We start from the raw sequence: 546,283 nt of genomic DNA, 5'->3' as shown, positions 1-546,283 counted from the left end.
CGAATCCTCAGAAAAGTTTCCATATAAAATACAGATAAAACACAAAATGAAGATTACGCATTGAAAACAAACAAACAAACAAACAATCAATCAATCAAACGAACATAGCAAAATTAAACAAAACAGATTCAAATGACGAGACTTATTTTGCGTTTATAAAGGTGGGTTTTACGGTACGGTTGATGTCCGTTAATTTCATGCCAAAGGGTCATGACCACAGGCATGTTTGATATCATAACATTTCTAAAAGAATTATCTACATACTGTGCAATTTTTGTAACAACACTATTAACCCAACGCAAGTTATGGCAAGTTTACAATGTTAAGTTACTTTTGGGACACCCTGTATCATCAATGATATGAAACATCAACTGAAGCATGTCGCATACTGAAAATGGGTATCTGTTCTCAAATATTTTCAAAGAGCCCGATTAGTTATCAATAAGAACTAAATTTCATCAGTTAAATGGATTATCATGAAAGAACTTAGTCTCATAATACCGAATAATGTATATAGCAGGTCGAATCCAACGAAAAGTGTACACGGCATGTTCAGGGCCATAACTTAAAAGTATTAATCAATTGGCATTCGTTTTTGTATTGTGTTTATTCACCTTGATCATACGCTTCGCGCCATATATAATAAGACCCCCTTCTGTGAAAAACTTAGACACAGAGACCCCAAAACATGCTATTTTTACCCATTTTTTCAAAATGTTTCTTAAAGTATTTTTAAAAACATCTAAATCAGTTATGAAAAGAAGTCATTGGATTGAATCTAAATTGATTTCCTGAAAGATGTGTATTCAAAGATTGCCTGTTCAATTTTTCACATATTTGTACATAATTATGAATTTTTTGTGATAATTTTTTGAGTGGTATTTTTTTACATTACCTACGAATACAATTTTTCATAGCACTAGATATATCTTTAAAAAATGGAAATCACTAATAAATGCGCAATTGATACAAGCTTTGATATGTCCAATACTGAAATGCATTGCATTCGGACATCTTTATTATTGTGTTTAGCTGCCAGAAATTCTAAATGGCACAAAGGTAGGTTTGGTAAAAAATATGCATTACCTCCGAATACATGTTAAAAGCTGTGCCATTTCCACAAAGTGAGAGAATAGTAAACAATAGTTAAGCAATAGGTGCAGGGTAATACACTCTTTATTTCTACCAAGTTTCAATAGCCTGCGTTTAAATATTTCTGAGATGTCAACAATAAAGCAAGTATTCGTAGGTAAATTTCGGTAACCGAATGCTACCTACGAATACAATTTGACATCATGACAGTATTGTGAATCACCGCCATTCATGCCAATGCCCATATTGGTACAAACGAAGGCCTGTATGTTTGCTATCAAATCATATGTCAATGAAAGTTGCGAATTCACATACATGCCCACCATGCAAAACTGAATACGGTTTAATTGTTGAAAAATATGTACTGAAATAGACGACGGTCTGCTCATTTGAAAGAAAAGTCAGATTCAAAGAAGATTAGAAGGGATAAATACTTGGATTTGTCAACTGTCATGTGTGCTTCATTTTAAATGTTTACCGACCTTCTGGTTTCTGAGTAATTTGTGTCCAAATTGATTTATTCGAAGGTAACTTTTGACGTTTTCGCTAAGGTTACCTACGAATACCATGGAAAAAACGACTGTTCTCATTGTCTCATGATCTAGACAACACATTGATGGACCCTGGTATAAAGCTAATTGTAGTTGCCCTCAAACGAAAGGCCATAAGACGTAACTGACTCCAAGATGGACTTCACAAGTCTGCAATAACGGTTTTAAGCGATTTGTGTGCAATTAAGCAAATTAAAGCCACTTTAGTGCCTTTGTTTCTTACTTCAATCCTCTTTCAACCGCTGTGAACCGACATTATTAATACATGATAGGGTCTAAAGTATCAATAAACACATATAAAGAAAATAATACATTCAAAGTGCTTTATAAAATGAAGTTTTGATTGCGATATCCACCAAAAGTCTAATTCTTACCTACAAATACTGAAATGTTACTTACGAATACAGCATAATACATGACATGTGTAATGAAGTGTCCCTACCAATGGAAATTAATTGTCAAAAACTTTAAGCGGTACCCCAGGACACTATTATTACCCATATACGGATTCATTCAACAATTATTTATTATGTAAAATTGCTGATTAACTACTTGTATATCAAAATGAAGTGGTCAAAATCTTGCTAAAAGCATCAACATTTTTTTGATCTAAGGTAATAGCATTTATTCATTTGGACGTACCATCTGAAAGAGATCTAAAACTACCATTTTATTAATTCATTACCATAATAGCAAAATTTAAACCTCTAAACTCAATATAGATATTGTTAAATCGCTCATGTTACCTACGAATACCCGGGTTTCTTCACCTTTTCATTGCATAACGCGTTAGGTGTATGCGTATAATTCCTAATATTCTTGAAAACATATATAATACTCGTTCTTATACAATGTGTAAATTGATTCATACTCATTTGATAAATAAAATACAGAAACTGACCTAAACTTCATTTTCAAAAATAAACTAGCATAAATTGACTAAGATCATATTGATCGCGTTATAAAAATAAAAACAAATATTTTCTGGTTGAGCTAGCATTTTCCTGACACCCTGTGGTCTACATTACACGAAAAAAAAGCGTTAATGGGAATATTCCATTTGTTTTAGGTTGATTAGTATTGCGATAGTGAAAGCATCCTAGTGGTATTCGTAGGTAACATTGGGTTTTGATATCACATTTACTATCACACGTCCTGGATTTATTTTTCAAGATTAGTAATGGCACTTTTGGTTCCTATAAGGCCAATATGTCATCAATCAATGGGCAAAAGGAAAAAATTGTGGAGACATTTTTATTTCGGACTTTTATTTTTGGCCCGTGGACACTTTTGGTTGGATTCGACCAGCAACATATGTATAATTAAATTAATCCACCATTTCTTTGCCCGTTTCGGGAACTACATCTATAATATTTTGTGTACATATTACGATATGGTCACCTTCGCTATAACTCCTGCTTCCTTTTTTCATGTCCGATATCACATGAGTCAAACTGACCTTGCCTTGCTTCACTTGAAATGTGCACATTATCGCCGCTAATATGCCCCTCGCCATTGACATTCAAAAAGTCCGCCTTTCCATACGCCCAATTCACACAAAGAATTATATAATAATTATTGGATTTAAAGCATCCGATCTATGTGTACAAGTTATGGTATTACACTATCTGGAGAAATTGAATTTTTTACAAGTGAATGTGTATTTGCAAATCAGTATCATTATAGTTATTTACTGGGGTTTTGTTTTGTTTTTGTTTTATGTGGATTTGTTGTTGTTGTTGTTTTGTTGTTTGTTTTGTTTTTTTGGAAAAGGAACGAAAATATACCTGTGCGCATTTTAGTCCATCGTAGAGAGAGATTGCCAAGTGTCGGTCTTCCTCCAGCTGAAATTAAATGTAAAATATACCAAATTAAACCAAAAATAAAGATTGTAATAAATCGTATTAAAATGACAATTAAAGTAAATTGCAGTAATGATTGTGTTGTTGTTTTCGAACATAACTTTGTATGAAAAAGCCTGATAATTTCATTTCAAAATGCCAGAAATACATAAAAACGTAGCTGTATAAGCATTTTTATAGGCCACCGTTACTGTTGATAGCGATATAGCAACCCTAATTATTAAAATCCAAAGTTAACAAAATATTTAAAACTTGACAAAAAATGAAAAACATTTCAAAATTGCGCAAAGTGTCTAACCTCGACCGGTTGTTTTTGGTATAAAATTATATTGTGAGGCATCCTACTCTGTCCATTTGATCACATTAAGTCATTTCCCCTAAAAACGTGGAGCATATCATTCCCCATCTTACAAAGTGCATCTTGCTGTAAAACTATATTTTTTTTTTTTTATTTCTTTTTTTCCAGTGTACATTTTACAATCATAGTTTACTCAGATAAATACAGAAATTTTGATTTCTATACACTGGTATTTTTTAAATATTAAACAATACATAAACAGTACCAGCACACACACACTCTCACATACATATTTATATAGCATTTGTCTAGCTTTTACAATAAGAACAAAATGTTTAGTTGAAAAGTCCCTGCCATTTATTTTGATAAACTCGGTATTTTGAATCTTTTAAAAGAATGAATCTTTCCAATTTATGATAATATTCTATTTCCTTCTGAAGAGGGATAAAAGAAAGGGTTGAATTTTGGCATCTTTTTCTGTATATATAAAACTTAGTTAGAATGAGAATTAAATTGATAGCACTATTTAGTTTTCCTAAATCTGTCCCGAAAAGAATATGATTTCGGTTGAATGTGATAGGTATACCGAGTTTTTGTAAACACCAGGTTTCGAGCTGAGACCAAATGGGTTTAACTTTTTACAATCTGATAAAAGATGAAATATCGTTTCGGGTTCCTTGTTGCAAAAAAGTACATATATTATCATTTCTTTTGCCAATTTTAAACATAAATGTATTTGTGGTAAGAATTCCATTTAAAATTCTGTACTGAAACCACCGTAATTTTGTATCCATTGTACATTTAAATGGCAACAAAGAATATACCTTCCATTCATCATCTGAAAAGCTACTATTTAATTTTACTTCCCATTTTCGTTTTGCTCTTGGTATCTTTGAGGACATAAGTTGTTTACAGATTGATCTGCAACCTTTTTTATCTTTTAAAATAAAACTGAAATGAAATGGGATAAACGGCTTAGGAATTGCAATAAATGTAGCGTTTTCCTGAAATAGATGCTTGAAATTACTCTTAATTGCGCAAATTACACTGTTGTATTCCAAAAATTTAGCCGTAATCCATAATTTGTTTCAATTTCATGAAGAAAGAGAAAACGGTTTTGGTTAACATGGACAAGGTCAGAGACAAAATCAATACCTGCTGTCCGCCATTTTTTATAATTTATTTCTTTACCACCAATCTTAAACCATTCGTTTTCCCATAAACATGATCTTAACACATCATCAATTGTATTAGGATTGTGTTTTTTCTTTTTTTTAGACCAAGATAAAAGAACTTTTTTCCAAAAAACATTTTGGGAATTTTGTGCTACTTTTAGTGTATAATTTGCGCCCTTTTCAAGATCATTAATATGTATACCAGTTGAAATAGAAAAAACATCAATCCTTTAGCATCAATACATCCATTTACAATTCGTCTAATCCATGTACATTTCAGTGCTTCAAAGAATAAATCTACTTTAACCAATCTTAATCCACCTTCAGAATAATCATTTGACAATTGATCTCTACTTATTTTATCTCTTGTACCTTTCCAAATAAAATTATAGATTTTCTTTTGTAAATCTTTTATAAAGTCTTTTGACGGGTTAGGAATTGAAAGAACAAGGTGGTTAAACTTTGGTATCAGTAGGGATTTGACTATAGTTATTCTTCCAAAAACTGTCAAGTTTCTTTTAGACCAATGATGCATTACCTTTGTCACCGACTCCATAACCTTATCATAGTTCAAATTAACCATTTCAACCAAATTGGTTGAAAATTGTACTCCCAATGCAGAGAATTTTCCGTCTTCAACCCACTTTAGATTTTTATTTGTAATGCCAGGGTTTGGTTTTCTACCTCTAAGTGACCCAATATACACAACATTTGTTTTATCCTCGTTTATTTTCAACCCTGACAAACGCTCAAACAAATCTAGTGTTTTTAACGTTTGTAGTAAACTTTCATTACTTCCATTTAAGATCACAGTCGAGTCATCAGCGTATTGGGTGATTTTACAATTAATATTTTCAACTGTAATACCACATATATCAGTATTTTTTCGTATGAGACAGCCCAACATGTCAGCACAAATTAGAAAGATATAAGGGGACAAAGGGTCCCCTGTCTGCAACCTCTACCTAAATCGAATTGTTTTGAGGAATTTCCATTTACCAAAACTGAGGATTGACTTTTATTATAAAAAAGTTTGATCCATTTTGTAAAAGATGGACCGATATTATATAATATATAATTGGGTTTCGTATAGACGGATATACACAAGAAATGCAGTCAGAGCAATAGATATAAGAAGATGTTCATTTATTACTTAATCATACACAAACTGTAACAGAACTGACCATGTGCCTTTTATGACCACAGGTTTTATACTGGTCAAGGGTTAGGGTGGTGTGCACACAACTACTGGGGGTAAAGAAGTACCAAGTGCAAAATGGCCCAGGGGAAATCTAGGGTTGCTTATCCTATCCACAATTATAGACACCAATTTATCTCACAAAAATCCCCCATCTCAGGATCCCAACAATATTATTAAAGGTTAAGGAAGCTAAACACTAACCTCGGTCACTGTACTGTGTTTTCTCCACTGGTTCAGCCTTCTACTTTAACATAATGTCACCTCTATGTAAAATAGGTAGGGTAATCCTAAGCATGTTAAGAAACACTACTTTATAAATTAGCTGCACCATGACACTCTGACCATGCGTACCATCCCGTGCACATTTTAAACTTATTTTGACTCTTTTTTTCTTCAACCTGTAAGTGGCAAACACGGCTGATTTTGCTTCTGAGCGCATCACTAAAGTCCCAACTTACCCACATAGGCCATATCTTTGTGTGTACGTATACATATCTATCTGCAAAACATCTGGGCCGTGCGTTGTGAGAGCTCCTATCCAGTCATTACCGCCAATATCCTCACCAACAATTGGCTACAGCCTAAAGTGATATTACGATTCATGAATAAATCACTTGCAAATAGGGCACCCAAACAAACGAGAAAATAATACCAGGAAGAAATCAGTCCTCCACAAGTATGAAATTGGAAGCTATAAATTATCTGTAAGCTTCTTATATCTTAAACTATAATGAAATATGGCATAATTACTCATCCAACACTTACAAAGTGCATCATTGCCAAAAACTATATTATTAGCCATTATTAAGGGGTACTACACCCTCGATAAATTTAATGTCTATTTTTGCATTTTTCTCAAAAACTAATAATACACTGGTAACAAAAGTTATGTATATTATAGGGGCAAGGAATCCAATTACTACACTGGAATTTCAGTGACCCAAGACAAGCGGTTCGCTATTTATGATAAGAAATAAGGTACTGCTAGGATGTACCTCATTTCCTATCATATATACTGAACCGCTTGTCTTGAGTCAATGAAATTTCAGTGTAGTAATTGGATTCCTTGCCCCAATAATATACATAACTTTTGTTACCAGTGTGTTATTATTTTTGAAGAAAAATGCAAAAATAGTCACAAATTTACCACAGGGGTGTAGTACCCCCTTAAACTATAATGAAATATGGAATAATTACTCATCCAACACTTACAAAGTGCATCATTGCCAAAAACTATATTATTAGCCATTATTAAGGAAGACAATCACTAACCTCGGTCACTATAATACTGCATATTCGCCACCGTTTAAGCATGTTCAGCTTTTGCTTTCACAAAACATTACCTCTCTGAAAGGAGCACTACTTTACTAAATTAGCTGCACTATCACACTCGGGCCATATGTACCTTCCCGTGTACATTTTATTTTTATACTTATATTTACTTGTTTTAAACCTGTAAGTGCATGGCAATAACTATACTATTTTGTTTACCGAGCGCATCACTGAATCCCCAACTTACACGCCTATAGTAGCTGTACTCGATCCAACCGCGATCATATATCGCGTATTTCAAACTACAACGCGAACGCACGACCTTGGATACAATGCTAACCAATCACGAGTGCGTTGGAATGGTTAGATTCACTTCCTCGTTACTCACGCACAGTCGCACTCGCTGGCGTACATCGCGGAGTGTACGCAAATATTCGTCATGCTATTGAAAGCTGCGTTCATTCAATTGGAATTCCCACTATAGTCGATCAGATCAGTGTGTACGTCTGAGCCTTTAAGAATGGAGTATATAATTCCATCTTGCCACAAACTTATTAGAGAGATTGTGATGTTCCATACGTGCTGTGTGGACCGTGCGTTCCAAGCTGGATTGAACAAAGACTACCTATTTTGCACATTTTATGGCAATCTATTAAATATTGATATTCTTGAAATTTTACAGTCCCCGAAGTAAATTGTATAAATCTAATGTACTTAAAGTGTATGTAGCTGGGATGAAAAGCCGACCATCAATTGAAAATTTTAACCTTTCATATTGCAGATATGCATTGTTTTCCCAAAAAGACCTAAATTGTTTTGGTGTTGGACATCGCAATCTCTCTATCTTATGCGGGACGGCCGCGCCTGCTCCGCAGCCGACTGATGATGATGATGAATGACACTAGACACTAACCTCAGTCACTGTGACGTCTTTTCTCTACTTGTTCAGCCTTTTCTGTGTTGACTTAACTTCACCTCTGAAAAAAGGTAAAAATACAATATTAATAAACACTACTTTAAGGAAATTGAGTAAATTTTGGCCAAGCTGAAACGTGCATGTTGCGTCCATGTAGCGCACTAAGCATGTATACGCATTACGCAATATAAAGCGCGTACATGCTTTCTTCTATCCGCGCTATATGCACGTGTTTATCGAGTTTGACCAAGAATTACCTAAATTACCTGTAATTAGCCTCACCATTACACTTGGGCCATGCGCCATGCGTCCCCTCCCCATGGACATTTTATACTTATTTTTTAAATGTGGCAAAAACTACTGTTTTTGTTACTGAGCGCAACACTGAAGTCCCGACTTACATGCATAGGCGACCATATCGGTGTGTACATATCTGCAAAACATCTGGGCCTTGCGTTGTAAAAGCTCCTATTCTGTACCTTAAACTAAATTTTGTTGTTGTATAATGGCATAGGGCATAATTGATCATCTAACACTTACAAAGTGCATCATTGCCCAAAACTACATTACTAAGAAAGCTGAACACTAACCTAGGTCACTGTACTGTATGTACTGTATTTTATCCACTGTTTCATCATGTTCCATCTTCTACTTTTATTATAACGTCGCCTACCTCTCTGAAAAATACAGGTAAAAAAGGCAATCTTAAGAAACAGTAATTTACTAATTAAATTAGCCCCACCATCACATCCAAGAGCTCCTATTGAGACTTACAAATATTGAACATTACATTACCGTAACTATCCTTACACAGCATTGAATGCAGCCACAAATTCTTAAATAAGTATCACTTGCAAAGAGGGCACCAAAAAAATACAAAGATTAAATTAGTCTTCCACAAGTACGAAATTGGGAACTATAATTATCTGTAAGTTCCTTACCTTCAACTATGTTGTTGTATACTGTTGTCAATCTTGGAGTTGTATGATCATGCTCTACGTCTCATCAGGTGGAACCAAGTGCTCTTCGTAGGTAAGTATGGCCTGCTCCAAAACTCTGCAAATGAATAATTGTATAAAGAGTTATTATTGCTAGTGAACTGAAAGTAAGTTATGAATCCTTACCTGCAGTCAGCTCTCCTCTTCCCCCTCCCTATTGGCCATGTTGATTACCTGCTAACCAAATAAACTAAGGAGTAACTTAACGGCTTTATAACAGAATTATATCATGTTATAAGATATTATTAAATACTCACGTGTATGTATTGTCTGCCTGCATACAAGTATGCAAGTCTCAGCCTACATGTAAAAAGGCCTCAAAGAAAAAGTGACGGTTTGATTTCCCTTACCAAACAAAGTCGAGGTTTACTCAGTAGCGCAACATAAGATCTTACAATACCCTCAATAAATCGTTTGCTTCACTCTGGAACATAATATTTCATCGAATCGATGACATATCCGTAATTTACGCTTACAAACTCATTTTGTAAGCATTCACTTGAAGTTTGGTTTTCCAGCTGAGAGAACAATGACAAACCTTTTTGTTTCAACCAAACATAAAATCTGGGCATACCTGCGATTACTTGTTGAAAAATGACCTTATCGCCTTATTTTCTTTGACAGTACCCTTTTTAGATAAATGTGTGCCTTTCATTTACAGTACTCTATTTTACCTGTATACTGTTAAAGTCACTTGAAAATGTCATGGCTTACACCTACGCCGTGAGTACCCGCTAGTCCGAAGGTTCGCTAGTCCGTAGGTTCGCTAGTCTGAACACGTATTTCAATGGGGGACGTGACGGTAGCTAGTCCGAATTTGCAAAAAGGTTCGCTAGTCAGAAAAAAAAGGTTCGCTAGTCCGAAGGTTCGCTAGTTCGAAATTATTAAAAGGCTTGCTAGTCCGAATTGTTAATCAGGTTCGCTATTCCGAATTCATAAAAGGTGCTCTAGTCCGAAGGTCCGCTAGTCCGAAATTATAAGGTCCGCTAGTTCGAATTTAATATACCGTTCGCTAGGCCAAATTTTATATAAGGTTCGCTAGTCCGAATGTTAAATAAGGTCCGCTAGTCTGAATTAAGTTAACATAAGGTCCGCTAGTCCGAATTTTATATAAGGTTCGCTAGGTTACATCTACGCTACGTTACATCTACAATGATCTAGGACAGCTACACATTTTACACGTCGTATTATAGCCGGTAGAAATATCGTTTCATTTTACGTTTCCGCAAATATTGTCCATGAAATACAAAATGTTGTCGAAGCTAGTCCGAATTTTATATAAGATTCGCTAGGTTACATCTACGCTACGTTACATCTACAATGATCTAGGACAGCTACACATTTTACACGTCGTATTATAGCCGGTAGAAATACCTTTTCATTTTACGTTTCCGCAAATATTGTCCATGAAATACAAAATGTTGTCGAAGCTAGATCAGTGTTTACAAAATTCCTTAACCGAACTGTCTGATTTGAGAGCTTTGCTAGGAACTTTCCTGATGCTAATAGGTATCTCGAAACAGCGAAAACCAGCGCCTCCTAAAGAAGCGTCATGTACTACACTTTGTGGAATTTTAAAAATAAGAAATTTTCTTTTTAATGTTTTTATACAAGCTTTTTTATTTGTAATAATAATTATTTTTCTTCAATTCAAATATTGTTTACATTAATTTGTTAGTTTATATGTATATGTATTGATTAATTTGTGCTATTGTTGTAGCATGCAAAATTCTTTGTATTCATATTGATATGGATATTTGTAAGTTTTTTCATGTAAGTTCCTCGGCAGGCCGTCGCCATAGGATGGGGGATGACGAGACACAGAGTTGGTGGGAGAGAAAGGGAGGGGGGGGGGTTGAGTGTAATGGGCAAATAGGGGAAGAGTAGAGGGGGAAGGAGATACGGAAGAGGGTGGAGAGTATGCAATATGTCTCAAATCATGTGAGAGAGATTGGATACAAATTACAATAAACTACATTGTTAGTCATAGGACCTAGCGTTGAGAGGATGTGGTCCATGTTGCGTGCATGGTCAAAACAGGTCAAAGTATGTCAGAGCTATTATAGTGTGTATACAACAAACCAACCGGAACGGTATAAAAATAATTGAAATGGTAGCCATGATGTTGCAGGACAGTTCTAAGAAAACTCTTAAAGATGACAGAGGGGCCGGTATTTTTTTGTACTATCATGTATTAGCACTAAACTGTGGCTGATAGCTGCATATACTACCCCGGTATGTTTACATTTGCTGGCGATGGGATATACCTGGACCACAGTGCAACGGGAACGATCAACTTTCTTCAAACGCTGCACATACGGAAAGAAATGCCATAGGGCCTGCTTTGATCGATGCCATCCTCCGTTGATTTGCTTCAAATTTGGTAGTAGTAAGCTGTTGGACAGAAATTAGAAAGACAAAAAAAAAAAAAGGAAGAGACTATACGCTGGCGAAGTTACGTAATAATCGGATTAACTACCATAGCAATAGGTGAAAACAATTTTTGAATATACCGCGCTGCACTGATACTTTCACGCGGTACCTCTGCATTGAACCATATCATGCTGATCACTTGCACCTGTAGATTAGTATCTTTAAAAAGACCAGTATTGTGTTCAATCTATGATTGCAGACATACACAGGTGATTAATTCAATCTGCTTGTAGTGCAGCGCGATATGTTCAAAATTGTTTTCACCTATTGCTATGGTAGTTAATCAGATTTATTACGTAACTTCGCCAGCGTATAGCCACAAACACGAGACATCCCTCCGAAAGACACATTGCACAAATACATAACCAGATACAAGTTTTTAAATACCAAAAAAGGGGTTGTCAGTCTGATGAGGCCAAGTAGAGAAACGTCACCAAACATACTAAACAACAAATGCGAGTAAAAATAAATATTTTTCCTGTATTTTTATACGAAATCTGGTAAAAAATGCTAGCATGTTCTTGATCATCCTGCGCCCCTCTATTCGGCAACTACTGAGTATACCTAAAGACAATTTAAAGATTTGGGTTGTCAGTAGAGAAACGTCACTAAAAAGAAATGCAAGTAAAATCAATATTTGTCATTGTATAAAGAGAATCTGAACCAAAAAATAACGTTTTCTTGATGCGATTATGCGGCAGTAATAATAAGCAAGATTTAAAAATATGGGTTGCCAGTCTGAAGAGGCCAAGTAGAGAAATGTCACTAAAACAAAATGCAAATAAAATCAACCTTTTTTTAAGGAGTTGATGTCCCCTCTATGCAGCAGTTCCTGAAAACATTTGGGTTGTCAGTCTGAAGAGGCCCCGGGAAGAGGACAAGTAGAGAAATGTCACTAAAACAAAAATGCAAATAAAATCAATATTTTCCTGGCTTTTTTGTATAAAAAGAACCTGGAACAAATAATCATGAATAATAGCATGTTCTTTGGTCATCCTTTGCCCCCTTCATGCGGCATCTACTGAGTACACCTAAATGATTTTAAAATATGGCTTGTTAGTCTGAGGGTCAGTAAAGAAACGTCACTAAAAACAAATGCAAGTAAAGTCAGTAATTTTTCAAGAAGTTTGTGAAAAGCATCTGAAAAAAATAATAACATGTTCTTGGATCATCCTGTGCCCCTCTTTGTGACAACTACTGAATATACCTAAATACACTAAGCCAAAAAAGAAACTTATAATTTTTCACAAGGTCATATCTTAAAATCCTCTCCATAAAAATGAACAAAAATTGCACACAGGATTACTTCAATACTCTACTCTAAACACTGGTCAGTAACCAAACAGTTGTCCAACTGACACAACAGCAAAATGCACTGACATGCAACACCTTCCTGGACAACATTCACAGCGCAACAGATTTCTTTAGCTGGGTTCCAATTATTCGTCTGTACATGAACAAAAATTACACACAGGATTACTTCAATACTCTACTCTAAACACATGTCAGTAACCAAGCAGTTGTCCAACTGACACAACAGTAAAATGCACTGACACGGAACAGCTTCCGGGATCATATTCACAGGCGAATAATTGGAACCCAGCCAAAGAAATCTGTTGCGCTGTGAAAGTGGTCCAGGAAGGTGTTGCATGTCAGTGCATTTTGCTGTTGTGTCAGTTTGACAACTGCATAGTTAGTGACGTGTGTTTTAGTAGAGTATTGAGGCAATCCTGTGTGTAATTTTGGTTAATTTTGATAGACAGGATTTTAAGATATGACCTTGTGAAAAATTATAAGTTTCTTTTTTGGCTTAGTGTATTATTATTTTTTTAAATCTGGGCTGTCTGTCTGAAGAAGCTAACTAGAGAAACGTCATAAAAAACAAATGGGAGTAAAAACTTTTTTTTTAATTTTTAGAAAGAATCTGGAACAAATACTAACATGTTTATTGATTATCCTGTGCGCCTGCGGCAACAACTGTGCATACTCCCATTCCAGAAAAATACAGCACTCCCTTTTTTTTGATTAAAAAATATTATCCTGTTTCGCCAAATATAAGTAAAATCTTAATTATTTGGTCAATTTTTGGAAGTAAGGGCCAAAACATGCATTTTTAGGGCGTTTTCGACTTTTTTTTTGTATTCTGTGACAATCAAGCCCAAAGACTTGAACAAAGACTAATTAAAGGATTAGGATTGAGCTATATTTCATTTGGCAAAACAGGATAATATTTTTTAATCGAAAAAGATTAATGCTGTATTTGTCTGGAATGGGGAGTATATAATAATTTACAAATATGGGTTGTCTGTCCTGAAGAGGCCAAGTTTGGTTAGAGAAACGTCACAAGAAATAAATGTTAAAAAAAATAATGTGGAACTGATTTATGACATGTTTAGTGAACAATTGCACAATAAACGCTAAGAAAATGTGAACACATGACCTATAATATAATATAAAATGAAGACATAATTTTACAATGTTGAAAACTGCAAAATGCTCATTAAAACATGCTTGCATGCAGACCGCTCCTTATACCCTTGGCAATGACTGCAGCCCATTTAACCTTTATACTACTCTTATGGTTAGTCGTATAACTGCTGCCCCATTTAGTCTTTCTTTTGTTGACACCAAAACAAAAGCAATTAATATCCTGGTGAAAAATATTAGTATTGCAAAACATTGCGTCCTTTAATTCTTGAATCCACGTCTTACTATTGAGGGTTGTACCAACACCTGTGCACTAAAAGGCTCAAAACTAATCGTAAATCCACCATTTATGCTAAGTTCAGCTAACAGTATTTGGTCAAACTTCAAGGATAGGGCAGGTTAAAGATGCCCAGCGGTTTTTAATTTTTGGCGTTTTTGTTTTTGCTCTTATCTAATATGAGTGATATTGAATATTGATTTCCTTTCATATAAGCCTAAAATTGGTTGAAACCGCACGTTTATGTGATTTTTAGTCGTGCTCATTTTGTGGCTTTTTAAATTTGTAAATAAAGGGCGCACTCGCATTAAAAAGTCATATCGCCATAATGTGAAGCATGTTGGTACTTATTTTGGTACCACTGTTTAGAGGATATCCATACCTAGTACACATTCGTATAGGTGCCATATAGAACAGTGTTAGGGCTGTTGGTACCCCCATAGTAAATTGTGTAACCAAAAACTAGGCAAGTGAGACAATAGTTGAAATGTATTCTTGGAGAGCCTGAAAACTTTCACTGATGACCAATACTTTTATACCATTGGCTACCTAGATGTTCTCTCTATTAAGCGTTTCTGAAAAAAAAATACTTCAAATTCTGTTTGTGTTGTCCGTGTGCACGTTTATCATGGCGATGTGCATAACTTTTCACCTCTCCTGCTCTGTGCCGTATGCGTACCCTTAAAGCGACGAAAAACAATGTTCTACGGGCGGACCACAGATCCTGGGCGGATGGACTTCAAGCATGGCCGTTCGATCAGGTTGGTTTTTTTATGTATATTATTGTTGCAATAACCGTAAAAATAACTTCTAAAATCATTAATTCTGTTTGAAAAATGCATTTTTGCACTCGCTTTGAGCGCGTTTTTCATTGCCCAACACCCCCCAAAAAAACCCGGCTAATTTGATGTGCATACAGAAAAAAATCCTTAACAAGGCAAAATCTGGGTCGGTCGGACCCGTAGAACAGGGTTTTATTTATATCTGCACGCCTGGAAGGTTGGATGAGAATAAACATAACATTAAGTGCAAAAAACCAAAAAAAACCCAAAAACAATATCAAGCTATAAACAGACAAACAAAACAAGCAAACAAAGGCGCAAGAATGCAAAAAAGCAAGTAATTAACAAGCAAACAAAACATGCTAAAAGTTAACCTCATTCCCGTATTTTTTTTCATGTGCATGTAGGCCTCATAACGTTTCCGTTTGTGCAGGCCTATAATTTTATTTTTATTCAAAACTTGCATGCAAGGATTAATGGCTGTAAACCTGATATGCGGGATAATGAATTCTCTTCCTGATAGTAGGCCTATGTGTAAAGAATTCCCCTCCTCTGCACCCTAGCCTGCTAGACCTGTTGTATCACTGTGCCCCTTTACACATACATGCTTCGATGCAGATCAATAAAATAAATAATGTAGCAGTTTTATACACCTAGGCCTACTTATAATTGAATATGCATAATAAGCGTACGATTAAAAAATCATAACATTTATAATTTATATTCGATGATTAATAAATCACTTTAATTACTCTTAAATAAATAATTACTCTTACTTACAAATACTTACTATTACTTACAAATACTTACTATTACTTACAAATACTTACTATTACTTACAAATACTTACTCTTACTTGCAGATGTTGTGCATGCACAATGTCGGTAGCCACAGTCGGTAGCCTAATCTCGCTCTTTTGTCGGAGTGGCCAACATGGGACGGACAGTTACAGGTACAAAACATTCATTGATGTATATACTTACTCCCTCCGTTTTGATTTTTTTTTGATTGAAGATAGTTGTCCAATTCATGAAAACAAAGGGGCTGCCCTGAAATAGAAACAATGGTTACCTTACCTGCAACCCTTTGCATACTGCATAATTATCCAGAAACTCTGTATTGTGCATGGTCATTTGCACTTTCAATAATTATGTTCAAGTTCATTTGCGTTATCTAGTTCAATTTCCGTACAACACGGTATTTATAAGAAATGGCACGAAGCAATCGGCTATTTCTGTAGCATCCATCCAACAATTGACAAGTATTAGTGAGAAGGTCCATGCTTCCTGATTATGGCTGTACATACTAAAACAGTGCTTTCTACGTCCTGATGTTGATGTACTTTTCTGTGCTTTCCATCAAAGGCTCCTCCAAGGTACTGTTGTGTTTCACGTTATAAATGTGGCATCATTGGGTTTATCCTGATGTAATAAAAAGATAAGAAATGGGTAAGAAGCAAATAATTGTATTAAAAAAATACAACACAACTACAATTATGGAATTTAGTCTAGGCTTATAATTCAGTTTAGGATGATGCATTAAAATCGATCCCCTAATTCTCCCGTAACCGTGGTAACAATGTTGATGATCAGGCTCCGTGTTGGCTTCTGCAACATTGATATGCGAGGGAACTTACCGGGGAAGGGAGGGATATAGCTTACCATGCTTACAGGAGGAATGAAGCTACACGTAGAACATTATTTGAAAAACGTCCATCAAAATTTACGTTACTACGGATGGAAACAAGAGTAAAATGAAGGAGTCAGTTCCTGCAGAACTGATACAGGTTTCGAATACAAATCGAATCTGTGACGTCAATATTGATATCGATATCAATTTAAGGCTGTTCCATTTAATTTACATACTCCCTCTGAAAATGGCTGTTCCATTTAATTTACATACCCTCTGGAATAGCTTTCCCCTAATCAAATCGCATTGTAATTTCAATCTATCAAATTGCATAGCTTCACTGAATAAGAGAGATCCAGGTTTGACAATCATGTGACAAATCGAATCTGTGACGTCAATATTGATATTGATATCAATTAGGCTGTTCCAGTTAAATTACATACCCATTGGCCATTCCATTTAATTTACATACTCCCTCCGAAATAATGTCCCCAAAATTAGCTGTTCCATTTAATTTACATACCCCTCTAAAATGGCTGTTCCATTTAATTTACATACTCTGGAATAGATTTCCCCTAATCAAATTGCATATTGTGAACTTCAATCTATCAAATTCAGGTTTGACGATCATGTGACAATTCGAATCTGTGACGGGCCATATTGATATCGATATCAATTAGGCTGTTCCAGTTAAATTACATACCCATTGTCCATTGGTTGTTCCATTTAATTTACATACTCCCTCTGAAATGACTTTTCCATTTAATTTACATACTCCCTCTGAAATGGCTGTTCCATTTAATTTACATACATGTACTACCTCTGGAATAGATTTTCCCTAATCAAATTGCATATTGTGAATTTCAATATATCAATCTGCATAGCTTCACTGTGAATAAGAGATTTTTTTTCCTTTTTTCCGCTTTTTTTTAGAGAAAAAAAGATGTGATGTAGGCTAGTCCTGCTTAATCGGAGTACAGCATCCAGATCCAGATTGTATTTATTTATTTATTATTATTATTATTTTTTTAATTACTCATTTAATGTTGTATTACTAGTATTTCCAGATAAAGTACAAGATAAAGTATAAACATTTCAGTTGAAAATCCCCAAGGTTAAATAAGAAATTAAATAAAAAGAAATGAATGCAAACCAGCCCTTCTATACAAATTCTGCAATACATGTATTTCCATTAAAAGTCTGTTTGTTATCTCACGCATTTGAATAATAATAATAATAGGCATGTCCACTAAAAATTGAAGTACTTTTAAATTGATTCAGACCTAACTTATTGGCTGGGAATTGATGAAAGAAACATTTTGGCGTTTAAATAATCTTAATCGGACGTTTCATTCCAGAGATATGGCCTTTTGAGTGTTACGGTTTTATATAGGGCTGCTAGAACATGTTAAAAGTTAAAGTCCAAAAGGATTACTAACAGAAAGTGCAATTTTAAGGTACTTTTTCTTAATGTATTTATAAACTAGCATTATCTGGAACATTATATTTGCTTATAACAACATGAAAATAAGATCATCCTGAAAATGTAATCGATTTTGTTGACATACAACAAAAAATATAAGACCTCAAAACCCATGGTTTGTTTGGTGAAACCTCAATCATGATCATAGATGGCCGCCATGGAAAATATCTCCATAGAGGAGATGAACAATAAGTGCATTATTTCAAATGAATGGCGGTAGTCTTAAACATTGTTCAATCTTTTACGGCCAGCACATTTTATCTTCAAAATTTATTATATTTCATCATGGCATAAGTTTGGTAATATTAATCACTACCAATTTTGAGAAATTTGCTCCAACTCAAAGGTTATCTTTAATACATTGAGCAATACACTGTGTGTGCATGGAAGCCATGATGGATAGCATATGAAATGACATGGTAGTGAGAAGTGCATGATTTGAGATGGGTCGCGGTAGGCTTAAACATTCTTAAATTTCTTAACATCCTGTAAATTTTGTCTTCAAAAATAGTTACATTTTATGACTATGTAAGTTTGCTTGTCTGATTCACTCCAAATTCGGAAATAATTGCGTTTGAACACCTGATGCACGGAATGGTGTCACTTCAACCTGTTGTAGTTCTCATCTCATTAAATTTTTCATTAAAAAAGTTGATCTCTGCATGGAGGAAGGTCCTCTCTATTTACTGACCAATCAGGAAAAAGTTTGGTTGATGTTTTCCGGTGGAATCAGGAATTTCTTGAAACACCCTGATATAGGCCTACATTTGGATCAAAAACAAGTATGTACGCCATTTAACAGGCCTGGGATTTCTTGTATCGATCAGTTTCTCCATAGACAATACGTGTGTGAGTGCACGCACACAGCATGGAAGAAAGAGATGAGAAGGAACCACACAACGACTTCGATCGGCCAAGTTTTAATCCGCTTATCTATTGACGCATGAAAAGAAAAGCTATCAATGGTACTTACTTTCATGTATGATCCATTTACCGCGATCGATGCTTGGCAAAATCATTACTGGAAAAATGTATAACAAACCCATCCACGAACAAACAAACGCTACCCAGAAGTAAGATTATGGAATTTCACTGATGCTCTGAACATGTATAGTAGCTTTGTTTTGGGATCTACAGTCAACCTGTTTTCTTGATCGTGTTGTGTAGAAAATGTCCTATAAAACATCGAAAAGGTAATCAAAATCGGCCGTTTTTTTGCTGAGTTTCATCTTTAGCAAATAAGGTAAGATTTTGGTGACTTTTCGATGAAAAATAGATGTAAAATGTTCTTAAATAATGCACAATGTTCCGGTTGAGTCCGGTACATAAAACCTGTTTAATTTAATAGTTTATATGTGTATAATCGTAACTAGCTAACTCGTTTCAGTGCCAAAGACTGCCAACTCTGAGAAAAAAAGTCATCAAAGTTCGGAAAAATTGGGCAAAATGGAAGAAAAAGATGTAGGCCATCAATGACCGATGATCACGTCACCAAAGAAAATCCTATAGGGTACTTGCACGGAAGGTCATTAGTTCAAATCATCCTTCACACACGCTCCAGAAGACATGCAAATACATGGAATACAATACCAATCACCTATTTAACGCAGGGTATTGATCAAAGTAAATCCTCATGAATAACAATGTCAACTAAATGTCGGTAAAGGGAGTGGACAAAGTGAATGCGTTCGTTGTGGTTCCTTCTTATCTCTTTCTTCCATGCACACAGTAAATGAAAAATCGTTCTAGTGGAAACTGTATGGACAGTGGGCATCCCTAATAATAATAGTGTCCGATTGAAGTGACACCAATTTTTTTCAGGAATATCTTGTTTCCATGATTGTCTAATAGCGATGTCGGAAAATAATCGGACAAATGTCAACTTTTTATTATAACTTTTTTTTAATTATTAGCCTTATTGAAGCAATTTTTAACAAAATAATGTTAATATTATAGCGCCACCGTCAGCTAATGGACATTAAAATTAAAGTGATATTTTTCCGAGGAACATTCATATTGCCGATTTCTTTTTCCAGATAATAAAACAACATTAATCAATATATTAAAACACCCAAGATGACTTTAAAAATATGTACCATATATTTTGGGATAGGTGTATTTAATAACAGAGACATGGTAATTTGCATAAAAATGGTAAAATATCAAAGGAGATGTATTAGGCCTGCTTGTATGCACGCTTAAGGTTAAACAAAGTGTTGAAGGGCTTTACCTCCAGAAAAAATATATTATTACCTTATACGTAAGAAAATATGTCTACTTATCATGTGAAATAAAAAATCCGGAAAAAATGTGTGAAAATGTGTTTTTAGCCTATTTTTTAGCTCTTGTCAAGCACTATTATTCGATTTGTTTACAAGCGCCAAGCAACTGTCGTCTAGGAGAGTGATTGACATCTTTATTATTAGAGAAGAATGGAATCTGTATAGTTCATGAATATTCATGTAGTATTTATACAACCTGTATCCCAGCCATTTTGCTTAGCTATCATAATCGTTCATATACGACGCCCATATGATCCATGGTGTTAAACTGATATTCAGCAACTTTATATCTCTCGATCTTTGCGATCCGAAATATTGAATTTCAACTTTAGGCACATCTCTAGCAAGATAATTAAATACCTGTCACAAATAGAGGTCTTGAAATGTTACTTGCAACGTTAAAAATGTGAATAGAGAACAAATCGGGTTCAAACATGCTTCAAAAATATGGTAATCGCGTAAGGTAATTGTCAACGCCTACTACCAGAATAGCCGGAAGAGGGCAGACTTCATAAGGGAGTGTTCATAATATATTTTAGTGGGGACAAAGAATTTAGAACTTATTTCGGGAAATTTCCTGGGTTTTTGGTTTTGTTTTTTTATTTTATCTTCCTGTTCGGGTGTTTCGGTTGGCACATTTTCGGGTCATTTTCATGCACTTCACAGGAGTTTTTCGTGGCTTCTCTGTAGCTGTCGTGTGTCTTTTTCCCCACGTACAGGGTATAAATAATAAATGAATAATAAAAAAAAAAAAAAAGAATCTGGAACTTCAACGTCAAAAAACAAAACAAAAACAAGACAAACTGTACCCTGCTAAAAATATCAACCCCTATCCTCTCTGAGAATAAAAATAATAAGACTCCAACCTCACCTGCAAAAAATATTTTTTCGGGGATAATTTGGGATAAGTTCGGGCCTATTTTATTGCGACAATTTTCAAAATCTATAAGGTGAAATACGGTGTCGTGATGTGCGGCAGATTTGGGGTGCATTTTCAGCCATTTAGTTTAGACTCTGTTGTATTTTTAGCCATGATTTTATTGACCCTCGGTGTCTTGAAAATTAGGTTTAAGAAGGGTATTTTTCAATGATTTTCTCGAAAAAGTAAAAATTTGCGAAAACTTTCAGTCCAAAAGTTGATACAATTTTGGGTCTGTTTTATTCAAATTTGGTTTAAAATCGTACCGTAGTTTTTCGGAGTCACAGCCTCACATCCTTACCCAAACCAACTTGAGAAGGTTCCCCGGGTGTGTGCAAATTTGCAATTTATAGGCCTACACTCATCATTTAAGCCTAAAATCAAAGTGTTAATAGGCCTACCATTAACACTACCATGGTCCGTTTTGTCGTGATGACTGGCTTCCAAAATGTAGGCCTATTTTAAATTATAAATCTGGTCCCGCTAGAGGTGTGTTTTTACCCGCGGAGGTCTCTCCCTCGGGTTCGTGGATGTGCCACAGTTTTGGGGTAGGCCTACCTTTTCAACGACTATGATGGGTGGGTTTACAGCGAAGACCAACTTTTGGGCGCATTTTGGCAAAAGTGCCCAATAAAAAAGCGTCAAATTAGGCCAAATGTGGGTGACTTTGATCCCCGCGGTACAAATGTTTTGAAGAGACCCGCCCGAGGTGTTTTTATTAAAAAAATGGTCGGGCCTGCTAAAAAACCTCCCGGAATCAAGCATGGGTAGGCATACCAAAATGCCTTGAGACCCCCCCAACCCAGCGCCGGGACCTCCATGACATGATATTCTCCGCGAGTCCACCAGAAAATATAAAAATATAACATTTTGATAGGCCTACTAGACCTAGGCCTATATTTGTCTGTAAACCTTTCTTGTAGTTGTAGGCTACCGCGTATGTCTACCGTGATGACAGTAGCGTAGCTGCCGGGGGGGGGGCAATTGCAAAATTGCCTATTTGGGCCCCCGCCCCCCAGTGCAAGGAAAAAAAGAGGGAAAGAGGGGGGGAAGAGGAAAAAAGAGAGGGTGAGAGGAGGGCAGAGAGATGGGGAATCCAAACGATATGCAATACAGCTCAATAGGCCTACCATATACGATTATTATCAATAAGCCTGGCAAAAAATTGTCTATTTGGGCCCCCGCCCCCAGTGGGAAATTTGGTGGATTTGGGCCCCGCCCACCCGCCCCATAGGGCCTACAGTCTTGCCCCTCCTGGAAAAAATCCCAGCTACGCCGCTGCGTGATGATGTTGCAAAGTTGCGGAAGTTCATTCATAAATTTTCCATTTCCACTCGACAACAACCCGGGACAACAACAGGCCAGCACGCAGCGCGCAGTAGCTGAATCCCCGAGCTAATCAGAGACATGTGCGTTTCAACAGAAAATATGTGACCATGTGACTGACACGATGTACGCTTCAAATAATTATGCTCGGCGTCGAAAGTATGATAATGGCAAATATTTATAATGAACACTCCCTTATTTAGCCACACCTCAGTTCCTTTCTCGGGTTGCCTGGTATATCAGCAAAATCCTACACCTATCGCCTTCCCTTGGTAAAATCCCTGATAAAAACTCGTGATATTGAAATTGAATTTCAGCGCCAGAACTTCCGTCATTCTAGCATCATGGATGGATATGCAGTGGCGCTGCTAGGGGGGCAGTATTTCCCCAATATTTTTTTTTCCCACCCAGTTTTTTGGCAAAATCCCCACAATTATGTAATTTTCCACTTTTTGCGGCAATTTAGTGCAATGATTTCCAAGTGCCCCCGTCTCAAATTCACTTCCCCCCAAAAAAAAAAAAAAAAAAAATTCTGGTTCCGCCACTACGGGTATGGCCATAGCTAGGGGCTTTCCCACCCACCCCAGTTGCCCTTGGTTATGCTGGACGTATGAGAAATTTAGAGCTTGTTCAATTCCACCAATTTTAGACATTTTAAAGGTATATACAGTGTATATAGCCTATTAAAACGGACCACAGTCAAATAAAATATCGTAGGCCTAATAATTTTACCAATGGCATTTATTGAGCTGCTCCTATGGTTTAATATTGATATTATGTAATTGAGCTCCTTGTCAAGCTCCTGAGTACAGGGACTAACTGAGCTCCCGCTATTTTCAGAAATGAAGGCCTGGCCTTAAATGAATAATTAAGATTGAGGCAGTCTTTTGTTTCATTTTACAGAACTTTTTTTTAATCCCCCCAAAATTAGTGTGTTTTTTTAATGGGGAGTAGGCTTTTAAAACGAAATTCAAATTTGGCAATATTTTCCATTGCTTAACGAATTGATCTGCGTGAAAATTCCTAAACATGTGGCCAGAGCGGGATGAGTGGTATAAAAATCTTAACTTGTGAGAAAGGACGTAGGCCTATGGGGTTGTATGAGGTTGTGGATCACGAAATGCCCCTTTAATGTGTGCTAGGTAAAGTCATTCTTCCTCCCTTTCGACATGCCAAAATTTATTCCCTCCCCGGCCCCGGCTTGCCAAAAAATTGCGTTCTCGAAATCAAAAGGCTGTGCAATCAGTACCGGTATTAGCCCCCGGTATTAGCCTACTAATTATAAGCCAAAATTTCCAAGCGACTCGCTAAAAATCGCTTGCCTCCCGTCTCGGCCAGCCAAAATCACTTGTCCGCACCCCCTGGACTGCCAAATTTTGTGGCCCCTCCCCTTGGCCTGCCGAAAATGCCCCACCCCTTTGCATAGGCCTAGGCCTAGGCCTATATGCCAATTTTTGGGATCCCCAATTTTCATACCCATACCTTAAATGGATTTCTAAATATCTACCTGTTGCAAGCGCAGCAAGCATGAAAATGTGCACATTTTTTTCGCGCCCTAACTACCCCCCCAACATTTTCCCTCCCATGCACCAGGTTCATTGGCGCTAGATTTTAAGCTAGAAAATACCTAAATATTTTCAAAATCCAAACTCGGCAACACCACTTTATCGGGCAAATAGAGCCCGTCGTATACGTAAACAGCGTGTTTAAAAAAAATGAGAGTGTCACTTTTGTCCAAAAAATTTCGAATTTTGGCCTTGAGCAGCGACAATCAGAGGTAAGAAAAACACAGTATGACGCAGCTTGAAATATAGAATCACTATATCAATTTTGAAGTTTGTACTTCAAAGCACAAGCCGAAACGAGGTGAAATGGTTCTAAAAAAAAATTGATTTCGCTGTATCTTTTATCGCGAAACTAGACAATTTGACAGCAGCGAGTCGGAAAAATAGCAAATATCTCAATTTTCTGCTATCGAAATAAAAATTTAAATAGCACCTGCATATAGAAGAGGGTTTATAGAAATAATGTAGGTCAGAATTTTGTCTATGAAATCGTGCACGGAATTGTTATTACTGGTTACAAAACAACATACAAGTGGAGGCCATTTTACTTCAAATTCGGCAAACATGTAAGCTTACTAAAACAAATCGAGACAAGCAATATCAAGAATGAATATGCACATTCTTTTATTGACTTGTTTGTAATGTGTGTCGTAGTTCCCAACAAAATCGCCACTTCCACTGAGAAATTATGGCCGTGTTCCCAAAAATCTTGATGCTCCGGATATTGAAAAAAAAAATTGAAATGTTTGAAAAGTACATTTCTTTTTGAGCCAAGTGGAAAATTCAAGCATAATAATAACCCTTACACTTTCAGCTTTTAGACGTAGTTTGCGTTTTCTCTCTACGATATTTATTTCCAGAAATAGATAATTTTAAAGGGGGCTACATGCAGTCTCATTCTGGATCGATCATTGCAAAGTTTAGTATAACCTTAAGCACATTGATAAGATAATCACATTATAAACAATATTTATGTTAAAAAACCACATCAAAGTATTTCTATGATCATAATGATCGAAAAAGTATGGTTTGACGTATCTGCGGCACACAATTCTTGAGTTATAGATGAAAAGGTCAAAATTAGGGGATGGTCAGTTACATCCTAGATGGTGAGAACTATTACCTATCTGACTTCATTTTAGATGACGAACAATTTGAGACCATTTTATTGCAATTGGAGCACTTTCAGTTCTTGACCCCTGTGTGGCAAAAAAATAAAAAATAAAAAAAACACCCCAACTTATCACCCCCAATTTGGACTTTTCGTAGATAGCAGGCGGCGGATGACACGATCGAGCCGGCAACTCGTGAAACCGCCTGGCCGTATGGCATTTTCCACATACTCGGTTAGTTTTGTGGGGTTCATTATCGAACCCCAACGGTTTTAGCTTGTATTTATATTAGTTATCAACATAGGCCTATTTGTTTGTGATATTTCAAGCGTTTTAAAATTTCAAAATAATCCCATTCAATTACACGGTTGACGATGAAAATTTACTGAATTTAGGGAATGCACGTCATACACCACCTTGTAGGTAAAAAAACTTTTCTGACCAGAGAAACACTTTGGCGCGTTTTTCGACAAAATCTGATCAATATTATAATTTGAACCCTGTAGTATGTAATTTGACCCCTGTTGACCAATAAGGACTTTTTATAGCTTATTTGGGTTTTTTTTATCGTTTTTTACGCATATTTATGATCTTCAGACGTCGCCTAGAAGTTGCAGTGTACTATAGCCCTTCTTCCAACTAAACTAATAACTAAATGGCCGGGCGTGGACTGGGGATTTGGGGTTTAAGAGTTCAACTCCCGGGCTAATACCCGACCCGGGCATAAATCTTGAGCCACTCCCCTGCCCCCGGCGAACACACCATACAAACCTCGGGTATTCCTCAGCCTAAATCCACAACCCAAGGCATCCGATTTAGGCTTAGATTTTATGGTTTTAATATCGTGGCTATCTTGTCATAAGTGCTTCGTAGCCTTCGTAGCATTAGTTCAAAATTCGGCAGGTAGGCCTATGTCTTCAATGGACGCCGAGCTCTGGGTGAAAACGCTTTAGCTAACTTTAGCTAGTGTTCCATTTCAAATATAATACGTCAGTTACTTAACTTGTTGTGGAACTTCTAAAATAGGTCTAAAATAACGAACCAACGGAATAGGCAATCCCCTATTTATATGAAACTATTTTGTAAAGGCCCATACCCCATCCATCTCACCTTTAAATCATACTGTGTTTTCAGATATCATTTACAACATTTATAACTTATTTTTATAATCAAATGACCATCCATTGTAGTCGGTGTTATGCACTTTCAGTTTCCCATGCGTTTGAATGGGAATTATTTTGCCTACTCGCCACAAGTTTAGGGAGCACATTTCTTCAATATTTTGACAAGTTGACATCAAATGTTCGATTCTATATTGTTTGGCAATAATGTATTTTGCCAATAGTACATCCAAAGTTGTAATTTTGTGTTTTTGATCGCAAAGATCGGATATTTTTATTCCCGATTCCAATTCTGCACTTCTTCGCAAGGGTGGAGAATTCGGCAGAACTTTGACGATAATTTTGACGATAATGATGTTTTTGGACACTAAAATGCATTCGATCCTTAATTTTGATTCAACCGAGTCTTGATTTAGCAAGCACAATAAGGTGGGTACCAATTTTATATATACCTTTGATGAAATTTTGAAGAAATTTTTCGAATATCTGACCTGCGCAAACCGTTAAGTGTGTATTTTCCATAGACAGACAAAATGGCGTGAGCCAGTCCTTAGGTACGGTATGTATCGTAGGACTGGCGAGCGAGTCTAATCCATTGTATGTAAAACAAATTGTCAAACTTCTGCCGCACACGTTAGTAAACATATCAAAAAAAAGTAACCAACCCCCCTTAAATAATGACCATTATTCAAAAACGGGTGATTGCATTACAAATCTGTAAAATGCGTTGTAAGCAGAATTTATTTCTGCACATTTTGACACCTCAATTGACTAAATATTGACGTCACAGCATACATTTAAATCAATGTAACCCAAGACTTGAAAGTTGCAGTAAATTGTATTGATTTTGTATTCAGTGTAATGGAAGGAAATCTGTGTAATGAAATCTGAGTTTTTGTATTGTAAAAATTTGCATGTAAGTGTAACTTTCAAATCTGGACCTCACTACATTAAATTGACCGGTGGTTTATTGTTTTCTGGGCTATCGTTTCAAATGAGGTGTCAAAATGCGCAGAAATAAATTCTGCTTCCAACGCATTTTACAGATTTGTAATACAATAGCCCCTTTTTGAATAATGTCCATTATTTAAGGGGGTTACTTAATTTTTTTGATATGTTTATTTGTTTCACAGGGTTGCCATTTTGGATATCAGACAATATCCTTTCAACAATTTGTGATTATTATTAACATCTCCAAAATTAAATTATAACTTGAAAAGCCTGTATTTATATGAACACAAGACATTGAATTTAACTTTAATAATACAGCTCGAGAATTCATAAAGAACATGTACACTACACAGGCCCGTATGCATGATTTTTTTTTTTGGGGGGGGGGGGTGTATCGATTTTGAAAAAGTGGACTTTCTTTCCAAAATTTGGAATCTATTTCGACCAAAAAGTGTTGACGTTTTTGCACGCTACGCTCGCAATTTATGATATTTTGGAATTTATTAATGGGGGCCGCACCCCAATCCACCCCGCCCCTTGCGTACGGGCCTTATATTTCATGACCGGTATCAGAGAAGATGTAAGGAAGAGGAGGTTGATCCAGCTATCCTCAAACAAACTATGTGTGAGACCGCTCATTCAAAGTAAATGATGAATCACGCTATTTAGCCGCTTAACAATAGAATACTACAATGGGGTTTGAACCCGGAACGTGTGTGATACATGCAACTACTTTTAGGGATAGGTCAGTGATTGCATGTCATCCTACCATGCATACCATACGTGCAGGCCCTGTCATCCAGTCAGATTTCAGATAAAATATGACTGAAGTTACATAACAAATTACAATTTTCGTCGCTTGTTGTCACTTTCAGCCTCTATCATTTGTGATAGAGAATGTTGTCAATTATCAGAATATCTTTATTAGGTTTACAGGAAATGACCGGAAAATACATAAAAACTTGAAAATAGAAATGATCAACAATCATTACTTCTCTTAACAAATCCTAAAAATTTCTTCTTTAGAAATGTATAATATTAACAAAAAAGGCGGATTTTGGGGGAAATTTTACAACACTCGATTTCTTTCTTATATTATCCACATGTGGTATCCCATCCAAGCAGGAGGTCCTTATACACGCGTTTCATACTTTTCAACAAACTCTCTATAGAAACATTCGAAATATTTCCAATTCTGGAGTGAAAATCGGTCGACCGTGAGCGGTCTCACACATCACATCAAAGGCTACTGCAAGTGGATGTCTAACTGCTTGAGAATAACGGACTATGAATAGGTGCAATCGGATTACCTACGGGATTATCTCAAGTATATAATTCCGTTAACCCTCCTCTTCCTTACATCTTCTCTGCCGGTATGGATGATGACTGTAGCAGACGATCGCATATGTCATAAATGTATCATGGATTCGTTTGTTTAACTATTTATTTATCACGGTCATTTTTGTTTTTGAGATCTCGGCGCGGTTTAAAATTAAAATAAAAACAAAACAAAATCATTAAAATTAACAACATCCTAAGGCCCCCTATATAAATAAGCCGCGCATAGCCGACTCGCGTTTGCATCTGCATGCATGCTAGACTGCGGAACTCTTCTATGACAGTCGTCATTTATCTATTGGTCAATTATGATTATCAGAAGCCAGTTCCCGGCCGCAATTTCGTATAAAATCAAAACAAGTAACATAAAAGTCTACATCATGAAGTGAATTCAATTGACCCTTACCGTAATATCATCCAGTAACTGTAACTGTATCTCCTTTTTAAATTATTGAGACCCAGTAAACGGCAAGACAAATAAAAGACATGTAATCTAAGTTCTCTGACATAGCGGTCAAGTCATACTACATGTAGCATCGCTTGTCCACAACGAATGCATACTGTGATTTAATTTTAGCGCTATTGAATTCAGTTCCAAGCAATGCTAGACTTTTTAAATAGACCTCCGTAGATGGTACTTTTTATGCACACACAAAGTAGATTGTGCAGAAGGTTAAAATCTCTTCAAAATATCTGAACAAAAGATAACGCATTCACTCAGAAAGTTATTGATCATCTTCTATTGATATTCATAAGCAGGTGCTGAGCCAGGTGTGATAATTATAGTCCGTCCAACTCCGGGATCATTCGCTTGAATAATTATAGGGTGTTTGAATAAAGAGGGGGATGTGTAGTTGTTATTATACTGCGCCAAAAAAAGTATCCTTACAATTTTAAACCTAAACCATATTTGGGTAAATTTATTTTTTAATAGATGGACTATCTTATCCGGCACATTATGACACCCCATTGAATACAATGTAACCTCAAGAAGTAAAGTTACAAGCAACCTGGACCTTCGTCAAATCAAATGCTTGTAACTTTACTTCTTGAGGTCACATTGGATTCAATGCTCTGTCATAATATGCAAGATTAAATAGTGCATCTATCGACAGAAATACATGTTCCAAATATGGAATATTGACCATCCTTATTGGGATGACCTACACGAGTTTCGGGGGGCAAATGTAAACCTACCAGAGAGTTCAGTGGGGGCAGTATGGCCCTGGATGTAGATGGAGATGAAATTTATTAAGCTATTATAAGCATGATAACAGAAAGGCATGCAATTGGATTTTATAAGATGATTAAGGGGGGGGGGTACCAAATATACGGAAAGAAAAATAAGGGGGGGGGGGCATAAAAATGTTTGATGACCAAAATGTAGGGAGTCACAGGATGACTACAGATAGTGTGTTTATTTTATTCAAAAAGACTGATGCCTGTTTGGGGGAGGTGTAAACAGTAGGGTGGGGGTCATAAAATGTTTGCTGCCGAAATAGGGGAGGTCGCAATTTTAAAATCCTCTCCATAAAAATGAACAAAAATTGCACACAGGATTACTTCAATACTCTACTCTAAACACATGTCAGTAACCAAGCAGTTGTCCAACTGACACAACAGCAAAATGCACTGACATGGAACACCTTCCTGGACCAAAATTCACATCTCAACAGATTTCTTTTGTTGTGTTCCAATTATTCGCCTGTGAATGTGGTCCCGGAAGCTGTTCCGTGTCAGTGCATTTTACTGTTGCGTTAGTTGGACATTTGCATTTGCCTAGTTAACATCACTGTGTGAAAAATAACCGGCCAATATTTAAAGTATTATCCAAACTTCTAGCAAATATATTTCTCTAACATGACCTAAAATTACAGCTAGGTTAGATGTTCAGAAATAGTCGCACTTTTGTAAAATATGAGTGAGGGCAAGGCATGAGCTAGCCAACTCCCCGTGTTAATTGAATGGAGATTTGACCGAAAATATTGGTAACGGACCGCTCACTTCTGAAGGATGCCACAAAAAAAAAACGGTACAAGCTACATTTAAAGTATTCTATGAAATTCTAGAAAATATAGTTTTGTAGCATGTCCTAAATTTTTAGCTAATTTAGGTGTTTGGAAGTATTCGCACTTTTGTGTTTTATGAAGGATATGTAAACGACAGATAACACCAAAAAGTATGAGGAAATTATTTCCAAACCGTGTTAAGTCAACAATCATTATGTTGCTCATTTTCAAGAATGCTGGTTAACAAAAAGCAGACCATTGTCTCATTTCGTGAACAAAGGCCACATACCATTGTTACCTTGTGAACAATTATAAGTTTCTTTTTGTGGTCAGTTTAACTCTACGTCTCCTGTAATCCTAAGATACCTGGTGAATTAGATAATGCTATTGCAAAACTTCAAAACTGTATATATGAAATCAAAACTTGGATGATCCAAAACAAATTACAACTCAACAAAGATAAAACTGAATTTTTCATTGCATGGTCTCCTCATAACACACGCTTTATCAACAATGTTTCGCTCAAAATTAGACTGCGGAACTCAGTCCTCAATGATAGTCAGTCATTTATCTTTTGGTCGTTATATGACTATCATTTGAGGGACTGAGTTGTTATAATATATCTTCCGAGGTGCAATTTCAGACAATAGCTGGGGATTAGTGGGGCAGAGGTTATCTATTGAATCCTTTCATGACCACTGAAGCATAGGCAAGTCTGCCAAGGACACTCGGCACAAATTGAAAGACCACACAACACACGACACCAATGTGGTGTTTGTTATGACACCAATTTGGTGTTTGTTATGCTCCTCGAAATTAGTACCTTACGGTCTATGTCTGGCTCAAAATGGGAGATTCAACCATCTTGCCATCAGAGTCAGTTCGTAATCTTGGTTCATTTTTTGATACAAAAATTAATATGTCTATGACAACGCACATCACTAATTTATGCAAAACAACTACATTTCATCTACGTAATTTAACTAGAATACGGAAATATATTGATACAGATACTTGTAATCATGCTGCTCGCTTACTTGTTTTGTCCCGTTTGGATTACTGTAATGGTCTCTTGACTTCAATTCCACATAAACATGTCCTTCGTCTTCAACGTCTTCAAAAACTGGGCAGCTCGACTTGTTTTTAATGTACCTCGCAAGCACGATTCGCAACCATTGTTGTCTGCTCTTCATTGGCTTCCTGTCCAACAGCGCGCACTACGAACTTACACAACTTACACAGATTTGTGAGGTTACCACGCTTGTGCGGAAGCTGTTTTGTGTGACCTTTATGCTAATTCAGTGACCCGTGTTCACTCATGCTGCCCTGCACTTCCCGCCGTGAATCAAATCATCCTCCAGACACGCTCCATAAGATATGCTAATGCATGGAGTACAAAGAATTACTTTGATCAATACCAGTTAAACAGGTGATTGGTATAATTGTACTCCATGCATTTGCATATTATCTGGAGCGTGTCTGGAGGATGATTTGGCCGAGTAAAAATAAAAACATGTTTCTCGTCCGGGTTTAAAAAGGAGGAAGAGGGGCTTGAGGCCCTTTTTTATTTTATTGTTCTGGTAGGTACGCCCCCGCTAGTGATCACAGAACCATCCAGAATTGTTTCTTGCATATTAGCAAGGCTATAGAAAACATCTCAACTTCCAAGACATCTTTCTTCAAAAGTTTTGACCGAATTTTAAAAAACTGAAAATAAATTTGAAGCGGCCTCAAAAAGGAAGCGGAAGGGACGAGAAACATGTTTTATTTTTATTCGGCCTTATGATCTTCCGTGCAGTAGAAACGGAAAATCCGAAATATTACTCAAATTTGGTCCAACTTTGGCCTAAATGTAACACAAAAATCGAAAATGTAACACGTTAAAACTAGCACAGTGTTATACTGTGTAGTTTTCCGATGATGCAAAAAATCAAAGTATTCATCGAAAAAATCCAAGAAATTGTGAATCTTCGATGAAATTTATACATCAAAATGTTTCAGAATTGTCAACTTGCCTAAAAATTCCGTTGATCAAAAACATGTGCCCTGAAAAATGTCATTATTTTCCTTATCTCTTCACCGATTTTCAAGGTTTAAAAAACTTCGTGTAGAATGCCATTTTGTCTAAATGAGAGTCGAAAGTTGTCAGATTCAAAACATTATTCAACCCTCAAAGACCTTTCTAAAATCCCCGTGCCGAACACACGAAGATTAAAAGTTCGGCTGGTCATTCGGCAAACATCGGCAGAAACTCGCTGAGTCGACTGTGATTGGTCAAGCGGCTGGAGCATGCGCGAGTAATTTAACAAGCATTTGGATACAGTAATATGGTAATATTTGTAGTGCAGCGTATTATCTACAAACTGCTCCTCTACGTCTACAAGACTCTAAACCACTTAGCACTAGATTATCTGAATACTTGTCTTCATATTTATCATCCAACCCGTAATCTCAGATCCGTCAATGATTTCCTTCGTTTGCATTACCCCAAGGCTCACCTTAGAGCCGGCGACAGGACATAAATAAATAAATAAATGTTGGTATTTATACAGCGCCTTTCACATGTGAACATGTACCAAAGCGCTTTAGATTATTTTATTCCGCCGTCGTTAGAATATATGTCAGCTGCCATACAATGCCCAAGGCATGCTCATACCTTTGGGCGGCGCTCAATGGACAGTATTCATAACAGCTCCCCATTTCACACCTGGGTGGAGAGGAGTAATCGAGATAAAGTGCCTTACTCAAGGGCACAACACGATGGCGTCGCCGGGGCTCGAACCCGCAACCTTCCGATTATGAGTCCTAGCCCGTTCCGCTCGGCCACCGTGCTCTTGCCAATTTACTTTATGTGCTTCACGGGAATGGAATAAACTTCCTATCACAATAAGAGAATCCTCTTCCATCGCGAGTTTTAAAATGTCAATATTAAGGGCTGGGGTATGAACGTTTGGACAGTATTTATTTTGGGACATTAGAGCACATCAGACATATCGAATTGCATTCTGAATACGAAGAATGTCATTCTGATATCAAATAATTTTGATTTTTTGAAATTCGCAATTTAATACACATTTTATGGCAAATCATTAAAATTGATATTTTTGATATTTAACAGTACTTGAAGTAAACTTTATGAATCTGATGATTTATACTTAAAAAGTGTATGTAGGTGGGATGAAAAGCCGACGATCAATTGAAAATTTTGACCTTTCGTATTGAAGATATGGATTTTTTTCCCAAAACACCAAAAAAAAATAGGTCTTTTTTTTTTTTTTTTCCATATCTTCAATATGAAAGGTCAAAATTTTCAATTGACCGTCGGCTTTTTTCTCTCTGCTACATACACTTTAAGAATATATCATTAGATTTATATAATTTACTTCGAGGACTGTTATATATCAAAATTTGAAAAATATCAAATTTTTATAATTTGTCATAAAATTTGTATTATATTGTGATTTAAAAAAATGGAAATTATTTGATATCAGAAATACATGCTTCGTATTCAGAATGCAATTCGATAGGTCTGAGGTGCTCTCATGTCCCAAAAAATACTGTCGAAACGCAATAAACGCTCATTTTGGATCCCTTAAGGTTAAATGCAATTGATTTTCAAGGCTTGGTTCCAGAGGGGCGTAAGTTAATAATGGAAACAGCCATGCAGAAAAGAATGAACTCACGCGTACAATCAATCTGAACTAGGGCCACGGACAAACCGCGGCTCGTGAGTCATCCTATATGTTGCAGGGATAGGGAAGGGGCGACCATGATAGGACCATATGGGCTGATGGGGGGGGGGGGGGGTGATTGTGGGCAGCCGTTTTCGGCAATTTTCCTTTGGATTTTCTAAATTTTCAATTTTAAAATTATCCTGGATGATATCTGTCGTGAAATAAATCAATGCTTCTATAGGCTATAATAGGCCTAGTATGCTTATTTATACCCTGATTATGCAATATATAGGCCTACAACAATAACTACAACAACAAAACCAACAACCAATATTTTGTTAATCTAATTTGTAAAAATATATTCATAGGCCGCGCCTATTAGACTAGTATAGCCTAAAAATTCCTGAATTATATAATGAAAAAAAACGGGCAAAAACAATCAATCGCTGCAGTCAGAAAGAAAGAAACGAACAAGAAAAAAGAACAAAGTGAGAGAAAAATCAAATACAATAGATGGAATGGACCACATAGGGACTCGAACACGTACCAAAGTTTTCCAGCTCAAAACTATAGTATTATAGAGTCGAACGTGAGTTCGGCGCGCTAACCGATTGAGCTACTGAGTGACCTGTGAAATCGATTGATCTCAAACTGACTATTATGGAAAAGTACATACCGGGCTCTTATGATAAACAATCTCATCACCGCTGTAAATGTCGGAGGTATCGATGGCGAAAAACGTCGATTTTTGCAAAAGTAGCTTAAATTTGGAGTGAAATTCAAATGGTAAAGGAATCGACATACTTTTGAGAAATAACGTAGGCAGTTAGAAATCAAAATTAACGTTCCACAATCCAGATATCGATAATGTAACATAACAGTGTTTTGTGGTACAAGATTCTCGAAAATTGTTCCCAAAAACGGGCTAATAAAATTTAATCGGAACTGTATTTTGTTCTTCCCCATGGCAACATTATTTCTTTGGTCGATTTGTGGTACAATACAAATAAAAATCCCTTTAAAAAGGGATGCGTCTGGTCCAGAGAAAAGATTGGATACGTTGTGGTCATGGAAACAGACTTGACGAATCAGGATCCAAGTACTAGTATATTCTCATGACTTTTTATTAATCGACATAAATATAAAAATGAATATAGTTGGTGGTATTTAAATAATTTTTTGAGAATTATTACTTTTTATTGTTGATGGTATTGGACATATGTAGGCCTACTCAAGTAGCAGCACGATGATAGCGACACTGTTTCATCTCGTTGACCCCATACAACCTGACCCCGAATGATCTCTGTTGATGACATTAATTAATTATTTATTTAACTGACTACTCTTTCTTCTTTAAAAAGGTTAATATTATAATGCAACCCTGGCACAAAATGGTATAATCCTAGTTGCGGCACGATAGTGGTACTGTTTCACCCCGTTGACCTCCATATGACCTTTGACCCCGGATGACTTCTGATTGATAACCTTTGACCTCGAATGGAATTAATTTAGTAATTATTAATTAATTAATTAATTAATTAATTAATTAATTAATTAATTAATTAATTAATTAATTAATTAAATCAATTTATTTATTTATTTATTTATTTATTTATTTATTTATTAATTTATCTTAAAACTCTTTCTGTCTCCATTTATTAAGGGCTGGGGTATGAACGTTTGGACAGTATTTATTTTGGGACATCAGAGCACATCAGACATATCGAATTGCATTCTGAATACGAAGAATGTCATTCTGATATCAAATAATTTTGATTTTTGAAATTCGCAATTTAATACACATTTTTGGCAAATCATTAAAATTGATATTTTTGATATTTAACAGTACTTGAAGTAAACTTTATAAATCTGATGATTTATACTTAAAGTGTATGTAGGTGGGATGAAAAGCCGACGATCAATTGAAAATTTTGACCTTTCGTATTGAAGATATGGATTTTTTTCCCAAAACACCAAAAAAAAATTAGGTCTTTTGGTGGAAAAAATCCATATCTTCAATATGAAAGGTCAAAATTTTCAATTGACCGTCGGCTTTTCCTCCCTGCTACATACACTTTAAGAATATATCATTAGATTTATATAATTTACTTCGAGGACTGTTATATATCAAAATTTGACAAATATCAAATTTTTATAATTTGTCATAAAATTTGTATTATATTGTGATTTTCAAAAATGAAAATTATTTGATATCAGAAAGACATGCTTCGTATTCAGAATGCAATTCGATAGGTCCGAGGTGCTCTCATGTCCCACAAAAAATACTGTCGAAACGCAATAAAAACGCTCATTTTAGATCCCTTAAGGGTTAATATATTTAACCAATCCCTGTCACAAAATTAATTAATTAATTAATTAATTAATTAATTAATTAATTACTTCTGATTGATAACCTTTGACCTCGGATGGAATTAATTAATTAATTAATTAATTAATTATCTAATTAATTAATTAACTAATTAATTGAATCAATTTATTTATTTATTTATTTATTTATTTATTTATTTATTTATTTATTTATTTATTTATCTTAAAACTCTTTGTGTCTCCATTTATTAAGGGTTAATATATTTAACCAATCCCTGTTACAAAATTAATTAATTAATTAATTAATTAATTAATTAATTAATCAATTAATTAATTAAATAATTAATTAATTCAATGATTAATTAATTAAATCTAGGCTGGTCAAAACCCATCTCTGCTTTCTCTGTCTCAGTATGTCAATGATCACTTTGTGAAATGAAGTGCCTTACTTTACCAGCGTGCTTCACAATTTGTGTAATATAATTAGCGTTGGATTTTAGAGAACAAAAAATAGTTTCAAATTATACTAATTCATATTATTAAGTTTGGAGGAACATTATTACAAAAATTACAGCAATATAATGTAATACATTAATATTATGGCAACACACGACTATATTCATGTAATTTTGAAGCTGTATGTAGGCCTATATCTTCTGATTTATTATATTGTACTTTCTAGCGTTGACCTATGAACCTATTATTGCCACAATTCTTCCTACTAAATTTATGACACCATAAGCCGCCTTACCCTAAAGAGTCATAAAAGGCTGGTCGGTCAAATCCCATCTCTGCCGTCTCTGTCTCAGTATCAATTATCGCTGTATGTATATCTTCAGCTGAGTTATAACAGATAACTTCTAGAATGTGTCACTGGAACTCCCTGGGGATTTAATCCCGACACTAAATGCATCTGGCCCCTTGGGGCCAGACGCGAAAAGGAGAAAACAATCACTCGGCGTGGTTTTATACGGAGCGAATATTTGAAAAAAACTGCATGGAACGTGTTTTTGATCTTGTGAACATGGTGCGTAAAAATGATTTAAACGAAGGATTTTCAAACGGATTCTAAAATTTGTATAAACACACAAAAATAATGTTAAGATACATCCATGCACCAACATTTGACTCACTGCGATATTTGATTGCTGAGAAAACGCGGTTTTAGAGAACAACTTTATACGTCTTTTATACGTTTTTTATACGTTTTTTATACGTTTCTTCGTGTAACCTTAAGACCTATCTTTTTCCATGATGTGTTTTACTTTGTTGATCTTTATATTTTATGACTTGTATTATGTAAATTTAAGGTTTGTACTCTATAATGTTATTTATTTAAGGTTTTACTTTGTGTACCTTAAGATGTTTTTATTTTTACTTTGTAAGCGCTACGAGCTTGTCATAAGGAACAGCGCACCAAAAGTTTTCTGTTATGTTATGTTATGTTATGTTATGTTTCCTTTATAATCGGTTACCCAACTGAAACTATAACACCAGCTCATTGCGATACCGCACAGATAAAAACAGACACATGTACACAACCAGAGAAGATCTGATTTAATCAGTTGAGCTGTTTTCAATGAGTGTTATCTTGGTTTAATAGCTTTTATGGGGTTTAAGTCCTGCAAAGGTCGTGGTGAATTCTACTATAGACGTAGCTGCATCATGTCCTGTTCAAATTGAACTTGTAAGGGTCTTTGGGTGACAGATCAAATGGAAAATAAGGGGTCTTCGGGTGACAGAGCATGTGTTCGTAAAAATATATGGGGTCTTTGGGTGACAGCGATGCTGAAAAAGGGGTCTTAATAGCCCTACATACGCGTCACCTCCAAAGTTAGAGTGCCCCCGGGTTGCCGACTAATGTGGACGCGCTAAGGGATTAGCGGAAAATATTTAATTCGATCGGACATAAGCCCAGATAAAATATTACCGGTAATAAGTGCATGTGTGAACACAGCTTTTGATCACATTAAAAGAAAATGCGGCGTTTGTTATACAACATTGAATAAGGGGAGCGGGGAGAGTCATTAAACTATGGAAGCATCCCAGCAAATTATCGCTTGATTGTAGTTATATATAGCACGCAAGGATGACGGTTGAAACTTAAATTCCTCATTTAAAACAATGTGACAGGTGGTTGACACGTTAATTAACATTTCTCATTCATTTGGATGAGAAAATTTTCCAATTCTCATACTTTTGTCCAATTCTCATCGCTTTGAAAGAATTCTCATTATAAATTTGTTACTAGTGCATGTAAGTATCTTCGAAAGATGATTTTAATGCTTATGTTTTATTAACCTGCCAATTACATTATTTAGCTTTCCGTATAACAACATTACAATGTTAAGTGGACATAAAGGTGCACTATATGACCGATCAACACTTGATGATGTCAGGTAGTTAATATGACAAATAGTTTATGTCGGATGATTACAAAGCAAGTCATGGACCCCGTTATATGGCAATGGTTACATATATGTCAACGATTACTAATGGATATAATTTTATCTGGACTACACAACAAGGAAATGACTTATACCCAAGAGGAACCGAAAACCACATTCTACTCTGCACATGAATGATAGAAGAGCTACATCATAAATACCGGTATTAAATGTAAGTAACGAGCATTCATTTTAATTGTCATATTTATAAATTAACGGTTGAATAAACAAAGACAAGAAGAAAAGGCCAGAAAAGTAGATCAATAGCCTTTACTTGGGAAATGAAGTTATCAAAAAATTACTTTACAAATACAAAACAATACAAATACAATAATTAAACACAAGACAACGGACGTGTCCGGACGGTGCTCAGGAACAGTGATTAATTGTATTTAGAGATGAATTTTTCTTTGGACTGATTAGCTGCGCTATTAAAACGTTGGACATTGTTATCCAACATTGATTCACCAACTCAACTGTTGGGTAACAACAGGCCATTGAATATAACAACTAAACGTTTCGTGCGCTGGTTCGCCTAAGCGAAAACGCGAACGACGAAAGCATAATGTGTGTAAATGCAGCTGAAATTGTTCATATGAAATGTACAAGAACCGTAAAACAAATTCCAATATCAATTCAAATCATAATTATAATCTCCTTTATATTCGCATAACATGTTTTCAGCCATTTTGCTGATTTGCTTTGTGAATTCATATAAACCTGCAAACAATAATACATCATCGACAGGATGATACTTTTAGAGAGAACACTCGAACTTGAAGAAGCTGCCCATTTCATCAAGAGTCAGTTCATATTACAAGTACATCGTCTAGCTTTTTAAAGTTTTTAAAATCTGCAGAATCATCTTACAATGTTTTAATTCAAACAAATCTACTATGCATTGAAACAGTGGTTTTATCGTTATACAGCTCTTTTTTTAATACAGATTTAAAGCATCGATATTCTCTTGCAACTTTCGCGTCGGATGACTGACGAAAATCCGAAAAGGTGACAAGGTTTTTTGCTTTTTGAGCAGTCAAAAGCTGCTCCAACATATTAATAATTTGCACAAAAATTTGGTGCATGATGCAGACAACAGAATTAATTGCCTAAAAACATTTTTTCACTCGACATTAAAGTGATATTTTCGCCTTCGCTATTCAAACTAAGAAATAAGAAAGACAACAAAAGAAATGCGCTTGAAGTGTTTTAAAAAGTGATTAAGATTCTTTTATCATCTGTTCTACCTTGCCTCATCAGAAGATAAATTTCTTATAGTATCGCCTACACAATTCAGCTTGTACTTCCTGATGTGACATTTTCCTGCTCATAAACCAATGAAATTTATAGAACGAGTAGTAAAACTCATTTTTGTCAATACTATTTCCAACGCCTGACTTCTGACTTCGCTTAATCATTTAATCTACATTGATTTAATCATCGCTACAAAGATACTGTGTGCCATTCGAGTAAAGTTTCAAAAGGTCACATTTAATTGTATTAATTTTTACGACTACGCTTGAAAATTAGATTAGAATAATTATATTTAAATCAGTACCAAAATATAATTATGAATACGCCCATACTAGATTGTGACATTCAAATTATATGACAATTTGAGGTAACATTTTACAGTCGATTCACAGTCGACATGATCACGATGATTGAATACATCGTTTTCTAAATACAACATTAGCAAAATGCAAACATTTGAGTTGAGAAATAAATTTAAAAATACTCCATCGTCATCTCAACTGATATATTTACTTGACATTACTTAAAAATGACACTAAGACCGGCGAACTTTCATGCTTTATGAATCTCACATTTTAGTGCATGAAATCATCTATGGGAGATTTGTATTTGTAAATTATTCAATTTTATATCCGAATTAGATTAGTGAGGTCTTAAATAATTAATGAAGGCACGGGTATGTTGAAAAGTTTAAGCGCATTGGACCCTTTAATCATCAAAATGGTCCTTTTCTTCGATATTACCTATATAGGTATATATAAAGAACTTGAGTGTTTGAACTGTGTTTGCAAATACGAAGAACTAGAGCGTAGAAATGGTGGGAAACAAAGGTGAGTCTGCCGATCTTAATGAAAGAAAAATAGAAAACGGTTTTTTCGGAAATTATATTATTGAAAACAACTATGTTTAAAATAGGTTATGAAATGGAATTGATAATACAAGAACGAGATGAAAGAATAGATACACATAATTGTATAAGCAAATGTTCCAAAAACATCTTAATGAGTAAAATAAACAGTCATAAAGGATATGCCCGGAAGAAAAAATATATTATACGCTCTTTTTATATTTGAGCAAACAATCCAAATGACATGATAATATAATACCGTAAGATGTTATCTTACATGTTACAAGAGGAATTTGAAAAGCTTCTGAATATATAGGTATCTTCGAAAGAATGTGAAGAGCTTGTTGCAAAACCCCTTACATCCACTTTTTGACTTTTTGAGAAAAACAGCTTTTTTAAATTGTGCAAAGATTACTTGTTTGATTTGATTCAATTTGGGTTTGGATAGAGTGTTGATGAATAGAAACTAAAAGAATAGGTTTGGTACAATTTTCAAGCCTTCCTATTTATCTTATTATTTCTTTTATAACGCGCCTTCTGTGGATGTAAGGGCTTTTGCAGCAAAATAAAGTTACCCCTTTTCTAGAAAGCACATTTGCAATCACATTTGAGCCCATTTGTTTGCACTACTTTATGTAACTTGACTAATGCTTTCAAAATCAAAAAGAAAAATTGAAATATCTCATTTACTTTTGTAATTATGAATTTTTCATTAAATCCGACAAAATGACATTTTTGAGCATTTCTGAAGCTGCAGCTTTTGTTAACTGCAATGATTTTTTCTCAAACATAGTGACCCCAAAACAGTTCCTTTTGGTTTTAATAGTTAAAGAACATTCAAGGCTATTATTATACATCAAAAACTTATTTTCCTAAAATTTTATATTCATTTTAAGTTCAGATTTCCGGAAATTCCCTAAGATTTCCCAAACGGGAAATATACAATATCTCTGGAAGGGAAAGTGGTATGAAGGTCAAACAATCACCACAATGTGTATTTTTATCCACACACTATAATGTCATGTCAATAACTCAATTTCACCTAAAAGTGGATGTAAGGGTTTATCATGCGTATGTTTTATTAACCTTCACTTTACTTTAAAACATTATTTAGCTTTGCGCATAACAACATTACAATGTTAAGTGGACATGTAATTAAGGTGCACTGCATGACCGATCAACACTTGATGTCAAGTAGTTGTATCTAAATATGACAAATAATTTCTGTCGGATGATGACATTTATTACGTCAAATACGAAGCAAGTAATGGACCGCCTTATATCGAAATGGTTGCATACTTGTCAACGATTACTAATGGATACAATTTTACCTGGACTACACAACAAGGAAATTACTTATACCCAAGAGGAACCGCAAACCATATTCTACTCTGCACATGAATGATAAAAGAGCTACATCAGAAATACCAGTATTAAATATGTGACCCGACACGGCGAATGAGCCGTAAATTCCTCCCCGGTCAATTTTGTTTTATTTCGTGTTTAGAAAATATACATCATAAGCTTTAAAATGGTATATCATTTAACTTCAAACGATATCCAGAAGCGGGGTTATGGTTTGTTAAACTTTGTTCCTTCAACAAATTGGTAGCTTCTTTCGTTTCTACATGTGTCGCTTTTTCCACATTGCTGGCAATAAATATCAAACAGTCATAATTGGCGGTCATTTCAAATCATCCCAAAGTCAACAAGGTTTAAGAAAGTTCTCTCATTGTTAATTGTTGGTTATACATACCAGCTCATACCTATACAAAATACATTGCCTGGTAACCCACCACTTGAACAGGATTTAGCCAAAACAAAGACCAGCGCTATTAAAAATTCTATAGCCATCTAAGGTAGAAGCTTATTATCCACTTCAACAATATGATTATTGATTGGTGTTTGACTATCAAAATGAGATAGATGTCGCGCCAGCTTAAGTTACCGAAGAATACGACATTCATACACGTTTTACATTGTAACTCAGAATACAATTTAGGGAATTTACGGCTCATTTGTGCTGTACGGTCAAATATAAGTAATGAGCATTCATTTTTATTGTCATATTTATTATTTAACGATTGAATAAACAAAGACAAGAGGAAAAGGCTTGAAGGTCAAGAAGCCAGAATGGTATAGCTTTTTCTTGAGAAATGAAATTATCAAATAATTACTTTACAAATACAGGACAATACAAATACAATTAAACACAAGACAATGCTCAGGAACAATGATTAATTGTATTTAGAAATGAGACGGATTGTCTTTTGGACGGATTATCTGCGTTATTAAAACGTTGGATATTTTTTACCCAACACTGACTGACCAACTCAACTGTTGGGTAACAACAGGCCATTGAAAATAACAACAACGTTTCCATAGTGTGCTGGTTTGCCTAAGATAAAAAGATGTGAGCATAATATGTGCATATCCAGCTTAAATTTTTCACATGAACTTGAAATATACAAGAACCATAAAAACACGTTTTAACATCAACTTTTAAAAACTAAAAGCAAATCACAATAGTCTCCTTAACATTCGCATAACATGTTTCCAGCCATTTTGCCGATTTGCTTTACAAATTCACATACACCTGCACACAAGTACACTACATTATCGACAAGATGATACTTCAGTGAGAACACTTTTAAGTCGAATGTTAAGAAGAAGCTGTCCATTTCATTACGAGTCAGTAAATTTTACATCTTAGAATGTTTTAATTCAAACAAAATGTACTACATTGAAACTGGATTTATCGTTATCCAGCTAGTTTGTAAATACAGATTATAAGCATCGATATTCTCTAACAACAGTCGCGTCGGATGACAGACGAAAATCCAAAAAGGTGACAAGATTCTTTGCTGTATGAGCAGTCAAAAGCTGCTCCAACATAATGATAATTTTTTACAAATTGCACATAAATTTGGTGCATGACTGCAAACAACATATTTAATAGCCAAAAACCTTTTTTTCACTCGACATTAAAGTGATATTTTCGCCCTCGTAATTCAAACTAAGAAATAAGAAAGACAGCGAAAGAAATGCGCTTGAAGTGTTTTAAAAAGTGATTAAGATTGTTTTACCATCGGTTATTATACGTTGCCTCATCAGAAGATAAATTTCTTATAGTAACGCCTACACAATTGGGCTTGTACTTCCTGATATGACATTTTTATGCTGTTGAAACCAATGAAATATAGAACAACGAGCAGTAAAACTCATTTTTATCAATCCTATTTTCAAGTCCCGACTACTCACCTTGCTTGATCATTTAATCTACATTGATTCATAAAATTTAATCATCGCTACAAAGATACTGTGTACCATTGGAGTGCAGGTTTATAACGTCACATTTGATTGTATTAATTTTTACGACTACGCTTGAAAATTCGATTAGAATAATTATATTTAAATCAGTACTATTAAACACTATGAATACGCCCATACTACAGTGTGACATTTAAATTATATGACAATTTCAGATGGAATTTCTCAGACGATTCCCAGACGTAACGACATGATTGACCACGGCGTTTGCTAAATTCAAACATTTGATTTAGGAAATAAATCAAACAAACTCAGTCTTCACCTCAACTGACATGTTTACTCTATTAAAAATGACACTAAGACCGGTGAATTGTTATGCTTTAAGAATCTCCCATTTTAGATGCGAATACAGGAGATTCATGTAGTTTTATTACGGAATGACATTGATGAGGTCTTAAACCACTTGGATGAAATCAAAGAAAATATTGAACCCTATAATGGTGATCATGGGCCTATTCTTCGATATTACATAGCTGTATATATATTCTTTGATCTGTGTTTGCAAATACGAAGAATTGGAGGCAATACGAACAATAAGAGACAATACGAAGAATTAGAGACAATACGAAGAATTAGAGTCAATACGAAGAATTAGAGACAATACGAAGAATTAAGAGACAATACGAAGAATTGGAGACAATACGAAGAATTAGAGACAATACGAAGAATTAGAGAATTATATGAAGAATTAGAGACAATACGAAGAATTAGAGACAATACGAAGAATTAGAGACATTATGAAGAATTAGAGACAATACGACGAATTAGAAACAATCCCAGCAAGTTGGGTTATATCAAGGGTATAAAAAGTTTTAATAACATTCCAAAAACATTTTTGAAAACTTGATACAAAACATTCTAAACAGAATGTTATTTGCAATAGCGTTTTAAAAACGTTTTCATGACCTTTATATAACCGGACATTTAAATGTTATTAAAACGTTTTGAAAAAAAACATCTGTGTTTGCTGGGATACGAAGAATTAGAGACAATACGAAGAATTAGAGACAATATGAAGAACTAGAGACAATACGAAGAATTAGAGACAATTTCTGTTGGAAATCTTAAGCTTCTTTAGAGACATTGACCCATGTGTAGCCAACAATGTCCAAAGTTTACGCAATCACTTAAAGGAGGATTTCGTGATCCTAGCATCCTCTTTTTATGACATTTGTCAGTAGATATCCACGAAAAAAGCTTATTTCCAAAATTTCAGTTGATTCCGATTTTGCGTTTGCGAGTTATGCATGATTATGTGTATTACACTGCTCCATAGACAATGTGTTGTAATTTCGTTCTGGTGCACCAAAACGAAATTCAAATTTGGCGATATTTTTGCAAAACGAATTAATCTGCAAGAAATATTTGGTACATAAACATTATGTAGCCAGAGGTATCCAGTGGTGTAAAAATCTCAACTTTTTTGGGAAAAGTGGGGGATGAGGCTGTGGATCACGAAATGCCCTTTAAGAATATTTCTTTTCTGTTACTTCTGATTACGAAACGAAAAGTTGTGTAATGCACACGGCAGTTTAGTGGGGAGACCAGGTTGTTAATGCGGATAAACTGGAATAAGCATCCTTTTCAAATAATAATCATAATCGTTTCATTCGTTGTCCTATTTACACGGATATACTGTATCAGGCTTCAAACGGTAAAGTTTATATAATACTTAAAAAATATGCTTTTATTTCGATTAAAATCTTGAGCATTATGCTTCTGTTGCCAGTAAGTGGTATTTTCACACCTGTGCTCAGAATCCAGTGAATAGTTTACTTGTACTACCTAAGGGCATGTTGCCTGTTTCATATTATAAGACCATATCTGACATATTGGTTTACTTGCAAGTATAGAAATTGGGAAGAACCAAATTGTGATCTTGATTTTCATTGGTGCAATGTATGCGAGCTTCAGCTGAGGTTGCTGAAATTTGGATCAATGTTAACGACAAATTGTGTTTTAGTATCTATAAATATGTTTAGAAAGTATAAAACTCGAGAATTTACAGGGCTTTGCCCATGAACACCACTAAAGTATTCCATATGGTTCGCTCGGTTGTCTTGGATCGAATTGAGGACTCAGCACTGGGGATGTTCATGACTTTAGATACTCTTTTCTAGATATACGGAAGTTTAAAAGGGTTTTTTTTTGGAGGGGAGGGTATCCTCGTTGTTTTGATCTTTGGTGGGACTGTCATGTTGCTTTGCACCTGTTAGTCCTTGCCTTTCACTGGTGCAAAATGTTATCTATTTTCTTTTTTTTTTTTTTTGTACTTTATTATTCATGTGCAATATATTTTGATGTTATGTTATAATTATTGTATATACCAGTGATAAAGTGTAATAAATAAATAAATAAATAAATAAATAAATAAATAAATAAATAAATAAATAAATAAATAAATAAATAAATAAATAAATAAATTAATTAATTAATTAATTAATTAATTAATTATTTAATTATTTAATTATTTAATTAATTAATTATAGTAAGAAATTATAGTGAAACCATCACTAGATAAAGTGCTCAACTATAAAATATAGGAGCGAAATATATTATTATTAGTGAAATTACCACATCGTAATACAAATTCGTATAATTATTTAATTAATTAATAAATAAATAAATAAATAAATAAATAAATAAATAAATAAATAAATAAATAAATAAATAAATAAATAAATAAAAATAAAAAGGTAGAACAATAATTATACCTAACGTTTCAAACCGCACGACAAAGGTTAAAGGTGGATGGTTCGATTGTTCGTATGGCACTTATCTATCACCAAAATAATCTGATTCCCGGTTTTTTTGCTCCAGTGGTTTGGATATTTCAAAACAAAAATCTCATGGGGGGGGAGGCTTTTTTGTTTATAACATCTAAAAGCAAAATAATTCTAGGCGTAATATTTTATTAGGGTTACAATCTTTTCTACAGATGCAAGAATCTCAATTTCGATGGGGATGAATTAGCTGTCAATAGTTAAACCGTTCACCCACCTTATCCCAGCTAACAATTTTTCGTTGTTACAAGTTATATAAAGTCGTATGAACGTAATATATGGACGTTGTAAGTACGTAAATCTGTGAACTCGTATTCGTGTTGCGACAACGTTATTCCCGAACGTTAATGTAACGTCATTATGACGTTGTTTCGCCGTCAAGTTGTGAAGGTCGAAACAACGTCACTATGACGTTATATCAACGTCCGAAACTAACATGATATTTATACGGCGTTCTAATAACGTGCTTTATACGTCGAAACAACGCCATAAATTTGCGTACTAACGACTTCCGTAGATGACGTTGTATCTGGGTCATTTCATGACTTTTAAACCACATGCTTTATACGTCGATGATTTAAACAACAATGATGCTCAATCCCAAAAAGGGAGAGCGTATAAAAATTCAAAGTTTAGAACTTCAGGAATAGAAGTCGTTACTCTGAGTTTCACGCCTAAAGGCAGACTACACGATAGAGAAATTTTGGCTGGACAACCATCTCCTTGGAATGGAAGAATTTACACTCCATGGTGCCAACATCCAAACTTTTCCATGTCGTTTCATTTCGTGTAACGTTTTCTGACTTATTGTTCAAAAGTGGTCCCCCGGTCTGGTCAAACATAGCATCAACGTCGAAACAACGTCATTACAACGTCACAATGACGTTATATCAACAACCAAAAATCAACGTCGAAAATAACGTTGTCACGACACGAATACGAGTTCACAGATTTACGTGTTTACACCGTAAAAGTCCAACGTCAGCGAACGTCGTGAAAACGTAATGTGTTAGCTGGGGTAGTCACTTAATTTCCCTGGGTTAATTATTCCCGTAACAATACATTTGCTTTAAGCTGATCAGTTATCAACCTGTTGATATCACTTGACTAAAGAGTAAATAAAGATGTCGTCGTGTAGCTCGTTATATTGGCAGTCACCATCTCATGAAGAGTACCGGTTTTCCACGAAATGAGTCTCAATTAATCCAGGTACCAAATATTACCTGATTATCATCAATAACGCTAGATAAACAATGGATGCTTACCTTAAGTACAATTGCCCACTTATGCATAGGGTTGGTGAGGCGCATAACTCTGTTAAGATATCAGGTGCGAAGAATGATCTATTCCAGTTGCAGTCCGTACGGAAGACCAATGGAGATATGACCTTATTCTTCCACACAGGTGCGAATTTTCAAACCTGAATTTGTGACTGAATCTACACTCACTGTGCATGAGGTTAAGGGCATGTATATCATGGCGGGATATATACATTTTAATTCCCTACTTATTATACAAACAATAATTCAATAACAGCCTTTACAGTGGGAGTCGATTCTCCGACTCCAACGGATTTAAAATGACGAAATGTGATGTGATCATTCGAAAGTGGGAAATATTGATTTTGAGATATAGCCAAACAAAGAAAGTATTTTCTTTTTTTCTATTGTTTTGGAAACTCTTTAACTGCTCACCGTGATCTTTTGAACTGGTTGTCCAAATTCGATGGGATTTCTGCAAAATCTAGCCGTGCAAATGCTGTTTACAGTCCTATAAGAAACTGAAATTTGAATATGAAGAGTTTGATTCCAAATGGCGCTAAACCCAATAGCTGCTTTGTGTCATATTTTGATGGTATATTTTAACATTTTTAAAGTTCAAATGACATTTAACGATTGAAATGGATATGTTTGTAACTCTAGCTTATTTTCTTACTATTTTCAAAATCATTTTGTCCCCTAAAAATTCTCCAATGTAAAGTTTTAAAATTGCTGCCATTGGATTTAGCTCCTTTTGGAACAAAAATAATAATTTTCTTTTATATTGGCAAGGTAACTGCTACTCTTAGGAATATCTTCGATTGAATTTTACATAAAGCAGCCTTTGGATTTAGCGCCTTTTGGAAACAACCCAGCAAACACAAAACGTTTTCGACATCATTCGCAAAAGGTTATAAAAGGTTGTCAGAAAACGTTTAAATGTCGGGTTATATAAAGGGTATATTAAGAGTATAAAACGTTTTCATAACCTTAAAAACATTTTTGATAATCTACTGCTCAGCAAACAAAAATGTTTTACAGAAAATGTTTAAATGGGTTATAAGGGTATAAAAACGTTTTAATAACATTCCAAAAACATTCTTGAAAACTTGATACAAAACAGAATGTTATTTTGGGGTTGAAAAATATTTTGCGAAAAATGTTTGCCCAAAATATTTTCAATAACGTTTTAAAAACGTTTTCATGACCTTTATATAACCCGACATTTAAATGTTATTAAAAGGTTTTGAAAAAAAAACATTTTAAGAACATTTCTGTGTTTGCTGGGTTCAAATATTTTAACATAATGTTATTTACGTCTTGACATAACATTTTGCAAAAAGGTCTGCAAAAATAGTTTACAATAATATTTTTTGAAAACATTTAAAAATATTGTTGCAGTGTGTTTTCATACAAAACGTTTTAAAACGTTATCATGACCTTTATATAACCCGACATTTTAATGTTATTAAAACGTTTTACCTAAACCAAAAGCCAAAATATAACTTATTTAAAACGTTTTTAAAACGTTTTTGTGTTTGCTGGGAAACTCTTCATATGTCCGACTTCAGACTGATTTCGCTTTATCACACCACAAATGTTGTTTCATGACATTGGCCTAGTGTAAATTTATAAAATTGTTTGTAAAATTTGGTGAATACCTGTTAACAGGTTAAACCAATGGCGAGGTCAAAATTCATGATAATTATCTTGTTCTTCGGCCCGCTGGATACTTTTAAGCTAAGGAATGATCACAAACTTGGCTCCATCATCAGGCTGGATTGAACAAGATTCCTCAAAATTATACTGGAAGGTCGAATCCACGGACCAATACCAGAATATGATATTGGAGAACAGATTGCGTTAAGTTACAGTGGCGCATGATGCAGTCATGTCTACAGTAGAATTCATCTCGACCTTTGCGGGACTTAAACCCCATTAAAAGATATTAAACCAAGATAAAACTCATTGAAACAGCTCAACTGATTAAATCGGATCTTCTCTGGTTGTGCACATGTGTCTGTTTTATATGTGCGGTAACGCTATGAGGTGCTATAATACAGCTTCAGTTGGGTAACTGATTATAAAGGAAACGCAAGGAAACAATGGTATGGACCTTTGTTCACGAAATGAGACAATGGCCTGCTTTTTGTTAACCAGCATTCTTGAAAATGAGCAACATAATGATTGTTGACTTAACACGGTTTGGAAATAATTTCTTCATATTTTTGGTGTTATCTGTCGTTTACATATCCTTCCTAAAACACAAAAGTGCGACTATTTCCAAACACCTAAATTAGCTAAAAATTTAGGACATGTTACAAAACTATATTTTCTAGAATTTCATAGAATAGTTTAAATGTAGCTTGTACCGTTTTTTTGTGGCATCCTTCAGAATGGAGCGGTCCGTTACCAATATAGCTCAATATTTTCGGTCAAATCTCCATTCAATTAACACGGGAGTTGGCTAGCTATGAGCTAGCTATGCTTTGCCCTCACTCATATTCTACGAAAGTGCGACTATTTCTGAACATCTAACCTAGCTGTAATTTTAGGTCATGTTAGAGAAATATATTTGCTAGAAGTTTGGAGAATAGTTTAAATATTGGCCGGTTATTTTTCACACAGTGATGTTAACTAGGCAAATGCAATATACTTCTAACATACACTATTTGTAAAGGTCGCGCGTCAATGGTGAGAGCACTGTGTATTGTGTATAGGAAAACGGACAGTAATTGTAGTATGGTTAAGGTAAATCTGCACTATCCGAGGATTGGCATCAGTGTCGTAAGAAGGCTGGAACAAGTGGAATATTTGGATACATCAGTGGAACTCGTATCATTACAACGAACCGCATGGGTACGTATTTCCGCAATGAGCGAGGTCGCTCTAGTTGTATCAATGATGCAAATGATCGAAAACTAATTGAATATCTACATATTCTTCAGACATCCAATGTACAACGAAATCTTGACATTTATGGTTTTAGTAGATAGAGTGAGTGCACATTTAAGGTTCGTTGAATACAATATTCAGTGACCTTTTATAAAAACCCAGTTTTGATCCATTTACATAATTCTGTTCCGATATTATTAAACAGCAATTGCAAGGATAATATTTGTTCAACTTTATTCATTATTTCAATAAAGAACATAGTCAACATTAAATATAATTAAAACTTCATTGTTAAAAGCAAAATGTTTAAACAAACCTTGGAGTAGCAAATATTATGTGCATGTTGAATTGTTAGTTGCGATTTCATACGACTAGTCCAATAAAATATCCACTTACTTGCAGACGTTTCGGAAACTGTCAGTTTCCTTTTTCGATGCTATTGTTGTAATGACGATCTATGTACAGCTGATGTTGACTGCTGCTTAGCAACCAAGTTGCCAGTTGATTTTCTGTCAGTTATCAGATCGTCAAAAAACGTGAGTTGTATTGCCCCTCGTCCCTGTTCATGGTGTTACCCCGCTTCCTGATGGATTGCTTTTTTATCCATCTTTTATATCTGTTGCTCTCTTTGCCCACTATCTTTGCCTCATCCCAGTCAAGAACATGCATGTTCTCAACCACATGGTCTGTAATAGCGGATTTATGAATAACAGACTGTGATGCCTTTTTGGTGGCTCTTGTTTTGATGTTATCACCGATTTTTTCAGCCTCAGTTTTGTGTTCAGCTAGTCTTTTCCCGAATTTTCTGCCGTTTCCCCGATGTAAGCCGAAAAAAATGACAGTTTCCGAAACGTCTGCAAGTAAGTGGATATTTTATTGGACTAGTCGTATGAAATCACAACTAACAATTGAATATATGAATACAAAACCCACCCAAGTCCATACTTTGGCCAAATTGAGTTAAGCATGGGAAATTGTTGCTATACATAGGCCTGTCATATGTATGAAAGAACAACTCAAATTCATCCTCTGTGTCTATTGAGCATGTGAAAAATCGTATGTATGAAAGAAACACCCAAATCCAGGATTTGAGTCTTGTAACACATTGATTGAAAACCAGTATGAATCAAAGTCCACTTGTAACACATTCATTGCTGGAGAGTGACTATTGAAAAATAAAATGGGTTTAATCAAGGAAAGTGTGTGGTTTATATTACCTGGCAGTATGCTTATCAACATTATACACACCTGTGTGCTTTATTTTGTATTATCTTACTAGTGGTAATCTCATTCCAACATTGATGTCTTTGTATATGATTCAAAAAACCACCCAAGTCCAGCATTTAAAATGATCCCCACGAAGTCCCTGAAATGCTAATCGTCATACCTAATACAGTTTGGCCCACTCATTTGCACGTAAAACTTACCATATTGACCAGGTAAATCTAACTGAAGGAATAAAAATGATACACAGGTTTTTTTCTAAAAATCACTTCTAATGGACTTGGGTAGGTTTTGTATTCATGTATTCAATTCTACTATGAACAGTCCTGACGAATTTGTTCAAGAATTATGTGCATGTGTAAATGGCATCGTTGTGTATGGTCGTTGTTCACCCATCTATCACTAATTAATGAAACATATACTGCGTACAAAAAAGTATCTTTAGATTAAACCCTAACATCCTCATGGGTTTTTTGCTATTGGAAGGGAAAGACGAAAAAGGATAGAATAGAAACAAAGAAGTCACTTGGTATCCCCAGGATTCGAACCTTAGACCCCCTTGCGTGCCAAGCAGACTATCAACTACCGGTAGCCACGGGGGTTTCGCTGGCCCTGCTTAGGGTGATTGCGTCATGGCATCACGTGGGATGTATGCGTACTGGTTTTCCATGTTACATTCTTTTGTAATGGTATACATTTTCTTAAAGACATCTACTATACTAAAATAACCAGCGGTGTGTGTGTGTCTGTGTGTCTGTCCAAAGTATTCTGGTCTGTCTGTCCGGCTATGGGTTTCGCCGCGCTTCGACGCATCGATCCGATATTTCGGATATGGATAGGTATCGGAAAAAGCATGTCCTTAAGCTGGTTTTGAAGGTCATCAGAGGTCAAGGTCAAAGGTCAAAATTTCAAATCGGGCTTAAACTTGGTGGGTGGAATCCTTGATACGAGGAGAATATATGCCCGAAATAAAATCGTGGTCAACCGAGGTCAAAGGTCATTACGGAGGGTCAAATTTCAAACTTTGTCCGATCAGGCTCAAACTTGATGGGTGGAATCCTTGATACGAGGGGAATATATGTACGAGATAAAAGCGCGGTCACCATTTGATACGAGGAGAATATATGCCCGAAATAAAATCGTGGTCAACCGAGGTCAAAAGTCATTACGGAGGGTCAAATTTCAAACTTTGTCCGATCAGGCTCAAACTTGATGGGTGGAATCCTTGATACGAGGGGAATATATGTACGAAATAAAAGCGCGGTCAACCAAGGTCAAAGGTCATCACGGAGGGTTCAAACTTGGTGGGTGGAATCCTTGATATGAGGGGAACACGTAAAAATATAATCGAGGTCATCCGAGGTCAAAGGTCATCCAGGGGCTACATTTGATTTTTAAACTTGGTGAAAGTAATTCTCCATATCACGGGAGCATGAACAAAATCAAAACCGAGGTCACTGGAGGGCGAAAAGTCATATTTGGTCAGTATGCCCAATTGGGCTTGAAAGTGGTAAAAAGAATCCTCGATGTGTCAACATGTCAAAAAGTCAAAAGGGGGTCATCAAGGATCAAATAGCATTGCTATCAGTTACTCTCACAGCTGCGGGTGAACTAGTTTAAACTAAATGACCAAATATAGTGGTCGATAGACGGCCCAACTTACACCAATTTGTGGATACAACGCAATGAACGTTAACTCCTACTGAGCCGTTTTGGTAACACGAACAGCGAATTATACATGATGCAGTCATGTCTACAGTAGAATTCACCTCGACCTTTGCAGGACTTAAACCCCATTAAAAGCTATTAAACCAAGATAACACTCATTGAAACAGCTCAACTGATTAAATCGGATCTTCTCTGGCTGTGCACATGTGTCTGTTTTATATGTGCGATATAGCAATGAGCTGCTATAATACAGCTTCAGTTGGGTAACCGATTATAAAGGAAACGCAAGGAAACAATCTTTGTTCACGAAATGAGACAATGGCCTGCTTTTTGTTAACCATCATTCTTGAAAATGAGCAACATAATGATTGTTGACTTAACACGGTTTGGAAATAATTTCTTCATATTTTTGGTGTTATCTGTCGTTTACATATCCTTCCTAAAACACAAAAGTGCGACCTTTTGTCAATCACCTACAGTACCCAATTTCGGCATACTATATAAAAAACTCATCATGATGATTGCCAGAGAATAGTTTAAATGTAGCTTGTACCGTTTTTTTGTGGCATCCTTCAGAAGTGAGCGGTCCGATACCAATATTTTCGGTCAAATCTCCATTCAATTAACACGGGGAGTTGGCTAGCTATGCCTTGCCCTCACTCATATTTTACAAAAGTGCGACTATTTCTGAACATCTAACCTAGCTGTAATTTTAGGTCATGTTAGAGAAATATATTTGCTAGAAGTTTGGAGAATAAGTTAAATATTGGCTGGTTATTTTTCACACAGTGATGTTAACTAGGCAAGTGCCCATTCTTCCAACATACATCATTTGTAGAGGTCACGCGTCAATGGTGAGAGCACTGTGTATTGTGTATAGGAAAACGGACAGTAACTGCAGTATGATTTATCTCTTGCTATATGGTAGTTAATCCTGTTACATCATCACTTCTACGGTCCTGATCTTCTCGATTTTAAGAAGGCATTTGACACCATTCATCTGGGTAAAATGCTGTTATATTAGCATTGTGAAGTTCAGATAAACTTGTAAACAGGACATGCCTAAGAACATAATTGTGGCTTACCTCATTCAGACTGAGTGGGGTGTTACTAGAAAATAGTGTTCATGATAGTCCTCGATTATTCACTGGACGATAATCAAAATCGCCTATATAGCATTTACCGCACACACCCGAGGGCTTGTAGGATTTACTTTACAGCCCAGGAGTAGGGTGTTTAGGGCCGTAAATACTATGAAATCATAATACGATATATGATATGAAATCACATACCACAAACAAGGAACTGTTTCGGAAAGATTGAAGGTCAGAAGACTTTATTACTAGACACTCCGCCACGAATGAAACAGGAGCATCCTCAAGAACTTTGTTGTGGTAGCCCACCTACGGTAAAAGGGTCACCACGCAATTGCTGGATGACAAAGGACTGGACAGCAAAGATATCAAGAGTTGCACATAGATTAGGAACGGATATTAGCAAAATGCAGATAATGCTGCTGATTGTTCATCGTTACACATGCTTACGGTTATGCTCATAAAGAAGCGTTATTAGTGAAGCACGTCTACGAAGATACAGGTCCCTGTCTTGGTTGAGCTTAATAGTTCTCCATTCAAGATAGTATGGCCGGGGAGGGGGGGGGGGCACTTCAATATGAAATGGATATAGGTGTAGGGCTGGCACTTTCGCACTAAGGGGCATTCGGTGAGAGCAAAATGTAAAAAATATGGGGTCATTGGGTGAGAGCATGATTTTTGGCATTCAGTGAGAGCAAAATGTAAAAAATATGGGGTAATTGGGTGAGAACATGACCTTTTTTGAATGTAATCTTTGCGTGAGAGCCGAAATAGCGCCACAGAATCCTCGAAAATCGAATTTCTAGTTCTAAATGGCTTCAAATTTCTTTGTTTTTTCAAAATAAGTAACAAAATCAGTGATAAATTAAAGCTGCTGTTTAAATTGAACTCGTGTGACAGATCAAATGGAAAAATAGGGGGTCTTCGGGTGACAGAGCATGTGTTCGTAAAAAATATGGGGTCTTTGGGTGACAGCGATGCTGAAAAAGGGTCTTAACAGCCCTACATACGCGTCACCTCCAAAGTTGGAGTGCCCCCCGGGAATTGACCTGCCTGTGGACATGATCAATTCTTCAATGTCAGCCAGTAGCGGCCCAGGATAAACCCATCAATTCGATGTAGAAGTAGTGATGTAACAGGATTAATTACCATGATAGTGAGAGGTGAATTTTTTGTAATGTATTGCCCTGCACCAGACTTACACTGTAACTCTGTATCGCACAATTGATTTTCAAAGAATAGGTATGAAGACCTGGATCGTAGTTCTATGGAAATATCACATTATGTAGAGTCCATGTACTTTTCACTCGCACCTGTACGATTAGTGTTTTCAAAAAGAGCGGTATTGTATTCAATCTATGATTACACACATACACAGACATGACAAGTGATGAGTGCAGCATACTTATAATGCAGGGCAATACATTCAAAAATTGTTTTCACCTATCGCTATGGTAATCAATCCTGTTACATCACTACTTTTACAGCGAATTGACCTGTGGATATCACAGGAGGCTCTTCAGTCAGTAGCGGCCCAAGATAAACCCATCAATAAGTTAGCTTAGATTGGACTAATTAACCCATCGTATCATAGCTACATAAGGACCTTGTGCTGTACTTCAGGGAAAAATCTACACCAAAATGTGACTTGCTCCCACAAAATGAGTATAAAGTCGCATTTTGGGAGTTTCGAGACGTTCCAACTTTTGAGTTGATGTTCTTTGTTTGAAGACATTCTGTGTTGGCAGTGGTATGTCTTTTATGAATGGGGACATAATATGCTGTACCTCTGTATTCAATTCCGTCACCAGTCACAAAGGACATACCACTGCCAATACAGGTGTCTTCAAACAAAGAACATCAACTCAACAGTTGGAACAACTCGAAACTCCCAACTTCCGACTTAAAGCTCATTTTGTGGGAGCAAGTCACAAATGTGCAATGTGAGAAAGGCAATGCATGATTGGTTATTGTGCCAGAGGCCAGAGGTGCCTATGCCGTATGTATCAAAATTATATCATGGAAAATGGGAGAACTAATATTTTTGGCTGGAATTATAGTGATTTTGCACAAAGAATCAAAGTTATATTTTTTGGATGTCCAAATTTCAATATTATAAACAAGTGTGTGAGACCTATGTTATAATATTATACATTCTGAATCAGTGAATGAACTCAACGGGATTAACTTGTCAATTTTATATCAACGTTTCTCAAAATTATATCTATTTTGAGCGAACACTTCAGGCATCTGATACCTGTTAAGAATACAGAAACTGTAAAATTAATGAACTGTGCTCTACATTGTTTGATTATTACAGCTAATTACAGCAAAATGTCACCGACAAAACCGGTTTTTCATATTCTATTTCAAATAAAATTTTCCTCTTCTTTCTTTATCAGAACACGCCGACTACACTGAAAAACACTACAAACATGTATACAATAGTATATTAAACATCTCCAATGCATACTCTATACACTCGTTCGTGCAACGATTCAAAAACTTGAATTATGACATTCAACCTTAAGAAAGAATATGAGTAGGAAGGTTTAATCTGGCCCTATGAACTGATTAATATTTCAGCGAATCATAATAGAAACATCGACTGGTTATCCTCGTGGGTGAAGGATCATCGTACAGTCAAACACGGGCCAGAGCGCCAATTACCATTACCAATTAGCAATCTTGTGCCTGATTACACTGTTTATAGCTATATAGTCAATTTTGCTTCTAACCTAATCAAAAATGTTCAAAATTGAACATTTTATTTCGTAGTAAGTTTTGATATCACGTCTTGAATAAACACACTGCGAAGCTGTTGTATTGAGTGCAACCAGTATGCTCGTGGTGTTAGCTGACTCAAGAAATATACTTATTCCATCAAAATAATCATCACAAACGAATAAAAGCTCATGATTAAAATATCGTAAGAAAATTATCATAATGCAAAAAGATTATAGTTGACGAAGTCTTAAGTTTGATCACGGATGGGTCTATGTGACGTCATATACAATATTGATAAATGAATAATTGAAAAGTACCATTAAGCAGATAGATTGAAATGGGGGTGATGTACAGCTACTGGAACAGCCGACAGTGATTGCGGCGGTGCATCCCACTTCATATATCTATTTCATTGTAACCTGCTGCGTAGAATCACATCTGGAGAGTAGATGGTGGCATAACATTCACAAATGCGCAAAGTAGCGCCTCAAAAAGGATCATCATCATCAGCAGCAGCTGTTGCATGTCGGGACTGATAGGTATGAGGAGCAACTCTTCAGGATTTTTTATAAGCGCTGTGTTTGTGGTGAAAGAAACATAGGTTGGCCGCCGGTGAGGTGATAAAGTACATGGTATCTGCAAGGAAACCAAAGTAAACTCGTGGATATAGGATCCAAAGCTGATAAGCTCTTCTAATTTAAAAGGTGAGTGGTGCGTGTAATTTGCTATATATTTGATTTTTGTTGGTGCCAGTAAAGAGGAGGATAACAAAATCTATCTGAAGAACCTACGGCAGACTATAAGAAATGATTTTGTTTAATTTGTTCACATTATTCAAATGTTTTCCTTGATTTCTGTTTATTATTCTAAGTTTTAAACTCGTTTAGGTATTGGTTTGAATTTTTCCTGCTTGTTTCTCTATTAAATGAATACTTTTCATTTTGCGCGAAACCACTTTAACTCGGTGAAAATATACAAGGGAAAGAATGACCCCGCATCGCACACCAGCATATTTTAACACGAATTTACAATGGAAACATAACATGCATAGGTAGATAAGGAAATACCTACCTGTGCGGGGACTTGAACCCCAGACTCTCGGATTATGGGTCCGATGTTCTAACCCCTGAGCTACACAGACTGTCCTAGATAAACAGATCTCGTACGCTTGTTTGCAATGTTTGAAAGCTTTTCTGTTCCAGTGTGTGATGCGCAAGTCTCTTCCTTTGTTCATGCGTAATTGTCTGCGTCCAAATGAAGCATTTTGGTTTGATTGATTTTATACTAATGTAGAAGAAGCACAAGTCCCTTCTCTAAGTAGGTTTAATGACATTTCAGGTACGATCAACAGATCTGAAGCCGCTAGTGCTTTATATAACAGAGAAATGTTTTACCAAATATTGCTACTATGTCAATCAGATTCGTTACCACTACAATAATAAAGATATTCTATTTATTTCATATGAATGGACAACAGATGTTTAATTCAAAACAGAAATAATGCAACCAAACAAATATGCATTAAGAAACCTACTTCTTAATACGTTGGCGAATACAAAATCAACGTGATGTTTTCTGTCTGTGTATATAAAATTGAAACTCTCCCAAGTGCTATATCATATTCATATTGAATTATATTGCGTCAAAATTGCATATTTCTGAAGCTATTAAGCCTGATATTGCTCCAAAACGTGTGAAACGCGATGATATAGTGTTATTGTATTGTGGTGTGGGGTGAATGTATCATGTGTATCGTTAGTCCCATTGAGACAAGAAATCTTAGTACGTGTCATGAATTATTACGTATGTCGTATCAATTTTCACAAATTGATGTAAGATGGTGTATACATCATGCAAGCCTAATAAGAGCATTACTGCATATTCTGTTAAGAAATATAAGAAAACTTTTAATGTCATATGAATGAAAGAAATTTCAATAATTATTAGTAATGAAATTATATGACTCTTGATGATAAATCGCCTTTAGTGTGTCGTTGATGAAAATTAAATTTAGAAAGAGAAAAGATTGAGCGCAGAGGCTGATTTTTCTAATACAAGTGAACGATATCGGATGCGTTGTGTGTCAAATTTTAATTTTGTTATTCTTAACAAATAATATTAGTAATGACTGCCAGGAAGGATTTCTGTCCATTTTAAGCTTAACTTACAAGGGAAAGTAAAACAAACCCCATAGGCTATTTTGGTCGTTTAACATGTTCTATGGCGGACATAAAGTCATAATTATGACTTTATGTCAAAAGTGCTCTGTTGACCAACAAACTCAACCAATTTGGCTGATTCCATTTAGGTGTAAGTTGGGATATGTTGTAAACATTACAAATATGCCGAAAAATCAAGTTTGAAAAAAACCCTTATTATTATTATAACTAAGATTATGGCTTTAAGAGTAAAATAATGAATCTATATTTATTGTAGTTATGTTTGTTATATTAAGCTACCGCACATGCATGTTTACGCTATATGTATGTTGTGACATTTCTGTCTAACACTGTCTTTTAAATTGCACAAAGGACACTCACGTCCTTTCATTTATCGAACGCAATAAAATATTAATATAACACACTCGTTATTATTAACTTGTTATGTACAACGTGGTGAAAACTGACAGCTTTAATCATAATAAAACCCAATTTGTCCTGACATGACATTTTATTGTCTCATAGTTTATTCCATGTAAATCACGTCTGCTTAATATACCTAATTATAACCAACTTTACTAATATTATCCATTAATTGAGAGATTATATTTGAGTTTACAATTTCGCGTTTCGTGATTACTTAAAATTCCTTTGCAACACCTTAGTAACACGACGAGATACCTGCGCTATGTGGTACGATTAGTAACTAGTCCGGATGCAAAATATTGTTTTAGGTTATGTAGATGGGTTTTTTTATTACGAGTTGGGGTATTTTTTTCTTTGCTGATAATAATGCTCTATGGGTGGTACAGAATGAATATCTGAAGGGTTTAAATATATCACTCCTATTCTTTGATCAGCTCGTAATATGCGATACTCATAACATCGTGGATTGGCGTACACACAGCTGAGCGCAGCACCTACGCGAAGTGCTCTTTGCGTATTGTGTGATTGACGCGCGCTTTTGTGAATTTACGCGGTAACAAATCCGATTAATTCTCTCCCATTACGAGTTGATCATACAGTCAGTCTACTCTGAAGTACAAAGTACCGACGCGGACGCACACATTGTGCCGACTTTGAAGGCACGCATACAGGCTGTATCAAAATGATTGGAACCCATCAATTTTGACCTTTATTAAAAAGTCTCCCTCTTCCAAATAGAACATCGGATACTCTTGTAATTTTCAGAATGTATAATTTATAACTTGTTATACAGTTTATCTACAAATCATTTGGATCTTAGGTTGAATTGTGATGTGTTAGACTCATCCATTATCAATGAAAACTGATGGGTACCAATCATTTTGATACAGCTTGTACCTCAGCAGAGACGCAGCACTGATCACTGTTTACGCGCTGCATACGCGAGCGTTGTCACTTTGTACTTCAGAGTGGACAAACTGTAGTATAGACGAATGAAGATTTTAAAAGTCCACAGTTTATTAAGGGATCTAAAATGAGCGTTTATTGCGTTTCGACAGTATTTTTTGTGGGACATGAGAGCACCTCGGACCTATCAAATTGCATTCTGAATACGAAGCATGTCTTTCTGATATCAAATAATTTTCATTTTTGAAAATCACAATATAATACAAATTTTATGACAAATTATAAAAATTTGATATTTTCAAATTTTGATATATAACAGTCCTCGAAGTAAATTATATAAATATAATGATATATTCTTAAAGTGTATGTAGCAGGGAGGAAAGCCGACGGTCAATTGAAAATTTTGACTTTTCATATTGAAGATATGGATTTTTTCCCAAAAAGACCTAATTTTTTTTTGGTGTTTTGGGAAAAAATCCATATCTTCAATACGAAAGGTCAAAATTTTCAATTGATCGTCGGCTTTTCATCCCACCTACATACACTTTAAGTATAAATCATCAGATTTATAAAGTTTACTTCAAGTACTGTTAAATATCAAAAATATCAATTTTAATGATTTGCCATAAAATGTGTATTAAATTGCGAATTTCAAAAATCAAAATTATTTGATATCAGAATGACATTCTTCGTATTCAGAATGCAATTCGATATGTCTGATGTGCTCTGATGTCCCAAAATAAATACTGTCCAAACGTTCATACCCCACCCCTTAATGTTATTTGAACCTATACCAGAATTTTCCTATGGTCACGAGAGGTCAGAAAAGGTCACAACTTACTGTAGTTCACATTATTATTTATTGGAGTTGTTATGACAGAAGATCAATTGAAACTAAATTTGAGCATTTTTCAGTTTCAACCCATCCCACATTTATTCCTTGACCTTTTTCCAGCTGGCCTGCTTTTTTATGCATAAATTGTTTTATGTTTAATTTCTAGGTTAAATTCATATTTTGTAAATTGATATTGTCTGGTAGTTTTATTACAGTGTAATTATTATTTTTTATTATTAAAAATTGGCATATTTCTGAAGCTATTAAGCCTGATATTGCTCCAAAACGTGTGACACGCGATGATATAGTGTTATTGTATTGTGGTGTGGGGTGAATGTATCATGTGTATCGTTAGTCCCATTGAGACAAGAAATCTTAGTACGTGTCATGAATTATTACGTATGTCGTATCAATTTTCACAAATTGATGTAAGATGGTGTATACATCATGCAAGCCTAATAAGAGCATTACTGCATATTCTGTTGAGAAATATAAGAAAACTTTTAATGTCATACGAATGAAAGAAATTTCAATAATTATTAGTAATGAAATTATATGACTCTTGATGATAAATCGCTTTTAGTGTGTCGTTGATGAAAATTAAATTTAGAAAGAGAAAAGATTGAGCGCAGAGGCTGATTTTTCTAATAAAAGTGAACGATATCGGATGCGTTGTGTGTCAAATTTTAATTTTGTTATTCTTAACAAATAATATTAGTAATGACTGCCAGGAAGGATTTCTGTCCATTTTAAGCTTAACTTACAAGGGAAAGTAAAACAAACCCCATAGGCTATTTTGGTCGTTTAACATGTTCTATGGCGGACATAAAGTCATAATTATGACTTTATGTCAAAAGTGCTCTGTTGACCAACAAACTCAACCAATTTGGCTGATTCCATTTAGGTGTAAGTTGGGATATGTTGTAAACATTACAAATATGCCGAAAAATCAAGTTTGAAAAAAAAAACCCTTATTATTATTATAACTAAGATTATGGCTTTAAGAGTAAAATAATGAATCTATATTTATTGTAGTTATGATTGTTATATTAAGCTACCGCACATGCATGTTTACGCTATATGTATGTTGTGACATTTCTGTCTAACACTGTCTTTTAAATTGCACAAAGGACACTCACGTCCTTTCATTTATCGAACGCAATAAAATATTAATATAACACACTCGTTATTATTAACTTGTTATGTACAACGTGGTGAAAACTGACAGCTTTAATCATAATAAAACCCAATTTGTCCTGACATGACATTTTATTGTCTCATAGTTTATTCCATGTAAATCACGTCTGCTTAATATACCTAATTATAACCAACTTTACTAATATTATCCATTAATTGAGAGATTATATTTGAGTTTACAATTTCGCGTTTCGTGATTACTTAAAATTCCTTTGCAACACCTTAGTAACACGACGAGATACCTGCGCTATGTGGTACGATTAGTAACTAGTCCGGCTGCAAAATATTTTTTAAAGGTTATGTAGATGGGTTTTTTTATTACCAGTTGGGGTATTTTTTTTCTTTGCTGATAATAATGCTCTATGGGTGGTACAGAATGAATATCTGAAGGGTTTAAATATGTCACTCCTATTCTTTGATCAGCTCGTAATATGCGATACTCATAACATCGTGGATTGGCGTACACACAGCTGAGCGCAGCACCTATGCGAAGTGCTCTTTGCGTATATATTGTGTGATTGGCGCGCGCTTTTGTGAATTTACGCGGTAACAAAAAACCGATTAATTCTCTCCCATTACGAGCTGTAGTATAGACGAGTGAAGATTTCCAAGTCCATTTGAACCTATACCAGAATGTTCCTATGGTCACGAGAGGTCAGAAAAGGTATAGTTTCACCAACTTACAACTTACTGTAGTTCATATTATTAATTATTGGAGTTGTTATGACAGAAGATCAACTGAAACAAAATTTGATAATTTTTCTGTTTCAACCCATCCCACATTTATACTTTGACCTTTTGTTGTCTATTATCCAGCTGGCCTGCTTTTTATTATGCATAGTTTTTTATGTTAAAATTTTTAGGTTAAATGCATATTTTGTAAAATGATAGTCTGGTAGTTTTATGATAGTGTAATTATTATTTTTATTGTCATGCATTTGGCCCCTGAATTTTATTTTATTAGGTCTTATTTTGCTTGGGGAAACCCCATCAGTGCAAGCAATGTTCAGGCCGCTTTGTGTGCGTACGTGTGCTTTTAATAAATCTTATAACTTCACACTGATAGATGAATCCTTTAATATGATCAAAGGAATACTTTGGCATGGGTTTTAAATTTTGAACCCTTTATAAACTTTGACCTAGAAAATCCCGAATTCCCCCAGGTGACAATTTTATACCTTCCCAAAGAATCACATTTTGCACCAAGTATTATAGGACAATAACCAACAACAACCAGTGGCGTTGGTAGGGTTGGTAGCGCCCGGGGCAAGAAACAAAATTGGCGTCCCTACCCCCCCCACCCGAGAATATCTTAGATGCGGGTGGGGGTGGGAATGGCATCGGCATCGGCATCGGCAGTGAGGCCGATATGGCGCCTCCTAGTGGTAGCACACAGGGCACGTTGCCCCCCTCCCCCTAGTTACGCCACTGACAAAAAACAACAACAAACCAATATACTAAATTAGTGCCTTCGGAACCAAGCATAGACGATTCTGGTTGTGTAGTGCATATTGCGAATTCATAAAAGGCTCTATCGGTGATATTTTCCCGCCAAAATCCACCTTAATCGCTTGGCATTTATCATATGGGATGAAAAGAGTTGAATTCTCCACATGAACGCGCCGAGAATTACTTTAATTAATGCTACTTTAGGTGTACCGCTAATATAAACTAGTTGAAATCCCTTCAGGGTATGCACCAGTTTTTATGAACAACGGATCTGTTATTTATAAATATGCCACTAATTTTGGTCAAAAGAAGAGCATGCCACTTCCTGAGGAATTACCGGTACATCTTGTTTTAGGAAGATGAGATCACCTTCAGCATAGTAGAAAAATTGCAATTTGAGACTGTTCATATTGAACATTTGTGCTTTTTTATGTAAAGAATCCAATTTAAATGCTAAACGACGATTGTTGAAATTATAATATTAATTGAAGTAGAATCAGCATGCATTTGGCTATTCCACTTGAAATTCACACTACCCCTGTGGAAGATTTTGGAAATATCTTCCACAGGGAGTATGTTTTTCAAATGTAACTGATCAGGGTTAACCGTTTTGAAACCAACACTCCCCTTGTTTTATGGCTTTACCTATATCTTTCACAACTAGAGTGAGTATTTCAAATGGCAGTTACGCAATTGTCTATTCAATTCAAAACTCATACTGCCTTAATCTTCAACAGAAGTAGTGAGGATTTTAAATGGAACAGCCCATCCCATGCGTGACGTACATTCACATCGCGTATATTTATATACCCTGACGAATGACACAAAAACAATAGTAAAATTGTTTGAATATTAAAATACTTTCTGTATTTGATACAGTCACTAATTTTCCGAATTTCCATTAAAATTACTGGCGAAGACAATGTAGCTTATGCATGGGTGCTGTCACCCACCTTTGCAGATTTATTTTTGTGGGACCAGACACACCAACTTGCATTTAGAATACGAGGAATGTCCTTCTGATATTGAAATATTTAGATTGGTAAAATTCGCGATATAATACAAATTTTATGGCAAATTATTAAAATTGATGAAAAGTTTCCCAAAAGACCTGAAATCTTTACGTATTTTGTGAAACTTCATGTGTATCTTCATTTATGATGGTCGGCTTTTTCCTCCAAGCTACATACACTTTATGTATATACCATTAGATTTATAAAATTTACTTCGAAGACTATCAATAAATTTTTTTTAATAATTTACCATAAAATTGTATTGCGTATTTCAAAACATCCAATTATTTGATACCAGAAGAACATTCCTCGTATTCAGAATGTAATTTGGTCTGTCTGATGTGCTCTAAAGTCCCACAAAAATACTGTGCAAAGATGGGTGACAGAGCCCTTAGAAATGGTATGATGCAAATAATTGAATATATGAATACAAAAGCCACCCAAGTCCATACTTTGGCCAAATTGAGTTAAGCATGGGAAATTGTTGCTATACATAGGCCTGTCATATGTATGAAAGAACAACTCAAATTCATCCTCTGTGTCTATTGAGCATGTGAAAATAGCATGTATTATGAAAGAATCACCCAATTCCATGATTTGAGTCTTGTAACACATTGATTGAAATCCAGTATGTATAAAAGTCCACTTGTAACACATTCATTGCTAGAGAGTGACTTTTAAAAAAAAATGGGTTTAATAAAGGAAAGTGTGTGGTTTATATTACATGGCAGAATGCTTATCAACATTATACATACCTGTGTGCTTTATTTTGTATTATCTTACTAGTGGTAATCTCATTCTAACATTGTGGTCTTTGTATATGATTCAAAAACCACCCAAGTCCAAAATTTAAAATGAACCCCACGAAGTCCCTGAGAAATGCTAATCGTGATACCTAATACAGGTTAATCCACTCATTTGCACGTAAAACTTACCATATTGACCAGGTAAATCTAACTGAAGGAATTAAAATGATACACAGGTTTTTCTCTCAAAATCACTTCCCATGGACTTGGGTGGCTTTTTGTATTCATGTATTCAATTATAGTATGAAATTATTAGACATTGCTCATTCAATTTTCTTCCTTGATCAATAAGAAAATGACTAGTTTTGGTTTTCATTTACTCGCTTGTAGCGGCTTTTTAGTTAAAATTAATAAGCATGGGAATACAGACTCGATATTATTAATCTGAGAATAGACCACACCTCGACATGAGGTGACCTTGACGTTTCTAGTAATGCCTCGGGGAAATATAGCCCTAAACAAATTTGTCTTGTCCAAAACATAATAAAGGTGTACAGGAAACTTGAAGTGAAAAATAGTTGTTGTTGTATTTTTAGGCGTTTTATGGATGAACTGTGACAAACCACCGTCTTGGAATGGGCTATTCCAATAATTATTGAAATCCACACTACCCCTGTGGAAGATTTTGGAAATATGTTCCATAGAGGGAGTATGTTTTTCAAATGTAATTGGTCAGGGCTAATCATTTTAAAACCCATACTCCCCCTCTGTTATGGCTTTACCCATATCTTACACAACTAGAGTGAGCATTTCAAAATGAAATTACCCAATTGTTTATTCTATTCAAAACTCTTATTCCCTCTGTGGAAGACTTTAGCTAAATCTTCCACAGTGGTAGTGTGGATTTTAAATGGAATGGCCTAATGTGTGAAGACCTGAGCTGCAGAAGTGCCTAAGTCACATTTTAGCAAAATTTTAATGTCGCTAAAATGTGACTTAGGCACTTAAAAGTTATTAGCAGTTTTGATATTACTAGGGGTCAGATACTTTTAAAGAACTTGAACTAATCAATCCAATGAAGTATTAAAGGATGGCATGTACTTGAAAGGTTCAGTAGATAACTCTATATCAAAACGAGCTCTATATTTGAAGACCTGAGCTGCAGAATTCTAATTCTAGCATTTTGAGATACATGCATAAACATTTAAAGTGTAATGCAAACTTTAATGAAACTTCAATTTAATTTAATGCCAAATTTAATTCAAACCTTTTTTAAAAATCAAATTCATCATTTTTTTTTTGTGGGGGTGGGGGGTCAAATTTGGTATCATCATTGATCCGAGCCTCAATAGTCCGAGTCCGAGTACAATATCAATACTATTGATTTCATCAATAATCAATAATCATAAAGAACAAAATCCTGGGCCAAAACACAAGGCCGAGTAAAAAAAATACATGTTTCTCGTCCGCGCCCTCCTCCTTTTTTGAAGATTTTTCAAATTTCTTTTTATTTTACTTTCAGATATAACTTGTTGAAAAAGATGTTTCAGAAGTTGAAACTAATTTTACAGCTTTGTAAATGCATAATACATCATTTAAGAAGACTTTTGTGATCACTAAAGGGGCCTACCTCTCAATACGATAAAATAAAAAGGGCCTCCTCCTTTTTCTCAGATATTAATCTGTATGTCGAATACCTAAAATATGGTGCCAAATACAGGTATTTAGTGTCGTTTTCCAATAAAAAATAGAAAATAAAAAGCCCCTCATCCTCCTAATTTTCAAAAACCCGGACGAGAAGCATATTTTTATTTTTATTTGGCCTAAACGATATGCTCAATGTGCATATAAAATTCAAGTTTATTCCTTCCCAACAAACACAAAACGTTTTTGACATCATTCGCAAAAGGTTAGAAAAGGTTGTCCGAAAACGTTTAAATGTCGGGTTATATAAAGGGTATAAAACATTTTCATTACATTCAAAAATATTTTATGATAACTTACGCAAATATTCTAACATAATGTTATTTAATGTTTGCAAAAAATATTTTACGATAACATTTGTAAAATATTTTACAAATATTTTAGTATATTTGTAGTGTGTTTTCAAATAAAACGTTTCAAACGTTTTCATGACCTTTATATAACCCGACATTTAGTGTTATTAAAACGTTCTTGCCAAAACCAAAACCCCAAAATATAACCTGTATAAAACGTTTTAAAAACGTTTTGTGTTTGCTGTGCTACTCCATTCTTTACCATTATTATAATTCTTTACCATTATTTTGAACACTTGAAATGCTTTTTTCTCAAAATGCTAAAATTTGCCTTCTGTAGCTCAGGTCTTTAAGTATAGAGCTCCTTATGGTATAGGGTCACCTACTGAACCTTCCAAGTACTTGCTATCCTTTAAACACTTCGTCGGATCGATTAGTTCAAGTTCTTTACAAGTGTGAGTGTCTGTGTCAAATCCTTTCAACTGGAAGCTCGCTTCTTTAAAATGTGACGTTACAAAGGTAGCTAAAGGTAAGAAAAAACTATGAATCTTGTGTCACATGTTTGGTCCAAACTCCAAAGTGATCGTACACTAGGATCCACAACATGCCCATCTATCAATGCACAGTTCTTTAACCCCAATACATCTAGTACATTCATTGCATGACCTTTGAAATTTTGCGTACAAAAACTCATACTCTGCAACTTGAGGTCAAATTTTGCACTATGATTGTTTGATTGAGGTTATTGGACTATGCCATAGGGATGAGGCCATAGTGGTCCATAGTGCTAATTCAGCCTTGTCATAAAAATATTAAAACCAGTGCATCATTTAAGCACATGGAATAAGCAGTTACTATTTTTAACTGTTGCGATTTGGTCGTTCACAGCATTTTTGCGAATGGTATTGAGCTTTGGCAAAAATTGCATTGATCATTTCATAGCGAGCGTTTAGGATTCAAAGGATTCAAATATCACAGATACACTTTTTGTAGGTCCTGTGGTTCTTTAGTTATGTTCTAAAGAGGGTTGAAACCACACCACCTTTGTAAAACGTACATAACTCATTAACAACAATAAATGAAGCAAGTTTTCAAAATATGTGATGCGATCAAGCAAAATCAGTCGCAACTCGGAAATATTGATTTTGAGATATAGCCAAACAAAGGAAATATTTCCTTTTGTTTCCTCTTGTTTTAGAAAAAAATTTAATTGCTCATATCTTTGGAACTGGTTGTTCAATATCAAATATCAATGAGGTTTTCTGTACAATGCAGCGTTGTAAATGCTTTTTACTATTAGAAACTGAACATTTAATATTTCCGAGTTCTGACTGAATTTGCTTGATCGCATCATATGATTTGTAGACTGAATTTCTGCAAAACATCAAAGTGTTATTTTTCAATAATGTATTGATTTAGGCAATGAAAATCGATCTTTTTGGTTACCCCGGCCAACAATACGTAGTCAACAATACGTAGTCAACCCCTGATAAAGGGGTTGACTATTTTGCATTTTCTCAAAAATAACTACACACTGGTAACAAAAGTTATGTATATTATAGGGGCAAGCAATCCAATTACTCTACTGAAATTTCAGTGATTCAAGACAAGGGGTTCATTATATATGTTAAGAAATGAGGTTCATTCTAGCGCTACCTCTTTTCTTATCATAAATAACGTACCGCTTGCCTTGAGTCACTGAAATTCCAGTGTAGTAACTGGATTCCTTGCCCCTATAATATACATAACTTTGGTTACCAGTGTGTTATTATTTTGTGAGAAAAATGCAAAAATAGTTACAAATTTATCAAGGGGTGTAGTACCACCTTAAAGGCATAATACCTGTACAAAAATAAAGGTTACTCCAATCAGTTGTGGAACGTATAATAGCAAAGGTTTGTACAGGTAGCAAATAGTTAAGTTGCCTTAATTCCTTATATGCGATATACATCGGTGCAGAGTACTTGTTAGTAAAATAATGTTAATCTTGGTAGCTCTACCGTATCCATAAATTAATAACAAAAAACGAAAAGTGAAAGTCAAATTCTAATTGTATAGAATGCTTACAATAATCTATTCGATTGAGTTGCTAACTCATCATGTGCACAATGCATTAGTTCAAGTTATATTACTATGAAGCGGGTTTCACACCTTGATCTAGTGTTTTAGTTAATGACGCAACTTGCTAATTACCCATAGCGACAAAGCCAAATGCTTTAATTACCACGCTTAGTATAATTTATTCACTCGATTGCACTTTATATGAATTAATGATGATTTGACGGTATAAAAAATGCTTAAAGATAAATGTAATATAATTATACAATTTAAAATGAAACCACTCTTAAATCTACTGATAAAATCAAAATAATAAGTGTCACCCTGATAAATCTGCTTTAATGTGAACAACCATTCGCAACCGCATTGAATCATATAAGTTACAAAACATTACATATTTTTTGTTTTCGCTTGTCATCAACAGAACCGTGCCCGTTACCGGAGCTAGCCTTAAGCATAAACACTGATATTTTCTTTCCTTTGGGCGCTACCAGACTGCAATTAGTATATTATTTTCTCTCCCGTTTTAAAATTGACTTTACAACAGTCGACATGTTTTGAAGGCGTTGTTTTTAGTAACGATTCCACGTGAAACGTGGTTACACCATGAACCACAACGGCCTCATCCCAATGGCATAGTTCAATAACCTCAATTAAACAATCAGTGCAAAATCAGGTTGCAGAGTATGAGTTTTGGTACCCACATTTTCAAAGTTCATTCAATGAATGTACAAATGTATTGGGGTTAAAGAACTGTGCCCCTGATAGATGAGCATGTTGTGGATCCTAGTGTTAGTGTTCTGTGTTTATCCATGTTGGTGCCTCTAGAAAGGGTTACAGAGATAAATTTTCTATCTCTGGGGCTTGAGGCTGAAGGGAATTACACGTAAAGTAATATTATTCGAGTAATAAACAAAGACAAGAAAGTATTTTTAATCAATTCAATTCTGCTTACTTTAACGACATACCACGAACAGTGCAAAATGACAGCTACAAAATATAATTTGTTACTTGTATTGCTATCTATATATATATTGCATTGAATATATTTAATATATGGCAAAAACTATGGTTGCATGATTCTCATCGGTCAGCTAAGTGCGTTGGATGGAAGAAATATTATTAAGCACTATTTTGATAGAAGATTAAAACCTGAAATCGATGTAATTTTACAACCAACTATTTCCTGTGAGGGATTAAAATATCTCCGTGCTTTATAATTAAAGCAATGAGATGAAATACACTATTGAAACTATTGAAAAGAAAAAACACATTGCCTACGATAATAACATTATTTGAAAAAAATGCAGTTGATCATCTGTCAGATTTTTTAAATTAAAAACCACAAAACCACAAAATTATACACTGAGCGAGAATACTCCTACAAGATATACTAATAAACAAGATTAATGTTATGATACTTTTAACACTTTTATTAACACTTTAACATATTGATATCGCCGATACTTGTTTTGACTAGAATGTCACTAGGATCCACAACATGGCAACAAGGCACAGTTGTTCAACCCCAATACATTTGCACATTCATTGAATGACCTTTGAAAATTTGGGTACAAAAATTCATACTCTGAAACTTGAGGTCAAAGTTTGCACCACGATTGTTTAATTGAGGTTATTGAACTATGCCATTGGGATGAGGCCATTGTGGTCCATAATGTGTACAAACTTGCCCAACTAAAATGAAAGCAGTCACCTCCGCACTTTCGCGTGAAGAAAGATTCCAAGGTTTGTTTTAAATTTCCGGGCTGCTTTTAGTTTCATTCTCGACTGTATTAAAAGCAAGCGTCATCATCGCCTTGTGTATTTAAAACAACTCACGCAAAATATTTACAAACGTAAATAAGGCTGGGTTATTTGATAGTTGATAGACGATTAGCTCTGTCTGACGAAGCTTCCCATTGAGACATCCTGACTTTATGTTAAGGTTGTTTTAAACTGAAATCGCTCATTGACGCAACACTGAACCATTTCAATTTTACATTGCAGCAGAGGACAACTTTGTCAAAATTGTATTAAAATTACATGTATTATTATTTTCGTTGAACAATATAGGCATGTTTCATACTCATTGAATCGATTTTGAAATGTTGTTTCTCTTTAAGGGCTCTGTAACCCACTTATGCGCAGTATGTGGGACCTGAGAGCACATAAGACACACCAAATTGCATTCTGAATACGAGGAATGTCCTGGTGATATCAAATAATTTTGATATTTTTAAATTTCCGATATTAAACAAATTTTATGGCAAATTATTAAAAATTTACATTTCGACAGTCCTCTAACTAATACTAGTATGCTACGTTTTTGTTAAAAAATTTAATTTCTAAACTTATTGATATGCGATATCGATTAAGAGATTCATCTCGGCTATCCATCTTGCATTTTCAACAGAGTCCGTCGCTCAGCGAACACCAACGGACTATAGTATGAATCAGCTTTTAGTGTCGTCCTGTTGAAAGTCTCTATATAATTGAGGTCAGATTGTGTTATTCATTGTTAAGTATAATATTGATTGTTAGCTGTATGATATTTTGAAGACAAGTTGGTATTATAAAGCAAAACGCAAGTTACCAGTTACCAGGCATCAACAAACAATCAGCCAAATTAAAAAAACAACAGTAATAACAGCCTAGCAACTATCTAACATTGAACTCTTTGGTGGTCCAAGGGGTTAAGCTTAAGCTTAACGAGAGCTCTGGGTAGGGTTGGTAAATAGATAAGTAAAGAGACTTTCACGACGGGAATTCATAAGGCATGTAAAACTGTAGTCATTTTTAAGTAAAGGTGAAGAATGATGGCGCTATTTATCTGAAATCTTTTTTTGTTGTTGCATTTTTTACAAGGGGTAGACACTTATACAATGGTATTAGAACACCAAAAAAAAGACTAACAAACAGCAAGGAAATTTTTAAAAAACTTGATCATGAAATGTAAAGAGTAACTCATATTATTTGGCTAATTTAAATTAAAAATATATGTAAATAGCGCCCTCAACTTGCACCCAAATATACAGTTTATAACATAAAAATTACAAAAAAAGCAGAGAAAGATGTATAATTTGATATAGAAACAAAAATGTTAAAATAGCAAAACAAATGTGTTTATTAGTGTGATACTGTTGGTATTGTCGAGGTCTGGAATTATATAATGTTTTGTTTGAGTTCTCAATAGTTATGTCGTCGTCAAACCTTTGTTAGGTGTTGCTTTGACTTTATCAGGACTGAAGTAGGAATGTGTAGCGCGGTATAGCTTAGCTGTCAGCACTCTTATATTCTGATTAGTTGATAATTGTTTACTCTGATTAGCCGTTGAAGCTGTATTCTAATTAGCTGAATCGGAATAGCTCTTTCCCATATCAATTTGTAAGCGCTCTTTAGCAAATTCATAGTTCATTGAATTTACAACCGTATGACAAAGCAGGCGTAAATAGTAACTTTTTGCACAAGATTTGCAATTTAAGGGTAGACGAGGTATTGTTGGTCGAAGCAAGCTAAAAATCGATTTCCATTATCTAGATCAATATATTATTGAAACTTAACACCTTGATGTTTTGCAAAAGTTCTTTCTACAAATCGTATACTTTGCAAACTTGCTTAATTTATTGTTGTTAATGAGTTACGTATGTTTTACAAAAGTGTTGTTGTTTCAGCCCTCTTTACAACGTAACTCAAGAACCACAGCACCTATAAAGGTACATCTGTGATATTTTAATTCTTCTACACGCTCGCTATGAATTGAGCAATGCAGTTTTTGCCAAAGCTCACTACCATTCGTAAGATGCTGTGAACTACCAAATCACAACAGTTTAAAATAATTAATAACCTTAAAGGGAATTGGCCATTGCTCATTCTAGTGACGCTAGTATATAGACAATATAAGTGTGCTTTTTCATTTAATGACATAAAATTTGAAAAATATTGTAAGAAACACTTGAGGTTTTGACTTTTAAAACCTACATTTTGGTCAAAAATGTGCTTGGCTAGGTAGTTTTCAACATATTTTCCACATTCGCCTTGCTATAACATTGAATTGCGTTATCTGTCGACCTAGTGACGAAAAGTGTTTTTAGGGGGAAGTGTCAGTTTTCGTTTGATATAAAAACAATTCTGATTGGATGAAGGGAACACTTCGACAAAAACCAATCAAAGAAGCCAATTTTCAGCTAGAAGCTCCACAGCTCTTACATTGCTATGCACTCAACCGTGTAGTGTAATCAAAGACTGTGCGGAGACAAATAATTCACTGCTTGCTTGAGAGCTCTTGGAGGAAAATGTGTGCTCAGGTGTATCGAGGTGGAAACTGTGCGCATGATGGTTTATAAGAGAATCGTTTTGTAAAGAAACCTTTCCATATGAGAGACACCAGATATGAATCTTTGCAAAGCAGAGCCACCAAGACTAGTTCTAAAGCGGCTCTTTTCAGAGCCACCAATAGAGTAAATCACATGCTACTGACACCTTCACCGTAAATTCTGTTTAATTTAGACGTTTCATTGCCGCTGATCTCCATAGCCTCCCGAATAATTCTCATCCCCAGGTAGAGAGCTTGATGGGAGATGCAGTTAGATTCATTTCAAACAGGTAGACACATACTCAACCAAGGCCTAGGCAGAGCTTTCTCTTTTACCTTGGTCAATTACTCTCCCATATTTTCTTGGAAGAACAGCTATAGTAAATACCATACTGTAAGGAGGAACTGATAAATAGTATGAATATGAGGTATACCATTGAAAACATAAATTAACAACATCAACAATATTGGACTGGGATGAACTTAGACCAGCTGAATATGTACTGAGAACATTGGGTATAGCTATACCCAGATACAAATTGCTTTGCATATAGAAACATATGTTTGGAAAACAAGTGGGATGTTGACTAAACATTTGAAAACGTCAAAGTAACACTATGGACCACAATCGCCTCATCCTAATGGCATAGTTCAACAACCTCAATAAACAATCATAGTGCAAAATTTGATCTCAAGTTGCAGAGTATGAGTTTTTGTACCCAAATTGTCAAAGTTCATTCAATGAATGTGCAGATGTTATGGGGTTAAAGAACTGTGCCTGATAGATGAGCATGTTGTGGATCCTAGTGTAACATGCAGAAATTACATGTTTTCTACCATTAATTCATCCGCTGCACATCGATTTCCCCCCTCAGACGGTGTGGTCCATCTCGTCCCAAAAATAACATTGTGGTCTTTACACTTCAGTGGTGTAAAACAAAAAAGTCTCAGGTCATCATATGTTGAAATTTTGGTCATTTGGGGATTCAATCTTCTACTGTTATTTAATAGTAATGTCATTTCACTAAGAGAGTTCAATATTATGAGAGATCAATGCTAGTGCATTGAAAGGTCAACCCAGGTTATTTGATTTGATTTGTTCGGGTTTTGACAACCCTGGATAACCCAAGAAAGCCTCTATTGAAGCTTATTTCCATTGGGGTCCATTTGAACACCGGGACGGGATGGGAACAGTCAGGGGTTAACACCCTACTCTTTTCGAAACTGGCTGCGAGATACATGTACAGGTATGGCTCTCTGTACACGGGACCGACGGCTTAACGTCCCCTCCGTAGGACGGAGTACTTTCATGATTCATTTACCCAATTCTAAATGAACCATGGGGAGAGTGGAAGTCTGAATTTAATCTACAGAAGTTGCCAATTAATTTCAGACTTTTCTTTTCCAAGTCAATATCCCAGCAAATTGCCACCGCCGGGAATCGAACCCGGGACCTCATGCACTAAAGGCAAGTACCCTAACCATTGCGCCACGCTCTCCCCCTAAATAAGAATGAAATAAATAGACCTAAATAAATAAATCGTGTTTGAAATTAGTTATTTTTTCATTGAAAACTGTGTTATAGAGAATTAGTGGAATTGAACTGTACTTTTTGAGGTTCAATTTGATATACAATGTTCGTATACATGCTTATGTATGTATTGATATTTTTATTGGACAAATATTTGTAGAATGTCTAATAATATTTACCAAACCTACATAAAATGAAATTAATTCATTCTTGATGTACGAGCAGATCGTATTTAATCATAGACCTTAGACCCTGGGAAGATCCAGGGTTCATTAATGTTTTTAAATATCTCTTTTATGTAATAATAGTATCCTTATCATTATGTGGTCACTATTAAAAGCATCATTTGAAAAACAGATGTGAAGACCTGAGCGCAAGAAGACCGTAAGTCCACTTGGCCCCGGGGTGAAAACATCATGAAAGGTTGTGAAAGATTTGTTTTGGCCCCTGAACATGTATAAAGCATTACCAAACTATACGAAACTATACGCAACTTCAGTGTATACATGTTGAGGGGCCAAGTGGACTTACGGTCTTCTTGCGCTCAGGTCTTCATGTGGAAGTGAGAGTGTGACTGACCAGTTGGGGTCCTACTATGTAAGGAATATTTGGTGGCCTACGAGCAAATCAGACCTCTAATTGTTTAAAAAAGTAAAAGAATATAAATATTAAAACAAGTTTGGTTTGTCTTGTTTGTTTAAATATATTTGAGAATGCATACTTATGAACCACTTCAGGTTTGAACCTTAAACACACATTAAATACACATTATCTAAATGATGCAGAAACAAAGATAATTTGCTAGCAGTGGAGCCAATCATGAAATCTGTATCACATTAATCTGCTAGGTATAAGTTTAAACTTCAATACCAAACGATTAGCGATTGCTCAGTTATAAATGTGATAAGGCGTTTCTTCATGTGCAAAAGGGTACAAGCAACATCATTGGTTAATGTAATCGCCCATTGGGCTATTCCACTTGAAATTCACACTCCCCCTGTGGAAGATTTTGGGAATATCCTCCACAGGGGGAGTATGTTTTTCAAATTTAACTGGTCAGGGTTTATCACTTTGAAACCCATGCTCCCCCTGTATTATGGCTGTACCTATATCTTCCACAGCTGGAGTGAGTATTTCAAATCAAAGTTACCCAACTGTCTATTATATTCAAAACTCATACTCCCTCTGTGGAAGACTTTAGCTAAATCTTCCACAGGGTAGTGTGAATTTTAAATGGAATAGCCCATTGCTGCATCAAGTCAACTTATAAATGAGTTGATTGAATGTATATGTTCGTTCCTTAGAATCAAACTTGCTTAGAACCAAATAACTGTTACCTTACAATGCAGCAGTGGTTTACATGTGAATCACGTCCTATGAATATGATTTATAAAGTGTTAACCTAAACTTGCTATCATGCAATTTGGCCAATAGACACAATAAGAGAGTAAAGTGTACATCTATTAATAAGGATATTATTTTCGTCCGCGTCTCTTTTCTTAGAGTATTGAATATTACTGATGGCATTAGGCATAAGGTTAAACAAGCCCGTGTCAATTGAATACATGAATACAAAACCCATCCAAGTCCATGGGAAGTGATTTTGAGAGAAAAACCTGTGTATCATTTTAATTCCTTCAGTTATATTTACCTGGTCAATATGGTAAGTTGTACGTGCAAATGAGTGGGTTAAACTGTATTAAGTATGACGATTAGCATTTCAGGGACTTCGTGGGGTTCATTTTAAATTTTGGACTTGGGTGGTTTTGAATCATATACAAAGACAACAATGTTTGAATGAAATTACCACTAGTAAGATAATACAAAATAAAGCACAGAGGTATGTATAATGTTGGTAAGCATTCTGCCATGTAATATAAACAACACACTTTCCTTTATTAAACCCATTTTTTTTCAAAAGTCACTCTCCAGCAATGAATGTGTTACAAGCGGACTTTTATACATACTGGATTTCAGTCAATGTGTTTCAAGACTCAAATCATGGACTTGGGTGGTTCTTTCATACATGCTATTTGTCACATGCCCAATAGACACAGTGGATGAATGTGAGTTGTTTTTTCATACATATGACAGGCCTATGTATAGCAACAATTTCCCATGCTTAACTCAATTTGGCCAAAGTGTGGACTTGGGTGGGTTTTGTATTCATATATTCAATTGTTTATGATGTTTTCAACCTGTGGTAAATAGTCCAACTTAGTCTACAGCAGGTGCAGAACGAATGACAAATTTCCCTTTATTTATCTTTATTAGATGGTTGGTTGGCAGTAGTATCGATACATCTGAATATACAGAATAATATTGGAGAAAAAAAATCTTCAGGTCAAAGAAAGTTTCAAGTAAAAACATGCTCAGTGTTAAATTAATATTTAAGTCACTAAATTAGATTTTAAACGCAATTGCTCACAGAACACAACATATTTTCAGAAGTAAAACTTGAATTATAAAGTCTGGTATATGAGCGGCCTTAACTCTCAGCGGTAGAAATTGAATGTCGCCACTGAGGATTAGAATTGTTTCTTATTTTCACAAAGCGTAGAACTGTAGAATATAGTTGTTGATGTAATTTATTTTGTGTAGGAAATCGAGACAGCGCTTAATTTTATAGCCCATTTAACCCGATTTCTCTTGTCGCATAATGATTTTAGCCAAGTTATATAATCTTTCACTTAAGGGATCTAAAATGAGCGTTTATTGCGTTTCGACAGTATTTTTTGAAGGACATGAGAGCACCTCAGACCTATCGAATTGCATTCTGAATACGAAGCATGTCTTTCTGATATCAAATAATTTTCATTTTTGAAAATCACAATATAATACAAATTTTATGACAAATTATAAAAATTTGATATTTTTCAAATTTTTGATATATAACAGTCCTCGAAGTAAATTATATAAATCTAATGATTTATTCTTAAAGTGTATGTAGCAGGGAGGAAAAGCCGACTGTCAATTGAAAATTCTGACTTTTCATATTGAAGATATAGATTTTTTTCCCAAAAAGACCTAATTTTATTTTGGTGTTTTGGGGAAAAAAAGTACAAATCATCAGATTTATAAAGTTTACTTCGAGTACTGTTAAATATCAAAATATCAATTTTAATGATTTGCCATAAAATGTGTATTAAATTGCGAATTTCAAAAACCAAAATTATTTGATATCAGAATGACATTCTTCGTATTCAGAATGCAATTCGATATGTCTGATGTGTTTAATGTCCCAAAATAAATACTGTCCAAACGTTCATACCCCAGCCCTTAATTGGCTACGTAAATGTAGTTTATACTGATTTATTTTGGAATCACTTTGAGTAATAAAATTATTGCATTATATAGTATAATATAAAGCATTATATAGTATAATAAAATGATCATAAGACCGTTTCACAAAATGGTAACGGACAAACATGTTTCAATAATTGTTTATGATGTTTTCACCCTTAGGTAAATAAGTCCAACTTAGACTACAGCAGGTACAAAACGAAAAGATAAAATCTTCTCCCGTTACTTTATGGTTGGTTTGCTGTAGTACCAAAACATCTGAATATACATAATAATATTGGAGAAAAGAATCTTAAAAGAAAGTTTCAAGTCAAACATGCTACAGCGTATTATATAACTCAATATTTAGCTCACTAAATTAGATGTTAAACACAATTGCTATTGTGTTTATACTGATTTATTTCAGAATCACTTTGAGTATAAAATTATTCTATTAGTATGAAATAAAATGACTATAAGACCGCTTCTCATGGTAACTGATAAACATGTTTCAATTGTTTATGATATTTTCACATTGGTAATGAGTCCAACTTAGACTACAGCAGGTACAGAACAAATGCCAAAATCTTCTCCCGTTATGTAATGGTTAGTTTGTTGTATAGTACCCAACCTGACCTTAGTCTCATTTACCGGCGTTGGGTCACATATAATAGTTTTCAAACCATATAGCCTACTTGCAAAATGTCAACTTTCATTAAGGAGTTACCCAAGCAGATTTTGGGGCTTTGAGTATTAACACGGGACAGTAAAGCAATCAGAGGGAGTAAGGATTAATCCTGGCATGGTTAACTCGTCGAATTCCAATTACGAAATATAATGAAACATTTATCCAAAGTCTGAAAGCGCTAATGTGTTTTTGTGTCTATGGCGATTGAAACGAAGAAGATACTCATCGGTTGGATTTTGATGCGCTGCTACTAAAGAGTGTTTCATCGGGAAGAATACCAGCCAAAATACCCTTTCAAGCGCCTTGTGATATATATTATTTACACCTTTTCATTTATAAAGGATTTGAAAAATTAACGCATATCCGCATATCAACATTTATTACGATCTTAACCATGGGATGTATTCACAGGCAACAACGACAAAGGCTCGGCACTTGTATGATGTTAATGTAAAACAGCTTGGTAGAAGAATGAGATGGATTTTAAGCATGTTAAGTGCAAATACATATTAAACAAACGGACAAACACATTTGCGTGTGCGTGTGTTGTATGTTATTATAGAGTGCCTAGTGTACATTGTAAGTGGTTTGTGTGTATCCTAAAAAGATATTTTCAAATATGATAACATATCTGGCCTTTTGAGATGAGACCAAAAGCTTGTGTGCTAACTGGGCAACCCCTTTAATTGGATTTTGTGGACCATGAGCCTGAAGGCATTAGCGCGTGCATAAAGCTAGCTAGAATGCATGTCAATCACAGGTTAACGGGGCTTATGGAAATGTCCTATCTACTGTATTGTCTATTATGATAATGCTTGCTAGAATTGCTATCTATAAATCATTTCAACATTCTGTAAATTTCTACTTCATTTGAAAAGTAAATCACAATTTGAAATTTTCACTTTAATCTACAAATTTCTAATAAATTATTTACTCTCAAAATTTTTACATTGAGCTTTTTTTGGTGAAATAGTAAATTACATATATTTTTTGAAATGCTATGTTTCATATTATTTTGCAAGCTGTTGCCCTTTGAGCTGTGAATTCACACCATGATATCAATTCACGGGTTTTATACAGCATATCATGTCTTCCGGGATTAAAAGTTGTCTTGCTATAACAACTCAACCTGGCAAACGGAAACCACCGAAGGAAACAGAGAAAGCAAAAACAGAGAAGAGAATAATAAAGTGTCTTTGTTATCTCCATTTCGAATGCGTGTTTTCCTACATATACTGTGATCACCACGCAAGATGAGTAAGCTTTACTTTGGATATAACTCTAATGGTTGTAGCACTAGCACTACACCACACGCCAAGACACACCACACAAAAAACCTCCACCCCCACACCCACCAATGTTGTGTTGCAACACACATAGAAAAACACATAAACACACCCCAGACGGAAACGTAATTAACCCACTTTGAGCCTTTTAGAAGCTGTTTAAAACTCATTAACCAACAAGAGCCTAAGAGCAATGCGTTATCTGTCTTCTTCTATAAATCTCAATGTGTTTTTCCCTACACTGGAGGTTCTACGACCGATCTGCCTTTCAAAAGTTTCAATTCTTAATTCTTAATAATCTTCATCAACTCACACTATCACTTACCTAAACTTTATCTTTCCATATTGAGATTTAATAATGCAAAAATGAAATCAGCCATAAACATAGCTTTAAAACATATGGGATCACTATGTTTCACTCACTTATCTATCTCTGAGGAACCAGCAGTGATTATGTTCATCAAATTTCACGTGGTCGGTATTTGTTCATAGCATTAGACTAAGAAGCACATTGGTGTTTAAAAACATTGAAATGTATCTTAATGCTTTCAGAGACAATTGCTTTTCATGATGCTGTTGATTATTAATTTAATGACTTGTTATTTATATATCTCCCACGGTTTTCTTTGTACAATTCCTTTTCATTGCATTAAGGGCTTAGAGAGTAAATCCGTTTGAAGATAAGCTGTTACATGACATTATAGAAAAAGTTACATTATGATTTAAAAACTTTTGACATTCATTTTGCTTTTCTGTCGAACATAGACTATAAACAAATGTTATGGTGGAAAATTGCTGGTAGGACAAGAAATAGTAATTGCTGGAAAACAAACATACTTGACAAACGTGTATAAATGATACAAATTGTACAGATTTATGAAAACCGCTTCCGAAAAAAAGAGAATAAGAACCCACTGGGAGCAAATATTCATGCTTTTTTCATCATTAGGTAAATAACTATATTGACATTTTGGAGGGTGTGAAAATTGGTGACAGTGCACATCGTGTGTAAAGGAATGTGGTACATAATTTATCTTCTTTATATGAATTTACTTCAAGTTCTGTAAACGTTACAAGCCTCGCAAAACGCAGCTGCTAAATTTAGCCCATTTCCCCCATGAGTGTAATCTTGATGTACCTCATGTCTGCACTTAGATTGTATTTAATCCAAGCAGCACTGGGACACATTGGGAAATCTAGGAGTTATCACCCTACTCTTTTGGAAACTTACTGCGATATATATTTAAAAAAAGCGCAGTGATTTATAGTGCGCTACGCACAGGCACAGGCACAACGCCTAGACGTTGATCCACAAGCCTCAGCACACTTTACAGGTTGTCGCTGACCACTACGGCCCACATCATTCCAAAAACCATTTAACAACAAATCAGGGACTTTGCTGCTTCAAGAGCGCACACCCTAGACATTCCACAAAATAACCATCGCAACCAGAATCAGCTCCCCGAGTTTCGTACGGGTTACAACGAGACAATTAGCAGTAAGTTCCTTGTGCAGGGGAATTTCAAGCTAACTCATACATGTACATTGTACAGGTGTGGCTCTCAGTACACGGTACACGGTACCAACGCGCAGCTTTCACGTAATTGTTTTCTTTGGTTTTACTTAATCTGTGCAATCGCTGAACTACATTTAGTTAACCAATAGAGGTAATTAAACTTCCACTGATTTAACCATAATTTCTCTTTTGTGATTCAAAAATCTCGCCAACAAATGTCTACAAATCTAAAACAATTGGATTGGAAGTACAAAATACTAGATTGAGTTCTAATGATTACTGTCCGGATATGTTCAAACCAGAAGCATTTTATTGGTATTATTCATACTAAGCACTGGGTATAGACGAATCCAAATACACGCATTCCTACACCTGACTAGCAGCCTTTAGTTGGGTAGCCGTCGGCTACAATGCACTCAAAATGTGAAATGATTCGGCCTTGGCGGAAATTTTAAACTGCATTCCATCACCCGTTTTACACCTTCCGCGAAAACACAGGTAGACAAAAGAATAACACAATACAGTTCCCTTCGACAAAACACACAGCATGGTCTATTCGTTGTTGAAGTGACATAATAATCGGATTAACTATACGCGGTATCTATACTATGCATTGATGTACTTGCGAGCAAAAGGACTATGTATATGAATAGATGCGACGGGATTACCTGCGGAATTATCTCCATTATATATATTATTAGCTATTATTCTATTAACCCTCCTCGTCCTTGCATCTTCTCTAGGTGTTAGGCGGCTTTTATTTGCACAATCGGACGCTCAAAACACCAGGTTGGTGCTAGCGGCTACCCAAAGATGTCCGACCAAATCCTGACCATGACTTGGCTACTTGGATTCGTCTATAAACACAGATATTGTGTTCCAATATCTGTGTTACAAACAGAGCACATTCTTAATGACTTTTGGGCTTGTGGAGATTGTGGTTTCATGAATAATTGACACTGCTTACTGTTAATTCGTAAACCAGAAACTGACTCCGTGGATTGGATTAAGAAATGTTTTAGTTAAATCAAGTTAGTTCAGGAATGGAAATGTCAGTTTCAAAATTATTGAATTAATTAATTAATTAATTAAAGCCATAATATGTGATTTGTTCCACAACGACGCCCTCATTTTTCCCCCAATTTTCTACTTTTTGAATGATTGTAATGCCCCAAATTCCACTTAAAATATTAAGCCTGAAGTGCTTTAATTACAGTAAAATGTAGGTTTTTTATATCAATCAGGAGATCTCCGGTTTTATTCCAAGTTCACCGATCTAGTGTTGGCTAACACGTCTCTGCATTGTGTTTCATTGAATCAGTGACGCATAAACTATGTGCATATCGCCATTCGTCTTGCGTCTTATTTATATATACCAGCTGCGTGAAGCTTAGCTCAATAATAATACGATCGGCGAACTAATACACGCATTGTAGGCACGGAATTGAAATATCAGTTTTCTTCGTTTTATCTCCTTTGTTTGGCTCGAAATTAAAAGGAGATAATGTGATCAGTAAAAACTAACATTTAAATAGGAATCTTTGCAAATCGCATATTATTGCTTAAATTTAGTGAAGCATACAAGATTCCACAAGATTTTGTTCTCAAGAAATTCTTTTCGAGAGTACAGTTCTTTTAGACTCACTCTGTATAGATGTTGCAAATTAGATTCAGACTTTTTTTCCAAATCAATATTCGATAAATTACCAAAACAAAGTTTTTATTTTATTTGCACGAACTAAGTGCGACATATGGATAATTTGTAAGTTACAATATCGACAAAGGTTACACTTGTATTGACATAGATTTAATGAAGTCAACTTACCGTAAAAACACACTTAATTATGGTGTTTGTAGAACACTTCAATACAATACTTAACTTAAACAATGATTCAACCTTTGTCAACTTGATTTTGACGTCAACTTCTGCGGAGTCGGAAAAGGTAATTTCTAATTCAATAACCGAATTAATCGAGGGCAGAGTGAATGCGTTTAAACAACTGTCAAATTTATTTCATTTATTAGATCGGATATGGCGATCAATTGCCACTACTATCCTAAATAGAAAGCATTATTATTGACACATTTAGGTGTAGTTACGAAAGTGATGTAAATAAAAGCTTTTGTATTTCAAGTAGTATACTTGCATTTACAGTCATTTTAGTCCATTTCATAATTTCGATTCTAAATATTGAAGTGCTTACGAAAGAAAGATATTTTTTTTCCAAAAATTTTACTTGATGCATGTCTTATGCCATATATTTTGTTAACTGCATTGCGAAATAAATGGTATTCGCCCTTTGCACGGATCCGCCATCTTGCTACGAAAACGAGGTTCTCCCTGCAAACGCATGTGCAGAATGTGTATTTTTGTTTCCCTCGCTTTTCTAGCAACGCGCCAGAAAGCATGCGTTCGACAGGCGTACGTACACAGCACGCACTTTGCGATTTTGAGATGACGGTGCAATCGGCGAATTGGGATAACAGCAACAATGGTATTTAAAATAAATAATGCTTTACATCCTTTTAACTGGTTTCTAAGGTTTGACCAAGATATTATAAAATTATTAAGACAATTACTGTGCATGCATAATTTGCCTAATCAATTTAACAACGGGTGTAACTTATTTTATAAAGTTTATAAAGTACATCCTTTAAATTGGTTTCTAATGTTTAATACCAGAAAGTTACTAAAAAATTCACGTGTATTTATATTTGCATAATTTGTGCCACCCTGAATAAGATGATACATTCGATGAATTATACAACATATTAAGATGATACATTCGATGAATTCAGTGGGCAAGATAAGACATCGTCTACCATGGTGACTGATGTCTAAGGCCGCTAAATCCCATCGCTTCTCTATCCAGGATTACATACGCAGTTTCATTATAATGTCATATGTCCGTTTTTGTTTGTTCCTGGATTTTGTGCCAATATAAATTTTGATGAGTTTCCGCACATTATCAAAAATTGGTGCATTATAGCGTTTCATTGTCTACAGTGCTGACTAAGCCTATGTAACTTTATCATGCTATGTGATACCTTTTGGAAGATGTTGCTAGTGAGGTTCTCCTATGCGTCCTTCATCTTCTTTAGTAGTATTTGAATATCACTGAATTAGCAGAAAAATGACTGCTTGTATGCAGATATCAATGTTTGCACACCTCACAAATATATACAATCTACATTAAACAAAAACACTACAAGCTATTCGATTGAAGAAAAGTTTTACATTCTTGTTGTTATCTATGCCCGTGGATGCCCGTGGAACGGTGGCATAGATATTGTATTTGTTGTGTTTAGTCTTCTCCTTCTCCTCCTCCTCCTCCTTCTTCTTCTTCTCAAGATCACTTTTTGCACCCCTCTAGCTCAAGAACCAAAGTAGCCTCGGGGCCCAAACTTGGTATACTGATGGCCCATGACCCTTAGCATCATCCTAGGGTACCTCGAAGGTCAAAGGTCATGGGCTACAGGGGGCAATATGTGTAAAATTTCAAACGGCTCTAGCTCGAGAACTATAGCGCCCTCAGGGTTCATACTTAGTATAATGATGGCCCATGACCCCTAGATGTAACTTAATGTAGCCTCGACCCCAGAGGTCAAAGGTCACAGGCTACAGGGGGCAATATGAGTAAATTTTTAAAACTGCTCTAGCTCAAGAACTATAGCGCCCTCAGGGTTCATGCTTGGTACAATGATGACCCATGACCCTTAGATATTTCCTGCGGTAACATCGACCCCAGAGGTCAAAGGTCATGGGCTACAGTGAGCAATATGTGTAAAATTTCAAACAGCTGTTGCTCAAGAACTACAGCGCCCTCAGGGTTCATATTTGGTACAATGATGACCCATGACCCTTGATGTATTCTATATTAGCCGCATCCCCCAGAGGTCAAAGTCTAAAGACTTTAAAAAGCAAAATTGGTAGGACAACACAGTGTAGCGCAAAAGGTAGTATTTTGTTAGCTACCTGTGTTTGCAATGATAACGGTCTGAATCGTACGTCAAGAAAACTGATCACTTGACAAAAACTCCCTTAAAAGGGAATGTGTAGGCATTTTGATTTTGATTCCTTGGACCACTTCAAAAGGTTTTCATGATGGGTTAAGGGGTGGGGTCACGGGGATAGATATTCGTGTTTGGTCAAACACAACTGTGGTTTCTAGTTGTTCTTGTTGTTGTTTTGGCGTGTTTTGTTATTTGTGTTTTGTCACGTGAAGCATGTCAAGCTTAAACAATTCGACCATTATCGAGATTTGTTGCCAAGACAGCTATACATTTATGAATTGCCATATACTCAACTTACGACAAAACAATGATGTACAGGCAAATTAAGTGCACTAAAAGAAAATTACATAACACCTTCAATCCAAAACCAGTATTGACAAACCAATGATATTCCCTAATTCAAACATATTCAAGGTTATTAATTATTTTAAACTGTTGTGATTTGGTAGTTCACAGCATCTTACGAATGGTAGTGAACTTTGGCAAAAAATTGCATTGCTCAATTCATAGCGAGCGTGTAGAAGAATTAAAATACCACAGATATACTTTTATAGGTGCTGCGGTTCTTGAGTTACGTTGTGAAGAGGGCTGAAACAACAACACTTTTGTAAACGTACATAACTAATTAACAACAATAAATTAAGCAAGTTTGCAGAGTATACGATTTGTAGAATGAACTTTTGCAAAACATCAAGGTGTTAATTTTCAATAATATATTGATCTAGATAATGAAAATCGATTTTTAGGTTGCTTCGACCAACAATACCTCGTCTACCCTTAAGATGTGATTTGCTTTGTAACTCTGTTCATGTATTGTAGCCATATTCTGGTACCGGTATGGACAACCTTTTTTCCTTCTGAATCAGAAGACGGATCCTGGAGAATGGTGAGAATGCCTTCGCTGGTTTGTAATCAAATTTATTATGATTAAGTAAAATTGTATACGTTGGTTAGAAAACCATGCAGAAAGACTAAATCACTTGCATAATGCTTCTAGGAATATAATTGGGTTGTTTGAAAACTCTGTCGTAAATCTGAAACTGTTCGGAAGAAAAGGGTTGTAACTTGTATGTACGTGTGACTGTTGGCAATTTGCAATGTATCTTGAAGCTGTACATTTGGACCTAATAATTCATGTATGGTACTTGATTTGTCTTCAAAGTTGATTTCAACACAGAATGTAATCAAATGTCCTCAAAGTGCAATGCTCTAAAACAATTTTGACTTATTCCTCAACAACCATAATAATTTCATCTCACAGAACTCTCTCTGATGTCTGAAATAATTGGAAGAAATTGTAACATGAAGGCCACATATTGTGCCGAATCGGACCGACTTCCTGTCATTATTCGAGGCCTTCATGTCATATATTAGCGTCATAGAGTGGGGTGGCTTTAGAACTATACCTGGAAATTAATGTTTGATTCGAATGGTGAAAAAAATAACATGATAATCAGTATAATGTAACTTTCCATTGTGTTAATGGGGTAAAACATGTTAAGACCAATCGGTGAGAGATATCAGACAAGTCCTGCATAATATAAGATATAATATTAAAAGGGATTTTCATATTAAAAACAGTGTATGAGTCCAAACCAGTCGGTGAGCGACATCAGACAAGTCCTGCATAATTATAAGATAATTATAATAATTATTAAAAGGACTGCATCAACTTATTCCTATCATGTGACGCTTTTAAACCTTTAGTAGGGAAAATTTATATCATAATTCGTAACAGACACTTTTAAATAATGAATATGAAATGTAAAATATTTCTTTAGAAAATGTTTTAACGTGATGCTATAATACAAAGAGACTTCAATTTATCAGTTGGATACATTAAAATAGAAAGTTGCACAGAAAGTGAGTTGAGAATAAAAGGAGTAAGAGACAGAATAATGGCATTAAGAAACTGAGAACATCATTGCCGCCAGTTATATTGTAATGGCTCTATGCATCATGCAATAAAGGAAAACATAATGAGTAAAATGTCATCAGATATGACAATTTATTGGATAATTCATACCATGCACAAAGTTGTTGAATATCGTCCTTATATTGCAAGCTATTTCTTAGTGGATGATGGTACAAAGCCGGCCGGGTTGGTTTTAACAAATTTTAACACTCGTTCGTCCTGTTCGTCCTGTTCGTACACACATGTTCTCTGAGTGATTTTATCATTTTCATCTTATTCTGTAAAAGCTCTCCTTCTTTCAACATAGTGGAACATTTCACTTAGTGACGTCATTATTACCATTCACACCTCATCTGAACGTGGTTTTCTCCTTACAGGGGTGCTTGTGACGAGTCTCTAAAGGTCGTCAATTATTACTGAGGTGTAAGAAGGGTGTATGGGTAATTTACCATTTGGTTGAATTTTGGTTGGACTCCTTACTTAAGGGAACTGAAATGAGCGATTTGAACGTTTCGACAGTATTTTTTGTGGGACATGAGAGCACATCAGACATATCGAATGCATTCTGAATACGAAGAATGTCTTTCTGATATCAAATAATTTACATTTTATGAAATTTACGATATAATACAAATTTTATGACAAATTAATAAAATTTGATATTTTTTTTTTTTTTTATATAAAAATCTTTGAAATAAATTTTATAAATTTAATGATATATTCTTAAAGTGTATGTAGCTGGGAGGAAAAGCCGATGATCAATTGAAAATTTTGACCTTTCATATTGAAGATATGGATTGTTTTCCCCAAAAGACCTATTTTTGTTCGGTGTTTTGCGAAAAAAATCCATATCTTCGATACCAAAGGTCAAAATTTTCAATTGATCGTCAGCTTTTCATCCCACATGCATACACTTCAAATATGAATCATCAGATTTATAAAGTTTACTTCGAGTACTGTTAAATATCAAAAATATCAATTTATAATGATTTGCCATAAAATGTGTATTACATTGCGAATTTCACAAAATCAAAATTATTTGATATCAGAAGGACATTCTTCGTATTCAGAATGCAATTCGATATGTCTGATGTGCTCTAATGTCCCACAAAAAATACTGTCGAAACGCTCAAAACGCTCATTTCAGATCCCTTAAACAGTGTTAACATATTTAAACACATACAGACGAGAACAACTAATTGAAGAGTCTTTTTGATATGTGACTGGACACCACGAATCAGCCGTAAAGTCGGCCCGGTCAATTTTGTTTTATTTCGTGTTTAGAAAATATATATCATAAGCTTTAAAATGGTATATCATTTGACTTCAAACGATATCCAGAAGCGGGGTTATGGTTTGTTGAACTATGTTCCTTCAACAAAATTGTACCTTTTTTAGGTTCTACATGTGTCTCTTTTTCCACATTTCTGGTAATAAATATCAAACAGTCATAATTGGAGGTCATTTCAAATCATCCCCAAGTCAACGAGGATCAGGAATGTCCTCTCATTGTTAATTATTGGTTATACATACCTAGACAAAATACAATGCTTTGTTATCCACCACTTGAACAAGATTTAACCAAAGCAAACAAAGACAAGAACTTTTTAAGGATTCTATAGAAGATTCTATAGGTAGAAGCTTATTGTCCTCTTCAGCAATAGGATTATTGATTGATTTAAACAGTGTTTGATGAGATACTTGTCGCACGGAATTGAGATACCTATGTATACGACCTTCACGCACATTTACACTGTAACCCAGAATACATTTTACGGCTCATTTGTAGTGTCCAGGCACATATAAGTGAACAAAGAAATTAAGCATGAATTAAAAACCAATACAAACAAAGCCCAAAACCTAACTGTGAAATATAGTTACATTATAAATTCCTTCGTTTGTTTTTCAAATGAAAAAAATGTATATGGGTCAAAACCTTAAAGCGATGTGGATTCATATTTATAGCAATATAATTTTATACGAACAAGAAAATATAGGGCAGTAAAATATCAAAACGATAACATTACAAAATGTTTTGATCAGACATGAACGTATTCAAGGAATACAAAGTTCAAAAGGTATATTATAGCGTATGAAGAGAATTAGGGCACTTTTTAATATGAATTGTATGATAAAGTAGCATTGCTTTCATGATTTGTGAACATTTAATAAGAATATCAATTCATATTCTTTTAATTGAAATAACAATGAACGTTCATAGTTGTCAGTAAATTCATTTTATTGAACATTATTCCAAATAAAAAATGTTTAGTTCTTTAACATTTGATGCTTAATAATGAGCCAAATGAATATAGTGCATGTAGGAAAAATTGTTTTTATATCCTGCTAATCATTCTAATACCGAACCCTACTTTTGTGCTAGTATAACATGTGAGTTAGGGCGACTTTTTAAATAATTCATACCCATCTTATATTGTGTGTCTAGCACATAAAATGTAGCTTTTAATACTAATCATCACCTTAAGATAATTGGTTAATATCTAAAAAAAAAAGAAATCAAGATAAAATGATTGAATGATTATAATTATGTTATTATAACAGAAAATGTAGTTATTTTAATTATAAATAAATCATGACGCCGGTCGGTTATCCGTGTAAATTTGCTCCCAGTTTCACGATGAAATTAGATCGACATAATTATAACCACCCCAATCGTTAGAAGGGCATCACTTACTACAACGAATAGTGTTAAATTTACTAAACAGTTATTAAACTCTACAAAGGACTCTACAGAATCAACATGATCATATGTATATCATGTATTTGTTCAAATGTTGTATTTATAGCCAAAAAGTATTGAACCTAACTTTACTAAGAGTTGCCAAACCGCCCTAAAGTTTTTCACCCGTTGCATTAAACGTTCAGATAAAGCACCTAATGACTTGGGGTAATCATGGACCCATCCTTTGCGCACATTGCAGGACGGATGAACTATCACCTTACCCGGAAGTAGGGTGGGTGATCTATTTTGAAGAGTAATATTATAAGAGGGTTTTGATGAGTAAATTCGGTATTTAAATGAAAATAGCGACTTTCTTTTTGTCAATTAAACTCCTTTTTTCCCCCGAAAGGCAGTATTCAATAAATTAAAATAAAAAAGTTTTATTGCACGCAGCATAATGATTTGTACTATAAATGAATATTATTGAAAGTTGCAACTATTGCCCAAGGTTTTACTTATAGCTACTTTTATCGGCATGGTATTTGAGACAAATAGCTTACTAAAATAACACACTTAAGTATGGTGGTTGTTGAACACTTCAATGCATTCTTGACTTTAAGAATGATTCATCCTATTTCAACTTGATTTTGTCGTCAACTTTAGCGGTTTGAAGGCGGAAAAGCACATGTCTTTAAAAGTCATACAAACAGTCGACTACGAAGTTAAGTCATTATATAAAGTCAACAACCGATTAGATTAGATCTGGCGATGAATTGCTTCAAGAAGTGGTTAATGTCATAAATAGAATGCAATATTATTGGTACAATGCACACAGGTGTGTTACGAAACTGAATACAAGGTTTTGTATATCGAGTAGTATACTTGCATTTATAGTCATTTTAGTTGTATTTCATAATTTATAAGAAAGATAGATAATTTGTCCAAATGTTACCTACCGTCACATGCCATATATTTCGCTAACTGCATTTGGAAATAAATGGTATTGTGATAACAGCAAAAACGTTTATTAGCAAAAACTTACATAGAATTCTCATAGAATGACTTACATCTTTTTCACTGGTTTCCAAGATACCATATCTTAGAATGATCAAGACCAAGATACCATACAATTATTCATAAAATTACTGTGCATGTATATTTTGCATGATTCATTTAACAACGGACATGATTGATTTTATAAGGTTTAGAAATGAAATTAAATTGGGTTTGATTCCAAAAAGTTATTTAAAAATAAACCCTCATTTATATTTGCATAATTAATAGAACAACGGTTATAACTTATTTTCTACTATTGTGACTAACTATTCCGCATTTGTACCACCCTGAATAAGATGATACATTTGAAGAATTATAAAATTCAGTGGGCAAGATAGAACATCGTCTACCACGGTGACTGATGTCTAAGGCCTCTAAATCCCATCGCTTCTCTATCCAGGATTACATACGCAGTTTGAGTATGTCATATGTCCGTTTTTGTTTGTTCCTGGATTTTATGCTTATTATCAAAGATTGGTGCATTATATCGTTTCAATTTTTCCAGTGCTGACTAAGCCCATGTAACTTTATCGTGCATGTTTATGATGCTATGTGAAACCTATCGGAAGATAGTAGAATTGTTAGTTGTGATTTCATACGACTAGTCAAATAAATTATCCACTTACTTGCAGACGTTTCGAAAACTATCAGTTTTCGTTTTCGATGCTATTGTTGTAATGACGATCTGTGTACAGCTGATGTTGACTGCTGCCTTATAGCAATCAACTGGCAACTTGGTTGCTAAGCAGCAGTCAACATCAGCTGTACACATATCGTCATTACAACCAAAGTGGATGACTTATTTGACTAGTCGCATGAAATCACAACTAACAATTCTATTGGAAAATGCTGCTATTGAGATTTACATATGCGTCCTGCGTCTTCTTACCTAGCTGGGGGGTTTACAACCCCCCAAGCTAGGTCCTGTTTTTCTATCCGATTCTTCTTTCTTTCTTTCTTTCTTTCTTTCTTTCTTTCTTTCTTTCTTCTGTCGACCATTACATTTGCTCTAGCACTCACATGCTTACATCGATTTCGACCTAACTTGGTCACAATGATCATTGACCGTGTCCCTACATGTCACATAAAACTCGTGGGGTCAAAGGTCACGTAGAGGTCATAGAGGTCAAAAACGTGATTTCAATTCAAAATGCTACTTCTCCCACAAATTTCGCAGGACAGTAACGCTACTTGCACACATGCATTGTTATTACCCAGTGTCTATAAATCATACACAGATTTGAGGTCAAAGGTCATTAAGGGGTCACTTCCGGTAAAAAACCAAATTCCTTCAAAAATTTTATTAGCTAAGAAAAACTTCCGGTATAAAACGAAATACCTTCAAAATGCTACTTCTCCCGCAAATTACATAGGACGGTGACGCAACTTGCACACATGCATTGCTATTACCCAGTGTCTATGAATCATACACAGATTTGAGGTCAAAGGTCATTAAGGGGTCACTTCCGGTATAAAACCAAATTCCTTCACAAAATTTTATAAGCTAAGAAAAACATAGGAGAGTGACGGTAAGTGCACACATGAATTATGTTTACCTTATGTATATGTGGTATTTTTTGTTTGAGGTCAAAGGTCATTAAGGGGTCACTTCCGGTATAAAACAAAAACCTTCAAAAATTTTTATTTGATAAGAAAAACATAGGACAGTAACGGTATGTTCACACATGAATTATGGTTACCCAATTCATATGTGGTATTTTTTTTATTTGGGGTCAAATGTCATTAAGGGGTCACTTCCGGTCTGAGACGAAAAACCTTCAAAATGCCCTTCTGCCACAAGTAACATAGCAAAGTGGTACCACGTGCACCCATGCATTGACATTAGCCAATGTCTATGGGCGTTTTCATATATTTTGGGGTCAAAGGTCATTAGGGGTTATAACACGGCTGTATTCGTGGGTTAGACCACAGCTAAGTCTAGTTCTTTCTTCTTCTGTCAACAAACTTTAAAATGCTTCTCCTCCTATATGTTACACCCTACAATTACGTAACTTGCACATATGTATCGGCTATATCCAGCGCCCATAGTGTCTAAACAGAATTGGGGTCAAAGGTCATTAAGGGGGCATTTCCGGTATATAACCAAATACCTTCAAAATGCTTCTTCTGCCACATATTATATAGTACAATGATGTCATTTGCATATAAGCATCGGCTATACCACACGCCTTAAACTTGCATACAGAATTGGAGTCAAAGGTCATTAAGGGGATAATATCTTACAATTGCATTATCTGGACATCTGTAAGGGGTATGGGGCTCAAACTTGTGTGTATTGTATTTGAATATCAATGAATTAGTAAAAACGATGGCTGGTTTTGTTGTAGATATATATATGCTTATACACCTGAACAATAGATTATACAATTTAAATACAATTTAACAAACACCTCAAGCTATTCAATTAAAGACAAGTTTGTTGTTGTTGTTGTTGTTGTTGTTGTTGCTGTTGTTGTTTCTTGTCACGTCAAGCTTAAACAACCATTATCGAGATTTGTAAGAGGCATCTACACATTTATGAATTGAAATATGTGACGTGTCATGTCAAAAGGAGACACTTTTGGGTAGGTAATCAATTTTGAGGTTTTTACATATCTTAAATAAAGAGATATTTTGCTCCACAACGCCGTTTTCCCCAATCAAATCGGACATTCCTAAGCGAAAATATTGAGTTCGTAAGTTAGGGTATTATAAAATTGGAAATTGAGATATCGGGCTTTAAAAATATTATTGATAATGTTGAGAGTAGGAATAAGCTTGAAAAATGTCTCAAAAAATACAAGATGCCAGTTATATTCCGGTCTGAAACTATCAGACAATAATCTTAACATTAATAACATCACAAATTCGCAACAAACCCAAATTGTAAATAAATCACCCCCGGGCAGATTTTTGGTTATTTCTCTATTAACGATCCTGCCCAAAAGTGTCTCCTTTTGACATGGCACGTCACATTATACTCCACTTACTACAAAACAATGAGGTACAGACAAGTTAAGCGCTCTAAAAAGATTCCATAACACCCTAGTTTGAAACGAAAGGCAATATTTACAAAGCAAATGTGGTTTGCGATTTGCTTTGTAACTCTATAATTTATATGATAACTTCATTCTATTGTCTGAATCGCAACACAGATCCTGGGGAGAGGTCAGAATGCCCTTACAAGTATCTCGTTGACAGCAGGGATTATAATCAATGGTATTATGTTTGACTTGCAACATGCTTCGCGGAATGTCATTTTACAATGTAAATCTGTAATTTAACTTCCATGGATTTATTGATACTTATCAGTTTCTTGAGTTCTTTGACAATTACGTCGCAAATCGGTATTAATTAATTTATTATTTATTATTGTGTGTATGTGTATTATGTGAAGTATCAAAGACGATTTCAACACAGAAATTTAATTAATCAATGTCCTGATAGCGCAGAGCTCTAAACATCGGAATGTTTGCTTCATTTCTCGAGAGTAAAACTCTCGAGAAATGAAGCAAACATTTCGATGTGGTTTAAAAACCACAATGCACACACATACACTCTACTACGAGGGAGGCATGTAATCAATCTATCAATGCAGCAACAACCATAACATAATAATTTCCTCTCACAAAACGCTCGTGTATTTGATGTCTGAAATAATTGGAAGAAATTGTGACATAGAGGCCACATATTGTGTAGATCGGATCGAATGTGCATTATTCGAGGCCTTCCTGTCATGTGTTGGCGTCATAGAATCAGAGACTGGCTTCAAAACTAACACCTAAAAATGAATTTTGGAATCGGATGGTAAAAGATGATATGATAGTCAGTATAGATAATTAACTTTTTCATGGTGTTAATGGAAAACGTGATTTTGATATTGAAAGATATAATAGATAGTGTATGAGATAAGGTGGTACTACACCCCCTGATACATTTTGTCACTAACTTTGCATTTTTCTCCAAAAATAACTACACACTGGTAAAAAAAAGTTATGAATGTTATAGGGGCAAGGAATCCAATTATGGTTCATTATATATGTTAAGAAATGAGGTACATTCCAGCGGTACCTCTTTTCTTATCATAAATAACGCTTGTTTTGAGTCACTGAAATGATGTCGAAAATGTTTTGTGTTTGCTGGGTCAGTCCATGATGTTATGAGTCCCGCCTATTACGAGCTGATCAGAATGTAGTGATGTCATAATTACCATTCACACCTTATCTGAACGTGGTTTTCTCCTTATAGGGGTGCTTGGGTTGAGTCTTTGAAGATTGCTACTTATTACTGAGGCATATGTAGGGTGTTTGGGTCATTTACCACTGGTTGCATAGGGTTGCTTATAATTTAAAATCGAGACATTTGGTCTTCACGGTGACTTTACGCGCTGAATGTCTCAAACATGATTAGGGGCGCACCATTAGATTCTCAGGGGGGCATGGGAATTTGGGTCAGGCAGAATTTTTTTTTTTCGCCTCCGAAGGCATTTTTTTTTTTTTTTTTTTTATTTTTCAATTTTAATGTATACCTTTATACAAAGTTGGGTGGGGGTTTTTACTCATCAGTGAGGCAAAAAAAAAATTTTTTTTCGTCTCACTCATGTCCCACCCTGAAAATCTAATGGTGCGCCCCTTATATCATTTCAAGTCTTAAGCTAAGCGGTAAAAGGATATATTTTACAACTTTAGCAATTATAACTTAAGCAAGTAAACTGGGCTCAAAAAGAAACCAAGCAGTTGTCCAACTGACACAACAGCAAAATGCACTGACATGGAACAGCTTCCTGGACCACATTCACAGGCGAATAATTGGCACCCAGCAAAAGAAATGCATACATGATCCTTACACAGGTGATAATTTCCAAAGAGTTAGTGGAATAGAGTGGAACGGGCTGCTTCTGCTTTTCATACACTTTCTTTAAGAAACAGGTCTTGTTCCACACAATTCCACTACCTCACAGATTTCTTGTGTTGGGCGCCAATTATTGGGCTGTGAATGTTGTCCAGGAAGCTGTTCCATGTCAGTGCATTTTGCTGTTGTGTCAGTTGGACAACTGTATGGTTACTAACCAGTGTTTAAAGTAGAGTATTGAAGTAATCATGTGTGCAATTTTGATTCATTTTTATGGAGAGGATTTTAAGATATGACCTTGTGAAAAATTATAAGCATCTTTTTGAGTCCAGTTTGATGAAATGCATAGCCGGGCACTCGCATCGCTCTTTATTTTAGTAGTATAGATATTCCTATTGCCAGAACACTCGCACTGCTCTTTATTTTACTAGTATAGATGTTCCTATTGCCAGATATATGTACTTTAGAGACCCTTTATTCCAGCTGAATTTTAAAGGGAATTCCTTCTTTTCCTCTCTTCACATGTATATGCCTCTCATAACTCTGAGCTCTCATATTGTAAGTGCTTTTGATACAGCTCCTTAGAGCTATATGTAAGTCAATAGCCACTCGTCGATGGACTTTTTGTTGCAAGATATACTCCTCTGTTCGCTGTTTGGATGTTGTTTTGCTTAGATTAAACCTAAGTCTTTATTGATGAAAATTGATGCATCATTTTGTGTCTTACATTGCCCTCGTTTTGTTTGGTATTTGTTCTGGTTTCATACTTTCTTAAGACTTTCTTGAATGGCTTATAGCGCCTCTGCATTTCTATACTAAGGGTCTTTTTATCTTTTCAGTTTCCGTAAGTCTATTGTTCAGATACGAAAACGCAAGTGATTCAGTAAGTTTACTGTAATCTGACTTCATTGTTAACTTTGAAGTACCAATCAGCTTATTTCAATAGAAGCAGATGCCTATGTCAATAAAAGCGGGAGAGACAAGACCGATGTTTTTAATGGTTTAGCGCCCTCTGTCTTTGCATTGCTAAATTGATCTATATTAATTTGACAAAATGCATGCCAATCCGAATGATAATGTCCACTTATTTTCTGTAAAAACGTTGAAAATAAGCCCTTAAATCACAAAAGGTCCGCTTATGAGCCTGTCGCGCCCCAATGTACTTGTGCAGGGCCACAGTGTCGCCCTTCCCTCGTATCAATGTCTATCTCCCTATTTTGCTTCCTCCTGCCCCCCGCCCCATGATCAGGCTCCCCACTCCCTCCCCGGTCCCTACTCTCTCCTCTCGAGCTTTCTCTTTCTAGTCTTTCCGTCTCTCCCTCTCCTGTCTTTCTTCCTCACCCCCTCCCACTCTCACTTGTTCAGTCTCAAGTATCTCCCTCCCTCCCTCCCCCTCCCTTGCGAAATTTATCAGTATGATCCATGACTGAAAATAAGCTCTGTAAAAATAAACATTTAAAATAAACCCGAGTCTTGCATATAGGCCCAACCAATTATCAGATTAGCTTGCCATTGGTACGAATGAATAGAATACATTATCTTTGCTCCAATGCAATTCTTTTGTATTGCATTTCAATATAAAACATGATTACCAAATCACCACTTGTACGCGCCTCATTGGGAGATATTTGACTATTTCAGACGCTCGTTTCATCGCCAATATGAAAGACTTTTGCTTATAACTTGGCAACATGGTTAGTATATATTTCAATGCAAGACTTTTTTTACGAACCACTTACGTCTAGGCGTAAGTGCATATACACCAAACACAAGTCAATTGAAGCCGTACAATTTACCGCGAATTTAGGACCGTAAAATTTAGACTCTTCTTTTGTCTAGAGTAGCACCAAACCGCACATCTCAAGGTTTTATGTAAAAAATCAATATAACTTACCAAAACGAAAACTGAAATTCACGAGCTTCAAATTTTCAGTAACTAACAAAAGGCTAGAATAAAAGATTGGTCACACCTGGGAGACTACCACTTCAGAATAACAATGACTTACAAAAACTATTACGGATACGGAAACAGAAACTGAAAAGATAAAACGACGGCAATGACATACATTTTTTATTTGTACCTAATGACGTCACTATGATTAACTTGCAAGTGAACCCTCGCAAAAATGAGTAGGGAAATGTTACTTTTTATTTAGTACAGTAACAACTTATTTAAGTACTTAATCGGTTTATAATTCCATTCATTCCGCCTGCGATTAATTATTCAACTGTTATTCGGTTTGTGGATATTGACTATGTATAATAATGACATTTAACTTCATATTCAGCTATATGTACGACTTTAGCAAACGTGAAAGTTAAGATGAATAATGTTTAATCATTCTTAAAGTTGAGTTATGCATTGACATGTTCCACAAATACAATAATTAAGAGTGTTTTTAGTAAGTTTTCGCTATCAAACACATGTAAACACAAGTAGTTGTAAGAATAGCCTTTTGTCAATGTTCAGCTATGAATAATATTCATAACATAGCAACAAGCTGGTGCAAATAAAATTTTCGAAAAAATATGGAATGTTGACTTTGGGAAAAAAATTAAATACCAAGTTTAGGCTTCACAACCCCCTGATACTCTCGAAGTTAGGTCGTCCACCCTACTCCCGGGCATAGACTCTAGAAAGGTTTTTTTCCCCGCTACAATAAACAAAAAAGGATGGGCCCGTCATTAGTCCGAGTCATTTGGGGGACATTTGGACGTTCAAAAACATTTAGGGTGGTATAGCAACTATTAGAAAATTTAGGGTTAATACACGTTGGCTATAAAATAATAGAACAATTATTTATTTTATTAATTTTTGGTTCAAGTCCTTTTCTTTAGAGTTCAGTTGTTTTTTTATTTTAATGTTATTCGGTATGGTTATCATCCTTTTAGCGATGGGAGTGTTTATACCCTAACCTAATTTCATCGTAAAGGAGGGCGTGAAAGTTTACACATAACGATCCGGCTTTATGATTTATTAATATTTTACATGACGACATTTTCTGTTATATTAATAATCTATAATCATTCAATCATTTTATCTTGATTTCTATTTAAGATTTAAGATCTTAAGGTGATTATGAATTATTCAGGTTACATTTTATGTGTTAGCTAAACAATGTTAGATGAGAACGAATTAAAAAAGTCGCTCTGACTATCATGTTGTTATAATATCAGAATGGCCTGGTTGAACTGCAAAAATACAGTGCGGTACTCTGTAGAATATTAACATGATTAGCAGGGCACAAACACTTCATTTTTGTTACACTGTATTCTCCTTGTTCATCATCAAGCATCAAATGTTTAGAAACAAAAAAAATTTCTAGAACCTCGTTCCATTAAATTATTTCCTGACAACTATGAACGCTCGTGGTTATTTCAATGAAACAAATCAGAATTAACATGATTAATATTCTTATGAAATGTTCACAAGTCATGAAGGCAGTGCTACTTTATGGTATAAATATCTTGATCTAATTCATTTTTAAAAGTGCCCTAACCGTTTTTTACGCCATGATATGAATACACTTTGAACTATGAATTCACTTGAACACATTCAAGCACATATGTGTGATCAAAACATTTCGTAATGTTATCGTTGAGATGAGATTTTACTGCCCTAAGTTTTCTGTTTCGCATAAAGTTATATTGCTACTAATATAAAAACACATCGCTTTTAAGGGGGTACTACACCCCTGGCCAATTTTGTGCCTATTTTTGCATTTTTCTCAAAAATTATAGCACATTGGGGAAAAGTAAGATATGTATATTATAGGGGCAAGGACTACAACTACTGCGCTGGAAATTTTATTTCAGCACAGACAACAGTTGTGGAGTTACAGTCAAAAAAGAGGGAAAACCAATATTTGATCAATAAATCAATAACTACTTGCTTTGAGTTGTTGAATTTTCAGTACAGTATTTGTAGTCCTTGCCCCTATAATATACACATCTTACTTGTCACCAATGTGCTGTAATTTTTGAGAAAAATGCAAAAATAAGCACAAAATTGGCAAGGGGTGTAGTACCCCCTTAAAGATTTTTGAGCCAACTCTATTTCACGGTTAGGTTTTGGGCTTTATGTGTAAATCGTATATTGACTAGACTAAAAGACTCTTATAATTATTTGTTCCCTTCTCTGTTTTTTTTTCTTCAAATGTCAGCACTGGCAGCAATTAGGTCAATCACATCAGATTAGTCAATGCAATATCAAATCAATTAAAAATATATAAAATAGAACTCCAAATCATGTCCCATTTTAATTATTCAGTTTGTAATATATAATTTTTTGTAATTTTAATGTTAGAGTTTACTGTTACTTCACTCAATTTGTAGCGCGTGACTTGTTCTATAATTTTAATTATAGTACAAGTATAGTACAAGTAACGCTTAAAAGCGTTAAAGATAAATCATTTTATATACCACTAAAATATATATTCTGCATCAGCCTTCCAATTTTCATTTCTATAAATGTTTTTGTTGCTTCGGGTGCAATATTTTCATGAGAAAACAGTTTCTCTGGAGGTTTACGTGCAATTACATAATGACATTGAATAATGTTAATATTTATAGTCGTTTAATGTTGATTAATTTCATCTCGATACAGAGGCATTTGGGTTTAATAAATATGGGTGTTTTTGTGATTGTCTCTAACTCAAGTGACATTGAGAATTGAATACATGAATCCAAAACCCACCCAAGTCCATGGGAAGTGATTTTGAGGAAAAAAACCTGTGTATCATTTTAATTCCTTCAGTTAGATTTACCTGGTCGATATGGTAAGTTATACGTGCAAATGGGTGGGTTAAACTGTATTAGGTATGACGATTAGCATTTTAGGGACTTCGTGGGGTTCATTTTAAATTCTGGACTTGGGTGGTTTTTTGAATCATATACTAAGACAATAATGTTGGAATGAGATTACCACTAGTAAGATAATACAAAATAAAGCACACAGTTATGTATAATGTTGATAAGCATTCTGCCATGTAATATAAACCACACACTTTTCTTGATTAAACCCTTTTTTTTTCCAAAAGTCACTCTCCAGCAATGAATGTGTTACAAGTGGACTTTTATACATACTGGATTTCAATCAATGTGTTACAAGACTCAAATCATGGACTTGGGTTGATTCTTTCATACATGCTATTTTTCACATGCTCAATAGACACAGAGGATGAATTTGAGTTGTTCTTTCATACATATGACAGGCCTATGTATAGCAACAAGTTCCCATGCTTAACTCAATTTGGCCAAAGTATGGACTTGGATGGCTTTTGTATTCATATATTCAATTGTATCATTTGATGAAACATGTAGAGTGCGAGTAATCAAAAGAGCAAATTGCTTGTGTTGTGTCTCAATAATATGTAGCCTAATTATCATTAGAGAATGAATTTGGAGAAAACCTTCTGATAATAATTATTACAAACACTCGCTGAGCAGCAAGACCTTCCCTCTAAGCTTTTAATCCGATAAGCTGATTATCTATTTGTTTTCATGAATTGGAAGACATTCTTTGATGTATTACTGAGCTCAATCATCTGAAATTACTGGAGCGTGAACCACCCAGGCTGGTGGCTCAGCATAGTATTTTATTAACAGAAGGTTTTCTCCAAATTCGTTTCCTAATGTATCAGAAATACGTAATGACTTCCGTCAATGTGGCATAAGTATTACTAGGTTCAACGTGAATATGTTTTATTGTGGAAGGTAGAGGTTTCTTTGAAGCTTTGATTACGTAAACTTGATTTTTTTCCAAAATTCTACAGCGTGTCTTATAAAAAGCTGGTTTCAACGAATGTGGTGATCGTTTAAAATGTGTTTTAAACATCACTCAGTGTTTACATACATGAAAGCCCCATCTTTTAGCTTTAATTTGTCAAAAACTAGAGTTTGATAAATGTAAAAATGGTTGCATGACCAAATTTGCAATTTGCGTGCAGCGCAGGCCACGTCCATCCATCTATGGATCAAGTATATATAAAAAATCAGAATAGTTTTACAAAAAGTGATATGTGAATTGTGTATTGTTTTTCTGAGATTTTCGCAAATGACATTTTGATTTTGATAGGTGTGTTAGTTTTTGGCCAAAATAATTAAGAACCTGCACTTTTGTAAATTGTTACCTATAATTTAACATCTTTGTTTGTTTGTTTGTTTGTTTATTTAACCTTACTAAAGCATCACATGAAAGAAATAACTTAGTCCTTTGAATATCATACTCTTATATTGTGCAGGACTTGTCTGATGTCTCTAACCGACTGGTCTTTTAAGACTCATACACTGTTTCAATATCAATATCAAAATCACTTTTTCTATTAACACCAAAAATTTAATTATCTATACTGACTATCCTGTCATCTTTTTTACCATTCGATTCCAAAATTCATTTTTAGGTGTTAGTTTTGAAGCCAGTCTCTTATTCTATGACGCCAACACATGACAGGAAGGCCTCGAATAATGCACATTAGATCCATGTGGCCTCCATGTTCTCCCAATTATTTCAGACATCAACTACATGAGCGTTTTGTGAAAGGAAATTATTATTATGGTTGTTGCTGCTTTTCTATATTGATTACACGCCTCTCAACTGTCCTAAAAGGAACAACAATTGATAGTAGGTCGTGTGCGCATCTTCGTTTAAATCCTTTGAGAAATGAGTTAACATTCAGCCCCCGGGCATTCAGCTTTGCACTTTGAAGACATTTGATTAAATTTTTGTTTTGAAATCGTCTTTGAAGATAAATAATACAAAATCCACATCATAATCCATACATGATGAATTTAGGCGCTGATGTAATATTTCTACATGTACAGCTATAAGATACCTTGCAATATTAACGTTGCAGACAACTTGCAACCACACGTACATATAAGTTACAACCCTTTTCTTCCGAACAGTTGATGAGTTAATAACAATTTACGCCAGAATTGTCAAAGAACTGAAGATATAGTATTAATAAATTCGCGAGGGTAAATTAAATTTGAATGCAACATTGCGGCTATTACAGATTTACATTGTAAAATGACATGTTGCAAGTGATGTTTTTCTGCACGATTCTTTCAAGTATAAAAGGCATTCTGACCTCTCTCCAGGATAAAAAAAAACCCAAAAAGTTGTCCATTCCGTAAGGATGGAAAATAGTAAGCGCTCAGAATTATAAAATACAATACTCTAGGACAAGAAGTACATGAATGAGGTTCTGCAATTCACCTCTTAAATATGTTTGAACTAGGAAATAGTATTGCTATGTAAATGTTGATTTTGTATTGAAACTAACGTGTTATGTAATCTTTTTTAAGTGCACTTAACTTGTCTTTATATCATTGTTTTGTCGTTAGTTGAGTACATGGCAATTCTTAAATGTATGGCTGCCTCATCAACAAATCCCGACAATGATCAAGTTGCTTTTGACGTGACAAAAGCATATATAAACGCACTAAAACAAAAAACAAATAAACAACATTGGTAACATTTTCTTCAGTTGAATATCTGGTAATATTTGTGTTTATTTTATATATATACATTGTAGAGGTAGATCATTTATTCTTGAGGTATACAAACATTGATATCTACATACAAGCAGCCATTTTTCTGCTAATTCAGTGATATTCAAATACTACTAAAGAAGATGAATGACGCATACGAAAATCTCAATAGCAGCATCTTCCAATAGGTATCACATAGTATGATAAAGTTACATAGGCTTATTCAGCATTGTAAAAAATGAAACGCTATAATGCACCAATCTTTGATAATGTGTAGAAACTCATCAAAATTTATATTGGTATAAAATCCAAGAACAAACAAAAACGGACATATGACATTATAACAAAACTGCGTATGTAATCCTGGATACAGAAGCGATGGGATTTAGAGGCCTTACACATCAGTCAACGTGGTAGACGATGTTCTATCTTGCCCACTGTATTTATAATTCCTAAAATGTATCATCTTATTCAGGGTGGTACAAATGCTCATATCCGTTGTTATATTAATTATACAAAATACACATGCACATCATTATTCTTAATAACTTTCCGGCATCTTAATCAAACCTTAGAAAGCAATATAAACAATGTAGGTCATCTTATTTTATCAACGTTGTTGCTGATATCTTTATACCATATGGCATGAGCAGATAAGTAGCATTTTTCGAAAAAATATCTGTTGCTTGTAAACACTTTTTAGAAATTTAAACACGAAATTATGAAATATGATTAAAAAGACTGTAAATACAAGTGTACTACTTGAAATACAAAACAGTTTGTTTATATCAGTTAAAAATAATTGCACCCGTATTATAAATGTACATATTGTGTCAATAATATTACTTTCTGTTAAGGAAAGTAACCACTTCTTGAGGCAATTGCTTGCCATATCCAATCTTATAAAGGCAATAAATATGACAGTTATAATCACATTCACTCTGCCCGTGATTAATTCAACTACCGCTTATTGACCGTGTAATGCCATTTAACTTCGTAGTCAACTGTTTGTACGACTTTAAAAAATAGCTTTTTCGACTTAAAATTGCTAAAGTTGACGTCAAAAATCGAGTTAAAAAGGGGGTACTAAGTTAACTAAAGTTAACTAAATTAAGGGGTACTACACCCATCGATAAATTTGTGTCTATTTTTGCATTTTTCTCAAAACTAATAACACAATGGTAACAAAAGTTATGTATATTATAGGGGCAAAGAATACAATTACTACACTGGAATTTCAGTGACCCAAGACAAGTGGTTTGTTATTTATGATAAAAAATAAGGTACCGCTAGCATGTACCTCATTTCCTATCATATATACTGAACCGCTTGTCTTGAGTCACTGAAATTTCACTGTAGTAATTGGATTCCTTGCCCCAATAATATACATAATTTTATTACCAGTGTATTATTATTTTTGAGAAAAATGCAAAAATAGTCACAAATTACCACAGGGTGTAGTACCCCTTAAAAGGACAAATCTTGAAATGCCACGAAAGAATGACCCCCAAAGTAGTGCCAAATGAAAGAGACAAAAAAGTAAAGAATATAATAAAAATAAATATCGGGGGTGATATTCCTCATAAGACCTGGGTCAGTATTAATATTTTAGGTTAAATATCTTGAAAACTAAACAATGTATGAGCCCAGGGAAAATAGTAAACAATGTATTACCTACTTCTGGTGACACTACTTTAAAATATCCCGGTCAGGATATTTTCATAATATTTTGAAAACATTAAAATAACATTATGTTAGAATGAAAGATATTACACTTAATTCACTGGGTTGATAGGATGAACAGATTTTAATCTTTTCACAGAGCAGCCAACACACATAAACGTTGAAAAAAACAGCACATCTGGCCGGATTCGATCCGGTTCGAATCCGGCTAGATGCACTGGCTTTTTTTGTTAACGTTTATGTGCACTTTGTATTATATTCATAATACAGAATCACCTGGTGCAATTAAAACTTTTCTTTGGATATTTTACTTGGCCCAGAAAGTTGTTCTATGTCAGTGCATTTTGCTGTTGTGTCAGCTGGATGACTGCTTGGTTAATGACATGTGTTTAGAGACATAGAGTAGAGTATAGAAGTAACAATGTGTGTAATTTTCGTTTATTATGATTAACAGGATTTTAAGATATGACCTTGTAACAATTTTAAGGTTTTTTTTAGCTCAGTTTATGTTATTTGTTTCATACAGATTACGTTGTCTTGACTTTATTTAATATGTCTTGTGTATTTACTCATCGCGTCTGTTGCTTTAACATAATACAAAAGCAGTACTAGTTTTTGCTATGAGAGCACGGTGGCCGAGCGGAACGGGCTCCGACTCATAATCGGAAGGTTGCGGGTTCGGGTCCCTTGAGTAAGACACTTTATGTCGATTACTCCTCTCCACCCAGGTGTATAAATGGGTACCGGCATTCTTAAATGCTGGGAAGGTAACAGATTCGCTGTAGAGGAGGTGTAGCGATCCCCCTATAGCAATATTACATGGACGAGTCTGGCCCAATCGCCAATGAAAGAGAGATGGGCACTCTGATCACTGTTTATACAGGATTGTCTCCTTTACCTTTTTTACTAGTTTATAATAATTATATAGGCCTATATTATTCTTGGTAGAGAATCAAATGATATCATTTGCTTGTGAAAAGTGGTGCTTGCCATGACTTGTTGATTTTACCTAGTAAAAGGGATGTTTTAATGCTGTTTGAACTTAAAATATGAATGTTGTTATACATATTAAACAGTTCTTAACATTTTTTTAAAGATATTAACCAATTATCTTAAGGCAATTACGAATAATTCAAGTTACCTTTTATGTGCTAGCCAAACAATGTAAGATGGGTATGAATTATTACAATGTCGACCTAACTCTAATATTGTTTAATACCAATTGGTTTTGTTAAGGTGGTACTACACCCCTGGCCAATTTTGTGCCTATATTGTTGGTTTTTCCCCAAAAATTATAGGGCATTGGTGACAAGTAAGATATGTATCTTATAGGGGCAGGGACTACAAACAACTGCCCTGAAAATTCAGCAACTCAAGGAAGTAGTTATTGATTTATTGATCAAATATTGGTTTTCCCTCATTTTTGACTGTAACTCCACAACTGTTGTCCGTGCTGAAATAAAATTTCCAGTGCAGTAGTTTTAGTCCTTGCACCTATAATATACATACCTTACTTGTCACCAATGCGTTATAATTTTTGAGAAAAATGCAAAAATGGGCACAAAATTGGGCAGGGGTGTAGTACCCCCTTAAACTGTATAAAAATACAGTTCGGTACTCTGTATAATAATAGCATGATTACCAAGGCATAAAACACTTCATTTTTGCAACACTGTATTCTTGTTAATAAACTAAATATTTGATATATCTAGAAAGGTGTTCGTTAAAGTGAACTTAATTGTTACTTCAATTGATATTCTTATCAGCTGTTCACAAAACATGAAGGCAATACTGCTTCAGCAACATTGATCTAATTCATATTAAAAGTGCCCTAATTCTCTCTATACTTTTTTACATATTTCTGACAAAACATTTTGTATTGTTATCGTTCTGTTATTTTATTACCCTAAGTTTTTGTTTTGGTATAAAATTATATTACTACAAAATAATATAAATCATTTTTTTCATGTTTTTTTTATTCATGGTCAATTCTTACGTTGACTTGGACCACAAAAGAGTCTTACAATTATTTGTTCCCTTCTCTATTTGTTTATTAATGTCAGCCCTGAAAGCAATTAGTTCATTCACATATGAAGTTTCGCAAGTCTAATATCAAATCAATTAAATATATATATAAAATATGACTCCATATGATATCCTTTGCTTATGAAAAGTGGTGTTTGCCAAGAATTGTTGATTTTACCTAGTAAAAGGGATGTTTTAATGCTCCCTTAATGTCGGTGGTTTTGTCTGTTTGAACTTAAAATATGGATGTTGTCATACATATTATTAAACAGTCCTTAACATTTTTTTTAGATATTAACCAATTATCTTAAGGCAATTATGAATAATTCAATTTACCTTTTATGTGCTAGCCAAACAATGTAAGATGGGTATCAATTATTACAATGTCGACCTAACTCTAATGTTGTTATAATACCAATTGATTTGTTAAACTGTATACAAATACAGTTCGGTACTCTGTATAATAATAGCATGATTGCCAAGGCATAAAACACTTCATTTTTGCAACACTGTATTCTTGTTAATAAACTAAATATTTGATATATCTAGAACGGTGTTCGTTAAGGGGGTACTACACCCCTCGATAAATTTGTGTCTATTTTTGCATTTTTCTCAAAAACTAATAACACACTGGTAACAAAAGTTATGTGTATTATAGGGGCAAGGAAGCCAATTACTACACTGGAATTTCAGTGACCCAAGACAAACGCTTCGTTCTTTATGATAAGAAATAAGGTACCGCTAGGATGTACCTCATTTCCTATCATATATACTGAACCGCTTGTCTTGAGCTACTGAAATTTCAGTGTAATAATTGGATCCCTTGCCCCAATAATATACATAACTTTTGTTACCACTGTGTTATTATTTTTGAGAAAAATGCAAAATTAGTCACAAATTTACCATATGGGTGTAGTACCCCCTTAAAAGTGCCCTAATTCTCTCCATACGCTATATGAATACTTGTTTACATATTTCTGACAAAACAATTGTATTGTTATCGTTCTGTTATTTTATTACACTAAGTTTCCGTTTTTGTATAAAATTATATTGCTACAAAATAATATAAATCCACATTCCTTAAGATTTTAAACCGTTATCTTTTTTATTTGAAAACTAAAAAAAAAAAGATTATATATGTCACGGTTAGGTTTTGGGCTTTTTTTCAAGTTTTCTTTTTATTCGTGGTCAATTCTTACGTTGACGTGGACCACAAAAAGATTCTTACAAGTCTTTGTTCCCTTTTCTATTTGTTTATTAATGTCAGCCCTGGAAGCAATTAGTTCATTCACATTATGAAGTTTAGTAAATCTAATATCAAATCAATTAAATATATATAAAATATGACTCCATATCACGTCCCATTTCTATTCTTCAATTTGTATAAAATGTGATACAATTTTAATGTCAGAGTTTTTCTGTTACTTTAGCACTCAATTTGTAGTGCGTGATTTGTGCTATAGTCAAACGTTAAAGATTAATCATTTTATATACTACTATTGAACTTTCAATTTCCATACGTAATATTTTTCTAACAGCATTGAAAAATAAACAGTATTGCGATAACAGCAACTACGTTTTAAGGGTAGATCACTATGCCAGAAGGTTATTAAGAAAAGTACTGTGTCTGTATATTTTGCATCATTAAGGTAACAGTGGATATGACTTATTTAATACTGTTGTGAATACTAACTAATCCGCATTTGTACCACCCTGAATAAGATGACACATGATAAGACATCGTCCACCAGAGTGACTGATGTCTAAGGCCTCTATATCCCATCGATTCTGCGTCCAGTATTACACACGCAGTTTATATAATGTCACATGTCCGTTTTGGTTTGTTCCTGGATTTTATGCCAATTTCCTCGAATTATCAAAGATATAGCGTTTCATTTTTCACAGTGTAGACTAAGCCTATGTAACTTTATCATGCTATGTGATACCTATTGGAAGATGTTGCTAGTGAGATTTTCGTATGCGTCCTTTATCTGCTTTGTATTTGAATATCAACGCATACACCAAATGGCTGCTTTTGTGTACAAACCAATGTTAATGAACCTCAAAAATAGATATACACTCTCATTTAAATACACACACAGCCAGCTATTCAACTGAAGAAACAGTTTATATTATTTTTCTAAATTTACATTCTTTTTGTCTGTTTGTTTTGTTTTTTGGTGCGTTTTGTTATCTATCACGTCAAGCTGGAACAATCATTATCGAGATTTGTTACTGAGGGAGCTGTGCATGTATAAATTGCCATGTAAAGTGTGCTAGGGCTTGTGGATCAACGTCTAGGCATTGTGCCTGTGCGTAGCGCACTATAAATCACTGCGCTTTTTTTCTTTTCTTTTTTTACTCAATTTACTACAAAATAATGATGTACAGACAATGTACACTAAAAGAAGATTACATAACACCTTAGTTCCAATACAAAACCAATATTTACAAACCAATGCCATTTCTTAATTCAAACATAATTATATAAGATGTAGTGTGTGATTTGCTTTGTAACTCTGTATTTTAACCACATTCTGGTACTTTCCTAGATTATTGTTGTTTACTGAGGGCGCAGTATGAATTGCCATGTACTCTATTTATGACAAAATAATGATGTACAGATAGGTTTAGTGTACTAAAAGAATATGACATAACACCTGTCAATCTAAAACCAGTATTAAAGCAATGTTATTTCCTAATTTAAACATATTTAAGATGTGGTTTGTGATTTGTGATTCCTAGATCCTTGTATTTTATACCGATGAGCGCTTACGACTTTCTATCCTTACGGTGTGGAAGATTTTTTTGATCTGAATCGGAACAAAGATCCCGGAGAGAGGTCAGAATGTCTTCGCTGGTATCTCAATCACAACAGGGATTATAATCACTTGCCATTTTACAATGTAAATTTGTTAACTTACTTCCGTGGATTTATTGATACTTGTCAATTTCTTCAGTTCTTTGACAATTCTGTCATAAATCTTTATTAACTGTTCGGAAGAAAAGGGTAGTAACATGTACGTCTGATTGAAGATTGTTGGCAACATTGGTATTGTAAGGTATCTGAGCTGTACGTACATTTTGACCTACCACATCAGCGTCTAAATTTATCATGTTTGGCGCATGATGAGAATTGTGTATTATCTATTTTCAAAGACAATTTCAACACAGAAATTTAATCAATGTTCTGATAGTGCAGACCTCTAAACATTGCAATTTTGACTTCATTTCTCAAGGGTTTTTAAACAAGATGCAAACATAACCTACTATCAGTTGCTGTGCCATCTAGGACAGTTGAGAGGCGTGTAATCAATCTATCAATGCAGCAACAACCATAATAATAATTTCCTCTCACAAAACGCTCATGTATTTAATGTCTGAAATAATTTGAAGAATTTGTGACATGGAGCCACATATAGTGTACAGAATCGGATCGAATGTACATTATTCGAGGCCTTCCTGTTTTGTGTTGGCGTCATAGAAAAAGAGAATAGCTTTAAAACTAACACCTAAAAATGAACCCTGGAATCAGATGGTAAAAATGATAACATTATAGTCAGCATAGATAATTAACTATTTCATGGTGTTAATGGAAAACGCGATTTTAATATTTAAAACAGTGTATAATGAGTTAAAACCAGTCGGTGAGAGACATCATACATGTCCTGCATAACATAAGAATGAAATATTAAAAGGACTGTATAAAGTAATTCCTATCATGTGACGCTTTTTAAACCTTTAGTAGGGCAAATTTATACCATCATGTGTAACAGACATTTTTACATAATGAATAACAAATATAGAATATTCCTTTTAGAAATGTCTTTATGTGATGCTCTGAATAAATATTGAATATAAAGATGAATTAATTTATTATATCAGTTGGATACATTCAAATACACAATAAGTTGAGAATAAGAGAAAGAATAATAGCATTAAGAAACGGAGAACATTATTGCCGGCAGTAATATTGTAATGGCTGTATACATCATGCAGCAAAGGAAAACATAATGAGTAAAATGTTATCAGAAATCCCAACGTATTGGATAATTTATACCATACACAAAGTTGTGGAATATCGTTCTTATTGCAACCTATATATTCTTTAGAAGATGTAGGTACAAAGCTGGCCGGTGTTAGTTTCAGCAAAATCTTAACCCTTGATCGTACATACTGTCTTCGACATTTTATAAATTTGCAACAAAAAAAAGAAGATGGGTACTGATGAAAATCAGGGTATTATATCGCCTTAAGTAATCAAAGCTTCCAATTAACTTTTACGCCCGGCGTTTACGTACCTCAATAAACCATATTCACGTAACCAACATTACGAAGGTCCCGTATTTCTGATATAAGTACACATTATTTAGAACAACACAAGCAATTTGCTTTTTTTGATTACTCGCACTCTCCATGTTTTATCAAATGAATAAATTCTCAATACCATTTAACTTGGAAACAATCAAAACAATCAATACCCATATTTATTAAACCCACTGCCTCTGTATCGAGATGAAATTAATCAACATTAAACGGCTATAAATATTAACATTATTCAATGTCATTACATAAACCTCCAGAGAACATATTTTCTGATGAAAATATTGCACCCAGAGCAACACAAATTAGAAATCTAGAAATGGAAATTGAAAGGTCGATGTAGAATATATATCTTAGTGGTATATAAAATGATTAATCTTTAACGTATGATTATAACACAAATCACGCTCTACAAATTGAGTGCTAAAGTAACAGAAAAGCTCTGACATTAAAATTTCATCACATTATATATAAATTGAAGAATAGAAATGGGACGTATTACTGATTCATATTTTATATATTTTTAATTGATTTGATATTGTATTGACTAATCTTCTTATGTGATTGAACTAATTGCTTCCAGTGCTGACATTAATAAACAAATAGAGAAGGGAACAAATAACTGTAGAAGTCTTTCTGGTCTACGTCAACGTAAAAATAAATCATGTATAAAAAACACGAAAAAAGCCGAATGCCTAGTGATGTGGATTTATATTTGTTGCAACCTAATTTTATACGAACAAGAACTTAGGGCAGTAAAATATCAGATCGATTACATTATAATAGAGTTTTGATCATAAATATGTGTTTGAACGTATTCAAACGAATTCATAGTGCAAAAAGTATTCATATTATAGCGTATGAAGAGAATTAGTGTAAATTTTTGATATGAATTAATTAGATCCAGATATTTTGTGAACATTTACAACAGATTCTTTATAGATCTGTAGTTATCGCACCTCAAACATGAGTTGCTTCTTTTTGAATCGGCTTGTATTGTAGTGTATGAAGAGAATTAAAGTAAATTTTTAGTATCAAGATATTTTAATTTTAATATAAATTTGATCAAGATATTTTGTGAACATCGTGAACATTTACAGTGGAGTCTTTATAGATCTGTAGTTACAGCCCCTCAAACATGAGTTCTTTCTTTTTGAATCGGCTTGTATTGTAGTGTATGAAGAGAATAAATTTTAATATGAATTAGATCAAGATATTTTGTAAGATAAAGTAGCATTGCTTTCATGATTTGAGAACATTTAATAAGAATGTAGATTCTAACCTTTTTAATTGAAATAACAATGGGCGTTAATAGTGTCTGTAAATTCATTTTAATGAACTTAGTTCAAGATTAAATTAAGTATCAAAATGTTGTTGAAGTAAAGTTCATAAACATTTGAGACTTAATAATGAGTAAAACGAATACAGTTCAGCAAAAATGAAGTGTTTTATCTAAGATCCTTGCCCTTTTAAACATGATATTATTACTTAGAGTGCCGATCCTTGCCCTGCTCTAGTTGTGCTAATATTCTGCAGAGTACAGAACCGTATTCTTACATTTTAACATGGCCACTCTGTTATTACAACAAGAGTGAGGCCGACTTTGCCAATAATTCATATTTATCTTACATTGTTTGTCTAACACACAAAGTGTATCTTGAATTATTTACAATCACCTTAAGATAATTGGTTAATATCTAAATAAAGTAATAAAGATAAAATGATTGAATGGTTATAGGTTATTATTACAACAGTAAATGTCGTCACTCGAATAATTAACAAATCATTACACGGGTTTGTTATCCGTGTTAACTTACACGCCCTGCTTTACGATGAAAATAGGTTGGGTATAAACACTCCCTGCCGCTAGTGTGACAACCATAACGAATAATATTAAAAGTAAAAACAGTTCAACTAAAGAAAATTACTTTAACTAAAAATCAGCAGAAAAGGCAACATTCTAAAGTCGTACAAACAATTGACAACGAAGTAAAATGTCATTACTTATTCAATAACCGGTACTTGAATTAATCGCGAGCAGCTTGAATGCGATTATAAAACTGTCATATTTATTTCATTTATTAGATTGGATAATAGCAATCAATTGCCTTAAGAAGAGATTTAGTATGTATGTTCGTTTTGGTTTGTTCCTTGAATTTACGCCAAATTGGTGCATTATAGCGTTTCATTTCACTGTGCTAACAAAGCCTATGTTAGGTTATCATTCTATGTGATACCCATTGGAAGATGTTGCTATTGAGATTTTCAAATGCGTCCTTCATCTATTTTGAATATCTCTAAATTAGCAGAAAACATGTCTGCTTTTATGTAGAAATCAATGTTTAAACCTCATTTGAAGACCACACTCACCCCGTGGAAGATTTTGAATAATTTCGCACGGGGGAGTATAAATTTCAAGTGGAATTGGCACATTAGCCGTCTCTATTTGGAACTCACCCTCCTTCTATGGACATGATGGAAGATAGTGATTGAAAGCGGTATGAAAGTTTAATGTGTTCACTTCAATTGAAATCCATACTCCCCCTGTAAAAGATATTTCCACAATCTTCCACAGGGGGGAGTATGGACTTCAAATGGATTAACCCGATCTAAAATTAAACTCAAGCAATGCCAGATAATCAACTGAAGAAAATGTTCACAATGTTGCTTGTTTGTATGTTTTTGTTTTTTTTGGTGTGTTTTTGTTTATCACGTCAAGCTTAAACAACCATTAACCAGATTTGTTACTGATGCAGCCATACATTTACGAATTGTCATGTACTCAACTTACGACAAAACATTGATGTACAGACAAGTTAAGGGATCTAAAATGAGCGTTTATTGCGTTTCGACAGTATTTTTTGTGGCACATGAGAGCACCTCAGACCTAGCGAATTGTATTCTGAATACGAAGCATGTCTTTCTGATATCAAATAATTTTCATTTTTTGAAAATCACAATATAATACAAATTTTATGACAAATTATAAAAATTTGATATTTTTCGAATTTTTGATATATAACAGTCCTCGAAGTAAATTATATAAATCTAATGATATATTCTTAAAGTGTATGTAGTAGGGAGGAAAAGTCGACGGTCAATTGAAAATGTTGACCCTTTTTTGGTGTTTTGGGAAAAAAAATCCATATCTTCAATACGAAAGGTCAAAATTTTCAATTGATCGTCGGCTTTTCATCCCACCTACATACACTTTAAGTATAAATCATCAGATTTATAAAGTTAACTTCAAGTACTGTTAAATATCAAAAATATCAATTTTAATGATTTGCCATAAAATGTGTATTAAATTGCGAATTTCAAAAATCAAAATTATTTGATATCAGAATGACATTCTTCGTATTCAGAATGCAATTCGATATGTCTGATGTGCTCTAATGTTCCAAAATAAATACTGTCCAAACGTTCATACCCCAGCCCTTAAGTGCACTAAAAATTACATAACACCTTATTTTCATTATTAAACTGATATTTACAAAGCAATGCTATTTTTTAATTCAAACACATTTAAGAGGTGTTTGCGATTTGCTTTGTAACTCTGTAATTTAACCTTATTCTAGATTATTGTGTTTTATACTTTTTGTTTTTTTGGTTTTTTTTCTGAATCGGAACATAGATCCTGACAAAAGGTGAGGATGCCTTCGCTGGTATCACGATTACAGCAGGGTTTATGATCAAATTGGTTACGGTATGTCTGAAAAAATTGTGCAGAACAAAAACACTTACAACACGCTTCAAGGAATGGCATTTTATAATGTAAATCTGTAATGGCCGCAATGATTCATTCAAATTTAACTTGTCTTCGTGGATTAATTGATACTTGTAAATTTCTTCAGTTCTTTGACACTTATGTCGTAAATCGTTATTAATTTATTAACCTTTCGGACGAAAAGTGTAGTAACCTCTATGTACGTGTGATTGAAAGTTGTCGAAAACGTTGGTATTGCAAGGTATCATGAAGCTGTACATTTTGACCTACTACATCAGCGTCTAAATTGATCATGTATAGTGCATGATGTGAATTGTGTATTATTTATCTTTACATACAATTTCAACAGATAAATTTAATCAAATGTCCTCATACTGCAAAGCTCTGAATATCGGAATTCTTACTTTTCTCAAGAGTTTTAAACCAAGATGCACACACAACCTACTATCAGTTGTTGTGCCTTCTAGGACACTTGAGAGGCAAGTAATCAATCTACCAATGCAGCAACAACTATAATAATTTCCTCTCACAAATCGCTCATGTATATTTTTGATGTCTGAAACAATTGCGTCATGGAGGCCACTTATTGTGCAGATCGGATCGAATGTACATTATTCCTGCCATGCATTGGCGTCATAGAATAGGAAACTGGCTTTAAAACTAACACCTAAAAATTAATGTTGGAATGGGATGGTAACTGAGATGACATGATAGTCAGTATAGATAATTAACTTTTCATGTGTTAAATTACGGGAACGTGATTTAGATATTGCAAACAGTGTTTGAGTTAAAACCAGTTGATGAGAGACATCTGAAGGGTGTAACATTAAAACGACCCCATAACGTTATGCATATCATGTGAAGCTTTTAAACATTTAGTAAAGCAAATGTGTCTAGACATTGGAAAATTAAATATAAAGATGCTTCAATTTATTATATAAGTTGGATATATTAAAATTGAAAATTAAAAAGATGTTGAGAACGAGCGAAATAATAATGGCATTAAGAAACGGAGAACATCATTGCTTCCAGTTATATCGTAATGGCTATACATCATGCAGTAAAAGGTAGTATAATGACACTGAAAAAAAAGTCATCAGAAATGACAATTAATTGGATAATTCAACCCATACACAAAGTTGTAGAATATTGTTCTTATTGCAACCTATATTATTCTTTAGTGGATTTAGGTACGCAGCCGACCGAGGTTAGTTTTAGCATAATCTTAACCCTAGTTCGTACACACTATTGGGCATGTTATCTGAGTGATTCTAGAAGTTTTTATCTCATTCTTTTAAAAGCTCTTCTTTTTTCAACAGACTGGAACATTTCACTTAGTGACGTCATAATTACCATTAACACCTTATCTGAACGTGGTTTTCTCCTTACAGGGGTGCTTGTGACGAGTCTCTAAAGGTCGTCAATTATTACTGAGGCACATGTAGGGTGTGTGGGTAATTTACCATTTGGTTGCATTTTGGTTGGGTTGCTTGAACACAGACATTTGGTATTCACGGCATATATATATATTACTTTTAGTCTTAGCACTTTCCTGGTCTTAGCTTAAGCACTCTATATTGGAACCGTTAAAGAAGGAAAAATTGGGGCGTACTGTATTTAAAAATGGTGTCGTACTGATGTGGTTGCGGATGTTCCACCAGCTAGTAAAAGTAGAACTATTCAAAATTAATTACTTACTTACTTTACTTTACTTTTGTCCTCCGCTTGTTCCTCTCAGAGTCGCGGGGAAATGATGGGACGTCTGTCTTGGGCTGCATGGGTAGCATCTGTCAGGTTGGTATTGTGCCTTCTCAGGATTTTCTTGACCCCCTCAATCCATCTTCTTCTTGGTCTTCCTACAGGCTTAGTACCGGACAGTTTGCTGTTGTAGGTCCGCAGGGCTGGTTGATTTGTGGGCATTCGCATAAGATGACCAAACCATTTGATGCGATGGCTTTCAATCTGGTCTAGCATAGGCTTGGTGCCAACCATGTCTCTGATGACTTCATTTCTAATTTTGTCCCGTCGTGTCTTGTTTACAGCTTTTCGTAGGCATTTCATTTCACAGGTGGTGATCTTCCGTTCAGTCTTTTTGTTCATAGCCCATGTTTGTGCCTGGTAGCAGAGAGTCGGAGTATAGATTGCATTGATGATTGTTCTTTTTGCATCCATTGGCACAGCTGGGTGGGAAAGTATAGGCCCAAGCATGAAGGTGATGTTGCTTGCTTTCTGGCATCTGGTTTCAATTTCTCGGTCTATCTTCCCGTCTTCAGTAAAGATGCTGCCCAGGTACTTAAACTCCTTTGATTGCTGGAGGGTTGTGTTGTCAATCTTGATGTCCAAGGTCTTTTGGGATCGGCTGATCAGCATGGTTTCTGTCTTTGGGATGCTTATGCTCATGCCATACTTTTGGCAGGTTGCGTGCAGTCTGTTGGTGTGGTTTTGTAAGCTAAGGCTGTCTTGGTGGATGAGACATTGATCATCTGCAAACAGTAGTTCATTGAGAGCTTCTTCATCTAGATTTGCTTCTTGGGTGATCCTGTCCATAAAAATGAGGAACAGGAGAGGCGAGAGGACACATCCTTGTCGGACACCTGACTTCACAGGAAACCACTTGGTGAGTCCTGTCCTTGTCCTGACAGTACAGAGGCTGTCCCTGTAGATGGCTCTCACACTGTCCAGCAGTTGCCCTTTTACACCGTAGTCTTCTAGCACAGTCCAGAGAGCTCCAGAGTAGATCTCTGTTTACTCGATCAAACGCCTTTTCTTGGTCTATGAATATAGTGTACAGATCTTGGTTGTACTCAATACTCCTTTCACACAGCTGTCTCAGAGCAAATATGGCATCAGTGCACCCTCTGTTCTTCCTGAACCCAAACTGCGCTTCGCTCAGCTGATGTTCAACAACTGGTCGTATTCGTTTCTCTAAGATCTTTTCATAAATCTTCCCAGTATGGCTGAGCAGAGAGATTCCTCTATATTTGCTACAATCTCTTGTACTCCTTTTTTTCTTCCAGATGGGGACAATTATTGCACGTTGCCAGTCATCGGGTACATCAATTCCAGCTGCCTTGTTTTTGGGACTGGTTTTAATAGCATTTCTGACTTCCTCCTGGAGTATGGGTGGATCAACTTCCTCTTGGAACCGAGGATGGAAGGGCTGCTGCTGTTGTCTGTCACCATCACCGCTTGGGTTGAGCAAATCTTCGAAGTATTCTCCCCATCTGTTGGTGATTTCGCAGCTGTATGTGAGGGGGTTTCCATCCTTGTCGTTTATGATGGCGGTTGGGTCAAAAGGCTCGTCCCGCTGTTTGTAGGCTTTAACTGCTTTAAAGAACTCTCTGCTTGAGCTACTTGATTTTTCTGCCAGATCTTCCCCATATGTTTTCCAAGACTGGTCTTTGGCTTCTTTGATAGTCTTCTTGCAGTTACGCCGGGCTTCCCTGTACTCGTTGTAGTCTGCTTCCAGGTTGCTTTTGGACCATTTCTTGAAGAGTCTTTTCTTCTTTTTGGTTGCTGCTTTGACCGTGTCATTCCACCAGGATGTCCCTTTCACTTGTCCTGTTTTTCTTTTCTTAGTCCCACAGTTTGCTTTAAGGGTGTCTGTTAGAGCATCTTTGAACCATGTCCACTCTTCTTCTGTATTTCCTTCCTGATCTGGTAGTTTTTGGAATAGCTGATCCATCTGTTGTTCGATGGCTGCCTTCACTGGTTCTTCTGCTAATTTTCTGAGTTTTATTGTCTCAGGTTGCTGCCTTTTATTTGGCCGTGGTCTTCTCCTGACACTTGTTTCCATCATGACTGGTCTGTGATCAGTATCTATGTGGATGTTTGGCATTGCTTTAGAGTCATTCACTTTGCATCGATCTGTCTTTTTAATGAGGATGAAGTCAAGCTGAGAAGCTTTGGTGAGGTCATTCCACTTGTACCATGTGAATATTTGGCTACTCCTATGTTGGAAGAATGTGTTTGTGACAAAGAGATCATGTTGGGCACAAAGTTCCAAGATGAGTTGTCCATTGTAGTTCCGACTTGTGTTTGGTGCACTGTGGGGTCCTAGGTAATCTTCCCAAGGTGATCTTTCACTTCCCACGTGTCCATTCATGTCTCCCATTACCACCAGCATATCCTGATTTTTTGTACTGTTTATAACATCAGATAACTCTTCAAAGAATGTATCCTTGTCTTCATCTGAGTAGGAATCATTGCATGAAGCATACACTTGGATGTATGTTGTAACCTCTTTCTCTTGTTGTATTCTGAGTCTGATTATTCTTTCGGATATGTAGTCAACTTCCATAATGTGCTTAGCTAATTCTGGGTGTAGGTAGAAACCCACTCCATGGACGGCTCTTTTGTTCTTGTCTACTCCAGACCAGATGAGTACATAGTCGTTGTGCGATTCCTTCATGCCTTTTCCTTTAAGTCTTGTATCAGATATTCCCATAATTGAGATGCTATACCTCTGCATTGTTTCAACAATCTCTGGTTCCTTCTGTCCAATTCCACTGACATTCCATGTTGCAGTCCTAGTCGTTGGGCTATTTCGTTGTCTTTTAACAGTTCCGTGTCGTTTTCCATTTGAATCCGTCCGTTTACATTTCCTTTGTTTACTTTGAGCGGTAGTTTATCAGCTGCAGGCTTGCTGGGCCATTCGCAGCTTCCCCGGTCCATAAATGGAGCCGAGACAGTTTCCTGCTTATTGGGCAGGTGGGTAGCAGCCGAGGTCCACTAGTTAAAGGGTGGATCGCCTCTCCCACGGAAACACGATGACTGTTGAACCTTAACAGAATGAAGACTGTTGAAACTAGAAGGTTTCCTCCACTCACACTGTCATGTTTCAATCAGTGGCTAAGGATGGTGAGTACCAGGGCGTGTCCACTCGCTGGTGGGCCATACGTACTGCACCTCTGGGGCCCTTAGCTGCTCCGAGATCCCCTACATGCTAGCCTGGAAATCGCAAGATGACCAGTTACCATCGGTGACCGCTGGGAGGCCATGTAGGAGTCTTGAGTAAGGAGAGGCTATGTACTGGCAGGAAGAGACTTACACACTCGGCTCTTCTTTTCACCCGAAGGCTAGCCAGCGGCTTCGGTCGCAATTGATCAGAGGTTGAGAGTTATGCTACTAGATAAAAGAAGGAAGGGAAAAAGAACTAGACAGACAGGGGGAAAGAAGGAGGGAGCATGCATCTACAACTACTTCTACAACTACAACTACATACACACTAGACGCATCACTTACCCCTGTGACCTGGCTCATACGTGCACATCCTTTTAGTCACTCCTGTGACTTTTAAGCCTGTCACCCACCGGTTAAATTAATTAATTTAATTAATTAATTAATTAAATACATGAAATAGTTCAATGCCATTTTTGCTTTTATATGTTGTTTGCCTGAGGATTAATCCACAGTGAATGACGAGCAAAAGCTATTCATAGACATTATTGAAAACACAATCTGAATTATAGGTTAATGAACGCGTATTATTGGGAGATAAATTAGACAAAATAATGCACTCGCGCTGATGTTGATGCGTCTAATGCACGAGTTCCGAAGGGGGTGCATTAGACGCATCAGCATCAGCGCAAATGCATTATTTTGTCGAATTCCTCCAGCAACAAGTAACACGCGCGCATTTGTACCATAAACTTATTATGTCGTAAAAAGGTGCTAGATTCACTATACTTCAAGAATTTTTTTCCAATCCCATCCCCCAATGTCAAAAAGAAATCTACGCCACTGATGGTCTTTAAAATGATTAGACTATAGCACAAATCACGCGCTACAAATTGAATGCTAAAGTAACAGAAAAACTATATCATTAAAATTTCATCACATTATATACAAATTGAAGAATAGAAATGGGACGTGATTCGGTGTTTTATTTTATATATTTTTAATTGATTTGATATTATATTGACTAATTTTCATTTGTAATTGAACTAATTGCTTCCAGTGCTGACTACGTAAGAGAAAGAAGAGTCTTGTTGGTCTAAGTCAACGTAAGAATTAATCATAAAGCCGAAAACCTTACCATGAAAAAACCTTAAAGCGATGTGGATTTATACTTGTAGCAATATAATTTCATACGAACAAGAAAACTTAGGGCAGTAAAACATCAGAACGATAACATTACAAAAGTGTTTTGGTCACACATATGTGACACGATCAAGGGAAATGAGTCGGATGTCGCTAATATTGATTTTGAGATATTGGCAAAGAAACTGTTAAAATTCTTTTGTTTTTTATTGTTTTCAGCGATTGATAAATTGATGTAACTTTGCAAAGAAAAGTCAACATGGGGTTTTCAGTTTCAGAAAGCTCTAAATGTCCTCTTTAGAAACATATGTAAAACTCACTTTCGACCAGGGTCGACATGAGACTCATTCCCCTTGATCACGTCACATATATGTTTTAATGTGTTCAAGTGGATTCAAAGTTCAAAAGCTATTCATATTAGAGCGTATGAAGAGAATTAGGGCAAATGGGTAATTGATATGCATTAGATAAAGTACCATTGCCTTCTTGGTTTGTGAACAGTTCATAAGAATATCAATTCTTACTAGTTTCCAGGAAATTCATTTAATTGACTCAGTTCTAGATATATAAACTGTTTACTTCATAAACATTTAGATAAAATAACGATAACATTTTGAAGATAACACATATCAGATGGGGTTAATGTTACTATCTACTGAAGATAACACATATCAGATGGGGTTAATGTTACTATCTACTGAAGATAACACATATCAGATGGGGTTAATGTTGCTAGCTACTGAAGATAAAACATATCAGATGGGGTTAATATTACTATCTACTGAAGATAACACATATCAGATGGGGTTAATGTTGCTATATACTGAAGATAACACATATCAGATGGGGTTAATGTTGCCATCTACTGAAGATAACATATATCAGATGGGGTTAATGTTGCCATCTACTGAAGATAACACATATCAGATGGGGTTAATGTTACTATCTACTGAAGATAAAACATATCAGATGGGGTTAATATTACTATCTACTGAAGATAACACATATCAGATGGGGTTAATGTTGCTATATACTGAAGATAACACATATCAGATGGGGTTAATGTTGCCATCTACTGAAGATAACATATATCAGATGGGGTTAATGTTACTATCTACTGAAGATAAAACATATCAGATGGGGTTAATGTTACTATCTACTGAAGATAGCATATCAGATTGGGTTAACGTTACTATCTACTGAAGATAACACATATCAGATGGGGTTAATGTTACTATCTACTGAAGATAACACATATCAGATGGGGTTAATGTTACTATCTACTGAAGATAGCACATCAGATGGGGTTAACGTTACTATCTACTGAAGATAACACATATCAGATGGGGTTAATGTTACTATCTACTGAAGATAACACATATCAGATGGGGTTAATGTTACTATCTACTGAAGATAACACATATCAGATGGGGTTAATGTTACTATCTACTGAAGATAGCACATCAGATGGGGTTAACGTTACTATCTACTGAAGATAACACATATCAGATGGGGTTAATGTTACTATCTACTGAAGATAACACATATCAGATGGGGTTAATGTTACCATCTACTGAAGATAACACATATCAGATGGGGTTAATGTTGCTATCTACTGAAGATAACACATATCAGATGGGGTTAATGTTGATATCTACTGAAGATAACACATATCAGATGGGGTTAATGTTGCTATCTACCGAAGATAGCAGGTATCAGATGGGGTTAATGTTGCTATCTACCGAAGATAGCAGGTATCAGATGGGGTTAATGTTGCTATCTACCGAAGATAGCAGGTATCAGATGGGGTTCATTGTTTATCTTAATTACAGCTTATCGTTAAGTGGTATTGTTGCGACCTTTTTCAGGTTACCTACTGTTGAAAAATATCGTGACATGATTTACACCAACTACATGAGCTATATATAACCAAAATAACCACTTAGAAACAATCGCAATAACTCCCATATGTATTAAAACCAATGCCTATGCATGGGAATGAAATTAATTACCATTAAACGGCTGTAAATTTTAACATTGTTCAATGTCATTTTTTAATTTTACGGAAACTTACAGAGAACTAATTTTTTGATGAAAATATTGCACCTAGAGCAAGCAAATTTGAATTCTAAAATGGAAATTGAAAGGTCGATGTAAAATATACATTTTAGTGGTATATAACATGATTAATATTTAACGCTTAACTATAGCACAAATTACGCGCTACAAAGTGAATTTCTAAAGTAACAGAAGAGCTCTAACATTAAAATTTAAACACAGTATATGCAAATTGAAGAAAGGTATAGAAATTGGACGTGATTCGGAGTCATTTTTTATATATTTTTAATTGATTTGATATAACATTGACTAATCTCAATATGTGATTGGGCTAATTGCTTCCAGTGCTGATATTAATAAGCAAATAGAGAAGGGAACAAATAAATGTAAGATTCTTTTTATCAGACATCCTTACCCTGTTAATTGTGCTAATATTGTAAATTTACATAGTATACGTCCTTGCCCCGCTAATTATGCTGATATTATACAGATCACAGTTCCTTGCCTATTTATGCAAATATCCTACAGAGTACCGAACTGTGCTTTTTTACAGCTCAAAAATGCCGTTCTGGCATTATAATAGCGTGCAAAATTAAACTCTTTTCCCCCGAAGATACCGTAATAAAGTACCCACAATTTTTTTGCTTATTTCTTTTATTTTACAGCAATAGTGCTATATTATGAATAATAGTTTACAAAGTGCAAAATTGACCAAATTAATGTTGTACTTCCCACTACTTGTATCGGCATCGGTTTTGATAGAGGCAACTTAATTTAAAAAACACACTTGATAATAATAATCCTTATTGGTGTTTATGGAATACTTTAATACATTAATTAACTGTAATTAAACCTTTTCCAACTTGATTTTGACATCAACTTTAGCGGTTTTAAGTTGTTTAATTTGTTAAGTCGTACAAACAGTTGCCTACGAAAGTTAAATGTCATTCAATAACCGACTTATTGAGGGCAGCTTGCATGCGATTATATAAAATGTCAATTATGTTTTCATTTAATAGATTGGATATGGCGATCAACTGCCTCAAAAAGTGGTTTACTCTCCTTAATAGAAAGTAATATTATTGACACAATATATTCAGACACACAGGTGTATTACGAAGGAAATGTAAACTTGTATTTACAGTCATTTTAATCGTAAAAAATCACGGAATCGGAGTTACAACACGGCAAATGTATGATATGACAAAAATTGTTAAAAGATAAGAGAAATAAATGTTAAAAACAATCATGAGTTGTGTGTGTCAATTTTTATGATAAAAATACTGTTTAATAATACCGAAATAAAGGTATATTACCAAGGTATATATCCCCTATATCCCTCCAAACATCGTAACAATTGGCCTATTTATCGTGAGAATATTCCAATCAGCGCATATTGATCTCGATATTGAACACTTTATGGTGGACATTGATATCATTGTTCATACATTTCAAGCTTTATTCATGAAACAAGGATTTATAAACTTACAACATTTGTACCACCCTGAATAAGATGATACATTTGAAGAATTATAAATACAGTGGGCATGATAGGACATCGTCAACCACGGTGACTGATGTCTAAGGCCTCTAAATCCCATCGCTTCTCCATCCAGGATTACATACGCAGTTTGATTATAATGTCATATGTCCGTGTTTGTTTGTTCCTGGATTTTATGCCAATATACATTTTGATGAGTTTCCTCACATTATCAAAGATTTGTACATTATAGTGTTTCAATTTTGACAGTGCTGACTAAGCCTATGTAACTTTATCATGCTATGTGATACCTTTTGGAAGAAGTGCTCGAATAATGTCCTTCATCTGCTTTATACTTGAATATCAGTAAATTAGCAGAAAAAAATTACTGCTGTGTTTTTAGGAATCAATGTTTGTACTCCTCAAAAAATATAATCTAACTTAAACATAAGCACTACCAGCTTTTGAACTGAAGAAAACTTTTACATTGTTTTTGTTTCTTTGTTTTTGTTTTCTGGTGTTTTTGTGTGTGTTCTTTTATCAAGTCAAGCTTTAAAAAAATTGTTACTGAGTCAGCTATGTACTCAGCTAACAACAAACTAATGATGTTCAGATAAGTTAAGTGCACTAAAAGAAGATTACTTAACACCTTAGTTTCAATCCAAACCCAATATTTACATACCAATGCTATTTCCTAATTCAAACATATTTAAGAGTTGGTTTGCGATTTGCTTTGTAACCACATTCTGGTACTTGTTCCTAGATTCTTGTATTCTTGAGCGCTTATACTATTTTCCATTCTTGGGCTATTCCAGAAAATAGGTGCACACCCCCTATAGAGGAGCAACTTTTCAATGAAAGAAATGTCTGGATTTCCAAGTCTGCTTTCTGAAAACGACTGGAATTCCAGTTGCCAATGTCACTTGAAAAAGCCTGGAAATCCAATTAAATGAAGGTAAAATCACGGAAATGTCCAAAATGAGCTGTCAAAATGAGGATTTCTGATTTTGAGCTATTTTTCTGCTGGATTTTTTCGCCTTTGGACACTTGAAAAGTCTGGATTTCCAAAAATCACGACTGGACAAAAAGTCCGGATATCCGAACTCCTCTATAGGGGGTGTGCATCTATTTTCTGGAATAGCCCCTTACGGTATTACAACTATTCTTTGTCCGATTCGTAACACAGATCCTGGAGAGAGATTAGAATGCCTTGACTGGAATCACGATCACAGCAGGGATTACGGTTTATATATATGAAAACATATTTCAGAAAAGAATCACCTTCAACATTATTTCGATGTCATATGTAACAAAAACTGAAATGACCGCATTGAATTTAACTTACCGCCGTGGATTTATTGATACTTGTCGATTTTTCTTTGACAATTCTGTCGTAGTTCTTTATTAATTCATGAACTGTTCAGGAGCAAATGTAGTAACCTCTATGTACGTGTGATTGAAGGTTGTTGACAACATTGGTATTGCAAGGTATCTTGAAGCTGTACGTGAATTTTGACCTACTACATCAGCGTCTAAATTTATCATGTATTGGGCATGATGTGAATTGCGTATTTTCTATCTTCTACACTATTTCAACAGCGAACTTTAATCAATGCCCTCATAATGCAGAGCTCTAAACATCGGAATTTTGACAACATTTCTCAAGGGTTCTAACCCAAGACGCACACACAACCTACTATCATTTGTTGTGCCTTCTAGGACAGTTGAGAGGCGTGTAATCAATCTATCAGTGCAGCAACAACCACAATAATAATTTCCTCTCACAAAACGCTCATGTAATTTTGATGTCTGAAATAATTGGAAGAAATTGTGTCATGGAGGCCACATATTGTGTAGATCAGATCGTATGTGCATTATTCGAGGCCTTCCTGTCATGTGTTGGCGTCATAGAATATGAGACTGGCTTCAAAACTAACACCTAAAATGAATGTTGGAATCGAATGGTAAAAGATGATATGATAGTCAGTATAGATAATTAACTTTTTCATGGTGTTAATGGAAAACGTGATTTTGATATTGAAAACAGTGTATCAGTTAAAACCAGTTGATGAGACACCATACATGTCCTGCATATTATAAGAGTGTAATATTAAAAGGACTGTATAAAGTTATTCCCATCATGTGACGCTATTAAGCTTGTACCATAAAGTGTAACAGACATTTAAAAAATGAATAACAAATGTAAAATATTCCTAATAGAAATGTCTTTGTGTGGTGCTCTGAATAAATGTCAAATATAAAGATGTTTTAATTTATTATATCAGTTGGATACATTAAAATAGAAAGTTGCAAAGAAAGTGAGTTGAGAATAAGAGAAAGAATAATAGCATTAAGAAACGGAGAACATTATTGCCGCCAGTTATATTGTAATGGCTGTATACATCATGCAGTAAAGGAACATTTAATGAGTAAAATGTCATCAGAAATGACAATTTATTGAATATTTTATACCACGCTCCATAATGCTACCCCTACCCCTTAATATAGCAACTCAAATATCATTAATATTCAACTTACATAGGTGTCTTTAGCAAAAATAATGGTAACCAATTGGTGACTGCTTGCTATTTGTTGATGCTCTAGCGGATCCAAACAAACTACCTGAAGTGTTCAATATTGGTTAGGATGGTATCTGAATGCCTACTTTTCCCAGATTGTTTCTACTGATATAGAGAGTTATACAATAAGAAATAGCAAAAAAGTAGGGATTTTGTAAAAATCTACTGCCTGGGTGAAACATGCTTCGATCTTACTGATGATACTAGTATGTACCCCAGTAAAATTCTCCGAGAGTTCCAAGTCGATCCGAGAAAAAAAGTGTTTTTTCGCCCCCGCCCTACTGCACAATGTTGTTAAAAATCTTTCTTATTGCAACCTATTCTTTAAAGGGTTTAGGTACAAAGACGGTCCAGGATGGTTTTAGTATAATCGTAACTCCATTTAAGATGAACTGCTTATAGGCTGCACTCTTCATGGCAGCAAAAACATACAAAGTAATATTATTGACACAATACCTAAGGCCGAGTAAAAAAAATACATGTTTCTCGTCCGCGCCCTCCTCCTTTTTTGAAGATTTTTCAAATTTCTTTTTATTTTATAAACTTTCAGTTATAACTTGTTGAAAAAGATGTTTCAGAAGTTGAAACTTATTTTACGGCTTTGTAAATGCATAATACATCATTTAATAAGAGTTTTGTGATCACTAGAGGGACCTACCTCTTAAAACAATAAAATAAAAAGGGCCTCCTCCTTTTTCTCAGATATCAATCTGTATGTCAAATACCCAAAATATGGTGCCAAATACAGGTATTTAGCGTCGTTTTCCAATAAAAAATAGAAAATAAAAAGCCCCCCATCCTCCTATTTTTAAAAACCCGGACGAGAAACATATTTTTATTTTTACTTGGCCTAATAGGTGTATTAACAAAACTAATGAAAACAAACGGTTTTATATTTCAAATAGTATACTATCATATTTCGTAATTTTATGTTTAAATAAATACCGGGTACTTACTGCATTGGAAAACAAATGGTATAGTTCCTGGATTTTAAATCAATATAAATTTTGATGAGCTTCTACACATTATCAAAGATTGGTGCATTATAGACATAGTGTTTCATTTTTTACAGTGTAGACTAAGCCTATGTAATTTTATCATGCTATGTGATACCTTTTGGAAGATGCTGCTGTTGAGATTCTTTTATGCGTCCTTCATCTTCTTCAGTAGAATTTGAATATCACTGAATTAGCAAACACGATGGCTGAAAAGTAGATGATATGATAATCTAAATTGAGCACAAACACTACCAGATATAAGACTGACGAAAATGTTCACAACGTTTGTTTTGGTGTGTTTTTTTATTTGTTGTTTGTCAATTCGATTCGATTATTATCGAGATAAAAAGTCCGAATTTTGATATCTCAAAACGCGCTGAGCCAATATTAGGCTTGTTTGTACTCATTTTAATGCAATTTTCTTGCTGATTCCAAATATGGTCATGAAACTGTAAAATTCTGAAATTTAAACTTGTCGTCTGCAGTCGACACCCGCGAGGAGAGTTATGTGGACTAAAGGAAGATTACATAACACCTTAGTTTCAATTCAAACTCAATATTTACAAACCAATGCTATTTCGCAATTCAAATATATTTCAGATATAGTTTGCGATTGCTTTGTAACTCTGTATTGTAACCTCATTGTGGTGCTTTATACCTATGAGTGCTTACTATATCCTTACATTATGAACAATTTATTTTTTTGTCTGAATCAGAACACCGATCTGGAGAAAGGTGAGAATGCCTTTTTCGCTGGCATCTCAACCATAGCATGGTTTATAATCAAAGTTCTTATTGTTACGTAGCATTTGTTTACATCGGGTGAGAAAATCGTGCAGAAACAAATCACTTGCAAAATGCTTCGAGGAATGTCATGTTACAATGATAAGCTGTAATGGCCACAACGATTCATTAAAATTTAAATTTTATACGTGAATTTATTGATACCTCTAACTTTCTTGCTTTCTTTGATAATTCTGTCGTAAATTTTATATTAATTCATTAACTGTTCGGAAGAAAAGGGTAGTAACTTCTATGTACGTGTGATTGCAAGGTATCTTGAAGCTGTACATTTTGACCTACTAGTAACATCAGCGTTTGTATGGCGCAGAATGTGAATTTTGTATTATTTATCTTCATTTCTCGAGGGTTTTAAACCAAGATGCACAAACAAGCTACTATCAGTTGTTGTGCCTTCTAGGACAGTTGAGAGGCGTGTAATCAATCTATCAATGCAGCAACAACCACAATAATAATTTCCTTTCACATAACGATCATGTATTTGATGTCTGAGATAATTGGAAAAAATGTGACGTGGAAGCCTCATATTGTGCAGAATCGGATCGAATGTGCATTTATTCGAGGCTTCCCTGTCATATGTTGGCTCTAACACTAACACCTAAACATGAATGTTGGAATCGGATGGTAAAAATAGCTGACATGATAGTCAGTATAGATAATTAACTTTTTCATGGTGTTAATGGAAAACGTGATTTTGATATTAAAAACAGTGTATCAGTTAAAACCAGTCGATGAAAGACATCAGGCATGTCCTGCATATTTTAATATTAAAAGGACTGTATAAAGTTCTTCCTATCATGTAACCCTATTAAGCTTTTAATGTATTGAAAATATGTACCATAATGCGTAACAGCCACTTATAAATAATGAAAAACAAATATTACATATTTTTATGTCTTTATGTGGTGCACTGAATGAGAATTAAATATAAAGATGTTTCAACTTTTTATCAGTTGCATGTTTAAAAATAGAAAGTTGCAAGTGGTAGTGGGTTGAGAATGACAAAAAGAATAATGGCATTAAAGAAACGGATAATGCCGCAAGTTATATTGTAATGGCTGCATACTTCATACATTAAATAAAAAATATAATCAATAAAATGTCATCAGAAATGACAATTCATTGGATAATCATACCATGCACAAAGTTGTTGAATGTCGTTCTTATTGCAACCTATATTCTTAATATGTAGTTACAAAGCCGGCTGGGGTTTATTTATTCTCAAACCTCGTTCCTACACACTAAGTTGGCAGTTTCTCTGAATGATTTTAGCATCATTTAAGCTCTTTTTTTTCTGCAGAGTAAAACATTTCACTTAGTGTCGTCATTATTACTATTCATACCTCATCTGAACATGGTTTTCTCTTTACAGGGGTGCTTTGGCTGAGTCAATAAAGGTCGTCAATTATTACGGAGGCGTATGTAGGGTGTGTAGGTAAGTTACCATTTGGTTGCATTTTGTTTGGGTTGCTTAAACCAATACAATTGGTCTTAACGTTGTGTGGCTGTAACATGGATAGTCTTACCTTAAGCTCTCTATAATTGTTGCATACTAGTAAATTAAAATTTCAAAGAAATCTTTACGTACCACAATAAAACATATTCAGGTTGAACGTATTATTACTTATGCCGCATAACGTATTTTGATTTGAGTTCATATTGCTTAGACAGGCATAGCACACACATTCGTTTCACACTCTCCATGTTTCATCAAATGAATAAATTCTCAATATCACATACCTCAGAAACAATCAACACAACACCAATGTTTATATCTACGAGGGTCATTCCAAAAGTTTTATCTCTATCGTCACATCTCTGTTATCTTAGTTGCCAGAAAATTGAAATTACCTATGATTATACTCTTAAATCTTGGCTACAAAATAAAAGTTATTTGATCAAAATGTGATTGTGAGAACTTGTCGGTTCAAGTCGTATCAATTGGTTCATAATTTAAATATAAATAAGTCGTATGCACATTTTTTTTGTATTTTGTAAATATAATATACAGGTTTATTAACAAACTGTTCATCATATTTCCACGTCAAGATGCACTCATTGCTTAAAATAAGGACGTAATTGCGAATTACCCTTAAATGTGGTCTAGTCGACATCTGGCAAATTTCACAAACATTTGTGTGTCTGTTGAACCCTTCCAGGTTTTCTTCTCATATAAAACATGTTTTATTTTATTTTGAAGTCCCAAAACTTTCGGCTTCAGTTTTAACCGTTTTCGATGTACAAAATCTGTATTCGCTTTAACCAACATATCTAAACAACCTAAAATCACATTTTTATCAAATAACTTTTATTTTGTATCCTAGAGTATTATCATGAGTAATTACAATATCCAGGCATGTAAGATAACAGAGATGTGATGATGGAGGTAGAACTTTTTGAATGACCCTCGTATTATGAAATTATTCAACATTAATCGGCTATAAATATTAACATTTATATTCAATGTCATTATGTAGTTTTACGTAAACCTCCAGAGAACATATTTTTTGATGAAAATATTGCACCCAGAGCAACACAAATTTGAATTCTAGAAATGGAAATTGAAAGGTCGATGTAGCCTATAGTGATATATAAAATGATTAATCTTTAACGCTTAACTATAGCACAAATCACGCGCTACAAATTGAGTGCTAAAGTAACAGAAAAGCTATGATATTAAACTTTTATCACATTATATACAAATTTAGGATAGAAATGGGACGTGATATGAAGTCATAATTTATATATTGTTAATTTATTTGATATTACATTGACTAATCTTCATAATGTGATTGAACTAATTGCTTCCAGTGCTGACATTAATAAACAAATAGAGAAGGGAACAAATAATTGTATGAGTCTTTCTGGTCTACGTCAACGTAAAAATTAATCATATATAAAAAACACGAAAAAAGAACGAAAACCTAACCATGAAATATAGTTGCATTATAAATTCCTTCATTTGTTATTCAAATGAAAACAAATGTGTATAGTTCAAAAACTTAAGGGGTACTACACCCTGCCTAATTTTATGCCTATTTTTGCATTTTTCTCAAAAATTATAGCGCATTGGGGACAAGTAAGATATGTATATTATAGGGCAAGGACTACAACTATTGTACTGAAAATTCAGCAACTCAAAGCAAATAGTTTTTGATTTATTGATCAAATATTGGTTTTCCCTCAATTTTTACTGTTACTACACAACTGTTGTCTGTGCTGAAATAAAATGTCCAGTGCAGTAGTTGTAGTCCTTGCCCCTATAATATACATATCTTACTTGTCCCCAATGCGCTATAATTTTGGAGAAAAATGCAAAAATAGGCACAAAATTGGGCAGGGGTGTGGTACCCCCTTAAAGCGATATGGATTTATAATTGTTGCAATATAATTTTGTACGAGCAAGAAAACTTAAGTAAAATATCAGAACGATTAAATCATCAAATGTTTTCATCATATTATGTGTTTGAACGTGTTCAAGCAAATTCAAAGTTCAAAATGTATTCATATTATGAAGAGCATTAGACTAAATTTCAATGTGAATTAGATCAATATATCATGTAAGATAAAGTAGCATTGCTTTTATGATTTGTGCACATTTGATAAGAATATCAATTCACATCCTTTTAATTGAAATAACAATGAGCGTCATGGTTGTCAGTAAATTCATTTTAATAAACTCTGTGCTAGCCATGCGCTTCAACGGAAAAAGTTGAAGTTTTGAAATATTTTCTCAAAATATCAAGAGCTATCTTAAGAACTACTGAACCAATACTAGGCTTGTTTGTACTCATTTTAATGCATTTTTCATGCTGATTCCAAATATGGTCATAAAAATTAACTAACATTTCTGAAATTTTTGAATTAAAAAAAAAATTGAAACATGTCGTCTGCATTCGATACCCACGTGAAAAGAGTTAATGAACTCCGTTCTAGATACATAAAGTGTTAAGTTCACAAACATTTGATACTTAATTATAAGTCAAAAGAATAGAGTACAGCAAAAATGAAATGTTTTATCAAAGATAATTGCCCTGCTGATCATGATAATATTCTACAGAGTACAGGTCCTTGCCCTAGCTAATTAAGTTAATATTTTACCGAACAGTATATTACAGTTCGAAATGGTTATTATGGTATAATAACAACATGAGAGCTAGGGTGACTTTGTAAATAATTCATACCCATCTTACATTGTTTGTCTAACACATAAAATGTGACTTGAATGTTTTATCACCTAAAGATAATTAGTCGATATATTAATAAAGAAATAAAAAATGAAATGATTGAATGATTAAAGGTTAATAATGTAAAAGAAAATGTCGTCATTCAAATTATTAATAAATCATAAAGCCGGATATGTGTAAACTTGTACGCCCTGCTTTACAATGAAATTAGTTTGGGGGTATAAACACTTCCACCGTTATTTTAAAAGGGTGACAATCAGACCGAATAATATTAGATTTAAAACAGTTAAGGGATCTAAAATGAGCGTTTATTGCGTTTCGATAGTATTTTTTGTGGGACATGAGAGCACCTCAGACCTATCGAATTGCATTCTGAATACGAAGCATGTCTTTCTGATATCAAATAATTTTCATTTCTTGAAAATCACAATAGGCCTATAATACAAATTTTATGACAAATTATAAAAATTTGATATTTTTCAAATTTTTGATATATAACAGTCCTCGAAGTAAATTATATAAATCTAATGATATATTTTAAAGTGTATGTAGCAGGAGGAAAAGCTGACGGTCAATTGAAAATTTTGACCATTCATATTGAACATATGGATTTTTTTCCCAAAAAGACCTATTTTTTTTTGGTGTTTTGGAAAAAAAATACATATCTTCAATACGAAAGGTCAACATTTTCAATTGATCGTCGGCTTTTCATCCCACCTACATACACTTTAAGTATAAATCATCAGATTTATAAAGTTTACTTCAAGTACTGTTAAATATCAAAAATATCAATTTTAATGATTTGCCATAAAATGTGTATTAAATTGCGAATTTCAAAAATCAAAATTATTTGATATCAAAAGACATGCTTCGTATTCAGAATGCAATTCGATAGGTCTGAGGTGCTCTCATGTCCCACAAAAATACTGTCGAAACGCCATAAACGCTCATTCTAGATCCCTTAAGCTCTAAAGAATTATCAAATCAACAGTAATCTCTTGCAGTATAAAAGTTTATTGTGATTATTATTCTATACTTTTTAATGTGTAATAGTCTTGATTAATATTTCTTTTGTCTATGCCAACATACGTTGTCTATCTCACTTGTCCTGTCTTCTTGTTGTTTTCACCATGTCTGTTTCTTTGTTTTGAGTGACTTGTCCTTTGTCTCTTTGAACTCCAATTTTTCATTGTTCTAGGGTGGCCAAATATTATGCTCTCTTTTGACTATCCTTCCATAGTTTGCCTATTATCATATTTTTCTATGACTTGATGGAAAAATAAATATTACACTAAACTTAAAGAAAGAACTTGAACCAAAAAAGTATAAAATTATATCAGAATCAACATGATCATGATATGTATAGCTAAATGTACCTAGCAAATACAAACGTTTTACAGAAAATGTTTAAATGTCGGGTTATTATGCAACGTTTAAAAACATTTATAAAAGGTATAAAACGTTTCAAAACATTCAGAAAACAGTGGGGAAAACTTGATGCAAAACATTGTAACATAATGCTATTAAATGTTGACAATATATTTTTCACAAATGTTTGCAAAGATATATTTCACAATAACATTTTGTCACATTTAAAAACATTTTGACAAAACCAAATCGCGTTTATAACACGTCCATAACGTCTTACAAACATTTGTGTATTTGCTTGGTATTCTGTTAAATGGGCTATTCCAGATGAAATCCACACTACCCCTGTGGAAGATTTTGGAAATATCTTCCACAGAGGGAGTATGAATTTCAACTGTAATTGGTCAGGGTTGATCAATTTGAAACCCATACTCCCCTGTATTATGGCTTTACCAATATCTTCCACAATTGGAGTGAGTATTTTAAATGGAATTTACCCAATTGTCTATTCTATTCGAAACTCATACGCCCGCTGTGGAAGACTTAAGCTAAATTTTCCACAGGGGTAGTGTGGATTTTAACTGGAATAGCCCAATGTTCTATTTATAGCCAAAGAGTAAAACCCTAACTTTACTAAGGGTTGCTAAACCGGTGCGCCAAACTACTCGGGGTAATCATGGGCCCATCATTCGCGCTCATTGTAGTGGGGAGGTGAATAACCTACCGCCTTACCCGGGAGTAAGGTGGACGGTCTAACTTTGAGAGTAATATTATGGGTTGTGAAGCCTAAACTTGGTATTGAAATTAAAATAACGATATTTTCTTTTTTCTTTTGCCAATTAAATTCAGAATTTGTCATCAAAGTCAATATTCAATAAATTACCAAAAGATAAAGTTTTATATGCACCAGATTATTGCTATATATTTGATAGAGACAACATACACACTTAATTATGGTGTTTGTGGACTACTTCAATGAATTACTTAACATTAATAATGATTTAACCTTTTTAAACTTAATTTTGACGTCAACTTCTGCGGTTTATTCAAGTAAAAGTTAAATACGAAGTTAAATGTCATTGCACCGTCAATTATTTACCTGTACTTGAATTAATCGCGAACATAGTGAATGTGATTACAACTGTCAAATTTATTTCATTTACGAGATTGGATATGGCGATCAAATGCCTCCAGCAGTGAATAGAAAGTAATATTTTTGAGAAAATACTTTTCTCTATCATTTTCGTACTATTTTTTGTGGCTAAAACCCTAAGTGTATACTTAGGATTTCCCAATTTTCAAAAGGTTCTCTTACAGATTAGTCATAGTGACATCATAAGGTACTAACTGAACAGCTATGTGTGTGATTAGTATAGAAATCCAGAGGAGTTGTACACCATTCCCTTTGGAAACATTTAACCAAAACAATACCTATATGCAAAACAAAGGATTAATGTAACACATACAAAAAACGATGCAGCAATTTACATAAATAAAGACTTGGGTTTAGTCTAAGCAAAACCACATTGAAACAGAGGAGTATCTTGCAACAAAAAGTCCATCGGTGAGTGACTATTGACTTTGCTCTAAGGAGCTGTATCAAAACCACTTACAATATGAGAGTTCTGCATTTTTGATCGACTACGCGTTTAATTTAGATAGCGCATTTGTGAAGTGATAGGATATAATAGAAGGGAAGGGAATTTCCCTTTGAAAATTAGCTGAAATAAAAGGGCTCTAAAATACACATTTCTAGCAATATGACTACATTAGAATGTTAATCATGTTAATACGAGTCCGAAGGCACCAAATTCATTTATAACCATTTTAATTATCAACTGTAAACTGTATTAAAGTGTCCAAAGAACCACATTTTATAAAATGTAATTTTTAGATTTAATACTGAACTTATTGTTTATGTTAATTGCGTCTTATCTTTAAAGGGGACATTTTGCAAGATCAACACAATGCAATACGATGGTAAATATGATGAGTGCTAAAAAGAAGTGTTTGTCTGTGTAAGAATATAATGTTTCTGATAATAATTGAAACCTATAGTTGAAATTAAACATCACTGTTGCATAGAATGATATCTTCATTCAAAAAGCAATGTACTAACCCAGTTGAAATCCATTCACCGCCAATAGAAGATATGACCTCAATCTTCCACACACGGAGTGTATATGTTTCAAATGGGTTTACCTGAATGGGTGACTCCATTTAAAATATACACTGCCTGTGTGGAAGATTAAGGTCATGTCTTCCATATGAAAAAAAGAAAACGCAGTGATTTATAGTGCGCTACGCACAGGCACAACACCTAGACGTTGATCCACAAGCCTCAGCACACTTTACAGGTTGTCGCTGACCACTACGGCCCACATCATTCCACAAACCATTTAACAGCATTTCAGGGACTTTGCTGCTTCAAGAGCGCACACCCTAGACATTCCACAAATAACCTTCGCAACCAGGATCAGCTCCCCGAGTTTCGTACGGGTTACAACGAGACAAATTAGCAGTGAGTTCCTTGTCCAGGGGAATTTCAAGCTAACTCAAAAATTCCACGAGAGCGTACTAGGCACCGCCAGGGTTCGAACCCGCAACCTCTCGCACCATAGTCGAACGCCTTATCGATTGAGCTAACTTGACTGCTATGGGGTGCATGGATTTCATCTGGTATAACCCAATGCTTTTTGAATGAAGATTTCATTATATGCAACAGTTCAACTATTTGAACTTTTCATAAGACTTTGTCCGATTAAGAAAACTTATTCTCCAATATAGCTGACAGGAATAGCATTACACGATATGACAGCCACACACATGTGTTTCTAGATTCACTCTGTGTTTTCTGCTAGCCTTTAATTAATGTATCATTCATTAATGTGATTGAACGTATTGTTTCACGGGCCGAAGCCCTGTCCAGACCTTGTGTCTCATGTCTCGCTCATATTGTGGACAGCTAGAATAGGATAAGTAAACTTTTTAGCAGTCTGGTGTTTGGCGATACCAGTTTGGGCTAACTTGAAATCTGAAATTGAAATTCGCCTTTCCAAGAACTAACTGCTTATTGTCTTGGTTTCCGGGGGTCTCGGTTACGGCCCTTCGAGAAACCAGGGAGCTGATCCTGGCTCCGATGGTTTGTTATGTTATGTATAATAGGGTGTGCACTTTCTGTTCACATCTTTGTCAATATTTAATACATAAGTGTAAATTGGCTCCACAGAATTGAAATTTAAGGTTAACTTTCTGTAAATGCAATTGAACCAATATGGAATTTAAATCAATGCAACATCACATAGATTTCCGGTGAGGCTTTACCATGGAGTAACGTCCGCTACAGACATTTTAGTGGATTTAGACTATTGTAACACGTCTTTGTTATTTAATCTATTCCCATTTCCAGTAAGGTTTTCAGCTGAGACAATACGCCAATACCGTAAAATTCCGTCTACAAGCATATATATGCCTCTAAACGAGTTTTTTTGACACAAGCGACAAGAGGCAGACACTCTCAACAAAAACGTTATTTGGAGTTTGAACAACTATATTACTGATAAAGGCGGCTGTACAAACATGTATATTTGTAAGACCAATCTATTGCAATGTTTTTGAGAAAAGTATTGGCCTTTCATATCTTTCGTTAAAAAAAACCTCGTTTAGAGGCATATATGCTTCCAGACGGAATTCTACGGTATTCCTATATTTTTAACACACTATCTTCTAAACATGCCAATTGGCATGCAAGAATAATTATCTAAGTTATTGACCTTATATATTACTAGGAAATACCCAATGCAATGCGCCATTAAACACCATTCATTTTGTTTCCAGCACCTTTAAGCAACTTAAACACTTTTTAATCTGGCTCTGTTATAAATGTTGGCGAGATTTATTTACGTTTGCCAAATGTCAGACATGTCTGAATGACTGGTCACTCATGCCACAGCTCCATGTGTTTGTGCTTAATGTTGCAACGAATCAATGCTCTTGGTGCATCGGGTCCATCTTGGTAATATAAGGTAAATAAATGAGCAGCGAAGTCAATATACCTGTCCGGAGCCATACAAACAATTGCCTAAGCAGTGCCAAAACGATGAAAGCAAAATTATACTGAAAAGGTAAATAGTGAATGTGACAACATATGCATCAAAATATAAAGATGTCTGATATTTCCAAATATTTGATGGTATTATAGATTAAAGTACATTTAAAACTGATTCACTTTAAACCGTACAAAATACAAGGTATCACCTGTTCTCTGTATATCGATGTTACATGCCTTTGGCTATCACTGTTTGCAGGTGTTCTATGTTGTTTAAAATGCCAAATATGACAGGATTCATAGAGTTATCGTCTTATACATGTCCTAAGCTTTGATACGCTGACGTTACTTTGATAAACTGACATTAATTTTTATTTATTGCAAATAAGCTTTTTGGAACATGTTGGTGAATATATGCACATGTGTTTTTGGCGTTATTCTCTAAGCTTTTCATGAAATATTGATGTTCAAAGTCAGACTGGAGATTTTCGATTGGCCTTTATCCCTGCCTTTAGTAACTGTTTTAGAAATTAACACTGACATTATGCTTGACAACATTGTAATCATGGTAATAGTTCAAGTGGTTCTGCGAGGGCATTTCCGGTCTTACGTGTATGAAATCAGATTGGAAGCCATGGGCTATTCCAGTTGAAATCCACACTACCCCTGTGGAAGATTTTAATCACAGTGGGATTATGTTTTTCAAATGTAATTGGTCAGGGTTAATCATTTTGAAACCCATACGCCCTCTGTATTATGGCTTTATTCTAATCTTTCACAACTGGCGTGAGTATTTCAAATGGAAGTTACCCAATTGTCTATTCTATTCTAAATTCATACTCCCTCTGTGGAAGACTTAAGCTAAATCTTCCACAGGGGCAGTGTGGATTTTGAATAGAATAGCCCATTCCACATCACTAAACAGAATTCTAGTCAAGAATAAGCTCACCGTTTATTTAAAGAAAAACTGTAACACACCTGCATTAATATAATTAAAATGAGCAGAAATTAGTATTATTTTTGCTAAAAATTGGTTTGGTCATGATTAGCAAGTCTACTATAGATGTGATAGATCAAGTAGATTTTTAATGATTGCTTTTGGCTTAAAAGCACCAATTTTTTTCTGTCTTCTGTCAAGAAATTGTAGCATGATTTTGAATAGGGAGTGTGTGAGTCCGGAGTCCCAGACACCATTGACTTCGAGGGTTCGTAAACTTCGAGTCGTAAACAATAATGATGGTCAACCTACTATTTTTTCTACTCAGAGAATTCAGACAAGAGCTTACATTAGGAAACGAATTTGGAGAAAACCTTCTGTTAATAAAATACTATGCTAAGCCACCAGCCTGGGTTGCTCACGCTCCAGTAATTTCAGATGATTGAGCTCAGTAATACATCAAAGAATTTCTTCCAATTCATGAAAACAAATAGATAATCAGCTTATTGGATTAAAAGCTTGGAGGGAAGGTCTTGCAGCTCAGCGAGTGTTTGTAATTATCAGAAGGTTTTCTCCAAATTCATTCTCTATTGAGTGTCAACCATCGTAGCTGTGGATAAGAACTGAGTAGCTCCTCTGAAGAAAAAAAAAGATGTTTTCTAAAGGCAAATTTAGTGCATATCTCTATATGACTGATATTTGGTAGTGTGTAATCATAGGCAATGAAAAACAACTATTGTATTCCTGTATACTTCACACCTAAAATGTCCAGATAATACAGCACTACGTTTTGAATTTTAAAAATGAAAAAGGACGATTAATTTTTAAGCAAAAGGTTTTAAATTTAGCTTCGAATCTGTAATGGATGGAGACTGGACTTGAGGAAAAAGTCCTTGCCAAAATACACACATAAAAATTCATTTATAATAAATTGCATTTAATTCAAATGTGCAAATAGGATACCTGAAATTTCTTTTTGATAAAATATCTAAAAATAAACTTACGAAACGATGTTGTATGAATGGAAACATTAGTTTGTGTTTGACTTAGTTTTCGTTTGGATTTTATAATTTGTATTTCCATTGAATGTGTTTTGCAGCTTAGCTTACGTAATATCGTTTGTGTCTCATATTCAGAACCCGGGATTCAGAATTACAAAACTTTTGGACGATACTTCTGTAAATCATGTAAACAGTCATCTTTCTTAATATTGATTTACTAATCACTTACTTACTCCAAACAATAGGCTGCAATCTAAATACAAAATAGTAAAAATTACTCAATGTTGATTAAAAAGGAAACATGACATTGCATCAGATTACAAAATCTTTTCTAAAAGGCGCAATTTTTCTCTGTATATCAAAGACAAAGTGGTGTGTGTTTAATTCAACATTATGATAGATGACGTTTTAAGGAGGATTTCGTGATCCTAGCATCCTCTTTTTATGACATTTTCAGTAGATATCCACGAAAAAAGCTTATTTCCAAAATTTCAGTTGATTCCGATTTTGCGTTTGCGAGTTATGCATGAAATGTGTATTACACTGCTCCATAGACAATGCGTTGTAATTTCGTTCTGGTTCACCAGAACGAAATTCAAATTCGGCGATATTGTTGCTAAACGAATTAATCTGCAAGAAATATTTGGTACATAAACATTATGTAGCCAGAGGTATCCAGTGATGTAAAAATCTCAACTTTTTTTGGAAAAGTGGGGGATGAGGCTGTGGATCACGAAATGCCCTTTAAGTCATTGTCGTTAATAATCCTCACTTGAAGCTGTATAAAGTTTAAAATAAAAATGAAAACATTCACCCTCTAGTTTTATGAAGAGTTTTATCATTTTAAAACACGAATCTTGTTTGTGTTGTCTGAGCTGAATGACTATAGAGCGCCCTCTGATATTCTGAAAGTGTTTTTTTACTGATGACGCAGTTACCGTCTGCGTAGAATCTTGTGAATTTTAAGTTGACACACAGATACTGAAAGTGGTTGACATCATATTGGAAGAACCTAGGGACGATAAAATGCCAGTTTATTTCAAGGAATCTCTAGACTCTAGGTACCCGGCCATATTCATCATCGTTTTCGTAGCGCTTCTAGTGAATTGTAGCCACAAATGGGTATTTCTTTTATAGATAAACAAAAAGCACTTCTATATAAAAAAAAAAAATAGTTTAATTATCGTCTGTAATCTTGGCCTTGCACCAAGCTTAACAATAATATTTTGATATTTAGACAATAAACGAGTTTAAATTCCCTCATTGAGAAATTATTTTGTTATTCTTATCACTTTTTGTAAGCTCCGAATTTAGTTCATGTCTCTATAGAAAAAAAAATCAATATTTTCGTTTTGCAAAATTAACTTAAATTCCAATACACAACCCCGTAATTATTGCATGTTACACAACATATCACAGAGAGTATAGTAGAGCACGGCGGTAGAGTTTAAATCATAACATCTCGCTTGTGCTGCTTTCAATTAGGTTTAATATGTTATTTCTCTAGGGATTGTGGCAACGTGCGATATGAAGGATGTACACGAGTTGGATAACACACAGTGAATATACGTACATTGTGTATTTATAGGGGAAATCAACATCAGGTGCACAGTCTGCAGTTTTTAGATAACATAATGTACACGACAGACCCTAAGGGTTACACCGAATCTAGAGTTTTACACATTTTTCGTAAAGAGATATTCATTCAATTTGGAGACTTATGAAGAACCCGAGAAGTTGAAAACTGCTGAGTGAAGATCTTTTTAAATTGTATCAGTACAAAATGTCTTTTAAAGATGCACAAATGAGAAAAGATAATATAGCTGAACATAAAATGTACGGGTGGGAGGCGACAAAAAGGGTTAAAGAAAGGAAGAGAGAACTAAGGGAAGAAATAACAAAAATTAAAAGGAGAACAAGAGAAAGGAAAATGAAGAAAACGAAATAAAAGAAAAGGATCATTCATCTTGGTCAATTTTGTTAGTATTTCAACTCCTTTTAATAGTTTCGCAAATTCTTGAGAAAAAGAAGATGCGGAACCTAAACTAAACACCTACCAATAAGTATTACCCCTCTCTTAATGAGTAACCATTATTCCCAAACGGTTAATTGCACTCTAAATATGGGATATTCGGTCGAAGCAGAATTTATTGCTGCGTATTATGACACCTCATTTGTTGCAATGGTCCCAACATAGATGCCGCAGCATATGAATAAGCCAAAATTTGAAAGTTGCAGTAAAATCATATTGCCTTGTCATGTTTGTATTCAGTATCCATTGGTGGGAGTCTGTCCAGCTCGCACTGGATTATCCTTATTGTATCAACCCATGTGTTAATCAATAAAAATTGTCATTATAATAAATATGTGATCAAGTTAAAACATGAAGATATCAAATAGCCTACAACTGCAAGTTTTCCTTTCTGTGTTACAAACAGATGTAACTCTTGGTCTCTTGTATCCTTCTTGGTTCAAGAAAACATTGAACTTCATGTTTTAATATGGGATTAAGTAAACTATGACCACTGATGTGAATAATGACATTGTTTTATTGATTATCACAGTTTCGCCCTCCTCCAAATTAAACGAATAATCCAATAAGACCTGAAACATTTCCTTCCAAATTCTTTCTAAATTTTTGCTGTAACTTTCAAATTTTAGGTTACTTTCATTTCAATGTAGGCTGCGACATCAATATTGGAACCATTGAAACAAATGAGGTGTCATAATGCGCAAAAAATAAATTCTGCTTCGTCTGCATATTCCAAATTTGGCATACAATCAACCGTTTTTAACATCCTACTGGAGATGACTATGTTGTATGCCCTGCACGATACCAACATAGGAGTAAACATCCAAGGACAAGTGGTGAACAACTTACGATTTGCAGACGACATTGCACTAATTGCTAACAGTGAAGAAGACCTCCAGACACTAGTTAGCCTCATTCATCAAAGCAGCTCAGCTTTTGGACTCAAAATAAATATAAATAAAACAGAAGTCCAGGCCATATGCAAAGAGGACACCCATCTTTACATCACAATTGACAATACCCAGCTTCTGCAGGTGGAGGAGTTCACATACCTGGGAGGAAAGATCACCCAAAAAGGATCCTGCTCAGATGATATAAAACTTCGAATAGGCAAAGCCCTAGGAGCTGTGCAGAGACTACAGAGTATCTGGAGTGCTAAGGACATCCAAACCAACACCAAGATTGAGCTTTACAAGGTCCTTGTTTTGTCAATATTGCTATACGGAGCAGAAACCTGGACATTGAAAAAGAGGATGAGAATCGACTGCTCACTTTTGAGATGATGTGCCTTAGGAAGATAATGGGAGTAACACGGAGAGACAGGATCCGAAACACCATCATCCGCAAAACCCTGGGTGTAGAATTTTCCATCTTGGACAAAATAATTATGTTGGCCACGTCCAGAGAATGCCTCCCTCACGCCTTCCAAAGATGGCCTTTGAATGTCACATCCAGGGAGTCAGACCTAGAGGAAGACCACCAAAGAGGTGGAGAGACTGCCTGCTAGCTGACTGCAAAAGAACTAACCTTAACTCCATAGTAAATGCCAGCCGTACAGCAGATGACAGAACAGTTTGGCGGGACATTGTGATGCGGATGCCACCACTCAACCCCCAGTTGGAGTGAACGGCATAGGTCAGGTCAGGTCAGGTCAACCGTTTGGGAATAATGATCATTCATTAAGGGGGAATAATTACTTTATATGAAGAGCTAATTTCCAAACCGTGTTAAGTCTACAAACCCATGTATCTGATTTCCCTGTGCGAGATTGCAATGGCTTGTGATCACAGCCCTGTGGATGGATGCACCATTACCATGATTACAAAGCAAACGCACAGTAACAATACTGTGTGAGGCCTTTGTTTCCCAAATGAGAGCAATAGTCTGCATATTGTTATGCAGCATTGTTATGGTAAATAATTGCTTGCTGCCGGTACAACTCATTGTTGCTAATGTCAAACTTGTCAAAGTAATTGTGATAGTATCACACAAGTAAATGAGACACATGGGGTTCTGGACTTAACACGGTTTAGAAATAAGCTCTTCATATGTGTTTACTTTTGCAAAACTGCATCGTACGTATATAGTCAAGTTGAGGTTGTCACAGTATTTTGATGCAAGCGTTTAATCTGGTTTTTGTTTAAATGTGCGTTAGAGCTTACGTAAGAGCTGATCAAAAAAGCGTAGTGACACAACGCCTAGACGTTGATCCGCAAGCCTCAGCACACTTTACAGGTTGTCGCTGACCACTACGGGCCCACATCATTCCATAAACCATTTAACAACAATTCAGGGACTTTGCTGCTACAAGAGCGCACACCCTAGACATTCCACAAATAACCTTCGCAACCAGGATCAGTTCCCCGAGTTCCGTACGGGTTACAACGAGACAATTAGCATTAAGTTCCTTGTCCAGGGGAATTTCAAGCTATCTTAATTTTTCCACGAGAGTATACTAGGCACCTCCGGGGTTCGGACCCGCAACCTCTCGCACCAAAGTCGAACGCCTTATCGATTGAGCTAACTTGACTGCTGATAAAACCTTTCGGGATTGCAAAACATTTGGATGATTCCGTAAATCATGTTCCCTCTCGTTGTCGATTTACTAATTTAGTCAAAGATTTGTAAGAGGCCCACTCCAAACATTAGGTATTTTATCCTAAATACACCCTAAAATGCATGCTTTATTGCCCTTATTTTTAAACATTGACCAAAAATTTAAATGTGACTTTCAATGCCAGTTAAATAAAGGATTAGGATTTAGCTGTATTTTACTTGGCAAAAGAGGATAATAGTTTCTTTAATCCAAAATAAAATAGTGCTGTATTTTTCTGGAATGGATCAAAAGCTTGAAGCACACTACTGCTAACGGTCTAAAACATAATAATGTAACATTATTTTTTTTTTTTATTTAGGGTTTCTTTGGAAAATATAATTTTAACACCATGTTGCCATTGGCTTCATATTTTCCCATTACATTAAGAAATATATTTCTTTCTTTTAAGCCCCTGAGCACTACCTGCCGATCTAACATTGCCTCTGATTGGTCATTTACATGATATCTTCATTTTGATCACTAATCAGATTGGAGCTTTGCAAATAATTCACCCAATTTTTTTGTGTGTGGTGAAATTATTCTAAAAATTTTGCTGATTGGTCGAATTGAAAATGAAAACTTCTTTTTGACCAATAGGCAGGTAGTTCTCATGGGGTTTAGCGGGGTTTAAATACAACTGTTTCAGACTACCAATACAATATCACTTTCTTATCTCCACAATCTGAGTGTTATTCATCCAGACGAGATAGCATATTAAGATGTGTGGCAAAACTTGAAAAGTGCCGTGGTTATAGCTTAAAGAACCGTGGGGCATAATTTCGAGAGTCCTCACCTCCACGTAATTGTTGTATTGCTCATCCTGACTCGGTCGTACTCGATCCGTGCAACAGCAGATGTAACCTGCAATAACTCTATATCTCACCCAAACCACAATTTGTCTCTTTGCTACACTTGTGATAAATATACGGAAGCGGCCACGATTTCCATATAAAGGTGCCTCTGGCAAACATAAAAAGCAAGCACGATTGGTGCTTTACTTCCTCCACATATCAGCCTCACTCGGCACGTATTTAACTAGCAAAAACAAAATTATGCGTTTACAAGTCGAAGAAGTCTACCCGGTAAAATTACAAGGCTTCCGTTTGGTATGTACAGGGCCCCCTCCTTTTTTCATATGATGCTACACACTAACTCATGTTTATGGATAATTTGGCACTTGTAAAAACCCCCTATTGCGTTTTGTATATTTGTTTGACTGTGTGTTTTTAAAATACGCACTACATTTAGCTCTTGGAAAAACTTTGTATGTAGAAAAGATGTATAAATATGCAGTACCCGGCCTTGAGCAAAGAGCTGGTTGCCTAATTGAAATGTGAAATTTATCTGCATGCAAGTGATGCACTTGTATATTTCAACATACGGATGCTCATCTAATATAATTGAAAATAGTCAATTTATGGCCACCACTTAATGATCAATTTCTAATAATGCATTCTTTGTCACGCAACTGTTAAGTGTGTATTAAGAATGACTGGTTCATATCGTTACATGAGTATTTTGTGAAGGTACATGACTTAACTAGATTTAAGTAGATTACCCCGAAGGCAAGCTTCTCAACCAACTCATAAAAGTCATAAATGTTACCGAATCCATTAAAACATATATCTTTACACTGATATAATGCAATTTTTAATAAATCTTTTTTTTTTTCTAAATGAAATGGAAAACGACCTAACATATTGTATATCAAGTTGCCAGTGACAGTGATATACACGATGTAAAATTGGTTTTAACTGATTTTAGCTAACACGCCAACGTGCATTTAAATCACGCCTAATCAAGTGACCGTTACTATTGCTTCTTGATTCAGTCATGCATATTTGTAATTCATGCGAGATTCGATTTAAGAATTAACGTGAAGTTTCAATCAAATTTAAAGCGCATTTTAATTTGCTAAAATGAGCAGATTCTACCATACCTACAGTTACCTGTGGTGTTTTAGAAATTGCGTGTACTACGATTTTTCTTTCTTCCTCCTCTTTTAAAATCTAGTTTTAATTAGTGACCAGTAACTTTACGCTAAGAATTATTTCAAGGTCAACTGCGTCAGCGATCAATATTCTATATACGCCAATAAAGAACTTTCGAATCTATCACTATTTTGTCGATCACTGCATTATTTGCTATTTTAATGTCAATTGTTATAGACTTAGCAAATACAAATGTTTTTGTTTTATGTATTTTCAATTCACACATTAGAGTTTGCTCACGTGCTCTATATTTCGTCGTTAAGGTCTTTCACCTTGTGCAAGTGGGATATAAAATTTTTCTTTTCTTTCTTACGCGAACTCCTCTGTGGATATTCTTAGATCAACACTCAATTAACAAGTGTCCACTTCTCAGCCCAGTGAATCTATGAATACTCATTAATTTGATTTCACGCCAACCAATGATTCAGATAGAATTAAGTCTCTGTACACGGCTCTACGTCCACGTTAAGAATCTGGTCAACCTTCGATTCAGATAGAGCAATGTACAGTGACTTAAAGGTACCATCGGAAACGTATACAAAATGTATAAAATACGTATAACTTGTTGTCTTAAAACACGGTTTGTGATCAATGACCCATCCAAGTGAGAACAATTTTCATGCGTCAGATTGCGTGACATTATTTTTATGTTTTTGTACGTAATTGTCAATATCCATTTTCAGCCTTTTTACGCAACATGCGCATGTGTTCAGAAACCTGTTTGAGCTCTTTTCAGGTTTTCAAATGTGTGCAGCCTAAAACATCACGTTGAGGACTGCTTTCTCATTCTTTGCATTATGTTACCCCGTATTCTAAACACAAATTCCAAACAAATATTTTGCCATTGCTCAGAACCAAATCCAGTGCAATAGAAACCCATTTTTTAGCTGACATTACTGCGAATCTCGCATTGAAAAAAACAGCAGCTTTCTTACATCAATATCGTGATTGTAGAGCGTTAGTTTAGACACTCATCCCACTTCGACTTCTTACAAAATTAAAGCTACTGTTGCAAAAATATGGAGGGTTTTTACGTTAAAAATGAATTGCCGTTGCACTTTTGTTTCGTGTCCAGTATAAGGTATTATGACATTTTTTGTTTTATCTATAGCCCTTCTCCAGAAGTAACTAATTATACTTGTACTTGCTCAAGTAGCATTCGATGCGAATTTTGTTACACAATTGAATTGTCTAAAATGAGATTAAAGTGCCCTTTACAGCATTCTCTAATCTTCATCTCCATAGACTTAACATGTTAATTAAAAAGGTCCATAAAAAACAACCCCGTTAAAGTTTGTAATACAATTTGCACAAATGCTAATTAAATTGTGCAAGAACATATGAGGGGCTATAGAATATATTTTTTCATGTATTGTATGTCACTGGTACGAATTGTCTTTTCCAAAATAAAAATACCCATCTGAAACATAAATGCAGCTTCGATTTTATTCGATCCCGGATTTGCTTATTATAACATCCTTAGACTTGGGCACACATTAATGGTTGCACATGGTTTACGTGTAAGTTTAATTTACATCTTTGTTGCTGTTTTTGTTGTCATTGTTTTGGTTGTTGTTATTTGTGTCGCTTCGCGCGAAATGAACCCAGTGTGTATCAACTTGTACTTTTTTCTTCAAATAGTATGAAACTGAACATTTTTTGCCCCCCCAAAAAAAAAAAAATCCAAGTTTAATCGTGGTTTAATGGTTTGGTTGTATACGTTTCGAGGCCCAAAGGTGTCGGGTTTGAATCCCAACTCCCAATGTTGTTTTCGTTATAAACAACGCCCTCTGGAATAAAACACCTGTAATCAAACATAGCGTAACTTTAAAAGTATCTGTACATGGCTCTATGTTTACCTTAGGAATCACCTAGCGAATACTGCATGACTTGTTATTCCATGGTTACGCACAGTTTGCAATTTGTCATCAGAATTGCCGGGTCAGGACTAAATCTAATTCTGAAATTCGTTACTCTATGAGTCTACAGATGAATCAGGCATCTATAAATTGCGAGGTGTGAGGAAACTTGGTCAATTCGTGTCTGCAAATAATTCCTGGCAAAATACGGACAAACTTGCACACGCATAAATATGTTGCATATCGACAGTTATACTTTCTATAATAGTGAACGTGCATATGTGTCCAATATATTTTAGAGTATCTTGTTATAAAAAAAATTCTGGTCTCTATGGTGACTAAAGATAATATATCACAAAGATATAAGAACATTTCAAATATAATGATTTATTACCCTAAAAAGGTTGACAGCTACTATGAAAATTAACCCAAATTTACATACGTCTAGTTACAACAGTGTAGTTGATCTGTGTTAAGTTGGGAAATTCTTTGTTTTCTATTGTTTTTTAAGATATTCAATTGACCATTAACTCAGAATTTGTTCTGCCAACATTGCGGCCCCTTTGTGATGGATGGTCAAAATATGCACTATATAGAAGCCAGGATCAGCTTCGCGAATTTCATATTAGCGCAATACCGGGACAATCTCCCGTAAGTCCCTTGCGTCCAAGAGAATTCCAAGCTATTTCAATTTGAATTTTCATAAGATCAAACTGACACCACTGCGAGTGCGCGCCTTGAGCTTAAGTACTCAGCAGGAAATCACAAACATACAAGGCTTATTACCTCAATTCCGTTTTCAAAGTAATGTCAACCCCGTGTGGGACACGCATTGTATTATAGTTGCATGTGTATTTCAGAAGATGGTCAGATTATTTGATGTAAACTTGAAATGAGCAGTACCGATCTATCCCGATGCAAACAGCATGCAGTATTATTGATAAATAGTGATCTCTATTTTCTTGATTGCATTACGTTATCAATTAGCTAATCTATGAATATTCATTATTTTGATTTCACGCCATCCAATGATTCAAATAGAATTAAGTCTCTGTGCGCAGCTTTAGGTCCATGTTAAGAATCTGTCCAACTAAAATTCAGATAGGGCATTATTAGTGTACAGTGACGCAAGGGCTCTGTTGCCCAACTTTGCACAGTATTTTATTTTTTGTGGGACCTGAGAGCACATTAAGCACACCAACTTATACTCTGAATACGAGGAATGTCCTGATGAAATCAAATAATTTAGATTTTTAGAAATTCGCGATATAATACAAAATAAGTTTCTCAAAACACCTTAAAGTTTTAGGTCTTTTTGGAAGCTTCACTTATATCTTTAATACGAAAGGTCAACATTTTCATACATGGTCGGCTTTTCTTTCATCCCAGCTACATAAACTTTAAGTATATCATTCGATTTATAAAGTCTTGCTAGTTTATTTCGAGGACAAAAATGTCAATTCTAAATAATCTGCCATTAAATTTGCATTATATCACGATTTTTAAAAAAAATACCAAAATTATCAGAAGCATATTCCTTGTCCTTAGGATCGATCTATCCCGATGCAAACTGCGTTATTGGCTTGATAAATAGCGATCTCCAGTTTTCTTGTTTGTATTAAGTTTTTAACTAGGTATAAATACATTATAGGTATAATATAAATCATCGATATTTTTTGTATTAAAAGCAATAGATAATAAGAAGAACATATTAAATAGGAGTCGGTTACAATCAGCTGGCCTGAATACGTTTTGATTTATTTGTGTCAAGATATGTAAGCATTCTCATTCATCAATTTAAAGTAAAGAAATTACAATAAATCTAAGTTAACAATGTCCAACTTTCAAAACTTATCATCAGAGTGACACACGAAAATTAATCAAATAACTCTGCACCTGTAAAGAAAGAAATGAGACAACTCATCATGAATCTTCATACATTATACATTATACATCCACACCCACATACATATATCTACACTACACGAAGAAATAGATGGGGGGAAAGTTTAATAATGTCGCTTTCAGTAGATGCGATGAGTGTTTACAAAGTTCGGCATACTGATATAAAAAAAAATAGTTTTTGAATTTTCTGACAAAATGAACGATTCCTTAATTGATCTTTAAAGTAGACTTCCAGAGGGTACCATATCATTTAAATAACAGTGAAAAAGATGAGCTGCATGTATATAGGGAGCGGCATGGAGGGCTGCTTGACATTGACGGTTATAGTCATAACTAGGATCAGCTCCCCGAGTTTCGTACGGGTTACAACGAGACAAATTACCAGTAAGTTGACTAAGTTCCTTGTCCAGGGGAATTTCAAGCTAACTCAATTTTTTCCACGAGAGCGTAGGCCCCCTACTAGACACCACCAGGGTTCGAACCCGCAACCTCTCGCCGCACCATAGTCGAACGCCTTAACGATTGAGCTAACGTGACTGCTGATAATAATAATAATAATAATAATAATAATAATAATAATAATAATAATAATAATAATAATAATAATAATAATAATAATAATAATGATAAATTGATAGTGAAATTTTACTTATCATTGTAGTTTTTATTGTATTACGTATGTGGTACGAACGCCCACCCATCCCACACACATCACCCACGCCCGTGTTTTCAACGAAAAAGTACAATAATGAATGTTTTGACCTATAAAGACACATACCACGTCACACACCCACTTACCCCCAACCACTCAACCCACATGTTCCTTATTATTTATTCATTGTTATACTTTTTTACTTTTAACAAATGAAAAATAGAATAATGAATGTTTTGACCTATATAGATGATTAAAGATGATGCAGATTATCTTGTGTTTTAACCCAAAAATTGCTTGTACAGTAAATACCATTATCCATTATTATGTAAAAGATTGCTTTGCGCTATAATCTTGTCGTATCAACACACATTATGTTAATACAAGTGAACTTCTCAAATAACATCCCGGTATATACATCACGCTAATCTGTTAATCAATTAAGATTTATATATCTGTTTAAGGAAAAAAATCATTAAAACGATAATACGGAGAAAAAACACGTTATTTACTGGATATGGATGTATTTGAATGTTATATTGGAAGATTAGGGACTTACCGAAATAGCGTCAGTTGTTATAGAACAGTTTGGTAACTCACTTGTCTGCCTGGAGGCGTCCTATTAGCCTTAAATGCTTCTTTCCAATACTTGTATGACGATAATCATTCTACTTTACATCTCAATTGTATACCACTGGGACTTGTCTACAAATCAGCTTTACCTCCACGCTAGATCATAACCAACCTTGCTACGATGTGTACAGGCTAGCTCTCGTAAACTTGCATGAAACTTCAGGCTAGTACTTGGTAATATAATTGAACTATGTACGCAAAGGTGCACTTAGGTTGTGCTTTATGAGCGACCGATATGAATAATGTAGCTTATTTAAAGTAAAGATAGAGAAAGGGAGCTAGCTGATATAAGAGTCGATGTTTTAGTTCTTTATCCAAGGACATATCGTTCATAAATGAATTATGATCATATAATTATGTTGATACGCGTCGGCAAGATTATAGTTTTAAAACGCAAAGTAATCTTTTACATAATAATGTACATGTATAATGCCATTTACTGTATAAGGAATTTTTGGTTAAAACACAAAATAACCCCCATCAATCAACCCACACTAAATGTTCCTTATTATTTATTTATTGTTATACGTTTTTACTTTAAATTATCGAAACAAGTAGAATAATGAATGTTTTGACCTATATAGACTGATGATGCAAATTATTTTTTATACTTGTGGATATTCAAAATTATATTGTGTCTTAACCCAAACATTGCTTGTCAGTATTAAAACTATAATCTTGTCGTATCAACACACATTGTGTTAATACAAGTGAACTTCTCAAATAACATCCCGGTATATGCATCACGCTAATCTGTTAAGCAATTAAGATTTATACATATGTTGGAAAAAATCATTAAAACGAGGGAAAACACGTTTATTTACTGGATATGGATGTATTTGAATGTTATATTGGAGGATTAGGGGCTTACAGATGTTATAGAACAGTATGGTAACTCACTTGTCTGCCTGGAGGCGTCCTATTAGCCTTAAATGCTTCTTTCCAATACTTGTATGACGATAATCATTCTACTTTACATCTCAATTGTATACCACTGGGACTTGTCTACAAATCAGCTTTACCTCCACGCTAGATCATAACCAACCTTGCTACGATGTGTGTACAGGCTAGCTCTCGTAAACTTGCACGAAACTTCAGGCTAGTACTTGGTAATATAATTGAACTATGTACGCAAAGGTGCACTTAGGTTGTGCTTTATGAGCGACCGATATGAACAATGAAGCTAATTTCCAGTAAAGAGGGATAAAGGGGGCTAGCTGATATTTAGACGTTTATACTAGTCCTTATCCAAGGAACATTTCGTTTATGTATGAATTTTGGATTCTTATGTAATTCTTTTTTCAATACTTTTGACAACAACAAAATTGGATATGTACTTGCTTCTAAAGTATTTATAAATGCATGGATACATTAATAAAGGCAAATTGAGTATTTGCCGTTAAAAATATTTTTTTAAGTCATGAAAACCTGTTAAAATATTTCCGTAATAAAAACTGAAATAATGGTTGCGGTGCCAGAATGTTTTGCGGATGTTTCTAGGGTTCTTTTACAGGATTTTTCTGTTCTTTTGTTTTTCACAGAATTTTTCTGTGTTAAAACAACGGGATTTTTTTTCAAACGGACATGTGAAAAAATTGGACATTTTTACAGGATTCATTGTGATTTAAAATCTGTTGAATTAGTTGGGTATCAAGTGTTAGATTTAGCACTTAAAGGGGCATTTCGTGATCCACAGCCTCATCCCCCACTTTTCCCAAAAAAGTTGAGATTTTTACACCACTGGATACCTCTGGCTACATAATGTTTATGTACCAAATATTTCTTGCAGATTAATTCGTTTAGCAAAAATATCGTTAAATTTGAATTTCGTTCTGGTGCACCAGAACGAAATTACAACACATTGTCTATGGAGCAGTGTAATACACATAATCATGCATAACTCGCAAATGCAAAATCGGAATCAACTGACATTTTGGAAATAAGCTTTTTTCGTGGATATCTACTGAAAAATGTCATAAAAAGAGGATGCTAGGATCACGAAATCCTCCTTTAAGGTAATAAACAGGTTTTTTATTTGTCAATCTAAATCATGTGTGGGAATTAGTTGAGGGATCCCTATATATATTCTGTGTATACTGTAAAAGACGCGGAAATTCGTTAAAGTTAATGCGTTACGATTTTCCAATTAATCAAAACTGAACATATTCAATATTCATGAATAAATTGAATTACCTTTGTAGATATATATCAAGATTAGATATTTCGTGTCATTTAAGCTCATTTATATGTTAAAGGGTGTCACTACCAAATCAGTTGCTCTTTTAAAGATTTTCTGAATCTGTTTGGTTTATTGGAATTTAATACAAAATGGGACTTCGTTCGGGTAATTCCATATTCCACTACCTCTGACTTTCGAACTGCCTCAATCATATTCGTAAATGCAAAAATTACATAACTGTTTACTTTTGCTTTTTTTACTCATCTCTAGAATGAGTGCTTCTACCACTTAAGGGATCTGGAATGAGCGTTTTGAGCGTTTCGACAGTATTTTTGGTGGGACACGAGAGCACATCAGACATATCGAATTGCATTCTGAATACGAAGACTGTCTTTCTGATATCAAATAATTTTCATTTTTTGAAATTCACGATATAATACAAATTTTATGACAAATTATTAAAATTTGATATTTTTCACATTTTTGATATGTAACAGTCCTCGAAGTAAATTTTATCAATCTAATGATATATTCTTAAAGTGTATGTAGCTGGGAGGAAAAGCCGACGATCAATTGAAAATGTTGACCTTTCATATTGAAGATATGGATTTTTTTCCCAAAAAGACCTATTTTTGTTGGTGTTTTGGGGAAAAAAATCCATATCTTCAATAAGAAAGGTCAAAATTTTCAATTGATCGTCGGCTTTTCATCCCACCTACATACACTTTAAGTATAAATCATCAGATTTATAAAGTTTACTTTGAGTACTGTTAAATATCAAAAATATCAATTTGTAATCATTTGCCATAAAATGTGTATTACATTGCGAATTTCACAAAATCAAAATTATTTGATATCAGAAGGACATTCTTCGTATTCAGAATGCAATTCGATATGTCTGATGTGCTCTAATGTCCCACAATAAATACTGTCCAAACGTTCATACCCCATCCCTTAATGGTAAAACAACCTTTCAGTGCAATATTCGAATTGAAGAAATACTATACTAAGAATTGTCGTGAGATGATTTAAAAACATAGGAGAAGAAGTTTATATTCAATTGCAAAACCAGTTCTGTAAAATAGTCACTAGTCGCAAATCGGTGTGCTTTTTTGCTTTAAGGCGAAAATAACATAAGATATAGGCCATATATGTAGTTGTTTATTTTTTTGACAGACACCAGAGCTTTGTAAAACTAGAACATGATGATTGTGCTATGAGGAATGATCGCCCCAATTTATCAAAATAATGTTAAGTTAAATGTTCTCTTTTCTATTCATTTAAATGTCGCCAAAATATTTTGCCACAATATTTCTTTCCTAATTGAAGAAATAAAACGTGTTTACTTCGCCTCAGTGAAACGGTAAACTTATCATTTCTTATACTTCTCTATTTCAATCTAATGTCAAAAACAGAAACACTCGAACTTATAAGATCAGATAGAGAAACCGTATGCTGAAATGCATGCGTCATTATTGTGAGGCTGGTAGAAGTTGCATAACATTACCTCAAGAAAATCAAGCAGACAAGAGAACGGTATTTATCACTCCTCGCATCATTAGCCTACAGAGTTCTTCTCCAGGGTAACCGCTCATATTTCCATGTTTTAAAAATAAGTAGGCCTATTATAAAAAGAAGTTAAAATACTGACGCAAGTGATTGATATTGCTTTATTACATGATTTATACAATCTTTAACTATTCTATATTGAAGGAAATTATAGTTTCTGAGTTTTCACCAATTACTATGAAATAAAGCAAAGAAAATGGGAATATGCTTTAAAAAGAGCACAAAGTATATAAACAATAATGATTGAAGTTTGAACCTTTTGATCCAACGCAAAGAGATGGTATACCGTCTTCCATAGAAAGAGAGTGTGACTGTGATATATATCATTAGTTCACTAATCCTTTTATACCTTTACCTTTATGAAATATGGCAGGCACCAAAGGAGAGGGGGTACTTTGATTTGGGTAATCTTTTGTTAGCGGAGAAGCATATAAAAGATTACCCAAACAAAAGTACGCCATTTCCTTTTATGCCCCCCCCCCCCATACTTCAAAAAGGCTAATGAAGTAATAAAAGTAGACTGATTTGTCTTCATGGGTTAAGGGAAGACGTGAGGGAAGTATAAGAGTTTGAAAAAGGAATAGTTTGTGGCATTTAAAGATGGATGAACCCGGGACCTACGATTGCAGTTGAAAGTATTTACATTTTAACGTCTCTGCAGAAAGGATATGATAAAGGGTTATACTTGAAATGAGATATGATGTTTGTACTTTAATTAGCTATAGGTTAGATCTTATTGTTTTTACTTAAGGCCCATTCAGTGATCCCAGAGTAAGTGTAAAAAAATTAAAATGAATTGCCTAAAAGTGAAGGATAAGTCATTCAATTTAGCAAAAAATGAAGAAAACAGCAAAATGGACAAAGTTGAAACCCCATTAAAACACATGCTATATAAATTAGAGACACGTGTAAAATGTATTCTATTGCCTTTAATACACGGCTTTCAGCTTAAACCGCTAGCAGACTATGTCAGCATAATAACAAAGGTGCCAAAGGTGCCAACAAAAGTGTCTAAAACACTAAACAAAAGTGCCAAAACCTGAATTTTTATGACTTTTGCGATCTTCCAGTTGCGCAAATCCACTGCAGAAGGAATGCCTATCCAGTCTCCACCTATCTTCCACTTTACTCCGTCATGAGCTGTTCGCTTCCATGTAACGCTACAATATTATTGCTCTTCGTGCTTTTGAGATATTTTCTCAAAATATCAAGAACTATTTTAAGAACCACTGAACCAATACTAGGCTTGTTTGTACTCATGTTAATGCATTTTTCATGATGATTCCAAATATGGTCATGAAAATTTACAATTCTGAAATTTTTTGAATTTTTGATTTTTTTTAACTTGTCGTTTGCAGTCGACACCAGCGTGGAGAGAGTTCAATTAGAGCTGCTGGTAATTCTGTTCAGAGATACGCAGATAGAAAACAAACGTACATCTGAGTCGAAGACTTTCAGTACTGCGCTACGCTTCAAACATTACAACATTGGTATTTCCTTTGCAATCACTATGCATTTGGCCATTATTTTGAATTAGAAAAAAATTGACCAATATTTATTAACGTATTAGTGTCATAGCAATTTACTTCACTATTATTATTGGATTAATTAGATCGTCTGATAAGACAAAATTCGTTTTATTTCAAATTGTCTATCAATCATGTCTATGGACTGTGTCTGCCGGTTAACCTTAGCGGTATTGAGCAGTATGCAGTTATAACATGCAAAAACCACCCAAGTCATTTTCTCCCTCCGTATCTATCCCAGAAGCACAATTTTAATATCTGGAACTGAATATGACTTGCTTGAAATAAGAACAAACATCCCTGTCACCGATGCAATGATTTACATGATAGCACGATACATTTTGAGTAAATTACGGGCAATATTGAGGATACATTTCTTCCTGCACTTTAGCACATTAATTAAAGTTCAGCGGATAGCAGTTTGTAAATATTTACCGTCGTTCAAATGAAGGAACACTTAAAACGACGCCGACGACTTATTATAACTCTCATGGTGTTTATCTACATAACAGTATTGATACAATAATCAGGCTCTATTGGAATGACTGGGTAAACAGTTACATCACTTTGATGGATGCAAGGATAGGGGAGTTTATTTGTTTGATGGAGAGGCATTTACATCAATCTTCGTGCAGCAATGATGAGCTAATTTATGCATACAAAAAAGACATTCGTTTATATCATCTTTCCGAAATGGATAAGGTTGAAATGGGCTAATCCTGTAATTCCAGGAATTACAGGATTAGCCCATTTCAACTTTATCCATTTCATATTAATCTTCCAGTGTGAATTTACCTGAATATGGGTGACTCCATTTGAATTCTACACCTTTTGTTTGGGAGATAAAGGTCATGTTTTCAATAGGGGTAATTGGATATCATCTAGTATAACCGAATGAATTTGAATCTGTTTGAGACATTACGATAGATAGATATACATGCAGCTGAAGTTTGAATTGTTAGTTTTGCGTCTGGAAGTAAGTGTTGTTGTTGTTGTTGTTGTTGTTGTTGTTTTCTTTCTTTACCATCTTTTGCTTTCCTGTCGCCATAAGCACGTATCATTGTATACTACATTAATACGACCATAACATGATAAAGCCAAAGTTTGAGATACCCCAGCAAACGCAAAACATTTTTCGACATCATTCTCAAAAGGTTAGCAAAAAACGTTTAAATGACGGGTTATATAAAGGGTATATAAAGGGTATAAAACGTTTTCATAACTTACTGCAAATGTTCTAATATAAAGTGTTCACAACATATTTGGCAAAAAGAACATTTTGAAAACATTTTAAAAATATTTTTGCAATGTATTTTCACAAAAAAACGTTTTCATGACCTTTATACAACACGACATTAATATGTTATATAAAGTTATATAAAGGGTATATAAAGGGTATAAAACGTTTTCATAACTTACTGCAAATGTTCTAATATAAAGTGTTCACAACATATTTGGCAAAAAGAACATTTTGAAAACATTTTAAAAATATTTTTGCAATGTATTTTCACCAAAAAACGTTTTCATGACCTTTATACAACACGACATTAATATTATTAAAACGTTTTTACCAAAACCAAGACTCCAAAATATAACATGTTAAAAACATTTTAAAAACGTTTTGTATTTGCTAGGACAATAGTTTGCATTTCATAATTATTTTCCAATGTAACATGAGAAATTTAGGATGCATTAACATACCGATGTAATAATGATCAGCCTACTTAGAGCGGAGTCATTGCTTTTACCATATTTCCTACATTACTTCGTAAAACTAACGGGAAACTCTATCCCATCTACTTTTTCACCCATGAGAAAAGAATCGCATCATTGTCCAATTAATTTTCAATGGATCAATTCAACGAAAACCACTTTACACAATTGCCTCATGATGACATCCATAACTCCATACTTTTTTATCAAAACTTTTCAGAAGAGTATTGCTTAATATCTGAATATTACTTTATTGAATGTTGCAATTGTTTTATCATTCAGCCATAATCATCTTTGCACCTCAGCAAACTTTTAATCGAATATATATAATCTGACGAAATTCACAATATATCCGTACTTTGAGACGCAATTGTGTTGTAATATTTTTCATTGATGCGGCCAATAAAGAGTTTCATATGCGTAAGGGGCAAACTAAAGCATTGACTTACGCACAGTCACCCGATAGGTGTGTTGACAGTGTTATTCGTCTAGGGAACGGTTTTCGAGTTTAGTTTTCCTCTCTTTCATCATAGAAGTTTTAAAGCGGGTAGTAAAAGCAGGAGGGGTTACATTATATTGTTAGAGAAGTGAAATATATTACTGATGACATCAGGTGAGTGATGGAAAAAATGAAGAGAAAACAGTGTGGAAATGTGGCGATATGCTGAAAGCTTGCTTGCGGGGTACCTTATGGTCTGATGGTAAAGTCTTGCTACTAAATATAGGTCACACGATGAAGTCCTATCCCGAATGTTTTCATCATAACATCGCTAACAGCACCAACCCACTTGTTAACAAAACACATGTGTATTCCTTCAGTGTGAAGTAGCGTTCTCGTTTTATTTCAATGTGAACATCCACCCGCTGCTCATTTTGTAAAAAAAAAAATCGTGATTATTAAATTATTGACATATGATAAATGTCATGTCCGATTCTTTCAGATGTCATTTGACCCACTTTTAGCAGATATCATATACATGTATAAAATGCTTTTGTTATAAACGACCTTCGTTGTCTTCTTGACATGTGTCAAAATTTATTACTGGGTTTGAATTATACATGATCTTCCCATTATCAACTTTCACGTCGCAGTGCTGAGTGGGCAAATAATTGAAAGCCAGGCAATACGAACTCTTTTTACCAACACATTTCAACAATAAGTCTTAATTGAAATGAATTAATTGACCACGTGTGGCGTAAAATCAATATTATATAAAATATATTATCTCAATGTAATGTCCAGTTAATCATAGCTCTTGGTGATTTTAAACATTAAAAAAAGCAAATATTAGATTTAACCGGTAAATAGCTATATATTTATAAAAGACACTTGAGTAAGTAAAGAATGTATATAAGTGATGCTGGACATGATGAAACTTTCCGCATCCTGAGGCTTATTTCCTTCGTCAACATACACTGCACCTGCCACGAAATTGCAAATAAAATGATGTTGCACAGACAAGGGGGAAACCAGCACATTAATAATTTTGTTGAAAGTATATAGAAACTATTGACAGATAGGGATGTACAGAGTAGAGGTAATTCTTATCGTTTTGTATCATAAGTTGTCGCATGCATCATGTGGCGTCTGGTAAAGTTAATTATTTAAAAGTATTACAAAAGACTGCAAAATGGAAAATAAATCGACGAAACGAATACTGGTGATTTTTTCGGAAAAAAATTGCCAGAAAGTGTAACCATTACTTCAACAATTAACCTAAATTCAAAGTCTCGTCAAAATTGGATCACACAGACGCGTGTATATGGCTATCGGTTAGATTGTGGCTAGTAGCCCTCTGAATCAAGAAAATAACAACGTAGTTCAATTTGACAAGACTGTGCCTACGGCGCGAGGCCTGGTAACACCTGCGATTTGACCCTGTACTGTACGTACGTCCATGATGGTTCAAAATTCTAATGTAGATCTTTTGCAAAGGTAACACAAAATATTGCTTACTTTTTGTTGTGTACCACAATTAGAAAAACCTCTAATGTTAGTTTTTCGTTATAAACCTTTTTTCTGAAATCTTTGTTCTTTATTTCCAAAATCATTATAAAACATTTTTATTCTGCTGAATTCGTTGCCAACCCCTTTAATTTTTAGATTATTTTGTGCTTTATTGTATTTGGACTGAACACTGTTTTCTATTTAATCTGCCAACATCCCTGAATGTGGGAAGATTCAGGGTATGGTCCCAGGTTCGATTCCAGCTCATGTTCAAGGATATTTATGACTAACTCATTCATTTCCAAAGAGACTTATGCATTCACCGTAGAAGTGACGTAATAATCGGATTAACTACCATACCATAGATGAATACAATTTTTAATATACCGCCCTGCAGGTTGCACTGAATGCATTCATCACCTGTGTATGTCTCCAATCATAAATTGAATACAATACCGCTCTTTTCAAAGATACTTATCTTACAGGAGCAAGTGATCAGCATTTCTTTGACATATATGGTTCAATGCATAGGTACCGCGTGAACGTTGTAGTACATGGCTATATATTCAAAAAGTGTATTCATCTATTAAAAACAATTAGTATAATATGCATAAGGCCAATCAGTTTCTTCTTTCTCACAGTTCCGTACATAGGAAAAAATAGGGGAAAATGTCCACATTAACACCTTGTCTCCAGTCGTCTTCAAATAAGTGACCCTAAACTTATTACTAAGCTTAGGACAGCCAAACTCCATGCTTTCATCCAACCATACATCACAATATTCTTTTATCCGTCATTCACAGGGGAAGTTAAATTACATCGGGGTTTTTCATTTTATTCGTATATTTTCAATATCTCTTTTGTCACATGTAGATTATAGCTACAGACTCAACCAATAAATTGTTCGTATAAATCCTTAGAGTAGACGGAAAGTTACTGAATTATTAACTTGTTTTGAAGTAATAGAAAGAATCCTGCTTTAATCGCGGTAGAGAAAATAATAGATTGCTTGAGTTGCGTCCACCAAACGAATATACATCTAACCTAGTAAAAATAACTTGTGATAATATAACAATCTAAAGGAAAAGATTTCAAATAATCACCACTAATTCTTAAGATAAATAAGTCAGGTAAAAGGTTTAAATAATTAGAGCTGACATTATCTACACTTCATAAAATAATGAATGACAACAAAGAATTGTTTGAAATGAGGATCACATTACTAATCTTTGTCACATGTTTTGATGGATTTACTTAAGAGAGAACAAAATAATTTTGATAGTTTCAAACCATCTTTGTTTTGAAGTAACAATTGCCCTTTTGGTAAATCCCGTAAGCCTTTGCGGGTAGACCTGAGATGTCGTCATTTGACGTCACGCCGATGGGCACATCGTTTAACGAACACCATTGCTGCGCATTTCAAAGCCGTGAAGTGTGCACTAAACGCTGTGCGCATCAGCGTAACGACATCACAGGTCTACCTGCAAAAGCTTGTGTGATTTTCCGAAAAGGTCAGTATTGTTACTTCAAAACAAAGATGGTCTGTGAATGTCAAAATTATTTTGTCCTTTCTTAAATAAAGCCCAGCAAAACATTTTTCAAAAACAAATTTCAAAAATTTCAAATAATTCCTTTTTGTCTCTTGTTGTTTTTAAATTCAGATGGCTCAAAGTTTTAAAGTAAATAAAGTACGAATTGATTTAATTTTATGTATGCTAATTTGTAACATTTCCAGTTGACATGACCTTAATTTCCCACACAGGGGGTGTAGATTTCAAATAGAGTCACACATTCAGGTAATACCATTAAAATTCTCCTTGTGTGGAAGATTAAGGTCATATCTTCTATAGGGGTGTATGGATTTCAACTGGAATAGTCCATTAGTAAATGAATGAGAACATTGATTTATTTTAAAGATTTATTTGTAGTTTTCATGATATTTTTTTTCATTTTGATGTTTTCTTAAATCGTATTTGGTATTAATTTTCATTTTTCTTTTCCAATTTCATCATTTTATCGGGTTTTTTTTTTTCAACGTCTCTCTTAACAATTTTATATATATTTCAGAAGGGAATGAAATTAATTCCATCGGTATGCGGGATTTTTAATGTCAATAACTGCAGAAACAGAGTATTAATAATTAAATACCAATTCAAAATCACTCAAAAGATATAATGAATGCAACAAATACTCAAAGGGTATAATTCTCTTTCTAACCCACCATATTGACCACAAATACTTAATAAATAATGACTTCTTGCACTAGTATAATTATAAAAGACAGAATTAAATAGACTAGTTTGCGTCTGACGTCAGGGCAAAGGCGTGACGTGATTGGTTGGTCATCTACGCAATTTATCTTCATGTATCTTTATTATCAAAACAAAGAAATCACAGAAAAGTAACGCAAGGTTGAATTTTGTATTGGCAGATTCTAATCAGTGCGTTTACGCGGTTGTTTCGCTTCAAGGACGAACGGGTACTTCTCTTGTGTCCTCAAACTAAGCTCTATCCACCCAACGTTGAACACATTTCTGGGCCGTCAAGTTATACTGGGTAAGGTCTGTCATGGTGCATGGTTCCTCATAAGCAGAGGAGCAATGCAAGCGGCCGTAATCACAGATGGTTGATCCCGGATATCCCTATTTGCACATTGTGATCTTTGATCGACCTACTCCAGTTTGCAGCCTGTTATGGCATTTCTAGCTTTGCCATGGTTCGCAAGCTCTAGGTGGAAGCATGGACTGGGCATTTCGCTGTGGGTATGATATGCAGGGGTCACGTCTGTTTGACCTTGCAATAAAACCTCGTATGAATCCTTCTCGATGTCTGTCAGTGTTGCCACGAGGATTAGCAGTGGAAGCACAAAGTAGTCCGCACTAAAATGTCCTCGGGTTTAAAAAAAATTACGTTTAGCCAATGGAGGAACTAGCGCAATTTTATAGTGGCTTAAACGTGACGCTATTTTACGTTATTGTATAGCTTTTGTTCTCGATTGATCAAGATCCCAATTGTCCTTATGGACAGAAAATTGAACAGAGATTGAATAAAGCTTCACCAGGATTTGTCAACTAAGATGACAGAATAAATAACCGCTGCACCATTTTCGGGGTATATTCTGACTCTAATGTAGCACCATGATTGTCGGCTCTCCACCTCTAAAATCATTATTTTGGTAAATAGTTTTTAAAGCAAGAAATGCCTAAGTTGTAAAATACACCTTCTTATTGCCCACCAATTAAAACAGTTATATTTTAATTGGGTCAATTTTAAAATCCTGGTTGCGAGAAATTTTGCTTTCGCCTAAAATTAACCTGTGCTAAATTGATACATTGACCAACCACTGTATTTTATAGTCTCCTATACACGCTGGGAGGCATAGTATACGCTGAAGCCCAGGTGAAGAGGCCAAAGCTGGTGTTTTATTGGATAACCCTATTGTATTCTAATAGACGTGGGGTGTGGTATCAGCCCAAAACACTCTTTCTTGACGAAGCATCTCTGACTAGGCGTTGCTCTTGCATATTATTTGTGGGGTCGTTCAATTGCCATGGTCATACTAGGAATCTGGGGCGGAGTGTTCTGAGGTCTCCGGTGTGTTTCTTGTATAGGCAGAGGACATCGTACTGGGAATGTCAATGCCGATCTTGAAAAAGACCCTTGATTCTTGACGTTGACGTCTGTTACAGTCTTGGGACATAGTTGGTTATTATAGTGTGAACGAAAAAGGAAATATGATCTCGCCAATAATCTGCGATAGGCTCTTCGCGTTAGGATCAATCAATCAATAAATCAATCAATTAACCAATCAATCATATTTGTCGCTATGAAAAAACACGACAACAAATAATAATACCCCGGTTACGCACCCTCTTGCCTAGAAATACGCCAATATGGTTAAAGTAATTCAATTCGTAGAATCGGTGTATGTGTTTACGTGACTGTTTCCTATACAAAGCGCAGAAACACCCGCTAGGTATCATGCAAGAAATTCATCTCACTACCCGGGCTCACTAGCTTATATGTTCTAAGTTGTTTAGAACCCGTAAATAATACCTAATTCCACCCAATATGTTGACCCTAAAGCTGGATTTAATATCCCAAGAGAAACTCATTATATCCTCCAAGGTTCCTCTGTGCAGCTGAAAATACCGCCACATTGCCGGAGAAAGTCGTAATTTGCTATGTTCAACAAGCTTCTAACAGAGTTGTGACCCATTTAACTAACTCAAACCGATTAGAATTGATCCGGTTTATACGTTTATTATAACTCATGGGACCTTCAATTTGTTAAAGGGTTACGGGGAACAATCTTTTTTAAACATTGTTAAAGGTAATATTCCACTTTGTTCTGACAAAAAATATCCTAAAAAGATAAAATAAAATTGATTTTCTTTTATAACTAGGTTACTACTGAGCAAACTTGAATTTTGCACAGATTGTTAAAATAAAGATAATAAATTTATATAAATAGGTAAATGGATCACATTATCTTTGTTTGTATAATGGAATATATTAGAGAAAACAAGAATGAGTGAATTGTGTATGAGTCATGTAGATTATGACATTTTTACCCAGAAACAAAATAAAACAAAAACACAATTTTCAATGTAAATAGAGTAAACGGGAAATGTATACGCTTACTGAGGATCTAATTACTAAAGTATACTGAGGATTTGGCTGATCACATAAGACCACCCTCAAGCTTTAATTTATTTCAGAGTGCCACAGAAGTGACAGCAATTTATCCGCACTCCTACGTGAAAATGAAAATAAATTTTAGCTTCTAAAGACATTATTTTGTACTTGAAATTATTCGTTCAGCATTGCAATACATAGTGCCAAAATAACTGGGTAGCATTATTATATAAGAAGGAGATTTGAGAGTCATTTCCACCATTCAACTGTCTTTTTTCACCGAAATAGTGCTCGTGATTGATAATTACAAATTAAAACGTTGTTAAGAGATTATTTGACCTAGTTCTTTATTAGTTTTATGGACACTGATTAGGATCGCACTTCAAATTTATTTTATTTTCATCTGAAGATACATGCAGAGATAGTTTTACATAACGTTATATGTAAACATAGAACCTCAAAATAATCAAGTAAAATTTACCTCAGAACTATGCAATGTAACATTTTATTTTACTTGATCAAAATTTTACATAATTTTGTAAATATTATGTAGTTCTGAGGTAGATTTTATTTAATCATTATAAGGTTCTATTCTTGTAATATAAATATTTCTCTGTGTGTAATGCTGGGTATATAAACACAATTTTTACAGCAATTAGTTTATTATGAAGTAAAAGTGTCGATGACTGGAAATTCTGCAACTTGTAAACGCACATTGCTACCTACGTTGAATACGGTATTCGTGGTACAGGACTGTTGATACTTATTTGGATATCAGTAAAAATATAATTTGTAGTTTAATTGTACAACAAACAAGTCAAGACTATCCAATTTTGCATTTAGAAGAGACAGGCTTTTCAATAAACGTCAACTTTGATGGGTACCAATCATTTTGATACAGCCTGTAGCGATCAAGTATACCTTCTCCCATTTGTTCTATAAAGTACACGATGAATGGAAATCCTGAAACTTGTAAATGCACATTGCTACCTACGTTGAATACGGTATTCGTGGTATGAGACTATAATACTAGATCTCTGTGTTTGTCTTTTATTACTTTAATCGAAAAAGATAATTTTGTAAACAATATATTTGAAAAAATGTAATTAGCAAGATAACCCACTCTAACTAAATTGATCATGTCAGTATAGCACAAGTACCTTTGGAACAACCATAATACCAATTATGCTATGAATTCCATATTCAAAATAGGTAGCAATGTGCGTTTACCAGTTGAAGGATTTCCATTCATTACGTATTCTATAGAACAAATTATATAATGCAATACTTGATCGCTACTAAACAGGCAGGCGACAATTATTAGGTTTTTGTTACTAAGCTTGTTAAAGCACACCCTCTTTTGTAATATTAGCCCTTCTATCATTGTGTCAATTTCCTTTGACAAAAGAACACTTTCCCATCATGTCACCATTAATTTTACATCTGTAATGTCGCTTTACGAGAATATGGTTGATATGAAGTCGTGTTTTAAAGGATAGGCAAGACTGGTGTAGCCGACAATCAGGCGTTACACTGATAGGAACCGACTGTAACGAGGTCTTTATCATGAGGCATTAAGTTTCCCAAAAGACCCAAAATTTTCATATGATGGTCGGCTTTTCTTCCAAGTTACATACATAACATTAGATTTATAAAGTTTACTTCAATAACTGTTAATTGTCAAAAATGTTAATTTTAATAACTTGCAATAAAATTTGTATTATATCACGAATTTTAAAATATCATAAATATTCTGATATCAGAAGGATATTCCTCGTATTCAGAATGCAATTTGGTGCTCTCAGGTCCCACAAAAAATATGTGCAATCTGTGGGTGACCGAGCCCTTAAGCTTTATAATATTACAAATTTAACCAGAAAGGCAGTCACCTTTTCGACGACCGAGATATCTGCTACTTAAGACAGCTTTAATTGGAATTGGCTTATGACCGATTGTTTAGTAACGGAATTGCAACACTGATGACATATGGTTTATTCTTCTTACGACAACGCATAACCGACTAGATGAAGCTACCTTAGATTGTAAATATTTGATATAATTTTTTAAAATATTGCGCGCTTCTTTTTTTTCGAATTAGTACTAAATCGTTATTTTGTTGTTGTTGTTGTTTCCATTAAATATGACATTGTAATTCACATTGCAAAGTCAGTTTTAAGACTTTTTGGGTTCTTTTATGGCATGATAAATGTCTTGGAAGGTAGCAGGTATTAGGGTAAGGACTACTAGCATTAGGATCCACAACATTCTCATCTATCACGGCACATTTCTTTAACCCCAATACATTTGTACATTCATTGAAAAATTTGGGTACAAAAACTCAAACCCTGCAACTTGAGGTCAAATTTTGCACTATGATTGTTTAATTGAGGTTATTGAACTATGCCATTGGGATGTGGTCCTTAGTGTAGGGTAAGAGATAAGGACAAGACATGCGATGGGTCTAGGGCAAGGTCACTGATTACTGAGGATCAGACAACAATTATCAGCATAATCCTTTCGCATTAGATTTGCACTTATCATTGCAAGTGCCCTATTTATCACGTGGCAAGAACCAGGTCGAATCACGTGATGTGATTTGTTTTTGTTTTAATGGGTTCTTTTTAATAAAGTGTCGAAATGTGATGACGCGTGATTCAATCAATCAGTCTATAACATGATTCCGTATTTTTAACTGCCTTGGCAAGAGAGTTATTGTAAATTAATAAAATAAATGGTGTAGGCCTATTAGTAATAATTACCTGCAATTTAAAAAAAAACGTTGTAAGTGATGATTTTAATTTAGACATTTTTTTTATTAAAATGCTAGAATGAGCAATAGCCCATGACGAGTGACACAGGTCAAGAACTTATATAGGCATCTAGGGATTATAAAAGACAACCGCATGGGTCAATCAGTGGTTCACAGTTCAGCATGGAACAACAAGAGTGAAGGGAAACAGTAAAGCATTAGACACATCAAATAAGATGCTAAATGCACTCTGCTGGATAGAACGCCGTTGTCAGATATGTTCCCGACTACTTCATCTGGTAGGCTATTCCAAACATGAACTGCAGTGTGAATGAAGGTCCTTCCAGTAGATATGGTTCTAATGGTTCTAGAGACTGGTAATGTGAGAGCATGGCTAGGCTAGGCATATGCAAGAGATATTGTAATTGTTTTACTCCACTGTTATCAACGTAGCAGAGTGTCATCGCCCCGATATCTTAATAACAGAAATCGCCTTGGTAGGTTGAATCCACAGCCACGCATGGCCATTTTGTTCCGACATGTTTAATAGTTTTGAGACGCATAATGAGCCGAGGGACATCCGACTAAGGCTATTGACAATAGCCTGGTGACTGACCTCTGTACGGTCAGTGAGCATGGTATACGCCATGAGGTCATCTGCTTTTAGACTGCCTCCACGAGTGGCCTACGCTGCGCTATAGTTCGACACATATAAAATCAGAATTTTTGACAGTTTTTGAGCTCAATACGCACGGTTCTTTCTCAATACGTAAGCTAACGACTATCATATCCTTTCAACACATATATTCAAGTGCAAGCATAAAAATATGTCTTCGTTAGAAAAAAGATTATGGGAGATATTCATCATTTTCTACCCCGGTATCCAAAGATTTATCGTCTGAATATCAAATCGTGCATAGCACATTCACGTGTATCGATCCCGGTATTCATTTTAGTGTCTCTGCTGAACAATACAATTATTAACCAGGCGATGTTGGTGTGCGTAGGGCAATTGTTTTTGGTCAATACTTTTACACGTTATTGTTTAGGAATTGCAAACAATTGTGACCACAAATTATCCCATATTGAAAAAATCATACTGCGGCTATAACTTAGAATTTTTGAGTGTATACATTGCTTTCAAAATCGTAACACAGTCGCTTGCAGCTAATACCTACAGCACCGTAAATCCCCTGCCTTAATGTCACACAAATTATTACGTTTTTTCGCTGTTCAGGTTGCATGATTAATACAACCCAGGCATGACATTAGTTTGGTGTGAGTAACATCTTTTTTCCAAGTACATAAATACCATCACAACCACTTTATTAAACAACTTTTTCTTGTTGTGTTCTTTCCTTGCTCTGTTTTTACTTGACGCAACGAGCTTTTTTAACACTGACATACCGTTCACAATATTTTGACCCGAGGTTAAGACTCCCGGAAACTCTTAAGCGAGTTTGACATCCGAATCGGTTTTTGCCCAGGGCACACACATTGCGATAAACTCGCAAATCTATATGCAGACAACGTACTGAAACGGTTTACTTTCGGCTACAATATAGAGACAATTGTGAGTCTGACATGGCGCCATCCTGGGGTTTGTTAAAAAAATACTTATTTGTGTGTTGTCCAAATAAATTATTATTATTTATTTCAAGTACGTTTAAGTACTTTAAAAGTGGTTATTTTAAAAATAAAAATAAATGATCTCCTTTACAGATAGATTACAAATAATAGACGTGTGTGATTGTTTCTGAATTGGCTTCTTTTTCCGTAAGAATGGGATAATTTGAAAAATGATCTCTTGTACAAATCTGTACCATTAAGAATCATCATTATTGTATCCCAAAATACAAAAAAAAATAGAATATAACAATTTACTACGTTATTCATTAAATCCGTTTACTATTTTGCAGGTTTATATACTTCGAAAAGCACAAATTAATTTCTAATCAATTACGAATGGCACGTAAATCGCGTACAAATTAACGACACATTTGTCAAATTATCATTGCTGATACACACAACGTTATGTACGTGACAAAAACTATCCTTTGCAAAAAAACAAGAACAAACTCGTGATCACCCTTTACCTTGGCCCTTTCTTCACGTTACATATGCAATCAATACCTTTTTGTTCTTATCCATCTTTACAAGCATAACCAATCATATGCTTTGGTCAATATTTGCAAGTTTCCAAAGACACATCAGGACACGTCTCAGGTGAATCAACTCATTTCATGTGTGTTGTTTTTATATATTCACTCAACTTATTGTTTTTGTTACAAAGCAATTAAGATCATTGCCACAACTTGTCTTCAAGTTCAACGGTCCTCGACTGATGCGTAAGAAAGAAAAAAACAGTAGGATCATATTGCGATGAAACTGTCAACCAATACGGGGCAGCAAAATGCCGCTAAAATTAAACGCCCCATCTGGTAAAGAAAGCTTAATCTAAACGGACAATCATATCGGTGTAAAATTTGATGTTTCAAGATTTGGATGACAGCGCATGTAGAACTGCCGGGGGCGAGTCAATGACGGTATAGGGTGAGCCAAGCACGCAGCCAATAAGTCAACGATAGATTTCTGTTTTCGCATCAGGGCGATTTATATGCAAAGAAGGATTGAGCTTTATTTGAAAAAAGGAACTACTGGTCGTTTTCAATTTCAAGTAATTAAGCTTTGTGGGTTGAAAATGAATTGCTAAAATTACTATTTTATGTAACTTGCGATGTTGTTAATGATTAAAATGTTGTGTTATTCGGTGAATTTTGAGAACATGAGAAATGCTGTCTTTTTGCAGCTTTCCTGATTGCTCCATAAATCATAAAAGTCTTCTTATATATATATTTAAATAAATGTTGGTATTTATACAGCGCCTTTCACATGTATCAAAACACTTTTCATTTATTCCGTGGTCGTTAGAATATATCAATTGCCATACAATGCCAAAGGTGGCGCTCAATGGACAATGTTCATAACAGCTCCCCCATTTCACCCCTGGGTAAAGAGAGGCAAGTAAGGTAAAGCGAATTTCCCAAGAGCACAATACAATGGCACCACCGGGGTTCGAACTCGCAATCCACCGATTGCAAGGCAGAACCCTTACCGCTGCGCCACCGTGCCCCCTCAACCAATCAGCAAGTAGTACTCGTGTGGTTAAGAAGAATTGTGTCAATTCTGCTTGCCCTGATTACAGATTTAATAAATCTACCGAATAGATAAAATTATGTGTCAAAAATGAATAGGTTAAAGGTGTTCTATTATCCAACAGTTTATATCCACCCATAGATAAGGTTTACACAGACTGTTCCACACCATACATTAAAGGAACGAGGTGCACATGTATGTGTTACGATAAACATTGAAATTTAATTTATACTTAAGATAGTTCAAGGACAATATTGGTAGATGCATTTTGAAATAAAGCTCTTTAGTTTATAAGAAACTAACTCAGTTTTGTTGACAACGTTGTATTATATGACACATGTCTTATTCTGTATGAGTGAGAGCACACCCTATATGGTAATTATATACGGGTACCATATCTGAGAGACTGTTACGGGTCTGACTCATTTCACGAAACCTAAATCTCCGTGTCACCTAAAATGTCGCGATAGAGCCGTTGCGTGTCTCGCTGCTGTTAAGCGCAATTAGTTACTAAATACCCAGCGTTTTGGGTTGTGTTTAATGTTGAATGTAACTCAGGAAAATCTATCCTTATTAAATTAACGCCATTTAAAACGATTCGGGCAGTCGACTACTCCTGTTGTTTTTGAAGAATTTCTTCATTTCCGTAAAAGTGAAGTAATCTAATGCTTCCCAATTGAGTAAACAGTGTGCATGTCCAATTGACACATTTGTGCGTTTATAATTTGCAAAAATAATATGCATTAAAATGACAGAATATTTTATGAATGATAAGTAGGGAAATTACTATTGTGTCAAACACAATAGATAATGGCCCTCTGTTGACTGATATTGCATATAACTTGACTCTAATATTATAGTTTTCCCTCAACATTCTAACGGTGTAATGGTGGCTTAAAATGATCGGTACACCACTCAGTCATGACTCAAGTAGCATTTATTTTCACATATTATAATAACAACTATATACCTGTATCTTTCAAACACACAACAATTACTATCAGAGTACTTTTAATTACGTAATCTCATTAGTCATTGATATATCTACTTGAAAAATTATTAACATTTGCGGGCAGTTTGAATTGCAGTAAAGGCACGTGTAATAAAAATAAGCAGAAGTAAGTACCAACGAAGTTTAAAAGACTGATATTTGGTATGAGGTAATCTGAATATGTTAACTTGATAATTAGAAAAGAAGAAATGTATCCATCAACAGATGAGGTAAGGGACTGTCTTTGAATTTCATCAAAAATATGCCTTAAAGACAAAAAAATGTTATGAAAATTGTGAGAGACGAGCACACAAGGCAGAAACAACAATCGATATTATCTTAAAATGAACCAAAAACAAAATGATGATTGGTATGGTATGAGAGATTATAGTCAGTACAATAGAAATTGTTGCAATAAAAACAGAAATATGCGCATGCGTCGATGATATGCATAATTAAATGTACAAAAGATGTAAGTTTTGATAGCCGGTCCTACCCCCGGGTAAGGTGCTGGGGTAAAAATATTGTATCACTAAAATGAGCGCAAAGGATGGATCTACGATTAGCTTAAGTCGTTTGGGCATAAACACACGCGTTTTTTTTATCATACAAAATAGTACTATACGGTTAATGTAGTTAATGATTAAAACAGAGAGAGTGAACAATCATTTTGATACAACCTGTATTTACAGAAATATGTGACGTGTCATGTCAAAAGGAGACACTTTTGGGCAGCATCGTAAATGGAGAAATAGTCAAAAATCTGCCCGGGTGTGATTTTTTCACAATTTGGGTTTGTTGCGAATTTGTGATGTTATTAGGGTTTAAATATTGCCTGATAGTTTCAGACTGGAATATAACAGGCATCTTGAATTTTTTGAGACATTTTTCATGGTAATTCCTACTCTCAACATTGTCAATAATATTTTTAAAGGCCGATATCTCACATTTCCAATTTTATAATACCATAACTTACGAACTCAATATCTTCGCTTAGGAATGTCCGATTTCATTGGGGAAAACGGGGTTGTGGAGCAAAATATCTCTTTATTCAAGATATGTAAAAACCTCAAAATTGATAACCTGCCCAAAAGTGTCTCCTTTTGACGTGACACGTCACATATGTCATGTAAAAGTCACTATTGCACCGTTAGAATATTGATTGAAAACTATAATATTAGAGTCAAGATTGGGGAAGTTACGTCTATTTTGTTTGACACAACAGTAATTTTACTATTTATTATTAATTTAATAGTTTGCCATTTAACCACACACAGGATTTTTTATACAGCTAAAGCTATCATTATATAATAATGATACAATAATGTTCATTTTTGTTTCAAGGATATTACCTTCTGCTCAAGTCCTGTTTAATTAAAGGGGTATTTGGATATTTCAGCATCCTCTTTTAGGGTATGGTCCAATAGATTTCCAAAATTTCAGTTGAGTCGGACATTGAAAGCGAGTTACGCATTATGACAGCGCCCCGTGTGCCACCGTGTTGTAATTTCCAGCGGTCGGCAACCAGAAAATACAAATTGGACAATATCTTTGTCAAACAACCGAATCTGCAACAAAGTTTACATACACAATCATTATGAAGTCCTAGGTTTCTGATGGTAATGTGGATGTGGATTTCGAAGTGCTCCTTTAAGATACGTAATTTATTTTTATATCACAACAACCAAAATGTGCGCTTAAAGATGTTAGATTAAAGGGGTCAGTATGTCTCCCCCCATGTCAATTAACTCCATTTTAGGAAACGCCAGCGGTACCAACGGTTTTTTCTATCGAAAGAACCGATACCAGACAAGGTCCAAAAGTGGCTACTGGCAAAATTTGTTTCTCAACCACGTAATGCAAATTCCAAACATCAATGACTAATAATGGAATTCTTTTGCAGATTTTCAGATGTAAAATGATCATATATCGTATCGACATTGCTCATCTTTCACTGGATACTTGTATCTCAACCTTGACTACGTCTGCCCTCTTTTGGGGAACAATCAACCTTAATTGATCCTAATGTTTATTTTTAACAATTACATTGCAGCGAACATGGCGAAGGTTAATTATCGCCTTAAAGTACTGAATATAATGTACCGTGGGCAAGGTGGGATAGCTACATTATATATGCAGTTGTACGTATAGGCTATACCATATGCAGGTTATTTTGAGAAAAAAAGAGGGCAAGTACGATATTGTTTTTATTTTGGTGTTGTATTTTAGGGGGTTGGGTGTGTTTGCGGGTTGGGGTGGGGTGTGTGTATTTGTGTGAGTGGTATGTTCAACTTGTACGAGAGTATAATGTAAAAAGCGTTACATTTACTTCCATGCTCGGTTTTTGTGCTGTTTTATATGAATTAGGTCACAAACAAACATTCGGGAGAGTAACCTTTCAGTGGCCATTATCATGATTATGTCTGTACTATGATAGTCAGTACTAATAATCCTACTCTTATCGAACATATTGCGAGTTACGTGTACAGGTATCACTCGCTACCCAAGACTAACAAAGGGCGAAACATTCGCACGGTTCATTTAATTGGTACTCAGAAGATGCAAGTACCGGTATGTGTAAAAATAATCTATTTTATCCGCCATTATATTAACATTTATTATCATTATAGCTAAAAGATATCGCAAATAGTATCACTAATATTTGACCCTAATTATAATCAGTCCTGTAATTTTCCGAATGGTTGACTAAACCCCAGTCATGTTTCTTTAAATGAGATTTGAATACTAAATAGGTTTCTTACACTTTCCCATGATGACGACTTACAGGCTTAACCAAAATAAATGCTTGCAGTTATAAAAGTTATCGGGAGACCTACTAATCCTCTTAGAGGTGTTTCAAGCATGTAAAGGCACTGATGTTGAATGAGATTAGACTGTGTTAACACCTGGCATAGTTTCTGGTTCATTTGCATATGTAATAAGCATGGGGTTAATGGAATTTTTTGTTGTTGATGAGTCTGTGTGTATGATTATAAATCAACAGTTTATGGTAAGAAATGGGACATGTCTACAAAGGTTTTCTAGTAGTCTTAGACCTAGAATGCATATGGCTCAATCGTGAATATTTGTTAGGAACGACAGAATCCGGATGGAAAGGAGACTACTTCGAGTCTGCCACTAGTATATATCGAGACTTGTATAGATATGAAGACTATGCTGATCCCAAATTCTAGGTCCTCCTCAAATTAAGGTCTGTGTATCCGATGAATTCGTGCGTACAGATCTCGTGACCTTGAAAGATTAAATTTACAAATCAAGGATGGCTCACAATGTAAGTGATAATATATCCAATGAACCAAATCAAACCAACAATCAAAAGATGATATTTAAAAGGATACCTAGAATGTGTAAAAACAGAAATATTTAAGCCAAGTGTACCAATTTGATGTGAGGGAATAAGATAAAGAAAAACTAAACTTAAAGCAGTATGAAAAGCAACGAGTACTAAAACTACAATAGTAAAAATGTAAAAATCCAAAACCACAGGAACAGGTAACAAAATGCTAACAAAAATACAATCGACGTTTTGGGCAGATACACTGCCCTTTCCCAGAAACAAACAAAGCAAAAATATAACACAGCAAATGATTGGAATTAGGTAGCAAAAAATTATATTACATACAGCAAACAATTGAATTTAAGTAGCATGCAGTATCTCTACAGAGCTAACTTTAACTAGTCAAGCATTTGTCCTTGGCTTGTTCTCCACGTTAAGTTTTTTTCTGTCCAACAACATGTGTACATTAACAAAAACAGCATTGTAACATTACGGATTATCCGGACTTCGCTTCCATTATGCCAAAGGATCATTTTTAAATTACTTTTGCTTGTATATATAAACATGATAAATGCCTTCACAACCAAGGACCAATATATTTGTTAAATTTCTTATCATTGTATGTTCCACAGAGAGAACGCCGATCTTGCAATGATTATCTTCGTCTTGACTATCCCATCACTAGAGTCTTAGCTGGTGACAGAACGTTCACAGTTTCTGCATCAAAAAAGTGGAATAATCTACCTGTCTATATTAGACAATCTTCATCTAACAAATATCATGTTCAAAAAGCTCTTAAAATTCAGTTGTTTCATTAACCTGTTCGTATTGATATTGTACTTTATATTTTAAGATGCACCTTCAATTGTTGTTGTAAGTGGTGGTTGTATTAAGGTATTTATTTTGCTCTTTGTATTGTATTGTGTTGTATTGTAAAGATAAAGGAATCTTTAGAGGTTAATGACTGCGCATCAGTTGTTTTGAGGGTATTGTGAAATATCTAAACATTGTGCTTTGGAACCGAGGAATATCACGAGCGGCGAAGCCCCGAGGGATATTCCGAGGTCCAAAGCACAATGTTTAGATATTTCACAATACCCGAAAAATAACTGACGCAAAGTCATTAACCTCATACATAACCGTCACTTTTCACCTTTTTATATTAAATTTACGTCACATTTTCTTCTTTATTTTGAAAACAGAACACAATTTTAACTTTATCTGTCGTTTTCCCGGTAAAAAATCGAATAGCCCATTAAGGAAATACCGCTAGCGATCAATCACACTAGCTCGCAATCATGCGATGTCCAAATACGGCGGCCAGCGTCCGCGTAAATTGTTCGAACGTGTAACACGTCACGTAACGCGGTCATTGTAGAGCGTACTTTAGCTACGTCACGAGACGCGGTCATTATACTTTTTCAATGACATGCATTTGCGTCCGCGTATTTAAAAGTTATTATCTGTGATTGGATCGCACGTGCTGCGTATATTAATGAGGTTATGAATTGCTATCAATCTACTCCAATCAACACTTAAGCAATCTAATCGCAGTGTTTTTTGATACACCTTATTTTCTCTCCAACACTCAAACTCAGACCTCAAACAAATAAATATCTGATTATATCCTAGCCTTTTGAAGCATACGACATAAAGCAGACGACAAAAGTAATTGAAGAATGGGTTATTCCAGTTGAAGTCCATACACCCCCTATATAAGACACAATCTTAATTTCCCACACAGGGGGTGTAGATTTCAAATGGACTCGCCTCATTAGGTAATCCCGTTTGAGATTCACACTCCCTGTGTGGGAGATTAAGGTCATGTCTTCCAAAGGGGTGTATGGATTTCAAATGAAATAGCCCAATGTTGTTGGCAGACGATTTATCTCGGCTTTTGGTATAGCACGTAAACAAAACGCCATTCACATTAAATAATCCATTAATTTCAAGTATACATGGTAAAAAAGTCGTTTCCGAAATTAAATTCTTGAGGATGAGATCTATGAAATGAGCCTGGTGATTTTTGAAAGGTAATAAGAGTTGAAACATTGCTAGATATTCATGTTTCAATCTCAAGATGATTGCTCCTAGAGACGCCACATCTTTCAAGTATTTTAAAGATACTCATTTGACAAATCAATTCTATCTTTATTGATCTCAAAGTATAAGCTTATGTTCTATTGGCAATTAGTAATTCGAGTTTCATCAGGGCGTAAGGTGTTTGATGCAAAGAATTAATTTCCTTGGGTAAGATAGAATACAACTTCAAGAAACTAGGCTCCAACACTCATTACGTAATCAATGTACCATTGCCGTCTTCACGTTCAGGAACAAACTATGAATCCTTGTGCAGATCATTTCGATACAAAAATACAGCAACATAAGTATTTGGTAGGAAGCACATTACTTCTAAAACATATCTTGCCGTGTCTATACGATTAATAGAAACATAATTAGTTTGAACTTCTTGATTTGTTATAAATTGAATATTAAACACATCTCTCAGCGACACATTTCGTGAAACGTCTGACTGAACTAGCACATGAATGGCTAAGAGAAATTTCAACAATTTTATTTGAATTGCTAAAGTAAATTTGGGACGGAGAGGAAACGCACGGTATTTAACTTGAAATCTGAAACCCCAATCTACAAACTGAACAGTTGGCTGGGAATACCGTCTGCATCCACACTACATGATCACAGAGATGGATATGTATGCTGTGTGTGTATGTATCCGTGCGAATATCGAAACGAAATATGAAATTGTGAAATCCAAATTGTATTTATAATAATAATTTGAAGAATTCGAAATCAAAAGAAGAAATACAATACATGATGCTGTAATGCTTTGTTAATATGAATTAAATTAATATCTAAATGAATTTAAACTGGCTTTCAGCACAAGAACTTTTAACCAACGTTTAACTTTCGACGTATAACACACCTTTTCATCAGATAATGACTTTTGATAATGTGACGGACTTGGCATTTTGGTGACTTTTGACAAACTACACAAAACTAAATTTATTTGCATTGAAGTTGTTGAAGAAGTTATTTTAGCTTGCATAATCTAGCACATAATGCATGTGATCTATCATGCCTAACAGTCCATCATACTTCTATTATCTCTGGTATCATGAATGTGCTACATATGCTACAATGTATATCAATGTCCAGTGATGTATGCAACCTTGGCCCTAAAAGGACAATGAATGGGCAGTGCATTTTGTGATGCCTTTTACTTTTAAAGCTGTTGAAGAATGATATATTGAAATAGAAGGATTATCCTTTGTTACAGATAGCCACTGATTAAATCAGTCTGATTTACTCTCATTCCTTAGTAACAGTAAACACCAAACGTATAGAGCAAAATGATGCACTAATGGTTTAAAAGCACTTTGTTGGTAGAGATATTGTGTAATGTCTGATTATATCCTAGCCTTTTGAAGCAGACGACATACGCTTTTATCTCCAAAAAGTAATTGAATAATATTGTTGGCAGACGATTTATCTCGGCTTTTGGTATAGCACGTAAACGAAACGCCATTCACATTAAGTAATCCATTAATTTCAAGTATACATGGTAAAGAAGTCGTTTCCGAAATTAAATTCTTCAGGATGAGATCTATGAAATGAGCCTGGTGATTTTTGAAAGGTAATAAGAGTTGAAACATTGCCAGATATTCATGTTTCAATCTCAAGATGATTGCTCCTAGAGACGCCACATCTTTCAAGTATTTTAAAGATACTCATTTGACAAATCAATTCTATCTTTATTGATCTCAAAGTATAAGCTTATGTTCTATTGGCAATTAGTAATTTGAGTTTCATCAGGGCGTAAGGTGTTTGATGCAAAGAATTAATTTCCTTGGGTAAGATAGAATACAACTTCAAGAAACTAGGCTCAAACACGCATTACGTAATCAATGTACCATTACCTTCTTCACGTTCAGGAACAAACTATGAATCCTTGTGCAGTTCAATTTGACACAAAAATACAGCAACATAAGTATTTGGTAGGAAGCACATTACTTCTAAAACATATCTTGCCGTGTCTATACGATTAATAGAAACATAATTAGTTTGAACTTCTTGATTTGTTATAAATTGAATATTAAACACATCTCTCAGCGACACATTTCGTGAAACGTCTGACTGAACTAGCACATGAATGGCTAAGAGAAATTTCAACAATTTTATTTGAATTGCTAAAGTAAATTTGGGATGGAGAGGAAACGCATGGTATTTAACTTGAAATCTGAAACCCCAATCTACAAACTGAACAGTTGGCTGGGAATACCGTCTGCCATGCACACTACATGATCACAGAGCTGGATATGTATGCTGCGTGTGTGTATGCATCCATGCGAAATCTAAACGAAGTACGAAATTGTAAAATCCAAATTGTATTTATAATAATAAATTGAAGAATTCTAAATAAAAAGACGAAATACAATACCATGATGCTGAAATGTTTTGTTAATATTAATAAAATTTAATATCTAAATGAATTTAAACTGACTTTCAGCACAAGAACTTTTAACCAACGTTTAACTTTCGACGTATAACACACCTCTTCATCAGATAATGACATTTGATGTTGTGACGGACTTGGCATTTTGGTGACTTTTGACAAACTACACAAAATTAAATTTATTTGCATTGAAGTTGTTGAAGAAGTTATTTTAGCTTGCATAATTTAGCACATAATGCATGTGATCTATCATGCCTAACAGTCCATCATACTTCTATTATCTCTGATATCATGAATGCGCTACATATGCTACAATGTATATCTATGTCCAATGATGTATGCAACCTTGGCCCTAAAATGACAATGAATGGACAGTGCATTATGTGATGCCTTTTACTTTTAAAGCTGTTGAAGAATGATATATTAAAATAGAAGGATTATCCTTTGTTACAGATAGCCACTGATTAAATCAGTCTGATTTACTATCATTCCTTAGTAACAGTAAGCAACAAACGTATAGGGTAAAATGATGCACTAATGGTTTAAAAGCACTTTGTTTGAATAGATATTTTGTAATGTGAATCCCTCAGGTGATGGACAAATTTACAGTACATTCCCTGAGTATACTAATGTGATTCCTTTCATGCTCATTCGCCTGCTACAGTAGATGCCTTACATACATAAAATATGGAAAGTTTTGAGCATACAACAAAAGTCCTACTTTTTGTACTGTTTAAAGCCTATGGAGCTAACACCCTTTTAAGCAAGTTGGTTGCTGTCTGGTTTCCCATGACATAAAAATCATGCCACGCCGTATCCTTAATATGCATAATGCTGAAGACGACTAAGCATCATGTTATATCAGTTATGGATCCCATGTACTAGTGTCCTTGCGTATCCAAGACCAGCAAGCGTGTCCAAATCCTCATGCCATTGAAAAGGATAGGAACTCTTTAGATAAATATCATCAAGTTTAAGTATTAATTAAATAGCAAAATTATTACACATGAGAGATTTGTAACATGTAATTAAAAACAACATTTTGAAAGTATTATCCGACAGAAAAAATACTTATCGACGGAAACGTTTGATAAAATCACCAATTTGAACAAAATAGACAATTTTGCTGCACAGTCTCGTGTTGTTTACCGCCTTTGCATTCAAATGTACAGGAAGACCCTCGCTATATACATGTATATAGAAGGTCACTTTGAGACTTACTGTCTACAAGCTATTATAGCAGCGCTCAGTTGGTCACGTGCGTATTTATAAATACGTATTTATAAATATAGTCGAAGCATACTGCTAAAGTGTATCTTTCGCAGAATAATGTGATTATGAAAATAGTATTTCTTGTGAGTAGGATGCTGATTGGTTCGGTATGTAGATGGAGAATTCAAATATTTTTTTGAATGGAGTCCCTAGACATGAAAAAACGCACATTAGCAGGAAACATTATAATTGATTGTTAGTGTCATTGTTTTATAGGGTTACATTAGCAATGAAGTGTTATTTATCAGTGAAAGCCACATATAGGGAAGCTGCTAATTGAAATAAATCGATTAACCTACCCTTACAAGTCAATTGTGATCAGTGAAACGAACATTTTGTTTTCCTGCCAATCGACTCGATCGAAAATAACATGCCTGAGCAGAAAGACAGTTAGATCCAATGCTGCATGAGGTTTCAATTGTAAATACTCCAAACATATTGTTAACTCACATGACTTGCAGGTAATTCTCTCGGCGAGGTTAATGTCCAGTGAGACATCTTGTGTTATCTAACTATTCAATATGTCATAATTTTTTTATCATAATCTCGGGTATCTTTATATTGAAGACGGATTGACACAACACGTATTCTTAACTTACATAGACAAATATATGACACAACTCTGCTGGATACTAACACCTGTTGTTGTATTCTTCGATATTATAAATTATCGTTAACGTTAATGTAGTTATTTATAAATACACATCTACGTGAACCTTAGTGTACAAATAAACAAGTGCATATTGGCTCCACATTCATCATCCTAAGTAAACGTTTTTACGCCTTGTCAACTGTGTTTAATTTGTAGAGAAGTTGGAGGTGTGTATTTAAAAATTATCTTCTAGTGCCTGCGGGATAAAATACGGGTGACCCTGGCTTATCCGACGCTATAATCCAATAAAGTGTAGTGCAATTTACCGCCTGTTACCAACAAGATATACTCTTCGCTCGGCTTGTATCATCATCAAATGAGAAAAAATATAGTAGTGCATTCGTTTTTTAAGGAAATACGAAAAAAGTGTAGAACAGTTTGAAACAAAACAAAAAACCGCTTCATACTGGAAAAAAGAATGAATACTTGACCAAATCACCTTTAATTATAAAATGTGAGTTGTTTAAACATATAAGAACAATTCAATTTAAATATCTGTGTTTACATATGTCTCGTTATATTGATATTGGAGTATTCCATTTAAAATCCACACTACCCATGTGGAAGATTTTGGAAAGATCTTCCACGAGGGGAGTATGAATTTCAAATGGAATATACACATTAGCAGCACCATTTGAAACACACCCTCCCTCAGTGGAAGATTCAGGTTAAATCTTTCTCTGAGGGTGTATAAAGTTCAAATAAAGCTGCTAATGTGTTCATTCCATTTGAAATTCATTCTCCTACTGTAGAAGATATTTCCAAAATCTTCCACAGAGGTTGTGTGGATTTTAAATGGAATAGCCCATTGCAAGCACTCGCACAAATGCAAATACATGTACAGACATATTTCACTAGGATCCACAACATGCTCATCTATCAGGGCACAATTCATTGACCCCAATACATTTGTACGTTCTTTGAATATTTGGGTACAAAATCTCATACTCTGCAACTTGAGGTCAAATTTTGCACTATGATTGTTTTATTGAGGTTATTGAACTATGCCATTGGGATGAGGCCATTGTGGTCCATAGTGTTTCATACCCACACACCCCCACACCAACACGGATTTATATAGCGAAATTACAAACGACACTGAAATCCGCTGGCCACTTACAGGTCATTCAGCATCATGTATGGACGTAGCTCTATACAAGGGCAGTACATCGATCGGCCTACATAGAGAATACGCCATCGCAGCCAGGATTTGCTCTCTGGGTAGATCTGGACAATTAGCAAGTTCCTTATTACACATTCTATTACCTCCACGACCCATTATTCAAAATCGCGCACTGTGATTTGTTGAAACGCGTCACGTGAGAGCCCATTATTCTGCAATAATGGGTCGATCGCCGCAACACATTCTACGCACAGCATCACGCTTGGTTACGAAAGCAATATTTCCGCGATACGCGCTGTCACTTACGCGTACGCGCTCCACCTTGAAGTAAACAACTTAAAATATTTGTGCCAAAAAATGATATTTTCTCTTTAAATCGCACTATTTTCTGGTAATAGAATAGAAATAAAGGGTGCAGCATTATCCTTTACACACAAATAATGTGTCCTCGGCAGTAAAACGTTTAAATAATGGGTTCGGCTGCGCCTCACCCATTATTTACGTTTTACTGCCTCGGACACATTATTTGGGTGTAAAGGATAAAGCATTACCCTTTATTTCTTAAATATTTGCGTACATGTGTGTTTCAATAAATGCAATAGTGCATTCTAACAATCTGCTACGATCTCTACAAGCAAAGTTGCATGCATTAGAATAGGCGTTAGTCGAATTTTAAAATGTCTTTCTAACCTATATAATGTACAAAGTGTCAACAAACAGAAAAAGAAAACACTACTTTTACTTCAATCGATTTTTATTAAAGCAATAATATTTTGTTACAATTTTATCCTTTTTCCACTCTTTTTAATTCTTATATTTAAGTTTTCTTCAATTCTTTTGTTTCAGTCCTCTTGTTTCCGTCATTGTTTTGTGTGGTCATCATTATTGTTCACATTATTGCTTTGCAGCGACGTCGCATACTTCTGTCAGGCGTCTCATCTCCCCTTATTAATCCGGTTCCGCTGCCTGATGCGGCGCAAACATATCAACGTGGTATCAGCATTATTCTCTTTTATTGACCCACTCTTTACGATGTTCCAATCCAGAGGATGATTTAAGCACTTCCCAGCAAGTCTTGCGGTTAGCACAGCTGTGTGAGTGAACATGACACCACTGCCCGCCCACTGCATACACACGTGCATGGTTAAATTTGAATTTGGACAGATATATTTACAATAAAAACACCTTCAAAAAGTTGGTCGATTTCACATTTTATGTTATCTACAGAAGGTGTGAATTATCCTTCATTATGCATCACTTTAAATCTGAAATCGACCAAGTAATAATGACACACGGGCAATTCTAAAACAACATCTTTTGCACAGTGTTCAATGGGATTTGCAAAGTAAAGTGGCAGTTGAAACTCTAGTGACAACACTTTTACAGTGCATGATGGGGCTTCCTTAAATCATCCTCTGGTTCCAATCCAAAGGGTGGATATTTGAGATTTCATTTTCTTGAAGGATAACCTAGCCTCTTTATGCAAGCTTGATCCTAATGGTTATATACTACTAATAGGCCTGGGCAATGTATAAAAATACGATGAGGAACTATTTGTTTGTGTGGCATCTGAAAGGGCTGCTTTAAAATAACTGGAATTGACCAAGTTCTATAGCAAATAAGTACATTGTCAGCTTCGAAGGCGCACTGACATTTTATCATTTAATCATTTGGCATCTAAATCATCATCTAGTTTCACCCGATATTATTGACGTAATAACTGTGAGATAATTTCGCCCGGTTTAGCCATTTTCCCATTGAAAACCGTGTAACAGGTTAGTAGTATTGAACCTAATGCCTAGTCAGGAGCATGCGACGTGGCTGCACAAATGATAGTGGTGGCCACACAAAATACTGAAGGGAACAAAAGAACTGAAACAAGAGCACTAAAGACAACTGAAACAAACAAAAAACCTAAAACTAAAATATTGTTGGAAAAAATATAGAGTAGCAAAAACACACTGCCACTGCTGTAAGTATGAGATGATCCTTTTTTTGTACAGAGTATACAGGATAGTACTGACTATATGTTATCTATTCACATTTAATTGACATTGGACTGTTCAAGTTCAACCCCATACCCATCCTATAGTTAATAGTACACCCCCTATTGAACACATGATCTTAATCTCCCACACAGCGGGGTGTGTGTATCAAATTGAGTTATCTGAAGGGGTGAGTACGTTTAAAATATACACCCCTGTGTAGTAGATTGAAGTCATGCCTTCCACAGGGGGTGTACGGATTTCAACTTGACTAGCCCATTGCAATTTTACTCCAAACAGTATGTAACGGATAGGCCTACTCCATCTGCAGACTAACCCCACATAAAGTTACATTTAAATATGACTCTAGGGAAAATGTGTTGTCTTACATATAACTGTATAATTAGAATTCTGATTTTGCTCTGATCTCAATGTTAAGGTATTCATTTTATCCAATGTTAGCATTTTCGCAGTGCAGAACGTGAGACGAATATGCAAATACTATGGTACTTCTATACCAACTTCACTCTATTCATTTCCGGGGATCTAAATCCAATTTCATTTTCCGGGTATGCATTATATAAATTCAATGCATTTTTGTACGTTTACCTTTATATCATTGAGTTGAATGCTATTCTACGGGCATATATCAAGGATCACTAACTTAGGATTGTACACATAATTTGATATTTTATATTCAACAGCCTGCAACTCTTACACTTGTTGTTCATTTTTGGTCAGTAGCGTAGCCAGCTGGAGACAGGGGTAGAGTGTTCTCTCCCCTCCTGATAAAAAAAATGAAAGAGAAAAGTGCCCTTCTGACAAAAAATGAAAGAGAAAATTGGGAAGTTAAAGGAAAAGAAAAAGGACAAGGTGTCCGTTTTCCACCAAATTTCACCCGATTATGGCTAAGAAATAACTACAACATTTTAGAAATGAAGAAACAATATACTAAATGCATGAAGTGGTTGGATATGATGACTACACATGAATCCTGCAGAAATTGACGTGCACGCGTACCTGACATGATTTAAAGGCCAACCTAAGTCCTTCTTGATTCTTATTTAGAATTTGAACCAAGGTAAGCTTAATGGGGCCAAATGTGCCATCGTCAGTTGATACGCGGTATTACACTTAATGCTTCACGGATACAATTACAGCAAATCATGAGACTTTCTTGTCCGTCTTGATATATTAAGTCAATAGTGGGGACGATTGGCCGAACAACTACCTGCAATTTAGTACATTAAAGAATTAGGCGCCTAATCTCCATAGACCGGTAATAGACTCGTAGATACCTGCTCATACCTGGTGACCATGGCAATATTATATAGTACAGATAATATCACGTACCTAGATCAGAATCGGTCAGCAAACTGGCAATTTCTTTTAACAGTTATATTTTAAGGTGAGGGGACGCCGTGGAAATGGTTGAAACTGTTTTGGAAGGTCTACTGCAATTTGCAGTTTACCCTTATGGACAATTGGAACAAATGAGGTGTCATAATGCGCAAATGCGCAAAAATAAATTCTGCTTCGACTGCATATGCGACATTTGGCATACAATCAACGGATTAGGAATATTGGCCATTATCAAGTGCATAATTGTTCTGGCTTAAAATACCCAAAATACTGAAACAAAAGGACTTAAGAAAACTGAAACAAAAAAAACTGAAACAAAAAGAAAGTTGCTTCAAGTATGAAGATATTTTTGTGCGCAGTATACAAGATACTATTGACTACATTTTATCTATTTAAATTTGACATTGGACTATTCCAGTTCAAACCATGTAGTAAATAATGATCTTAATCTGCAACAGCGGAGTATGTGTATCAAAGTGATTTACCTGAATGGGTGACTACGTTTAAAATATACACCCCTGTGTAGTAGATTGAAGTCATGCCTTCCACTGGGGGTGTACGGATTTCAACCTGACTAGCCTATTGCAATTTTACTCCAAACAGTGTGTAACGGATAGGCCTACTCCATCTGCAGACTAACCCCACATAAAGTTACATTTAAATATGACTCTAGGGAAAATGTGTTGTCTTACATATAACTGTATAATTAGAATTTTGATTTTGCGCTGATCTCAATGTTAAGGTATTCATTTTATCCAATGTAAGCATTTTCGCAGTGCAGAACGTGAGACGAATATGCAAATACTATGGTACTTCTATACCAACTTCACTCTATTCATTTCCGGGGATCTAAATCCAATTTCATTTTCCGGGTATGCATTATATAAATTCAATGCATTTTTGTACGTTTACCTTTATATCATTGAGTTGAATGCTATTCTACGGGCATATATCAGGGATCACTAACTTAGGATTGTACACATAATTTGATATTTGATATTCAACAACCTGCAACTCTTACACTTGTTGTTCACTTTTGGTCAGTAGCCTAGCCAGCTGGAGAGTGTTCTCTCCCCTCCTGATAAAAAAAAATTAAAGAGAAAAGTGCCCCTCTGACAAAAAATGGAAGAGAAAATTGGGAAGTTAAAGGAAAAGAAAAAGGACAATGTGTCCGTTTTCCACCAAATTTCATCCCGATCATGGGCTATAATAGTGTCACGTACAAATAAACTTTTGCGTGCACATTGTACCGATAAAGCTATTTTCACTCTCCATCATGGGCCAAAATAGTGTAAAATGCAACATTGTCCCAATAAAGCCTTTTTTGGAAGCTCGAAGACTTAACATGTACAGTTTCTCTAAAGAAAACTGTATATAGTAAACGGTATCCCACCGATAACACCGAGTCAAAATAATCCAGCCAACAATTTTTTTTTTCATCTTATCCCCTCAAATTTAATTTTGGCCCGACCAAGAAAGCTAGCAACGCCCCTGTTTTTGGTGTTCATTGTTGATTATGGTTGAGGATGGTTATGAAATAACTTCAACATTTTAGAAATGAAGAAACAATATATACTAAATGCATGAAGTGGTTGGATATGATGGCTATACATGAATCCATGCAGAAATTGACGTGCACGCATACCTGACATGATTTAAAGACCAACCTAAGTCCTTCTTGATTCTTATTTAGAATTTGAACCAAGGTAAGCTTAATGGGGCCAAATGTGCCATCGTCAGTTGATACGCGGTATTACACTTAATGCTTCACGGATACAGTTACAGCAAATCATGAGACTTTCTTGTCCGTCTTGATATATTAAGTCAATAGTGGGAAGATTGTCCGAACAACTACCTGCAATTTAGTACATTAAATAATTAGGCGCCTAATCTCCATAGACCGGTAATAGACTCGTAGATACCTGCTCATACCTGGTGACCATGGCAATATTATATAGTACAGATAATATCACGTACCTAGATCAGAATCGGTCAGCAAACTGTCAATTTCTTTTAGCAGTTATATTTTAAGGTGAGGGGACACCGTGGACATGGTTGAAACTGTTTTGGAAGGTCTACTGTGATTTGCAGTTTACCCTTATGGACAATTGGAACAAATGAGGTGTCATAATGCGCAAATGCGCAAAAATAAATTCTGCTTCGACTGCATATTCGACATTTGGCATACAATCAACGGATTAGGAATATTGGCCATTATCAAGTGCATATTGGTTCTAGCTTAAAATAGCCAAAATACTGAAACAAAAGGACTAAAGAAAACGGAAACAAAGAAACTGAAACAAAAAGAAAGTTGCTTCAAGTATGAAGATACTGTTTGTGCGCAGTATACAAGATACTATTGACTACATTTTATCTATTCAAATTTGACATTGGACTATTCCAGTTCAAACCATGTAGTAAATAATGATCTGCCACAGCGGAGAATGTGTATCAAAGTGATTTACCTGAATGGGTGACTACGTTTAAAATCTACATCCCTGTGTGGTAGATTGAAGTCATGTCTACCATAGGGGGTGTACGGATTTCAACTTGACTAGCCCATTGCAATTTTACTCCAAACAGTATGTAACGGATAGGCCTACTCCATCTGCAGACTAACCCCACATAAAGTTACATTTAAATATGACTCTAGGGAAAATGTGTTGTCTTACATATAACTGTATAATTAGAATTTTGATTTTGCTCTGATCTCAATGTTAAAGTATTCATTTTATCCAATGTAAGCATTTTCGCAGTGCAGAACGTGAGACGAATATGCAAATACTATGGTACTTCTATACCAACTTCACTTTATTCATTTCCGGGGATCTAAATCCAATTTTATTTTCCGGGTATGCATTATATTTATGAATTCAATGCATTTTTGTACGTTTACCTTTACATCGTTGAGTTAAATGCTATTCTACGGGCATATATCAGGGATCACTAACTTAGGATTGTACACATAATTTGATATTTTATATTCAACAACCTGCAACTCTTACACTTGTTGTTCATTTTTGGTCAGTAGCGTAGCCAGGTGGAGACAGGGGTAGAGTGTTCTCTCCCCTCCTGATAAAAAAAAATGAAAGAGAAAAGTGCCCCTCTGACAAAAAATGGAAGAGAAAATTGGGAAGTTAAAGGAAAAGAAAAAGGACAAGATGTCCGTTCTCCACCAAATTTCACCCGATTATGGCTAAGAAATAACTACACCATTTTAGAAATGAAGAAACAATATATACTAAATGCATGAAGTGGTTGGATATGATAGCTATACATGAATCCATGCAGAAATTGACGTGCACTCGTACCTGACATGATTTAAAGACCAACCTAAGTCCTTCTTGATACTTATTTAGAATTTGAACCAAGGTAAGCTTAATGGGGCCAAATGTGCCATCGTCAGTTGATACGCGGTATTACACTTAATGCTTCACGGATACAGTTACAGCAAATCATGAGACTTTCTTGTCCGTCTTGATATATTAAGTCAATAGTGGGGAAGATTGTCCGAACAACTACCTGCAATTTAGTACATTAAAGAATTAGGCGCCTAATCTCCATAGACCGGTAATAGACTCGTAGATACCTGCTCATACCTGGTGACCATGGTAATATTATATAGTACAGGTAATATCACGTACCTAGATCAGAATCGGTCAGCAAACTGTCATTTTCTTTTAACATCATGTTTTAAGGTGAGGGGACACCGTGGAAATGGTTGAAACTGTTTCAGAAGATCTACTGAATGTTTACATTTTAAAATTTGCATTTACCCCATCTAACATGTCTGAACTGTATATTTGGATCAAGTTTTTGATTATTTTCACCCGGCGATTTCTTTACACTAAACATTTATAGCTCGCAGTTTGTAGGTATGCTCTAAAACATTTTACAGTGCGCAACAGAGCCTTTAAATAAATTTAATCTAATGTTTCTAATCTGAATTTTCAACAACTAATTTTGTAAGCATTGCTGTTAAAAATATGCAAAGAATAAGATATATCCTTATTTTGGATACAAATCTAATATAATAATAAGTGGCTCTGTCATTTTCATTAAAAGATAACATTAAAATTATTTTGTGTTCTTTTGCATGTAAAATAATCCAAAAGCAAACAAAGTGGTCCATTATGCAAATTATATGACGTGTGACCTTGAAATATCACATATTGAATCGTGTTTATATTATGTATTCATTGTATGGTATCATTCTTCAGGTTTCCAATATTTGGCAATATTGTACCATTTTTATTATCCTCGAGCTAGTTTTGCGCATTTTTTAATATATAGTATTAATTAAAAAATATGAGTCTTTAAAAATACAGGTTTTAATTTAATTTGGTAAATTTATGATAATTAGTTTTTTATTCACGGGTTCGACATGTCTGATAAGTACTTCAAAAAAATAATTCGTCCAATTAAACATTTCAAAATAATACAATGTAGATTCTACATGAAGATGAATGCGATGATAGTCTGCCGGTAATGAAAGATGAAAAATTTACAGTGAAGGTTATATAGTTTTACATGTTCTACAAATTAATAACTATTGATTATCTATACATGCATACCTGTAGTGTAATTTAACGTCGCTTGTAATAAACAAAATAATAAATACGAAACACCTCCAAGATGATACCTTGTGGTTTATTTATAAACGCGATGTGGTGATGTGTAATGGGGTAGTTTTGCACCTTCCCGACTTACAATGCAAAAATATGTTGTTATACAACAAAGTAATGGGCAATTTGTACCAATGCTAATGTGTCGTAAGATTACAGGGAACTTAGGACCCTACCTAATGCAGATACGAGGTAAACATATATTGAGGTAAAGGGGTGCTTTATCATGCATCCGGGTTGATTAATTTTAGGATTAGGATTAGATTTACAGTTAGGGTTATGATTAAGATTTAGGGTTTATGGTTACAATTAGGGTTAGGGTATATGGTTAGGGTTAGGGCTAGGGTTGGGGTTTAGAGTTAGGGTATAGGGTTAGGGTTAGCATATTGCGCCCGATTATGATTGTAAAAAATAAATCCGCGTCCAGGGTTATGGTTAGGGTATAGGGTCAAAAGCTATTACCGTGTGAGCACGCTGGTTTATTTTGATGGCTCTGTTTTGATTGTATGGCGACAAGATCAACTAATATACACTCATTAAACTTACGTCAAAGATGCCATACTGGTTGTGAATAATAATTAATATATCGATGGACGAAAAAGCATCAAAAACATTTAAGTTGTATATAATAAAACAACAGTTAATCAAACTAATCCGCAAGCAATTACCCCATTTGGATGTACAAAATACAATATTGCTTTAAGACTTAATACACGATTTCATTTTAATTTGGTTATTCTGTGACAAATATTCTAAAATAGTTTTAGTAATAACTGTCAGGAACGTGTTCTGATAATTTAAAGCCAAACAAATGACAAAACTCACTTACTATCTTAGCTAATCTTAACTATGGTGTTCCATGTGTGATTAAAGTCATAATCATGACTCTAATTCAAACTTGTTTTGCTGTACTTAAAAAACCCTAATCCAATTACATGTAGGTGTAACTTGGGGCATGTATAAACATTACAAATGTAAGAAAATCGGATTTTTAAAAATGACCAAATTCATTTTAAAAGATCGTTCATTGTGGATTTAACTACTTAATTCTTAAACACAAGTTGGAATTTACTTAAATATCGGACACTACTCTTAACTCGTATTTTCAACAGGAGTAAAGACAATGCATTGTGGTCTACCGTTATGTTGACGTCTAATGTAAGATATTGAAATAGAAAACCGATCCGTAGTAGACGACGAGCTCTGTGTTCACCTGTCAGGATTCCCACCAATTATCACATGCAGGTCACTTCATCTTGTTCTACACTCATGTTCTAATATATTATGAGCAATATAAAGATAGATAAAATAAACATTCAACAAGCAGAAATAATGGATTCACCTACAAGCGTCCGTGCACTAATGTATACATTCAGTGTTGACTAAAATTCAACATGGTGTTCTTAGTGATGTCATGTTAATGCCTCTATGGAGCAGTGGTATAATGACGTATTTGGATAACTTCATTGTGTTGAATAGGAAATTATTTTTCATCCCAGAGGAGGATGAAAGTGGTTTGTCAATGTCGAAATATCGCCCAGCACACTTAACTCAGCTGCATACGAGATTGCCTTAAAGCTGAATGAAAAGATAACGCACTTTGATGCGGTCTGCCTTTGTAACCAAATCACTGGTACTCATGTTAGCTCCTTTTAATAAGACTGCCAAATGTACATGCATTCCAAGTGAAATGACCATAATACGTGATGTGATCAAACAAAATCAGTCGGAAGTCGGAACTATTGATTTTGAGATATAGCCAAACAAAGAAAGTGTTTCCTTTTGTTTCCTATTGTTTTGGAAACTCTTTAACTGCTCATGTCTTTTGAACTGGTTGTCCAAATTCAACGTGGTTTTCTGTAAAATATAGCTTTGCAAATGTTGTTTACAATCCTATAAAAAACCTAAAAATTGAATATATCCGACTTAAGAACTTGATCACACCACGTATGTTGCTATTGATATGAGAGGTCTCTGAGCTACTCTATTAAGTGGATACAATGTTTTATGGAAGAGATAGCCTTACATCTGATGGGTACAAACAATATGTTACATAACAGGTTCGACTCATATAGTGTATAATTATGGTTGAATAAATAAGTCAGATGCATTTGAGTATAATCATTGCCAGTTATGGTAGATAACGCTAAATTTGATGATATCGTGGAGGACATTCAACCGTGAATTATTTGTCTTTAATACAGTCACGTATTGAGTCCAAATTGAAGAATCATACTTTCTGTAAGCAAATAGTCGGTAGAGAAGAAAATCCTCTTGTTAAACTTACAAAATGAACATTATTTGTCATGTTTGGAGGCCAAAGTCATCGAACATTGATTTCTAAGATGCAATACACCTTGCAATAATTATATGGACATAAATATTAAAATCGATCCAGTCCCGGAAATAATTAAAGACCTCGTTTGTTGGTATTGGGTATTAAACAAATGTTTGTTTGTTTGTTTTTTCTGTCAACTATTAAAGAAGAAAATGTTCATGATATATTCTTTAATTAGCTTTACGATAAATAAATGCGCCAATTGGTGCAGAAAGATGTAAAGTTGTCAGAAGATTATTCTTAGCTTTATCTAAGAACCACCCAAAAGCAATTATAAGTGACCAAATTTTACACCAATTAATAACCTTGATTTCCTGTATATGGTATCTTTATATAACCGTGACTATCATCATTAATAATATATTAAGATATAATATACTCTATATCATATCAAGCCTTTTTTCTTCACACCATCGTCACTCAAACAAGTACTCAGCCTTGTAGACACTTCACGATAGCAATTATATTGAATCATTGAGTAATTTCACAAAATGGTTATACATTCAATTTAATGTAGTGCCCAAAAGACGCGTAAGCTCCAGGATAGAACCTTGAAGTCTACACATAGCAATGTGTCGCTTCTTATATCAGGCCTGTGTTTTGAAACACAGTATTGTCAGTGTTAGTTTTGTCTCCGCTATTTACAAGAACAACAGATTCACCGCCGATTATGATGTCACAGAGATCCCTTTGGGGTCTGACTAATTATCTTTCAGCAATAATATACTGGCTAAGCTGCATGTCAGATAATATACTGGTAGGTACATGTCAAATTGTCAAGCAAGAAGTTACCAATGGAGATATGAATCTGAACATATTCATAAGTTGGATATCTTGCTAAATTCTCAGGTGTGGAATATGTGCGTCTTCTTATTGGTATTGGAGGTTACACAAAGGGTCACTTGGTTACATTTGTGACTATTTGAAACATTTATATGCCATGAATTCCACTGTGCAAATATTGTTATACCTAAGCTCCTCAAATTTGGTTTTTGATTTGAACTTCTTAGGCATATACATGTATATTTGGTAGACAAATTTCAAGGTCATCTTTAGGTACAAAGTTAGCGTATTGCCAATTGACACTAGATCAAAACTGAACCAGTCATAGATTATATAAAATTCAATATACTGAAAAAATATTAATTAACATTTATAATCAACAAGAAGCAAGCATTAATGTTGAAAAAGAATCATTTATAGTACAGTTGCTATATTGGCCTATATTATTATGAGATACCTCCATTTTGCATTAGACAGGCCTTCATTATGTTATATATAAAATCAATGTTACTCTATCACACTCACAGATCTTCAAGTAGCTCTACTCATTACCAACCTGGTAGCTGCACACATTTATAAACACTAGTAATTAATAAGGTAAACATAGGTTGTCCTTGTTTGCTAACCTAGACGACCATATATTATGTATTTACTTGTGGCTAGGAACGTAGCGATTTATGAATACATTTATTTTTGATTGGGTTTTAATGTGGTGGTATGAAAGAGCTAGAATTGGCTGTTGAAAATACGATTTTGAACATATTATAGGACAAAAATTAATTTCAATTTTATTCAATTACCATTTTGATGATCACATTCAAATGACGTTTTCTACATTATCTTATGGATCGTTTATATAAAAATGTTTATTCTCAACTTATAAGTCACTAAAATATGACATTCAATTGAACATAAATGATGCAAGGATTCTTCAATATTTCACACATTCATTGATCCCAAGGTTATTTATACAAAGTGGGCTAGATTATTCCAGTTGAAATTCATACACCCTAATATGGAAGACATTAGGAGGTGTGAATTTCAAATGGGGTTACCTGAATGGGTGACTCCATTTGAAATCTACACCCCCTGTGTGGGAGGATAAGGTCATATCCGCCATTAGGGGGTGTATAGAATTCAACTGGAATTGGTCCGTGTAAGATGCCTATTGTCTAAACCAGCCACAGAGGGGTAGTGAAAATAAACTCCCTTCCTAAACTCACACAATGAGCAAAATTCATAATGGTATATGTTCCATAAACAGGCCAAAGTCATCGGACATTGATTTATATGACGGATTATGGTCGATACGCTAAATTTCAATATATCATATCATAGAGGACGTTCAACTGCTAATCATTTGCTTTGAATACAGTCACGTACGTATAGAGCCATAATTGTAGATCAGAATTTCTGTAAGCAAACAGTAGGTGGAGAAGATCATCATATTTAATACTTCCTTCCTAAACCCGCACAATGAACAAATATACTAATAATAATATATTTGTCATAGTGGAGACCAAAGTCATCGAACATTGATTTCTAAGATGCAATACATTTATGCAATAATTCTGTGGACAAAAATATTAAAATCGACCCACGGAAGTAATTAAATACTCGTTTATTACCTCAATGCTTCAATTAATGCAGAAAGATGCAAATTATCGGACCAATTTTTTCGGCTTTATTTTAAAACCACCCAGGGGTCATTGAATTAAGAACTTGACTTGGTGCAATGCTACCTTTACCTATGTAACCGTGACTATCCCAGCAAACACACAACGTTCTAAGAAATGTTTAAATGTCAGATTAAATAAAGTGTCTAAAAAGTTTTAATAACATTCAAAAAACTTTTTTGAAAACGTTATGCAAAACATTCTTACAGAATGTCATATAACTGTTGACAAAATATTTTGTATAAATGTTTGCTCAAAAAATTTACAATAACGTTTTAAATACGTAACATAATCTTTATATATCCCGACATTTAAATATTCTTAAAACGTTTTGAATAAGCGTTTTAAGAACCTTTTTCTTCACACCGTCGTCGCTCAAATACAGTATTCAGCCTTCACTTCACTTCACTTCACGATAACAATTATATTGAATCCCTGAGTAATTCCACAAAATGGTCACACATTCAATTTAACGTAGTGCCCAAAAGACGCGTAAGCTCCAGGATAGAACCTTGAAGTCTACACATAGCATATGTCGCTTCTTACGCTCGTATATCAGACCTGTGTTTTGAAACACAGTATTCTTAGTGTTCGTTTTATCTCCGCTATTTTCAAGAACAACAGATTCATCGCCGATTATGATGTCACAGAGATCCCTTTGGGGTTCTGACTAATTGTCTCTCAACCATAATATACTGGCACTGCTTCACATCAGATTGCTAAGAAAGAATAGAAGTTACCAATGGAGATATGAACGTGAACTTACCCAGAGTGTAGAGGAACATATCTAATGAGTACATAGTACTTGCTAATACGCAAAGAATTACATCTCACTTATTGTCTGTCCTGCCATAATTATATTCAGATGTGGAACAAGTGCGCATTCTTATTGGAGGTTACACAAGGAACACTTCATTACATTTGTGACTATTGGCGTTTATACGCCATGAATACCATCATACAAATTTTGTTATCTCCACAAATTTGGCATTTAATTTGTACTTGAGTACTTCGACCAATATTCCTTAGGTATATATATATTTGGTAGGACATTTTCAACTAAGGTCATCTCTAAGTACGAAGTTAGTGTATTGCTAACTGGGCACAGGATCGAAACTGTTTCAGTCATGTATAATATACACGTCACAAGTTAGAAAATGTTAATTAACATTTTATAATCAACAAGAAGCAAGCATTAATGTTGAAAAGGAATCATTTGTAGTACAGTTGCTATATTGGCCTATATTATTATGAGATACCACCGTTTTGCATTAGACAGGCCTTCATTATGTTATATACTGCGCCAATAAAGTATCCTTACACTTGGAAAAATAATCACAATTTCCAGACTGAACAATATTGGGGTAAATTTTTTTTTAATCAATGCACTATTTAATCCTGCACATTATGACACCACATTGAATCCAATGTGACTTCAAGAAGCAAAGTTACAAGCATTTGATTAGATGAAAGTCCAGTTTTAAAAGTGACAAACTGGCCTATTCAAAACTCCACAGACTAGACATCTGGTTTGAGAGTGCTAGTGGTGAATGGCTAATTTATGCGTTTGGCTTTAATTTAAAACAAAAGGAACAAAAGAAAACTGAAACAAAAGAACTGACAAATAAAATGAAAGTTATGAAAAGTACAGAGAAGCAAAAACTGAAATAAAAACTGCTTTAAATAACGCTTTATTGAAGAAACTGTGTTGTCTCTTTGTTTCGTTCGTTGGAATCTTTTTGCGCCTTGTACGTATAGGTCAGTTTGTCACTTTTAAAACCGGACCTTCGTCTATTCAATTGCTTGTAACTTTACTTCTTGAGGTCACATCGGATTCAATGTGGTGTGACTATTGTAGTGCATCTATTAAAAAAACAAATTTACCCCAATATTGTTCAGTTTTGAAATTGTGATTATTTTTCCAAGTGTAAGGATGCTTTATTGGCGCAGTATATATAAAATCAATATTCACATGCACTCACAGATCTTCAAGTAGCTCTACTCATTACCAACCTGGTAGCTGCACACATTTATAAACACTAGTAATTAATAAGGTAAACATAGGTTGTCCTTGTTTGCTAGCCTAGACGACCATATCATTTATTTACTTGTGGCTAGGTACGTAGCTATTTATGAATACATTTATTTTTGATTCAGTGTTAATGTGGTGGTATGAAAGAGCTAGAATTGGCTTTTGAAAATACGCTTTTGAACATATTATATGGCAAAAATCAATTTCAATTAAAGCCATGCAGTAACATGTTTAATTTCATTTTAATACTCCAGTTCGCTTGCTCATTTTAATTCTGCTATAGCCATTTTAAGTGCTACCCTTTGATCATATCAAATATATAGATGATCGTTATAAAATGTTTATTCTCAGCGTATAAATGTCACTAGAAATATGACATTCAATTGAATAGACACGATGCAGGCATTCTTCAATATTTCACACATTTCAAGATGCAAGGTTATTTCTAGGAAATCTAAGACAACTATTGTCTTCTAACAAGCCATACAAGTCAATGTGTCCAATTTTTCAAGGCTACCAAGGCATAGTGCCATTTCTATCACGACATACCTGTTCATAGATTGTACACTGTCAACTGCCTTTGTGCCTTGATTCATGTTGAGATATTTCTCAAAATATCAAGAGCTATCTAAAGAACCACTGAACCAATACTAGGCTTGTTTGTACTCATTTTAATGCATTTTTCATGCTGATTCCACATATGGTAATGCAAAATTACAATTCTGAAATTTTTGACATTTTGAATTTTTTTTAATTTGTCGTCTGCAGTCGACACCCGCGTGGAGAGAGTTAATGATTAGACAACAGGCATAGCAGGTTTGCTAGAAATAACCTTGGTATCTTGGAATATGTAAAACAATGTAGAATGCGTCGTTTCTGTTCATTTTGAATGTGACTCAATGTCACATTTCAAGTTACGTTTATAAATTGAGCATAAACATGTTAACACAATCCAATATTGTGGACGCGCATTGTAGCGATCGAATTCCTTCCAAAAATGAAATTGAGCATTTTAAGAGAAATATGTATGTTTTTAGTTTGTAAAATTTGTATAATCACAAATATAATCACAACAAAATGAAGAGGTACTGATGTTCTTATATCTTTAGATTTCTTTGTTTTACTGATATCTGTTCCCTTCTTCAATTGATAAAAGAAAGGCTAGTCAATTATGTTATTCAGGTAAAATATCTGGGGAGGAAGATGATATTTCTTGCAATGGCAGGTTGTCAAGCATTCTGACCATGTTGCCTCAATTGGGTCACGTGTGTTAACCTCTGACAGATTTCAAGTATTTTACCTAAAACCCACTTACATTCCTTCAATGAAACAAGGGTAAGGTAAGGACACATGATGGCGAAGAATCACTTAACGGTTCTTGACCATTTGATATAGTTTCATTGAATGTTTAGTGCTTTTAGTTTCCACAGTGTAAGTCACAGAACCCATATGATTCTCGTTTGTGTATGTAGCTCATAAGCCGTTATCAGGGTTTATTTGGATTTTTATCATAATGTGCTATTCCGTTTAAAATCCTTGCTACACCTGTGGAAGATTTTGGAAATATCTTCCATAGGGGGATATTTTAAATGTAATGAACACATTACGTAGCTCCATTTGAAACTCACCCTCCCTCTGTGGAAGATTCAGGTTGAGTGTGTATGAAATTAAAATAATGTGTTTATTCCATTTGAAATTCATACTCCCTCTGTGAAAGATATTTCCCAAATAGTATGGGAAGTATGGAATAGCCCAATAATCAAGCCAATTGTCAATTAGCTACAACATCACGGGAGACATTCCCAATATTTATAAGCATGATTATTAAAAACGTACATAACATCATCTGTCCGAATCTTAAACAAAGACATATCAAAATCCTATGCTACTACTAACATTGATTGGCTTGAGTATAAATATATTGATTTGAGCCTAATTTGGAAATGGTGTAGTGTTATGGTTCTAATCAAACACTGCCTTAAGCGATCTATTCACAACGCAAACATTTACTTTACTTCTTTTGTAGAAGGTTATATAACGTGCAAGTGATATCCAACAATAAATAATAATTTTGATCAAAATTTATACATTTTAAGTGAACTGAATACAATCCCTTAATCGTGAAGTTAGTGTGATTTAATATGCGACATAATTAACTCTTTCCACGCGGGTGTCAACTGCAGACGACAACTTGATTTTTTTATTCAATAATTTCAGAATTTCAAATTTTCATGACCATATTTGGAATCAGTATGAAAAATGCATTTAAATGAGTACAAACAAGCCTAGTATTGGTTCAGTGGTTCTTAAGAAAAGCTCTTAATATTCTTTGATAGCTCTTGATATTTTTGAGAAAATATTTCAAAAACTTGGACTCTTAATGCTGGTCAGCACGCAGTTTAGGGCTGGGGTATGAACGTTTGGACAGTATTTATTTTGGGACATCAGAGCACATCAGACATATCGAATTGCATTCTGAATACGAAGAATGTCATTCTGATATCAAATAATTTTGATTTTTGAAATTCGCAATTTAATACACATTTTATGGCAAATCATTAAAATTGATATTTTTGATATTTAACAGTACTTGAAGTAAACTTTATAAATCTGATAATTTATACTTAAAGTGTATGTAGGTGGGATGAAAAGCCGACGATCAATTGAAAATTTTGACCTTTCGTATTGAAGATATGGATTTTTTTCCAAAACACAAAAAAAATTAGGTCTTTTTGGGAAAAAATCTATATCTTCAATATGAAAGGTCAAAATTTTCAATTGACCGTCGGCTTTTCCTCCCTGCTACATACACTTTAAGAATATATCATTAGATTTATATAATTTACTTCGAGGACTGTTATATATCAAAATTTGAAAAATATCAAATTTTAATAATTTGTCATAAAATTTGTATTATATTGTGATTTTCAAAAATGAAAATTATTTGATATCAGAAAGACATGCTTCGTATTCAGAATGCAATTCGATAGGTCCGAGGTGCTCTCATGTCCCACAAAAATACTGTCGAAACGCAATAAACGCTCATTTTAGATCCCTTAAGTACCCCATGAGTACCGGTACTTTCGGATGTGGATTATCCGTCTTCAAGTATTGACGTCTTGTAGAAATCCACATTGCACATAACATCAGCTTTGGACGGATGTTTGACACATCCGTAATTAAGTACTCCTTTGGTACATTTCTATTCGGTAGCGTATACATGGTCTCGACATATTAAATTATCCCAGTTACGCTGACCTAAGAATTCTATAGAAATATATGTATATTTACAAATTTAAATGGCAATATTCTAAAAACTAGGTAATATTACCTGCAGTTTATAATGAAATAACAAAATTACGCCTCTCGATGAAAAGTAATTTTTTTGTGTCTTGAAAAATTAGTTTTGTATTTTTCTTGATGAAATAGTGTTTTGTATTGAAATTCAATTTTCATTCAAATTAAGATATGGTCATTTCACTCTGCCGAAAAGGGGCCAATCTTATTACGGACAAATGTTTTTATTATATGATAAAAAAATTAATGTACAATTGCCAACTCAAATCTAAAGCGACTATGTATCTTAACAATATCATAACAGGTTCAAATATAATCTTTTTATGCTTAGATATTGAGAAAACCATCCACAAGGTACAGCTATCACAAAAAATAGACACACCTGTCTTCTTTTCAAACTTTTTTCCATTAAATCAGAATAAAAACACTGATTTTTGTACCAGCCATTTACCTTGGTGGTGTGATTTGGTGGCGTGAAATCTACAGGGTCACTTTTTTAAAGCCCCCTTTTACATGATCTTCAGCCTTTCTTCAAAATTATCTTGACCATTAAAAGTGAAATAATTCCAGTTTAAGTATGATGCCGACTCACATTAATGCAGCATGTGCATTGTTAACCATGTGCTATCTACTGAAGATAGCAACATTAAGATATGATAATCAGGCAGGGCCTATTTTTTTTTTATTTTTTTTTTTTTTGCTTCTCAGCTTTTCATAATGTTTATTATTTCAGCAACGATATTGTGTAGTTGATAACGAATTCAAACATTTTACACTTAAGCTAATCTATTGTCGCTATTTTAATAGTATAACAAACGACAATAGACCATCTAAAATTAAGTGTAAAATTGAAAGAGATACACGTAATACACAGTAATTCTGTCAACAATTCAGCAGAATTTATTAAGACTGATATGTTTTATATCAATAATGTCTACCTATGATCAAGTAATATAATATTCACCATCTACCAATGAATAATAACGTTTATGACTGAGGCTTTTTTTTTATTTAAACAATCGATAGTACCCCTCTTTTAAAATGCAGTTTACGTAACCAGTTAAGTACATTATATTGATCAGCGCAATCTCAGCAGGCCTAATGACTCACAAGTATGGTTTTATTGCAATATGTGATGACAATGAAGAGGTTTAGCCAGATGTAAAAAAAATTAATGCTAAGATGATAACAAAATGACCCAGCAATCACAAAACGTTTTACGGAAAACGTCGGGTTATATAAAGGGTCTAAAAACGTTTTAATAACATTCAAAAACGGGTTTGAAAACTTAATTCAAACCATTTTAAACAGAAAATGTTGACAACATATTTTGGAAAAATGTTTGCCCAAAATATTTGACACTAACGTTTAAAAAAAACACGTTTTTATGACCTTCATATATAACCCGACATAACATTTTTGTGTTTGCTGGGGAATTACTGGTCGTTGTCGTTAGTTTTTAACAAAATTGCAACACCCGCTGCCATTTTTTGGTCAACCTCTAACAATAATTCAATTTCTATACCATATACTTGCAAGTACCATTTACCTCTATAGTATTGTTTTACCAAGTTTTGCAACCACTTACTGCATTTGTCTCAATTTTCCAATGGGAATAAGCCGTATTGTTAATTATTGTTACATCTATTGTACGAGAATTATGCGTTAACTTTTAGACAGGTGAATCCTCCCAGCATTTGTAAATTCAGTTATCTATACCAATTCAAACGATGACTAAAGATAACGTAGTTAAGTAAAAAAATCATGTTTTTAGCCCACTGGGTTTCAGAGCACGCGAGCACTAACTACGAACCAAATTTTATTAGACGATGACGATTCCAGCTCGATTTTTTTTTCTGATGGATAAGAAATAATTTGTCAGTAGTTTTCATAATAAATTACATCAAGAAAATCGTGACTTTTGTGAAACGGTAAGCATGTGGAATGTTTTAAGTGTCAGTATCCAGAGTATCTGAACATGTCAGATATAATGAATATGCTCATCCCAGTATCCGACAGCTATATTCACCAAATGCAAATCGATGCAGATGTTTCTGCCAGTTTCAATATATTCACATCTGCGTCACGGTTCACGCATGCGTATTGCGTTGCTATACAAGTTGCAAAAACCTGGCCGAAAGTGCTAACTACTTGTTTCTTCGCAATTTAGTGATTCTGCTTGTTAGAAGTGCAAGTGAAAGCTGCAGATTGATCTTCGTAACTCACTCTTGCTAAAAGAATCGATGCGGCAAATCAGTATCATTCAACACAAGTTACACAACGATATTCTGCAAAAATACGTTTGATTTTCTTTCGGTTATTTTGTGAACAAGTTTTTAAGTTGTAGTAATATCATTGCCTGCCAAATTTAATTTCCCAAGACCATGCGACTTTTCTATACGACTTGTTAATGACGTCTCACCGAATTACGGTCCCGTTTGCTGCTCTGCATGTTCAACGGCGCGCATGCCCAACGGGGTGGGTTAACCATCGCAGAAAAATCAATAGTGATATAATCAATTGGTAGAAGAGAAGAGGGAGGTAGCACTGAGAGTAAACTCTTGCTAGCTACGTTGAGCTTATTGTAGCGTGTGTTCAAGGGTTGATAGACAGCTGGTTATCATTACTTCTACAACGCGATTGCTTCTTAACTTTATTCTGGAGAGATTTTTAGGACACAAATCATACAGGGAAGAAATAAAATCAACGTTGCAACCTGTTGTAGGTGAGTACAAGTGTACTTTTTAAGTGAAGTAATTTGTTGGATATGTAACATGTAAAAAAGCTATATTTTAATGAATTTTGGCATTAACATCTAGCGAGATATTGAATAGAAACTGAATACAAGTGGTTGCTGGAATTGGTAGAACTACGCTAGTGTCACATTCAGAGGAAATCATACTTTTAAGCATAGAAGCGTAATGGTTTTGCATGACTAACGAAAGTGATAAACTGGTAACACGCGCAGTCTTGACAAAAATGTGATAATTACATTCTTGACATTGCAAGAATAGCTTTGGATTCCAAAAAAAGTCCGAAGCAAAACGCGCTATTGCCAAAAGTACCAGACCGAAGCTTATTTAACAAAGAATGAACATCTAAATAAAATACATGAATCTATGTAAATCTTATGGTTAAATGTTCTTTGTGAGCTGTGCACTTTTGGTACAGATATTTTTGTAATTGTATTCCTCCTGGACTGTACGTAACGAAGATAGTCTTTGGAGCCACTATAGCGTCTTCATTTCCTCGCTTCTTTAGTAGTTGCGTAAGTGAGTATAAACCTGCTACACAGATACTTTGTCAAAATACAAATTATTTTATTATAATCGTTAAGACTTGAATTGAGCGGATTGGGTTTTTTTTTAAAGACAAAACGTTTTTTTGCGTTTATCACATCATGAAAAGCATCAAAAATAACTTTGCCCAACCTGTAATAAGCACGAGCGTTTACCATGCTTACCAACCATAGATGCGTGTATAACATTGTGTAAAAACCCCACCTGCATTCGGTTAATGTGCTTGAACGCCCAGACCGTATCATATGTCGAGCTGACTTATGGAACGTACCTACTTAGTACTAAATGTCATATTCGAGCATTCGTTTAAGATGAGTGGTACTTCATATAAGTTGTTGAGAACCTGAGACGAGTATGTGGTGGTTGGCTGGTCACTTGCAAGTTTCGCATCTCAAAATGATTTAGGTGTGAGTGGGCAGATTTTATGATTTCAAATTTTTATATCAAAACACTTTCTGCTGTAAATTGAAAAGAGCGGGAAAATATTTTGGTAAAAGAGATAAAAATAAGCAGAAAATGATGAACAGAGTATATGTGGTGGTTGGCTGGTCACTTGCAAGTTTCGCATCTCAAAATGATTTAGGTGTGGAGCGGACAGATTTTATGAAATCAAATTTTGTATCAAAACACTTTCTGGTGTAAATATAAAGAAAGTATAAATATTTTGGTTAAAGAGATAAAAACAAGCAGAAAATGACAAAACACTACCGCACAGCATAAGCAAGCGATGAGCAAATCGTTGTTTTGCTTGTAGAAATATCCACTTTGAGATTCAATTTCACTCTACTTTCCTGAAATGTGAGAATGAATGGTGGTTCAAATTCTATCCTTACTTCATTTTAATGTACGAAAAAAAGATCACACTGTGACACGTGAAAGGAATGCAACCCTGGCATGTAATGCATAACTCAGGTCCGTAGGAGACTAAATATTACACATTGACATTGTAATTTAGAAGCGCTTGAGACTAGCAGTATAAGCTAGTATAATGGGTTTATATCAAGTACATTTGCCCTTTATTAGCACTGAATTGTAAAGAGCATGCGATGTTTAGATTAAAAATCTCTACGGAAAGAACCCAATGAGGCATAGTATGTACATAAGTGCCATAATTTGCTCTCTAGGCATGTTATAACACTGCAGCCCGTTTTTTGTAAATTTAGAAGGAAAAAAAACGCGGGAAAATTTACAATTCCGATGGGGATGCTTCACTAGTGTCACCACCCGGTGTAGTTACCTCATACCGATTTTATACGCGCAACACCAGTTCCCTTGTTATTTGGTACTAAGAAAAATCAGCCACGGCACTTACAATTGACCGGGAACAGGTGTATTAGCCCCTAAGGCTCACCCTTTTTATTTATTAGACTTTTATACTGCTTTATGAAATAGATACATTCTGAGTTGAATTCCGTCAAAGCAAAAATTCATGTCGAAAATCTTCATTATGTTCATTAAACCACGCTTTGCTTTGTAAATATTTTGCACCTACTTAACTTTATGTTTGTATGATATTCAGCGTATTTTTGTCATCAACTGCAAAAAGGTCAGGTAGAAACATTTGGAACCATTAAACTAACTAATTATGACTATAAATAACTGAAATTATCTGTCGTCTTCCCTATTTGTGGCTTGAATCACCTTTTCCGGACACAGTATATACAATGTGCTTTTGTGTGATTTAAAAGGGTCGTCTCGGCATCTTGTGTTAAAAATGACCCAGATTAAGTCCCACCCTTAAGCAAATTGTTTTTACTATATAGCTTCCGTGTAACTCAAGAAAACGGAGCTGTAGTAAAAAATAAGATATAAGTGCAAAGCAAGAATATATCAAGCTTTATAATTACCTTGCAGTACAAACTCCGTAAAAACGCTATTTATATGTAAATCGGCCTTACCCATTGTTTCATCTCAAATAACTAAGTTTTGTCTCATATTTGGGGAGATTTGATTCCCCTGTGGGTATATTGATCATTTATGAACGATTACTGTGCCTAAAGCACGCGATGCGTTCCTAGAACAATGAGACCTTTTAGTATAGGCCTACCTTGGTTTATATGAATTATAATGAGAACTTTCATGTACCTAGGTTTATTCATTTAAATACATAGGTTTATTTGAATTATAATGAGACCTTTCAGAACCTAGGTTTATATGAATTACTGTCTCATCCTAAATTGTTTTACACATAATAATGCAAACGTTTAAGGTTAAAGCGGTTTTAGTTCATGGTATTTTACACAAAATGTGGAATCAAACGCACTTTACAGTATAAAACAATATCCTTACAAGTCATCTTGTATTTTGTTTATTTGTCATTGAAATGCTCCAGCCCTAACTGACCTTGGGTTTTTTATAAGCATCCATCTTATTACATTGAAACATTCAGCTGTCTTTAATTTTCCGGCAATCACAATATTATGGCTATTATGTTAGAAAAACAATTATCAAGCACGAATCACGCGGTTTTATTTAAAACAAACTCATATTGACCAAAAAAACGGAATAAAAACAACCGTCTCTCACCACGCGATATTCAAATATCCCGGGCACCGAAATTGCCTGTGGCAATGACGTCCCAGTAACACAATGAAGGCTGACGACAATTGAGCACAAATAACCATGACGTCATTGCCACACGCAATTTCGGCGCGGGAATTTTGATTATTGCGTGTTGACAGCCGGCTGTTTCTATTCGTTTTTATGGTCAATATGAGGTTTTTTTAATACAACCACGTGATTCGTGGTTGATAATTGTTTTTCTAACATAACCCCGGTCAATAAAAACAATATTTCCTAATACCAACTAACATCGGTGACACAAATCTATAGGTATATGTTACTCACAAGCCCTTTTAATTCGTGATTTCATTTGTGGTACATGTCGCTATCCAAACCCTGAAGTGAATTTAAGCATTATATGCAGACTTAAGTATGATACGCACGATAAAGTGTTCTACGTCTAAGTTTAGGTGCTATGAATAAGGGGCAAATGCTATTTTGATATTTGCTAAAAATATGCAATTAGTAATACTGACCAGAAAGGTTAAATTTACTGACAACCTGAAAACAAACAAAAAGTATGATACACCAAAATATTTAAAAAAATATTTGGATCGAATATGGTGCCTCAAAAAATATCAAAAAACATTTACAAAAAAAAATCCAATTCAGCAGTCGAGTTACAATGTCAAATTGTAAGCAAAGTGGTGTTTATTATGAAACCTGCGGAATAGGAACGTGGTTGATTTCTACGTTCCGCCCATTTCGTCAAGTGACCATTCAGCTCATGCATTTTACAAGTTGCACTTGCTACAAACGCCTGTGGATTTTAAGAAGAGAGCAAAGAGTATCAACTTACACTGACGACTTTTTTCAGGGCTTGCATTAATGAAATTACATGCTGTGATGCTACTGACGACACGCGCCATTTTAAAAGGAATTAAACAAAAATGTATTATATTTTTACGCAATTCTTACTATATTAGTGAAAATGTTTTATTTGTGTAAGTCAATCAAGTTTTGATGCCGTATTTTGTGGCGTACTTTAATTTCACGCATTTTAGTTGTTCAACGCGATATATTTGAATTCGATTACATTTGCACGGTCAGATTTAAAGCAGTTGAAGCTGTCAAAGTATTTAATTCCTTAAAAAGGATAGCTCAGGTCAAAAGGTGGCTTTTAATGAACTGAACTGTTTTGTTCTTGTAAATCAAGCTTCATTTTTAGTTATAAATTTACTTAAAAATTATACCCAAAAGTTTAAAGTATATACATAGTTGTGCCAGTCAATATCTCAAAATACAGCATCGTATTTCCAAGTTTTATATTCAAATAATTCGTTGCATCTGTTAATTGTAATATCTAATTATTCTGTTTTATTGCTTGTTTATTTATTATTGTTATTGCATTATTATTATTATACTTGTAATTATAATGATTATGTTTAATGTTAATAATCATAATAATATCTATTGGCATTTTGTCAAATGAAAATGATATTTCCTATATTTTTCAGTTGCAAAATACTAGGGAATTCAATGATTCTTCCCAAGATCAAATTATTGTTTTAGAAGAATTTTCAACATGAGAATACTTTGAGTATGGAGATGATTCCCCAATGAGCTCATTACGTAGTGTAGTGCTCGTAGCAAGCAAGAACTTCCTTTCTTCTATACTGAATGGTACCTTTTGCTTTTTTTAACGCTAGTCCTGATTCCAAAGTTGAGCTCAAGCACATTCCCATATCGATCATCAACATGGTGTTCCTCATAATGTACGCAATTATCCGCATCCTGGAATTTTTACAACGGTAATTTTGAATCTTTATTACCATTTTTTAATTCATAGTTTATTTGTTAGCGACCAGCGATCGCCGATTAGTACGGTACAACATAATTGTTTATTGGCTAAAAAGCAACGCTCGTCGCTAATGACTAAGCTATGAATTCAGCTGTAGCTTTCCAAACATAATGTATGTATCCCTGTGCTCCAAATGGGAGTTAAGATCATGTGAAAAAATATTTGCAGCAAATTGGTTAGTCACTTCATGTACAAGTTGACGAATTCTCGCAATTTCTCGTATTTTTTCACAAGAACTTAAATCCTATTTCAATCTAGTGTCATCACGCCCGTGTTCGATATTTTTGTGTCCCCTGCATTCAAGTCGCGTTCTTTCCCCATCTATCCAATGATGCCTTTTTTAGTCACGTGTGCATTGATATTTATTTTGTTTTCTCAATTCATAGGTGAAAATGTCGCGTAATAAAGTGCCTTTTAAGCTCGTATAGACTTTTTTCCCAATATCCCATCTTGCTATTTCATGGGGTTTCATACTCTCATCTTCGCGCACGAGTTTCAACCCAATACATTAAAATCCGACGTTGAAATGCGTGATATGATAATAAAATGGCTGGCGGAAATACTCACTGGAATAGTGCATTATGGGATATGAGGAAGGTCTATATCCGCTTTGAGGTTTTGACCTTCTGACCTCTACAAAATTGCATGATGGGGTATAGGTCCGATGTACCTAGTAAGGTTCTGTCATTTCAAATTTAATATTTAGAAATTACATAGCAAACTAAAAAGTATTGGGTTTTCAGTAAGTGGTTAGTATTAACATGCTGGTAGTGAAAAAACAATTTTTAACCAATTAAACAAACCGTGTCTTTGTAGTTGTTTTTAAGGTATACATGTGTTAAACGGAATTAAGATACTAACAACCGTAATTTGCTTCATCTAAATTGCACTTTTTATCCTATTAATGTAAACTGCCTTTACACCGGCTTAGCATAGATGGGCTGAATAATGCTCCGGTGACTTAAACACATGTTGGTGTGCATGCATGCTACAGACATGAATCGACTTTGGTAATGGACACACGGGTCCCAATCAATGGTAATAAACGCAAATGTCGTCAATATCTAGTACGGCTTTCAATATATTAAATTATGACCTGCTAATATTAATACCAAACCATTTCTAGTTAATTTACTTTTCCCTCCAAATGACATGACTGGGTAGACTATCGATTGTGTGGTAGTTTTGTTGTGGTAGTGATACCGACGGTGATCATCGGAGTCGGTTTTTAAGAATTAGGCTTCGTTTATAGCTGTTTATTCATTCATCATAATAAACAAGCACTTGTTTTTGCTAGTATTGTTGAAAATACGACAACCTTTTTATTCTATTGTTAAAAATACGACAACCTTTTTATTTAATTTCCCGCCATTTTTAAAATGGCGGGAAAAATGTAAAGTCAGGCTCCTTAATGTCACTAAGAATCGATTTTATAAGAGAGCATATGAATTCGATTTTCTTGGCTATACACACCAGGGATATAGAGAGTAAATGTTGTTCGTGTTGCAAATTGCAATGGAAGTGTAAAACATCTTAATGGAGTTGAATGAATACAATAATAACATATATTAGGAGAGGAAATATTGCCATAGCATTGTTAAGCCATATTTTGTATAGGAGAATTATTGTTGTTCCAATTTCTAATGCCCCTTGAACAAGCAACCCATCAGCAAACACACAAATTTTCTTAAAATTTTTATTCAAAACATTTTAATAACATTTAAATGTCAGGCTATCTAAAAATCATGAATACGTTCTTAAAACGTTATTGTCAAATATATAGGGCAAACAAACATTTTTCAAAAATGTTCTATGAATGTTATAAGAACGTTGGCAATATTGTTTTGAAAAATTAATTAGCCACCATTTCATTTCTCAGACATCTCATTGATTTTGTTCAGAAGTAATTATTATTTATATTAAATATTTAGTTTTCCGTATATAATTAGACATTTAAAAAAAATGTTGTTTTATTTATCATTTCAGTTGCATTGTAGCTATCTTGCACTATATTTCTTATTATGGGTGCTTTCCAAGCAAACATACAACGTTTTACAGCAAAGGTTTAAATGTCGGGTTATATAAAGGGTCTTTAAACCTTTGCTGTAAAACGTTGTGTGTTTGTTTGGAAAGCACACAAAATTTAAAAAAAATATAGACCAAGATAGCTATAATGCAACTGAAATGATAAAGAAAACAACATTTTTTTTTAAATGTCTGATTATATACATTGAACTAAATATTTAATATAAATAACAATTACTTCTGAATAAAAATCAATGAGACGTCTGGAAACCAAAATGCTAACTAATTAATTTTTCAAAACAATTGCCATTTTGGGCACGTGGCTTTACCTGTCACCACCATGTTCATAGTACTAGGTAATTGAAAACATGTCCAATAAATACCCAAGACTTTATTATAAAATTTATACGTACTGGAACCCTAATCTCGGACGAAAAGCAATCTTTTTAGGATCATCTTCAGATACGCACCACAATTACTCGTGTGTGGGTGTCGATCTAGAAATGCGTGTAAAAAATCCAGCACCTAAAGAAACGTTGGTAAATTAATTTAGGCGTTCTAGGTTTTTTCAATATTAATGCCAAGATGTTCCAGTACATTGTGTTAATTTACCAGCACACATTGGTTCATATTATTTATATCAGTACATAAAAGGCTAGAAGTGATTTTTGTAGCGGGGACACCATCACTCAGCTAAACTTGATTTATCCAACCGGACTCATCTATTACCATCAGAATATCGCCGACAGGCTTCTCCAAACCATTCCATAAAAACAGTGTTCATTTAATTATATCTCGCACCTGTTTACGTGAGGTTCTTTAGCGAGCGAGCGAGTGCATCTTCATGTGTTGTTGTGTAAAAAGATTATATTGCGTGCCAGTTAGTGCCTTCTACTTTCTTCGCCTCTATTCTATAGTTTAAAACAAACAGACAAGGTTACTTGGTAAATAAATGGAAAAGGATATTAGACTTTAACAACCGTTTTTCTTGTGTTGGGGAGAGCTAGACTTACGTTACACTACTATTGTCAGACACGTGTATCATTGAGTTGGATTCTTATCATCTAAATACATGGAATTAATTTGTATACACATCTATTGGACGTTTGGCTATCTCATGATATATTGGGCTATTCTAGTTAAAATACATACACCCTATGGAAGACATGACCTTGGTTTATGGAGTCAGCCATTAAGATAACTCCATTTAAAAATCACACTCCATGTGTAGAAGATGAGAGTCCCGTCTGCCATATGGGGTGTACGGATTTTAACTGGAACAGCCAATTGATACCTTACATAATTCCACACGCGATAATTAAATTGCCAGAAGATTACACATTTTCAACAACAACACATTACACCATGTAACGTCGTGTGATGCAAGTCATTAGATGAATAATTACAATGTATTACATAACATTTACATGCAATTTCTTTACTCACTGAATATAACCATAAATCTAATCAATACCTAGCCCTAATCACGTACGCATTACCCCACCATTCCCGCCATTTTTCATAAATACGAGGGTTGAGAACCAGAAAGCTTTAACACCAAATGAAAACCATTGTGAGTTACGGCTTTCTGGTTATCAACCCACGATTCTTAAGGGCTGGGGTATGAACGTTTGGACAGTATTTATTTTGGGACATTAGAGCACATCAGACATATCGAATTGCATTCTGAATACGAAGAATGTCATTCTGATATCAAATAATTTTGATTTTTGAAATTCGCAATTTAATACACATTTTATGGCAAATCATTAAAATTGATATTTTTGATATTTAACAGTACTTGAAGTAAACTTTATAAATCTGCTGATTTATACTTTAAGTGTATGTGTAGGTGGGATGAAAAGCCGACGATCAATTGAAAATTTTGACCTTTCGTATTGAAGATATGGATTTTTTCCCAAAACACCAAAAAAAATTAGGTCTTTTTGGGAAAAAATCCATATCTTCAATATGAAAGGTCAAAATTTTCAATTGACCGTCGGCTTTTCCTCCCTGCTACATACACTTTAAGAATATATCATTAGATTTATATAACTTACTTCGAGGACTGTTATATATCAAAAATTTTAAAAATATCAAATTTTTATAATTTGTCATAAAATTTGTATTATATTGTGATTTTAAAAAATGAAAATTATTTGATATCAGAAAGACATGCTTCGTATTCAGAATGCAATTCGATAGGTCTGAGGTGCTCTCATGTCCCACAAAAAATACTGTCGAAACGCAATAAACGCTCATTTTGGATCCCTTAACAATCAATCACAATAGCTAACACACACCCCACACGATCAGTTTCAGGTGATGTCATCTAAAACAAGTGGTTTATTTTTAGACTGACGTAATAATTAGCTTTCTCTTAAAATACATGTTGACAGTTTAGGGTGCCATATTATTCTGTCAGGTGAAAGACCTTGCGTACGTAGAAGAGATTTGGTGGATTTATACTATTGTCAGTTCGTTTTTTAGTAAGCCTCATCACCCAGCTTGCTGACGTTTTTAGCAGTCAAACCCGTGTCATTTACAAACCTCGGTGGACATCAACTTGTGGTGGCTGCTAAGCTGACATTAATTAATAATTAAGCTTTTAAAGCCAGTGGCCCGTAAAGAATAGAGTAAATAAAGCCATTTTCAATTATAACTGAGAAGGATTTGTTTGAAAAGAAAGGAAAATAACACGGAATCATATACAACTAGAATTATTGTGGAAAACGAAAACGATGTGTTGTTTAATTTGGCTCACTGTTTTATGTAGGATAAACATAAAATATGCCTATAAAATTATGTAAATTAAAAACCGAATAAAACATGATAGTATTTCTGATTTTATTTCATCTGATCTGAGAAATACTGAACTGTTTGCAATGATGTGTAAATGACATAAAGAGGTGACCTGTTACAGCGAAATGAGTATAAACACGCAAGTTGGTAGTTTCGAAACGTCCTAACCGAATTGATGTTTGTCGCGTACCTGTTCAAACCAGTAGTGTGTCCTTTGTGAATGGTCCATTGTGCCACCTTCACAAAGGACATACAGACATACTTCTGGTTTAAATAGGTGTGTGTAAAACAAAGAACACCAATGCAGTAGCGAGGGCTTTTCGAAACTAACAACTTGCGACTTTGCGCTCATTTCGTGGTAGCAGGTCATCGAAAGCCTTTGGACTTTAATTCGATTAATACGTCATTCTAGTGCTCACATCGTCACTGCGCAGGTCACTGCGCAGGTCAACGTGCGTAGTGACAAAGTCCGCATCGATTTGCGCATACTTCGGGTTAATTTCGCAAAGGCTTCAGATATACCAAAACGGTGAAATTTGTTTAAAATTATAGGATGAGAATTCAAAGTTCGCCACAAATAATTACTGTCCCAGCGTTATATCATGAAACATTTTTAAAATTTAGCTGTTAGAGGATTTTAAACAAAATACTTTATTTTGCAATGGTTAATTGGGCACAAATTAAGCGTACGTTCATTAATGCAACAAAAATCTAATCACAACTATGGTTTGTTGAACTAAGAGAAGCTAAGTAGTGCCGTTTCTGAATAGCTTGACCCCAACGATTAATACTGATCTGAAGATAGAACTGATATACCGAAGACGTTTCGGTTAACTTTCTTATATTCCATAATATCTTAAGCAGGAAGGATATCTTAACTATTAGTGTTCAACCTGTACAAGTTGTCATTGAAGTAACTTTTGTAATCCAATTTCATAGTAAGGCTTCATGAAAACTAAAATCGTAGTTATATTTGACGAACCATGATTAACTCTCTTCACGCGGGTGTCGACTGCAGACGACATGTTTCAAAAAAATTTCAAAAGTTCAAAAATTTCAGAAATATAAATTTTCATGACCATATTTGGAATCAGCATGAAAAATGCATTAAAATTAGTACAAACAAGCCTAGTATTGGTTCAGTAGTTTTTAAGATAGCTCTTGATATTTTGAGAAAATATTTCAAAACTTCAACTTTTTCCGTTGGAGCGCATGGCTAGCACGCAGATCATTAACTGTTTGTCACTGAAATGTAAACGGACTGTAAGATAATCGCAATTATCAAATATTTCAGACACTTAGTGGGAAATGTGTATGCCAAATCTCAGAATAATTTTGCGTCAAGGCTGTCATCTCGAAGACATCTGTGTAGTTAAAATGACATCTTAACGAATACTTAGTTCCAAAAAATGCATCAATCGCATTATTTTCACAATTTATGTAACTAAAATTGATTTCATAAAGTATGGATTTAGATTTAAAGCGCAGGTTGGATTTTATATCATCATGTTAAACACAATATTTACATTATTAAAATATAAGAGGAATATTTTATCTGAGTTTAAGTGCTTTCGCGAACATCTGGTTGTGGTTGTCAGATGACCTATCCAAGGCAACGGGGATGTTATATGAAACACCTCCTAGTAATAAACCCGTCTACTTAGGATGTAAGTCTCATTTATTTTAAGAAATGTGACAAGAAATAATTTTGAGGCTTTTTTATGAAATATCTTCAAATTATTGTTCAGATAAAATAGCAACGTGATCTGGCATTTCAAACACACCTGCCGATTAAAATCAATGCTCGTGTCTGCACAAGCTTTTTTTTTAGGTTTTATACATAATAACTCTAGTTTACCGTAAAATTGAAACAAAACGAAGTTATGAAGAGACACAAGACGGCACAAATATCCGTATGAACTATTTCTTTAGCACGAATTTAGGCAAGAACTTCCTGTTTGTGTATTGTACATTAGAAACAATTCTTAAATTAATTGCGACTGGATAAAAGAGCATTTCTGATCCTTTACATACGGTGTCTCATTAAATTAACGTATCTTAATGCTCTTCACGCGGGTGTCGACTGCAGACGACAAGTTTCAAAAAATTTAAAAATTCAAAAATTTCAGAAATGCAAATTTTCATTACCATTTTTGGAATCAGCATGAAAAATGCAAGAAAATGAGTACAAACAAGCCTAGTATTGGTTCAGTGGTTCTTTAAATAGCTCTTAATATTTTGAGAAAATATATCGAAATTTGGATTTTTTATGTTGAAGGCTATGGCTAGCACGCAGAGCATAAAGCTTTAGTATGCATTACCAAGGTAATGACTGATTACATGTAGACATATATCAATAGCAAAGGGAAACCCCCAATATTACTTGATATAATTTCATGGACATATCGACATAACGTGTTTGTGCTACTATAAAATACTTGAAGTGTTTATTTCAACGCAGTTTACTCTTGACAATACAATGCGTGTGTTTATTGCAACGCAGTTTGCTCTTGACAATACAATGCGTGTGTTTATTTCAACGCAGTTTGCTCTTGACAATACAATGCGTGTGTTTATTTCAACGCAGTTTGCTCTTGACAATACAATGCGTGTGTTTATTTCAACGCAGTTTGCTCTTGACAATACAATGCGTGTGTTTATTTCAACGCAGTTTACTCTTGACAATACAATGCGTGTGTTTATTTCAACGCAGTTTGCTCTTGACAATACAATGCGTGTGTTTATTTCAACGCAGTTTGCTCTTGACAATACAATGCGTGTGTTTATTTCAACGCAGTTTACTCTTGACAATACAATGCGTGTGTTTATTTCAACGCAGTTTACTCTTGACAATACAATGCGTGTGTTTATTTCAACGCAGTTTACTCTTGACAATACAATGCGTGTGTTTATTTCAACGCAGTTTACTCTTGACAATACAATGCGTGTGTTTATTTCAACGCAGTTTACTCTTGACAATACAATGCGTGTGTTAATGTCAACGCAGTTTACTCTTGACAATACAATGCGTGTGTTTATTTCAACGCAGTTTACTCTTGACAATACAATGTGTGTGTTTATTTCAACGCAGTTTACTCTTGACAATACAATGCGTGTGTTTATTTCAACGCAGTTTACTCTTGACAATAAAATGCGTGTTTATTTCAACGCAGTTTGCTCTTGACAATACAATGCGTGTGTTTATTTCAACGCAGTTTGCTCTTGACAATACAATGCGTGTGTTTATTTCAACGCAGTTTACTCTTGACAATACAATGCGTGTGTTTATTTCAATGCAGTTTACTCTTGACAATACAATGCGTGTGTTTATTTCAACGCAGTTTACTCTTGACAATACAATGCGTGTGTTTATTTCAACGCAGTTTACTCTTGACAATACAATGCGTGTGTTTATTTCAACGCAGTTTACTCTTGACAATACAATGCGTGTGTTTATTTCAACGCAGTTTACTCTTGACAATACAATGCGTGTGCTTATTTCAACGCAGTTTGCTCTTGACAATACAATGCGTGTGTTTATTTCAACGCAGTTTACTCTTGACAATACAATGCGTGTGCTTATTTCAACGCAGTTTGCTCTTGACAACACAACGCGTTACATACAGGTGTTAAATGTCATCTGTGTCTACAACAATCTATCAGCGTTTGTCCACTTCTATTTTGTTAACTACATTATACTCAAATTGGTAAAGGTCACTGCGAATAACAAATTGAAAATAAGTAACTCTTCTTTATACTTTGTAATTTGGCATTTTGTTTTTCCAGACTTTTACGACCTCAAATTATGTTGACAAATAATCTAGTAACGTTTAGAGTCAATGCCATACGTACATGACATCACCTAATGGGCTATTCCAGTTAAAATTCACACTACCCCTGTGGACGATTTTGGAAATATCTTCTACAGGGGGAGTATATTTTTCATATGTAATTGGTCAGGGTTAATCAATTTGAAACCCATACTCCCCATGTATTATGGCTTTACCTATATCTTCCCCAACTGGAGTAAGTATTTCAAATGGAAGTTACCAAATTGTGTATTCTATTCTCGTATTCAAAATTGATACTCCCTCTGTGGAAGACTTTAGCTAAATCTTCAACAGGGGTAGTGTGGATTTCAATTGGAATAGCCCAAGACAAGTATTACGTCAACTGTTTTTTGTCAGATGTCAACCAAATTCAGTTACATTTTGAAGTCAATGCCACATGTACATCATCATGTCGTATTGTGTCAACTGGTTTTTGTCGGATGTCACAACCAAATTCAGTTATATTTTCAAGAAATGCCACATGTACATGATGATATAACAATACAAGCATTGTGTCAACTGCTTTCCATCGGATGTCAACCAACTCTAGTTATATTTTTTACTGATTTAGTTAAAAAACAATGAACTTCTAGTACAAAGACGAATTTATTTCCCGATGGGCACGTTGAAGCAATCACCCATCTCGTCCATCATATTGATCTGCTTACATAACCCGGCAGCTCTTTTTAACAACCACAACTGTAACTATGTTAACTGTTTTAGTTAGCATAATCAGTTGCACAGTGACACCGGATGCTACTAGTTAGCGGCGTTCACATGTTACTTGCTAATGAATTAAGTCAGAATCAAAAATGCTCTATTTAATTTGAGACGTTACCTATTATAAATGCCTTAATGCTGTACTTGCATATTGCCGACTTCAGTTGAGTGCAAATGGAATTCAATGTTCCTGATGTAAAAGATCGACCTATTTCTAACATCTTGGGGAATGTCTATATATCTTTGTTCTGAGATATATATATCCATACCGTTGACCTTTTATTGAGTTAAAATACGATACAATAGAATCTGTTTTTTAATTTGAATATTATTGCAACCATTTCGCAAATATGTTTAATGTTCTTCTTTTCATCACTTCACATAGTATGAAATTATATTCACTTATCATGCAAAGGTTTGAGCCGGTGCCCTTGAATCTACCAGTAATCATCATCATAGATATATGAAATCAAAGTTGACTTCGGAAATATGAATATAAACATGATAAATGGACATATGTTGGGGTGTGTGTGCATGTGTATACAAACATTTAAGCTTACTTATTTTTTTAAAAAAAGGAAATTCAGGGAATTAACCTAAACGAAGAGACCTCGATATGCGTAGTCAGAGATGTTTTTAACTGTGCTATAGTTGTGGACACAATCTATCTTGCAAAACTCTATAAAGAGAGCCTATTTTTACAAGTATATAGGTCTGTAATGACCTGACGTATCGTTTCAACGACAACTTAAGCTTGATTTCAGTCTTTATATGACTCAGTGACGTTAATGAAACAAGATAATTTGCCGTGGGTGATTGGCAGAGTAGGCTAAAGACACGGGTGATGTATGAGATCTTATTGAATACACCTGGCGTACATGATATATGCTTGCTTTACAAAAGTCAGTAAACCTTTCTACTTGCGATCATGTCCTTCTATTGCAGTCTCATGTACCATAACAATGTCATTGTGTACAAGTCAAGTATCTAGCGTGCATTTTGTAAAGCTATTTCAGTTATAAACCAACAATTTGCATAAGGAACCACCTGCTATTAAGGAGAGTATAATAGATTCCTCCTTGATGGTAAAACAAACTCTATACAACAATTTGAGGCAGTGTCCTTGATTCTACTAGTAATTATCATCATAGGTAAATGAAATCAAAGCTGACTTCGAACATTTAAACATAATGGACTTATATTTCTGTATCCGCGCATATGTATACAAGCATTTAAGCTTGCTTGTCTTTTTTTTTAAAGAAAAAAGAGTATATTCAGGTAATTGACCTAAACGAAGATACCTCAATATGCGTAGTCAGAGATGTTTTTAACTGTGCTATAGTTGTGGACACAATCTATCTTGCAAAACTCTCAAAGAGAGCCTATTTTTACAAGTAGGTAAAATACTTGTCTCCAATGACCTGACGTATCGTTTCAACGACAACTTAAGCTTGATTTCAGTCTTTATATGACTCAGTGACGTTAATGAAACAAGATAATTTGCCGTGGGTGATTGGCAGAGTAGGCTAAAGACACGGGTGATGTATGAGATCTTATTGAATACACCTGGCGTACATGATATATGCTTGCTTTACAAAAGTCAGTAAACCTTTCTACTTGCGATCATGTCCTTCTATTGCAGTCTCATGTACCATAACAATGTCATTGTGTACAAGTCAAGTATCTAGCGTGCATTTTGTAAAGCTAGTTCAGTTATAAACCAACAATTTGCATAAGGAACCACCTGCTATTGAGGAAAGGAGTGTAGGAGATTCCTCCTTGATGCTAAAACCAACTCTAAAACAATGTAGACGTAAACATTCATGAATTAGTTATGTAAACAAAAGCAAAATGGCATTAATGCTATCAGGGGACACAGCTATAACAGAAGTGAATTTACTAAAAGGAAAATGATCCATTATGGTGTCACTATAACTGTCATGAGACCGAGTAGGAAACGAATAACGTGTCATAATAGCTGCTCTGTGTCGTATTCGATTAGTAGCTACAATCTAATTGTTTAAACAAATTGAAATGACGTCTAAAATTTAGTTTGAGTAACCTTTTATCAAAAGGCATCGAAGTGAAACATAATTTGCATTGATGAGGAAAATCAATCTAAGGGCCCGTTCATGCAGTTATATTAGCATTATAACAATCTAGTCTCATGTGTTGAAGTATACGGTATATATCCAGGGCTGTTTGTAAGAAAACAGACAGTGGAAATATTTTACTTATCGTTTTTTTTTTTTTTTTTTTTTTTTTTTGAAGTGTGATATCCGCATGGAATTTCTAAAAGCCATAACGTCAATAACGTGCTTCAATTTGTTTTTCGAAATGTTTTTATTTATTTTTTCTATTTGAGTTTCCGCGCTCCATTAGCAGAGGAAATCATATTCATTTCCCCCAATACGAAGTCAATTTCCATCTTCTACATTTTAAATTCAACAAGTTTGTCTGATATGTTCATTTTTGAAATGTCATTTTATAAACATGTTATTTTATATATAAACAATCTGCATTTTTACATCGCATTAGTTTTAAAAACTCAAAAATCATTACAAATGTATATGACAAGAATATCATTGAAACGGAAGACAAATCGCTTGGGTTGTGTATTTGCCAGTGGCAAGAACATTGCAAATGCCACTATTTATTAACAAATAAATATATCTCGGAAGTTAATGATAATGATACAGAACTCAACTAGACAATTTTTTGTATATATTCTCTTGACTCGTAACGGATCTAGAGCAAACTCATGTTGCCTGTAACGGAGTAACAAAATCTTCAGCCCGTCAAATGCATTAACTCGCTCAATTTGCTGCGTCAACACCAATGTTCCCCACGGGCGATTAGTTTCACTTTTAAATACATGCTCACATACATTTTATGCAATAGCGTTTTTAGCATATTATATAAAGTATATTTTAAAAGAAAATTTAGCTTTCAATATATATAATTCAGGTTTGATAGTATTCATACGAGGTTTACGATCAATTGGGTCACATCGACGAGTACGTAATAATACTATACGATGTTTCCAAAGGTCAATTATCATGTATTTTGTATGGGCATTGCTACTTTTGACTACAGAACTTGAAAAAGATGAAACTCGTCTCTTTTACAAAGGACAATCTATCAATAAATTACAAAACTATTGAGCAATTCCAGTTGAAATCCATACACCCCCGTATGGACAAAATGACTTTAATCTTCCGCACAGAGTGTGATTGTCAAATGGGGTTATCTGGACTCTATTTCAAAAATACATACCCCTGTTTTGGAGATTAAGGTCATGTCTTCCATAGTGGGTGTATGGATTTCAAGTGGAATAACTGGTATACTTTTACTTTACCAGTTTATATTCTCTTACGTCACAGAAGGCATTGTAGAGTAATTTATATGATACACTCACGTACTACAGATATTATTTAAATGGATGATACTTTTTGATTGTATTCATTCCTACTTTGGTGCAAAATGTGTATATTATTCTGCCAACAAGTGGGATCAATAACCCTCTTATACGAGAGAGACACCGTCTCATTTACAGACCATTCATATCTGAATAACACAGAATCTTTATATTTGCCATACGCTATATCTCCCTAAAGGAGCAACCACGATAAAAGCAGTACAGTATTTAGGCGGGAAAATGTCGTCTGCATCTCAATTCTTTATAACTACGATGAATATGTACAGCTAACAATGATTAAACGGGTCGAGCAGCCGTGGAGGATGATGTTACGCTTTTAATTCAATTGATGTCAACACTGCAACGAATTGATGTAACTGTATAGTAGCGTAGCATGTTTAAGCATGGAAAGATTTCTTATCTTTTCAGGTCTCTGTAAGTCAACTAGATACTCCTGCTGCCTCTTGGATCTAAGTCAGGATTCCACTTGTGTTTTTACTCCTTCCATTAATATATCACATTGCTTTGCCCGGAATCTTATAAGTACAATGCAGATCAATGGGATAGTGGATATTCTTTTAGATGCCTTAAAAACAACGATCAATTTTAGTGTTCTAATTGACTTCCCATGCTACAGATACTAGAATGTCATTGTTCAGATTTCACAAGAGGTTAGAGAGACCTTAAAAGAAACCAAAATTTTGATCAGGTTCTAATTTTTTTTCTCTCATTTTCTTCTTTGTTCGTTTCTAGGAGAATATCCACTGTCCCGGGTCCGCATCTTGGTATGCTGTGTGAGAAAGAGACACTTTGACACAAGAGGTTTTCAAGAGTACGTATGTAAATAAAAGAGCCAACTGTCCAAAATGGCGAGCTTAAACATACCACATATAAACATGGATCAAACCAAAGAGAAAGTGCATGAGTTCATTGGTACAGCAAAGACTCGAATCAAAGATCCAACCACCCAACGAAGATTTGTTTTGGTCATTGTGTGTGTTGCTTTGTTGTTGGACAACATGCTTTATATGGTGATTGTACCCATTATACCAGATTATCTTCGTTCAATTGGTGCATGGGATAGCGTAGAAGCTACATACCCTCCTGATTATGACAATTCTACCAATAGCACTAGACAACCAACTGTAATATATAAAAATGAAGACGTTGCTATTGGAGTACTATTTGCATCTAAAGCAATAGTTCAATTGCTTGTAAGTCCATTTTCTGGGACATTGATTGACAAGATTGGATATGACATTCCACTAATGATTGGTCTGTCCGTTATGTTCCTTGCAACTACCGTTTTTGCCTTTGGACAAACATATGGAATGTTACTCATTGCACGTAGCTTACAAGGAGTTGGATCTGCATTTGCTGATACATCTGGACTTGGTATGATCGCAGACCGTTTCCAAGCTGATGAAGGGCGTAGTACCGCCTTAGGCGTTGCTCTTGCATTCATCTCTTTTGGATGCCTAGTGGCACCACCCTTTGGGGGTGTCTTGTACGAGTTCGTAGGAAAGAAGATGCCATTTATGACTTTGGCTATCATCTCGTTAGCAGATGGTTTTCTACTGTTATTTGTTATCAAACCTTATGAAGGGCGTCGATGGCAAATGCCTAAAGGTACTCCTATTTATAAACTTATTCTGGATCCATATATAGCCGTAGCTGCTGGAGCTCTGTCAATGTCCAATGTTTCATTGGCGTTTTTGGAGCCTACAATTGCCATATGGATGGAGGATACAATGGCTGCTGTCAGCTGGCAGACTGGAATAATCTGGCTGCCAGCTTTCTTCCCACACGTTATTGGTGTTATTGTTACCGTGAAACTTGCACAACGGTATCCTGAAAAACAATGGATGTTAGCCGCCGTTGGACTGGTCCTCATCGGACTCAGTACAATTATTGTACCATTCTGCAACAGTTTTGGTGCACTCATTATTCCTCTGTGTGGAGTGTGCCTTGGTATTGCTCTAGTCGACACAGCTCTGCTTCCCATCCTAGGATATTTAGTGGACGTTAGGCATGTACCAGTCTACGGAAGCGTATACGCTATTGCAGATATATCTTACTCCTTAGCTTACGCTGTTGGTCCCATCTTAGCTGGACAAATAGTGAAATCTGTCGGATTTACGAATCTCAACGTAATTATTGCAGTATTTAGTGCAGCCTATGCTCCTGTTCTGATCTTGTTGAGGAACGTATATGACTTTAAACCACAATCCCGTGAAGATACGACTCTTCTTACTGATGAACCATGTACAGGACTTTATGACTCACTTAAAAAACAACAGGAGTTGGGAGAAGGGGAGCAATACTACACGAATCATAATGCATTCCGTATGGGACAGATGAACGGGCAAATTGGAGACGGCTATAATTCACAGAAGGCACCCGGAGGTCCAGGGTTTATGACAAATATGAAGCCAAGTGACGGTGTTTCTAGAGCGGCTGATCTCCATATACGCAAAGCCGTAGCCCACCAACAGGATTATAGTTCACTCTCAGAACAAGATGATGACTCGGACTGATGTATTCCTTAAATATATAAACAAACAACCAGGTTCCTCTAAATGGGTAATCCTTCCACCTCATTGTATAGTACTTTCCTGATCTTATGCCACAATGGACCTTTCCCTACCAGTTTTTGCCTTCCATACTAAGTAGTAGCATCTTTATTGTCTACGTCCCTTGTAGGTGATTTTTGAAATATTGTACCCCAGAATTAAGCAATCTACCATGCAACTTCAGCAGTGTAATGAACACTTTGGTAGCTATAAGGTGTGTTTGTCCCATTTTGGGTTACTCATAGAGTAGGAAACTGGTTGTGTTCACATGAGAAACACCGATAATATGTAAAAGACCACCGTGTCAAATTCATGCTCCAAACCGTTTAGTATTTTAATTTAGATTAATCTAAATTTTGAGTTAATGTTTGTTGTGTAAACAAATTCTATAAATCAATGGCAGGCTACTTAACAAACTATATAGGTAACACACTAAAGTCAAGGTTAAGTTGAATATATCATTTGTAATATATTTTGCTGTCACGACGATTATTATTATTATTACTTTTGCTTCTATGATTATACGTATTACTACTATTTTAAGTAGAGCTCTTACTTACAACATTAAAGAGCATGCATAAAATCAATAATAATAAAAAAATACCCAACAAGAGTTTGTTAAGCATTCAAGAACCGTACTTAACAATTGTAATTTTGCATGTACAAAAACCTTAAATAGAAGATAATTTGTGAATAGTAAACAAATGAAACAATGATTATGGTCATTGCAACTTCATAATTAAAATCAAGGTCAATCCCATAACCTTGAAATTCAACATTCCTCTTCTCTTAGAAAAGATATCATGAATTTTCTGTTAGAGACTTAGAAAAAGTGTTTGACTGTTACGATTGTTTTTTAATGAGTCGGATATAAATAAGATATCAGTTGTTTTCAAAAGTAGCAAGCAATTGTAATTGTTACAAAATCATACGTACATGTATCCATCCAAAACATTGATTGATCGATATCAATGAATTTTATATTATATTTCAAACATATAAGATATATTGATTGTTTTTTTTCTTTATACATAAAAGCGTTTTCCCGTTATAGTTATGTTGTGTATTTTTCATGCACACCTTTGTTACCAAGCGAACCAGTCTTGGCAATCTCGATTCTAAGACGCAGTTCAATAACGTACATTGTTATAAGCAGGATCCGCAGTAGGATCTTTAAATTGAACCTATTATTTAAAAGGATGAGGTTTTATACACACAAGGTCAGTAATTGGTGTGCATGTTGATGTTGAAAACCAGGTCCTTAGGATGTAACATCATTTTTGCTATTCTATTTGAATGATTTGCTATCTGAGGTCAAGGAAAACAATAATATTGGTAGCTAATGTTAAAAATTCTTCGCTGGTTTATTTAATAAAGCACTAAATATTATGTCAACTTCATTGTAAATTAAATTAATGTACCCTAATAGAGGCAATTTATTACAATCCATTATTGTAATTCATCAATGGAGACAGCGTGAATGAAAATGAAAAGTTCAGTGTTAGGTTACATCAGCGTTGAAGACATTTTGTGTAGCTCACATTTTTATTTATTTCTCAAAAGCTGTTTTGTTAACCAACTTGTTAGAATAATGTAATGTCAATTGCTGATTGTAACCTAACGGAATGCAACTTTATAATAACTCATAGAATTAACACCCAAAAAAGTGACGAACAACTGAAATTTCATAATGATTTTTTATGAAAAAATAATCTTGTTAGGCTTTTGCTTTTAAATCACATTCGGATCTTTTAAATGGTATGATTTTCTATGTTCTTGCAATATTATGTTATTGTACACTGCAAATCATTACTCATACATGTCATACTCAACTGTTGAGTAAAAAGGGAACAGAGCAATAAAATGACTGAATTGAACTCATTGCTGATTAAATTGTACTCATATTGCGTAAATATGTAATCAATATTTAGTTCCATTTGACTCTTTTTGTTGCTCTGTTCCCTTTTACTCAACATTGAGTAATCTTTACTATTTCTATTTAGAGTGTACAGATTTCTAAGAGGACTTTTCATGACTCATGTATCGTTGCAGTGTCATTGCCGCATATATCATCTTACATTTTTTTCCTGAAAGTAACACCTTAATAATATCGCCTGAATAATTTTGATTGAGATCAGATTGTCAAGACTGGTATTAGTGTCTGCAGTGAATAATCAATCACGCTCAATCACTGCAAGTGTTTTAATTAATATTAGCAAATACTTTCGCTTTCAACTCATATTAGTCGACAAAGATCACATTTTTATGAAAAATTAAAACAATAATATTGTATAATTGACATATCTTTGATTTAACATTACTATTACTCTATTCGCCGTAGAAGTAGTGATATAACAGGATTAATTACCATAGCAATAGGTGAAAAAAATATTTTAATGTATTACCCTGCGTTTTAAGTAGGCTGTACTCATCACCTGTCATGTCTGTGTATGTGTGCAATCACAGATTGAACACAACATCGCTCTTTTCGAAGGCACTAATCGTACAGGTGCGAGTGAAACGTACATGGACTCAGCATAATGTGAAATTTCCATACAATTACGATCCAGGTCTTTATGCCACATTATTTGATACTCAATGGTGCGATAAGGAGTTACAGCGTACGTCTATTGCAGGGCAAAACATTCAACAATTGTTTTCATCTATCGCTATGGTAATTTATCCTGTTACATGACTATTTCTACAGCGAACACGTTTTTCGCCAGAAAATTTCCACTTTATGCAAATTATCTCAGCTGTGAGGTTAATGTAACAATAAGCTACATTATTAAGTCTTTACTTGTATAGAAGGGTTGTGTAATACAGGTGAAATTTATAAATGAATAGAGTATAAGACAAAAATAACACCTGGTGTGGCAAGTGATCAAAAGCTATTGATCAAGACTATAGTAGCGATCAATAGTGATCAAAAAGCATGGTGGTGTGTTAATGATAACAATTGACAATAACAATGACGATGGTGATAAGATAATGATAATGATAGTGATAATGATGTAATTGCTTTTTAGTTCTTTTGCTATCGTGTACAATATATGAAATGTCAAAATATTGTAGAAATACACCATATCCTGTAGATTGCCACGAAATTATTGTTAAAGAACAACCAAACAGGAAAATAGACGTTGTTAGATTACAATGAATTAATACATTACAAAGCACAAGAACAAAAAAATATACCACAATCTTAAAGATTCTATAAGTGAATGGTATTGTCAGCTAAAGAAAGGTCAAATTCTTGCCAGGTATTAGAAATATTTAAAAAGATATTTTTCTTGGACGCTAGGTGCAATATTTCACACATTTATATTCACACTGTTTCCAATGAAGGGCTCAGACTTGGTTTTCAAATATAGTTTTGTTTGACTAAAAATAGCACAATCTGATATTCATTTTTCACACAATGGAATACGCGTACCAAATAAAGCACACACAGTACCAGATTTGCAAATCCCACCTTTTTGATTTGATAGAGAACTAAAGGTAATAAAAACCAGATAATGTAGTCAATAGAAACGTGAATGCAATTTTATGCAAAAATTCCAAATCATGTAACCGATCTGTAGTGTTCTGAACCCTTCGATTGATTTTTGTTTAAGGCGTTTTCATATTCGTTTTTAATATGCTATCCCGTTTGCGGGTTAATGTATTACTTTTTAGCTTGTTGCCGATCGTTTGATAAAAAAAAAAAAGCCCTGGAATTAGGGAATAACCAAGACATATTTTCTACATGTGTTGAATTGTACGAAAAAAAAGTAGATTAATAATTGTAAAAAACAAGCCGTAAATGGTATTATGCTAAATTTGCTTAATGTCAAGCAATTGCTAATCCTATTAAGGGAGCAGCGAGTGTGTCACGATTGTGTTACGAAATGGCCACTTTACTTTCATAATACAGAACTTTCAGCACACGTGAAGCAGAATTTTGTTTAGATTTCGATTTTGGTTTGTGTTTCATGATATAAATTTCTTCCATTGTATACTCAGCTTGTATTTTTATTTTAGAAGATGAGTTTTAAGTTATTTCGTGTCACGTTGAACACACTTATTTCTTCAGTAGTGTGTCATATCAGCAGCTTTAAGTCGTCTCTATGCTCCATTATTCTTCTTCGATGATTGATGACCAATGGATGTTTGATTTTCAAAGCGTGACACTGCGTTTAATTAACATGACCACGCAAAATCATTATTACAAATTTGATGTGTGAACAATATAAATCTTTTTGTACATTTATTTCTGCATGACATTTCAATTATCTACTGAATTTCAGTGGGCTTACAGCAGCCTATCGATATCCATATAAGAAGTGAATTTGTATAATATCATTTATCATTAAAATACCTAATTTTACATGCAATTTGTGACTGGCGCATTTGTCACGTACAAAAGCTAATAATATTGCTTCTTTTAAGTTCGGAGCTGTATAATTGGCATCAATAATATTAGGTCACATACCGTAAACGTACGCCTAATAGCGCTATGGGCTCCCTTGACATAAGTGGAATTTTAGACACAACCTAAAAGTGCCCTCCCGTAAAATTCCCACCAGCAAATAAGAGCACGGAACTTTAATTCTCGTTGGAATTTCAGAGGGGGAGCTGTCTATTTGCACATGAAATTTACCCCCAAGGAGCCCAGGTGCGCCATTAGGCGAACGTTTGCGGTATTAATTCTCAACTATTGTAGGGCGTATTTGTAAAATATCCCTTATTTAATACTGAGAATTTATCATTATTTTGTACAGAAAAAAAATTGAAATTTATAAGGAAATAGAATCACGTAATTGTTACCGAGTCTTTGTGGCTCATCATACGATGTAGATAGATACAGTGTGTGGTTGAAATCAAATGAAGTAGACAAGATAGAATTGTAAAATATTGAAAATAAAATTATAAGATGGATGTGTAACTATACAGATGCAATGTAGGCACTCTATTATATTGTATTCGGTTTATTTGTGTTCTATGAAAATAATAAATTATCAGATACCGTATTTGCAAAAAAAATACATGTTGTATATGTAAGCTTCTTTTGTCTATGACTAATTAATGTTGTATGTGACCTGCTACCACGAAATGAGCATAAAGTCGCAAGTTGTTAGTTTCGAGACGCCCTGGCTACTGTGTTGGTGTTCTTTGTTTCTTACGCACCTGTTCAAGCCAGTAGTATGTCTATATGTCCTTTGTGAATGGGGGTACAATCACTATTCACGAAGGACATACTACTGGCTTGTACAGGTGTGCGGCAAACAAAGAACATCAACTCAGTTAGCCAGGATGTCTCGAAATTACCAACTTGCGACTTTATACTAATTTCGTTGTAGCAAATCACATATAACTCCATTGGAAATGAAAACAACCTCTGAACATCATTTAGTGTACATGCAAGAATATTTAACTTGTCATGAAATCAGAAATAATTTTCAAATACCGTCAATTATGAAACAGATTTTTAAAGGCCCATAACAATCATCAAAATTCAGTTTTGTATACACCATTGTTAGTAGCATAGATGTACTAACATAGTCTGCTAGTGGTTAAGCCGAAAGCAGTATATTAAAGATAAAATAAGATATTTGAAATGAAGCTGTAATAATTCTACTTTAGATATTACGACTCGAGATTATATTCATTATCACATTATTTCCAATATTTTGAAGGGCACCATTGTGTGTCATGGCATGTAGCGCATACACTGACCATACTGGGTCATGACCCAAAACACATACACTGACCTCAGGTCACGTAAAACGCTTACCTTGTCGATTGGCGGCGCACTCTAAAAAAATATCAATTTTCGAGAATCGAACTAAAAATCTTTTTAATACCTCGTTTAAAAATATTGTGTCGATTTATCCTGCGAAAAATTACTTTAATGTAGTTCTATAAATTAATCCTTTATTGATAAGCTACTTTAAAACAATTCCAAGGTTCTTTTATGTTCTCGCAGAATTACTGAAAATAAGCAAGAATATATATCAAGCATGTGGTCTTCAACAGAAACTATGCATTATTCTTACTCTATGTACATTGACACGTGTACAATAGGAATGACTTCATAAACCACCTGTCCAGATTTTAGCTTTACAAGAAGATGGTTGCAAACTATTTTACTACTAACTCTCTACTTGCAATGCAAAAAAACCCGTCACAATTGCAAATAAAGACAATCAGCATTTAAAAAATATTTTGAATATAATGAAAATTAAATTAAAAGAGCAGATTGGGATGTATTTGAATGCAAAGAACAATATTTAATTATCTACAAATGGTTTGTTTTTGCTACAACAGTAACAATTCAATGATTCAGCATGTTAATAAGAACAGACTGCGAAGCATTAATAACCACCTTTGCTTTTTCCGTTGATTTCAATCACAATTTCGAAGCGCACCTGCAGTCTGCAGCTTTTAACACTAAGAACAAATCTGTAAAGAATGCAAGTTAGTTTATGTTCTGATTCACGAACATATACTGACCATTTGGCCTGCGTGAAACATTTTATTGAAATAGATCAAATAAGGAACCAAATTTGTTAAATTTGAAACTTAATTTAAATGGTACAACTGCGTGTGCATTAAATACCAGCAGGTTAACTGGTACAAACTGCTCTTTCTATTCAAAACTGGTTATTTTAAATTTGATATATCTTTTTTCATGGACATATATGGGATCCACCACAAAAGGTCACCTCTTTAAGATTACTTGATATACTCCTGTATATTATATCGTGAAAAGTTAAAGTCATTTCCCGCCTTTTCCTTCTATTATATTTGACTAACTCCAAGATGGGACTTACACGCTTAATGCATTTGGCAGCGGTTATGGTAGAATGAATCTGTACAAGATGCTACATTAAGCAAACGTAATTTTGATCATAATTTGGAAAGAGTATCCCTCGAACTCGTCGAACCGTTGAGATTTAACAACATTGGCAGGTAGGAATTGGGTTTGAGGGGAGAATTAGAGACGGATGGATAGGGCGAGACAACTCATCGCCACTCAGCTACTAGACTGTCAATTGTCAAACATTTCACCTCAAGACACAACCTACTCATTTACTATCGTGTGAAAAAGTATATATGACGTCGCATGTTTTCTAATATATATTTATATTTCAAACGTTTGACCGGACATACAAACATTACTTTTATTATCATGGATATACAGATTGAATTAAAGTGACAATGGGGTCGCTAATTGGTTTGAAAGAGTCAATTTTCAGTGTACGTCATCTTATTTTTACTATTTAATAAAATGTTGCCATACATGAATTAATTGACAATTGACGGTGAATTGGAGAAGAAGAAGAAGAAGAAGAAGAAGAAGAAGAAGAAGAAGAAGAAGAAGGAGAAGAAGAAGAAGCAGAAGAAGAAGGAGAAGAAAAAGAAGAAAAAGAAAAAGAAGAAGAAGAAAAGGAGACGAAGAAGAGGAAGAGGAGGAGGGGAGGAGGAGGAAGTTAAGAAGAAGAAAAAGAAAAAGACGAAAACGAAGAAGAAGGAGTGGGAGGAAGAGGAGGAGGAGAAGAAGTAGAGTAAAAACGAAAGAAGCAAAGCAGAAGAAGAACATCAAATAAGTATATCCCTTTCATACTTGCACATATCCACAAACCCCCACACCCCACACCCATGCCCCTGCATGCACCACATATCAAATTTAATGCAACCTATATATATTAAACGATACTAAAAGGTGCGATTATCCTAATAAGATATGTATTTTGTGGCTGTGACCTATTTTTGTAGCCCTAATTCGTCAAGTTATATTAATGTCATACATATCAGTATTATACTGCCATGAAGTTGAAACCTGTCAGGTCATACCTTTCATAATGTCCATCTTCAAAACGATTTTCAATTAAAAACTTCACATCATATTAGTTGTAACATCAAGGCAATTGGTGACTTCAAGTTTCATATCGGCATAAAATTCTTTTAAATCGCAAAAGTTCCTATCTTCTTTAAAATTGTATATATTCTGGTTCGCTTTAACATTATTAAATATTTTCTGAATTCATATCACCGTGCATACTTTATTACAGCAAACAAAGGTATTAAGAAATTCATCGCAAGGTTGTGTTTTGCAGGTGATTAATACAGCGATATAAAATTAATCTCTTGATCTCATTACAAGAAATGTTTCACTCTGGCATTTCCACTGTTTTTACTTCAGCCTTCTTCAGTGGAATTCACATGTTATGTTTGACGCAATTCGTATCAAAAAATGAAAAACATAACAACTCTTTTCAATAGAAAGCAAAATTAGACTTCTACGCTACTCACATTTGATACACTCACTGGAGCGCTTTCCCCGCCTCAACCGGCGTCTTTAGCGGATGTTATTGCTCTGAAGATTTGTTGTTGCTAGTGATGTGTTATCAGAGGTATCTCAACATTACTAGCAACAACAAATCTTCAGAGTAATAACATCCGCTGAAGACGCCGTTTGAGCCGATGAAAGCGCTTGGGTGAGTATACCATATTTGAGTAGCATATGGTCTAATTTTGCTTTCTATTTACATCTACCGCTACGTATGAATATACATCATTATAACTCCTGTCAAATTTACACAAATGTGATTTATATATTATTTGTCTCGTTCTTTCTCTAACGTAATTCCAAGTCACGTTTTTACATATTGTTATCGGACTTAAATTATTTGATTTTAACACGTAGACGTGGACCATATCTGTCATCTTAGTTAAAATGTTCAGTCGCCTGCAGCAAGATTTGTCAGCAATACTGAAAGTGGTAAAGTAAATGTAAGTAACTTTTCTTACCATTAGCATGCAAAAACAAATAAAGATGAATATAGTAGCAATTGGTATCATAGCGCCAATGTAAGAACCGTCAGAAGATCTTACCAGATATGTATTCGGATTAACATTCAACTAGATATTGTGTCAGGAATCATTCTGCCGCTATGAGGTTATCGCTCGAATGCTGGTTGGTGACATCATAGCTTTTTTTGTTTATATCCCATCATGTACTAGTACATTAGTTTTGATTCAAGGTTATAGACCACTAATAGGCCTGGGCGATGCATGAAAATACGACGAGGAACTATTTGTTTGTAAGGCATCTGAAAAGGCAGTTTTACAATCACTGAAATTGGCCAAGTAATATAGCATAAAAAGTACATATGTGACACGAGTTGCTCCATGGGAACCAAAGGAGGCATTTTTGAAAATGGAATTATTATTACCTATACAAATATCATGCTATCATATACTGAAAACACCAAATGTCTGGTATTATTTGTTCTAAAGTTATGAAGTTTTTTGATGTCTATTTTCTTATGTATTTTATTGTTTTTTACTCTATATTTTTGCTGTATCTCAATTTCAAATTTGCTGCCTTTGACCCCCATGGACCAGATCACGTCACATATTGGGTTTTGATACTTTGAAATGCTATATTTTCTCTCATTATATGATTTTTGATGACATATTCCAAAATTCATCCGCACGGCATCGGCTTTTTAAATAGCTAATTCGCCCTACCTAATTGCAATTTTCAGCTTCGAGTGCGCACTTTCATTTTAAGGTGTTAACATTTCAGTGCGTTAAAACAAGAAAAGTCTCATGTCAACCTAAGTTAAGTTTTTGATCATTTGGCATCTAAATCATCTCGTTTAAGCTAATATTGGTGACATTTAACTGTGAGAGTTCTGAATATGAGAAAATTCCAAAATAAGCCATTTTCCCATTGAAAACTGTGTGATAGGTAATTAGTGGTATTGAATTTTGAAGTGTTTGAATTAGTATAAGACCTGATCAACGCTTTTATATCTCCAATTCAGAATTACGAAACATTTGAACAACACTTCCGTAAGTCATGTCCTTCTTAACGTTGATTTACTAATTTAGTCTAAGATTGTAAGAGACCACTCCAATTAAATAGGTCAGATTTTTATTCGCGGATGAAAACTTTCAAAATCTCCAAAACCCTGTGCTAGAGCAAACAAAACACCCGGGATTGTAAATGTGTTGAAAATATGTGACGTGTCATGTCAAAATGAGACACTTTTGGGCAGGATCGTAAATGGAGAAATAGCCAAAAATCTGCCCGGTGTGATTTTTTGTTCATAATTTGGGTTTTGTTGCGAATTTGTGATGTTATTAATATTTAAAATATTGTCTGATAGTTTCAGACCGGAATATAACTGGCATCTTGTATTTTTTGAGACATTTTCAAGGTAATTTCTACTCTCAACATTGTCAATAATATTTTTAAAAGGCCGATATCTCAATTTCCAATTTTATAATACCATAATTTACGAACTCAATATCTTCGCTTAGGAATGTCCAATTTCACTGGAGAAAAAGGGCGTTGTGGAGTAAAATATCTCTTTATTTAAGATATGTAAACACCTCAAAATTGATAACCTGCCTAAAGTGTCTTCTTTTGACACGACACGTCACATATACACCCATTCAATATTTCTTGGCATGTATAACAAAAGAAATAACAAATGTAGGGCAACGCTGGTCACAAACATAATTATTCTAATCAATATAACCTACCTGATTGGCCTACTGCCAAAACAATGGGTATTGACAGAATGATTGACAGCTGCTTGGATCATGGTCTAATTATTTTCGGCGACATGAGCAGTGAATGGAATTAATACAGATTACAAAAACTTTCCAAAAAAAATCCAGTTTTCTTTGTCTGCGACTTACAAATTGAACATCAAATACTTACATCAAACTATTGTATTAAAGTTGGTTGTGTAGACCTGTTCCGGAAGACATTTACGAAAAGCACCGATCATGCACGACCATCAAAATATATTCAACCAATTAATTTCTGGTTATTTGAACGCGCGTATTTGAGCGCGAAGTGGACACCGCGTTCATACTTTGCAACAAGTAAGAGCAACACGGTACACGCGCTGGTCGAACGTACTGTCGCCAGTGTGTGATTGGTTGGTATGGTTTTGTTAATCGCACGCGACATGTTTCAGAACTAATTTCCGAAGATTTCCGATCCGCTGCTGAAAAGGTACGTTGTCTCCGAACGCAAAATACTAGAAGAGTGCATTGGGGTATGCAGGAAATATGGACCGCGATATACTGTTCGGTGACATAGGTGTGGGACTGATCTTGAGGTCTTTGGATCATGGCTATAGAATTGAAAATGATTTGGTAGACTATGTCTATTTGAATTGATTAAGTCACCAATAAGGTAACTTATGTGTGTTGGGATGAAAAAGGCTTAGACCAAAAGTAGTCATAGGAGTGTAAATATTACACGTTTTGTTGATTGTACATTGGTGCATCAACAGTTGATACCAGTAATCAATAGACAACGCCGGTAATGTTCCTTCACCGTCCACGATTGATAATTAAAGCTATAGACAGTAATCTAATAATTGATATAACTTAATTAAAGACTGTCAAAGTATCGAATTTACATTTCATTTACAAAGATAGACGTACAAGACGTCTGGAATAGCTGGGTAAGGTCTCACAAATCCATCTCCGATAGACACATGTAGAACAAGTATAAAAGTGGTAATGACTTTGTTAACAAAATTGGCTGACGATGTATAGCAAGTTGTGGAAAAATAAGTGTTTTCCATTTGTCGCCATCGATATGGTACAAGATAATTCTAAAACTGGTAAGTATACATTAACCGGAAGTTTATTGGATAAAAACCAGAACTATAGTTGTTGTTATTAACCTTAGTTGTTATTTTCTTTATCAGATTCTTACCTAACCAAAACGAAACAAAACAATGTCCGGTATATTTTGATATTTGATAATGATGCAAACTTCCACACTCTTAAAAATATTTTAAGTTGAGTAAAATATTTTAGAGTGCATGTCTCAGATGAACATGAACGCGCAAAGACGCTAAAGATTTTTTTGAACCAATGTGACGAAAGTTCATTTTTTTTACTCTTTTATGCACATCTTTTAAATAATCCTCGCGGCTTAGCCCCATGACTTTAAAGCGCATATAAAACGTCCGCCCATTATATGATAATGATATGAAGACAGTGAATATATATTTTTTTCTTCTGACTGACATTTCTCGGCGAGGCAAAGTCATTACAATTTTACACATGAAAAGTCGTTTTTGTTTCTTCCTTGGCAACCATTAATAAGGTATTCATGCAAACGTTTTACAAAATTGCTTAGGAAACGTTAGCTCCGTGATTTCACGAAATGAATCGCAAAGTGAAGTAATTTTGGAACATTAATTTTGTTTGTGCAACGCCCGAAGCGATGTGATGGGCTGCAAATTGTGCCACATGAGAACATCGGGGTCATTTTTAGCAATCAGTTTATAGCACAGATGGTAGCAAAATGGTCAAGCGATATTCACGGCGCCGCTTCAAATCGATTTCTACCTTATACATTTGAGCATTAGGGTGAATCATTAAAGACAAGTTGATTATCGCTGCTATCTTATCACTCAAAAGCTTAATGCTCTTCACGCGGGTGTCGACTGCAGACGACAAGTTTAAAAAAAAATTTAAAATTCAAAAATTTCAGAAATGCAAATTTTCATTACCATATTTGGAATCAGCATGAAAAATGCAAGAAAATGAGTACAAACAAGCCTAGTATTGGTTCAGTGGTTCTTTAGATAGTTCTTAATATTTTGAGAAAATATCTCAAAACTTGGATTTTTATGTTGAAGGCTATGGCTAGCACGCAGAGCATTAAAACCAATGAAAAACGTTTCAACTTAAATGAAAAGACTTCAAAGCGGTGGCATATCTTCAGCTCCGTAATGTATTGCAGTAAAATACAAACTTGATAGGAAAATAATGATAAGACTGTAAAAAAAAGGATTTTATAATAAAATGTTTAGTACCACGTGATGTACTGTGATTAATACATCATTTTAGTTGTATCAGTCATGTGATGACTAGAACAGGTGATATGCCTATCACTTTGAAATATTTATCTTGGCTCCATACGAGGGCAGATGCGACTGACGCACATATCTCAATGGCAAGGAGAACCCGCTTATAGATAGAGAGTGAAGTGCTTGATAAGTCGGCCTAATAACATAAGAGATTCCCTTGGATGTGTCAAATTAATTACTTAGATAAGAGGAAATGGATTGGGTGGTTTGAAATGATGAAGTTATGTTCCACGATCGTAGACTTCACCAAACCCTATAAATTTTCTGGTTGGTAAAACATATTACCATGCATATTACGCATTTTAGGCTGATAGAAATTGGGTCTTGCCTTCATGCAAGCATCACAACATTTTTATATCCGTCACCCTAATCCTTACCCTAACCTTAATCATAAACCATAAACTCTAAAACTAAACCTTAGAATTCGTGATAATGCTTGCATGAATGTAGAACCAGAAATTGTTTTTAAGTTATTTGCCAGTTTACTTGCCTGTAGTGTTTCTATTAAGTTTATACGATATTTTGCCAGTTTACTTGCCTGTAGTGTTTCTACTAATTAAAACTGCTATACGTAAGTTTATATTGGAGTCATATTGTTGGGGCAAAACAAGAGGTAACCGCAGATCATTTCGGAAAATCCCGAAAGCACGTTCGATTTCACCTAACATAAGATGTTTAGCGACCATATCCCGTCATATGCGCTTCGACGTGACGTACGTAGGGTTCGCAAAGGCTTTTGACTTTCGGGATTTTCCCCAGTGTTCTATTATATTGTGTTTCGTCACTATGCCAGCATGTAATTCATTGATTGATTAACATAGATATGCATTTTGTGTAATATGTTCTAGAAAGGTAAATACACTTTTTAATGTACAACGTATAGTAATATGTTTCCCATCCTGAAATGGAAAAATTAATCAAAATTTAGCAATTTACCTAAATATGCACTGATTCGTATTGAATGCAAAGTCTACTACATTAGTACATCTCGTGAAAAAGTGCATCCACTACTTTTTTAAACTAAAAATACCATAAATCAATAGAAGTGGCAGGTAAGTGACACGCGCTTTGTGTTGAGTGACCGACACATTCATTCACTAGGTACATTAATGGACTTCTTTGCCTAGAACTAACATAGGATACAATGAAAATACCGAAAAGAACTCTAGTAAGTAACCGCATGCGTTGTTCTGTCAAAAGAAGCTTCCACCGACTCCAATGGTGGATCTATTCTTGAAACAACACTGTGTGATATGACCTTTGGGTATGACTACGTCATACAACTCAAAACCTGATATTTAAGTCTTGTTTTTCTTGTTCATCAGACGAAACCAAAATATTGTAACAAAAACAGTCTACGGTTAGACGGAGATAAAGAAATCTTTTATTGCCGCTGGTTAAATATTTAACTGTTAGCAATCTAGCGCTAGGATACAAGAAATAACGGCGAATTAACGGTACAGCTGGAAATACTAACTGTAACTATGAAGAATATATATATATGTACGGTATCTTTGATGATGAAACACGGGGTATTCTGATTTCTCACTAATTTAATACCCAGTAAAAGCAAGACTGATGTGTTGAATTGACAGAGTGAACATGGGTAGATTCATATCTTTATATCGTGAACTGAATCATAGTTTCATCTTGAAAACTAGTCAAAAGAGAAACTATTCATTTTTCATGACGCTATCAATTTGAAGGGTTTAACGGGTCAAACCCCTCTGTTGCATGGGAATTTATTCCATCGCAAAAACTGCGCACTTTACATTCGTATATTAGCCGAATACTTTCAATGCATCTGAACAAATTTCCCAATTTCACCAAAAGCTTCCAGCTCAACATAACCTAGGTTTCTAGGGAATACAATTATATAATACACTTCCAGCTTAAACTCAACTATAGTTTGTAAGAAATACTGATACACTCAACTACATTGTAGGAAATTCACATAAAACATAGCAAAATGATAAAGAAAATGGTAGTCACAAATTGCCACTTTACCATTGACTTTATTTATTCTTCTATTTAAAAAACAGTAAAATTTGCATGTTTTAGTATTTCCTGAGTACAAGAATAGGATGCGAGTGAACAGGGACTATCGTAAATCAATGGAGATTATATTTTAATGTTATTTGATCGATATTCAATTTTCCTCAAATCTGTGAAGGGAAAACTGTCATCCCCTGAGAGTTTACGCGTCAAACTAGTTGGAAGTGACGTATCAATTACTTGTCAGTTTCCCGATTTCTAAAAGCGCTATTCCAGTAGAAATCCATACACCCCCTATGGAAGACATGACCTTAATCTCCCACACAGGGAGTGTGAATTTTGAATGGAGCTACCTGAATGGGCTGCTCCATTTGAAATTTAGACTCCCTGTGTGAGAGATTAAGGTCATGTCTTCCATAGGGGGTGTATGGATTTCAACTGGAATAACCCAATGTTGTACCTTACGCCTTCTGCCATTATGTTTAACTTCTTCTCAGAGGAGGACTTGCGGCGCGGGAGATTTTTTTATTATCTCTCTGCACGCGGTTGTCTGCAGCAGACGACACCAACTCAAAATTGACAGTTTTTTCTCCAAAAAGTTAACAATTTTTAATTTTCATCAATTGTTTTCAAATATTCACGTAAGTTGTACTAAACCCATCACAAACATACTCATTACAGGTCTGTGGTTCTTTTGATCAATGAAATTATGATCTTGATACGATAATTTTGCTGTTCGGGTAGCCCGCGTGCAAAAGAAATATTCACCGTTGGTGAACCTCCAATATTATGCGTACTTCACAAGTACATGATATACCACGAGGCTGAAGTGTGTAATTCAATCTTTTTGGTGAAGGATAACAGCCGGAATACGATAGAAAAAAGGCTGGTTATGAGGATGCAAAGTACTTCAAAATTAATGCTTCTTCTTACTTTGGAAAGTATGATGATTGCAGTAGAAATCAAGTGAATGAATTTGATCTATCCCAACTCTTACATTTTATTTTGTGTGCAGTTTTTTAAAACGTCATACATATCTATACAGCGGTACTTGTAATGTTTCAAAAAGGACATTAGTACAAGGACATCGTGGTCAATACAATACATGAGACGAATGAATTGATATACTAGTCCTTCTTAAATTCCTTTAATTTCCGAAATAACAGGTGAATTGTAGACAAATAGGAAACAATATTTGGCGAGCCAGAAAACTCTCAGACGAGTCATGAGTCAGTATCTCACAACATACAATAAATTTATTTAATGAATTCTAATCTAGCAGACTACACCTTTACGCGCCAAAAAACCCAATTGTTTCAAAAGGGCAACCAAAATGTTAAAACATTATTCATATGCAACTGTAACCCTGAGTCAGTTTCTTCTAGCTTCATGTAAACCAGACAAATATTACTTTATCAGGCAACATAATTATAAACTTCATATCCAAGATCATCCGATAAATATAGCAAACGCCCTCAATTTTAGCATGTAGTCGCATAAATAAGTTTCAAATCCCATAATATGGTCCCTGAATTAAATGTACGCTTAGGCAACACGTTTGCAAATGAGTAACAGACTGAAGAAGGGTAGTTGTAATAGATCCCAACTCTAAGGAGGGTGAAATGGACACGTGATAGTAGCACTTTCTGCTCTCTTCTTGAGCAGTTGAGAGTGCTTTTACCACTTTTCCGAGATAGCCCTGCTCGCTATCACCCATGTAATTATGTCTGTTGTCTGCGCTGTCCATGAAAACAACAACATATTTATCAATGATGGATGTACATATATTTGCTCACACAGTATTTTCTGTTTGATGTTCTCTTATTGCAGCGACTGTATTGTTAGTGTAGATGAGGTATTGTTGGTCGAATCAGCCAAAAAAAATCGATTTTCATTATCTAAATCAATATATTATTATTGCAAAATAACGCTTTGATGTTCATTCTATATACAAATCATTATTTTGAAAAGTTGCTTGATTTATTGTTATTAATGAGTAATGTAGGTTTTACAAAAGTGTTGTTGTTTCAGCCCTCTTTATAACATAACTCAAGAACCACAGGACCTACAAAAGTATATCTGTGATATTTGCATTCTTCTACACACTCGCTATAAAATAATTGCTAACCTTAATTCGCTAACTTAAAGATATATAACTGCTGAATGATTACATAAGAGCATTTTCTCATCCAAAATCATATCGTAAATCAGTAACAATAAAAATTCCTTTGAAAAAGGAATGGGGCGTCTACTGTGAGCTTGGACGTGATATGGTGAATTCCATGGCATGGTGTTTAGATTTGATATTATAATGATTTTTTCTAGGGAAGAGTAGAAGATGATCAAATGCAAATGTGTTTGATTGGTCACAGGACCGTTTTGGATGAAATAAATTGAATTGGAATGAAGCTGTCGTGTCAATTTGCGATTATGTGGGGGGGGGAGTTCTGTTTTGGGGGCATATTGTAGTGATGATATTGCTTTGGATATTGAATATTGTTGAATTTCGTTATGCATGGGGGTATATGATGGATAGTATAGAAGACACAAGTAAGTAAGCTCCCCCTGGCAAAATATTGGGGGTGGGGGTTATCCCCCACCCGGGATCTACGCCTATGTTGAGCAAAAGAAAAGTTTTTATGAATGTATAACGTCTGTGATACATATACATCATCTAAATAGAGATGAAGGATAAAAAACAATTACAGAACATTCATTCTTCAATAGAGATGAAGGATAAAAAACAATTACAGAACATTCATTCTTCATAAAAGTAGCTATGGGTATACAATGTTTACAAGATAAGAACCTTAATGTTTTGTACATGAACGTAACGTCTTTGATACATAGTTGTTAACACACTGAAAATCTGACTAGAGATTTACAATTTGATGATATCCAAAAGAATACTTAGCATTGAAGAATTAAAATAAATTACAGAACTTTCATTTGTTAACATACACGTAGCAATGATTAACAATGTTGAAAATACAAACGTAACGTTTTGTTCATAAACGTAACATCCTCGACACATCTAGGATCCGCATAATTTGTTGATTAATGTCATAAACAGTCACAAAAGATTTATGGTCTGATCATTTTATCATTTTAAGGGGGACGCGATATTGCATTTGGAAGAACCAGGCTTTTCAATAACTATCAAAACTGCTGGGTACCAAACTTTTTGATACAGCTTGTACATGTTGTATAGTAATTTGTTCTAATTTCCATGCAAAAGAAGCCGGTTGTTTCATCCTTAAAACAAATACACCATAATTTTCAATTACACCATGCAGATAGATAAGACCTTGGCAAGATAAGCATGTTAATTGTTATGTCACTATCACTATCTTGATCTTGATAAGATGCCTACTCATACACTGTACCATGCTGCAGCGTATTAAACAAGGACAACTATACAACATACATTTGTACATTCATTGAATGACTTTGAAACTTTGGGTACAAAAACTCATACTCTGCAAGTATAGGTCAACAGATCAGTTTTGTCAAAAATAAATAAGACTCTGCTGCCGGTTAAATAAACGTAAATTTGATGGGTTGTTTAACAGGTTTATCCGGGAGCAGATTTTCTGGGGAAATTTGCTTTTGATTAACAACGAATCCGTAAAATTACGGGTTTTAGCCCGTGGGAAATTGCTGTGAAGTTACATAATTTGTGAATTTCGCGTGTTATTTTCCTCCCCGTTACTTTCCTTTACACACCGAGAAATTTTTACATAACGTTATGTAACCTCGTAATAAATAAAATTTACTTCAGAACTTGTAATATTTACCAAATTATGTAAAGGTTTTACATAGTTTGGTAAATTTTACATAGTTCTGAGGTAAATTTTACTTAATTATTAGGAGGGAGGTTCTATACTTACATAACGTTATGTAAATATTTCTCTGTGTGTACGGTCTCTGCAAAACTACATTCATCTTTAACAGTGTATCAAATGAATGGCATAATGATATTTCTAAATAGGGCGATTTTCAGTTACTGGTTTAGTTATAGATAGTTACACCATTACATTATTGCCTGGCAAATGTGTTGGCAATATCCCTTGGTATTTCATGTTCATAATATTTAGGGCAATGCTATAGGCACTGTATGCTCTTATTCACATGTGGGACAAGAAATCATACAAAATTGACAATAATTAAAACGGTGTCAAGGAAAATGAAAAATAGAAATTATATAATTTCTATTTATATAATTTCTATTATCAGAATTTATATCTCACGTAACAATGTATCTGATTTGACGTGAACGTCATTTGGCTTTAGTAAAGGGACTATCCCTTAACCCTATGAGAACTACCTTACGATTGGCCAAAATGAATATTGTGTCCAATTTTGAACCAATCAAGGAGGGTATTAATAATATCATCTGGAAATGCAAGTTTGACCATAAATAATTTAAAGCCTAGTCATAATTGGCAATTGAAATGAGCATTCAATATATCAACCAATCAGAAATGCTGTTAGATGACCAGTAGTGTCCCTATGGGGCTATGGAGGCGCTTGCCTTTCAAGTTTTGTGACAAAATAACGTATTTATTAAAAAGTAAACATCGCAATTCGCCGTCGAAGTGATGGTGTAACAAGATTAACTACCAAAACAAAAACTCGGATTCTATAAGCTGAACTAAGCTTTTGTTTAGTAGGACCACTAGTTTCCCCTGGTAAACTAGTTTTTAATGTCGGACTAAACGTCCATCTAATATGCTTGGCTAGTACAGCATGCAGTGAGGGAAATTGTTAGTACGGACATGCCGAACTATGCCAAATCATGGTACTTTACTAATAAGTGAAGTTGCTCCGCAAAAGTCGGTCCAACTAACTTTTCTGGCTTTACGAATTGGTAGAACGAATCATGGTAGTGGTCCATACCAAGGGTTGTACTAAAGTTGAATTTACCGCCCTTTTGATCACATGACATGTAAATGAAGCTATATATACTAGTAGAGCTAGTCTCTACTAGTTTCATGTACGACATTTCACACATGCAGCTGCAGACGATAGCACATCTAGCGTCTTGAGATGGACAATTTAGCCCTGATTCTAGCCCGTTAGAAATGGTCGAAGAAATGGAAAGGTATGCTTTATTGACATTTTTCCCAAGCTTGTTTTTGAATAACTTACAAACCGTTAGAATTTGAAATGAGATTGTAAATCGGATCACAAAATGTCATGATTATGGACAGTGGGTTTATGCATGCATGGTTGAGACTGCCATGGCTGTCGAATTCGTGGGAACCTTCATCATGCCGTGTGTAGTAGAAAACAAGGCTCGAAAAACTGGGGCAAATCTGTTTTTCAAATTCTAAGTTATTAAAAAACACAAAGTTGGGATAAAAAGGTCAATAAAACGTACCTTTCCATATATTCAACCACATCTACCGGGCTAGAATTGGGCTAGTTCCACAGGCTAGTTCTCTTGGCTAGTTCAATCAGCTGAACTAGTCAAACATTAGTACAGAATGCCCTATTTAAAACAATAGTCGTACTTGACATCGTTTTTGATAGTAGAGCCCATCAGTAGAACACCCCAATATATTAGTTGAGCCCCTAGTAGGTCTCAGTTGAACTAATTTATTTATTAGTTGGTCAAGGTTGAACTAGTATATTTGATAGTTAAGTCGCTAGTGTATCCCGATGTACTAAGGGGCTGTGCAATAATTATGAGGCCCCGGGGGTAAAATTTCAAACGGCTCGCCAAAAATCGCTTGCCCCCCCCTCTCGGCCTCCCAAAATCGCTTGCCCCCCTCTCGGCCCGCCAAAATTCTTTGCCCCCCCCCTTGCGCATGCCAAATTTTTGGGATCCCAATTTACAAACCTTAAATGGTCTATATACCTGTTGCGAGCGCAGCGAGCAGGAAAATTTGCATATTTAAGCGTTTCCGTACTGTTTTCCTAAGCCTTTTTAGAGCGTTTTATTAAAAGGCGCCCCATGAATGTGTGCCAAAATTGCTTGCCCCCTCTCAGCTTGCCAAAAATTGCTTGCCCCCCCTTTCGGCGCGCCAAAAATTTCTTGCCCCCCCCAATTTTACCCTCCCCCAGGGCTCATAATTATTGCACAGCCCCTAATATATAGTTTAGTCCAGTCCAGCCGTACTAGGTATAGCTCAGTCGTACTTCACATTGTTTTAACTAACTATTCTTTAGTAGGGCACCCCAAGTTTTGTTTTCAGTGAATAGATGAATACAATTTTCGAATATATCGCCCTGCACTACAACGTATTAATCTATTGCTATGGTAGTTAATCCGATTATACATCACTTCGACGGCGAATTTAACAAAAAGACGGTTAGAATGACAAACTATGTGTTATAAACAAGACCCCTCACATAGATGGCAACAGATAGACTAAAATGAACACCAATTACCTATTATGACCACACAAGCAACTCTGCAGTCTGCATGCGTTTATAAACGTAGCCTTGGAAGAAATGATACGCATTGTCCTTATTGTATTTGTCTACACGCACCTGTTATAACACAATAATGTAAATTCCCGCGAAGGTCGAATTCAATGCAAATTACTGAAGCGTGACACAAGAAGGAGTATTTTTTCGAACGATGATATTGTTTCACTCTTTTATGCACATAATTTTATGACTATTTCTTCTGCAGATCTTGTATTTAAATGTAATATTTCATGAAAATTACCAGAAATTGGTGTAGATCATGAAGTCCGGTACAATATAAACATTAATGATGTTATTACAAATCTAACCTTGAATGTATACATCAACCATAGCAATGAAAATAAACTTACACAGCTGAAATAGTGAAAACTTAATTATTGAAAGACTGCAATATCATGGCAAAACAAGTTCTGAATCAATTTCTTTTGCACAAAACAAATGTGTCCAGTCTGTTTACAATACAAACCTGATGAAACTAATCCGTGATAAAAAAAAACACACCTAGAACTACTGTAGTACTGAGCTTGTAACACGGACTACGAAGGGAGGACCCCAAATTGTCAATTATAAACTTCTTATACCGACCGTTATATTTGGTTCCGATGTATAGATATGTCTTTTCTATCCAGTGACACCAAAATAACTAGAAACATCCCCCGCATAATGTCGATATGACGTCATAATATGAGCCCGCTCCTGCAAAATTGGGAGATTCTGGCTATCTTAAAAAGTATAGGCAAAATTGAAGAAAGGAAATGATTATTTGAAGTTGAAAAGTTAATATTGGAATAATTTTACAAGAGCTAAATGAAAACCATGGATTTTACTGTATAGAAACGTATGGTGGGCCTCACCCCCTCGCCCTCTACGGTCATTTTTGATGGTCGGTCCTACCCGGGTAAGATGCTGGGGTAAAAATGTTATCACTGAAATGAACGCAAAGGATGGATCTTTGATTAGCTTAAGTCGTTTGGGCGTAAAAACGTGTGTTTTTATGATGGACGAAAAACATTAGGAGGGTTGGTACAACCCCCTCCCTTTCGTAGTTCTAGGGTTAAGATTACATTCTTTTGGGCATTATTATCCCTCACAGTAATTCCTTTAATGATTAAATACTGCAGATACATATTTTATTGATAAATAACAAGTATTGAAATTTCAAGCATGTAAATGGAACACACAATTATTCCTTTCGTCGTGTTCATGGTGTTGCATTCTGTATGTGTTTTCTGTTGGGGTGCATTGCTTCTGTTTGTTTTTGCTATGCTCGTGCGTAACGAAATGTTGTTGTTTTTGTTGTTGGTAGATGTTGGGGTACGTTTGCGAGCGTGGAAAGTTGTTTTAGGAGTACAGGGGTAATAAAAGCGGGTTTTTGTTTGCGGATAGATGTATCATGTATGTGTATATCGATATCGGTGTCTGACTCCTATTCCGAGTTGATCATAATTTTGACAATCGGATTCTGCAGCGTAATTTTACCAGTTTATTGCATTCAATGCCGATATTTGCCCAGAAGTAGTGAAGTACTAGTCATATTTCTCCTTTTCTCAGTCATTTTTCTCTTGCTTTACTCTCGGTGTGTTAATTGGGTGGTTCTTTTGTACCTTTACTATTTTCACTTAATAAAGGAACGTCATTTCTTGAGATCATGTGTGGAAACATGATGTTGTGCAACATACGTTCTCTAAAACAGACTACAATACACGAATGGATAAACTACATCACTCATAATACATGTAATAAGCGAGATCAGTTCTTCCAGGGGTGTAGCCAGCTTTCTTGGTCAAATACACTTTTGGGGCGAACGACGAAAATAATTTCCGGCCGGTTGCATCATTTTGACCCTGAGATATATACTTGTAGCGATATTTTAGAGAGACTATACATGTAAAAGTCTTCAAGCTTCCAAAAATGACTTTTGTTTGGACAACAAATTGGTATTTTACACTTTTTTGGCCAATGGGTGATCTTTGGTGGAAACAGGCCTTGCCTCTTTTCTTTTCCTTTGCCTTCCCGATTTCTCTTTCAATCTTCGTCAGAGGGACACTTTTCTCTTTCATTTTTTTGTCAGGGGTCACTCAACTCCACCTGCCCACCCCACCACCCGCTCGCTGGCTAAGCTACTGCGTCAGCCCGTAAACTCCGGTTCTGAACTCGTATACCAAGCCTTAAAGCTTATCTCAATTCCCGAACCCGGTACCCACGTTGCATAATGAAAGTCACAAATAGATTTGGTTGTTATCATCGGCGTTCCACTGATTGCTTTGTGGTAAAATTCATTAGCCGATATGACGTAGATATCTTGTGTCGTAAGTGAGTCATGATAATCATTTACTTTCTCAAGAGCTGCATTCTTGCCTCAGTGATTGATTAGAAATGTCGTATGAAACAAGGTATAGATATGTAGTGAAAGAAAAGCAACATCTTCAGTGGGGGCACCTAGAGCTCACAGATTATAAACGTTATCGAAAGTCGCAAGTCTCCATAGGCCACTGTGTTGTAATTTCGTTCTGGTGTACCCGAACGTAATCCAAATTTGTCGATATTGTTGCTAAAAAAGAAATCTTTTCTACATAAACATTTTGTAGCCAGAGCTTTCCTGTGGTATAAAAATCTCAACTTTTTTTTAGAAAAGTGGGCGATGAGGCTGCGGATAACGAAATGCTCCTTTAAAGTGAATATATGTTTTTTATTGTCATACAATGGATGTCATATAGACGAATCCAAATACACGCATCCCTACACCTGAGTAGCAGCCTTTAGTTGGGTCCATGTCGGCTACAATGCATCCAAAATGTGAAATGATTTGGCCTTGGCGGAAATTTTAAACTGCATTCCATCACCCGTTTTACACCTTCCGCGAAAACACAGGTAGACAAAAGATTGATTTAAGTTACAACACAATACAGTTCCAACAGTTGTGCAAATAAAAGCTGCCTTACACCTAGATAAGGTCGAGGAGGGTTAATAGAATAATACAATAGAGATAATTCCGCAGGTAATCCCGTCGCATGTATTCTTACAAATGGATGAACAAAAGGACTAGGCCTATGTATGAATAGATGCGACAGGATTACCTCTATTGTATATATTATTCTATTAACCCTCCTCGTCTTTGCATCTTCTCCAGGTGTTAGGCGGCTTTTATTTGCACAATCGGGCGCTCAATACCCCAGGTTGGTGCTAGCGGGAAACCAAAGATGACCGACCAAATCCTGACCATGACTTGGCTCGTTGGATTCGTCTATATGAAAGGTTACAGCTCAACTAAAGTACATACACCTGAGTCACTAATGTGACGCTAACGGTATTATGTTAAAAACTGTTATTAATCAGAATGCAAAAACGAATAAAAAGTCTGCAAAGTTGCATAAAATGTACACAGGTGCCCACAATGTCATAAAGTTACAACCTCTATAAATGCTTATCAGAAAAGATTTTTGTAACTAGCTGCAGCTCGATCAGCGTTTTATTGATATAGGGCCTAGTATTATGCTTTAAAATGTCAATCATAATACAAAAACAGTAAAACACATACAAACTCTGCATAGTTGCATAAAATGTACACAAATGTACTACAATTTCTTAAAATATTACGCAGTCACGTAACTTCTCAAAATATGATAAGATTTTTGTAAATTCCTCAACTTAAGTGATGCAAAGGTGCATTAAGATTGTATAAAATTTGCCAAATTTGCGAACAAATTTGACAAAGGATTAAATAAAATGCTTATTAACTAAACGTCTATATTGTGCTTAACTTTAAACACTAAGATGTTTTGTTCATATACGCAATAAACTATACACAAATGATTTGATGTGTTTATCATTTGTGTTGAAAATCTTTTAGTTTTGAAAGTATAAAACATATTGAAGTTTAGATATGTGCTCTATATAATTATTTGCAATATATTTGCTCTATTTTGCCCCAAAATCAAGGTTAATTACTTGGTAATAATATTATAGTTCATTTCTGCCGGTAGATATAGAGTCCTGTAAACCTGTTCTCTCACCCCTATATTGCGTATCTGCTCGTCCCGAAGCTTTCACCTACGAGTGGCCAAAAATTGAGGAGAAAAGGCGTTGACAGAGGTGTTCTTGAATTTTTCTCAAAATGAATATTTGACTGATTGCCACAACTATACCTGTTTTTCAGAGGATTTTTGACTCCATCAGTCTTACTTTGTAAGGAACTTCTTTAATTTACTAATCATTTGTCGGGTTGAAACTTGAATAGTATAGACATATAAGCACGGATTTGTAATTCTCACTGCACGGATTTTTATTCTCACTGCACGAACGTTAAATTATCCCCTGTACTAGCAGACTATGTTAGTACATTTACATTTTGATGATTTTTACGATGCTCCGGATGATCAAATCACTGAATGGGCCTTTAAGGGTAACATTTTCTTTTCATACATCGTTGAATGTGGTTAATGTTGTTAACGTAACATTATCAGTTGTTTCCCCTCATATCTCCCCCTCGTTGGATACAACATTTACATTGTTTCTTATTAATAATAATCACAAACAATCGCTTTTAGACATTTATTCACCAGCGCGTTGTTTTCGCAAGAACTATTGTTAGTTCGTGTAAGTTACAATGAAAATAAAATTTTGGTAACCCACATCGTATAATCATAATTGACAATACTCCAATGAACATATCCGTAAGGAAGAGAATGTAAGTCTGGACGAGAAACCGTGCCCAGAAAAGAGATTTAGTAATAGCAAAGAAACCCACGATATAGAAATATAGTTACATACGTTTATTCTGCATAATGGTGCAAATGTAGTGCTAGATCACGTAATCTTCGTAGGGGGAAAAGAAGACCACAGTTTGATTTTTATTGATACGTGTAGTAAGTAAATACGAATAGATATGAAAGAGCATTTGTATGAAGCATGAATTTGTTTTTAAAATGGTAGAAAAGAGAAGGAACGCGGAGACGCATTCGAGGCTCACATCAAATGTGCTCTGAAGATGGGTTATACAGAATAAACACCAATTAACTTTTTCCACAGAAAAGAAGAAACGACTTGTAAGTTTACACAACATGACATGACAGTCTAAAATTATGAAGTTGAATAAAGCTGACACATTGAATGCTAGCATAAGTTAAAATATACATAAAGCTTGAGTTACTATGCATGCATACTTTAACATAATTTCAAATTTAAAATAATCTGTTAGTGTATTTTTGTTTAACTTAATGCATAATATGTAATAAAAGGGAAAACAAGCATACCAACTTATTTTCTCAACTGTGTAATGCGTAGTTGGTGCCGGGATGGGAGTTGGTGTTGGTTCTCGCTGATTTTGTTTCTCAAATTTTCGTATGTAAAAACAAGCTCTACAGTTAGTGTAGTAAATCAATACTTTGTTTAAAATAAGATTGCACCTTGAAAATGAAATTGATATTTGTGACGTGTCATATCAAAAGGAGACACTTTTGGGCAGGATCGTAAATGGAGAAATAGCCAAAAATCTGACCGGGGTGATTTTTTCACAATTTGGGTTTGTTGCGAATTTGTGATGTTATTAATGTTAAAAATATTGTGTGATAGTTTCAGACCGGAATATAACTGGCGTCTTGTATTTTTGAGACATTTTTCAAGGTACTTCCTACTCTCAACATTGTCAATAATATTTTTAAAGGCTGTTATCTCAATTTTCAATTTTATAATACCATAACTTACTAACTCAATATCTTCGCTTAGGAGTGTCCGATTTCATTGGGGAAAACGGTATTGTGAAGCAAAATATCTCTCTATTTAAGATATGTAAAAATCTCAGAATTGATAACCTGCCCAAAAGTGTCTCCTTTTGACATGACACGTCACATTTGCAAATTTCATCATATAGCAATATGTTGGTACTAGCATGTAGTATGCGAAACAAATAATGATCAGGAACAAAATTGGAGTCAAAAGTCACATAATTTGTTTAATAATGGCCATGATGGCGACCATCTTAGAATATAAAGACATTACAGAGACTTTTCCACTTCTTAAGTGAAAAGGCAAAATTGGTGAAAAACATAATTTTGGGGGAAAACGACCAATTGATATTTTAGCTCATTTTTTGAAAATGTCAAAAAGAAATTCAACAATTTCAAAAATAGCTTTGGACAGTATATGCTTATATAATGCAATTATAAAATATTATGAATACTTATTTTAAAATAAATATCGCTCTTTAAAAAGCAATGAAAACAAAAGAAGTACATTTCAAGGTTGATTCTTAAGATGGTTTTGTTTTTAAAACTTATAAATATTCGAGTGTAGCACGAATTTTACAAATATTCACCTTCACCTCGGTAATAATTAGTGCCGATCGAAGTTTGACACTTTCCTATCTTCCTATGTATCCTACCAATATTTTTGCAGGTTATACTTTATATAATTTTGAGGAAGCATTTCCCATTTTAATCTCATGTTCACTTCTTGTCAGCGTTAACTCAACACGACAGCGAGCATATCGTGTCGATTAAAATACCAGTAAGCTTCAAAATAAACACACACATAACCCTATCATACGAAGTGAAGTGAGCAAAAAATCACTTTCCGGTTTTCTTACAGAATTAGTAAATCTTGCTAAAACGGTTTTCAATTTTAATGGCTCTGAAGGCCAAATACATATAGACACTTACTGCACATTATAACGTATATATATACCTATATATATACACCGCATCGTCTTGGTCGCAAGTCAGCATGGATTGCACTTAGTTATATGCATCCGCTAATCGAACAGACAGAGCAAACGGAGAGGATAAGCATAACTCGGCGGAAAATCCCCCATTTCAGATAAATATATGGATGCCTTCAGGTGCTAAGAAATTCGAGATTAGATGCAAAATTGTAAGATCTTTCTGATCGAGGAAAATGAAGGTGATTTATACACAAGTATAATTTCGGCACGCACTTCGGCAAAGACGTATAATGCCATACTAGGGTGGTGGATTGAAGTTGGGAAATACAGAGAAGGAGAGAAAAAGACTGAAGATGTCTTACATGGGATGATTTATATTTTGCCCTAAAATTTGATTCATTTGCATTTTAATGTAGTGCGTGTAATGTAATTCTATTACTTTCATGAAAATGTAGAGCAGAAGAGTGAGAGAGTTCGTCAGAATTGGCGGGAAATTTGTTGTCATGAAATGTCTGTATAGGCATTTTGCCTACGGTCATTATCGTTTGTATTTATAAAGGAAAATACCAGCATGTGATGTGACGGCTATAGCTACGTAATCTCTTTGTTGTATTATGTTCTGGTAATTTAAATTCGATTGTTTGTTTTTAATTATGGTTTGTTACTTACTTTTCATGAATTACCAAGACAATGTGAAAATAAATGCTTATACAAGTGTTACGGTACACTGATGAAAGCCGTATGATTTGTCTGGAGTGTCTTGTTCTCGGTTTTGCTCAAGTTATTTTCATCTAACAAAATGAAATTAATAATGCAGAAAAGAAAAGAAATCATGGCGAATACATGGTAGACTGGAATCCGTCTCTTGCTTCGCTAGTTTGCATTTCATCATCATACCAACCCTAGTTATCAATCCACGTCTTGCTTGATGCATAGAGATAATACCTTCCAAACGAGCAGCACTTTCAATTGGACGACGATAAGCCACATATCTAGCACACCGATCCACATGACGTGATAATACCATGTCCTGTAACATAATACGTATTTAGAAATGATGAAAAAAAATATGAAAAGGTCACATAAAGAGGAAAACCTAGATTCAAGTTGATGGTTCCACTTTTGCTTACTTAGATCTGACCGATATGCGATATTAATCATTTGCACCCGAAATCACAGTCGCAGACTTAGAAATTTCTTCACATAATCATAGACAATAATACTGGTGATTTAATCAAATTGATAATCTCCGTGCATATTTGATGACAAATTTTATGAAGACACAATATGAAAATAATAATTCTAAAAAGAACATACTTATTATATTAATTTGATGAAATTTCCCAAGTTATCGGCTGCAACTATTTTGGCGCCCAAATGGTTTATGGTTATGTGTCACGATAGGATTTCTCATTTTACACAGGATTTATCCCCACCATGTGAAGAGATTTCACGGTGATCATACGGACTCAATTCTTGTGATCAAAGTTGTATTGTACTCTAGGCATTTGCTTCATGTTTTCTTTGGATTGTTTAAAATTGGCTATTCCAGTTGAAGTCCATACACCCCCTGGAAGACATTGACCTTAACTTCCCAAACAGGGAGTGTGACTTTCATATGAAGCCACCCATTCAGGTGACTCAATTTAAAATTCACACTCCCTGTGTAGAAGATAAATCTGAAGATTAAGGTCATGTCTTCCACAGTGGGTGTAAGGATTTCAAATTGAACAGCCAAATGTAGTACTAGGTCAATGGAACAAACCAATGTACAACTTATGTCTCTATAATGGTAAACCAACAAGACACCTGACTCGCTTAATGTATCCGTTCACATCAACTGTTAAAATATGTATTCAGTACGAACTTTCTAACTAGTACTAGACGCGTGGCTTATAAATAAATTTATTGGTTAAATAGATTCATCAGGTTTATGGATCTGAACAGATTGTATGCAAGTGAATCAATATTAATATATTTATGTTACAGGTGAAAAGAATTTTGTTTACGGAAATTCTAGTTACCTTAGGGAACTGTATAGGAAGTTATATTTGACGGGATATTTGTAAATATAGTGAGAAACATTAATGTTATATTTTGAATTCAATCTTAGATTGGCACGATTCGTGTGCGCTTCTCTTAGTACATCTCGTTTGTTTTGCGTAAACATAACACAGCAATTACATTTTGTTGTTAAAGCATAGTGATATTAATTTTAATGCTCTGCGTGCAAGCCATATTAGGCTTGAACATAAAAAGTCCAAGTTTTGAGATATTTTTGCAAAATATCAAGAGCTATCTTAAGAACCACTAAACCAATACTAGGCTTGTTTGTACTCATTTTAATGCATTCTTCATACTAATTCCAAATATGGGCATGAAAATGTTCAATTCTAAAAATTTTGCATTTTGAAACAAAATTTGAAACCTGTCGTCTGCAGTCGACACCCGCGCGAAGAGAGTAATTAAGGATAAATTTCCATAACTGATAATGTCACAATTAATGTTCGTGCTAAATGTCTGAGTTGCTTGAAATATACCTTATGAAATCACATTTCAATTGGAAAAGTTACATATCGCACAAAAGTTAGAAGGAGAAAAAGTTGAACATTATAATGATTATTTCCATTCATATACACTCTTGGTGGCGCCATGTATGAACCATTGTATCCAGACTCACTGCGTTAGAAAAATGCTTACATACCATATTTGGTGAGATGTTTAAAATCAAGTGCATATTGTTTGCAATAAAATCATTTGTATTATACCTATAGAATATATTGTTAATGAATATCATTGCTTTGATTCTGCTTCATTTGTTTAATCAATGTGCCAAAACTTCTGTAGAATAATACATAATCACCATCGTAAGAATTACTGCTTGCGTACGCTCTGCACCATATTAACGCTCTCCGTGCTAGCCATGCGCTTCAACGGAAAAAGTTGAAGTTTTGAAATATTTTCTCAAAATATCAAGAGCTATCTTAAGAACTACTGAACCAATACTAGGCTTGTTTGTACTCATTTTAGTGCATTTTTCATGCTGATTCTAAATATGGTCATGAAAATTTAAATTTCTGAAATTTTTGAATTTTTGAATTTTTTTTAAACATGTCGTCTGCAGTCGACACTCGCGTGAAGAGAGTTAATATTCCATGACTTTTCCTTATCCAGTTAGCATTTAGACGGGGCCCCAAAACTGATTGAGTACCTCAATCGACGGCTTGCTCCGAGCGATATTACCAACTTATATTTATGGGGCTGTTACGGAGGTTTCTTATGACTAAATGGCAACATACATGCGCCGGCGAAAAATGAGTATAATCTTGTAAGTCATATTAAACGTCATGTAAGGCTGAATCTTGTTTTTATACAGGGTGTCGTAAACACAGACTGGTTAGAATATGGTATGACTTCATTCTTTTTGTCTTTAGGAAAGTAAAATATTCTTGTGTTTGGTCTGTCTTCCTTGCTTTCAATCAAATTAGTAGTTACCATGGTTACGGGTTATTTAAATGTGACATGCATATCACACCAACAAGAAAATTAAGAAACTACTAATATCCAGGGGAAAAGGAAAAAAATAACAAGAATGGTGGGTAGAATCTGGCGTAAAATGAGAAATCATATTGTGACACATAGCCACAAACTATTTGCGCGCCAAAATAGTAGCTGACGATAGCTATATTAAAAAAAAATTATAACTATGTTCTGTTTAGAATCATTTTTGATTTTTGTTTATATTTTTCATCAAATACCGTATGCACGAAAACGTCATTCTGACTATGGTTTTCTGAATCACATAGTAAGTGTATTCTTTACCCCTTGCTCTCGTCCAAGTGTGGACTTGGGTGGGTTTTGTATTCAGGTATTCAATTGTCTATGTTCATTTGAAGAAATGTGTGTGTCTGCGGCTGTGGTTTCGGGTTCAAATGATTAATATCGGTCAAATCTAAGCAAGCAATTTGTCACATATCTAGCTAGGCATTTAGTCTAAACCCATTATTCAAATTATAATTAATAAATGTCCACCACAATATACAATAAAAATGGTTACCATATTCAATTTCAAGTCTTCAAGTAGACCAAGATGATTTTTTTTAAATCAATTTACTAATGGTTGAACTGTTTTCGAACTGTTTTGAATTTTTAATGATGCGAGAAATTGAATTTTTCAACTAACTCTTGTGCTTCCTTGTAGTTCAAGGACCTGCTATACCACTTATTTTGCTATTGCATTGTCAGATAGATTTCTTCATTCAGAAATTTTAATAGTGGTGTAAATTGTTCTTGTAGCTCAGTAGTCAGACAGCCATTGACATTACAAAGTGGAATTGACATTATTTTATAGAAAGATTTTTATTTTAAAATTTATAACAATTATTAAGATAACCTTCCAAATATAGCTTGTCACGTACTCTGCATTGTCAGTAAGATTATTGCCCTATATTTTTCTTTACTAAATTAAATTATTTCCCCAAAACGACCTGGATACTTTAAGGTGATATGACCTTCACCAATCTTTACCAGCTATAGTCTGTGAGTGGGTCTTCAGTCATTGCTATATGTACGACGTAATATTAGCTGCGTTTTCGATTAGGCAATTGATGAATCGGTAGCTACGGTAAGAGTTCCATGCATCACCCATTACCTAAATTTCACGGCAAATTTGCCTAAGTCATTTCACCCGGAAATCAAGTCAAATAGATTGAAAAGGTCTACAAACAGATTGGTCGCTCACGTGCTAAGGGGCTTTAATTTTCTGCAGACGACAGATTCAAAATGTAAGAGGTTTTTTTCCCGGGTTTTTTTCTTTCTTTAAAATTTTTAAGAAATGCAGTCGCACGCGTGCAAACATTCCTAGTAGCGGTGCCCAAAGGTTGGGCTGTTCCAGTTGAAATACACCCCTTACGGAAGACATGACCTTAATCTTCCACACAGGGAGTGTGAATGTCAAATGGGGTTACCTAAATGGGTGACTTCAATTGAAATCTACACCCCATGTGTGTACGATTAAGGTCATTCTACAGGGTGTATGGATTCCAAGTGGAATAGCCCATTATTGGCGGGAAATGTAACAAAATACTTAGAAGCTATCGGTCATTTTGTCTTTTACAGATTTTTTTAGAGTCCTCCGTAGATATAGATATTGAGCTATTATTGTGGGTGTGAAACCGTGAAAAAATTAGTCTAGAATAAGGTTAGTAAATACTGTGAATTGAGCCATATATCTCAATGTCAATTTAGGTATTTTATTGGCGAATGTGCTACCTACGCCAGACCAGGCATTAGACAGGATGTAATGCAAGCGAGCAATTAGATTCATTTATCGAGCATAGTCAATTTTCATATAATATTCTTCCTTATTTCACATGTTATGTAAGTCTTATGTACTAGTAATCTCATCAAAATTAGACTAAGCCTATAGCCGTGATAATATTCATGTTCTTGAAACAATAAAATACACACGCCTTTGCATACTTTATTTGTGGTGTTAATTCATAACATGAAATAAATAATAAATTAATTACAGCGACAAAAGTCTCTTTTCGTTTCAATTATGTTAACATGAATAATGTATCTTCATAATGCCTAACTGGTTTCGAGAAGTGGGTTGATATTATGAACTTTATGACGACCTTTTAGGACTGTTATATAATTTACTTGACGTAATGTAGACCTTTGCAAGAACGAGAATGACACAAGCAACTCATATCGTTAAAACAATTACTGACAAATTCAAATTGGAAAATCTGCCTTTCTATAGTGAATTGATTTTGTGATTTTAAGACAAAATGTTAAATTAATATAGATAGACCTAAATAGCATTTTTCATTATCTGCAGATAAGGCATCTTTCAAATAAAACAACAAATTATTGAAAACGTAATATTAAACACAATTTCTGTTCATATCAGATTCATATTCAGTAGGCTTTCGGTCTAGGTATTATGCTGTTCTTCAGCAAACAAAGTATCATAAATATTATGATACACTGATCAGGTTAAACGCATAATATGAAATCCGCTATTGCAGTTTTGTCTGTACATTATCTGTAATTGTTATAACAAACCATCTTCAGTAGATAGTGCTCATATTCGGTAAAAATATGCCTATCTTGACTAGAATCGTCTTGAATCGTCGTGAGTAGATATTGAATTCGTTATTAATAGTAAACAGTTATGTCATCTTCAGTAGATAGCAGCGTCATCGTTAGTAAATAGTCAGTTTATTTTCAGCAGAAAGTAATCTCATCTTCAGTAGAAAACAACTTCATCTTGAGTAGATAGCAAGTTCACTTTCAACATAAAGTAATCTCGTCTTCAGTAGATAGCAGAATATACATAAGTTAATGAATTCATTATTAGTAGAAAGTAATGTTATCTTCAGTACACACTAAAAACTACGGGGTTATATTTTCCGTGGTCATTTTGAATTGACCACGTTTGGGGTTGTTTTGACCCTTCAAGGGGGTTGTACTGTTTTAATTTGACCACATTCACGAGGTCATTTTAGCCACGACGAACGTGGTCAAAAAACTTAGTGGTCATTTTGCCGATACCGTCGCGCATTGATATCAGTTTCAATCTTCCGCTTTGAAAATCTCAATTCATAAATGAGTTTAAACATGAGCTGCAATTAATGTTTGTTGATTAATAAATAAAACTAATTTTTTGACCGAAGTTACCCAATTTGTCAACTTTATAATGACTTGCATTTCGGAACTATTTGCACACACGGTGTGCATCGGCTCACGTGGTCACATCAGCGCCATATTTGTTCTGACAGCTCAGCGGATTGTCGTGTGTGCTTGTCTGCATGATGGAATATGAAAAGTTAGTTGAAAAGTGAGACTGCAAGGATGCATAGACCCTTGTCTATGCACGCAGATTCATTCAATTTCATGCTGTCGTGGCTGGTGTCTTGGCTGCAGTTGTTATAAGCTTATATCATGTAAGCTTATAATACGTGAACTGTCATAGGCGATGACTGACTGTGTGTGAGTGTGATACACAGACGCATTTTGCAGTTTGCTGTTTATGTAATGCTTTCTCTGTGCAGAAACACACTTATGTCCTGGTGGGACCAGCATGACCATAGGCCTACTAAAAATCCAAAGAACCCTAAATGTGGTTATTGAGTAACCCTATAAAACAACCCTTTCAAATGGGTCATTTCATTTGACCCCGAAATGAGGTCATTAAGTAACCCAATAAGGCAACCCTTTTGAAGGGGTCATTTCATTTGACCCCGAAATGTGGTAATATTTTGACCCCAATGGGGTTACTATTTGACCCAAATACGTAGTCATTGCAATGACCCCGACCAATGGGGTCAAAATGACCCCGTTAGTGGTATGGTGTTTAGTTGATAACTATGCTGGGGTCAAAAATGACCCCGTTTGGGTCATTTTTTGACCCCGTAGTTTTAAGTGTGTAGATAGCAGAATCATCTTGAATAGATAGTGAGTTCATTTTCAGTATAAAGTAATCTCGTCTTTAGTAGTTAGCAGCTTCATCTTAAGTAGATAGTAAATTCATTATCAGAAGAAAGTAATGTTATCTTCAGTAGATAGCAGCTTCATCTTCAATCGATATTGAATTCATTATCAGTAGAAAGTAATGTCATCTCCGGTAGATAGCAGATTCATCTTGAGTAGATATTGAGTTTATTATCTGTAGAGAAAGTAATTTCATCTTTAGTAGATAGCTGCTTTATCTTGATTAGATAGTGAGTTCATTATCAGTAGAAAGTAATGTCATCTTCAGTAGATAGCAGAATCAGCTTGGTAGATAATAGCATAATTGTCAATAATGTTCGATACAAATTCTTCTTTGAAATGGATCATGTGGATGAACTTACATTTCTAATAAATAGCGGACTCGTCTTCAGTAGATAACAGACTCTTCTCAATGACAGATTTCACATTTAGTAAATGTATGTTCGTCTTCAGTAGATAGCATGCTGAAAAAGAGACCGATTATAATGTAGTACAAAAAACAACTCCTTGCTGTCTTTTTTCTTAACATGGACTTATTGCTGATTTTTATTTTGTGTTCTGTCAAAGAACTAGAGTGTCAAAAAGGCACCATTTTTCTCAAAAAATAATGATTAATAAATAGTTGACATCGTATCATCTTGTATCATACTTAAAAGTACATACACCATGTACATTGGTGCATTGGTGACCCATCTTTGAAGACTAGCTATTATAGCTATGAACTCTAATCAGAAAGCTCGGATTACAAAGATGTCACTTATGTGAAGGGGTTATAATCAAAACGTATATCATATCAGGCTAATTTAATCTCTCCCTTGACGCGTGGTTTCATTAATTACATGCACAATCATGCTAGATCATCCATCATGGAGTGTAAGCCGCCTTTGACATGCATGAATCGGAGACTAAACAGACCATTTCCGACAACTGAGCAGACGACCCTTTAAATGGACACCAAGAAGGCCTAAATGATTGATATCGACATTTATAATAAGTCAGAAAAATACAGACAGAAATAAAACACTTTTGTACTATTGCAACTAGAAAAACTCGGTTTAATCAAATCAAAAAGATATTAAATTAAATTGGTATTGATTTATTGGTTTGCTTTTGATCAAAGACGCGTATTTAAATCACTTAAGTAAGACTGTAATTTGATGTAAAGTTAAACAAAGCGAAGAAATCAAGCTTATTTAACTTGACAGATAAACCCCAAATTAGATAATCGAGATGTGTGAGATGTATTTATCTTCGTGCATGCCATGATATGACGTCGAAGCCGTTGTAAGACAAATGATGCCCGGTAGACTGACACGTAACAAATTGCAAAGGGAAATGACTAACGATTGGCGGGAAATATTTTGGCGGGAAATGTCTATAGGCATTTTGCCTACGGTCATTATCGTATGGTATTTATAAACGGGGAATCCTACCGTAGTAAAAGGGCTATACATAAAGAAAACATATCATACTACATAGTGTAGTTCCTGAGAAATCGTGTGTGAATGGAAAATTGAAATGGCGGGTTAAAAAAGTTCAGCATTAAATGCTTGTAGCGATTTATATTGTTAGCAGAAATGGGGATGAGAAATGGATAATGATGGAGCATTTTATTCAAAACGGTTTCTGCAGAAAATTGTGATTGTGGCTTCACTTGTGTTTCAGGTCTTTTTTATTTTATGAAATGTTCAAGCGCTTGTGCTTATTGTTTCAAAAGCAGTTTATCTGAAATGAATGAATGATATTTAACCATGGAATCTTGATTAAATTTAAAATATAAAAAATAATGTTTGTAAATAGAAACATAAATGGAAACACACAATGGAAACATAATTATGGCAATAATAATACAAAATCTGCTTTTTTGTGCAGACGAAACCTTCATATGGTCTTTTGTACATACGTCACAACTTTAATTTGAGTATTAAGTTGCATGCAGCATAATTTGCCAATAATTATAATACATGCTTGTACAAGGTGTCCAAAACAGTTAGTAGGTGACACCTCAAGTGTGTACCATACACTCTAATAAAACAGCGTGGTCAAATTGACCCCTTAAGGGACCGTTCACAAACACTTGTTAGTGAGGGGGGCCTGATGCAAAAAGGGGAGCCCTGAAAAATGTTGACCCTCTTAAGGGGGGGGGGGCTGAAAAAATGATCACAAATTTTCCTGCAAAAATTAAGTTTACATTAAAAGGGGGGGCCGAAACATTTTCGCGTTGAAATTTTTTTGCATCAGCCCCCCCCTTACAAGTGTTTGTGAACGGTCCCTAAGTATTTAACTATGCACCTTACCCCTGAATCGTGGTCCAATTTTAACCTTTTTGTGGACCACAATTTAAGGGTAAGGTACATCATAGTTAACTAAATCTAACCACGCTGTTTTAAGAGTGTACATGTGGTCGATGACATTGCAACAGCTATCAGCGATAGACCATCCTAAGTCAATGATATTATTTAAAAAAAATTCTATTCCTGAAAAACACACACTTTTTGGTATGTTTACAAGTATTTAAAAAAAGTACTTCGTGTGTTACGAAATACTTGGCGTTATAGATAGCATCTATTTTATTCACTAATCGAAGTGTACTGGTAATTAATAAAATGTGTAGAATGTCACGCAATTCCCTGAATATAAAACAAGTGCATGCCACCAATCTAGGCGAATATTCTGACACTATTTTAAAACCTGTTCTATATTACTCCCTAGATTTTGCACTACTGATGACGCATACACGATGTACCAATGTGCAAAAAAAACTGAATTGAGGTGCTTAAGGGCTGGGGTATGAACGTTTGGACAGTATTTATTGTGGGACATTAGAGCACATCAGACATATCGAATTGCATTCTGAATACGAAGAATGTCCTTCTGATATCAAATAATTTTGATTTTTTGAAATTCGCAATGTAATACACATTCTATGGCAAATCATTAAAATTGATATTTTTGATATTTAACAGTACTTGAAGTAAACTTTATAAATCTGATGATTTATACTTAACACCCAAAAAAAATAGGTCTTTTTGGGGAAAAAATCCATATCTTCAATATAAAAGGTCAAAATGTTCAATTGATTGTCGGCTTTTCCTCCCAGCTACATACACTTTAAGAATATATCATTAGATTTATAAAATTTATTTCGAGGACTGTTATATATCAAAAATTTGAAAAATATCAAATTTTAATAATTTGTCATAAAATTTGTATTATATCGTGAATTTCAAAAAATGAAAATTATTTGATATCAGAAAGACATGCTTCGTATTCAGAATGCAATTCGATACGTCTGAGGTGCTCTCATGTCCCACAAAAAATACTGTCGAAACGCCATAAACGCTCATTCTAGATCCCTTAATGAATCGTGTTTAATAATTAGGTCTGTGTTATAATTCGTATTGGGGTTTATCTCAAAGCTGTATTGACACAGGTGGCCGTTCCCCAGTGATTTGTTGTTTCCTATTCCGATTGGCTAAAATCGTTGAAATTGGCTAGTAAGATAAATTTGCTACCATAAAAAAACCATTTAGCGTTAATTTTATGGTTTAATTATCACGAATCTGTTGTATTAAGGGATCTAAAATGAGCGTTTATTACGTTTCGACAGTATTTTTGTGGGACATGAGAGCATCTCAGACCTATCGAATTGCATTCTGAATACGAAGCATGTCTTTCCGATATCAAATAATTTTCATTTTTGAAAATCACAATATAATACAAATTTTATGACAAATTATAAAAATTTGATATTTTTCAAATTTTGATATATAACAGTCCTCGAAGTAAATTATATAAATCTAATGATATATTTAAGTGTATGTAGCAGGAGGAAAATGACGGTCAATTGAAAATTTTGACCTTTCATATTGAAGATATGGATTTTTTCCCAAAAGACCTAATTTTTTTTTGGTGTTTTGGGAAAAAAATCCATATCTTCAAATTGAAAGGACAAAATTTTCAATTGATCGTCGGCTTTTCATCCCAGCTACATACACTTTAAGTATAAATCATCAGATTTATAAAGTGTACTTCAAGTACTGTTAAATATCAAAAATATCAATTTTTAATGATTTGCCATAAAATGTGTATTAAATTGCGAATTTCAAAAAATCAAAATTATTTGATATCAGAATGACATTCTTCGTATTCAGAATGCAATTCGATATGTCTGATGTGCTCTAATGTCCCAAAATAAATACTGTCCAAACGTTCATACCCCAGCCCTTAATAACTAAGTATAAAATGCGTACGTGTATTTTGTGCACGCTTATCAAAATGGTCCATCTTATTACATGCATTTCATATGACGGACGGTCAGTATGAACAGATTAACTGCGTCCTTCTTAAAATGGCCAGACAGATTTACAGAAATGCCAAGTGTAGAAATTGATAGCATGCATACATATATAATACTGGATCAGTATTTTGTTTGGGGTGTGTATGGAGGTCTGGGGTGTGGGCCTGGGGTGTGGGGTATGGGTATATATGTCGGTCGGCTTATGTGTATGTTATTATGTATATGTATGTAGGTGGGGTGGATGAACTAAGCTCGTGCATGTCAGTCGGCTTACCAGCCTCTTAGCTTAGTACATTATCAGTACGCAAACGTGTAAAATGAAAGTGGCGTTTATTGAGTATAAATTGAGCGCAAAATAATGATTATCGATGATGAACGTGAACGGAGTGAAATATTAGACGGCAATATAATACGCATATAGTAAAAGGGAATTGAGATACACTGGTACAACAATAGATTATCTTATAATTGAAAGTAGTGTTAATGACATTAACAGCCCCATCGGGCTATTCCGTTTAAAATCCATACCCCTGTGGAATAATTTGGAAATAGCTTCCACAGGGGGAGAATGAATTTTAAATAAGAAGAACACTTTAGCAGCGACATTTGAAACTCGTCCTCCCTCACGTTGAATCTTTCTGAGAGGGTGTATGAAATTCAAATGGAGCCACCTAATGTGTTCATTCCATTTGATATTCATACTCCCCCTGTGGAAGAAATTTCCAAAATCTATGATTGAAGAGTTTGAATACAATGGTATTCATGTGTTATTTTTTTCAAAATATGATGTGAATTTCCAGACACAAAATGTTTATTACGCTCTTAAAATTATTTTACTCAACTCGAGTAAAAAAAAGGTCACAACTCAACAAATTGAATAAATAATTACTCAAATGGAAGAAAATAATACCCAACCTTGAGCTCATATTGATAAATAATACTCAACATTGAGTCTCAACATTAAGGGTATTATTTATTACTATAATCTCAATGTTGGGTATTATTTACTCAATTTGAGTAATTTTTTACTCACTTTGTTGAGTTGTAATCTTTTTACTCAAGTTGAGTAAAATATTTTTAAGAGTGTAGTAAATAGGCAACCTGATTGACGTCACCTTAAATTGTAAAGAGTACAAAACAGTATTACCCTTATTATGTGTACAATGTCTTACTACATGTAAGTAGATAATGCGAAAAAGCCTGAAAAAACAGGTGGTACAACGTGACAGCGATTGATGATAAACAACCCCAGCCTGACCTTATCTCATCCTACCTCTTCCCCCACCAGTAGCGAGTGAGTAGGGAAATACTGAGCATTACATGTTACTAATATAAATTGAATTTATTTGATTGATTCGACTAATAAGAGATGATATTGATGACAGGGATGATGAATATGATGATGATGATGATGATGATGATGGTGGTGGTGGTGGTGATGATGATGATGATGATGATGATGATGATGATGATGATGATGATGATGACGCTGATGATGATATAATAATAATACTGATAATAATAACAATATTAATAATAATAATAATAATAATAATAATAATAATAACACTAATAACAATAGCATTATTAATAATAATAATAATAACACTAATAATAATAATAATAACACTAATAATAATAATAATAATAATAATACTACTAATACTAATACTAATACTACTACTAATAATAATAATAATAACACTAATATTAATAATACTAACACTATTAATAATGATAATAAGCATATCAATTGTACAATGTATCTGCACTGTTTTAGAGAAACATTTAAGGAACATCAGTTTCTATTCTCTAGTATAGATACAATTCGAAAAGCAACATACATTGGTACATACAATATTGTTCACAGCGAGATAAAATTGCCAAACCATCTTGACATCGTCCAGTTCTGTCGTAAAATCCACATTTGTTTTTACTCTGCCATGCCCAAGGATGTTTCAGACATCAACATAAGAGCATGTTTTTCCACTAACCAAAACATCAACACTTTTATAACCTTGTAAAAATAATCTTTTCGAATTACTTAGATTGCTTAAACAATACAACATGTATTGTATCTTTATAAACCTAATAATAGTAATACGCTGTCTTAGTCAATAGCTGTGAATACTTCCCTGGTGTACAATACAATCAAATGGCTTTAAGGACGTTCATGGCTTCATGGTACTTTTCACCTTTCTGTAATTGCAATAGAATGTAATTTACATTGAATAAAGCGTCTTTTTTGTCAATTCTACGTGCACATTGCAGATGGTTGAATGACCAAATCGAAAAACAGAATGTTTAAGTACATTATTTTTGTTCTAACCTTACTCGTAAATACCGATCTCTCTTTGACTAAACCAAGGTCCACCCGGAAGTATAGTACTTCTTTGCAGATAAAATTGTAAAACAAATAGCAGTTATTCCTTTATCATAAAGCAGGGACGGTGTTTGTTTTTGTTTTGTTTTTTTGCGAGGATATCCAAGGTATGGAAAGTTAACATTGATCTCACAGTTGTGCCTGAAAGTGTACTTCACGGCCAAAGTGCACTAGTAGTGTGAGCACTAGTATCATACAGGAGGGGAGATGCATGTGGGTTGGTGGGGAGGGGTGTGGGGGTGTATGTGTGTGACTGACATTGGGTGTGTAGTGGGATTCCCGTAAATAAACCAAATGATTGCTACTCTAGATTAAGAAACACATTTTGCAAGGATATTCGAAATCAGGATAGTCTACATTATATAGTGGCAAATTTGCTTCGCAGATAGTTTGCATAATATTTCACTGCAGTTACTCTGTAACAATATATGTGTATGTGGGGGAGGGGGAGCTGAAGTGGTCAGTAAGTAGATGTGAATTATGTATACGCCTAAAGTAAACCAAATGTGAATGGGTAGATAGAATAATTCTTTTGCGAGGATACCCGAGATCAGGAAAGTCTGCATTAGTCTCAAATTTGCTCCACAGGAAGTATACACAATATTTCACTGCAGTGATGCGAGAGTGTGTATATGTACGTCGTATTGGGCTATTCCAGAAATTAACGGCACCTACCCTAAAGGAGATATGGGATTCCCAATAAGTTTGAGTTTTCCCATGTCTTCTTTAGGGGTAAAAAGCCGTCCTCAGCAATTGCGAGCACCAACATGCGAGGGGGGTATACACCCCCCCACACACACACATTTGAACATGAGAGTCCGTGATCATTATTTTTAGAATCCAATTAAATATTCATAGCTGATTGATCATTGATTATCGGTTATCGACTATCGATTAACACCATCTCAAACGCTGCTTACCAGCGTGCTAAGGTAAGACTGTGATGAAATCCGTAGGCATGATGCTCTATGTACTACTGCTGGCTATGATCTTTCCTTTGTTTTTTCTTATTTCATTTGTCTTATGATTTACGAGGTCAGATCTTAAAAAAGATTAAGATTTTCCCATGTCTTCTTAAGGGGGAGAGCCAAAAATATCTGGATGCGCCCATTTGGGGATGGTAGAGGGTGGGTTCCTCAGTAGATGGGTGTGAAAAATCTCGCGAGTAAACAAAATGTGTGTATGAGATCAGACAAGTCTATTACTATTAGTCTCACACTTAAGGGGGTACTACACCCCTCGATAAAGCTAAAGTTGTGTCTATTTTTCCATTTTTCTCCAAAACTAATAACACAGTGGTAACAAAAGTTATGTATATTATAGGGGCAAGGAATCCAATTACTACATTGAATTTCAGTGACCCAAGACAAGCGGTTCGTTATTTATGATAAGAAAAGAGGTACCGCTAGGATGTACCTCATTTCCTATCATATACACTAAACCGCTTGTTTTGAGTCACTGACATTTCAGTGTAGTAATTAGATTCCTTGCCCCAATATAAATATATACATAAATGTTGTTACCAGTGTGTTATTATTTTTTGAGAAAAATGCAAAAATAGTCACAAATCTACCACAGGGGTGCAGTACCCCCTTAAGATTCTACTTCGCGGCCATGTAACGCAATTTATGTGTTATGTGAGTTTGTGGTGCATCTAAAGGGAGTGTGGTGAGGGGGAAGTTGTGGGTGGGGTGTGTTTGAGTATGCGTACATGTAGACATTTGCTGCGCTTCTTTTTATCTAACAGTCTCCCTCTGTCCGTCTTTGATCATTTTTTTATATTCATCATTCATTTATTGATTTTAAACCGTTACTCATTCAAATAACATGGGAAATATAGTGAATGTAAGAGTGAACAACCTCAACATTTCAGTTCAACTCAACTTGGGCTATTCCAGTTGAAATCCACACTCCCCCTGTAGAAGATTTTGGAAATATCTTCCACAGGGGGAGTATATTTTTCAAATGCAATTGGTCAGAGTTAACCATTTTGAAACCTATACTCCCCCTGTATTGTGGCTTTACCTTTATCTATTTCGAATGGAAGTTACCCAATTGTCTATTCTATTCAAAACTCGTACTCCCTATGCAGAAGACTTTAGCTAAATCTTCCACAAGGGTAGTGTGGATTTTAAATGGAATAGCCCATTGCTCAAAATCCTTTACTTTCGTCTGGAAAACAAACAGACACGAGTTGCCTGACTTTGAGGGGGGAAGGGGGAATCGCCTTCATATTCAAAATAGTCTAGTTCATCTGATTCTGGCAATGCAAAATCTACGCGTCTACCTTACTGCCAGGTAAAAGCTGTCGATATTTGCGGAGTGCCCACTTGACTCGCTCTTGGAGTGTGTCAACGCGAAAGGAACAAGCTGACCAAGGGAAAAGACGGGTTTTCATTTTAAAATGCATAAACGTAGTAGGAGCATGGGTATGCGTATCAAGATTCGCTTGGTGGCTGCTTAAGTTCTTCTTTGCACCCTCTGTGGATCTCTACTTCTGAATTTTACATCAGAATACTCTTAGGCGACATTTTGCTATACATTATAATGTGACATCGTTGTTTGTTTTTTTATGATCAGCACTGATCGAAGTGTGGTTTGTTAGCTGTAAGTTACAATCTGATAATGATCAATATTTGTAGCGTGACTATTACAACGAAAGATATAATCGAAATGATTCTTCTTCTTCTCCTTCTTCTTCGATTTCTTCGTCTTCCTCTTCTTCTTCATCTTCTTTTTCTTCTTTTTCGGGTTAGGTTAGAATTACGGTTACGGTTAAGGTTAGGGGTTAAGGTTAGGGTCAGGGTTAGGATTGGGGCAAGAAAGCAACAGTAACCTTAATGTAACATTGACTAATAATTAACCATACTTAAATTTTACCTCTTTTACATGATTAGGTTATGGTTAGGGTTAGGACAAGAAAGCAACAGTAACCTTAATGTAACATTGACTAATATGTAACCATACTTACATTTTAACCCCTTTTGCTGATTAGATTAGGGTTAGGGTTAGGGTAAGAAAGCAATAGTAAACTTAATGTAACATTGACTAAAATTAACCATATATACATTTTAACCCCTTTTACTGATTTAAACATTATGTTAATAATAAGAATGAGGATGGGGGTTTTCTCCTCCTTCTTCTCCTTCTTCATCTTCTTCGTCGTCGTAGTCATCTTCGTCTACCTCCTCTTCTTCCTCCTCCTCTTCTTCTTCCTCTTCTTCTTCTTCTTCCTCTTCCTCTCCTTCTCCTTCTCCTTCTCCTCCTCCTCCTTCTTCTTCTCTTCTTCTTCGTCTTCTTCGTCTTCTTCTCTTCTTCTTCATCTTCTTCTTCTCCTTCTCCTCCTCCTCCTTCTTCTTCTCTTCTTCTTCTTCTTCTTGTTCTTCTTCTTCAACTTCTTCTTCTTCTTCTTCTTCGTCTTCTTCTCCTCCTCCTCCTTCTTCTTCTCCTCCTCCTCCTATTCTACTTTTTCCTCCTCGTATTTTACGAAGTTCAACTGACCAGTATAGCAATATTTGCCCAGAACATTACTCACCCAGTATGTACCAATCGAGGCTATCAAATTTCTACACTTAGCGTTTCTGTAAATCTGTCTGGCCATTTTAAGAAGGCTGCATTTAATCCCAAGTTCACAGTGACCATCAGATGCAATGGATGTCATGAGACATTTTGATCATAAGCGTGAGAAGTGTAGTGTTATTTAAGTTATTGATACGAATTTCAGAAACGTGAACCAGCAAATGTGTTTGTTTAGTTTTGGGTGTGGTTAATATTACATGACATGCAGATATATTTTTCATGATAATCTACAAAGAAACCACAAGTACATGTTCTGTAAGTTATGCATGTGTTGACTTTATACCAATCTCGAAATGCGTTCTAGTCATATTGGTATTTTTTCTGAACTTATTTGAAAACAATGGGGAATTTGTTCCGACTATAATATGATAGCTGGTGGAGTTTAAAAACAACTATATATGCAAGTAAAGAACAAGAAGTAAAGAACAAGAAAAAAATAAAATAAAAATACAATCAACAAGAGAAGGAGGAGAGTGAAGAGGAAGAGAAGACGAAATGAAGGGAAAGAAAAAGAGGATGAGCATGATAATATAAAGGTGACAAATGCGAAGGTGGACGACAAAACAAATTTAAAAAAAACATTCAACAGTCATGCGTTAAACCCTAGTTATTCTTTTAATTTTTCGAATGGCTATGCATCCACCTGAACATCTGGCCTACAGGAAAAGAGAAGACTCCATCTGTCAATTTTTAACAATTTAAAAGCGGGAAAATTGCACGCAATAAGAGAGACTTTCTAATCAATATTGTAACCCAATACCTCCATAAGTTATAGCGCTGGTAATATGTCACGTGATTATCTATCCGAATAAATCATATTGATGTAGAGAGGCACATGTAATAATTATGCAACGTAGTAATTGGGCTTGTCACACATGTCAAAAAGTCTATCCATGCTAATAGTACGCGCAGTTAATGGAAGGCGGGAAAATAACGGCGGGAAATGGTATTCCATACTGTTGTAGCTTGTTGTTTTGCATAGGCTTTATTTAAAATATCATAATCAGTGATATTTTTAACAAGATATTCTTGTAGAATATACTGTTTTACAAAGCACTTAGCAGAAACGACTGCAAAAATAACTTACGTCATGCATGTCTGGTATAAATGTTACCGATCCTATTGTCAGATAGATGGATCAAATGATATGAAATTTGAAACCACTGAACTTGTATTAATAAAATATGATCATGTAATTGTGGTAATTATCAATTAAGGTATTTTAGTGTTACCTAAGATGGGTTTAAAAATGGAACACATCCTGACATTTATAAATTTCCTGTAAAATGCCTTTTAGGTTCTTTTCAATTAACTTCATTCTTCATGTTCTTTGATCAATTTTAACTGGTGCACATGTTAAGGGGGTACTACACCCTTCGATAAATTTGTGTCTATTTTTGCATTTTTCTCAAAAACTAATAACACAGTGGTAACAAAAGTTATGTATATTATAGGGGCAAGGAATCCAATTACTACACTGGAATTTCAGTGACCCAAGACAAGTGGTTCGTTATTTATGATAAAAAATCAGGTACCGCTAGGATGTACCTCGTTTCCGATCATATATACTGAACCGCTTGTCTTGAGTCACTGAAATTTCAGTGTAGGAATTGGGATCCTTGCCCCAATAATCTGCATAACTTTTGTTACCAGTGTGTTATTATTTTTTGAGAAAAATGCAAAAATAGTCACAAATTTACCACAGGGGTGTAGTACCCCCTTAATAGACGTTTTCAGTAAGCGTTCTGCATAATCTTCTGATCATGTATGACACTTTCTGGCATAGCACAGATATATATAGTGTAGGGCTGTTATTTTTTTAATCTACTAAAATTCAGTAATTCTTCAATAAAACATAAACATGTGTATAGCGACTATTTTTTGTAATAGTAGAAGCATTTACTTAGCGGCAAAAAGGAAAGGCAGCAGAAAAAAATTATGAAAGAAAAAGTGGGTAGAAAATTGATATCAAATGGAAATATATACATAAAATATTGTTGTTTTTATGTTGCTATAGAGCCTTTTTTTGCTTTCAAACCACTGGGTTTGTTAATAGAATATTGGGTCAACACTGCAAAAACAAGTGTTTATATTTAAACACCATATTGTGTTTATCAGAGCAACACTTAATAAACACATAATTCATGTTAATGGTCTAACACTAATGTTAATTTTTCTAACACTAATGTTCATAAATTAACACTTGGTGTTATATTACAAACACTCATAAATTAACACTTGGTGTTATATTACAAACATTAGTGTTTGTAATATAACACCAAGTGTTAATTTATGAACATTAGTGTTAGACCATTAACATGAATTATGTGTTTATTAAGTGTTGCTCTGATAAACACAATATGGTGTTTAAATATAAACACTTGTTTTTGCAGTGAACCCATTCGGGCTGTTGATGAAGGGGGCGGCAAAATTCACCTCTAGGAGCGGCATGGGTATGCCACTGTAATATAACATATAGCTTAAAGCAACACAAATGAAAAAGGTCCATATTTAGTAATATCGTCAAGTACACTGCAAAAACAGCAGAGCAACACTTAATAAACACTTTAACACTTCATAAACACTTGTTTGTACAGTGAAGGTATAGGGATGTTAATTTATAAACACCAAAACACGTTTAGAAATATGAAGATGTTTATGTTTTTAACACAAGATAGTGTTTAAATACATATTTTAAGATAGTGTTTAAATACATATTTTAAACACTATCTTGTGTTAAAAACATAAACATCTTCATATTTCTAAACGTGTTTTGGTGTTTATAAATTAACACCCCTATACCTTCACTGTACAAACAAGTGTTTATGAAGTGTTAAAGTGTTTATTAAGTGTTGCTCTGCTGTTTTTGCAGTGTAGGTAGCTAGTTATTATTGGTGGTGCAGTTTAAGAAACAAATTGGAAGCCCCAAAAACAATAGCAGTAACAACAACAATATCACTTTTCAACTATAGCCAAAGTAGGACTTATTTATGTGAAACGGTTTACGATCATACCGGCTTTTGACTAAACCAAGGTCCACCCGGAAGTTTATTATTCCTTTGCAGATAAAATTGTAAATTAAATAGCACCATTCCTTTATCATAAAGCAGGGACGGTTTTTTTTGGGTTTTTTTTGCGAGGATATCCAAGGTATGGAAAGTTAACATTGATCTCACATTTGTGCCTGAAATTGTTCTTCACGGCCAAAGTGCACTAGTAGTAGCGTAACGTGAGCACTAGTATACAGGAGGGGAGATGCATGTGGGTAGGGGTGGGTGGGGGGTGTGTGTGACTGATATTGGGTGTGTAGGGGGATTCCCGCGAATAAACCAAATGATTGCTACTGTAGATTAAGACACATATATTTTGCATGGATATTCGAATCAGGAAAGTCTACATTAGTGGCAAATTTGCTTCGCAGATAGTTTGCATAATATTTCACTGCAGTTACGCTGTAACAATATGTGGGAGGGTATGTGTGTGTGTGTGGGGGGGGGTCGGTAAGTATTATGTGAATTATGTATACGCCTAAAGTAAACCGAATATGAATGGGTAGATAGAATAATTCTTTTACGAGGATATCCGAGATCAGGAAAATCTGCATTAGTCTCACATCACTTTTGAACTATAGCCACAGTATGTATATAGGACTTATTTATGTGAAACGCGACGGTTTACGACCATGCCGGCTTTTTACAATATGTCGTAAATTTAGCAAATAAAATTTATGACATACTAAATGTATCTTTTTAAGATGGCACTGATCATGACGATAGCTGTTAATTGATACGTCCGACTTAACAGTAAACACAGTTGCCTAGGTTACCCCAAAACTATTAATGATGGCATGGATATCACTAGAGGTAATTAGAAGACTAATATTCAAGATCGTTATCCGATCACTAAAATTCTAACCGATAAATATGACAACATTGTATCGATTCTCACTGCCCGTGACGCGTGCATAACGGCCAATTTCCAAAAGTATCGTTTTTATGGCTTGTGGTTAATGCTCTACGTGCTAGCCATGAGCTTCAACATAAAAAGTCCCAAGTTTTGAGATATTTTGTCGAAATATCAAAAGCTATCTTAAGAACCACTGAACCAATAATATGCTTATTTGTACTAATTTTAATGTATTTTTCATGCTGGTTCCGAATATGGTAATGAATATTTACAATTCTGAAATTTTTGAATTTTTGAATTTTTTTGGAAACCCGCGTGGAAAGAGTTAAGTACTTAGGCTTTTAAGCGATCACCATGGTATTATTTCAATATATCGAAATATTGTGACGTCAGTTAGTAGTGTATACATTAATGTAGAATAACCATGATAACATATATAACAGTTTCATAGTGTTATTGACTTTGTGCAAATCCAGATGGTTTCGCTGGGTCGATGTGGAAACCGAAACATGCTTTATCTCTTTAGTTTGAAAATTGACTCTGACAGCTTATGTACTGAGAAAATATATCCATAATTGTCAAAATACTTCACGCTTAAGTAGTTGAAATAATAAAGATTATGTGACAAGCAGAAAGGGGAAATCTGATTTCGTTTAAAGATCTTGATATATTATTGTAGGCATTTCTAACGGCATAACAATTCCTTTCATTGTTTTAATATTAAGATTATAAGCTATTTTAATAAATGAAATAATATTTTTAGAGGAACATTATAATGAACATTATAAATGTTCGTATGTCGGTGCCTTAAACAAGTTCTATCTCGGGTTAGGTAGTAATTTTTATACAAAATAAAATCATGATAAAATAAAAGACGGTACCTTTCAGCAGTAAATTGATTGTGTTTTAGTAATATGCATGTAGTACAAAATTGATTTATGTCGTTTAATTTAAAATTCAAATTTCTTGGTTATATAATTAACGAATTCAAACAAAGAATTTGCAATTAAGGTATTGAAATCGAATTTGTAACACTTTTCTGGTCTAATTGTAAAGATAGTATATTGATTTAATATGAAAACGGGTCAACGGCAACATAATACTCATGAATTATTCATTCAAATATGGATTTTTAAGAATATTAAGTTACAATGAAGCATTTTGCTTTGTGTTGAAATTGGAATTAAAGAGGCGTAAGTGATGAATGATGTTCCAAAAATAAAACAAATTAAATGATTTACAACATATAATTTTGCAATAATAAATTTATAATGCTAATAATAATTAACATATTACACTAATAATAACTAAAATATTACTTAATAATACTTTTAATTATTATTATTAAAATAATAATAATGATGATAGTAATAATAATATAAATAATAAGCACATATTTACAAAAGAAACAATCTCACCTAGCGGTGTTTGCACTCAAATATTGAGACAAATAAATCTGACACACAAGAGGAATGGTTTATGGGTTCCGTAACAGAGATCCCAATGCTAGATATACATGATATAAGGGGAGTTATTTCTTCCCCATTTGCATGATTTTTCTCAGGAAGAGGAAAAATGCACAAAACGTTCGTTTTGATTTATTATTGGCCTGAACTCAAGAACCGCAAAACCTATGAAAATATCAATGGAATTATTGGGGTTTTTTTTACTCATTTCTGATTATAATGTAATATCAATGTATTAACAGGGCCGGATTTACCATAGGGCCAGATGGGCCCAGGCCCAGGGCCTCCAAATTTTTGGGGCCCCCAAAATTGCCCTGTGCAGTGTGCATCTTCCATTTTAGCCGAGAAACACCATGTTTTGGGCCAAAATAGCCTACAAAAATTGAAAAATTTTGCGCACTTTGCGCGCACTATAGCCTATTATATAGCAAAATCAGCTTCAATTGGGGCTAAAATAGTCTAAAATTGAATTTTTTCGCGCGCAAATGTCCTAGTAAAATTTACTACTGCGGCCACTAGAGTGCACATGCATTCCTCACGGTGCGATTGGGGCCTCCAAATTTTGACCTGGCCCAGGGCCTCCAAAAAGGTAAATCCGGCCCTGTGTATTAATATTAAGAAGTAGGCTATACACTGCAGTTTTTAAGTAAAATATGGACCCTGCCATCCAACTCGCCTGAAATTGTCTATCTTGATTTGTACAGAGTGTCAGTTGCCTGAATGTAGTGGCGATCTGAAGGGATCTATAAAGGAGTAGGAACGGAGTCAGATAGATATTGACTCGCTAAATAATGCACCTTCTATTATTGACCTCCTGGTCAATGGTATCGTACATAAATGACGTCATCGAATAAGCCAATCAATCGCAGCATCAGTGTTTCTAACGGTCTTCTGTGAATGAAGGCATTTTCGACTGCTCAGTAGATAGCAACATTTGATATGTTTTATCTTCAGTAGAAAGCAACATTAACCCAATCTAGTATGTGCTATCTTCAGTAGATAGCAACATTAACACCATCTGAGATATGTTATCTTTAGATATCAACATTTACCCAATCTGATATGTGATACCTTCAATAGATAGTAACATTAACCCCATCTGATATGTGGTATCTTCGGTAGATAGCAACATTAACCCAATCTAATATGTGCTATCTTCAGTAGATAGCAACATTAACACCATCTGAGATATGTTATAATCAGTAGATATCAACATTTACCCAATCTGATATGTGGTACCTTTAATAGGTAGCAACATTAACCCCATCTGATATATGTTATCTTCAGTAGATATCAACATTTACCCAATCTGATATGTGGTATCTTCAATAGGTAGCAACATTAACCCCATCTGATATGTGTTATCTTCGGTAGATAGCAACATTAACCCCGTCTGATATGTGTTATCTTCAGTAGATAGCAGCATTAACACCATCTAACAACGTCATCGAATAAGCCAATCAATCGCAGCATCAGTGTTTCTAACGGTCTTCTGTGAATGAATGCATTTTCGACTGCTCAGTAGATAGCAACATTTGATGTTTTATCTTCAGTAGAAAGCAACATTAACCCAATCTAATATGTGCTATCTTCAGTAGATAGCAACATTAACACCATCTGAGATGTGTTATCTTCAGTAGATATCGACATTTACCCAATCTGAGATATGTTATCTTCAGTAGATAGCAACATTAACCCCATCTGAGATATGTTATCTTCAGTAGATAGCAACATTAACCCCATCTGATATGTGTTATCTTCGGTAGATAGCAACATTAACCCCATCTGATATGTGGTATCTTCAGTAGATAGTAACATTAACCCCATCTGATATGTGTTATCTTCGGTAGATAGCAACTTTAACCCCATCTGATATGTGTTATCTTCAGTAGATAGCAACATTAACCCGTCTAATATATGTTATCTTCGGTAGATAGCAACATTAACCCCATCTGATGTGCTATCTTCGGTAGATAGCAACATTAACCCCATCTGATGTGCTATCTTCAGTAGATACCCAGCAAACACAAAACGTTTTCGACATCATTCGCAAAAGGTTATAAAAGGTTGTCAGAAAACGTTTAAATGTCGGGTTATATAAAGGGTATACTAAGAGTATAAAACGTTTTCATAACCTTAAAAAACATTTTTGATAATCTACTGCTCAGCAAACAAAAATGTTTTACAGAAAACGTTTAAATGTCGGGTTATATAAAGGGTATAAAACGTTTTAATAACATTCCAAAAACATTCTTGAAAACTTGATACAAAACATTCTAAACAAAATGTTATTTTGGGGTTGAAAAATATTTTGCGAAAATGTTTGCCCAAAATATTTTCAATAACGTTTTAAAAACGTTTTCATGACCTTTATATAACCGACATTTAAATGTTATTAAAAGGTTTTGAAAAAACATTTTAAGAACATTTCTGTGTTTGCTGGGTTCAAATATTTTAACATAGTGTTATTTAAGTATTGACACAATATTTGGCAAAAATGTTTGCAAAAATAGTTTATAATAACATTTTTGAAAACATTTAAAAATATTGTTGTAGTGTGTTTTCATACAAAACGTTTTAAAACGTTATCATGACCTTTATATAACCCGACATTTTAATGTTATTAAAACGTTTTTACCTAAACCAAAAGCCAAAATATAACTTATTTAAAACGTTTTTAAAACGTTTTTGTGTTTGCTGGGTAGCAACATTAACCCCATCTGATATGTGCTATCTTCAGTAGATACCAACATTAACTCCAATCTAATATGTGCTATCTTCAGTAGATAGCAACATTAACACCATCTGAGATATGTTATCTTCAGTAGATATCAACATTTACCCAATCTGATATGTGGTACCTTCAATCGGTAGCATCATTAACCCCATCTGATATATGTTATCTTCAGTAGATATCAACATTTACCCAATCTGATATATGTGGTATCTTCAATAGGTAGCAACATTAACCCCATCTGATATGTGTTATCTTCAGTAGCTAGCAACATTAACCCCGTCTGATATGTGTTATCTTCAGTAGCTAGCAACATTAACCCCATCTGATATGTGTTATCTTCAGTAGATAGTAACATTAACCCCATATGATATGTGTTATCTTCAGTAGATGGCAACATTAACCCCATCTGATATGCTATCTTCAGTAGCTAGCAACATTAACCCCATCTGATATGTGTTATCTTCGGTAGATAGCAACATTAACCCCGTCTGATATGTGTTATCTTCAGTAGATAGCAACATTAACACCATCTGAGATATGTTATCTTCAGTAGATATCAACATTTACCCCATCTGATATGTGGTACCTTCAATAGGTAGCAACATTAACCCAATCTGATATGTGCTATCATCAGTATATCTCTTGAAGACTCAAGTTAAAGAACCAGGAAGTTAGAAAATGTATCATGTTCGTATTTTAGGGGTCCCTTTAAATTTTTTTAAAAATTTTTTTATATATATAAATTGTATAAAACTAAAGCATTTAATGCTGTAAAAAGTTTAAAAATTATACCACAACATGCGGTCGTGTTACAATCCCCAATACTTATTATGTCAACGTAAAATAAAATTGAATTTAAAACTTAATGAAAAACAAGAAAATGCAGGAAAAGTGGAAAATTTCGTGATATTTATCCTCTGAAGGTGGTATAATTTAATATTACTTGTCAGACCGCTGGCGGCTTGAATTCAAAATTCAATAAAGTTTATAAAATAAAGAAATAAATTGATTTAGGAGCCCCCAGTACTACACGTATAGATATTCACAAAATATTTGGCTTATTTCGATACCTGGGTAACGCGCTATTTCTGCATGTGCATCTTTCGCCCTAGGTTTCGGGTTCTTCTTTTTTTTTTTTTTCAAATCAACCCATTTTCATAAATTTCTAGAAAAAACATAACACTACGTTTGAAACGTGTTTTTCTTAATAACACATTACGCTTTCAACAAAGGCATTATCTTTTCATTAACCAAAATGGTCGATCAAACAAGAAATTACGGAAAAATAAAAACAACTTTGTCAAGATCATGCTCTTAATATAAATTTTCCACGACAACAATGACATAAACACAAATAGACTTAGTCTTCTAAAGTATGTTCTTTTATATCAGAAACAGTCTACTAGGTAAAGATGCGTGGGAGAAAAGTGAATAATTTTCAAGTTACTGATTTGGCTCGCCAAAAAGATTGGATCGAATTCGACACACGGGTTTGCTGAAAAGGCTACACTTCGTGTCAGGGTAAATTGAATCAGTATACCAGACCTCCAGTTAAGAAAATTCCTCCAAAGCTAAACTGTTACCAAGGCATTTTGTTAACCTTTTAGCATCCATATTAGTTATTGAATCACACACCTCGTACCTAAAGCTAATATATAATAATCTATAATACCATTTTATTATCAAGTTTGGATATCGTATACCTAAAACCAAGACGGGTTTAACACATTCAGTTTTAGTCAGTATCACGCTTTATATATTGTTTTGAAGTACAATTTTTACGACAAGGATTTTGATATCAGAGTTTAGGGGGTTGCAAGGTACGGAAGTCATGTAGGAAATTTTTGCAGAATTAAATGCTGCATTTGTTAACTGAAGCATCCTATCGTACAGAAAACTCATCTCACTGATTAGAGAACTTGTATCGCGAGTGCCTCAAGTTACTCGAAAAGCTAATTTAATTACGCCTCAACCAGATTGGCGTTGCTATGACAACTGACTTTCACTTGCCGCCTTAGTTAGATTTATATCGAAACCGCGGGCTCTGCTGCTCAAGTCAAAAAGGACTGTGTAAGTTTGGATGGGACAACCCGGCAAGTAACGTTCGTCTACTGCAGTAGATGTACTTTTAGCAGTTGGTAATATGGCGGGAAATAATATTGGCGGGAAATAATAGTATTCTGCGTGATTGGTTTATCATAAAAGCAACATGATGATTATGCTAAATTTGATGAAACATTGAGAAATAAAATTTTACTGAGTATTTAGTATCATGGTATATGCTTAGATTTTCTAATGTAAACCTTATCAATTATAAGACATTTGATTAATTTGACGCTGAAATAAAACTAATCCGATGTGATCGGCCCCGTAATCATGGGGTTGCGGGTTCGAGTCATACCCCGGCCAGCGTGTTGTGTTCTTGGGAAGGCATACTGGGAAGGTTAATAGGCTTGTTATGCGGGAGGCGTGGTATACCTCCTTAATACATGGAGCATTAGGCCGTATGTCCCAAGTCGCTTTGAAAAAGAAAAAAAAGATGGCTACCCCGGTCTGTAAACTTATTATAAAGCTGTTTTGTTTTAAATTAACCGCGTACTAAATTATGCAGCATAATGACAAAGATTTCCATATTTAGACGAAGTCAGATCAATACTACCAGCGATAATGTTATTGATTACGTTTGGTAATATCATGAAGCTTGTCTCAAACTAGTAGGGTTAAAACATTCAAGTTGAAATTATCCATGTTTAAAGGTCTCCGAAACAAAGCCTTATCATAACTGTTTTCTGTCGGTACAGTTTTAGTAAGCTTGGAAGACGTAAACTCAGGTAGGCAAAATTATATACTTATTTTGTTTATAGGAGTTTTATTTATTTTACTTATTTTTGAAAATATTTCATTTTTTAAGACTCATACAGAAGCAATAGGCTTCAAATTAATCGTTAAGAAATATGTTGTCATTTTTCATTAATTAAATACAGTCAGGGCACAAATGCGAGTCTCGTGTACCACTTGGATTACATTTGCTTCCCATGCAAGATAATTTGACAGGGAATCAACGGACAAAATGTATTTTTGTCCAAACCATCATTGCACACTGAACATTTTATTTCTGTATGTAATCATTCATCAGTCAGTACTGTCACATGACATTAAGTCATCAAATTATTTCTCTCAAATTACCTTGCTTAAACAATGTCATGTCATGACAGTTTTATCATGTTACTCAACAGTCCGAAAATGTCATGTCCTTTTTTTTGGTTTGTTTGTTTGAGCCTCAACCGATCAGATCCAACAGAAATGAAATGCGAATCACGTGACATGATTTATTTGTTCCATGATATACATTTAACAAAAATACTGACATTTACAACGCAGTAATGAATTAAACAAGTCGCTATAGTATCATAAGAATAAATGTGTCTATAATGGTGCTGATTTAAGGTGGTAATACACCACTTAATAAATTTGTGACTAATTTTGCATTTTTCTCAACAAATAATAACACACTGGCAAGGAATCCAGTTACTACACTGGAATTTCAATGACTCAAGACAAGCGGTATACGTTATTTATGATAAGAAAAGAGGTACCGCTAGAATGTACCTCATTTCTTAACATATATATATATAATGAACCACTTGTCTTGAATCACTGAAATTTCAGCGAAGTAATTGGATTCCTTGCCCCCATAATATACATAACTTTTGTTACCAGTGTGTAGTTATTTTTTGAGAAAAATGCAAAATTAGTCACAAAACTTAACAGGGGGTGTAGTACCACCTTAAACATAAACACTTACTTGTGAAAGATGTATGTTGTTGTGCAGTTAGCAAGGTAAAGGGCTCCAAACTGGTATGTAATGAGCCTAAAGTACGTTTTCCGAATTGGGCGTTTCCACTAAGCAACAATTTATAGTTCGGTATAATATAAGATACGTATGTTGGCGTGTACGGTATTCCTTTTAATCTACAATCGTATTGCTTTATGTTTATTTGCATTATTATATGAAAAATAAAATGAGTATACACATAGTTGAAAAAATCGCTTTATATCAAAGCGTGTCGTATATTGGGGTTTTGTTGGTTTGTAGTCCAATTTCAGTTTTTTCATAATCTACAATCGTATTGCTTTATGTTTATTTGCATTATTATATGAAAAATAAAATGAGTATACACAATTACACATATTTGAAAAAAATCGCTTTATATCAAAGCGTGTCGTATATTAGTGGTTTTGTTGGTTTATAGTCCGATTTCAGTTTTCTTTTCATTTATCTTTCTACTTATTTTACATGTAGTTGTGAACTTTACACAGTATTATAGCAAACATTTTAAGGTTAACGCCGACGCCTCTCTCTCTCTCATCATTCTCAAAATAAGCACATATAAAAAAAAAACCCTTAATGCTAAGATGAAATTGAGACGTCTTAGACCCAGTTCTTCTCTGACAAATCTAGGTCCAAATACTTGCTGGAGGTGACCTGGGTTTTAGGAATGAATAAGTGGTATAAGCTTAAATGAAATTAAATGTTTATATGACTATAGTTGTGGGTGTTTACATGTACTTCTATCGATGCAAAACTGTAAACCGATATAGTGACTAGGCTATGCTGCAGACAATTTGTAATGGTCCGTTATTGTGGCTCACGTTTCCTTTCTTATGTTGAGCAATTCCATCATGAAATTTGACATATAGAAATTGCTGCTTGTAAAAGGAAATCAAATTACATACAAGTTTACTTGAAATGGCTAACAAGTCAAATGGGATATACATTATAGGATCCACAACATACTCATCTATCAAGGCACAGTTCTTTAACCCCAATACATTTGCACATTCATTGAATGACCTTTGAAAATGTAGGTACAAAAACTCATACTCTGAAACTTGAGGTCAAATTTTGCACTATGATTGCTTAATTGAGGTTATTGAACTATGCCATTGGGATGAGGCCATTGTGGTCCATAGTGATATTGCAGTTAAATGATACACACATGCAAGACAATAATCCTAATTCCACAGAGGAGTGTGAATTTCAAATGGAGTTACCTGAATGGGCGACTCCATTTGAAATCTACACCCCTTGTGTGTGAGATTAAGGTCATGGCTTCCATAAGGGGTGTGGATTTCAATTAGAATAGCTCAATAGGCCTACAGTTACAAGGGATGCTTGTTTTGTACCCAATTGTGGATTGAGTTTTTAACAAAGGCTTTTCCTCTATGGTTTTCTTTCTACCTTACAAGGTTTCAAATGAGCAAATCAAACATATTAAAGTTATTAATTATTTTAAACTGTTGCGATTTGGTAGTTCACAGCATCTTGCGAATGGTAGTGAGCTTTGGCAAAACGGCATTGCTCATTTCATAGCGAGCGTGTAGAAGAATTTAAATATCACAGATATACTTTTGTAGGTCCTGTGATTCTTGAGCTATGTTGTAAAGAGGATTGAAACAACAACACTTTTGTAAAACGTACATAACTCAGTAACAACAATAAATTAAGCAAGTTTGCAAAGTATATAATTTGTAGAATGGACTTTTGCAAAACATTAAGGTATTATTTTTCAATAATATATTGATCTAGATAATGAAAATCGATTTTTTTGGTTGCTTCGACCAACAATACCTCGTCTACCCTTAAACACAGATAATATACGTTTAGGCGTGTTTTTATTTAGAAACAATGACAGTTTTGTATATAGATAACTTATTTTGTGTTTTAATTAACTTAAAAATGAAATGATAGTTATAAGTTTATAAGTAACATGGTAATTTATAGTATTACTGATGTACTCGTAAAAAGTTCTAAACGGGTTCTTCATTTATAATCTCGGAAAGTTCCTAAATGGTACCATGAAAGGATCTTTGGGCGCTGAGGGTTCTTTATAAGCCGGCAGAATTTGAAATGGTTCTCCAAGGGATTCTTAGATTTTCAGGAACAGAGAGGACACTTAGAACCCTTTTGGATTTTTTTAGAGTATTAAAGTATTTTACTTTTTGACTGGTTTCTCCTACCCTTTGCATCTTCTCTTTCTGTCTCCTCTCCATTGGACTCTTCCAGTTGAAATTCATACACCCTCTATTAAAGGCACAGCTTTATTCATCCACACAAATAGTGTAAATTTCAAATGAGGTTATATTACCTGAAGGGGTGACTCCGTTTGAAATCTACACTCCCTGTGCGGGTGATTAATTAAAGTCAAGTCTTCCATAGGGGGCGTATGGACTTTAACTGGAATAGCCCATCTCTCCGTCGGATTCATTTTCATACCTTTCTGTACATGTTCCTGGTATAATATTCTGTTATTACTTAATGGATGTACTTAATTGGTGGATTATTTTACTAACGCAGCCCGTGACTCTTTGTACCACATCGTACCCATATTATACAAGTAACTAAATGTGTTGGCACTCTTTGCATCGCATGTTTGTAACTAACACCAGCTCTTTAGTGTTTTCAACCCAACCAATTATATTCTTGGATTTCTTGTTTACAGTCGAGCCCAAAGCGTACCGTATACGGACCTTGAATAAAAGCACAAGTGGTAACAAACTTGACTTAATGATTGCCAGTATCTGGGACAGCCCAAGCAGCGAGGCTTTTGGAGAGTGTAGTTAGAGGTCCCTGGTCCGAATCACTGGGTGGCAATGAGTGTGGCAGCAGAACAACATCCTCCACCACCACCACCCTCTGCAGATAATCATCGGATGCCTCATAAACAACGGGGTGACCATTACGTGGCCAATGGTGACGTCATAGAAGATGACATCAGCCCTATCCATTTGGTAAGAGCAATATAAACAAAAATTGTCTGAATCTAATGCACGTAAAGTCTTGATTTTTGCAGATTATCTTTGTTTACTAATGTACATTACAATCGTGTAAAAAACAGAATTAATATAGGTCCAATTTCAACAAACAAGAAATCATATGAAAGGTAATAAAATTTAGAAAATTCTCGCGCCATTGTTTTTAATTAAGTGTTTCTATTTTAAGTTATAGGTGTTTCTAGATTTCTTTGAAAAAAATATTTTTCTAAAATTTTTATCTGAACAAGCTGGTGTATGTGGAAAAAATGTAGGTAATTAAAAAAAAATTAAGAAACACATGAAAAATGTTAGAATTTTTATCTAACATGGAAAATAGATGGAATGTAGACTTACTTAAGTTTGCTCGAAGTTAATATTACACAATTCTGATTTGCTGTTGTGGCTATTTTATTGCAAGCCTGACCCGCATGAATCACCTTAAAAAGTGGGCGAAACATCGACATTGAATAATTGAACCTGAATTCTTTGATGAGCAGTGTATTACATAGGCTCAAATTAAATATTTTGTTATCGCCATCATCCAGATCGTTAATTATGAACGGAAACGAGTTTATCGATAATCGATATTCATTAGTTTGGTTTAGTGTCATGTTGTAAAAATAAAACTACATGACGTATTAGATATTTTCCAGAATATTATAATCTTATCGAAAATAATGTTTAATGGAGCAGAATGAGCATCAGCGGACAGCTTAAATCATCCTACTCAAAATTAAACACTAAAATATTTTGAGTAAACGTATGATAAACGTCCCCAATAACTACGTCCCTTATGGGCGGTCCTACCCGGTGGAATTATGCGGAAACAAGTGGGAAGTTGGGAACTAGAGTAACTAAAATAGGGAACAGATAATAGAAAAGAGCAAACATGAAATGGGAAGAAGTGGAGCAAGGCACCATTAAACATTTCTTAAGGCAAGTTGGAAGGCAAGAGCCATTTAACTAAAATACTGCAGTGTATTAATTAATATACACACTGCAGCACGGTGGCCGAGCGGAACGGGCTCCGACTCATAATCGGAAGGTTGCGGGTTCGAGCCCCCGCGACGCCATCGTGTTGTGCCCTTGAGTAAGGTACTTTATCTCGATTACTCCTCTCCACCCAGGTGTATAAATGGGTACTGGCATTATTTAATGCTGGGAAGGTAACAGACTCGCTGTGGAGGAGGTGTAGCGACCCCCTATACAGCAACATTACATGGGGGAGTCTGGCCCAATCGCCAATGAAAGAGAGATGGGCACTCCGTTCACTGTTTATATATACAGGTTCGCATCCTTTACTCCTTTGCCCTTTTTTATTAGTTAATACGTTGATCTTATAGGAAATGAGTCAAGGAAGTCAATAATCACATTTATAATAAATTTATATATCAAAACGAATGTTTGGACGTTTTCCTACTCCGTGACGGAAATGACACCGCTTATATCAAGCCTTGGGATGTCCTTTATAGACATGATAGACATCATACCATTCCTCGTGTGTGTCAGCTTTATTTGTCTCAATATTTGAGTGCAAACACCGTTAGCACCATCTATCAGGGCACAGCTCTTTAACCCCAATATATTTGTACATTCATTGAATGATCTTAGAAAGTTTGGGCATACAAAAACTCATACTCTGCAACTTGAGGTCAAATTTTGCACTATGAGTGTTTAATTGAGGTTATCAAACTACGCCATTGGGATGAGGCCATTGTGGTTCATCTAGTATAGGTCATGCTGCTCCCCTCCGACCCGCCCTAAGTTCTACTATTGTTTGTTGTTTTGGGGTTTTTTTTTTCTTTCTTTCTTTTTTTTTTTTTTTCATTTTTTCTGCACGCTGTATGCCCTTGATATTACTTTTGATGGAAGTTTCCTGAATTTCACGCGAAAGCAAAGGGTTGACGCGACGCTCTTAGTATCTTTCAATCATAGACTTGATAGGTCTTTGTCACAATTACTGCTTCAGTTTGTATATAAAATGACGAGAATGTCAAAGAGCGCCAAACAGAACACAAGAATGCAGTTTTCTTGAAGTGGTCTTTTGGGATAAGCGTGATCATTTGCTGCCAGCAACTACTTACTTTGATGTCTTCATTAATGAGAACAATGATCATAAAAATAAAGAAACCGACGCAATAATATTTCTGAAAAGTAGTAACAGATTTGTTATCGTAAAAGTTACAACAATACTGACACGGTTATTACGTGTTCATGGACTCCCCCGAGAAGAATGAAAGTTGCAAAAAAATGCTTTGGCGCCCAAACCACATTATAAGGGGATTTCAATATTAGGTCACACATGAATTGAAGCGGTTTGTTATATCTTCGTAACCTTTAGCCACAATAATAACACATTATGTTCTGCAGCGCAAAGTCATGTTCGCCTTATCAAAGAAGAAAAGATTGCTTCATGGCCATGATAATATAGCCTAACTTAAAGTCTCGAGACAATTACACAATATTTAGCTTATAAATAAAACGCTCATTTTTTGTTCAAAGACAACAAATAACAGAAGTAATTACTACTGTGTAGTTAGGCAAACGAGTCGTAAAGAATATCGATACCCATAATGCTATGAATAATAATACCGACGCAATGCTGGTTAGACAAATAACTGAATCATAAGTAAAAGAAAAGCGAATAGATGACTGATCCTCTATGATTGGGACGAAATCCCCAATTCTTTTTCTTTCCTCTGTGTTTGATCCTAGCTTCAACTTGCAATTTACGCAAAGGCAAATATAATTATAACGTTGTATTTTTCGGTTTTAACTTCCGTATCATTATATTCAACAGCAGGGAATAATGTGAATCTTTATTGCTTTAAATTTGATTAAGAAATAACAAAATTGCTTTTAACATTCGGGTATTTGATCAGATATATTGATTACGCCCTCTATAGTCGACTGATTGAAGATCCTTTTGCTCTCATCATGGTCATAGGATTACTTCTAAAATGGAGACGATAAAATATGAAACTATTTGTCCACATTTATCACAGAATATCGTATAAATGAACAATTAGTAGAAAAAAAGAAATGATCAACCCTAAGGATATGAGCATAGGCTATCCTTTTACCCGCAACGAAAAACTGAAACATGAAACACTAAATCTTTCACTCACGCCTTCTATAATTACTACAAGAATCACATTCATGGTGTGAAAAAAAAAACATTCTCTGTACCCCAGTAAAAATTTATTTCTGTTTTTTATCGCATTTTCTTTTACTTTTGGGGAAAACGGTCTCGGATCTTTCAGGTTTAAACGAACCCACTTTACTAGATGCTTAAAAAACACAATGCTAATCGCATCTTGGTGGAAATGTCATGGGTTGCGACATGATAGTGTCCCGGGGGTTACTAATTAGCGACGACCATAAACTGGCTAACATATCTCGCCACCGTACCACCCTATTTCCTTCTTTAAAATCATCACCAATGCTAGCACGGCCGGGTACCAAGTAAATAAGCACCGTATTTAGACGATTTTCATAAATCGGATAAACTTTCCAAAATATAAATATGATTAGAGTTTAAAATGCCACGGGGTTGTGAAAATAATATCTATAGATGCTGAGATGAAATCAAATCCTAGGGATAAAGTCTGGAGATGGGATCGGGAATATTTTATAAAATAAACTCCTCAACTCTATCTGAAATCCCATTAAGCCCCCTGTGATAGGATTATCATGACTCGGTAGATTTGTGTCAAGAATTGCCGATAGCTAATCATTCCACCACATAACGCCCTCGCTCATATTCACCTATATTCTACCATCACTTGATAAGATATATCGCATACTTATTATTTACCCACTTCCAACTTAGGAAATCTACGGTACAAACTTTGTCACGTCTATCACTTTTTAGTAACTATTTGAGTACCAAGATATTTTAGATACAATCTGAATTGCAGTTCGTCTCACCTCGAGCTGTTTTTCTTTTCAATTTAGACTAGAGTCGAAATCATAATCTTTAAGATTATGATTTCTGTCAATTTATAAGGAAATTGGGCTATTACACAGTTTCTATATTCAAGAAGTGCCAAAACCATCGCAAAAGTGTCCAACTCCATTTCATTTAAATGCTCTGCGTGTTAGCCACAGGCTTCAACATGAGAAGCCCAAGTTTTGAGATATTTTCTCAAAATATTTTAAGAACCACTGAACCAATACTAGGCTTGTTTGTACTCATTTTAATGCATTTTTCATTCTAATTCCAAATATATGGTCATGAAAATGTACAATTCTGAAATTTTTGAATTTTGAAATAAAACTTGTCGTCTGCAGTCGACCCCTGCGAGGCTATTCCATTTGAATCCATTCTCCCCCTGTGGAAGATTTAGCTTAAATCCTCCATAGAGGGAGTATCGGTTTTAAATAGATGTTGGGTAACTTAGTTGTGGAAGATCAAGGTAAACATGGTAAAGCCATTTAACGAGGGAGGAGTATGTGTTTCAAAATAAACAACCCTAGCCAATTCCATTCGTAAGCATAAGCATACTCACTCTGTGGAAGACTTTTCTTAAATTTTCACAGGGGTGATATGGCAGATGTCAAAAAAAAGAACAGCCAAAGACAATGACTTATAGAATAAAAGATAGGATTTTGTCTTTTGTCTATCCAATATCGTGTCATTACAAAAAAAAATATTGTCGCGCTCACTGTCTTATATGACTATCCACTATCGTGTCATAATGTATCTAGGTGAAAACCAATCAAATTGCAAGACGCACCAACTGAATTAGAATAATACAGATAAAAATGGTGAAAGAGGTTACACGTTGCAAGCAAATAGTTCTGAAAACACTGGGTACTAAGTTCTTAGTTGTATTCTAAAAGTATAGGCGACTTTACGACTCATTGGTAGGCGACCAAACCCGGGACTTTAACAGCTTTAATGTGATCAAGCTACCCACGCTCTGCTATGGTAAAGATATTAATGAATTTGGTAAACATGGTTAAGTTGATGTCTCCAAGCTTAAAGATAGCTGTCAATTTATAAGGAAATTGGGCTAAAAAACTTTGAGTATCATAATCAGTCAAATATTTGCTTTTGGCAATTTTAAACTTCAAGTTCAATTAAAATTTTAGAACGTCATTCTCTAAAACTCTCTACTACTAATGATGAAAACAAATATATACTTTGATTTTCTAGTAGGAGTTATTTACGTATCCCTATAATTCGGCACTTATTCGATGTATGCTTGCAACCGTGTCCAAAGGACAACACAAAGTCAATTAACTTAGACTGCCATCCGATGCAATGTGCTCATTTAATCAGCAAGATCCAAAATAGGCGTGCTAGAATAAGAAATAAGTTTATTCCGACACTTTCAAGAAGCATGCATATAATATGTGTACGTCTACAATAGTCTTGTACATACAGGGTGTATCAAATGATTAGTACCCCTGCATGCAACATCGACCCTTTCAAAAACGTCTTTATACCACCACACACCGACATCGCCTGGTTAATAATTACATTGTACAGCAGAGACACTAAAATCAATACCCTTGATCGATACACGTGAATGTGCTATGCACGATTTGATGTTCAGGCGATAAATCTTTGGATACCGGGGTGGAAAATGATGAATATCTCCCGTGATTTTTTTTATTCTAAAGAAGCCATATTTTTTGCTTGTACTTGAATATAATGTTGAAAGGATATGATAGTCGTTAGCTTGCGTATTGAGAAAGAACCGTGCGTATTGAACTCAAAAACTGACAAAAATTCTGATTTTATTTGTGCCGAACTATAGTGCAGCGTAGGCAACTCGTGGAGGCAGTCTAAAAGCAGATGACCTCATGGCGTATACCATGCTCACTCACACACACAGAGGTCAGTCACCAGGCTATTGTCAGTAGCCTTAGTCGGATGTCCCTCGGTCGGAACAAATGCAGCACATTTTTATGTTACTACCTTATTTTGCAATTTGATGCAATAGCATAGATGGGTTCTACTTTATGCTAATCTTTCCCTAAAATCTCAATCAAGTCGCTAGTCAAGTAAGGCTTCCAATTACCTTGAAAATGTCACTTGGATATGCACTCTACCATCTTGTATCACCCTGTATACCACCTTAATTCAGTACTGTATAATTTCATGAGCATGTAAGTTAGATTTAAATTTACATAGAACATTACTTCGGATGGTTTTGTGACTCTGCAGCCGCCAGGCGATTGAATGCATATACGCCGTAATGGTATATTATGTCCTGATGCTTGTTGGCAAGATTGGAATATACCAATACATTTTCCTTGTTTGTTTGTTTGTTTGTTTGTTTTCTAAAGGGTTTATCTATCATAACAGGTTACGTTTGAGCATATATGTTGTTAATCAAATGTTACTTCAACTAAAATTTCAATTCCATATTTCTGTTGTTCAACAAAATAACGCGATTCAAAAAATAGGCGGCTCTGATGTAGTTATGTTAATATTTACGGTACGGGATATTTGAACCAAATTAAGACATCGCAACAACCTCGGTGCGTTTTTAATACCAGGCTAGTGCTACGTGCTTAAATAAACGTAAATTTGAAACAATATCGTCAGAACTTATATGAAAAGCGTTTATAAAATTAATTAAAACTGCCTTGCACTTGGTGACTTAAGGGAAGGGGTATGAACGTTTGGACAGTATTGTGGGACATTAGAGCACATCAGACATATCGAATAGCATTCTGAATACGAAGAATGTCCTTCTGATATCAAATAATTTTGATTTTTTGAAATTCGCAATGTAATACACATTTTATGGCAAATCATTAAAATTGATATTTTTGATATTTAACAGTACTTGAAGTAAACTTTATAAATCTGATGATTTATACTTAAAGTGTATGTAGGTGGGATGAAAAGCCGACGATCAATTGAAAATTTTGACCTTTCGTATTGAAGATATGGATTTTTTCCCAAAACAGCCAAAAAAAATAGGTCTTTTTGGGAAAAAAATCCATATCTTCAATATAAAAGGTCAAAATTTTCAATTGATCGTCGGCTTTTCCTCCCAGCTACATATATACACTTTAAGAATATATCATTAGATTTATAAAATTTCTTTCGAGGACTGTTATATATCAAAAATTTGAAAAATATCAAATTTTAATAATTTGTCATAAAATTTGTATTATATCGTGAATTTCAAAAAATGAAAATTATTTGATATCAGAAAGACATGCTTCGTATTCAGAATGCAATTCGATACGTCTGATGTGCTCTCATGTCCCACAAAAAATACTGTCGAAACGCCATAAACGCTCATTCTAGATCCCTTAATGTGTAGGTTGTTATTCCAACACTTAACTACACTGTAAAAATATTTTACTCAACACTGAGTAAAAAGGTCACAGCTCAACAGTTGAGTAAAGAATTACTCAACATTGAGCTCATTATAGGTCACAACTCAACTGTTGAGTAAAAAATTACTCAACATTGAATAATTTTTTACTCATTTGTTGAGTTGTGACCTATATGAGCTCAATGTTGAGTAATTTTTTACTCAACTGTTGGGCTGTGACCTTTTTACTCAGTGTTGAGTAAAATATTTTTTACAGTGTGCAATCAGTATCTATAATACAATTTTTAAGTTTTAAAAATGGACAGTAATAATTGATACCATAACCAATTCCGAACAGATTAAACCAAAAGGGTAGTGATTAGATTAAAACCATTTCTAGTCCATAAAAGAAAGTGTTCGGAACCTTATCACTAAAATATATTTTCTCATTGTTAAACAAAAGCATGTATACAGAGGTTTGATCAAAGTTTAGCAATTGTGTCCATTATGTAGAGTTGTGTACTTTATTTGTTCCTGGAAACAATTAATGTTATCTAAAAGCGCTATATTGATGGATACTCAGATGATTATATAATTTGATTAACCAATCAGGGGATCTCATCCACAAATTACTTGTTAGCTTCATACGTGATTGATTTGGTTGTGACAAAACAATGATGCTGCTACAGTGCGTTTTCCCAATCCAGCGTCTCCCCTCAAAAATATCGTACATAGGCCCTATGCTTCCGATATGGAAATAAAACACAATACGTATGCTTATTTGTTCATGCCCCACAGTGTCATCACCCCGATATCTTCATGCCAGAAATCGCCATGTTAGGTTGAATCCACCGCCACGCATGGCCATTTTGTTCCGACCAGTTTAATAGTTTTGAGACGCATATGGGCCGAAGGACATCAGGCTACTGACAATTGCCCGGTGACTGACCTTGCTGTGTGTGAGTCGAGCATGGTACGCCATAGGTCATATGCTTTTAGACTACCCACGATTGGCCTATACACTGCGCTATATAATTCGGCACATATAAAATCAGAATTATTGTCAGTTTTTGAGTTCAAGACTAGACGCAAACTTCTTTCTCAAGACGCAAGCTAACGACTATCATATCTGTTCAACACATATATATATTCAAGTGCAAGGAACCACATCTGGTTTCTTTATCATTTACGGGAGATATTCATCATTTTCTACCCCGGTATCCAAAGATTTTCGTCTGAATATAAAAATCGTGCATAGCACATTCACGTGTATCGATCCCGGGTATTGATTTTAGTATCTCTGGTGTACCAAGTAATTATCAGCCAGGCGATGTCGGTGTGTGCCCGTAAACACTAACTCCCAAACCACACATGACAACCCCATCTACCCCAACGAGGCCGGTCAAGTGCAGATCCGTCGGAACACACTTTTCAATACGGAATAAATGCTAAGCTCATCGTGACATCATACAAGCAGCAAAGTTCATTTCCCATTGAAAAAGCGTTATCCGACGGATCTGCAGTCGACCATTCTGCACCATACCACATATGCAACATCGCTGTATAAACCACACGTGTGACAATCTACGTCCCACTCCCCAATATATAGCACAGGATCGCTGTATCAACCACAAATGTGACACTAACGTTAACTTTCCCTATCCTGGATATCCTCGCAAATAGAATTGTTTCGCGAGTCTTTACTAATTTGCAATACCGATTCGGTATTATCGAATAGGCTAAAATACGTAATGTTGAATTATTTCTGAATTTAATTACTTAACGAAAACAATAGCCTATTTCCTAAATTACATTAAAATAGATGATTCAACGAAGTGCTTATCTAGTAAATTAAACAAGGAAAGACTCATACGTAACTACAAATCAATCAGTTTATGTTGAAGTGTTTATTTTGAGCCCAAGCAGCAGATGGGTGATCAAGAATACCCTTAAGTCAAAAGGGCTTTAGATCTATCATGCTGTCCCCCGCAAGTTGCTTGAATAAACACTGGACATACCTTGTAGACCATTCAATAAATGAAGCGGCTTATAATAACTTGAAAATTGATATAAAACCTGGATGCACCTGTGCAGCCTGAGTGTAACTCGTCGGAATGTGTGGGCAATATTGTGTCTCATTATTTCTTCAGAAGCTTTCTCATTTGTTATCATTATATACAGTAAGCCAAAAATTAAGGTACCAGTTATGTTCACCCCCTGTATATCCTGAACAAAGACAGCTATGTCATAATTGGAACCAGCAGCCAATAGCTGCATCTTTTAGCTCAAATTTAAGATCTCATTCGTTGAAATTGTTCAAGAAATAAAGACACGACGATCCAAAAACCCAAGGAAGATGACAATTTAAAAGTTGCAGTTTGCTCCATTGCATGCCCTATTGATTTGTACACAAAGCGTTCGCGAACAAGAGAACTACCGCCAAGCTTCCATTGATTAGCACGTTAAAACTAGCGTCGTGCTTTCATTGCTTAGAACACAAAAGTGCAACTTTTGATTTCGATTTTCATTAGGTTTTAGATCACCGTTGCTTTAATTCTCAACCAATTTCAACAAATAAGGTCTTAAATCAGAGCTTAAGAGTACAGATATTGGATGCTTGTTTTAATTTTGATATATTTGTTAGGATATACAGGGGTGAATACAACTGGTACCTTAATTGTTTGGCTTAATTCGTTACTTCGAAACAAATAAACAAAATTACGAAATCATACTATCTTGTCATCGATGCATCATCCCAGGAAAAAAAAAGTTATAAGAAATGAAAACGTTTTTCTGGTTTTTGTTTTTTTTACAATAAAATTGACGTTATATAACTTATCGTATAAAAGTTGAATGACTATGTGACGTCATATTGGTAAGCTGTCTCTACTGTAATAAATAATTTATTTCAAATTACGCAAATATACAGACATATATATATATCGTAGATTGATTTATTTGCTATCTTTAAGATGACATGTTCCAATAAAGAATCTTTGTCATCACGATTAAAATACTTAAAAACAAAAACAGATGTGTCGTAAATAAGATACGAAACGGAGATGACGTGTCAATCGATCCGGCAAACTTATTTGACTAATTTTTCATCCTCAACAAAACCAACAACAAATAAAAAATGGCATCAAGGTTTTCAACATCTGACGGGTTCTTAGCTTTCTTATTAATATGCACTACATGACAGCAATAGGGAAAACGTTTAACTTATAACAAAATGATATATGATTTCAATGTTTGCCCGAGGCTATGTACAAAGGCAAAGTATCAGTAACCAGAACTCATTTTTCATGAATGAAACATTCTTGTGATATATTTGTTAACATATCTTGTACTTCTTCGGGACAGGTGTCGGGTATATCTATGGCTTAATATGTGGAATAATATATGAGCACGAGACATGATGACAATAGGATACCGGGTATATCAATCTTATTTATTCCCTGATATAACCTATTGTTATGCATGCACCCAGACTATATTTTTTCATAATATGAAATTGTTTAAACGGCATGTTAATACAAGCCGTATCAAATTATTGGTACCCATTAGTTTTCATTGATAATGGATGAGCCAGACACATTTAACATAAGATCAAAATAATTAGTAAATTAATAAAGGTTATCCACTTTAATTATGTGTGACTTCTAACAAAAGGCCTTGGTTCGCGTAGTATTCCTCGTTCAAACCAATCGAATGCACGACCTCGGAGTTGCCTGCATGACTTTGGTAGGCTAATTTGAAACAGTCATGGTTGCACATGATGCAGATAGGCCCTACTTCTTTTGAAAGTCTGAAACAAGGTATAGCAGTCGCTGATAGAGGTTATCCGTGTCAACGATTGCTATACCTTGTTTAGGACTTTCAAATGAAGTCCTTGCATGTGCAACCATCACTGTTTCAAAATAGCCCGCCAAAGTCATGCAGGTAACTCCGAGGTCGTGCAATGAGTTGGTTTGAATGGGGAATAATACGGGAACCAGCGCCCAGGCGGCGAATGGCATGATCGAGCCGGCAACTTGTGAAACCGCCCGGCCGTATGGCATTTTCCATATACTCGGTTAGTTTTGTGGGGTTCATTATCGAACCCCAACGGTTTTAGCTTGTATTTATATTATTTATTAACATAGGCCTGTTTGTTTGTGATATTTCAAGCGTTTTAAAATTTCAAAATAATCCCATTCAATTACACGGTTGACGATGAAAATTTACTGAATTTAGAGAATGCAATGCGACCACCACCTGCCAGCGCCTTTTGTTAGAAGTCACACATGAGTGAAGTGGATAACCTCTATAGGATATACAGCTTATAGGACACGGATAACCGCTACTGTAAAACAAGTCATAAACTATATCCAATGTCGTATTTAGAAGAGGCAGGCTTTTTAATAAACATCAAAATTGATGGGTACCAATCATTTTGATACACTCTGTATGTTATTGAATTAGTGTTTGTGAATCGCCCTTCGTCTTTGCATAGGAACAGCAACAACATGGAATACATATTTTATGGCGTGGTTCGAAAACCATAATGATAAGCGTTACAAATATTGAGACAAATAAAGCTGACACACAAGAGAATGATATAAGTTCTATAATAACGAAGAGACTTGATATTGATATAAGAGGTGCAATTTCAGCCCCATGTACATGAGGGGGGGGGGCAGGTGGGAAACGCCCAAAAGTTTCGTTTTTATATATTATTGGCCTTAACTCAAGAACCGCAAGACTTGTGAAAATATAAATGCAATTATTGACATCATTGATTCATTTGCTATAAGATCACGTATATTATGAAAGAAAAATTGCAGGTTTATTATTATTATTATTTATTTAAATACCTAAAACAGAAAAACATTATGGCTCCTGTCACTCGACTCGCGTTAAGCGTTAAGAAAAAGGGGGGAAATATTAATTGTATTGTAAAAAGTATTGCACGATTCCTTCATTATCATTCTCATGAAGTTTATCATGAAAGAACTGAAACACTTGTTATTCGTCATTACGGAAAATGAATTATCTAAAATTTATATCAGAATATTAAGGACAAAAAAAGAAAGAAATAAAGTTCCGTCCTAACGGGTAATTTTATGAACATCAAAGTACATCTGGTAATATCAACTATTTTATCACGTGCACTAATTAGCATTTGTATAATTGCTCTAGGCATTATTATGATTTTACCCCATCAATTTCCTTAGAATTAGTTATAGAGTTAGACTTATAATACTTTATTGAGTTAGATTAGCCGTGACATTCGCAAAACCACAAAAAAGCAACGTTTCCTAAAGGTCTTTCATTTATTCGAACTAAATCTGATTATTGTACAGGTAGAAAAAATACCGACTTTTACGAAGAATAACTATTTGCAACATAAGTTCTCATCTCCATAAAGCTTCCAGGCAGTCAACATCTTTTTTATCATCATTTATAAGCATGATTAGATGTAATTTCAGGTTCCCGAAGCAGCTAATCACGCTAGTAATGGGTAATTATCAATTTTATGGCTATGTTAAAATTGTCATATCTAGACCATAATAATAATCGTCATCTTGCATTGACGTTGTTGTCGACGACTTCTAATTATTACCAATGTGGCATGAAATACTCCATAAGACGCTTTGCGACATTTAGACTTGTACAAGTCTTCCTCTGGACCAGGTGGAATGCACCGAATTCGGGTGTTTCTATGTTGTACAATGTTGTAGGCTATGTATTATACAAAGTTACATTCGGAACTCTCTTGAAACAGAACTCTTTTGAATAGAAACTTGTCAAATTTGGTGCCGATCGGAGAAAAGGAATAGCAGAAAATGGCGAAAAATTACGTACTTTTATAAGGCAAAAACAACTTTTCTAGGCATTGTTGACATGGTGCCTTCGCGAAAGAAAGTTTCCTACTAGTATAAAGACCTAACTTTTGTATGTTTGAAGGTGCAAAATTAACAATAAGGCGCCCGGTTATACCGCCGCGTTCAGCAAGTCATTATCACGACACTAGTAAACAAACCGTGCTCGAGTTTGATTGACAGATGACGTCACACGCGATAAATTATTTTTATCTCTGTCTTTCATTATAGGTTCTTGTCATAAATGACCCAACGTATAGTCTGTCTGCTCAAAAATAAAAAATTTGAATAGTTTATCTTGTCAGAGGGGACTTACCAGAATCTTGTCAAAATGCAATGGATAATCTTGTCAAATAATGAGTCGGATATCTTGTCAATTTGAATAGTTACTTGTTAAAATAAAACGGAAACTATTCATTTTGATAAGATTGACGGTTCAAAGTGACAATATACCTCATCAAAAAGTATCTCTAATCAAAACGAATAGTTACGGGATCAAAAATACATGAGTAGGGATTCTATTAAGGGATATGGAACGAGCGTTTTGAGCGTTTCGACAGTATTTTTTTGTGGGACATGAGAGCACATCAGACATATCGAATTGCATTCTGAATACGAAGAATGTCTTTCTGATATCAAATAATTTTCATTTTTGAAATTCACGGTATAATACAAGTTTTATGACAAATTATTAAAATTTGATATTTTGAGATATAACAGTCCTCGAAGTAAATTTTATAAATTTAATGATATATTCTTAAAGTGTATGTAGCTGGGAGGAAAAGCCGACGATCAATTGAACATTTTGACCTTTCATATTGAAGATATGGATTTTTTTCCCCAAAGACCTAATTTTTTTGATGTTTTGGGAAAAAAAAATCCATATCTTCAATACGAAAGGTCAAAATTTTCAATTGATCGTCGGCTTTTCATCCCACCTACATACACTTTAGGTATAAATCATCAGATTTATAAAGTTTACTTCGAGTACTGTTAAATATCAAAAATATCAATTTTAATGATTTGCCATAAAATGTGTATTACATTGCGAATTTCAAAAATCCAAATTATTTGATATCAGAAGGACATTCTTCGTATTCAGAATGCAATTCGATATGTCTGATGTGCTCTAATGTCCCACAATAAATACTGTCCAAACGTTCATACCCCACCCCTTAAAAAAAATGAATAGTACGAAATTAGAGTGTATAATATTTTACTTATATTGTAATTCCATCAGTCGTACCAAATCTGTTCATATATACCAAGAATTTATACAAATTTGTTGAAAGACAAAATAAGACTTGCTTTATTACCTTTGTAATTCAAAGAAGGTATTGATGAAAAATGTCAAAAGCACTTGTGTATGAAAAGTATGATTCATAACGACATATAAATGCATTTCCGTTTTGAATGGTTGACATTCGATGCTACTTGAAGTGCCATACACCTTTTATAATCAAACACTGCTCGTTTTTGCTTATCGTTGAGCAGTTTCTTAGTGCTTGGCATGCTAGGTAGTCTTCAACATAAGAAGTCTAATGTTGAGATATTTTCTCACAGTGTCAAGAGCTATATATCTTAAGAATAACTGAACCAATACTAGGCTTGTTTGTACTCATTTTAATGCATTTTTCATGTTGATTCCAAATATGGTCATGAAAATCTACAATTCTAAAATGTTTAAATTCAAAAAAATGAAACTTGTCGTCTGCAGTTGACACCCGCGTGGGGAGAGTTAAGTACAACTGAATTTATACTCGATCGCTTTTTCAGAAAAGCGTATCGCACGCATGCTCAGTACAAAGTCAACATCGATTTAACACATTGAGCATGCATGCGATTCAACTTTCTGAAAAAGCGAACGAGTTATGAATTAAGCTATATATGAGTGTATGTTTATATTACTGTATGATCAATTTATTTAATTTGCACAAAACAAACATGATACGACTAATATGAAACAAAAAAAATAATTTGCCGCCATACCATTTTCCTCGAAAAAAGATTGCAATGTATGTTTTCTTCATTGGTTGTGACAAAACAATTACGCTGCTACAGTGCGTTTTCCTGATCCAGGGTCTTCCCCAAAAAATTATATACTTCCGATATGAAAAAACAAACAAACAAGAAAAATGTGTTATATCATGCGCTCCCTAAAGCCACCAGGGAGTCTCCATCAATTCCAGTTTTCAGGAAGAAACTGAAAACTCACCTTTTCAGTTAGCTTCTTTCTTGTTCCGCTGTGTTTCTTTTTTCCATCCTTTCTCTCCTTGTTCAGCGCTTTGATAAATTTTAAAGGCGCTTTATAAATACCTTTATTGTATGTATGTATGTATGTATGTATACCTGGATTTTGATGTTTCGTCAAAAAAGTGGAAATGTTCTAGGATACCAATCAGGTAGATTTTCAATAGAATTATTGGGTTGTTTTTTTATATGCATCATTATCAGGCAAGGAAATGATCTGAAGGGAAATCATTATCGAAAGTTAAATAAATTCAAATACTTGAAATCGTCAATCTTAAGGCCGGTATAGACTTTTTAGTGAATGTAGAATATTCGATGTATAACATTTAATTAAACGTTATTTAATCTGTTCCCATTCTTTATATTTCCAGTAAATGTTTAACCATTTTCTCTGATTTAATTTCTAACGAATGTTTGATGACATAAATCGATAATATATTTCTAACAGACATTCGACGTAACATATTTTCGATTTTATATCATCAAACAAACTTTTAATATTAAAGTTTGTTTTAAATATTAAAATATTTAAAAAAAATATTACTGGAAATAGAAATAGAATTGGAATTCGACAGCATGATTCAAAATTCAAATACTTGAAATCGTCAATCTTAAGGCCGGTATAGACTTTTTAGTGAATGTAGAATATTCGTTGTAACATTTAATTAAACTTTATTTAATCTGTTCCCATTCTTTATATTTCCAGTAATGTTTAACCATCTTCTCTGGTTTAATTTCTAACGCATGTTTGATGACATAAATCGATAATATATTTCTAACAGACATTCGACGTAACATATTTTCGATTTTATATCATCAAACAAACTTTTAATATTAAAGTTTGTTTTAAATATTAAAATATTTAAAAAAATATTACTGGAAATTGAATTGGAATTCGACAGCATGATCTGACAGATCTATAATCTGACAGAATTTGCGCCCTCGTATATTTTTTGTTGTTATCAGGCTATATATATATATTTGAAGACAGAGATAAAAAGACTAGTTTGCGTCTGACGTCACTGGCAATCAAATTCCCTACGATCTTTGATTGGTTCTAAAATAGCGCGTAAAAGGAAAGGTCGATTTATCTGGTGCCGATCGGAGAAAAGGAATAGCACAAAATGGCGAAAAATGACGTACTTTTACAAGGCAAAGAGCAACTTTTCTAGGCATTGTTGACATGGTGCCTTCGCGAAAAAAGTTTCCTACTATAAAGACCTAACCTTTGAGATAGTTTGTATGTTTGAAGGTGCAAAATTAACAAAAAGGCGTCCGGTTTTATTGCCGCGTTCATTGAACTCACATCATCACAACACTTGTAAACAAACCGTGCTCGAGTTTGATTGACAGATGACGTCAGACGCAAACTAGTATTTTTATCTCTGTCTTAGCTGCGGAATTGACGGGCATGTAAAATGAATATCAATGTCCACAAAGTTTTCAAGTAGCTGGAATAAAAGTCATGTTATCTATCTTTCAAGGTTATTGTTTGAAATTCTAGAATGCAATGAATACATCTCTCTCATACAAATGGCGACTTTAGTTTGAATCTAAGCATACAACATCCCAATGGAATAGGAATTCATGTATTCATTGTCTTCTTGTTTGTCGGATATTTTTCTGTAATATAAACCTTGTGTCTTTTATCCGTGATAACCCTCTGTGCGCGCGCCAATTTGATTGCAGACTACGAAGTCATTTTTGTGCAAAATTGTTTTTAGAAAGTATCAGTATTCTATATTGTTTCTGTACCATCACATTCAAATGCATTCTACGTCCAACTACATCCATTAATGCTTATTTTTATGCACATTTCTTTTTAATTTGTCCTTATATTTTCCTTCTTCGAGACTGATCATGGAGATCCGTTGACTGCTCTCTTAAAGTTGAGACTTCTATCGGCATATGAAAGCAATAGTAGATGCGATCGGTACTGACAGGAGTACTCGAGGGCCTGGTTGACACACAGTTTTCAGTCAAAAACATTCTGTTACTGACATAATGCATCAGCGGGTGTCGTATTACAGTGAGTCTTACCAAGACATGCCGTATCCCGTTAAACAATCATCTACATCCCTATGCCGTTGTTGAAAGATCAAAATAGACTGACCAGAAAAGAGGACGGGTTTTTTTTTCGTTTTTTTTTTCATATAAATATTAAAAATTTTCAACAACAACAATTATAGCAAAAATGGTTGTTGAACAGAAAAATATGTACAGTTTCTGACATCCACAAATGCACAATAACACACCCACATATATTTATACAAACGTGCACCCCCTGCAGACATTCTTGCGCAATATAAATAAGTTTTGTGTCCTTTTTTAGTGGGCACATTTGTTTTAAAACCTAAAACTCACATTTATAAAACTTAAATTAATGTACAAAAATCATTGTGCATAAAGTCACAGTGGCTAAATTGATACGTATAGGCGTTTTCAACGTTTAAAATGTGAACAAATGTGTAAATTTGCCATAACTTGTATCTCTTTACGAAAAAAGTGACAATTGCCCTTCTGTATCATTCTCAACTACACACCTATAAAACTTAACTTAATATGCAAAACATTGTTAAGTTTTAACTGTAAAAGTCATCGTGGCTTAATTAAAAGGCGTTTGCAGTGTTTAAAATATGCATTCATAAAATAACTTGTACACACCCCTTTACAAAAAAAATTTGCAGGCAAATGTTGCTCTTCTGTGTCCTTCTTATAACCACATGTCCTATAATGGCCACAAAGTTTGCATTAGTGTGATTCTTGTGACCAGATGAATAGAATTGCTTATGAGTGAATGAGGTAGAACATGTTTAATTAATTTTCGATCCCGGCCGGCAAGGCGTTGTGCCATAATTTGGTGATTTTTCTTCTGGGGATCATGGGGTCAAAATACTTCTGGGCAGATAATAAACTCGAATTCAGCACTCGTATTTAAAATAGAATAGCTCCCAACTTTTAGTCGGTACCTGTCTTGAATTTGAGAAAAATAGAGGATATAAAGATAATGGTATAATGATAATAGCATGTATGCTCGGACACAGTAGATAGCATTTTATTTTGAAAGAAATCAATCACAGTTTTAAACACGAGTTGTACATTTTAAATGCAATGTGTAAATAATTCCACCCGAGCACGCTTTTGTTCACGTAGTGACAATAAAATCGCCCTAAACGCAAACATCTGCAACCTGATAATGGCGTGTAAATCCGTAGATAACTTCAATTTCCAACAAATTCCAAAGTCAAATGAAGTTTTAAGTTATTTATATTCTTCAATTGAGTTGTGAAAAGACTAAGGTTCCGGATGATGGGTGGATGATAATGGTACAAGGGCAGACTGAGGCAGAGACTATGTATAAGGGTCCGACCCGGTTGGATAGATGGTAAATAGTGAAATGTCAGTGTTTGACATCATAAACATTAATGAGATATCATAAAATGATGGGATATATACGGGTCAGATAACACGAGACTTATTGATTTGCGTGCTAACCATAGGCTTCAACATAAAAAATTATGAAACATTTTCTCATAATATCAGGAGCTATCTTAAAAACCACTGAACCAATACTAGGCTTGTTTGTACTCATTTTAATGCATTATTCATGCTAATTCCAAATATGGTTATAAAAATGTACAATTCTGAAATTTTTGAATTAATAAAATTGAAACGTGTCGTGGAGAGAGTCAAGCACAATAACTATTGCATGTATACACAATAGCCCCATTAGTCAAATAGGATTCAAACGTTTTAAAATCTCTGATTTGAACGTATTTGTAATCATCTCCAGATACAAAGCGTATTATGAAAAACAACGCAATTATTCAAGTGGGGTGTGTGCAGGGGTGGGGTGGGGGTGCAGGGTGGGGTGTGTGGGGTGAGCTTGTGGATGTGCTTCTTTTCTTTCAATGTGTCCGTATGTTTGCACGTACTAGTTTACCAGTTTAGGAATGAATAATTGTGGTAGTGCAGGTTCTGGAAAAACTACATTATTAACAAAATTGTCTTTTGCATTATTAACAAAATTGTCTTTTTGATGAGTGTGTATGTGGGGTGCGGGGTGTGTGCGTCGGTGGTTAGGGGTGTGGGGGTACGTGTGAAATGGTTTGTGGGTAGCGTGTATCAGCCTGTGTCTCTGTCTGTCTGTTCAGTTGTTCTGTTTGTGAGATTGCGATTTAATTACACACACATGCATGTCTTGTACTTTAGACAGTCAATGTTGGATCTGGGAAACGTGGTAAATGTGGCATTTAAGACAAACGGTCCCTAAACCTAACCCCTAATCCTAACCCTAACCTCTAACTCCTAACCCCTAAACCTAATTAGCATATGGTGATGTTTCTGTCTTAAAAGCCACATCTAACGGAAACGTTCACTATCATAATCGCCAGCACGGACATGGATGTTGCGTCTGACGCAATACCGTAGAAACCCGTCTATAAGGAATAGAAGCGACTGTGATGATAGCATATTTCACGCTAGCGCCCTCCACAATATTATATCATTATGGAATTTGAGCAAATCATTTACCGACACAAGCAGGTATACAATGTATTATTTTATCTTTATTTCGCATCTCACGAGCATAGCTCACTTGGCAAGGCATAAGACTTTGGTTCTTTAGATCGGAAGATGGTGAGTTCGAGCCTCATCACGGTCACACAAACTTTTATAAGTTATGACCAGTCATGTTAATTGCTGGTCAATTGAAAATGTTATATACTTTTAATATTGTGCAATCATTGTATGTGTTTTACTGTATGTTTAATGTTTTTTATCTGGCAAATAAAATGAAATGAAATGAAATGAAATGAAATAAACAAAATATTGTTCAAACTTTTTATTTATATTTTCTTGCATTTTCTAAAGACTCCTTTCGTGATCATTTTTTTTCATATTTAGTTTAATTTATTCTATTGTTTTTCTTTTATTGTTTCTTTTCTTTGTCTTTTTTTCTTGTTTAATTTTATTTTTCTTTATTTTCTTTGATTCATATAATATTGGCAGGAAAAGGAGAGGAGAGAACTAAAGACCCATCCAGTGATGTGCTCATCCAAACGCTCGTAAAAATCATCAAAATTCACCTTTGTCATTGTCATAGATGTGGTAACATAGCCTGCTAGTGGTTCAGCAGAAAACCGTGTGACACATAATATACATTTGGCTACATTTTATTATACGATAAATACGAATTTATTAAACATGGTAACAAATATTCTCTAGCAGATCGGTTATACGATGGAACTGGTAGGTATAGGCCTATTATAAATTCGGGATATTAAATATCTTCCTGACGAGACAGATCTGCGCATGTGGTCAAAGACGATTCCTTACTAGCCACAGACCGTCCGCTGGAATTAGTTGAATCGCTATGGCTGTTGGTCGGACCTCTCATCTCTCCACATCGATTGTGACCTATCCCCGACATTGCCCTTATGAACTCACATCCTCCTGTTTTATTCCAATACGCTGGCGAAGTTACGTAATAATCGGATTAACTACCATAGCAATAGGTGAAAACAATTTTTGAATATACCGCGTTATACCATGGAGGTATATAAATAAATGGAGAATGATCTAGCCAAGCATCTTTTGTACTACGTTGGTTATGACCAATTATTGTTGAATAGGCAATTTCAGGGGATATTGATTATGCTAAGCTGATTACATTGTTAAGTCTGTTTCACTGGTCATTTATTTCAATGGGGTGCAAAATGCAGTTACTTATAATGTTTATTGGAAAGTGCTCATGTTTCAGAGAATTTAATATCAAAATGTCATTTTCGCCAAAAAATGCATTGAAATCAGTCTTTTTGAATAAAATAAACACCCTATCTGTAGGCTATATCTGTGGTCATATTGTGACCCCCTACATTTTGGTCATGATTCTTGAAAAATTAAATTAGGCTATGACCCCCTATTTTTCTTTCCAAAAAGTTATGACCCCCCCCGGTATAGGCCTATTTGGAACCCCCCTCCAAAGAAAATGATGGCCCCTAATAATATTAATAATCATTTAGGCCTAAATACTGATAATTATTTATTATAAAATGAGAAGTTTAATGATGATGAAAAGATTTTAGCTGAATTCCGAAGTACTTCCGGTAAATTTTACTCCCTCTTAACTCAATTGGCCCAAATTGGCCCAACATAATGTTTTCACAATCGGAAGGTAAAAACGTTTTGCTTTCATTTGCACTATATTTGAACTCCCTCAGACCCCTTAAAAGCTTAATATATGAACATGAAAACTAAGTATATTTGTCAAGTTACGGCACAACTAGTGTTGAAAACAGTTTCATAACTTGAGAACAGAACATCCAAATTTCATCGGGTTTTCGCACAATCATACATTGAAACTATAAGCTATCAAAACTGGCGACTTTGAACAGCTAATTGACTAGCTGACGTCATTATACAGTCTCTTTTACAAGCCTTCCGGTACGGGTCAATGTAGGGTCAATTCCTACGAGGAAATTTTGGGAGTGACGATCAATGAACCATGGTAGAGTCTCATAACCATCGTGGAGATCAATAGCTTGGCTGAAGTGGCTAGTCATTCAAGTTTGGTGACTCAATGAATAGAGGTAATCGGATAATCTCCACTTAAGAGATTAGAATTCTGGCGATCATTCTCCATTTATTTATATACCTCCATGGTTATACACTGATACGTTCAGGCGGTACCTCTTCATTGAACCATATCATGCTGCACCTGTAAGATCTTTGAAAAGACCAGTATTGTATTCAATCTATGATTGCAGACATACACAGTACAGGTGATGAGTGTAACCTGCTTGTAGCGCAGCGCGATATGTTCAAAATTGTTTTCACCTATTGCTATGGTAATTAATCCGATTAATTACGCAACTTCACCAGCGTATAATGGCCGAATAAATTCTGACCATCACTTGGCTTGTTGGATTCGTCTATACTACAATTCGCTGTCGAAGTGACGTAATAATCGCAATAACTACCATCAAGCAGATTGCACTAATCACCCGCGTATGTCACCAAACATAGATTGAATACCACTCTTTTCATAAATACTAATCTTACATGGCGAGTGATTAGCATTTCTTTGACAACTATGGTTTAATGCATAGGTGCCACGTGAACGATGAAGTGCAGGGCTATATATTCGAAATTGTATTCATCAATTGCTATGGTAGTTAATCCGATTAATTACGTCACATCGACAGCGAATAGCCTATAGTATGGGTTCAAGTGGAACAAAAAATAGTGTATGTCCATTGCTAGCTATGGTAATTAATCATCTTAGTGTTTACATCACTACTTCGGTGAAGACAAGAGAAGTGTGCCTTCTCTACCAACGCCTGTGATATAACAGGTGCAAGCGAAACAAAATTGAATGACCAGAATAGTTTCCTTTGTCAGATGAATTGATTGAAGTTTTTGAAGACACTCTATTCTTGATGGGACAATAGATTCAAATATGGAATAATTATTATTCCTCATCTATTTTTTTTTTTATTGAAAAAACTGCAATTGTGGCAACAGAACAATATTTATTTTGATTTCATTTCAAGTAGAAACAAAATCGTGCTTAAGCCAAAAACGCACCCTACCTCAAGAATTGAGAAGGCACAAAGGTGCAACATAGGTTTTATTGCAAAGACGAGGACAGACAAGTAGTTACAACACATCTGTCTAACCGTGGGTTTCGCTATTATTTAGAATAAATGCTTTTACTAGTTTCTATAAAACCACAAAATTACTAAAAAAAACTATACGAAAACTAAAAAAAAAAAAAAAAAAAAAAAAAAACGCACCTAAAATTAAAAGTAGAAAGGTAGATTTGAAGAAAGATAAAAAGAACATGTCAAAAAGTTAAAATTAAACGAGAATGAAAAAACGGAACAGGTGCCCGGACCATGCTCTCTTCAGCATGTCTTCAGTTCCAAAGTCTGACGCTCTATCAATTGAGCTATACGATCCTGATATACAAAACGTTATTATGTCAATACAATTGATTGGTGTTACAACATACTTAGATGGAATGCATAGCCACCCAGTGCCAGTATATATTTGCTCAAACTCCAAATACAACAAGCAACCAATTTTATTGAGGGCGTTTCTTAGGTATATCCTTGTAGACGGGGTTTTACGGTACTTGAGCCCTGGGCGTGGCAAATTTCTACACTCAAAGGATGCCGCACGTATGATGACTCAGATGCAATAAGACAGCCAATCATAGCACGTTCCTACTTTGAGTGACGGGTGACGTCAGACGCAACATTCCGATTTGATTTCTGCAGACTTCTTATTATAGCAGCACAATTATTGCTTATCAAATGCAACGTTTTAATAGTATATTTCGACTTCGAAAAAAAGCATCAAAATTTGAAGTGAATTTAATAGGGGAATAATGGTGTGTTCGTTATCTATCAATGCTGAATATTTAATAGTGTAATGCATTTTTATTTTTTGGTATGCAAATCAAATTTAGCCTAACAAACACACATATGTTAAACATGCTGCTGTCAGTCTGCATACATGGATAGGCCCCCTATATTAAGGCATGTAATATATTATAAATCATTTTACATGACGTATTCCCTTAAAAAGTTTTCAATTTGCCTGAATATACAATCCGAATTTGGCAAACTTCGTTTCATTGTGTGGCTTTTAGGCGTACCTACATTGAAATCGAATAGCACATTGATGTTGATAGAGCGTTATGTACAAAATTGAAAACAACAGAAGAGTAACTCTAGTTTCATGTTTGGAATTAAATCACTGAAAACAGAAGAACAATCTTATTTTAATAAACACAGTATCGTATTATTTCTTGGGGTTGTATTTTGTAAAGAGCTTCCCCGACATGGCCGGTGGATCGAATTCGTCTCTCTACCGCAAATTGTCGCTTGATGTTTGCCTGAGTTATTTGTACATGTTGTAAGCGCCCCAATCCCCAGAGCAAGTAACATGATCTTTGCGATATTTATGTCACGCAATGTTCTCATATCATTTCTTACTAGTAAGTAATTATAAACAATGACATATCTCGTGTCATTCCCAATACAATTGCATTTTAATTTTATTTCATCGGATGTGTTTTACCATATACGTCAGTTATAGACTATTCATTTCATTCAATTTTAGTTTCACTGAGCGAAGGAAAGTGTAAATCCCATGTATCCGATTCCCGTTTTTTATTTGAACGAAAGTAGATTGAATGTAATTGACTTCACATTTAATATTTGAATTAAATGTAAGCGTCATTCGTAGATACTTTCAATAGAATTCGAAATTGATTCAGATGCAATTCGTTTATCATTATGGCCACATCATGACGCGGTTGATTGGTATGGTTATACTATGCAAACTAGTCGGCAAAGCTTCACCACTATCGATATGCTAACTCCTACCATGAAAACGTATAATAACAACTAGTGAATTTGAAGCAGTAAGGTTGTTGTCGTATCAGGGTATCGTAGAAGATTCCCCAACTTAATATCTTTGGGAAATTTGTGTCCACGCACCATTCATATTGTTTGTCTTAGGGTGTCGCTCATCAGAATTGTTTATACAATGTGTGGGCGGGAGGCTCAGGAAATATTGTGATATAAAACGGTGATGAAACCTTTTAATTTGTCTCTACACGCTCTTTCTCTTGTTATTTTATCTCAGTGGGTATTAGGCATTGTTCTCTTGGGATTAATGAAGCTGCAAGCTATCGCTGAGATAATCCTTGTATCATTAAGAAAAGGTAGGCCTATCTCATATCTTAGATGAAATTGAGTAAGATTTTGTTTTCTTTAAACTTCTCCTTACGCAAATATAACATGATAGGCCCCTTATATTATTGTAAATGACATTGACTCATAAGATGATAATTATTTCTTTTTAAACGTGTTATTATTAAAAACTCTTATATTTTGTTCTGGCCATAAAGTACATGACTACACCACCAACCACAAGCGAGAACTATAATCTTGAAACTCCCCTTGTTTGTTGCAATGAAAGATTTTCATGACACTAAAGTTGCACTTTTGCCCGCGGCCCCGTGACTTTTAAAGATAATTGTAAGCCAGCCACTGAGTATGATAAAGACTATACCAAACGAAATAATATAAGAGTCGCTTCAGCAGTAACACCTTTGCTAGCCTCTCCCGGGACTACCAGACTAATCTAGCGCATGATGAAGGATTGCGTCATGAACGAGACGCGTAAAACTCATTTTTCTGCATGGCTCTTATGAAATGCACAAATACCCGGGGCAATATCTATATGCCAAATGATATGAAGCGTACATAAAAGTTCTTCTACTCTACGTTAAGAATAAGGTAGGGAGGGATACGGGTATCATAATTTGACGATGCAACGAGGTAGAAATGCTATGTCGAATGCGGCAGGTTAAAATCCCCCCACCTGGTTAGTATTAGTCTCTATGTGTCATGACTATATGTTTGAAGATGTTATTCAAACTTACCTAGATAAAGTTCACTGTCGGAATATAACTTGACTATATCATACAGTTTTTACACCCTGAACATATTTTTAATGCAGCTGTCGACGACTCCTTTATTAAATTTAAAATTGTTGCGTTCGGGAAAGTCAAAGTTGTCCAGGTGTTTTTAATAATATATTTTATAATTTGACTTTCTTATAAAGAATGCATTACAAATAAAATATTAAAATTTGAAGATTTATTGCTTGTTTCCACAATTCACATGCGAAAAAAGACCTACATAGCGTTCCAGAACAAAGGAGACTAGACATAGAGGAGATGGCCAAGAGGCCAATTAATATAGGCCTAATAAGGGCATGCAGAAGTCGCCGCCTTATTAAGAAATTGACCAAGCAAGCAAGAAGCTCAACAAAGAGCAACAATGAACAAGCAACTAACGAGAAAGCAGTGCAATGAGCCAATCTTTCATACTATAAACTTAACTTTGTAGATTTTTTGGAAATGGTATGCAGAATGAGGATTTATTATAGGCAGGGTGAAGTAAGGGTGTAAATCGGATCTCCCACATTTAAATGTCGTATTAAGGGACCACGATTTGTTTTGCACAAATACATGTTTTGTATGGTGAGGGAGCCGTTGGGTGTGTGCAAAGCGGTGTGGTGGGGTGTGTGTGTCAAGCCATGCATGAATATATTGTATATGCATATGAGTATCGAAATTATTATTTTTAAAGAAAGAGTAATCCAAATATTATGTGTTTGTGTAGATTTAAAACAATGCGTTTCTTTTGCGAGGATATCCGAGATCAGGAAAGTCTACGCTGATGTCATATTTGTTTTACAGCCAATATTCATAATGCTGCACTGTGCAGTAGCGTTGTGGGACTGGGTGATGGGTTCGGTGTGGGTTTGGGTAGGGGGTGTGTTAGGTATGTGGCTCATCCAAATACACACACGGGTAAACCCTATTATGGTAAAACAAATGTAAGTTGAGTTGGTATTGATTTATCGATATCCGAGGTCAGGAAAGTCTACATTTCTCTCACATTTGCTTTTCAGCCAATACATAATCCTTCACTGCAGTTGCGTTCTGATGGTGTGGGGTGTTTTGGGAGGTGTGGGGTAGGTTGGGTGTTTTAGGAGGTGTGAGATGGGTCAGTAAGTGGATGTCAGTGATCTGTATGTACGCGAGTTCGAATGCACCATCAAAGTGAGGCTTTAAAAAAACCACATACAAACCGAGGATTTGCGTAAAACCGAGGGAACAAAGCGAGGCACCAAAGCGAGGATGCCGTTTATAATGCTTCTGACGTAGCGAGGGGGGTATAGGGGGTATATAAGCATACTCCTCACTTCTAATGTGCAATGCAAATTTCCTCGGTCTTTATGCATGTTTCTTTTTTATCCTCGCTTTGCAATGTGTGTAATTTTTTGTAAATCTCGCTTTGTATGGGGGACCAGGTAGGGGTGAATTAACCAAATGTGTGTAAGCGTATATAGAACAATTCGTTTTGCGAGGATATCCGAGATCAGGAAAGTCTACATTGGTTTCACATTTGCTTCACAGTCTAATATACATAACACGTGCAGTAACTTTATAAGAGTGTTAATGTGGGGGAGGTGAAGAGGGTAGGTCGATGGTTAGGTATATAGATGTAAATAAACTTTATACGAACGTAAACCAAAATGTCTGTAAGTATATTCTTTTTGCAGGTATATCCGAGATCAGGAAAGTCTACATTAATCTCGCATTTTGTAATTGAGATTCTACTTCACGACCTAAGTACATAATAATACTATAAGAATCAGGAAAAATGCACCGATCTCGTATTTGCAATTTTAAACCAAAATAATTTACCCAACGTCGTTGGCAATAATATTGGCAAGACTTTTTCCTATAATTTAATGATTTTAACTAAAAGGTAAAGGTAAAGGAGACGATTCTGTATAAAGAGTAATCGGATTGCCCATCTCTCTTTCTTTGGCGATTGGGCCAGACTCCTCCATATAATGTTGCTATAGGAGGATCACTGCACCTCCTTCATAGCGTGTCTGTTACCTTCCCAGCATTTAAGAATGCCTGTATCCATTTATACACCTGAGTGGAGAGGAGTAATAGAGATAAAGTGCCTTACTCAAGGGCACAACACGATGGCGTCGCTCGGGGCTCGAACCCGCAACCTTCCGATTATTTAACAATTATATCTGTTATGTAATAGCAGCTATATGTTTAATATGGGTGGTACTTATGAATTACTGCATCAACATTTTAATGCTCTGCGTGCTAGCCATAAGCTTCAACATAAAAAGTCCAAGTTTTGAGATATTTTGTCGAAATATCAAGAGCTATCGAACCACTGAACCAATACTATGCTTGTTTGTACTCATTTTAATGCATTTTTCATGCTGATTCCAAATATGGTCATGAAAATTTACCATTCTAAAATTTTTGAATTTTGAATTTTTTTTTTTGGAAACTTGTCGTCTGCAGTCGACACCCGCGTGGAAAGAGTTAAGATGTGAAAGTCGAAAAGTACATCCGTTTATTCAACAATTTTCTTTAATCAATTGAATGCTTCAATAATCGGAGCAGTAAAACTGAGTTATGGTTAGACCTACGAACAAAATAAAAGAAAGTGAAAAAAAATCCTCGTTAAAATGCATCGATTTGTAATGACTGATGATGTGTTTTTTCTTTAATACTTTTCAGAATCCGTTACCACAACTTCCAATCCCTCCACTTCATCAAAGCTTAGAGAACTACCTACGCTCACTGATACCAATCGTCACTCCAGAACAGTTTGAAAATACAAGGAAAATCATAGAGGATTTCGGCAAGCCAGGAGGACGGGGAGAGTATTTACAAAACAAACTGCTCGCATATGCTGCAACAGAAAGTAACTGGGTAAGTCAAATTTTTACTTATTTTTGGTATACAAAATCTAATTTAATCTAAATATGTACTGTTCAAAATTTGGCCTTTGTTTTTCTTAATCTTGAGACTGAATTCCAGTGGTTTTTTTTTTGGTGTTTTTTAAATTATTTCATGAATATTTTTCGGATGTTTAACCTGTTGGGTCAACTATTATGCACCGCTTATTGGTGATGTGATGCAACAGGAATATATGCCTATTAGTTAAAAAACTTGAAAACTTTGGTTTCACATTATTACCAACTTGCAAAATATAAGTCCTGTTTCCAACTTAACGCCCCCAAATATCTAGAGTGTAAGTCTAAACTGAAAATCCATGTTAGCATGAGACGCGTCTTGTCAATTCTTGAAAATATTTAGTTGTGTGTATGATATGTGTGCAACTAAAGCTGTAACGTCAGGATGTTGTTTATACAGTCTTACAGATGGTGGTTGGATGACATGTACCTCAAGATACGCCTACCGCTCCCCATCAATTCCAATCCAGGAATGGTCTTTCCAAAGCAAAAATTCGCCGACGAGGGCCAGAGGCTCAGGTAACTTCACAGACTCTTTTTTCTGTTGTTGTTTTGATCGAGTTTAACGTTACGAGTAAAGGGAAATATTCGTAACCATGATCTGCGTGTTAGCCATAAGCTTCAACATAAAAAGTTCAAGTTTTGAGATATTTTCTTAAAATATCAAGAGCTATCTTAAGAACCACTGAACCAATACTAGGCTTGTTTGTACTCATTTGAATGCATTTTTCATGCTGATTCCAAATATGGTCATGAACATTTACAATTCTGAAATTTTTGAATTAATAAAAATTAATACTTGTCGTCTGCAGTCAACACGCGCGTAGAAAGGGTTAATAATTTATTTTTACATTAATTTGCTTTTATGAGAGATTACATCACGTAAAAGTACTGTATATAAACGTAAAGTATTCAATTGTTAAAGTTATAGCAAACATTTCCCCGGGGGGGGAGGTAATCAGTACAAATGACCATACGGGGACGTGCCGCAAATATGGGTAGCATTTTCAGCCTCTTGGTATATCAATGACCCCTTTTTCAAAGCCTATTTTGGTATATGAATGGGTCCTTTTTTCAAAATTTTCTCAAATTTTTCGGAAAATATCCCAATTTTTCCTTAACCTAGCCAAAATTTTCAAAATTTTCCCAAAATTTTGGGAAAATTTGTAAAAACTAAGACAATTTGGGTTAAATTCGGCCGAAAATTTTGACTTTTGGTATATCAATGGGTACTCACCCACACTTTGTCAAACAGCCCCTTACATAGAGCACATGATAACATAACTATATCAGACACTCACACCTCCACCCCCACCACCCCCACACCCCACCCCTCCCCGATACACCTCACACGCGATATTTTTACGTACATCATTTTTGTAAAATCAGTTGGTTTTGAGAAGAAATATTTTTGAAAATAAAATCTTACTTTATTCAGTAGTAAATTATACAAAAGCGGAATAAAGCAACATTTATAAAATTGATGAACGCCAAAAGAAATTGCATCCGCACACCTCCCCCACACAGGACACATCACATACCCCAAAACAAACAAACAAACAAACAAACAAACACAGCGAGAAACAGAACAGGAAGGAAACAGAAGACTACATAACCTCTTACAAATATAATTGAAGACCGAATTAAAAAGACTAGTTTGCGTCTGACGTCAGGGTAAAGGCACGACGTGATTGGTTGCTGACGTGCGCAATACAACATTTTTGGTCTGGTTGACAGGACGATATACGCAAACTAGTCTTTTTAATTCGGTCTTCAATTATAACAGCACTTATATACAAATATTATTTTTAAACACAATACATTAAAACATGATTATTTTATTGCAATGTAGGTGTACGAGCCTCTGTCTTTAAAAACAAAAGGTTAAAAGCCATTTTAATGGCTTTTAACCTTTTGTTAAAACATCCATAACCAGTGTGAAGTAATCTACTGCGTAGGCAATTGTCTTATGATATTAAACTTGAATGATGCAATTAATTTATTCTTAAACTTTCATGGCAAGAAAGAAGTAAACAAATGTAGACAGTAAAATAGTTATTAATTTGTGAGAAATAATAACTTGTAAAAAACACAACAACTCGAGACGGAGTAAAATATTTTCAGTTTAAAATTCCAGTTAAAACCCATACACCACTATGGAAGACATGACCATAATCTTCCACACAATGAGTGTGAATTTCAAATGGGGTTGCCTGAATGGGTGACTCCATTTGAAATCTACACCCCCTGTGTCGGAGATTAAGGTCATGTCTTCCATGGGGGTGTATGGATTTCAACTGGAGTAGTTCAATAGCGCATACCGTGTCCTATACATTACCTTGAATCAAACTCATGCAAGTATGTAATAACTTCTTTCGTTAGAACGATTACCAATTTAAATCGTCACAAAAGTACATAGCTAATTATGTTCAAAGGTTACCCTAGGATATGTATCATAGTATGAGAAAAGAAGCTTAAGGTTAGCAGGGACAGCCTTTTGAAAATTAGAAAAGAGCTGTAGAATGCTCATCTGGTCTCTTCAATTAGAGCTTTAGAAGAGCTGTTTGCACCTGTGGCCATTAAAGCATAAAGAATCTAGAGGAGCTATAAATCGCTCTTGCAAATGCAACTTAAGAAGAGCTGTAGAGGAGTGATTGCTCTCACTCCTCTCAAAAGGCAGTCCTTGGGCTATGGGTTAGCAACTATTTTAAACTGTTGTGATTTGGTAGTTCACAGCATCTTGCGAATGGTAGTGAGCTTTGGCAAAAAAATGCATTAATCATTTCATAGCGAGTATGTAGAAGAATAATATTATTCAAATATCACAGATATATACATTTGTAGGTCCTGTGGTTCTTGTTGAAAATAGGGCTGAAACAACAACACTTTTGTAAAACGTACATTACTCATTCACAACAATAAATCAAGCAAATTTTCAAAGTATATGATTTGTAGAATGAACTTCTGCAAAACATCAAAGTGTTATTTTTCAATAATATATTGATTTAGATAATGAAAATCGATTGTTTTTGGCTGCTTCGACCGACAATACCTATAGTCTACCTATAGTGACCGTTCACATTATTTTTTTTTTACAGATTTGCTGCCAAACTTATATCTGGAATCTTAGATTATAAAGTCATCATTGATGCGTGAGTATACTGAGATTCTTTTTGTATTATCTACCGGATATATGTCTCATCTAATTTTGATTTTAAACCGGATGTTTTCAAATAATATCTACTTCTGTCGTGTCTGTTAAGAACTGACTTTGAATGTGAAACCCAAATTGCAGTGAAGTTTTAACTGTAACTCAAACAAATTCGATCCAATTTTACGGATAATCTATACCGTATTGCAAGTGCTCCATAGGTCCATCCCATGTGAGTTAAACGGAAATTGAGGATTTCTATTCACGTCGATTCTTAAATTTATAATCAAATCCTTTTCTGCCCTGCCAAGTCAAAACGTTATATCTATCAATAAATAATATAGTCAATACGTCATTTTGCTTAGGAGACATGTGTTGTGAATCAATCAAGCTCACAGAGTAAGAATGTCGTATCTGCAAGTATATGACATATAGATATATGTGATGCAGTTGTTTTGGAATCGATGTTTTCTTAAAGTATTTGCCAGTAATTTACAAAGGACGCATTATGTCTTTACTCGGGACGGAATTAAGATAAACTTTTCAGCAGTTCAGTGTGATATGTTGAGGCAAAATAAGTCAAGTACGGTGAGATGGGGCAAAGAACGGGTGTAGTAAACAATATAATTGAAACTTCTATGGTTTATAATATTGCAAAGGGACGTTTTGCGAACGACTTAAGGGGGTACTACACCCCTAGCCAATTATTTGCTTATTTTTGCGTTTTCTCAAAAATTATAGCGCATTGGTGACAAGTAAGATATGTATATTATAGGGGCAAGGACTACAACTACTGCACTGAAAATTCAGCAACTCAAGGCAAGTAGTTATTGATTTATTGATCAAATATTGATTTTCCCTCATTTTTGACTGTAATTCCACAACTGTTGTCTGTGCTGAAATAAAATTTCCAGTGTAGCAGTTGTAGTCCTTGCCCCTATAATATACATATCTTACTTGTCACCAATGCTCTATAATTTTTGAGAAAAATGCAAAAATAGGCCCAAAATTGGGCAGGGGTGTAGTACCCCCTTAAGCCATAATATTCAAATCATATATGACGTGGTAACCCTATATCGAAAGGAGACACTTTTGGGCAGGATCGTAAATGGAGAAATAGCAAAAATATCTGCCACAATTTGGGTCTGCTGCATATTTGTGATGTTAATAATGTTTAAAATATTGTCTGATAGTTTCAGACCGGAATATAACTGGCATCTTATATTTTTCAGACATTTTTCAAGGTCATTCCTACTCTCAACATTGTCAATAATATTTTCAAAAGACCGATCTCTCAGTTTTTAATTTTATAATACCATGACTTACGAACTCAACATCTTCGCTTAGGAATGTCCGATTGGGAAAATGGTGTTGTGGAGCAAAATATCTCTATTATTTGAGATGTAAAACACTCAAAATTGATAACCTGCCCAAAAGTGTCTCTTTGTGATGTACCACGTCACATATCATGTAATATCTTGGCTATCAAGTCGTTACACTATCGCAAATTGAATAACGGATGATTTTAAATAAGCGTGATTTCTGCGGAATAAAATGTGATTTTTTTGGGGTGCGATATAACGACAATCTCTAGGGAATCGATGGAGGTACGTTTGGCAGGGCCGAGCTAGCGCAGATGTATTCCATGCATTACCCGTGTCGTGTCTACCCTAAGACATCGTGCATCATCACAGGGTAACATAGACTAGATTAGCGTTGCAATCCCCCTTTACGAGCTTAATAATGCTCTGTTATAATTGCTTACATGAAATTTGTTTCTGATGTCATCAATTGCATAGCAAGGAATGTAGGAATAAAATACGTATACGTTATACGTTGTTGATTTCTGGCGCCTCCTGAATCATAGCTTTTTTTGTCATATACAATCATATGTACAAAAAACTAATGCAATAGATGTTGCGCGTTGCTGTAATCGATTACATCTGTAATTTCACCATCCTCGAAGGCACCAATTAGGCTCTTTGCAAGCCCCATTGTGGAAACACAATGAGCGCGAAAATTGTCGCTCCTTGAGGGAACCATGTAATGAAATTGTGATGTTGTGATCATCAAGGGCCCATATGCCCTTGTTTTACCGCCGGTACAAAACATCTAATACCGTCAAACAATTGCATATGACATACCTCGATGAATAATCTAATATTATCATTTCTCTTGGTAGAGATGAATTCGCTTAAAGCTATATTAATACATTATATAGAAAAGTACCTCTTCACAACGATGTCAAAGACAAAAGCCATTGGCATCTATGGGAATTGTATGACAGAGTCGTTGCTATTTACCTTGGGCGCTATCAATTTTTGCAGGATTTTTAGATCAAATGTTGTCGACTTCATGTCCCATGTAACGTGGTTATATGTAACGGGCTATTCCATTTAAAATCCACACTACCCCTGTGGAAGATTTTGTAAATATCTTTGACAGAGGGGGTATGAATTTCAAATGAAATGAACACATTAGGGAGCTACATTTGAAACTCACCCTCCCTCAGCGGAAGATTCAGATTGAATCTTTCTCAGAGGGTGTATGAAATTCAAATGGTGCCACCTAATGTGTTCATTCCATTTGAAATTCATACTCCCCCGTGGAAGATATTTTCAAAATCTTCCACAGGGGTAGTGTGGATTTTAAATGGAATAACCCATACAAGGGATCAAAAACAACTGTGCTATTGGATCCTAAGATTTATATGTAGAACGAGGAAAGCTTTAATATTGTATCCTGCAATATCCTACGATTGTGTGTATCAACTTTGACATACTTGTATGCTTCCTCTAAATATATACAGTTTGTCCTTAAAATCAATATACATAATTTGTTGCACTTCTGTTGATGGTTGACATGAAATTCAATCAATTTCAAGATTTCAAGAGCGGCCTTTCAGATTGTCCAGTATTGATTCAGAGTAAAACACCCGTTTTGGACCCCATTATTAAAGAAAAAACAACACGTCTTACATAAATACATAATGCGTGAGAGATTGTGATTTCTACCAATTCATTGTTCAACAACAATCGAGTACATGTCTTTGATAATATAAAAACCTAAAATTGTTCCCCTTCCGTTATACCACTACAGCATGTACAGCAAAGCTCTTCCAGTAGGCAGAGTGGGGTACAATAGGTCCGGCCAACCCTTATTTCCAGAGTGGCCTTTCAGATTGCCCAGTATTGATTCATAGTAAAACACCCGGTTTGGACCCCATTCCAATAGAAAAACAATACGTCTTACCAGAGAAGATGATAATAGATTATTCTCATCTTCTCTGGTCTAACATAAAGATATTGTGATTTGTACCGCTTTATTGTTTAACAAAAATCTACATGTCTTTGATAATACAAAAACCTAAAATTGTTCCCATTCCGTTATACCACTACAGCAAAGCTCTTCCAGTAGACAGAGTGAGGCACAATAGACCCGGCCAACCCTTATGTATGGAGCAATACTATCGTTTATTTTCCTCCTATCGTGTACCCGGATTACAGAAAGATGAGTTAGTTTCACCAACAAGCTCTGTCATGCCTGAGCCTGAACACATCATTGTCGTATGCAACAATCAAGTAAGAGTAGTCAATGACACGATACCAAATATTCTTATTCAGTATTAGACACTAGGATCCACAACATGCTCGATCAGGGGCGCAGTTCTTTAACCCCAATACATTTGTACATTCATTGAATGACCTTTGAAAATTTGGGTACAAAAACTCATACTCTGCAACTTGAGGTCAAATTTTGCACAATGAGTGTTTAATTGAAGTTAGAGAACTATGTCTTTGGGATGAGGTCATTGTGGTCAACAGTGCAGACTCATCCTATTGTTTTCACAGTGTTTAATAACTTGTAACAATCGGACAAGACAACAGTATCTTTTAATAAGTCAACGTTGTAACAGGTGGACAATTTCAAAAACATGAACTTGGCATCATTGAGAGTGTAATGGTAATCTATTGAGACAAACTTGTGGCTGACTTTAGCAATAATTTAATGGAACCAGATATTATATACACCATTAATGGTTTCGTTTAGTTGGGGACTGACCGCTTTAGGCTCATTACCACTAATTCCCGTTAACACAGTTTTCAATGGAAAAAAAGGTAATTTCAAGCACGATATTCTCATACTTTGAATTATCAAAGTGAAAAGACATTATTAGTAGAAGGTTGAATCCACAAATTACCAAAATTTCAACATATGATGACTTGAAACTGTTTTTGTTTTCAACCACTGAAGCGTAAAGACCACAATTTTACAGTGCGCCCTCTTTTTTGGACTAAGTAAGAGCACACCGGCTGGGTAGGCAAATAAATATACAGCAGCAGCGGATGAATTTGGGGGACATTTTCATCAAAACTGTAAAATGATGATAGAAAACATGTCAGCTCTGCATGTTGCTCTGAAATGTGCATATTATTGGCTATACAGCTTGGTATTTTTCAGTTTTTAAGCACCTTTTTCAGATGCCACACAAGAAAATAGTCCCTCTCTCTTTTCAAGCACTGCCCTGCTCTAATTGGTGGTATTTAACCTATATATAAGGATCGGAAGTCCGAAAGTTCGTTAGTCTAAAAATAAGGTTCGTTAGTCGGAAAAATAAAAAGGTTCGGTAGTCTGAAAGTTAGGGTTTGTGATATAAAGTTAGGGTTAGGGTTAGGAATAGGGTTATGGTTAATGTTAGGTTAGTAGCAACCTTTCGGACTAGCGAACCTTAGGGACTGGTGGATATAGGAAATTCGGCGAGGTTATTTTATTTATTAAATTTATTAAATTTATTAAATTTATTAAATTTATTGTAAATATCTTGATTAGGATCAATTAACAAATTCCAAGGGTATTAAACTATTTTAGAAAAATAACAAAATAAACAAATAACCGGTATCCACTGCTCTTTGGTTAACTTTTGTAATGACTTTTTCTTTCCAGTTTTTTGTATTAGATGTAATTGTAAACTTCAACAGATTAAATGATCAAGACCTAGTGAGTCAGTTGAAGAGAATAGTAGATATTGCTGCAAAAACCAAGAATCCAGAACCATTAGGACTCCTAACAACGGGCAATAGAAGTGAATGGGCTGCGGCAAGATTGAAGTTAATGGAAGGTAAGGACTCATTATTTTCTTCCGTCATTTCCCCCCCGGAGGGGGTTCTCCCTGGTTGAAGGTATTTTTGGGGTACCTTTTCAGCAATTTTGGTATATCAATGGGTGGGTTTTCAGTGGAGACTAATGCGCCCAATTGGGCGCATTTGGGCAAAAGTGCCCCTAAAAGTGTCCAATTAGTGCAAATTTGGGTGCTCTTTGGGTGTTTTATGTGAAAAAATGGAATACGGATGGGTGACAAAAACAGCAAAAAGTATATATATAGAGAAAGTCAGTATCCGAAAGTCTGCGTGACATACCCCCGTAATTTTTTTTCGAAACCCCCTCCCGGTTTGTTTTCACACATTGCCTGTTCTATTTCCTCTCCATCTGTCGTCTATGTAATTGTCTTACGCCATAGAATATAATAAGACAGTAAAATCACTGTTGTCTGTCGATCCGTCAGTCCGTGTGAAATCTTGTGTTTACAGTTACAATCAATCTTGTGTTTGTAGTCACTATTAAACTTGTATTAAAAATGTAATAAAGTTGGTATAATTGTGTGACGTTTTTTCAACATACAAATTATACCAGATTATGGTTTTTTTTACTACTTTATGTTTGCACCTGGTTCAATAATGGGTATCATTCGCCTTCGTTGAATGTCTTGCTTTCCTACTACTTAAATGTTACTGCATTGTACCACAATGTATTTGTAACGCGCCTTTTCAACATTTTGATCAAGGTGCAACATGAATAGCCACAGATGAGGCCTCTCTGATGTGACCAGGAAGTTTGTTCCACATACCTGGACCGGCAACGTTGTAGGATATATCCCCAAATGTGATTTTTGACATATTGAATGAGAAGAAGTCAATTGCCATTTGCTGACCTAGTAGTTGGTCTGGTGGAACTGGCAGGTTTCCGTTTCATGATTATGTCATCGCTAAGATACAGCGTGATGTCCCTGAAATAACTGTACCGTCGCAAAATTTGGGGTATTTTAATACCCACACCAAACATGACTGAATACCTTATATGCATTTGAACAATAAAACATCTATATATTTTTTGAATTTTGACAATTAATTTTAAAATCACCCTTCATTTTAAATCCATTCCACGGCGTGTATGATCAGTTTTATATGCTCTGTGATGAATCTGATTCGAAAATAAAACAAAATATTCTTTTAAAAGAGCTGAAATTTTTTCTTACAAAAGAGTTACAAGCTATTGCCCTCTCGTTCACATCATAAAAATATCGTTAAAGGGTGTATTTTTGTAACTCCATATTATCGACATCTCTTGCTCACAAATTGAGGTACATTGGAGGGTCAAACTAAAAGGTATGTTCTGAGATGACCTGCTCTAAGATTTACTACTTGTACTTCATCACTTACAACGTGAAATAATTTTATCAAAATAACAACTGTATTTTACAAACAAAATGTACTTTGCGAAAGGCCCCAGAGAATACGATTATTAGATAAGCAATTGGATGTCCAAAAGCCTTTCATAATTTATTGAATTGTGTTTTTAAACGTTTTTTTTTTTTTTGTGGAGGAGGATCTATCCTGTCACTTTGTCATGTTTGTATGGGCTGGCTGCTGAATATCGACTTCACGATTTGGATTTGTTTCTAGATTCAAAACACTTTAATTGAGGCAAGACCGCACGATATTCTCTATACCTCACGCTTTCACCTTACGGTCATTCCATTAATAGATATCCACCCCGTGTTATATTGGTGTTGAAGTAACAGCATTCCTATATGTCTAATATGTGTTAGGTAATGCCTGAGAGGTACCCGCCACGACTTCATTCGTGTACAGGGACACAGCATGCAAATCAAAATACACTGAAACAAGTGTCTTTTCATCATATGAGCAACGATGTAGGAATACCACGAATGAGCCTTCTGTATAAGTGACTACAACCTTACGACGGAGGTTAAACGTGTTTCTAGCAACAGACTTGGCTATTTACAAGACGTGTCTTCACATTTTGATATTGAAACCGTTGACGCTTATTAACTGCTTATGTGTCCGTGTCACGACTGGCACTTTGTAGCAAAGAACCACCGGCGGTATTAATTTCAGATGAAAACTAGGGGGAGACTGAGGAGTCTTTTTATATTCAACTAGCCATGCCTATGGCTACTTTTCACACAGTTGTATGAGGTGTTCGCGCCGAGAATGAGTGTAAACTTGTAAGCACGATATAAGGCAGGCGATAACATAGAACAAAATGGCTTCACATAATTCTAAGCGTTAATTGTTACTTTTGTTCAGCCACACCCACTCACCTCACCAATTAATGTGTTTTAACCCCCCTGAGCACTACCTGCCGATCTAACATTGTCTCTGATTGGTCAATTACATGATATTTTCACTTTAAGCCCCAATCAGAATGAAGCTTTGCAAATAATTCACCCCAATTTTTTTGCGTGGTGAAATTATTCTAACAATGTTGCTGATTGGGCCAATTGATAATAAAAACTTCTTTTTGGCCGATCAACAGGTAGCTCTCATGGGGTTTCTTAAGGCATATTAATTATTTTAAGTCTATTTGCCTCATCGCGCGAATAATACGACTATTTAGGTGCAATTTGCTTCTCGAAACCATGCAAAACTGTTACAATGGCAGTAAATCAGGACTCAAGCGTGTCTCAACACGGAGCGACCGTTTAAACAAACAAACAAACAAACAAACCATATATTATTACTAAAATAGCGTTTACGATCTGTGTACATGTACAAATACCATCCCTAAGCAACTTAACTGAAGTGGAAATTAATGCGCAATAAAACACACTAAAACTGCAACAACATCAATCATATTTTGAGAAATATTTTGATTTTCTGAAAGGAGTACATTATAATTTTCTTGTATATCGCATTTGTGATTAACATTTTAAAGACCTCCAGTTAACATCAATTTGACATACTTCTCTTTATTATGCCTAAGAAAATAAAGAGCAATACTAAAAATTGTCTTAGTAGGAAGTTCATATTTCTTTGTACGTGAAAGAACTTGCATGAAACACAGCCCTACAGGCTGCCGAACAAAAGTCATTCCGGAAACGAACAGGATATAATCAAACGAACTAGTGATGTCAACCCTAAGCAAAAAACTCCTTGATAACCCGCAAATTCCCGCCGGCAAAGTGAATCGCGAGATTTCACTGTGATTTTCTTTTTCTTCACACTCCAGGCTCTGTTGATGTAGGCGGCTCACCAAATTATCACCACCAACTTCAGATCAAATTCCATATTTTCAATTTGATTATACTGGCAAACTTGCCTAAAAATGGCCAATTCAGTTAAAACACTAGAATGTTTTTGAGGTTGTGTATTGCATTTTGCTTGAGGAAAGACGATAAAAGGGTGGAAACAAAAATGATTTTCCGTGTTAATTTATTGATATTATTCACTCAAACCGGGAAGAAGAATCTCAAATATGATTATTGTAATGTGTTGTACCGTGTGCTATAGCTGTCTCCTCTCCATATGACCTGTTCTTAGTTTGATATCGAAGAAAATATTATTGTTGTCCTATTTCCTGAGGAAAATTAGCGAGGCCAACGTCCTGGGGTCCTTTGTCTATGGAGAATTCTCTACTGATATTATGATATGCCTCTTACGATGTGACTTCTTTGCTTTGCCAATGTTTGTAAGGAATGGTCTTTGTTTTACTTTCGATTTGAATGGTTCCTTTACAAACTAACATTTATATTACAAAAACACGGTGGTATAAAACAACACATTCTGCTAATAACATCAAAGACCACTTTCTGTTTTAATACAAACAATGCACATGAAAAGTATTGTTACATTAAATACAAAGGCAGTTGACTGACGCATGTACACTGTTATTTTTAATTAATCCGGTGCAATCTGAATTTATATCATTAGTAATTACAATTATTGTTTTGTCAGTCTTGTCAAGCACAAACGTGTTTTTTTTTCTTTACCCTTCGTGTAGACGTTAAGGGGGTACTACACCCTGTAGTAAATTTGTGACTATTTTTGCATTTTTTCTCAAAAAATAATTACACACTGGTAACAAAAGTTATGTTTATTATTGGGGCAAGGAATCCAATTACTACACTGAAATTTCAGTGACTCAAGACAAGCGGTTCAGTATATATGATCGGAAATGAGGTCATTCTAGCGGTACCTCTTTTCTTATCATAAATACCGAACGGCTTGTCTTCCAGTGTAGTAATTGGATTCCTTACCCCTATAATATACATAACTTTTGTTACCACTGTGTTATTAGTGTTTGAGAAAAATGCAAAAATAGACACAAATTTATCGAGGGGTGTAGTACCCCCTTAATAGTACAAAAACACGATGTTATAGAAAAAACACCGTAAGACATTCTGCTAATAAAGTCAAATACTGCTTTCTGTTTTAATACAAACAATGCACAGGAGAAGTATTGTTACATTAAATACAAAGGCAGTTGATTGACGCATTTCCACTGTTATCTTTAATTAATCTGGTAATATCCGACTTTATATCATAAAATCATTCGTAATTACAATTGTTTTGTCAGTTTTGTCAACCACCAATATTTTTCTTTCTTTATCCTTCTTGCAGACTCTACCAACCGTGACTCCCTGGATATGATAGAACGTTGTATATTTGTGTTATGTTTAGATAGCCCAATGGGATTTCCACCAGCTGAGGTTGGCAAGCCTATGGACGCTGACGATGAACCCTTAGCACACCAAATGCTTCATGGAGGTGGCTCGCACTTAAACAGCGGCAACAGATGGTTTGATAAAACTATGCAGGTGTGTAGAGTTACATAATATTTAGCAAATATTACCAGTGTCCGAATTAAGAAAATAAAAGGGGATGTCCCACGGACAACCAGGTTGTAATTTCTGGTTGTCCGCCAAAGTCTTTGGTTGTCCGTAAGCTGCCACAATCTGAAACAACTACATGTGACCAATAAAGTGGAGTGAGTGTAGTCAATTTATAAACAATTACTCTTAAATATTTAACAATTCATCAGTTGTGTCAGGTTTAAGCAAATCAACATGCTGAAAAAGTGACTTTTGGCTGAAAACATTCGATTCATAGTTTACTTATAGCGATTATTTCAAGGTCAACTGAAGATTCTAATACTCAAGCTGGCGAAATGAATGTAGAAATCTTTAGGTTTGCGTCCAAGCAACGACAATATATATCTCGATAGTTGTTTGTATAATCCAGAGTTTCTTGAGCCCGATCAAATAATTTTTTATAAGGATAAAAAAACTGAAACACAATTATCCGATGCTACCAAAATAAGCAAACAAAAAAGTTCCTGTACTTTCAAGCAACTATAATAAAAAGGAGCCCCTTATGTTGTGATAAGTAACACATACGTATAGACACGTCCTTGAATACAATAATGAGACTAAAATTAATTGTACGATAAAACATTCACCCAATTACCCATTTTCATACCGGAATGATGGTTGGGGCTGTTGTTAACTTGTTTCATACATGCCCTGGTATATCAGATGACTGGTATTCTCTCGTCATGCCTGTCTGCTGAGGCAGGAATATCTTGCTGTAAATAACAGGTGGGGTGTCAGAACAACCTCAAGGAATAACATGTTCTCATGTCATCTTGTATAATGCGGGTACTTATCATGTCACAGTAATTATCAGAGTAGATTAGTTAAAATTGTCAGCTAGTACTCAAAAATTTCTGTAGCCAACTGTAATGCAAGAAGTCAAATGTGTAAAATTGCCATCAAAATATTGACAAACAAATTGTGAAAGTGCTGTTGATGTTCTAATCAATAAGCTTCAATACCAGTAAAGACACAAATATAATGAATAATAACCTATATAAAACGCATTGAATAATTTCAATCTCAGAGACATATATTGGAGCCAGTGCCGTATAATCATTAAAACATTTCCTGCTTGACTCCTTTTGTGATCTTCAACTATCTATAATGTGCATGTCGTTATACTGCTATTTCCTAGAGCTGGTTCCAGTTCCACGAGGGGAGGACGCGCGACAGACGCGAAGCGGTCATCGAGCCACGCAGCGGCGAGGAACTGGGGAATATTAGTTTCAGTGAAATTCTGTCACGCCCCACCCCCCGCATTGAATAAGTGCTACTATTTCCCAAGTTATATTTTCAAAATGTGGTCTGCATAAAGCTACTTTATATCACATGCATTCATTTAAGCAAATGGGCATAAATCGCTGACAATAAGTTAATGAATTCGTTGGAGACATTTGTTTTAAACTTTCACCTTTCACTTAAAAGTACTGTCGCTTCTGTGTTCAATTTATATATTTACTTTGATCAAAAGAGGCACACACCCTTAATCAAGACAGCAAATACAGGCTTCGAGACCCCAAAGGGCAAACTGAAGTCAGTAAATACTTATTCTATTTGTTTCTTGGTCTCTTTCCTCATTTGTCTCAATAACATTCGAAATAAAATGTCACTTTTCAAATTAAACCACCAATTGTGTCAACTATTCTGATTATGTTCTTAACTTTCAGAGTTACAGAGAGAATATGATTACGAATGAACATTATGAAGATATTACCTATATATAGTACAAAAAAAGAAAACATTCGATTCATAGTTCATTTATAGCGATTATTTCAAGGTCAACTGAAGATTCTAATACTCAAGCTGGCAAAATAAATATAGAAGTCTTTAGGTTTGCGTCCAAGCAACGGCAATATATATCTCGATAGTTGTTTGTATAATCCAGAGTTTCTTGAGCCCGATCAAATAATTTTTCATAGGATAAAAAGACTTTAAACTGAAACACAATTATCCGATGCTACCAAAATAAGCAAACAAAAAAGTTCATGTACGTTCAAGCAACTATAATAAAAAGGAGCCCCGTATGTTGTGATAAGTAACACATACGTGTAGACACGTCCTTGAATACAATAATGAGACTAAAATTAATTGTACGATAAAACATTCACCCAATTACCCATTTTCATACCGGAATGGTGGTTGGGGCTGTTGTTAACTTGTTTCATACATGCCCTGGTATATCGGATGACTGGTATTCTCGCGTCATGCCTGTCTGCTGAGGCAGGAGTATCTTGCTGTAAATAACAGGTGGGCTGTCAGAACTACCTCAAGAAATAACGTATTCTCATGTCATCTTGTATATTGCGGGTACTTATCATGTCACAGTAATTATCAGCGTGGATTAGTTAAAATTGTCAGCTAGTACTCAAAAATGTTCCTGTAGCAAACTGTAATGCAAGGAGTTATATATGTAAATTATGAAAGCGTTGTTGATGTTCTAACCAATAAGCTTCAATAGCAGTAAAAGAGACATAGATGTCATGAATAGTAACTCATATAAAACGCATTGAATAGTTTCAATCTCGGAGGCATGTATTTGAGACAATACCTTTACATTACATTAACACATTTCCTGTTTGACTCCTTTTGTGGTATTCAACTATCCGTGATGTGTTTGTGCATGTCTATTACTTCCATGGTTTGTGGTATTCAACTATCCGTGATGTGTTTGTGGTATTCAACTATCCGTGATGTGTTTGTGGTATTCAACTATCCGTGATGTGCATGTCGTTATCATGGTTATACTGTTATTTCCTAGAACTGGTTTCAGTTCCTCGAGAAGCTTCGAGAGGGGGTCGCGCGCAGCGGCAAGGATGGGGAATATAGTGTCAGCGAAAGTCTGCCACGGTCCCCTCGGCACTGAACAAGTGTTACTATTTCCCAAGTTATCCTTTCAAAATGTGGTAACTGCATGGACACAACTATATTATAAAGCTACGTATCACATACATTTTTAAGCAAAGGAACATAATCACTGACAATACGTTGGAGACATTTGTTTTAAACTTAGGTACTGTCGCTTCTCTGTTCTATTTATCTATTTACCTTGATCAAAAGGGACACGCACTCTTAATCAGGCCAACAAAATCAGGCTTAGATACCCCAAAGGGCAAACTGAAGTCCGTAAATACTTATTATATTTGTTTCTTGGTCTCTTTCCCCATTTGTCTCAATAATATTCGAAAAAAATGTAACTTATTAAATTACACCACCAACTGTGCCAGTTCTGATTCTGTTTTTAACTTTCAGAGCTGCAGAGAGAATATGATTACGAATGAACATTCGTATCAATATCATAGTTCTTGAATCCATATTTTCTTTGGATGCTTATACATGACACGCAAAAGTACTATTTGACACCACGGATTCGACTTAAGTATATTTTCATTCGGTTGATCGGCAATGTTGACTGAGCTAAGGCTGTTTAATTTTGCCAGCTGGTTTGATCGTTTCTACAGACCAAAATCCACCTGCCACTGTGTACATGAGCGACCAAATCAGCAAATATCATTTATCGGATCGCTCAGAGACTTTTATCTTAAACAGCATTCTTACGAGTTTTATTTCATCATCTTCAACGGCCCAATGGAGCTGCAGGCGAAAGTAATTTAGACCGAAATGAAACCTCTCTGTATCTCTTGTGTGTGTGTCGTTCTTCATAGCTGATAACATTCTTGAATTACTGCCGTATTGCCAATTTATCTTGGAATAATCAAGCTGTTACAAGTTATGTGTAATACAAGGTTTGCCTGGAAAAGCATAAAATGCATAAAAGAGGGTTCTTACAGTTTCTTATAACATCAGTCAAATCTTGAAAATCGTTAGTGCTGAAATGCAGCTAATAATAGGTTAATGTAAGGGCACGTTCACTATGTGTTCACGATTGTGTGTTTTTTTTACAGTTTCATAAAATAAATGACAAATTGAACAACTGAAGCAGTTGCCTTATGTTTTTCATCTTTACGCATTTTTACGTATTCCTGAAAGCGATCTTGATTTGTATAGATTTATTCAAAAACTAACTTGAATTGATTGTCAAGTGATATAAAATCGAGGACTTGAAAGTTGGCAAGTAAAAATACATATCTCTTCTGTGGCGTCATATGTTTTGCAATTCCAAAATAAGTTATTACTTAAGCAGACGTAAACGTGATCATAAATATACGTTTGGAACTTTTCAAGAGCGGAATAGCGCATGTTGAGAGTCAGTTGTTACTTTGCCATGCTTTTGATACAGCAATTTCTGTAGTGTACAGACAGGTCAACAAATGGGGCCCATGACCCAATATTGGAATACCGCCATTAAATTCATTAACCATCGGCTATCTCACTATGCCATTATTCCAAGCTAAAGATACATTCACAAACATCAATATACTAACTTGTTTCAGCTTGTTTCTGTGTTGTCCTCTGTTTTGAATACATGAGACCTTTTCTGGCCTTATTGAGATGCGTCGCGGCCAATGTACGGTACACTTCACCTCGCTTAGAAGAGGTTCGAGTGTCCATTGGTTTAGAAATCAATATTACCGGCCGTGCATTTTACGTCTTTCCGTTGAAAAAATTCCAAAGAATAAATTTCCGTTTTGGTTTTGTTTTTTGATAACCATTACTAAATCCCATCGGTCAAAAGAAAGCATAAAATGTGACATCAAATATGACATCAATGAGCATTAATGTTCGTGGTTGAGAAAACATTTCTTTTCAGGGCCACTTGAGACAGCAGAGGCCTTGAGGCAATCTGGCCTTGCCTTGCTCTACTACTGTTCTCTCGTCGCGTTAACCTTTCAGTCCTGCCATTGACCGTCTTCTTTGTGAAGCAATGAACGAAATACTGATGACAAAAATTACTAGTTGACTAAAAAACTCAACGAAGTCGAGTAACCCATCACTATGCGAATCATCTGTGAGATGCGTTCTGTTTCTTTGTTAAATTTTGTAGACATTTGTTTTAATTTAAAAGTCCGGATATTTATTGGACGCAAATGATCCAGATCAAACCGTTTTTCTGAAATCTGGATCAAGCAATCATCCGAGTAGCGTAAGTGTGTCAACATTTCAGCATGTGGACTAAATAGATCTGGATTAATACTGAGTCAGGACGTAAATTACACGCGTACTTCTACATCGATTCAGACTAAAACCTCAAGGTGTGGTTAGTTCCTATTTGTAACATAAAGAATCGCAAAGAAATCACCCCGGGGGCACTCAACACAAATGACCATACGGGTATGCTCCCCGGAAAGACCCCCATTTTGGGTTTCGCAGCTCCGAAAGACCCCCTATATTTGACCAAAATAAAACTCCGAAAGACCCTTGATTTTGATAATTTCAGCTCTAAAAGACCCCAAAATTGCTCATTCCTCATATTTCTTGTTGTTTCAGGCGATTTTCAACCAAAAAGCCAAGAAAGACCCTTGATTTTGACGTTTTGCAGCTCCAAAAGACCCCATTTTACTTGTTCACAGCCCGGTTCGCAGCTCCGAAAGACCCCCTTTTACCGGTACGCCGTCAGCTCCCAAAGACCCACCACCTCAAAATTCCGGGGGAGCATACCCACCAAAATTTTTTGATGTGCCCCCCCCCCGGGGAAATCACTTCTTCATCCTAACCCTAACCCCCAACCTTATAACCCCATCTGCACAAAATAAATATAGCAGAATTAACACATTAAGTTTAATGATGTGTTTGACACTGAAATTTTACGATTTTCTGGGAAAAAAACGTCTGGCATATATAATAAGTTGATCAATATTAACGAGTGTGCAACTTAAAAGTTACCATTGTATCAAGAAAATGATAATTTTTTTGGTTTATTACACACTGTATTTATTGAATGCAAACTTTGGTATCAACCAAAATACACCAGAAGAGTACGCTAAATGTCGTTATAACATTATGTATAATGCAGGATATTACCATTAATATTATTGGTCTTTGTTGTGTGTAATAGTTTATCATCGGTGATGATGACACGTGCGGTTTGAACTATGAGCATTCGCCTTCAGAGGGTGTGGCAGTTGTACAACTTGTGGAACATCTACTCAGATACATGTAAGTACCCCCACGATATTGAGTACGATACATTCTACTACATTTGTGACCTGCTACCACCAGAGATACTATAATAATGAGATAAGACACTCTCTACAAACTGCCTATACCATGCTATACCGCAGTTGAAGACAGGCAATTTGCAAGCGTCGTCGCCGGCCAAGTCTTACTACGAACGTGTAATGAGAAGATACCATCGAGTCCTACATAGAGGTCTGAGGAAGAGACGGTCTGAATTGACCTACCTTGACCTATAATTAATAAGAGAATCACATTTTTGTACCGCTCACAAAACAAAGAGTATAAGTCCGCCCACCGCTGTCAATCATTCTAATGAACAAATAAACAAGCTCTGGCAATGACGTAAATGAGAAAATCACATTGTACATGCACTGTCTGCTGTACTAGATGTCTTCCAACAAGTGCCGGAGTGTCGCGGTCCTGCTACCACGAAATGAGCGTAAAGTAGCAAGTTGGTAGTTTCGAAACGGTCTGGCTACTGCATTGGTGTTCTTTATTCACGCGCACCTGTTTAAGAGTAGTGTGTATGTATGTCCTTTGTGAATGGAGGATCAATGGGCCATTCACAAAGGACATACTATACTGGCTTGTACAGGTGCGCGGCAAACAGAGAACATCAATTCAGTCAGCCAGGGCGTCTCGAAACTACCAACTTGGGACTTTATACTCATTTCGTTGTATATAGCAGGTCACATTAGAGAAGTCGACACCCGCGTGGAGCGAGTAAATAATGGACAGATATTTAATTTGGGATTTTAGATTTTAACTCATCTTCGTGTGACATTTTACTACAATTTACTAGAATATTTTATTTTCATTTTGTTTAAACTAGCTATAATATAATGTCACCAAAATAGAGTTTCGCTATTGCTATAAACAAAAAGCAAAACATTATTGTCTGTTTTGGATAACAATATATTTTATGGCGTTTTAATATTAAGAAGTATAGTATTTCACGTTCCACTGCGAGTCAGAACACACGCGTAGACTTTACTAAATATTGTGAAAGTAAACTGCTTGCTGGAGTTTGTTTTTATTCCTTTTCTCTCTATTTTTGTTGTTTCTTTTATCATCCAGAGATTCGGAGACGCACAAACGGAAACTAACGCGTGCGCAATCGATATGCGAGCTTCCCTACCCCAGATGTCTGCGCTGGAAATTGTCCCCCGATATACTGATGAGTATAGATGACGCCCGGGTCAAAATGGATAGGTAAGTCGAAACAGGCTATTCCAGTTGAAATCCAAACACCCCATGTATGGACGGCATGACCTGAATCTTCCAAACAGGGAGTACAAATTTCAAATGGGTTTACCTTAATGGGTGACTCCATTTGACATCTAAACCCTCTGTGTGGGAGATTAAGGTCATGTCTTCCAGGGGGGTAGGTATTTCAACTGGAATAGCCCAATCATAATTAATTTGGTTTCAATAAACATTCCTCTTGTCTTGCGTTTACCAATTATGAATGGAGGGATTTTCACCTTCACCTAGCTATAGCTAGCCTTGTTGTTTATAATTGTTATTAGCCTTGGTCCAAGGCGTCAGGCTGTTTTTCTCCCTCACTCTATTTGAAGAAAAAAATCCTGTTTGTTTGGCTTAATGAAACATGGCTAAATCCTAATCCTTAAAGACCCATTCAGTGATCCCAGCGCAAGTGTAAAAAAATTAAAATTGTTTATAAATTGCTTAAGGGATCCAAAATGAGCGTTTATTGCGTTTCGACAGTATTTTTGTGGGACATGAGAGCACCTCAGACCTATCGAATTGCATTCTGAATACGAAGCATGTCTTTCTGATATCAAATAATTTTCATTTTTTTAAATCACAATATAATACAAATGTTATGACAAATTATAAAAAATTGATATTTTTCAAATTTTTGATATATAACAGTCCTCGAAGTAAATTATATAAATCTATTGACATATTCTTAAAGCGTATGTAGCAGGAGGAAAAGCCGACGGTCAATTGAAAATTTTGACCTTTCATATTGAAGATATGGATTTTTTTCCCCAAAAGACCTAATTTTTTTGGTGTTTTGGGAAAAAATCCATATCTTCAATACGAAAGGTCAAAATTTTCAATTGATCGTCGGCTTTTCATCCCACCTACATACACTTTAAGTATAAATCATCAGATTTATAAAGTTTACTTCAAGTACTGTTAAATATCAAAATATCAATTTTAATGATTTGCCATAAAATGTGTATTAAATTGCGAATTTCAAAAATCAAAATTATTTGATATCAGAATGACATTCTTCATATTCAGAATGCAATTCGATATGTCTGATGTGCTCTAATGTCCCAAAATGTCCAAACGTTCATACCCCAGCCCTTAATAGTGAAGGATAAGTCATTAATATTGTCATTTGGTGTTTTTGAAATGACAACTTTGGCAAAAAACGAAGAAAACAGCAGTACTGACGAAGTTGAAGCCCCAATCAAATACACGGATAGCTAATTTAGATACTGTCAGTATCTAAATTACAGATTCGTGTAAAATGTCTTATTTTGTCTTAAAATAATACACGGCTTTAGGCTGAACCACTCGTCTAGTTTTAAAAGGCAATAAAATCAAACTTTAATATTTTTGTGGAATTTGAGGGAAAATGGGCCAAAAACATGCAATTTGCACGTTTTCTTACAATTGCAGTTACAAAAGAGTTTGCTAATAATTTGAATATCTTGTATTAATATTGATAATTTATCATAAAAGAGATTCCAAAATGTGTTTTGCAAAACATAACCTGAAATTTTTTTGTCTTGTTTTTTGGTTTTTTGGCTTGATTGTTTACAGAATACGAAAAACCCACTAAAATTTTTTTTGTTTTCAAATATTAACCAACTATTAAAATTTGACTTTTATTGCCAGTTAGAATTTAGCCCAAAAAATTGGTGTTGCATTTTTCTGAAATTGAGTGATTCCCGTACCTCATTCATTACTATAGTAATTCGATAAAAATGTCAATTATGAATTTCTGTAAATCTTAATAGTTACTCGAATGAATAAATCCCAAGTGACTTTTAGCCTAGTTTAATGTGACCATGAATCTAAATGTGCTATCTCAGTTAAAACCCATACACCCCTATGGAAAACAAAACCTTAATCGACAACACAGGGAGTGTGAATTTCAAAATGGGTTTCCTAAATGGGTAACTTTATTTGAAATCTACACTCCCTGTATGGGAGATTAAGGTCATGTGTTCTATAGGGGGTGGAGTTCAACTGAATAGCACACATGAAACGATAAACGTTTATTGGATAGGATACATCTAAAATACTGTACCAATAAAATATCACAAATCTATAATTGTGCTAATAGCAGTTAACAGATACAAAATGATTTTACAGTTAAGTTTCATAAATTGAAATGTTTCCCCTGGGTTTGAGAACTTAATAGTTCCTCCGTTATGCTTATAATTGGTCTTTCCAGTTGAAATCCATACACCCTCAGAAGAGATGTCTTTAATCTCCCGCACAGGGGTGTGAATTTAAAATGGGGTTACCTGAATGGGTGACTCACTCCATATGAAATCTACACCCCGCTTACGTAAGGTCATGTTATCCACAGCGGGTGTACGGATTTCAACTGGAATAGTCCAAATAAAAAGCCCTTTGTGATCAGGAATATCAACTATACAAAATTGAATTCTTGTAAAACATGAGAAAATTTCAAATCTGTGTTGATGAATTGCTTCAAATACAGAGACTAGATTCAACCCAACCTGGATTTGTCGTATATATCATTTCTTGTATTATCACAATTTATGGTTAACTTTCGGTTTCAACATGTTCAATAACCTAGTTTTTAACTGTAAAAGAATAAGAATTTATGACTTTTATTCTAGCATTATTTCAAAGATGATATTCTTTTGATAGTATGGATTTATTTTTGAAGGATTTAGGGCCTTAAACTAAAAAATCGGATATTTCTAAATAAAAAGGGTTATCTATACAATTTATCACCTTTGAGCTAGTGACGTCATTGCTCCTTTCATTAGGCCAGCCTCAAATCGCTAGCGTTCGCTCAAACACTGTTACATACGTAGGCTTGATCCACCAGTCCTTCAATTGCTTACCGATGGTCATCGGGTTGTGCTTGCAGGTGAGAAACGAGAAACGCCATTTTGTTCTGCAATGTTTATTGTTTCGAGATCGGGGCCGAGGGACTCAGGCTATTACATACGCACGCGCTTAAAGAAGCCGCATATAGATGCGTAAGCGAAACATCTGCCTCAACGCGTTGACGTCACTGCCACAACAAGGTGAAAATGGTATAGACACTATTTTTCTTATATTTTTATAGTTACATCATGTCTTTTAACAATTATACAAAACATTTACACACAGGAAATTAATGTCATTTTCCTGACTCTGGTTAATAAAGCAAAACCAGTTTTCAAAAGTCAATCAATGCAGGGTGTTTATAAAAGTTTGGTAGCGGAGCTACAATCTTGGAAACAGTCTTGGGACACTTTCGTGTACGAACGGAAAACTGTAACCCCCTCTCCTCCATGCAATGTTGAGAAATGCCTATGTCTTCAGCAGTTTCCCAATCTGTTCCAACATTGATTGTTGGGGGAAAGGGGAAGGGTAGATCATTGTTGTAGATTCCAAAACATTATATATTTCATTTCCATAATAATAACAAATTTTGCACGGAAATTCGACAAAGTGTGCCAAATGTTCCAAGTACATTTTTTTTCCATTGTAGTGTGGGTTCATTTGCTTACAAGCGAGGATAAATATCCAACTCAGAAATACAAAGTTGTTTTTTTCCAAAAGCGCCCTTTTCTAATCATCATCATAAATAATTATGTTGTTTATGAAATCCAGCGATTTCCACTAAATTCATCAGTGTCACACACACAATAAAATAAAAGAATACAAACGAAGATGCGTTTTTGTTTAAAAAAATATATAATGATATGTCGATGTGTCCTGTACTTTGTGTTTCTGAGTTTCGATTTGGAAATCCTTGCAAGTTAGTAAGCAAATGAACCCAAATTAGCTCCGTTGCAAATCTTTCTGAAACACTCTGTACTTTTAATGGTACATGGGGTAAATAGTAAATTGGGTGTACTACATGATACATGGAATCTATTTTGAGACATTACACTCATACGCAGATAATAGATAGTTGAATTGTCATGAAACTTGGTTAATATGATCACCATTGAGCAGCAAATATTCTTAGGTTGAATGAATATAGATTGTTCGATTGTCGTGAAACTCGGTTGATGTGTTTTCCATTAGGCCCATTGTTACAAGTATGAGTTTAAATGTAGACCTATTTAGCACACATTTTTCAATTCAGCTTTCAACATGATATTTCCTGAGTACTTCCTAGTATGTCATTGGTAGTATTTACCAATATATACCGATATTTCCCACCAGGTTAGTAGTGCCACACACAAAAATTTCTAGCATTCCAAGTACTTGTCAATGCAAAATTATGAAACATTATCTTCATCCATAGCGTTGTCTTTTTTAAAGATAATTCTTGTTATGACTAATAATTATCTTTTTGGTTGTTTTATGTTTCTACAGAGCAGTTGCCAATTTGGATCTAAAACTTCTGAGGTATACTAAGTATGGCAAGAACTTCCCCAAGTCTCAGAATATGAGTCCTGATGCATTCATACAAATCTGTCTCCAGTACACACATTATAGGTAAGAGACTGCTATCACAATGACCTCATCCCAATGACATAGTTCTCTAACCTCAATTAAACAATCATGGTGCAAAATTTGACCTCAAGTTGCAGAGTATGAGTTTTTGTACCCAAATTTTCAAAGGTCATTCAATGAATGTACAAATGTATTGAGGTTAAAGAACTGCGCCCCTAATAGATGAGCATGTTGTGGATCCTAGTGTATATATTTGCCTGATTTATTAATCTTCTGAGAATTACTACCGTTCTTACAACGTTTCTGATTGGTTATTTTCGCAATATTTTCATCCGAGTGACCAATTAGAATAGAGCTTATAAATATTTCAGCTCAGCTATAGACGAATCCAACGAGCCAAGTCATGGTCAGGATTTGGTCGGACATCTTTGGGTAGCCGCTAGCACTAACCTGGTGTTTTGAGCGTCCAATTGTGCAAATAAAAGCCGCCTAACACCTAGAGAAGATGCAAGGACGAGGAGGGTTAATAGAATAATATATATAATAGAGATAATTCCGCAGGTAATCCCATCGCATCTATTCATACATAGTCCTTTTGTTCGCAAGTACATCAATGCATAGATACCGCGTGTAGTTAATCCGATTATTATGTATTAAGGTGTAAAACGGGTGATGGAATGCAGTTTAAAATTTCCGCCAAGGCCGAATCATTTCACATTTTGAGTGCATTGTAGCAGACGGCTACCCAACTGAAGGCTGCTAGTCAGGTGTAGGAATGCGTGAATTTAGATTCGTCTATACAACTGATTGGCTCAATAAATCATTATACCCTTCTTGTAGCCAATCAGTAGCTCGATTTTATTCATGGTGTTAAGTACTCGCAGACGCGGTATTTAGCAGACTGATTCAAAACATTTACAAATATCTACATCCATGCAGTGTCTGGTTCAATACCACTAATTGTCTATTACACAGTTTTTTAATAGCAAAATGGCTAATTTCGAGCGGAATTTCTCATATTATGAACTCTCACAGTCAAATGCCAACGATACTATGAATACCAGATGAAACTAGATGCTTTAGATGCCAAATGATCAAAACTTTGGCAAGCTGTAACCTCAATATTAAAAACTGAAGCTCCAACAAAACTTTTTTCAAAAATGATCAGACTTTTTCTTGTTTTAACGCACTGAACCGTAAATACTATAAAAATGGTAGTGTGCCCTCAACGGTAAAAGTTATAATCAAGTAGAACGCATAATAAAAATCGGTGCCGTGCGGATGAATTTTGGTACAGAAGCAGCCTTTTCAGATGCCACACAAACAAATAGTTCCTTGCCGTATGTTTATGCATTGCCCAGGCTTATTAGTGGTATATAACCATCTGCTGTGATATTTATTTCTAAATTACCGCGTTAATTTGGGAGCAGACACCTATTTGTAATGTCTGTAGCCATCTATTTTTTAGATAATCAAAAAACAACACTTTTGCGTTGAAATACATTTGTTTTAATAATGCTTAACGCACATGGAATAACAGCAAAACAATTAGCAACAAACAACTATTGAATACCGGTTCTCGTTTAAATAAACCTTCCCTAAAAGTGTATCGCAAAATAAAAATAAAACTTCTGACAAACACGTTGTTTCACAAATTATCATTTCACAAAATCAGGTCATTTTATTTTCATTGCTTGATCAAAGACGATAGGAGAATAAAAGAAATACATGTCGCATTAAGCATACAACCACTCAACAGCCAGCCAGGGGACATTTGAATTATGGAATTGGAAGAATAACTAAATCCAGTTCAATCTAATGGTTTCATTACTAGTTCGATAAATATATAAATAATTAATAAATATATGATGCTATTGAGAACACAGTTTCTAGACGTATTTATTAAACATGTGTCACTCCTACCGATTACCAGCAAATTAAGTGGGTGTCAGTAATCTCAGCTTTTGAGATGAGTGATATAACATTAAAAAAATTGCACCTGTGCGTGTTCTAATTATTTCAACAACCCATTCCAATTGGAAGCAGGCTCACTAATCCGACGATACTCTTGAAGTAAGTTTTTGACTATTTTATTTACAACAAAATAAAGTAGAGGATATACGGCATATTTGTGCAGTCCTCCTTCAGCGTTTGGGGCAAACTTTTAAAGGATACGAATTCAAAGAAATATGAATAAAATACATATGAAACACATTATGGAGATAGAAATAGCTGACGATGGATTTTTGACGTGAATTTGAGAAAACTCGATGACTTCGCGGGAAAATATCCATAGCTGCTATATGTATGATTTCATGTGACATAGCGTACACCTATTTGCAAAGACCGGATTCATTTCACTAAACTTTACGAATCTTCACACGTCTCGAAATCTTTCGTAACTTACTACGAGTCGTAAGTTCCATTTCACTCAACTTACTTACGAACGGTACCCTTCGTTTCTTTTGTCATTAAAATACTAAAACATTAATTCTGCTAACGGTACAATTATTTCAGAGACACCCTGTATACAGGAATTCTTTACTCATGTATACACCACTCCAAGTATACGGAGAACCCATCAAGTATGTCACTGATTTCAAATATCTTGGTTCCATGATGGGCTCTAGCACCAGTGACCTCTCCCGACGGAAGGCGCTTGCTTGGTATGCATTTTGGAAACTGGAGCACCTGTGGAGAAGTCCAACAATCACTGTTGCAACACAAGTCAAGCTGTTTCACACCACTTGTGTTACAGTATTGCTCTATGGCTGCGAGTCCTGGGTGATATCTACTGACATGGAAAATAGGATCAACGCTTTTGGTACATCATGTTACAGGATAATGCTGAACATCAAGCGCACTGACCATGTTAGTAACGAAAGGGTCTATACCATCACCAACACTGTGCCTCTTATCAACTCTGTCAGATCACTACAACTATAACGATTCCTGGGACATATCCTGAGGATGCAGGAAGATGAATCATGCAGAAGATATGCTCTCTACACCCCATTACATGGTAAAAGAAGACCTGGAAGGCAAAGAACACCCTACTTGTCTTATGTGCAAAAACTGTTGGGGGATTTCGACAACTTTCTACTGCCAGATGCCATTGCCACTTTGGCTTCAGATCGTAGTACATGGAGAAACTTTGTAGTCGCCTGCTTCGCAGCCGAATGAAATGAAATGAAAACAAGACATGCATTGTATAGAATGAAAACATGCATATAACAGCAAATAATATCGTAATATCGTTATGATTTTGGCAGACTGCTGAATAGTCATTCGTCTGTTGTTACAATTATGTTACGCGTGAATTCTCTTGAGATTCTAAATCAATACCCCAACAAATATCCACCACCGGGTATTGAACCTAGGACATCATACCAAAGACAATTAGCCTAAACAATTAGGTTCGAATGCTTCGAATTGCAACCAGCCTAATCATGAAGCTCCCGTGGCCAAGTGGTTAAGGCACAGGTCTTGTAAACTTGAGGTCCTGGGTTCGATTCCCAGGCGGGATCACTTTTTCTACTTGTCTCCTTTATTATTTCCGACGGCGAACCTGGTGAAAAATTATGTTTATTATATATAATTCCCGTCGATCATGCCACTGTTTTTCCAAATACGTGGATTTAGGGTTTCTCTACCGTGCATTGGTTACTAGGGAAAGAAGTTTATGAAAGAAACTCGTACACTGGTATGTAATGTGTTGTTTGTACTGTTCACCCTTGACTGCTCATATCCATAAGTACCAGACTTGAGTCCTGTTTATCAGGGACAGTCTGTGTAGCTCAGTGGTAGAGCGCTCGCCCGACAAGCGAGAGGTCTGGGGTTCAAGTCCCCGCACAGGCAGGTATGTCCGGAGTTTTTTCTCTGGTATATCTGCCTATGCATGTTAATATGTTTCCATTTGTAAATTCATGTTTAAATGTGCTAGTGTGCGATGCGAAATTCTTCATTCCCCTGTATATTGATATATTAAGAATAACGATTAAGCATCATTAATTTGATCTCGTGCACTAGTTGTAATGTTTGAATGTTTCCATGTTCCAGTGTATGATGCGCAAGCCTCTTCCTCTGTTTGTATGATTATATTAGGCTGGCGGGTAAGCATCATTAATTGATCTCGTACACTGGTATGTAATGTGTTGTTTGTACTGTTCACCCTTGACTGCTCATATCCATAAGTACCAGACTTGAGTCCTGTTTATCAGGGACAGTCTGTGTAGCTCAGTGGTATAGAGCGCTCGCCCGACAAGCGAGAGGTCTGGGGCTCAAGTCCCCGCACAGGCAGGTATGTCCGGAGTTTTTTCTCTGGTATATCTGCCTATGCATGTTATGTTTCCATTTGTAAATTCATGTTTAAATGTGCTAGTGTGTGGTGCGTAATTCTTCTTTCCCCTATTGATATATTAAGAATAACGATTAAGCATCATTAATTTGATCTCGTGCACTAGTTGTAATGTTTGAATGTTTCCATGTTCCAGTGTATGATGCGTAAGCCTCTTCCTCTGTTTGTATGATTATATTAGGCTGGCGGGTAAGCATCATTAATTGATCTCGTACACTGGTATGTAATGTGTTGTTTGTACTGTTCACCATTGACTGCTCATATCCATAAGTACCAGACTTGAGTCCTGTTTATCAGGGACAGTCTGTGTAGCTCAGTGGTAGAGCGCTCGCCCGACAAGCGAGAGGTCTGGGGTTCAAGTCCCCGCACAGGCAGGTATGTCCGGAGTTTTTTCTCTGGTATATCTGCCTATGCATGTTATGTTTCCATTTGTAAATTCATGTTTAAATGTGCTAGTATGCGATGCGTAATTCTTCTTTCCCCTGTATCACAAGGATTACATTTTTTTGATTGATACCTTTATGGCCTGGTTACTCAATATGCGTGGGTGGTGAATTTGGCAATATAACAAACGACATTTCTGGGCAGCTAGAAATCACATGTAGTGACTCGCCGAAAATTGACGTACGATAAATAATTGGATTTGGGGTTGTAAAGTGATGACGAAAAGCTTGCTTGCTGGGTGTCTGTGATATACCTACTAATACGTCTATACGTCATATCCATGAACATTGATTGATTATACAGTTTATACGATATCTATAAATGATCGCCTACTTCCTTATCTTATAAAACAGTTCAATTGTCTATTATTAATTACTAGTGATTTCATTAAAGTAAATTAAAACAGAACCTAATCCAATTGTATATTATTTATTGGGTTAACAACGAGTTAAGACATTTTGTTAGATAGGAATATATCGCGACATATGTGTCGTTCCTGAGACATTTTTATACTTATACTATTCCGGCTAATCGTTTTTATTGTTGTTGTTGTTGTTGTTGGGTTTTTTTTTCGGAGAGTCTGATTCTCCGGGGCACCAGGATGCTGCTTTTGTTTTTTTGGAGGATTGGAAAAGAAAGGAGTACCGATCATTAGGAACAAAGTAAAAAATCTTTGCCAGTCTGGGGTTGTAGACTTTTGTGTTTCCACCTGTATGAGTGACAAAGCTTGTCAAGATATCACTCTCGCGCAAATGTTTCATCCGGTCCTAGCTGGGAAAAACAAAGAAAGTACTTTATGCAGACATAGTAGATTCTGACGTTGCTTTGAGACAAAATTGTGGATTCCATAGTTTCAACAAATGTATGAAAAGCTTTCAATCTGACCTACGCCTGCATCAGTTGAGAAATAATAGCCAAGCCCGAAGGAATCACGTGATTACGCACGGAATATCACATGATATTCATTATTAGAGCTCACGAAACATGCATTGAATTAAATGCATCCATCACACGATTTACAATATCATGCAACAGTATTCACCCTAAGTTTAATGCTCTGCGTGCTAGCATGCGCTTCAACGGAAAAAGTTCAGGTGTTGAAATATTTTCTCAAAATATCAAGAGCTATCTTAAGAACTACTGGATCAATACTAGGCATGTTTGTACTCATTTTAATGCATTTTTCATACTGATTCCAAATATGGTCATGAAAATTTACATTTCTGAAATTTTGAATTTAAAAAATTTGAAACTTGTCGTCTGCAGTCGACACCCGCGTGGAAAGAGTTAAAGTAGCATCCTGGTAAATTACCTCTGCTCATAATTGTACTGTACACCTGGTATTGCCTCTGGTAGTCTCTTTTTTTCCCTTTTTTTCAAGATACTACTTTCCCGCGCATATTCACGAGCAATATTGCTTAAAACATTGTGGTGCTTTTTTGCAAGGTCGCACGCATTCAATTGGACAGCTTTCGTCCAGCCCGGGGCAAATATGAGAGAAACAATCTAATAAATTGGCATCTCATTTAATTTACTTGCAACCCTGTGAAGGTCAAGAAGAGTCAGTATGCATTGATATGCAGATCGAATAGAGTACTCCACTTACAGGGTTCATAGGTGGCCAACCGGTCATTAAATATTACGTGGGTTTTTTTTGCGTAGTTCATCAAAAACTGATTACAAATTTTAACACAACTGAAAATTATTTCACTGAGTAATCAATAATTACCTGTGCTATTACTGCTATACTTAATACTGCTATATTTAAAATGTGTGCAATGTGCTTATTTTGTTTATCTGGTATAGACGATTCAGTCTTGGTTAAAAACATAGAAAACACGAGTCATTTATATTGCGCTACGCGCAGGCATAAACCCACAAGTCTCAGCACACTTTACATGAATTGGCTAGCCATTGTGACCCAAGACAGACACATCATATAAACCATTTACCAACAATCGGGGACTTGCACCGGGGACTTGCAGCTAAGAAGCGCACGCTGTATACATACCAGAACAGAAGGTCGCAGCCAGGATCAGTTCCTAGAGTTCTCGTACGGGTATAATCAAAACAATCAGCAGTGCCTTGCCCAGGGGAAGTTTATTTCAAGACAACAAACAGGGAACGCGCCTGTGTTCGAACTCGAGGCCATGATACGATCAAAAATGGAATATGCTAGCAGTGCTAGGATTGGTGCAACCCCCACCTCACCTCACTAGCACAGCTTGACTTCATCCAAAATAGAGCTAAGCGTGCCATTGGTCTGCCGATGGATGAGTATGAAGATAATCGTATTCAGCCATTGAGCCACCGCAGAGCAGTTGTAGCAGCCACCCTCTTCCATCGTATGTTTTACAAGGAGACCCCCGAGTTATTATGAAAGCTGATGCCTGACATCCATGTCCATGACACCAGGTTGCGGCGGTCTGTGAGATCCCATGACCTAGCAGTACAAGTCCCAAGATCAAATCTTGTCAGCCATGAAATCATTTCTACCATCTGCAGCCCAATGGAATTCTCTTCCTGCCTCAGCCATTAGACCAAGGAGGGAGGTTAATTGCTTTCTGGGTGCTTATAAATAAAAATAAATAAATTTATAAATGATTTTTTTTTGTCTCTGCTGTCTCTGCTGTCTCTGCCCAGTTATGCCATGTTGTTAAAAAAACCCTTCAAACACCAACACGCGATGCACTGGAGTCTAACGCCAATATCGATTGAGCTAACTTGACTGCTTCTGATGTCAAAATGTGCGTTTATACGCTGGCGAAGTTACGTAATTAATCGGATTAACTACCATAGCAATAGGTCAAAACAATTTTGAACATATCGCGCTGCACTACAAGCAGGTTGAACTAATCACCTGTGTATGTCTGCAATCATAGATTGAATACAATACTGGTCTTTTCAAAGATACTAATCTTACAGGTGCAAGTGATCAGCATGATATGGTTCAATGCAGAGGTACCGCGTGAACGTATCAGTGCAGCACGGTATATTCAAAAATTGTTTTGACCTATTGCTATGGTAGTTAATCCGATTATTACGTAACTTCGCCAGCGTATAGAGGAATCCAAATTCACGCATTCCTACACCTGACTAGCAGCCTTTATTTAGTTGGGTAGCCGTCAGGTACAATGCACTCAAAATGTGAAATGATTCGGCCTTGGCGGAAATTTTAAACTGCATTCCATCACCCGTTTTACACCTTCCGCGAAAACACAGGTAGACAAAAGAAAGATTAAAGTTTACAACACAATACAGTTCTCTTCGACAAAACACACAGCTGGTCTATTCGCTGTTGAAGTGACATAATAATCGGATTAACTACACGCGGCATGTGCGCGGTATCTATGCATTGATGTACTTGCAAACAAAAGGACTATGTATGAATATAGATGCGACGGGATTACCTGCGGAATTATCTCCATTATTATATTATTAGCTATTATTCTATTAACCCTCCTCGTCCTTGCATCTTCTCTAGGTGTTAGGCGGCTTTTATTTGCACAATTGGGCGCTCAAAACACCAGGTTGGTGCTAGCGGCTACCCAAAGATGTCCGACCAAATCCTGACCATGACTTGGCTCGTTGGATTCGTCTATAGGAAGTGCTCAACCTCAAGGATTTTTTTTAGATATGGTTAGACAATCACCTAACGCATTGTTCCATTGTTTCGACAAAAGGCTTCCACCATTATATTGGTTACAGATCTGACATCATATTAATGCTTTACCCAGCAGGCAACTGTTTTTAAGTGATGAAAACAAAGTCATGTTTAACTTGAGAAAGTGGTACCATTGTTGTCACGTATCCAAAGTTATGATACAATGGTCTGAAGCAAGGAGGTTACTTAAACATGGAGAAACAATAGATTGCGTAACGCATTGTTCCTTTGATGCCGATTTGATTTGCCGCCAGGCTAATCATAAAAGTGGTCCCATTGTTTCGAACTAAAGGGCTCCACTATTTAATTGGTAACTAACCCGACAGCGTATAAAACGTGTTACACAACAGACGAGTATCAATAAGTGAGCACACAAATCGGACACAATAAGTTCCAGTCCGTTGCTCTGAAGCGCAAACGGAGTAAAGTTATTTACCGCCCAGCTAATTTTAGGCGCTTCATTTAAATAAATTAAATGCACTCTCTGATATATTAGTGGTCATACAGACTCGTATATTCGACGTAGAATCTTCGATGCAACATGTCTTCGTTATTTAATCTATTCCCATTCTATTTCCAGTAATGCTTAACTTACAACCAGGCATGAGAATGATCATCCAGGATATATTCGTTATAATAACGAATGTTTCAAACGTAAAATCAATTATGTTATGCACACTGTCTGATGGAAACATACTCAATTTTACGTCATCAATCATCCGTTAGAAGTTAACATTGCTGGAAATAAAACGGGAATAGATTAAATAACGACGACATGTTTCATCGAATATTCTACATCCACTAAAAGTCTGTAACCGCCCTAACCCATAATAATAAGCCTTTTTGAAATATGGCGGGCACAATAGGAGAGGGCGTACTTTGATATGGGTAATCTTTTGTCAGCTGAGAAGCATACAAAAGATTACCCATACCAAAGTACGCCCTATCCTTTTGTGCCCCCCATACTTCAAAAAGGCCAATGTGCTTAGGCTGACAGGTCCTTGTCTATCACTGAAGTGATAATCGCTACGTACATTTCCTTTATCACACCTCATATAACAAGTTACCCAATTTCGCAAACTGGATGTCGATTTTATGATTGGTAACATTTTCCAATAATTATGTTATCTTCGTATGATAGTACAACAGCCCAATTTAATTAACTTTATCCGAATAAATCCCAAATTTACATCTAGACATTAACAATCACATATATAATCAAATAAATGAAGACTGGTTAAAACAACAGAAACAAGCTTATTTTAGACTTTGAGGTCCGTATGCACAAAAGAGTTAGACTGGGTCTAAAGTTAGACCTGGTCTAAGTTGAATTTAATACCAGGAGAAAGGACATTTTCCTTTACATTTTCTTAAGTTCTTTTGCATTATTTTTGAACTTTGCATTTAAATCTTTAAAATTTGCTAGCTACTTTAGGAAGGAAATAAGAGTAAAGGTCCATTCCTGGTGGAACTAAATTCTGCTTAGACCAGGTCTAACTTTAGACCCGGTCGAACTCTTTTGTGCATACGGACCTCAGGGTGATAGTATTTTAGTCAACAACCGAAGCATATTATATTACGGTACATCTCAAGCAAAAGGTATCGTTGAATTTGCTTGAACCAAAAATGATTTTGCTATTCAAATGATCATATCTTCCTTAATTCAAATCGAAGAGGTTAGATGAGATATCAAATTGAAGACCTGAGCGCAAGATGGCCGTAAGTCCGCTTGGCCCCTCAATATGTATACACTAAAGTTGTGTATAGTTTCGTATAGTTTGGTAATGTTTTATACATGTTCAGGGGCCAAAACAAATCTTTCACAACTTTTCATGATGTTTCACCCTGGAACATGTATTAAACATTATAAAACCCTAAGAAACTATACGTAACCTTACTGTATACATGTTGAGGGGCCAAGTGGACTTACGGTGTTCTTGCGCTCAGGTCTTCAATTCAAAAGAACACAATTTCCCATCTATAGTACTGTTTTGGTTTAATGCAAGACTTGTAATACACGGCGTACTGTAATGTATATAATTCGTCCATTGTTTTCCTTAGAATTTATGGCCACCTCACAGCAACTTACGAAAGCGCCTCCACACGACGATTTCAAGAGGGTAGAGTAGACAACATCAGAGCTGCGTCCGTTGAAGCATTAGAATTTGCCAGAGCCATGACAGGAGATCGACCAGCAACTGTAAGTCCAGGGATAAAATAATATGGGATGTGTCTGTCTGTTCAGCAGTAGGTATAAAGCTAAACTTGCCATTATAGTGAATATTCTCAGTCATCCAGTCGTTAAAATCACAATGTTTTGAATAAAATCTTTTACTGGAACTTATTTTTACAACTTGCTACGTTGCGTCTGATACCATCAGACTTCATCAGGCAACGGATACGCCGTGCTGGTCACGTGACACTAGAAGACGACTAGGGATCGTCTTGATGGCCCGATCGTCTTCATGGGAGAGAATAGAGCAGTCGTCATCTAACAAGAAAGGGTGACTGAGACACAACTTATCTCACGCATGGATCGGGCCATCAAAACGATCCCTGGTCGTCTTCAAGTGTCACATGACCAGCCCAGTGGGTCTGTTGCCTGATGAAGTCTGGTGGTATCAGACGCAACGTAGCAAGTTGTAAAAATAAGTTCCAGTAAAATATTTAATTCAAACTTTGTAAACTTGCCATTCATATCCTGAAAGTTACACAGTCAAAGTCCTGCTGTAAACATCAACTGCCATGCTGACAAGAGATTTAAAAAAAATTCAAAATGGAAAGTTCCAAATATTCCAAGCTACTATAAATGGTCATATTCTGATTGTCGTTTCTAATGTTTCTAAATCGTTCTCGTCTTATGGTAGAAACAGGGCAATTCCATTTGAAATACACACCCACCCTGTGGAAGATTATCTGTAAAGTCTTCCACAGAGGGAGTATGGATATTAAATAAAATAGACAATATTGGGTAATTTCAATTTAAAATACCCAATCTAGTTGTGTACGATATTTAAGTAAAGCAATATAATATACATATTCCACTTGAAAAACATGCTCCCTCTGTAGAAGACGTTTCTTAAATCTTCCACAGGTATATGGCAGATTTTAAACCGAATAGCCAAATGGTGCAGTATATTGCTAAACTCGTAAACTTGTACAACACTGACCATTAAGACCAGCGATGACAATAATAAAACTGAATTGTCATTATGTGAAATAAAAAAAACCCGCGGTACGTAGTCGATATAGCCTAAGGATACGTCTTAATTTCTTGTAATGATAATTGGCGAGGAACAGCAACATTAATCTAAACAAGTCAGGACAAAATAATTTAGTCATGAAAACATAGTTCAAATCTAATATAATAACAATGTTTGTATAACGGCATTAGGATTTCAAACATTTCAAACATCCTCATCCGTCGGGACAAAGTTCATGCGGGTGTCGACTGCAGACGACAAGTTTCAATTTTTTTTAAATTCAAAAATTTCATAATTGTAACTTTTCATGACCATATTTGGAATCAGCATGAAAAATGCATTAAAATGAGTACAAACAAGCCTAGTATTGGTTCAGTGATTCTTGAGATAGCTCTTGATAATTTGAGAAAATATCTGAAAACTTGGACTTTTTACGCAGAGCTTTAACCACAATGATATTGTTTTTATAGTCATTGGATGACTTATCAATGCATTGGGTACAAAAACTCATACTCCATATCTTGAGGTCAAATGTTGAGATATGATTGCTGAATGGTGGTCAATGAGCCGCGTCACTGGAAATGATGCTATTTTGACTCGTAGTGCAGTAATCTGTTTTGATGAGGATATTGAAGATACATTTTAGCTGTTTATCTATATAATATGTATGACAGTCTAGTAAAAGCCGCAGGGAATTCGGCAGCCGAGTCTTTAGTAAATCTCGGTATAATTACCGTATATGTTATCGATATTCTATTTGTCATACGCAGGAATACGAAAAGTTGGAACTATTACGTGAAGCAATCAAAACACAGACAGATTTCTGCATACAGGTTAGTAGGAGATTTCTATTTCAACAAAAATCTAGTTTTTCTAACGGATTTCTGAAGCATATGAATGAGTGTTATGGTAATTCTATCCTATAGGTCATTTCAATTTTACTTTTTGGATATCATCTTCAAACAGCAAAAACAAAACTGTTACTTTTATCCGCGTAGAATAAACCGATGCTCACTGCGAATCTGCAATCAATATGAACATCGTACCAGGGATATCCCTGATCGTACCAGCACTACTGAAAAAGGCAGCTTAGGTCCGATTTCTCGGAGCTTGACTAGTGGTCAGGCTTGTTAAGACAGCAGACTAGCCCTACCAATGTGGATCCATTTCATTGATTTATTTTTCTAGATGATGTACGATGTAAAATTTTAAGCACTGGTATATAGGATTAATTGGACTTATGCCTGATGGCTTAGGCAGCCAGACCACTAGCCATGCTTTGAGAAACCGGACCTTTGAGAGTGACCAAGAATACGTAGATATCATGTCATCCCATTTACTTGTTATAATTGATAAAATGGTACATTTATCATTATCATTGTCTTCGTTTTGATCATCATTTTAATTTATATCAAGCGCTCATTATAATTTTGACATTTTGTATACATTTTTCAGACAATATTGGGTCAAGGATTTGATTGTCATCTCCTTGCTCTCCGTGAATTGGCGCATGAATTAGGCTACCCACCCGAACCGATGTTTGAAGACAAGTCCATTCATTTAAACAATTACTTCAGTCTCTCCACCAGCCAAGTAAGTCAATATGTCGTTGGTTAGGGAAAACTTCCAATATGTAATTGGCCCCTGAACTTGTTTAAAGCAAAACCTCCTATGTAACCTCTTGGTGATTTTGTTTTAAACATGTTCAAGGGCCACACGTACATAGCAGTTTTCTCTTGATCGTGAATTGGCCCTTAAATTAAGATAATCCACACGAACCGATGAACCGACGAACAGAGACATGTCCTTTTCATTGAAACAATTAATATATACTGCAGTCTCTCAGCTAAGTATAAGTCTCCTGATATACGGCGTAGGACCTACATTGTAACGACGATTTACATAGATAGTGGCTCTGAAAAGAGCCGTTGTAATGCACAATGATAAAAAACCGAAAAGCATCATTTTACTGAGCCAAATATCATCATAAGTGCAAGCAATGATGGTAGTATTGCTCCTCATCTACTTAATAACCATAGGATTTCTTTATAATAATCGTGACATATATTTGACATTCATAATCACAATAATTACTTTTCCTACCAGGTAATGACCAAGCTGGATACATTCATGTGCTACGGCCCAGTGGTTCAAGATGGATATGGAGCTGCATACAATCCGCACGAGGATTACATTCTTTTCGCCATTACATCCAATAAAGACTGTCCCACGACGTTTTCCGAAGTCTTCCGAGATAAGCTTAACAAGAGTCTCAATGATATTTACAACCTGTGTACGAAACTCAACCCCACCATGAATAACAACAATACCATCAATGGAAAGTAAAACCACTGGTTATCTTGGATAAATAAGTTTTATAATCCGATACTGAACTAGTTTACGTCTGACGTCATCTGTCAATCAAACTCAGAAACGATTTGTTTACGATTTTTTGTGATGATTGAAAAAGGCAGCGGTAAAACAGCGTCCATATTATGGCTAATTTTGCACCTTCAATCAAAAATACAAAGAGTCTCAAAATTAGGTCTTAGTAATATAATAGTAAACAGTGAATAGTAAATAGTCAACAATGCCTACGGAAAACTTGCTTGTTGCCTTGGAAAAAGAAAAAAAATGACATTTTCTAAGATTCCTTTTCTCCGATGAATGCACCAGATGAATTTATACACAAGTTTCAGGGGATTGATCGTCAGGCGCAAACTAATATCTTTATATCTGGCTCCGATTATAGCAGTTTTTCTCTTACTGACGAGCTTTGGATAACTATAATAAGTTCCTTTTTATTCTGACGATAGAGGGCGATATTATCGCGGGTTACATGAGGCGGTTTATAGTGATCTCAATTCGACAGTATGAGGAATAGGTTAAGCAGATCGAGGACTTCCTATCGACGGATACACTACGGAATACTACCGGAGAATGTCACAGCCAATATTCTTATATACAGATAGCACAAGAATTAAGGTATACCAGTAATGTTCTTCCCTGTATATCCTAAACAAAGACACGTGTACAAACTCGTAGCCAATGCCCTATACCCTTTAGTTCTGATTTAAGACCTGATTTGTTGAAACGAAACGGTGATCGAAATCACGGCGTTAAAACACTTTGGTACAAATTTAGGCTATAGGGCATCAAATGGAGCAATCTGCAACTTCTGAATTTGCATCTTACTTTGGGATTTTGAATCGCCGTGTTTTTATATCTTAACCTATTTCAACAAATGAAGTCTTGTATCCCAGTCAAAAGACGCACCGCTATTGGCTTCTGGTTCTAATTATGACATCTGTCTTTGTTTAGGATATACAGGAGTGAAAATAAGTGGCTACCTTAAAGGGGCATTTCGTGATCCACAGCCTCATCCCCCACTTTTCTCAAAAAAAGTTGAGATTTTTATATCACTGGAAACCTCTGGCTACATAATGTTTATGTACAAAATATTTCTTGCAGATTAATTCGTTTAGCAAATATATCGTGAAATTTGAATTTCGTTCTGGTGCACCAGAACGAAATTACAACGTATTGTCTATGGAGCAGTGTAATACACATAATCATGCATAACTCGCAAACGCAATATCGGAATCAACTGAAATTTTGGGAATATGCTTTTTTCGTGGATATGTACTGAAAAATGTCATAAAAAGAGGATGCTAGGATCACGAAATACTCCTTTAACGTAGCCTATCACCTTTCCCAAACAATTTTATGTAGTAAACAAAAAGAACAACGTTGTGAAACCAAAGTGTGTGCCACAATTCGCTTGCCACTTACACCATTGATTTATAATTGCTAATGTCGGGATGACCATCGTTAACGACTTCCTAGCCAACAATCTAACGTTGTTACAACGTCGTATAATAGTCATCTACTTTGTAAATTTGTGAACTCGTATTCGTCTTGTGACAACGTTATTTCGGACGTCACGTTGTGAATGTATTATTCAAACGTCCGTACAGTATTAGTCCGGTCAAGCGTTGTAACAACGTCGCACGTGTTGAAAACGTAAATACTACGTTATTACCGAATGTTTCAAAAAGGCTTTTTAAAATAATGTCGAGGTTCGTTAAAATAACGTTGTAAATACGTCACTGTGCGACGTTACCTTATTACAACCTAAGAACAACGTCAGTTAACGTCGTGGAAACGTAGTGTGTTGGCTGGGTTTAAGTTATCTTTGGTTTATTCACTATTGAGTTGTGTGTGATACGGCAAACATTACCCGGAGTTTCGCAAATCCATAGCGTACATTGTAGGTAATGTCGACTGTTCAGTGGCAGAAGTGGGTAAGTGCAATAGCTGCCCTGTGAACATTTGGCAATACACACAGTATATTGTATTTATCTCACATGGCAGATATTACACTTTAATACCTACTTCTGGTACTGAGCAGTCGACTTAAATTTAAGTTCAACATTCCAACATTCATTTGTATTGGTTTAGAGATTATTTTAATTCAAATTTCGCATTATTTAGATTTAGAGAAAATTATTTAAGGGTTTTAATTTATTTATGTCTTTACGCCTTGTAAGTGCAAAATGTTCTTTTATGTGCAATATTTAATATAATCACCCAGCAAACATAACGTTTACAAAAAAAGGGTTTTAAAGGTCGGGTTATATAAAGGGTATAAAACGTTTAATAACATTCATAAAACATTTTTGAAAACGTGATGCAAAACATTCTAAAGAATGTTATTAACTATGGACAACATATTTTGCAAAAATGTTTGCCCAAAATATTGTACAGTAACGTTTTAAAAACGTATTCATGATCTCAATATAACCCGACATTTATATAAATGTAAAAAACGTTTTGAATAAACGTTTGAAGGAGAGTTTTGTGTTTGCTGAGCATATAGCTCGCAGTAACCGCGCCAATAATCATAGTGTCTTCTTTTCTTCCTAATTTTGCCCACTTTGAAAACAATCAGTATTAATTCTAACAATTAACTTTTTGTATGCCTTAAATTTAAATTATTTGCTTTCACGTTTTCCTTTCCTAAAATTCCAAATTTGATTTCTGCACGAATTAGCTGTACACACTTGTCAAAATATAATCGAAACCAGAAGAGTGTGCAATATTACAATGAGAACAGTGTGCAATATTACAATGAGAACAGTGTGCAATATTACAATGAGAACAGTGTGCAATATTACAATGAGAACAGTGTGCAATATTACAATGAGAACAGTGTGCAATATTACACGAAGAATAGTGTGCAATATTACACAGATAATAGTGTGCAATATTACACAGATAATAGTGTGCAATATTACACAGATAATAGTGTGCAATATTACACAGATAATAGTGTGCAATATTACACAGATAATAGTGTGCAATATTACACGAAGAATAGTGTGCAATATTACACAGATAATAGTGTACAATATTACACAGATAATAGTGTGCAATATTACACAGATAATAGGTTGCAATATTACAGAGATAATAGTGTGCAATATTACAATGAGAAAAGTGTGCAATATTACGAGAAGAATAGTGTGCAATATTACACGGAGAATAGTGTGCAATATTACACAGATAATAGTGTGCAATATTACACAGATAATAGTGTGCAATATTACACAGATAATAGTGTGCAATATTACACAGATAAAAGTGTGCAATATTACACAGATAATAGTGTGCAATATTACACAGTTAATAGTGTGCAATATTACAATGAGAAAAGTGTGCAATATTACGCGAAGAATAGTGCGCTGTATTGCGCAATATTACAAGGATAATAGCGTGCAATATTACGATGAGCCAGTATATAATTAGGGTTGTGAAGTACAATAAAATATAACCATAACGAAACAAACGTCACCCATGCATGCAATAGTAATTTACCTAAATATCAATCCAATATAATCGACCATTATATTGGAATTATGCTCACAAAACTATTTGTGAAGGCGGTAATTTTATTCACAGTCGTCTAGTATGTTGCAAATTTGCTATTCGGCATTTTGTGAAATTACGACGACGAATACTACCGCTTTTATATAAAGGATAATTCGTGAAATTGCTCCTTGTAATTTATGACGACAAATGTTAGAAATGGTAATTAGTCCAGTCTTCTTTCCTTTGTCATGTTAGCGGTGATTATCATAGGATAACATCGGAATTAGCAGCCAAGTTATGTCATATACATGATGATACAGATTTTGAAAGGTAGAACCGTAAGGTCCGATTTCTCAAAGCTTGGCTAGTAGTTAGGCTTGCTAAGCCAGTAGGCTAGCCCTACTAATGTAGATCCATTTTATTGATTTACCTTTCTTGTTCGATGTGAAGTTGTAAACTGATATATAGGACTAATTGGGCTTAGTGGCTTAGGAAGCCTGACCACTAGCCATGCTTCGAGAAACCGGCACCTATTCACCCACGATTTTATAGTGCCCAGATTACGATGTCAACCTATTTTGCGTATGTTATAAAATATTGAAACATCAAATGTGTTGTATGAAAATGTCCTAACATAGATATCGTAATGTAACATTACATTAATGTAGGTATAGATCACCAGACTTCACGTCACTTTGGGCAGTTCCGTTTGAAATGCATAAACCCCCTATGGAAGACATGACCTTAATTTTCCATACAGGGAGTGTGAATTTAAAATGAGGTTACCTGAATGGATGACTCCATTTTGAAATCTACACCCCCTGTGTGAAAGATTAAGGTCATGTCTTCCATAGGGGGGTGTATTTCAAATCGAATAGCTATTTGCATCTTTCGATGTATTCGCTGTAGAAGTTACGTCATAATCGGATTAACTACTATAGCAATAGATGAATACAATGTTTGACCATATCGCCCTGCACTACAAGCAGGTTGCACTCATCACCTGTGTATGGCTGCAATCATAGATTGAATACAATATCGGTCTTTCAAAGATACTAATCTTACAGATGCGAGTGACAGCATGATGTGGTTCAATGCATAGGTACCGCGTGAACGTTGTAGTGCATGGCGATATAGATAGTTAAAAATTGTATTCATCTGTTGCTATGATAACCTTTCTACAGCGAATGGATAGGACAACTGTCCAGGCACTTGCATACGTTGGCGAAGTTACGTAATCATGGTAATAATCGGATTAAATACCATAGCAATAGGTGAAAACCATTTTTGAATATACCGCGCTGCACTGATACGTTCACGCGGTACCTCTGCATTGAACCATATCATGCTGATCACTTGCACCTGTAAGATTAGTATCTTTGACAAGACCAGTGTTGTATTCAATCTATGATTGCAGACATACACAGGTGATGAGTGTAACCAGCTTGTAGTGCAGCGATGTTCAAAATTGTTTCCACCTATTGCTATGGTAATTAATCCGATTAATTACGTAACTTCGCCAGCGTATTCAATCTGTGATTGCAGACATACACAGGTGATGAGTGTAACCAGCTTGTAGTGCAGCGCGATATGTTCAAAATTGTTTTCACCTATTGCTATGGTAATTAATCCGATTAATTACGTAACTTCGCCAGCGTATAAAGTGTCTCGTAATGATTATAGTCAGTACATCGTCACTGGGCGGGAAAAACATCATATTTACTTTTGGCCCTTGAACATGGATAAAGCCTTGTAGGTGTAGACTTTATATTGAAGAGGTTGCTTCATCCATGTTCACGGGCCAAAAGTACATGCAGGAAACACGGCATATTTACTTTTGGCCCTTGAAAATGGATAAAGCCTTGTAGGTGTAGACTTTATATTGAATGGTTTGCTTCATCCATGTTCAAGGGCAAAAAGTACATATCGTCGTCCGTATTCCATAGTGGCGTATAGTGGGGCGCCGCGAATAAACAACTTTTCGAGAAAATCGGGTTTGAAGAAATCCCAATTTAAAATCGAGTTGTGTAAATCAGACATTCATTATATTTTGTAAATGATGTGAAATTTCTGTAGTAAACTAAATAGATTTTATTGTTATATATTTTTCAAAAGAAATAAATACATACTATTGCTGGCAAACTGACAATAAAACTGTACGTCACTATGGAAAACGAACAAAACGCAATACCCTAACCTTACGTTAACCGTACGCCACCTCGGTCGCCGTGTAATCCCTATGGCGTTACTTTTCGTCGTTCGTATTCCATAGTGGCGTATAGGTCCGATACGCGTACGCCACTATGACATACGATGTTTATCATTTTTGCCGATATTTCATAATTATAAAATGTGTATAAAAAGTGGCGTATGGTCGATACGCCACTATGGAATACAAAAATGTCACTTTGTAACTATACGCCACATTTAATTAATTAATTACTAATTAATTAGCTAATTATGGCTGATGAGACTTAGAAAAAATGAATGAGAACATCATTAAAAACATATGTGCCAATTTTCAAAAAAATGACCAAAAATCACTATACGCCACTATGGAATACAGCCGACGATATGAGGTTTTTCCCGCGCAGTGACGACATGCTACAACCGTTTCAAAGAGTACAATGGTGAAAGAGTAATGCCCACTTTTTGTAGTCTTTAGTTTAATGCCAAAGATAGATCTTGTGTTGTGCAATTGTTCAGGAAAATTCAATATTTTTTCACAACATTATTGTAATCTTCACAAAATACCACGGAAACAACATTACTCTCTGGCGGACATTGTTGCCACACCAACTGTAAATTGACCAGCATCCTTCCCCGCTCCCGTATTGCAATGTTGATTTGGACAACATCGTCAACATTGCTGTATTAATAGTATTCCAACATTACAAAATGGGGGTGACAGTGGGGAAGGGGAGAGTGTACTTATAGTTCTGGCGGTTGCACGCTTTTAACAACAATGCTGGTGTGGTTACTATACTACAAAGTTCCGCCAGGATTTCAGTATATAGTAATTATATTGTACATGAAAGTAAAGAACAAGCGTTGTATTTTGCCAAAAAAATTCAGATTTGTAAAACCAGCACTTTATAGAATAACGCTAACGGACGAGATTGGTAAATATTGGTATATCGAACCTCGTATCGCATAAAATAATACAATCATAAAAGTTAAGATGCTAACTAAATTCACAGAATTAAACAATCACGTTCAACTATGCAATTTGAACTAGCTCAAGAAATGTCCCATAATACAGTGATCAGTTAGCCCAGGTGATTGAAAATAATCGAGTTAAAATATTCGCACGTAACCCGCATGGACGCAGACATAACGGCGTCTCACATAATGTATGGAAAGTGACCTTCTGCATAGTGGGTGGTCTTCCTGTACATGTTATTTTGTAAGAGTTTCTGTCGTCGATCAATATCTTTGCGTCGGTAAATCGAACCTACTTTTGAAGTAAGTAATTATTTATTGTGGTAGTTTTGTTATGGCGGCACCCATGGGTCACGTGCGATTATTTTTAGTCGGTTATTTTTAATCACTTAGGCTAACTGGTGATAAATTGCGATGTCTGAAAAGATTTGTGTGTTTCGCGACAAGTTGATTTTGTTGGTATTATATATTCTTACGTCGCAAAGACTTTTACATTGATGCAATAGAAAAGATACGCGCCAACCAACAGGTATACTTATTCAGCGCTCGCTCATGCTCTTTACAGAATATTAAAATTCTATTTAACAAGCAATATGATCATTTTTGAATCATTCAGGGTTATAGCCAATTGAAAGTATACTTGGCTCTTGACTAAAAATGTATTCCGCTTTGATGAATTCAGGTACGGTAATCTAGACAACGTACGGCGACAACCACAACAAGAATGGTTATAGAGTTAGCAATTCCAGTTTAAATCCATACACCCCTTTGGAAGACGTGACCATAATTTCCCACACAGGGTGTGTACATTTTAAATAAGGTCATCCATTCAGGTAACCTCATCTTAAATTCACAGTCCCTGTGTGGAATATTAAGGTTATGCCTTCCATACGGGATGTGGCTTTCAACTGGAATAGCACGTAACCAAACCGATCACACTAAAATGGTATGTAAATGGTATCAAAGCAATGCGATTGAGTGTGTGTGATGTTTATAGTCTCTGTATTGTATCCAAAGTTTTAGAAACATTTTTGAAAAATAAGCGTAAGGTTTGTGTCCATTGTATGAAATTTTGTACATATTTTGTACTAACATCCTGTTTGGGATTGTTACAATCAAATCATTGTCTAAATCAATATCATGACCACAGACTACGACATTCCATTCGCAACCAGTCAAAGTCCCAATGCTTTGTATGCTGTGAATTCTCGCATATTCATGAGGGCCGATTGTTCCATCGTGTCGTGTCTAACAATCACGCCAGCGTTACGTGCCTTTGCGCATACGCGATAGAGCTTTGATACACGGTACGTGCGTAGCAGTTTCACCGGCGCATTTCATGGAACAATCGGCCTTCATTATCGGGTGATGCTTAGACTTTTACTGTTTGGAGTTGGTCTGTTATCTCTTTCGTCCATGGTCATGACATTTTTATTATTACAATCAATTATAATTGAAAACCGAATTAAAAAGACTAGTTTGCGTATGACGTCCTGTAAACCACACCAAAAATGACACACTGCGCAGGTCAGCAACCAATCACGCCGCGCTTTTGCCCTGACGTCAGGCGCAAGTTTAAGTCTTTTTAATTCGGTCTCCAATTATAATAACCTTGCAGTGCAATGAATACTGACCACAGTACTACAAAATTCTTTTGCTCCTGTTCATTTCATATCATATAGCAGCAACGCTTGCAATGTCTTGTTGCATAATGCATTATGGTTAAAAGGCGGAACCTAACAAGCCTCTTACATTTACCATGTAAATGTTAAGGAAAGCCCATTAAATCAATGCAGCGTTATAATGAACTTGTTCAAAATGAGCCAACCCTACAAGAACAAATTGAAGCTATTAGACTGGACAATCTCTTGCGACCAGGTACTTTGTGTTTTGGACAATAATTTTTGCACAGCGATATCGCGATACTATAAAAGAGAAAGTTGATATTTAACTTTCCCAAACATGGACGTACGTAACGCCTGTAGATTGCACTCACTGATATCCGTCCAATCCCTATTTAGATTATAACATGTGATGTAGATAAAGTTTTAAAAAAACCGTTATGAATTCGGCAGACGGTCGAATCTGGATTCGACTTTTGGTAGATTCATGTTACGCATGCATTATTTTTAAATTACAGAACAAGGAATCAATCAAAGAGGGCAGCATATCAATTTTTTAACGATTATCATCGTCGACCGTACTGCGAGGCACCGTTAGGTAACCCTGTATGCCGCCCTCTTTTGATTACCTATTACGCCGTTATCATCTGATCTCCGTTAAAAATTGATATGCTGCCCTCTATTATGTACAGCATTGATCCCTTGTTCTCTAATTCAAAAATAATGTATGCGTAATATGAATTTACCAAAAACCGAATCCGGATTCGGCTGTCTGCCGAATGCATAACGAAACGATCACTAACGCTATAATAACAATTGATAAAAGCGTATACCAAAAAAAAAGCTGGGACAACAAATATTATTATAATATAAAAACACCATACGCACAACTGATTTGTATCATCAGTGATCATGTAAATTAATATAGTATTTTGTATGTAGGATACCATGTAGTCTCAGTATGATTTTTTTGTTCGACATTGAAATGAGGAATAAGTTAAACAGGGACATTTGTGACGCGATCAAGCAAAATCAGTCGGAACTCGGAAATATTGATTTAGAGATATAGTCAAACAAAGAAAACATTTCCCTTTGTTTCCTATTGTTTTGGAAACTCTTAAATTGGTCATATCTTTGGAACTGGTTGTTCAATTTCAATGGGGTTTTCTGCAAAATCAAGCTTTGTAAATGCTTTTTACTATCCTATAAGAAACTGAAAATTTAATATTTCCGAGTTCCGACTGATTTTGCTTGATCGCATCACATTTTACAAATTTTAAAAACTGATCAATTCTGTTAGCAGTTGTGTATAAACACCCTGTTTATTACATATTACAGTATTAGAACGTTTTTTAAAAGTTGCTAGGAAAGGAAACAATAGAACATCGTAAATCTTAATCTTTTAGTTCAATGAATGCTGCAAAAACAACAACTAGAAACACTGATATTGTGGTTATCAAAACAACACATTGTTGATTACACCTTTTTGAAAATATGCAAATTTTTCCACTTGCTATTAAAAAAAGAGAGAGAAATTGGTTACATCAACAGATTGATAAGCATTCAAGACAAAAGCTCAAAAGATATTATCAGCCATTTTAGGTCTGTATACGTCTGTATACGTCTGTTAGACTGCTGCCCTCATTCGTCAACCTTCACAGTACATGCGCAGTGTAGACAACTGATTGGAATTAGTCTGTAAGTCTGTATACAGATTTAAACATAATATCGTAATGGAGTAGTTTTTCTAGGTTTTAATGGTTTGAAATAATTTACAGTAAAAATGCAACCAAGTTAAACGCTATATTTTTGTGAAAACAAATTTTTAGTGTAAAACTTTATATACTTTATTAAAATACCTTACTCTTATCGTTAGAACTAACCAGTGATATCATTTTATAAACCACCAGGTTAGACGTAGAATACATTAGTGTGAACATATCAAGCTTCCTTACATCCATTAGAACAAATTGTGTGAACAGCTCTTTTCAGAGCCATACTTTTCATAAGCATGCAATTCGCGTAGTCTATGCTGTATGTATATTTTACCGATGAACGCCTGATATTTTATTATCCACTTGTCTAGCGACGCACTCGTCATTTAATGATAAGTATTATATTTGTCACGGCAATAAATTAATTTGATGGATCAGTGCAAAAAGGATGATATCCAATAGCTCCCCTGTGTAACGTTGTGTGTAAATACAATCGTGCTTATGAATAACATTACCCAGGGGAGCCTTTGTTGTACTGACCCCTTGAAATACAAGTAGAAAATATACCAAAGAAGCTGGAACATGACTTAAACCAAAATGCATGGATCTTAGACAAATGTGACAAAGGTCATGTTGCCAACTTATGGTAGAACATACTTTAGTTGTTAGTAATCATTAGAGAAAGATGGTACATGACTTTTTAGGGTGTATGATAAGGTTACTGGATGGGGGTCATATGCCAACTTATACTGAACAGACTACAGGTATACCATAATAAGATGTGAAGTATTTGTACCATACAAATTATACATAAATCAAAATATTTATTATGTAAAATGTGAATAGCACAATAAATATATATGCACAGTAGACCAGTGAAGTGACCACCAACCGTTTGTATCATAACAAATTTTAATGTACACAAAAAATGAAAGTTTATTTATTCTTCATTAAGAGTTATATCAGATGTATATTGCTTGTCTTTCAGTTGAGAGTGTATTGAATATGCATTGACGTGGGCTTATTAAAGGTGTTAGGTAATAAAAATGAATACAAACGATGAAGAATATGAACCAAGTTGTTATGATTAATTATTTTGTTCTCCAAAACTACAATGGGTTTTTAAAATGCAATAATTTCTTTCTAGTTGTTTCTAATTAATTCTTCCAAAACATTCCAAGTCGAATTCAAAGGAAAAGGCGTTCGTCACGTGGAGCCCATTGACCTCTAGGAAACTAGGAAAGTTGGTGTTGGAAGTTTATTAATAATAGTTCATATAAAATTGCTGGCTGAGTGACAAACGTCCTTGATCGTGTAGTATTATGAGCGTCAATCCCGGGGGATGGGATAGGGGGACATGTCACCACCTTATTTTGGGATGGGGACACAATATCAAATGTCCTCCCTCCCCCACACACGTTTCGGCAAATACTTCAATGGTCTAAGTAGGCTTAACAGTAACAATACGGGCAATATTCTGTATTATACCTTAATTTTTGGCTAAAATAGTATAAAATTGACAATATTCTCGCGCTCCGCGCGCACTTCATACACACTTAAATTCGCCTTGATTGGGAACTAAAATAATTATGTTAACAAGCTTTGTGTGAACAATACTCGCAGTTGTCCCCGCACAGCGTCACCATCCCTATATATTTGTGTCAAAAATTGCCATGATAGTAGGGCGAACCACTAGTTGTTTAACAACACGGCATGGCGATTTTATTCCGCCGTGATTTAATAGTTTCGAGATAAAAGGCCGAGCACTCCAGGCAAAGTATAACACACCACCTGTACCTGTACGAACACCACCTGTACGATAGATACATAACTTTTCTTTTCCACTACGCATATACGCATGCTCCGCTGCGATCTGCGCGGGCCTTTCAACGTTTCTAACTCAAGCAAATTCGATTTTTTTTTTAGTTTATGTTTTCAAGACGCAAGCGGGGAATTCAATACGCAGAGTAAAGGTTATCAGATCTTTCAACACATATATTCATGTGCAAGCCTTACAAAAGTTTTGAAACACAACTCAAACAGCTAAATTAATAACATGATCGCTGAGCTATAGCGATTAGTTTGTAGCCGGTGTTTTTAGCCAATAAGACACCAATACCAATCGCTTACCGCGCGGAGTTATTTTGTGACCCTCGGCAGCTGGCGGAGCATTTATAGACCGGTTCGTTTCACTGCCTATACAAAATAATTATTTACCTGGTGTGTAGACGATTTTTTTTTTCAGTGGCGTGCCTGGACTTTTTATCCAGTGAGCAATACTGAGCATTATTCTGGGGTAAGACATCAGCAGGGCACACCGACATCGCCTGGCTAATAATTATTTGGTGCAGCAGAGACATTAAAATGAATACACGGGATCGATACACGTGAATTGCTATGCACGATTTTGATATCAGACGAAAATCTTCGAATACTGGGTTAGAAAATGATGAATATCTCCCGTAAATGAATGTTTCTCAAGAAACCAGATGTGGTCTCATACACTTGAAAATACGTGTTGAACAGATATGATAGTCGTTAGCGTGCGCTTTGAAAATTGGCCGTGCGCTTTGAACTCAAAATTTGACCAAAACTCTTAATTTTATATTGCGTTGGTCATGTATGGACTACAGCGCGCAGCAGGCTATAGCGGCACTCACTCAAGTGGAGACCATAACCATTGACCGCAATGTCGTATACAAGCTTGCTCACACAGCGAGAAATCAATTACCCCGTCTTGTCAGTAGCCTTAGTCAGGTCACTTCGCTAATTATGCATCTCATAAGGTCCGAATAAAATGGGCATGGGTGGCTGTGGATTTAACCTACCATGGCGATTTATACCATGAAGATATCGGGGCGATGTCACTGTGCAGGGCACACCCCGACATCGCCTGGCTAATAATTATTTGGTGCAGCAGAGACATTAAAATTAATACACGGGATCGATACACGTGAATTGCTATGCACGATTTTGATATCAGACGAAAATCTTCGGATACTGAGTTAGAAAATGATGAATATCTCCGTAAATGAATTTTTCTCAAGAAACCAGATGTGGTCTCATACACTTGAAAATACGTGTTGAACAGATATTATAGTCGTTAGCGTGCGCTTTGAAAATTGGCCGTGCGCTTTGAACTCAAAATTTGACCAAAACTCTCAATTTTATATTGCGTTGGTCCTGTAGGCCTATGGACTACAGCGCGCAGCAGGCTATAGCGGCACTCACTCAAGTGGAGACAGTATATTAACCATTGACCGCAATGTCGTATACAAGCTTGCTCACACAGCGAGATAATCAATTACCCCGTCTATTGTCATAGCCTTAGTCAGGTCACTTCGCTAATAATATGCATCTCATAAGGTCCGAATAAAATAGCCATGTGTGGCTGTGGATTCAACCTACCATGGCGATTTCTACTATGAAGATATCGGGGCGATGTCACTGTGCAGGGCAGGCAATGCTTTCATGAACAGCCTTGTGGATTCTTTGCACCAATGCATACATGAAAAGACCATAATTTTTACTTTTCACCCATTTCACCATAATCCCATGAACAACATTATCAATCATTATAACAAACAAATTATGTACGACAAACTGGCAATTGGAACTGTGCAAATATTACACCTGCTTATGTCAAAAATAATATCATTGCAACTTCTGTTAATGATCAATTAATGTGATTACACTAGAGGTCATGAAAATGTCAAAAGTGAACCTAATACAGAGGCGGAAGCGCGTACGTCTCTCGCCCAAAAACACCTTCTGTCAAAATGACTACAGATGGCGCTATTTTATGTTATGCCATGACAAAGGTGGCCGATGTGGTGAATACGAGCCATTCATGCACGATTTTTGACCAAAAGGAGGGTTTTAACAGTCGATTTGATGAATGATCCTTAAATTATCTTTCAAATTTGATATCATTAATGGAAAGAGCATAGGCCTACTCATATTGTCTATATATTAGCGTCAAACTAATGAGTAATGAGCACTTATTTTCAAATAGTAAATTATTTGACAAAAATGACTGTTACTGATTAGTATTCTCATACTTGTAAATGGTCCTGTGTCACAACTTGGGGTACCTTTGTGTTACATAGTAAAACATGAAACGTTTCAAACATTTTACCTCCACGTCTCATTTGAAGTGGTTCATCCTCCTGAGCATTTTGACACCTTTTTTTTATGGAAATCGGTTAAAAAATGAGAGAGTGTGGGCAAAAACAATCACAAAGTCGGTGCGATTTAACCCCACCTCACATTTACAATCATTCTGAGCAAGTATTAGTCTTTTAAATGACTTTTTTTTAAATTTATTTACTTGGTTTAGATGTCTGGGAGTTCATTTAGACATTTTTTTTTACTAGATTCACATTTTCAATGGAGGTTTTAGATCAAATTTACGATACGAATACCTCCTCCTAATCCTCCTCCTCCTACTCCTCAAGCACCCTTGGCACATTTCATGCCAAACGTCATAAGCGAAAATTACAAATTATTTTAAAACAGGATAAAAACATGACTAATATAGAATAAATTAGCCTCAATTTAAGACCTATGTAACAAAACCACCTTTTTGAGTACCCCAGTATATGACCCAGGATCAAACACAATGAAAAATGCCAGGGTTTGCTAAAAGAGCACTTATAAATTGATAATTGCCTGATGTGTTCTCATGTCCCAGAAAAAATACTGAGCAAACTTTGCTATCCGAAAATTTATTTTCCAAAAATTAAAATGCATAACCTAAAATAAGTCTCTGTACAAGTCTTTGGGCTTGGTTGTTACAGCATACGAACATAAGACCCTAGAAAAATGTTTTTGGACCTTATTTTCAAAAAATGTAGCTGTGTTTCATTTGACAAAACAGGATAATATTTTTTTTACTCAAAATATTTATTATTTCATGATTTATGCCGTCTACTTCTGAAATGGGTAGTAGTCACAGGGTAGTACTAGTAGTGATTGGTAAATCATGGTGCATTGTTCAGTAATGGTGCTTTAGTTTTACGGTGTATGCACTTGATGAATAGAGTCCATTCCTCAAATTATATTTGGTTTAGTTATCGCGCAAACCCTTGGTCAACGAAGTGTAAATTATGAAGAAGATAATATATCTTCTAAATATTCATGAAACTAATTTGTCTAACCATCGAGGTCTAACTATAGAAATATCGTTGCTATTTTGTGAAGGCTCCAGGCATTATGACGGCATTTTTTGCGATAATATCATGTAAATATCATATAGGAATTATCGATAGTTGGACAATATATATCTTCTAAATATCATGACGCTATACTTTTCTATATACATGTATCGCCATTAGTTTTGAAAGGCATGACAGCATCTAAAAATATGGCGATATATATCAATTATCATGTTAATATATGACTCAAAGCCAAAAAAACACCTTTTTTTTCAAATTCACTTCAGAATACACAACAAAACACACTGTTTAATTAAGTTAACAATATCTGAATCTTTTAGTCAAAAGAAAAGTATGGTTTTACACTAATCTTGTGACTGACCAAAAATGCACTACAATCAGACAGAATCAATATACACAATGTTCAATGATCTTACTTAGCCAGCAGCCTTCTTCGTGATGTTGATTTCAAAGTTCTGATGTATGTCCTGATTAACTTGTCCTGCGAAGATCTCTGTTCAGCGAAGTCCACTGACGACTTTTATATCCTTTGCATAAAATCCTCGCACAGTTGATTATCTCCAGCGGTGCTTTTTTCACCTTCCACACAATTTCCAATGGAAAACAGGCCTACATTGCATTGCAGTTGTTCCCCTGTTTCCACTACATTGACAGATGTGTTGTTTCATAAACCAGACTTCAACCATATATAACAATATCAACGGGATACTTTATAGTTCTGTAATTTGAACTTTAAAATCTGCTTATATTAAAACACACAACAGTGAAATTTTACAATTTGTACAGTATTATCATGGTAGGTATTATAAGCATGATTATGCGCTAGTGTGTGTTTCCCGGGCGTGTTTATGTTATTTTAGATATAGGCCTACATCATATGTATTTCATTTGTAAAATGCTGTAATGGTGTCATATTGTATATGGTCCCCCTGTTTTTAGCCCTTTTTAATTAAAAAATAAAAATAAATGTAGATATTTATATAGCGCTTTATGCCGTAAACAGCCTCAAAGCGCTTTACATTTATTCCGCCGTCATTAGAATAATCGGAACCACGTTTGCAGCCTACAAATGGCGCAGGGTTCATCAGTACAACGACTGTGACTACCCCTAACAGCTTCCCATTGCACCTGGGTGGGATGAGGCAAGCTAGGCAAAGCGCCTTGCCCAAGGACACAACACGGTGGCGGGACGGGGACTCGAACCCACGCACGTCGAGCAAGCTCTCAGATTATGAGTCCAAGGCCGTATCCACTGAGCCACCGTGCCCTCAATTAAGAAATAAAGGGTAATGCATGATCCTTTACACGAAAATAATGTGTCCGAGGCAGTAAACACGTAAATAATGGGTGAGGCGCAGCCGAACCCATTATTTAAACGTTTTTACTGCCGAGGACACATTATTTGCGTGTAAAGGATAATGCTGCACCCTTTATTTCTATTCTATTACCAGAAAATAGTGTGATTTAAAGAGAAAATATCAAATTTTTTGCCCACATATTTCAAGTTGTTTACCTCAAGGTGGAGCGCATATATACGCGTAGCCAAAGCGTATGCGCATTCCAATAACACAACCTAACATTCCATTCTCCCCTATAAGCAGGTATGCACATACAATAACACACCCCTGACATTCCATTCTCCCCTACATAAGCAGGTGTGATGTGCGCTCTGCTGTGCGCTGTGATGATAGAAGAACATAAAGTTCGTTGCCCTTGACACTTTATCGCTAATTAATGGTCTGTCACGTGACGCGTTTCAACAAATCACAGTGCGCGATTTTGAATAATGGGTCGTGGGGGTAATAGAATTAATAATAGAAGCTCGATTATTATCATTTGATGTTTGGGTTCATTAATCATAATTTATGGCAATGATAGTTTGTAACCTATGATTTACATCGTGCGCATGAAAAAACAACACCATAACCTGCAACCTATAATTATTTTAACACCACAGAATGTATATTATTACTTTTTTGATGGTATATATATCGAACAGACAAGTTATTAGTTATAATGTGAAAGTAGTATTTCTAGTATTTGAACGTGCACGTATTATCTAAAATCTATTGTTTAGCGTGCAGGTTTATATAATTTGAGCTATGAAGGGTAGTTCGCGAATATAATGCACGGGAGACGAATACATAACGATGAATAAAACGGGCACTAGAACTTATATATTCAATTCTATTACCCCCACGACCCATTATTCAAAATCGCGCACTGTGATTTGTTGAAACGCGTCACGTGACAGACCATTAATTAGCGATAAAGTGTCAAGGGCAACGAACTTTATGTTCTTCTATCATCACAGCGCACAGCAGAGCGCACATCACACCTGCTTATGTAGGGGAGAATGGAATGTCAGGGGTGTGTTATTGTATGTGCATACCTGCTTATAGGGGAGAATGGAATGTTAGGTTGTGTTATTGGAATGCGCATACGCTTTGGCTACGCGTATATATGCGCTCCACCTTGAGGTAAACAACTTGAAATATGTGGGCAAAAAATTTGATATTTTCTCTTTAAATCACACTATTTTCTGGTAATAGAATAGAAATAAAGGGTGCAGCATTATCCTTTACACGCAAATAATGTGTCCTCGGCAGTAAAACGTTTAAATAATGGGTTCGGCTGCGCCTCACCCATTATTTACGTTTTTACTGCCTCGGACACATTATTTTCGTGTAAAGGATCATGCATTACCCTTTATTTCTTAATTACAGAAGAGAGGATGACTCGCAGATTTAAATTAAGCTGATTATCCCAATTGTTGCCATTCTTACGTCTACACCAGAGGATGATTTAAGGAAGCCCCATCATGCACTGCAAAAGTGTTATCACCGGAGTTTCAACTGTCGCTTAACTTTTCAAATCCCATTGAACTCTGTGCAAAAGATGTTGTTTTAGAATTGTGTGTGTGTCATTATTACTTGGTCGATTTCAGAACTAAACAGATGTGTGAATGAAGGATAAATCACACCTTCTGTAGAAAATGTGAAATCGACCAACAAATTAACAGTGTTTTTATTGTAAATATAGCAGTACAAATTCTAATTTTACCATGCATGTCTATGCAGTATAGCAGAGCAGTGGTGTCATGTTACTCAAACAGCTCTGCTCACTGCACAGTTTACCCAGTGGGTGTTGGGTAGTGCTTAAATCATCCTCTGCGTCTACACTTCGAATGGTGATCGAGTCATCTCGTCTCTTCTCATCTTTTCTGATTTAATGAAGCGAACATTAAAAACTTTTGTGACTGGAATAAGTTTATAAGCTTCACACATTTTCATCAAAAACTAACTTCTTCCATTATCTTGCGCCATAGATCTTTCGACTTGATACAGGGTGTCCCAATAAAAACAGAACCCTCATTGCGCCCTCTTTTTCTCCTATTTCTAAAAAGTTGATCAAATGTATGTAAAGAAATCTTAAATCGTTAGCTTTAATATTAAGCCAAAACAATTATTTCAATCAACTCACAATTTTTGAAGATATGCCCTCTTTAAGAAATTAACCCGTTTTTTACTCTGTTCACGGATGAGGTTTGGCTTCATCAAAGATTAAAACGAAACACGCGGTTAATGACATGGATAGATAATAGCATTAGGCTTTGTAACGCATTCACTATTCACCAGCTAACCTCCAACATCTTCGCAACCGTATTACTGCTGCATTCGCAAGTATGCGGCGCACAAGGAGGGTACGCAATGCAATGAGGACCAGGGCTGAAACCTGTATTCGTCAAGTAGGCAACCAGGTAGAGGGCAAAGTAGCACAGTAAACTACCTTTTATCCCAAAAAGTGAAAATGACATGTTGTAAATAAAAAGTAGAATGCATAACTTAAAATTCGTCTTTGGCTTGATTGTCACGAAAAATGCCCTAAAACGCATGATTTTTACCCTTATTTCTCAAATTTCAGCCAATATTAAATTTTGACTTTCATGCAGTTAAAGGATTAGGATTTAGATATGTTTCATTTGGCAAACAGGATAATGATTTTTTTTAACTTCCCAAAAATTAAGTGTTGTATTTTTCTGGAATAGGGGAGTAGTTCTCAAAATTGTGTTGCGTTTTGGATTGTAAATAGCCTTATTAACCAGTGAGAGTCTGAGTGAGAGTTGTATTGATAAGTTGGACTTTATTGTGATCAGTGCCTTTCACAACGACATTCTTATAATGTAATACAACTTCCCTACTCTGTGCATTAAAGTAGCGTTATTTTATTTTATTCTAAAAACACTTTTAGAAACTTATGATTATGGCGTATACTGCTGTGTCGCAGTGGCGTGCGCAAAGGGGGGAGGGGCAGGGGGTCATTCGGGGGAAATCAGTCATTTCCCCCAAAAATGACTGATTTCGCCCGCACCTTACACTCCTAATCAGACTCCATTCGGGGGAACTGAACAACCTGTCCCCTCCCCCACACTTTCATTATGTGCTGCACACGCCACTGCTGTGTCGTATAAACCAAGATTTCACTTATTGTATCTCGTGTATACATGGTCTTCCGGGTGGTCAAACCATCGAGCTACTATTTATAGCTCGATGGTCCAACTAATACTTGAGTGGCTGATCTAGTCTATTTGCAACGCATGCCTAACTCTAAGTAATATGTCCTTCGTCATATAATGGGGTACCCAAAAAGGTATAATTTTGTTGCATTTTTTGATGTGCAGCATGGATTTCAAAACACCTTGAGTATTCCTTCACTTAGAAGATTCAATTAAGGGCAGACGAGGTATTGTTGGTCGAAGCAAGCAAAAATCGATTTTCATTATCTAGATCAATATATTATTGAAAAATAACACCTTGAGGTTTTGCAAAAGTTCATTCTACAAATCCTATACTTTGCAAACTTGCTTAATTTATTGTTGTTTATAAGTTATGTACGTTTACAAAAGTGTTTCAGCCCTCTTTACAACATAACCCAAGAACCACAGGACCTACCAAAGTATATCTGTGATATTTGGATTCTTCTACACGCTCGCTATGAAATGAGCACTACCAAATCGCAACAGTTAAAGTTAAGAACCTTAAGTCTTAATTTGAGGCTAATTTATCCTATATTACTCATGTAATATCCTGTTTTAAAACAATTTTTATTCATTTTTGAAATGAAATGTGCCAAGGGTGGCTGTGGATTAGGGGGAGGCGGATTTAGGGGAGGGACTCACATCGTAAATTTGATCTAAAATCCCCATTAAAATTTGAATCTAGTAGGCCCTAACGAAATGTCTAAATGAACTCCAAGACCTCTAGACCAAGTAAATAAATACATAATACTTGCTTATTGTAAATGTGAAAGAGGGGGTAAATATCCTCCTACTTTGCGACTCTTTTTGCCCGCACTCACATTTTGTAACCGATTTTCATTTTTAATAACATTTGTCAAAATGCTCAGGAGGATGAACCACTTCAAATGAAACCTGTAGGTAAAATGTTCGAAACGCATGATTTCACCTTACTTTACTATGTAACAAAAAGGTACCCCAGTATATGACACATTATACTCAGCCTGTACTTTTTACTCCGTATAAATTCCTTTCTTATTTTTCTGGAGAAAGGTAAAATGGCCTTCACGTATTCTTTTTATTATTCACCAATTTCTATTTTCGATATGCGGTATTGAAAAGTGTAAAAATTCTCATGGACGATAAAGCAAATGAAGCTCACTCAAAACGATTTAAATATCATTGATCAAACCAGACAATCCAAGGATGCCTGAATGTTCTCCAATATTTCTTTTCTTTTTGTACTCTTTTATCTTCATATAATTTATTCAACTTTTCAAGCTTCGACAACATTCAAAATGAAGCTTTATTTTTCCAGTATAGCTGTAAAAGACAGAAAACAGAATACCAAGAGTTATTAATTAGAGAGTTGACAGGAATGGGAGTTATATGCCGGTAATAATGATGAAGTTAATGCTTGGTTGTTGTCAAAGGGTTTTTGTACATACTTTTATTTCAGGTCCACTTTAAGTCCATTGAAATCTTCGTGGACAGCTTCAGGGGCTGGTAACCATGTGAGCACACCGAAGGTCCATAGATCATGTAAATAAGATTTTTAATACCCATAGTACCCAACTACAAGCTACCACACCCGGGAATCACTACACATGTGTGGAACACAACAGTTTCTGAAAATTAACAGGTAAAACTTTAGGTATACTTTTCTTATGTATCATTTCGGTGTCTTTTGACTAACAAAAATTAAATGATTGCAGACCAGCTGGTATGTAACAGAGCAAAAAGCACGAAACAGACGTGGAAAACGGACGCGCGTCCAGTCTGCAATAAGGGCCAAATGGACGTGGAAAATGGCCAAATGGACGTGGCAAATGGACGCGGCAAAAATGCCCTAATGGACGTGGGAAATGGACGTGATAGTCTTTATCTCCAGCCGTTTACGGCCTCATACCTATTAATTGAATAAAAGTCATTCAGTAGGGCCTACTACTATACATATTTATTAAGCTTTATTATGTAGAGACGGGCCGCATACTCCGTGTTTTGCCCGTACAGTTTGCTGCAAAAATATATAATAATTTAGGCCTGATCGATATTCGACAACATTTTAAATAATGTCGTAAAACATTTTTGTGCTTACTGTGTCAGAAAATTAGATGTTATCATGTTTAAAACGCGGTAGATTTTGTTTTATTTCTGTATTATCGAAACCAGAGCGAAGTGCTGATTATAGGTCCTGAATCTGTGGACTCACCGGCGCTTATGATAAGTTTTGATCATCATTCATCTAATTATTACTATCATTGAAAACGTTTCAAATTTTTCCTGGTATAATAGGCTTACACTGCAAAAACCTGTGTTTATCAATTTAAGACTTTTTCTATGTACACATTCTTAAAATCCTTGGTCCTGTATATAATAGGCCTATATGGAAACATTATTTACTATGTCAAATGTTTAGCCATTGAATTTTGATAAATGTTTAGTCAATAAATGTTTATGGAAGTTGACACATGAATGTTCAAAATGACAAGCTCAAGGGCTGAGTGTGCCTTTCTTTTGAAATAACAAAGCAATTAAGCGAAAACTAGAGGTTAGGCTTGCTGTGGGTTTGTTTTGGCTCTCACCCAAAGACCATAGGCCTGAAAAAAAATCATGTATTCACCCATGCCCGCCTTAGGTCCAAACGGCCCGTCTCTCACCCAATGATCCAAATTGTACTTTTTGCTCTCACCGAATGCCGTGATCATGCCCTCATCCAATTTGAAAGTGTCCGATGCGGCCCTATACATAGGCTACCAATTTCATATAAGTGTCCCCGGGAGGTAACATTTATAAATACTTTAAGTAGACCTACAAACTTCCTCCATGGGAATGGGCATGTTTAATAATTACTCTCGTATCTATATTTAAAAAAAACTGGCATTCATTCACATAGGCCTATATCCTTTTAAATCAGAAAATGGTTCTTTCTGACCTTTACCACTTTTGAAACCTTTTTCATGTCTACAAATGGTTCTTTCTGGCATATTATAGGCCATACCACCAAATTCCAAGACTCATGTCAAAACTACAATACAAAATACACACCCATACGCCTTACACCCCTCCCCCATGATCCTACAAACATACACCCGGTATTATAGATGTTGAGCGCAGAATGCGGAAAAATGCGTTTTGAGCTCAACATATAAAATAGCATCACAAAAGCGCTTTATCACATCAACTAACCAGCACACCCGTCACCGGTACCCGGACCCCATGTTGTACACTCAACACAAGCTAACACACCCCCAAACAAGCATTAAACACGCACATATAGCACTCCACATCATTCATGGACTTTGAAAGATTTTAAGCGCATGCAGAATGTCGCAAATAAATTTGGGACTTTATAATAATGCCAAATGATAAAGATTTAGACCTCATCACTTAAATCTAAATTAAATTAGATTTAAAGGAGTATTTCGTTATTAATCTAAAAATATAAGTATGAAATGTATGTAATGTTATGTATGTGTTATTTTGGCATGGAAATAAAATATCTATTATCTTTTATGATTCTTTCATTTATCATGCTAATGCCTATGTTATACATGCATCCCGGCATGTTTTAATTCAATTCAATTCAATTCAATTCAAAGTAGTTTATTCACTTTGAGCATAAGCATGATACATTGCACATCATATTTCTTTACTGATTTCTGGGACACACCACACCTATATTTAGCTTATATTATAGCATTGATAATACTTATTTATGAATAAAAATTCCTTTAAAAAAGGAATGGGGCGCCCAATGTGAGCTTGGACGTGACGGTGAATTCCATGGTGTGTAGATTTGGTATTATAATGATTTTTCTAGGGAAGAGTAGAAGATGATCAAATGCAAGAGAAATGTGTTTGATTGGGGAAGGTGTATGACAGGACCGTTTTGGATGAAAAAAATGGGAATGAAGCTTTCGTGTCAATTTGCGATTATGTGGGGTGGGGAAAAATTCTGTTTTTGGGACCTATTATAGTGAGGATATTGCTTTGGATATTGAATATTGTTGAATTTCGTTGTGCAGGGGTATATGATGAATAGTATAGAAGACACAAATAAGTAAGCTCCCTGGCAAAATATGGGGGGGTTATCCCCACCCGGGATCTACGCCTATGTTGACCAATAGAAAACGTTAAGTTTTTATAAATGTATAACGTCTGTGATACATATACATCATCTACTTGCTAATACACTGAAAATCAAATAGAGATGAAGGATAAAGAGGAAGAGTCTTTCAAAATGACACAGTTCACGAATCAGGTGTATAGTCATTTGTTGTAACTTTCCATTTTCATATCTAACCTACTCTGCACTAAATCTTACAATAATTCGTGATTTGAGGCATAATGATACCTACATCCTGACTCTGACATATAGGCCTATAACTAAAATTTATAACTCCCCAGCAAACAAACTTTCCAAGTCAATTATACCATGCAAATAATAACATTTGGCCTACTAGATCTCTAATTAAGATAACATCTAATTAAGCAAACATTACTGGGTAGCATCAAGGTTTAAGAACTGTTCCCATGATAGATAAGCATGTTGTGGATCCTAGTGTATGGTCAAAGTATATGCCGTGTTGTTTCCATACAGTTTGCCGCCCAATTGTGCCACCATATTACAACTCTGGCAATAACCGCTATATAGATTTGTTTATGGTAATTGGCAAACAAAGGCCATTGATCTTATGGTCAAATGTCATCGTCTATCGGGTTTTAAGACAAACGGTGGTCAGGTTGAAGGCATACAAAGGTCGCGGATTATTTGGTGTTTTTACAAATCCATTAATTTTGTCTTTTAAACAAAGAATATACGCACACCATTTTATCCTGTGCATAACAGAAAACAATAATAAAATAAAATCCAAACATATTGTGGTTTTATTTCTGAGCAAGGGCATAATTTTAGCAAAACAATTGCGGAGTAAATCTAGTAAGAGTGAAATTAGAAGCTTCTCACAAACACATGCCTATATTGTGGGACGCCTCCGTAGAGGGCGCCCCAAAAATGGGCAATCTGACTGTTCTGATTTGTAAATGATTGGCAGTTAACATGCCGATGACAGCTGCAGTGCGTTGTACTGCATCGGTGCTTCTTTATTAAAAGGGAAATCCCTGAAAGAGCTTATTCAAATTATTTGGTGAATAATAGCATTTTCGTGAATGAAACATAGCATACGACATGCATATGCATGAATAAATTAAATTGGTCCTTTACAGTTACCAAAAAATAAATATACGTTGTTTGAATTGCTGAATTGGCGCAATTAAAAATATGCCCTGTCTTTGCTGTCCGTGTCATGATGTGTTCTTAATAAAAAAAAATGAAATAAGTAGGCCTAACCACCAAGGAAGACAAAAAAGAGTAAAACCCAAATCACGCGGACTAATACAACCCACTTCGATACATTTTATGGACCATGATAGATGTTGAGCGCAAAATGCGAAAAAATGCATTTTGAGCTCCCCATATAAATGACATTACAAACGCCTCACCATATTAACTACAGGGCCTATATTTACCCACTAAGCTGATCCCTCTTTTTCTGTACTCACAACACATTTGAAAGATTTTGAACGCAGAATGCCAAAAAATTAATTTCGGAGATCTTGAAGATAATCAACAAATTTGATCATCAGAATAAAAGCTATGACATAGGAAACTTCATTGTAAAAAAAACTAGCTAAAGAACTTGTTCAACATCTTACAGGTCTAGGTATTCATTATAATATTCATAGCTAGCTATCACACAAGAAACTGTAGTAAGTATATTCAATGACAAGAAAGTATTCACTGATCATTCAGGACTACAGTCACATGCACTATTATGGAATTCCCTTAAGGGATGGGGTATGAGCACTTGGACAGTATTTTTGTGTGACATGAGGGCACATCAGACATATCGAATTGCACTCTGAATACGAAGAATGTCCTGATGATATAAAATAATTTTGATTTTTTTTTATTCGCAATATAATACACATTTTATGGCAAATGATTAAAAATGGATATTTTTGATATTTAACAGTCATCGAAGTAAACTTTATAAATACATTGATGATATGTAGTGTATGTAGCTGTGATGATAACCGACGACCAATTGAAAATTTTGACCTTTCGTATTGAAAAAATTAGGTCTTTTGGGGAACAAATGTATACCTTCAATATGAAAGGTCAAAATTTTCAATTGATCATCGGCTTTTCCTCCCAGCTACATACACTTTAAGAATATATCATTAGATTTATAAAGTTTACTTTGAGGACTGTTATAAATCAAAAATTTAAAGAAATATCAAATTTTAATAATTTGTCATAAAGTATCATATCGCGAATTTCAAAAATTCAAAATTATTTTATATCAGAAGGACATTCTTCGTATTCAGAATGCAATTCGATATGTCTGATGTGCTCTCATGTCCCACAAAAATACTGTCCTAGCGCTCATACCCCATCCCTTAATGGAATTCCATAATAGTGAATGTGCCTCAGTAGTCCTGAATAATCAGTGAATACTTTCTTGTTTCTTGTTTGATTATACTTATTACAGTTTCTTGTGTGGTAGCTAGCTATGAATATTGTAATGAATAAAGTTCACACACGTCTTCCAAATCTAGGTTTATCAAACACCCAGATTTGGAAGTTATACGAAGTAGTCCTTTATTGTTAAAAGTAATAGATGTTGTTTGTTGAGTGAATTTGCGCAAATAATAATACCTTTGTTTTCTGTGTCATGTGTTATTATGAATTAAAAACCAACAATTAACAACAACAACAACAACAAAAACAAACAAACAACCAAAACAAAAAAAAAAAAAACCAAAACAACAACAATAAAATAAGTAACCACTCAGTCTTCAGGTGGACAAATACACATGTATACTAATAGTATTCAACTGACAAATTATGCTCAAACAAAACGAAATTGAGTTAGTCTTGTCTTCCTTTTAGAAAATTATAATCTAGAAAATTAATTTAGAGGACTCAGTTATATACGGTCGTGCGAAAAACCCGGTCTTTTGGGCCATGAACTAAACCACATGCCAAGTGTACACTCTGTCAGCAATCAAATGGTTCAAACTGGTGGTGGTGGGGTCACTCCAATAGTAAAGTCACATGCATGTGCGGTAGCAACTTTATATACAACATGGGGTCTTGGGGGGGTCGCGCGAAAAATGGGGTCTTTCGGTGGCAGATGCTAAACGGTGGGACCTTTCGAGGAGGGAAGACCAAACAAATTAGTTCTTTCTGGTTATTCTAAAACTTGCGGCTTTTGGTTTCAAATGTTTAACAGACTTTTTCCACTAGATCTTGGGAGCAAAAATGGGCCGTTTGTGTGAAAACAAGACAAAATTAGGTCTTTAGAGATGTAACGTTCATCGGTTCATGTAGTATTCTAGGCCTATAATACCATTGATTATTTATAGCACACTGATTAGTACCAACGAATTCAATATCCTAACCATTATTCGGCCATTGTTCCTATTGTATATATAACGTGGCATGGCATTGCGCTAATCACCTGATTATAAAGTGGACAATACAAAAATATTGCTATGATATCATTTCCTATGCAATCTTCACCTTCTATTTTAAGCTACTATCTTTTATCTTTTGACGTCCGTTTTGGAAATGGACGCACGTCTGTTTGCCCTCTTCTCGCGTCCGTTTTGGAAATGGACACGAGTAGTGACACTGCGCTGCGTCCAGTGGCGGCTGGTCCATTAGGGCACTTGGGGCTGTGACCCTGTGGCCTTATCCCATCAAAAATAAAATTTAAGTAGTTGTAATAATGTTCCATACATCACCTGTTTTATTTCATAAATAACAGTATGTTTACACATCACACCACACTTCACAATGCATTAAAACCATCTGTAGCAGTGATTTTCTATTCAATAAGGCAACAGTAGCTGTTTTAAAATATGGCAACTCCAAACAGGGCATGCCCCAAATGTACTTTATTTATACCATTAAAATAGCCTCATGCTCACTGCAAATTTAAATAGCCAAGAAGTATCCTATTTTGCCCCACCAAAAAAATTACCCACCAGCCGCCACTGGCTGCGTCCATTTGATCATTTCTCACGTCCATTTGGACATTTTTGGCGTCGGTTTCAAAACGGACGCGCGTCCATTTGCCACGTCCAATTGGCCATAAATGCAATCTCACATACCTCAGACCAGGCTCCAGACACATACCCTTTGGGTCGTCGTGTTGCATGCTGAACATGCACGATAGTAAATTAAAATTATTAAAGAAATGAGGGGGGGGGGAGGTGGCGGACAATGACAAGCGGCTAGGGAGCGCAGGGGTAATCAGTCAACCAATGCTTATTCTATTCGCCCTATAACTTAAAGCCTTAAGGTTAGCCGAGAGTTTTTCATGCGCTTGATTTCAGAGGGGCGTAAGTTCATAACAGAAACAGCCATGCAGAAAATGAACAAGCGTACCGGGACGTAGGCCTACTTACCATACTTACAATAGAATAGCGATCCACGGTCAAGACATGAAAAGGCTATATGAAACTTGGCTTGCTCGTGCCCGGAGCTCGTGAGTGGGGTGGGGGGGGGGGCATGAGGGGCGGCATGCCGGGGGGCACAAGCCGTTTTCGGCAATTTTCATGAGGATTTTATACATTTTAAAATTGATTGGGGGCACTTCGTCAAGCTACGACCTGGAAAATGTGTTGATTTTGAATTTATAGCCTTGATATCTTTGATGAAATAAATCAATGCTGCTATTCCCCTGATTACATTGTAATAGGGTACAACAATAACATCAACAACAATATCAAAAGGCAATTATTTCAAATCAAATTTGGGAAGAATATTCAACAAGACTGTAGACAGACTTAACAGGCCTACAAATTTCTGAATTAGGCCTATATAAGGTGAAAAACAATCAATCACGTCTATCACGATTCACTGCAGTCAGCGAATCAATCAAATAAAACGAAAACGAAAGGAGCAAGAAAGAATAAAGAAATACGGTAATGAAAAAGAGAAAGAAAGAGAGAGAAAGAAAAAGAACGAAAAGAAATGAAAAAAAAAGAAATGTAAAAAGAAAAGGAGAAAGAAAAGAGGAAAGAAAGGAAGTAAAAATGAGAAAAGAGAAAAAAGAAGGAAAATTCAGCCATACGGGGACTCGAACCCACAAAAATGTTTCATAAGAGATTCCCAGTCCAACGCTCTATCCACTCGGCCATACATCAGCTTACGAAATTAATAGTTCTCGAAGCGGATATATAAATATAATTGGATGCAATTACGTGATTACAATCGCGTCCGCACAATGGCTCTTAGAATAAACACACATGTCGGAGCTGAAATTTTGAACGAACTGATGGAGGAAAAACCTCGTTTTTGCAATACTAGCTTCAATTTGGAGTGAAAATCAAATGGGATATCAATTGGCAGAATGTTGAGAAATAATGTAGGTATTCAGATGTCTAAATTAACGTCCCGTAATCAAGATATCGATAATTTCACAAAACAGTTTTTTCTCAGGCAAGATTCTCGAAAATGTTCCCCAAAAACGGGCTTTTAAAATTTAAACGGTACTGTATTTGGTGCTTCCCCATGGCAACATTATTTCTTTAATCGATTTGTAGTACAATGCAAAAAAGAAGAAAACAATCAATCGACGTGGTTTTATACGGGGCGCATATTTGAAAAAAATGTCATGGAACGTGTTTTTGATCTTGTGAACATGGTGCGTAAAACGGCTTTAAACGAAGGATTTTCAAATTTATTCAAAAATTTTGTATAAACACACAAGAAAAATGTTAAGCTACATCCAATGCACCAACATTTCACTTGCTGCGATATTTAATTACTGAGAAAACTCTGTTTTAGAGAACAACTTTATACGTCTTTTATACGTTTTTTATACGTCTCTTTGTGTAACCTTAATGTACCATTTCCGTCAAATTTTGATTTTGTTATTCTTTATTCAAAATGTTGAAATAATATTAGTAATAACTGACGGGAAGGGTTGTTGTCCAGTCCATTTTAGGTTGAAATAATAAGGTATTTACAGACTTGTAGTATTGGGACCCGTCATGAGTACGGGTACGTGTACGGGTCCGAGCCATGAGTACGGGTACGGGTCCCAGACCATGGGTACGGGTACGGGTCCCAGGCCATGGGTACGGGTACGGGTACGACTCCGAAGCCATGAGTACGGGTACGGGTACGAGTCCGAACCCAAAATAGGGTACGGGTACGGGTCCGGAGCCATGAGTACGGGTACGGGTACGGAAATTGGGACTCGAGTACGGGTCATGGGTACGGGTACAGATATTGGGACTAGAAACATTGTACGAGTCCCATTATGGGTACATGGGTATAAACAAAGCTATTGTTATTGATTATTGACATTAATTTATACGCATAAGCATATACAACATTTTCATTTGTTGTGTGTGCCATGAGTTGCTGAGACATTTCTATTTGCTAAGAAGTAGGCCTACTTCAATTTACAGAAAATTGTAGAAATGGTTTTGTGGAATTAAATCAAGTACAAAAAGAGATTGGTGATGGTCTTAGTGAATCTAGCTTAAATATTTTGGGATGCAAAAATCATGTAAACTATGGTCTGTGTATTGACACACAGCATAGACTATAGAAGGAATATCAACATACATTTAGCAGTGATATAGCATTCAAATTATTATTCACCTCAAAACATCAACTCATCAACTGGATTTCAAATTTGATGCAAAATTTGTATACTTAATTGTCAATATCAAATTTAGTGAAGCCTTTCATGCGCATCCACACATCCCAGCACACATCCACCAGGTTATCAATTAGCTTAATATAATTATTATCATTAATTATGCACATCTGGATAATTATTAATATTTTGCCTATAAGCTCCAATAAATCATAAATTTCTGTAAACATGGTATGGCAAAGGAACTCTGTATCATTTGACTCAAATGCACACACTGCCCAAGTACATGTGGTGGGAAAATGTAGTTTTTATGTGTGCACTTGTGCTAGAGTAGTGTATTTGGATGGGGAATATTAAAATGATGAATAATGCTATAATAATGATATCACAACATGATAACTTGAAATTCACCACAAATATAATGTGCAGGATTATATAGTGCATATATATTAAAAAAAACAAATTTACCCCAATATTGTTCAGTTTTGAAATTGTGATTATTTTTCCAAGTGTAAGGAAGGTATGAATTTAGGTATGAATTAAATATCAAGCTTTATGAAGGTATGAATTTAGGTATGAATTTAGTATCAAGCTTTATGGTTTTCTCCTGATATTTACTGAAAAATTAAAATTATTGCTTTTTATTTGGCCGAAAAGTTTATATCTTATTACGTGAAAAGTTGTATAAGCGCACAATTTTGCTCATAATAACGCCGAGTTAAGGGAACTGGAATGAGCGTTTTGAGCGTTTCGACAGCATTTTTGTGGGACATGAGAGCACATCAGACCTATCGAATTGCATTCCGAATACGAAGAATGTCTTTCTGATATCAAATAATTTTCATTTTATGAAATTCACGATATAATACAAATTTTATGACAAATTATTAAAATTTGATATTTTTCACATTTTGAGATATAACAGTCCTCGAAGTAAATTTTATAAATTTAATGATATAGTCTTAAAGTGTATGTAGCTGGGAGGAAAAAGCCGACGATCAATTTAAAATTTTGACCTTTCATATTGAAGATATGGATTTTTTTCCCAAAAAGAAAAAATTTTTTTAGGTGTTTTGGGGAAAAAATCCATATCTTCAAAACGAAAGGTCAACATTTTCAATTGATCGGCTTTTCATCCCACCTACATACACTTTAGGTAGAAATCATCAGATTTATAAAGTTTCCTTCGAGTACTGTTAAATATCAAAAATATCAATTTTTAATGATTTGCCATATAGCCTTAAATGTGTATTACATTGCGAATTTCAAAGAATCAAAATTATTTGATATCAGAAGGCCATTCTTCGTATTCAGAATGCAATTCGATATGTCTGATGTGCTCTAATGTCCCACAATAAATACTGTCCAAACGTTCATACCCCATTCCCTTAATCAATTCCAGTGCCTGATTTAGTGACTGAGTGGGTCCTGTCTAACAAAAGACAGCAACAGACTACCGTTCTGAGTGAATAAAGTGTTATATAAGCAATATGCATAGGCTTAAGTGATGAGACCTTCACTTTTTATTCAAATTTATTTGGCCATAAAATTTAGTAACATATGCAAACTCCTAAGGCTGCGTTCACATAGAAGTATACTATTCGGGTATACGGTGCACGTTTTGCAGGTGCACGCGTATAGCTCAAATCGAGCAAGGCAATTCCATAGTACCGGGTCACATAAGGCTACGATCACATAGAAGTATACTATTCGGGTATACGGTGCACGTTTTGCAGGTGCATGCGTATAGCCTAAAAGGTAATTTCATAGTACCGGGTCACATAGGCACTATTCGAAAAGGCCGTATACCTGCGTATAGTATAGTATAGTGGGAATCGTGCATGCTCGATTTTAGTGCAGCGTATACCGTCCTAATTTTAAAACTAAACCATATGTGGGTAAATTCATTTTTTGTAATAGATGCACTATCTAATTCTGCACATTATGACACCTCATTCAATGCAATGTGACCTCAAGAAGTAAAGTTACAAGCATTTGATTAGACGAAGAAAATTGGTAAACTGACCTACTCGCTATTCATTATACGAAATACGCTCATTCGATCAGGCTGAGTTCACATAGTATACGCCTATATGAACTCAGCCTGATCGAATGAGCGTATTTCGTATAGCGAATACCGTATACCGTATACTTCTATGTGAACGCAGCCTTATGAATAGGGCCCTACCCCAGAGCGAATATCTACTCTCTGCCCAGAGCAATGATGCATGAATAAAGGCGAGTGGAATAAAGGCGTACTCGTGTTTTAGAACTATTGGTGGAAGCAGTTGTGTCGACATTTTCCCGTATATACCACATCACATATACCATCCCACAAAGGATTTCCAAGATGATGGAAAGGTGGATCTCAAAGGGAATTTTTTCCTCCCTGACGTTCATGTTACTCATAGGTAAGAATATAACTTTTGATCGCACCTTTCATCCGTATTCTCCTTCTCAATGCTGACAGCATCACCCAAAAAAACTTGGTGAATTGTTCTGAACTACTCTCTCTTGAATCTACTCTACTCATCACTGGAATAACTGAAACTTGAATAAATCATGGTAGGTACCTTATGGTAGGTACCTTAGTACCTATATACCATGGTTAAATCAAAATGATGAGGATGCCACTGAACGCAGAGCGTCTTGTTGTGGCACCCTTTACAACATGATGCAGTCATGTCTACAGTAGAATTCATCTCGACCTTTGCAGGACTTAACCCCATTAAAAGCTATTAAACCAAGATAACACTCATTGAAACAGCTCAACTGATTAAATCGGATCTTCTCTGGTTGTGCACAAGTGACTGTTTTCATGTGCGATATCGCAATAAAGCTCGTATTCATAGCTTCAGTTGGGTAACCGATTATAAAGGAAACGAAAGGAAACAATGTTATGTGTGGCTTTGTTCACGAAATCAGACAATGTCGTGCTTTTTGTAAACCAGCATTCTTGAAAATGAGCAACATAATGATTTTTGACTTAACACGGTTTAGAAATAATTTCTTCATATTTTTGGTGTTATCTGTCGTTTACATGTCCTTCCTAAAACACAAAAGTACGACCCTCTCCAAACACCTAAATTAGCTAAAAATTTAGGACATGTTACAAAACTTTATTTTCTAGAACCTATTTAGAATAATTTAAATGTAGCTTTTACCGGTTTTTTGTGGCATCCTTCAGAAGTGAGCGGTCCGATACCAATATTTTCGGTCAAATCTCCATTCAAATAACACGGGGAGTTGGCTAGCTATGCCTTGCCCTCACTCATATTTTACAAAAGTACGACCATTTCTGAACATCTAACCTAGCTGTAATTTTAGGTCATGTTAGAGAAATATATTTGCTAGAAGTTTTGGAGAATAAATAAAATATTGGCTGGTTATTTTTCACACAGTGATGTTAACTAGGCAAGTGTCCATTCTCCCAACATACATCATTTGTAGGGGTCACGCGTCCATGGTGAGAGCACTGTGTATTGTGTATAGGAAAACGGACAGTAACTGCAGTATGAAAGTTAGTATTAAATTATATGATAAACAAAATTTTAGAAGGATAATACATACATTTGTAAGATATGTGCCTTGTGGGTTAGGTATAAACTTATTATCACCAGAGCTATGCTTTCAATTATAAATCAATGAGTAATGATGGTGAAAATAACAACCAAACCTACACAGTAAATTGGTTGTAAAATCCCATTATTAAATAGTTCAGGTATGGCAAGATAATGTAAGATAGTAAATGTAAACCTGTATTTTAGCTAGAGTATCTCGAGCTAGGTATGGCACAAGTATTACAATACATGTAATAACAAAAATGTATTTAGCCCGAGTGATAGCATAAGCATTGCACGTGCTATTGATCTTGAAACCCGGGACTGAAACGAGTCTATATAATGAGTTATAACCTACATAGCAGGTAACTAATTAAATGCAATGATTTAACATGATAAATGGTGCATGTTGTATATTTCTGCAGACAGTGGCGTAGCTGCCGGGGGGGGGAATTGCCCCCTGGCAATGCATATTTGCCCCCCCCACCCACCCAGCGCAGGGCAAAATAATAAAGGAGTGAGAGAGATGGACAAAAGGGGAAAAGAAAGAGAAAGAGAGAATCCATAGGCCAACGATATAAGGTGCGGATAGAATTTAAACAATTTTAATTTTACGATAAATTTGTGTCTATTTTTGCATTTTTCTCAAAAACTAATAATACAGTGGTAACAAAAGTTATGTATATTATAGGGGCAAGGAATCTAATTACTACACTGGAATTTAATTTCAGTGACCCAAGACAAGTGGTTTGTTATTTATGATAAGAAATAAGGTACCGCTAGCATGTACCTCGTTTCCTATCATATATACTGAACCGCTTGTCTTGAGTCACTGAAATTTCAGTGTAGTAATTGGATTCCTTGCCCTAATAATATACATTAATTTTTATTACCAGTGTGTTATTATTTTTTGAGAAAAATGCAAAACTAGTCACAAATTTACCACAGGGGTGTAGTACCCCCTTAAAATTTTGTTAAATAATGGAAATATATTATATGAAAATGAAGTCGCTATCCCAGCTACGCCACTGTCTGCAGAGCATGTGCAGAGCAAGAAAGATGAAATGTAAAAGTGATAATCTGCCTACAAGGCAAAACGAGACGACAAAATATATCAAATAGCTTATTTCAGTGGCGTAACTAGGGTTGGTAGCGCCCGGGGCAAGAAACAAAATTGGCGCCCCTACCCCCCACACACACACACGAGAATATGACTCACGATCCTTGCCGAGGGGGGGGGCGAAGCCGCGATAGCTCGCCGCGAAGCGCTGAGTCCCCCAGCGAAGCCGCGAAGCGGCGAGCGCGAGCCGGTCGCCGCGAAGCGGTTTTACCATGCTGTATTCCTACACATGTTGGTAGCTCGTGGGTAGTAATCAGTTTCCCAGTCTGTAACACAGACTTAAGGCGCGGGCAGTGGCGTAGCTAGGGGTTGTGGCGCCCAGGGCTAAGGATACATATAATGCCCCCCCACCCCTTCTTGAAACAATTGCGAGATTATTAGACCAATAAAGTATAAAAAGCATCTTCGAAAACATCGAAGGGTTCAACAGATACACAGATGTTAGTGAAATTTGCAATATTCCAACAAGATCGCGTTTAATTGTAATATTTGTAATTACGTCCGTATGTTAAGCAATGGATGCATCTTGACGTGGCAATAAGATGACAAATTTGATGAAAAATATGAAATATTCTTACAGAATAAAAAAAATGTGCATACAATTTATCTGATTTAAACTTATGAACCAATTAATACGACTTGAACCAACAAGTGCTCACCTGATCGAACTCAACAACATAATGGAAAAGAGTCAATACATGTATAAAGGTTATTCTGAACATGTATCGATTTTGTTGTGCAATTTAGACACAATACCCAGTAAAACTTTACTATTTGTAAGCATTAGCAGAGGCATTAGATATCTATCAAATTATTTGAACAAAAATAAAATAATTTAGTCATTTTCAGAAATAAATCTGAAATGATTTCCACATAGAGATGTGGCCTACATTTTTAAATCAAAATTAGGCCTAAAAAAATTGTTTGATTGGCGTAACATAAAAAAAAATTAGTGTAGGTAGGTCAGGATTCTTTTTTTTTTTTTTACTTTGTAAGCTGTAAATTTCGTTTGATAAAGGCTTTTTTAAAATTTATTTATTTTTATTTTATTTATTTTTATTATTTTTTTTGTTGCAAAAAAAATAAATAAAAAAGTTAGGGTCGGGCCTAATTTTAGGGTAGGTCGGGTTACGCCAATCAAACAATTTATTTTAGGCCTTAGCCTTTCTTTTCAGACCATTTTCGACGTACCAAATCTGTATTCAACACTGCACTTTCATTCTGGACAAAATTAAGGGATCTGGAATGAGCGTTTTGAGCGTTTCGACAGTATTTTTTCTGGGACATGAGAGCACATCAGACATATCGAATTGCATTCTGAATACGAAGAATGTCTTTCTGATATCAAATAAATTTTTCATTTTTTGAAATTCACGATATAATACATATTTTATGACAAATTAATCAAATTTGATATTTTTCACATTTTTGATATATAACAGTCCTCGAAGTAAATTTTTATAAATCTAATGATATATTCTTAAAGTGTATGTAGCTGGGAGGAAAAGCCGACGATCAATTGAAAATTTGGACCTTTCATATTGAAGATATGGATTTTCTTCCCAAAAAGACCTAATTTTTTTGTGTGTGTGTTTTGGAAAAAAAAATCCATACCTTCAATACGAAAGGTCAAATTTTTCAATTGATCGTCGGCTTTTCATCCCACCTACATACACTTTAAGTATAAATCATCAGATTTATAAAGTTTACTTCGAGTACTGTTAAATATCAAAAATATCAATTTTAATGATTTGACATAAAATGTGTATTACATTGCGAATTTCAAAAAATCAAAATTATTTGATATCAGATGGACATTCTTCGTATTCAGAATGCAATTCGATACGTCTGATGTGCTCTAATATCCCACAATAAATACTGTCCAAACGTTCATACCCCATCCCTTAAGGGGACTTGCCCATCAATTTCATTCAGGGGCGTGTTTGAAAAACGGCACAGTAAAAAGAATAAAAAATACTAAAATTTTCACCAGGGTTCGAACCACTGCCAAGGCACTATGAATGCTAAAGATGCCTATTGTGCCACGGTGACTGTGCTTAACATTCGGCGATTTTCAAAGATATACATATCAACACGTTTCTAGTGTATTGAAAATCAGATTTTGGTAGGAATACAGTCATAGAAAGACATATGACTCTACTTGTCTGTTTGTTTTTCATTTAATACAAATTAATGTTGATGGATTGAACTGGTACGACTCTTAGGACTCGTGATAAACGACAATTAATTTTGTAATAATAAAATGAAAACGCTAGGTCATTCACGACGTCAAGTAATTCATGTCAAAACCTGGGGAGGACCACACACATCCGTGTATACGTGCGCAATCGATACTCAATGATCCAGACAATACCGTTTGAATATACCGCCCTTATGTATGCACCTGCTTGACACATCTTGTCACTTGCGGGAAGATATACTATAGGCCTATACCCTAATAGCTTACAATATATACCCCACCGTAAATAGCTCTCTTCATTACCTCGCTGTGCCAGAATATACGCGCAGTGTACGTACTTTTGAACCATATTTTGTTCAAAAATGATAAAAAAGGGACTGTTTCAGCTAAAATATTGGCTATCAGCAGATGCTCAATAATACCGGGAAGTATTGCAGAAAGGTAAGCGTACTCTTTATTTATTCAAAATATCACATATCAATGAATTTAAATTGGAAATCCAAAAAGGAAATGTCAGGTCAAAATTCTCACCTTAGAAAATTATTGTGAAATAAAATCAAACCCAATTTAGGCTCCGCAAACAACGTCCAATTATTCCCATTGGTGTTTGCTACACGTGCATATAATAAATTATGATTTGGGGCTAATTTGAGAAGAGTTAATGCCTCGAGTTTCAAAATACACCGAGTGATGTTTTTGATCAAAAACATCGACAATTCAAGACTCTGTAAAAACAAATCAAGAATTATCTGGGATTATTGCAACTAAGTATAATGAAAGTTATGATCTAAGCTACCAGGTGGTTCATTAATTTCCTGACTATGATATTTAGTTTTGGGAAAAGATTACTTTAATGTTTGGCGGGATTATTTCCCGCCAAAAATTTCAACTAAAAAGAGCATGTAGCCTTAAGTCCACTTTTTTTGAAAACTAAGAAAATACCAAATGTGTTGCAAGGATGATTTTGAATTTAGGAAATATTAGCCATTCAAAGGAGCACATCCCCCGTAGGGTTAGGCTATATGATTAGGGTTAGGATTAAGGGTAGGGTAGGATAGTAATTGAGTTAGGATTAGGGTTTGCATGTTAAGGGTGTGTTAGGGTTGGGATTAGGGATAGGATTAGGGTTAGTGTTATGGCCCAGATGTAGGGTTTAGGGTTAGAGTATGGGAGGACTGGAGGGATGCAATTACCTAAATTAACAAAACATTTTGTCATTACCATGTGTGTGGGGAATGCTGTTTCTCTAGTACAGGGACAAATTAGCTCATGCCCAGGCTTATGCATACCCATTACCCATGTATTAGATCACATGAGAAAGTTTTGACTTTATTAAAATTTTTGGTAGTTTGAATTTGACTTTTCATTGCAAAATTGCTGCCATTTTAAATTATCACAGTTTTTTAAATGCCAACTTCCTACGTATAAAATGAGGTTTAATTGACTCCCGCCATCACGTGTCGGATAAAGCTGTAAAATTGTTCCTATTCAGAAGATCAACTCATCAGGGACTGTGCAATAATTATGCGCCCGGGAGGGGATACAATTTCCAAATGGCTCGCCAAAAATCGCTTGTCGTCCCCCCTCTTGGCCCGCCAAAAATCGCTTGCCCCCCCCCCCTTGCGCATGCCAAAGTTTTTGGGATCCCAATTTACAAACCTTATATGATATATACATGTTGCGAGCGTAGCGAGCACGAAAATTTGCATATTTAAGCGTTTCCGTACTGGTTTCCTGAGCCTTTTTAAAGCGTTTTATTTAAAAGCCGCCCCATGAATGTGTGCCAAAATTGCTTGTCCCCTCTCGGCTTGCCAAAAATTGCCTTGACGCCCCCCTTTTGGCTCGCCAAAATTTCTTGCCCCCCAATTTTACCCTCCCCAGGGCTCATAATTATTGCACAGCCCTTTATTCGAATATAATGTAGGCTATCAGTACTTGTCCATATATGGCGAATATGCAGCTGTCAATTTCCGGGTCAATTTCCAGCACCCCCCCCCCCTCGTCCAGGGTACCGGGGGCTAGGAATGGCTGGGATCTACTCCACTTTTTAATCCATTGATTTTTGGTTTCTGAACAAAAGAGAAAACAAAACTTTTACATTTAACTTAATATTTGGAAAAGTTCTATAGACAGAATGTTTTCATCTTCAGGAGACCTTTAATACATGAACATACAATATTACATACATTTGAAATTATATTTGATGTTTCCATGGCAACGGTACAGGTCTTAATACGAGCTGGAGTTGGGCCCGGGGGAGTTGGGCCCTTCTTCCATAATATACTTCAAGTACCAGTTCCGTAAGCAGGTGTGTTATAATTAGCTACAGAAATTTGATAATTATCCATTAATTGCACAAGTAGAAGCATGTAATATATTAGCAAGAAAGTTTATTGTAGTGAAAAGCAGATTTCATAGATGAACACAATTCATCTATGTGTGGCAGAAGGGCCCTACTCCATGGAGTTGGGCCTTTCTTCCATAAAAACAATGATTAAGTGCACATGGAAGATTATTTAGAGAGTGGATTTTGGCCCATCTTTCATACACAAGGAAGAACAGTCTGCTGGCAATAAAATGCTGGGTCTAACTCATTTTTGTAAAAAAATGGGAGTTGGGCCCTTCTTCCACTCAGGTATTCAATTTTAAATGAGGGACTGTGTCATGCTTCAGCGAATCCGACTAGGTTTCAAATGCAGCGGTGTCTAGCCTCGACTGTGAAGCTCATCGGTTAGCAAATTCGTGGATAGACTCCTCGAGCAACATTGAACCACAGATGTCAAAGAACAGCTTAACAGGAATAAAGACCTGGATCGTAATTCTATAGAATATTCAAATCATGCTGATCACTCGCACCGGTAAGATTAGTATCTTTGAAAAGAGCGGCATTGTATTCAATCAATGATTGCAGACATACACAGGTGATGAGTGCAACCTGCTTGTAGTGCAGGGCGATATATTCAAAAATTGTTTTAACCTATTGCTATGGTAGTTAATCCTCTTACATCATCATTCGGGTACACAAATCCATTCGAAGCTATTGATTTGTTCATTCATCAATCAATCATTTTTATCATTTCAGGAAGTGCGTGTGCATGTTTTAGACACACTGGATTCAAAACTTTTCTTCTTAATGATGGTGAAACCGAGTCTGCAGGGTCGGGGAACCCACGTCTAATACTCCAAGAAGGTGCTATAGTAGATATCGTTTGCAAGACCGGTAGTGCTCTAATAACGGGGCCTCTATCAGCATTCGGAGCTGAATGGGAGATGCGAGCGGGAAGCCAGCAGCCGCGTTATACAATCGATTCTGGAGTATTCCCCGCCGAAAATAATCACGAAAAGTATCACTCTCAAGTTTTGGATGGTTCTACCTTTGATAACCCTGACACAGCCAAGGTGATGTCGACGCTTCGGTACACAGCTCGGAAAGAAGACAATAACAAAGATCTACTATGCACTGGACTAGATTACAATTCCCGCTCCTTTTCTGTGGACGTATCAGATTTCAACAATCACCTGCATCTGGTTATTAGACGTAAGTTGTGTATGTTTAAGGGAAGTTGTATGAACGTTTGGACAGTATTTCTTGTGGAGCACATTAGACATATCGAATTGCATTCTGAATACGAAGAATGTCATATTGATATCAAATAATTTAGATTTTTTGAAATTCGCAATGTAGGGCTAATACACATTTTATGGCAAATCATTAAAAATTGATATTTTTGATATTTTAAAACAGTACTCAAGTAAACTTTATAAATCTGATGATTTATACTTAAAGTGTATGTAGGTGGGATGAAAAGCCGACGATCAATTGAAAATTTTGACCTTTCGTATTGAAGATATGGATTTTTTCCCAAAACACAAAAAAAATAAAGTCTTTTGGGGGAAAAATCCATATCTTCAATATGAAAGGTCAAAATTTTCAATTGATCGTCGGCTTTTCCTCTCAGCTACATACACTTTAAGAATATATCATTAGATTTATAAAATTTACTTCGAGGACTGTTATATCAAAAATGTGAAAAATATAAAATTTTAATAATTTGTCATAAAATTTGTATTATGTCGTGAATTTCAAAAAATGAAAATTATTTGATATCAGAAAGACATTCTTCGTATTCAGAATGCAATTCGATACGTCTGAGGTGCTCTCATGTCCCACAAAAATACTGTCAAAACTCTCAAAACGCTCGTTCCAGATCCCTTAAGGTTATACCATGGATTTTTCCAGGCTTGATTCCAGAGAGGCGTAAGCCTGGGCGAATTATTTTACCGTAGTTAACATTTGAATAGGGAGCCCGTTTAAGCAACTGCGTGCGTGATGCCCTGCATATTATAGGGTTAGGGTTAGTGTCAGGCTTAAGTTTAGGATTAGGTTTAGTGTTAGGTTTAGGGTAAGGGTTAGGATTAGGTAGGATGTTTCATAACCTAGATTTCGCATCAAAATAGGTCAATGACCATAGAAACCCATTGAACTTGACGTGTTTTGATGTGTACATAGGTAATGAAACATCCTCACATGTTGCCAACTAGCATTATTTAAGATCCTTTATCAAAACGAAGATTTTGGCACCATTTTCATCAACATCGGAGCAAGTTTAGAATTTTGACCCTTTAGAGGTCAATGCTTGACCTTTGACCTTTTTGTTAATAACTCAAGAACGTTACATCATAGATGGGTAAAACTGGGAAGCACGGTGGCCCAATGGTTAGGGCGCGAGCTTCATAATCGAAAGGTTGCGGGTTCGAGCCTCACCACGGCCAGTGTGTTGCGTCTTTGAGCAAGATAGCTTATTCCCAAATGCTTCACTCCACCCAGGTGTAAAATGGGGAGCTGATGGGGGTAATCACAGTCTAAATCGCTGAGAGTACCTGCGCATCAGTTGCGGACTTGGTGAAGCGGAAATGATTCTGAAAAATCCTAACGTCAGCGGAATAATTGTTGAAGTGTGCTGATAAATTAAGTCATGCCTAGCTGAAGCGCACGTGAATCAAACAACATTATTATTATCATAAAACTATACTTTTTCTGAATCCTGGTAACAAATGTTATGTATAATTATAGAGGCAAGGAATCCAGTTACTACACTGGAATTTCAGTGACTCAAGACAAGTGGTAGGGCCTACGTTATTTATGATAAGAAAAGAGGTACCACTAGAATGCACCTCATTTCTTATAAACATATAGGCCTATAATGAACCAATTGTCTTGAATCACTGACATTTCAGTAGAGTAATTGGATTCCTTGCCCCTATAATATACATAACTTTTGTTACCAGTGTGTAGTTATTTTGTGAGAAAAATGCACAATTAGTCACAAAATTTATCCGGGGGTGTAGTACCACCTTAAGTGATTGACGTTACTCATGAATTCAAAGATAAAGTCCGGGATACAACCACGGGTACCGATACGCGTTTCCGCCGGAAAGAGGTATATTAGGCAAAAAAAATGTTTGGTTGCCCTTCCAAAACAAAAATTTGGAGGGTCGGTAGGTCGATCCTTTTTTCTTTTTTTTTTTTTTTTTTCTTCTTTTTTTTTCATGGGCTCTTCCTTCATTTTTCCTCCTTTTTGAAAAGGCAAGCATTGACAAATGCTTGATCATTTTATGGTAAAAAATTGTGCGATTTTGGAGTGAATTTAAATGGAAATACTGCCTGTTTTTAATCAAATATGCATTTAATAAATAAAATGAGTGAATAACAAGTATAAAATGTCCTTGATACTGTCCAAATTTAAGGTTTCTTCTAAAAAAGTGATTGAAAAAAACACGACCCAAGATTTCCAATTTTTACTTTTTGTCCAATTTGACGCGCATTTTCAGTTTAAAAAAAAAATTTTTTTAGGAAAGTGCAGTCTCATGCCTGAATAGCATTAATTTCCCGGTAGGGGTGTAGGTTTCAAAATAGAGTCACCTATTCAGGTAACTCCATTTGAAATTCACACTCCCCCTGTGTGGAAGATTAAGGTCATGTTTTCACAGGGGGTGTGTTGGTTTCATCTTGAATAGCCCAGTGGGTTCACCAATTTGAGTTTATCATCATTTAATTTAATATCATTTTATCATTTCAGCGGCACCAACTCCCTTGTCGTTTAAAAGTACAATTCTACACAAATATCGCGGTGGATTCGTTGGTAGGATCGATATACCAATCTCTGACTATTACACTTCTTGGAAGATTATTCTCACATTCCCCAGAAAAGTGTTTGATCTCAAGGTAAGTATTTCAGTGAATTTCAGATTTTGGCACCTTTGTCAGTATTATAGATGTGCTACATTGTAACACAGCCTGCGAAATTCAAGCCGAGAGCCGTGTATTAAAGACAAATGGGACATTTTACATGCAGGGATCAAATAAAGGGTTACAAGAAGAAAAAGCCCTAAAATTACAAACCATTTCTTTGCATAAAGCCACAAAAAGGGGTTGTTTGTCCATAGAGGCTTATGAAACAGTTGGGTCGGGAGGTCGGATTTTTTTTACAGATATTGCACTTGAAACTGACAATTTGAAGACTGGTAAATAAATCAAAACACACAGCACTTTACTAGTTTAACTCTTGAGATGGTTCTGCATGTTATACTGTTCATTGTCTTTACATTTTCTTTCTTTAAATTTATACTAACCACTGTTTTACTAGCACATTCAACGCAAATTTAAAGAAAGACACGGTCGGGACCAGGGTAGACGGTCGGACGTGGACAAACAAACACTTTTGTTTTGGCCTAACTTAAAAACATGTGAATAGAGGAATCTTTTTGCTATACCCTCCAAAAGTTCTCCCGATATCAACGTAATCAGTGCCTTGATTGATTTAACATGTTTAAGGTTATTAACTATTTCAAACTGTTGTGAGCGTGTAGAGGAATTCAAATATCACAGATATACTTTTGTAGGTCCTGTGGTTCTTGATTTATGCTGTAAAGAGGGCTGAAACAACACTTTTGTAAAACGTACATAACTCAATAACAATAATAAACTAGAGATAATTTGCGCTCACAGAGCGCAGACAATCGCCAGGCATGTAACCCTTTAATGACCTTTTGATCTGACCTTTGACCTTAATGTGTTTCCCAGGTCACGAGGTTTGTTGTCATCAAAATTGAGCCTCGTACCCATTACAGATGTCCAAAAAATGCATTTCTAAAATTTGACCTCTGCATGACCTTTGACCCGACCCCTGCAAAATGTTCCCCTGGTCATGAGATCTGTTATCACTGAGTTTGAGCCCCATACCCCTTACAGATGTCCAGAAAAGGAAATTATAAGATTTGACCCCAGATAACATTTAACCTGACCCCTGCAAAGTGTTCCAATATATTCCCCTGGTCATCAAGTTTGTTGTCACAGAGTGTGAGTCCCGTACCCCTTACAGATGTACAGAAAATGCATTTCTAAAATATGACCTCTGCATGACCTTTGACCTGACCCCTGTAAAATGTTCCCCTGGTCATGAGATTTGTTGTTAACGAGTTTGAGCCCCATACCCCTTATGGATGTCGAGATAATGCAATTGTAAGATTTTACCCCTTAATGACCTTTGACCCCAATTCTTTGTACAACTTTTAGACACTGGCTAAAGGCGATGCAGGTATGCAAGTGACGTCATTGTATTATGTAATTTGTGGAAGAAGAAGCATTTTAGTGAAAATCACATTTTGGCCATAATGACCTTTGGATGACCTTTGACCTCGAGTTGGTCATGTAACATTTGTGCCCCTACCCAATGGTCCTTGTGACCAAATATGGTTACATTGGCCTAAAGCATATGGCTACAATGGCTCGTTAAAAGTTTGACAGAAGAAAGAAAGAAAGGAATAAAGAAAGAACTAGATCTGGCTACAGATCTGGACCTAGCCGGGGCCGGAAATGCCAGTCTTAAAGTTTGACCTTTGACCGGCTATTATTTGATGTCAGTGATTGATATTATGGACATCTCACACCATTAATGGTGCATCACTGTAGCATGTAGGGGCTTTATCCGTCTTCCATAGGCTGAGATACAGCTACTTTTCCGTAATTTTAAACATTTTTGTGCAAATACGATGTTTTGACCTTCTTAATGACCTTTGACCCCAATATAAAAAAAAACTCATATACACCGAGAAAATGCATTGTTACAGTTTAAATAAAAAAAATCTACTGTGCTTAGTTATGGAGATAAAAATTCTTGAAGTTATTTAGCTTCAAACCGGAAATGACGTCTAAATGACCTTTGACCAAAATAATAAAAATACCGTGCATACATCGAGTAACACTAATGCATATATGAAGTTTATGTCACTCTGGTCTGGTTACGTTTTGAGATAAAAAAAAAAGAACATATTTGACGATTTTTGGTTTTTGACCGGAAGTGACCCCTTAATGACCTTTGACCCCAAAACTGTAGACACCCCAAAGACCCTGGTTAGTAGCAATGCATGTGTGCTAATGACAACACTCTGCTATGTATTTTGTAAAAACAGTGATTTTTGAATATTTTAGCTTTCAGACCGGAAATGACCCCTTTAATGACCTTTGACACCATATCTGTGAACACCCTATAGACACCGTTCAAAGTCAAGTCACATGTCCTAAGCATGTTACCATCACATGTAATTTGTGGAAGAAGAAGCATTTTGAACATATTTGGTTTTATACCGGAAATGACCCCTTAATGACCTTTGACCCCAAATCTGTGAACACCCTATAGACACTGGATATAGCCGATGCATATGTGCAAGTGACGTCATTGTAGGATGTAACATGTAAGAGAAGAAGCATTTTGAAATTTGTTGCCAGAAGAAGAAAGAAGAAGAAAGATCCGATAGCATCACAAGACCTAGCCGGTGTCCCGGCTAGGTAAGAACTGACCAAAAACAATTTGCGATTGTAATTAAGGGGGTACTACACCCATGCATTTTTTTTTTTTTTTTTTTTGCATTTTGTGAAGAAATGAGAAAAAGAAATTGGACAAAGTGGTATGCAAAATGAAGGGGCAAATCTTCTCGTTCAATTGGTGGCATCAGTATCAATGAAGCGTACATGCTTCTAATGATATAAGCCAAAAGGTGGTACATCACTGATGTTTTTAAAACATCAATGATTCACTTCATTTTGGAAAGCTTACTATCAACGGATTTCGTTAAAATTTTGGATGTGTGTTGCTAACACATTAGGGAAATAATGTTGATATGTAAAATGGGAATAAGCGGTCCCTGATCTCTTTTATGACTTCATGAACTTGGTGCTCCACAACTATCAAAAAACGAACCGGTTAAAATGCTTCTATTTTCAATGTTGAGCTATATTTTGTATTTTGAACTTGCGACACTATTTCACTGAAACTTAATTAAGCCATAGGTAACAGGTTACCACAACCACACTACAGCAATGTTGAAAAAGATTGTATTTTTGTCACCCATACCACCATATTAGGTAGTTTTCCGTAAGCTTCATTTTTGTGATTTTGGTAACTATTTTATATTTATTTGCCCAATTCATCTCAACTAGGCAATCTAAATTGTACTCACCATTTACATCCCAAGGTATTTTAGTATATCCACCTCACATATTTCCATTATATATCCAGTAACAGACAAAATATCAAAATTGATGCCTCATTATGACATGTATGATATCACAGACTACCACATGTTGATGCCTGAATTTGACCTGAACCAATTGACCTATAACCTGACCTTTGATGACCTTATAGCCTTTTTTTAATCTCTTTTCCTAACACCACATTATAGAAGATAAATACATGGTGTACTATTAAATTGTCTATGTGGAAGAGATTAGGCCTATTTAATTTATTCAGTGTTATAATCAGTGAGTACATTTCTATAGATGGTATAACAAAGGATTTAATGTATTCTATTCATGTCCCCTACTTGAACATGTTGAAAAGAATAAATTATGGACAATTTATGGTTTGTTATGAAACACGCATCTGAGTTACCAGGATACATGTAAACAAAAAATATATAGGGCTAAAATGACTTACTATACAATGGTTTAAAAGCACCTTTTTTATTATTATTTTATTTTTTTCTTTATTTCACATGATCCGTGCATATATTGCCTAGCTATAAATGAAAAATATTTTTTTAGACCAATCAAACCAATACATGGGTGTAGTACGCCCTTTTAAGCATGTTTGCAAAGTATAGTATTTGTATAATGAACTGTTGGAAAACATGAAGGTGTTATTTGTCAATAATATATTGATCTAGATAATGAAAATCGATTTTTTTTTTGGTTGCTTCGACAAACAACACCTCGTCTACCCTTAATTGTGATATTGTTTCCTTTAATTTCATGTGTCGGATAACTCGGTCACCCATACAAAACGATTCATTGACATGAATTTCGATTCGACATGAATGGGGTTTTCTATGTTTTTATTCAGCCCGTGTTTTGAAAATGGTAAAATCACTGTACTAGGAGTAGTATAGCGTGACAATGATGCTTAGTTCTTTTTTGGCAAGAAAAGGTAAGAAAATGGTAGACCGAAACAGTTGCAAAGATGTAGAGCAACGGGTAAAGGATGAAGGCATGCATACAAGACAAAGAAGAAAATGCCATTAGAGATTGGTTGAATTTAAGGGGGTACTACACCCCTCGATAAATGTGTGCCTATTTTTGTATTTTTCTCAAAAACTATTAACACCCTGGTAACAAAAGTTATGTATATTATAGGGCAAGGAATCCAATTACTACACTGGAATTTCAGTGACCCAAGACAAGCGGTTCGTTATTTATGATAAGAAATAAGGTACCGCTAGGATGTACCTCATATTATACTGAACCGCTTGTCTTGAGTCACTGAAATTTCGGTGTAGTAATTGGATTCCTTGCCCCAATAATATACATAACTTTTGTTACCAGTGTGTTATTATTTTTTGAGAAAATGCAAAAATAGTCACAAATTTACCACAGGGTGTAGTACCCCTTAAGAGAGGTTGGATGTCAGCATCCAGCTTCTTAACTCGAATATCTTATGGCCACTTCATGTTAAGCCTTTATCCAAGAAAGCCATCACTTTAGATCAAGATGCAATTGCATCAACTTTATACCCATTACAAGTAAATGTTCATCCTTTTGGTCAATGTGCATGCGCGTATTTTTTTTGGGGTGGGCTTTGGGGCGCCAGCCCCACCGGGGTAAATGCAGGGGTGGCCAAAACGAAGGGGGCGGCGAAAGACTAAAGGGGCGGCAAAAAGAGGGGCGGCAGAAAAAGAAGGGGCGCAAAAAAGAATTAGTAAATAAAAAAGGGCGGAAAAATTTTGAAAAAGTATGACAATTTTTGCTTTTAGGGCGCTAGCGCCTATAATCCTTTTTTTTTTTTTTTTTTCACTTTTTCAAACCACCGAAAAAATTGGGTCAACCTTTTCGGGCTGTTGAGGAATTGGATTTTATTCAGCCCCCCCACCCCCGGGGCAGGAGCGGCCACGGTACGCCACTGAATGTATGTGTGGAGAACCCATTTCTCCTCCCTGGTATTTTTATCATTTTGAAACAACTGTTGATTTAAAACTTGAAAGAAAACCCTATGTCCAAATTAATTTCAACGAATCATTGTTTTGCACTGAATGACGGTTGTATGAGTGACTGATGGATCCATGGATCCAAGACAAAAAGGAAAAAACCGATCAATCGTAACATTGATATCGAGAACGTTTTGTACATTACATGTATGGGATATGTTGGAAAGTGCATTTTCTGAAAGCATCATTTTTGGAAAATGTGATTATTATTTTTGACCAAACAAATTGTTTTTGGAAATGTGATAACTTTGGGAGGGTTGAAAAACGATTCCTTTATTCAAGTTATGCAAATATTTTGCTGTTGTTGTTGTTTTTTGTATTTTTAGGGGAGGGGTATTTTTTTTAAACCTGTATTCGAACGGACTTCAACTCTGTCAGTACTGCCGTTTTCCTCCTAAACAATTTCTAAACAGATGAATTAAAGTTTTAACTTCAACACTACACTATTTTTCGCTCACCTGGAACGTTTGCACTAGTCCGACTAGCGTCTTCCGCAGATGGTGATGCTGTGTTGATATCTTGTCTACAATCTCTCGCTGACGTCATATGATTAACAGTGAGAGATATCCTGATTGTAGACAAGATATCAACACAGCATCACCATCTGCTGAAGACGCTAGTCGGACTAGTGAAAACGTTCCAGGTGAGCGAAAAATAGTGTAGTGTTGAAGTTAAAACTTTAATTCATTTTATATATAGCACTACGTATGAATATCCACTCGCATAATTTTATTTGTTTTACACCTTCGCTGGGATCACTGAATAATCCTTAAATAACTTTTATTTGGTTAAGTTTGTCCGTCGTTCAGTATCAAACCAGGAGGCAAAGTACCCCAGGTGTACAGTCTATGTTCAGCTCCTTCTAAACATCTCAAAAAAAGTAACTAACCCCCTTAAATAAAGACCATTATTCAAAAACGGGCAATTGTATCACAAATCTGTAAAATATGTTGGAAGCAGAATTAATTTCTGCACATTTTGACACCTCATTTGTAGCAATTGACTAAATATTGACGTCACATCGTACATTTAAATCAATGTTACCCAAGATTTGAAAGTTGCAGTAAATTGTAATGATTTTGTATTAGAAATCTGTGTTATGATATCTGAGTGTTTTTGTATTGCATGTAAGTGCAACTTTCAAATCTGGACCTTACTACATTAAGGGTGCATGCCACTAAATCCGCGTGTGAAGCGGTTTCCGGTAAAAGTTTATCACGACTATAGTCCCAACTTTGCATAAAAAATGTGCAAAATCGGTACAATATTAACAATTTTAGTGTTGCAAATCGTGTTTTGCTAGAACTTGTGAATGTGATCTCTACTAATTTGAACAGAAAACGCGAAAATTTATACCACTGTCCAGTATTTTAAATTGTTATAACATTCAAAGTTTAATTTATATTAATATTTAATTTCAAATAGCCATTCATTACATTTGCTTTTTGCACAAAACGGGTTAAAAGTGACGCTGAAGGGGGGGGGTAGGCCTACTTGATTGACATTTCTTGTCTTTTTAAATATTCTGCAGGTACTGAGAATGTTTTAATTTTGAAGTTATGCACTTGTAAAAGATGTTTAAAGAACGTTTACTCTTAACATCAATTAATATCTTCATGAAAATAGCAAATCAGCAACCATTGTGCATTCATGTGCATCAAAATGACGAAAAATGGCAATTGTCGGCTATCATGCTTGTGCTTGAAATCGACATCCTGTCTAAAGTATGAAAGAAAATAACCCAAAATTTCTTACAATTAATTCAAAATGTAGTGAAAAAGATAACAAAATCATTTTCAAGGCCTAAAAACGATGTTTTAGCCTCTTCAAGGGTGCATGCCACTAAATCCGCGTGTGAAGCGGTTTCCGGTAAAAGTTTATCACGACTATAGTCCCAACTTTGCATAAAAATGTGCAAAATCGGTACAATATTAACAATTTTAGTGTTGCAAATCGTGTTTTGCTAGAACTTGTGAATGTGATCTCTACTAATTTGAACAGAAAACGCGAAAATTTGAGTGATGTTTACGATGATGAGCGCATGAACACACGAGGTCAAAACGCGGTTAGCAGTCGGACGTAAACAAGGGAAAATCGGGTCTTTTTATATAGCGCTATTTTTCTCAAAAAGTAGACCTAAAATATGGTGTCATTTTCAGATATGTTATGCAGAATTTTGTTCTGATTAAGATGATATCAAATATATATTTCAAAGTAAGACGTAACTCGACTTATAGCCTAAAACGTGACCCCTATTTTGCACGTAAAGTCTATGGAAAGCTATTTTGTGGCATGTACCCTTTAAATTGACCGGTGTTTTATTGTTTTTTGGGCTATCGTATATCAAATGAGGTGTCAAAATGTGCAGAAATAAATTCTGCTTCCAACGCATTTTACATATTTGTAAATACAATAGCCCCTTTTTGAAGGGGGTGTTAGTTACTTTTTTTGAGATGTTTATATACCGGGCAGAAGTCGTCCGAGCCTGTCACTGCAAAAACAAGTGTTTATATTTAAACACCATATTGTGTTTATCAGAGCAACACTTAATAAACACATAATTCATGTTAATGGTCTAACACTAATGTTCATAAATTAACACTTGGTGTTATATTACAAACACTAATGTTTGTAATATAACACCAAGTGTTAATTTTTGAACATTAGTGTTAGAACCATTAACATTAGTGTTAGACCATTAACATGAATTATGTGTTTATTAAGTGTTGCTCTGATAAACACAATATGGTGTTTAAATATAAATACTTGTTTTTGCAGTGTGAGATTGTTTAGTATGATATGGTCATTTGATTACAGCGTTGTAGGGAAACTATCCTTATGCCCGGGGTCATCACTTAAAATCATTTAGAATATCTGGTCTACATTTTAGCCCAACCCTTAATTGTACAATTTTAAACTATTTATGTTATATAGGGTGGTCATTTTCAAGTGGCCAACGAACCATGTCTGCATGAACCTGATTGCGGTGATGATTACCAGAAGAAGTGGGTGATTTACCAGACGTTCGCAAACCGCGTCCAGAACCCAGGAGACCATCTCAGACTCACCTTCGTTGCTCGAGTGTGGAAGAAGCTGGATCAGGGTGTTATTGCTGACGTTGACTTCTATGGATACAATCAGGTTTTCTTTACTGATTATAGCTCGGGTTCTTCTTCTTCAGATGTTCATGTGGTGTAAGTCACCACACAGTTCTCTTTCACTAAATGAGCACAAGAAGACCGTAAGTCCACTTGGCCCCTCAACATGTATACACTAAAGTTACGTATACTTTCTTAGGATTTTATAATGTTTAATACATGTTCCAGGGTGAAAACATCATGAAAGGCTGTGAAAGATTTGATTTGCCCCCTGAACATGTATAAAACATTACCAAACTAAAAATACGCAACGTTATAGTGTATACATGTTGAGGGGCCAAGTGGACTTACGGTCTTCTCGCGCTCAGGTCTTCAAATGGGCTATTCCGGTTGATATCCATCACTTCTTATGGAAGATATTACCTTCATCTCCCACACAGAGAGGGTAGAAAAACTGTAGATTTCGAATTATGGAGTCACCCATTAAGGTAACCCCATATGAAATTCACACTCCCTGTGTGGAAGATAACTTAGTCTTTCATAGGGGGTATGGATTTCAAGTGGAATAACCCGAATGTCCTACAGGTAGAACCTCTGCACTTGGTCGCTTAATAAATTCTCAAAATTTAAGCACTTTCCGAAAACCCTTTACAAGCTTTTACAGGGTATTTAGAGAACTATTAAACTTACTATAACATAAAGGGAATAAAACGCTTCAATAGCATTTAAAATTATTTTTGAAAACTTCAAAACATTTTATTTTAACATATTATTTTACCAAATGTTGATATAATATTTTGCGCACATAGTTTGCCAAATGATAACATTTTGGCAATTTTGTTAAAGTATAGTATTTTCAAAAACGTTTTCATGATCTTATAAATGTTATTGAAACGTTTTGACGATCGTGTTATAACGTTTTTTTAAAAACATTTTTGTGGGGTCCGGGTAAACTAATGTAAATAATAAAACCTGAAAAGTGTATTTACGCGCTGAACGCATCAAGTCGATGAGCATTGTGCTTAGTTTATATGCGTGTGAGTAGGCGGGCCTTCTTATTGACTACGCGCACTATACGGACCAATCACAACGCTCGTTAGTTTGATAACTTTGACGCAGGTGATATCTGTATTAATTATTAATAGGGCAATGATATAATGAAACTATAATAAAACTTGAATTTTAATACAATGTTTGTCGTTTTTGCTTGTGAACTTGAATCAAAATGTACTTTGGCAGCTTGGCAGAACTTCCAAGCCCGGGGGGGGGGCACATCAAACCATTTTGGTGGGTATGTTCGCCCGGAATTTGAGGTGATGGGTCTTTGGGAGCTGTCGGCGTACCGGTAAAAGAGGGTCTTTTGGAGCTGCGAACTGGGCTGCGAACAAGTAAAATTGGGACTTTTGGGGCCGTGAACAGTCAAAATCGAGGGTCTATCTTGGCTTTTTGGTTGAAAATCGCCTGAAAAAAACCCAGAAATATAAGGAATGAGCAATTTTGGGGTCTTTTAGAGCTGAAATGATCAAAATCAAGGGTCTTTCGGAGCTCTATTTTTGTCAAATATAGGGGTTCTTTCGGAGCTGTGAAATCCAAAAAGGGGGGTCTTTCCTGGGGAACATACCCGTATGGTCATTTGTGTTAAGTGCCCCCGGGCTTCCAAGTAGCGGCCAACTACTTCATAAGTTTACACACTAAAAAACTCCTGAGTAGGGGAGACCGGGGCAAGTCCGCCCTCGGGGCAAGTCCGCCCACCCCATGTTTCTGATCTCGTGACCATGCTCGTGACTGCTGGAAAAGTACAATGATGACGTAATTAGCTGGCACACGTCATAGCTAAGTACTCAAGAAAACAAGACAGTCCGACCCATCTCGCCACAGATATTATCGTCAATAAAATTCCCTTTAAAAGGGAAGGCCAGCCTCAATGCAGAAGAGGTCTTGTAAATAGTTTGGGTCACCGTGAAAGGCATTTTTTTAGGATCACGCTTACATCCATGTTACATGACAGTTCACCAAACCATCAATGCTGAGAACATGCACACTGAAACAGCAAAAAGCATTAACTCCTATAACTCCTGTCAACTCTTAATTCATTATTCCAAATTGTTCTGTATTTTTGTCTTTACTGCTTTTTACCCATGCTTATTATTAAAATCAAGAAATACACTGCAGTTGTTAGTTAATTCGCTATGTAAACTCAACTTACATGCACATTTTATTTTAAAATGATTTATATTATTTCGCAATGTATAGTTTACTATAAAGTAGATAGTGGCAAGCACATGATAAAAGGACTGATCATTCACTACAATCTTCACTTTTAAACTGTATTTTTTGAATGTGTTGATTGTTAGTCCGAAACTCCTGCAAAGCTATGGACATGGCATCTTACCTACTCCATTCTGTAATAGTCTGCATGGTGTGTTTTCTCAGTCTTCAATCATTTTGTTGAATGTAATTTTATGAATCAAATAAAAAAGATAGAAAGTGGCCTCACTTTAGTTATAAGTAAGACAATAATTTATTTATTTTCTATAAGTGCATGCCCAAATATGAGATTTATTGTTCAATATTATAGCTAACCCCTAAAAACTTATTTTCCATCGGATTTTTCCCGTTGAAAAGACTAAACTAATGTTAAAGATAGCAATAATATATGTCAATAACATTTTGAGTCAATTTTATCCATAAAACGATACAGGATAGGATAGATAATTACTTTGACTTCAATGTGGTCCATATAATGAAGATTTTGATTCTACAACATTATTAGATCTGTTATCAACATCAATTATGCACTCACAGGCAACCAAACATCATGCTATGCTCAGTAGTCCACTGATATGACCTTGTTCCAGTGATCATTCCCCGCTAATTACTAATTGTTGACCATGTCATATTTTTGATATGCTGATTGCTGAACAAGTTTATGTTTATGTGTAGGCCTAACCTATGATAACTTTTTAAGTCTTAATTAATTCAAACATAACTTTGGCAATACTCAATCGTTTTCGTTCGTTGAAACGGCAAAACATACCTTCTTTTCCTTGCAAATCGAATTAGCAGACATCAAAAACATTTCCACCACAAGAAGTAAAAAAAAAAATTCATACCAATAGAAGAAGGCTATAATCTTAGCTAATCTTTAGTGTACACAAATCCCATCTCAGAATTAGGTACCAGCCCTATGGGCTGGCAAAAAACGTTTTTGAGTCAAGGAAGTTTACATTTTTAAAATTAGTAATATTGTAATAATCTCAAGACCTTGCAGAGACGGTTTTCGTTCTTATATATTTATTTTGAAGGTGAACGTTTTGCCCAACATATTATGCAATTAAAAGATCGACATATTGTGTTTAGTAGGCATAACACGAGGTAAAGAAAAAAAGTAGCGCTGGGGCAAGTCCGCCCTGTATATGTGAAGGGGCAAGTCCGCCCTGTGTTTTCCCCAGGCGGACTCCCGGGCGGATTCGCCCCATCGGCGTATTATGCAAAATATTGATAATAATACCTACATGCAAGCATAAAACTACATGCAAGCATATTTTTTAAGTTAAAGGAGTATTTCGTGATCCTAGCATCCTCTATTTGTCATTTTTCATTAGATATCCACGAAAAAACCTATTCCCAAAATTTCAGTTGATTCCGATTTTGCGTTCGCGAGTTATGCATGATTATGTGTATTACACACTGCTCCATAGACAATGCGTTGTAATTTCGTTCTGGTGCACCAGAACGAAATTCAAATTTCACGATATCTTTGCTAAACGAATTAATCTGCAAGAAATATTTTGTACATAAACATTACGTAGCCAGAGGTTTCCAGTGATGTAAAAATCTCAACTTTTTTTTGAGAAAAGTGGGGGGATGAGGCTGTGGGTGCCCTTTTAAGTGGTATCAGTATTACTCATTTATGTCCTAAATGCCGAAGTTGTAAATAAAGGTTTTGCTCATTTTGGACCCCTCCAATAAATTTAGTAGACTCTTTGGAAGAGAGTGAGTGCCTAATATACCCTTTACTGAACGTTTGCATTAAATTTCTAATTGTTTTGTAAATATTATAACCCTTTCTTTTTATCAGGGCGAACTTACCCCACCATAGGGACTTGCCCCAGCACGGGGCAAGTCCGCCCTGTCATCGTGATTTTTATTTTCCCTTCTCCTGCCGTTACTGAAAGCTCAATGACCTTACAAATGTGGTACATGTATACTGCGCCAATAAAGTATCCTTACACTTGGAAAAATAATTGAGGTCACATTGGATTCAATGTGGTGTCATAATGTGCAGGATTAGATAGTGCATATATCGTGTCTATTTAAAATACAAATTTACCCAAATATTGTTCAGTTTTGAAATTGTGATTATTTTTCCTTTATTGGCGTAGTATAGTATTTAGCTATAGACTAATCCAAATCCACGCATACCTACACCAGCATCCTTTAATTGGGTACCCGTCGGCTACAATGCACCCAAAATGTGAAATGATTCGGCCTTGGCGGAAATTTTAAACTGCATTCCATCACCCGTTTTGCACATTCCGCGAAAACACAGGTAGACAAAAGAATGATTAAAGTTTACAACACAATAGGCCCTACAGTTCCCTTCGGCAAAACACACAGCTTCTACATGGTCTATTCGCTGTTGAAGTCACATAATAATCGGATAAACTACACGCGGTATCTATGCATTGAACCATATCATTCTGATCACTCGCACCTGTACGATAAGTATCTTTGAATAATCTATGATTGCAGACATACACAGGTGATGAGTGCAACCTGCTTGTAGTGCTTGTACCAGAATATCTTGATTATCAGGCGCAGGCTTCAGGAAACCACCGAAAATACAGAAAAAAACTAAATAAAAATGATCAATAATCATCACTTCTCTGAAAAAATGCTAACAATCATAAACTTATAGGCCTATATTATTTTACAAAAAAAATTGGGGGGGGGGGGGGTCTTTAATACTTTCCAACAAATTATCTATAGAAACATTGGAAATATTTCCAATTCTAGCGTGCAAATTGATCAACCATGGCGGTCTCATACACCATATCAAACGCTACAAATCGATGTACTTGCGAACAAAGGGACTATGTATGAATAGATGCGACGGGATTACCTGCGGAATTATCTCTATTGTATATATTATTCTATTAACCCTCCTCGTCCTTGCATCTTCTCTAGGTGTAAGGCGGCTTTTATTTGCACAATGGGGCGCTCAAAACACCAGGTTGGTGCTAGCGGGTACCCGAAAATGGCCGACCAAATCCTGACCATGACTTGACTCGTTGGATTCGTCTATAGTATACGGTACAGCTTAAAAATGTAAAAACTATAGCCTTCTAACATGAGAACCCGGCCGGGCATGAGAATTGCCCTCTCTAGGCGAGATTGAAGAAAATAGGGAGTATACGCCCCGGTCTCCCCTGTATATAACACCAGATCAGTGGCGTAGCGGTGGTCATCCTATGGAGGTGGGGTTAGCCCCCGGGGGGGCACCATCAAAAAATTTTGGTGGGTATGCTCCCCCGGAATTTTGAGATGGTGGGTCTTTGGGAGCTGACGGCGTACCGGTAAAAGGGGGTCTTTCGGAGCTGCGAACCGGGCTGTGAACAAGTAAAATGGGGTCTTTTGGAGCTGCGAAAAGTCAAAATCAAGGGTCTTTCTTGACTTTTTGGTTGAAAATCGCCTGAAAAAACAAGAAATATGACGAATGAGCAATTTTTGGGTCTTTTAGAGCTGAAATTATCAAAATCAAGGGTCTTTCGGAGCTTTATTTTGGTCAAATATAGGGGTCTTTCCGGGGAGCATACCCGTATGGTCATTTGTGTTGAGTGCCCCCGGGGTTAGCCACTACAGGCATGAGAATACATTTCAATGGAAAAAAAAATTCTGAAAAAAAAGACAAAAGTGAGTAAAATATGACAAAAATGCTTAAAACGGGCTAAAAAGAAATAAAAACGCGGAAATTTGGGCGATTAAAAAAGAATTCCTTTCAAAAAAGGAAAATTCCCATGCCTGCAACTATGATTGGGGGAGGTGCCGGACCTGATTGCAGTGCACAAGCCGCTTTTACGGCAACTTTCCTATGGGATCATTTTTAAATCGATTGGGGCATATGACGCTACACCATGAGATTCCTTAGCCTGAATCCTTCTGGCCTCTAATGGCGGCGCCTTTTTTTACCCACAATCCTTCACGTTGCCTTACAGCACAGTGGAGCGGCCGTGCGTGAGTATTCGTGGACTGGAGGATCGAGTCTAGAGATTCCTTGCTTTATTCCTCTTCGATGTATAGGAACACACATAATTTCTTGCGTTCCGAATCCGATCAAAACTTAAAATCAGTCATATACCAACACAACACAGAACTTTGATAAAGCTGAAGTTTACCCTTTACTTACTGTTGATTATGTCTATCATAAACATCTCAAAAAAAGTAACTAACCCCCCTTAAATAATGGCCATTAATATTCAAAAAGGGGCTATATATTACAAATCTGAAAAATGCGTTGGAAGCAGAATTTATTTCTGCGCATTTTGACACCTCATTTGATACGATAGCCTAGAAAACAAAACACCGGTCAATTTAATGTAGTGAGGTCCATATTTGAAAGTTGCACTTGCATACAAATTTTTACAAGACAAAAACACTCGGATATCATTTCACAGATTTCCTTCCATTATACTGAATACAAAATCAATACATTACTGCAACTTTCAAATCTTGGGTTACATTGATTTAAATGTACGCTGTGATGTCAATATTTAGTCAATTGCTACAAATGAGGTGTCAAAATGTGCAGAAATGCTGCTTCCAAAGCATTTTACAGAATTGTAATACAATCGCCCGTTTTTAAATATTAAGGGGGGTCGGGTACTTTTTTTGAGATGTTTATAACGTCTTCATAGTCTGCTCATGCGTATTCATGACCGCTGCACCAGGGCCGTCGCTAGATTTTCTCGGGGTGGGGGGGGATATGGACAAATAATATTTGCTAGTATTAATAATGTCGAGCGCGATGCGTGAGATGAATAGAATAGACTTCAAACACACACTCCTATCCCCAAATACCCCACTCTGCTCTAACTCTAATTAACTCATCACTAAAACTCACAAAATAATTATACATGCGGAATAAGCTGGAATATTACTTGTCGCTTTAAACCAAGGCCCACTCACTGATTTAGATCGGACGTTTTATAGTTCTATAGAGTGATATAAATGGGTGAAATGTCCAGGGGCCCGCTATATGGGCCTCTGACCATGCTGACGGTGTTTCCAGGACTCCACTCCGGGCTCGGATCAGAGCTCATCTCCGCCGATGTTTTGAAGAGCAGCTTCTTGACCTATAGATCCTAAGCAAAAAGTTCGTCATGTCACAGGTAGGTCAAACTATACTTTTTCTAAATCCATAAGACGAGAGTGGAATACTTTGGTATGGTTTTTATAGCCAAATTTGAGCAAGTTTAAATTTAATAGCAAATTATTTACGTTTTTGATATTTAACAATCCTCGAAGTAAACTTTAAATGATATGAACTTAATGGTGTAAAGGGTGCTCACGCAGCCAGTGATGTTGAGGTCAGCTAGCAGCCTGGGCAACATAACAAGTCCAAACTAATATAATATGGATGGCTCAAAGCGGAACGCAGATGCGTAGGCACTAATACTATAGCACAGACAGTGTGTGATGCGTGCCGCGCCCGAATGTGAAGTGGAGCAGCACTGTTTGCTAAAGGAATGCAAATTTTATTACGAACTAAAACCATTATTAGGCATGAATAGGCTAGAGGGACAAACAAAATGACTGTTAATCAACATGTTAATTGGACAGACGACATGACAAAAACGTTAATAGGTCTGTTTCTACAGAAAATTACCCGCTTCGTCAACGGCAAAAACCTACTCCAACGATGGTTTTGCCAGTTAAAGTTTGTTTTTTTGCTGGTTGTTGATCTTTGAGTGGTGTAGAAAAAGATTCCGTGGGATGTAAAATCGTCACCCTTGGGCAATCCGAGATATTTAAGATGGCCGCCACGTATCTCTGAAATAACATTCAAATGGTGTTTTAGTGACAAAAGGTATCATACCAAATACTGTTCTGGGCAGTTAAAGTTTTTTTGTTTGTTTTTGCTGATAAATGATCTTTGAGTGGTGTAGGATAAGATTCTAAGGGGTGTGAAATTGTCACCCTTGGGCAATCCCAGATATTCAAAATGGCCGACAGGTATAGGCCTAACTCTTAAATAGCATTCAAATGATTTCTTTGGTAACAAAACAAATAATTATACCGTATTTAGTGCGCATTAATGGTAGTGTGGGCTCAATATGTAATATGTGCTGATTATGAATTGACACGCTTCATTGATCCCAAATTGCCATGGTGGTGCAGGTGGGGTGGCGTCCCGTGAGTTGTGTAATGTATGCTCATATTAAACCATTGCCGTGACGTCACTCTATTCAATTTACTGTTGATTATTATCTACGAATCAACATTTTTCTGAACGAATCAACGGTTAAGTGTGGATTCGTAAGTACGAATCCACCGAATCTACCGGGGATTGAACCCGGGTCGCACGCGTGAGAGGTGTCAATGCTGACCACTACACTATTGCTACCTTGTCGATGATTCACGATGATTCACGTAACAATGCTTAGTTAAGTCTGCCATTGACGTATCGTAGTAAAATCATGGAATATTTTGTTTTTTGAACACAAATCATGAAAGGTTTGTCTTTACCATGTTTATTATGTCCACTGAATTTGGCAGTGAATGCTTTATTGAATTCACCAATTAATTTAATTTACCAAAAAAAAAAAAAAAAACCCACGGAATCGAACCCGCAACATGATAAAAGAATACATTTACCGGTACATAGGTCTAACACAGAAAATCTAAACATCCAGCGCCTTAGCCCGTTAGACCACGGAGGAATTCGATGAATCAACAAGTGGTTTTAAAGGTGTTAAAATAACAAGTGAGGTAATATAAATCGATTCAATGCCGCATTAGTGCATGTTCTTAATATATACAAATATAATGCTGGAAGTGAATGAAATATTTTAAATGAAGACTAAATATTATTAGAAGTGCTTTTAAAAAGTAAATTACAAACATATACAATGAATACAATAAATATATATATATATATATACAATGAATATGCCTAAATTTAAAAAATGCATAAAAGAAATAATAATAATTTTCGTTAGATAAATAATAGATCAATAAATAAATATATGAATAAAAGCTTATTATGAAAAGATGAATAAATAAATAGTTAAATAAATATATAAATAAATGAATAAAAAAGAATGAAAGAAAGAAAGAAAGAAAGAGAGAAGGAAAGAAAGAAAGAAAGAAAGAAGGAAAGAAAGAAGGAAAGAAAGTGAAAAAGAAAGAAAAAGAAAGAAAGAAAAAATAAGTAATAACAAATGTATCCACTCTCTGTGCGTAGTCATGCAATAAATATTCATGCAATAAATGAAATAATAATAATTTCAAATGATTAAATAATAATAGATCAATAAATAAAAAATAAATAAATAAATATATGAAAAGATGAATAAATAAATAATGAAATTAATGAGAAAAATGAATATATAAAGAAAGAAAGAAAGAAAGAGAGAATAAATTTTAAAAAAAGAGAGAAAGAGAGAAAGAAAGAAAGAAAGAAAGAAAGAAAGAAAGAAAGAAAGAAAGAAAGAAAGAAAGAAAGAAAAAAGTAATAAAAATGTATCCACTCTCTGGGCCTAGTCATGCAATAAATATTCATGCAATAAATGAAATAATAATAATAATTTCAAATAAATAAATAAATAATAGATCAATAAATAAATAAATGAATAAAAAAATATATGAAAAGATGAATAAATAAATAATTAAATAAATAAATGAGAAAAATGAATATATAAAGAAAGAAAGAAAGAGAGAATAAATAAATTTAAAAAAAGAAAGAAAGAAAGAAAGAAAGAAAGAAAGAAAGAAAGAAAGAAAGAAAGAAAGAAAGAAAGAAAGAAAGAAAGAAAGAAAGAAAGAAAGAAAGAACGAACGAACGAACGAACGAACGAAAGAAAGAAAGAAAGAAAGAAAGAAAGAAATAAATAAATAAATAAATAAATAAATAAATAATTAAAAAAATGTATCCACTCTCTGGGCCTATTTATATTTGGGGCAATGGTTTAAGTCAGAGAATACACTCGAAAGTATTGATTCGTAGATCCCAATCCACTCGCTATCGCTCGTGGATTCGGATCTACGAATCAATACTTTCTCGTGTATTCTCCTTAACATAGGTACTCTTTTCTTAACATATTGAATGGTTTGCATAACATATCATACTCATACGTTTCTTGTTATTTAATTTAATCATTTTTAACCATTTACATAAAGTTTTACCTGTCTTTTAGACCATTTTAGCAATAGAATACACCAATTAGATTGAATTAAAAATCATTGCATGTGTATATATTGTCATCATGAAATAGGTTCTTTAACACAAATACCTGAGAATTGTAGCGATAATTGTATGACACTCTTTGAAAATACACTTTCAAGGAGTGTGAAGATATAATGATTACTGTTCCAAGGGAGTAATTTGAGTAATAGCCCACATTTGTAGCTATTTGTATGGACTAAGGTTGAGTTTTGAAAATGACAATTAAACTGGCCTATATACAGCGAGAAAACATTCCAACGTACGCAGAAAAAGACAGCATATTTTCTTCAATCACTTTGTTTAAATTGAACCAGTATGTATTTGTTTCAATTTATCTTCACATACCGATACGGGAACGAATGTAATAATGCTCATCGTTGCTCTCTGAACAATGGGCCAGCACAAACAATCATCAATGCAAGCAAGATGATGAGTATGATTTGTATGTTAGCTTATGTCAGCCTGAAAAATGATAAATTTCTTAAGGGCTGGGGTATGAACGTTTGGACAGTATTTATTTTGGGACATTAGAGCACATCAGACATATCGAATTGCATTCTGAATACGAAGAATGTCATTCTGATATCAAATAATTTTGATTTTTGAAAATCACAATTTAATGCACATTTTATGGCAAATCATTAAAATTGATATTTTGATATTCAACAGTACTTGAAGTAAACTTTATAAATCTGATGATTTATACTTAAAGTGTATGTAGGTGGGATGAAAAGCCGACGATCAATTGAAAATTTGGACCTTTCGTATTGAAGATATGGATTTTTACCCCAAAACACCAAAAAAATTAGGTCTTTTGGGAAAAAATCCATATCTTCAATATGAAAGGTCAAAATTTTCAATTGACCGTCGGCTTTTCCTCCCTGCTACTTACATAATTTACTTCGAGGACTGTCATGTATCAAAATGTGAAAAATATCAAATTTTAATAATTTGTCATAAAATTTGTATTATATCGTGAATTTCAAAAATGAAAATTATTTGATATCAGAAAGACATGCTTCGTATTCAGAATGCAATTCGATAGGTCTGAGGTGCTCTCATGTCCCACAAAAAATACTGTCGAAACGCAATAAACGCTCATTTTAGATCCCTTAAGATTAACTCGCAAAACTAATACTGGCAATTATGTAGAAGATGGTTCTACCCAGTCCGCCAAACGAATACGTTGATCTCTCCCCCACCCCCCACTTTGACTTCCAGGAATACTAATGTGGGGGAAGTGTGTGAACTCCAAAAGATTCAAAGCATCCAGACAGATGGAAGCTTGCATTTATGTACATATCTACACATGAACGTTATGCCAAAATTTGAGTATCTGATATCAAAATGCGCGATCGTGGTGATAGCTAGGCAAATGAAATCAGAGAACGTTTAGAAATCTCTGTGAGTGATCTTCACGCGATGGGAATTAGGCATCACAGAGATCCTGTGCCTCAAGGAAGAACAGATGATTGTGTTTTCAATTCATTTCAATTAATTATCAGGAGTGCTGCACACATTCGGAAATCACATTAACTCGTGCCAGTAGCGTAGCCAGCGGGGGGGCAGAGTGCCACCCATGACAAAAAAATGAAAGAAAAAGTGCCCTCTGAAAAAAAAAATGAAAGAGAAAATCAGGAGAGCAAAGGAAACTAGAAGGCTATATATTTGTACACAAATACGGCTATACCCGCATGTTATCGGTGTACCCAAACTTACAGTTCTTATTTGCTGAGGACTTAAAATAAAGAAATTGTAAAAAGTCGCCCAATTGGGCAGAAAATGTGTACAAAGTGAAAGTCCAAGTCACAAGCTTTAATTGAATGCAGGTTGCACTGTCGCAGCACTTAAAATAAAGAAATTGTAAAAGTCCCTCCCAGGGGAGTCGTCTCTCTTACTCCCCATAGGTTGCTGTTGTCAGTCTCTCTTACTCACAGTGAGGCTATGCAATATTATTAGGGGAAACTATTCCAGAGGGAGTATGTAAATTAAATGGAACAGCCATTTCAGAGGGAGTATGTAAATTAAACGGAACAGCCTTTTTGGGGCTATTTCAGAGGGAGTATGTAAATTAAATGGAACAGCCAATGGGTATGTTATTTAACTGGAACATCCTTAACGCTTCACGCTGGTATTTCCAATTATGATATTATAATACTAGTCCTACGTGTGTGGGGTGGATGGGTGTGTGGGTGTTAGTAACAATATAATTCTCAGGTGCTATTTGTGTACAAATTCTGAGCCCGGAAGCTGCTTTCTTTGATGAGAAACGGCCTGCCCTTTGTTTTAACATTTGGGGCCCTGGGGCCCATAATATTTGACTTATGAGGCCCATGTATATAATTATGTTGAAGTATAATTCTCTAGTGCTACCAGTAGACTCAAGCTGGCCACTGTAGCTACTTTATTTACTGAGTAACGGCCGGCCCTATGTTTTAGCGTTTGGGGCCCTGGGGCCAATATTATGTGATATATGGGGCTCATATGTACATATAACAATGTATTTCTCAGGTGCAATCTGTGTACAAACTCTGAGCCATGAAGCTGCTTTATATGATGAGAAACGGCCGGCCCTTTGTTTTAACATTTGGGGCCTGGGGCCCAATATATATGACTTATGGGGCTCATGTACATATGTTGAAGTATGATTCTCAAGTGCTATCATTAGATTCAAGCTGGGCATTGTAGCTGCTTTATTTACTGAGTAACAGCCGGCCCCATGTTTTAGCATTTGGGGCCCTGGGGCCCATATTATGTGACATGTGGGGGTTATATATACATATGACAATATAATACTAAAGACCTATCTGTGTACCAAATCTGAACCCTGTAGCTACTTTATTTGCTGAGAAACGGCCGGCCCTTTGTTTTAACATTTGGGCCCCTGGGGCCCCAGCCTTGTACATCTGGGGCCAAAATGGGCAAAAGGCACATCTACAACTTAGGGCCCATACATATGCCACATATGAGCCCTAGTGATCTTGTACTTTTAGAGCTAGGCTTGTCAATCTGTTGCACCATATTTTAACATTTGGGCCCCTGGGGCCCATAATATATAACATATGGGGCTCTTGTATATTTGTAAATATAGAGTACCCCTAGGGCTATCAGTGTACCAACTCAGGGCCCTGAGGCTGCTTCATTTGATGAGAAATGGCGTGCTTTGTATTTTCACATTTGGGCCCCTGGGGCCCGTGACCTTTGACCTCTGGGGCCAAGATGGGCAAAAGGCACTTCTACGGGGTAGGGCCCATAAGTGTACCACATATGGGTCCTGAGGCCCTTGTAGTTTTAGCGCTAGCCTTGACAGAATGTTGTGTTTGATGGAGAAGGAGGAAAAGGAGAAGAAACCGCAGGATGGGAAGATACCCGTCCATGCTTCGCATGCGGGTATAACCACAGGATGGGAAGATACCCTGCATGCTATTGCATGCGGGTATAACTAGAAGGCTATATATTTGTACACAAATACGGCTATACCCGCATGTTATCGGTGTACCCAAACTTACAGTCCTTATTTGCTGAGGACTTAAAATGAAGAAATTGTATGTGTAAAAAGTGAAAGTCCAAGTCACAAGCTTTAATTGAATGTAGGTTGCACTGTCGTAGCACTTAAAATAAAGAAATTGTAAAAAGTCCCTCCCAAGGTAGTCGTCTCTCTTACTCTCCATAGGTTGCTGTTGTCAGTCTCTCTTACTCACAGTGAGGCTATGCAATATGATTCAGGGGAAACTATTCCAGAGGGAGTATGTAAATTAAATGGAACAGCCATTTCAGAGGGAGTATGTAAATTAAACGGAACAGCCTTTTGGGGGCCATTTCAGAGGGAGTATGTAAATTAAATGGAACAGCCAATGGGTATGTAATTTAACTGGAACAGCCTTAACGCTTCACGCTGGTATTTCCAATTATGATATAATACGATCTGTCTGTTTAGTCCTCCGTGTGTGGGGTGGATGGGTGTGTGGGTGTTAGTAACAATATAATTCTCAGGTGCTATCTGTGTACAAATTCTGAGCCCGGAAGCTGCTTTTTTTTTATGAGAAACGGCCCGCCGTTTGTTTTAACATTTGGGGCCCTGGGGCCCATAATATTTGACTTATGAGGCCCATGTACATAATTATGTTGAAGTATAATTTCCTAGTGCTATCAGTAGACTCAAGCTGGCCACTGTAGCTACTTTATTTACTGAGTAACGGCCGGCCCTATGTTTTAGCGTTTGGGGCCCTGGGGCCAATATTATGTGATATATGGGGCTCATATGTACATATAACAATGTAGTTCTCATGTGCAAACTGTGTACCAACTCTGAGCCATAAAGCTGCTTTATATAATGAGAAACGGCCGGGCCTTTGTTTTAACATTTGGGGCCCTGGGGCCCAATATATATGACTTATGGGGCTCATGTACATATGTTGAAGTGTGATTCTCAAGTGCTATCAGTAGACTCAAGCTGGGCATTGTAGCTGCTTTATTTACTGAGTAACGGCCGGCCCTATGTTTTATCGTTTGGGGCCCTGGGGCCCATATTAAATGACATATGGGGGTTATATATACATATGACAATATAATACTAAAAGACCTATCTGTGTACCAAATCTGAACCCCGTAGCTACCTTATTTGCTGAGAAACGGCCGGCCCTTTGTTTTAACATTAGGGCCCCTGGGGCCCCCAGCCTTGTACATCTGGGGCCAAAATGGGCAAAAGGCACGTCTACAACTTAGGGCCCATACATATGCCACATATGAGCCCTAATGATCTTGTACTTTTAGAGCTAAGCTTGTCAATCTGCTGCACCATATTTTAACATTTGGGCCCCTGGGGCCCATAATATATAACATATGGGGCTCTTGAATATTTATAAATATAGAGTACCCCTAGGGCTATTAGTGTACCAACTCCGGGCCCTGAGGCTGCTTCATTTGATGAGAAATGGCGTGCTTTGTATTTTCACATTTGGGCCCCTGGGGCCCGTGACCTTTGACCTCTGGGGCCAAGATGGGCAAAAGGCACTTTTACGGGGTAAGGCCCATAAGTGTACCATATATGGGCCCCAGGGCCTTTGTAGTTTTAGCGCTAGCCTTGACAGAATGATGTGTTTGATGGAGAAGGAGGAAAAGGAGGAGGAGAAGAAACCACAGGATGGGAAGATACCCTGCATGCTATTGCATGCGGGTATAAAGAAAAAGGGCAAGGAGCCTCTTTTCTACGCGCGCACATTGTAACAATAAAGCCCTTTTTAGCCGGATAATGGGCGAAAATAGTGTAAAATACCATTGTTTTCGCGCTACTCGCGCACATCATCACAATAAGGCCCTTTTCGGGAAGCTCGAAGACATACAGTCTCTATGTATTGTATGATGCAACTGCAATTTTTTTCGTCTGTGCCCCCAAAATTTTATTTTGCCCCCCCCCCCCCGACCAAGAAAGCTGGCTACGCCCCTGACTCGTGCTGATCGTAGGTGGCTCAATGAAGAACTCCAAACAAACTTTGCCGAAGAGCTTCTAGTTCTTTCATCACAAAGTTATTCTAGTTCTTATCGTATTTCGTTGCAACTTTAACGCACGTGAAAGGTGAAGTTATAATGAAACTGTTATAGGCAGTAGCATCCAAAGAGTAGCCAAACAGGTAGTACGAGAGTGCAAAGACATTCGCATTGTAAAGTCACACTACAATATCCCTATCGACGAGGATTTGGCTGCATAATCAGTATCTGACATGCTACAATTTCCTCGCCGAAGTTGAAGAAGTCCTTGTCAGCTTTACTGATAGGCAACAAAGTCCTGTTCAAAAGCAAGCAATGAATCTGCAAGTGGCATTGGGTGTCTTACTCAGAGATTCAAATGTCCTAGTAAAATCTAACAACTTTGCAACTTAAGTACAGATGCCTTCCTCATTGTGCGTTTGGGGGGCCTCCAAATTTTGGCCTGGCCCAGGGCCCCCAAAAGGTAAATCCGGCCCTGGGGGCGGGCACCCTGGGCCCCCCGGTTCCGCAGCCACTGAAAATGAATAGGCGTACAAAGGAGCTATTGGTTCTAACTTCAGTACCATTTTCTACGTCAAATTGTTTATGTACACCCCCCCGGCCCCACCCACAAATTGCAGGTGCCACATCCGACGGTATACGCTGCACGAAAATCGAACACGTACGATTCCCATATATTACTATACGCTGGTATACGGCCTTTTCGAATAGTGCCATCTGATGTGACCCGGTAGTATGAAATTACGTTGTTCGATTTCAGTTATACGCGTGCACCTGCAAAACGTGCACATAGCCGAATAGTATACTTCTATGATCGCAACCTTAGGAATCATATCACCACTTCGCTGTTTTTTTTCTGCCGAAAGCAGTATGTATTCGAATTGGAACATGAAACACGACTATTGGGCGAAATAATGGCCGGATTGCCATGACAAATCATTCTGTCAAGTACATTTGGGCTACGTTTTCCATGTTGCCACGAAGTTCTTACAGTACAAAATGCTCAATGAGTCTGCATTTCGGGCTAATGAATTATGCATTAGAAAAAAAAATGACAGGGACGGTCATAAATTCTTTATACGGGGTTGTAGTAAAATGTTTGCCTTGAAGAGTGATTATAAAAATGTTTGACTTGATTCTGGACTTTGAAAAGAATATAAAGCTTTGAATGTGTAAAGTTTTTATTGTTTTAAAGAAGTTAATCTGAAATAAGGTATCTGTGAAGGATTTTAGGATATTTAAAGGGCCTGCACCCCCGTCTTACAAAAATGTCGAATTTTTTAGTGAACGGTAGCTAAATAGTTCAGCCTGAGACGAATATTTAGGGAGATCGGGGCAAAGTGGAACACGGGGCAAAGCGGAATCATCAGTCGGCTGCGGAGCAGGTGACTACAAGCTCCTATCTTTGGCTGCATCCTTTTTGTACTTTGTGTACTTAACCCTCTATCTTTTTAACCAAATATCCCACAGAGTCGTGCGATATGTCAAACTTTTCCTCTGGTCATAAAGAACAAAAAAGTCAGTGGTCACATCTCTGTAGGATCATTGGTTGATGAGATATAGTCACTTTTTTCTACTTTGTGCATTTAACCCTCTATCTTGTTAACCAAATATACCACAGAGTCGTGCGATATGTCATACTTTTCCTCTGGTCATAAGGAACAAAAAAGTCAGTGGTCGCATATCTGTAGGATCATTAGTTAACGAGATATAGTCACTTTTTCTACTTTGTGCATTTAACCCTTTATCTTTTTAACCAAATATACCACAGAGTCGTGCGATATGTCAAACTTTTCCTCTGGTCATAAGGAACAAAAAAGTCAGTGGTCGCATTTCTGTAGGATCATTGGTTTATGAGATATAGTCACTTTTTTCTACTTTCTGTACTTAACTCTCTATCTTTTTAACCAAATATCCCACAGAGTCGTGCGATATGTCAAACTTTTCCTCTGGTCATAAGGAACAAAAAGTCAGTGGTCACATCTCTGTAGGATCATTGGTTAATGAGATATAGTCACTTTTTCTACTTTCTGTACTTAACCCTCTATCTTTTTAACCAAATATTCCACAGAGTCGTGCGATATGTCAAACTTTTCCTCTGGTCATAAGGAACAAAAAAGTCAGTGGTCACATCTCTGTAGGATCATTGGTTAATGAGATATAGTCACTTTTTTCTACATTCTGTACTTAACTCTCTATCTTTTTAACCAAATATCCCACAGAGTCGTGCGATATGTCAAACTTTTCCTCTGGTCATAAGGAACAAAAAGTCAGTGGTCACGTCTCTGTAGGATCATTGGTTAATGAGATATAGTCACTTTTTTGTACTTTGTGTACTTAACCCTCTATCTTTTTAACCAAATATCCCACAGAGTCGTGCGATATGTCAAACTTTTCCTCTGGCCATAAGGAACAAAGAAGTCAGCGGTGGCATATCTGTAGGATCATTGGTTAATGAGATAGAGTTACTTTTCCAATTGTGTGCATTTAACCCTCTATCTTTTTAACCAAATATTCTAGAGAGTCGTGCGATATGTCAAACTTTTCGTCTGGTCATAAGGAACAAAAAATTCAGTGGTCGCGTATCTGTACGATCATTGGTTAATGAGATATAGTCACTTATTGTACTTTGTGCACTTAACTCTGTATCTTTTTAATCAAATATCCTACAGAGTCGTGCGATATGTCGAACTTTTCCTCCGGTCATAAGGAACAAAAAGGTTGATTGGCGCGAGGTTCATATTGGTGCGTATGCACCAAATATGTATCTTGTAAACCTTACGTTTTGCCTTGCTTGCTTCGTATCCTGTTTGACAGAAAATATGTTCCACTTTCCCCCGATCTCCCCTAGGTACGGTAATATTCGTCTTAAGCTTACTGATTTTCTTTATTTTATTACTAGTATATTGTGAAAAACCATGTAGCTGTGGTGTTAGCTCAATATGCTAGGAAAATATTATAACCGATGACCCCATGTTGAATTTGGCTAAATCAGCTGTATTTTTGCTGATAAAATAGCACGTACTCGATCGACATCCGCCATCTTGTATTTAAAATGCCTAGCAACTGTCACTCAAACTTACGATGTGTCAACTGCCGTTCACTTTTATACAGGGATTGAATACGAGTGTCACGGCCCGGGGTTTAGTGTGCATTCAAATCCTTACTAGCCGTCGGAAATGATTGCAAATTACACATTTGTAATCATTTTGACCACAAAATATGATGTGAAACACAGGTAAGCAATGAGAACAAGTCCTACATTTGAAATTTGTAGCTTACTACAACCTGAGACTAGCATTGACTAGTCTCAGCTGCATGTACTCATCTGAATTCCTACTGACTGAAGACAGCCTGAAGACATAATCATAATTCATATACATGTCAGATGTATAATTGTATTGGCAAATATCCACAAAAGCGTTCATTATCAATTTATTTTGATAAATTGTCACATTTTATGCCATGTATTATATTCTTAAATCTAGCCGGTGGATTTGCGAACAATTTGTCGCAATAAATGACGTTCAGGGTGAAACGGTGGGCCAAAATGGGTTATATTTGGTAATATGCACACGAATGGTCAAATTAATAGAAAAATACCTGTGATAAATTTATCTGTACACATTGTTGCACTCCAAGTGACGTATGGTATATTTGCAACCCTGTGGTGGATTTGCGAACAATTTGTCGACATAAATAACGTTCAGTGGAGAAACGGTTAGCCCAAAATGCATTATTTTTGGTAATATGCAGACGAATGGCCAAATTAATAGAAAATACCTGCGATAAATTTATCTGTACAAATTGTCGCACTCCGAGTGACATATGGTATATTTGCAACCCTGCCGTGGATTTGTGAAAAATTTGTCGACATAAATGTCGCTTGCGGAGAAATTATTAGAAAAAAAGCTTTTATTTTGCCTAGGCCTGTCCTCCATGCTAGGCAGGGTCTTAGGCAGGATCAGAAGGTTTGGGTGTGTAAATTTAAAAACTGGGTGTGTAAATTTAAAATTTATGTACAAAGTGGGCAAAAACTGGGTGTGTATATTCCTGCATTAAATACATCAGAATTATTACCATTGCAAGATGGCTTAAATAAAGCTAGTTTACCACGTAAACTTGTATGGCTCAAAATTCGGACCGCTCGCCATTAAGTTTACTGTCATTGCGTATTTTGAAATTGTTGACGTTTTAATGATCCCCGATTTCCGGTTGATTATTTTAGCTGTGTCACGTCACGCGCATGACGCTGGTGGTAACCAGCCTAGCCTAACTTCAGTAAAAAAAATACGATCGCCGATATCGATGTGATGGATGTGATGTGGGACTTGCATAGGATTACACAGAGATATTTCGTGCCAAAATTTGACCATTTGTAGGCAAGTTGGCCTTACTTTGTCTGCGTTGTGTGAAAAAGGACAGTATTAAGTAAGTATACGTGCAACGCTTTTGATGTTTTGGGAGACAGTGAGGGATCCGAAAGAGCGGGTGGCGGAGCTTATTCTTGACTGTTTAATATTCATTCAATACGCTGCCTTACGGTAATAGTCTTATACGCGCGATGGACAGATAGTATCAGTTTGTGAATGAGGACATCATATAAGTTCCTTGTACTAGGCTTAAAGCTAGCATTTCAAGTATCTCTTATGGCAAATAACAGATGGTGCCCGCTGGAATCTCTTGAGGCATTGTCTTTTTTAAAGACATGTCTTGTTCTGTATGAGTCTGATGGACTCTGAGTGTGCATGGCTGCATGCGACATGTCATGAATTTGTATGTACTAGCGGTCACCCGTATTTCGCGGTCACTGTGTTGATCGGTTACTGCCTTTTGCAGTACTTATATTTTATATTCTTTTTAATGTATTGTCAGGTGTAAGGCCCATGAAAGTCAATTCCGAGTTTATCGTCCCTTTTTTTCCCCAGGTTGGTGAGGTGACTTTTTCATTTTTCATTATTTCATCAGATTTCATTATTGACCTAAAGTGCGTGTTGATTTAAAGCCACACTCATACATGTTATTTATAAACATGTTTTTATATGGGTAGGGACTAGAAAAGTTAGAAAAGAGCCTGGTTTTGGTTCCAAGTTATAAATTTATATGTTTTACAAACAAAAATATATATGTTTCCAATTGCTAAAACTGGTGAAAACACTGATACTTTGTAAATAATGAATTATTTTGGCATTTTTGAAAATTTGACGCGGGTGTTTTTGGTGTCCAAAAAGTGACGCGGGCGGGGGACGATAAACTCGGAATCGACTTTCACGCGCCTAATGGGCAGGTTCAATTGCAGTGTTTGAGTTAATTTTTTACACCCCATTTTGAAAGTTAAGGTGTAATTTCACTTGGTGCAGGGCAATTTGAGGTGCAGTCTCGGAATAATCAAAATAAATGTACAATTTTGTAGAACAATACTTTCAACATTGGCAAAGTATTTTGCACAGACACTGATCATATTGCTGCTAACCTGTGAGTTACGTTGCTAAAAAGTCACCCATTTAACCATCTGTCTCTATGGGACAGGAAATTGTCAAAAGTTGGGGGATCTTCAAAAGTCACACATTTGGGCTACTAAATCACAGTTTGGCAACCCTGTTTAATTTGGGTGATTTGGAGACTTTGACCTAATTCAATAAACAAACATTTAACTGTTGACAATAGGTTCTAGTTTGAACACTGACATGATAATGTTGACAAATTAGTTGAATAAACAATGCATGTTAATTACTCAAGTCAGATTCTCCTGTGTAATGGTATGAGTGACCCAATGTCAGCATTGATCAGATCAGACATAGGATTTGCGGGTTTCATGTTAAACAGCATGACTGTATTGCAATGTATTGTGACTGTTTACTCAGTGTTTACTCAGCGCTTAGCTCGCAGGTTGCTTGCTAGTATATGCTAGGGCATTTTAAACTAATTAACATTATTTGACACCATTAACGTAAACAAAAACAAAATTGGACGTTTTATTGGGGTGCGGACAACCTTACTCTACGCAACGCAAAAATCCGTTTTCCGAAACAATGTAAAACGTAGAAGTTTTTAGCCTTACCAATTCGCCAAACTCCGTAATTTATTATAGATATGGGTGACATAAAGTGTGCAGTGCACATCAGGATGTCACATGGTGGGTGTCTACACTATGTAGCATACACATTTTGTGTAGCCAGGGCCATATTTACCTGCATGCATTTAGCCGCTACCCATGAGTATTGGTACGGGTCCCAGGCCATGAGTACGGGAACGGGTACGGGTCCCAGTCCCGGGGGGCCACTATAGTGTCAAGAGGGGGTATCAGGCGCGTCCGAGGACTCTCAAAAAGCACCCTAAACAAGTATTTCCGAGACTGAAATTTTCCCCCCTAAACAAGTATAGTTGCACGATTTGCTACCCTAAACAAGTAGTTGTCTTTTCCCCAACCCTAAACAAGTAATTGATGCAATTATTACCCCTAAACAGGGGCACACAGAACCCAGGTGGCGAGTGGCATGATAGGGCTAGCAATTTGTGGCAAGCCGTCTGAATTTTGAGCCATACAAGTTTACGTGGTGCTAAAGCTTACCTCAACGTTCATGCAGTATGTCCAATATTTTCAAGATTTTGGGGCCAATAATTTCCCCTTTTTGAATCACAGGTCCAACCGTTTTTATTGAAATATTGTAGAATGTATTCTTTGGGATTGGGATGTACCCATTTCTCCACATATCCAAGAGAATTTTGAACTGCAAGTCCAACGCAAATTACGACCATGGCGATTGCAAACCACACATTGAAGTTGGAAGAAGACGGCAAACACGGCCAGTTTAGCGCTTGGTTTATTTCCTAATTTCGTCTCGAACATCCTGGAGCATTAATTATGATACTGAATTTAGTGGTAAACCCAACCAAAATCCTGAAACTCATTGATTTATATTTTAAGAAAGCCAAAATAGTTCCAAATTATTGAATCGTTGTGTTTGTAAATACCCCCGTAAAATTTCACACATGTCAACAGTTCATTGACACAGCTTGTTTACAAACCTAGAAGTTCGTGGTTGCTTTGTTGCTCCTTTAGACCATGTTCCGATCAACCAAATTTTCTGGGCTGGAAGCCACCAAGACTATGAATATTAATGAGTTTATAGAGGTTCGGCCAATCGGAAATCCTCTTATATTTTTCCTCATAATTTATTGACTCCGCAATTAAGAAAAAGCATGCTGATTGGTTGTATATTCTGAACAAGTTGTGACCTCGTCCGGGGACCTCGTGTTTAGTATGCTAGCTGGACCAGTATAGGGATCTGTCATCTCTGACAGCTAAAAGAAGGCTTTTAACTGCTTTTGGGGTGTTGGAAGAAGACACTTTCCTTTCACTTTTCATGAATGAAGGAGAAAGCACAAAACCCCAAACTTGGCAAAACTACCCTAATTACGTAAGAGCTCCAAAAACATACCCTTTTACACCAATAATTTTACATGAATTTGATACGCTATTCACGTTACGCACGTGAAAAAAATACCCTTTTTACGTGAATTTACGGACGCGCCTGATACCCCCCTTCATCATTACAGTGCCCCCCGGGGTCCCAGTCCATGAGTACGGGTACGGGTACGGGTACGGGTCCAAAGCCACGGGTACGGGTACGGGTCCGAAGCCAAAATAAGGTGTGAGTACGGGTACGGGTACGGGTACGGAGCCATGGGTACGGGTACGGGTACATAAATTGGGACTCGAGTACGGGTACGGGTACTACAAGTCTGCAACCAGATAGAGGGCAGAGTAGCACAGTAAACTCACTTCAGAAGAACCAAAGACAGACCAAACCGCCCTTTTCAGGGCTACCGTTTATCCCAAGAAGAGAAATGGCTTATTAAATAAAATAAAAAAGTAAGACACTACAAAGTAAGAAACATACTAAAGCAAAAAGGTATAAATAACCAAGAAAAAAAAGTAATTGCAAGTATAGCAAGTAAAGTCCCATACCACATCCATTTTGCCGAAAAGTTAATGACACTTAACAAAATCCATAGCCCATAGGCCAACCGGTAAAACCCATTCCACAAAATTAATAAAGTTGTTATATATTTTGAGGAACTAGCGGTCACCCGTCTTTCGCGGTCAGGGTCTTTCGCGGTTGGTAAATTTTGTACATTTTGTGTACATGTAAATGTTTTATTTAAGGTGGCTGTGTACTCTCAGACATGCATGTAGTAAAAGTGCAATAACTTTGTAATTATTCGCGCAAAACATATAAAAGTATTCATTTTTATGAAGGCAAGACATCAATAAATCTTAATATAAATACAGATTTGGGGTAAAAAAATTTGTTAGGTACATCATAACAAAAAACACTCTTTCCAAAATATTTTATTTTGTTTTTAGCTCAATCTTGAGGCTCCATTCCAAAAACGGTTTTTTTTTTTTTTGATATTGGCCTTATTTTTTGAGATATTGACCATATAAGGCATCAAAATGAACTTTTAAAATTCAAAAACGCCTATTTGCACAAAATGATGCCCAAAATCGGAAATAGACCAAAATATAAAAAAATGAGAAAACCGTTTCTTGAGTCGATCATGCTTTTTACGATGATCATATTTGCTTACCTATAGATGCTGTATTTATTGAGTTATCGTGTACCTAAATCGTCATTTTACCGAGAAAATGAACATTGAAATAATGGCCGTTGAAGTTTAAAGTGGTCACATTTTGCACTTTCATCGAATCTCACAGGAGAATGCGACAGTTTTCGTTTTGAAACTTATATTACGTGAACATCGGGTAAATCCACAGCCCCTTGAGAAGTTTGAGCGAAATCCATTCATAACTTGAAATTTAAATCGGGGGAAAGAACTTGAAAAAACCCATTTGACCACTAGGTTTTTGTGAAATCAGTGCTTCCGTGGTGTTTCCATAAGATGCGCCGCGCATGCAGATAAGCGTCGCGTATGCGTCGCGTATTTGTGCGTTAACAAATTGCGCGATACGCAACGCGATGAGTTGTTGCGCGCGTGTACCTTGCTGGTACAACAAAGATTTGCTTTCCTTTTCAATTTCAAACACGAGTGGAATAGTGAAATAAAATCCTTAAAATATTGCAGTTGGAGTTTACAAATCTGGATTTTCATTCCTTGTATTTATAAAAAACATAACAAGGTACAAACATATCATAAAAACTCAATTTTGAGAAAGAAACAATGGCTAGAGTACACAGCCGCGTTAATGTGATTAATGGTATGAGAGGAGATGATCATTTACAACTTAGAAGTATAATATTTAGTATCTTTTCCATTATAAATCAATGGCTTGAAATTGCAATTAGATCATGTCTTGCCCCTGTGGGATGCTGGTCGCTCTGATATTTAAGATTTTTATGCATTTGTTTCTACAGTACTTTTTAGCCCATTTTGGACAAATTTGTTGTACCTTTTAGCTCATTTTTTATCATTTTCATCCAAGTTTGTCCCCACCTTGAATGTACCTTTTGCTGCCCCGCCTCCTGCAAAAGTCCTGGCTACATCACTGAGCAGATGAACACAATTTTATTCACATCCCTCTTGGCCCCCTGTGGCCTGCTGGCTGATCTGATATTTTAGATTTCTATGCATTTGTTGTACTTTTTATTTGTTAGCCCATTTTGGATAAATTTGTCGTACTCTTTAGCCCATTTGTGACAACCCCCCCCATGAAATTTGCCTGCCCCCCCTCTCTCTCTCTCTCTCTCTCTCTCTCTCTCTCTCTCTCTGAAAAAGTCCTGGCTACACCACTGTGCAGCTGAAACAATTTTATTCACATTTCCTTACACTCTATTTCATATAAAGTTATGATCATACCTGATCATACATTATGCTGATACCATTAAACATAGCACTACCACAAAGCAGAGTAGGCCTATTCATGGTGTGGTTTGGCAACCCTGATTAATTTGTCCTTCAAACGTTTCACTTTTAGGTTCTCCATAAAAACACAGAATACATGCTAATGTTGATCAATTAGTTGAATAAACAATAGATGTTAATTGAGCTTCTACTGTGTCATAGTTGAGACTACAGGCATAATATCCTCACACCGATGACAGGATAGAAGGCCTAATTCAGGCTATGTCAACATTAGTGTATTGTGTTGGCATGCAGGTGCGCTGCCACTGCCTTTGCCCTGCCTTTGAAACTAACAAAAACAAAATTGGACGTTTTATTGGGGTGCGGACAACTTTACTCTACGTAACGAAAAAATCCGTTTTCCGAAATAATGTAAAACGTAGAAGTTTTTAGCCTTACCAATTCGCCAAACTCAGTAATTTATTATAGATGTTTGATATTCATGTATGTTACGTGGACTCCTTTTTAACTTAGCCAAACCTCCTCCGTCACGTGGACAGAGTGAAAAACGGATACATTTCTTTAAAAGAGCATATCTTCAAAGGTTGTGAGCCGATTGAAATTTTTTTTTCGATTTATTAAAGCTAATGAATGAAGGCCTACATACCAAAAAAAATAGTTAACTTTCCAAAAATAGGAGAAAAAGAGGGATCTGTTTTTTCTGGGACATCCTGTATTTGCGTTCAAATTTATATTAACATTAACTTAGATTATTTTTAAAAATCTGCATTTAAGCTTTTTTGAGACACCCGCTACATCCTGCAGGTAATTTTTCAACCACTCCGGTATCGATATAGCCCGAACCGGGAACTTAAAATTGATAGTATCTTATAGTGAAAGGATAGTGCAGAGGCTTACATCGTAACTTGTGACCAAGATCCAGCACCGTCCAAAATGTGTATGGTATAAATGGTGGAATAATCGCAGAAATAAGTTATCTACATTTGAATTTGGATTTGGAAGATACCTTCTCTTAAATAACAGTATTGCGAACCACCAGCATACATAACTCGATGTAGAGAGTCTTTCCTATTCAGAGGAAATATTGCAATTACACACCTTATTGCCTTTTAACAATAACCATTGACACTAGCACATATCAGAGAAGATGTAAGAAAAGGATGGAGAACAGAATTATATCCTTGAGATAATCCCGTAGGTAATCCTGTTGCACCTATCATAGTCCTTTATTCTCAAGTGGTGGGTTAACCAACAGTTAACAATGAGAGGAAATTCCTGAACCTAGTTCAGTTGGGGATGATTTGAAGTGACCGCCAATTATCATGACCATTTGATATTTAATACCAGCAATGTGAAAAAAAAAAGAAATAATGTAGTGCCAAAATAATGTACCCTTTTACGGAAGGAGCAAAGTTTAAGTATAGGATAATGGCCAAGGATTAGAACGTGAGTGGATAAGAATGGCTGAGCCGCGGAGCGGCGAAGCCATTCTTATCCACTCACGTTCTAATACGCGGCCATTAACCGACTTAATACACACCTATGACGTCGCGCTATTGTTTTACCGCTCCATTATTTTTCACGAATGGAGTGTTATTGAAATAGGCTGCTCTTTACAAATTGATCAATTACTCATTGATGCCGAACAATACACTAATATAATGATCGTACTAAATTTTAGGTGCGAGTGCAAAAATAGTCAAACTCAGCTTTATGTAAAATTTCTATAGAAATACCCATCATATCACGATCCAGGTGTTTAGTTCAAATCATCCGTAACCACCTTCTTGAATTATAAAGATTTAAAATGTTTGTTACACAAATTGAATAAACGTAGATTCGTAAAATCATCCAAGTGATTAGACAATCAATAGTTCTTTATGCCCACTTCTAATGCGTTAACTATTGAAGTAGTTGCGTTTAGGTCTCTATTTTGCATAATAAGGAAAATGGGCAAAAAGGTCATATAGGTTCATATGAAATGGTCATTACAGTTGTGTACCTCAAGAAAGCCACACCTATCGCTATACCTGAGCAATGATACTCTTCTCTGTGAATCGAGTGTTCGATTTTGGAACAACCATGCAATTATGGACACTATTGTTTATCTTGGATAATTTTGTGTTTGAATCATTCCGAGGATATATATCGTTGATTCGCAGCAGAAGGACCAAAATCAGGTACGAAAAGGTACGAAATTCTTTTTAAAATGTACTACAACACATTTTACCTAGGCCTATTATGTCCCTGAACTTTGTCGGCAAAAAACAAAACAAACTTCGCCGCCTTCGACGCGAAATAAAAGCTAGTCTCCACAGCAGCCAGTTTGGTTCCGCTCCCTCCACACAAACAGTCTGCCAATGGTCACGAACTGGTCCTTTTTGATTCGCTAACGGTTTTCTGCCGACGTCATCCAGCTTGACGTCAAACAAAGCTTTCAATTGGTCGATCGGCTAGACGGCTACTTTATTATTCATGAGCAAGTTTGACCCGCCATCTCGCCAGCTAGACTGAGGTCAATCAAGTTCCCGTATGTACAGCTCTACGGCTACTTACGTGTAGCCAATCAGAAACGGCGTTATAAGTGGCCATTGGCAGACTGTTTGTGTGGAGGGAGCGTAACCAAACTGGCTGCGGAGGAGACTAAATAAAAGCCACCTCAACTTCCAGTCCCCCTTCCGAAATCAAATGGATCGCCCCCATTTAACGGTAATTAAATATTACAAACTTCGGTAAGCGGGGTAACTTTGGTCGTTCAAATATATTTTTTTAAATGGTCATATTTCCGTACAGCAATATTGTTTTTTAGTCATATTTGGTCTCAATTTGTTAAGAAATATATTTGGAAGAAGTAAAAGTCGCTCATGTCCAATTTCGTTGAAAGTTACGAAAATATTGGCATTTTGACCAAAAATGAGCATTTTTTACATTTTTCAGACAAAATAAAATCGATATTTGTGAGCAAGGATGCGTGCTTGCTTAATTTTGCAAGGGTCAAATGTCACAAAAACAAAACCTTGCCCATATACAGCGAAGATCAATTTTTTTCATTTTCTTTTCTTCATGGAATGTAATACTCTGACCAAAGTTGCCCCAAATGCGGGGTAACTTTGGTCAGGCTATTTTCAACCCCTAGAGCACCCTTTCAAAATTATTCAAAAATCTTTTTCAACTTCAAGGTCTAGAAGGGAACCATAATGTCATAAAAAAAGAGATAATTAGAAATATATTTGGTTTTGTTTGGAAGCAGTGGTTTAAAAACTCCGAAAAGTGCCCAAAGTTACCCCCATTTTACGGTATCGGATAGGCCTACTGATCGATGTATGTAAATATTCAAGCATGCCAAAATACCATCAGATGAAACATCAGATATACTAATGACAAATAAAAATTATACAGAAAATATACCTACTGTGGCTTTTATCATTATTAAACATGCCCGAAGAGAACGATTTAAAAATAAACAGATTCATAGGCCTAAATACATTGATACAGAATGTGTATTATGTATATGTAGCAATGTTGCCCAAAATATGACAAATTATATGTAAGGCCTAAGCCACTGAAAACGTATAAAAATATAAAGAAGAAAAAAAAAAATGTTATAAAAAACAGTAAGCGTAGAAAGAAAGGTCCAAATAAATAAATAAAGGGCCTACGAAGTAAAGCCTAATAAGCATTTTCCAAAGTGAGGGTAAAAATACATCTTGCATAATAAGTACAACTTAGCCAACAATTTAACCTGCCCGTTTTGATCTTGACTTGCTTTTCACAGATTGCATTGTAAGGGCTCGGATATAGCGACGTTTTTACGATTTTTTTTTGTGGCACCTGAGAGCAAATCAGACACATCCTTCTGATATCAAATAATTTAGATTTTTATTAAATTCGCGATACTATACACATTGTATGGCAAATTATTAAAAATTGATACTTTTGAAATTTAACAGTCCTCAAAGTAAATTGTATAAATCTAACGATATGCAGTAAATAGTAGGAAGTTGGGTTGAACAGCCGTCAATCATATGAAAATTGTGACCTTCATTATTAAAGATATAGATTTTTTCCTCAAAACACCAAAAAATGTAGGTCTTTTTGGAAAAAAATGTTTAAGTTCAATATGAAAGGTCAAATTTTCAATTGAGTCGGCTTTTCATCCCAGCTACATAGGCCTATAGTTTAATTACATATCATTAGATTTATAAAGTTTACTTCGAGGACTGTTAAATTTGGAAAAATATAAAAATATGAAATTTTAATAATTTGTATTATATCGCGAATTTCACAAAATCAAAATTATTATTATTTTTAGATATAGGGACAATCCTCGTATTCAGCATGCAATTCGATATGTCTGATGTGCTCTCAGATCCCATAACAATACTGTGCAAATGTTGCTATCCGCTTCCTCAATTTATTATATTAAGAATTTCTACACCTGCCCAATTTTGTGCATATTTTGCATTTTTCTCAAATATTATAGCGCATTGATGACAAGTAAGATATGTATATTATAGGGGCAAGGACTACAACTACTGCACTGGAAATTTTATTTCAGCACAGACAACAGTTGTGGAGTTACATTCAAAAATGAGGGAAAACCAATATTTGATCAATAAATCAGTAACTACTTGCCTTGAGTTGCTGAATTTTCAGTGCAGTATAGTTGTAGTCTTTGCCCTATAATATACATATCTTACCTGTCACCAAAGCGCTATAATTTTTGAGAAAAATGCAAAAATAGGCACAAAATTGGCCAGGGGTGTAGTACCCCTTAATGAAAAACATTTTCTTCTTGTTTTTTCGTATCATTGTTTTGCATGAATGAAGTGATGATAACAATACCGCACTTTTCGCAAATACTTGCTTTTCAAAAGTGCAATTGATATTAACACTACATTCGTAAATGCCAGTACTTTTTCCCTGAAAAGTATTTGCTTTTCAGAGAAAAGAGAAAGGCATTTACGAATGGCGTGTTATTGTGATCATCGCTCCATTCGTGGAAAATAATGGAGCGGTAAAACAATAGCGCGACGTCATAGGTGTGTATTAACAAGTTTTATCTAATATCTAATAATAATAATAATTTTGATTTTGTGAAATTCGCGATATAATACAAATTATTAAAATTTCATATTTTTTATATTTTTCCAAATGTAACAGTCCTCGAAGTAAACTTTATAAATCTAATGATATGTAATTAAACTATAGGCCTATGTAGCTGGGATGAAAAGCCGACTCAATTGAAAATTTGACCTTTCATATAGAACTTAAACATTTGTTTCCAAAAAGACCTACATTTGTTAGTGTTTTGAGGAAAAAATCTATATCTTTAATAATGAAGGTCACAATTTTCATATGATTGACGGCTGTTCAACCCAACTTCCTACTATTTACTGCATATCGTTAGATTTATACAATTTACTTTGAGGACTGTTAAATTTCAAAAATATCAATTTTTAATAATTTGCCTTAAAATGTGTATTGTATCGCGAATTTAATAAAACTCTAAATTATTTGATATCAGAAGGATGTGTCTGATTTGCTCTTAGGTGCCACAAACAAAATACGTAAAAACGTCGCTATCCGAGCCCTTACAATGCAATCTGTGAAAAGCAAGTCAAGATCAAAACGGGCAGGTTAAATTGTTGGCTAAGTACGTTGTACTTATTATGCAAGATGTGTTTTACCCTCACTTAGGCTTTACTTCGTAGGCCTTTACTTTTATTTATTTGGACCTTTCTTTCTACGCTTACTGTTTTTATAACATTTTTTTCCTTCTTTATATTTTTATACGTTTTCAGTGGCTTAGGCCCTACATATAATTTGTCATATTTTGGGCAACATTGCTACATATACATAATACACATTCTGTATCAATGTATTTAGGCCTATGAATCTGTTTATTTTCAAATCGTTCTCTTCGGGCATGTTTAATAATGATAAAAGCCACAGTAGGTCTATTTTCTGTATAATTTTTATTTGTCATTAGTATATTTGATGTTTCATCTGATGGTATTTTGGCATGCTTGAATATTTACTTACATCGATCAGTAGGCCTATCCGATACCGTAAAACGGGTAACTTTGGGCACTTTTCAGAGTTTTTAAACCACTGCTTCCAAACAAAACCAAATATGTTTCTAATTATCTCTTTTTTATGACGTTAGGGTTCCCTTCTACACCTTGAAGTTGAAAAAGATTTTTGAATAATTTTGAAAGGGTGCCCTAGGGGTTGAAAATAGCCTGACCAAAGTTACCCCGCATTTGGGGCAACTTTGGTCAGAGTATTACATTCCATGAAGAAAAGAAAATGAAAAAATTGATCTTCGCTGTATATGGGCAAGGTTTTGTTTTTTGTGACATTTATCCCCATGCAAAATTAAGCAAGCACGCATCCTTGCTCACAAATATCGATTTTTATTTTGTCTGAAAAAAAATGTAAAAAAATGCTCATTTTTGGTCAAAAGTGCCAATATTTTCGTAACTTTCAAAGAAATTGGACATGAGCGACTTCTTCCAAATATATTTCTTAACAAATTGAGACCAAATATGACTAAAAACAATATTGCTGTACGGAAATATGACCATTTAAAAAATATTTGAACGACCAAAGTTACCCTGCTTACCGAAGTTACCCCCATTTTACGGTAATTAAATATTACAATGTTAGGGACGCTCCATTTGATTTCGGAAGGGGACTGGAAGTTGAGGTGGCTTTTATTTCGCGTCGAAGGCGGCGAAGTTTGTTTTGTTTTTTGCCGACAAAGTTCAAGGACAATAATAGGCCTAGGTAAAATGTGTTGTAGTACATTTAAAATTTTCGTACCTTTTCGTACCTGATTTTGGTCCTTCTGCTGCGAATCAACGATATATATCCTCGGAATGATTCCATCACAAAATTATCCAAGATAAACAATAGTGTCCATAATTGCATGGTTGTTCCAAAATCGTAAACTCGATTCACAGAGAAGAGTATCATTGCTCAGGTATAGCGATAGGTGTAGTTTTCTTGAGGTTGACAACTGTAATGACCATTTCATATGAGCCTATACATGCTACTCTCTGACATGCTATATGACCTTTTTGCCAATTTTCCTTATTATGCAAAATAGAGACCTAAACGCAACATGACGCAACTACTTCAACAGTTAATACATTAGAAGTGGGCATAAAGAACTATTGATGGTCTAATCACTTTAATGATTTTACGAATCTACGTTTATTCAATTTGTGTAACAAACATTTTAAATCTTTATAATTCAAGAAGGTGGTTACGGATGATTTGAACTAAACACCTGGATCGTGATATGATGGGTATTTCTATAGAAATTTTACATAAAGCTGAGTCGGACTATTTTTGCACTCGCACCTAAAATTTAGTACGATCATTATATTAGTGTATTGTCCGGCATCAATGAGTAATTGATCAATTTGTAAAGAGCAACCTATTTCAATAACACTCCATTCGTGAAAAATAATGGAGCGGTAAAACAATAGCGCGACGTCATAGGTGTGTATTAAGTCGGTTAATGGCCGCGGATTAGAACGTGAGTGGGTAAGAATGGCTTCGCCGCTCCGCGGCTCAGCCATTCTTACCCACTCACGTTCTAATCCTTGGCCATTATCCTATACATAACTCCGCTACTGAAGTACGAATGTCAGCGGCGAATGTCAGGTTATTATTTCCCAGTCTTTAAAAAAAATTGCAGGCAGAGGTGGGAATCGATCTCGGCACCTCCCGGTTAAACAGCACTGTGAAAGACCACTAGACCAACTAAATACCTGTTGTGAGATGTGTGACATTAATCTTTGATATTGCTTAATGGAACAAATCGCGGAATTAAATCAGTAATAAAAGAAATAGATTCTTATATAGCGGTCAAATTAGATAAAAGGGGAAATATTTGTCCCTGCTCGAAAGAAAATATAGGTTAGAAAATTATCAAATAAATTTAAATTACAAATTGAGATTTTATATTTCTTTCTTTCACGAGGCGACATTATCACAGACAAACACTGTATAAGCTAAAACTCGACGCTCATCACTAGATGCTGTCATTTAGCTCAATGGTAGAGCATCAGACTGCTGATATCAATATCGTTGGTTCGAGTCCTCCTGCCAGCAATGGTTATATTTATGATTTTAATGCTACGCTAAAATTTGTTCAATTTTTTCGTTTATTTATTTATTTATTTATTTATTTATTTATTTATTTATTTATTTATTTATTTATTTATTTATTTATATATTTATATATTTATTTATTTATTTGTTTTTGTTTATTTATGTAAATAATTTGATATATTTGAAAGAGGTATTTGAGCAATTTTATAATCCTATGGGGTCATTTTGAACCCCCACCCTCCCCCAACTTGCCAAACGCACAACACCTATGAGTTTGCATCATACATGTCATCATTAGTCACGATTATGCACTTTCAGTTTCCCACGCGTTTGAACGGGAATTGGATTGCGTACTTTTTCGATGTCTAGTGAGCAAATTTTTTCATTATTTTGAGAAAATGTTGTCAAATTTTCTATTCTTTATTGTTTGGTAATAATGTCTTTTGCCAATAGTATGTTTAAAGTTGTAATTTTGTGTTTTTGATCGCAAAGATCGGATATTTTCGTTCCCGATTCGAATTCTGAACCCTTCGCAAGGGTGCCGATTTCAACAGAACTTTGACGATAATTTTGCCTTTTGGACACTTAAATGCTTTCGATCCTTAATTTTGTTTCAACCGAGTCTTAAATTATCAAGCACAATACAGTTGGTACCACATTTATATACATTGATGAAATTTTAAAGATTTTTTTCAAGTTTCTAACCGGCGCAAATCGTTAAGTGTGTATTTCCCATTGACATCCAAAATGGCGTAAGCCAGTCCTCAATATACATAGGTACGGCGTATATAGGACTGGCAAGCGAGTCTATGTCATCATCATAAAAATTTGAAATTCAGGTCCCACAAAAATACAGTAATTGTGCAAAAGAGGACATAAATAATTTCTTTCTGCAACCATAATGGGCCGCAATATATCACTAACCGCATAGTCCGAGGCAAGGTTCATTATTGTCAGGGTTAGGTTTTAGGGTTAGGGTCTTATGGTTAGGGTTAGGGGTTAGGGGTTAGGGTTAGGGTTAGGGTTAGGGGTTAGGGTTAGGGTTAGGGTTAGGGTAAGGGTTAGGGTAAGGGTTAGGGTTAGGGTTAGGGATTAGGGTTAGGGTTAGGATTATATTCGTATTTATTATACTAGTAATAGTATATTGTGTGTATGCAGTTCATTCCGTAATCAATAAGTATCATAAACAAACACCTTTCTGGCACAACGAATCATAGCACAGTCGTGTAGGCATTAGACTATGGATACAAAGGTTGTGGGTTCGAACCCCAGGTAAACCGTTATAGAATTTTAATTCTATCGATTTCTTTTTATTTTATTAAGGGATCTAAAATGAGCGTTTATTGCGTTTCGACAGTATTTTTTGTACGACATGAGAGCACCTCAGACCTATCGAATTGCATTCTGAATACGAAGCATGTCTTTCTGATATCAAATAATTTTCATTTTTTGAAAATCACAATATAATACAAATTTTATGACAAATTATAAAAATTTGATATTTTTCAAATTTTGATATATAACAGTCCTCGAAGTAAATTATATAAATCTAATGATATATTCTTAAAGTGTATGTAGCAGGGAGGAAAAGCCGACGGTCAATTGAAAATTTTGACCTTTCATATTGAAGATATGGATTTTTTTCCCAAAAGACCTATTTTTTTTTTGGTGTTTTGGGAAAAAAAATCCATATCTTCAATACGAAAGGTCAAAATTTTCAATTGATCGTCGGTTTCATCCCACCTACATACACTTTAAGTATAAATCATCAGATTTATAAAGTTTACTTCAAGTACTGTTAAATATCAAAAATATCAATTTTAATGATTTGCCATAAAATGTGTATTAAATTGCGAATTTCAAAAATCAAAATTATTTGATATCAGAATGACATTCTTCGTATTCAGAATGCAATTCGATATGTCTGATGTGCTCTGATGTCCCAAAATAAATACTGTCCAAACGTTCATACCCCAGCCCTTAAGTAAGAGGAAATAATAATGGTAACTAGGCGGTTACCCGTATTTGGCGGTTCTCGGCTGTCGCGATTACCCGGCTGATGGTGACTGTACCCACCAAGTTTTATGCCCATTCGCCACTTGCACGGTTCCGCCATTATGCACTATATGCGGGGAGAGCCTCGAACTGGCAGCATCCATGAAAGGAAGAATTACGTAACCTTACACAGAATGTTATGACTGGTTCAATTCCCATTCATGTATGCTGCCAGTTCGAGGCTCTCCCCGCACATAGTGCATAATGGCGGAACCGTGCAAGTGGCGAATAGGACAGTTTTTACTAATTTGACCTCAGATGACCCCTTGTGACCTCGAAATGACCTTCCAAAATTTGGCTCTAAATGTTGACTGTACCCACCACGTTTCATGCCCATGCAACAGTTTTTAGTAATTTGACCTTGGATGACCCCAAAATGGCCGTCCAAAAATTTGATTCTAAAAGTTGACTGTACCCACCAAGTTTCATGCCCATACGACAGTTTTTACTAATTTGACCTCAGATGACCCCTGGATGACCTCGGTGATCTTGGCCCACTTACCGAAACAAACTTGTTCTGTCTGAGGTCCAGATGCACCCACCCACCAAGTTTGAGGAACGTGCGACCCCTAGTCTCCGAGAAAATAGGTGGAAAACAGTTTTTACTAATTTGACCTCAGATGACCTCGGGTGACCTTTACCCACTAACCAATACAAACTTGTTCCGTCTTAGGTCAAGATGCACCTACCCACCAAGTTGCATGCCCATATGACAGTTTTTACTAATTTGACCCCTAGATGACCTCTGGTGACCTTGACCCACTAACCAATACAAACTTGTTCTGTCCCGGGTCAAGACGCACCCACCCGTCAAGTTTGAGGAACGTGCGACCCCCAGTCTCTGAGAAAAAAACAGTTTTTACTAATTTGACCCCTGGATGACCTCAGGTGACCTTGACCCACTAACCAATACAAACTTGATCTGTATGGGGTCAACATGCACCCACCCACCAAGTTTGAGGAACGTGCGACCCCTAGTCTCCGAGAAAATAGGCGGACAGACACACAGATAGACAGATAGACAGATAGACGATGCGTATTATTATATAGATAAACTCGTGTTATATCTAGCCTCATAGGCCTATTAATTACATGTATGTACTATGTGTTATCGCATTGTGGCCCATTATGGTTGCAGAAAGAAATAACGCACGCGCCGGCAACTAGACTACTATACAAAAAAATAGTATCAAATCTTTCCTGCTCAATCAATATAATACTTGCAAATAGATCATAGTTTACTAATCTAATCCTGTAATATAGACCTGTTATATCACCTGTATTTGCATGTAGAGTCTATACATGGTTTGTTATGGTAGGGATTAGTGTCCGATCTCTGTAATGTAATGTAAATGAAGCATATTGATATGCAGGAAGAATCGATCAGGGCGCTATCTATTAGGGAAAGATAAACACTATTCAAAATATCAATAGACAAGAAGAAAGAGATGTAGAGATTTGTAATTGAGTCATGCATGATTTATCAGAAGGTTCTTTCCAATTCCCAAACGTAATGTATCTCACTAAAACATCGGTATACTAGTAGTTTATATTTAAAGCATCCAAAATAATTTACACAAAATACTTTAAGTTATCATTTATTATGGTACCGCTAGTGAATAAACCGAGCTTAATTCATTAGTATCCATAGCGGCCATCTTGAATATTTCTAATTGCCCAAGGGTTACCATTTTACATCCCCCAAAATCTTATTTTGTACCACTGAAAGAGTAATAATCAGCAAAGAAAACTACTTTAACTGTCAAAACCATCTAACCTTGCTCTGCCACCGGACTAATACTTCTAGGCCAAAATTATGTTAACAGTATTGCTATAATTAGCACCCAAAAGTCCTGTCTATATTTAGAGCTCCATCTTGGACTTTGTTCAGATTATCATGAAAGTCACCCTTTGGGCTCAATAAGTGTTATCTAAGCAATGTGTAAACATCCAACTATGCATTATATTGATGACACCTTCACTTTTCTACTGAAACTCATTTGGCCATTATACATGTTATATGCTTCAATAATTTAATAAGATTTGTAAAGATATTGTTCAGTCTTTTCCAGCTACTCATGAATAACTCATTAATCGGCCATGCTTTAATAATTCCCCGGGGGCACTTCCATAACGGATATGCATCATGTGCCTCGGGATAGACCCCCTATTTTAAACCGGCTTGTACCCAATGACCCCCTTTTTTGTGTTATTGTCCTATAATACCCAATGACCCCTAAAAAAAAAATTCAGGTACTCAATGACCCCCCCCTTTTCTATTTCCTGCTATCCAGTGACCCCCCCCCCTTTTTTTATTCCCAAAGTTAGGTGGTATTTGTGTTCTCCTCGAGAAATAATGGTTTTTCAAATTCAATCATCCAGTTGTTTCCAATTGTTAATTGATTCCCAAGGTGGCCAAGTTTTTTTCGCAGTTTTGGCACTTACCGGTATTTATATGTACTCGTACTCAACACCTTTTTGGCAATCTTGTACCCAATGACCCCAATTTTACAGTTTGTTACCCCAAATGCCCCTTTATTTAAAGTTTCATACCGAATGACCCCATTTTTATTCAGGTTGTGTACTGAATGACCCCATATTTTTGTAATTGTACATTTGACCTGAAAGCCCCTACTTTTAAAATGGCCGAGGCACGTCCTGCCATTTCAGATAGGGAGTGCCTCCCCCGGAATAATTCCATAAGATTTGCAAATTTCAGTTTACTCATGACAAAAGACGCATTCGTGTTTTAGAACTATTTGTGGAAGCAGTTGTGTTTGCATTCTTGCGTATAATAAACCACATCAGTGACATCACATACAACAACGGCTTTCCAAGATGATGGAATGGTGGATATCAAAGGGAATTTTTGCCTCCCTAACGTTCATGTTTTTCATAGGTAAGAATATTATTTTTTATCGCCTTTCTTCTAAGGGTATATGTTGTATTGTTGGTCGAAGCAGCAAAAAAATGTACTATTACTAACTTGCCCGAGAAGTCTAGCCAAGAATTTCGAAGCTACAGTTCTCGAGTAATACTAAACTAGCCTCTAGACCTAACACAAATATATTTTTTGCCTGGATTTATTGTGTCATTAACGTCATCATCGTCATCACCATAATGATATTTGGGAATCCTTGTTTCCCAGGAAAACAGCAGACTAGCAGGCCAGACCATGGCCAGATTCACATTGAAAGCTCTTGAAGGCATCATAGATAGTCTTGCAAATATGGACTGACTTTCCCCTAATGCCATCCAACATGCCATGCCATGATTACAACTGAACTGGTTTATACACTCATTTCCATCATCTGTTATTTCATTATGTGGCTTTAAGGGATGGGGTATGAACTTTTGGACAGTATTTATTGTGGGACATTAGAGCACATCAGACATATCGAATTGCATTCTGAATACGAAGAATGTCCTTCTGATATAAAATAATTTTGAATTTTTGAAATTCGCAATGTAATACACATTTATGGCAAATGATTAAAAATTTATATTTTTGATATTTAACAGTACTCGAAGTAAACTTTATAAATCTGATGATTTAGGCCTATACTTAAAGTGTATGTAGGTGGGATGCAAAACCGATGATCAATTGAAAATTTTGACCTTTCATATTGAAGATATGGATTTTTCCCCAAAACACCCAAAAAAAAAGGTCTTTTGGGGAAAAAATCCATATCTTCAATATGAAAGGTCAAAATTTTCAATTCATTGTCGGCTTTTCCTCCCAGCTACATACACTTTAAGAATATATCATTAGATTTACAGAATTTACTTCGAGGACTGTCATATATCAAAAATGTGAAAAATATCAAATTTTAATAATTTGTCATAAAATTTGTATTATATCGTGAATTTCAAAAATGAAAATTATTTGATATCAGAAAGACATGCTTCGTATTCAGAATGCAATTCGATACGTCTGAGGTGCTCTCATGTTCCATAAAAAATACTGTCAAAACGCTCATTCCAGATCCCTTAATGAAAGGACTTTCGTTTATTATAGGGCTTGGGTTGTTCCCTTAAGGGATCTAAAATGAGCGTTTATTGCGTTTCGACAGTATTTTTTGTGGGACATGAGAGCACATCAGACCTATCGAATTGCATTCTGAATACGAAGCATGTCTTTCTGATATCAAATAATTTTCATTTTTGAAAATCACAATATAATACAAATTTTATGACCAATTATAAAAATTTGCTATTTTTCAATTTTTGATATATAACAGTCCTCGAAGTAAATTATATAAATCTACTGATATATTCTTAAAGTGTATGTAGCAGGGAGGAGGAAAAGCCGACGTCAATTGAAAATTTTGACCTTTCATATTGAAGATATGGATTTTTTCCCAAAAAGACCTAATTTTTTTTTGGCGTTTTGGGAAAAAATCCATATCTTCAATACGAAAGGTCAAAATTTTCAATTGATCGTCGGCTTTTCATCCCATCTACATACACTTTAAGTATAAATCATCAGATTTATAAAGTTTACTTCAAGTACTGTTAAATATCAAAAATATCAATTTTAATGATTTGCCATAAACTGTGTATTGAATTGCGAATTTCAAAAAATCAAAATTATTTGATATCACAATGACATTCTTCGTATTCAGAATGCAATTCGATATGTCTGATGTGCTCTAATGTCCCACAATAAATACTGTCCAAACGTTCATACCCCAGCCCTTAAGGATGAAACTTTTCAGCCATGAAGGTTTATGTTTCCCGGTAATGTTTACTTCAAATGCTGACGTGGGAGTCAATAATTGGGATAATCAGCTTAATCTAAATCTCCTCTCTTTTCATCTTCTCTGATTGAATGTAGGAATTGCTTGAATCTGTGGGATTATCTCACCTAACAATGACAGATATAAAATCATCAATCTGATTGCTTTCTTAATTATGTTAAACGTCGTCTTTCATGTAGCATTCTGACACAGATTTAGCATTATTATTATATACACTTCTAGTGCCCGTTTCTATTCATCGTTATGTATTCTTCTCCCGTGCATTATTTTCGCGAACTACCCTTCATAGCCCAAATTATATAAACCTGCACGCTAAACAATGCATTATCTAAAACCTGCACGCTAAACAATAGATTCTAGATAATACGTGCACGCTCAAATACTAGAAATACTACTTTCACATAACTATATAGTAGAGTTAGGTGGCGCTTTCGACACAGAGGTCACATAACTATATAACTGTCTGTTCGATATATATACCATCAAAAAAGTACGAATATACATTCTGTGGTGTTAAAATGATATAGTTACAAACGGTGTTCTATTTTGCAAATATCATTGTCATCAATTATGATTAATGATCTCAAATAAATCAAACATCAAATGAGAATAATTGTGCTTCTATTAATTAAAAAGGGCCAAAAACAGGTGGATCATAATTATATAAGATGACACCATTGCAAAATATTCAGCATTTTACAAATGAAATACATGTAGGCCTATATCTAAAATAACATGGCCGGGCCCGGAAACACACACTAGCGCATAATATCATGATCATGCTTTATAATACTGAACAAATTGTAAAATCCCAATGTCGTGTGTTTTAATATAAGTAGATTTTAAAGTTCAAATTATAGAGCTATAAAGTCCAGTTGATATTGATATGTTTTTTCTCTCATCTCAATTCACCGTAGTAGGCCCTACTAGTCGAACATCTAAATCGATCGTTTCCATGTGAACTGGTTCTCTGTGTTCGGTTCGAAACCACGATATTAAATGATCACAACAGTCAATTGGTTACAAACCATGCGTGAATAAGTTACTAAAGTATGACGTATGGCGCAATCGATACCATTGATAGCTAACTTATACAGGGATTGATTTTCTTTACCAGTTAAATGCTACCTAGCTGGTCAATGCCCTGACGGTGTTTTTAAAATGTAAGATATTTTCCTAATATTAAAACTAATATAATGAATGCAGCAATTAATATTGCCTATTGTTTTAATACACTCAAAGTGTATGACGGATAATGTACTCGTGCAAATGCATTCGTCAAGATAATTGCACTTGCCATGGAGTTATTGCATTTAGCTCTAGAGCCTATCGGCTCTCGAGCTAAATGCAATAACTCCACGGCGCGTGCGATTATCTTGACGAATGCATTGCACTCAGTTCATTATCCTTATCATATTGCAATTGTCATTATAATTTTGTTATCGCTGAGCCGACATTTAATGCCGCATAATAATAGAAGTTGGTAATAAAGAATATCTGAAGGCCAGTTTGCATTACCATGGACTCACTCAAAACGCTACTGACCTGCAGCTGCACTTTTTATTGTTATGCATAGTCGTGGTGGAAGCAGTCGTTCGATACTCCATTTTTCAGTATTCAGATAAAACCACATCTTTTAAACATAATTCTGGTGTTAAAATTAGAATTGTGTCTATTGTGCCTATTAAATATTTTCGCTTTCAAACTAATATAATTTCGCCGATTATTTATTAAGGCACATCGTACCATGGAAATAACAGATAGTCTATTTCCATGATCGTACCACAGTAACACAGGGTCGCGCATCCAGGCCCTCCATTCAAAAAAAAAAAAATCCACTTTGCGCGTGTTACGGGTAAAAACACAGGTTTTATGCTTTTTCGATCAAATTTTCACTAGTGGCAAATGGTGGTCATGACCACAAACCTAGCTGGGGCATGTTGGTGTTTTGCAGGGCCGGATTTACCATAGGGCCAGATGGGCCCGGGCCCAGGGCCCCCAAATTTTGGGGGCCCCCAAATTTGGCCTGTGCAGTGTGCATCTTTCATTTTAGCCGAAAAACACCATGTTTTTGACCAAAATAGGGTACAAAAAATGCAAATTTTTGCGCGCTTCGCGCGCACTGGCACATTATCATTGATTATATAGCAAATTTCAGCTTCAATTTGGGTAGAATAGTCTAAAATTTAAATTTTTTGCGCGCTTCGCGCGCAATTATCCTAGTAAAATCTAAACGCTTGGCAAATTGAGAGCACATGCCTTCTTCACGGTACGTTTGGGGCCTCCAAATTTTGGCCGGGCCCAGGGCCCCCCAAAAGGTAAATCCGGCCCTGGTGTTTTGGAGGTATCTGCCCCCTGCAAAATGTTCCAAAAATGTTCCCCTGGTCATGAAGTATGTTGTCACCACACCGAGTTTGAGTACCATACTTCTTATAGATGCCCAGAAAATTAAATTATATGATTTGACCCAGATAACCTTTGACCTGACCCCTGAATAGCGTTCCAAAATGTTCCCCTAGTCAGTAAGTTTATTGTCACAGAGTTTGAGCCCTGTAGGCCTACCCCTTCAGATGTTCAGAAAATGCATTTCTAAAATTTGACCTCTGCATGACCTTTGACCTGACCCCTGTAAAATGTTCCCCTGGTCATGAGATATGTTGTCACTGAGTTTGAGCCCCACACCCCTTACAGATGTCGAGATAAGGCAATTGTAAGATTTTACCCCCTTAATGACCTTTGACCCTAAGTGGGTTAGTTTGAAACAGTCATGGTTGCACATGCAGGTACTTCTTTTGAAAGTCCTAAACAAGGTATGGCAGTCGTTGATAGGATATGCAGCTTATAGAACACGGACACCTCATGTGGTATACCACTGTTACCCAGGTCACACCTTCTTGGCATTTCGAGATAGAGACCCAAAATAGGAATATTTACCAGAGTCTTATGAGGAGTAGCACCCCCGGTGGGGAAATTATTTTTTTTATTATATTCTGTACGTTTTATCTTTTTCATTTGACCCCACTGGGGGTCATATCTTCTTGGAATTTCAAGATATGAAAAGGACCCAGGTCTAACGAAGAGTGTCACCCCCGGTAGGAAAATTACTAATCGGGGTGTCATAGCGTCTTGGATATTAATCACGTTTAAGAAACAATAATTCTATTTTATTTACAGCAACCACTGTAAAATGTCAATATCGTACTTCAGAAAATACTAAAATTGTACAATTATATATTTTAATATACATTATAATTGTAAAATTCTTACAAAAAAGATCAACGTTGACCGATGTTTTAACTACTTTTTTTACAAACGTAATCGGACTTTTTGACCCCTCCCTCCCTAACGAAAGGACTTTCGTTTATAGGACTTCATCGAACTTTTGGGTTGTTCCCTAACTAAAGATGGCGAATTTTAGTGATAGCGAACCGTTGCGATAGCAACCAATTTAATAGAGTTTTCCCAATTCACCTTTTCGGTAAATCCCATAACCCTTTGCGAGTACACCTGAGAACTCGTCATACTGCGTCGCGCCGATGCGCACATCGTTTATCGAACATCGTTACTGCGCATTACAAGTCGGCGTGACGTCAAATGACGAGTTCTCAGGTGTATTCGCAAAGGGTTATGGGATTTACCGAAAAGGTGAATTCCTTTTTCCCTCAATTATTCCCCTAAGACCTAATTGTTTTTGGTGTTTTGGGAAAAAAAATCCATATCTTCAATACGAAAGGTCAAAATTTTCAATTGATCGACGGCTTTTCATCCCACCTACATACACGTTAAGTATAAATCATCAGATTTATAAAGTTTACTTCGATATGTTAAATATCAAAAATATCAATTTTTAATCATTTGCCATAAATGTGTATTACATTGCGAATTTCAAAATTCAAAATTATTTGATATCAGAATGACATTCTTCGTATTCAGAATGCAATTCGATATGTCTGATGTGCTCTAATGTCCCACAATAAATACTGTCCAAACGTTCATACCCCTTCCCTTAAGGAGGCATAGGAGGAAGGGGTCAAAAATCCGATTACGTTTGTAAAAAGTAGTTATAACATCGGTCAAAGTTTATCTTTTTTAAGGATTTAATATATAAATTTTAGTATTTTCTGAAGTACGATATTGACATTTTACAGTGGTTGCTTCGAAATAATTTCAAATCAATATACTAGAGTGCAGTACTCGCAACCTGCAATTTGTAAGTTCATTTTTAATCAGCTGTAGCGCACCTTGATTCTTTTTTATTTGAAAATCCAGCAAGTCGTAATTTTTTTCGTGCCCAGAAAGGTATGAAGAAAAATATTTTAAATAAAATAGCATATTGGTTTCTTCCATAAACGTGATCAATATCATTGCATTGTTGCACTCCTCCACATCCCCATCCACCATAGCGACGGTCCTGTATCCTAGGAATCCGGGTTGGAATTTTCGATATTTGAAAACTTACGTTAGAAGGGAGGGGGGAGGGGGTTAGCCTTCTAACGAAAGGACTTTCGTTTATGGGGCTTCATCGAACTTTTGGGTTGTTCCCTTAAGTCTAACAGGGTTCACTAATTCTAATCAATTATTGCAACGCAAAGTTCATATCCCCAAATTAAAAAACAAAATATGTGTAGGAGAAAACAAAAGATATTTTGCAAGAAGAAGATAAATCTTTCGTCCATTATTACAAAACAAACAACAACAACAGCAACAACAACAACAACCAATCTATAACAACTAGCATGACTATAGCACTGATAAGTCAAAAATCATGAATATCAGGGGCCCTGTGAACAACCCATGAGGGAGGAAGAGGACACCTTGAGGTTTTGGCCCGCTTGTAGCGCAACCGCGATAAAGCGCCGATGTCACAACCGAACTTGAGGTGAATCAAATAATAATTTGCTCCATCTGCTAAGTTTATTTACGACGTTATTGGCAGAAGCGTGCCAAAGGTCAACACCCCTTTGGCTGGGGCCAATCTACTAATACGGTTAAGATTATACAATTTCAATTGAACAATGTATAACCGGGATATAAATGAATCAAACGGGGAATCCAACGTAGTAAAGTTGTAGAAGTAATATTTAATATCTATGTAACAATAATACGATGTTAACTCGGCAGATCTCCAATCATAACTAACTACTGGTTGATACAACATAATTAATATACAATTAGAATATGTGTACGTGTGGGAGTAGGAGATGAACTAACTCTGATTGGCCCAAAGTTATGGTATGTGAGCAGGAACATAATAGCTTCCTGTCTATAGACAAAGGACACCAAACATGGCCTAAGAATGTGTGATGTCACTGATGCAAGGTTATTCATTGTCTTGATGTTTCAGGGAAATCACTCATGTCTTGGAATCAAACAATAATGCAATATTGTAGCAACATTCAATTAACCTAATCTTAATGAGGGTGTGGAGGACAACATTAATAAAAGCTTTAACAATATTATAATAAACCATTGCCATCATCAGAGTAAGTCATACACCTACCAAATTAGTAACTATAATGACCCTTGTTATAAATGTTAACCGTGTTAGTAAATTGGCCCCAGCCCAAATTGCTTTGACCTTTGACACGTTTCTGCCCATAAACTCTGGAAGATATAGCAATTAAATTATACTTTTTCGCGTCTGGTCCCATGGGACCTGACGCTGATATAGTGTCGGAATTAAATCCCCAGTGAGTTCCAGTGACACATTCTAGAAGTTATCTGTTATAACTCAGCTGAAGATATACATACAGTGATCATTGACATACTGAGACAGAGACGGCAGCATGCGTACCTGGCCTATTTTCTAGGGTCTGTGGTCAATGTCAGTGAACTTTCTCCATCCCACACATGCATATGAGCTAAGAGCTCATATTACCATTAATAGACTGGCGATATGAAACTAGGCCAAAAAAATATATTGTTGTGTTGCCCTCAAGTACACAACCATTTTTGTGACCCTATTTTGTGACAGGGATTGGTTAAATATATTAACCCTTAATAAATGGAGAAAGAAAGAGTTTTCAGTTAAATAAATAAATAAATAAATAAATAAATAAATTAATTAATAAATATATAAATAAATAAATAAATTTGATTCATTAATTAAGTAATTAATTAATTAATTAATTGTCATCCAAGGTCAGAGGTATTCAATCAGATGTCATCCTTGGTCAAAGGTCATATGGGGTCAATGGTGTCAAAAAGTATCTATCAAATTAGAGAAAACACCTGTCGCTGCTCTACCAGCATACAGTTTACTAAACTATTCAAACAGTATACAATCAGTTAGACAAAATACAATTTGCACATTTCACTTAAGTCTTTTTTTATAATTGTTCAGACATAACTCAAGTGCACCTTATATCTCTAATACCACTATAATTGTCAAAATGTCAAAACTTTCTTATCATTTTTATATTTAATTACCACCAACTACGTTTATTTTTATATGTCGACTAATAAAACGCCATGAGAGTACATAATTATATTAGTATTTGATTCCTGATTCTTCAAGTCTGTTTTCATGCCCACAACGCACCAAATCTTCTCTCTGGACCAGACGCATCCCTTTTTAAAGGGATTTTTATTAGATTCCTTATGACCATACAAATAAGGCCAAAAACAAGATGTTTGCTTGCCCTCAACCGACCGACCCTAATTTTGGAAATCAGAAAAAAAGGGTTTTAAAAAAAAATTATTTAGGCCTACTGTGTGGAAGGATACCGACCCTATTTTTGGAAATTCCTGAAATAACATTAGGTCTCACTCCCGGGGCCCACGTTTAAATACAGACTTGACATTTAGTATGGAATATTTTTTCGCAAATTTCCAAGACTGAATGGGTTTTACATAAACCGCACGGGCTAAATATTAATTGGAGTGTGTCGGGAGATGGTGTAAAATAATTGTGTGATAGAAAATGTGCTTTCCATGAATTACATTATGGCGCTGATAATGTAGTGAATTAGCTTAAAATGGCGTATTTAAGGCGACTGCATTTGAGTTTTGTGGGGGTAAAATTGGTAACATGGTACTTTGCTGACAGGGCTCTTTTTCTTAAATCTGGTTCTAATGGGACTACCTGCTCAACCCATGCTCGACCCCTATTCCAATACCCACTACACACTACACCAACGTGCAGTGACTTGTTGTTCTGCCTAAAATAGCCCCTGACGCATGACGGTAGGCCTACACAGATCCATTCAAAGATATTCTATTTGTTCATTTATCAATCAATTTTAATTCAGATTTTAATTATACCATTTCAGGAAGTACCTGTGCATGCGCATCAAGTGGCTATTTCCAGGATTTTCAATTTAATGATGGTGAACTCGGCAATCCATATCTGAGAATCCAAGAAGGTGCTATAGTAGACATCGTTTGCAAGTCACATCGTGCTATCGGCGGTCCTTTATCAGCAATCGAAGTGAAGTGGGACCTACAAGTGAACCCTTTCGGGTATAATCTTGGAGTTGATCATGAAGTATTTCCAGCCGAACGAAATTACGAAAAGTATGACTCTGAATATGTGGAGGGACCCAATTTTAATAACCCTTTCGCAGCCAAGGTGATGTCAACGCTTCGGTACACAGCACGGAAGGAAGACCATTATAAATTACTATTCTGCAGGGAGGAAGATGAACGGGGAGCAAGATATCCCTTTGTTGATAATCATATGCGTCTGATTATTAGACGTAAGTTAAGTTTTAGTGAGGGAGCAAGATGAAATCCCGTGATCATTTTGTGGTTAAAGGAAACCACCGGTCTAGATACCTTTTAGAGTGTCATAAAGAACAGAAAAAAACATGTTGCCAAAAATCTAGTCCTGTAGGAGGGTGTTTTGGCGCTCTTTTTCAAAATGGCCGTCAAAAATATGAAATATGCCCAAAACAGGCGCTTGATTGAACGATGGTTTTGTGATGAAAGCATACCAAATATCTATAATATGAAATCTGATCAGAACAAGCAAAACAAATACTTTGGCAAATCCAATATGGCTACCATATGCTCAAAAATTCAAAATGGCTTCCAAAAAATCTGAAAACATGTGAAATGGGTACCATGACTGATTATTCTAGATAACCACATGATGATTTCCAACCTTCACTAATATTTTCTATTTTGCCGTTTACCAATGCATACCTGCAAGCAAGTATGTATTACCCACGAATGTTTTAGTTACCCACGAATCCCTACTTAAATTATAGTTACCAATAGAATACACTCTACGAATCCATCTTTAGGTCCTTATCCTGCGACATTTTCTGTAAAGCATTTAACATTGTTTAATCTATAATATTTCGAACGATTGCAGTAGGCCTAATGTTAAATGACAGCCACTTTAGAAAGCTCGAAGAATTGACACAATTTACCTATAAACTTGGGTTTTTCTTTAAATCCGAAGTATGCAACAATTTAGTTTAAGATATATAAAATAAAATTCTTCATTGGGTTCAAAGTCTTCACTATGTCACTCTAGTCTATAGGTTACAGGTTTTATTGTTAAAAGATATATTAGTTATTTTTAGCGGTAGGCCTATTGTATTCAATCTATGATTGTATAGGCCTACATGTATGTACACATGTGATGAGTACAACCTGCTTGTAGTGCAGCGCGGTATATTTAAAAATTGTTTTACCCCATTGCTATGGTATAGATTCAGTAAATTTTCATCGTCAACCGTGTAATTGAATGGGATTATTTTGACATTTTAAAACGCTTGAAATATCACAAACAAATAGGCCTATGTTAATAAATAATATAAATACAAGCTAAAACCGTTGGGGTTCGATAATGCCACTCGCCGCCTGTTCAAAAGTATGAGATCATGAGATAGCTGATTCATTCCTCAACCACACCAGTTATTTTAGTAATTGTGGCGTTAAAATACCCGTTATTAATTCCCGGCGATACAGTTCTTTCAGGGACACCCTGTTATCATCATTTAATCTAATATCATTATCACATCATTTCAGCGGCACCAACTCCCTTGTCGTTTAAAAGTACAATTCTACACAAATTTGGCGGTGGATTCGTTGGCAGGATCGATATACCAATCTCTGACTATTACACTTCTTGGAAGATTATTCTCACATTCCCCAGAAAAGTGTTTGATCTCAAGGTAAGTCCTAAAGGCCATTTCAGTGATTTAATGATCCGTATCGTAAAAATCATATAAACTTTCAGGTTTTGGCACCTTTGTTAGCGTCATAGAGATGCTATAACATAGCCTGATGACAGTGGCCAAGCCGAAAGCCGTGTATTATAAGGTCAGAGGATGATTTAAGGAAGCCCCATCATGCACTGCAAACGTGTTATCACTAGAGTTTCAACTGCCACTTTACTTTTCAAATCCCATTGAACTCTGTGCAAAAGATGTTGTTTTAGAATTGCCCGTGTGTCGTCATTATTTGGTCGATTTCAGATCTAAAGTGATGTATGCATGAATGATAATTCACACCTTCTGTAGATAACATAAAATGTGAAATCGACCAACTATTTGAAGGTGTATTTATTGTAAATATATCTGTCCAAATTCAAATTTAACCATGCACGTGTCTATGCAGTGGGCGGGCAGTGGTGTCATGTTTACGCACACAGCTGTGCTAACCGCAAGACTTGCTGGGAAGTGCTTAAATCATCCTCTGTTATAAGGTTAAAGTTATTATTATTACGATGTATTTTTGGTCGAAGCAGCAGAAAAAAAGTAGTTCACAGCATCTTGCGAATGATAGTGAGCTTTAGCAAAAATTGCATTGCTCAATTCATAGCGAGCGTGTAGAAGAATTCATATATCACATGCAGATATACTTTTGTAGGTCCTGTGGTTCTTGAGTTATGTTGTAAAGAGGCCCGGTAAAGAGGGCTGAAACAACAACACTTTTGTAAAACGTACATAACAACAATAAATTAAGCAAGTTTTCAAAGTATATGATTTGAAGAAGTAGGGCTATTAAGACCTCCTTTTTCAGCGTCACTGTCACCCGAAGACCCCATATTTTTATGCTCTGTCACCCGAAGACCACTTATTATTCCATTTGATCTGTCACCCAAAGACCCTTATTTTTAAATTTGAACAGCAACTTTCATTTATCACTGATTTTTTACTTATTTTGAAAAAAAAGAAAGAAATTTAAAGCCATTTAGAACTAGAAATTCGATGTTCGAGGTTTCGCTGTTTCGGCTCTCACCCAAAGGTTCCGTTTAATAAAAAAAAAAGGTCATGTTCTCACCCGATGACCCCATATTTTTTACATTTTGCTCTCACCGAATGCCCCTTACTGCGAAAGCGCCAGCCCTACACATATCCATTTCCTATTGAAGTGCCCCCCCCCCGGAGTTCTCCATTCTCAAAATCATTTTTCTTGTGAAAAATACGAAATAGTTAGTTTGCAAGAAGAGATGAAAAAATCACCTGTACATGGCATGGTAGACTATAATAAAACAGTTGCAAAGATCTATAGAGCAACGGCTCTCTTGGATAAAGGCGTACAAGACAATGAAGTAATGGCCATCAGACATGTCAGAGATTGGTTGAATTGCGAGGTTGGATGTTAGCATCCAGCCTTGAAACACCCTGCCTTATTTTGAAACAATTGCTGATTATTAATTTGAACGAATGAATGATGGTTGCATGGGTGACTGAGGGATTAGAGACAAAAAAGGTGAAGGAAAAAAACCCCGATTAAATCAATCATAACATTGATATCGAGAACATTTTGTACATTACATGGGATGTTGAAAAGTGCAACTTTTTCTGAAAGCATCATTTTTGGAAAATGTGGTTATTATTTTTGACCAAAAAAATTGTTGGAAATGGGAAAATTTTGAGAGGGTTGAAAAACGATTCCTCTATTCACAGATTTTTTTTCTTCAAATTTTTCAAATCAACAAAATGTAGGCCTATGTCAAGTTGTTCAAAGAAGTGTGTTTTTAGGGGGTGGGGAGTGTTTTTTTAACCCTGTATTTGAACGGGCATCAACAATGTGAATACTAATTTTTCCTCGTTTTTTTGCCAATTTTTAATAATTTAATAATTTTAATGACGAATCCTTCACTCTTAGGCAATTATAAACAATTTTAATTTTTGTACACCTTCGCTAGGATCACTGAAAAGGCCTTTAATAACAATTATTTTAGTAATTTTGTCCGTCGTTCAGTATCGTATCAAGCCAGAAGGCAGAGTACCCACCAAGACGGCATTTAATCGTTGGCCAGCCCCATCTTAGCCCAAGTCGTCAAGAATTCAGTACCCCCGAACCTTCTGTTTAGCCTGTTAGGGGATGTACAATAATTATGAGCCCTGTGTGAGTGTAAACTGAGGGGGGGGGGGAAGAATTATTTGGTCAGGTCAAATTGCAAAAAGCTGCAATTGAGCTCAGCTGTGAGGACGGTGATCCCAGCCAAAGGACACACATTGGCACACACTTTGGCAAAGGACACACATTTTGAGATAATAACCATGACAGCCGAGAACCGCGAAATACGGGTAACCGCCTAGTGATATAATAATTAAGTAATTATTGTGTTATAGTGCATCGGGAAATTATACTATGCCCGGGGTCATGGAATAAGAATCACTTAAAACATTTCGAAAATCGGTCTACATTCTAACCCACCCTTAATTATACAACATTTAGTCGGAAGCGCCCTATTTTTAGCGTTAGCTTTGAATATTTAATTAATTATTTTCCACCCGATTTACCCGAATGAAAAATCAATAAAATAATTAAATGTCCAAAGCTAAGTGCGCCTCCGTCTAATGATTTTACGTCATTTATGTTATATAGGGTGGTCATTTTCAAGTGGCCAACGAACCTTGTCTGCATAAACCTGATTGCGGTGATGATTACCAGAAGAAGTGGGTGATTTACCAGACGTTCGCAAACCGCGTCCAGAACCCAGGAGACCATCTCAGACTCACCTTCGTTGCTCGTGTATGGAAGAAGATAACCCAGGGTCTTATTGCTGACATTGACTTCTATGGATACAATCAGGTTTTCATTGCTGACACGATTGCTCTGTCTTCTTCTTCAGATATTCATGTAATGTAAACCATCACACAGTTCTCTTTCACTAAATGGGCTATTCCGGTTGATATCCATCACTCCTTATGAAGACATTACCTTCATCTCCCACTCAGAGAGTTAGAAAAACTGTAGTTTTCGAATGGAGTCACCTATTCAGGTAACCCCAATTGAAATTCACACTGCCTGTGTGGAAGATTAAGGTCATGTCTTCCAGAGAGGGTTTCAAGTGAAATAGCTCAGTTGTCCTCCAGGTAAAAACTTGGTCGCTTAATAAGTTAATTTTAGCACTTTCCGAAAACCTTGTTTAAAGGCATAATGTGTGATTTGCTTCACAGCGACGCCCTCAATTTTACTCGGATTTCTTCTTTTTGCATAATTATAATGCCCAGTGGTGTACTAAATTACCACGTAAAAGACTAAGCCCGAAGTGCTTTAATCAAAGTAAAATTCAAGTTTTTATATTAAAACATTTATTCAGAGTTCACCGATCGAGTGCTTGCTAACATGCCCCGTGGATGTCAGCTTAGTGTACACACGTTGAGCGCGATGCTCCGTACAGTATTACATGTGATACGATCGGCGAGTGAATACACGCATTGTAGGCACTGGAATGAAATAGCAATTTTCTTCGTTATACCTCATCCCCGGGGGAGGCACTCCCTATCTGAAATGGCAGGGATGTGCCTCGGCCATGTTAAAAGTAGGGGGCATTCAGGTCAAATGTACAATTACAAAAATATGGGGTCATTCAGTACACAACCTGAATAAAAATGGGGTCATTCGGTATGAAACTTTGAAAAAAGGATGGTCATTGGGGTAACATATTGTACAATGGGAGTCATTGGGTACAGGATTGCCAAAAGTATCATTAAGTACACATAAATAAGTGCCAAACAGCGAAAAAACAACTTGGCCACCTTGGAAATTTGAAAAATCTCATTATTTCTGGAGGAGAACACAAATACCACCTAAATTTAGGAATTAAAAAAAGGGGGGTCATTGGGTATAGCAGGAAATAGAAAAAGGGGGTCATTGAGTACAGGGGGTCATTGGGTAATAGGTAGGTAGGACCATAACACAAAAAAGGGGGTCATTGGGTACAAGCCAGTTTAAAAAAGGGGGTCTATCCCGAGGCACATGATGCATATCTGTTATGGAAGTGCCCCCCGGGACCTCATCTGTTTGGCTCGAAATTAAAAGGGGATAATGTGATCAGTGACTACAAACATTTAAATAGGAATCTATTCTTTGTGCAAATCACACATTATTGCTTTGAGAGCTTTTATGCTTTTACATGGTATTTGGAGAACCGTAAAAGCTTCTGCACAGCGACCATATCATATTACGATTTCTTTTAAGAACCATTGATGTTCCACATGAACATCTGAAGAACAATAAAACAATTTGGCATTTTAAGATTAGTTTGCGTCTGACGTCACTGTCAATCAAATTCTTTACGATCCTTGATTGGTTAATTAGCGCGTAAAAGGAAGGTCGATTTATCTGGTGCTGATCGGAGAAAAGGAATAGCAGGGAATGGCGAAAAATTACGTACTTTTACAAGACACAGTGTCATCGCCCGATATCGTCATGGTAGAAATCGCCATGGTAGGTTGAATCCACAGCCACGCATGGCCATTTTATTCCGACCTTATGAGAGGCATAATTAGCCAAGTGACCTGACTAAGGCTACTGACAATAGCCGGGGTAATTGATTTCTCGCTGTGTGAGTAAGCTTGTATACGACTGACATTGCGGTCAATGGTCATACTGCCTCCACTGGAGTAGTGAGTGTAGCTATAGCCTGCGCGCTGTAGTGCATACAGGACCAACGCAATATACAATTAGAATTTTGGTCAGATTTTGAGTTCAACTAAAGCGCGTAAAAGGAAGGTCGATTTATCTGGTGCTGATCGGAGAAAAGGAATAGCAGTGAATGGCGAAAAATTACGTACTTTTACAAGACACAGTGTCATCGCCCGATATCTTCATGGTAGAAATCGCCATGGTAGGTTGAATCCACAGCCACGCATGGCCATTTTATTCCGACCTTATGAGAAGCATAATTAGCCAAGTGACCTGACTAAGGCTACTGACAATAGCCGGGGTAACTGGAGTAGTGAGTGTAGCTATAGCCTGCGCGCTGTAGTCCATACAGGACCAACGCAATATAAAATTAGAATTTTGGTCAGATTTTGAGTTCAAGACGCACGGCCTTTTCTCAAGACGCAAACTAACGACTATCATATCTGTTCAACACGTATTTTCAAGTGTATGATACCACATCTGGTTTCTTGAGACGAAATCATTTACGGGAGATATTCATCATTTACGTACCAGTAGCTACACATTTACATGCCAGAATGGGTTATTGCCACTATTTCAGCCGATGATTCAAAACTTCTCGATACGAATCTCTCCCGGCCGGAGAGGCAGAAACAAATAATAATCATGATCAAAACGTTGTACAGGAAACGTTTATATTATGTCGAGCTATATAAAACGGTATAATACAAAGGGAATAAAACGTTTTAATAACATTTAAAATCATGTGTGAATACACTTTAACACTATATTATTTTAATATTCAATATTGATAAAATATTTTGCGCACATGTTTGCCAAATGATAATTTACAATAACACTTTGGTAACACATTAATTTTGTTATATGTTTTTCAAAACCGTTTTCATGATCTGTATAAATGTTATTGAGACGTTTTGGCGATCGCGTTTTAAAAAGATTTTTGTCTGTTTGTGGGTTAAACTAATAATGGTAAAACCTGAAAAGTGTATTTATGCGCTGAACGCATCAAGTCGATGAGCATTGTGCTTAGTTTATATGCGTGTGAGTAGGCGGGCCCTCTTATTGACTACGCGCACTATACGGACCAATCACAACGCTCGTTAGTTTGATAACTTTGACGCAGGTGGTGGGTTATAGTCTCAGTCCCAGCCGGTTTGTGCTCCTCCGTCACTAATGGAGGAGCATAAACCGGCTGGGACCGAGACTAGTGGAGTGTATGCGTGGTATGGGTGATAAGAATTTCTGTATGTATTAAGGGATGGGGTATGAACGTTTGGACAGTATTTATTGTGGGACATTAGAGCACATCAGACATATCGAATTGCATTCTGAATACGAAGAATGTCCTTCTGATATCAAATAATTTTGAATTTTTGAAATTCCCAATGTAATACACATTTTATGGCAAATGATTAAAAATTGATATTTTTGATAGTTAACAGTACTCGAAGTAAACTTTATAAATCTGATGTTTTATACTTAAAGTGTATGTAGGTGGGATGAAAAGCCGACGATCAATTGAATATTTTGACCTTTAGTATTAAAGATATGGATTTTTTCCCAAACACCAAAACAAAATTAGGTCTTTTGGGGAAAAAATCCATATCTTCAATATGAAAGGTCAAAATTTTCAATTGATCGTCGGCTTTTTCCTCCCAGCTACATACACTTTAAGAATATATCATTAGATTTATAAAATTTACTTCGAGGACTGTTATATATCAAAAATGTGAAAAATATCCAATTTTAATAATTTGTCATAAAATTTGTATTAGTGGAGTGATAAGAAGGTATTAAATGAGACTATTTAATAAAACTTACCTTTATAATATATCGTTTTAGCTTGTGAACCTAATAAAATGTCGTGCAAGTCTATAGTCCACAACTGTTCCTTGTTATGCAAAAGAGACAGCATACGTTTGGTAGCTTTTTAACACAGAGATTTCGATCTTTCTTTTAAGTTCCTGTATTCAATTCCACGCAGGTGAACCCTATCGGCATGGAAAGTCGATCAGCGTTGTGCAATTAATGGGGGTTCACACCACGTGAATAAAACGGAGATAAAATTACTGTTTTGTGTCTATCCCTTTCAAGAAGATATGCGTTATTTCGGAAAAATAATTCAAGGAAATATTTGTAATAACTCACAAACTATCAGCAAGATAACAATGCCGCAAGTTTTCAATATTTTTTTGCACTTGTTTTGTGAACCTAACCAGACCCAATTAAAAGTGTAGCACAACCCTCCTTTGTGAGTTTGAATTTTACTGGGTCTAGATATTCCATAGCGATGGTGAAAAGTGCCTCTCTTTCACTTACAAATATGCGTCGTTCTGCAATTTCCTGTGAATTTTTTGAAAACATCTGAACCTAAATCTGAAATTTGAAGGTTAAATAAAAAGGTATTTTTAACCATCCAACGTTGGTTGCTCCAAGGTAAGTTATCTGGTTGACTAGATTTAGTCTTATCTCTCGTTTACGATTCTCAGATGATTGAGAGTATTCACAACATATTTTTGGGCGTACACGCTACAGCGTTACGCACCATTCTATTGTCACTTTTGACCTTTAATGGCGTATAGTATGAGATGAAACTTTCGTCACAATTTTTGTAGTCTGAAACGACGCAAGTGATATTGTGCGATGCAATTCCGATGGAGTATTTTTATACTAATTACTCACTATAAAATTAACGATCCATTACATACAAGCTAGACACCGTACCTCACGGTGATCTTCTGATAGAAGTAATAATTATTGGAAATACTAGAATCACTTTTGACCCATAGCGGATGTTGCAAAGAAATATTATGGTCGGAAGCAGCCAAGTATTTGCACAGTACAATTGCCAGATTTTTGTCAAGGCAAAGTACCCCAGGTGTACAGTCTATGTTCAGCTCCTTCTAAACATCTCAAAAAAAGTAACTAACCCCCTTAAATAAAGACCATTATTCAAAAACGGGCAATTGTATCACAAATCTGTAAAATATGTTGGAAGCAGAATTAATTTCTGCACATTTTGACACCTCATTTGTAGCAATTGACTAAATATTGACGTCACATCGTTTTGGCGATCGCATTTTAAAAAGATTTTTGTCTGTTTGTGGGGTAAACTAATAATGAAAAAACCTGAAAAGTGTGTTTATGCGCTGAACGCATGAAGTCGATGAGCATTGTGTTTAGTTTATATGTGTGAGTAGGCGGGCCCTCTTATTGACTACGTGCACTATACGGACCAATCACAACGCGCGTTAGTTTGATAACTTTGACGCAGGTGGTGGGTTATAGTCTCAGTCCCAGCCGGTTTGTGCTCCTCCGTCACTAATGGAGGAGCACAAACCGGCTGGGACCGAGACTAGTGGAGTGTATGCGTGGTATGGGTGATAAGAATTTCTGTATGTATTAAGGGATGGGGTATGAACGTTTGGACAGTATTTATTGTGGAACATTAGAGCACATCAGACATATCGAATTGCATTCTGAATACGAAGAATGTCCTTCTGATATCAAATAATTTTGAATTTTTGAAATTCCCAATGTAATACACATTTTATGGCAAATGATTAAAAATTGATAATTTTGATAGTTAACAGTACTCGAAGTAAACTTTATAAATCTGATGTTTTATACTTAAAGTGTATGTAGGTGGGATGAAAAGCCGACGATCAATTGAATAGTTTGACCTTTAGTATTAAAGATATGGATTTTTTCCCAAACACCAAAACAAAATTAGGTCTTTTTGGGAAAAAATCCATATCTTCAATATGAAAGGTCAACATTTTCAATTGATCGTCGGCTTTTCCTCCCAGCTACATACACTTTAAGAATATATCATTAGATTTATAAAATTTATACACAGTATTTATTAACAGTACTCGAAGTAAACTTTATAAATCTGATGTTTTATACTTAAAGTGTATGTAGGTGGGATGAAAAGCCGACGATCAATTGAATATTTTGACCTTTAGTATTAAAGATATGGATTTTTTCCCAAACATCAAAACAAAATTAGGTCTTTTGGGGAAAAATCCATATCTTCAATATGAAAGGTCAAAATTTTCAATTGATCGTCGGCTTTTCCTCCCAGCTACATACACTTTAAGAATATATCATTAGATTTATAAAATTTACTTCGAGGACTGTTATATATCAAAAATGTGAAAAATATCCAATTTTAATAATTTGTCATAAAATTTGTATTAGTGGAGTGATAAGAAGGTATTAAATGAGACTATTTAATAAAACTTACCTTTATAATATATCGTTTTAGCTTGTGAACCTAATAAAATGTCGTGCAAGTCTATACTTGGCATGCTTGGTAGAACTTCTCCAAGTAGCATCCAACTACTTTTAAGTTTATTAAATAATGATCATGACACAATCCTTTGGTGTTGAAGATATACATTAAATTTATATATTCAATATGAAAGGTCATAACCAAGCCACAACTGTTCCTTTTTATGCAAAAGAGACCGCATACGTTTGGTAGCTTTTTAACACAGAGATTTCGATCTTTCTTTTAAGGGGGTACTACACCCCTGCCCAATTTTGTGCCTATTTTTGCATTTTTCTCAAAAATTATAGCGCATTGAGGACAAGTAAGATATGTATGTTATAGGGGCAAGGACTACAACTACTGCACTGGACATTTTATTTCAGCACAGACAAAAGTTTTGGAGTTACAGTCAAAAATGAGGGAAAACCAATATTTGATCAATAACTACTTGCTTTGAGTTGCTGAATTTTCAGTACAGTAGTTGTAGTCCTTGGCCCTATAATATACATATCTTACCTGTCACCAATGTGCTATTTTTTTGGAGCAAAATGCAAAAATAGGCACAAAATTGGCCAGGGGTGTAGTACCCCCTTAAGTTCCTGTATTCAATTCCACGCAGGTGAACCCTATCGGCATGGAAAGTCGATCAGCGTTGTGCAATTAATGGGGGGGTTCACACCATGTGAATAAAACGGGAGATAAAATTACTGCTTTGTGACTATCCCTTTCAAGAAGATATGCGTTATTTCGGAAAAATAATTCAAGGAAATATTTGTAATAACTCACAAACTATCAGAAAGATAACAATGCCGCAAGTTTTCAATATTTTTTACACTTGTTTTGTGAACCTAACCAGACCCAATTAAAAGTGTAGCACAACCCTCCTTTGTGAGAATTTTACTGGGTCTAGATATTCCATAGCGATGGTGAAAAGTGCCTCTCTTTCACTCACAAATATGTGTCGTTCTGCAATTTTCTGTGAATTTTTTGAAAACATCTGAACCTAAATCTGAAATTTGAAGGTTAAATAAAAAGGTATTTTTAACCAACCAACGTTGGTTGCTCCAAGGTATGTTATCTGGTTGACTAGATTTAGTCTTATCTCTCGTTTACGATTCTCAGATGATTGAGAGTATTCACAACATATTTTTGGGCGTACACGCTACAGCGTTACGCACCATTCTATTGTCACTTTTGACCTTTAATGGCGTATAGTATGAGATGAAACTTTCGTCACAATTTTTGTAGTCTGAAACGACGCAAGTGATATTGTGCGATGCAGTTCCGATGGAGTATTTTTATACTAATTACTCACTATAAAATTAACGATCCATTACATACAAGCTAGACACCGTACCTCACGGTGATCTTCTGATAGAAGTAATAATTATTGGAAATACTAGAATCACTTTTGACCCATAGCGGATGTTGCAAAGAAATATTATGGTCGGAAGCAGCCAAGTATTTGCACAGTACAATTGCCAGATTTTTGTCAAGGTTTTTCTCCCAATTAAAGTGTATTGGAACTTATTTATCGTGATTGTAAATGTAACGTATACTTTGCGAACATGCATGTCATTGGTACCCGTGAAGGCGCGGAGCAATCTAATGACATGCTAATTATTCTGTTATCTCCGGGGCGTAATCAGAAATGAAAACCTCAACGCTGATTAATTGAAAGGCGGAGTGATTTAATGATATGCTAATTATAGGGGTGTCTCCGGGACTATCTGAGCCGACTATCTGAAGAGCTGTGATACGGGTATCTCTGTGCCTAAACCTTAACGCTGACTAGCTGAAGGGCGGAGTAATAATATGCTATTTATAGGGGTGTCCTACAAAAAGAGAGGCATTTAAACATTTTCTAGCAACCTTTTCTAACCTTTGGTTAAAATATCTTTCTTTACAGTTAGGTGTAGAAATTAACCTGTAACAACTAAAAATCAAAGATAGCATTTAACTTGAGTTAGGACGATTTTTTACAACTCGAAAGATGACGTCTGAATTAAACATTGTTCTGTATAATTAGGTGTATAAATTAACTTGTAACACGAAATGTGACCTCGGACAATTTTTTACAACTCCAAAGATGACGTCTGAATTTAGATTTTTCAAACCCTTTGTGAAAATATTGTTCTGTATAATTAGGTGTATAAATTAACTTGTAACACGAAAAGTGACCTCTTGTAAGATTTTTCCACCGTTGGTGGAAATATCGTTCTTTAGAATTAGGTGTAGGAATTAACTTGTAACAACTGAAAATCAAAGATAGCATTTAAATTGAGATAGGACTATTTTTTATAACTCGAAAGATGACATCTTAATTGAGATTTTAATTACCGTGATATCATGTGACACATACATGATGAAACGACATGGTCCACAACAGAAGGCACGATCTAAACTCCTCAACAAAAGTTTGGAAAGTTTTTCAAGCATCTGTATCTTCAATTATTTGTGACATATTCATATCGTGTTGCATATCAACGGATAGCTACAATACTCCCCTTTACAATGAAACAATAACCCCATTTGAAACAATAACATTCTTCACGACTGAGTACATGCCTTGTGTATGCAGTGGGGTCTCAAAAAGAATTTGCCAAATTGACCATTATTCTGTGCAGCAAGCTGCAATCCCATATCTTCACAATCTGGGACCTAATGCAATCCTCCAAGATGACACCGCTCGCCCACATAGCCACGGTAGTCAACGACTACCTACAGAATATGGGAGTAGAGACAAATGGTCTGCCATTAGGCCAGACCCGGGGGCCAGACCTCAACCCGATTGAACACTTGTGGGACCAGCTTGATCGTGCTGTGCGTGCCAGAGAAGCCATGCAACCTCATTGAATGACCTGCGACGAATCCTTTTTGAAGAATGGAATGCCATCCCACGGTAACGTGTAACCAGGTCGGTGAGCAGCATGAGATGAGGTGACTATTGTGGCTGCCTGTGGGTTTTCCACCCGCTATTGAGTTTAGTAGCTAGCATTGTTTGAGCTCAGAATAATGGTCAATGTTTGAGACCCCACCACATTCACAAGGCATGTACTCAGCCGTGAAAATTTTTATTGTCTCAAATGGGGTGTCATTGTAAAGGAGAGTATTGTAGCTATCTATTGATATGCAACACGATATGAATATGTCACAAATAATTGGTGATACTGATGCTTGAAAAAACTTTTTAACACTCAAATTTTTTAACACTCAAACAAATTTATACGGATATGTTACAAATCACATTCTTCCCCTTGTAACCCCCCCCCCCCCCTCATTATTACATGCCATGTGTAGGGATTGATTGGTGATTATTGTGTCAGGATTCAGTAAAAATCCGACAAAGTAAGACAAAGCTACATTATCTAAATAATTATTGGATTAAACATTTTAATGTGTTTTTATCAGCAACATAAACGAGATAACACTTCAATGCGTTATAATAATAATAAAATGACACTTATTAAGCGCCTCATCAAACAGGTCAAAGCGCTGTACAAGAAATGACTTAACAAGCTTAATGCTACTATCTTAATCTAAAATCTTACGCTACCATCTTACCATTTGCTTACGTTACAATCATAAAACACTCATACAGTGAAGCAAAATATATACATTATTAAAAACATAACGAGAAAACCAGGAAACTACGTAAGGCGGAGAACTCAGTATTTTGGAAATAGGTGGAATTTGAGAGATTTCTTGAAACTTTGTATGGTGTTACAATGAGCAGGAAGATGGTTCCAGAGACGCGGAGCAGCTGCATGGAAAGCTTTGTCACCAGCAGCCCGGCTGGTACGAGGGATGTTGAGAAGATGTGCGTCGTCACCTGATCTTTTAAGATAAAAAAGTTAGATCTGCGCGGGATGTACTGAATAAAGAGGTCGGCCAAGTAAGCTGGAAGATGTTCGTTGAAGCTTTTGAAAACGAATAGCATGAGTTTGAATACAATCCGGGCATTAACTGGTAACCAGTGGAGCTCTCTGAGGAGTGGCGCGGATGGTTCCCTTCTGTTGGATCTGAAGACAATTCTGGCCGCCCTGTTCTGTAAAGTTTGCAACTTCTTCATGTCTTTTGCTGAGATGCCATAGAGTGATGAGTTAGCATAATCTAAGCGTGACAAAATCAGTGACCGGACGAGGTGATGGCAACTATCAACTGTGAATAAAGCGACGTATTCTGTAAATGTTCCGGAGGTGAAAATTGACTGTTTTGATGGTGGATTTTACATGATCAGTTATCGACATTGTGCTGTCGAATACAACACCAAGATTTTTTATTGTCGACGAGGGCAAGGTAACACTGTTCCCGATGGTGATGGAAATGTCTTTGATAAATATGCTGTTGTGAGTTTGGTCATCCAGTCACTGATTTCGTCGATGCAAGATGATATCCTCGTAACTGCCCTCTCCGCGTCTCCTTCAATCTTAGGATCGAATGACAAGTACACCTGGACGTCATCCGCATACATATGATAATTGATGTCATGTTTCCGGAGAATGTTACCAATTTCACAAGTGTACATTGTAAAGAAGAGTGGCCCAACAACTGAGCCTTGTGGGATCCCAAAGCGAAGTGCTTGATTTGTAGATCCTGTGTCCCCTATACAGACACGAAACGATCGATTCTGAAGGTAAGAACTGATCAAATCGAGAGCCACGCCGTGAATGCCAAAGGTGATACGAAAACGATTCAACAGGATGAGATGGTCGACCGTATCAAACGCAGCGGAAAGATCCAGTAACACGACCGCAACGGCTCTGTTTTCATCAATGGCTCTCAAAAGATCAGTTCTTACTCTCAGAAGTGCCGTTTCAGTACTGTGTAGTTCCCTATATGCAGACTGCATACGTTCTTGAAGATCATGGTGCTTAAGATGGTCTTTTATCTGGGCGCACATAATTTTTTTCCATGATCTTGGACACATAGCTGATATATTCGAGATGGGACGGTAGTTTTTCAGAATTTGTTTGTCCAGGGTGGGTTTCTTTAAAATAGGAGTCACTACCGCCTCGCGTAGTTTTGTTGGGAAAACGCCACTGCTGAAGGACTTGTTGATAATGTCAGTCAGTGGTTTAGCAAGCACATCAACAGTTTCCTTAAACAACAATATAGGCATGGTATTCAGAATACAAGATTTGTTTGCAATTGACATAATAATTTTAGACATCATCTGCTGTAACACAGTGAAAAACAGAGAGAGAAGCTGGACAACGTTCAATGGCATGGTCGTTTTGATCAGAAACAGCTATTTCATCAAGGTTTTGACGAATCTTTTAAGAACCTTGTCATTGAAAAACGTTGCAAAAGAGCAGCACATCTCTGTAACAGAACGACAATCAGGGTATTGTTTATCAATGTTGTTCAGCAACTTGTTCAAAGTTTGATACATATTCTTATTATTTGAACCATCAAGTTTTTCTTTATAATAATCTTCTTTGGCACGATTTATAAGTCTATTTGTAACTTTTGTTTGTTCAACAGAAGTATCAAGATCGTCCTTACTTTTACTCTTTAACCATTTCCTTTCATACCTTCTTCGTTCACGCCTAGCGTGATTTATGTCTTCACTGACATAAAGTATCTATCAATATGTTATTCCAATAACTATTCTGATAATGTAGCTCTGTCATGCTCTATTGTACTTTGTCAACTTTTAACTATATCACCAACCAAACCCAACACATGACACGTCATAATGATCAAGTCAAAACTCATTTGTGTCACAAAAGTAACATTGTCATTTCTTACATATCCGTATAAACGCGTTCAAGTGCATGATTAAAAAAGTGTCAACGTTTCTATTTAGAGTCTATAGGCTGCATTCTTGCCTTATGTCACAAATATACTATTTCGTGTAGGGCCTACTCCGTCTTCTGTATGTTTTAATAAAGTCGTTTCAATGTAATCATACATTATTATTCGAACATCGTCATTCTTTCCACGTGCTCCCAATACTTATATCACATTGGTAATACCCTACATCATCGACAGTTTCCTTTGGTACGCCCATTTCCTTTTTAAAGGAATTTTTATTTACCCTTGTTTTCGCCACGGTTTCTGTGGCGAATTGAACGGCTTGTGTACAAAATGTATTAGCATGCATAGGCGCTGGTTATGTGGCCCATTGAGATTGAATTTTAGATTTTCCATTGAAGCGCTGCATGCTTTTATCGATTGATTCCAAACAAAGGATTTGAACCGGTGTCCTTCACCGTAATCATGGCGCAGTGCAGTCCATTCAATCAAATGTTGTCATCAACCTATTTGACCGTCGCGTAGTGCATTTGTTACGTGTGTGAGGCGAACTGTCAATCATGCTTTTGTTGAATGCATTTGAGTAGTCCGCCATATTTACGGTATACGTCAGTGCCGTAGCCAGGATTTTGGAACGGGGGGAGGGGGCACAACTTGTAAATGTACCGACGGAAATATTTTTTGCCGACGGAAGTTGTGATTTGTTGACCCAAAAATTTTTTTGCATGGTTTGAAAAAGTGAAGAGCAAAAAAACATAGATATGGAATTGCCCAAGGTGTGAGGTAAGACAGTGACTGCAATGATGTAAAATGAGCTGGATCATTATGTAATCAATTAGCTTTCTTACAAGTCCTTTTGGACAACAGCAAGAACTCCAAGGCATGTCACTATTAAACGGCAAACAGGGGAGGACTTTTAAAATATCACACCAATTAATCTTCAAGGGATTAGATTAATTAGTAAAGATTATTTTGACACAGGACTAGGGTATAGGCCTACAGCATGAGTCAGGGAAGTGAGAGTTCTGTGGTATATCAGTGGTTAGAATACTTAGTACTTTGGTATAGACCTATTAGTATATGCTAGTAGTATATGTTTAAGGGGAGTGAGGACATGTTTCAGAACTGGGGCTTGGTCATAGAGTGACCAGGGCCAAAGCTGAAAAAAGAATTAGATATAATATCACAGAGACATCAGGTCCGAAAGGGCTTGAGCAAGTCTATGATAAAACATGCTTCTGCTTCGTGCGCAATAAAATCTTGTCCTGTAATTTTCTCTGATTTTCTCAAAAACTTGTTTCAACCTTACATGATGCAGTCATGTCTACAGTAGAATTCACCACGACTTTTGAAGGACTTAAACCCCATTAAAAGCTATTAAACCAAGATAACACTCATTGAAAACAGCTCAACTGATTAAATCAGATCTTTTCTGGTTAAATCCACACTACACATGTTTCTGTTTTACCTGTGCGGTATTGCAATGAACTGGTATTATAGTTTCAGTTGGGTAACCGATTATAAAGCAAACGCAAGGTAACAATACAATGTGGGCCTTTGTTCACGAAATGAGACAATAGTCTGCTTATTGTTAACCAGCATTCTTGAAAATGAGAAACATAATGGTTGTTGACTTAACACGGTTTGGAAATAATTTCTTCATATTTTTTGGTGTTATCTGTCGTTTACATATCCTTCCTAAAACACAAAAGTGCGAATATTTCCAAACACCTAAATTAGCTAAATATTTAGGACATGTTACAAAACAATATTTTCTAGAATTTCAAAGAATACTTTAAATATTGGCCGGTTATTTTTCACACAGTGACGTTAACTAGGCAATATCCTATACTTCTAAGATACACTATTTGTAGAGGTCACACGTCAATGGTGAGAGCACTGTGTATTGTGTATAGGAAAACGGACAGTAACTGCAGTATGAATTTGAAATCTGGAGGGGTACAATTCAAAAAAAGAGATTTTTGAGTTCTGCTTTCGCCACTGTTTCTGTGCCGAATTGAACAGGTTTGTGTACGGAGATTATTCGCTTGCATCTCAGCCTTCGTGTGGCCGATTGCGATGATTAAAAATCGGGGTTCAAGTTTACGTTGTTGATAATCAAAATTTCAAGGAATTTTTATCATAATTTGATCGCTTTTTATCTTAATTTAGTCCTCAGAATGTGTTGTTTACAACACTGCTCAGCGTCAGTCACTGGAGCAGTTCAGTTACGTAATCCAATTAAAATGTGCTTAACAACAGGGGATTAAGGCCTTCGCAACCATGGCAAGCGGCAGACTGTGTATAGACGAATGTGAGACGAATCCAACGAGCCAAGTCATGGTCAGGATTTGGTCGGCCATCTTTGGTTTCCCGCTAGCACCAACCTGGTGTTTTGAGCGTCCGATTGTGCAAATAAAGCCGCCTAACACCTAGAGAAGATGCAAAGACGAGGAGGGTTAATAGAATAATATATACAATAGAGGTAATCCTGTCGCATCTATTCATACATAGTCCTTTTGTTCATCCATTTGTACATCTATGAATAGATGCGACGGGATTACCTGCGGAATTATCTCTATTGTATTATTCTATTAACCCTCCTCGACCTTCTCTAGGTGTAAGGCGGAACTGTATTACGTTGTAAACTTAAATCATTCTTTTGTCTACCTGTGTTTTCGCGGAAGGTGTAAAACGGGTGATTGAATGCAGTTTAAAATTTCCGCCAAGGCCGAATCATTTCACATTTTGGATGCATTGTAGCCGACGGGGACCCAACTAAAGGCTGCTAGTCAGGTGTAGGAATGCGTGTATTTGGATTCGTCTATATCATAACATATTAGAGCCACGTGGAAAAAGATCCAATCAGGTTGACCGTTTTATAAACAGTCATTGCTAAATGCAGATGTAAAATACATTTCAATTGGCGGTATTAAATATCAATATAAATTTCAGCCAATCATAACAACTTGTCTTTTATTTTTAATGCTGACATGTAGACTTTAACGCAGGCGAATACATTTCGATATTCGAGTGATATAAATCAAAATTTCATGATACAGAGTGTATCAAAATGATTGGTACCCCGTTGATCAGTTTCCAGTGATTATGGACAAGACTACCACAACAAAATGCAACATAGGAGCAACCTTATTTATAGATGAATGTTATTTGAAAGGTTATAAAAAGTAAATAATGGGCATTTCCAGAGGATCCAATGTTGCATATTAAAGAACAGGCTTGTCAATGACTTACTGACTTACTTGACTTATATGCGCAGGCCGGTGTGGCCCTTTGCGCTCTGCCGAGTAAGCCTCCTCCATTCAGTTCTGTCTGTTGCTTGTGTCTTTGCTTCATGTGGGGTCATTCCCAAATCCATCTGAATTTGGTCCTTCCATCTGGTTGGTGGACGACCTGGTGGTCTTTTCTTGCTGAAGTCATTAATGTAAGCTTGGTGGGCAATGGTGGGGAAGCCGATGTAGAGGCATCCTGAAGATGTGCCCAGCCCATTTCAAACCTTTCCGGCAGATAACATCATTGATGGAGCTAGTGATGTTGAGATTCTGTCTGATGGAATTGTTGTGGATTTTGTCAAGTAGGGAAACTCCAAGCATTGCCCTAAGGCATCGCATTTCAAAGTCATCCAGTCTGTGTCGATCGGATTCACGTAGCGCCCAGGATTCTGACCCATAGGTGGCAATAGGGAGGATGAGGTACTGGTAGATCCTTACTTTCAGCGATCTGGTGATGTCATGGTTAGACCAGATGGTATTTTTCAATCTACCAAATGCCCAGGCTGCTAACTTTGTGCGACGTTTAATATCCTCTTCTACTGAGGGCACACTGCTACCCAGAAAGACAAAGTTATTTACTTTGTCAATGGGCATTTGGTTCAGCATGATATCTCTTGGATCGTCAGACATGATCTTGCATTTTGTTGGGTTAATTTTTCATTCCCCAGCTGCTGCATGCTTTTTCCAGTTCATTAGTGGAGATTTGCAGGTTCTCAAAGTCCATATCCATGAGTGTGGTGTCATCTGCATATCGGATGTTGTTAATGCACATGTCACCCATCTGCACACCTGAGCCTAGATTTTGGATGTCCTTCATGACAAACTCCAGATATAGATTGAAGAGGCATGGTGAGAGAAGACATCCCTGTCTTACACCAACTAGGACTTCAAACCAATCGGTGATCTTTCCATTTACCACAACTGAGCATTTGGTTTGCTCATACATTTTTGCAATGAGGTTCACCAGTTTGGTGTCTGCTCCTACTGAACGCAGACATTTCCAAAGGGCCTCCCTCCATATGGTGTCAAATAATGCTTTGAAGTCTACAAAGTTCCAGTGTATTGGAATTTGTCTTTCTTTAGCCTTTTCATACATTTGGTGTACTGTAAATACCGCATCTGAGGTGCCTCTGGAACTCCTGAACCCACACTGTTCCTCTCTCAGATGGTTATCTACAGTCTGTTGTATTCCATCCTACAGAATACTTTTCCCGGGATTGACAGGAGGGTAATAGCTCTGTGGTTGGCTGGGTCCAGTTTGTCGCCCTTTTTGTGTACAGGGGTTATTAGACCTCTACTCCAGTCTTCAGGGATTTTTCCATCAACCTAGGCGGTGTTGATGATCTTCAACAACATTTGTTTCAACATGGGTCTTCCTGCTTTCAACACTTCTGCTGAAATCTTATCCCAACCACACGCTTTGTTGTTTTTAAGCTTCTTGACGGCCTCTTCAACTTCATCTATTGAAAAGGGCACACTTGCTGTAGCAGGGTTGACAGGCTCCGGAATGGAGTTAAGTATATTACAGTCTCTGGGGAATTCTGTATTCAGATGTTTACTGAAGTATTCCTCCCTTCATTACTTCCCCTGGGGCTGTTTTCAGTGAACCATGTTTGTCTTTGGCTGCAGTTCTTTGCATGGGCTTCTTCCATTTCTTGAACGTCTTTTTCAAGAAGTTTCCTTTTCCACTGCTTCACTTGATATTCGACGCCTTTATTCAGCTTCCGATAGCAGTTCTTGTTTGGAGCTGAGGGGTTGTTTAACATCAAGACTCTGGCTTTTCGTCTCAAGTGGCACATTTTCCTGACTTCTTCAGGCAATCCCTTCACTTGGCGAGCCCTCCTAATACCAACTGATTCTTCAGTAATTTTGTTTGTTGTGTCTCTGAACTTATCCCACAGGTCTTCTACATCAGTATCCTCCAGTTGAAGCAGGGGTTCAAAAGTACCACCAATCTTGGCTCTGAACTCTTCTGCAATCAGGGGGTTGGTAAGTCTACTGACGTCATAGCTTTTTGGAGTTGTTTTCAGGCGTTTGGTTCTGACTGGTGCTGACACCACTTTAGCGATCACTGGATTGTGATCTGAGCCCACATCAGCCGAGCAGTGTGATCGGCAATTCTGGATGGTACTTAGGTTCTCCTGTTGAGTTATGACGAAGTCAATCATATTTCCCACAAGGTGAAGTCCATGTTACTTTTCTACAGGCTTTATGCTGGGAGTGGGTGTTACAGACTGTCAACTTGTGGAGCATGCAGAATTCCAACAGTTTCTCCCCTCTGCTGTTGATCTTACCAATACCAAACTTGCCCATTACGGGGTCCAAGCTTTACTGTCAGAGCCTATTTTGGCATTGAAATCCCCCATCAGGATAAGTTTCTCCTTCTTATTGACTTTCTGAAGGTGATGTTGTAGCCCATCATAAAATTCATCACTTTCTGCATCACTGTGCGTAGTGGTGGGGGGGCGTAAACATTAATGATGTTGAGTATTCCTTCCTTCATTTTGAACTTTGCTGTTATGATTCTGGAAGAGACAGATTCATAGCTGACAAGGCATTCAAGAAGTGGCTGTGATATTAGAAGCCCAACACCTTCTCTTCCAATGCCATCTTTCCTACCTGGTAAAAGGATGGTGTATTCATCTTGGTTGATGAGTGTCTCGGATTCTGTCAGGTGTGTTTCGCAGAGTCCAAGGATGTCAAGACCAAATCTTCTAACCTCATCAAGGAGGATTTCCCAATGACCTTCCGTCCTAAGCGTCCTGACATTCCAGGTTCCTATATTAATACCACTGGAGCTCCTTTTCTTTGTAGGTTCCTCTACAGCAGTCTTTGTTAGAGTTGGCTGTTTTATCACTATTGGCTTATTTGTCACAGTGCGGCTCCTTGTATTTGAGGCCTGCTCAGCTGTGGCTTTTGTCACATTTTGGCATTTTGTGGACTTCCGGCTACTTACGCTAATCCTGGTTGTCTTCCTTGTTTCTTCCTCTGGCTGTACCTGTGGAGATGGCAACCAATCATCCGGCGGATTCTTAGCACCCCTGCCACTCTGTTGCCGACGAACAGCCACCGGGACTCGGGGCCTTAAGGATGCACACAGGATCACTGAAGTGTTACATGGCCAAAATTGAGTTTTCATCACTAATGTCATCTTCAAACCGTATTTTATCTTGTCATTAATAGATTTTAAAGAAATCTGAAAATTTGAACCATAAGAAAAGCTATTTTAAAGACCCTTTTTCATTAAAAATTCGTCAAAATGCAAAAGCAAATAAATCATTGTTTTCCCGCAATAGATCGCGTTCTCGTAACGCGTACTGCGGCGTACAGCTAGCAAAGACACGCACACATGGTAAACTGGATGGGCGAGGTGATTACTGATTGAGGCACTGGAGTCGCCAATCGTGATCACTACCGTATTTTATCGTATTGATCTCTTCCAAGGTAGGTAAAGCTTGCACCATTGCATTGCGAAACTGCGGGCCGACAGACCACCACCGTCCCCGTCCCAGAATCAGTAGGCCTACTCGATAAATTTCGCCAAAAAAGTGCTGATATAGTGGTATAAATTATAGGTTTTTTTTATATGAACATAATAGTGAATTTTTATTTGTTTTTGTTTTGTTTTTCAAGTTTCATTCTGAACTTGAAAAGATAAAATTTATCTGTAAGAAGTAGTTACCCGTAAGAAGCCCTGTAATGATGACGCAATCTGGTAGATACGATAGAAAACGTAGGCCCTAAATATTTTGCTAGTAGGCTAGACTTAGCCCGTATAGTACATCATTACTATTCATTAGGCTTGTTATTTTATGTTTAAAAAATTGTTTTATTTCATTCATTCATTCATTCAATCAATCATTCATTCATTTCATTGTTATTATTTGATTTACGAAGTTGGTGTAGTTGGACAATAATATAGGCCTATTTATATAAGCTTATATTTTATGCAGTCCCAGCCTTGGTTCGGGAGCCTCTGCGGTCGTTCAGTCTCGTCTTCATTTTGAAGACCATAAAAAATAGGCAAGCAGTTACTACCGGTACTGAGGCCTATATTAGATACCTAAAGGACCCGAATAATGTTTCAAAGTGTTATTAAAACACGGATTTAAGATTCGTTTTCAAACGTTCTCTACTCCTGATTGACCATTAACGCAATGTCAAAAACGTTGACATTTCAATAGGCCTACATCATATCGACCATCTAGGCATAGGGCTATAACTCTATGTCAAAAATGTCGATATTTGAAATCGGCATAGCGAGCACGCGTTTATGAAAGCATTTTCATGAATGTTTTAATGCTAAATAATAATTTCAAACGAGAAATATAATCGAAAACGCAAATTTTGTTTTTTCATATTAAACTCATTTTAACTACATTTCCATTAGTAGGCCTATTAGGTCTACCATGCGATGATTGCGATAAAAGCGTTTGGTTTTACAACACTTTTTGCGAATGTTTTGGCCGAATGCCTTTTTATTTGCAATGTTTGTCTGGCTTTCAACTTTCACGTTTTCTGCATAGGCCTACTTTAAAAGGTAAACTGCTTTAAAGCATTTTTCGTGAATGTTTTCATGCAGTGTTTTAAAACGCTCTTTATAGCATGATGCCTATATAGGCCTACGGTACGCCTACTGCATAAACCACAATCTAATTTAAAGCCATAAGTGTTCCGTTTTCTACTTATGAAATTCGGTTTTGTTAGGCTATGTAAATTTCCGTGTTTTTCAGTTTTCTTGTGACCTCTCCGTGTTTTGCCCGTAGGCCTACTTTTTGTCCGTTTTACAAGAAGTTTATTCAAGACATATTACAACTTTTACCCCACTTTTTACACGTTTATTTGATTGAAAACAACAACAGACACACTTTTTTAAAATTTTTGTTGTTGTATTTTATTCACTTTTTATGCGGTACAAAATATTTTACAACTTTGATATTCCGTTAAAAAGTTAAAAATAAAATATGATAACAACAAACAATTACAATAACAAAAAACGGAATATTGAGTAATGCGACACATCAGAATCTTTTAAAATTTTACTTGGGATTCCTGTGGTGTAGGCCTAGCTATAACGGGCGTTAAAATGCCTATCTTTGGCGCGGACGGGCCGCTGTGGTGCCTCTCAAGCACCAACTAAAAAGAAAAAGCAACGAGTAGTAACAACATCATGTTTGCGGTTCAGAAAAGGACAATGAACATAAAAATGCAATATTTGTCAACACCAAAAAAAAGAAGAAGAAAAAAAAAAAAGAAAATCACCAAAAACATTGCATTTTTAAACAAAATTATGAAAATTAGTACAAAACAGAAATCGCAATTATCATGATTATGTTTCAATTTATTCATTTCATAAAACTTCCTGATTATCTGCTAAAATAATTGCTTGTCAGTTATTCTATGCTACTTTTAATGTTCTGATATCCGCAAATTTTAATACAGAGCATGATCTTTTTTTTATACGGAACAGGACAAAATTGTGCTTAAAGGTGAACCTCATTGAAAATAAAGTTATATATCAATGGAAAGCTTATGATATCAGGATATTAAAAATAATTTTTTCCGATTTTTTTGATGGCCAATAAAGCTGACAAATTAAAAAATGAATGAATTTTTGGTCTTTTTAAGGCGCCCAAAAAGCACCCAAATCAATCGTCTTTGACCTTGAGAATGCTCGTGACGTAAGCTCAGGGTTCGCAGTCACGTGATCCTACTCGGAAACATGTAAACAAGACTTGCTTCCTGTACTTTGCAAGCTGCCCGGCAAGTCTGATTTTCACAATAAAGCTTGAAATGAGAAGAATCTTCAAGTTGCTGATTCCTTCTATATATTAAGAAATAATAGAATTATTGTCAACACGAAAATGTTCCGTAAATTTTTGACAAAATCAGTCATAACTGGCTGGGTATAACTGGGTAATTGAGTTTGAATTCGCGCTGGGATCAATTCCATGCGCAAATGATTGCTGCTACCGTATACCGTTCATGTCATGGACTGAATAAACATGATCGAATAACAAATTAAATAACTTGTTTGTGACATTCCCTATTCTTGATTCATTTTAAAATATCTGATTTTTAAAAATATCGTCTTGTAGTAATTAAAAAATTCTTTCCACACAATCACGATTGAAAGAAACAGATACTTTATTATAAAATAAATACAATTTAGGCTTAGTAGACCGTTATTTGATGGAATTCTGAAATCTGAATAAAATTAAAATATTGTCACTTGTGTCACGATTCTTTTAATGATACTACAATCAGTGTACTGAAAAAGTGAAACATTCATTTTTATGGATTACCGAACACGATGCGTAAATTGCTGCTTTTATGCTGAAGAAATTACAGGCAGCCGCGCCGATCAAGGTGGGCAAACACAGCGACTCGCTTCGTCTCTCCGGCAGCACAAGTTTGCGCCGTGTTTCAGCAGATTTGATCAATCATTCCCTTATATTTGGAACATTTACAGGAATAAATTTTGCTGATGAAGTAGCAATAAGTTGGAAATATCAGAATGTGAATATCAAATCGGTCATTTTGTCTGCAAGTACAGTACGTACAGTCGCGGATACGGAACACTCGGCGACTGAGACTCAGTCATAGTCAGTCACTGTACTGAGGTCACCCCGCCCCGTATGTATCTACGAGTTCGCCTATCATACATGACCGGTTGTAAAGTTAAGAAATAATTAAAAAATCCCGTACATGTACCTTATTCTATTCCTTCATTTCCTCATTGTGATAAGTTCATCTCAACTTGGTGTGACGATCTGAACTGGTAGCACTAGCAGTTATTTTTTGCAATCTGTTTTCATTCCGGTTCTTCTTCGTGCTTTACTGTAATATTCCCTGCATATCGTGGATGGCTTGGCCTATCCCAAATCACCCCGGCCAGCACTTTTCCCATTTTTTAATCCACACACTTTATTCAGGAACTTCATTTGATCATGATGTTTCCTTCATGTTATTCTTATTTTATTGAAGATATTTTTCATGTAAAGTAAGTTGACAATGACTGAGTTCGTGCATTGGCCCGATGCATGCCACAGTAATGCATGGACATTGTGTTTACAATCAAACCCGGAAGTAACTGTGTGTCCCCGTGCTGACGTCATCATCGAAAGCGCCCAATTTGAACGATTTCGTTTTGTATTTTAGGGGGGGTGCCAATATCCAATATTTGCATGGAGATTATGTCTATCCTGGTGCGTTAGGCAAATCAAAAATATTCTTTTCTGCTTCCTGGCATCATAAGCTTTCCATTGATATATAACTTTATTTTCAATGAGGTTCACCTTTAAATAATCATGGTTTCGTTCGCGGCAACACGACCTAGACTAAATCCGTCAGTCTCCTAACCTATGCGCACGGCCGCTTCTCTGTGCCGGTTCGCGGCCGAACAGGATTATGGGTAAAAACGAACAGGATTGTGGGTAAAGTAGGACGCCGCCGCGATAGGGCCTGACGGAGATAGGCTAAACACGACCATGCACTGTGCAACTTATTCGCGTAACCTGCCTGTCTGTCCGCGCGCCCTGTCGCTCCTCAAACGCCGACGCGACTCCGCGGCATTGCCGGAAGCTCTGCAGTAAATAAAATGGCTGCACCATGTGGATAAACATCTGCCGAATGTGCACGGATAATTTTGTCATATTGTATATTTTACCTTCTAAATCACCAAAATATTGCCAATCTGCTGCAGTTGGACGCCCCTTCTCATTTTCTAACTTGACCAAACGTCACAAGTCACCGGATTATATATTTATGGAATAATCTTCAAAAATGGACCTAAATTCGGCTGTATTTGTCTAAATCGCGATTTTCGGCAAGTTCACTTTTGACCACTTTTAACCATTTTTGGTCCGTCATAGCGTCTAAATGAAGCATCACTGAGGTAAGTTTTTAAGTCAAACGTTTAGATATGGCCAAAATCTAGATAGTGTTTTTTCATTTTTTTAAATTAGGGCCTAGAACTTTTTTAATCACCCATGATTCAAAAATGTGAACACGGGTCACACGTTTTTACTGATTTTTTGCCTATATTTTAAACACTAAGCAAAAGTTAGAAAAAATAAAAAAACACTTTTTAGATTTATTTGTCTAAATTAATAAAATTCATGTTTTACAGTTTTTGATTTTCAAATAATTTTTTTATGGCGGACCAAAAATTTTTGGTCAAAAAAGCCGTTTTTTTTGGATTTTCTCGAAAATTGTACTTTTTGACCCAAAACTGACATTTTAAATGGATTTATGAGCTCATTTCCGTTCAAAAAATGTATACTTTTATATACTTTACATAAATAGTTTTCGAGTTATGAGGTGAATAATAATGGATAATTAGTGATCCTGTGTGCCTCCTTATTGGGGGTCGACTTTCATGGTAGGAAGAGTGTTGACCTGCTTTACGTATGGGCACACGGCCAATGACTTCCCAGTCGGGTGAGTTGTTACATTACTTACATAGGGGCGGGCAATATTCTATAGCCTTCCAGACTGCTCCAGCAGCCATTCAGGCCATAGGCTATTTCCCCAGACCCCCCCCCTGTCTGTTAACTATGCCGCAAGGAGCTCTGCAAGGCAAAGCCGTAACAGGTGGTCCGCGATTGACAAGCAATCTTCGAGAACCTGGGGTTTGGTAACTACAGAGAGGCGATTAGGAACAGGAGGACTGATGGAATTGCCTCCTGCGTCTACAACCTAAAGTATAGTAAGAATAGCAAATCAAAGTAAAGCAAAGGGTAAGTAGCATGCGGGAGAATGGCAAGGGCATGCAGGGAGAAAGAGGGGTTAGGTAAGTAGAGCAAAGCAAAGGTTGGAAGTGCGCATCATGCAGCCATTTACCACCCAATAAACACCAAAAACTGATGGGTACCAAACATTTTGATACAGCCTGTATAAAACGTACATTTCTGTGAATCTGCAAACCATGCTCTATAAACAGTACAATTAAAATTCGATATAAAGTTCAGATAAAGAATCAGAATGCTCCAAATCATTCCCTAGGACCGTTTTAGTTATTTCTGATGAAATCTCATGTTCTTTGGGCTCTAATCCTTCGCTAGTAAAGCCAGCAGGTAAAAAAAAACCAAAAACAAGCAATCGACCCGATAAGTTTGATATCTTTATTACTTCTATCAACAAATCAACACAATATGCACCATCGGTTGTCAAACATTTTGTTCCCGTATACATTTAAAATTCACAGTTTAAAAAATTGTCAAATAATATAGGGCACACAAAAATACCATCTATACAATATTTCATCAACAACAAAAGACAATTTGATCAATAGACCCTGTGTAAAATATATAGTCAGTGGTGTTTTATAGAAAATATTGATGCATCTGCTTTTATCATTGCACATATATTTACATACATATATTTTATTAAACTTTGTTCACTTTCATCAGTAACAAGTTCCATCTTCATTCCCAATACATTTCTCGATGTCATAGTTTGTGAAAATGATCTAAACTGAGCTCAAAAAGAAACTTATAATTTTTCACAACTTGTGAATCACAAGGTCATATCTTAAAATAGTGTCAATCAAAATGAACCAAAATTACACACAGGTTTACTTTAATACTCTACTCAAAACACATGTCAGTTACCATGCAGTTGTCCAACTGACACAACAGCAAAATGCACTGTCATGGGACAGCTTCCTGGAAGTTCCTCCACTTTCACAGCCCAAAATTTGGCACCCAGCACAAATAATTTGCGAGAATGCACACAAGATCCTTGCACTGATGATAAAACGGTGCTGCTTTCCGCTTTTCATACACATTTTTCATGAAACAGGGCTGGGCTGTGAATGTGGTCCAGGAAGCTGTTCCATGTCAGTGCATTTTGCTGTTGTGTAAGTTGGGTAACTGCTTGGTTACTGACATGTGTTGAAGTAAACCTGTGTGTAATTTTGGTTCAATTTGATGGAGAGGATTTCAAGATATGACCTTGTGAAAAATTATAAGTTTCTTTTTGAGCTCAGTTTATATTAAACGCATACCCATATTGAATTGGTTGCAATTGTATTTGCTCACACTTGTTAACGGGTCAGACCAAAAACGTAGTGTAATTTCGTGTATTTTACATTATAATCAATTATTTTTTTACCTATGATCTCAACACAAAATTATGTAATATCTTATATTTTTGGTCATAACTTTGACCTTTATCTGCAGACTGGCAACCCAAGTTCGGGATCAGTGATCCCGAACTTGGGTTGCCAGTCTGCAGATAAAGGTCAAAGTTATGACCAAAAAAATGAGGTACGTCGTAATTTTGTGTTGAGATCATATAGGTTTAATCAATGAATTACGAACACATATGAACTTTCATTCTAGTATTTTACATTATATTATTTTGCACTCAGCCTAATATTTTGCAACAAATTGTCGACCAATAATGAATAACTAGCGCAATGCAGAACTTCGCCATTTATATAATAGAGATCGACCTATAGAGAACTGAACTGAGGCTTGGAAATTGGACTGCGTGTCTAAGCAAATACAGCGGTTGCAAATTTTCACCCCAAAACGTCAGAAGTCCATCTTAGAGCACATTTACAACAACATTGTTCCAAAATTTGAAAGTTTTGTGAATTTTATTCAAAAATCACATTTAAAAACTATTTTCTTCCATTTTTGTAGCCAATTCACTGAAAATGGACTAAAACTTTTCCCGCTGAAATTCAAAAGTAGCCCAAATGTTGTGAAATTGGGGAACCTGTCAGGAGGATGAAACTGCACAGGGTTAAATGTGGGGACCGACCCAGGTCACAGTGCAAGAAGGTTCCTCTGTTCACTGGTTTTTCAAATCAACAAAACGAAAGTCAAGTTATGCAAAGAAATGTTTTGTAACTCCTAAATTGATTTTACTATTTTTTAAACACCGGCTTAATAAACCTTCTAGCAAAATCCCACACATGTCAATGAATCATTGTTTTATACTGTAAGATGATTGCATGGGTGACTGGGTTTTCGTATACATAAAAATTAAAGAAAAATAAACACTATTAAATCAATCAAAACATTGATATCGACAATGTTTTTGTACATTACATGTTTAGGATGTTGAAATGTTTTCTAATTTTAAGGGTTGGGGAGTTAATTTTTGAACCATTTATTAACTGTCTGCATTGTATCATTCTGTCTACATATTAAATTCGCACTTTTAAGGGGGTACTACACCCCTGCCCAATTTTGTGCCTATTTTTGCATTTTTCTCAAAAAATATAGCGCATTGGTGACAAGTAAGATATGTATATCATAGGGGCAAGGAATACAACTACTGCACTGGAAATTTTATTTCAGCACAGACAACAGTTGTGGAGTTACAGTCAAAAGTGAGGGGAAACCAATATTTGATCAATAAATCAATAACTACTTGCCTTGAGTTGCTGAATTTTTAGTGCAGTAGTTGTAGTCCTTGCCCCTATAATATACATATCTTACTTGCCACCAATGCGGTATAATTTTTGAGAAAAATGCAAAAATAAGCAAAAAATTGGGCAGGGGTGTAGTACCCCCTTAAATAACATTCCCCCTTTATAAATGGTAAATTCTCAATTAAGCTAACTATACCAGGCACTTTTTGCAAACATAATATTCTGTTGGAGGGAATTCTTGCTTTTCTTGCTTACAATGCATGGTTCCATATTCATAAAATATCACAAAAATCCATTACATTTTGAAATAATTCTTGTAGGAAAAGTCCTTATTGATTACCATGTTGGTTTAATAGTTACTACAGCCTACTAAAAAAACTGAAGTTTTCTCATGTAGCAACCTGCAGGATGTACAAATAAGATGCAAAATGTAATGTACTCCATTTTCAAACATTTTCCATGAGTTAACATCTGTCCTATAATGCTGAACGTATATTTTTGAAACTAAGATCACAAACAGCATTATATTTGCTTATTATGTTCTTTATAATTGAATACCTGAGTGGAAGAAGGGCCCAACACCATTTTTTTACAAAAAAAGTGTTAGACCCAGCATTTTATCGGCAGCAGACTGTACTTCCTTGTGTGTGAAAGATGAGCCTAATCCACTCTCTAAATAGTCTTCCACGTACACGTAATCATGGTTTTCATGGAAGAAAGGCCCAACTCCATGGATTTGGGCCCTCCTTCCACAAATATTGGGTTAAAGTGGAATTTTGTTCATCCATGAAATCTGCTTTTCACTACAATAATCATTCTTGCTAACATATTACATGCTTCTATTTGTGCAATTAGTCAAATTTCTGTAGCTATTAATAACACATCTGCTTAACAGAACTGGCACTTGCAGTATATTAGTGGAAGAAGGGCCCAACTCCAGCTTGTATTAAGACCTGTACCGTCACCATGGAAACATCATATATAATTTTGAATGTATGTAATATTGTATATTCATGTATTAAAGATGAAAACATTCTGTCTATAAAACTTTTCCAAATATTAAGTTTTTTCTCAATATCTCAAATCGAGCAAAATGGATAAATCACCTTTTACGTCAGCACTCTTAAAATTCATGTCCTCGTAACTTTTGTATCCCATAATACTGGCTTTGCTTCTATCTGACCCAAATATTTGAAATTGGAAAAATCCAAACCAAACCAAATTAAACAAAAAAACCTCTGTACAAATGAATATACTAACGTGTACAAAATTTTCATTCATAAAAGTATTTATAATATTCGAAACATGCTTATACATTAGGAACAATATATTGTTGCTTTTGACTATAATTAACAAAAAGTTTGTCCTATTTTTTTAAATTAGCATCTCAACAAACAAGCAATAATTTTTATCTGGCATTCATAACCTCATTAATAAACGCGATGCGTGCGATCCAATCATATTTTATTATTTGTGAAAACGCTTAACGCAAATCGAGGTCATTAATATCTCACAATTGACCGCAAAATGCGTAATTGTTCCAATGTCGCACACAATTGACTTCTCGTGCGCCGTGTTGTCGCCCAACGAACTGCGCGGGTGCTGGCTTCCGTATTTGGATTGCGCGCTACCATATTTGCACAGATACTGATACGCACTTTTGTTATTGGTCGTTTTGTTTTAGCCTGATCGATTTTGGGAAAGGGAAGATGTAAAATTTTTTTATTTTTACAAACTTTTGAGGAAAATTGTGTGTTATTTTGTGAAGTTAAGAGATGAAAACGGTTATGATGGTAATAACTTCGCATCGGTAATATGTCAGACATTGTGAAAAATCTAAACATTTTGCTTTGGACCTCCTCGGTTCCAAAGGCAAAATGTTTAGATTTTTCACAATGCCCTCCAAATAACCGATGCGCAGTTATTAACCTCTAATTAATCACATCTGATATGATGAGTATATTGTAATATCACAAAGCTTGCATTCCAATCTTGCTAATTGGAAGCTACATTTTGCAATGTGTACATTATTACTGACAAGTCTGTATGCATCTGCTAAGAAAATATTATTGTACTACATAGTTTGTTCTTTCAATATTATTCAATTTAAAAAAAAAGGATGAAAAGCTATATAATTAATATCAAGCATATTGCTAAAAGATATTTATTAATTTTAAATGTTTTAGTTATAAAAATATATTGACATACAATGTTTGCCTATTAACCACAGATGCATGTGAGATTTTCAACCACAGAGTTCCTTAAAGAGGGAACCCTGCCTGAGCAGTTCTGGGCGAACCAAACCTGCCTGGTTATCAAATTAATCAGTGACAAGGTTATTTTACAGGCGCTAATTAGTGTTTTAATGTTATTGCATCAATTAGCACCTATCAAATTCAGAGATAACCTTGTCAATGATTAATTTGATAACCAGGCAGGTTTGGTTCACCCCTGAGAAGAACTGCTTAGATGGGCTTCCACTTTAAAGAGGTTTTAATTGACAGGGTTGCCACAGCAGGAAATTGAATTTTGATCTACTCCCCTAAATCTTTATCACATAATGAATAGGACTGATTCACTGCTAAATATGTAGACTTTAAATAAAGTCATCCATTCAGGTAAGCCCACTTGAAATTCAGGTACAATTCTTGTATACCCTGCACAAACTGTCTTTTAGGGTTAGGGGTTAAGGTTAGGGTTAGGGTTATGATAAGGATTATGGGTTATAATTAGGGTGGGTTAGGATTAGGGTTATAATTAGGGAGGGTTAGGATTAGGTTTAGGGTTATAATTAGGGTGTATTAGGGTTAGGGTTATAATTAGGGTGGGTTAGGATTGGGTTAGGTTTTAATTAGGGTGGGTTAGGTTTAGGGTTACAATAATTAATTAGGGTTGGTTAGAATTGGGGTTAGGGTTATAATTAGGGTGGGTTAGGATTAGGTTTACGGTTATAATTAGGGTGGGTTAGGGTTAGAGTTATACTTGTGCCCATGGTATTCCAGAATTATCCGAAATTCACACTCCCTGTGTGGAAGATTATATCATGTCTTCCATATAGGGTTTCATAGATTCCAACTGGAATAACCCTTTGTTGCAGATGACAAAACTTTGTTCACACATTTAGGATTAGATGAAAATAGAATTGAGAAAACCCCACAATACTACTCACTAGGAGACAAAAATTTGAGAAATCCGTAAAAAATCTGTAATCCAACACAGATTTTTGAACCGGTCACAAATTTTTCATGGGAGAATGTGTCCTAGTGACTGCTACATACAGGAAACAATGGGCTATTCCATTTAAAATCCATACTACCCCTGTGGAAGATTTAGCTAAAGTCTTCCACAGAGGGAGTATGAGTTTTAAATAGAATAGACAATTGGGTAGCTTCCATTTGAAATACTCACTCCAGTTGTGAAAGATATAAGTAAAGCCATAATACAGGGGGAGTATGGGTTTCAAAATGACTAATTCTGACCAATTACATTTGAAAAACATACTCCCCCTGTGGAAGATATTTCCAAAATCTTCCAGGGGGGGGGGTTTCAACTGGAATAGCCCAATGGGGCTAAAAAACACCTCAACTAGACATGACCTTAATCTCCCACACTGGGAGCGTGAATTTCAAATGAGGTTACCTGAAAGGCGACTCCATTTGATATCTACACCCCTTGTGTGAGAGATTAAGGTCATGTCTTCCATAGGGGGTGTATGGATTTCAACCATAATAGGCCAATATCTATTGTTCAGCAATATTGTTTGGAAGGATTATACTGTAAATTTCATTGTTACTGCTAATGTTGTGATTTTTTGGTATACTTTTATTTGTTACTGATAAATTGTGATTTTGGTACCACCAATATTTACGATGCTGTACTGTTTTGAAATTGCATTCCACAATTAGTCAATATTATTTGATAGAAATACTCCTAATTTCTAAAAACAGTTACTTTGATATTTGTACACAAAACATCAAATCATATATTGGACACTTGATAAGTTGCAATTATGAGTACAAGTATGTGTGTACTGTACAGTCTATAATATCGAATTGATTAATTCGAATTAAACAATTCATTGTTGTTAGCACTGGGTAGTAGCCATTACTGCCAGTAGACAGGAAGTCTAGAAAGTTGACCTCAACGCTGTAGGTGGTCTTCCTGTACTTTTGAATGGGACAGCAGTAACCTTGGGCATGTTTTAGACCAAAATTTTGGATTTTTCAGATTTTTTTCTAAGTTTGTGAGAGCATAACAAGACTATCCGTCGATGGATTTTTATTTCCCTTGATGAAAATTATCAAAAAAGTGCCTATTCAATTGTGTGGGTACGGTCCATCACCTGTCACTTGGTAGTCTTGTAACATGTCTAATGGCGCTGCCCATGGCCACTCGATGAATTGTTTAATTCGAATTAATCAATTCGATATTATAGACTGCTGTATGTGCCTTGTAGTACACTTGGCTACCATTACAAGTTCACACAGCAAACTCAAGCAGACCAGAATTTGATCAGTAGTATAAAATGAGTATTATATGAATTCCGAGAATAAATTGTACTCAAGTGCAAAAGTATGCTCTACACTTGTAGCAGGTGAATGAGTAGTGCATGGATAAATACTTCCTAATGGGCATGAGTACAAGAGTTTGAGTATGAGTACATGAGTATGAGTACATGAGTATGAGTTTGAGTACATGAGTATGAGTACATGAGTATGAGTACAAGAGTTTGAGTACTACGAGAGGAGAGGAGAGAGACTACAATTGTCTTAGAAATGCTGAAAATAGTATGATTTTGCAGATTTCAGGGATGGGGGATAATTCTCCTCTCTCCATGTTCATCACTGATGTCATGCACTTTCTACCGTAAAATGTAAAAATTACATCACAATCAAACCCTCATGAAAATAGCACATAGAGTACTCTAAACTCTACCCAACTTTCTATGCCAAATTTTATCATGACAATCAGTAGCTTTATTTCTTATAACCACTTTTATCTAGGGCGCCCTCAAATTATGGGCGGCACACTGATTTTTGATAAGCTATTCCTATCTACAATCGACGAACATAACATGTAAACCTACATTTGTAGTATTTACTACAATATGCACTACGAGTTCATTCATCTTACTATAAATAGGGGAATGTTGTATGTGTGTCCACGCAAAAGCTCCGTCAGTTTCGATCCAAATGTCGCCAAATTCATACGGGAGATCGATGAATACACGGGAACGTGTTTAAACTTTATTTGGTTGAAAACGGTCAAAAATTGGCTGCAAAAACAGTGAAAATATGGGTAAAAACGGGTTTTTTGTTATGAAAATCGGTTGTCGGCCTCACGCGTCACTGCAGCTGGCCGGCAGCGTCGGTCGGCGCCTACGTGCGTAACGCGCACTACGCCAATGGGCGCGTAAACGGCGCAGAGCCACGCGACTGCGAGCCAGAGACCAGTGGACATGATAATACGGAAAGAAGGAAAAATAAAGGACAAAAAGGTACATGGACGGGTCACTCATGGGATTATGATAAGGGGTGAAAGTAACTAAATGAAACGGGAACGAAAAAAAGAAGGAAAAAAATTAATCAGGAAATGTAAGAAAAAAGGAAGCCAAAATAATGAGAACAGAATTAAATAAAAAACATGGAAACGGGAAATCACAAGCAGCAAATAAAAAAAGAAGCTAAAAGTGAAATGTAAGAAAGAATAGATTTAGAAAATAATGGAAACGGGATTAAATGGGTTAAATAAATAAAGCTGAGCAGATGAAACTAAAAAAGAAAATGTAAGAAGAGACAGATTTAGATAAATAAAATGTACCTATTCAATGATTCTACCTGTTCAGAAATTCTTCCTGTTATAGTGAACGCCCCATTTACTGATTACTCATCTAGCGGGGACCCGCGCGAAGCGCGGGTATCCCGCTAGTAAAAATAAATTACGGTAAGTCCAGGGGATAATCATTAATCGATTGGTATAGCTTACGTACAATCAGTAAGGCTTAAATTGAGGGCGCCCTAAATAAAGGTGGTTGTCACGCATGGGTTGTAAATAGACATGTTTAATTTATGTGTTGCAAGATTTTAGCTTAGACTGTTGGTCCTAGAAAATGTATCAAGAATTTTTACAGTCTTTGGATCCAAAGTCTAAACCACTTACAATCTTGAAATTGCTACATGTCTGTTTGTTAAGTACAAGTATTTTTACAAAAGCCTTTTCGAACAGTGCCTCTTGATTGGTTAATTACATGATACAATCATCTTAGTAACCAATTAAGATAAAGCTTTTAGATCTCTTTGCAATTTTTAAGCTTAATCTCCTTCATTCCTACAAATCATTCATACCACTCTCTGATTGGCTCAATACATGATATAACCCTCTTTATAACCAATCAAAGTTGTTCTTAATATGTCAATATATCGGCCCATAGTGCCAATGGGTTAAAATTAAAAACATTTTGCACAATATTCTTTGCAATCAACACGCAGTTGTGGTCTATATACAAATACATTGAGTAAAAACTATGTGAAATATATTTCACTACTTTTTTGTTCAAACTCACAAGTGACAAATTTGTGTAAAATATGTATGTGCAATACAAAAATTGTACAACAGTAACCATTTAATGTACAAACCTAAGTACAATATACTTTCTCTATGAATAATCATTACATCTATATACAATTTGGTCCATATAGTTTTATTGGTTCATTTACCAATGGGCTATACCACTTGAAATCTATACACCCCCTATGGAACTGGAAGACATGACCTTAATTTTCCACAATGGGATTACCTGAATGGGTGACTCCATTTAAAATATACTTCCCTCTGTATGGAAGATTAAGGTCATGTGTCTTTCATAGGGGGTGTATGAATTTCGACTGCAACAACCCAATCATGTTGTAGAATATGACTGCAATTGAAAAAAAAAATTCAACTCACTGAATATGCCACTTAGTGGTGTAGCCAAGGGCAGATGCATCCTCCCCCTGTGTAATCTTGCTCTCCTTCTTGCAACTACCCCTCCCCGTTATGTGTGACATTTTCATAGTCCAACATCATTTTTGAAAATTTTGCTTCATTCCATTTTTACATAATTCAACACAGAATGAAACAGAATTTACTTTCAAAAATGATTTTTCTCAAAATTAACTGATGTTATAAAAAAAAATGATGTAAGAAATAAAATATTGCCTGTATTGGCCACCATATTTTGGATTTCCAGGCTTTTTTGCCCATATTTGTCAAATGTATCCCCGAGAAAGTTAGTTGCCTTGCCCCCACCAGTAGTTCAGCAATACTTCGCACTTAGTACGAGTGCCACTGAAGTAACTTAATGGCAGTAAATAATATGCAATCAGAGGGATTCAGTGAGTATAAAATGGAGAATGGTATACTCAGTAAGTATGCCATTGGCATGGGATACTCGGTGAGTATGTCATGGATAAAGTTCATAGCGTATTCATCAACTCTTTGTTGCATCTCATAGTTCTACTTCATTAAAACATTTTAACAATTTCATTGGTGTCATTAATGATTTGTAAATTAAAATGAATATATGGGTTGTTTGTCATTTAGACATTTAAGGAACATGCACAATCTTATTTGTATAGGTTTGGGTATTATTTTTCTTTTGGCTTCCACAAGAGAGTGACGTCGGTACTTTTGTCGGCATTATTTTGCTTATGTACCGCATTTGATCGTGAGTGACATGCCAGGTTTTTAGTCAACATGCAACATTTAATACTAGGCCTACGTGCACTTGAGCATCCACTGACATCTCTCTCACAAAATTGAGTATTGTTCTTTCTGCAACACATGTGGAATGTTTGAATGTTTTAAGATCAATAGGATCGAAAACCTTTTTGTAACCAATCAAAAATAGTTTTCGGCCAGTAGTGTCCACATCTTTGGGGGTTAACAACACTTGCAAATAATTTGATTATTTGAAATAGTTTCATAACTTGAACTGAAAACTGACAAATACACCCTCTATAGTCATCATAGAGGTCTGTTTCTGGTTATCCAGGATTCATCATTTTAGGGTGATCACAACAACATAATGCATTTTTACATGACTATTCATATAAATGTGCATTACTAATAATATCAAGAAACAAATAATTAATCATCTGACACAAATTTGATCAATGAAATCATATACTATGACATAAAAGACATCCAATATTCTAATTAGTATGCAAACTTAAAAGAGTGAAAAAAATAATCTATCTACATCTACGTACTATGCCCGCACAGCACGACTATGGTAAAAATACATATCAGTCACGATTCTCTGGTTAAGCTGCTATGACTAGGAAGGCCTCAACACCCGGGGAGTCACTTGTATTTCAAGTTGTGTACCACCCAGGTAAAAGGACTTTCAAAAAGTCCTTTTTCATTAGTGTAAAATGAACCCAAAGCAAGTACTACTATGCGGTTGTTTTCCTACCCTAAGCAAGTAGTTTACTGTTATCAGGTGCGCGCGATGAAGACACATAAAACTGCTGGAAGAGATCAATCAAGAGGTTTGAAGAAAAAAATGAAAAACCACACGTTTTGAGGAGTACAATTTTACCCAGGATTTTACTTTATTTTCAGCTGATTTTTGAATTAGCTGCCCTTGTTTAGTAATATCTGTGCAATTATGGTATCTTTTCCTCATTTTTACTGTTTTGGATACCCTAAACAAGGTACTTCTGACGGTATCACGCCTAGCCCTGAAAAACAACCCTTTTTACTTGCTTTTTTGTATGCGGGTGATATACAGCTTAAATAAAGTGCCCCCGGGCTTCAACAACACACATACCCAGTATCATTCAAAGTGATCAATGCACCCTCCGAACATTTGGGTGACCAAAATAATTTTAAAATTACACATACACAAGAAAACATCTTGAACCTACAACAGGATAATTTGCACCATAGTGATCAATATCAAAACAGAAGAATCTATGCAAGTGGTTTTGTTACATGTAGGCACACACCCTAATTAGTTGTAACCATGGTAACAGGTGTTGATTACTGGACAATATATAGAAAATTTTACTAATTTGCTAAAAAGGAAAATTGTGTGAATACTAGAAACACTGAAGGTTTTTATTCATGGAAAACAAATATTCACAGGGGATTTTAGTTTGCCCATATGATATACAGTGATGGTATGCGTCTCTAAGAAATGCACGTTTCCCTCTCTCCTCACCTCCATAAAATAAAATAAATTGTGAAGCGATCAAGCTAAATGAGTCTGATGTAGATCGTAATCAAAATTTGGGTTTTAATTGCATAACATGAGCCATTCTCAGAGCTTTGTTTTGCTGAAAACCCCATCATATCATTAGACTTACAGTTCCAGAGATGTGGTCATTTTTGTATTACTCAGAACAATAAAATACAATGTAAATTGAATACTATTATTGGCTATATCTCAAAATCAATATTTCCGACATCCAACTGATTTTGCTTGATCTCATTACAATTCTGGTACAGCCCCCCAAGCTATAATGTCCAATGGGCTATTCCATTTAAAATCCACACTACCCCTGTGGAAGATTTTGGAAATATATTCTGACAGGGGGAGTATGTTTTTCAAATGTAATTGGTCAGGGTTAATCATTTTGAAACCCATACTCCCTCTGTATTATGGATTTACCTATATCTTCCACAACTGGAGTGAGTATTTCAAATGGAAGTTACCCAATAGTCTATTCTATTCAAAACTTTTACTCCTTATGTGGAAGTCTTTAGCTAAATCTTCCACAGGGGTAGTGTGGACTTTAAATGGAATAGCCCAATACTATACACTGATCACCTGTATATATATTAATACAGGCTGTATCAAAATGATTAGGACTTATTAATTTAAATAAATGTTTATTGAAAACTCTGCTTAAAAAAGGTAACATTTTTGATCCTCTTAAAATGACCGGAACCAGGGTTCATAGTTTTATAACCTTTAAGAACATTGATCTACAAATGAGGCGGATCTTAATATGTGATGCGATCAAGCAAAATCAGTCAGAACTCGGAAATATTACATTTTCAGTTACTTATAGGATAGTAAAAAGCATTTACAAAGCTGCATTTTGAAGTAAACCCCATTGATATTAAACAACCAGTTCCAAAGATATGTGCAATTAAGGATTTTCCAAAACAATAGAAAACAAAGGAAATGTTATTTGGCTATATCTCAAAATCGATATTTCCGAGTTCCGACTGATTTTGTCTCTGATCGCATCACAAATGTAGCATCATAAGTATTGGGCTATTCTAGTTGAAATCCATACCCCTATAGAAGACATGATCTTAATTTTCCACATACGGAGTGTGAATGGGGTTTACCTGAATTTGAAACCTACACTCCCTATGTGGGAGATTATTAAGATCATGTCTTCCATAGAGGGTGTATGGATTTCAAATGAAGTAGCTTTTTGATTAAGATCATGTCTTCCATAAGGGGCTATTGATTTCAACTGGAACAGCCCATATTTGATACAGCCTGTGATGCCAAATTTTTTTTAAATTTTTATTGTTAAAATGTGTCAAATTGCTGCCATAAATTATGCATTCAACTTTTACCATTTCATATGGAAAATTTAAACAAAAGAAGATAAAGATTTATTTTGATCATAATTATCAGTATGATGATTTGTTACATTTGCATAAATATTTCGAATGTGTGAAGAGATACCAATAATAATCATGATTAACAAGACAATGAGACAAAAGTTGATCGATCCAGGCCAAAAGAAACAAGTTATTATCCTCATCAACTTGGATGCTGTAATCAAGTGTTTTGTTAAACCAGTCCTAGCACACTTGGTAGCAATGTTATAAACTTTTATTGCACCAATTTTCACTCATGATTACTAAGGTATGCATAAGTGACCCCCTAGGAAGACACCTCAACTTTTCCTTGTTCACATCATTGCCCCCTAGTCTCCTCAGAAGCTCTCAGCAGTCAGTTTGGTTCCGCTCCCTCCACACAAACAGTCTGCCAATGACAACATATAACACCATTTCTGATTGGCTAAGAGAGCGACTATGTAAAGTCCATAGAAACAGAACCAGACAGATGCATTCGGGAACTTGAGCCAGAGTTGAACACTTGGCCGCATAGTCCGTGCGAGCAGTATCGAAAACCCATGTAGCATTTAGCGTTGTTATACAGCACAACAACATTCACAATGTGAATATTTTTAGTGTAGCCATGAAGTTATCAAGGAAAGCTTACGTCCGTAAACATTGTTCAAGAAGCCGATTTACTTAACCAATTGAAAGCCTTAAGTTGTTTGAAGTTGTGCTAGATGATGTCATGGGAAAAATGTTAGCCAATCAAAAAGAACTCATTCGTTATCATTGGCAGAATGTTTGTGTGGCTGCTGTGGAGACTATAAGCCCCCTTGTCGTAGAGGTTTCCTAATCAGTCCACATGTGAGGTACATCTGTTTGACCCCCTTGGATGACACTCCAACTTCCATGTTCACATCACTGCCCCCTTGAAGTTAATGTCATGTGTGATGTACATAAAAGTGACCCCCTATGATTCCCCCCCCCCCCCAGAATTCCATGTTCACATCATTGCCCCTGAAGTAATGTCGAGAGGCTTTCTACTCCATCTGTCTCTGATAGTGCTCACAGGATATTTCTCATCGCTATCCAAATCATGGAAATGTAAGTTGTCCAGGACCTCATAGGCACCGATTTTACGTCCAGTCTAGGCATAGAAAACGACAAAAACAATGAAACCATTATTGCTCAGATTTAAAACTAACATGATGTTGACAGATTGGGCTATTCCATTTAAAATCCACACTACCCCTGTGGAAGATTTTGAAAATATCTTTCACAGGGGAGTATGAATTTCAAATGGAATGAACACGATTAGCAGCTCCATTTGAATTTCATACACCTCTTGAGAAAGATTCAACCTGAATCTTCCACAGAGGGAGGGTGAGTTACAAATGGAGCTGATAACGTGTTCATTCCATTTGAAATTCATACTCCCCTTGTGGAAGATATTTCCAAAATCTTCCACAGGGGTAGTGTGGATTCCAACTGGAATAGCCCATTGCGTGCATGTTTTGGTAAAGGCACTATCAATAATTGAATATATGAATACAAAAGCCACCTAAGTCCATACTTAAACCAAATTGAGTTAAGCATGGGAAAGTGTTCCTTTACATAGGCCTGTCATATGTATGAAAGAACAACTCAAATTCATCCTCTGTGTCTATTGAGCATGTGAAAAATAGCATGTATGAAAGAATCACCCAATTCCATGATTTGAGTCTTGTAACACATTGATTAAAATCCAGTATGTATAAAAGTCCACTTGTAACACATTCATTGCTAGAGAGTGAAAAAAAAAAAAAAATGGGTTTAATAAAGAGCTATAAAGGAAAGTGTGTGGTTTATATTACATGGCAGAATGCTTATCAACATTATACATACCTGTGCGCTTTATTTTGTATTATCTTACTAGTGGTAATCTCATTCTAACATTGTTGTCTTTGTATAAAAATAAAAAAACCACCAAAAAGTCCAAAATTTAAAATGAACCCCACAAAGTCCCTGAAATGCTAATCGTCATACCTAATACAGGTTAATCCACTCATTTGCACGTAAAACTTACCATATTGACCAGGTAAATCTAACTGAAGGAATTAAAATGATACACAGGTTTTTCTCTCAAAATCACTTCCCATGGACTTAGGTGGCTTTTGTATTCATGTATTCAATTCTTAGGGATACATAGAAATTCTTGACTTTTGTAGGAATAACTTCATCCTTATTAGGTTTTTTTTTTCATTCTTGTCACTTGCAGAATACGCCAATATTTTCGCGGGAATATATTTTCACGGTTTCATGTATCATTGACAATTTCACGGGTTGTTAAATTCGCGGTTGTGGATATCCCCTCAATAGAATAACATAGTAAAATGCTTAATTATCATGTTTTCGCGGGGTTTTATTTTCACGGATGCCTCTTGATCAGCGAAATCAGCGAAAATTAAACCACCGCGAAAATTTCAGCGTATACAGTAAGATACCTTGATCATTTTTTGATTTAGCAAAATTAGGACCTTTTATAGTAACATCAAATGAAGAGTTCAGGCATTTAACATCTGCACTTATACATTAAGCCAAAAAATTAAGGTACCAGTTGTGTTCACCCCTGTATATCCTAAATAAAGATATGTCAAAATTTAAACAATCAGCCAATACCTGCACTCTTTAGCTCTGATTTAAGACCTCATTTGTTGAAATTGGTTGAGAATTAAAGAAATGGTGATCTAAAACCTATGGAAGAAACGAAATCTAAAGTTGCACTTTTGTGTTCTAATCAATGAAAGCACAACACTAGTTTTAACGTGCTAATCATTTAGTACGAGGAACCCATACCGTACTTAGCTCTGCTAGTACGGTATGGGTTGATCTGTATGCAGAAAGCGAGTGCAACGTAATTTCAATGGAGCAATTAATAAACAGTACAAGGCTCCAGAAGCTTAAATATCTGCATGTTTGTCATAATATTAATTACACGGGTTGTTGTACTTCTTACCTAAACATTCATGTTTGAAATTGTAATTAATACTCCATTATGAATCCAGAAAAAAATAAGTTTCCAGAGCACACAATTCCAATGCAAGTTCAACTTTTATTCCCGTAAATATGAAATATCACATGATCAGGTGTCACGTGGTACATGTCAGCGCTACGTCATTGGCTCTGACTGGCAAAGCGATGACGTCACTCTGTTTACGCTGTTTTTATGACTTTGATTTTAGGGCCGTAAGCTTGCACGTACCGAATTTTTTAGATGAGTTTTTCATCTTTTTTGGTGATTGTACATGCAATGCAGCATATGGTTCTTTTCATAAGGAACACAGGATTAGTTTGATGAACAATTTAGAGTGAGTATATGTGTAATTTACTGACAATCGATGCACTCAAACTGAGATGCCTCTTCTGTGCAAACTTAAAATAGGGCAGCATCAATAACGAAAATGTCATACCGATAAATGACACGTCTGTTTTGCCCGTTTTTTTTAAGTTTGCCTTGCGAACTACTAATCAATGGAAGCACGGCGCTAGTTTCCTTGTTCGAGAACGCTTTGTGTACAAATCAATAGGGCGTACATCAGGAGCAAACTGTAACTTTTAAATTTGCATCTACCTTGGGTTTTTCAATCGTGTGTCTTTATTTCTTCTTCTTCCATGGTTGTGCAGTCCTCATATGGATGAGTATCAAACGCACTGCGAGGGTGGTCATGCGTGGTACAAGCATGACATAAACAAAACAAATTGTGCGCAAAATAAACAGGTGCGAGTAAAAACTGGTAGCAAGATGATTACTGTTAGCAGGCCCTCAACGCAGTCTTGAAGGCGTTGAGGGAACAGGATGCAGCTGGGTCTGTTGACAGGCTGTTCCAGTCACGGATGGTGCGTGGAAAGTATGAGTTTAAGTAAGCTGTTGAACTACACCGCGGATATTGAAAGCGGGAACCATGGCCTCTGGTGATTGAAGCTAGTGGAGTCATGTACTGGGACCACCTGATGTCGATGAGGTCAAACCGTATGCGATACATCATCTCCAATCTGCATTGGAGACGTCTGGTAGCCAAGGTGGGCCATTGGAGATCTTGAACCATGGCTGACACACTGCTGGAGCGATCATAGTCACCTGTGACAAACCTAGCACAACTTCTCTGAACCTGCTCAATCTTTCTGATGTTGCGTTCTGAATGATTTCAACGAATGAGGTCTTAAATTCGAGCTAAAAGATGCAGCTGCTGGTTCCAATTATGACATATCTGTCTTTGTTTAAGATATACATGGGTGAACATAACTGGTACCTTAATTCTTTTGCTTACTGTAATGATGATAGCTTTTTGACACCCTAATTTTAAAAATCAAATAGTCCAATGTATATTTTTGAAACTGTGATCAAAAATAGCTCATATTATGTTCTTTTATTCTGGTACCTTCAGATTAGTTCACTACTCAAATTTAAAGACACAAATCAATATTGTTTGATTTCAGTTTTTGCCCTATGCGTGCAATGCCTGTTTACCATACTGTAAATGTGGAAACTTTCACATGATTAAATTTTCGCGATTTGCCAATGAACTGTTTGCCTTGTTTTTAAATTCACGAAAGTTTCCTTTCATTGACCTGCCATATTGTTTGTAATAAATGCCCCCTTCTAATAAATGCCCCCCTCCAATATTTCCTTGAAAATTGACAAATACAAACATTTCCATGTCACATCATACAATAAGCTTAAAACTTGCATCAGTCTATGTCAGTCATGCAGTGATGATCGCTAAATTGCAAGGACAAAACCTATTATGACTCAAACTTCCATCCATTTCATTGCCTAATTATGGTAGAATTTCACCAGATTTTTGCTTCATGACGCACTTACGGGGTGTAATTTTGAAACAAAAAATGAAGATTTCTGTGGGCGGCGCCATGGAAATAGCATTTGTATAGTCATAAATCCCTACAGGAGCACCATCGGGAAATTGAACCCGATTTTAAAGTTTTATTCATTGACAATTCACTTCCAATAAACGCCCCCTTTTGGAAAAATGCAACGCCCCTGGGGCGTTTATTACAAACAATACGGTATACACAAAAGGAATATATTCACGCATTGTTATTTTTGTGGTAGCAGTTTGTAATGTGAAAAGTGCACAAATAATGTAGCGCAAAAATGTCCACTTTCACTGTAAAGGTAGTATTGTGCACCAGACTCTTCTAACCCTTTTTGTCAAACTTACATCCTTCATCCATGTGGTAAAGTTTTTCTCCCAGTTGTGACATCTTTCAAGATGCATGTAGCAGTTGAACAATATCAGGTAGATGTATCGCTCCAGGTAATCTAAACTCATTTGCCGCAGACTCTCAGCATCCGCATCTGTCTTGGCCACTTTGATCTGCAAAAAAAATGGGAAGTGGATGATTATATCTTGAATGCAGCTCAATTTGGAGAGTCCTATCTTTAGGCATGTCTTACACGGCATAGTTCGTAATGTATGATTTAGATTAAGAAGTTGATATTAACTGCATCCCATAGCAGGGCGTAAGATGATGCTAGATATATTACATATCATTATGACCACTAGATACTGATGAATAGCACCCCAATTATGAACCGTCCACTTTGGTATCCCTTTGTGTATTAGTCTACCCACAGAGGGTGCTGTTACTGATTTTTTATAATTGCAACTCCGTTTTTGCCTTGGTAGCTATTCATGGACGGCGAATGGCGTAATGTATTTCATGTGTAAGACAGGACTGGCTTAAATAGTAATTTGTTATTTCCCATTATGCAGAAATGACGGTGATATTCTTGGTATGTCAAATATGCATGTGTTCCGAACACATGTTATCACAGCCCCGATGGCACCTGAATGCCAGTGGTATGCCCAGGGCGGCTTTGTGGGGCTTTATTACCCTGCTGTTCTACAAAAATGTGCCAAATAAGTCTTATCAGCTCAGTTTGTTGGTCAAAAGGCTAATTTGTGTACATTTTTTAACCCCATGAGCACAGCTCGCTTTCTTACTTAAAGTGCTCATGATTGGTTAATTGCATGAGATAATCAACTGAGTAACCAACCATATTAATAGCTTTTAGATCTCTTACATATTGAGCTTAATCACCTTCAGCTCCACAGAATATTCTTACCATATCTCTGATTGGCTCAATACATAATATAGCCCTCTTTGTAACCAATCAACAGTGTTCTTAGAAGCATTTTGGCTGGTAGTGCCCATTCCGTTAATGTCGCCATAAAATGGACCAAAATGACATCCATGGAATTAAGGTAACCTTATCGCCATGGCACCCACCTTATTGTATGTAGAGAAGATGACCTCTCTCAAATGATGATGCATTGGTGTCATTGTCTCAGAGCATTTATCCAGCATCAGATCCACCTCTCTCTTCACCTGTGTTCCCCATGGCAACCTCCTCACAAGCTGCATCACTACGGAAAACTCGCCTTTGGTGTACTCTGCATGAGGGACGCTGATTCGCTCCTGTTCTCCCAGCTTTACACCAACAGGGAAACCCTGGAAGAAGATAGGCAAAAAATTATTATCTGAAGATATCCATGACATTTAGAGTTCAGAAGCAAAAACCAATATACTCATATCAGCCAGGAATTTTTGTTTCGGGTGGGGGGGGGGGGGGCAAAGTGAATATGAAATTGAAGCAAAATATGCAAGGGATGTAGCTAGGACATTTTTAGTGCTAGGTAGCATATGATGAAAATCTTGCATATTTGGCCATTTGTTTTGTCAAAATTGATCAAATTCTTCAAATTCAACAAAATTGTGCAAATTTGGACTCTGAGTGGCGGGCTCCAATGCCAAATTTGCAGTTGAGTGGTGGGCTCCCACCATCGCCCACTGTAGCTACAACCCTGGCTAATAAGCTTATTAATATTCATAAATATGCAAATAACATGACACAAAACTATGCAGCTACCACATCCTATCACCATACTAAGTTTGATATAATATTGATGGCTGAGCATGATACCATAACATATCAGTATGAGTCATAAAAATATCGGACGAGCCAACGGCGAGTTCGATATTTGTATGACTTAATCCGATATGTTATGGTATCATGCTAAATAAGCCATCCAATATTATCATTATTAGGTTTTCTTAACTCCTAATAACCCTGAAAACATAATAATGAAGTTGATTGGTTATAATTTACATTTAAGCTGCACAGTGGATTAATGGTTTTGCTTCCACCCGGATGGACAGACAGCCAGCCAGACTTTTCTGCGCTTTTTCTGTACCTAAATCATCAGGGTACAGCTGCCTGGCTCTCAACCGATCATGCGTGCCGTTAGACAACACATATGTATGAACAGTTTACAAACAACTACTATAATGATGTGTCATCTCATATCTAAAATAGCTTTCAAAACCACTAACATTTCATCAATAATGTACAGTATGTTTTAGACTGCTGCCCTCATTCATCAACCTTCTGGATTAATGACTGAGAAAACTATGTGGAAAAAAGTGACGGATTTTGCAACAGGATTCCTGTGGCATAGAGCATGTGCAGTTGGTTCCAAATTGACCTTTTAACCAAGTTTGATGTTTTTAGAACTTCAGAGCGCGATCTTGTCACAACGGCATGGTAGAGCAATGCAGTACATGGGCCCATCAGTCGCGCTATAGCGCACAACCAAAGTCGCATTGAATATTTTCAGAAGTCTGTCAAAATATGAACTGTAAGTTAAAGCAGTCGGCACTACGAAACATAACACAGTACAAGACGGCTGATTGGAATTAGTCTACAGTATGTTTACCTTTTTATGCCATATGATAAGTCCAGCTATAGCCATGGCATTTGTGGTGCGCCCTTCCCTGATTGGCAGTTGAATACCAAAGCTGGTCCATCCTCATCTGTATAGATGTCATCCAGGTCTTTTATGATGCCCCATATGTCATCAATGACCTGCCGCAAAAACAAATATCATAATTATTTTCACTGTAAACAATTTTCTTCCATCAGTCCGCAAACTCCCTGAGGAAGATTTTAGAAATATCTTCCACAGGAAAGAGTACAAATTTTGGGTGGTATTTAGCACATTATCCAATTATTCTATTGAAACCCACCCTCCCTCTGTGGTGGAAGATTCATCTCTGTGGAAGATTAATGTTGAATCTTTCTCAGAGGGTGTATGAAATTCAAATGGAGCTGCCTAATGTGTTCATTTGAAATATTTCATCTTCAGCATGGGTAGTGTAGATTTGAATTTTAAATTGAATACCACATTTACCAGGCTACTAAAAATGAACTTTATTTTATTTTAGTCTTTGGGAATACATTGTATCTTTGGTGTAGATAGACACGCACGGCTTAGAGAATTTCAGCTGATTGTAGCACCCTCCCTATCCCCAAGTAATTAGATATATACATATTGTTTACCCTTAGAAAAAAATGCTAATCATATCTGATCTCAGCTGGAACACAAATATATTACAAAGGATATTCTCATAAATTCTCATAGAGAAATCCATAATTAAAAGACATTTGGAACCTGACAATTCCCATTGGATCCCACTAAACTACAGCTACAGAAAATTGTTTCAATTTGAACTATTGAATGCTATGCTATGTCACCCTTGGGTTCACTACTACAGCAATGCTGACTGTAGAAGTTAACTTATTTCAAAACTTCTCCCAGGGTAGACCTACCCCCTAGAACATAAATTCCCAAGTGTAAGACTCTAAAACCATTGATTAAAGCCCAATATCACGGCTACGACCCTCAAAAGGTATATAAAAGAAAGGTGTACACAAAGCAACAGCTCCGAGTCGAATGTCCCAAGAGATTCCTCGACAGGTGTATATGTTACCTGGAGGTTAATTATTTTCAAATATTCGCTGGCCCTGCAAGTGAATTTGTCTTTTATTTATCCTGTACTCACATTCTCCATTAGACCTGCCTTTAGGTCTGGCACAGGCAAACGGTGATAGTGAAAATTGCCATTTTGTTTCATTTGTTCTGCTGCTACTTCCTGCACTGTACACACATTCTCAAACTGTAATGACTGTCTTGGTTCCGTCACATCTTGGTAGACCTACAAAGAAGGTAATAATTGTAACATATTAATTGGAAAAAAAGTGCAATGATTAACAGGCACAACACCTAGACATTGAGCCACAAGCCTTAGCACACTTTACAGGTTTTCACTGACCACTACAGTCACATATCATTCCATAAACCAGTCAGAATTAATAGGTAAATTTTCACGGGAAAATTTTCTGGACACGTGACACCCATGGGCGCAGACATATTAGCATTATGGAATGTGACCCCGAGCACAGGGGGTGTTCTTCCAATGTATTTGAATAGGAAGAATTCCTGCTTTGATGCAAAATAAGTTACTTGTCGCAAGTTAATAATATTATGGTAAGAGTTTCCGTAGATAAATATTTTTTTCCGTAGATAGATATTTTTGAAATTACGTTTTGATGATATTGTGAAGAAATTAAGATAACATAATATTTAATAAATTTGCAATGCACAAATTTCTATCAAAATTGTGGTCAAAAACACTATTCCAATTCAAAATAACTAAGACTTGAATAGCGAGGTCACCGCCGGGGGTCAGAGATCAGGCTCGAGGTTACACTCACATTGATACGCATTGGTCACGTGTCCAGAAAATTTTCCTGTGAAAATTTACCTATTAATGTTGACTGTAAACCATTAAACAACACGGGGACTTGCAGCTAAGAAGTGCACACCCTAGACATTCCACAATGGACCTTCACAGCCAGGATCAGCTCCCCAAGTTTCATACGGGTTACGAGACAATTAGGATTAAGTTCCTTGTCCAGGGTAGTTTCAAGCTAATTTACTTTTTCACGAGAAAAACTGTACTTCACAGGTTAAAAGGCAGTAATTGCTATATAATTTATTCATAAGGGACTTTGTTGCTTAGATGTACACATCCTAGACATTCCACGATTTGACCTTCACAGCCAGAATCAACTCCAGAGTTTCGAACGAGACAATTAGCAGTAAGTTCCATGTCCAGGGGAAATTCAAGGCAACTCAATTTTAAAATGATAGCATACTAAACCAACGATAGGGTTCGAACCCGCAACCTCTCACACCATAGTCGAGCGCCTTATAAATTAAACTGTCCCAAGTTTTCAAGAAGCATTCAAACATTATCCCATGTATCTCACATGCCATCTATCAATGGTCTATTTCAGTTGATATCTATACACCCCCTGTGGAAGAAAGGCAATGGATTGGAACCTGCATGATATACAGGACAGAGTACCCATCTTTCTTTCATTAGAGATTAGGCCAGACTCCACCGTGTAATGTTGCCGTGGGGATCACCACACCTCCTCTACAGTGAGTCTATTACCTTCCCAACATTTAAGAATACCGGTACCAATTTATACACCTGGGTGGAGAGGAGTAATCGAGATAAAGTCCCTTACTCAAGGGCAAAACACAATGGCCGCCGTGGCTCGAGTCCTCAACCTTGCGATGAGCCCATTCAGCCCGTAAAAGACACAACGAGAAATGATATTACGGAATTATTCCCAATACTGTAATGGAGAATGAGGCCACAGATGCGGGGGCGTAACCAGACCTGACCTTCCGGGGGCAAGATTTAAAAATTTCCCAATTACTGATCAAAAGTTGTACGGTATTTATGTGCGAGCGGCTTGCCGCGAAGAGTTAAAAGGATGGGGTCCAGGGGCAAGCCTTAGGGCCCTGGTGGGGGTGCAGGGACAAAGCCTTATTAGCGGGGATCCATGGGGCTGGAAGCTCCTGGTTTTTGGCATATTAGAACCTAAAAAATCAGTGTTTCAGAGTTCATATTTCACGATGAAAGTAGTATAGATTTGTTTGAAGTTGCACTAAACTTTGTACAACAGTTATCCCATCCCCTTTCTCTTCTTCCCTCTTTCTTTCCCTTTTTTCTCTTCTCCTTCCCATTTTTTCCCTCTTTATTTCTCTTCTTTTCCCTTTTTTCTTCCCTCTTTTCTCTCCTTCCCCCTTCTTTATTTTTTGCTCTTCTTCCCAGTCCCCCACTGGTTAGGCCACTGCAGAGATGCACCAAACAACTGTCAAAACGTGTCCAATTGTTTTCATGGATTGTAGTTTTATATCCATTTAATTTAGTTGAAAAAAACCCAAAAAACCCTCAAAAAACCAAAAAAAACACACCAAAAAACAAGAACAAACAAAAAACCCAATCAACTCACCTGTAATTGCTTCTCTGCCTTCAATAATTCTTCTTTCATTTCTTTCTCCACTTTCTACAAAGTCAGAACAATATACATACAGGAGTTAAAATACTAGAAACAATCATACAGTAATGTGGAAATCCTATTTTTCTCTCACTTTAGAATGTCTATCACATCAATCACATTTTGCCTAACCAAACAGGAATATCATGCAGTCACTTAAGGGATCTAAAATGAGCGTTTATTATGTTTAGAGACAGTATTTTTTGTGGGACATGAGAGCACCTCAGACCTATCGAATTGCATTCTGAATACGAAGCATGTCTTTCTGATATCAAATCATTTTCATTTTTTGAAAATCACAATATAATACAAATTTTATGACAAATTATAAAAATTTGATATTTTGCAAATTTTTGATATAATACAGTCCTCGAAGTAAATTATATAAATCTAATGACATATTCTTAAAGTGTATGTAGCAGGGAGGAAAAGCCGACGGTCAATTGAAAATTTTGACCTTCATATTGAAGATATGGATTTTTTCCCAAAAAGACCTAATTTTTTTTGGTGTTTTGGGAAAAAAATCCATATCTTCAATACTGAAAGGTCAAAATTTTCAATTGATCGTCGGCTTTTCATCCCACCTACATACGCTTTAAGTATAAATCATCAGATTTATAAAGTTTACTTCAAGTACTGTTAAATATCAAAAATATCAATTTTTAATGATTTGCCATAAATGTATATTAAATTGCGAATTTCAAAAATCAAAATTATTTGATATCAGAATGACATTCTTCAGATTCAGAATGCAATTCGATATGTCTGATGTGCTCTAATGTCCCACAATAAATACTGTCCAAACGCTCATACCCCAGCCCTTAAAAATGTCATCCAGTGGCTTTTTTAAACAAAGGGAGAATATAAGGTAGTAAATGCACATGGTCTACACAATAAAATCCATGCACAGTCAAGTACTTATTTGTTAAGTGCCGATTTACAGCTAGGCTTGAATTTATTCAGAGTGTCATCGTTAACCACAGACTCGGGAAGGCTGTTACACAATCGCACTGCCCTTGAAATGAAGGAGTACTGGTGATGAGCTATACGTGATCTTGAGATTGACAAGGAGCGACTGTGAGCTTGATATAAGTACATAATGTAAGGTTCAATGACACATCTACTTTTCCACGTCCACCACGTCAGCGTTTCACCAGGGCCGTCGCTAGAGGGGGGTGTGACACCCCCCCCCCATACACAATTTTGTCAGCAAAATTTGACTGCTGTCGGCAAAACCATGTGACTGTCGGCAAATGTAGTCAAAGGTATGTGTCATTGTCGGCAAATTGTGATAGCCATCTAACAGATTAATGTGTTAAGAAATTGTGTTGTTGTAACGTAATAGACATACTGTGAATGGTATTGTAGTTAATAGTTCAAAAAAAAATTTGAAAATTTTTTGACTCCTCCCCACTTTTTAGATTTCTGAGCGCCATCCTGGCTAAAAAAAAAAAATTTGGGTCAACAAATTACAAAAAAATTTCGTCGGCAAACCATAATGTACACCCCCCGAATCATATTGGTCTAGCGACGCCCCTGCGTTTCACTCACATCAATTCTTCGCAGGGTTGCCAAACTCGCGATTTAGTAGCCCAATTGGGCGACTTTTGAAGATTTTTCCAGTGACTTTTGATAATTTCCTGTTCTATAGAAACCAATGGTTAAGAAAAAAATTGGGCAACTTTTCAACATTGGCTCCCCACGACTTCCGATAGTTTCCTGCCCCATAGAAACCAGTGGTTAAGAAAAAAATTGAGCGACTTTTTGATTATTATTAGACCAGCGATTCGGGCTGAAATTTTTTGGCAACCCTGGTTCTTCGGTGATTTAGCATACTTGTGTATTATAAGGGAAAATGGTGTTTTGAGAAAATTGCATTTGAAAATTTACCACTTTTTGAAGCAAACAAGTAAAGTTTTCTTTATGATAAAATATGTATCTAAGTAAGTTAATCACATCAGTGGAACATTTTCTGTTTGCTCTAAATTAAAGAGTGATTAAGTCATAAACAATTTCTAGAAGTTTAAACTGACTTCCAGCAAGTCATAAACACATATGATAGTATGTCAAAATATTCAACAAAAATCTTCCCATGTTTTCACAGTGAAACGGTATTATCAGTGGGATATATACATATACCATTTTTTAGAGAGATTGTTCATGTAAAGTCTTCAAAATTCCAAAAAAGGGCTTTATTTTGGTCCATGATTTAATTGGGGTGAACATGTGAATTTTGGTGGGAAACAGGCTTATTTCCCCTTTTCTTTTCCTTTGCCTTCCTGATAATTCTCTTTAATTTTTTGTCGGGGGAGGGGGGCTCTGCCCCCTGCTGGCTACGCTACTGCTGAGGACTAATTATGTTAGTACTTACCTCTAATGTGACCCTATCAATCCCTGGCAGTATAATATTCTCTCCCAGATGTGACAATTCTCTTGGTGTGTAGGTACAATTATCACACTCTATTATCAGCTCAGCTCTCAGATTAAATGAATGTACTGAAGAGTGGTTATGCTTGCGACTCTCCATAAGTTGTATTAACTTGGCCATGCCCTGTAATGTTAACACATATATAGATAGATATATAGATTAAATGAATGTACTGAAGAGTGGTTATGCTTGTGACTCTACATAAGTTGTATTAACTTGGCCAGACCCTGTAATGTTAACACACATATATTTATATAGATAGATATATAGATTAAATGAAGGTACTGAGGAGTGGTTATGCTTGTGACTCTCCATAAGTTGTATTAACTTGGCCAGACCCTGTAATGTTACCACAAATATGTTTATAGATAGATATATACAATAAGCCAAAAAATTAAGGTACCAGTCGTGTTCACCCCTCTATATCCTAAATAAAGAAAAATGTGTCAAAATTAAAACAAGCAGCCAACACCTGTACTCTTTAGCTCTGATTTTTAAAAGACCTCATTTGTTGAAATTGGTTGAGAATTAAAGAAACGGTGGTCTAAAACCTAATAAAGAAACGAAATCAAAGGTTGCACTTTTGTGTTCTAATCAATGAAAGCATGATGCTAGTTTTAATGTGTTAATCAATGGGAGCATGGCGCTGGTTCTCTTGTTCATGAACGCATTGTGTGCAAATCAATATGGCACGCAATGGAGCAAACTGCAACTTTTAAATTGGAATCTTCCATGGGTTTTTGGATCGTCATATCTTTATTTCTTGAACAATTTCAACAAACAAGGTCTTAAATTCGAGCTAAAAGATGCAGCTATTGCCTGCTGGTTCCAATTATGACATATCTGTCTTTGTTTAGGATATACAAGGGGTGAACATAACTGGTACCTTAATTTTTTGGCTTACTGTAGATTAAATGAATGTTCTGAGGAGTAGTTACGCTTGTGACGCTTTATTAGCTATATTAACCCTAACCCGCCTGGAGCTTGATAAATGCGCTGTTCGTGCGTGCATCTCACATGGTGTGATGACGCAATCGCCTAAGTGATATATAGGCACGGTTTCGCTGGCCAGCGGCCCAAGACCTGTGGCAAAGTGTCGTCGATCCCGTGCTTGGCATGCGAGGGGTCTCGAGTCCGAATCCCACCCAGAGCAAACAACTTTCTTTTCTCTCTTTATTCCTTCCTTCTCTCCCTTCCCGTCGCCAAAAAGCCCCTGACGGGTTAGGGTTAACTTGGCCAAACCCTGTAATATTATCAAATGTAAAATATTGCTACATATTCATAAATGTTGATACAAACAAGATGCAGATGTACATTTAGTACTAGTGTTTACTTAGATGCCATATGTCTGGATTTTGGCCCAGAAAAATTAGAGTTGGTGTCCACAAAGTTTTTAGCCAAAATTGGGCCAATTTGGTAAAAAATACTTAATTTGGCATAACCAATTTGCAGAGAGAAAACACTGATTAGTACATTATAGTCTGTTTGCCATCCTTGAGGCAGTTCATTCAAATCAAAACTGCTCATTTTTTGCAAGAAATTTCAATTGAATGAACACAGCCTGACATAGCGTGATGATTTTTCACGTACACTGCACGATGTACGCAAGCGTGTGCAACACGGAAGTGAATCCAACCATGGGAACGCACTTGGGATTGGTCAACATTTTAATTATTGTAGTTTGAAATACGCAGTTTAAATGTCAAAGTATAAATAGCATACAAACCTTCCTATCCTTTACATATGTTTTACATTTACAGATGTAGGCTATAATAGATTAAGATGTTAAATTGTTATCCATTGATTGAAGTGCCTCTCTTAAAGTCTTAGCAGGCTCTACTGACTGACTCACCTCTGTGCTAGGTTGTGACATGCCATACACAGGCAGTCCTGGGACACGTCGAAAGTTGGATACTTTGACTTCTCGTTGTGAGCTCAACACATCCAATCCTAAGTAATCATCAGCAACCTGTAGGACAAAAAAAGCAAATCATTATAGATAATCATTTACATAATCCTAACACTACTATAAAATACTATGTAATAATCCAATATGCATGCATGCATCTACATGTGATGCAATAATGCTATCATCGTTAGTGAAGTGACATATGTGACCCATCACATCAAAACCAATCACTTCGCTGCTAGCTTCATTGGCAGATACACTAGGATCCACAACATGCTCATCTATCAAGGTACAGTTCTTTAACCCCAATACATTTGTACATTCACTGAATGACCTTTGAAAAATTTTAGGTCAAATTTTGCACTATGATTGTTTAATTGAGGTTATTGAACTATGCCATTGGGATGAGGCCATTGTGCTCCATAGTTATAACAATAAAAGAAGATGGGGAAAATATAAGTACAAAAGAAATTTGAGCTTGTTTTGCCTCATAAAACATTTTTACTGCATCTGATTTCAACAAGTAAGGTGTTATTTTAAAGCTAAAAAAACAGCAATTTATCCTAGTGTTTAAATCTCCATTTAAATTTCTGAAGTTAAATGGATGGTTTTGATGTGATGGGTCACATATACATGTAACACACGGTTTTGTTGTCTGGGCCAGTGAAATGCCCGTGGCGACTGGTTGCCGACCTTGTACTTGGCATGTAGGGGTCTTGGGTTTGAATCCCTACCAAAACAGACAACTTCTCTGTTAATTGTCTCTCCTTCCTTCTTTCCTTATAATTCGTCAAAAAGCACTTGGGCATTAGGGTCAAAGAGGCCATCTCATTTTGTATGCAAATTCCTCAGGGAATAAGTTAAAGTTGAAATTTATCCATGTCAATTCTGTTCATCTGCAGTGAACTAGCTGAGTGAGAGGGCCCCTTTAAAGCCATAATGAACAATCTTATAATATAAAATTATTTCAGCATTTTGATTAAAGAATAAAGAAAAATTAAAGTTTAATGGAAATCATATATTATGGCTTTAAGTTCCAAGGATTTTAATTCAAGCCTCCAGGGTATTAAGTGGGAACCAAGGGTTATGTTGTACTTCCTGTGACCAGTCAATCACACAGAATTCATCAATACGAATTGATTAATTCGTCTAATGACCATGGGCAGCGCCATAACCATACCACTGAGCAATGCTGAGTCTAGTCATCCACTTCCACAGACTATACACAAAAGAATCAAACTTTAAGAACAAAATTCATGAAAATTACTTCAAAATTGGTGTGTAAAATTATTATAGTTTGGGTGAATAAAATTCTAATATAATGTTTGTAAAACTAAATTTAAAAACTATTTGCTGACAGAAATAAAAATATGTCCACGAAAACTCTTGTAATAAACACACAAACTTGTAAAAAATTCACAAAATTTTGCACTGAAACTGTAAAGCTTACCGATTTTCCATTCAAATATGTGGTGATCACTTAATGCATACTACAAGGTCGTAATCCCATACTTCTTTTCTACAAGCTGAATGGCGCAATATGGCGACCTTCAGCAGGGTTAGCCGTGAATTGATTTATTCATATTGAATTATAGATCAATTCTGTGTATCACACACTGATAGGTTGGAATCCAGGGCTAAGTTGTACTTTCCGGTGACTGGGAGTCAAGGTTTACTGTTTTAGACTTAGTGGTTTCAGACGGTATAATTAATGTAATTTTGCTGAACATGTTCATCATGACTGTTATTGATAATAAGCAAAGTAGGCAAATTACCCATCAAGCCTTGAAATAAGTGGGCGCGGGGAGCAAATTTGATCTCGTAAAGCCACCAATTGCTCCTGGTCCTTGTTAAATTAACATGAACCAGGAGCAATTTTCTGAAACAAATTGCTCCTGGTTCTAATTTTGCACTTGATGCAATAGTGCTGTGGTGCTGTATTGTATATGCAGAAAAGGATTTACGGTACTATTTCGAAATTGCTCCTGTTTCTTTCAACATTGCTCCTGGTTCTTGTAAAATCCCAGTGAACCAGGAGCAACGTTCAAAAACAAATTGCTCCTGGTTCCAGTTTGCTTATTTCAAGGCTTGTTACCCATAATCATTCCATTTCAGTCTTACTGGGTTTTTATTAGGCAAAAATAAAATATCAAAAATGTAGTGCGGGATTGTGATTAGATCAGAAGAAAGTACCACATGTTACTTGCTATCTTCAGTAGATAGCATACATCAGAAATCAGTACTCCAGCCTACATCAGGTATAGGCCCTACTAGACCTTCAGCAGACATGCTATCCTCAGAAGATAAGCATGCCTGGTTACTTGCTATAGTAATAGCATGCATCAGAAATAAGTTCCGGTATACCAGCTTATATCAGGTATAGTAGACCTTCAGCAGACATGTTATCATCAGAAGATAAGCATAGCTGCATCAGAAATCAGTACACCAGCCTACATCAGCTATATTAGACCTTCAGCAGACATATTACTTGATATCATCATAAGATAAGCATAACTGGTTATTTGCTATATCTTCAGTAGATAGCATGCATCAGAAATCAGTACACCAGCCTACATCAGGTATAGTACACTTTCAGCAGACATGATATCCTCAGAGGATAAGCACAGCTGGTTATTTGGTATCTTCAGTAGATAGCATGTATTAGAAATCAGTATACCAGCCTGTATCACCTATGCTAGACCTTCAGCAGACATACAGGGTGTCCCAGAAAAAATTACTGGGCGAATGAATATGGACGTAAGTCGAGAAATAGACATTAGAATCCTAAAATCTAAACATCAGCGTGTAACCCATCTTATTCTGCATCTTATACGCCAATTTGACTGGAATCGGTTGACTGATCGCAAAGAAATAAGCGATTACATAACGCAAGCGTAAATTCACTTCATTCCAAGTTTGACAGAAAGATCATCATCATTCAACACAATGCACACTAGTGGTTAACTGTCAATGGGCTTCATATTTTGTTCTGTGGAATCCTTTTCGTTCTTTTTAAACAATCTGTTTCTTGCAAAACATTTAATTAGGTATTGTTCAAATTTGAAAACCTTGCATGTAAGATGATGCTCGGTACTTGTAAATATATTTTTTCGTTAATGTTGATATAAATGTTGCATAAACAATTATTGCATAAAGAATTTCAGCTGGCTTCAACAAATTCTCACACACATTAAGGGATCTAGAATGAGCGTTTATGGCGGTTCGACAGTATTTTTTGTGGGACATGAGAGCACCTCAGACGTATCGAATTGCATTCTGAATACGAAGCATGTCTTTCTGATATCAAATAATATTCATTTTTTGAAATTCACGATATAATACAAATTTTATGACAAATTATTAAAATTGATATTTTTTCAAATTTTTGATATATAACAGTCCTCGAAATAAATTTTATAAATCTAATGATATATTCTTAAAGTGCATGTAGCTAGGAGGAAAAGCCGACGATCAATTGAAAATTTTGACCTTTTATATTGAAGATATGGATTTTTTTTGGTGTTTTGGGGAAAAAAAAATCCATATCTTCAATACTGAAAGGTCAAAATTTTCAATTGATCGTCGGCTTTTCATCCCACCTACATACACTTTAAGTATAAATCATCAGATTTATAAAGTTTACTTCAAGTACTGTTAAATATCAAAAATATCAATTTTAATGATTTGCCATAAAATGTGTATTACATTGCTAATTTCAAAAATCCAAATTATTTGATATCAGAAGGACATTCTTTGTATTCAGAATGCAATTCGATATGTCTGATGTGCTCTAATGTCCCACAATAAATACTGTCCAAACGTTCACACCCCTTCCCTTAATGTTTTTGGAATATTTCCAAGAAATTGTAATGCAAAGTTTAAATCTTTTAAAACTTGCAGAGATCAACGTTTTCTCGGACAAACTGTTATTCATCTTCGGTGAAAGCATGATTGACATAATACATAAAATAGATAATGTGGACTAAATTTAATGAGATACACAAACTTTAAGTAGCGGTGAGCGAGTATGAAAAAAGCGCCTGTTGATCAAACTTGGAATGAACTGAATTGATGCACGCATTATGTAATCGTTCATTTCTTCGCAACCAGTCAATTGAATCAAATAAAATATTCGTATGTGATGCACAACAACATAAGCTATTCGCTACATTTTTAATTTTTAGATTCTGATGTGTATTTTTCGACTTATAGAAACTAAATCAAAAGTTGCACTTTTGTGTACTAATTAATGAAAGCACGACGCTAGTTCTAACGTGCCAATCAATGGAAGCACGGCGCTAGTTCTCTGGTTCGAGAACACTTTGTGTACAAATCAATAGGGTGTGCAATGGAGCAAACTGCAACTTTTAAATTTGCAACTACCTTGGGTTTTTCGATCGTGGTGTCTTTATTTCTTGAACAATTTCAACAAACGTGGTCTACTCTTAAATTTGAGCTAAAAGATCTTGTTCCAATTATGACACATTCTGTCTTTGTTTTTAAAGATACAGGGGTGAACATAACTGGTACCTTAATTCTTTTGCTTACTGTAGATCTCTCCTCTTGCATTTGTTCACTGAGTCCATAACAAAATGTTATGTTTCCTGTAACCTAACCAACCATGCATACACATGCTGACTGTACAAATATTATCAACTTTTTGAAGAAAAAAAACTTACCAAAAAGCGTGTTTCATTTGTGATCAGCTTTGGAGATGCTGTTAATTCACTTTTATCCACTTCACCCAGTAATCTGTAGAGTTCTGGATGGTGCTGCATCCATACCGAGAAAGGCTGGCTGAACATCTTGGAAAACTATAAGAATAAAACAGGACAAGTGAAATCTGATTTATAAACTATATGATTATTTGCAGAATAATGGTTAGGGTACTTGCCTTTAGTGCATGAGGTCCTGGGTTGAATTCCCGGCGGTGAAAATTTGCTGGGATATTGACTTGGGAAAAAAATGTCTGAAATTAATTGGCAACATCTGTAGATTAAATTCCTCTGCTCTCCACATGGTTCATTTAGAATTGGGTAAATGGATCATGAAAGTACTCCGTCCTTCGGAGGAGCCATTAAGCCGTCGGTCCTGTGTACAGAGAGCCATACCTGTACAAGTATCACGCAGCCAGTTTAAAAAAGAGTAGAGTGTTAATCCCTGACTGTTCCCAACCCATCCCGGTGTTTAAATGGACTCCAATGGAAATAAGCTTCAATAGAGGCTTTCTTGGGTTATCCAGAGTTGTCAAAACTCAAACAAATCAAATCAAATATTGAAATGCAAAAACTAAAATATCCCATTTTTTCGAAAGAGAAAGATTATAACAATAGAAAAGATCTCTCCTCCAGCATTATTGTTCACCATGGAATGGCTGTATAAAATATATAATATATTATCTTACAGAGCCCCAAAAAATAATAACATGCAAATATACGGCACTTATAAAGGTATGGACTTGCAATATTTTGTTTCTCTATTTACTTAGCTGCTAATTGAATTTGGCACAGGAATCTTAATGTACGACAATAGAGCTCAAGTTCCGGCTTCATAATTTATATGGCTTTTAAAGTGTTAATTTATGGTAATATTTAACCATTTTACATTTTTCCAATTTGATATGTCTGATGTGCTCTCATGTCCCACAAAAAAAATATTGTCAAAATGGTCATACCAGAGCCCTTAAGGGATTCAAATATAAAAATAACAATAATAATAATAATAATAGTAAAGAAACAATAATTGCCAAGGGTCAAGCAAAAGTGGAAAAATTGTTACATCATTATTGTCCATCTGTCCAATTATATTTAGCGAATAAAACAAAACAACAAAATACTTGGAAATGTATTTCTGCAAAGTATAACATAACTTGGAAATTGGCTCTTCTAGTTGAGATCCCTACACCTCCAATGGAAATAAATAATGTTTAATGCAAAGTGTTGTATTTTGAAGTAAACAATCATGGCAAAACATACTGGAATCAAAAATGGATACCCAATATTTCTGATTTGCAGTGGCAGCAGAATCATTAAAATTTAGGGGGTTGAGTATATATTGACATCTGTGAGCGAATCACCTGAAAATTATTCAATTTCACACTTTTTTAAGCTCAAAATGAAGATAGGCCTACATGTTGATATTTGATGGGCCAAATTACGCGTAAAGCGCACACATTTGCAATTTTACCCTATTCCTAAAAAGGAAGATTTACAGCGTGATTGTTGCTTTATTTTTACTTCTATCAGAAATTTTAAGCTATTTTCTCTACCTACGTAGAGAAATTACAACATCATATAAAATGTCATATTTTGTTTTTAATACACGGTTTTCAGCTGAACTACTAGCAGGCTGTTAGCACATCTATAAAGGTGCCAAAATCTGAATTTGTAATGATTTTAACAATCCTCTGGATGAGCAAATCACTGAATAGGCCTTTAATAATCCTTTTCTAATTTCAAATCTTTTGAATTCATAAAACTATTCTTTTTTTGCAATTAAACAAATCCACAACTTGCTTATTCCTCCAAAACCTTATTAATAATAATACTCCATAGAATTTGGAAATTTCATAAATGTTCTTCAGAATGTAACTAGAAGTAAAGCAGAGGAACTGTTTGTTGCTTCACAACATCGGACAATTGCACATATATGTTTCATTATTTCGACTGCTGTATTCCTTTTACTTTGCATGAATAATGATATGTCAACTTATGAATTAAGATGAATGTCCTATAAATAACGCTGTGTAAACTAATGAATTAAGACGATTGTCCTTCAAGTTTCATGGAATGTTGATTTTCTTTGATTTATTCATGAGTCAAGCCCACTACACATCCACTTAGATACCTGTTTTGTAAATGATACAGACATAGCAAAACTAAACACGAACCCCTTCAATTTATAATTAACTCTCTTCACGCGGGTGTCGACTGCAGACGACAAGTTTCAAAAACATTTTAAAAATTCAAAAATTTCAGAAATATAAATTTTCATGACCATATTTGGAATCAGCATGAAAAATGCATTAAAATGAGTACAAACAAGCCTAGTATTGATTCAGTAGTTCTTAAGATAGCTCTTGATATTTTGAGAAAATATTTCAAAACTTCAACTTTTTCCATTGAAGCGCATGGCTAGCACGCAGAGCATTAAGGAAATTTAAAAACAAGCTATGTACATTCCAAATGTCTAAATGGAGTAGATCAAGTCTGAAGCTTAACAAATAAGTGTGGACCTGAAATAACAATGCTCTGTGTGCTAGCCATTCGCTTCAACGGAAAAAGTTGAAGTTTTGAAATATTTTCTCAGAATATCAAGAGCTATCTTAAGAACTACTGAGCCAATACTAGGCTTGTTTGCAGACTGGCTTGTTAGTACTCATTTTAATGCATTTTTCATGCTGATTCCAAATATGGTCATGAAAATTTACATTTCTGAAATTTTTGAATTAAAATTTTTTGAAACATGTCGTGTGCAGTCGACACCCGCGTGAAGAGAGTTAAAGGTTGAAATGTCCTTTTTTACTAAGCCTTGAAAGAACTGACTTGGATTTTCTGAAAATCTTGAATTTCTGAGATATGACAATTTCTAGAGCCATTTAGGTGTCAGTGCAAATCAAGATTTTCCACAAAATTGAAAAGTTGAAATGTCCTTTTTTTCTAATTCTTGAAAAAACTGACTTGGATTTTCTGAAAATCTTGAATTTCTGAGATATGACAATTTCTAAGAGCCATTTAGGTGTCAGTGCAAATCAAGCTTTTCCACAAAATTAAAATCCTGTATACTTGTAATGTATTTAAATTCATTTGGTTTCAGCTCCCCTCCCCTCTCAGGTTTTCTGAAAAATCTGGAGTTTATGAGATACAACAATTTAAGTGTGAGTACAAAACAAGCTTTTCCACAATGGAAATCCTGCACTTGTAATGTATTCATTTGATTCAAGGTTGAATGGCTCTGTTCTATGAAAGTGCATTACAGATGAATTACATTTGAAATCTGTGAATACTCCTTTGCAAGATTTAAGAAAAGTCTTCCGCAGCGGGAGTATGTTTTTTAAATGGAATTGGTGATGGTTAATTATTTTGAAACCCATATGGCTTTACCTATAGGCCCATCTCCCACAACTGGGGTGAGTATAGGGCTACTTCAAATGGTGGTTACCCAATTGTCTATTCTATTCAGAGGAAGACTTTAGATAAATATTCCACAACGGGAGTGTGGAATAGTATACAAATATTGACTGCTATGAGGGGCATGGTTAAAATTATAGGCCCAAGGTGATCTCAAAACCATGACTATGCCCCAAGGCGTATAGCCGAGGGGCATAGTCATGGTTTTGAGATCACAGCGGGCCTATAATTTTAACCATGCCCCAAATAAAAAGCAGTCAATATTTGTTTTATATACCAAATCTTAAGATTCTTGTCATCTGTTTGGTTAAAAGCATCGATTTTGGAAAGCGAAAGTAATATCAATGCGAACGGCACAGACGATTTCCGCATAATTATAGCGCGCGAAAACATTAACGCGTGCGTAATAGCATTTTACGCTGGGAACAAAGTATACGCAGAACTATGCCCGGGGAATAGTTACTTTTGCGGGCATAGTCAAAACTATGACCGCTCTTTTAGCCAATCATATGGCGGGAATCTTTAGATGAGGTATATAATTGAAGATATCTTACCCTTCCCAGAATCCTTTGCAACATGATACATCCCCTCATTTCAACAAATGAAGCTCTCATTAGATTGTACAGGTTTTCTTTGTTATTATTTTGAGAATAAACTGGCTGAACATGGGTCGCTAATCAAGAAATAAACATATTTTGCAAGATCTGGGTGTGCTCTGTTCACTGAGGTACATATTTCGTCACCATCGACCAATGTGGCACAACATAGCAAATCAGTATAGAAAATTGAAATGGAAGATAAGCATTATGGGAAGTGTAAGGTATCTTCTCTAGTCAGTCCTGTACAATGATTTTATAAAGTCGCTAATATACAGACTTGACATTTAATATGGAATATTTTTTCGAAAAAATTCCAAGACTGGTCTGGACGGAGTCTGCATAAACCGCACTGGCTAAAAATTAATGAGGTGTGTCGGGAGATGGTGTAAAATAGTTGTTTGGTAGAAAATGTGCTTTCCATAACTTTACATTATGGTGCTCTTAAGGGATCCAAAATGAGCGTTTATTGCGTTTCAACAGTATTTTTTGTGGGACAGGAGAGCAACTCAGACCTATCGAATGGCATTCTAAATACGAAGCATGTCTTTCTGATATCCAATAATTTTCATTTTTAAAAAATCACAATATAATACAAATTTTATGACAAATTATAAAAATTTGATATTTTTCAAATTTTGATATATAACAGTCCTCGAAGTAAATTATATAAATCTAATGACATATTCTTAAAGTGTATGTAGCAGGAGGAAAAGCCGACGGTCAATTGAAAATTTTGACCTTTCATATTGAAGATATGGATTTTTTCCCAAAAGACCTAATTTTTTTGGTGTTTTGGGAAAAAAAATCCATATCTTCAATGCTAAAAGGTCAAAATTTTCAATTGATCGTCGGCTTTTCATCCCACCTACATACACTTTAAGTATAAATCATCAGATTTATAAAGTTTACTTCAAGTACTAGTGTTAAATATCAAAAATATCAATTTTTAATGATTTGCCATAAAATGTGTATTAAATTGCGAATTTCAAAAAATCAAAATTATTTGATATCAGAATGACATTCTTCATATTCAGAATGCAATTCGATATGTCTGATGTGCTCTAATGTCCCAAAATAAATACTGTCCAAACGCTCATACCCCAGCCCTTAATGTAGCGAAGTTGCCTAAAATGGCAGATTTAGGAAGGCTCAATTTGAGCTCTGTAGGGAACACACATTTCGGACTTTATGCAACATTGTGCTGTTATTATCAAATTTATAGGGGTTTGAGGTGATATTTCTTAAAACTTCTTCAGCAATTGATATTCATCACTGCTGAAATACACTTGTAATGTATCAATTTTTTGAACATGGGAGGAGTTTAAAAATAGAGCTCTTCAAAGTTGTACGTACTCAGAATTTGACCCTGGGGTCAAATGTTATAAACTAACGGTACAAAAGCAACTGCGCTGATTCCTTGTTGTCCAATGAACTCACGCTGTTTCCTTGTGAACAAAAAGTTTATAGCATTTGGCCCCAGGAGACCATTCAAACTTTCTGAGTGCGTACCACATTTAAGAGTCATATTTTTAAATCTTCCCCACTTTCAAAACTGGTAGATTACAAGTGCATTTCAGTTCTGACGAACACATATTGGTATTTAGGTTTAGTAAAAATCGCCTCAAACCTCAATATATTTGATAATATCAGAATAATGTTGCTGAAATTCAGAAATTTTACCCCCACAAAAACCAAATTCAGTCTCATTAAATCCGCCATTTTAGGTTAATTTACTACATTATGAGCACCATAATGTAAACTAAAGGAATTAAGCACATTTTCTGTCAAACAATTATTTCACACCATCTCCCGACACACCCTAATTAATATTTAGCCCGTGCGGTTTATGCAGATCCCTTCCAGACCAGTCTTGAAATTTTACGAAAAAATATTCCATATCAAATGTCAAGTCTGTATTATCAAGTACAGCTCATGGAGGCAGCCATTAGCAGACCACCCATTGTCAGATGTCTGGATGATTTTTAGCTACACACATAAATGAATAGGAGAATTTTGAAAATGAATCATGACTTTTTGATAAACCGCTTACTGCAAAAATTCTGATTTCCTCAGTTTCATTCGCAAGTTCCACCAAAGAGCTCCACAGTTAAGCGACCAAGGTTTTTTTTTTTTCCATTTTCCGTTTTTTCTCATTATTTCAGTTTAAAATGATTAGAATACCCCTTGACAGTTGTATTAATGTTATAGGGGGTACTACACACCTGGCCAATTTTGTGCCTATTTTTGCATTTTTCTCAAAAATTATAGCATATTGGTGCCAAATAAGATGTATATTTATAGGGGCAAGGACTACAACTTCTGTACTGAAAATTCAGCAACTCAAAGTAAGTTGTTATTGATTTATTGATTAAATATTGGTTTTCCTCATTTTTGACTGTAACTCCACAACTGTTGTCTGTGCTGAAATGAAATTTCCAGTGCAGTAGTTGTAGTCCTTGCCCCTATAATATACATATCTTACTTGTCCCAAATACGCTATGAATTTTGAGAAAAATGCAAAAATAGGTACAAAATTGGGCAGGGGTGTAGTACCCCCTTAAATCATTTTGGCAAAGAATAATTATATGGCTTTAAAATTAATATAAAAATTGTGCCAAGTGCATGTTTATATTAAGATCTTACAACATGGTTAAACCACCTTGCGCTAACATAAACACAAGTAGTTGTATAATTTGAGCATTTTATTAAATCAATTCCAAGGGTAGTGTTATTTGTGCTCTGCATGCTAGCCATGATAATATGTTTCAACATAAAAAAAATCCCAAGTTCTGAGATATTTTCTCAAAATATCAAAAGCTATCTCAACAGCCGCTGAACCAATACTAGGCTTGTTTGTACTCATTCTAATTCATTTTTCATACTGATTCCATATATAGTCATGAAAGTTAACAATTCTGAAATTTTTTTTTTCAAAACTTGTTGTCTGCAGTCGACGCCTGTGAAGGGAGAATTTCAACTCTTAAACACTTCATTTTATCCATGCCCATGGCTCTATATCAGGAAAAAATGTCACTTAACATTGAACTGGGGTATTCCATTCAAACTCTCCCTCCCTCTGTGGAATATTCAGGTTGAATCATTCTCAGAGGGTGTATGAAATTCAAATGGAGCTGTGTGTATTTGTGTTCTGAAATTCATACTCCCCCTGTGGAAGATATTTTCAAAATCTTCCAGAGGGATACTGTGGATTTTAAATGGTATAGTCCAATAGAAAAAGATGCTATTTAGGCGACGAAAACAAGAAATCCTGTTCTACGGGCGGACGGACCTTTCAAGTCGGGTCGGTCGGTCGGCTGGCCTTTTTTTTTTTTTTTCTTTTTTAATGACCCAAAAATCACCAAAATCTGTAAATATTTTTCAATTTGAGGAAATAAAAAAAAAATTGTTCCTGAAATTTCCGAAATTTGGGTCGGCATTCATTTGTACAGGAAAAATTTTTCCCCAATTTGTTCAAAATCTGGGTCGGTCGGGCCCGTAGAACAGGGTTTTTTTTTTCATCGCCTTACCAAGAATAACTGCATATTGAGTGCAACTTCACATTTGATAAGAAACAAAGGAATTTTGAGATAACATTGGCATTTTGAGATAACGTTGAAATTTTTAAACTGACAATCCTGAAAAAAAAAAGATATATCATGTGAATTATACCAGTGTTCTATATTACTTGGTAATTATTGCCTGGTTGTGGTTGGAACAATAAACACTTTCTCATCCTACGCTCAATATGAAATGGTATACTTTTTTAATGGACAATCCTGAAAAAATATGGATATACATGTGAATTATACCAGTGTTCTATATTATTTAGTGTAAGTCATTAATTATTGCCTGGTTGTGGTTAGAACGATCAACACTTTCTCATCCTACGCTGAATATGAAATGGTATAATTATTAAGTCAACAGTACTCGGCAATTGGGTTATTTTATAGTAACATGTAACTATAACTTTTTGTATTTTTGACCGGAAGAACTATGGAGCTATCGTAGCAGATTATTCATAGATTCTGTTGATGAATTGCACAAGAAACAAAAAGCAGGCATGAGATTATATTTCTATAAAAAAAAAAGGAAAATTCTGGAAAAAAAATGAAAAGTGCTTAAAATTTAAAATATGGCAAAAATGCTCAAAAAATGCTAAATTAAAAATGTTCAAAAAAGGAATACCTGTAAAAAAAGGAAAATTCTCATGTCTGAAAACCTGTTCATAAATAACAATTTCTATTGATGGCCAATGCTGATGGGTGCCACTGGGGCATTCTCCCAAACTAGGACTTTACCACCCCACCCCCCCCCCCTGGTTGCTCAGTTAGAACAATAAATCACTGAAATTTCAACTCTTTGAGAAAAAGAATGCAAAATGTTATACAATTTATCAGACTCCCTTATTTCACTTTGCCTTCCCCACCCTGGAAGAAATTGTGCCACCACAAGTTAGTACCTGTATTTGAACTATACAGGGGTAGCCAGGATTTATGGGGGAGGGCTAATTTTGAAAAAGTGGACATTTTCCCAAAATCGAGGACTTTTTTGACCAAGAAAGCATGAAGAACCTATTTTTTTCACTCGCTAAGCTCGCAAACAGAGAAAGCATAAAAAGCATATTTTTTCACTCACTACACTCGCAAAGTGGATCTTTTTGGTCTTTGGTGATGGGGGGGGGCTACTGCACCACTGCCTACCCCCTAGAACTATATTCATTCAGGGCACATTTTGCATTGAAATTTAGTAAAATGCAAATTAAATCACAAGAACCTGATCATCATCTGTCGGACCAAAAAAACTCTTTCAGTCTACCAAATCTTATATTTGTACATTTCTGTGTTCCTAGCTAAAAAACAGATCCACTATGTCGCTTACTTCACAGAAATCAACTCATATATTGCTCAATATCCCTAGAGTATAAACCTTAGCTAACAATGAATCTCAATCTGCATACAGCTGCTTGGGAGATTCATTGTATAAATTGATCATTTCTGAGATATCATCAAGACCCAAAGTAGGGCATCTTACCTCCACTCCGCACATAATTTTGGTGCTTCTTTAACTTGAGCATAATTTGTAAATTCAACTCTCTCTTCATGTGGGTGTCAACTGCAGACAACAAGCTTTTATTTTTGTAATTCAAAAATTTCAGAATTATAAATTATCTTGACCATATTTGGAATCAGCATGAAAACTGCATTAAAATGAGTAATATTGGCAATCTAAAAAACACTGCGCTAGTCCAAAACTGAAAACCATTGCTCTAGTCCATATTTTAAAAACACTGCGCTAGTCCGAATTTGAATTTGGGGAAACACTGCGCTAGTCTGATATTCGGACTAGCGCAGTGTTTTTCAGATTCGGACTAGCGCAGTGTTTTTCAGATTCGGACTAGCGCTGTAGTTTTCAGTTTCGGACTAGCACCATGGTTTTCAGTTTCGACTAGCGTAGTGCCGGACTGAAGAAGTGTTTTCCAAATTTGGACTAGTGCAGTGTATTTCAGATTCTTTTTTTTCGGACTAGCGCCGTGCTTTTCATTTTTGAACGGACGCACCTCTAAGTATAGGGAATTTGTGTTGTCGGACTAGCGGCGTGTCGGACTGAGTGGTGCACCCCGGCAGATGTACCAAAAGACAAAGTGTGCCATCCTTTTTTTTTCAGGATTGTAGCTCTTTCCTACACTTTATGATACCAACTTCAGCCAGCGCTTGAACCTGGGACCTCAGTGGTGCAAGGCGAGGGAACTACTGCTGCGCCAACTCGCCTGATATTTTAGATGTATATTTTTTTTAAAGATTCAGACAATCCTGGAAAAAAATAGTTTGCACACTTGTACTAAACAACAGAAATGCTTTACCTATCAAAAATAGAAAGATGAGTGAAACATACATGTGATATATGTGAAGCACATAATCCCCATGTATCTCACCCTTCCGCCCTCCCTATCCTTCAACGCTGGAGGGTCTCACAGACTTGCTAACAAACTTGGCTTGGTCCAACATTGAATTGGGGAACTTTGGAGTAGGGGCAGATGTACCAAAAGACAAAGTGCACCATCCTTTTTTTTCCAGGATTGGGCCATTCCATTTAAAATCCACACTACCCCTGTGGAAGATTTAACTAAAGTCTTCCACAGAGGGAGTAAGAGATCAAATAGAACAAACAATTGGGTAATTTCCATTTGAAATACTCACTCCAGTTGTGTAGGATATGGGTAAAGCCATAACACAGGGGGAGTATGGGTTTTAAAATTATTAACCCTGACCAATTATATTTGACAAACATACTCCCTCTATGGAACATATTTCCAAATTCTTCCACAGGGGTAGTGTGGATTTAAACTGGAATAGCCCAATGGAGCTCTTTCCTACACTTTATGATACAAACTTCATTGGGCTATTCCATTTAAAATCCACACTACCCCTGTGGAAGATTTTGGAAATATCTTCTACAGAGGGAATATGAATTTCAAATGGAAAGAACACATTAGGTTGTTCTATTTGAATTTCATACACCCTCTGAGAAAGATTCAAGCTGAATCTACCACAGAGGAAGGGTGAGTTTCAAATGGAGCTGCTAAAGTGTTCATTCTATTTAAAATTCATACTCCCCCTGTGGAAGATATTTTCAAAATCTTCCACAGGGGTAGTGTGTACATGTATTTTAAATGGAATAGTCCATTTGCAGCAGTATGCTATCGTATTTCAAATACCAAAAGAGTAACTTGGGACTGATTAAGAGTTACTTACTACTTAAAAGGCTACTAGTATCAGCGTTCATTTATTTATTTCCCTTGAGCTTGGCCAAGGAACACAAATTTCCATCCTTGACCACATTTTGAACCTGGGACCTTTGGGTTTCTAGGCAGCACTCTAATGAATTATAAGCCACCAATGAAGACAGTGGCACTCAAGTGTAATTGTACACTACACTTAGCTCTAGATTCCAAATCATATTTCTCCAGCTTCTCTCAAAGGAGAAATAAAATATTCTAGCTGTCCTTAAAAAAAATATCAAATATGTTTGCGTGGAACCAGTTTAAATGCATTTGCTGTTACCCTTTCCTCTCAGCTCATCTCTAGGATAATTCAATAAGAGAACCACTGCCCTAATATGTTAATGCTCTGCGTGCTAGTAATGCGTTTCAACGGAAAAAGTTTAAGTTTTGAAATATTTCCCCAACGTTATCAAGAGCTATCTTAATAAATACAGACTTGACATTTAATATGGAATACTTAATATTAATTGGGGTGTGTCGGGAGATGGTGTAAAATAATTGATTGATAGAAAATGTGCTTTCCATTGGTTTCAATTATGGCGCTCGTAATGTTGTAAATTAGCCTAACTGAATGAAGGATTTAAGGAAACTGAATTTGAGTTTTGTGGGGGTAAAATATCTGAATTTGAGCAACATTATTCTGATATTATCAAATTTATTGAGGTTTGAGGTAATTTTATTGAACCTAAATACATAAGTGTTTGTCAGAACTGAAATGCACATGTGATCTACCAGTTTTGTAAGTGGGAGTAGCTTTAAAAAATATGGCTCAATAAAGTGGTATGCTCTCACAAATTTTGAATGGTCCCCTGAGGCCAAATTTCATAAACTTACTGCACACAGAGAAACAGTGTGAGTTCATTGGACAACCAGGAATCCGCACAAGTTTATATACAGCATTTAAGAGCCCTATTTTAAGCTCCTCCCCTGTTCAAAAACTTGGTACATTGTAAGTGTACTTCAGCTGTGATGAATGCCAGTTGCTGACGAAGTTTAGGAAATATCACCTCAACCCCCTATAAACTTGATAATAACAGAACCACGCTGCATAAAGTACGAAATTGTGTCCCCCACAAAGCTCAAATTCAGCCTCCCTAAATCCGCCATTTTAGGCAAATTCGCTACATTATGAGCGCTATAATGTAAACATATCGAAATCACATTTTTTATCAAACAATTATTTTACACCATCTCCCGACACAACCCAATTAATATTTAGCCTGTGTGGTCCATGCAGACTCCGTCTAAACCAGTCTTGGAACTTTGCGAAAAATATTCCATATTAAATGTCAAGTCTGTACTAAACCAATACTAGGCTTGTTTGTACTCATTTTAATGCATTTTTCATGCTGATTCCAAATATGGTCATGAAAATTTTCATTTCTGAAATTTTTGAAATTAGAAAATTTTTTTGAAACTTGTTGTCTGCAGTCGACACCCGCGTGAAGAGAGTTAAGAGAGTGTATCTTATATCGTCGCCTGCATCACATCCTGTCGTATCTCAGAAGGCTGCCTTGTATGATTTTTTTAGCATTGTCGTTTAGAATTGCAGACCGATTAAAAAGACAAGTTTGCCTCTGACGTCAGGGCAGAGGCGCAACGTGATTGGTTGCTGACCTGCGCAGAATAGCATTTTTGGTCTGGTTGACAGGAAATTTTAGTTTTTTATAAGTATAATGTACTTATTAAATTAACATACCCTGCAAAAATCAAGACTTTGGGTGCTGTAGTTTTGTCAAAATCAGAGTAGGCCTACATGTACACGATGTTCATAACACAGTGCGTACATGCGCCCGGGACGGTAATACACACATCAAAGGGCCGTGCCGTAGCATGACCGACGGAGTGATACGCATTAGCGATATCAGCGCTGGTACTAAATCACAATTTTCTTTGTTTTACCTCAGTTGTTCGGCTCAAAATTAAAAGGAGATGTATCTAACAGTAAAAGCTAACATTTTATGAAAAAAGAAATGCTAATCTATTTTTATAAAAATGTACAACATGGCTTTAATGAAGTAAATAGGTGGTGCTCCCTTTTACCATATTAGAGCCAAATTTACCATGCTTTTTATTTATTTATTTATAGAGTTGTCTAGAATTAATTTAATACAGATGCTATCTCTCACAGCAACATTAACTAAACACTTTAGCCTATTTCTCATGTATTTTTAAAACCTGATACCCTTTTAAAAGCCTTTTTGAATTTCAAATATTGCCAAACATGTAACATTAACAGATGAGCCAACATTACAGTGTCTGTAATTTACTGTACATGTAAGATGGTGGGCGATACCACACAGGTGCCCCAATCTGCATTAATGCGAATCGATGTGTACTTCCCTAATCCGTATCAAGTATACACAAATCCGACTTGACACATTCCCACACCTCGCTGGGGGCCTTCCATCCATTTTACGCGATGCCAGTATCTCAAGCGTACAGCATTTACCACTACCGTGATGCAGCGCAAGTGCTACACGCTCCAATGCGCTCACGATAGTGGGCGTCTTGGACCGCAATCCAAACGAACTAATAAGCTAATTTGGCACGTATGGCATCCAGCTATGGTCGACTTAATTTGGCTAGTCGGATTCGTCTATAGCAACCAGTGGCGCAACCAGACCTGACTTTCTGGGGGGAGGGGGGCTAGATTTAAAAATTTCCCAATTTCTAATTTCTAGTATTTATCACTCGCACTGCGAGTGGCTTGCCCCAAAGCGTTAAACGGGTGGGTCCCTGGTGGGGCTAAGCTCCTGGTTTTTGGCATATTAGAAGCTACAAAAATCAGTGTTTCAGAGTACAAATTTCACAATGAAAGTAGTATAGATTTGTTTGAAGCTGCACTAAAATTTGCCAACAGTTATGCTTGATTTTAGATTTTGATTTTCATTCTCATTATGTTAACATCTTTTTCTCCCTTCCCCCTTCTTCTTTCCTCTTTCCCTTTTTTCTCATCTCCCTTCCCCTTTTTCTTCCCTCTTTTTTCTCTTCTTTCCCCTTTCTCTTCCCTCTTTTTTTCTCCTTGTCCCCTTTTCCAGCTTGCCCCCCCACTGGTTACGCCCCCTGATAGCAACGGTCTACACACAGAGTCTACACAAGGACTGAGATCCCCATCTGGGAAATAACCATGCGCTTATAGTAATGAGCGTGTTACTTGTAATTATTATGTGTGTAGAAGTGTGCAAAATTTCACGTGCAAAAGGTGGTGTAGCCAACAGTTTTTAGAGGGGGGCAGGAGGAAAGGTAAATTTCCAGGCCAAGGGAGGAAAGCTTTTGACAAAAATGGGTTAAAATTACAAAAATGACCTCGGAGGGGGGGGTAGGCTTCTCTCAGGGGACAGTTGTCCCCCCGGCTACGCCTGACTGACGTGTGGAAATGTTCACTTTTACAGCACCATGCCACAAGAGAAATTTTCAAGACTGACATACCTGCTGGTGTAGGTAATAGTTGAGCATTATCAGATAACAGTATCTTTCTAGGTGTTTGACGGCTCGCTTCAAGAAATAGTCCTTAGCACTGTGACCCTGTTGAGAGAAGATAGAGAAACCGCAATGTTTAAAATATTCAAATTTGATGTAGTTTGGTTTATCATAGTTTACTGACCGGAGGTGGAGAGACCAAACGAGCAGCGATCCAATTAGCCTTTTCGAAGTATGGCGTACACAAAAGGAGGGCAGTCTTCAATCTGGGTAAAACCCGGCAAATTTAACAGACTTTACCCACTTCATGCAGCGCCATCCTACGTGTCCCCCATATCTCGAAATGGCAAATGGCTTTTCTGATGATTGTTATACAGGGTATCCCTGAAAGAACTGTATATTTTTTTATTTTAAATTTTGCCAATCGATGCTCCGTTCTTGAAATGTAAAGAATTTTACAAATTCAAATATCAATCTATGATCTTTTTATGTTTCAAGAACGGAGCAGTCAATTACCCAAATTCAAAAAGCATGTGATAGCTGTTGTATTCCTCAATCACATCAAAAATTTAGTTCTGTTTGGTGTGGGCATTAAAATATCAACAGATAAAGTTTCTGATGATCAATTCTTTCAGGGACACCAAGTAACTTATACCGGTCAGTCAGTGCAAGAGTGGGATGATCTTCACAATGGCCTTTGTAAGCAGCCTAATGTCCTAAATGGTAAACCTAAGTAAGCTTCATCAACTCTAGCATGTGTCCCCTATGGACCAAACCTAGGAAGGTAAACAAACAAACAAACAAACAGGCAAATTTTTTTGCAAATTGGCAAATTTTGACCTTTTTTCGTACAAAAAAAAGCATAAACACCTTTTTTTTCCGCTACACTCGCAAATTGGACCTTTTTTGACCTTAGGTAAATGTGGGGTGGCAACTCTCCCCACTGCCTACACAAACAAACAAACACCTGTAACTCAACTACACTGCAAAATAAAGTCTCTAACTCCTTACAAGGATATACAGAGACTACAAAGAAAAGCAAAGTACAAATTATTCAATGGTGTCCTAATATTAACCGTCAATACAAGTCAGCTTGAATACTTATAACAAATCTTGATTCTTCAGGGAACTGAATCTCTCTCCTGCTCTCTCTTACCACACTCCTTCTCTCCCACCTCTCTCTCGATCACCATAATTGCAATCATCTAAATAGCTGCTTTGACCAGAACATGTATATTGCAATTGAGTAGCAAAAATGCAAGTGTTATATGGTGCAGTAGTATATAAGCACTGAAATCAATTCTTCAATAATGATGTGCATTGGGCAATTCCCCTGTGGAAGATTTTGGAAATATCTTCCACAGGGGGCGTATGTTTTTCAAATGTAATTGGTCAGAGTTAATCATTTTGAAACCCATACTCCCCCTGTATTAGTATCATGGTTGTACATATATCTTCCACAACTGGAGTGAGTATTTCAAATGGAAGTTACCCAATTGTCTATTCTATTCAAAACTCACACTCCCTTTGTGGAAGACTTCAGCTAAATCTTCCACAGGGGTAGTGTGGATTTTAAATGGAATAGCCCATTTCAGCATGCTTCTACCGGGGTTTCTACTGAGTCCTGAGGGGGTGTTATAATATTTTTACACCAAAATTAGGGGGGTTATAGAATTGTTAAGGGCTGGTGACCCAAATTTTTTGTGCGCTGCGCTCACATTCTTTCAACTTAAAATCAAAATGTACACACAATTTTATGTGACAGGATCAAGGGGAATGAGTCGGATGTCGCTAATATTGTTTTTGAGATATTGGCAAAAACAGTGTTCAAATTCTTTTGTTTTATATTGTTTTCAGCCACTGATAAATTGCTCATAACTCGGTAACCAGATTTCCCTTCTTTACACTTACGATCAAAATTTTAACATGCTCCACACTTTCTGCACCTTCAATAAATTGTCGTCAGTCTGTGTAGGTGGAAGGGGGGTCACAAAAATTTTTGACCTGAGATAAAGGGGGGGTCGTTAAAAAAATATCCCACGATAGAGGAGTCATAAAAATATTTACTCGGGTCACCAACATATGCATGACCCCCCCCTTCCTAGAATATAGCATCCAAAGGGGTGAAGGTCTCCTTTTGGCCAGAATGAAGGTTGATTTCTCTTGAAAAGGTCTCCATTTGAACAATCTACACTGTTACAAAAAAAAAATCCTGGCCACTGGCCAGAATAAGACTTATAGTATCATCTGCATCAATTAATACCTTGCCCTCTATGCATAGATTTCTGCATCAGTGAAGATGTGATATGAAGATGGTCATACAAACACTTAAAGAACTAGATAAGATGCAGGGGATGGTACTCACCGGAGGTACTCAGTACAAATGGCTATAAGGGGACATTTTGTTTATGAAACATTTTTTACTTAAAAATAGCGTTTGTGGAATATGACCGCATTAAAGTGAAAAAAAACATGCTTATTAAGTTACTTTTTCAAAAATATGGGCATAAATGTTTTAATTCAAACAAATAAAATTAGAAAAGGAAAGAAAACTAGTTGCTATATTCAAATGTTCTCTTCACATTCAGGGATGCTGTGTATTTTTTCTTTGAGTGGTACCCATGTTATCATGGTTACCATCATCATCTTACCAAGATAATATAGTCCTCCTTGATGCTGTCCAGCTGATCTTTGTATTCCGTAATCTGTTTCCTGATGTTGCCCATCTTATCGCATTTATTTATCAACACATCGACCTGCATAACAGAGCAAAATAGTAAGACACATACTAATTATTATTATTTATATCAGGCTTTTGAGCGATACAATAAAACTGTATATTGTACAATATTTTCAAAATACCCGGATGCAATACAATATTTCTTGAATATTGTACGCGTATCGCGTACGCGTCTCGCGTTACCATGGTGACGGCACCAACACGTGTCATGATACAACAGCACAACAATACACAACAGACATCGTAACGGCTCACAGGAGATTTCGTACTGTATAAACAAGTAAAATCACAAACTTAATTCGCGGCAATTCTGGATGATGATAACCTTAGGAAATATAATCCACATTGTCCACATCTACAAAATACATTATAGGGCCTATAATTATTCCAAAATTGTCTTTGGAGAGTAAAGAGCAGAAAACAAGAAGGTCAATAAACATTACAATATACATTGGTTAAACCCAGTGGCTAGGTAAGCTTAAATTTTCATATTACCGCATAGCAAAAGCCTGATATAAATAATAATAATAATATTGAATGGCTTATTTTAGTGTGATACAAGAATATATTGCACTCGATAGAAAAATATTGCACTTTCGTCTTCGACTCGTGCAATATTTTTCCATCTCGTGCAATATATTCTTGTATCACACTCAAAGCCATTCAATATTATATAAATACTTCCCGTAATTTCCAGGGCTATGTTTAACTCTCTCCATGTGAGTGTTGACTGCAGACGACAAGTTTCTTTTTTTTAATTAAAAAATGTCAGAATTTTAAATTGTCATGACCATATTTAGAATCAGCATGAAAAATGCATTAAAATGAGTACAAACAAGCCAAGTATTGGTTCAGTGGTTCTTGGGATAGCTCCTGATATTTTGGAAAATATTACAAAACTTGGACTTTTGATGTTGAAGCCTATCGCTAGCACACTAGACTTGTTGAGACTCATTTTAAAGCCGTTATTAAGGTGGTACTACACCTCTTGATAAATTTGTGACTGTTTTTGCATTTTTTCTCAAAGAATAATAACACACTGGTAATAAAAGTTATGTAGGCCTATTTCATAGGGGCAAGGAATCCAGTTACTTATACACTGGAATTTCAGTGACTCAAGACAAGCGCGGGTATATGTTATTTATTTATTTATTTATTTATTTATTTATTTATTATGCTTCATCACTGGCTATACAATTACAAAGATAAATATATTATATAAATATTGCACATACTAATAATCAAGACAAAGTAAAGAATAAAATGCCAGCGAAAAGAATGGGACAAACAGGTGCAAAATCACCTCTAGGACCATCCCACCTTTCGATTTTTGAAAACAAATTGGAAAAAAAAAACCATCACAGCCCCATCCCAATTAAATAAGCCTGCAATTCGAGCATCTGCAGTAAGAGCTCCAAGAGCATATTATCAAAGAACAAAAATTTTGAGTAAAATGAGAATTAAAAATTCAACCACCCGGATTTGAAGGAAGAAAAGGAACCGACTGTCCTTGTAGACAAAGGCAGCTGATTCCAAAGCTGCACAATGCGATTAAAATAAAAAGTCATGTGCGCTTCGGTTTTGCAATGTTGAATTTTGAGTTTAAATGGATCGGAAGATAATCTAGTGGTGGGATGGTCCTTCCCATTCCCTTGGCTGAATTTAACATAATTATTGACATTAATATCATAGTGACCCTCCCTACATCTGTAAAAAAACAAGAGATCACTTTTGTCTCTCCTGAGAGTAAGGATATGATAAGAAAAGAGGTACCGCTAGAATGTACCTCATTTCTTAACATATTTAATGAACCACTTGTCTTGAATCACTGAAATTTCAGTGAAGTAATTTGATTCCTTGCCCCTACAATATACATAACTTTTGTTACCAGTGTGTAGTTATTTTTTGAGAACAATGCAAAATTAGTCACAAAATTTATCAGGGGGTGTAGTACCACCTTAATGTTTTGTTTTGTTTTGATTAATGTACAATCTTTTAAACTGAGTTTGGTCCAATTTTGTTCAAACCCCAATTTTTTTATTATTACCATAAAAACTTTCCATATACAGTTTTACAAATAATATTGTATATTTGGCAAAGAATAACCCAATTAAAATTTGATTGAAATCGGCTTGAATGCATTTTTATGCTGATTCCAAATACGATCATATGGAATTGAATATTTTGATATTTTAAACAAAATAATAATCATTTTGAGTAGCTGTTGACAATCTGTTCGTATGGTTTGTTATCAATACATCCATGCACCTGTTTTCAATAAACCGGAACAAATAGGACACATGTATTAATTGAGGCTAATTAGCTATAGCAGAATTAATTAGTCTATGAGATAGCTCATAAGCATCTTCAGACACTATGATCCTGCATAATGACTGCAGACTGCTCAGTGCCAGAAGTGTGTGCAATATCTGCCCTGTGAACATATGGCAATTTACACACAGTATTGTACCCGGGGGATCAGGGGCTGTGCAATAATTATGAGCCCTGGGGGAGGGTAAAATTGGGGGGGGGGCAAGAAATTTTGGCGAGCCGGAAGGGGGGGGGCAAGCAATTTTTTGCCAGGCGGGGGGGGGCAGCGATTTTTGGCACACATTCATGGGGCGTCTTTTTAATAAAACGCTTTAAAATGGCTTAGGAAAACAGTACGGAAACACTTAAATATGCAAATTTTCCTGCTTGCTGCTCGCAACATACATCTAGACCATTTAAGGTTTGCAAATTGGGATACCAAAAATTGGCATGTTCAAAGGGGGGGCAAAGATTTTTGGCGGACCGAGAGGGGGCAAGCGATTTTTGGCGGGCGAGGGGGGGCAGCGTTTTTTGGCGAGCCGTTTGAAATTTTACCCCGGGGAAAATAATTATTGCACAGCCCCTCACTCATATATGAAAGTTGTAAGCATCCGCGTGAAAGAAAACACGGATTTAGTGTTGTTTTGAAAAGCAAAACGAGGATCCGCGCGGATCCGCGATTAGGGTCTCAAAACACTCATTTTACTAAAAGAAGGGGTGTTTTTTTTAAGGATGATCCTCGTTTAGGGTAGTTTTTCTAAAATTACCCAATTAACGGACATTAGTGGTAACATATTTAATCAAGTTATTCAGCACAAAAGAGTGGTTTCTGAGCAATTTTACCAACCAAATTTTTAAAAAATCGGAGCCGACTTCAACAGCGCCAATTTTAAGCTTACCGATATCATCACTGTCACTGAATGGCACTCTACCGACACACGCAATGAATAAGGGCAAATTTCAAACCAATTCCTCACTTACGGTGTCCTTGTTTAGGGGTAAATTTCAAACAAATTCCTCGCTTAGGGTGTTTTTATTTGAGTAAAATCCTTGTTTAGGGTTAGTTTGAAAAATTTTCGACATCCTAGCTTAGGGTCATTTTGTAAAGTCAATTCACACGGATGTTTACAACTTTTATACATGAGTGCCCCCCCCCCCGGGTATTGTACTCATCTACACATGGAAGATACATGGCAGCTATTGCACTTACACACTTCTGGCACTGAGCAGTCATTATAAGCGTTTAGTCAATATGCTCATCTGTCAGTACACATACAGTTCTTTAACCCCAATATAGTTCTACATGTATGGAATGATTTTTACCCGCGGGTGTCACTGCCATTGTGGCCTATACACCATCCGCGATAATGAAAACGCGTAAAAAGGGTCGTTTTTCATGGGTAGGCACGATACGCGCGTATCGCGTTTAGGGTGTCAAAATCATGAAAAATTGGAAAAAGGGTAGCAAAATTGCAATTTCTAAATCGCGGAAATGAAATTTAGGGTATGAAATTTGATGTTAGGAATGAAATCCCTGTTTAGGGTGTCGTTTTAGCCAAGGGTTAAATCCTTGTTTAGGGTGCTTTTCAAAAGCTGATTATCGCGGATGGGAGTGACACCCCCGGGGATTTTTAAGTGTGTTGGGTATAGGCCTGGCATTTTCGGGTAATTTTGTACCCGGGTACCCTTAATTTTGAGTGGGAACTTGGCACCAAATACCAAAATTTTTTTAATTTCGGTACCGGGAGGTATTTCCTACCGGGTAATGTAATCTCGGTAGGGTACCCGTTTACCCGACCGAAAATGCCAGCCTTAGTTGGGTACAAACACTCATACTACACAACTTGAAGTCAAATTTTGATCCATACTTGGTGAATTAGACAATAATAACTGTGTCCTATATTTTTTGAGGTCACTGTGGCCTGTGGGAAATCGGAGGGGATTTGTTTTGGGCCAAGGTAATTTTTCAAGGGAGCGCAAGCTCCTGAGAAAAAATACTGAGGCAAAACACAAACACCAACAATTTCATGCAATGACTGTAAAACAGACAGGGCAAAGTTATTATTGTCATTCATTACTGCCACTTTACAAATTTGGTTCATGAAAATAACACAATAATATTGTTAGCTTAAAAAAGACTATTGAAAATGAAAAAATAAATAAACAAACAAATAAATAAATAAATGAATAAAAATAATCATGTTACAGGAGTGTTGAATATATCATATACAAAGTGTAGCAGTATTATTATTTTGTGTCATTTTGAGTAAATCAAAGACTATGAGAAATCAGCTGATGATAAAAATTTATTATTTGAAGGATAATCTTTTCTTGCAAAATGATATCTGATCTATATAGAATAAAAAACCCTTTAAAAAGGGATGTACCGGGACAGGAATGATTTATTGTGAAGATTATATAACAAAAAGTAGATCACAGTGATTCCTTTACAATGTACCCATTGCCAATAACTCATCCAAGTTTGTGCCATCAATTCACCTACACCTTTTATAACATTCCAGAAATATTTGTTTTATTGTATTTTCTTTTTTAAATATAAATATACAGTAAAAATAATTTTTAAGTGTAAAGATTGTGGTTGTTTGAACATTTTGAGCCAAGTTCCATTTGTTGCTATTCTTTCAACATCAGTCTTTTTAAATTTGAAAAAAGATGGAATAGATTCCAAATATTTGGTACCAAATGTGATCCCTTCTACATCCTCAAGAATTTCGGAAGCTAATTCATTGGCGATTTTGCCCAATAGTTTATGTTACACTCTGTTTTGTATTCTCTCTCACACTATACTTACGTCAAAACTGTCTATATAGTATAATTGTGATTGCACAAATGAAATTTGTAAAAGCAAACAACATTCGCATCTTTTAGTATAGATTAATTCATAACAATCTGGTTTGAAAATTTAAACACACAGAATGTTAAACACTATATCAAGAATAATTATTTTTGGAATATATAAACAACAAATATATTTTTTTAGGCCTACACATACTGAAACCCAATGCTATTGTATTAATTTTGTTTATAGCATGGTTAAAGACTAGTGATATATACGTAGGAACATAATTAGTTACATCTGCACCAAAGCTACATTTTACTGATTTCTGATTTTCTGTATATCATCATAATATTATAGACAAAAATATATGAAGTTAATCAACTTATCCAAAAGAAGGTAATTGTTTATCATGTGTGCAAATAGCTTTTGATACCAGACTTTTGATTAAGGGCATAACATACACCCTCTTCTATCCTAACATATTATTATTATCATGTGAAACTCCTAAATGTAGAACCAATTGTCCTGCCAATTATTCTCTATCTCCCACCAACTGCCAATTAATTTTCATGTGTAAGTTTTCTGGAATAGATGTGTAATGACATCAAAACATTTTCATTAACCTATAGCAAGATCGCTGCTAGATAACCTTGACCCTGCTTGTAAAGCACTATGACATGATGACCACACACTGACACATTTACTGAGTATTTTATTGTCCCCTGCACTTTATACTCTATAAGGTCAATGTGCATGGTAAGAGGACCAGCGAATTTGCCCAATTTTCAATTTAGAAAGAAAGTTCTAAAATATATACTGATTTTACCTTAGTCATGCAAAATCAACACAAAACTTCTGCTTTCTTCACACACCAATTTTGGTATTTCTATTTGCTATGACAACTTGATCATTTTTTGACAATATTTTCTGTTTTATTCATAAATTATCAAATAGAAAGTTAGAAACAACAACAAATTTGATCCAATTAATAAGTACCGTGGCCAGCTGGCCACGGTACAAAAAGGTACTTAGTAAAAGAAGCACTTTTGGTTTTTCACAACTTAAATCAGATTTTCTGGCCAAATATGAACATATTTGAGATATTTTCATATATCACATAGCATAGTTATATCCGCACCAGTATGAGTATCTAACACAATAACCTTCACTAGATATCTTTAAGGTTACACAAAGAGATGTATAAAAACGTATAAAAGACGTATAAAGTTGTTCTCTAAAACAGAGTTTTCTTAGTAATCAAATATCGCAGCAAGTGAAATGTCGGTGCATTGGATGTAGCTTAACATTTTTCTTGTGTGTTTATACAAAATTTTAGAATAAATTTGAAAATCCTTCGTTTAAAGCCGTTTTACGCACCATGTTCACAAGATGAAAAACACGTTCCATGACGTTTTTTTCAAATATGCGCCCGTATAAAACCACGCCCGAGTGATTGTTTTCTTCTTTTTGTATTGTAATACAAATCGATTAAAGAAATAATGTTGCCATGGGGAAGAACCAAATACAGTACCGATTAAATTTTAAAAGCCCGTTTTTGAGGAATATTTTCGAGAATCTTGCCTGAGAAAAAACTGTTTTGTGAAATTATCGATATCTTGATTACGGGACGTTAATTTAGACATCTGAATACCTACATTATTTCTCAACATTCTGCCAATTGCTATCTCGTTTGATTTTCACTCCAAATTGAAGCTAGTATTGCAAAAACGAAGTTTTTCCTCCATCAGTTCGTTCAAAATTTCAGCTCCGACATGCGTGTTTATTCTAAGAGCCATTGTGCGGACGCGATTGTAATCACGTAATTGCATCCAATTATAGTTATATATCCGCTTTGAGAACAAGCAATTGCGTAAGTTGATGTATGGCCGAGTGGTTAGAGCGTTGGACTGGGAATCTGTTATGAACCATTTTTGTGGGTTCGAGTCCCTGTGTGGCTGAATTTTCTTTTTTTTCTCTTTTCTCATTTTACCTCCTTTCTTTCCTCTTTTCTTTCTCCTTTTCTTTTTACATTTCTTTTTTTTTCTTTTCATTTCTTTCTTTCTTTTTCGTTCTTTTTCTTTCTCTCTCTTTCTTTCTCTTTTTCACTACCGTATTATTTATTCTTTCTTGCTCCTTTCGTTTTCGTTTTATTTGATTGATTCGCTGACTGCAGTGAATCATGATTGATTGTTTTTCACTTTATATAATTCAGAAATTTGTAGGCCTGTTAAGTCTGTCTTGTTGAATATTCTTCCCAAAGTCATTCTTCGATTTGCAAACAATTGCTTTTTGATATTGTTGTTAATGTTATTGTTGTACCCTATTACATTGTAATCAGGGGGATAGCAGCATTGATTTATTTCATCAAAGATACTAGCAAGGCTATAAATTCAAAATCAACACATTTCCCAGGGTGTAGCTTGACGAAGTGCCCCCAATCAATTTTAAAATGTATAAAATCCTTATGAAAACGGCTTGTGCCCCCCCCGGCATCCGACCCGGCATGCCGCCCCTCATGACACCCCACCCCCACTCACGAGCTCCGGGCACGAGCTAAGCCAAGTTTCATAGCCTTTTCATGTCTTGACTGTGAATCGCTATTCTATTGTAAGTAGGCCTACGTGTCGGTATGTGTACGCTTGTTCAGTTGTTCATTTTCTGCATGGCTGTTTCTGTTATGAACTTACGCCCCTCTGAAATCAAGCGCATGAAAAACTCCCGGCTAACCTTAATGCAACTCAAGGGATTTGTTATGTTCAATTCGCTGTATTATTCACATGGCAAAAGGCATTCATTCATTCATTTTATGCATGCTAGTTGACCATGACTTATGGGTGTTGCCTTATGGATGCATGCTAGTTGACCATGACTTATGGGTGTTGCCTTATGGATGCATGCTAGTTGACCATGACTTATGGGTGTTGCCTTATGGATGCATGCTAGTTGACCATGACTTATGGGTGTTGCCTTATGGATGCATGCTAGTTGACCATGACTTATGGGTGTTGCCTTATGGATGCATGCTAGTTGACCATGACTTATGGGTGTTGCCTTATGGGCACATACTAGTTGACCATGATTTATGGGTGTTGCCTTATGGGTGCATGGTAGTTGACCATGACTTATGGGTGTTGCCTTATGGATGCATGCTAGTTGACCACGACTTATGGGTGTTGCCTTATGGGCACATACTAGTTGACCATGATTTATGGGTGTTGCCTTATGGGTGCATGCTAGTTGACCATGACTTATGGGTGTTGCCTTATAGATGCATGCTAGTTGACCATGACTTATGGGTGTTGCCTTATGGATGCATGCTAGTTGACCATGACTTATGGGTGTTGCCTTATGGATGCATGCTAGTTGACCATGACTTATGGGTGTTGCCTTATGGATGCATGCTAGTTGACCATGACTTATGGGTGTTGCCTTATGGATGCATGCTAGTTGACCATAACTTATGGGTGTTGCCTTATGGATGCATGGTAGTTGAGCATGACTTATGGGTGTTGCCTATATGGATGCATGCTAGCCCGGCTAGTTGACCATGACTTATGGGTGTTGCCTTATGGATGCATGGTAGTTGACCATGACTTATGGGTGTTGCCTATATGGATGCATGCTAGCCCGGCTAGTTGACCATGACTTATGGGTGTTGCCTTATGGATGCATGCTAGGTGACCATGACTTATGGGTGTTGCCTTATAGATGCATGGTAGTTGACCATGACTTATGGGTGTTGCCTTATGGATGCATGCTAGTTGATCATGACTTATGGGTGTTGCCTTATGGATGCATGGTAGTTGACCATGACTTATGGGTGTTGCCTATATGGATGCATGCTAGCCCGGCTAGTTGACCATGACTTATGGGTGTTGCCTAATATGGATGCATGCTAGGTGACCATGACTTATGGGTGTTGCCTTATAGATGCATGGTAGTTGACCATGACTTATGGGTGTTGCCTTATGGATGCATGCTAGTTGATCATGACTTATGGGTGTTGCCTTATGGGCACATACTAGTTGACCATGATTTATGGGTGTTGCCTTATAGATGCATGGTAGTTGACCATGACTTATGGGTGTTGCCTTATGGATGCATGCTAGTTGATCATGACTTATGGGTGTTGCCTTATGGGCACATACTAGTTGACCATGATTTATGGGTGTTGCCTTATGGGTGCATGGTAGTTGACCATGACTTATGGGTGTTGCCTTATGGATGCATGCTAGTTGACCACGACTTATGGGTGTTGCCTTATGGGCACATACTAGTTGACCATGATTTATGGGTGTTGCCTTATGGGTGCATGCTAGTTGACCATGACTTATGGGTGTTGCCTTATGGATGCATGCTAGTTGACCATGACTTATGGGTGTTGCCTTATGGATGCATGCTAGTTGACCATGACTTATGGGTGTTGCCTTATGGGTGCATGCTAGTTGACCATGACTTATGGGTGTTGCCTTATGGATGCATGCTAGATATCCATGACTTATGGGTGTTGCCTTATGGGTACATGCTAGGTGACCATGACTTACGGATGCATGCTAGCCAGGGGCGGCGCTAGGAATTTTAAAAATCCAGGGGGGGGGGGCATTGAGGGTGAATTTCAAGAGGGGGGCAAAATCAACAAATTTTGCACAAAATTACTGCAAAAGGTGAAATTTTGGGTTTTTACTGGGGGGCAAGAGTTCTGACTGGGACACCCCCCGTGGCACTGCCCACTGATATTGACCACGATTTATGGGTGTTGCCTTATGGGTGCATGGTAGTTGACCATGACATATGGGTGTTGCCTTATGGACGCATGCTACTTCGCATTTCACATAGCCAATTTTGAAAAAAAAAAAAATTGAAACCTGGTGTCTGCAGTCAACAACCGTGTGGAGACTTAATAAATTCACCCTCCATTGTACTCTGTTACATCACCCAGTCTGATGATCATGATCACCTTCAACAACCCAAACCGATACAGAGAAGGTTACATTTTAATTAAATTCTATCTTGTTGCCTAGAGCCTGCAGGTGATATTTCCTTTATTTGTACAAGCTCAATAACAATGTTTTAGGTATAAGCTATAGCTTGAGAAACAAATAACATTAGGGTAAACATTTTTGATAGGTGTTACTGCATGTTATGTGGCAAGAAACACAGCATCAAACAAGGAAGGGAAGAAGAAAGGAAGGAAAGAGAAAGAAAGAAAGAAAGAAAGAAAGAAAGAAAAGAAGGAAAAAAGAAAGAGAAAGAAAGAAAGAAAGAAAGAAAGAAAGAAAGAAAGAAAGAAAGAAAGAAAGAAAGAAAGAAAGAAAGAAAGAAAGAAAGAAAGAAAGAAAGAAAGAAAGAAAGAAAGAAAGAAAGCGAAAGAAAGAAAGAAAGAAAGAAAGAAAGAAAGAGAAAGGAAGAAAGAAAGAAAGAAAGAAGCAAGAAAGAAAAAAAAATCAAAAAAAGACAAAAAGAAAGAAAAACATTAAATAAAAGACAAAAAGAAAGATAGAAGAATACTTTATTCTTTCAAAATACCTAATGGTCAATATAATATTACGCAGGTCACAGCAGAAACAGGGCCATTCAAGTTAAAATCCATACACCCCTATGGAAGACATGAACTTAATCTCCCACACAGGGGGTGTAGATTTCAAATGGAGTCCTCTATACTATTCATGTAACTCCATTTGAAATTCACACTCCCTGTGTGAGAGATTAAGGTCATGTCTTCCATAGGGGGGAGGGTGGATTTCAACTGGAATAACCCATTACATATTGACCCTTGCATGCAAAATGAAAGTTAGAGCTTTTTACGTTAATATACACATACAATCGTCTTGTTTTCAACCAACAATATTCTTCTTCAATACTATGCAATACTATAAGATAGATACATGGAACAAAATAGCCAATAATTGCACGTATTACCATGGCAACCAGAAAAAAAGGTCACTTTTACCCAAACTGATTTAATCATATCCATGGACACTGGGATTTATAATATAATTGCCAAAGAAAATACTATAACAAATAATTATTTACAGTCATGTGTATAATAAAGCTGATATTATGTGATGCTATTAGGGTTTCGAAATGAAAATTTTGTTACATTGCAGCATGCATGTTCCTTGTATAGTATAGCGGAGTGGCCACATAGTGATATTTAGGGTGTAATGCAACATTTTGTGATTAATATTCTAATGGTTTCAGTGCAGAATTCATATAAACAAAGATAACTCGCACTGTCTTTATGTGCACAGTTGTTGTTGTTTACCTATGCACGATCCTGGAACCCGGGGGGTCACTCCAATTGTGGCCTGTACACCATCCATGATAATAAAAAGCAGCGTAAAAAGGGTAGTTTTTTGGATTGGCACGATACACGCGTATCGTGTTTAGGGTGTCAAAAACATGAAAAATTGGACAAAAGGGTAGCAAAATTGCAATGGCTAATAGATGAAATTTAGGGCATGAAATCTGATGCAAGGAACAAAATCCCTGTTTAGGGTGTGAAAACAGGCGAGGTTTAGCCCAGGGTTAAATCCTTGTTTAGGGTG

The 546,283-nt window shown here is 35.7% G+C and overlaps 6 protein-coding genes, 1 long non-coding RNA gene and 1 other non-coding gene across 10 annotated transcripts in view; 5 read left to right on the top strand and 3 right to left on the bottom strand.

Annotated features, from left to right (window-relative positions):
- Nucleotides 1–8,364: 8,364 nt before the first annotated feature.
- On the bottom strand, nucleotides 8,365–10,921 carry LOC140158305 (uncharacterized). The gene is made up of 3 exons (XR_011859762.1): nucleotides 9,309–10,921; nucleotides 8,958–9,044; nucleotides 8,365–8,428 (listed from the first exon to the last, which is right to left on the bottom strand). It is a non-coding gene; the product is annotated as an uncharacterized lncRNA (long non-coding RNA).
- Nucleotides 10,922–59,109: 48,188 nt separating this feature from the next.
- Nucleotides 59,110–230,671, top strand: LOC140159200 (probable vesicular acetylcholine transporter-B). The gene is made up of 3 exons (XM_072182590.1): nucleotides 59,110–59,253; nucleotides 133,052–133,114; nucleotides 225,488–230,671. Exon 3 carries the CDS (start codon nucleotides 225,601–225,603, stop codon nucleotides 227,269–227,271), a length of 1,671 nt encoding a protein of 556 aa, XP_072038691.1. The 5' UTR covers nucleotides 59,110–59,253; nucleotides 133,052–133,114; nucleotides 225,488–225,600; the 3' UTR covers nucleotides 227,272–230,671.
- Nucleotides 117,584–122,168, bottom strand: LOC140159601 (uncharacterized). The gene is made up of 2 exons (XM_072183094.1): nucleotides 120,321–122,168; nucleotides 117,584–117,706 (listed from the first exon to the last, which is right to left on the bottom strand). The coding sequence occupies exons 1-2, from the start codon at nucleotides 122,166–122,168 to the stop codon at nucleotides 117,584–117,586; spliced, it is 1,971 nt and encodes a 656-aa protein (XP_072039195.1).
- On the top strand, nucleotides 206,559–358,555 carry LOC140159199 (choline O-acetyltransferase-like). Of its 3 annotated transcripts, XM_072182587.1 has the most exons (16): nucleotides 206,559–207,002; nucleotides 211,788–211,889; nucleotides 287,675–287,963; nucleotides 316,535–316,729; nucleotides 317,174–317,292; nucleotides 319,872–319,925; nucleotides 323,325–323,505; nucleotides 324,869–325,043; nucleotides 329,626–329,822; nucleotides 335,833–335,933; nucleotides 337,032–337,166; nucleotides 341,511–341,633; nucleotides 352,118–352,256; nucleotides 354,030–354,092; nucleotides 354,715–354,852; nucleotides 355,366–358,555. In XM_072182587.1, the coding sequence occupies exons 3-16, from the start codon at nucleotides 287,826–287,828 to the stop codon at nucleotides 355,603–355,605; spliced, it is 1,998 nt and encodes a 665-aa protein (XP_072038688.1). In that variant the 5' UTR covers nucleotides 206,559–207,002; nucleotides 211,788–211,889; nucleotides 287,675–287,825; the 3' UTR covers nucleotides 355,606–358,555. The 3 variants fall into 3 exon arrangements, with proteins under 3 accessions (XP_072038688.1, XP_072038689.1, XP_072038690.1); XM_072182588.1 differs by lacking the exon at nucleotides 211,788–211,889; XM_072182589.1 differs by lacking the exons at nucleotides 206,559–207,002; nucleotides 211,788–211,889 and adding an exon at nucleotides 283,890–284,002.
- Nucleotides 345,046–345,119, top strand: Trnat-ugu (transfer RNA threonine (anticodon UGU)). The gene has a single exon. It is a non-coding gene; the product is annotated as a tRNA-Thr (tRNA).
- Nucleotides 358,556–388,260: 29,705 nt separating the features above from the next.
- LOC140159196 (uncharacterized) lies at nucleotides 388,261–410,018 on the top strand. Its single transcript, XM_072182585.1, has 4 exons — nucleotides 388,261–388,421; nucleotides 395,973–396,428; nucleotides 398,971–399,116; nucleotides 407,363–410,018. The coding sequence occupies exons 1-4, from the start codon at nucleotides 388,361–388,363 to the stop codon at nucleotides 407,624–407,626; spliced, it is 927 nt and encodes a 308-aa protein (XP_072038686.1). The 5' UTR covers nucleotides 388,261–388,360; the 3' UTR covers nucleotides 407,627–410,018.
- Nucleotides 410,019–446,213: 36,195 nt separating this feature from the next.
- LOC140159197 (uncharacterized) lies at nucleotides 446,214–461,684 on the top strand. The gene is made up of 4 exons (XM_072182586.1): nucleotides 446,214–446,369; nucleotides 455,502–455,927; nucleotides 457,210–457,355; nucleotides 460,024–461,684. Exons 1-4 carry the CDS (start codon nucleotides 446,309–446,311, stop codon nucleotides 460,285–460,287), a joined length of 897 nt encoding a protein of 298 aa, XP_072038687.1. The 5' UTR covers nucleotides 446,214–446,308; the 3' UTR covers nucleotides 460,288–461,684.
- Nucleotides 461,685–498,347: 36,663 nt separating this feature from the next.
- LOC140159195 (paladin-like) overlaps nucleotides 498,348–546,283 on the bottom strand; it is a 156,209-nt gene continuing 108,273 nt past the window's right edge. The window contains 12 exon segments of the mRNA XM_072182584.1: nucleotides 498,348–498,506; nucleotides 502,579–502,734; nucleotides 503,651–503,872; nucleotides 505,138–505,190; nucleotides 505,193–505,286; nucleotides 506,264–506,416; nucleotides 508,572–508,625; nucleotides 510,988–511,167; nucleotides 512,897–513,013; nucleotides 517,633–517,767; nucleotides 531,895–531,990; nucleotides 534,537–534,641. Of these exon segments, the coding sequence (XP_072038685.1) occupies nucleotides 498,363–498,506; nucleotides 502,579–502,734; nucleotides 503,651–503,872; nucleotides 505,138–505,190; nucleotides 505,193–505,286; nucleotides 506,264–506,416; nucleotides 508,572–508,625; nucleotides 510,988–511,167; nucleotides 512,897–513,013; nucleotides 517,633–517,767; nucleotides 531,895–531,990; nucleotides 534,537–534,641 (1,509 nt within the window). The 3' untranslated portion in view covers nucleotides 498,348–498,362.

The sequence above is a fragment of the Amphiura filiformis genome, chromosome 8 (genome assembly GCF_039555335.1).
Source record: "Amphiura filiformis chromosome 8, Afil_fr2py, whole genome shotgun sequence".
NCBI lineage: Eukaryota > Metazoa > Echinodermata > Ophiuroidea > Amphilepidida > Amphiuridae > Amphiura > Amphiura filiformis.
Note: the sequence above shows the minus strand (reverse complement) of the source record. Positions and strands in the feature narration are given on the sequence as shown.

What these genes read in the sequence shown, in the direction of transcription:
- LOC140159601 (XM_072183094.1), bottom strand. Translation starts at nt 122,168, where the DNA reads ATGGGAATATCTGATACAAGACTTAAAGGAAAAGGCATGAAGGAATCG. An exon ending in ACCAAGTGGTTTCCTGTGAA is followed by an intron (nt 117,707 to 120,320) that starts GTCAGGTGTCCG and finishes CAATTTTTTCAG; the next exon opens with ACATACCGTAACCAATTTGA.
- LOC140159200 (XM_072182590.1), top strand. Translation starts at nt 225,601, where the DNA reads ATGGCGAGCTTAAACATACCACATATAAACATGGATCAAACCAAAGAG.
- LOC140159199 (XM_072182588.1), top strand. Translation starts at nt 287,826, where the DNA reads ATGAGTGTGGCAGCAGAACAACATCCTCCACCACCACCACCCTCTGCA. An exon ending in AAGATTGAAGTTAATGGAAG is followed by an intron (nt 325,044 to 329,625) that starts GTAAGGACTCAT and finishes TCCTTCTTGCAG; the next exon opens with ACTCTACCAACCGTGACTCC. An exon ending in GAACATCTACTCAGATACAT is followed by an intron (nt 335,934 to 337,031) that starts GTAAGTACCCCC and finishes TTTATCATCCAG; the next exon opens with AGATTCGGAGACGCACAAAC.
- LOC140159196 (XM_072182585.1), top strand. Translation starts at nt 388,361, where the DNA reads ATGATGGAAAGGTGGATCTCAAAGGGAATTTTTTCCTCCCTGACGTTC. An exon ending in CCTGCATCTGGTTATTAGAC is followed by an intron (nt 396,429 to 398,970) that starts GTAAGTTGTGTA and finishes TTATCATTTCAG; the next exon opens with CGGCACCAACTCCCTTGTCG. An exon ending in GAAAAGTGTTTGATCTCAAG is followed by an intron (nt 399,117 to 407,362) that starts GTAAGTATTTCA and finishes TATGTTATATAG; the next exon opens with GGTGGTCATTTTCAAGTGGC.
- LOC140159197 (XM_072182586.1), top strand. Translation starts at nt 446,309, where the DNA reads ATGATGGAATGGTGGATATCAAAGGGAATTTTTGCCTCCCTAACGTTC. An exon ending in AACGTTCATGTTTTTCATAG is followed by an intron (nt 446,370 to 455,501) that starts GTAAGAATATTA and finishes ATACCATTTCAG; the next exon opens with GAAGTACCTGTGCATGCGCA. An exon ending in TATGCGTCTGATTATTAGAC is followed by an intron (nt 455,928 to 457,209) that starts GTAAGTTAAGTT and finishes ACATCATTTCAG; the next exon opens with CGGCACCAACTCCCTTGTCG.